This window comes from Elgaria multicarinata, chromosome 21 (assembly GCF_023053635.1).
Source record: "Elgaria multicarinata webbii isolate HBS135686 ecotype San Diego chromosome 21, rElgMul1.1.pri, whole genome shotgun sequence".
Lineage (NCBI taxonomy): Eukaryota > Metazoa > Chordata > Lepidosauria > Squamata > Anguidae > Elgaria > Elgaria multicarinata.
The window spans coordinates 14,945,691-15,456,576 of record NC_086191.1 but is presented as its reverse complement, the minus strand read 5'-3'; the positions used below and the strand labels follow the sequence as shown (position 1 = coordinate 15,456,576).

The window sequence follows — 510,886 nt, the reverse complement described above, 5'->3', positions numbered from 1 at the left end:
AGGACTCCTGTTATAACTGCCCTGCATCCTGGGATGGCCGAGAAGCCAGGAGGATTTGATCCAGAGCCACTTGGTCAGCTCACAGCTGGGCGACTGCTTGGGCGGAGGCTTTGAGGCCTCCTTGTCATGGTGATTGATTATCTGGAAGAAGAAGGGGCTTGTTGTTTTAGGAAGAAGTGGGGCAGGGTGGGAAGCTTAGGAAGGAGCCACTGGGCAAGTGTAAAGTGGAGAGCGGCACATGCTAGGCAGGCCAGGCTAAGCAGCCTCAGTGATCAGACATTGCAGACACCTGTTTTGCTTGCTCCTTTTCTGGAGGGACCAAAATCCAACTGAAGAGGAGGAAGGAACAAGGAAGACCTGAGGAGCCACCGGCCCAGGCCCCAGGTTGCTGCTGCCTCTGCTTTCCCCGCGGCTGCCAACTGCACCCTGCTGAAGTATGTTTTAAAAGATTCTCCTTTTCTTTAAGTTAACTGATATCATTTCATTCCCTTGAGACAGTCTGCTGACGATCTAGCCTTCCGTTTATATTATTGCTCTCCCTTAGTAAAACACTTCCTAATATTGCTTTGTCAGGAAAATGCTCAATGCGCTATTCAAAGTTTGATTGACACTGCTTTTGCCTTTTTGTGAATTGAATCCGGTTCGTAGAATATTTCTGTGCTGGTTGCAAAATGCTTTTTGGGTTTGTTTTTAATATTCAGCACGTTGTCGTTATGTATATTGGCTTTTGTTTTTGCTTGTTGCATGTTTGTTGCATGTTGCTTCTTGCTAGCAGCTTGTTTTGCCCCGTGTATAATAGTTTTGCTAAAGTTTTTCTGTTTGTTGTTTAACCTTTGCGTATCTGGCCAGCTCAGTCTGAGCAAGGTGGAATGGGGGCAGGCAGCTTCAAGAACATCATTTTCATCCTGGCATGATCTTATTGCTGTTTTTTGTAATGTTTCTTGTTGCTGGTGTTTGCTATCTCCTTGGTTCATTTCTGGGTGGCTAGGGGATTATTCCCCTCAGCAAAAATACTTTCGTTTCAACAAAAAACATTCCCATCAGAGCCCAATAGATTCATGTAAAAAATATTTTCATGGGGCTGTGACAATAGGGAATGCATGTAACTCTGTGGTGCCATGTCATGTGAAAATCGATTTGGGCTTGGTGTGTGTGTGATTTTCAGATTGAGAAATTCTTGAGTGTGTGTGTGTGTGTGTTTGGGCCTAGAATCCATTTTGTTTTGCTGTATAATTAGGGTGACCCTATGAAAAGGAGGACAGGGCTCCTGTATCTTTAACAGTGGCATAGAAAAGGGAATTTCAGCAGGTGTCATTTGTGTATATAGACAACCTGGTGAAATTCCCTCTTCATCACAACAGTTAAAGCTGCAGGAGCTATACTAGAGTGACCAGATTTAAAAGAGGGCAGGGCACCTGCAGCTTTAATTTGTGTGATGAAGAGGAAATTTCCCCAGATTCTCCATATTTACGAATGACACTTTTTCCCTGACGAAGAGACCCAGAGAGCTCAAAAGTTCTTTAAGTTAACTGATATCATTTCATTCCCTTAAGACAGTCTGCTGACGATCTAGCCTTCCGTTTATATTATTGCTCTCCCTTATTAAAACACTTCCTAATATTGCTTTGTCAGGAAAATGCTCAATGCGCTATTCAAAGTTTGATTGACACTGCTTTTGCCTTTTTGTGAATTGAATCCGGTTCGTAGAATATTTCTGTGCTGGTTGCAAAATGCTTTTTGGTTTGTTTTTAATATTCAGCACGTTGTCGTTATGTATATTGGCTTTTGTTTTTTGTTTTGTTGCATGTTGCTTCTTGCTAGCAGCTTGTTTTGCCCCGTGTATAATAGTTTTGCTAAAGTTTTTCTGTTTGTTGTTTAACCTTTGCGTATCTGGCCAGCTCAGTCTGAGCATGGGGGGGGTGGGCAGGCAGCTTCAAGAACATAATTTTCATCCTGGCATGATCTTATTGCTGTTTTTTGTAATGTTTCTTGCTGCTGCTGGTTGCTATCTCCTTGGTTCATTTCTGGGTGGCTAGGGGATTATTTCCCTCCACAAAAATATTTTCGTTTCAACAAAAAACATTCCCATCAGAGCCCAATAGATTCATGTAAAAATATTTTCATGGGGCTGTGACAATAGGGAATGCATGTAACTCTGTGGTGCCATGTCATGTAGAAATCGATTTGGGCTTGGTGTGTGTGTGATTTTCAGATTGAGAAATTCTTGAGTGTGTGTGTGTGTGTTTTGGCCTAGAATCCATTTTGTTTTGCTGTATAATTAGGGTGACCCTATGAAAAGGAGGACAGGGCTCCTGTATTTTTAACAGTTGCATAGAAAAGGGAATTTCAGCAGGTGTCATTTGTGTATATAGACAACCTGATAAAATTCCCTCTTCATCACAACAGTTAAAGCTGCAGGAGCTATACTAGAGTGACCAGATTTAAAAGAGGGCAGGGCACCTGCAGCTTTAATTTGTGTGATGAAGAGGAAATTTCCCCAGATTCTCTATATTTACGAATGACACCTGCTGAAATTCCCTTTTCAATACAACTGTTAAAGATACAGGAGCCCTGTCCTCCTTTTCATATGGTCAGCCTAGTATAATTCATCTCAATGATATTGTGAACACGTGAGTTTAAAAAATAATTTCTTTGCTTTTCGCGGTGCAAGTTAATATATATTCATGGCTAAATTCCTCCTGTTTGATGGAGCACATTCCCCCCCCCCTTTGAACATGCGATTATATTACCCAAACTCTCTCACTTGCAGTCATTGGCTCCTATTTAGCTGCTGCCTCAGTTTATCTATGTGTGAAATGGGTTTCTTGGTCTCCTATCTGCATTTATTTTAAATGTTGGATTAGTGGGCTTGTCTATCAATGCCTTTCTCTGCGCTGTGACATACCTTGAATAAATTGTGTGCATGTGTTACCCTGATGTGCCAAGATGAGAGAAGAAAAAGTATGTTGCTGAAAGTGGAGAGGGGAGGAAAGAGAGAGAGAGAGAGAGAGAAGGCTGTGCAGAAGAGATAGTTTGAAAGACTTTTAAAAAGATTGTTTTGGTTGTTTTGAAAAGATGTTGATTTGAAGTGAAGTTGATTTGAAGAAGAGTAAAGTATGTGAATAGAAGAGGTGAAGAATTTACAGATTGACTTCTTATAATCTGCATTCCCCCCCTTTAAACATGCGATTATGTTACCCAAACTCTCTCATTTGCAGTCATTGGCTCCTATTTAGCTGCTGCCTCAGTTTATCTATGTGTGAAATGGGTTTCTTGATCTCCTATCTGCATTTATTTTAAATGTTGGATTAGTGGGCTTGTCTATCAATGCCTTTCTCTGCGCTGTGACATACCTTGAATAAATTGTGTGCATGTGTGTTTAAGGCACTTTTTTTTTAAAGCCGCTCTCTGTTGGCTCTGGGAACTTAAGTGTGCTGCAATTATGCAACCCAGACTCACTCTCTTGCAGTAATTGACTCTTATTTGCCTCCTGCCTCAGTTTGCCTGTGTGTGAAATGGGCTTCTTCCTTCCTTACCTCCCCTTGCTTCAATACGTGGGCTCTGCCACAAACTGCTTTCTCTGTGTTATTCTAGAGCGGTTTCTAAGAGGGTGGTGACCCCCTTGGCTCTGTCTCCAACAAACCCACTTTCTGCCCCACTAATTAGGGTTAGGTAACTGAGGTTTGGGATGGGGGCACTCATAACTGCATCACACTTAAAACCCCTGATGCCTAAACTTATTCTTGGCAGTTCTCCAAACGATACTCCAGCACCAGCCAGCTAGACAGCCTTCCTCAACCTGGGGCACTCCAGATGTGTTGGACTACAACTCCCAGAATGCCCCAGCTGGCTGGGGCATTCTGAGAGATGCAGTCCAACACGTCTGGAGCGCCCCAGGTTGAGGAAGGCTGAGCTAGAAGAATACTGGTTATTCCATGGATCTCTTCCTTTTTTTCTCATTACAGTCGGCCAGGAAAAATGAGAGGGAGGGGGGGGGATTAATCTGTACCTTCTCCACGTCTTCCTTTCGTCTCCTCAGAGAATTAAGACAGGAATGGGTGGGTGGGTGGGTGGGGAGAATTCACTCACAGTGCAAGAGTAAATTGTGAGAATTTGCTCACAACGTTGACTCATCAATCTCACCATATTCAATGCCTCTTATTTCTTTAATTACAATTTCTTTAATTACATGTTACAAAGTTACAAATGCTTTAGGGCGGATTCCTGCATTGAGCAGGGGGTTGGACTTGATAGCCTTATAGGCCCCTTCCAACTCTACTATTCTATGATTCTAAGCCTGTAAGGTAGCATGGGAGAGTTACCAAAAAACCACAGAAATCCAAAGGAGGCTCAGTTTTAGTGCAATTATTGATCTTCATAAAGAACATATCAAAGAAAATAGGCATTATATAACCACACAACAACATTCACTGGGTTTGCCTAGGTGTACGGGGCCCACAGTTTGCTCTTACCTTTCTTACACTAAGAGTCGACCTTTCTGTTTCTACCTGCACTGTTTGAAAAGTAACTGTTTTCTAAAGAAAGCGTTCTTTCTGTTTAATCTGTATGTCAAGGAAATGCTTATATATTTGACTACCTTGTTTAAAAGCCTTTTCCCTTACTACAATTTGAATTTAGCTAATACATGCTATTTTAAAAAAACACAACTAAATAAATGTATGTTTTATTTCAGAATATATGTTTAGGATGGCAGTTATAGTGTGAGATATACCGTTATTTTTCTTTGGAGACCTTAATACGTGGGGCACAGCCCGCCCACCTAGAAATGTACTTTGACCCTGCTGTGCCCCCCTGAATTTTATTTCCAGTGCTGCCACTGTATAAAAGTGGTGGCTATCCTGCTTGAAAGATCACCAATTAAATAAAACTTAAAATTTAGCCTTTCCCCCTCTCTTTCCCCCCCATAATGCATTTGACCTGGGAACTTCTGAGTTATAGTTCAGTCTAGAGAATCCTTTAAACCAGCCTTCCTCAACCTGGGGCGCTGGCTGGGGCATTCTGGGAGATGCAGTCCAACACATCTGGAGCGCCCCAGGTTGAGGAAGGCTGCTTTAAACCATCTATGGCACTGGCCAGCACGACACCCTGCAGCAGTGAGTTCCACACATCCTGTGTGAACAAAATGCTTTATTTCGGTCGCAAATTTACTGTCCATCTGAATTCTTTGTGAATCCTCTCTGCTGAATGTTATGCATGTTTACTCAGAAGTGCATCCTAATGTGTTCAAAGGGTTTTTTTTTAATTCCCTTATAAGTGAGCGTTTAGGACAAAAAACTCAAGTACTATCTGGTCACATCTTTCTAGCCTAGCATTACCTCCTCTGGTTAGCTCTCCAGAGAAGGGTCATTCCCAGTGCTTGCAGCCTGTGAAACATGTGCTCTGCAAATGAATTACGGACTCTGCCCTAGAATTGTGGACATCTGTCTCATGTCACCCTCAATTCCTTTCTCAGCACACACACACAAAAGTACCAAGTTGCCCTAGGGCTGAAACTGAAGGGCCCGCAAGGCAACTGTCATGTTCATGCATCTAGTTCTGGGCTCCACAATTCAAGAAGGATGCAGACAAGCTGCGTTCAGAAGAAGGAAACCAGGATAATCAGGGGTCTGGAAACAAAGCCCAGTGGAGGGCCAGGATCGCTCCTCGATCCTCCCAGAGTGCAGGACACGGAATAACGGGCTGAAGTTACAGGAAGCCAGATTCCGGCTGGATATCAGGAAAAACTTCCTGACTGTTAGAGCAGTACGACAGTGGAACCAGTGACCTAGGGAGGTGGTGGGCTCTCCCACACTAGAGGCAGCTGGACAACCCTCTGTCAGGGATGCTTTAGGGTGGATTCCTGCACTGAGCAGGGGGTTGGACTCGATGGCCTTGTAGGCCCCTTCCAACTCTGCTATTCTATGATTCTATTCATTCTGGGGCATGGCCTTCTCTGCAGTTGTCCCACTGGCCTCCAGGAGGAGCAAAAGACACACAGAGAACTTCCATTTTCTCCTGCCAAGTCGTCTGGAATATTCTTGTCCAAATGCACCAAGAGTTTGCAAAACAGGATATGACCGGATGAGGTGAATGTTGGAACTGCAACATCCGGGTGACGTCAATTGCTGATGGTCGGGAGTGCAACATCGGAAGAACCCAGCAACATGGACCATGGGGAAACTGAGGCAGACAGTGACCGGATGACCAACTTTGCCGTGGGAAGCAACAGCCTATGTGGAAAGGGTTCAAGGCCAGCTTTAGGCAGCTTGACCTGACAATGCACTGTCCTCACTACTAGAGCATGGCAGCCCTTCCGAAACTACATCCCAACAGCCTTCGGGGTTTGTGCCACCCTCCACCCGGAACTCCCGTCATCCTGCTACCGTCTCCAAAGTGCCAATGTGGATCCGGCCCTAGGATGGCTTACTCTGCACCGGGAAGGACCACATTGGGTCGATACCTTCATGTTCTCCTACTAGTTCTCAAGGCCTGCTCTAGCACAAGATGGTGCTAGACCAGGCCTGCCAAATGTAAGGCACACAAACCAATTATGGACCTTTCCAAGACTACTTAGGGGAGGGCAGGTTCTAAATAGGGCAGATTGTGGCACCCTCATAGGATATTTTCCCAGGTTGCTTTTAAATGGCCCTTTCCCCATGCTATTTCTATTTGTGAACCGCCCAGAGAGCTTCGGCTACTGGGCGGTATAAAAATGTAATAAATAAAATTTCTGAGAGATACTTTATTCCTCAGCCTGGCTTGCTCCTGAATATTCCCCAGGGTTTTCGGTTTCTAAAAGCCCTCTGACCTATTTCCCACTGAGCACATCAGGAAAAACTTCCTGACTGTTAGAGCAGTACGACAATGGAATCAGTTACCTAGGGAGGTGGTGGGCTCTCCCACACTCAAGGCCTTCAAGAGGCAGCTGGACAACCATCTGTCGGGGATGCTTTAGGGTGGATTCCTGCATTGAGCAGGGGGTTGGACCCGATGGCCTTGTAGGCCCCTTCCAGCTCTGCTATTCTATGATTCTGTGATTCTATGAACAGGATTGGAAGCTTTGGAGCTAGGACCTCCTTTTCTTGGAGGGGCAAACCTTTGCCCTTTGTTGGTTAGATTTGTATACTGCCCGAGTAGCAAATGCCCCAGGGCATTTTACGATCACAGAAGACCAAAAACAGCATTAGCAAACACAAATAGTTTATTATGGCGTAAGATTTGCGGACTAGAATTCTTGTGTCTTTGTTGGTCAGAAGTGGAATATCCCACATTTAAAGCATCCCTGTCAAGATGCTCAAATCAAATTTGTTTGTTGTCAAGGGAGGAAAAATCTACAGCTGCTTCTGGAATTGTGGTAAATTCTGCCAGATAGTGGGCATTTTTTTTTTACAGAATTGAATCCCCGAGGAAGCCAGGCACCCAAAGAAAACAGTCCAAGTCCCAGGTTTAATGATTTATCCAAACTTTATTTAAAACTGCAACACACATTATCCTCCCCCCAATTGGGGAAAAATACAGACAAAAGCATATACAATTTTGACCTGCTACAGGGTGGATTCCTGCATTGAGCAGGGGGTTGGACTCGATGGCCTTGTAGGCCCCTTCCAGCTCTGTAATTCTATGATTCTGTGAAAAGCGCAGGGCATCCTGAACCAGTCCTCCGTGCCAACCCCAGCTTCCCACCCAAGCCACTGCTGTCTTGGGAGCACCCAAGACCCCTTTGGCCTTCCTGGGTGTCCCTCGATGCAAAGAAATGCACCACTGCCTCCCTCTCAGCTCAGCCAATGCCTCAGGCCTGGCCTCGCCGCACTTAAATTCTCCTCTTGCAAGGATGTTCACCCTCTACCAGACTTCCACAACCTACTGCCCCCTCCAGATGTTTAAAACAACCCCCAGGATCCCTGACCATTGGCTGTGCTAGTTGAGGAGCAAAGCATCTAGAAGACACCAAGTTGGAGAAGACTGCTGTCTATATGCTCCGTGCAGCTGAACACCCCTGGGTGGGCCATGTTTGGAGGAAGGTGCTCTGACTGGAGAATCACACTCCCACTCCAATTTAGTGGCCATGTGAAACGTTATGCTCTGTACAGTAAGGAAACCTCCCTGCTTGCTGCCACAATCTAGTTTCCTGGAGTAGAAAGTTCAGAACTTGTACCAATGAAAACCAACGCTTTATTGATAACAATACTTGTCAGTCTCCCGTCCCCCCCCCCCCCCCGGGTGACTGTGCATTTGCCTGCCTTTAGTGGTTGTGTTTTTTGCTTAATACAGGTAGAAAGACAGCGTGCAAACTCCATGAACAACTCCAATCCTGGGTAACTGTCACAGGTGTTAAGAAAACACACCAGTACATGTGCTGAGAGGAAAACTTGGGAACGGAATGGATACTTCTGCCCTTGGACAGTTTTGCTGCATTTGGTGGTTGGAAGAAGAGCAGGAAACCATCCACATGTCAGCCCTGGTGACTCTCCTATTTGTCCTTGTGCAGTGATCCGCCATTTCTTGAACGCAGACTGGTGAGTATGAATCAAGCACTATTCCATTGCTTCTGATCAGGTATGAAGGTTACTACTTCAAAAGCACTTCAGATTTGTTCATTGGCATGGTTAAATCCCCAGCCCCCCCAAAAAACCCTTAAGTTTGGCTTGCAAATGACAGATAAACAGTTATTTGGGCAGAAAAGGATAGAAAATGGGTATGAAATACATTCAAGAGTTGCATTGCAGGAAAGCAAGGACGCCGTAGGGACTTGAACCCCATCCTGGGAACCAGGAGTGCCAACCACCAGCGTCTTTTGCTTTTTTTTTTTTGGCAATGCAAGAAGGAGAAAAGCAAAACCTGAGAAAACAGAAATTGTTCTCTCAGGAAAAGAAAAACCTCATGGTGTTATGACGAGATCTGCTCCATACAAGTTTTCCGCTTCTGACACTCCCTTATTGCGACCTGAAAGAGTCTTAGCACAGAGTTGCAAACACCCTCCCCAATGCCACCTACGCTGAACACAATTGAAGTTTGTTCCGGAGCCGAGTAAGAGGTCCCCTCCCAGGTATGTCCCCCAGTCAGAATGCATACAACTGTTGATCCTTCCTATTTGCACGAGATAGCATTTAGACTTTGCTTGTCCAAGATTTGTGTCTTATCACATTATCATCAGTATTTGGCTCGCTAGCATACATCAAGAGTTTCGATAGTTACCTTCCTTCAACTCTGCGGTATTAGCTTCCAAGTGAGAAGTTACAGGCCAAATAAGTTGTCTGCTGGATCTAGTTTTGATATTGGTACTTTAAATGTATTACCTTGAGCACAGCACCACTGGACAGGATCCAAGCTTTAGCATGGAGTCAACACTTTGTGTTGTCTGAGCTATGTACTGAATAGCTGCTCCTGGAAAATTCTTAGCAAAACATTTCGTTGCAGCATTACCCCCTGCCCTCCTCCCTTTTATGCACTTGTCCATCAGTCAATTACAGAGATGTAGACCGTGACTTGGGAGTTACGACCACCAACACCATGGTACAGGTGTGATATACGGGCGAGAATTTTGCCAGCCCAGTCTGCAGAGTTACTGCGAAGGGCGTGCCTTTTGAAGGCATCTCACGTGTTATCTTGCTCGTTATACTGGGTAAACCAGTCTTAAGCCATTGTGTTTAGTCACTGTGCTTTGTTTAGCATTAGTTCTGCCTCCAATTAAACTGTATTATGAAAGGTCTGTGAGGCCCCATAGCATAAAGCTGGCCTTTTAATGAGGATACCCAAGAGGCTTAAAGCCTGTCAGGCCTCAACCCATCATGCGACCCAAAATGGACAGAATTCAAGTAGCACCATTTTATAACTGCAGATATCAGCATGAAGCTGGGTCAGCCGTTTTAATCCGAGGAGGCAGAACGGGAGATGGAATTAAGTCTCCCAATAAATAATCTGGGTTTTATGCGTGGCGTGGAAACAGAGAAAAGATGGTTCACCTGTTCTTTCGTCCATTGAAGTGTGAATTCGTGTGTCTGGCAGTTCCTCCTACTGATCTGTGAAAAGCAATCTAAAGACACTAGTGCGTCCCCAGCCCCCTCCTGGTAACACCGTAAAAGTGGGTAGAAATGGGTTTTGAAGACAGCTATTCTTACTGACTCATGACTCCTGTAGCTGATCGTGAAGAGCTGGCTTTGTTTGGGTATCGTGTGCTGTTGAACCGAACTGCTAAAAAAACCAGAGAAAGGAGAGACCCACACACAAGCATTGCACTGGAAACGGTCGCTAACGGGTCGAATGTGATGTTCACTTGCCAGTAAAGCTTCTTGGAAGGTTTGATTTCTTGTGTCAGTGATATCTTAAAGTTGCATCTGGAAGAGACTAAAGGCTTCAGTTCCCCCTCCCTCACCCCCACTGCCAAAGAGGAACAAGAAGAACATGTTACCTAAAGCAGCACAGTCAAACGCACAAGTGTCTCAGTCACACAAGGACCGTTTACAGCGGAGGAGGATTTTATTCGACGGATCAAGGGCTCCTTTCAAACCACAGGCACGTTTGTCACTCACTTGTGTTTCTCCTTCAACAATCACTACTCCACATAAGAGAAAAGCAGATTCATATGCTCTATGCAAGCAGATCAAGCACACTGCATATTACTTGCCAACTGAACAGATCTGCTGCAGACATGGGTTATCTCTGTGAAGTCTGTAAAAAAAGAAGAGCTGGAACAAGGTGAGCCCCCCCCTCTCCCCACCCGCCACCGTGTTAAAAAGTATAGCTGTTACGTGTATGAGTCACTCACTGCAGAGGGCTTGACAGGACACACATGCGCACACAGGGTGTGGCAACAGGAGAGCCAATCATCCTGCACAGCAGCTTCACAAGTGGCCGAGAATAGCATCTATGCATTATGAGATGAAGCCTCTGAAACAAAACACTCAACAGTTGCCCCCCCCCCGCTCTTTCTCCACAGCCCGCCATGATGTTAACTGGAAAGGATGGCGTATCAGTTGCACTACAGAAGATGGATGCAAGCAGATTTAAGTGGCATGCATGCAAATTTCTAAAGATGCAGACTGACAAGTGTTATTTTTTACGTTTAACGTTCACAGCCGTAGATGTGTACCAATTCTAGCCTCGTGAATTTAGGGTTTGCCTAGTTCAATTGATCAAGGCGAAGGCTCTGGGCAAAACCGAGAGCTGCTTCAGCCAGAAGACATGAATTAGTAGATTACTTACCCCAAACCGCTAAGTGTTTTTCCCCCACTGGTTAAAGTTTTAAGCATTTTAGAAATCATCCCTTGGTTTTCCTTAGTTACACGACATCTATATGCCAAGTGCCTCGAACTACAATTGGTCTCAGTGGAATAGGGAAAGAGGAAAATATATTCTGCAAAAGACTCTCCTGCCTGATTTAGGGTATCGGTCTTCTGTTCAATTTCTGCTCTTGTCCAATAAAGACCAGGTGTTCACGGAGAAAGAGCCTGAAAGATCGACAAGAATGCCCCCCCGCCCTGAACAAACGCCCCAGATCTATTCACAAAACAGCAACAGCATATTTTATTGAAACAAAAAAAAGGAAAAAGGAAAAAGACAACAGAACTTCCTATCCTTGAGGGTACGAATTTTATTACAAAGGAATTAATGTGATTTTTTGGGGGGGGGGCAGGGTTTGTGGAACTAGTCGAGTGCTACGATGAAATGCAGAATTACTTTGTTCTGATGCAAAGTTCAGTGGTTGAGTAGTCAAGACAGCCTCCAGAGCTTTAGCATGGAGTCCAGCTGTCTGGCCAATGTGTCAGCACCACCTGTAGTGGCCTGCACGGTCGATAAAGGCCAATGGAAGGCGACTGGGGGCCACAAGCAACCCAGCCCATGCCTTGATGAGCAGCCAAAAGGGCCAGAGGCACATCTGTGGGGCTCCTACCGCTTTGTCAACACAACCTTGAAAATCCACTGGACGACCCACCTTTGTCTGACATGCAGTACGGGTAGAAGTGGTAAAACTTATCTGTAACATTGAGGCCTGTTGGCTTATACAGCTCCCAGGTGGAACGAAGCACAATTCCTCTCCTTAGAAGTGCCGAGCACCTGTCTGAGGCAAACAATCAACACAGCACAAGCCGCCCTTCCTCCTCCTCCTCCTCCTCCTCTCCAATCCAAGAGACAGTTGATCCGACACTACAGCGCTCCTCATTACTCTCTCACTCTCTTCAATTCCATTAAGATTTAGGAATAATTCACATCAAATATTTTGGTATCGGTTTGGTAGACAGACGTTTTCCCCTGAAGATTTTTTTTTTCCTTTCAAATTAATGGCCACATTCGTAGAAAAGGGATTTCTCTCATTGCTTTACCGCTTTTGCTCCTTCCTCATTGCATAGAACTTGGGAAATTTCACAGGACATTTTCTCAACGAATCCAAACACTTCAAATTTTGCCTGGTCATTTGCTTATGGTTTGGTGGGTTTTCCCCCCCGGCGGCCGATACTGGATTTTCACTGGTTAACATCTGGGGCCTTTTCCATCAAGCAAGAGGTCATGGGATATATTTCTGCCTTTCTTTACTTATCATTCAACAAGGAAGCTGCTCCCCTCGGCTTATAGGAGGCCATGCTCTCTCTCCCGGGCTCCGAGAGGCTAGGTTCTGAAGACGGATCTGAAAAAGGTCTAGACAAGAATTGTTCCCCACACCACGCCCCACCCCGAGACACAAGACAAGACACATTTCAAGCTATTGAGCATTCAATGGAGGTTTCTCAGTTTTAATGAAAGAAATAATAATATCAGCATTACTCTTGCTTACATTAGCTATCCCAAAGTCCGTGATCATGATCGGTTTTTGTTTGCGCTTTGGTTCAGTATATTACGGGAGCAGTTATACAAGAAAAGTGCATGGATGCATATCATTCCTAGACTCTAAGGAGTCAATTACAAAATGAAAACAATCAAAAGCAGAATCTTACTTGAAAAATTATACAAGCTACCATCAGAAGGAACCACACACCACGATCATCTTTCTCCCTGAAGCCTCTACAGTAGCATTAAGACACATAAAGCACCTGGAAAAAAAGGCCAAAAGAGAACCAGAAACCGCTGTATCTAAGGTATGAAGACTTCCATCCCATCCCAGCCAACACTTCGCTAAGCCACGACAGCCCCGGGAACCTCAACATTGCCGCAACGCTTTTCCTGGGAGTCCATATTCCTGTGTGCTTATTTCTCAAGGCAGGCAGGCAGGCAGGCTGTGCTGTTTCCTTCCCCTCCCCTTTAGAGGGGACGCGGGAGAGTTTTGTGCCGTTTTGTTTTATACCCACAGCATACAAGCTGGAAGGGGCTTTTTCCTTCAAGGATGTGTAGTGACTTTAAAGGCCAATTTCTTCCGAACATTTTCAGTTGGGTTGTTGAGAATTACTTGCCAAGTCTAGCAGCTCAATATTCTGTGGGTTTTTTTGGCTCCAGGCCTAAAGTTATTGGTATTCTGGGAAAGGAATCTGAGAACAGTTATCACGCCCCCACCCTCCATCCCTCCCTTAATCAACCAGTTAAACAAGGTGCCCTTACAACCCACGTTACGAACACCGACACGGAAGTGATCTACTTTTCCCTAGAATTATAACTTAGCTTTCACGTTCCCAGCTCTTCTGAAACGGTGACTGAACGAGCACGGCTCCTCAACACAAACTCCAACTTTTAAGGACTGTCCTTTGTTTCCCTGGAAAAGCAGCTCCGGCCTCTGTCTGGGGTGGTGTCCGTGCCACAGTACTGCAGGACCACATTTCTAAACCAAGCCACTGGGGGACGCTACAGATCCTGCAAAGAGGCTAGAAAGAAGCGGGTGTTTACCCACCTTGCCCACCCCACACCCAGCTTGAAACTAAGACGGTTTTTGTATACTTAGCGCTTTGCAGAGAGAAAAAGTGCGGTTACACACAATATCCTGGACTTGCATGTCCCCTGAGCAAAAGCTCCCCTGATTGTCCTCCACTACTGCAGCCAAGAAATGGCCACCACTTTCTAACAGCTGCCATCAGCAAATTCTTCCTCAAATAGGCCTCCATGGCTTTTTACACTGGAATCACCATGTCATCCTTAACAGGCTTCCTTAGATATCTTTATAAGTTTAAACACTGGAACTTTTGGAATCCTCTGACACCTGAAGGGACAAAAACTCAACAAGATTTTGGTGCCTCCCTCCCCGCAAAGAACGCCCCCGTCCACAGCTGTTATTAGCAGGAATACTCTACCCCTTTTTTGGGTGCCTTTGCCGTTGCTGCTGCTGCTACCTGTGGTGCTCTCTGTCCACCAGGATCTCGACTCGCCCATTCTGGGGAGGGTTACAGCCACACAGACGCTAGCTACCATTCTTGGAGAGAGCCAGGCGAAAAAATGAGCATTTCTAACCTCAGGAAGGTGGTACACACACGAGGCTGGCTTTCTTGCGTAGACTGCCATTAGCTTCTCAGCAAGAGACAAGGAGTAAGTACGCCTGCAAAGAGAGAGACCTACGACGACACCAAAAACCCTTCCCGCCCTGCCAGGAAAAGAAACCCATTTACAAAGATCGCTCCCCGAGAAGATCGCAGACAGCTCTCGCTACCATTAGGTTACGAACTACACAGATGTTTACGGCCGTCACTCGGTTTCCCCTTCGTGCTTCCCCTAAAAAGGATTCTGGATCATTCTAGAGGCTTTGAAAGCCAAAGTTCTTCCTACATTCTCTTGCTTAGTAGTGAATCTTGTCTTTCGTGCCTTCTTTCTTTTCTAGCTTCACCAATTTGCACTGGCTCCTCCTTGCACGCCTGTCTTCCTAGCTTCACAACATGCCAAATGCCACCTTAAGAGGTTGCTTATTCTAAGTCCTTTGGCAAGTGCACTGCAAATGCTTTTAAGAAAATCCTCCCCACCACATCCCTTAGAGAGAGCTTACGTCAAAAGTCCTCGAGACGCTACCACAAAATGGCTGCAAGCCACCTTTTTTCTGCCACGTATTCTGCCCTAGCTCACACTCAGAACTAAGGATTTTGAGCCTTTGGCGTTCAGTCCTTTCTTCCCTCCTCCTTGCTAAATTTTCACAAGCACACAGCTGAGTTTTAAGATCTTTCTTCCACTCTTCCCTTTTTCCTGGATCCTCTTCTAAGTTGCCTTCTACCCTTCTCTCTTCTAAGTCTTGCCTCTGGAGAAGTCTTCCCAATCTTGTTTTTCTACCTTCAGCAACAACCTACGCTTTATCTTTTTATGAAAGCGCTTCTCTAGTTGCCTTTTTAAACCAAAGCCTTCCATTTTATCTTCATTTTCCACTCTGCTTGAAGCAGACTTCATATTCATCTAATCTTTCAGTACTTTACATTCAAGACTAGTCTTCAGTTAGTTTGAAATATAAACCGAGGTTTATTTCTCTCTCTCAAATTCCTACATTTATCTTCTTTTATTCTATCTTGCTTTTCTATCTTCAAGTACCTTTCTTTTCCTTGTTTCTTTAAAATCTTCATTTTTTTTTCTTTAGTTTTCAGCTTAAATCTTGACTGGCTAAATTTTCTCTTGTGGTCTTTTAAAAAGCCCACAATTCGTCAACCATACGTCTCCTCCCTGTTTTATTAGTTCTTCAGTCTTCTATTTTCTTTCAGTATCTTTTTGATTTAAAATTATTGTCTCTCCTAACACTTTTTAAGAACCGAGACCTAGTTAAGGTACAGGGTTTTTTTTGTAGTTATAAACTATAATTAATATTTCAGTAGAGTAAAAGCTCCTGATTTTACTTTAATAAATATTAGCTATAGTTTTTAAAAGAATTCTAAGCTGTTTTTAGTTTCCTTTTTAATCCTATTTTATATTCCCCCCAACCACCAGCTCCTATGCTTCGCCTCCCTACAGCTCTGACAAGGGAGGGGTGGACCCCAGTATTTATAGCCCAGGACAGTCTCACTGACTTGGAATGTGCCTGCCCCTTCCGCCACCGACGTCACAACATAGTCCTTGGCAGCTTAAGACAACGTATACAAACGTGTTTCTTTTAAACTCTTGTTCACGGCAGGCTTTTGGTGGATAATTAGTACTTCCTTCCCAAATTAATACGTTCTAGAAATTACTAAGGGCATTTCATACTCTTCCTCGAGTTATGTTTCCATTAGTGACGTCGTTGCAAATGCCAACTTGACTTGATCATCATCAAGTCGCCGCTCCGACCATGTTACTCCACTTCTGAAATCTCTTCGTTGGCTTCCAATTCACTTCAGAATCCAATATAAACTTCTTCTATTGTTGACCTTCAAAGCTTTTCACGGTCTAGCTCCTTCCTATCTCTCCTCTCTCATCTCACACTATTGCCCCGCTCGTGCTCTTTGCTCCTCTGATGCCATGTTTCTTACCCACCCAAGGATCTCTCCTTCCCTTGCTCGGCTTCGTCCATTTTCTTCGGCTGCCCCTTACGCCTGGAACGCTCTTCCAGAACATCTGAGATCCACAAGTTCAATCGCAGCTGTTAAAGCTCAGCTAAAAACTTTTCTTTTTCCTAAAGCTTTTAAAACTTGATTTTGTTCGGACTTTATACTGTTAGTTTTACCCTACCCAGTGCCTGTTTACCCTACCCTGTGCCTGTTTGCATTCTCTTCCCCTCCTTATTGTTTTATTATGATTTTATTAGAATGTAAGCCTATGCGGCAGGGTCTCGCTATTTACTGTTTTACTCTGTACAGCACCATGTACATTGATGGTGCTATATAAATAAATAAATAAATAATAATAATAACCTAAGCAATAAAGTGAACAAAAATTCTGTGGGAAGAAGTGAGGCTGCATTTTTCTCCTCCCTCCATAAAATTTAGAGTTGCAAAGTTAAACATACTTACCTGGGAATAAGCCCCATTGTGTTCCATCGGGCTTTCTTCTGCGTAGTTATACACAGGATTGTGTATCAAAAGCTGGGAAATTCAATGATGCTAAGGATTTTCTCTGAAACTGGCCTGCTACAGACAGGCCTATATTATTATTATTATTATTATTATTTATTTATTTATTTATTTATATAGCACCATCAATGTACATGGTGCTGTACAGAGTAAAACAGTAAATAGCAAGACTCTGCCGCATAGGCTTACATTCTAATAAAATCATAATAAAACAATAAGGAGGGGACGAGAATGCAAACAGGCACAGGGTAGGCTAAACAGGCACAGGGTAGGGTAAACAGGCACAGGGTAGGGTAAACAGGCACAGGGTAGGGTAAACAGGCAGTTGCTGGGGAACATGGGCCGGGAGTGCCGTTGCACTCCTGTCCTGCTTGCGGGTTGCCTGTGGGCAATTTTAAATTTCGTATATTGATTTTTAATGTTCACTCTTTTAATCCTTTGTAAACTGCTCAGAGAGCTTCGGCTATGGGGCGGGGGTATATAAATATAATGAATATTTATTACATTTGTATACCGCCCTCATAGCTGAAGCTCTCTGGGCTGTTTACATAGGATAAAAACACTTAAAAACAATATACAAAAAGTTAAAATCACAAAAACATACAATTTTAAACCACAAAAGCTACAAAAACAAACCCAGGTTAATTACATATTGCTAAATGCCCGGGAGAAAAGTCTTGACCTGGCGCTGATAACAATGTCGGTGCCAGCCGGGCCTCATCATGGATTGTTCCACAATTGGGGGGCCACCACCGAAAAGGCCCTCTCCCTTGTTGCTGTCCTCTGAGCTTCCCTCAGAGTAGGCAACTGGAGGAGAACCTTGGATGTTGAGGCAGTGTACGGGCAGGATAATAATAATAATAATAATAATAATAATAATAATAATAATAATAATAATAATAATAATAGGTAGGCCACGGTGTGAACAGAATGCTGGACTAGACCTGATCCAGTATGGCTCTTATGTTCTTATTATTCTTACTATTAATTACATTTATATACCGCCCCATAACTGAAGCTCTCTGGGCGGTTTGCAGAGAGTGGTTTTTGATCAGGCCCTGATTGGTTGTTTTAAAAATTGTTTTAGATACTTTGTTGCCTGTGCACGTGCTGCCTGTTAGTTTTGTGTAAACAGTTTTCTTACACTTTGTATCCTGTTTACTGATTATTGTAACTGCGGGGTGACAAATGTAATTCATAACAGCAACAACTCTGGTAATAACAATTGTTCATTGTTTATTAAACAGTGGGCTCTTTTGGAGGCCGCAGTTGAACGTGATCAAAATGGCCGCCGCGTCAACGTTTTTGGCTCGCGGAGGGGGAAGAGACCAGGCGGAGGGAGGGAGGGAGGGAGGAGCCAGGGAACACGCAGCGCGGAGGGATACCAAACGTGAGTCCCGGCGAGGGGCGTGGCCTCCGTTTGTGGCGCAGCAGCGTCCGCTCTTTCAGTCGATGGGAGGGGGAGTGGCGGAGGCCGGTTCCATCTGGCTCGAACCGGTCCCAGCCAGTTTGCGCAACGTCGGCGGCTGTGTGCCGCAGTGACTCAGTGCGCATGTGCGGGGATGGAACGCTCTTCCTCCCCCTCCCTCCCCTTGTTTGCTCTGCAAACTTCTAGGAGTTGCGAGCAGTGGAGGCTGGTGACTCCGGTTTTGGTGGGGCTGCGCACCCATCCTGGGTTTTAGTCAGAACCCTAAAAGAGCTGCCCAAGGCGCTGAGCCCCGTCCCCAAAACAGCTCCAGCCCCTTGGATAGCTCCCGCGAAGTTCTGGCCGGTTGTGAATCGAGCCCAAAATGGATTCACAGCCCCGCCAGAATGGGAGCCACCAGCCACCACTGATTGGGCGTGGGAAAGGGAAGCTAAGATTTGGGGAAAGTTCATATTTTTAAGTGCTCTGTTGTTAGTCTTTCTAGCTTTCAATATACGAAAAGGGAGCATTATTCAAGCTGGAATGATGAGTTAGGGGTGTGGGTGTGTATTATTCATTTATGGCATCTCACTATTTTGCAGCTGTGGTAGTCCTGCTGTTCGCTCTTGCAGCAGAAAAGCAACAAAGGAGGCCAAGAGCACTTCGAAACACTAAACGCATTTATTACAGCAGAAAATTTAGCTGGCAGTAGTCCACTTTATCAGACCCACCCACCCCCTTTGGCCCTCACAACAACCTTGTGAGGTAGGCTGGGCTGAAAGAGAGTTTCACGGCTGAGTTTAGGATCTGGGATGATTTTTCAGAATGCTTCCCAATTCTAGTCCAGCACTGTGGAGTGGGAATCTGTCGCCCTCCAGATGTTCCCATCAGCTCCAGCTAGCAGAACCAGCGGTCAAGGGCAGTGGGAATTGTAACTCAACATCTGGAGAGCTGCAGTTTCCCCCACCCTTGCAATCTAACCACTGCACCACGCAGCCTCTCCAGTAAGAAGGATCAAATAAAACAGCAGCTGCCTTATAGCAGCTGAGACTATTCCTCCACCTAGCCCCGTATTGACCCCTGTGACTGGAAGCAGTTCTCCAAGCTCCCTATAACTAAAAAAAACACCAGGTTTTGAACCCAGGACCTTCTGCATGCAAAGTGGGTGCTACACCACAGAACTGCAGTCCCTCCCTTTATTGAACAGGACCTAGTATTGAAGTAATAAATACTATTTTATTTCTTTGCCTACATATTTGTCTTAACTGCAGACCTGCTGAATCATTTTCACTGCACTGCAGAAGCAAATAGAAGCAGAAGGACAGGAAATGTTACTCTTTTGTGATTCGCTACTGTGGCAGTTTTTCTCTTAAAAGGCTGGAAATTCTCTGCTGTATTTCTTTTCTCCCCCCTCATATATTACCGTACTTTTTGAAATATACATTTGTATTGCTTTACAACAGTGCACCATTACAACAGCAGCGTCCTCTTTAACACCAAACCTACGTATCAGTTTGTAAACGAAACAGGGCTTCAGGAAAACAAAAGTAGCGGTTTTTGCATCCCCTGACTTTGCAGAAGTATATCGGTTTGTAAATTGAAAAAAAGAGCAGAAAACATTTTTAAAAACTGCCAAAAGTTTTCGTGGACCTGCGAGTTTTCAGGGCCTAGGAAATGTTGAGAGCAATTAGGCCGTGGTGGAATCAGCTGGAGAATAAAACAGAAAATGGAGGAGAGAAGGAATTCTCCAGTTTATAACATTTATCCTGGAGGTGGGAATTAAGGCTGGATTAAAACAACTATATGCATTAAGTGGGCTTCTTCTTTTTTCCTCCTCACTCTCCGGAAATCCCCCTCCCCACATGCACGCACACAATAAATACAGCAAACCTGGAGGGGAAATTAGGGTTTCGGTGCTGCCTTGAACAAGAGCTGTTGCATAAACTTATGTCACTGTTGCATTTGGGACGAATTCACCACGGGGTTTCTCTCGGCCCCATCCCAGCCTTTTTCAACCCTGATGCCTTCCAGGTGGTTGGACGAGAGCACCCCATCATGATCTGGGTTGCCATCCATTTTATTGGGAAGTTTTGTAAAAGTGGGCGAGGGAGCAGGTACCTTTTCCCTTTCTCATATTCCAGCACCAACTGCCCTGTAGCAGCTGCTGCTCCTGGCTTTTGTTTCTGATAAGCCCAGACAGGAACAAAGTATTTAGAGGTGTATTAGCTTGCCCTGCAGGTGGGGGGAAATTTATTGTTCTCCTTCGTGCCAATGGCACATCTCAGTTTGGGCTATAAAAGCCCATTTAAAGCTGGTACTGTGGCCTTCCGCTTGGATTGTTTTGAGTAAGAAGCTGGAGAGAGAGCGCTAAGATTCCACCCTGTGCCTCTTTCCAAGGGATTAGATAAGACCCTGGATTTCTAACCTAGAAACGACTGCCTTCTGCTATGAATATTTATGTAACACAGTAAGCTATACATATACCTTGAATATCAACTGGGGCAATTATATTAAGCTAAAAGAACATTTTGATTAAGCAATGCTTGGGAAATATCTCTCTCTCTCTCTCTCTCTCTCTTCTTCTTCTTCTTCTTCTTCTTCTGACCACTATTTGTATGTTCTTTGTGCATGTTCATAAACCTAATCTTTTTTTTTAAAGTAAACTTCATGTTACTGCTGAGATCGAACCCACTCATTAGCTTGGTTCAGACCATCATTTAATCGTGGCTTAAATGATGCTGAACATCATTTAACGCCATCTTTGTTATCACCAGTTACACCATCCGAGTTGTTGTATCGTCATACTGTTCAGGGTTGGGATACATTTCCTGTTTGGTTCCTGTGCTCTAAAATCGAAACGCAGCGAACTTTATGTCATCCTTCCTGGTCTCGCAGTGCGCGGAGGAAAGAGTTAGCTTTGGAAAGGCTGCCTTGAACCGGAGCTGTTGCATAAACACTGTTGCATTTGGGGCGAATTCACCACGGGGTTTCTCTTGGCTCAATCCCAGCCTTTTTCAACCCTGATGCCTTCCAGGTGGTTGGACGAGAGCACCCCATCATGATCTGGGTTGCCCTTCCAACCACCCAGGGGACACTCTCAGGTTCATCTCACTCCCAGATCCACAGTGAAGATAAATATTATCATTTCTTTTCCCTTCCCTTCCCTCCCCCTCCTCCAGAGCTCAGTGGAATTTTCCCAGAGCCTTTGATCCTGTCTCAGTTTCCTGACTCACCAGTCTTTTGATAGACGTAGTCCTGGGCCTGTTGTCATACCAACCAGCTGCGGACAGGATTGGCCAGGCCACTGCTGCGGGGGTTAAAAAAACTCCCTGTGTTTATTTCATTTTATTTTTGGTGGGGGTATTGTGTTGCATCACAGGGCTGGCAGCGTCCAAGCCCTGCGCAGAGTAGGAAGTTATGCAACCACGGGCTTTCGGTGGGTCGTGCGTTTTCACAATGGCTCCTTTATATACAAAGCCTGGAATGCATCTCTGCGTGGGCAACTTTATCCTTTGCAGTTAAATGAACCAAGACACCCTCTTTCATATGGATTGGGGAGAGTGCTGGTGGTGAGGAGGAGGGCTCTGCAAAATGCCACCTATAATAAGATTTTATGTTAAGTATTTTTTTAAGGGTGCAACCCTATGCATGTTCAGACAGAAAAAAGTCCCACAACTCCACAGCCAACCCATGGGGCACTGTTTTGACGAATGGACTGGCACCCAACGATACAGACATTGGTCATTCCTGTATTATTCGGGTTTTTCCCCTGCAATGACCCTTGCAGTGTCTGTCCAGACATTATATTATCCTATTCCGGGTAGCTGTTTGAACTGGCAAGTTGAATCATCTACCAATGACTAAACTTACTTGCAAGTAATTGCCCCAAGCATGTTACCCTAACCAGCAAGCCAGTGTGACTCCTCACAAGTAAATTATTTTGATGCATCCCTTGTCTCTCTCCTCTGATGAACTTACAAAAAGAACAGAACCAGAGCAAACAGGGGACAAGGAGAAATATAGGACAAAGCCCCTGGAAGCGGAACACACCTGCTTGCCAGGAAGGACATTATGGCCGAGTGGAGACCAGCCTGGCCTTATATATCGGCCACAGAAGGAAAAACAGCAGAGCTTGTTTTATCCTTCCTTGCTAAAAAAATCACACCCTTATAAGACCTTTGAAACTAAGAACTGGTGCCTGAATTCTGCTGCTGCTTCTTTTCCTCCTCCCTCACAATCGCCATTCCTTTTGTGTCATGACTTTTAGGTTATAAACCGGAGGGCAGGGACTCTCTCATTATTAGCCTTTGTAAGTCAGTCAGGGAGCCTTTTTTGGCTGATGAACAAGGTCAAAATGCTGCAAATAAATAAATAAACCACCAGGGACAAACAAACATCAAATTAAATCTACACCAACCTCTCCAACCAGAAAACCCACTTCAGGTCACTCCAATATTAACCTCATCAGCATACTAATAAAAAGCAAGGAAGCTGTGTTAGTCCATGGGAAAACAAAACAACTCCTTAGAGGGACCATTATTAAGACCAACCAAAATGTCACAAAGGAGTGTGCAAGGTTTTGATCTCTCCGAAGGACCTGAACAGGCTGACATCTACCGGTCGAAAATGCGTTTTATTTCTAGAGGCAGATGTCAACAAAAAAGAAGGAGGAAACCAGCATAAAGTTGAGGCCTGTGTAGCCAAACGCAGTGACAAAGTCAGGTTAATAACAGCTTCTCGCAAAAAGGTGCAGGATGGATGAGTCACTGGGCCTAAAATAGCTCCTTCTCACGAGGCCAAGCCGGATCCTGCTGCAATGTTGACTAAGATCCGTGCCCAACAGCATTGCAGTAAAACAAGAAGAAGGCGTGACTGTGTTGAATGATACCAGCAGTTGGCACAGCACCCTTCCTACCAACGGACTTCTGCTTTGAGGGAAAATAATATTTCATAGAATCATAGAATAGCAGAGTTGGAAGGGGCCTACAAGGCCATCGAGTCCAACCCCCTGCTCAATGCAGGAATCCACCCTAAAGCATCCCTGACAGAGGGTTGTCCAGCTGCCTCTTGAAGGCCTCCAGTGTGGGAGAGCCCACAACCTCCCTAGGCCACTGGTTCCATTGTCGTACTGCTCTAACAGTCGGGAAGTTTTTCCTGATGTCCAGCTGGAATCTGGCTTCCTCTTACTTGAGCCTATGATTCCGTGTCCTGCACTCTGGGAGGATCGAGAAGAGATCCTGGCCCTCCTCTGTGTGACAACCTTTCAAGTATTTGAAGAGTGCTATCCTGTCTCCCCTCAATCTTCTCTTCTCCAGGCTAAACATGCCCAGTTCTTTCAGACTCTCTTCATAGGGCTTTGTTTCCAGACCCCTGATCATCCTGGTTGCCCTCCTCTGAACACGCTCCAGCTTGTCTGCGTCCTTCATATAATCATAGAATAGCGGAGTTGGAAGGGGCCTACAAGGCCATCGAGTCCAACCCCCTGCTCAATACCAACGCTGCTATCTTTCCGGCGCCAGGTTAAGACTTTCCTCTTTGCCCAGGCATATGGCGGCACATCCTAATCACCCACATGTTTAGTTTTTAATCGGTTTTTAATGCTTTATGTGTGTATGTTCTGTGTTTTAGAGTTTTAAACTTTGTATAATTGTTTTTAATCTCAATTTTTAGAACTTCTGTAAACCGCCCAGAGAGCCCTGGCTATGGGAGCGGTATATAAGTGTAATAAAATAAATAAATAAATAAATAAACAAACTGCAGGAATCCACCCTAAAGCATCCCTATAGAATCCCTTCTTGAATTGTGGAGACAAGAACTTGACGCAATACTCTAGATGAGGCCTAACCAGGGCCGAAGAGAGAGGAACCAGTACCTCACGTGATTTGGAAGCTATACTTCTATTAATGCAGCCCAAAATAGCATTGGCCTTTCTTGCAGCCACATCGCACTGTTGGCTCCTATTCAGCTTGCGATCTACAACAATTCCAAGATCCTCCTCGTTTGTAGTATTGCTGAGCCAAGTATCCCCCATCTTGTAACTGCATTTGGTTTCTTTTTCTTCGATGTAGAACTTGGCATCTATCATGTTCCACGTAATCCTTGGGGACTCTGGTCAGCGCCCCACCATGCCTAACCTTGATGCCGGCCCTGCCAATGCAGCATAAAATGCAATATAAATCGTAAAAGTTTAAAACGACAGTATAAAAAGTACAACCTCGAATAAAACCTAGCAGCAATGCAGAATGTTAAACTACAATATCAGATGTAAAACAAGAGAGAGACTAAAACGTCTTGTTTGAGATTTATACCCTTGCAGGGGACTCACTGCCAACTTCAAAAGCCTGAGGTCCTTGCTCCTCCTTGGCCTTTACATGGTTATTTATTTATTACATTTCTATACCGCCCAATAGCCGAAGCTCTCTGGGTGGTTCACAAAAATTAAAACCATAATAAAACAACCAACAGTTTAAAAACACAAATACAAAATGCAGTATAAAAAGCACAACTAGGATAAAACCACGCAGCAAAAATTGATAGAAGATTAAAATACAGAGTTAGAACAGTAAAGCTACAGATACATTTTGTTATTTTTACTTTAAATACATATGGTCCTTTTCTACCAAGCAAAGAAATGGTGTTTACTCCCAAGTAAATATATTTAGCATCAGGGCGGCAGAAGCAAACTGCCAGCTTATTCCTGTGTTCCTGATGGTGCGATTTAAATGGATTTAAAATGTAAAAATGCATTTTAAGAGTATTTCTTTTCTTGTTTAATCCTGTTTGTGTGTGGGTGTGGGTGGGTGTTGCTTTAGAATATCAGGCTTGTAGAAATAGTTATAATGGATGGCGTTCAGTTGCAGGGTGGGAAAGAAATGTGAGTTATGAGCTTCACAATCAAAGTAATATATGTGGCTATCTAAAGCCCCTATCTTGTAAGATCATTAAGTTCAGGGTGACCCTATGAAAAGGAGGACAGGGCTCCTGTATCTTTAACAGTTGCATAGAAAAGAGAATCTCAGCAGGTGTCATTTGTATGCATGCAGCACCTGGTGCAATGCCCTCTCCATCACAGCAGTTAAAGCTGCAGGAGCTATACTAGAGTGACCAGATTTCAAAGAGGGCAGCTTTAACTGTGGTGATGAAGAGGGAATTTCACCAGGTTCCCCATATATACAAATGACACCTGCCTGAAATTCCCTTTTCAATACACCTGTTAAAGATACAGGAGCCCTGTCCTCCTTTTCATAGGGTCACCCTAGCCATTAAGTCCAGGGTCTAAAATCACCTACGTGCACCACTGTGCATTTTGTTGCAGGTCAACCTTGTAGGATACATAACTCCAAAAGCCTCTTTGTTTCCTTCCTGCGTGCCGTCTGCCACACAGTGATGGCTGGCGTCACGGGCTGCCTTTAGCCTATGAGGCATTATTTCAATGACCTCTACCTCCCCCAAAACAATGCTCAACAGCCATACTGCAGATAGCTCTGCGATGAATCACTAGCATGAGAGCCGGGAGGAGTGTTTTATTACCTCTCTGACTACTTCCTCACAAGGAGGCCTCCGCGAACGGGCCTCTTTTGGACGTGCCGTCCTCTGCTAATTACGGCACAGAGTCTCCGTTCTTGACACATCACATGCCCGGTGTTTTGCTCAGGGGAAGTAGATGTAGGATTACAGGCTGTTTTTCCCCTCCCAAAACACACCCATGAGCAAAGCTCACAGATAAAAAGACAGAGGTATGAACCGGAGCTCATGTGGTGGAGTGGTTATTTTATTAATTTGAAGTGTTTTTATCTTATTCCTGGCACAAAAAGACTCCCACAGTAGCTTATATATAATCAATCAGACCAGACTGTCCCTTCCTTTAGGCTTATGAATTCTAAAAAGACGCGACTCACAAGGAAGAAGGAAAGGGGAGGGAAGAGGTAAAATGAAGCAGTCCTTTCACAGGGCTGGGGGGAATGGCCCTATTTCTCCTTCTCACCTCCTTCAGTACACCCTGCTGGAATGGCTGCTGGTGCTGCTCTCCAAAAAATAAATACATACATTGCCCGCTACATATTTAAAAGATTTTTCAAACCACCACGACAAACTGATCTTGAATATTAAACTATTCCACTTGTTGGGCTGGTGAAGTTCAGGTGTAGGGGGCTGCCCTAAGTTCTTGCCAGAAGAAGGTGCTGCATGCAGACAGTAAAAGCACAGATAAATTCCCCAAGCACTCACAAATACAACATTAGTACAGTGGGAACCAGAGGAAGAATGTATACAACTGAACCTTGGTGCGGATATATTTGGCTCGGGTGAAGGTTTAGGGAATGTGGCCTGAGGTCAAAGAAATCGTTGAGGGGGTTCTTGGCAGCAGCAATATCTTTTGACCCCTTCGGAATTGTTACTGAGCAGTCTTTTGAAAAGCTCGAAGTAAATATCCTTTCCTTATGTGAAAAATATCCCCTGGATTAATAGTTCATCTTGTCTCTGGTGTGGGTGCCCACCCTACACCCAAGCCTCTTATACAAGCTGTTTTAAAGTATTCTCAGAGAATCGGTGAGAGTGGAGAAGGCTCGGTGGTACTCTGACTTATAGTGGCAGAGAGTCCCCCAGGCCCTGAAATGCACGACTTTGGCCGTTCAGAAGGCCATCTGAATATTTTGGCCATGCACATGGGGCACTCATATGGAGCATGCATCAAACTGGGACTCTTATTAGAATAATAATTTGCAAATTTGTCCTCCTACATATACAAAGGAGCAAATGCAAATATTATGGAATGTGTCCTCTTTTTTTGGGGGGGGGTGTATTTTAGAAGCAGCCACTCTGGTTGTAAAGCATGAGATGGCGGGGAAGTAGAGAAGCATTAATTGTGCGCTTTGCAACTGTCGCCACCCCTTCCCCCGTGTAAATCCAGCGTCTAAAATTACACAGCTGCGTCGCTGTTTTTCTGCGTTCCTAACCCGGCTCTCTAGACGCCATACTCGTTTGTCAAGTGCACGTCCTGTGCAAGGAACCTATGCACAGCGCCTGTGCACGTGGACGCGTTCCAAGCCTTGCACAGTTGCCCTCTGTCTATCATGTTTCTCCCTCCACCCGCACCCCGGTCCGGCCGCTGTGCAATGCTGAAATCTAGCCAGGCCTTGCCAGGGAAACACCCACAGCCCTGGCTGGGCAAAGTTCAGGCTGAACTTTCCCACTTTTCTCCAGCAACAGACGAGCGGGACAGCGAGCCAGGGTTGCGCCGCCTGTTATGCGCTAAAGGGCCTCTAAATCAGTGAATAGCCATTAAATGTGTAAGAAGTGGCAGGGAAACAGCAAGGGGAAAGAGAGGTCCGACCATGTATCACCGAAACTACTACTAGGCAGAATATGTACAGTAGGAATTGGGAATTGTGGCCAGGCCAGACTAGCCAGGGCGGCACAAGGATTCCTACGTCCAAGTGAGCATGGCCAGTTGCAGCCACCAAAGCCTGTGTGCACCAGTTGCTGGGGAACATGGGTGGGAGGGTGCTGTTGCACCATGTCCTGCTTTGTGGGTCCCGGGCCGATGGCTGGTGGGCCCCTGTGTGAACAGAGTGCCGGACTAGATGGACCCTTGGTCCGATCCAGCATCAGGGCACTTCTGACGTTCTTATGTCCTCCACGCCCTCCCTTGGCATCATGCTGAAAGTGTGGACGAATGGGATGGCGTTTAATTTTAGGGCCACGCAGTGTTCATCACATGAGGCTTTGTATCTCGCAACTTTACCGGATTTTTCACAGCTGGTTTTGACTTTTACGGTGTAACGCTACCTGCCATTTACACGGGGGGGGGGGGGGGGGAGCTTTGCAAGATGGGATCAGATATCAGCAGCATTGTGCACCCATTGCCCCCGCCCTCTCTGGGCTGGCCCCTCCCTCCTCTTGGCACGACCCCCCCACCTCTCTGCTGCAGAACCTTTCCATTTCAACCTCCTCGCCAACAGTGCGACATGGCTGCAAGAAAGGCAAATGCTGTTTTGGGGCTGCATTAATAGAAGTATAGCTTCCATATCGCGTGAAGTACTGGTTCCCCTCTATTCGGCCCTGATTAGGCCTCATCTTGAGTATTGCGTCCAGTTCTGGGCTCCACAATTCAAGAAGGATGCAGACAAGCTGGAGCGTGTTCAGAGGAGGGCAACCAGGATGATCAGGGGTCTGGAAACAAAGCCCTATGAAGAGAGACTGAAAGAACTGGGCATGTTTAGCCTGGAGAAGAGAAGATTGAGGGGAGACATGAGAGCGCTCTTCTAATACTTGAAAGGTTGTCACACAGAGGAGGGCCAGGATCTCTTCTCGATCCTCCCAGAGTGCAGGACACGGAATAACGGGCTCAAGTTAAAGGAAGCCAGATTCCGGCTGGACATCAGGAAAAACTTCCTGACTGTTAGAGCAGTACGACAATGGAACCAGTGACCTAGGGAGGTGGTGGTTTCTCCCACACTAGAGGCATTCAAGAGGCAGCACTCAGGGATGCTTTAGGGTGGATTCCTGCATTGAGCAGGGGGTTGGACTCGATGGCCTTTGAGGCCCCTTCCCACTCTGCTATTCTATGATTGTATGTCCGCCGCCTCGACCTCGTTTACGTACGACACGCAGTTCTTTCGCCCCTTGGGAGGTCTGCTCTCCTCCCTCCCACCCCACAAAGCAAGCAGTGTCAGCCGGGCTGAGCATGTACAGAGTGCCTTTCTGTCGCTGCTGGTTGGAAGGCTTGGCCAATCAGGGAGCGGGACGTCCTTCCAGGAAGGCCTGCTTGAGCCTCGGGAGACCCCATTCCCTTCTTCTGCCGGCTGGTGATCACTGCTGACCTCAGGCCAAGCAGCGGGCACCAAAGTCATTTGTGATGCAAGAGTGACCTCAGGGGGAGGAAAGGCCTCAGGTCTCCCTGGAGGCCATCAGGGGCCATCAGGCATTCAAAGCAGCTGCTGCTTTTCCAGCCTGAGATCCACAATAACCATGTTGACAATCCTGATGGATGCCGTCACGGACAGCTGCCAGTTGCTGCTGTTGCTGCTGGGGATCCTGTCCGTTCTCTTTGCCTTCAACTGGGCCTTCAAAAAAGCCAAAGCGTTCAGGGTAAGAGGCAGGCTTTGGATTGGGGCCAGGCAGGCTTTTTTATCCAGGCACAGAGACGTACGGAATCCATCATCCTGGGGTCTCCCACGTGGTTCTCGCGGGCAACGGTGGGCTCACCGACATTTCTCTTGGCCCTGTCTTCGTGGCACTGAGTCGGGGCCACTCTGCCACCAAACCCCACGGTTCCCCTGGTGCGGGGTGGCGGCTAGTTACTCAGGAGGAGGGAGGCGGTGTGGGCTTTGTGGTGGCCTTTAAGCTTGCCTCCTCTTCCTCCCGCGGCTTCCGGTGACCAATGGCAGGTCACCTTCTGCCCAGGAATGCCCTGGGAGCTGCAGTCCAACACATCTGGCACATCTGGGGAACGCTGGGCCAGATGGTGCCAGTTGATGGTCCGGGATCCTCATTTCTCTCTTTCTCTACCCACTGATTCAGAGGTACTCTCTGACCCAGCGGATCCTGGCTGCAATGCAAATAGGAGAGGGTGGATCTGGAAGGGGTGGTGAGGACAGCTGTGCCTGAGTCTATTAAGGTGGATTCCTGCACTGAGCAGGGGGTGGGACTCGATGGCCTTACAGGCCCCTTCCAACTCTGCTGTTCTATGATTCTATGAAGCCCTCAGTTTGGTCGCCTGCCTCATAAAACAGTAGGTTGACAGGCTCCCTTGCTGACCGGGACGCACAATCCACTGCCTTCCTATCCTGCTCCAGAGGAGGGAATGACTACGAACAGGGACGGAGTTCACGAATTTGTGCGAGTTGGAAACTCTGACTCTGTTAACGCAGCCTGAAATCACATCCGCCTCTTTGGCAGCAGCATCGCCCTGCTGACTTGTGTTTTGTGTCCTGTTCTTCTGTCACAGGGACCTCCTTGTCTCAGGAAGTCACCGGGAAAGAATTTGGCAGCATGGCTAAGTAAGTTGTGGGCCTTTATCTCCTTTCCTCTGGCGTTTGGGACATTGCCCCTGGCATCCCAACTGGCTCACAGATCTTTCACGGGTCTCTCTTGTTTGCAGCATTCGTGGAAGGAGGAAAGGTCTCAAAAGCGAAAAGGGTTGCAGAACAGAGGTGAGCAGCCCCCAGCCCATCCTGTGTCCCCCTTGGGCACCACTTACAAACCCCAGGGGCCTGGGCCAGTCCTCTCCTTTAGCCAGCAGCAGATAAACACCCATCTACTTCATTCTCTGGAGGAGCAGAGACAGCCCAGTGGAGAGGTAGGATGAGGCCCAAAGACGGACACAGGTAGAAGCACCCTTTCAGAGATCAGTACATCTCCAGAGGCCCACCGGCTGTATCTTGGAGCAAACTTGATGAGTTTCTTTTCTTAATGCTTACTTTGCAATAAAGAATTGTAGCAATGCCGTTGCAGGCACACTCCCCCCTTTTTTAAGAAGCAAAAGGGCTTGTGTGCTTAGCGCATCGAACCTCTGGTGACGGAGAATGTGTGGCTTTCAGTGTAAGAGGCTCCCCCTGAAATAAGATTGCAACTGCCCTGTGCTTTCCCCTTGAGCCTCCAATCTTTGTGGATCCACACCAGTCCTGCTCTGGAGGTTGTCATGGGTCACTACCTTGTCTCGCCCAGGCTGGTGGCATCTCCCCTTTTACGTTTGTTTGTAGTATGACAGTTCACTTAAAAAAAAATAACTCCAAGTGGCTATTTTTTGATAATTCAAGACACCATAGAATGCTAGAAACATAGAGTTGGAAGGGGCCTACAAGGCCATTGAGTCCAACCCCCTGCTCAATGCAGGAATCCCCCTTAAAGCATCCCTGACATGGGGCTGTCCAGCTGCCTCTTGAAGGCCTCGAGTGTGGGAGAGCCCACAGCCTCCCCAGGTCACTGGTTCCATTGTCGTACCGCTCTAACAGACAGGACGTTTTTCCTGATGTCCAGCCAGAATCTGGCTTCCTGTCACTTGAGCCCGTTATTCCGTGTCCTGCACTCTGGCAGGATCACTGAGGGCAGGAGACAGCAAACCTAACATCAGGGAAGAAAAGGCTTTGTCACTAAAATAAATGTTAAGTTGTTGTTTCGTGTAGGTGTGTAGCCTGCCCTATCCAACGGGCTGGGAGAAGGTGACAGCAAGAGTAGGAGGACGAGAACGGGGGAGACATGAGAGCACTCTTCAAATACTGGAAAGGTTGTCACACAGAGGAGGGCCAGGATCTCTTCTCGATCCTCCCAGAGTGCAGGACACGGAATAACGGGCTCAAGTTAAAGGGAGCCAGATTCCGGCTGGACAGCAGGAAAAACTTCCTGACTATTAGAGCGGTACGACAATGGAACCCGTGACTTAGGTTGGTTGTGGGCTCTCCCACACTCGAGGCCTTCAAGAGGCAGCTGGACAACCACCTGTCAGGGCTGCTTTAGGGTGGATTCCTGCATTGAGCAGGGGGTTGGACTCGATGGCCTTGGAGGCCCCTTCCCACTCTGGAATGATTCTATGGATGGGTGGATGTCTGCATTGGCTGTACGGACAGGAGGGGAAGATGAATTTAGCAGAGAAGCTCTGGAATGGTTTCAAGGCTGAGCAGCAGCAGCAGAAGGGGAAACCATGTTGCTCTAACCACTCAGAAAAGCAGCCCCCCCTCATCTCCTCCCCCCTCTCTCCCTTCCTTCGTAGGTCGAACGAAGACCAGAGCCTGTATCTCACTCTCTGCACCCTGGACAGGACCTACATGTACTTGGCCAGGAAAATTAAAGACATCAATGGCCAGTAAGGCACTTCCCTGGGTCAAGGTCATTGGAAGGGAAGGGACGGGCAAAGCTCTTTAGCACTGCCTCCCCCCCCGAGAGATGGAAGGAGCCATCCGAATGAGCAGCAAGCGGGGCTAGGAACCACCACGACCCACACAGAGCGTTCCACACTCGGGCGCTCTGGCACGCCAGCCGGTCCTCTCGTGGGCCCATTCTAGTTTTTGCTGCCGATTGCACAGACGGGACGAACGTCATGGCAGAGTTTGTTGGGGCCCAGTAAAGCAAATGTTTCGTCGTCTGCCCCCCCACCCCCTCACCCACCCCAGCATTTTCTCAGCCCTTCTCCTCTTCCTCGGCGTTTTATTCTGGCGCAGGAAATGAAATCTGCCTGTAATCCACCCATTTAACAGTCTTAGGTGTAGTCTATTTATGGCCAGGGCTGCAGCCAGGCAGGATTTGCAGAAGAACCTCAGAAGAGCCCTGATGCTGGATCAGACCAAGGGTCCATCTGGTCCAGCATCCTCTTTGCACAGTGGCCGACCAGGGACCAACAAGGCAGGACATGGTGCAACAGCCCCCTCCTGCCCATGTTCCCCTGCAACTGGGGCACACAGGCTTACTGCCTCAGATACTGCCTCAGATACTGGGGATAGCACACAACCATCAGGGCTAGGAGCCACGGATAGCCTTCACCTCCGGGGATTTATTGCGGTCGCCACTAACTCAGTCCTGAGCGGCGGAATATTCTCTCTGTTGTCAGGATGCAGCAATGCTGCTCTCTGCTTCCCAAGTGCCCTTTCAGGCTCCTGGTGAGGTCAGAGACAGGCTCCCACTCCTCATTTGGGTTGGGGCATGTGCGGCCGAGGCCCCGCAAAACGAGAGGGACAGAATAGGCACAGTGGTGACCTGTTTACTCTAAAAGCACGTGAGCTTTAGAGCTACACAGAAGCCTTGTAGGGAGGAAAGGTGTCTGTATATCTGCCTCTGACCTGCCACAATAACAAATCACCCCAGTCTACATGCCCCATCACATTTGATCTCGGAAGCTAAACAAGATCAGGCTTAGTTAGTTCTTGGCTGGGAGGTCACCAGGGAACAGCAGGCCTTTCATCCTGTGAGAGCCACTGTGGTGTAGTGGTTAGAGTGATGGACTGGGATGGTGGGTGGGAGACCTGGGTTCCAGACCTGGGTTGACGACTGGTTCTGACCCGGGGGCTGTTCTGACCTGACTCTTTTGTCCTTCCGCCTCCCAGGATCTCACGCTCAGTCTCCTGCAGCTCTGTGGAGTCCGTCACTTCCCTTTGCGGTTCGTTCTGCCAGTCAGCAACAAGTAGCCCCTCCAAAAGGCCTCCCTCCTCAACTCCTGCTGCCCAGGGCAGAGCAGCTGAAGGCGGGCGTCCACGCCGCGACACGGGCCGCCCCACCCACGTCCGGAGAAGAATCCATTTCCTGGGTTACAAGGAGCAGGAGCTGCTGGAATGGCACGTCCAGAAGAAGCGTCGGGAGAGGGACGCGCCCACGGCACACGGGGCTCTTCGCATAGAAGCGAAAGTGCAGGCCGACACCATCACGGTCCAGCAAGGTGGGGTCCTGCAGCGGGCAAGCCCACAACTCGCCCCATGCCAGGGGACACCCCCGCGAGCCATCCTGCGGGTCTGCCAAACCCCGTCCAAGCCGCCCTCTGTGTGCAGCTGCAGCCCCGAGCCCTGGCCCCCTGCACCTTCCCCCATGCTGATCTGCCCCTCCCAGAGCCGAAGCAGTCTCCGGAGCATGACAGGAGGCAAGAGGGCAAGTGGGACCCCCAAGGAGCAGCTGACTGAACTCCTCTGCTTGCTTAAGCAAAACAAGAGCCCCACAGCAAGAGAATCCAGGAGGCCGGGGACCCCCGAGAAGGAGACAACAGAGGTCCTCTGCTTACTCGAGCAAAACAAGATCCCCACAGCAAGAGAATCCAGGAGGCCGGGGACCCCCAAGAAGGAGACAACAGAGGTCCTCTGCTTACTCGAGCAAAACAAGATCCCCACAGCAAGAGAATCCAGGAGGCCTGGGACCCCCAAGAAGGAGACAACAGAGGTCCTCTGCTTACTCGAGCAAAACAAGATCCCCACAGCAAGAGAATCCAGGAGGCCGGGGACCCCCAAGAAGGAGACAACAGAGGTCCTCTGCTTACTCGAGCAAAACAAGATCCCCACAGCAAGAGAATCCAGGAGGCCTGGGACCCCCAAGAAGGAGACAACAGAGGTCCTCTGCTTGCTTGAGCAAAACAAAATCCCCACAGCAAGAGAATCCAGGAGACCTGGGACCCCCGAGAAGGAGACAACAGAGTTCCTCTGCTTGCTTGAGCAAAACAAGATCCCCCTGGCAAGGGAGGCCAGGAGGCCGGGGACCCCCGAGAAGGAGACAACAGAGGTCCTCTGCTTGCTTGAGCAAAACAAGAGCCCCACAGCAAGAGAGCCCAGGAGGCCGGGGACCCCCAAGAAGGAGACAACAGAGGTCCTCTGCTTACTCGAGCAAAACAAGATCCCCCTGGCAAGGGAGGCCAGGAGGCCTGGGACCCCCGAGAAGGAGACAACAGAGTTCCTCTGCTTGCTTGAGCAAAACAAGAGCCCCCTGGCAAGGGAGGCCAGGAGGCCTGGGACCCCCAAGAAGGAGACAACAGAGGTCCTCTGCTTGCTTGAGCAAAACAAGAGCCCCACAGCAAGAGAGCCCAGGAGGCCAGGGACCCCCAAGGACCGAGAGAAGGAAGGACGCAGCAGCAGCAGCAGGAGACCCGGCACGCCCAAGGAGGCCCTGGGAAAAGGCACCAGCCCCCAAGACAAGGCGCTGGACATCAAGATCAGTATGATGCTGGACCAGAAGCCCCGCCGGCTGAGCTGGGCCGAAGCCCCGCCAGATGCCTCCAAAGCCAGCGGCACCTGGGCAGAACCGGTCTCCGCCCGCCTGCAGTTGCTACAGCCAACTTCCACGTGCCAGAACCAGCGGGAGACGCCTTGCGTGGCCGCAGCCCAAATCCAGCTGCACCAGGAGAGCCGGAACCTCGCCCCGCTCCCTGCCAAGCCTCAGCCCCTGGCTCGCGCCATCGTGGAGTCGCTGGACAAGGAACAAGCCATGCGGGACCTGCGGCTCCGCCTGGCCACCTCGGTGGAGAAGGGGCGCGGCTGGACGTTCACGGAGTACCCCCGTTTGCCTGCTCTGCGGCCGCTGCACCTCCTCCTGCCCCCACCCCCGCCCGCGGCACAACCCTTCCCTCCTCGTTTATCCCCACTTCAGCTCGCGGGACAGCGAGAGCCACATGGCCTTGAGCTACGTGCTCAAGCTCAAGCGGCAGGAAGCCGACAGGTTCGGGCTGGCGCCGGTGGTGGAGCTGTCCAAGGGCTCGCGAGGCAGGGAGCCCCCCTCCAAGGTGGATGGGCGGCACAGCAAGGGGCGGGAAGGTCAGGCGGCGGCGGCGGCACCCCAACCTCGGGCTCCAGAACGAAGCAAGCGCGGCAAAGGCCGGGCAGCAGACGCAGCAGCCCGACCTCGGGCCGCGGAAAGGGCCCCTCGCCCGCTTGGGCCCTCCGCGGAGGCGGTGGACCTGAAGGCCAGAGGCCGGGGGGCCGTCCCCTTGGTCCCGAAGGACAGCTTCACCATCGCGGCAGAGCGCTCCCACCGGCACTCCCACAAGCCGGCCGGAGCAGAAGCAGGAGCCGGGCCAGTCCCACGCAAGCCCCCCAAGTCGTCCCCCAACGTTTTCAAGGTGATGTGCTTGTGCCTCAAGAACACCTGGGCCAAGGTGCGCGGGAAGGAGAGGGCGCCTCCCTCAAGGGGCTCCCCGCAGAAGCCGCCCCCTCCCGAGGAAGCAGGGGACCCTTCCGCCGACCCCGCGGCCTCCAAGGCCCAAGCCAGGCAGGGGATCTTACGGAAAGCCTCTCTTCCCGCTGAGGAGGAGAGCCTCACCGAACTGGCGGCGCCCGCCAAGCCCGCAGCCGCCCACAGGGACCGACGGGTATCCCTACGGGTGCCCGAGACTTCACGGCCACCCAAGAAAGGGGGCAGACGCCAGCCCAAGTCCGCTGCTTCCAAGAAACTGAGGCGGCGCAGCTGAGGAGGACCCCCTCCGAAAAAGCTTTCGCCAGGATTCTCTTCTTCAGTTTTCTCCCTCTTACCCCATGCTCAGCTTATTCACCCACCCTTCCAGTTCGCCCCCTTTTCCATTTATTCTGCTTTCTCCTCTTTCTTCCATCTTCTTTCCCCCACCATTCAACCCCAAATCCTCCCCCTTTTGTGTTTTCCTTATTCCTGCCTGCCTCCCTCGCTTTTTCTTTCCGAACTTTTAACAATTCATTGCAAAACCGTCAGATTCGTTTCAGGGGCGGCAGGTCACCAGCCAGCGGCAGAATGGGCCTTAGGCACCCATCCTTCCTGGCCAGAGGGGACTGAGCGCCCATCCAAAGAGAGGCTTCTGTTGACCCCCAACCGAAGTTGTTCTGGTGCTGAAATGACGTCTAACCTCACAGCTATCTTTCAACAAAATCTACTTAATCGATAACAGTGTTGTAAACCTATGGGCAAGGTTGCGTGTGAAAACCAAGATCACCTGCTCGCTATTTTGGACGGCACAAGACCATCGATCCATCTTTTTCTGGACCCCCAAAATGTAATAACGTTACGGTTTTGGAATCCAGACAATTTCAGGTCTTTTAAAAGTTTTGACCAACTCAAAAGCTTCACTTGCCTGTGACTTTTCAGTTGAGCCTAATAAAAGTTTTACCCTGCTGCTTTTGGTTACCTGCAATTTTTGTGAAGACGAACCTGGCTTTTTCTTTTTTACGAAAACCTAATCTAGATCTGAAGCGGTGTTCTGTAGCTCATAGGAAACCTGTGTTTTGGAAGAACATATGCGGCATGTTTCTCATTCACCATCTTCCAAGCCTTCAGGCTCCACCATCGAAACCAAAATGTGATATTTAAAGAGATGCAACACATGGTCAAATCCTCTGTCTTTATTGCAATAAACAATGTCCTATACAAAGTCAGAAAGTATACACACACTCTGAAAACGGAGATTAGTGACAGTGCATAATGTTGCTTTGTGTTGGGGTGGGAAGGCACTTCCCCCCCAAATAAAAGTTTGATAAAAGGGGCAGCCCTTAGCAAGATGCATTTCTCTTGCAATGGTTTTATTGCCAGACCAGTCCCAGAGGACAAAACCGGTACAGATGCTGGAACAAGGTGGGCAAATACAGGTTTGGACCCAGTAGAAAAATGTTGTGGGGTGAGAGAAGAAGATTGCCATTTAAAATCAAGAGCCAGTTACTGAGAGGACTCCGTGCATTACAGATCCAGAAACAAGAGAGGGTGCTTTTCTTGACCCAAAAGGCACCCGCCTCTCCCCCCCCCCCCCCGCAAAAAAAGTTCTTTGGACGTAAAGGAACGTGAGGAAATGGAGGCATAGTAAAAGAATGCTAAGAAACATCTCGTCTGCATGTGGGATCCCATCCCAACCCAAAACAAGTGAACCCAAACAGCTCCCCAAGGGTTTCTCTGCCCCCTAGTACAGAAGTGAATGCACAGCCTCATGGTGGGTTGTCGACAAAGGCATCCATTTTAGAGGGGCCTGCAAGAAATACCCAATTCTGGGAAGTATGCCCACCAGGAAAAAAGAAGTGTCAGTGTATGAGTGTGTGATATACATCACACACTGCTCATTTTTCAGCTGCATATAGACAGGTGCCCTTCCCAGAAACATCCAAACACAAATAATAATAAAAAGGGGAGAAGCGTGGTCTGATTCCCTTGCAAAATGCATCCCTCCTATATATATAGATTGGTTAAATGTCTAAGGGGCATCTGTTTTGTTGACGGTCCCCTCCTTGTAGAGCCAACACAGCTCAGTTCCGGCTACTTCAAGGAAACAGAAGCCGAGAGGGCATTTGTGATGACCACATGCGTCGCTCGAGGTGAAAACAGAGAAGCACCTTAAAAATGCCAGCATTGGGGGCAGTGAGCTGCCGCTGTGGAGGTGAAATCATGTGTTCCCTTCCCCACTGAAGCGGTGTTCCAGCGAACGCAAACAATTGTGCAAGCCTGTTCTGACTCAAGGAGAAAACCGCTTCCCCAAGATCCCTGCTTCGAAGTCAAACTTTAACGCCAATCCCTTCACTGCCATTTATTCAAGTTTTAAAAAAGGATCGCTTTTAAAGCCAGCATGGAAGACGGACCCCCAAATTCACAGCATTTCTGCTCTGGCTCCCTAATCACCAAGCTGTGTGTGAAGAGGAAAATATATATATCTTAGTGGCATGAAAGTAAATAATTTAACCAACGAACAAGCAGCCGGTCTACAACAACAAGAAGGACCTAAAGATGCAATTCTTGAAAGAGGAGGCTGGTTAAGGAGAGAGAAATGTCTGATGGGTTGTCGTAAGGGTCAAACAGAGAGGAGGAGGATCATGTATGCTACTCTTTGGTGGAAAGGGAAGGACAGAAGTGTAAGAAATAAATATTCTTACTGGCTTAAATATTCCTTCTAGACCCTAAAACTGCCAGGCAAGGTGAAAGCTCAGCCTTTTCTCTTTCAGCCCCGCCAATGGAAGATCTCCTCCTCAGCTGACTATTGGATTTATCCAGTTGGACACCAAATGAAAAGGCGGCTAAGAGAGGCAAGGAGGGAGCATTAGGCCGCTGAAACGGAAAAGCAATATCCGGAAGCCGGCCACCAGAGAGAGAGAGAGAGAAGTACAATAAAGATCTTTGCAGCAGCTTCACTGCAGGATGGAAATTAAATGGGTGGAAATGACGAGAAGGTATAGATGAGGCACATTGCGGTAATCCAAGCCAGAGTCCGTTTGGGGCGAGGACAAAAATAACCTAACGTACTTGAGATGTATTTGGGGACGGCCGAGAGGCAGCATCTAACCCCCGAGGAGTGTCAACACATCAACGACACCGCCTGGCCCCCCAGTTCTGAGGCCGGTTGGTCCCGTCGCTACCCACCGCCAAAAGGGAATCAGCCTTGTTCCAGGTTCTCCGCTGCCCGCACTGCCGAGTAGGAGGTGGGAGTGTTTGACAGCGGCCGGCCGAAGAAGGAGGTAGTCCGGCGAGGTTTCACCCTCTTGATATCTTTACCTGGAGCAAGAGAGATACGGACAGGGAGGGCTGAATCAGGCTGGTTCCACAACAGCAAGTCCGTACAGCCTGGCACCAGCAGTCCGCAGCTTAGGACCCTCCTTTTGGAGGCTGGATCAGAGCAATACTTCAAATACTGGAAAGGTTGTCACACAGAGGAGGGCCAGGACCTCTTCTCGATCCTCCCAGAGTGCAGGACACGGAATAACGGGCTCATGTTAAAGGAAGCCAGATTCCAGCTGGACATCAGGAAAAACTTCCTGACTGTTAGAGCAGTATGACAATGGAACCAGTTACCTAGGGAGGTGGTGGGCTATTCTATGATTCTATGAACACAGACTAGTGGACGATTCGTGGTTTCCCATGTGTGCCTTTTGCTAAAAGGCGTGAGACAAACCCATATCCAGGCCTGAGTGCATGTTTTCTGTCCCTGGGTCCAGAACATGGAACGGGCTCAAGTTAAAGGAAGCCAGATTCCAGCTGGACATCAGGAAAAACTTCCTGACTGTTAGAGCAGTACGACACTGGAACCAGTGACCTAGGGAGGTGGTGGGCTCTCCCACACTAGAGGCCTTCAAGAGGCAGCTGGACAACCCTCTGTCAGGGATGCTTTGGGGTGGATTCCTGCATTGAGCAGGGGGTTGGACTCGATGGCCTTGTTAGGCCCCTTCCAACTCTGCTATTCTATGATTATATGAAAGGTCCATCTGGTCCAGCATCCAACAAGCAGGGCACGGAGGCAACCACCCTCTCCCGTGTTCCTAGTCCTCAACGTTTAACATCCAAGCTAGGCTGCTCCTGCGTGGGGAGGTCCCAATTTGGCTGTCATGGCTAAAAGCGATTAATAGATCACCCTTAGCAGAGGGGAGGGGGCGTACCTCACTGGCAGAGTCCCAGCCTTGCGTGCAGATGGTCTCCTCCCCCCCCAAAAGACCACCCTCTCGCCCACCTACCATCCTCGACGTAGTCGATGGTGGAAAGATGCTGGATGCGGCTGCAAAGGACGCTATTCTGCCGTTGCAATTTGGGGCGCTGCCTGTCAGACGGGGGGCTCTGGGGTCCAGCAGACGGAGTTGCACCGGCGGCGGGGTCCTGATCCGTCCCCTCAGCAGCCGCATTCAGCTCGATGCAATACTCAATCAGACCGCTCATGAGTTCAGCCTGGAGAGAAGGAAAAGCAGCAACAGCTAAGGGCTGGTCTTCCTTCCTCGAGCAGATGTGCAGCCCAAAACATCTGGAGGGCACCAGGTTGCAGAAGACTAGAATTATTATTATTATTTAATTAATTAAAATTACATACAATAAAATAAAATAGACAAACTTTCACAAAACAAACCACAAACACAAAAAAGAAAAGGAAAGGAACAGATAAGGGGAAAAAGTATACCTTAAACAATTTGCTATATATAATTAGTCTATATATATCCAACATATAACTTCCCCTTTCGTGCTCCCCTACCCCAGGGCCATCCATCTTTCTAACTTATCCTGTCATCCAAAATTGATATGATTCTTTTGGAGGTTTATACCCTTTCTTTTTAAAAAACACACATAGCCTACCAAGTTCTTCCACTCATCTACAAAATTACTTCGATTCCCTAAAACTTTTTTTATTCTTAGGCTGCAAGTCAATTTATCATTAATAGCCATCTCCAAAACTTCCTTATACCATTCCTCTAATTCATAATTTTTTTGCTATCTTCCATTTCCTTGCTATTATTAACCTTGCGGCCGTTAAAAAAAATTGTAATCAAATCTTTAATTGCTTGAGTACAGTTAACACCCTCGTATATTGATAACAGCGCTATATCCGGGGATTCCTCTAGCCTAATCCGTTATCTCTTTTATTTCTTTGAATTGTTGTTGTTTATTCGTTCAATCGCTTCCGACTCTTCGTGACTTCATGGACCAGCCCACGCCAGAGCTTTCTGTCAGCCGTCGCCACCCCCAGCTCCCCCAAGGTCAAGTCTGTCACCTCCAGAATATCACCCCTCCATCTTGCCCTTGGTCGGCCCCTCTTCCTTTTGCCTTCCACTTTCCCTAGCATCAGCCTCTTCTCCAGGGTCTCCTGTCTTCTCATTATGTGGCCAAAGTACTTCAGTTTTGCCTTTAATACCATTCCCTCAAGTGAGCAGTCTGGCTTTATTTCCTGGAGTATGGACTGGTTGGATCTTCTTGCAGTTCAAGGCACTCTCAGAATTGTCCTCCAACACACAGTTCAAAAGCATCTCTCTTCCTTCGCTCAGTTTATGCCAAAAATTCTGTACATATCTACAAGCCCACCACATATGGACATACGTGCCAATTTCTTGACATCCCCTCCAACATAAAGCAGAATGCTTCTTGTCCATCTGATTTAATCTTACTGGAGTGCCATCTCCAAACTAATTTGTAATAATTTTCCTTTATTCTCACTGACATACTTTTTAAATTTCGTACATTCCATATTTCACTCCAACCTTGATCGGTTGTTTTTCGTATTAAATCCTCGCCCCATATTGCCCTGAGATAATCCTTTAGAATTATTATTATTATTATTATTATTATTATTATTATTATTATTAAACACGTTTCTTGGCCGCCTTTCAGGGCGGAAACCCTCCCAAGTCAGCTCGCAGCCTGACACTCGCCTGCTTGGAGTAGACCTTGAGCAGTTTGTTGACCGGGACGCCTTCATTCTCTCCATCAAACTCCAACCACAGGATGTGCTCTTCCTCGCTGGGGAAGGTGTGATCCCAGGAGAGTTCTTGGAAGCGCAGGCCCAGCAAAACGTGCTGCCGGAGAGAGAAAGAGAGAGACAGACCACTCAAGCAAGGCAAGGCGAGACGAGGAGGATGGGAGACAGGCCTGGGGCACATCATGAGCTCAGCAAATCCACGCAGAGGCTGGGCCCCCGGCTTCCCCTTCAGGACAGGAAAGCAGCCCTCAAAACACCACTGCTCGCCCAGCAAGATTTGAGGCGACTCAGCCTGTCACAGAGCGGATACAGAAAATGGCCTCTACGTGCTGGAGAGGAGGAGAGCCGGTGTGTAGTGCTGGATTGGGACCGGGCAGACCCAGGTTCGAATCCCAGCTCATTGGCTGACTTTGGGCCAGTCACGGACTCCCGGGCTGGCCTTCCTCACTGGGTTGTCGTAAGGGTCAAACAGATTGGAGGATCATGTATGCTACCTTGGGCTCTTTGGTGGAAAGGGAAGGATAGAAGTGTAAGAAATAAATACTCTTACTGGCTCAAATATTCCTTCTGGACCCTAAAACGGACAGCTGGACCAGGAGAGAGAGCAAAACCCACCCACAAGAGGGGATGAATTCAGCAACATGCCCCACTGGGACCTCTAACATCTCTGGGGAAGGACGGCTCGCATTTACCTTCTCCTTGCTGTCAATGATGTAGACGCCTTCAAGACTGATGGCTACCATCACGGCTTTGCGCCCGCCTCGGTGCAACAAGCCCTGGGCTGGCTTCTCTATTTCCCCAGAGAAAAGGGCACAGCTGGAAGTGGAAGAGAAAGCTTGAACGGGGCGGCCAGCAAAGGCCGGTGCAACTTGGAACACCGTAAAAACAAGGAACCTCCCTCACGTGCCCAGAGTTCAAGTTCTACCACAGCGTCATAGTACAGCTCCAACCCAGGCCATCTCTGACTCAGTTCTCCAGCAGTTAAGACGATGGACTACTAAATCAAAGCACGTTTCATATATTGGGGCTTGGCTGCCTTCCAACGCTGCACCTCACCCCAAATACCCAGTTTGTGTATTTTATCACTGGACCCAGGAGATCCCAATTTCCCCTCCCTTCCACGGCCACTGAGCTTGCAAACGTACCCATAGTAAGGCAGCTCATGGCATTTCTGCAGGTAAGCGTGGTACAGCTTGGGCAGGGCGGCGTGTTCCTCAGAAGCCCCTTCCTCTGGTACCACCCGGTAGGCACGGAGCAGGCCCTGTTCGTCGGCGGGGGGCCGCGTAGCGCCACGCTTCCACAGAGCCGCGAGGAGCCCGTGTCCTCTTCGGCAGAGGTGGGAGGGCAGGAAGGAGTCCAGTCTCTCTCTGGGAAGGGAAAGGCCCACTCAGCACAGGGAAAATGAGAAAAAGATCCAGGATGCTTTGCGCCCGTCAGCAGAAGCTCCGTGGGTCACAGTTCGGTCTGATGTGAACCCCCCTCCAAACCCAGTCATCCCCTGCAGTTAACCTACCATTAGCAGCAAGGTTAACTACTATGCATTTCTTATTCCACTTCTCTCTACCACTCTCCCTATCCAAACCCCTAACTTTTTTTGGGGGGGAGGATATCTTTCTGCTAAGATTCACTAGCCCTGCTGAAAGACCACCCCCATGAAGGCTCCTCCTCCCTGAATTGTCACCTTCAGCAGCCATGAGAGGGGAAAGTGGGGCCATTCCACCGGCCCTGTAGGACGACTTAATTTTTCCTCTTCCCTCCCCATCTCTTCTTCCTTGTATGCCATGTCTTTTTAGAACTTTAAAGCCATCTTGTTTTAATGATAATATGTAACCCGCTCCAGGAGCCTTTTTGGTTGAGGAGCGGGATGAAAAATACTTTAGATAAAAGAATCAGATCCCCCTCTGCACATCCAAGCCGTGATGCCAATTTCGATGGCAGAAGAACTACTTTAAAAACACCAGCAACCTCCCACAAAATATTATCTGGCTTGGAGATGCCGTCCCCGGATTTACTGGAAAGGACAATGGACCATTGTGTAGCCCCCAGCCTGGCCCACATTCCTCAAGGGTGATGCACATGCCTGTTCCCAAAGCCTTTGCTCCAAGCGCAATTGGCAGCTGCTAATGTCAATCTCAGAGCAGGAACTGGGCTGGGCTGTGGACGGAATTACCCACGTGCCACAAGATCACTGAAAAATAGTACGGAGCAAAGCAACTTCCATGTGCAAATGGGTGCTGGATTGTTTAGAGGGACACAGAACCTCTTCCAGCCAGGGGAGGGGGCGTATTGCCTTTTGGAGGAGCTCTTGGGGGGGGGGCACATTCTGGTGGTGGGCGGGGCCAAGGCAAAAGGGCGGGACCAAAAGTACAAAAAGCACCAGCATAAGGACACAATCCTATGCATGTTTAGACAGGAAAAGGTCCTATATTTCCCAGCATGCCTCAGACAGCCCTGCTGTTTTATTTCTTTATCATAGACTCATAGAATAGCAGAGTTGGAAGGGGACTCTAAGGCCATCGAGTCCAACCCCCTGCTCAATGCAGGAATCCACCCTAAAGGATCCCTGACAGATGGCTGTCCAGCTGCCTCTTGAAGGCCTCCAGTGTGGGAGAGCCCACAACTTCCCTAAGTCATTGGTTCCATTGTTGCACTGCTCTAACACTCAGGAAGTTTTTCCTGATGTCCAGCCGGAATCTGGCTTCCTGTCACTTGAGCCCGTTATTCCGTGTCCTGCACTCTGGGAGGATCGAGAAGAGATCCTGGCCCTCCTCTTTGTGACAACCTTTCAAGTATTTGAAGAGTGCTCTCATGTCTCCCCTCCATCTTCTCTTCTCCAGGCTAAACATGCCCAGTTTATTATTTTACCTTTTATTGTCCTCCGCTCTGGAATCTGTTGAGATGTGCAGCAGTAGATAAATATGGTCCATAAAAAACCAGAAACAAATAAATACACCCCTAAACTGCTTTCGAAGGCTCTCAAACGAAGGAGGACAATCCACCCTCACCTTGCGTGGCTCTCCTAAGCTCTGAGAGCAGCACCAGCAGAGAAAACGGCTAATCTGGGTTAGCGCTGATTTCAGGACCACGAATGCGGGAATGCGGCACTGGCCACTTACTTCAGGAAACAGGGCGTGTGCAGCTCCGGATTGTAGGGGCCCAAGTTCACCCGGCAAACCACGGCTCCCAGCACCTCACAGTCGGCCAGATCACAAGGGTGCCTCCCTTCCAGGATGTTGTATTTGGCCTCCTCGTACAAGAGCCGCAGAATGTCTTCGTCCTGGATCTTTGGATGGGAAGGAAGGAAGGATGGACAAACAGCATCAGAACCCAAATGGAGGAGAGAAGGAGGAATCTCTATTTCTTTAATCCTGCCCTGCATCCAAAGAGCAAAGGCCTTTTATCCTCACAACCACCCTGTGAGGTAGGTGAGGCTGAGTGTGCGACTGGGCCAAGGTCACCCCAGTTGGCATCTTGGTCAAAGGGGGGGGGGAAATTCAATCTTTTCACAACTGCTTTTAACGAGAGCGCTTGGAATGAGAGCTCCACGGCTCCCCAAAATAGAGAGAGCGCACAATCTCGGCCCTTGACTTGGAAATTTAATTCCCTGCTTCGGTGTGCCAATTGCTTGCTTGTGGCTACGGGGAGGGTTGCAATGAGCCCCCTGCACTGCCCAATTTAGCACGACGCCACTCTGCGTGCGTCGACAGCAATCACCTGAAACTTACCTGCACCTCCTTCCTTCTCGAGAAAAATATGTTTCTTCGAAACTGTAGCGACGGTTCATCTGCCAGGGGGGGAAGAGAAGCAGACGGTCAGGGCCCGGCTTCGTCAAGAGCCCGGCTATGTCTGGAGCATGGCAAAGGCAGAAGCAATCCTGACCCCTGGGTGCACCAGGCCATCAACCTTCTAAGCACCAGCAGCCATAACCAGAAATAGCAAGCCCTGCTAGTCCCAGAGCCATGCCAGGCAAGGAAAGCCACATGCCCAACTGTTTTCAAAACCGGCGTGTCGAATAGGGCTAGCTCACTAGGGCACCACTGTTGCCTCTCCAGAAATCTGAGGGTAGAACCTGTAACTCTGCCCTGAATCTCTGCCCGGCACCGGAATGGTGGGAGCAGGCCAGCGGCGTTCCGGGACAGAGGAAGGAACTTTGCTCACATCCACACCTTCGAGGATCTCGTCCCCGGAGCAGCTGGTGAATCGGAAGAGGAGCTCTTGCCACTGCCGGCAAACCTTGTAAGGCTGGTGTTTCGGCTTCAGCTGTACCTCTGCAAAATTAAGACAGAAAAGGGCTCACTAGGCTTCCTGGAGACTGGCTTTCCCACCCAAGAAGAGATGAAGGACACCAAGAAGGGATAAAAAGCCACATGTCTACCAGGAAGGCCTTGCGAAGCCTGGCCTCTCCCCAGTGCAATCCCACTGCTGCCACCACTACCCACCGCTTCCAAGCACATCCTGCATCAAAACCGCAAATCAAACAAAGCGAGAGCTACAATTTGCAAAAAATCATTTCTTGGGGGAAAGGACCTTTAACCAGACGCTGGCATCTATATTTACTTGGCTAAAGTGAAATCACACAGTAGGCTCAGCATTGCCAAGCTGAGACCATGAGGCATCTAATCCGGAGGATTCCAATTGGGTGTCGATGTGTCCAGGCTCTCTGCCCATTCTGTTTTAAATGTTATTTCTAAGGAAGAGGGGTTTCGTGGTGGACTTATGGCTGCTAGGAGCAGTGACACAAGGAACTAACTGTTCAGGGGCTGTCTGGAAAGGCCTTGATGGCGGAAGGAGCGTCAGAGCCTCACCAAGGAAGGGGGAGACCAGCCACAACGAAAAGATCTCCAGGGCACATTCGGGCAACCTCAGCGTCTCCAACACGATCCGATGCAACTCGTGCGCCGTGACCGACGGCAGGTGGTCCACCGTTAACCGCACCACTGTGTCGTCAATAAGGTACACCAGGACGTCCTGGGCTGGGGGAAGAAATGGGACGGAAAGGATAAGACCCCGGTACTGTTCCCCCCACTTCCTTCCTGCAACCCAGCGGAGATCCTAGGAGGACTCCGCCCCACGCCCACTACACTCTGCAAAGAACTCAGAAGCCCTGATGCCCGTCCCCTTCTCTGCATTTCAGAGTCGAGAAACCAATTTAATTTGGGCTGAAGAACTTCTCCACTAGACATGCTTCCTTCTCTGGCACGGGGCAGACCCCCCATTTTGATCCTCTGCCCCTCCTCCCAAAAAGCCTAGACATCACAGCAGGCTGTCAACTGAAGGGTACTCCTTGAAGCTCTTAAGGGCGCCCTCCTCAACCTGGGGCCCTCCAGTGTGTGTGAATACAACTCCCAGCATGACCCAGTCAGCGGGACATCTGGATAGCCAAGGTCTCCAACTCTCTCTTTCACTCACTTCGGGGGCCGGTGGAGGAGACGCTACTCCGTTGCGATCGGTCGCCCGTACTGGGGGGTACGGCAAGCCTGTCCCCCTCCATCTGCAGAGACAAAACAGAGAGCATGTCTGGAGATGCACAGACTGAGTTCGGAGGTGAGTTCAAATCCCAACCCAGCCTCGGGAAATTATCCTAAGATCACGGGAAGCTAAGCTGCCTTATAAGGAGTCAGTCCTTCTAATTCAATGTTTCTATACCTGCTGTCCCCAATTTTTATTCACTTATTTATTAGTTCTGTGCATTGCCCTACAACGAAAACGTCGTGGCCGTGGTGGCTGGGATGATGGTTATTCTAGGCCAACTTATCTGGAGAAAATGAGGCTGAGAATAGCTCTCCATGGTCTCAGTGCTTCCTGGCGATGCCGGGGATGGAACCAGGTTCCTTCTGCACGCACAGCAGGTACTCTAACACCGAGACACTGCTGTTCTCCTAAATGTCAAGCAAGGTTCCAGTCCTCATGGTCCTCAATTAAATCAGAGCATAGGAAGTTGTCTGACCCTTGATCCACCTCGCTTGATATTGTCTCTACGCTGACTGGCAGTGACTGAGATTTCGGTCAGAGGTACTTCTCAGCCCTACCGGGAATTGAACCGGGGAACTTCAGCATGCAAAGCATTTAATCCACCACTGAATTGTGGCTGTTCCCTTCAAAAAAAGTAAAATTCTAGTCCTCGTGGTTGCGAATAAAAGGTTGATTTAAACCTGTATACCAGCTCAAACTATTTGTCCATCTAGTTTTCCATGATTTCAAAGACTTGCCCAGTACCATCTGGAGTTGCGAAGGATTAAATCTGGGACCTTTGAGCCTCTTCTTATTTAAATATTTATACCTTGCCCTAATTTGTAAAATCATGGCAGCTTCCGAAGTTTTTGTAGGTAGGACTCGCCTCCTTTTCTTCAGACGCCCACTATAGCTTTCCCCCTTTCCTCTCTATATCCCTGCCCCCCTCCAACTTTGCCGCCCCAACAACTTCTGTGCTTCTCAGACAAATCAGCCATTTCCTCTTAAGGCGCAATCCTGAGCATCTTTACAGACCAAAGTCCTACAACTCCCAGCATGCACCAGCACGCTGGGAGCTGTAGGACTTTTTTTCCTGTCTGAAACATGCACACCTTTGCACCCTAAAGGAAGCTTCCAAGGTCTGCAGTTCATTCCTCTATTTTTTACTTGCAGATTTTATCCTATTTGTAAATTTGGGGCTGTGGTTACCTTTCATGAGACTTGACATTTTATTGCATTGTTTGACCTGCATTTTAATTTCGGTGGTACGTTGCCTGGAGGACTGGGTTAATAGGGAACTAATGAATGCAAATAAATAGATACAGTACATATATAAGTGACACCTCCTCTCTCTCTCTCTCTCCCTCCGCCCACCCCACCCCTCCTGCTTTCCCACCACTGAACTTCCTGACACCCCTCCCCAAAAGGAAACAGGAAAGGCTTTTGCCAAATGGTATCCCTTTCCTGCCTTTGCCTCTCCTCTTTCCCCTCCCTCCCTCCTCCTCCTCCTTTTCAGGCTATCAACCTTTGAGATTGCAAGCCCCTCGGGGCAGAGATCGGATAGGTTTCTAATCTTCACTCCTTTCCTCCTCTTTTTTTGGGGGAAAGTGACACAGCAGACCCAATTCAGAACAACTGAATACACAGCCTGAACTCTTCGCAACGCAGAGGTAAAAGGCGCGCGGGGTGGGTGGGGGCGGACTGAGAGGTTGGAAAGGATCAGAGAGGGCCGGGGGCGCACAGCCAGCCCGCCAGCCCGCCAGCCCGAGGCAGGAGAAGCCGGGAGGGAGCGCGCACCCCCCGCCTGCTGAAAGGAGGCACGGCCCAGCTGCTCTTACCTGCCCGCTTCCTTGCCAAAGTTGGAGCGACTCTGCAGTTCTCCCCGGGCCCCCCACCCAGTCTGCTCCCGGCGTCACTCCGGTCCAGTTCGCCCATTGGGCTGCTGCGCTGTGTCGTCGTCCTCCTCCTAATTCCGGAATTTCACGGGGGAGGGCAGAAGGCTGTGCGCGCTTGCGCGGGCTCCGTCTGCACGGACGTCAGGGCGGGAGGTGGGTCTGGCGAGTTTCGGGGGTGCGCTCGTCGTAGGGGTAATACGGCAAGTAGCCGCGGAACGGGGCGCCGCTTGATTGGATTTGACGATTTGACGGAGAAGCCGAGGCAGGGGGTGGGCGACACGGAAAGGCGCCCAGGCTTGGGCACCGTTTCTGCTGGCACCTGAGCTGGTAAAGGCAGGACACGCACCAATCGCCTTTTTTGAATGACTCTGGGTCCTACTATTATCCGAGGTGGAGGGGAAAAACACACGTCTTCAGATCCATTTTCTCTAGGCCATGCATTCTCTTCCATTCCCCTCTCACGTCCCGTCCCTTTACTCGCCTTTTCCCCGCAGTTAAAAAGCTGCAAACATTGTAACCCCTTCCTCATAAGGCACTTGCTCCAGCCCCTTTATCATTCCCTACTTTTGCCTTTGGAGAATCCTAGAATCCTAGAATAGCAGAGTTGGAAGGGACATCTAAGGCCATCGAGTCCAACCCCCTGATCAACGCAGGAATCCACCCTAAAGCAGCCCTGACAGAGGGTTGTCCAGCTGCTAGTGTATATTGTTGCGTTGTGTTAGTGTGAATTGCCTGCACTGCCATCCTTCAGGGTTTAGCTGCCACAGTGAAACTGGCGGGGTGGGTGGACACACCTTGGTTTCAGCCACAGATGCATGTCAATTTCTGCGCATGAACACTAAAGGTGCGGTTAGGGAAATTCCCCTAACCTGATAGGGAAGGCACGACTTCACAGCCGGTCCAGAAACAGAGGCCTTAGCTAGACCTAAGGATTATCCCAGGCAAATGGAAGGGTCGTCCCTGCCTGCTCCCGGGATCCCCTGTGTGTCATTTGGATGCACGGGGACGATCCCGGGACGACCCACACTTGAGGCATTCAAGAGGCAGCTGGACAACCCTCTGTCTGGAATGCTTTAGGGTGGATTCCTGCATGGAGCAGGGGGTTGGACTGGATGGCCTTGTAGGCCCCTTCCAACTCTGCTATTCTATGATTCTATGATCTCGGGATATAGGCCTGGTCTAGCTATGGCCAGAGACTCTTTATTTACTGTGCACAAAGGAGAAAAGCCCCATACCTCGTACAGAGCAATGGCAGTTGATCCGGCTATTGGGCGGTATAGAAATGTAATAAATAAATAAATACTTTCTCCAAGTTGCTCTGATGAAGTCATACTTTCCCCTCCTCCCTCCCTCCCCTGACTGATCACAAGTCCCATACATGTTCCATAAACAGAAACCCATTCTTTCATAAACAATGCCATACTTTGGCAGCCTATGACCGGTACAAGACGTTACATTCTGTTCCTTGATAAGCTCATCAAGGAGAGATAGGAATTCCAGAGTATGCTGGAATTTAAAAATCCCTTGTCAGAGGGCTTTCAATGGTTTGGATGCCTCTATGTCTGGGGCATAAGGAAACTTGCGTCTGGACTCAAGGCCTTCTTTCTCTGAGATGGTTTGCTATCAGATGTTGGGCAAAGGTTTTAGGACAACTTTGAGCCTCAAATGAAGACTGGAAACTTTATTATTTCCCCTGAAGAGACACGAAGGTGTGTGCGTGTGTGCAGTGCCTGGGCCAGAAGTGTGCAGTCTTTGTGCTTGTGGGCTTTTCAGATTTCTTTATCCGTACCATACAGGGCATCACTGGCCATGTGCACAGCACTGCAGCTACAGAGATGTGTTTCTGCCGTTGGTCAGTTACATTGCTAAGCTTGGCTTTTAAACCAGCAGAAGACAAACAAAATCTCATTTTTGCTTATTCGTTTTGAAAGTTTTTGCTAGTTTTCCAAAGCAAGATGAAACAAACCGACAACAGAAAGAAGAAAATAAAAAGAACCACATTGGATTTAAATCTATTTATTTACAATATACTTAACATATATGTATATTTCCCTGTTTACCTTCCAAACCGAGACGTAGGCAGAATCTATAGGCTGCTTGCAGCTTTTCTTTAGAATTCCCCCCCCCCCCTAATCAAATTAAACTTAGCCTCCTTTCCATAGTCTGAGGATAAGTTTTGATATACAAATACTACTGTGTATATTCCTGGCTGGTATATTAAATAAAAACCTGCCATATTTTATAAAAGTCATACTGGAAGCTGTAGGACTTTTTTTTTCTGCCTGTCGCGCGCTAAAGATAATTGCTGAACTGTGGATTTGGGTATCCCCCCCGCCCCCCCGGACCAGCGCATGATATTTGCTCATGGTTGCCAAATCTTCCCAGGACTTGATGTAACTCTTTTTGGGTGTGTGTGTTGGGGGAAGCGGCGTTCCTTCTTTGCATCTGGTTAGATGATGAGGCCCAATTGGGGTGTAACTGTGGGTGCTTCTGTATCTATGCATAAAACACATGCAGGCTTTGGTGGGTTCTTGCTGCCACCTTGTGTTGGCTTGATTTCTGCTTTTGCGGAATGGATTCAACAGAACTCAGGGCGCTTCCAGAAAGGGAATTATTAATGAATGCAACACCTGCTAATGCACTCAGAAAGATGTTTGGGGTTGAACAGAAACATACAAATTCAGGGATGCTTTAGGGCGGATTCCTGCATTGAGCAGGGGGTTGGACTCGATGGCCTTGTAGGCCCCTTTGAACTCTGTTATTCTATGATTCTATGCCAGGGATTGAACCTGAGACCTTGTGCGTGCAGACTGTTTCATTTTCAGTACCTGCTTAAAGCCATTTTTATTAAAGTTAGTCTTTCCTGACTAACTAGCCACAGTTTTAGTGGTACAATTTGTTTTTAAAGGTTTTAATGCTGCATTTCTTCCCCCTTTTCTTGTTTACCACTCAGATATTTTAATAGATGGAGAGCAGCATATCAGTCTCATAAATAAAGAAACAAGGAGGGACACCCTAACCCTATGGGCCCCAGCCGTCCTTCCTGGCATTTCCCCCAGATGCCTTTTTGCAGATTGACCCCTGTTCGGTTCGTCTCTGCTTCGTTTATTTCTCAGATCCAGCCCCCGAGCGGCTCAGAGGAACACCTCACAACACAGCCGAGAGTCTTCCCAGCTAATCTGTGGTTAATGGCTGATCTCATAAGGGGAAGAAGGTGCCCCAGTGGTGGGCGTTTGGTGAAAGATTAAGGCAGTCCAACTAGGGCATTGCCTTTGACCAGGTCTTTTGCTCTTCAGTCTTCTTGATGCAATGTCCAGTGCTGAGTTTGTGGCAGGTTGGCTTGCAGGTAAGACCTGAACTCGTGCCTCCTTAGAACCCTCTTCCTCGCCTGTCCCCATCCCCCACATAAAAGGGGATGGTGTGGGGCTACATTGACTGATATACTAATCAGTGGCGTAGTACACAGGTGGACAGAAATAGATCCCCAGGTATTTTGAACTAACGCCCAGCATTCCTGAGCCTTGGCCACGCTGGCAAGGGATTCTGGGAGTTGAAGTCCAAAAACCAGAGGCCTACCTTCTGCCCACCTCTGTTGTAGCAGAGGTCAGACTTGCAGGAGCTTCTTATTTATTTATTTATATATTTGTTTATTACATTTGGAAGTGATTTGGAAGTATAGCTTCCAAATCACGTGAGGTACTGGTTCCTCTCTATTAGGCCCTGGTTAGGCCTCATCTAGAATATTGCGTCCAGTTCTTGGCTCCACAATTCAAGAAGGACGCAGACAAGCTGGAGCATGTTCAGAGGAGAGCAACCAGGATGATCAGGGGTCTGGAAACAAAGCCCTGTGAAGAGAGACTGAAAGAACTGGGCATGTTTAGCCTGGAGAAGAGAAGATTGAGGGGAGACATGAGAGCACTCTTCAAATACTTAAAAGGTTGTCACACAGAGGAGGGCCAGGATCTCTTCTCGATCCTCCCAGAGTGCAGGACACGGAATAACGGGCTCAAGTTAAAGGAAGCCGGATTCCAGCGGGGCATCAGGAAAAACTTCCTGACTGTTAGAGCAGTACGACAAGGGAACCAGTTACCTAGGGAGGTTGTGGGCTCTCCCACACTAGAGGCCTTCAAGAGGCAGCTGGGCAACCCTCTGTCAGGGATGCTTTAGGGTGGATTCCTGCATTGAGCAGGGGGTTGGACTGGATGGCCTTGTAGGCCCCTTCCAACTCTGCTGTTCTATGATTCTATGACATTTATATACCGTCCTATAGCTGAAGCTCTCTGGGTAGTTTACAAAAGTTAAAAACAGTAAACATTAAAAAAGTGTACAAAATTTAAAACCATCAAAAACATAAAAACAACAGTATAAAAACAACAGTATAAAAACAACAGTATCCATTTAAAAACAAAACTTTTGCGGTCCGTTAAAAACAAACTTAGTGTTGTTAAATGCTGTTAAATGCCTGGGAGAAGAGAAAAGTCTTGACCTGGCGCCGAAAAGATGACAATGTTGGCGCCAGGTGAGCCTCATCGGGGAGATCGTTCCACAGTCGGGGCAAGGGCACCACCGAAAAGGCCCCCTCCCTTGTTGCCATCCTCCGAGCTTCCCTCGGAGTAGGCACTCGGAGGAGGACCTTAGATGTTGAGCGCAGGGTATGGGTAGGTTCATGTCGGGAGAGGCGTTCCCTCAGGTATTGTGGTCCCAAGCCATGTAGGACTTTATAGGTTAAAACCAGCACCTTGAATTACGCTCGGAAACGTATAGGCAGCCAATGCAAGCAGGCCAGAATCGGTGTTCGATGCTCAAACCTCCTTGTTTGATGGTGCTATATAAATAAATAATAATAATAATAATAATAATTGTTCCGGTGATCAATCTGACCGCCGCATTTTGCACAAGCTGCAGCTTCCAAACCATCTTCAAAGGCTGCCCCATGTAGAGGACATTGCAGTAATCTAATTTGGAGGTTCTTGATCAGCCGTGATGCTGACATCATCTTCCACACACCCCTCAGAATTCCCTACCGAAATGAAAAGAGGTTGAGATCACGAGGGGTGGATTTGTGTGTGTGTGGAAGGACTCTGACCTCTGGTACTCAAAAGAAACTCGTGGGCTCAGAATTCTTTCGTTCTAAATGTGTATTGTTCATACCAGGCTCTGATTGTTGCATGGCAGGGTCCAAGTAAAAACCCTAAAGTTGATCCCAGAAGCCTGAAGTCTGCTTGGTCTTGGTTAGATTGTTAGACTAGAACACAGAGAGGCCCAGGTTCAAATTAGCCCCACTCTTCCTCTTCTCTTTTGATGCAGGGGCTGCAGGACTGGCTTTGGGCCACCCGTTCGACACGGTGAAGGTGATTTTCAGGACTGGAAATGCTCAGGGAAAGTCAGGAATTACCCTCCCTGGCGCTGGGCAGAGGGTGGGCAAAATAGCAAACAGTCCTACAAAGGGCCGTTTCTGTGGGTCTCTGGGACGGCCAGTTTAGCTTTCGTCCCGTTTCAGGTACGGATACAGACGCAAGCTGGCTACCGGAACATCTTGGATTGCATGGTGCGGACGTACCGCCATGAAACGGTGTGCATTTCGTGGTTGCATGTAGGCTTTGGCCCTGAGGTTTGGGGATCAGGGCACTGCAGCAAATGTACCTGAGATCTCTCTGCCGGAGGCGGCTGGGTGGAGGGTCGCCACCCCATTTGCCCCCAGAACACAGCCATTCCAGATCCTGAACGCCATCTTTCTTCTGTGGGGCTGGGATTCAGCAAGGGACTCTAAGCCACCGCCAGTCCCTGAGGCCTGCTTCTCCTTTGCAGTTCCGCGGCTTCTTCAAGGGCATGAGTTTCCCGCTGCTGAGCGTGGCTGTGGTGAACTCCGTCACCTTCGGGGCCTACGGCAATGCGCTGCTGTACCTTTGCAACACCCCCTGCCGCGATCGCCACTCCGACCCGCCCAGCTACGCTCACGTCTTCATGGCCGGCAGCTTCTCCGGACTGATGCAAGTAAGGAGCGGTGAATGGGTCCATCACAAGAGTGCCATCAATCGCTTGTGTAGAGAAGCTCTCGGTTTCTGGTGCCTGCTTGGCCAGGAATCCTTTTGGGAGACTTTGGGCCAGTAACCTACCTCAAAGGGTTGTTGTGAGGATAAAATGGAGAGGAGAGAGAGAGAGAGAGATCATGTTCACTGCTTTGGGCTCCTTGGAGGAAAGGCAGAACATAAAAGTAAGAAATAAATAAGAACTCCACCCACCCATAGCTTTCTTCCTTTGGGAGATCTGTTCTTATGCTGTGCACAGAACAGTTTCTCAGAGGATTGTGCCAGCTGGTTATTTTTCATTCCTTCCTTCCTCTCTCTCTCTCTCCCCCCCCCCCCCCATTTATATTGTATTGATTTTAATGCAAACACGAGCATCAACAAACAACGTTATTTGGAGACGGTTTCGCGTAGGATAACAGTTTCCAGAAAGAGGTCTCCGTCTTAATCGGTTGCAACAAAACCAGCAGAGCCTCACGGCACCTTTAAAGGCGACCACGACCGCTATATTATGGCAGGAGATCCTGAGGATTCATGCCATAATAAATGTGTCAGTCTTAAAGGTACCACGAGGCCCTTGCGTGTTTTATTCTGAGCGTTTCATTCATCCCCAACTCCCCAATTCCCCTACCAGAGGAGGCTGGTGGCTGTGATAGTGAATCTGCTCTGGGTTTCAGTCAGAACTCTAAAGTCCTGAACCCATTCTGCCGACCTCCCCACTTCTCTGTGCCATTGCAGGCTGTGATCCTGGCTCCGGTGGATCTTATCAAAGTCCGTCTGCAGAACCAGAACCACCCGTACGGCCGCAGCAGGGTCGTGCCGGAGGAAGCCCAGCCACGGTACAGGGGCCCCATGCATTGCTCCGCCGTCATCTTTCGGGAGGAGGGCTTCGCCGGCCTGTTCCGCGGCGGCTGGGCCCTGGTGCTGCGAGACACGCCGACCATGGCTGTGTACTTCCTGGTTTACACAGGTCTCTGCCGGGGGATGACCACGGAAAGGCAGGAGCCAGGTGAGAGGCAAGGAAGGATCGTGGTTTGTGGGTGTGGGTGTAGGCAGAACCGGGCTTTCAGACTGACAACCAATTTCCATTTTGGAAGAACTCTCATTTCAGTGGTGGGCAGGGCCGAAGTCAAAAGGGGTGGGGACAAAATGCAAAGTGTATCAGCATTTTAGCTCTTCGTGCCAGTTACTGAGCCTTAGGAGAAGCTTTTGAATGGGGAAAAGGAGGCACAAATGCCAGGAATTCACCAAATGATTGGTGGTTGGGGAGAAAGAGGAGGGCCCTGGGGGATGTAGCCATGTGGGGAACTCTGGAAGGATGGATTTGGCCTCCTAGAGGGCGGCAGGTGGCTCCCCGTCTGGAGGTTCCGGACCCCTGCTTGTAAGGGACGTCCCTCTCCCTTCCTGCTCCTCCAAAGGCTCTTCTCTGCCTTCCTCACTACCTGCTCTGCTTCCTCACTCCCCGCGCCCATCAGGCCCGGTGACGGTTCTCCTCGCTGGCGGCTGCGCTGGGACGGTTTCATGGGCCTTGGCCACCCCGATGGATGTGGTGAAGGCCCGTTTGCAAATGGACGGGCTGAAGCAGACAGAGTATCGCGGCGTCCTGGACTGCGTCGTCACCAGCGCCCGGAAGGAGGGGCTGCGGGTCTTCCTGAAGGCGCTTTCTCTGAATGCCGCCCGTGCTTTCCCAGTCAACGCCGTCACCTTCCTTAGCTACGAGAGCCTGCTCAAAGTCCTCTGCTAAGCATCACTCTGCGTGTGCGTGGGGGGTGGTCTTCTCCTGTGCCCCTCACCCCCCTCCTCTTGAGGGGCTTTCGCTTCACTCCCGAGCCGCGCAGAGACTTAAGAACCAAAGAAGAGTCGTGATGCTGGATCACTCCACGGGTCCATTTAATCCAGCACTCTGTTCACACAGTGGCCCACCAGCCATCGACCACTCTGCCTTCTGAAGCGAGGGCCACTCTCTAGAGCATTGGTGGGAGACTTCAGGCTAAATTTGGCTCCTCTGGGGACGGGGGACTTTTGCCCCAAGGTGCTGCCCTCACTGCACTACTGGGTGGGGGTGGGAGGCATTGAACCTCATTCAACCTGGGGGCTGGATTTGATTTCAGAGCAGCTCTCAGGGCATGTTATTCAGCGGTGGGCCAAGGGCCTTGAGCCAAAATTCAAAACAATATGAGCCGATTCTAGCTTAAAGCTTTTACTGCCACTAACCAAGACTTCGGGAGAGTTATTTCAGCCTATTAGAATGGGGGTGGGGGGAAACTGTACCAAAGGGCGGGGAATCGCCAAATGAACGTGGTTGAAGGACAGGGGGTTTGGGCCGTCTGCGGGTTTGGCCTGCGGGCCCACGGTCTCCAACCCCTGCGCTAAGACCGTCCAGCTCCTCAAAACACTTTTAAATAGGACACGGTGGCCGAGCGTGAGGCTTTGGGAAAGTAGAAAATGCAATCAAAACAAGCCGTTCATTTCAATACGGATTAAGCTAAGCCGCTTCCAAATTAGTGGCTCCTAGCATTGTGTTGCTTTCCTTCGCTTAGCCCCAAACGGAATTGCAATTAACTTTCCACACTATGGGAGGGGATCGCGTTTTGTCTCCGTGTACAGCCTGCCACGTTCCGTCCACGTGCTGAGTGAAAACCCACCCACAAATCATGTAATTAACCGGCGTGGAAGTGCTTATTTAACTGCGATTGCCTGATTTCTGCCTTTGAAATGTCAAAAGATACGTTTAATGTGTGTTTTGGATCGTAAGTATAGATCAGAAGTGTTTAATTAAGTGTTTAATTATGGAGGAGGGGAACCCCACTTCGTTAAAATAGCTGGAAAGGCAGTGGGTTGGTTTGTTTCTTTTTAATGATTTTTAAATTGGTGTTAGAAGCAATATAACATTCTTTTATTGAAACACTGTTTTTTAGAGAGAGAGAGAGAGAGAGAGAGAGAGAGAGAGAGAGAGAGAGAGGAATGGCCAAAAAAGAGTGTTAGGTGAGGAAGGTGTTGTAGTCTACATCTGGAAGGACTTTCTTTGTCAGATGAGCCCTGAGACTGATCTGTAAAAGATCTGTAAAAGAACTCAGAATCCACCTGACAACCCTGCAGGGTAGGCTCCTGGACCAAACATCCTGAACTTCCAAGTTACCCACCTCCCTGCCCTGTCCACAACCGGGACAAGCCAGATGTTCACGGGAATGAACCACAGACACACGTTTAGGGACCAAAGCAGCTTTATCACAATCACTAAAACGAACACGTGAGGCCTTGGTCGTAAAACGGCCCCTTTTAAAATAGGAAGGGGGAGAATAAGGGGAGGGGGAGGAAGAGGGGATGTGGACAAGGAAGAGTGAGGAGAGAAGGTGGGGAAAAGCTCTACTGCTTAGCCATTACCCCAAGAAGCATTCATACGACCTCACACCCAGCCGAAAGCCGGCCGGCACACACGTTAAAACATAAGAAACCTTTATGGTTGCCACGGACCTGACCTTCCCACTTGACCTCCGAGGAAGATGGGGGATCTTCATCATAGAGCTTTTTATCTCCTTTGGGGGCCCCCGGTCCCATGACCTGAATAAACCAACCCGTGCCCGACCGGCACCCCTATCCTTCACCGGGTCCATCTAGTCCAGCATTCTGTCCACACAGTGGCCAACCAGCTGCCTACGGGGAAACCGACAAGCAGGACATGGTGCAACAGCACCCTCCCCGCCATGTTCCCCAGCAACTGGTGTACGTAGGCATCCTGCCTCTGATACTGGAGGTAGCACATGCCCATCAGAAGTAGCATACATTGATAGCCTTCACCCCCAGGAATTTATCTAACCCCTTCTAAAGCCATCCAAGTTGGTGGCCATCACAATGGCTTCTGGTAGCAAATTCCATCGTTTCACCATGCAATGTGTGAAGGAGTCCTTCCTTTTATCTGACCTGAATCTCCCACCAATTAGCTTCATGGGTTCTAGCATGGAGCAAAAATATCTCCCTCTCCACCTTCTCTACGTCAGGCATCATTTTGTCCACCTCTATCCTCCTTATTTCCAAGCTGAACAATCCCAGATGTCGTCACCTTCCCTCCTAGGGGAGAGGCTCCAACCACTTCGTCATTTTAGTTGCCCCTTTCTGCACTTTCCCCAGCCCTATAATATCCTTTTTTAGGTGTGGTGACCAGAACTGTACACAGGACTCTGAAGTGTGGTTGCATCTGGCAAATCCTGGAGTGCCGTTGCTGCCAGCCAGTGTAAAAGATACTGAATTAGATGATCAAGGGTCTCTTCTCGCCTCCTCTGTCAATGACGGAGCAGCATTTGTAGCTTAGAGGATGCAGAAGGCCTGAGGCCCGGCGTGTCCAGGTAGGGCTGGTTTGGGCACCCAGGCCTGAGCTCTAGCCGCCCTCACGTAGCACCAGCCTTGATTATGTTTCTTGGTTATGCCAGCATGTGATGTGTGATGATAGATAAAAAACAGCCCAATGAAACATTTGGGGCAGAGGAGAACATAGAATCATAGAATAGCAGAGTTGGAAGGGGCCTACAAGGCCATCGAGGAATGCAGGAATCCACCCTACAGCAACCCTGGCAGATAGTTTTCCAGCTGCCTCTTGAAGGCCTTTAGGGTGGGAGAGGCCACAACCTCCCTAGGTCACTGGTTCCAGTGTCGTCCTGCTCTAACAGTCAGGAAGTTTTTTCTGATGTCCAGGAAAGTCCATGTCTGGGCTTTGTGCGTTGCACAACAAAGAACCTATAGGCGACCTATACACACGTGTGCACGTGTCCGTTCACGTGTGCACGTGTATTGTGGGCAAGGAGGGAGACGTGATCGGCACACCAGGGGTTTCCCCTGTCTCTTTTCATTAGCATTAATGCTTTCCCTTTCTTAACTAATTTAAGTCATCGGCATTTCACCCGGAACCTGATTTTTATCACTTGAGTTCATCTCGGCAAATTTATTGATGTTAAAAGCGAGGTAAAAGCGGCTGCCCATTAGGTCTTGGTGGCGCGCACACTGGAAGTAATTGCTTCCTTCTTTCTATGAGTCAAATCACTTTGGGGCTGAGTAAATGTAGGAAATGCAGAAACGGTGGCGCTTGGGCAGAACCAGAGTCTCTGACGAGGTGCCCACACTGCAAATGCCTGCAACCCTCCAGAGCTTTTCTTTATAAGTCTCATCAGACCTGAGCACCACCGCACGTAATCCGAGCTCTTCTGGTTTAACTGCAACTTTGAGGTTTGCATTCGTGCCAGTTAAATCCAGATCAGATTCCCCACTCACACGTAAACATGCCCGGAAAATGTGAGAAGGGTCTACCTTTTCACCATATCGTGAATGTGACCACGGTGGTGAAGGCTGCAAACGTGTGTTCACTTACCTGGGAGTAAACCCTACTGCACTCAGTGGGATTCATGACTGAGTAGGTGGATAGGATGGCATTGCAAATGGTAAGTAATCTGTGAGTAAGCATAGAATCAAAGAATAGCAGAGTTGGAAGGGGCCTACAAGGCCATCGAGTCCAACCCCCTGCTCAATGCAGGAATCCACCCTAAAGCATCCCTGACAGATGGTTGTCCAGCTGCCTCTTGAAGGCCTCGAGTGTGGGAGAGCCCACCACCTCCCTAGGGAACTGGTTCCATTGTCGTACTGCTCTAACAGTCAGGAAGTTTTTCCTGATGTCCAGCTGGAATCTGACTTCCTTTATCTTGAGCCTGTTATTCCGTGTCCTGCACTCTGGGAGGATTGAGAAGAGATCCTGGCCCTCCTGTGTATGACCACCTTTCAAGTATTTGAAGAGGGCTATCATGTCTCCCCTCCATCTTCTCTTCTCCGGGCTAAACATGCCCACTTGTTTCAGTCTCTCTTCACAGGGCTTTGTTTCCAGACCCCTGATCATCCTGGTTGCCCTCCTCTGAACACGCTCCAGCTTGTCTGCGTCCTTCTTGATCATGTATCATGGACCAGGACTTTGACCACTTGGCCTCAGAACTTTCTGATCCCTTGTCCTCAGAAGAAGAGGTGGGAGTAAGGACGCAGTAGTGACAATGGTGTGTGGTTGCATGTTTGCTTTCTGATGAGATTATTTAGTAATGATGTTAGAAAGGCAGTTAGCAGAGAGAAAAACAAAAGGGCAAAACAGAACGAGCACTTACCAGTCTCACGTGCATACAGGCTGTCTTAGAATAAAAGGAGACCACACCCTTCTTTGGCGAAGGAAAGGAAACCGTTTCACTCACAAGTATTCTTGCATATACAATGTGGGTACAGCACGGAGCTGTTTTTATAAGGATACTGTTGTTTTTAGGCTTTTTGATTCCCTACCCTGGAAAGACACATTTCAGGAGGGTGAAACGGGCTAGGGGAGGTTTTGGATGCCGTTGCTTTCCCTCCTTCCCCCTCCCCCAATCCCGGTTTCTCACCTGTCTCTCATATTCAGAGGCCTCCAGCAATGGATCTCTACATGGAGTTTGTTTGGATGAGAAATTAGTTTCCCGTGTTTGCACAGGGCCTGGCTGTGCACTGGAAAACACAAGGGTGTGTGTGATACATAAGCGTGAAGGTGATGCTTACAATTAAATGAGGAACAGCACGCCTGCGCTAAATACATCGATTTCCCCCAAACCTCCCCTTAAACCAGATTAACCTTTGTTCATATTGATGCAGCTTCAAGGCCAGACTTGAAAAGAGAAATGAACGTGTTGCCCCCCCCCCATTGCCTACATCTCTCGGCAAGGAGGGGTCACCAATGCAGCATAGACTGGACTTCAATTTTCATCCTCCTCATTCCCTTCTAAACTGCAAGGCCTCAACCTTTTGGGGGACAACAGAAGGACACAGGAGGCCAACGGGCTGCAGCCCACACACCATCCCTTCTTGTCTCCTTCTTGGGGGGGCTTCCAGACAAGACTTTTATCCTGCAATCCCTCCCCTGCCTCATTCATGGCATTGTGTGTGTGTGTGTGTGTGTGTGTGTGTGTGGAACAGGCATCAATGTTTTCTATTTGTTCCATCTCAAAGAACGAAAAACGCTCCATGCTGGCTGGGGAAGGCTGGGAGGTGTAGGGCATTTCCCACCCCACCCACCCCAGTCTCCACATGAAATGTTTGTGGGGTGGGGTGAGAGAAGAGAAACGCTGTGTGCTTCACAACTGAAGCAGTACGCATGGCTGTCTTAAAGGGGTGGTGGTATTAGACCATTTAGTCAGGGGTGGGCAGCTCTGGTGTCACTGGGGCCGTGTATCTCCTCTGGGTTTCAGTCAGAACCTGTCAGAGCTCTAAAGGAGTGATTCAAGTTGCCGAATCCATTTCGGGGAAAGGGTTCAGCTCCCTTAGAGTTTTTGACTGAAACTCACAGCGAATTCACAGCCCTATGGACATCAGAGCCTCCAGCGGTTCCAGGGTTTTAAATGACCCCGCGGCACCACGTAGCTGCCCTTAAAGACATCTATCGAGGATGCTCCGGCTGAGAATGTCCTACTTTGCGCAAGAGGTGGGGCCAGGCGATTCGACCTCTAGAGGCAGCACGGATCAGAAAAGACAAAACATTGCAGCTTCCTGCACAGAGCTGGGTTCGGTTTTTGGAGGGCGCTTGAGCAAGACCCCCTTGATGTATGTGACGGTTCCTTCTCACCACTGTTGTCCACAGCTGCTCACCCTCCTCTTCCTCATCATGGCTTCCACTTGAGGAGAGAGAGAGAGAGCCAGTGAGCAGGTAGCCCACGGCATCTTCTACTCCTCCGTCTCACCACCACGGTTGTCTGGGCCAGTCCAAAAAGCGAACCATGCCTACCCTCGCCGCTGGCCTGTATTTGCACCCACTCTTCTGTATTTGCGTCGTTTGCAGCCTGTTCCTTCCTTGCTACCGAAGTAGGCTCTCTGCTGCCCGCTGGCCAGCCGGCCTCACCCCTCCTCCTGCCACGTGCTGCTGAGATCCTGACATGCCAGCACAATATCCTCGTGAATTTTCAACCACCGGCAATTATCCACAAACGCAAGGTGGGAAGCACGAAGGTGGTCTGGCTGGGATTAAAGCCTCACCCGGGACGTCTTTGCGATGGGACGAGGACGCCTCTGGGCCTGGGCAACCAAGATGCAGCTGCGGCGTTTGCCACGTCTCGATTGGTACCAAACCAGGCCCAAACCTGCAGCTTCAGCCGGGCTATAGCAAAACAAGATCATGGGGATGTTGTTCCCGCCAGATGGCGACAGAGGACTACAGTTACACCACGTCAGCTTCTTCTCTTCCCTTCCTGGTGGAGAGACTGTGGCCCAACCTTCCATTGTAGATGCGTTGCACTACATCTCCCACCATCCCAAGCCACGTGGGGATGGTGGGAGGTTGGGAAACAAGCCTTCGCCCTTTGGGGCCCTTGCCCATACTCTGACCCACAAGGAACCAGCAAACGTCGGTGGGGAAGAGGAGGAGACTGAAGAACCCACAGCGAGGGTCACAGCCCTTTTCTTGCAACACCGTGCTGACCCTTGACTCCGGCCCTGTGTGTCCACGCTGGTGAGGCAGTGACTCAGCAGAGCTCCATCAATCATGACCCAAGCCTGGGCGTGCGTGCACTCTCTCTCTTTTTGGGGAGGGTCCAATCCAGCCGACTGAATTGCAGGAACACGTCCTAACAGCACTCCAAGCCCACTGCCATAAACACAACCAGCCTAGAGATGTCTGACATGGCCATTCATGGCTTAGTTCCATCCTGTTTGGACTGCTGCAACATGCTTTACTCATAGACTCATAGAATAGTAGAGTTGGAAGGGCCTTCTAAGGCCATTGAGTCCAACCCCTTGCTCAATGCAGGAATCCACCCTAAAGCATCCCTGACAGATGGTTGTCCAGCTGCCTCTTGAAGGCCTCAAGTGTGGGAGAGCCCACCACCTCCCTAGGTCACTGGTTCCATTGTCGTACTGCTCTAACAGTCAGGAAGTTTTTCCTGATGTCCAGCCGGAAACGTTTGGAAACGTCTGCCAATCCAGGCTGCTGAAGCCAGACTGTTGACTGGGGTTGGTATAAGGAACATGAGACTCCTTGGTTATGACAGAATCACTGGTCTGTTTCCAGGCTCAATTCAAAGTGCTGGTTATGACCGATAAATCCCAAAACAGCTTTGGACCAGAAAGACTTGCCTTTCTCCCACACAACCCTGCCTGAGTTTTAAGATCTTCAAGAGAGGACGTTCTCTTGGTACTGCTGCCTTCAAAGGATCATTTCATGGCAATGCTAAACGGAGCCTTCTCGGTGGCTGCCCCCCACCCCCCAAGGTTGGGGAACTCCCTGCTAAAGGAGGACAAGTTGGCTTCCTTTCTGTGGTCCTTCCGCCGGATGAGAAAGGCATTCTTCTTCAAGCAGGCCATTGGCATGTAAGCATGTGTGTTGGGGTTGGGCGCTGTTTTTATTCTGTTATTTATGATGGCTTTAATTAAGTTTTAATGTAATCCCCCCCTTAATTCCTATGATTGTAAGCTGCCTTCAGTGCTATTTCTTGGTAGAAAGGCAGGATATAAACCTGTAAAGCAACCCATGAGCCTCACACACACAGCTGGAGCTTCGAGGGAAGGGGTCTGCAATTCATCAAACTGGCCCTGTGTCCACCACCACCACCAAGGCAGCTCCAGATAAAGGCCCCTTCCCTGCTAGGCCTCAGATGCTTCCGTGGGCTTCTCTCCATCCAGGTGTGGGGGTTACAAGCCAGCCTCTCCACCCTGGCTGCTTTGGTCCGCGCTTCCTTCGTGCCTGTCAGCCGTTTAATTATAAAACCTCCCCTCGGATCCAGTTGCAAGAAGCTGTTGTTTAAACACTGTTGACAGGTTGGCAGATCTGACGCTCAAAAGCGGGGAGGGGAGGGGAGAAAGCAGGCATCAAAGGGGAATCTTGAAAATGCCTCGAGACGGATTTTGTTTTTGGCTCCCCCAGCCGAGAGGATCTTTCTGTCCATGGAAAGGAAGCGAGATCAAATGACCCCCTCACTTTTTAAACTCAACCACCATCCTGCTGAAGGGAAAATTTAGGCACCGGGGGGGGGGGGGGAAGAGAGAGAGAAAGAGAGAGCAGGATTTGGGGGAACCAACACAGCACATATCCAATTAATTTGTCAACTAAGAGTCATCGTTTGCAAACAAGCTTCCAACATGTCTACCCTCCCTTGCCCCACTTTAAGAATTATGATCAATAGCTAGCTGGTATGGCAGAAATGGACGTTGGGGTTTGGAAGAAGCTGAGTGGTGGCTCACCTTCTGTCAGGGATGCTTTAGGGTGGATTCCTGCATTGAGCAGGGGGTTGGACTCAATGGCCTTGTAGATCCCTTCCAACTCTACGGTTCTCTGATTCTATGCCAATGTTTGTCACAGCTGAGCCTAGAAGATGCTTCCTTTCCATTTGGGAAGCTTTCCATGAGAGGTGGCTTCAGGCCCATGGGTGCTCACGGGCGCCACTTTGCAGACCTGTCTCTGGAACATTGAAAGCAAAGGTAAAGACACTTTATGCTCCCCCCACTTCATGCAATACTCTTCATGCAAAACATGGAATCATAGAAGAGTTGGAAGGGGCCTACAAGGCCATCTAGTCCAACTCCCTGCTCAATGTAGGAATCCACCCTAAAGCATCCCTGACAGATGGTTGTCCAGCTGCCTCTTGAAGGCCTCTAGTGTGGGAGAGCCCACCACCTCCCTAGGTCACAGGTTCCATTGTGTACTGCTCTAACAGTCAGGAAGTTTTTCCTGATGTCCAGTTGGAATCTGGCTTCCTTTAACTTGAGTCCATTATTCCATGTCCTGCACTCTGGGAGGATCCTGGCCCTCCTCTGTGTGACAACCTTTTAAGTATTTGAAGAGTGCTATCTTATCTCCCCTCAATCTTCTCTTCTCCAGGCTAAACAGGCCCAGTTCTTGTAAAATACAGTATAAAATCATGCTTTATTCTTTTATCTTTTAGCGTTTTCCCGCTCCGGAATCTGTTTGGATGTGGAATGGTCTAGAAATGCTGTAAATAAATAATGAATGAAATTTCTATTCCTTTTTTTGCAGAGGGTGGAAACTGAGAAGGAAGGTCATTCGGCTGCCTGGCGTGTCCGTGGCAAAGGTGGGCTGATGGTGAGGCCAGATCCAGGGCCCACCTTTTCCACCCAATCCATGTTGGAAGCCAGCCTGGCCTCGTGGTGCACTGCTTGTGACTCTGTGTCTCTGCCGCTTGCTCTCTTGTTGATTCGCTCCCTCTCCTTGGCTGGCACAGCTGTTGAAATGAAGAGTGACTCCGTGCACTCCCTTCCATCTGTCTCCAGAAATAATGAGCGGCATCGTGTGCCTTTTGAATTTCCTGGGTCTTTTCTGTCCCCGTGAGGATTCAAAAAGACCTCCTCTCTGGGGAGGTCCCGAGGGATGAGCCAACAGCGGCTCTATTCAGAGTCGTCACCATCCATGGAATAAAAGGCAAGCAAATAAAGTTGCCAGCACAGACATGCAGAGAAATTAGAGAAACCCCCCCATACAATTTGGTTGTATGATGGAACATATAGGAAGGCAGAGAAAGACACCCCCACCCCAGGAAAAAGCAGGTGTAAAGGATCTTATCTTATTTCCCCAAATAATTTGAAAGCAAATATGTAAGATAAATCTATTGGCTGAATATGGACATTTCATGCCTTAGGCTAAAGCATGAAAATGTGTTTTTTGGGGGTGGGTGGGATTTGTGCATTTTTGTGAGTGCAAATTTGGAAAATGGATCAATGGAACAAAAGGGCAACTGACGATAGTTAAAGGAAGCCAGATTCCAGCTGGACATCAGGAAAAACTTCCTGACTGTTAGAGCAATACGACAATGGAACCAGTGACCTAGGGAGGTGGTGGGCTCTCCCACACTCGAGGCCTTCAAGAGGCAGCTGGACAACCCTCTGTCAGGGATGCTTTAGGGTGGATTCCTGCCTTGAGCAGGGGGTTGGACTCGATGGCCTTGTAGGCCCCTTCCAACTCTGCTATTCTACGATTCTATGATCTGTGCAATGCCGACAAAACGTTTCTTTGCAACATCTGTCCATCTCTACCAGACCCCCAGGATCCCCGCCGGCTGGCACCCCACCTCGGCCGCTGCGTCAATGCGGAATGGCGTCTCATGCCATGTTCCAAGCGAGTTCCTCACCAACCCGGGTCTTTGCCAAGGAACAGCAGCCAAATCCAGAGCTGCATCTCATGGTCTTTATTAGGGCCAGGTGCTCATTGATCCGCCTCATTTCATATGCCTGGCAAAGAGGCCGCCGTTTGCCACTTAACCCGGGATGCCAGGGCGTTGTGGAGCCTTGACGGTGCCGCTCAGCTCTGCCTGCAGCCGAGTTCGCAGTCACGTCAGTCAGTGGGAAACAGGCCGGCATTTGTGGGCTGAAGTCTGCCCGCATGGTACACTTTCCGACCTTGCTGGGGTCCAAGGGCTGGTTCTGAACGAGCGATAAGCCATGCCAGCCATCTGGCTGTGCGCCCCTCAGCTGCATCAGGTGGCAGGAGCAGCGCCTCTAACTTCGAACCCTGGGACTGGCATTAGCACCTGGAATATTTGGGCAGCAGCTCGCGCCCCACTAAAGTTTGCCCTGGCTCCTCCTTTAAAGAGAGCTTCGGCTATTGGGCCGTATAGAAATGAAATAAATAAACTCTTTCTTTCCAACCCAGGGCTCTGAGCAGCGTTTTGCCTTCCAGTTCCCCAGAATTCCCCACAAGGATGCTAAAACAGGAAGCATTGTGGGAAATTAAAATGCCGCCAAGACCCAGCTGTGCAAGGTCGCTTTGCACACTGCAGGCTGCCTATTTCTGGGAAAGATCGGGAAGGGGGCAGTTTCAGGACCCTGGACAGCAGCAAGCCAGCAAGCCTTGCCTTGGATTCAGGCGCATGCAGCTAGCAAGGTAAGAAGCAAGTCACCCAAATCGTGGCCTGGAATAACTGGCAGGATTTTATTGGCTGGCCAGGAGAGTCATTCTGGGAGCTCTGCCCCCTTTCCGGCTAAGGGACCCACATCTCCTCCTCTTTTTATCCTCACAACAACCTTGTGAGGTAGTTAAGGCTGAGAGCCTGTAACTGGCCCAAAGTCTCCCAGTGAGCTTCATGGCCATGTGGGACTTCTAACACTCTAACCACTACACTCTACGATCTCTCAGGTATTTTCTCAATTACCTAGGGAGGCGGTGGGCTCTCCCACACTTGAGGCCTTCTAGAGGCAGCTGGACAACCATCCGTCAGGGAAGCTTTAAGGTGGATTCCTGCATTGAGCAAGGGGTTGGACTCGATGGCCTTGTAGGCCCCTTCCAACTCTACTATTCTAGGATTCCCAACATCCCCTCCTAACTCTACTATTCTAGGATTCCCAACATCCCCTCCTTCTGCCTCCGGCTTTTAATGAGCTAGCACTCACTGGGAGAGTTTTGGCCAGCAACTTACACTCACCCTAAACTACCTCACAGGGCTGTTGTGAGGATAGAATGGAGAAGAGGAGGTCCCATGTAAGCTGCCCTAGATTCCATGCAAGGGGGGGGGAAGGCAGGAGATAACTGTAATAATAATAATAATAATAATAATAATAATAATAATAATAATAATAATAGATAGATAGATAGAAATCCCTCCAGCTAGCAAAGAGACAAAGAGTCTGATCTGCTTTGATGCTGCTCCGTATGTCCCCATCCCAGAGAAATGGCCATGAAACAAGCAGCCCCCCCCCTCCACACCCATTTTGCAATTTCTCACCCACAGGGTCTGGTGGTTCTTGGAAAGAATTCAGCTTCATATTGGAGAGAAGAATCCAAATCTCCCCCACCCAACACACACACGAATCCATCTGAGTTGCTTTGCATGTTAATGGCTTCCTGGCTGCCTGGTTCCCCTTCCTTTCTCTTCCTCCCCCGGCCTCAAATTTTTGGGTGGTGCTCTTCACCTCTGAGGCCTGCACCCCAAGATGGAAAGATCCTGTCAACACTTCTGTCTGATCTTAACCCACTCCTGCTCCAAACGTGCATCCTTTCTGCTGCAGTCTTCCCCCCCCATGAATACCTAATGCTGGTGGAATTCTATGCAAAGCACCTGAATAAATATAAAATTAATTTACATAATAAATCCTGATCCTGTTTGGATTTTCACCCTCCCCCTTTTTCTCCTCCTTCCCGTTCCTGAGAGCCTCAGTAAGATGACTCGGGATCCATTTTTGCTATGGTGATTGCAAAAGCTATTGCTATTGCAAAAGCTTCCTACTCTGATTTCATGCCCTCCAAAGCCCCTTCCCCCTGCAAGAGACCTCCCACCCGACTGCTTTATGGAACAACTCCCCCACCCCCCATATAGTGATGTGGAGAGAAAGAAAGGCAGGTTTTGGTCCCACCCCACCCCTCTGATGACGACTTGATTTCAACTGCCAATGCGTAGAGAGGGAACCTGAGCTAAAATTGGCATCAAGAGACTGAGGTCAGACTTGGAGCTGCACAGCACTTACCTGATAGTTCCAGGAGAAAGGATGTTCAGGAAAGGACTTGCCCTGAGATAGGGTGACCCTTTGAAAAGGAGGACAGGGCTCCTGTATCTTTAACAGTTGTATTGAAAAGGGAATTTCAGCAGGTGTCACTTGTATGCATGTAGCACCAGGTGAAATTCCCTCTTCATCACAACAGTTAAAGCTGCCCTCTTTTAAATCTGGTCACTCTAGTATAGCTCCTGCAGCTTTAACTGTTGTGATGAAGAGGGAATTTCACCAGGTTGTCTATATACACAAATGACACCTGCTGAAATTCCCTTTTCTATGAAAATGTTAAAGATACAGGAGCCCTGTCCTCCTTTTCATATGTTCACCCTACCCTTTAGAAAGGAGGACCGGGCTCCTGTATCTTTAACATTTTCATAGAAAAGGGAATTTCATGAGGTGTCATTTATATGCATGCAGCACCTGGTGAAATTCCCTCTTCATCACAACAGTTAAAGCTGCAGGAGCTATATTAGAGTGACCAGATACAAAAGAGGGCAGTGCTCCTGCAGTTTTAACTCTTAGGATGAAGAGGGAATTTCTACAGGTGCTGCATGCATACAAATGACACCTGCTTAAATTCCCTTTTCAATACAGCTGTTAAAGATACTGGAGCCCTGTCCTCCTTTTCATAGGGTCACCCTACCTGAAAGCCCTGCTAGATTTGTACTCACCCCCCTTCCTCATGGTGGTCTTCCCCTTCAAACCTCCCTAACTGCATTTTCTAAAAAAACAAGACGTCTCCAAAAAAAGTCTGCGTTTGGGGCTGGTGCTCGACTTTGGCAGAAGTAAAAGCAAACGTGCTTCTGAGACTGTGCAGAGTGCTTTCCCCTCCTTGCTAAGTCATCTCCATGAGTCTTTACCCACAAAGCTAAGACGATCGGAGGAAGTAAAAGCATCAGAGAGTCACATTTTTGATTGGCTTGGGAATTCATGGCCTCCTCCATTTCCTGGTTTTAGAGAACAGGCATTAGATTTTAAACACTGCAGGGATCCAGGAGCCCTGACAATTTCCCCACAATGCAGGGGGAGTTGGGTGGGGAACCCAGGAGACCAGGTTCGCCTCCTTGATCCTCTTTCTTCTCTTCCCCAAGGCATCAGCAAAGTTGCAGGCAGAGGAAGCCCCCTCTGGAAATTAGGTGGGATTTATTATCCCCTGTCAAATGTCAAGGAACACGACAGCGTTTTGACAGCTTCCATCACCATCTCTCCTGATTGACAGCAGATGGTGAGTGTCCCAGTCAAGTGTGTTTACACACAGTGTGTGTGTGTGGGGGAAAGATGAATGGCCTCCTGTGCAATCTGCAACATCTGGGCATTCGGCCCTTCCCCTGTCGTATTGTTAAGGTGCAGCAAAGATTTAGGGTTTTTTTCCTCATGGCCTTAGGGTATGGGTGGGCAACTACTGGTTTTGGCCTACAACTCCCATGATCCATATAATCATGGAATCGTAGAGTTGGAAGGGGCCTACAAGGCCATCAAGTCCAACCCCCTGCTTAATGCAGGAATCCACCCTAAAGCACACATCCCTGACAGATGGCTGTCCAGCTGCCTCTTGAAGGCCTCTAGTGTGGGAGAGCCCACCACCTCCCTAGGTAACTGATTCCACCGTCGCACTGCTCTAACAGTCAGGAAGTTTTTCCTGATGTCCAGCCGGAATCTGACTTCCTTTAACTTGAGCCCGTTATTCCGTGTCCTGCACTCTGGGAGGATCGAGAAGAGATCCTGGCCCTCCTCTGTGTGACAACCTTTTAAGTATTTGAAGAGTGCTATTATGTCTCCCCTCAATCTTCTCTTCTCCAGGCTAAACCTGCCCAGTTCTTTCAGTCTCTCTTCATAGGGCTTTGTTTCTAGACCCCTGATCATCCTGGTTCCCCTCCTCTGGTAGGGCAAGGATCACCTCTGGGCAAGGATCCTCTGGTAAGACAAGGATCACCCTCCTTTGGGAGCAGTCTACCAGTTTCTAGGTGACGAGCGAGCTGGCTGCTTTTTGGCTTCCCAGGGGCATCTGGCTGGACAGCAATGCCAGCTCCAGGTTTTGGAGGACTCTTGGGCAAGGGACCCTCAGTGAGTCTCGGTGAGTCCAGCTCCTCGGTGCCATGGTCACCAGCTGCTCTTCCTCTTCCTCTTCCTCTTCCTCCTCCTCCTCTTCCTCATCATGGTTCCCACTTGCTTGCTTGAGAGGCAGGGAGCAAGGAGGCTGGGGCGTCTCCTTCTCCTCCTCCTCCTCCTCCTCACTATGTCTTCGCCAGAGCAAGAGGCAGGTGAACAAAGAGGTTGCCATAGGGAAGAGGAGGAGCAAGGCTTGTCCGTGGGACCCTGTTGATGTAGGCCCCATTGGCAAATGCCCCCAAAATATAAATGTTTAACAATAAGTTTAATGTAATGTTTAATGTGATGTGCAGTTGCCCCCTGCCTATTATTATTATTATTATTATTATTATTATTATTATTATTATTATTATTATATACATTTATATACTGCCCCACAGCCGAAGCTCTCTGGGCGGTTCACACAAGTTAAAACAGTAAACATTAAAAAGCACACAAAATTTAAAAACCATCAGAGAATAGAAACCAAAGGCACAGTTACAAGATGGGGGATACTTGGCTCAGCAATACTACAAACGAGAAGAAGCTTGGAATTGTTGTAGATCACAAGCTGAATAGGAGCCAACGGTGCGATAGGGCTGCAAGAAAGGCAAATGCTATTTTGGGCTGCATTAATAGAAGTATAGCTTCCAAATCACGCGAGGTCCTGGTTCCTCTCTCTTCGGCCCTGGTTAGGCCTCATCTAGAGTCTTGCGTCCAGTTCTGGGCTCCACACTTCAAGAAGGACGCAGACAAGCTGGAGCGTGTTCAGAGGAGGGCAACCAGGATGATCAGGGGATCCCCTGTGCGGCACCTAGATGAACAGGTTTGACCCCTGGACGATCCAGGGATAAACCTTAGGTCTAGCTATGGCCGTAGACTGCATTGCAGTCACCTAACCTGGGAGTGACCAGTTTAGTACTGTCTCCCAGTTCCCCTCTGCTTGTTCAAAAGGGGTACAGGGAGGGGGAAAATGTATTTGAAAAAGGTAATTGAACAAGGTTGGTGTGTAGGGTATGATGGATTCTGAGTTTTGTAGAGCTGTCCACTAGCCCGAACGTCGGACTGCACGATGAGGAGTTCTGCGAAAGCCGAAAGCATACATTCTTGTGCATCAGCGAAAGATGAGAACGTCGGCTTCTTCCTCTCTCCTGCTGACAGCGACACTGACGCTGCTAATGAGGCCGAGAAAGCTCTCTGTGACTCGCTGACGGTGGCCATATCTTACATCTCCCTGCAGCGTTGTCCAAGTTCCACATGCACCCGGAATCCATGTCGGTAGAGGAGGGAGGCGTGGCCCGTTTCCAGTGCTTCATCCAAGGGGTCCCTGAAGCCACCATCACCTGGGAGCGCAACCGCACGGCCCTGGTGACGGACGACTACCGGTGAGTGGGGTGGTGGTGGTGGCCAGGGGGCAGTGGTGGGAGGGAAGTGGTTATGGATAGGCTTAACATCTCTCCTATGGGGGAAGTTTACAACAGCTGGGACTGTTTGGCTTGGGGGAAAAGGAGGCTAAGGGGAGACATGGTAGAGGTGTACAAAATTAGGCACGGGGAGACATTTGTTTCCCACTCTCAAAATACTAGAACCCAGGGTCACCCCATGAAGCAATAAAAGGAAGGACTTCTTCACACAGCACAGAGTTAAATTATGGAATTCACTACCATAAGATGTAGTGACGGCCACCCGTTTGGATGGCTTTAAAGGGGGGGGGGTGGTTTGGACAAATTCATGGAGAAGGCTGTCAAGGGCTACTAGCCCTGATTGGTTACGTGCTACCGGTGGATTCCTGCCTTGAGCAGGGGGGGTTGGACTCGATGGCCTTATGGGCCCCTTCCAACTCTCCCATTCTATGATTCTATCTCCAGTATTCAAGGCAGGAAGCCTGTGTGCGCTAGTTGCCGGGGAACATGGGTGGGAGGGTGCTGTTGCACCGTGTCCTGCTTTGCGGGTCCCTGGTCGATGGCTGGTTGGCCATTGTGCGAACAGCGTGCTGGGTTAGATGGACCCTCGGTCTGATCCAGCAGGGCTCTTTGCATGTTTGTATTGATTCCTTTCATTCATTTATTGAAAGGTGGTTTTTTTTTAACCCTGCTCTTCAGCCGAAAAGGATCCTAGCGGAGCAGCTTCCATAGGTCAGAAATGAGATCGCCCTTGGCCGCAGTCTTACAACCTGGAACACGTGGCGGAAAAAGGGACCGGGGAGAAGGAGGGAAAAAGTGAGGTCAAGCACTAGATTCTTAGTTGCAGACAGAGTCCAGGCCAAAGTACTTCTTTTGTCCCAAACCTCCCAGACTGTAAAAACGCTGGAATTCACGACCGCAGGATGTAGTACAGGCCACCAATTTGGATGGCTTTCAAAGGGGGTTCGGTAAATTCCTAGAGGAGAGGGCTACCAATGGCCACTAGTCCTAAGGGCTCTGGGCTACCTCCGTATCAGAGGCAGTCTGCCTACGTACACCAGTGGTTGGGGAACATGGGCGGGAGGGTGCTTTGGGATGATCCCTTTGGGTTCTAGGAGGAGGGGAGAGAAAAATGTCCTTCTTTCCACTTTGTTGATGGTTTGTACAACCCCAACGTCTCTCCCCTGTTTCCTAAATGGAACAGGGCCAAACGTTGTAATGGTTCTTGATACGCCGCAGCCTTCCTCAACCTGGGGCGCTCCAGATGTGTTGGACTGCATTTCCCAGAATGCCCCAGCCAGCTCTGCTGGCTGGGGCATTCTGGGAGTTGTAGTCCAAGACATCTGGAGCGCCCCAGGTTGAGGAAGGCTGTGATATGATGGGAGTCTCTCCAGCCCCAAGATTCTTTCAATTGCCCCTTTCTACGGTTGTTTCAAGCCTGCACTATCAACGTGTGAAGAGTTGTCTTGGGACCGTTCAACTGAGGCCTCCCTGTAAATCCTAACGTACCTCCTGCCCACCCCTGGGTTATTGCACCCATTTTAATCGGCAGCTGGACGCAGGCCTTTGAACATTGGCGCCAGTTCCCCATTGGGCTATCAGGGAGAAAGGGATGCCCATGGAGTGTCAGTTCCAAGTAAGATGTAAGAAACGTTGCAGAATCTGTGCTCAGGCCATTTAGTCCCACAACAAAGTACAAGCAGATAGAAGTTGAAACGCTGGGAATAATGCAGGAAGAGGGTTTTTTGTTCCCACCCACCCCAAAAAGGCTTCAGTTCAGCCCTGCAGCCCTTAAAATAAAGCAAATTCACACCGTGGGGTTTGAAGGTGTACTGACTTAGCACTACAAGCAATCCCCCTTTCTTACTGGGCAGGCGCTGGGAAAGGAGAGGTTTTGCAGGTGTCGCAGGACTTCAACTCCCATCAGTTCTGGCTAGCCTAGCCATTGATGGGAGCTGCCTTCCAAGAACACCTGTAGGACCCCACGTTGCCTTTTGCTGCCGTACTGGAATCCCACAAGCCTCCTGATGAAAACCAGAGAAGGGGCCCTGTTGAAAAGGTACCCTTTCTTGACTGCCTCTTTTAATCCCACATTTCAGGTACTTACCCTCTTGAAGTTGTAAGCTGAGAGGCTCCCAGAGAAACGCGCTGCTGGTTTTTGGGGAGCAGAAGGACTGTGTAGCAGCCGCCCTGGGACCTAGACCTTCAGCATGCTTCCTCCCTACGGCCATGTTGTGGGAGGCCAGGTAACGGAGTCTACTTCCAGGTGTGAAGCAAGGAACAGGTGTTTGGAATGAGGTCGTCAATTACTACCTTAGGGTAGTAATTGGTGCTTTTTTTTTTTCTAGGCTGCTGGAGAGTGGAGCCTCAAGTATTAGTTCCGAAGAGGTCCTTCCAACGGCTGGTATAGCACAGTGGGAAGGGCAGCTGGCTGCGGAGCCAGAGCCTGTGAGTTCTAATCCCCGCTCGTGCATCCCGGGAGAGGGGCCAGCTCAGATCACCCATAGTCAGTGGCAATTCAAAGGGATTAACTACCCTGCCACACCCCACATAGTCAGTGGCAATCGATGGGATTAACTACCCTGCCACATGGGGATGGTTGCGGACAAGGTACAGAGAGATGGCACATAGCCAGTGGCAATCGATGGGATTAACTACCCCTGCCACAGGTTGCGGACAAGGTACAGAGAGATAGCACATAGCCAGTGGCAATCGATGGGATTAACTACCCTGCCACATGGGGATGGTTGCGGACAAGGTACAGAGAGATGGCACATAGTCAGTGGCAATCGATGGGATTAACTACCCTGCCACACCCCACATAGTCAGTGGCAATCGATGGGATTAACTACCCCTGCCACATGGGGATGGTTGCGGACAAGGTACAGAGAGATGGCACATAGCCAGTGGCAATTCAAAGGGATTAACTACCCTGCCACACCCCACATAGTCAGTGGCAATCGATGGGATTAACTACCCCTGCCACACCCCACATAGTCAGTGGCAATCGATGGGATTAACTACCCCTGCCACATGGGGATGGTTGCGGACAAGGTACAGAGAGATGGCACATAGTCAGTGGCAATCGATGGGATTAACTACCCTGCCACACCCCCACATAGTCAGTGGCAATCGATGGGATTAACTACCCTGCCACATGGGGATGGTTGCGGACAAGGTACAGAGAGATAGCACATAGCCAGTGGCAATCGATGGGATTAACTACCCTGCCACACCCCCACATAGTCAGTGGCAATCGATGGGATTAACTACCCTGCCACACGGGGATGAGATCACCCTTAATGGGCAAGCTGCTGTCCTGATGATGATTGGAGAGGACCCCCTTCTGAAGTAGGAGAGGGGGAAAGTAGTGCCAAAAGGGGGGGCAAAGGAGGAAGGTTTTGCAAGTGGAAAGAAAGAAAACCATATATGGTTTTCTGTATCAAAGATACTAAGTCAGAAGTTTTTCACCCGGGGGCCAACTTTGATGCCCCCGGGTTACTTAGGCAAACCTCCCCAGCCAGCTTACCTGTGCAGCGTTGCCACTGCCACACAAGTCTTGGCATCTTCTCTCTGTTCCTTGTCCACAACTGCCAGCTGGGGGGCAACTGGGCACCGAGGCTGTACAGCTTGCCCAAGGCTGCACAGGTGGCAGGGCACGTAACCCCATTGGCCACTCACACTGGGGGGGGTGATCTCAGTGGTCATCCCCATGTGGCAGGGTAGTTAATCCCTTTGAATTGCCACTGACTATGTGGGGGTGTGGCAGGGTAGTTAATCCCTTTGAATTGCCACTGACTATGTGCTATATGCCATCTCTCTGTACCTTGTCCGCAACCATCCCCATGTGGCAGGGTAGTTAATCCCATCGATTGCCACTGACTATGTGGGGTGTGGCAGGGTAGTTAATCCCTTTGAATTGCCACTGACTATGTGCTATATGCCATCTCTCTGTACCTTGTCCGCAACCTGTGGCAGGGTAGTTAATCCCATCGATTGCCACTGACTATGTGGGGTGTGGCAGGGTAGTTAATCCCTTTGAATTGCCACTGACTATGTGCTATATGCCATCTCTCTGTACCTTGTCCGCAACCATCCCCATGTGGCAGGGTAGTTAATCCCATCGATTGCCACTGGCTATGTGCTATCTCTCTGTACCTTGTCCGCAACCTGTGGCAGGGTAGTTAATCCCATCGATTGCCACTGGCTATGTGCCATCTCTCTGTACCTTGTCCGCAACCATCCCCATGTGGCAGGGTAGTTAATCCCATCGATTGCCACTGACTATGTGGGGTGTGGCAGGGTAGTTAATCCCTTTGAATTGCCACTGACTATGGGTGATCTGAGCTGGCCCCTCTCCCGGGATGCACGAGCGGGGATTAGAACTCACAGGCTCTGGCTCCGCAGCCAGCTGCCCTTCCCACTGTGCTATACCAGCCGTTGGAAGGACCTCTTCGGAACTAATACTTGAGGCTCCACTCTCCAGCAGCCTAGAAAAAAAAAAAGCACCAATTACTACCCTAAGGTAGTAATTGACGACCTCATTCCAAACACCTGTTCCTTGCTTCACACCTGGAAGTAGACTCCGTTACCTGGCCTCCCACAACATGGCCGTAGGGAGGAAGCATGCTGAAGGTCTAGGTCCCAGGGCGGCTGCTACACAGTCCTTCTGCTCCCCAAAAACCAGCAGCGCGTTTCTCTGGGAGCCTCTCAGCTTACAACTTCAAGAGGGTAAGTACCTGAAATGTGGGATTAAAAGAGGCAGTCAAGAAAGGGTACCTTTTCAACAGGGCCCCTTCTCTGGTTTTCATCAGGAGGCTTGTGGGATTCCAGTACGGCAGCAAAAGGCAACGTGGGGTCCTACAGGTGTTCTTGGAAGGCAGCTCCCATCAATGGCTAGGCTAGCCAGAACTGATGGGAGTTGAAGTCCTGCGACACCTGCAAAACCTCTCCTTTCCCAGCGCCTGCCCAGTAAGAAAGGGGGATTGCTTGTAGTGCTAAGTCAGTACACCTTCAAACCCCACGGTGTGAATTTGCTTTATTTTAAGGGCTGCAGGGCTGAACTGAAGCCTTTTTGGGGTGGGTGGGAACAAAAAACCCTCTTCCTGCATTATTCCCAGCGTTTCAACTTCTATCTGCTTGTACTTTGTTGTGGGACTAAATGGCCTGAGCACAGATTCTGCAACGTTTCTTACATCTTACTTGGAACTGACACTCCATGGGCATCCCTTTCTCCCTGATAGCCCAATGGGGAACTGGCGCCAATGTTCAAAGGCCTGCGTCCAGCTGCCGATTAAAATGGGTGCAATAACCCAGGGGTGGGCAGGAGGTACGTTAGGATTTACAGGGAGGCCTCAGTTGAACGGTCCCAAGACAACTCTTCACACGTTGATAGTGCAGGCTTGAAACAACCGTAGAAAGGGGCAATTGAAAGAATCTTGGGGCTGGAGAGACTCCCATCATATCACAGCCTTCCTCAACCTGGGGCGCTCCAGATGTCTTGGACTACAACTCCCAGAATGCCCCAGCCAGCAGAGCTGGCTGGGGCATTCTGGGAAATGCAGTCCAACACATCTGGAGCGCCCCAGGTTGAGGAAGGCTGCGGCGTATCAAGAACCATTACAACGTTTGGCCCTGTTCCATTTAGGAAACAGGGGAGAGACGTTGGGGTTGTACAAACCATCAACAAAGTGGAAAGAAGGACATTTTTCTCTCCCCTCCTCCTAGAACCCAAAGGGATCATCCCAAAGCACCCTCCCGCCCATGTTCCCCAACCACTGGTGTACGTAGGCAGACTGCCTCTGATACGGAGGTAGCCCAGAGCCCTTAGGACTAGTGGCCATTGGTAGCCCTCTCCTCTAGGAATTTACCGAACCCCCTTTGAAAGCCATCCAAATTGGTGGCCTGTACTACATCCTGCGGTCGTGAATTCCAGCGTTTTTACAGTCTGGGAGGTTTGGGACAAAAGAAGTACTTTGGCCTGGACTCTGTCTGCAACTAAGAATCTAGTGCTTGACCTCACTTTTTCCCTCCTTCTCCCCGGTCCCTTTTTCCGCCACGTGTTCCAGGTTGTAAGACTGCGGCCAAGGGCGATCTCATTTCTGACCTATGGAAGCTGCTCCGCTAGGATCCTTTTCGGCTGAAGAGCAGGGTTAAAAAAAAACCACCTTTCAATAAATGAATGAAAGGAATCAATACAAACATGCAAAGAGCCCTGCTGGATCAGACCGAGGGTCCATCTAACCCAGCACGCTGTTCGCACAATGGCCAACCAGCCATCGACCAGGGACCCGCAAAGCAGGACACGGTGCAACAGCACCCTCCCACCCATGTTCCCCGGCAACTAGCGCACACAGGCTTCCTGCCTTGAATACTGGAGATAGAATCATAGAATGGGAGAGTTGGAAGGGGCCCATAAGGCCATCGAGTCCAACCCCCCCTGCTCAAGGCAGGAATCCACCGGTAGCACGTAACCAATCAGGGCTAGTAGCCCTTGACAGCCTTCTCCATGAATTTGTCCAAACCACCCCCCCCCCTTTAAAGCCATCCAAACGGGTGGCCGTCACTACATCTTATGGTAGTGAATTCCATAATTTAACTCTGTGCTGTGTGAAGAAGTCCTTCCTTTTATTGCTTCATGGGGTGACCCTGGGTTCTAGTATTTTGAGAGTGGGAAACAAATGTCTCCCCGTGCCTAATTTTGTACACCTCTACCATGTCTCCCCTTAGCCTCCTTTTCCCCCAAGCCAAACAGTCCCAGCTGTTGTAAACTTCCCCCATAGGAGAGATGTTAAGCCTATCCATAACCACTTCCCTCCCACCACTGCCCCCTGGCCACCACCACCCCCCCACTCACCGGTAGTCGTCCGTCACCAGGGCCGTGCGGTTGCGCTCCCAGGTGATGGTGGCTTCAGGGACCCCTTGGATGAAGCACTGGAAACGGGCCACGCCTCCCTCCTCTACCGACATGGATTCCGGGTGCATGTGGAACTTGGACAACGCTGCAGGGAGATGTAAGATATGGCCACCGTCAGCGAGTCACAGAGAGCTTTCTCGGCCTCCTTAGCAGCGTCAGTGTCGCTGTCAGCAGGAGAGAGGAAGAAGCCGACGTTCTCATCTTTCGCTGATGCACAAGAATGTATGCTTTCGGCTTTCGCAGAACTCCTCATCGTGCAGTCCGACGTTCGGGCTAGCGGACAGTTCTACAAAACTCAGAATCCATCATACCCTACACACCAACCTTGTTCAATTACCTTTTTCAAATACATTTTCCCCCTCCCTGTACCCCTTTTGAACAAGCAGAGGGGAACTGGGAGACAGTACTAAACTGGTCACTCCCAGGTTAGGTGACTGCAATGCAGTCTACGGCCATAGCTAGACCTAAGGTTTATCCCTGGATCGTCCAGGGGTCAAACCTGTTCATCTAGGTGCCGCACAGGGGATCCCCTGACCATCCTGGTTGCCCTCCTCTGAACACGCTCCAGCTTGTCTGCGTCCTTCTTGAAGTGTGGAGCCCAGAACTGGACGCAATACTCTAGATGAGGCCTAACCAGGGCCGAAGAGAGAGGAACCAGGACCTCGCGTGATTTGGAAGCTATACTTCTATTAATGCAGCCCAAAATAGCATTTGCCTTTCTTGCAGCCCTATCGCACTGTTGGCTCCTATTCAGCTTGTGATCTACAACAATTCCAAGCTTCTTCTCGTTTGTAGTATTGCTGAGCCAAGTATCCCCCATCTTGTAACTGTGCCTTTGGTTTCTATTCTCTGATGGTTTTTAAATTTTGTGTGCTTTTTAATGTTTACTGTTTTAACTTGTGTGAACCGCCCAGAGAGCTTCGGCTGTGGGGCAGTATATAAATGTATATAATAATAATAATAATAATAATAATAATAATAATAATAATAATAATAATAGGCAGGGGGCAACTGCACATCACATTAAACATTACATTAAACTTATTGTTAAACATTTATATTTTTGGGGCATTTGCCAATGGGGCCTACATCAACAGGGTCCCACGGACAAGCCTTGCTCCTCCTCTTCCCTATGGCAACCTCTTTGTTCACCTGCCTCTTGCTCTGGCGAAGACATAGTGAGGAGGAGGAGGAGGAGGAAGAGGAAGAGCAGCTGGTGACCATGGCACCGAGGAGCTGGACTCACCGAGACTCACTGAGGGTCCCTTGCCCAAGAGTCCTCCAAAACCTGGAGCTGGCGTTGCTGTCCAGCCAGATGCCCCTGGGAAGCCAAAAAGCAGCCAGCTCGCTCGTCACCTAGAAACTGGTAGACTGCTCCCAAAGGAGGGTGATCCTTGTCTTACCAGAGGATCCTTGCCCAGAGGTGATCCTTGCCCTACCAGAGGAGGGGAACCAGGATGATCAGGGGTCTAGAAACAAAGCCCTATGAAGAGAGACTGAAAGAACTGGGCCTGTTTAGCCTGGAGAAGAGAAGATTGAGGGGAGACATAATAGCACTCTTCAAATACTTAAAAGGTTGTCACACAGAGGAGGGCCAGGATCTCTTCTCGATCCTCCCAGAGTGCAGGACACGGAATAACGGGCTCAAGTTAAAGGAAGTCAGATTCCGGCTGGACATCAGGAAAAACTTCCTGACTGTTAGAGCAGTGCGACGGTGGAATCAGTTACCTAGGGAGGTGGTGGGCTCTCCCACACTAGAGGCCTTCAAGAGGCAGCTGGACAACCCTCTGTCAGGGATGCTTTCGGGTGGATTCCTGCATTGAGCAGGGGGTTGGACTAGATGGCCTTGTAGGCCCCTTCCAACTCTGCTATTCTATGATTCTATGATTTAATTATTGTCATTATCAGTCATAGCGTCACAGGCCTACTTCTGCAGAGAACGGGACAGCAAGTGCTTTTGCATTCCTCCACTTAAGCTGCCTCGGCATTATCAATTTTCCTCCTTCGTATAAATTAAAAGCGAGGCGGTGTGCGTATTTATGAGGGACAGTTGGGGAACGGCGCTGTGCTGGGGAGAGACGAGGGCAGGTTCGCAAGCTGAATAATCACTTCATTACGTTGTCAGATGTTTGCAGTAATTCAAGTTCTTCTTCTTAAGGAAAAAAAAATTAATGCATTTCAAAACAATTAAATTACTCCCATTAGGAATTTAAAAAGCAGAGTAGGAGGGGGAGGGGGAGGAGAGTTTTAAAGGTAAAGGAAGGAAGAAAACCTAATCAGACTAGGCTGTGTGAAAAGCTGGAGCTTAAAGAAGGTTTTATTCTTCTTCTCCTCCCCATACAAACAGCTTCCAAGCTGTCTTTGATGTGGGAATTATTGACAATTGTGTGTCTGTGTGTATCTCTCCTGCATGAGCAACAAAGACCATGCATCACGTTAATTGGGAAAGTTTTAACCCTTTTGGAATCAAGACACTCTTGGTGGAAGGAAACAGTTATTAGCTTTTTTGACAGTAGAGGATAAGGTGATGTTTATTTGTGGCATTTGTAGTCCACCCAGGAACCAAAGTTCCCTGGGCGGCGCACAGCTAAGTTGAATTAAAACCACGATCTATGAACATCACAAGGAAAGGAAAGGAAAATAGCACAGAATAAAGCAGTGACCTCCCTAGGTCACTGGTTCCATTGTCGCACTGCTCTAACAGTCAGGAAGTTTTTCCTGATGTCCAGCCGGAATCTGGCTTCCTGTAACTTGAGCCCGTTATTCCGTGTCCTGCACTCTGGGAGGATCGAGAAGAGATCCTGGCCCTCCTCTGTGTGACAACCTTTTAGGTATTTGAAGAGTGCTCTCATGTCTCCCCTCCATCTTCTCTTCTCCAGGCTAAACAGGCCCAGTTCTTTCAGTCTCTCTTCATAGGGCTTTGTTTCCAGACCCCTGATCATCCTGGTTGCCCTTGTCTGAACACGCTCTAGCTTGTCTGCGTCCTTCTTAAATTGTTGGAGGCCAGAACTGGACGCAATACTGTAGAATCAAAAGGTCTTCACCTGCTGCTGAAAAACACTACAGCATAGGCACTGGGTGAGCATCTCCTGGGGGGGAGGGGCAGTGTGTGTGTGTGTGTGTGTGTGTGTGTGTGTGTGTTAGTGTGTTATTCCCAGTGGAGGCTGGTGGCTCTGATTTTTGGTGGGGCTGCGAATCCCTTCTCGATTCCAGTCGGAACGAGGCAGAATTCTATCCAAGGTGCTGGGTTTAAAACTACCCAGCTTCACCACTGCTTCGGTTTGCCTTTTGACCTTCATGATGGATTTGCCCATCGCCTACTTCAGGAGTGAACCTGAACAACAGGTCAGTCTGTTCCCGGTTGTCCCCTCCCTGAGTGTGTGCGTTTAGTGTGGAATTGTCACGTTTCCTCCACTCTTGTACATCCACATGATGTCACAATCCAGTCCTCCTGCTTTCCCAGCCGTTTGCCCAACTTTTCTCAAATGGCAGAAAATCTGGTTTTTATTGCTGTTGTTGTTTTTAAAAAAGATCGGAACAGCAGCATAATCTCAGCAAGTGTGGGCAGTTAAGCACCATTTCCCCATCTTTCCAAGAAGACTTGCTTTGTCACACACAGGTGATGCCTCAGGCAGGTGAAGCTATTACTCCCTGGGACACCTTCACTGCATCCTTCCTAGTGAACACCATTTCGTCACCCATAAAATCCATATTTTAATGAATGCCAGAACACTTTCTTGGCTATATATTGGCTCATTATTGCTAAAATTAAAGCATGTTACAGCTCTACTTAAATAACTGGTTTTTAAAGTAGCCTCACTGCCTTTCCAGTCACCGCCATTTTAGCAACGTGGGTTTTCCCCCTAATGACACACTTCTCATCTACCCTTCCAATCCAAAACAAACATTAAACACATCATGATTATGACATTTTCGCATGCAATGACAGAAACCAGACCAAATATAAAACATGCTTTGGGCTGCATTAATAGAAGTATAGCTTCCAAATCGCGTGAGGTACTGGTTCCTCTCTATTTGGCCCTGGTTAGGCCTCATCTAGAGTATTGCGTCCAGTTCTGGGCTCCACGATTCAAGAAGGACGCAGACAAGCTGGAGCGGGTTCAGAGGAGGGCAACCAGGATGATCAGAGGTCTGGAAACAAAGCCCTATGAAGAGAGACTGAAAGAACTGGGCATGTTTAGCCTGGAGAAGAGAAGATTGAGGGGAGACAGGATAGCACTCTTCAAAAACCTAAAAGGTTGTCACACAGAGGAGGGCCAGGATCTCTTCTCGATCCTCCCAGAGTGCAGGACACAGAATAACGGGCTCAAGTGACAGGAAGCCAGATTCCGGCTGGACATCAGGAAAAACTTCCTGACTATTAGAGCAGTACGACAATGGAAGCAGTTACCTAGGGAGGTTGTGGCCTCTCCCACTCTAGAGGCAGCTGGACAACCCTCTGTCAGGGATGCTTTAGGGTGGATTCCTGCATTGAGCGGGGGGTTGGACTTGATGGCCTTGTAGGCCCCTTCCAACTCTGCTATTCTGTGATTCTATGGTTCTATGAATAAGTCCTGTAGCACATTTATTTAAAACAAAAAATGTGCTTAAAAGACAGATCAGTCAGAATTTTAGTTTTGGATTGGCTGCAAGGGTGAATTTCCTCTTCCTTGCCCACGCGGTTATGTCTCACCAACTAGTGTGGATGGAATGTAGCGGGGAAAAGCGCAATATAATCGATAGGGTGAGAATTCAGTTGCGGTTCCGCTTGAAGTAGAAGAGTAATAAATAACCAGCACTAAAAGGTGCCCTTCCTTCCTTCTTTCCATTTTTATACTGCCCGATAGTTGATCTGGAAGCTGTCCAACTTCTGAGAGACCCCCTCGGATATGGCTTGAGACCTCCACCGCCCTAGCACCATAAGTTGGTTTTAAAGGATGGATTTTGACAATATTTTCTGTAAGGCAGGGGTGAGCCGGGCAGGGGGAGGGCTTGCTTTAATTCCTCTGATACACACTGGGATCTCAACCTTGCTAAGGGGAGGTGGGCCTTGGATGCACAAGGCCCTAAAAACAAGACCCCTCCACCCAGTTGCTATTTCTCAAGTTAAGACTTGGAAAGTTCTGGGTCTGATACAGGGTATCGCCGTTGGAAATAAATATAGGATGAAGCTCTCTGGAGCAGCGGCTCTTTGATTTAATCAGAAGGACAGGAAGAACAGGAGTTACTACAGCAGCATCTGGCTGGATATCGCTCTCTTACATTTCAACCCTCCTTCCCTCCCTCCCAGAAGGATACATGGTCCCACCCCCTCTCTGCGTTTATCCTGTCAAGAACTCAAGAAAGTATGTTAGGCTGAGTGAGCGTGACTGGAACAAGGTCAGACTGAGTTTCCTGGCACATCAGGGATTTGAACCCAGGTCCCTCCAACCCACGTCCAACTTTAGGTGCTCCAGCCCGATCTTAAATGTTGGTTGCAATAATCTTACAAGCAAGACGCTACCCCTTTGCCCAAGTAGATCTGAATTCTGCCAACCTTCTGATATTCCGGGAGAAAATAGGACCTCCTGTTTTTGAAATTTTCAGGGAGCCAAGCCAGATTACCAGCCTGGAGGAGGGAAACAGAACAGGAACAGAGCCCACAATCTCTCCACTCCCTGGAGCTCTGATCTGAACGGAACCTCGCAAAATAAGCCGGTCATCCCTTCAAAGGTGATCCAATATCGTGGAGGAGGGCGTCCGTTGAGAATTGTGAGGAAGGGCAACTGAGGCAGCATTTCTGAGGAAGCCATTAGAGAAGGAGTGAGGAAGAGGATTCTGGCATGACCGTCCAGTTGCCTTCCTAGGCTCCTTCTGTCTTTTCCCTGACCTCAGAAAAATCTAACCTGGGAATTGGAACAGGTAATGAAATCTCAACAGGTGTAGACGGCCTTAGTGCTACTCTTCTACATGTTAAAAGAGGCATGGAATTTACATGCACAGGGATGCCCCAGGCAGCTGATCCTTATGAACACACATTTGGTTAGGTGAATCTTCACTGCCGCCATTTTTGTATCGTTTAAGGACACGATCCAATGGTCCTTACGATGATGCTATATCAAATTGTTAGCAGAACCACCTCCATTTTTAACAGGAAACTGTAAAATCTCCATTGCACACCAAGCAAAATGTCATAATGCCCTGTATGAGAATGTCTCCTTGTGTGCGTCCTTGTATCCTTCTTATCTAATATAAACAAGAGTCCTGGCTCCAGCTGTCTGTGTCGAAGTTAACTCTCTGTAACTTACTGTCAGGCCAAAGGTATTGTTTACAGGACTGTTTAGCATAATTAGCTATGCCTCAGTGTTATGTTCTGATTGGTTAATGCTGCTACTGGGCCCTGCCCCTTGAAAGCTTTAATACTGTACCATATTCCCTATGTCTTTTGTCTGATTGCTCCCTTTGAAGAGACCAGGCCTTGATTACTAATCAATAAAGCGCTTTTGAACCCTCTGTCGTTGGAATGGTGGAGTCGTGCTTAAGGGCTGTTTGGATCTCGTCCTTGGGTGAAAAGAACATTGATCTAACAAATGGTGCCGTGACTCGGATCTACCCCAAGACGGATTCATGCCTGCCAGTGGAGCCTAGATTGAGAAGCGATCGCCAAGAGAGATTTCTCTTGCCTCAAGTAGGTTAACATGCACTGTGCAGACATGGAGACCGAATTGACGGGACCATTCGAGCCAAGGTTACAAAATCGACTCCACCCGACAGATGGAAGGGAACAGGCAACAACAATTTGCAATCAGACGTGATTAGAAAGGGCGAAGACGGGAGACGGCTATTTGGTGAGTGAAACCTTTAATCCCATGGACCCTGACGGGAAATGGAGGGAGTGGGTGTTCACAATTGACCTCAGAAATGGGAAGCTTATAGTTCGTATTGGAAAAGAGTCCCCGAGCCCTTTGGTTAAAGTTGTTGTCTTTGGAAAAGCTTTCAGTGAAATTGAAATTGAGATTTTGAAACTGTAACAGTGTAACAATGAGTTAAAAATGTTTGTGATTGTGAATGGATGTCCTTTTTATGTTAGATTGCCCCTTGTGGATTTTTTGAACTTGATCCAAAGTTAATTTCAGCTGTGTCATTGGAATCAATTTGCAAACATAGAAATGTAATTGAGTAAATGTACCTCTCAAAGGATCGCCCTTTAGTGTTGGAATGTGAATTACAGAAAAGTTGGTGTTGTGTTAAAGTGAAAGGAAAAAAAATGTCAGTTTGTGTTTTCCACCCGGCCCAAGTGAAAGACATTTGAAGTTTTTGTTTTCCTTCTCCTCCCTAGTGTTTTTTTGCTTCTCCTATGCTTAGCAGCTAGAGATAAGCAGTTTTATTTTCAGTGAAAGTAGTCCAAAGATTTTGAAGACTTTGTGTATTTTGTCTTTCACAAACCTCAGATAATTAGAAAATGTAGAACCCCATTTTCACGGAAGAAATGTCTTCCATAGCTTTGAAGATTCACTGCCTGAGTTGAAAAGCTCAAGTCCTTGTTGCCAACCGTTTTGCCAAGATGGGAGAAAGAAAAGTATGTTGCTGAAAGTGGGGGGAGAGAGAGAGAGAGAGAGAGAGAGAGAGAGAGAGAGAGAGAGAGAGAGGTGAAGAAGATGAGAAGTTGAAACATAGTGAAAAAGGAAAGTGTTTGAAGGTCAGTGTACGTGGCATGGTTTTTGACCAGAAAGAAAAGGGGGGTGAAGAAGCCCTGCCTTGAAAAAGTTAGTGAATGGACAATCTTGCATCCTCTGCTGATGAAGATTGGAAATACTGAATTGCTATATTTTTGTGTGTGTTTTGAACGTTGTGTTCTGAAAATTGCCCAGTGGTTCTTTTTTGGGGGGCAGAGATATTCTAACTTTGGCCTAATAGAACTTTTGAAATGCTTTGAGCCCTGAGCCTGAGCCCTAAATGCAGCTACAATTGAAGCCTAAAAGCACCCCTGTGTTCTTGCATCAGTATCCTTTGAAATTAGAAGCCAGAAGAAGAATACAGCTATTGCTTTTTAAAAATGGACTTGTGAAATGATTAAAGCAATTAAAAACTCCAGCTTGCATCACTGTGTTTGCCCTACCAGCCTCAAGTGTGCTGTGCCAAAAACGTGGCACAGACCAGTGGAGTACAGTAGAAGAAGCTAACACCTGAACCCTGCCTGCCAGTCCAGATGTGAGATCAACCTCCTCGTGGACCCAAGGCTTGCCTCATTGAATCCTGCCACGTTGATACCTGAACTACAAAGAAAGAAGATTTGTGACTGCCCATGGAGCAGTGACCCATAGAGAATTAACAGTTGATCTATTAAAAGCCCTGATGTTGCCAAAAGAATTGGCTAATTTGTCTACAAGCGAGCTGCCATAATTGGAGCTAGCCCATTTCTCAGTATTTGAATCCACCTTATGAAAAAGAAGACTTGGAATTAGCACAATAACTCAAAGTTTTCAAGAACCCAGAAAGATGGGATTTGTTACCCCTGATGTGCCAAGAATCATCATGACCTCCCTGTCATGACCTCCCTGAATCAGCCAAAGAATATAAATGCACAGTGAATTGTTTTTACTGGCTTCATTTGTAAATGCATCAAAAGAAAAGCCCCTGCAGAAATGGACTTGTTATCTTTTTTTAAGAATCCAGATTGACTTTGTTGAAATGTAAAAGTTTTTTTGAACACCTACTGTTTTGTTCAGGCCTGAAACCATAGAATCAGATCTAGAAAGCTATTTTACTTCTTAGGTAGTGTAGAACATGGCACTTTTGTCCTAAAAGTAGGCTGGCATCTCATGAAGATTCCAGTCTGGTAGGCAGATAGAGTTAATAGGACCCTGAAAAGAGACCCTAGCAAAAATTAAATTAGAAATTTCCTTGAAATGGGTGGATGTATTTCCAATTGCATTGTTAAAATCAGAAAAAGGTCTTAAATTGTTTCATTTTGAGCTAATGTTTGGCTTTTCCTCTCAGTTTTTAGTGGGGGAACAAGAAAGAATTAAATAGGAATTGGGAAATGTTTTATTCCAAGAATATGTAATTGCCCTGCAGTTTTCTCTTTTCCAGCTCCATCGTTACCTGCACCTTTCCAGAGATTGTCGTTAGAAGAACCCTGCTTGTTCCAGCCTACCTGCTTAAAAGTAGGACCCCAGGATTGAGAAAGCCCTTGCTGCTTCGTACTTGTAAGTGAAATTATTATAGACAGATAAATGGACACATTGTTCTAGAATAAAACATTTTCATCAACCTCTGCCTCCCCTGAGTAGCCGGAGCTCAGAGGACACAGGCAACGATTATCTGCCTTCTGGTGCACCGGAAGCCACCAGCAACATAGGCGAAAAAACCAGCACGGAGCAACCTAGGTACTCAACCCAACATTTAAAAGACACTAAAGTTATCTTACATGTGTGTGAAGATTGTGTAGCTGTAATTTTGATAATTGTTACTTTAGTAGTTCCAAGTGTTTCTTTAATTGCCATAGCAAATGTTTTTAAGAAAGGATTTGTGCCTTTTACCACTCATAAGTGACTTGGCTTCGTTCCACAATTGCCAAATGTTCTTTGCAAACGCTTATCTTCCTTGCAAAAGCTTGTGATCACCACACAAGCCAAAATATCAGAATTGTGTACACATATTATGATTCTACCCAAGGACTTTTAGAGCCCTACGGTAGTTGTAAATGAAAGTTAACAAAGAATAGCAGAGTTGGAAGGGGCCTACAAGACCATCAAGTCCAACCCCCCTGCTCAATGCAGGAATCCACCCTAAAGCATCCCTGACAGTTAGTTGTCCAGCTGCCTCTTGAATGCCTCTAGTGTGGGAGACCCCACAACCTCCCTAGGTAACTGATTCCACTGTCGCACTGCTCTAACAGTTAGGAAGTTTTTTCTGATGTCCAGCCGGAATCTGGCTTCTTTTAATTTGAGCCTGTTATTCCGTGTCTTGCATTCTGAGAAGAAATCCTGGCCCTCCTCTGCGTGACAACCTTTTAAGTATTTGAAGAGTGCTCTCATGTCTCCCCTCAATCTTCTCTTCTCCAGGCTAAACATGCCCAGTTCTTTCAGTCTCTCTTCATAGGACTTTGTTTCTAGACCTCTGATCATCCTGGTTGCCCTCTTCTGAACACGCTCCAGCTTGTCTGTGTCCTTCTTGAATTGTGGAGCCCAGAACTAGACACAATACTCTAGGTGAGGCCTAACCAGGACTGAATAGAGAAGAACCAGTACCTCACGTGATTTGGAAGCTATACTTCTCTTAATGCAGCCCAAAATAGCATTTGCCTTTCTTGCAGCCATATTGCGCTATTGGCTCATATTCAGCTTGTGATCTACAACAATTCTCGTTTGTAGTATTGCTGAGCCAAGTGTCCCCCATCTTGTAACTGTGCATTTAGTTTCTATTCCCTAAATGTAGAACTTGGCATTTATTCCTATTAAGTTTCATTCTGTTGTTTTCAGCCCAGCACTCCAGCCTCTCAAGATCACTTTGAAGTTTGTTTCTGTCTTCCAGAGTATTAGCTATCCTACCCAATTTTGTGTCATCTGCAAATTTGATCAGCGTTCCCTACACCTCCTGACAAATCCATTTCGGCTTCTAGTAATCACTGCATTGATTTCAAGGTGTTTACAGATTGACTTCTTTATAATCTGCTCCAGAATTTTCCCAGACTGACTGGTCTGTAGTTCCCAGGTTCCCAGGTTCCTTTTTGCCCTTTTTGAAGGTAAGGACAACGTTAGCCCTCCTCCAGTCGTCCGGCACCTCACCCGTCTTCCATGATTTTGCAAAGATAATAGACAAGAGTTCTGAGAGTTCTTCTGCTAGCTCCTTCATTACTCTTAGATACAGTTCATCGGGCCCTGGAGATTTAAACTCATTCAGGGAAATTAGGTGTTCTTTGACCATTTCTTTATCAATCTCAAACTGCAATCCTGCCTTCTCAACTTCTGCTTCACTTTTTCCAGGAAGGAGTCATAGACCCGCTTTTAGGAGAAGACCGAGGCAAAGTAGGAATTAAGCACTTCAGCCTTTTCTTTGTTGTCTGTTATCAATTTGCCTTCCTCATTAAGCAGTTGAACCACCCACTGATGATCTACTTAGATGGCTCACTAGTTAGTTGTCCAATATAGAGTAGTTAAAAGAAGGATTTCTTGCATTGTATTTTGTTCCATTGTAATGATTTTTGTTTATCCTTGCTTTTTGCCTTCCCTGTATTTTGTCTTTTGTGAAAAGTCTTGCAAAGTCTGTAATCCACCAGCAAATGTATTTGTATTGTGAAGCCTTAGCCACAGATGATCTAAAAGAAGTTAGCAAGCTTGATTTTTAAATTGCTTTAAAGGGGGGAAATTGTTAGCAGAACCACCTCCATTTTTAACAGGAAACTGTAAAATCTCCATTGCACTCCAAGCAAAATGTCAAAATGCCCTGTATGAGAATGTCTCCTTGTGTGCGTCCTTGCATCCTTGATTACTAATATAAACAAGAGTCCTGGCTCCAGCTGTCTGTGTCGAAGTTAACTCTCTGTAACTTACTGTCAGGCCAAAGGTATTGTTTACAGGACTGTTTAGCATAATTAGCTATGCCTCAGTGTTATGTTCTGATTGGTTAATGCTGCTACTGGGCCCTGCCCCTTGAAAGCTTTAATACTGTACCATATTCCCTATGTCTTTTGTCTGATTGCTCCCTTTGAAGAGACCAGGCCTTGATTACTAATCAATAAAGCGCTTTTGAACCCTCTGTCGTTGGAATAGTGGAGTCGTGCTTAAGGGCTGTTTGGATCTCGTCCTTGGGTGAAAAGAACATTGATCTAACACTATTGCAGAACTTCCTTTCGGATTGTGGTTGAGGAAGGAGATCTACCCTTACAAGCCTCCCCGTTGTGAGCACCAGGCCTGGCATCAAGGGTCAGGTAGGGGGGTCTAGCCCAAAGCCCCTCCAAGACCTGGAGCTGGCACTGATGCATATGGAGACCTCCTTCTTCATTGCTTGCCTGCCAACGCTCCAAGGTGGGTCATGCCAAGCCAATGGATGAAACACCCTCCGATTCCTTTGCTTTAGGGGGGATTCCTGCATTGAGCAGGGGGTTGGACTCAATGGCCTTGTAGGCCCCTCCCAACTCTGCTATTCTAGGATTCTAGGATTCTAGGATTCCTCTGGCATGCCCTTGGAATGGCAGAAATATTATTTCCGCCTCCCATTGAGACCAAGTGGCAGGAAAATATATTTTAAGAAACAGCCCTAAAAAAAAATTAAAAAAAGAATGAAAAGAACCCCCTTCCAATTCTGTTGTGAGTCTGGTAGAACTTTGGAGTTGTTACTTCTTCCATTTTGGATTCTCTCTCTCTCTCTCTGTCTCTCTCAAATTGCATTAGAACATCCTTTTGCCAATATTTTTGAAAAGATTAAGCTATTTGCTCTGTAGCACTTAAATAAATCATTTTAGCTCAATTAAAAAAACCCAACCCAAAACAAACTGAGACAACAAACTGAGACCTTCCTGGTCATTCCAGTTGGGGCCATTTAGTGAACCTCTTTGCTTGTTCTGTTCTTATTTCCCCCATTATTATATTGTGTTTGGTGGTGTTCCCCGCCTCGATCCAGAGGGAGAGGCAGGCAATAAATAAATAAATAAATTATTATTATTATTGAAGTAGCTGCACAATGCCCCTTAAATTAGAAAAGCGTAGTGCAAATTTAAATTAAAAATAATCCCCCCAATGGATTTTAAAACTGGATTCTACTGATCAAACTGGATTCGGAATGGATTCCAGCCAGCCGTGGATTCTAGATCCACTGCATGGAAGCAGCGTCTTTCAAAGCATGACTCTCCGTTCAATGGACTGAAAGAAACAACCCAATGTTTATTTGTTTGCTCTCGTGGAAGGCTCTTGGTAGGAAAGGGGAGTCTTTGGGAGCACAAGGAGTGTTTCCATCCGTCCTTCCTGTCGAAGGTCAGGACATTGGCCGGGAAAAGGTCACTGAAAGTGAACAGCTGGCTAGACAGATGGTGTTGTTGGGAAAAGGTTGGTTCCATGGCCCTTGGCCTGCGATAGCACGATACCAACGTGAAGGATTCCTTGCGGATGTTGGGGTGGTCTTCACAGGGCCTGGAAAGTATGTTTTTGGCCGGAGCCTTGCAAACTAACTCCTGGGGGTGTGGCGCGTGCGACAGTCCAGAGCTAAACTACTGGGCCAAATATAACAGAGAAGACACAGAACAAAGAAGGAGAGAAGTAATTTTCAGATAAACACAGCAGGAAGAACAGGAAGGTGCAACATCAATGGCCTCCGATTATATACTAACGCTGATTCGACGATTCTCGCGATCAAACGCAATGGCAGCTCTGGAAGATGTAGGAATACGGCATAAAAAAACACCTTTCAAAACAAAAATATTTCGCTCTAACCAAATATTTCCCGTTGTATCGAAGTTACATTGCAAGAATAAGAACATTCACCTGTATGGCATTTATCTGAACCGGTTCAAAGTCATTTTTGAAAGTTAGTGCCGGGAGTTAAGAATTATTGATAGATCTGGACCAGAACGGAAGCCACCTTTTTAACGGTTCGACTCCCTGGAAATTTGGACAAATGTCAGTTGGATAGAAACAAGTTTTCTTCCTTGTTAAATTCAGCCCAGGTTTCAAACCTACAAAATAAAGACTAGAACAAAGTATACGAAGTATAGAATCAATTGTATTCCCCTTTGTGCTAAATGTACATGGGTTTGACTTTTTGTTCGTTTGTTCATAATCATCTTTATCAGTAACACTTTACAATAACATTGAAGAATACAGGAATTTTACAGGGTAAATATGCAGAATCACAGTTTATCCCCCCCCAACCCCTCCCCAGAAATAAAATAAAATAACCGAACAAACAGGAAAAGGGTTTTTTTGTGTGTGTTTTAAAAAAGTATCAATTACAAAAAAATAAATTGAAAAATAAAATTAAAACTGATTTCCACCCCAAATGGAATGTCATTAAAAAAAATGAAAAAATGCCAGGAATTTCATAGTCAAAATGAATAAGATCCACCCACTCCATTATTTTTATTATTATAATCGTTATTTAAAAAAGAGGGATTTAGATCTCAGGGTGTTTTTGCTTATGGAGTTTTCGACCTTCTGCATGTCCCCCTCCCCAGATAAAAAATAAAATATTAATAATGTACAAATAAATTTACATTTGGTAGTAATGTTCATTAGACTCTCATAGAAATGGGCAGAAAGGCCTGCCCTATAAACAGTTGAGGTTTGTGAGGAATTGACGTGAACACTAAGGACAACTGAAACGAATGGTCGACCCCCACCCACCCCCCAACCTCGGACAGAGGGGCTCATGTGGGCTTCAGATGGGGAAGACGTAGAGTTGACCACCATCAATGAAACTTCTGTCCACCAAAGCAAACATCCCCTCAAACCAATCGGAAGCGATTCAAGCGGAGAATGGCCTACAGAACAGATCGAGTCCCCACGCAACCTGGAGCCAAAAGGCCTGAAAGGATCGAGGAGGTGCAAAAGGGCTTCCTCTTGACACTGTCGTGTGTTGGCGTCTCCAGTGTCCACAACTGTTGTGTGTTGTGTTTTTGCATGTCTGGTGTGCTCAATGGTTTCTGAATGGAAGAGAGTAGATGGTTGGCCAACGCCAGCCAAGAGAGGTGGCCATTGGTCCACTTTCCCTTGCTCTATCGGTCTCACAAGGCAAGCGAGGGGTTGCCTTACTGGTCGGACCAATGAAAAACCCAGAACAAGCTTTTGCATTACACAGAATTCTTCCTCAAGCTGAGGCTGCAAGCGGCTTCTCCCTCAGGTCCCTCCATCTTGAGACTGAAAACAAAGATGTTGTTTTGGCCCAGATCCCTACCTTTTGGAGCATTTAGGGGAGGAAGATTTCTGCATAGTCCAAAAGTTTCCATCCTGGGTTTTCCATAACAGCAGCTGCCTTCCTTGTACTACACCTATATCCCTGCTTGCCATGGAATCGTCCAGTCTTGGGAAACATTTGAGGGGTCAATGGGAGGGAGTGGGACATTTAAGGCTGAGGTGGTGGAACCGTGTGGGGGCCGTTCTCTTGGCTCCCTTCTGCTCAGATTAGAACAATTAGCTGCAACCTTTATGTTCCAAAGCAAGACCTCTTTTCAGACACAGCACATGCACATACATTTGGGGGCACACCATTTAATGCTTGTTTTAACCACAGATTTGGATGACAGCACCGCCACCACTGAAACCCACCTTAGATCTGGCCACAACCCACCAGCTGAACCACCAGTAGCATCTTTTCACCCGAACATTCCCCCCTCCCTCACCGCAAATGACCCCCAGTTTTTCTAGAACTACCTCCCTGGACCTGGAAACCTCCAGATTATTTGGACCACCTCTCCCGTTATTCTCAGCCACCAGACCGTTGGCCGTGCCAGCTATGGGAGCTGTACACCAACACATCTGGAGGGCACCAGATTGAGGATGTGGGGGAGAAAGACTGCTTTACAAGGCTTCAAACGCTCCGTAAAGGAGATCCCAAGCTCAGTACAGATGGTAGAAACAGGGATCTCCTGGGAGGTTTCTGGTTGACTTGCAGTCAATCGGCAAGGATTTCTGACCCTGAATTGTTTTAACCATAGCAACACCAACATTCTCCCAGCCTCTGCCCTAAATTATGCTGCTGAAATGAAGAAACTTTAGGCTAGCTATTTCTGGGCTCAGAAGTCTTTTGTGTACGTCTTTTGCAGCGCCAGGCTCTGACAGGTCTTACACTTCTAGGGGATTCCACAGGCCTGACATTGCCCCACCTTTGCAGTACCAGACACAATTTCCTCAGTGCCCTTGATGCAGTAAGCAGGCAGAAAGATCTTTGTGTGTGGCGCTCATTTCAAATTTGGCTGGCAAGCTACATTCAAGGACATGGTCACGTAACAACGTTCAATGTCATGGCCCCCGCTTTCCAGTGGTGGGTGGGGCCGAAAGCGAAAAAGGGGGTGGAGCCCAAACACCCCAAATGCCAGGCTTTTTGTTTCAAATCTCAAAAGATTGGATGCAGACGTTGCCCCTTCTTAGAGTAGGCCCACTGAAATGAATGGGACCTAACTTAGCCCTGACTTCTTCAAGTCCTATTTCAATGGGTCCGCTTTAAGCACGCCTAAGTTTGGAACCATCCCATGTTTTATAATCCCCTTTTCATCCAGAATCAATAGTTAAAGCATGGCGTTTTCGAAGACATGTCAGACCTACAGTTCCCACATCACATACAGGGTAGAGCTCCTGTGATTGTAATGGGTTCTGCAGCAGGCCGGCTCTTCTAGCTGCAGAAGTCAGAGAAGATACAATGGTGGAATATTCTTCCACCTTCATAACCCCATCTCATGCACACACACCCTGCCTCCCAAAACCGTGTTTAAAGCTGGAGGCAGTCACTAACCCCCGTGAACCGTTTTGCAGGATTTTGCCTGCAAAAACAACCTGCTCTATTAATATGACGAGTTTGTGTGTGTGTGCCAATGGCAGACCTGTAGCCAGGGATCAGCTGGGAGAGCATAACCCTGCCATTTCTATTTTATTTTTTACAAACTAATAATTAAGGTAAGAGTTCGCAATTTTATTTTTAAAAGTCCTGCAAACCAGATGGACTGCCCAGCCTCTTTTTGGCCCTTTTAGCAGAACTTTTAGGGTAACCTGTGTTACGCCATCTTGAAAATCCCACCCACCCATGCAAGAGTCTTGCCATTTCAGCCACACACCCATTAAACTCCACTTGGTGGGTTATGAAATTGGGGTGCTGCTAAAAGAGGAGACCGCTCTCTCTCTCTACCACTTGTTAGGGGGTTGCATTCCCTACTCGATTAATTTTCCTAGGATGCAAAGTCCTTTCCCTGCAGGACTGCAGGCTCAAGCGACACAGCATGGAGGCAAACCCCGTATCCTTAAACACAGGCCTGCCCAAAACCGCATGAACAGTGGGCGGGGTGCATGCGATTTAAAGTGCTGTGGAAGCAGAATTCTCCCCTGCCATAAATTTCACCTAGCAGGATCCATTTGTGTTAGTTGTATGTATAGATACCAATGTAGAAATGATGTTGATGGCTCAAATAGAAATACATCTTGCCATAGTGGAGAAAGCATGAGATGTCTATGCAGTGGAGGCGGGTGGATCTGATGTCAGTGGGGGAGTGGATTCACCGCCCCACTGACACCAGAGCCCCCAGCCTCCACGGCTTCTATGCTTACTCCATCTGCTGTCCAGATAGTGCTACCTTGAACGGGCAACTTCAGGACGCCCTGCTCTGCTCTTCTCTCTTAGGGTCCTTGGGCCAGACAGCCTTTCAGGTAGAGCAGGGTTGTTGAACCTCTTTCAGCCAACAGCAAAATTCAATTCCGGAGTTTCTGGGAGCGGCGTTCCAGCGGTGGGCAAAGGGACAGAGCCAACACCCACGCAAAACTCCAGCGAGTTGTGGCTTCAAACCCTTTCTGCCCATCACCAAGCGTTAGGAGAGGCATTTCAGCTGTTAAGAACGAGGGAAGAACTGCCCCGAGGCCATGAAACCACCAAGCCATCTATGAAATGCTGGAGGGCTGGATCAGAACCCCAGAATGGACGGATTTGGCCCACAGGCTTGAGGTTCCCCAGCCCTGTTCTACAACAAGCTACAAAATCAGGATTCAGGGGGAGGCTTCGTGGCGGTTGCACCTGCTAGAACCAAACTCTGAACGATGGGACCTCCTGCTCTGCCCTGTCACCAATACGGAATAATCTACCTCCTGCAGCAAGCAGCCTCGCCCTCCCGGAATATCCCCCTCCCTCCGGGCCAAATCCCACCAAAATGACTCCTTCCTTCACAGTGTTGGGACACCCCTTGCTTAAACTCTCCATATATTATGTATACTTCTTCTATATCTTTTTATATATCTATGTATATATGTATTTATAGATAGATAGATCTCTTTATAGAGTTATTTATGGCTTCCTCTTGGCTTTTTTTCTTTCCTTTTTTGGAAGAACCAGGAAGGCAACCATTCGCTCGCCCGTGGGGACACATCGCTCCGTTCCGCCCTGGCGACCTTTGGGAAACGGCCACGATCCTGCCGCTGCTGAAACACTAAAGGATTTCTTCACGTCTGGCTCCACACGCTCTTTCCCCTCTTTCCCCCTGCCCGCTTGACAAAGCCAAAGTGAAATTAAAATGGAGGCGAGTTTTACATGCTTTTAACACAGTTTAAAGAAAGATCGATATAGCACCTTGAACCAGGGGAGAGTGAAGGGGAGGGTGGAAAGGATTTAAGAATCATGTGCTTGGACCCCCTGTTAAAAAAAAAAAAAAATCCTAGGAGATTCTTGATCACACCCCCACCCGAGGCTGCACCCTGAAACGGCTCTCGTCTGCAGTGATCTACGGGTGTCAAACACCTTCTTCTTTTTTTAATAACCCCCCCTCAATTTTACTCTCCCCTTTTTATTACAAGACATGATATTAATCGGCTGTTGACAACAGGAACATCGTCAGCCCAACAGCGTGAACAAAATCCACATTACCTGCTTGGTTTATTATAATGGGTAGTATTTCTTTTTCGTTTTAAAAAGAAAGGGGGGGAAAAAAAACCTTGTTTGTTTTATTCCACATATTTCCAAGACTCCGACACATTAACGAAGAGAAAGATAGAGAGAAGAAGAAGAAGAAGAAGAAAAAAACCCAATCGAAAGGACAGACCCCTTTGCTTAAGCGAATTCGGAGAGACAGTGGGGGTGTTTGTTTGAGGCTGGTGCCCCTCTCTCCTAGCCCCCAGGTCCAGGTAGGGATTTGCAGACAGTTATGAGCTTTGCCTTTCAGGGTCCAGCTAACAATCTCTGTTTCGGAGTAGGGTGCTGGGATGAGTCGGCCCCCCAGTTTTCTTTCCACATCAGGAAGTGCCGGGGCCCCTCGGAAAGAGAGGCCCGGGCCTCTCATGCGTACAGAAGCAACATCCCAGCTTCAACCTCCCCTGGGAAACCTGAAAAGCTGCCCCCTGACCCTGACCCTGCCGTTTAATCCTCCTTTCTGAGCATCCCTCCTTCTCCTCGGGCTGATACGCAAAAAACAACACCCGACCACGGACGGTGGCTCTAGGCAATCGCCTCCAACTCGGTTTGCTTAAGGGAGAACAGCACCCACCCACCCACCCACCCACCAAGACTGGGAGGTCAGCGTGGAAGAAGGGGGGAGGTAGGCCCTGTGGGCTTCTGCTGCCTTTCCCCCCTTTTATTTTTATTTTTAACAAGGGGCGGACTTAAAGTAAAACAGGGATGAGCAAACCCAAGAAGGAACAGAGGCCGCCCTTTCAGGGCGCCCCATCAGTGGTCTCCTCTCTGACGAGGGCGGGGAAGGATGCCTTTGGGTGGTCTCCTCTCCAGAAAGTTTGGGGGGGGTGTAGGTCTGGGTGGTCTCACTGTATGTGTCTGTCGGGTGTCGGTCTCTCTGGCGCACGCAGGGATTGGGGGGACCGGGGCAGGGGCTCAGACATAATATTCCTTGTCTTTGTTTTTCTTGCTCTTGCTAGGCGTTTTGGTGGCGGTGGCCGGCTTCTCTTTGACCACCGTGCCATTGCTTTGCGCCGAGTTACTGATGTAGTTCCGGCTTTGGTCCACCTGGTAGGAGCCTTCGTCTCGGTTCCGGTATTTGTACATGGCATAGAGGAGGATGAGGATGCAGAGGGCGGCGGCGGCCACGATGCCCACCACCATGCCGGTGGTGCTGCTGGACTCCCGGATGACCTCCACGGCTCCTGGGGGCCTCCCCTCGCCGGGGCCGGTGGGGTTAGCTGTGGGCAGATTGTGGGAATTGGGTGAAGAGGTTATAACGGGGTATTTAAGCCTGTTTAGCTTGTCGGGTTCAAAGGAGGTGGACAGTGGGGGGTACTGGTCGGGGTGGGGCTTCAGGGGTTCCCGGTTGTTCATTTTGCCGGCGGGGATGTTACGGACCAGGTTGGGAGAGGTGGTGGAGGTCAAGAGGTCGGGGACAGAGGGCGAAGCCGGCAGTCCTGTCCTAAGGTTGGGGCGGTATCCTTGGGCTTTTTTGGACGCTCCTTCGGGCCGGCCAATTAGGGTCCTATCCGTGACCAGGGGGAAAGTGGTGTAAAAATCTTCGTCGTCGGTAGGGGGCAGGCTGGAGTCGAAGACTTCGCCCGAGGCGTAGCCCGAGGCCTCGATCCCCTCTTCGCAGTCGCTGTCATCTTGGTCGGCTAGGCAGGGCGGCCTCGGGTGGGAAGGCAGGGAAAGGGTGTCTCTGGTGGTTTCGACTACCGTTAAGAAGGGGCCGAAGGTGGGTGGCGGGGGAATGAAAGGAGAGCGGGTGGCAATTGGCGGGGTGTCTAGTGAGTCTTCGGTTATTATGGGTAATACTAATTCACCTCCTAGAACAGAGAGAAAAGGGGGAGAGACAGAAGGGGGGGACGTAGGTTAGTCACCTTCGCAGACGCCGCGCTCCTGACACAAGACAACTCAAACCACGAGTTAAAGCCAAACCCCTCTGTCTCCATCCCTGACCACTAGCTTTTCTCTCTCTCTCTCTTGCCTTTTCCAATACAATTAGTCCAGAGAAATCATAATCAAAGGAAGGAAAACAAAAGAATTAAAAAAGTCATTTAATGCGCAAAAAATTAAACAGATAAAACAGCAGAATTAAGAGCAATAAAACCCTTTGCTGGCTGATTCTCTTCCCATCCTCTTCGACTAAAATTCTAATCTTTTCTTTTTCTCTTTCCCTTTTCTGTTTTGTTTTGTTTTTTTTAAAAAAAATAAGAGAGCAAACCACGGAATTCAGTCAACTTACATCAACAAATAGGCCGTGTGATATTAGCATGAAGAAAAAAAATTACAAAAAAGAAAACTAGGTAAGAATGTTTTTTTGGAGGAAAAACAACGTTTTTCTTTTTTTCTTTTCTTTTTCTTTAAACAACTTTCTCTGCATCTTGCTTAATTTTTTTTTTTTTAAATTTCTCTTTCTCTCTAGATTCATTTCTGTTCTTTTCTGTCCACCACTGCATCATTTTAAATCTCCCCTTCCCCCTTCCAGCAGAAGGCACCCCTTCACCCCTTTCTTTGTGCGCCCCCCCAACCCTGCCCCCCTGCACCCACCCCCACAGCCGATACTCCGAGAACCAATGTCAATTCTGAAATCGTAAAGGGGGACCCACAACTCCAGCTCCTGGCAAATTTGACATAGCGGTGTGGGAAGAGGATACGTTTTTGGTCATAATTTGAAGCCGCTTTTTGTATCTAGCAGAATGGGTTTCTCTGCTGCTCGGATGGGACAAGACAGCAGATAAAATGCTTCCTGCAGCATCTCCGGACAATGGTACCCAGAACTCCCAGCTCTCTGCCTGCCCTGCTCAGCCATATTCATGCCTCTGCCCTCACAGAACGGAGCCAGGATCTCGCTCTTGATACGGGCAGGAGGGGCTGTGTGTGAGAAAAGCACCTCTGGTCATGTGCGAAGTAGGCAGGGAGGAGAGGCTGGGGAAACGAGCCTTTCTTGCAAAGACGGACGCCAAAGCTCCAGCTAACTGAAAGCCCCACGACCCTGACGTGTGGCGGGAGAGGCGGGTGGATGGAGAGGCATTGCCAAGGCCAGAGGCCACTGTACATGCTCAAGGGGACCCTTGTCGGGACACAGGGCACGGGACGGAGGGTGCTGAAGAACCTTCTCCAAAAGGAGGTGCAAGTAAAAAAAAGATCCTTGTCTGGATCTGTGCTTTGTATGTGCACTATCAAGTTAGTTCATGGCATGTGCAGAGGGCTTTGATTTTGGATGTTTATGTGTGTGTGGTGTGTGTGTGTGTGTGTGTGTGTGTGTGTGTGTGTGTGTGTGTGAGAGAGAGAGAGAGAGAGAGAGAGAGAGAGAGAGAGAGAGAATCATAGAATAGCAGAGTTGGAAGGGGCCCATAAGGCCATCAAGTCCAACCCCCTGCTCAATGCAGGAATCCACCCTAAAGCATCTCTGACAGATGGTTGTCCTTAGATGAGGGAGTCTCCAGATGTTTTGGACACTGCCAGAAGCCTTTGCCAGCATGGCCAATGGCAGAGGTGTTGCTAGGATTGTAAAAGATTTGGGGGGTCTATTTTTTTCCCCATTGGCACCAATGGAAGTTCATTTCTTTTTAAGTGTCAAGTGGAGGGGGGATTTATTTTTGAGTGGGTTGCAGGGTTAACCCTCGCCTCCGCAACTGCAATCTCCCTGGGAATCCCCCACCGGCCCCGGCAGCTAAGGTTAGGAAAACCTCCCCTTGGCCGAAAGGAAAGGCATTCTCTAAGCTGAATTGCCGTGCATGGGGTGGTAGCAGCAGCCCCTGCAGCATGAGAAAAACCTTCCGTTGACATCCGTGGACACTTAAGGCTCTGTGAAAGAAACCCAGGGCTGTGGGAAATAGCGTCGGGGCCTGGTTGCCATCAGCCCAGGCCTCGCAACGCCCCTGGTCAATGGTCATGAACAGTGGGAGTTGAAGTCCCAAACATCTATTAAAGACTTGCTTCCAGAAAGAAAATAACAGCTTTCGGGGATGTGGTCATGATTTGTTAAAGCAACACATCCCCCTTCCTCCAATTTGGGGCCAGGATACCCTAATAAATTATCTATAGACACCAAATCGACCTGAGATTTCCCACTGAGGCCTCCTTCGTGTCACCAGGTAACGGCACATAAGTGGGGCCTTCTCGGGAGTGGCACCCACCCTCTGGAAAGCTCTCCCACGTCTGGCTCATGAGGTTGCCAGCTTCCAACCTCTCTTGAAGATGTATCGGTTTACTCCGGCTTTCCCTGACTTGTAATTGACCAGGATGCCACCCTCTTTTACTGAGTTTCATGCCATATTTTTCAGGTACTCGTTACTTCATATTGTTTTGATGCTGGTTTTAAAAATATGAGATGACTGCTATTTTTATGGAAACAGCTTGGAGGGGTCTGAGAGTCATTTCGCCCCCAAAGGCGACATCCTTGTGTATCGGTTCCCCCAAACACCCCCCAAGACGTGGGCAGACGTTGCCCAATCTAGGCCAGCTGGCTAAGCCGAGTGATGGTTAGTAGCTGGCGGCGGTGGAGAAGCGTGTAGGAAAGAAAACGACACGCTCCTGGTAGATAAACGGGGCTATCTAAATGCTAATTCCGCCCGTTGGCAGCGGTTCTGCGGGAATGCAGGGAGGTCCTCAGCATGCCCAAGCCATGCACACTTCCCAAAACGAGAGCTTCTCTCCCAAAAGAGCCTGGGCTGACCCACGCCAGAGAGGAAGGGAAGGTATGTGGCGCCATAGCTCAGTGGAGAGACACCCTGCTTTGCATGCAGACGGCCTCGGGTTTGATCCCCGGCCTCTCCAGGTAGGGCTAGAAAAGTCTCCTGCCAGAAACCCTGCAGAAATCCGTGTTGACAATACTGGGCACGGTGGATCCATGGTTTATATTGACTCAGCTTTCTGTTTCCTTACTTAAATCAGTCCTTTAGGCAGAACCATTTATTGGGGGGCTTTTTTTTAGAGAAACGACGGAAAAACCCTGGCGAGCTGCTGCTGCCAGTCAGTGTGGACAATACTGCGCCAGATGGAGCGAAGGTCTGACTTGGTCTAAGGCCGCTTCCTGTGGCTGTTTCTAGCCAGCTCTCTATGCCAGCATCTCTCTGAGGAGAATGCAAGATTGGGAGGTAGGGTTAAAGCTGCAGGAGCCCTGCCCTCTTTTATATCTGGTCACACTAGGCAAGGCTCCTGTAGCTTTAATGGTTGTGATGAAGAGGGAATTTCACCAGGTGCTGCAGGCTTACAAAGGACACCTGCCGAAATTCCCTTTTCAATACAACTGTTAAAAGATACAGGTGCCCTGTCCTCCTTTCCATATGGCCACCCTAATAAAACATACCGTGCTGCATTTTCAGAGCATGTGAAACACCCTTTTATAACCCTAGGCCTTTATTTATATTTTAATAATAGCACTTTTAGAATGGTTGTAGATCAAAAGCAGAATATGAGCCAACAGTGTGATATGGCTGCAAGAAAGGCAAATGAGAGCCCCCTCACTCCTGCTACCAACTGTCTCTGCAGAGGCCACCAGTGAGGGAGGAAGCAGCAGCCAGGCACCTCTCCACCGTGCCTGGGTCCAGCTCCAGCTGAGAGCCCCCTCCCTCCTGCTGTCAACTGTAGCTGCTGAACTTTGCAACTAAGATTGTAGTGCCTGAATTTGCTTTCCTTTCCCCCCTCTTCCTCCTCCCTCCCAATCCCCTTTCCTTTTGTGTCATGTCTTTTAGATTGTAAGCCTGTGGGCAGGGACTGTCAAGAAATACTTTTGTGAGCCGCCGTGAGAGCCTTTTTTGGCTGAATGGCGGCATAAAAATCCTTAAATAAATAAATAAATAAATAAATAAATGCTATTTTGGGCTGCATTAATAGAAGTATAGCTTCCAAATCACATGAGGTACTGGTTCCTCCCTATTCGGCCCTGGTTAGGCCTCATCTAGAGTATTGCGTCCAGTTCTGGGCTCCACAATTCAAAAAGGACGCAGACAAGCTGGAGCGTGTTCAGAGGAGGGCAACCAGGATGATCAGGGGTCTGGAAACAAAGCCCTACGAGGAGAGACTGAAAGAACTGGGCGTGTTTAGCCTGGAGAAGAGAAGATGGAGGGGAGACATGAGAGCACTCTTCAAAGACTTGAAAGGTTGTCACACAGAGGGTGGCCAGGATCTTTTCTCGATCCTCCCAGAGTGCAGCACACGAAATCACGGGCTCAAGTTAAAGGAAGCCAGATTCCGGCTGACATCAGGAAAAACTTCCTGACGGTTAGAGCAGTACAACAATGGAACCAGTGACCTAGGGAGGTGGTGGGCTCTATTCCCACACTAGAGGCCTTCAAGAGGCAGCTGGACAACCCTCTGTCAGGGCTGCTTTAGGGTGGATTCCTGCGTTGAGCGGGGGGTTGGACTCGATGGCCTTGTAGGCCCCTTCCAACTCTGCTATTCTATGATTCTGACTTTGAAATAGGATCGTTTTAATACTGCCTTCCTCTGTGTTGTTTTGAGTGGTGCGTCTTGCGTTCATGACCATGAATGCCGTTCAATCAAAACCAATCAATAGATAATACATTCTTATTGGCAGTTGTCTTATTGGCCGTTGCTGTTGTTAATGTAAGCTGCCCCGTGAATTTTTAAACATGTTATTTCAAGAAGGTTGGGAGCACCCGTTTGTTGATAGACAAGTGGAAACTGTCACAAAATGTTGCAGTTTATCTCCACCTGTTAGAAGGAGTGGCACGGCACTCTCCTGTTCCATTCGGCACCCGGAAGATGGAGGGAAGAGGCAACACACACACACACACCACACACACACACACACCCTTTCCCCAGCTTTCTCCTCACCAGTGGATGCTGGTGGCTCTGATATCAGTGGGATGGTGAATCTGCTTCGGGTTTTAATCAGAACCCTACAACAGGCAATGAGCGAAACGGGTGTGGTCGTTAACGTCTCCCGAAAACACGCAAATGCTAAATGTGACCGTTGGAGGCAATTCCATGTAGCTCAGTTATTTGTTAAACAGGCAGCCAATGAAAATGTTAATTTTTTTAAAAAAAACCACGTGCCTGCCAATTGATTATCATGCTCAGTTATGCTGAATTAAGCTTTCGCCGATTAATCTATTGATTGGGCGGCTTTTAAGATGTTGTGGACGGGTGGTGTTTTGATTGCTGATATATCCCTGTTTGTTTCCAAAGCATTTTGGGCCTGGGACCTGTGCCCACCCCAGAACTGAGAAGAACGAGTTTTATCCTCAGGTGCTTTCTGTAGTATCCTTTTCACCAAGTTCCTGGAGGAGAAGGCTATGCGCTACCTCCGATATCAGCCAATATTCACCAGGGAACATGGGCGGGAGGGTGCTGTTGCACCATGTCCTGCTTGTGGGTCCCTGGACAATGGCTGGTTGGCCACTGCGTGAACAGAGTGCTGGACTAGGTGGGCTAGATAGATACCACTCTTCAAATACTTAAAAGGTTGTCACACAGATGAGGGCCAGGATCTCTTCTCGATCCTCCCAGAGTGCAGGACACGGAATAACGGGCTCAAGTTAAAGGAAGCCAGATTCCGGCTGGACATCAGGAAAAACTTCCTGACTGTTAGAGCAGTGCGACAATGGAATCAGCTACCTAGGGAGGTTGTGGGCTCTCCCACACTAGAGGCCTTCAAGAGGCAGCTGGACAACCATCTGTCAGGGATGCTTTAGGGTGGATTCCTGCATTGAGCAAGGGGTTGGACTCGATGGCCTTGTGGGCCCCTTCCAACTCTGCTATTCTATGATTCTATGACCCTTGGTCTGATCCAGTATCTTCTTAGGCCTTTTGGAACTGTTCTGAATGACACCGTGTGCGAATGAGTTCCAGAGGCTGGTTCTATTTTGAATAACCCCACAATTCAGCCCTCTCTGGAGAAAACTCCACCACCAGACATCTCTGCTGCTGCCGACTTCAGTAGCCTGCGGTGACGGGTGGACCTGTCCTGTGGCTCTAATGGCTGGAACAAGGGGCCGTAGCTCGGGGGTTAAAGCGCATGCTTGGCAGGAGTTGCAGGGCCGGCCCTACCATGTGGCAGGGTGAAGCACTTGCCTCAGGCAGCAAACGCAGCAAAGTGTCAGCAAGGTGTTGGGAGGAGAGGAAGTGCTCTTTGCCCCCTAAGTCAGCCTTCTGCCTTCAGGTGTGGTGGAAGATTCTGCCCCGTCATCCGCGTTGAAGGCAGATCCATCTGCCAATCTGATTCTCTTGGCTCTCATCGCTTGCCCCGTTTCCTGGCAGTGATCCTGATCAAGATCACACGCTCTCTGTGTGTGGAGAGAGAGATTTTAACCTCCCCCCATCTTGTGATCCTGATTTCAGGGTAGAGAGGGGGTAAAGTTAAAGCCTCTTTCCTTCAGAGATCCTCTGTGTGTGTGTGTGTGTGTGTGTGCCTGTGTGGCTTGCGTCTGTATAAATGGGTGTGTCTGCCCCTCGGGGGTCTGTGCACCCACCCAACTCCAAAACATTGCATACCCATGGTATAGACAATACTGAGCTTAGATGGACCGTATGGCTTAGCTCATTATCATCATCATCAACAGCGTCTTTATTTGCCTTTATCATAGAATCATAGAATAGTAGAGTTGGAAGGGGCCTATAAGGCCATCGAGTCCAACCCCCTGCTCAATGCAGGAATCCACCCTAAAGCATCCCTGACAGATGCTTGTCCAGCTGCCTCTTGAAGGCCTCCAGTGTGGGAGAGCCCACAACCTCCCTAGGTCACTGGTTCCATTGTCGTACTGCTCTAACAGTCAGGAAGTTTTTCCTGATGTCCAGCCAGAATCTAGATTCCTTTAACTTGAGCCCGTTATTCCGTGTCCTGCACTCTGGGAGGATCAAGAAGAGATCCTGGCCCTGCTCTGTGTGACAACCTTTCAAGTATTTGAAGAGTGCTCTCATGTCTCCCCTCTGTCTTCTCTTCTCCAGGCTAAACATGCCCACTTGTTTCAGTCTCTCTTCACAGGGCGTTGTTTCCAGACCCCTGATCATCCTGATTGCCACAGGCCATCCCAATAAAAATGGATAGCAGAATAAGGGAAACAGTTTAAGCAAAATGTGTGGCCCTCTGGACCTTTCGGCCGACAACTCCCATGAGCCCTCGGCGCTGACGGCGCTGGGCTTGGGTTGCTGAGAGCCAAAATGTCTGGAGGACCAGCCCTGAGCTAAGAACGTCTTTCAGCCCTAGCAAACGGGGCAACCCCGTAGCTGAGGAAGGGTTAACTCAGTAGAGAAAGCAATTTCCAGAAGACAGCCTCGGGCTGTAGCTCAAGGTCCTAGAACTGGAGATGGGGCAGGAGGCCTCCTACATGCTCCCTTTAAATGCACAGCGCATAAAAGAAAACCCCACGACAACGCTGCCTGGATTCTATTTCTACTGGATGACCCCAAGTTTGAGTGTCTGGAGAGAGAGGAGGGGGGGGCATAGTTTCTCTCTCTCTCTCTCTCTCTCTCTCTCTCCCCCCCTCCCTCTCTCCGTGGGTTTAGGAGCCGCTCTTGCATGCACAGAGCTCAACCTTCTCCAGGCGAGGCGGACTGAGGTAAAGCCGCTGCAGAGGCGTGCGCAGCTGCTGCAGAGGCCGGCTTCATGAAACGGCAGAGCTGTGTGGGAAGGATGCAAAGTGCCAGGCTGCAGCCAGAGGGGGCCCTCGTGTCTGAGCAGAGGCGCATAGAGCAGCCGTCGCGCGCAAAGACCAGGCAAGGCCACCGGCGAGAGGCACAAACACGCAGCATCATTTGCCACTGGGGGGCAGCGGCTAGTGGGGTCACCGGGGGGGGCGGGCTTTGGACCCAGTTCCACACCCAGATCTGGGGTGGGATTCTCCACACGCAGCCAACAGCCCAGTCTCCGGGGGTCTCCATTGCTCCACAGCTGCAGCGTCTCGTATGAAGCCCACCCCACCCTGACTGGAGGAGAGGGGTTTATACAGGAGACTTCGTAAGTGAATGAAAGACGCTCACGCCAGGGTTGGCGAAGGTGGCATTTGGGGGGCAGGGAGGGGCACTCCAGGTGTGCACACCACAACTCCAGCTGTGCGAAGGAGCCCAGAGCGTGCCTCAGAGGCAAACACAGGATTATTCAGCGGACGGGGAAGAGGACTGTTGGCACATGCAAAAAGGCCCTTTCCTCCAAAGCCAGTCTAGGAAGGCCCAGGAAGGGGAACACGTCTGCAGGAATGACAAGCGACAAGGAATTTTCCTGTTTACGCTGGGCTTTGTTTTATCGGGAGAAACGGGTCTTTATCTGATGGCTGCGTGTTCTCCGCTGCACCTGTCTGCTTTATTATATTGTGGTGTGCGTGTGTTTAAAGAAAATGGTATCTAAATTGGTTTTAATTGTTGTTAGCTGTGTCGAGCGGTGCGTATGCACCAAAAGGGCGGGGTACAGTAGAAGCTGTTGGCTCTGACGTCAGAGGGGGAGGTAAATCCGCTCTGGGTTTCAGCCAGAGCTCTCCAAGGTGAGCTCCTTTAGAGTTCTGACTCAAACCTGGAGTGGATTCACACACACACACCCGACACTGGAGGGGGTTTACATTTTTGTTTCAATAAATGGGCATAAGTAGCTGCCTGAGTCAGACCACAAGTAAATCAAGCTCACTGACTGGTAGCATCTCTCAGGGGTCATAGAATCATAGAATAGCAGAGTTGGAAGGGGCCTACAAGGCCATCCAGTCCAACCCCCTGCTCAATGCAGGAATCCATCCTAAAGCAGCCCTGACAGATGGTTGTCCAGCTGCCTCTTGCAAGGCCTCTAATGTGGAAGAGCCCACAACCTCCCTAGGTCACTAGTTCCATTGTCATACTGCTCTAACCGTCAGGAAGTTTTTCCTAATGTCCAGCCGGAATCTGGCTTCCTTTAACTTGAGCCCGTTATTCCGTGTCCTGCACTCTGGGAGGATCGAGAAGAGATCCTGGCCCTTCTCTGTGTGACAACCTTTCAAGTCTTTGAAGAGTGCTCTCATGTCTCCCCTCCATCTCCTCTTCTCCAGGCTAAACATGCCCAGTTCTTTCAGTCTCTCTTCATAGGGCTTTGTTTCCAGACCCCTGATCATCTTAGTTGCCTTCCTCTGAACACGCTCCAGCTGGGACTGGTTCAATCGGGACCCGCAGAGCTGCCGGGAATTTTTGGATTCTCCTTGGGGACGCGGCTCTGGAGACCGGCACTTCCAAATCGACCGTTACTTCTCTGATGGAGAATGATAGGCATGATACGTTCTGGGATGTGGAAGGGAGTGTTTAAGGCACACTCCCAAGCATCTGTAGACAGAAAAAAAATCTCCTACAATTCCCAGCATGCCCCAGGCTAGTTTTTTTTTTTTTAAAAAAATCAGGCTAGTTCTCAGGCTGGTCTCTAGCCTTGTTACCAGGAGCCATTCAATCACCTCTCTGACCTGTCTTGTGATCCGAGCTGAGCTAAGCCCAGCATGAAACGGCAGCCTCAGTTCTGACAGAGCAGCTCCCTTGCCCTGCTGGAGTCAGGTTTTCTTCTTCTCCTTTTCGCGCTCCCTCTCATTCCCTCCTCAAGCTGCCTCCCGTCTCCTCTGTGATGGGGCAGCCTCTGCTTAGCTGGTAGGAATGGCAGGTTCTGATTCACGACATCCCCCCGCCTCCTCGCACTAATCCCAGTAGCCACCAAGTGCTAAGATCTGACGAGATCACAGCGAGAGCTGATATGGCTGCAGGCGTAACGCAGATAGCAGGGGAAGCGATGGCAGGAGCAGAAGACGTGGTGAGAGGAAGTGGGAGGGAGCACTCTGGGTCAAGTCCCCGAACAAAAGGGCCTTCTCATCGGTGGCACTGGTGGGGGGGGGGCGGTTTGGTGGAAAACCCGGGAATCACCTTATGGGGGCGTGGATGTGTGGGCAAGAGAGAGGGAAGGCAGTGTGGCCCCTGGAAACTTCAGTGATTGGTCGGTATAGGAATCTAAAGAAATAACGCTGCTTGCTTTGCCGGCCTGTTTGTTTCCAAAGCCGATTCAAGGTGCTGGGTTTAATCTACAACGCTTTACACGGCTCAGGAACGCTATGCTTAACGGAACGCCTCTCCCGGTATGAACCTACCTGGCCAGTATGATCAACATATGTGCTCTTCCTCTGCGTGCCTCTTTCCGAGGGAGCCTCGGAAGGCGGCAACGAGGGAGAGGGCCTTCTCAGTGGTGGCCCCCTCAATTATGAAACTGAAACAATGTCCCCACTGAGGACCGCCTAGTGCTAAGACTGTCATCTGTTCGAAGCCAGGTTAAGGAACCGAGCCCACTGACCTCTGAGCCACCAGCTTCCATTGTACTAACTTAGGCACCTCGTCCATCTAGACCAGTATTGTCCACACGGATTGGCAGCAGCAGCTGTCCAGGTTTTCAGGCAGGGATTTTTCCAGCCCTACCTGGAAATGTTGGGGATCAAACTCAGGACCTTCCACATGGAAGCTACAGTCTTAGGGTGACCCTATGGAAAGGAGGACCGGGCCCCTGTATCTTTAACAGTTGCGTAGAAAAGGGAATTTCAGCAGGTGTCATTTGTATATATGGAGAACCTGGTGAAATTCCCTCTTCATCACAACAGTTAAAGCTGCCCTTTTTAAAAATCTGGTCACTCTAGTATCGCTCCTGCAGCTTGAACTGTTGTGATGAAGAGGGAATTTCACCAGGTTCTCCATATCCACAAATGGCACCTGCTGAAATTCCCTTTTCTGTGCAACTGTTAAAGATACAGGAGCCCAGTCCTCCTTTTCATAGGGTCACCCTATACAGTCTTTCCCCAAAGGGATCCTCGGCATCCTTTTCTTTTGTCACAAAAACAAGTTTGTCTCCAAACACCAAAGCCGGAAACTGACATGGGGTCAGTGCCTCTGAAAGACGCATTAAGGCAAATTTGCATTTTAGTTTAGAAAGCAACACTTCTCTCCTACCGCCACCCCCCCACCAGCCCTTCTCCATTCTGCTGTGCCCAATAACAGCGTTCATATACAAGAATAAAGAATAAAAAAACCCAACCCATCTACGAGGCACCAAACTCTAAGGCTTGTCGCTTTGTTTTCAGAGCCATTGCAGAAAGATCTTCAAACTTCAGAGGCTTTTAGAGTTTTGTTTGATGTTGTTATTTTACCCCCCCCCCCCAACACACACAAAGAGCTGCTCTCAGATCTTTTCTCTTTTTTTGGAGGGAGGGGCAGGAGAGGAAAAACTCATCCAACCCTCTTAATTCATATCAGAGACACAGACTGGGAAAAGGTGTGTATGTTTTGCAGCACGGGACTTTTGTAGCCGCATAGAACAGAGGTGCGGAAGGTCTTCTATCCCGAGGGCCGCATTTCCTCTCCCGGGGGCCGCGTTCCAGAATAGGGGGCAGGGAGACAGAGGGAGTGGGGCCTGAAATATTGAAAACACCGCCCTATCTTAGTTTCAAGCTCTTTGTGCCAGTAACTGAGCCCCGGAAGAGGCATTTCAAGCTTTTAACTGTATAAAACTGATTGAGGGAAAGGGGGCGTCACCACTTGACCCCCCTTCCCCCAGGAGGGCAGGATTGGGACCCCAGGCCTCGGTTCATCACTCCTGATACAGACAATGCAGAGTCTAAAAGACGTGGGGTTTGGAACAGGAGATCTGTGGATGAACCGATGGACTTGAGTCTGTGCAAACATCTGGAAAGGCTGTGCGTCTATTCAGTGTTAAAATCAAACAAAATTAGCATTCTGAAAGTTGAAGAAATGCAAGCTAATTGAGCTGATTTGCAAAACTCCCTTTCCTCTCTTTTTGCACATTTTATTCGGCAATATATATATATATATATATATATATATATATATATATATATATATTTAAAAAAACCTCTTTGGCACAATCTGTTCTGGTTCCTCAGAAGTTATAGGCCAACTTGCTTCTGAGCCATTACCCACATGCTTCCAGACATATCTTTGCAGCCATACGGACTAGGAACTGGCTTTTTTAAAAAAAAATGGCTGAAGTGACTAACGGAATAATTGTGACCTTTCCCTGTTGCCATAGTTGTTTCACTTTGATGGACAGTGCTGTATATTTTTCTCTCTATTTCTCTTCCTTTTCTACAACATTTTTGTCATTAGGTATTGCTATGCCGATGAGGTGTCTTTCTTTTTTGTCTATAACTCTTATGCTGGGTCGGTTGCAAAGTATTGTATTGTCCATATGTATTGTCCTGTCCCAGTATATTTTAGGGTGTGCATTTTCCAAGATCGTTTCGGGTGAGTATGTATAGTATGGTGTAGGTTGTGTGATGAGGTTGAATTTGATGGTCGATTGTTGGTGAATTATTTTTGCAGCTGTATTGTGTCTGTCTGTACAGTCCATTCCTGCCAGAATTTTGCATCCTCCTGTTACATGCTCTATTGTTTCTTGGGATTGATGACATTTCCTACATGAATCTGTTGTTACACTCTTAGCTTTTATGAAGTATTTTTGGTAGTTCTTGGTTGCTATAACTTGATGTTGTATGGCTATTAGGAATCCTTCTGTTTCAGGAAATAGTTTGCCCTTCCTGAACCATTTGTACAATTGTTCTTTGTTTCTTTGTGGTTTCTGTATTATATTGCTACCCAAGGAGTGCTTTATTGTGCCCATTTTTCTTTTTTCTCTGCGAGTTTGAGTGGTCGTGTTTGGTCTTCGTTTTGTAGTGCTAGGTTGAGGGGGTGTAATTTTTATCTGCTTTTATTATGGCTTTATGAATGGGGATGATATTATTATTATTATTATTATTATTATTATTATTATTATTATTATTATTCACCCATATGAACCTGGCTGGGATGTAACATCAGCATCAGAAACCTGTTCTCAGGCCCATTGTTACTAAATATTTGATTGACAGCTGCCAAAAGTAGGGCCTTTTTTCCCGTGGTTCCACAACCCTTTAATTCTCTCCCAGAATAAGTCAGCCAGGCTCTTTCCCATCTTGATTTTAGACAAGGAAGTCTGCACGCATGTCTGGGTGAATACCAGTGTGTGTGTGTGTGAGAGAGAGAGAGAGAGAAAGTGTGTGTGTGTGTGTGTGAGAGAGAGAGAGAGAGAAAGAGAGAGATATCTGGTGTATGTCTTGCTACTGGGCTGTACTGGTTTCAGCTAAGAAGTTGAATACTTTTGTCTCTGCACAAGGACCCCTGGAGCTGAATGCCATGTCAGGTAGCGGCAGTGTCTGTGCATGTACGGAGCTGCATCTGCACACAAGGCCCAAGGCAACCCCCTCCCCCCTTCTGATGTTGGGTTTGCCCCGGGGCCGGGAGGACGGAAAAAGACCCACCAGTACTCGGCTCGCACTCCTCCAGGTCTTCGTCGTCGCTTGGGCACTCGGCCGAAGCCACTAGGAGGTCATCTGTGTTCTACGGAAAGAGAAACAGAAATCTTGCCGTCAGTGGGAGGGAAATGCCCGCCTCTACCCCATCCCTTCCCAACTCCCTAGCCCCCTGCCAGGGGATCAGCACTCCTTCTGAGTTCTCTTGTCCCCTCTTTGAAGGGATGGTAGCTCAGAGGTAGAACCTTTGCTTCGCAGGCCCAGACTCCCAGGTTCGATTCTCGACCTCTTCAGACAGGGTAGCAAAAATGCCTGCCAGAACATTTGGAGAGCCTTGCTGCCAGTCAGAGTTGCCAATACTGGGCTAGATGGACCCAGGGTCTGACTCAGTAGAAGGCAGCTAACGACGACCCTCTGTCCCTTCTTCAGTGCGTGCCTCCCAATTTTAGTTTTTTTTAAAAAGGTTTTGTTTTCTATAACGGGGAGGCTGTCGTGTTGCAAAGCGAGGTGTGCCTTCCAGCGCCATCTTCGTTTGGGTTCAAAGGAGTGATATTGGCCGTAGCTAGACCTAAGGTTTATCCCAGGATTGTCCTGGGGTCAAACCTGTCCATCTAAGTCCCACACAGGGCATCCAGCGCTCAGGCAGGGACGGACCTGGGATGATCCTGGGATAAACCTTAGGTCTAGCTACGGCCTTGGTGTTTTGGAGCTTAGACCTCACCTCTGCCTTGGACTTTGGTTCTTCGGAATGCTACTTTTCTTTTAAGTCTTACTAGCTTGCCTTCTGGGAAACAAGTGTTTTGAGACTGACCCTGCCCTCCACAGCATCCTTCACATAGAAGGTTCCAAAAGGCAAGTGAGTCAAGAAGAAGCCCAACCTTCCCTAATCTAGACTACATCTGCCATCATCCCCAGGCATCTTGGCAAGGGAAAGGCCACCTTAGGCCTCGAGGCCTGCAGGACCCCACGTAACACAAGGTGGAAGCAGAGCATTACCAAAGACCCTTTCTTTGGAGATGGCAACAAGGGCCTTTTTGAACGTGGCACCCAAATAATAGAACAAGCTCCTTGAAGTGGTGTGTCTGCCCCCTGATGTCATGCCCCTGATGGCCTAGAGCTCCCTGAGTGGAAGTTCTCAGAGGAGCAGTCTGTGCCCAGGGACCATGAGGCAGATCAGAGGGATGCTGGATCCTCAGGAGAGACAGTATCCGAACTGCCTCCGAAATATGCAGAGAGCCTGAAACTTTGATTCAGAGGCAGAAGCCAAGCTACAGCCTTACCGGACCCTACAATGAAGACCACTGCCTGCCTTGGGAAGGGTTACTCATGAGTAAGACTCTCCTCATGGGTATGATCTTCTCTCAGGTGGGATTTTGAATGCTTAGGCTACAAAGCCTTCCGTGCGAAGTACAGAGTTCCAGGGAAATTGTCTGTTGCATTCCCCGGGTGCCTTCTGCTCTCTGTCTGTGGGCTTAGGTCAAGCGAGAAAGATAACTTCCTGACCAACTAAAACAGAAGAGAAATAAATAAATAAAAAACCCAGGAAAGAACTGCAAACTGTACTCACCAGTAACAGGTTTACAACGATAAAATAATCTATAAAACGTAGCTCAAATTGCACAGCGCAAGGTTTTAAAAAAAGAGAGGCAATTACCGGATAGCAACTGAACCAACTTCACAATAATATACAAGGGTTACAAGGGCAGGGGGAACCTATAACAACCCCGTTGGAAACTTTGTAGTCTCAAATTACAGGGGCAATTGGTTGAACGTGTTTTGACTGCCTCTTCTCCTACCGTGGGCCATTTAGGGACACGGTACTTCTAAATGTGGAATCCCCAAGGTGGTGGGTAATTCGAGTGATGCTTGCTGCTTTTACATCTGGATTTAAAAGCTTCATTCTGACCCGACTGGTCTGAATTAGGGATGTGGGAGGAGTCCATTTTTTTGGGGGGGGGGAGCTCAACCCCACCCTGTGCGTCGATTCGACATCTGCCAGCTGGTCTGAGTTACACCAGTGGTCAGATTTTCCACCTTTGCACAGTAGATTTGGATCTGTCAAAGGGCCAGATTTCCCTGTGACGGACAAGAAAAAAGGAAAGGAACCTCTCATGCAAGCCCTTGAGTCATTGCTGACTCCTTGAGGGATGCCTGCTTTCGCTGACATTTTCTTGGCAGACTTTGTAACGGGGTGGTTTGCTGTTGCCTTCCCCAGTCGTGGCTACCTTTCCCCCAGCTCGCTGGGCGCTCATTTTACCGACCTCGGAAGGATGGGAGGCTGAGTCGACCTGAACCGGCTGCCTGAGAACCAGCTTCCGCTGGGATCGAACTCAGGCCGTGGGGGGAGTTTCGGCTGCAGTAACTGCCGCTTAACACTGCGCCACACGAGGCTCTTCTGTGACAGACAACCCTACCCTAAATAGAGGAGTATTTTCACAGCATCCGCTCTTCTTTGCAAATGTCCCGAGGGGTATTATTTTGCCCACTGGATATTTTGGATCCAGGCTGAAGCTGACATTTGGAGTCCTATAAATCTGCCATTGAAGACCAGCCGGCCCGAGAGTTTGCCAAGCGACAACCTCCAAATTAGATTACTGCAATGCCCTCTACGTGGGGCAGCCTTTGAAGACGGTTCGGAAGCTGCAGCTTGTGCAAAACGCAGCGGCCAGATTGATAACTGGAACAAGGAGGTTCAAACATATAACACCGATTCTGGCCCGCTTGCATTGGCTGCCTGTATGTTTCTGAGCCCAATTCAAGGTGCTGGTTTTAACCTATAAAGCCCTGAATGGCTTGGGACCACAATACCTGATGGAACGCCTTTCCCGACATGAACCTACCCATACACTGCGCTCAACATCTTCTCCGAGGGAAGCTTGGAGGATGGCAACAAAGGAGAGGGCCTTTTCGGTGGTAGCCCCCAGACTGTGGAATGATCTCCCCGATGAGGCTCGCCTGGCACCAACACAGTTATCTTTCAGGCGCCAGGTCAAGACTTTTCTCTTCTCCCAGGCATTTAACAGCATTTAACAATGCTAAGTTTGTTTTTTAACGGACCCCAGAACTTTTGTTTTGAAATAGATACTGTTGTTTTTATGTTTTTGATGGTTTTAAATTTTGTATACTTTTTTAATGTTCATTGTTTTTAACTTTTGTAAACCGCCCAGAGCGCTTTGGCTATGGGGCGGTATATAAATGTAATAAACAAACAAATAAACAAACAAACAAACCCAAAGGCTGCCCTTGCAATTTGGACCTGTAAAGTTTGCAACAAGGTTGTGCCATGCTTTCTCTGGCCTTACAAGCCTTGTGTATCGTTGTGAAAGTGGTTCAATTTCTGCCTTTTACTTTCAGCTTTTATTGGGCACGTTTAGCGACGTTTTCTAAATTACGTTATCGTTCTAACACTGTTTCCTGTGTGGAAAATTTGCCGTTCTTTCCTGATCTTGTATTCATTTCTCCTCTGTGTGCTTAGACCAGAACGTCTTGCCTTCTGAATGTGGGTAGTGTGTTGTGTGAACGGCCCTTCAGTGGTTGAGTGTGGGTTGTTGCTGAACCATGGTTGCTTGTTGAACCGTGGGTTAGCCCCTTGTCTGAACCCAGGACATTTCCCACAGGGTGGCTTGTGGAAACGATCCTGAGTTCAGACAACACGCTAACCCATGGTTCAACAAACAATCCACAGTTCAACAATCCACACTCCACCAGTGTGGGTTATGACTGGTGTGAACCCAGTCATAACGCTGGACTTGGAATGGGTTTGGAATCTCTGCTCTGCCATGAAACTGCTGGTAGCCACCTTCTCTCTGTGAGGTAGGCATTTCGGTCTACCTCACAGGGACGTTGTGTTGATAAGAGTAGGATAACCCCTTTTCTTTGGAGGAAGGGTAGGACACAAATGTTAATTTAATCATTGTAAGGTGTGTGTGTGGGGAAACACCAGTGTGGAATGCCAGATGAAAGGGGGTCTGGGAGGGGCCTGTTTGGCCTCCTCTCCCTCCCTCCTTTTCCCAATCAGTATTCTGGAGGGGGCACTGCGCGGATCAAGCCCAGCGTGTCGGAGTTAGCATAACAAAGGCTTGGACAGGAACCTGGGGGCATAGAATCAATCACCAGGCCGTTCCAACAGGCGGAATATAAATGAGGCTTGGGAGACAAACGCTGGCAGGAGAGAAACGCCCCCTTTGCCTCCCAGCCATCTTTGCTGCTGCCGCAATGTCCCCCCCCCCCCATCAACTGCCCCTTGTTGTGCTTGGTCTTGGCAGGAGCTTTCTTCTTTCATTTAGCACCCGGCAGATATATGGAACCAGCAAAAAATCCCCTCCCCATTTTTCCCAGTTGCCTCCTCACCAGTGGTGATGCCTGTGAGTGCCGATGCCTGTGGGGACATAAACCCACTCTGGGTTTTAGTCAGAACCTTTCCAAGGTCTGAATCCAGCTTCCGGGAGCTTCTCCGAAACTGAATTCGGCTTTTGGGCTGAAAGAGGCTTCCCCACCCCCCTCCAATGTATAGCAACTGGAACCTTGAAACCTGGAACCTATTGGGCGCCCAGATTGTGGCGTTGTACTCAATGTGAACCGGGGGGGGGAGGGTTCTTGCTCTGCAAGTCCAACTTGTCATCACTCTATAGTGATGAACATAGGAAGTGGCTTCATCCTGAGCCATCTAACCCAGTGTTGCCAACACCGGCCGGCAGCAGCAGCGCTCCAAGGTTTCAGGCAGGGTTCTTTCCAGCCCTACCAGGGGTCGAAACTGGGACCTTTTGCCAGCAAAGCAAGGGCTGTACTGCTCAGCTACAGCCCTCTCCTAGAGGGGCAGTCCATGCCAAACCCTTCTTCTGTTCCAGGCGTGACACGCTCTGATTTGCAGTGCGCGACACGCTGACGCTGCCCGCGGGGCTGTGAGAGACGGCTGCCCAAAGCGAGATGCACAGCAGAGCTTCGCGCGATCTCTCTCCCCGCAGCTGTGCCAAGTGGCCGGCAGGAAGTGGCTGGAGGAGCGTGGAGGACCCTTGGGAAGAGAAGAGCTCTCACCGGAGAGGCCCTCGAAGAGACGGGTAGCGAACACAACACCCCGCCTGGGAGAAGAAGAGAGGTGAGCTCCCCGCGGTATTGGGAGCGGAAAAAACAGGAAGGCTCATTCTTGTTGAAATTCTCTAGACTTTGCTTCACAACTCAGGCTTGTCCTCCGTTGCCGTTTTGGGGTTCGGTTCGGATGGGCAAAGTCAGGCCTTTCCCCCAAAGCTGGGCCTTCTGAGAAAGTTGTGCCTTTTCCTAGAGACTGGTGGACACTTCTGTGGTTGTGAACGGGGCGTTTCGAAGTGCTTTGCAAACTGAGAAGGAACTCTCATACGTACCTAGAGCCGTGCCTCCTTCCAACCCACATCCCACGCGATGCTCTGGAAAAAGAGCCAGCTGGAAGGGGATGGCTTTGGGCAAACTGTGCCTGGAGGGAGCAGACCAGCCTTACTAAAACCTGTTGGCCTCTAGAGGTGAGGACTACAACTCCCATCATGCCCCATGTCAAAACCGTGATATTTTGGAAAACCAAAGGAGCAGTGCTAAGCTATACACCCAGTCCATCAGCATTCCTCAACCCAGTGTTGGCTGACAACTCCCAGCATGGCTAGGGGAAACTGGGAGTGGTAGTCCAACACCTCTGGAGCACACCGGATGGAGGACGGCTGTGCTTTCATCCATTCCCCTGATTTCCCACAGTATGAGGACAAAGAAAACACAGGAGCAGGATTTGATGAGGACGTCAGGTGCCCTGTAAAATGTAAGTGACCGGAGACTGTCAATTCCACCATGGAGGCCGAATGTAGAAGCCTAGAATAGTAGAGTTGGAAGGGACCTACAAGGCCATCGAGTCCAACCCCCTGCTCAATGCAGGAATCCACCCTAAAGCAGATGGTTGTCCAGCTGCCTCTTGAAGGCCTCTAGTGTGGGAGAGCCCACCACCTCCCTAGGTAACTGATTCCATTGTCGTACTGCTCTAACAGTCAGGAAGTTTCTCCTGATGTCCAGCCGGAATGTGGCTTCCTTTAGCTTGAGCCCGTTATTCCGTGTCCTGCACTCTGGGAGGATCGAGAAGAGATCCTGGCCCTCCTCTGCGTGACGACCTTTTAAGTATTTGAAGAGTGCTCTCATGTCTCCCCTCAGAAGACACCCATCTGTTTCCAGACTTCAACATCCCCTGTGGGTGCTTCTGCTATCTAATGGACCAAGATCAGTACCGGCTCCAGGATGAGGCCCCCTCCCTCAGTGTCTCTCCCTCGTCACCACCACCACCGTCCCCTGCTTCTCCTCCTTTCTCATTGTGGCTCCCACGTGCCTGCTTGACAGGCAGAGAGCCAGGGAGTCCTTTTCCCCACCGCCACGGTTGTCCGGGCTGGAGCAAGAGGCAGGCGAGCAGGCTGGTTGCCATGGAGAAGAAGAGGAGCAATCCCAGGGTGCTCTTGTCCATGGGGTCCCTCACCAGGTGCCCAAGTATGCTGACCCTGGACGCCGTCCCAGGTCAAGATGGCTGAACGCCCTGCTTCTGCACATTGGAGAGGAAATCTGCAAGAACCCTTTATTCCTCCCAGCCACCATTTCAAGGCAAATTTGGGCGGGGGGGAGGGAGAAAAATAGGCAGGGCTTGGTGTGATTCTTCCTTGCAGGATCCGCACCAGGGACTCGTGGTTATTCTGGGCGAATTAAAACATGCTTGACCGGAGCACGGACGGGCGATGCATTCAACTGTGCATGGCGTCAGTCCACACGATCCGAAACTGCCTCTCCCCCCCTCCTCCGGTCATATCTTCACACCACCTGCCTCTTTTCGGTCCCCCACCCACCCCGCCCCACCCTCTTTCAAGGGATGAGAAACCAGGCCGACCTAATTACTGCCACAGTTGCCATAGCAACCGGAAGAGGACTTTGTCAGCGTTTTCTTTTCCTTCCCTCCCTCCCTCCCTCCCGCTCTCTCTCTCCTAAAGAAACATCATCCCTGCCATCAGTGGAAGGAAAAGCCCAAGATTGGTTGATGAAGATGTGGTTAATTTTATTTTGCATGCATTGCAAAGTGTGTGTGGGGGGGGGGGACAGGGGGAGGAAAGCATTAATAACCACCAGCCCCCTCCCACAGCTCCGTGGTTCCGAAAACACGGCACAAGCAGCTGATGGGAGGGAGGGAGAAACAGCGGGTGAATCAGAGAAATTCTCGCTCAGCCTTCTCAAATTTGGTGGCATGTCTGAACCTGAACCCCCCTAGGGACGTGGGGGACGGGACAGGGCACGTAGCGCCCATCTTAAGTGACAGAGCAGATATTTTGCCTGAAGAAGATCCCAAGTTTAATTTCTAGCACCTCCCGTCAGAGGCCCTGCAAAGTCATAGAATCATAGAATAGCAGAGTTGGAAGGGGTCTACAAGGCCATCGAGTCCAACCCCCTGCTCAATGCAGGAATCCGCCCTAAAGCATCCCTGACAGATGGTTGTCCAGCTGCCTCTTGAAGGCCTCTAGTGTGGGAGGGACCACAACCTCCCTAGGTAACTGGTTCCATTGTCGTACTGCTCTAACAGTCAGGAAGTTTTTCCTGATGTCCAGCCGGAATCTGGCTTCCTTTAACTTGAGCCCGTTATTCCGTGTCCTGCACTCTGGGAGGATTGAGAAGAGATCCTGGCCGTCCTCTGTGTGACAACATTTTAAGGCTTTGAAGAGTGCTCTCATATCTCCCCTCCATCTTCTCTTCTCCAGGCTAAACATGCCCAGTTCTTTCCGTCTCTCTTCATAGGGCTGTTTCCAGACCCCTGATCATCCTGGTTGCCCTCCTCTGAACACGCTCCAGCTTGTCTGCATCCTTCTTGAATTGTGGAGCTCAGAACTGGATGCAATACTCTAGATGAGGCCTAACCAGGGCCGAATAGAGAGGAACCAGGACCTCACGTGATTTGGAAGCTATAGTTACTGCCAGTCAGAGTATAACAGACTGAGTCAGAATTGTAATTACACACCCAGAAGATGAGCCTCCTAGGTTCCGATTTCAATTAGACCTTTATTCAGAACCATGAGGACTAGGATTTTACTGGGGAAGTTCCTAGCTCAGCGGAACTTCCCCCCTAAAGATAACATGCAGACATTCAATCTCCGGCCTCTCCACTATGGGCAGAAAACCCTGGAGAATCGCTGCTGCGAGTCGGTGTCGACAGACCTGGTCTAGACGGACTCATGGATTTTCCTTCCTAGATTTCTAAGGTGCACTTCTGTTTTCCCAAACAAAACCCTATACTTTTCACGTGGATACCACAAATCTCTTTCCTGTATTTTATTCCAGTCCGGTAGCTGAGTAAGCACGCTGGGATTCCAGCAACAAAATCTTTTACTGGTGAATGAGGAGCTCCAGTATTAGGTAGAAGGTGGCTTGCTAGTGTTTTCCAAGTTCTAAAGAGTAGCGCTTGTGGGACCCTTGAGTTCGAATCCTTTCTATCTTGTACAGCCTCGGGTAATCGCTTCCCCTGTAGAGGAGCATCAAAACTGCCTCCCTCGCAGGGATGTTGTATGGAAAACTTACGGCAGCTTTATTATGTAAGCCAGGTAGAATGCTGGTGGCACAAGGAAGAAGGGGCATATTATTAGCCGTTATTCGTCATTAGAATGAGGATACCTTTCACAGGATCCGCTCAAGTCACTGGAGGAGAGTGCAAGGTTTTGAGTCTCACAGAGATGCAAGACACCTGATGAAGAGTTCAGTGAAACTCCGCTACACTTCTCCTTTGTCCAAAAACCAGCTGAAAATTTTATTCTTCTTCAGATGCTTTTAGGTAATTCATTGCTTAGCTGCCATCTTCTCCTCCCTGCCTTCCAAACTTTCATGTGCTTTTTAGTTCCTCCTTATCCTTTTACAATTGTCTCAATATTTTAATGTGGTTTCCATTACGTTTTATTCTGTGCAACTGGAGTGGAAATGGCATTTTATTTTCTGTTTTGCGAAGTGTCCCTAATGCCAACCGCTGTGTGGAAGAGGGGGGACTTACATAAATACAGCTAGGACTTGCTTCCATGGCCGAGTGGGGGACTCGAACCCGGGTCTCCCGACTCCCAACCCAACATTCTAACCTCTGCACCACATCGGTTCTCAAGGACGATTCAGTGCCATTAAGTCTGGATCGAAACCAATGTACATAAAATCTAGCAAAATTTAGTAAGACGGGGGTGGGGGCAAAAAAATTCCAGGTTCTAAATCAGAACGCAATTACACGTCAGTTTTCACACTGCTCTTAATTTCGCAATGCTTGATTAAAAAATAAAAATAAAACGCACGCATTAGGGGAAATTGTGTAGAAAAAGGCATACATTAGGGGAAAGTGTTTGTAAAAATGTGTACATTAGGGAAAACCGCACACAAATATGCAAAGAATTTTCATCTAGATGATATATATGTATGTGTGTGTGTGTGTGTGTGTGTGTGTGTGTGTGTGTATATATATATATATATATATATATATATATATTTGCACATTGATGCAGAAATGGGGCAGAAGAAGCTTACGTGAACATCATAAAAAGCAGGACGGATGGAATGGTTCATTCCTATCAGGCACAGAATTAGACGTGTCGAGTTTTTGAGGGAGAAAAGAGAAAAGAAAGAAAAAGAGCAAGTTTCTAGCCCTCAAGAGCCGTGGAGGTAAACTTGGTCATGTGGGGGAAATACCTGATATATAACTCTGAAGTGATGAGGGTGCAGCTTGCAAAGGCTTATTTATTTATTTATTTATTTATTAATTACATTTCTATACCGCCCAATAGCCGGAGCTCTCTGGGCGGTTCACAAAAAAGGCTGGATAAATGATAGAAAACAAGTCCCCAAATCAACAATTGGCATAGTTGTGTAGTTTGGAGAGTCCAGCTTTTGTTGTTGGGGTTTGGAATACGTGGGCGCAAAACCTTGATATATAGATTTTTAATTGCAGAGGCCCCCATTTCTCCATGCCATTCACTGATGGTGAAATGAGGGAGGCATTTTGGCAGACTTTTCATTTTTTAAAATGTTTTTTTGAGTGTGTGTGGGGGAACTTACCACCTGAGCTGAAGCACCTCACAAGAAACATCAGTTGGCAATCCACTTCCCCCCACCCCACCCCACCCCACCCCACCCCACAAGCCCTTGGGAGTGATTTGGCGTTGCTCTGACATTTTGGCTTCTGGGGCAAAGTGTTATGGGGGCAGTGCACCTGCCAGCCCCCAGGTATCATCAAAGAGATGGGGAGAGCAGAAAATAGATCTATAGATATCAGGAACGCTGGAAACTGAAACCCAAAACATCCAGAGACGGACATCGTTGTTCTGGGGTCAAATTGGAGATTGTGGAACGCGCCGGCCACTTGGTGAGAAATGGCGACGGTGGTGAACGTCAGCGGCTGAAAATCCTTACCATCTCATTCCGACTATTTGCCAAAAGCCTTTGCCCCACAACCCGGCGCGTGGCCAAAACACGAGCCCAAAGTTCTCACTGGTGGGATTTCAGTTCAGCCTTGCTAAGAAGAAACCCAGGAGGCTAGAAAGCGAAGCACCATCTTCACTGGGGCTCGAAGGACCGGTTTTGTATTTTGGTGCTCAGGCCACAACGCCTTCGATTTCGGTTCTGGAGCAAGTTACTTTTCCTTTAGCCTCACATGTCTGGCTTCTGCGAAATGAGTGTTCTGTGACTGGCCCTACCGACGATGGCAGCCATTTTATGAATGGGCAACACTCATAAAAGTGGCAGCCATTTTGCGAGAGCACCCTTGAAATCCCAAATGGGCCAAGGTTGGGGACCCCTGCAGGCTCCTCCATAGCTGAGCTCCCCATCTGACCATTTCTGGTGCCTGGCACGGAGCTGCCCTCACTCGCCACCTCCCCCTTCGGGAGCCCCCCGCCCACTGACCTGGGTGATGCTGTCGCGCATGGTGGGAGAGCGGCCGCGCCGCGTCGTGGTGGTGGCCATGGTGGTGGTGGTCTCCATGATGGTGGTGGACATGTCCGCCAGCAGGGTGGTGGCCGTGGTCTCCGTGGTCATGACGGACGGCACCTCGCCCACCAGCCGCAGGTTGCCCTCCACCTTGACGTTGGGGTCGCTCTCGGCTGCCAGGGACAGCACCTTGAGTCCATTGTAGTACAGCCCCGAGATCTGACCCTGGAAGGGGCGGCCTTGGTCCCGGCCTCCAATCTTGATGGCGGCCTGGCTGTTAAAAATCGTCAGCTGGCGACCTGGCAGGGGAGAGGGAGAGGGGGCAGGAGAGGGGAGCCACAGAGCGAAAAGGGGCGAGGGGGGCAAGCAGAAAGAGGTGGAGGGCATGAATAGCGAGGCTCAGCAGGGAGAACACCGAGGCGTCAAGCCAGGCAGGCTGGGCTCTCAGGGGCACCGGGAAGCACGGTCAGGCCAAGCCCAGCGTCCTCTCACCCGTCGGGCTTTCAACCCGCCTATCCTATCCATCCCAGGCTTTTCTCTTCTTTCCCTGTTGTTCTGCCCATCCCTGTAGTGCTGCACACTATCTCGACGGAGTGGCATTTGTGTCCTTGGCGTCCCAGTTCCGTTCTTCCTTCTTGCCTGTTTATCTGTCTATCCAGCCTCCCTGGCTATGTATCCTTTGCAGGCTATCCCTTGATAGCTATCCTGTGCAGCTGTCCCTTGATAGCTATCCTGTGCAGCCGTCCCTTGATGGTTATCCTTTACAAGCTATCCCCTTGCAATCTATCTATCCAACCTTCACTTTCTCCTATGTATCCATTCTTGCTATCGCTCTCCCTGGAGGAGACGGCTATCCCTTGATAGCTATCCTGTGCAGCCGTCCCTTGATGGTTATCCTTTACAAGCTATCCCCTTGCAATCTATCTATCCAACCTTCACTTTCTCCTATGTATCCATTCTTGCTATCGCTCTTCCTGGAGGAGACAGCTATCCCTTGATAGCTGTCCTGTGCAGCTGTCCCTTGACGGTTATCCTTTACAAGCTATCTCCTTGCAATCTATCTATCCAACCTTCACTTTCTCCCATGTATCCATTCTTGCTATCGCTCTTCCTGGAGGAGACGGCTATCCATAGCTACTAGCCCTGACAGTTGTGTGCTACCTCCAGTATTTGAGGCAGAGAGCCTGTGTGACCAGTTGCTGGGGAACATGGGCAGGAGGGTGCTATTGCACCCATGTCCTGGTCAACAGCTGTTTGGCCACTGTGAGAACAGAGTGCTGGACTAGATGGACCCTTGGTCTGATCCAGCATCAGGGCTCTTCTGATGTTCTCTCTCTCTCTCTCTCTCTCTCTCTCTCTCTCTCTCTCTCTCTCTCTCTCTCTCAGATGGGGAAAACCCACATCCACGGGACAGGGTATCCAGCACTGCAGTGGCAGGTGGACTGATGTTGTTCACGTGCTCACTGGAACCTGGTGGTTCAATGATTAACCCATGAAGTCCGAATCAATCGAATACAATCTAGACTCCCTTACATTCTTATCTAATCTATCTCCTCCGCCTTTATTACAGCTGGATAAAAGGAGCGGGGGATAAGAGACGGATATGAAAGCCAAGGTTTCCTTATCTCGTTTGTCTTCCTTGCTCCTCTCTCTTTCCCCATCTGTCTTCCTTGCCATCCGTCATGGGAACAGTTTCATTTTTCAGTCCCGTCCCCCGTCCCAACACTCACACAAAGATGCCCAACCATCCATAATAAACCTTCCCCCCCCCCCGGCCCCACACGTCTGGCAGCCCCTCGGCTCCGGGCTTTCTGCCACCAGCACCCCCTCGGGTTGTTCCTGGAGGTCCTCCATCTCCTCCCCATGTGCTTCTTCCCAACCAGAGGCCCCACTCCTGGGTTGGGCTTCATGCACCCTGCGCAGCACAAAGAGTGAGCGAGATTGGAGAGGGTCCACCGGTCACTCAACCCCCGGAGATCCTGATGGAAACTGGCCTTGTGTTTGTGGGGGGCTGGGAGGGGGCAGATGCACCATGACAAGGGACCCCTTGTTGCTCTCTCAGGGACGGACCCACACAGCAGAGCTGAGCAAGTAGTTTTCATCCCCTCCGGAGGGCGAGATCCTTGCGAGGACAGCCGAAGCTGGGCTGCGGGTCCTCAAAAGCTCTAGACTACAGCCTTCATTTTGGGGGCTTCTGTCCAGGCCATCCACCCAGGCTTCACTGGGATTCCTCTCTTCCAGGGAAAGGGAGTGCCCGTGAGCCTGGGGAACCCATACCGAACAAGGTAACAGAAGGTGCTGGTTGACTGAATGCCTGCTGGTTTGGGGGTGCAGCTGGTACAGGAGGGCTTGGGGAAAGGCTATTTGGCCCTACGAATGCATGTGTCAGCTTTCCCATCTTAGTTTCAGGTAATAGCCGGATTTGGGCCTCAATGGCGTATGGGTGTACCTGTTGTGGCATTGGAAGATGGGCTGGGGGGTAATTCCTACCTGGGAGATGAGCGGGGAAGGTCAAAGGAAAACCAGGGTGTATCTCAGATGTGTGAAGTTTGGGGAAAGTACTGGGTGGCCAAGCAAAGCCGGAACAGACACTGGCAGGGAGTCCTAAGGGAGAATCTGTAGTGGAACCTCTGCATGTTCGATCCCCGGCATCTCCAGGTAGGGCTGGAAAGAACCCTTCCTGAAACCCAAGAGAGCCGTTGCTGCCGGTCAGTGTCAACAACACTAGGCTAGGTGGGTGTGATTCGGTGTAAGGCAGCTTTTGATGTCCCTACGAGAAGGTTTGAGGCATTGCGCCAAGGCTATAGGAATTGGGGCGGGGGGAAGCGGAAGGGGGGCACTGATGCGTTTTGGAGAAAGGAGCTTGAGTTGCAAGACAGCTGTGGGACAGGGTGTGTGGAGCAAGGGGGGGTAGATGTAGGGTGACCCTATGGAAAAGAGGGCAGGGCTCCTGTAGCCTTAACAGTTGCATAGGGAAGGGAATTTCAGCAGGTGTCCTTTGTAGGCATGAGGCACCTGGTGAACTGCCCTCCGCATCACAACCGTTCAAGCTGCAGGAGCCCTGCCCTCGTGACCAGATACAAAAGACGGCAGGGCGCCTGCAGCTTGGACAGCTGTGATGCAGAGGGAATTTCACCAGGTGCCGCATGCCTATGAAATTCCCTTTCCTATGCGACTGTTCAAGCTGCAGGAGCCCTGTCCTCCTTTCCACAGGGTCACCCCAGGTAGGTGCAATGGGAGAAAATGCCTTTGGAGCATTTGTGGCTAGGGGCGTGAGGTCGAAAGGGGGGCGGGCGGGCAGAATGGGGTGAATCAGGGAGAAAGAGGCAGAGTTGACTCAGAAAGCCGTTCTGACTACACTCCCCCCGCCCGCACCCCGGACCCCCAAACGAGGGATAGCAGCCTGGGTGATGTGAATTGGCAGGTGGGATTGAGGAGGCCCAGCTGGCTACAGGACGGAGAACATGGAGATCTCCCCCCCCCCCCCGGGCCCCAAAGGGCCGCTCATTAGTGGATGCTCTTCCCAGATGCAAACCTCCCAAACCCACTCCCGGAGACCATCTCCCCCACCAGCCTCCATACCCGCCCGCCCCCTCGCTCACTCTTTGTTCAAACGGTTTGGTGGTGGCGTTTTTTGCTCCCTTTTTTTTTTTGCTCTGGGTTTTGTAAGTGTGTGCAGAAAAAAATCAAAATCAAAAAACGTTAAAGGGACCGTCTGTTGCAACCTAAAAAAGCGTCTCCAGATGGAGCCAACTGAACTTCCCTAATCTGTTATGGGGGGGGGGGAGGGGGGAGAGAATAATTAAAAGAAAAAAACCCAAAACAAAATCCTGACTTTAAAATAAACAGCTCTTTTTCTCCCCTCGAGAAGTTTGCAAGTGGATATTTTTTTAACCCCCTGAAGTCTCTTTTTGTTGCTGTTGCTGTTGCTCCCGTCAGTTTAGAAAACAAGATTATTTTTTATGTTTAAGATTGCGGTTTGTGCAAAGTTAAAGATCAGCCCCCAAATAAACAGGTTCCTGTCAGTATTCTGTACACGTCACCTGCAGTTTAGTGCCTTAATTAGTTTGGATTCACAAGAAGAACCTTTTTTTTCCTTCCCCTTCTCTCCTCCTCTGATTTAATGTTATAGTGTTTATTCCCCACCTGGCTTTCCGCTCTTCAGTGTAGCCACACGCGTGTGAAAAGGCACTACATGCCTGCACAGACACACGGATCCGGGCGAGCGCTGCTATGCCTCCTGCCCTGGACCTGCCCAAACTCCAGGGCACAGGTGAGCCCAGCAACACAAGCAGAGGCGCGACAAAGGTGTAAACGCTTGTGAGCAAAGCCGTGAATGCGTTTTGCTAAAAACCCTGCAGTCCAACGTGAAACAAAAGGTGTGTGTGTGTGTATGTGTGAGAAAGAGAAAGAGAGAGAGAGAGAGAGAGAATGAGAGACCAGGAGTAGTGCCAAATGAAACATCTGTGGAAGCCAAGACAGCTTAGCAACCTCCTGGGAGGCATAATTCAGTAGCAAATCCGCCTCAGTAGCCGATATCCCATGTGTGTGTGTGTCTCCCTCCCTCCCGTTTATCGCTCAGGCATGCCAGAGCACACAGAAACTAATCTCCACGTCCAGGGATCTTGCTGCTATGCCAGCCAGCCCTGCAGGGTTGAGCACTAAACCACAAGGAGATTGGATCCGGAGGCTACGAGGGGGTGCGTGCATTGCAGTGGCTGGGACTGTTCAGTTCAGAGGTCTACGCAGAATTCTTCATTGTGTGGAGAGAGCAGCTAGGGCGGCATTTTTTCTCATCCTACTAGATCAGCCTTCCTCAACCTGGGGCGCTCCAGATGTGTTGGACTGCATCTCCCAGAATGCCCCTGGCTGGAGTGCCCCAGGTTGAGGAAGGCTGTACTAGATGAACAAGGGAAGGATTCCTGCATTGAGCAGGGGGTTGGACTCGACGGCCTTGTAGGCCCCTTCCAACTCTACTATTCTACAATTCTAGAACCCAAAGGGGGTCATCCCATGCCGCCGATTGGTAAATTCAAGACAGCCAAAAGCAAGGACTTCTTCATGTAGCACACAGTTGAAATGCGAGAATTCCCTTCTGCAAGATGGGCTGCAATTTGGACGGCTTTCCATTCCTGGAGGAGAAGACTCTCCATGGCTACTAGCCTTGATGGCTATATGCTACCTTCAGCATCAGAGGCAGTCTAGCTATGCAGCTGGGGAACATGGGCACTCATGTCCTGCTTGTAGGTCTCCCATGGGCAGCTGGTCGGGCCACAGAATGCTGGATCAGCCTGATCCAACAGAACTCCGCTTAAGTTCTTATACATCGTGTCCTTCAGGGACTGCTCCTGTATGAGTCAAGGGAAATGCTGAACGGTAGAGGAAAAGTGTGTGTGTGTGTGTGTGTGCATGAGAGGGGGGGGGAAAGAGAGACTCGACTGCCTGGGGGTTGCTGGGAATTGTAGTCCAAAACCTCCAAAGGGTGGTTCCTTTGAAGGAAAGCTTCCCCACAGTTTGACTGTGTTTTCAAAGTCAAGGATTTTGGAAGGCCTGGAACAAGAGTGCCTCTGAACATGTACAGAGTGCCCTCATGCCACGCCAGCAGGGGCCCACTGGAGGAGCAAAGGCTTTTAGGTGAGCTACACTGCCAGCCTTGCCCTCTTCAGCAAGCGCTTTTGGAGAAGGGAGGAGAAAGCTTCCCCATGGCGGGTGTGTGTGTGTGTCAGCCAAAGTGACGTCCCCCCAGTGCTGAAAAGCAGGGAGTCCCCAGCCAGAAGGAGGAGGATGCCCAGGCCCAGGCCTGCCTTCTGGGCATTGGCAGGTTTACTGCTGCTATGCAGGCATGAGACGAGATCTGAAAACTGGCTTGAAAAATGGCCACTGCCCCATCTGCGGGCGCAGGAGACTGCAAACGGAAATAATTAAAGGGTATAAATAATAGCAGGAATTCCAACGAGACTTTGGGCTGTTACCAAAATCCCCCGCCCTCCAGATGTGTTGGGAATTGCAGGCCAGCACATCTGGAAGGTCCAATCTGACAAAGGCTGCCTTAATCCTAGTGAGGTGGCATTTCTCTCTCTCTCCCCCCCCCCCCCCGTAGAGGGGCACTTTGAATACCTGGCAGGATAGTTCTTTTTTGGGTGTTGGTGTTGGGAGGGATGGTTGAAGAAATTTCCTCACTTTGTGAGTGTTTGTTTAGTATCAAGGCTGAGATGATGATGATGATGATGATGGCAACGTGTTAGGCTGCTCATCCGAGTGCTCTCTGGCTTCAACTCTGGCTGATCTCAGGGTCCCTTTTCTCTGCCCTCTTCACCCAGCGATTGCCGGATCAAAGGGAAATTTGTGAGTCTGGTCCAGCTCCTGATGTTCTGAGCGGCCCTTCCAGCTCTACCCTTCCTCAAAACAAACCTGGCAAAGAAGAATCTGCAGTAATCGAAACATTGCAGCAGCTAAAGAGCACCCTTTGCATGTTAACAACTCGGCGTCAGCCAACCTTAGCGGGAAAGAACCCCTGGTGATGTTAGGTATTTTGTTTAGAAATCAGACCGGGGAGGAGAACACACACCACACCCTGGTTGCAATGCCACGTCCTCTTGGGTGGGGCAAAGGCAAGGAAGAAGACCCAGCTCCGCCGTCGGGATCGGTCCTGCTGCTTCCAACCCTCCCTCTGGCACAAGTAGGCTTTAATATCAGCTCGTGCAAAAGGGTCCCAGATTCAGCATCTCCCTTTTAAAAGAGATCAAGTTGCAGCTGACGGGAAAGAGACGTTTCTGCCCAAGACCCCAAGCAGATCAGATCATACTGGGCTAGATGGCCCGACGATCTGACATGGGTTAAATCTGCCTCCTGTGTTCCAGGGAAGAATCCTTGCTCGGTGGTGGAGCGCCAGCTCTGAATGGAGGAGGTCAGCGGTTCAGACCCCAGTTTTATAAAGCCGGTGATGGAGATAACCTCTCAAGAGACCCTGGAGAGAGTTCCCGGTTCAACCCCTCCATGTAGCAGATGAAAGGAAAAAGTCAAGGCTCTTCTCTGTCTGAAACCTGAGGAGATGTTGCCAGGCAATAGCAGCCCTGCTGGACACATAGAATAGTAGAGTTGGATGGGGCCCACAAGGCCATCAAGTCCAACCCCCTCCTCATTGCAGGAATCCACTGGAAAGCATCCCTGACAGAGGGTTGTCCAGCTGCCTCTTCAATGCCTCCAGTGTGGGAGAGCCCACAACCTCCCTCGGTATCTGGTTCCATTGTCGTACTGCTCTAACAGTCAGGAAGTTTTTCCTGATGTCCAGCCGGAATCTGACTTCCTGTATCTTCAGCCCGTTATTCCGTGTCCTGCACTCTGGGAGGATCGAGAAGAGATCCTGGCCCTCCTCTGTGTGACAACCTTTCAAGTATTTGAAGAGTGCTCTCATGTCTCCCCTCCATCTTCTCTTCTCCAGGCTAAACAGGCCCAGTTCTTTCAGTCTCTCTTCATAGGGCTTTATTTCCAGTCCCTTGATCATCCTGGTTGCCCTCCTCTGAACATGCTCCAGCTTGTCTGCATCCTTCTTGAATTGTGGAGCCCAGAACTGGACGCAATACTCTAGATGAGGCCTAACCAGGGCCGAATAGAGAGGAACCAGGACCTCACGTGATTTGGAAGCTATACTTCTATTAATGCAGCCCCAAATAGCATTTGCATGCTATTGTGGGCTGCATTACCATGCTCTAACCTGGTGCAAAGCAGCTTCCTAGAGAAGGCCCCATTGCTTACTGACATCACATGTACTTTGCATGCAGGCTCAATCTCTAGAGTCTCCATTTAAAAAGGAGCAGCTGATGTGGGGGGGAAGCTTCTCTGTCGGACACCTGCTGCCAGTCAGATCATGCAGTAGCGGCTTAATGGACGACTTGTCTGTGGGACGTCAAAATGCAGGTTCAGAGGGCAGAATTTAACCGCGACCCAGGACTGATTCTGCAAAACCAGTTTAGACATCGCTTCTCTTTCTTTCCAAAGATGGGCACTGCCCAACCCCCCACCCCCGCCAAGCCCCCAAATGCAGCAGAGCCCATGGGAGGCCTCCCTTCTCCTCCCCACAATTCGAAACGGCACCTTAATTTGAAAGGGGAACACGGTACAAGTTGGGTAATGTTGGAAGTGTAACCGGACTCCAAAGTGTGTTCACAGCCGGCACCACGAAACTGCCAGAAGACTGTGAAAGCCGAACGGTGGTTGAAAAGGGAGAGAACTGCTCAACACGGGGTTGTATGTGCGTGCGTGTGTGTGGGGGGGGAACTCAGGGTCGGAAAGCAGCCTGCAGCTCTACACAGAGCTCTTCTTCGAGCGGCAAGAATCTTGTGCTCTCGTTCAGAAAGCTGTGTGCAGCTTTGGAACTCGCTACCTAACCAGATCCCTATTTTTAAAGGCTGCGGCACCCCAGCCTAGTTTGGCCTGTGTGAGGGTGGTGCAGGTGTGTGAAAGAGAAAAAGAAAGAGAAAGAGAGAAAGAGAGAGAGAGAGAGATTGAGAATGTGCGGCTTTAATAACTTTCAACTGTTACTCACATGGATTTAGCCAGTGTTGCAACCCCCAGGGCTTTCCATCAAGGCAGTTCCCTGAGACCCCACAGTCCTCAAAGGGTGAAAGTAGGAAGGTTTCTCTCCCACCTTGACAGCCCCCCTGCCCCACACACCCTCCATCTCGGCCTCCACTGCTTTTTCCTCCTCCTTTCTTTCCTTTTTTCGTTTTGTTTTTGAACTCATTAAAAGCCTTTAGCTGCTTTTTTTGTTTTCGTTTTGAGGCTGCCTCCGTCTGTTTAAACCATCGAGTTAAAGACATTAAAAAGATACATTTAGATGCTTATCCCTCCCCTTTAGAAAAGCCACGCCAGCTATGATGGTTATTAAGACATTCTGGAATTTATCGGTTAAAAAAACTGTTTAGCACTCGGTTTGAGAGTTAAAAGCATGTTAAATGTTATTAGCTGGTTAAAGTTAAGATTTAAAACGAACTTTCCTCTTTCTTTGGTTTGGATTTCTTTTCTGACGCTCGTTCCTTTCCCCACGGAGTTTAAAAGCGTTAAAGGTGCAGCTCTCAGCCCAGAAACGGGTCTCGGACACACACACACACACGCAAACATGTTCCGGGACTGCAACAAGCAGAGACGGTTGCAAAGCTGGTGAAAGGCGGCACACCCCAAATCAGGGCACGTTACCCTAGCTGGGGAGACGATAAAATAAGACATCCTGTAAGCAGGAGGGACGTGGAAGCTACAGCTGAGCTGAACCTCCGTGTCTTCTCACTCCTTCTTGACTTGACCACTCTCTCCTTACTGGGGACGATGGGCCCCCGGGCGGTACTTGCAGGGTGAAAAGGATGAGGCTCGCACAAGCATTAGGTTGGAGGAGGAGGAGGAGGCGACATCAGGGTTAGTGAGTGAAATTTTACGAGGCCTGGAGACCGGACCTCTGGAGCCCCCGGCTGGAGCCGACAGCTTAGCAGGGAAGACAGGAGAGTGGCTTGAGGCCCCCAGAAGGTGCGCGCTGCTCATTTTCATACACAGATTCGTTTAAATTGTATGCGCATTTAAATGACCCACTAGCTCACGCTGGAATATATTACCTCCTTGTAGCCCTATCGATCTATCAAGGCAGGAAAGGCCCGGGGATGGCGAAGCTAGACATGATAGGCAGCAGTGCATTTGGAAGTGCAGGGGCTCACTGTGAGGGTCCCCAGAGCCACGCCTCCGAGGAGAGTCCCAAAATGCAGGCAGCTGGGATGATCCATACCAGCAAAGCAGTTCAGGCACTTTTATCTCCACCAGGAGGAGCAGGGGCTCTTTTTTTGGTAAACCGAATGGACCTGAATTGCCCATTCAAGCCCCCCCCCAAATCCTTTGCATGACAACGTGCAACAAAGTGCTGTTGCTGGGAAAATTCACCCCCCTCCCTGTCCCAAAGCTATTGTAAGGACTGCAGCTAAGAGGGAGCAGGGAATAGAATCATAGAATCATAGAACAGCAGAGTTGGAAGGGGCCTCCAAGGCCATCGAGTCCAACCCCTGCTCAATGCAGGAATCCACCCTAAAGCATCCCTGACAGATGCTTGTCCAGCTGCCTCTTGAAGGCCTCTAGTGTGGGAGAGCCCACCACCTCCCTAGGCAACTGGTTCTTTGTCGAAGGGGGGTGGCAGATGACGTCAGCGTCCCTGCTCGTAAAAAAGAGTCGGGGCTCTGTCCCTCCGAGCCCCTGCCTCCACAACGCCACCGACGGTGGGCATCAGAAGCACCACACCCATTTGCCAAAGCTGCCCAGAGTGTGCGGAAGGACCCTCAGGGCCTTTTCTTTCCCACACACGAGTGGGAGCATGTGGATTTGGGAGTGTTCGGGGAGGGAGCGGGCAGACACCCTAGATTTCAGTTGGAGAGGAGTGTCGGCCGTTGCGTTTGGTTTTGGTATCAACGTGGGACCCTGTGTTGCTTCTCACGTGCAAGGGAAGCCTCTGCTCTGTGATGACGGGAGGACGGAGGAAGGATGCCCAGCTTAAGACTCGAGGCGGGGCTAGACGCTGGAAGAGACGGCCCTGCCGTTCTGTGCCGTTCTCTCTTCTCTTCCTGCCCATGTCTGGTCTAGCATCACGCAATGTGATGACATCAAGAGGTGCACTTCCCCCCCCCCCCCAACCCGGCAGCCGCCCCTCTGCAGACAGCCAAAGCTACAAAGTGGGGAAATGAAGAGCCCAGTGTTGTCACATTTTGTCCACAGTATCCTTCATGTGGAAAAGGCGAGGGAGAGAAGGAGAGAGAGAGATGCAGAGATGAAGCAGCGAGGGCTTTGCGTTTTGTGTGCTGTCTAGAGCAGGGTGGGCAACTCACGGCCCCTGCCGTCCCCCCATTGCCGAATTTTGGTAGCGGCAAACTTTTTTTTTAAAAAAAAGAAAAACATGTCACCTGTAGCTCAACTAAACACTGCAAGGGTCAAATGTAGCTGCTTTACAAGCTAAATATCAGTGTTTCAACGCTCTGCAGCACTGCAAACAAGCTAAATTTGACCCTGTGCGGTCTGTTTATGGATTTTAAAAAGTGTGTGTGTATGTGTGTAACCCGTGGGGCATGCCTGGTGGATGAAAAAGGTTGCCGGATCTCCCACACCCCTGGTCTAGATTTTCACCCCAAGCAGGGCTCCAATCAAGACACCTGCTTTGCTTGTGAGGGTTCTGTTCTCGAACACACGGTGCAATCCTAAAACAGAGTGTGGCTCTGAGTACGTGCAGAGTGCTGTTGCATGACACTTGTCGTGACACATTCGGGATGCGAGGGGAAGGGTTCCCGAGCATTCTCTTAGCAGCAAGGCCTGGGTGGGGGAGGAGGATGCCTGAGACAAAATACCTGACCCAGTGGCAATGCAAGGACCAGGCAATGAGTCCTGTGGGGTTGCCGCTCAGGGGCCACTGCTGTGATCCTGCTCACGACATCTGCCAAACCATCTCCTCCACTCAGCTCTGTGACTTGCCTCCCCTGCTCCCCGGCTAATTTGCACAGGCTGCAGCATGCCCACCAGCATTACGCAGCAGGCGCGCAAGGGCAGTGGTGCGCTTTCCTTTCTGCCGGACCCGAGCGAGCTGCAGGGGAGCCACACGCATTCGAAAGTCCTGCCTGGCAAGGACCCCTTTCCAGACGCAGCAACACATAGCAAGGCAGGGGCAAGCGGGCAGGGCACGATCCCTCTTGAATCAGCGCCAATCAACCCTTCTCTGCTTCTGAGAAGTCCAGCCCCATCTTCCGTCACCAGCCTTGAACAGTCACCGTGCATGAAACGTTCCTCCAGGGAAAGAGGGACGGGGAAAGGGTCAAGGGACGAGAGGAGTGGGGGGGAAGAGGACTGCACCTTTAAACCCTTTTTTAAATTTTTTACTTGCTTGTTAATTAACCGGAATTAATTATTGTTAATTACCTTTGTCGAGTAGCCACTCATCTACTACTCGACCGAGCCGATACGGTATTCTCTGTCTAGCAATCGCCAGTCGCTCATTATCAGTGTTCCCTTCAAAGAGTTTAGAGAGAGATTTGCAGATGGTTAAAAGAAAAAGAAAAAAAAATAGAGAGAGAGACATATACGCCATCTGGAAGGTCAAAGTTCAGAGGTTAGCATGTTTAGAGGTCAAACTAAGCTCAGGCAAATAGCAGTTTAAGCGCTGGATCGAAATTAGCTATTAGCTTTCCATTAGTTTTTTGGGGGGTTATTTGGGGGGGGGAGGGGAAGGGGGGGTCAGTTTGGGGTTTGGTTTGGGGTTTAGCGGTTTTAGCCAGCAACGGACAAAGCACTAGTTATACGGTTTAGTCAGGTTTAAGTGTTAGGATGAGTAAATGGAGGTTAGAAGGATTTATGCTGCATTGGGGAGGTGGAAAATCCCCTCCAATGCATTTTTTTTTAAAAAAATTAAATTCACTTTATTAGCAGACTTTAATCCCTAGTCACAAAATGGTGGAAAAAGCAACATCACACTGTCAAACTCTCTGCGAAAGCTTCCTTTCCAAAACTCTCAGTTGTCCTTGGGTTTGTCTGGGATGCCCCAACTTGTTCCGCCAACCCTTTCCCTTCCAACGTTCCCCCCCTCCCCTCCGTCGACCATCAAAAAAAGCACCCCACAAATTTGTCCTGCATTTGTATCTGAAAACAGGCAAAGAGGTTTAGTGATCTGCCGTGCAAACAACGCAGAGAAACAGGGATGAAATGGGCAAACACCAGCCACCATCTTTTGGGAGGTGATGAACAGTGGCTGATAACCAGTCCTGCCAAATTTCGTTCTGGGACTTCAGAATTCAGCTGAAGTGCTGGGATGGCCCTTGCAGCCATCTTTTGAATCCTCGCATTTCATTGGGATTTTAAAAATTTAAACAAAGGGCTGGAATCACACACAACGTGCCAGCTTTTCCCGCACCTCTAGTTCAAATGAGACCAACCACCGCCAGGCAAAAAGGAATTCCTTTTTCAAAACGCCCCTCCCGTTCGCTGTCTTTCCTGCATGAATGATGCCCGTCCGTCACCTGCTCCAGACTCAAGAACGGCGTCTGTTCTCAGCCTCGCTCTCTGCCCACGTTACGCCTTTCAGCCCATCAAATCTGCTTACCTGTCACAGCACAGGGTTCTGGGAGCTAGGCAGGGCTTCCGGCAAAGCATTCAACACCCATCATGGCGATGGGTTTGGGGAGGGGACGGGCAGCTGGATCCCTGCTGAGGCAGGCGTTGAACGAGGTGGATACCCCCGATTTTGGCTCAGCATTGGGGGAAGACATGGAAGTTAAACTGACTTCCAAACTGAGCCACGTATGTCGTGTAGACGTGCCTTCAAAGGCAGCCCAGAGAAGCACGGTTGGCCTGTGTGGGCAGTAGCCGAGGGACCACATCGTAGCAGGGGCCCACTCCTCTTCGCCATTGCAATGTGCTGTTCACTCGCTTCTTGCTCTGGCCCAGACAATGGAGGTAGTGAGGAGGAGGAGGAGGAGGAGACGCCCCCCCCCGGCCTCCTTGCTCCCTGCCCGTCAAGCAAGCAAGGGGAAGGCACGAGGAGGAAGAGAAGGAGAAGAGCACCGGCACTGCCGAGAAGCCTTCTTATTCGGGGGCGGCCCTGGACAAAGCACCCTTGAATGCCAAGAGTATCAACCATTCTATCAACGAAGGGACAACAAGGTCCCAGGCCGGATGACGGCGTTCGAGGGAGAGGCAATTCCTCCCTCTCAGCCTAACTTACTTCGAAGGGTCATCGCAAGAAGAAATCAGGGAGGCCTTCAGGTCTGAGCTGCTCTGAACATAGAGTTAAGATCGCAAATAAAGGGCCGAAAGGACAGATTGTTTTGGAAGAACCGGACGTTTGTAGCTTGCTCCGACATTTATTCTGTGCGACGGGAACGTTTTAGAACCTGAAAAGTGCACGGAGGTGAGGCTGGTGCCTGCCACTGAGATCTCCAGCGGCTCCAGAAGCATAGCTGAGATGTTTGGAAGGTTCCTGGCTGGGTTGCGGCCCTTGGCCAAAGTTGAGGAAGCTCTGTCTCCATGTCTTGTAGCCCCAATGAAAACCAGAGTGGTTCCGGGGACTTCGAAGCAGATCTTCAGTTGAGCCTGGGCATGGAAATCTCTTCTTGAGTTCTTGGGGAGCGTTGGGTGCAATGGAAAAGCGGGGAAAGCCTGAGCATGCGCAGAGTGACTTCCCCTCTGTCCCGCGTAACTCCCGGATGGTCAGGGAGTGCATGCATGTTGTGTGTGCATGTGTGTGCCAGGGAGGCCCTTCTTTAAACCAAGCACTTTCAAAACAGGCCTCTGATCAACTGTGGTGGATGTGCAGGGAAAAGCAGCCATTGCAAGAGGAGAGGGGGGCCTCACCCAACGCTGGGTGGGAAATTGATTAGAATCGTAGAATAGCAGAGCTGGAAGGGGCCTACAAGGCCATCGAGTCCAACCCCCTGCTCAGTGCAGGAATATCCACCCTACAGCATCCCTATTAGCCACTGGCTAGCATGGCCGCAGGCTGCGGGATTGCACAGGTTTCTGGTTCAAACTGGGGTGGCGTTCTGGACGAAAGCCCAAAGCGAAATGAAAGGGGCAGGGGTAAAAAGCTCATTTTAAAAAATTAATTTCTGTATCGTTACATTTATATCCCTTTCTCTCTTCTTCTTCCAAGGAATCCATGGGTCCTCTTCCTCCTCCCCATTTTACCCTCACAACCCTGTGAGGTAGGATAGGCTGAGAGTCAGTCAGTCAGCCACCCAGTGAGTTTCCATGGCTGAATGAGGACTAGAACCCAGGTCTCTTGGGTCCCAATCCGACACTCTAACCATTATATCCCACAGGCTCTCCCTTAACTTCACACTAAGTTCCCTCCCCTCCCTCTGAAACAATTCTGGGGTCAAATGGAACCCTAAAACGGTCACCTCCAATTTGCCACTTGTGAACGTGGTGGTGAATCAGGGGCGTCCATTTCGGCCACCCCAGTGCTCAGGACTTTGGGAGGGGTGGGGGAAGGGGCGTTTATGACCAAAGGCAGGAGATTCTTCCCCCGGCTATGACTTAACTCATTTTGATTTCTCTCTCTCTGAGAAAACAGCCACCGAATCTCCCATGGACCATTTCGGAATGGGAGTTTTTGGAATTTCTACGTGTCGAAGGCGAGCCGGGGGTGGGGGTGGGGAGTCTCAAGGAGGCTGGGAGGACTTGTGAGGGGAGGGGCAGTCTAGCTCAGGGACTGTCACCCTCGGGGCCCCCCCTCCACTGGGGCAATGTCCCCCTCCCCATCTTTACTCCTTGTTGCAATCTGCAATTCAGCCCCTAATTAGAGGCGGTCAGGGACTATTCATGCTCTCATTAGCTTCTGTATTAACGAGGTGATTAACATCTTTTAATTAAAAATACGCCATCCTCAGAAAGTGACCTGAGTCTCTAATCAGGATGCGGCTTGGGAAGGTCGGCTGCTGTCCAACGGTTGCTTTCTCGGCTGGACTGTTTCCGGCCCGAAGCTCCTCAGTACCTTAAAATATCAAATTATTTGGTATGCAATGATTAAGCAAGTTTTCAAGATGGCGGATGAAAAGCCGGAGGCCAGCTTGTTCAAGAGGATCAGTAAGGGCAGCAAGCTAGGGGAGTTGGTGGAGAGGAACATCCGAATTGGATTGAATCCTCCTGTAGAGTTGCTATCTAAACAGAAAAGTCACATTTCCGCCATGCATTTCTGCCAGATTGAAACTGATCTAAAATGGACTGAATTGGTACAACCAAACCTCATGAACTAGAACTGTTCCATGTGAGGGGAATGGCTTGTCGCTACTCAAAAGTAAGGGAATTGCACTCTACACATGCCCAGAGGCCCAGCACTGAAAACAGCTTATATTAAGGCCTACAAAAGCTGCACCTCTGTGTGTGTGCGTGGGTGGGTGGGTGCTGCTGAAAGAATTTAGCAATAATATCATGACCTATCAACGTATCGACATTCAGGTTTTTAACCCAAATGGCATCCTCCTCACAAATATATATATATATATATTAAAAAGGCCTCAGGGCTGGCAGAAATGTTTGATTTTGAAGCGCTGGGCTTCGTGGGATTTTTCTCCCCCAGAAGCGACGCGCCTGTGTGGCGTTTCGTCAAGAGGGACGATTAGCTTCATTTGAAAAGAGTCTCAAAACACCACCTGGATTTAGATAACAGTCATATTTATGTTAATTGGTTAATTAGCCAATCAATCGTTTAAGGGCAAAGCAGTTAATCGACTGCGAGCCCTTAAAAGCCATCGCCGGCCTCTTACCGTGCACGCTGTGCATGACGTGACGGCAGAGTAGATGTGGGATGCTTTTAGGCTGGGGGGAGGCAGGCAGGCAGGCAGGCAGGCAGGTGCCGGAAACACACATGGATGTTCTGGTGAGGCCTTGGAGTGAGTAAGAGGAGGAGAAACACACACACAGGGGCTGGGTTGGAGATGCTGCAAAGCTGGGTGTGTGTGTAATGAATGCAAATAGTATGCAGATGAGGCGATCCCTGACCCCCCCCCCCCCCACCCACCCCGGCATAATTCCATCCCCTGAGGGAATCGTAGGTGATAATTGGTTATACTGGAAGGAATCAAGTGCGTTGGGAAACCCAAGCCTAGGTACGGCCAATTACTCCAGCCAGGACGGGTTTTCTGGTTCATTAGCGCCCCCCCCCCCGGCCCCCCAAATTCCCACCCTTGCCTGGTGCTGCTGTTACAATGACACACGCCCCCCTGGATAACCCACGATGCCACTTTCTGGGCCTGCGACCGGCATCTCTGTCCCCCTAAGCAGAGGGAAAACCACCCTGGTCTCCGGGCGCAAGGAGGGGATGTGGACGGATTCACTCTGTGCATGCTCAGCCGTAAATGGACAGGTGGGATGGAGTGAGAGAAAGAGCAGGCGTAGGGCAGTAAAGGCAGATAAGATGTTGTACTCAGCCATTTATTTTTTTAAAACACACTGAAATAGATTATCTTTGGCTGACGTGGCTTGCTTTAAAAAACAGCCCCAGGGTGCTTCCCCCCACCCCACCCGGAAACATAAAACTTGCTCTTAGTTCGTTGTAAAGCTGACAGGAGACTAGAAATGTAAAGCACGTTGAATGGGAGAAATGGGCCACGGAGAGGGGGAAAGGAACAATAAAAATAAACCGGATTCTATGTTTGTTTGTTTTTAAATGAAAGTAGCCCGCTGCTCCAAAGCCCTCTGATAGGGAGACATTTTTCTCCCTCGGTCATGATCCCAGAGCCCAGTGGGGTCATATCCCATGAAGACGATTGGTGGGAAATTCAGGACAGATCAAAGGAAGGACGTCTTCACACAGCTGACTTGGTTCTGCGCAGATAGGCCTCCAGAGCGTACGTGTGCGTAGGCAGAAGACGTGTGCCTCTCATCGCTTTGCGCGTCCTGTGCTTTTGTGCCTTCCCAAAATGGACCCTTGGTCTGATCCAGCATCGGGGCTCTTCTTCGGTCCTTCAGGCAGCACGTCAGAGCCCTCTGAGCCTTCCTCACGAGGAGAGTGCATGCTCTGGATTGGGGTCCCACTCGCCCAAGCCAGGAAGAGGCGGGTCATCAGCAGTCCTTGGAGAGCTGCTTGGTTGGAGCGTGAAGCTGCCCTTGCTGAAGAAGGGACACTTCTGGCACCGGCGCTCACTGCTGGACAGCTCCCTGAGGCTGATGTTCCTCGACCCTTGAGCCACGGAATTATTCCTGGTTTGCAGGGCAGGCAGGCACGGGGCAGCTGGGAAGCCAGTGCAGCTTCCCTAGACAGAACTGGCCACTGACCATGTGTGATGCAGGCCGGTCCCAGAATGCTCCAACAGTCCCTTGCCCTACTTGCCACAGTGCAATGACAGAGGGGGCAGGAGCGGTCGCATGCAAACGCCCCCCGCCCCCGAAGAGTGTGCCTCGCTGCTCTTTTAGGACACGGAACAGCTCTGGGAGTGCGCGCATGCGTGGCTAGCTGCCCAGCAGACAGGACATCCACGCACCTGGATGCCACGCGGTGCTCCAGCCGTGGCTCCGTGGGAGAGCCTCGGCTTTGCACGCAGAAGGTTCGACGTCCGGCAACTCCCGGCAGGGCAAGAAAAGCTCCTGCCAGAAACCCCGAAAAGCAGCTGCTGCCAGTCAGTGCTGACAATACTGGGCTCGAAGGGCCTGGGGCCTGCTTGGAGGCAGCGGCTGCTGCTGCTTGCTGCAGTTGGCGGTTAGCAGTCAGGGCTCAGCTCTCTGCAGCACGGGGCATCAAAGAGACTGCGCAATCAGGCCAGCAGGGTGGGGAGAGGCACTTTTGGGGGGGCGGAGGGGGGTCTGCATCAAAGCCGGCTAGCGGGTCCCAGGCGGGCCGGAGCTCTCCCTTGTGTCGGCTGCCTGCGGCACTAATGACCTTGATGAGGTTCCACCCTCCCTCCAACCCCCTTCCGTGGTTCCCGGTGGGAGGGGAAAAGCCGGAGCGCTTGTGTGTGATTCAGCCATGAGAAAGGGGGGGGAAGATAGGGGAGAACCGGATCTTGAAAGAAGGGGTTTCTGGGCTGCTTGCATGGCCAGGCACAAATGCAGCCACAAATCCCTTGCCCCCCCTCCCCCAGCCCCCCACCGTGGCTCAGTGGAGGTCGGAACCAGCCTGGGTCTCTGATCACCGTCTCCCAAACCCCGGTCTCCCAATGTAGCCTGTCCCAGCCCTGAAGGTTGGCTGTGGCACAGCTGTGGCCGGCAACCTGGAGGCGAGCCAGCCAGAAAACCGTGGAAACGTTGGGAGGGTTTTGCCCACCCCTTCCCTGCACACTGTAAAGCTGCCCCCCCCTCCCACCCCCGAGCACCTGACTGTCCTCAGTGCCCCCCCTGGCCACACTCTCCCCACCCACGGCCTCCTCCGCCCCTGGCGTCTCCGTTATGTGCAAGGGCCGGGGCCTCTCTCTCCACCCCCCAGACACCCCCGGACCCTCTCCAATCACCAACCTTTTCAACGAATAAAGGAGATTACAGTGAGATACGTCACAGGCACTTTCCCAGCTTGAAAAGGGCTGTAAAAATTACTTGATAGCAGAAAAATGCCACCCGCTGAAAGAATGTCAAGAGCTCTCATCACCAACAGCTGGGGGCAGGGGGGGGGCTTTTTTTTAAAAAAAAAAAAGAAGAAGAAAAAGGAGGAAGGATGATGGACTCAGGAGCCACAGTTTCAAATCCCAGCTGGGCTGCACGCACTCACGGGGAAGCCCCCCTCCCTCCTGGCCTCAGTTGGTCACCTATGAAATGGGGATAAACCTCACATGTTTAAGAGACAGGAGAAAAAGGATAAATAGTGGCTCCTTTCGAGTTCTGGCTGAAGCCCAGAATGGTTTCACAGCCCTAGCAGAATAGCGGCCTCCTTTGGACCCGTGCCTAAGACCTTGGAGAGACACTTCTGGGCAGAGGAGACAGTCGTGAGCGAGCGGAACAGACAGTCTGGCCTGGAATAAGGCCCCTTTTGGTGTCCCCCAAACGCCGCCCTCCCCAGTTCTCCTGCCCTGTCCCCGATCCACCCGTCCTCACTCCATCCTTCCTTTGGCTGGAGGCCTGAAAAGGCAGGTAACCCCATGGACCAGGCATAGGTGCCCCAAAGTGCCCTGCAGCCGCGCCTAAAGCCACCTCCCCTGCCTACTCAGCGGGAGTGGTGAGAGGGCCAGGGTGGTTCCGTCCTCCACGGCAGGCGTGTGGGCGATCGGGCGAGGGGTACGGCGGACCCTGGCTCCCCGTCCCTACCTGCGGGGTATCGCTCATTGATCGGCCAATTGTCCACCTGCAGCGTTGCGTTGCCCCCGCTCCGGGTGAAGCGCACCACGTGGTATTTGCCGTCGTTCACCATGGCGTTGCTTTCTTCGATGGTGATGTCGTCCGTGCCCACGTTGAAAATGACCCCAACCGTCCCCTGGTCCTGTAAGGAGCGAGAGAGGCAGAAGTGGGGCGGGGGGGGGAGAGAGAGAGAGAGAGAATGGGGTCAGAGCAGAGGTTGGGAAGGAATTCGGAGGGGATGAAGCGCAAGGGTCAACCAGGCTTATTTTCCTTTGGGGCGCCATCCTGGAAGGCCGGCAACACAGGAGAGACACACTGGCCTGCGTGGGCTGCAGAGATGATTAAATAACTGGCCCACTTGACCAGAAGAACGGCTGAAAGCGTTGAAAGAACTGGTCTGGCTGCCTTTGAGCTACCAAGCCAAATACAAGGTGGATGTTATTGTCATTGCAAGTCCTAAACACCTGGGATACCTAGCAGACCGCCTTCCTTTATACCGATCCAGGCGACCTTTAAGATCACCAGAGGAGGCCTTGCTGGTCCTCCCAAAATGAACAGAACGTTGCAAAGCAATATCCTTTTCGGTAGCGGCACCCACTTTCTGGAAAACCCTCCCTTGTGCGGTTTGGGAGGCAGAAAATACGGCTTTCCCTGGGATGTAATTAAAACGCCACTCTGACCTTCCTCTTAGAATCACAGAATAGCAGAGTTGGAAGGGGCCTACAAGGCCATCGAGTCCAACCCCCTGCTCAATGCAGGAATCCACCCTAAAGCAGCCCTGACAGATGGTTGTCCAGCTGCCTCTTGAAGGCCTCTAGTGTGGGAGAGCCCACCACCTCCCTAAGTCACTGGTTCCATTGTCGTACTGCTCTAACAGTCAGGAAGTTTTTCCTGATGTCCAGCTCTTCCTCGTATTGCTCTTATTGTATCTGGAGCGGTTTTTAACGTTGCGTTTTTAATCATTGTGTTTTAAATGTGATTTTCATATTGCTGTGTGAACCGCTTTGGGACTGTATAATATTTAGCGGTATATAAATATCAGAAATAAACAAATGAAGTTTGTCAAAGTACGACATTCCCGAGATACATGGAGACTGCGAAGTAAGAACGACGCAAGGCACAGCAATCAACTGCCTCTCCTGTTTCATCTAGCTTCTTCCCCAGTCAACAGGCGGCACCCTTGACGGGAGACGGGTGGTCCTTCTGGGAAAGAGTGACGGATTTTTGCTTCTTTCTGGATGAGTTTGCAATGGTCAAGTGTCGTCCCTACCTGGAGGCGGTGTGATTCCTAGTTATCTGTGGATCTCCAATTGGCCTGTCACACTGGGGCTGATTGAGTTGAGGGCATCAGATCTGGCTATCATGGTGGAAGGTTTAAAAGTGAGATGAGAGATGTCTTAGATCCATTTAAGCTAAGAAAAGGGAGGGGCCGTGGTTCAGTGGTAAAAATGCCTTATCATAGAATCATAGAATAGCAGAGTTGGAAGGGGCCTACAAGGCCATCGAGTCCAACCCCCTGCTCAATGCAGGAATCCACCCTAAAGCATCCCTGACAGAGGGTTGTCCAGCTGCCTCTTGAAGGCCTCCAGTGTGGGAGAGCCCACAACCTCCCTAGGTAACTGATTCCATTGTCGTACTGCTCTAACAGTCAGGAAGTTTTTCCTGATGTCTAGCCGGAATCTGGCTTCCTTTAACTTGAGCCCGTGATTCCGTGTCCTGCACTCTGGGAGGATCGAGAAAAGTTCCTGGCCCTCCTCTGTGGACAACCTTTCAAGTATTTGAAGAGTGACCCCATCATGTCTCCCCTCAGTCTTCTCTTCTCCAGGCTAAACATACTCAATTCTTTCAGTCTCTCCTCGTAGGGCTTTTGTTTCCTTGTGTGCAAAAGGTCCTGGGTTCAACCCCCCTCCAGCACCATCTCCAGATAAGGCTAGGAAAAAAACCTACATGAATCTCTGGAGAGCTGCTGCTGCCAGTCCGTGTTGGCAATACTGGGCTAGATGCACCCAGGGCCTGAGTCGGTATAAGGCAGCTTATGTTCCTTTGCATGCACTTCTCAAATGCAAAGTGGGTTTGATGGAGCTGCGTCAGGAGGATATGGACAGCCCAGAAACTGCGCTTCCACCGCCAATCTGATATAAGCCTACCCTGGGGTGGAATTTTAACTCAAGAAAAACGTCAGCCTCCCACCTCCAGGAGATACGGAGTTCTGCTGCCATCAATCTACCGTAATCCAGACTGGTGCCCCAAGCACAAACCGAGAAGAAGAAATACGTTCAGAACCGATAACTCAAGCATATGATCATAAACACAGACAGACCACCAAATCGCAAAACACATCCTATTCATGTATGCAGCGTATTATCAAGGAATTAGGGATCGGTAAAATGTGTACGTTTTTCTAGCTCGTCATCAGAAGAGAGACCAGATAAATTTATTAATTTTACGGAGTATACCAAAGGCATTGAATTTCCTAAATATTTCTATTGCTTTCTGTTAACCTAACACAAGGTCTCCCCACAATTCCATCCCTAGCCTGTCTATATCCTTCAATCATCTTTGGTGCCATTGTCCTCCGTCGGAAATGAGGCACGTGGTTCTTGGGGACAGGGCCTTCTTGCTGGTGGTACCATTTGTAGAATGTCCTTCCAAGGACATTCACTTGGCGCGGTTACTTCTGTCTTTCTAGAAGCAGGCAAAGACTTTTCATATGCCTTATTCCTGCTGTATTATCATCCATGTTTCGTTGTTCCTTATTCATTTTAAATTTATGCTGTTAGCCACCCTGACTACCCCCTTAATTGGAAAGACACACATTGCTTAAAAACAAACAAATCTTGGACTAGAAATGCAAAGTCTTGCGGGGAAATAGGAGAAATTCAGAAAAAAATGTTCCCCCTTAAGTTTTTGCAAAGATCTCTGGAATTTTTTGGGGGGGAAATCCAATTCCTCCCAAATTCTTCCATTTCCCCAACATATTCTCCATATTTTTTTCCTCCCTGGGCCTTGGATACAGTTTGAACAAACAGTTTGGGAAGTTGGAGGTAAAAACTATCTTAAAACATCCTTTGTTTTGTTTCTTTTCTTTCTGATGTTACGGCTTTGTGCGTTCTCTTATTAAACACACACTGCTTTGTCATGGGATGTTAAGGCTGCACACGCTTCCGTCCAAGGGACGGGTGGCATTGCTCACCTTCACGTTTTCTTACACGTAGGAAGCTGCCGTAGTATCTATTTCTCCATGTAGACCAGTGTTGCCTACACTGGCTGGCAACAGCTGTTTGTGATTCCAGGCAGAAAAGGGCATCTCTTCATCTCAGGCTAACTGTTCCCTTTAACTGGAAATGCTGAGTATTGAACTGGAGGACTTAATTGGAAACACTGAGGATTGAACTGGAGGACCTATCTGGAAATGCTGAGGATTGAACTGGAAACGCTGAGGATTGAACTGGAAACACTGAGGATTGAACTGGAGAACTTAACTGGAAACGCTGAGGATTGAACTGGAAACGCCAAGGACTGAACTGGAAATGAGGATTGAACTGGAGAACTTAACTGGAAACGCTGAAGATTGAACTGGAAACGCTGAGGATTGAACTGGAAACACTGAGGATTGAACTGGAGAACTTAACTGGAAACGCTGAGGATTGAACTGGAAACGCCAAGGACTGAACTGGAAATGAGGATTGAACTGGAGAACTTAACTGGAAACGCTGAGGATTGAACTGGAAACGCTGAGGATTGAACTGGAAACACTGAGGATTGAACTGGAGAACTTAACTGGAAACGCTGAGGATTGAACTGGAAACGCCAAGGACTGAACTGGAAATGAGGATTGAACTGGAGAACTTAACTGGAAACGCTGAGGATTGAACTGGAGGACTTAACTGGAAACGCTGAGGATTGAACTGGAAACACTGAGGATTGAACTGGAGAACTTAACTGGAAACGCTGAGGATTGAACTGGAGGACTTAACTGGAAATGCTGAGGATTAAACTGGAGGACTTAACTAGAAATGCAGAGGATTGAACTGGAAACGCCAAGGACTGAACTGGAAATGAGGACTGAACTGGAGAACTTAACTGGAAACGCTGAGGATTGAACTGGAAACGCTGAGGATTGAACTGGAGAACTTAACTGGAAACGTTGAGGATTGAACTGGAGGACTTAACTAGAAATGCAGAGGATTGAACTGGAAACGCCAAGGACTGAACTGGAAATGAGGACTGAACTGGAGAACTTAACTGGAAACGCTGAGGATTGAACTGGAGAACTTAACTGGAAACGTTGAGGATTGAACTGGAGGACTTAACTAGAAATGCAGAGGATTGAACTGGAAACGCCAAGGACTGAACTGGAAATGAGGATTGAACTGGAAACGCTGAGGATTGAACTGGAGGACTTCTGCAATGAAAGGGTGAGCTCTATCACTTAGCTACAGTCCATCCCCTGGTACAGGGGAAGGTGTCCTTGGCTGCTTCCAGATAAACGGCTTCCAGCACTACTATTGTAGAGCTATTCTTTTCTTTCTCTCATTGATTTTTTTGTGGAAAGGGGGGAAAAAAAGATGGAAGACGCAGTGGGAAATTATGGGAGAGTTACAAGGAGAAGCCAGAATTGATGGTGGTACAGATAAGCTGAGGGTTCACTCTTGGGAGTGCTCTGCCGGGAGGATGTGTGAGAAATGATTGAACAAGGCCTTCTTCGTCGCTCTGCCTCGAGAAGAGAGTTGCCTCTTTGGAAGGGCAAGAGAGGACATCTCCCTCACGGCCAGCCTCCTGCATCTGCCATCACCGAGCAGGGCTTCCAAGCAGGTTTGGGCCTCGGCCATTTTGGAAACCCAGCGCATGATTGGTGGGGGAGGGAGAGATGCTGAAAACCCCACCTGGGAAAGACGGAGGGCGGGACGCGACGGGGCCGTTCCGTGTCCACCTCAGGCGCTCGCTGTACAGCGCGGATCGTAGCGGCCTCCTAATGAGCTTGCAGCAGCTGTGGGGATGCCACATACCCAAACCATCTCACTGAGCAGCATGCGTGCTTTCAACTCAAAAGCCGCCTTGCATGCTTGCCTCCGCCTCTGCCCAGGCAGGACCCGCCTCAGCATGGAGGCCTGCTTAATGGTTTGGTGCCAGGGGAGGAGCTGCAAGGGGCAGCTCCTACCCAGCTTTTGGAGGGCCCTCGGCCAAGGGAACACCCATGGGGGCCCTCCCTCCGTGAGCCCACCTTCTCACCGCCATGCCCCCAGCTGTTCGCACTCCTCCTCCTCCTCTTCCTCATCATGGCTGCCACTGGCTTGCTTGAGAGCCAGGGATTTACATGTGCCGTGGCATCTGCTCTTCCTCATCTCCACCATGGTGGTCTTGGACCAGACTGAGAAGCAGGAGAACCACCAGGTTGCAGTGGCAAAAGGAACAGCAGCTCCAGGGAGCTGTCCCCTCCAGGAGTGTGGGCCCTCAGCAGACGCCCAACCAAGCCTACCTTTGACACCAGCTGCGCTTCTGCAGGTGGTTCTACTCCAAGGAAGGTAGAATCATAGAATCATGGAATAGCGGAGTTGGAAGGGGCCCACGAGGCCATCAAGTCCAACCCCCTGCTCAATGCAGGAATCCACCCTAAAGCATCCCTGACAGATGGTAGTCCAGCTGCCTCTTGAAGGCCTCGAGTGTGGGAGAGCCCACAACCTCCCTAGGGAACTGATTCCATTGTCGTACTGCTCTAACAGTCAGGAAGTTTTTCCTCATGTCTAGCCGGAATCTGGCTTCCTTTATCTTGAGCCCGTTGTTCCGTGTCCTGCACTCTGGGAGGATCGAGAAGAGATCCTGGCTCTCCTCTGTGTGACAACCTTTCCAGTATTTGAAGAGTGCTCTCATGTCTCCCTTCCATCTTCTCTTCTCCAGGCTAAACAGGCCCAGTTCTTTCAGTCTCTCCTCATAGGGCTTTGTTTCCAGACCCCTGATCATCCTGGTTGCCCTCCTCTGAACACGCTCCAGCTTTTCTGCATCCTTCTTGAATTGTGGAGCCCAGAACTGGACGCAATACTCTAGATGAGGCCTAACCAGGGCCGAATAGAGAGGAACCAGTACCGCCCACGATTTGGAAGCTATACTTCTATTAATGCAGCCCAAAATAGCATTGGCCTTTCTTGCAGCCATGTCTCACTGTTGGCTCATATTCAGCTTGTGATCTACAACAATTCCAAGATTCTTCTCGTTTGTAGTATTGCTGAGCCAAGTATCCCCCATCTTGTAACTGGGCATTTGGTTTCTATTTCCTAAATGTAGAACTTGGCATTTCTCCCTATTAAATTTCATTCTGTTGTTTTCAGAAGGTAACCAGAAGGTCCTCTGCGCCAACGCTGTCTCTCCTGGCGTGAAGCTTCTGGTGACCTCCCTGGGTTCGTTCCACCCCCTTCCTCCACTCCAACCACTGGGCTCCACACCCTTCAGTGCTGGAGACCCTAGGGCCCCTTCCTCCACTCTGCCTCCCCCCTGAGCAGACACCTGCCTTCCCCGCCCTGCTCCCCTCGCTCCCCTCCTGCTCCTACCGGCTCACTTGATGCAGCTCTGACTAATCATAGCTCCCTTAATCCAGTTCCCGGTGCAGCCGCCGATTGACAGTGCGCGGCCTAATCTCGTTTGCCTCATCAATAAGCTAACGATCAGGGCTGCTTAATTTCATTTGCAGCAGAGCGGTAATTAATCCAGTTCTGCAGCCGCCTCCCTGGGAAAGGAGCGCAGAGGGCTGCAGGGCGAGAGGCGAGACGGCTCAGAGATTGGGGCTGTGGGGGGCCGAGAGGGGCACTGAAGGGTGTTTGCTGTGGGGGGAGGCGTATTACCAAGGGGTACGAGCCTGCCAGTCAGTGTTGGCAGTACTGGGAGAGATGGACCCAGAGTCTGGCTCTATGCGCCTAAAACATGCCCCGTCTCTCGTATGTCCTTGCACGCCAGGGAGATGTGCTCTAGTTCTAGAGAAATCCCATGCATGGTTACTCGGAAGTAAATCCTTTTTGAGGTCAGGGAAGTGAGTACGGGGACCCAGCTCCAATGCCTTCCCTCTTATCTCAAGGTCAACTCCTAGTGCTCTCCGTCGCAAAAGCAAGAATCCGGTTCGACGGGAGGACCGCGCGCACTTGGCATGCAAAACCGGCTCTTTTGCATGCTTAGATGAATGATGGGCAGCGCAATGCTTCCCTGACATGGAACGCGGACCCATTTCGGCCCAGCTGTGTGCATCCTTCCTTCTTGCGCATAATATACACGACCCCCCCCTTCCTTGGGAGCATTAAATCAGTCCATAACTCACCATGGGCTGTTCCTTCTAAGCAAGGGTGCTTATGTGGTTATAAAGCGCTCGAGATGAGTTATGGGAGCCCAGCGCACACGCGGCCACATTTCAAGCCAGCTGTCACCCTAAGCAACAACAGGCGATGGACCTGGAGTAGCAGGCTTTCCCCCTGAAGCAGGGCGGGGTGGTTTGGGGGCTGAAACGCCTCTCTCCCGATGTCCGCCCCCTATAAATGTGCAGCTGCCCACATACGACCCTTCCACGGAGATCTGGCTTGCTGCCACAGACCCACGGCCGCGCTTCACAACCACCCCTTTCTACATGCCGTCATTTTCCGGAAGCCAGCGTTCGGTTTCAGAATGCATGGTATTCGAAGCGTTAGAGCGAGATCACATCACGCCAGTCCTTTTCCAACTTCATTGGCTGCCAGTCCAGGTCTGGGCCCGATTCAAAGTGCTGGTATTGACATTCAAAGCCCTAAATGGTTTGGAGCCAGGTTATTTGAAGGAACGCCTCCTCCCATATGTACCTGCCTGGACCTTAAGATCATCTACAGGGGCCCTTCTCCGTGAGCCCCTGCCAAAGGAAGTGAGGCAGGTGGCTACTAGGAGCAGGGCCTTCTCTGCTGTGGCACCCCGGCTGTGGAACGAGCTCCCCAGAGAGGTCCGCCTGGCGCCTACACTGTACTCCTTTCGTCGCCAGCTGAAGACCTTTTTATTCACTCAGTATTTTAACACTTAATTTTAACTTAAATTTAAATTCTACTGTTCTAACTCTGTATTTTAATCTTATATCAATTTTGCTGCATGGTTTTATCCTGGTTGTGCTTTTTATATTGTATTTTGTATTTGTGTTTTTAACCTGTTGGTTGTTTTATTGTGGTTTTAATTTTTGTGAACTGCCCAGAGAGCTTCGGCTATTGGGCGGTATAAAAATGTAATAAACAAATAAAACAAATAAATAAATAAATAAATAAAGGGTGGCAGTGAACATGTGCAGAGTGCCTTTCCGGCACCACTGATGACCACTGCACACACCCCCACACACCTGGCATTACAGACCTTGGCTTCCCAGAAACGTCTTCCAAAGAAAACTCCCGCTCCTCTATTTTAATGAAACGAATCTTAGGGTGCCATCCTACGCATGCTTAGACACAACTCCCAGCATCCCCCAGCCATCCATATTGGCTGGGGATGCTGGGACCTGTACATTTCCCTCCCCGCCCCCGTCTAAACATGCATACCACTGCAGCCTTAGTTGATTAATCCCATGAGTTTTAATGATGAATCAATCGATTACATGTGCATAAATCTGTGTATGAATATTAATTCTGCAGTAAAAGTGTATTTATTCTTTGTTTGTCTGGATGAACAGGAGTGTCACAGGCTCAGATGTGGCGGAGCAAGAAATATGTCTGCTGTGTGAGAGGAAAAGCGGAATAGTTCTTCTAAGGTGGCAGTAGCCACCTGCGTTCTCCCCTCCCCCTTTTTGGGGGTGAGCCGTTGCCTCAAAAATAATGTGAAACGTTTTAAAACCTGCTACCCAATTAAATCAGGGCCACCTTTTAAAATAAATTAATCCAACCCATTAATCACTTCAGCATTGCAGCCCTATTTCTGAAATATAGAAATTAACCGCAAGTGTTCCTGACACACAAGCTGGAGTTGAATTCCCTCCGCAGCAGCCTTAACCAGTCTGGTGCCCAAAGCGGTGTTGGACAACAAATCCTACCATCCCCATGCCATCTGGGGATGATGGGGGGTGTAGTCCAACACATTTGGAGTTAGGCTTCAAGGCTGAAAAACACACACCCCTTCCTTAACAATCCTGGGCTCCAAAGCTTTTTTGTCAGGGCTGCAACAGAACCTGGGACCTCAGATCCCTGTCCGGCTGTCTGGGGTTCCACAGAACTCTTTGTCAGAGAGTATAGCACTCTGTGGCACTTGAAAGTTGGCATACCGCTGTATCAAGCTTAAGCTGGCCAAATAAAGGAGGCCATTTCACTTTGGGCATCATAACCTTTGGGCACTGACTCAGAACCCGTTGTGAGCTCTTTTAAGACGTTATTGTATTATTTCTCATTGTTGTTTTTAACCTGTTTTATTGTGTGAGCTGCACTGACAGGGCCTTCTCTGCATTGGCTCCGACACCTTTGGAACAAAACTCCCATCAAGGAGGCCTTGAAAACGTATTATGGTGCCGTGCTGTTGCTGCTGGTTTTATCGATTGGCTTTTATTGTTTTTATTGCTATTTTATTGAGTTCGTGTTTTTACTGCTTTTAATATATATTTTTACTGCGTCTACGTATTTTATTGCTGTAAGCTGCCTTGGAGGGCTTCTGCTCTGAGAGGCGGCTGAGAAATGTTTTAAATGGCATGGAATGAAAACTTTTCGATACAGGGGCAGCATATAAATAAGGCTGCGATCCTATGCGTGTTCAGACAGAAAAAAAGTCCCCCAGCATCCAGCATCCCCCAGCCAGAAAAAGAGACCTACAACTCCCATCATCCCATGCTGGTCAACTGGGGCATGCTGGAAGCTGTAGGCCTTTTTTCCTGTCTAAACATGCATACCCTAAAAAAACACAAACTACTGAAAATCCGACAACCGCAAAGAGAATGTCTATATAAAGCAACTGTTAAGAGGTGGGGAAAGGCACAGGGGTGGGGTGGGGGGGGGCATTATTAAGGGCTTATTACGCTAAGCAGTGATTAATACCACGCGGTGGGAACGGCTGGCTAGCTGTGCGTGCTCACGCTGCTTATTAGAGCCATGCATGTAATTATTGCATTAAACCCGGATTATTAGAGCGCCAGGGCGTGCACGCTTTATTAATGGCTGCCCCGGGGCCCCCACAGTTCGGAGAGGAGGAGGCCCTTGCCCCACACCTGGAGAAGTTAGCAACATGCAGCAGTTGCCCAGGGAGTGCGATACGTGATCACGAAGTGGGGTGGACCGGGGCGCCAAAACATGGCTCCTGAGCTTCAGAGAGCACATCCGGAACTGGCCACGGTGGCTACTGACAAGACGTCCTGATTTCATCCACGGCGAGGACAAGTTCTGAATCCGGGCTCCTAGGAAATGTAATGGCGCATCCCGCTGAATTGCAGAAGACCTCTCCCTCCAATGCAAACCAGCAACGATTTTGTGGGCGGGACGGGACAGGGCAGAAAACGGAGCGCTCCAACATGCCGTATCGAACCCTTGGCCTAGCAGATCCCCGAAGGCTGTGGGACATCGGGTTGCCGCTGAGTGGGTGTCTTTGGACAGCCCAAGGCTGCGCTAAAGCACCATCTCAGAAACATCACACCGACAAGGAGGGCAACCAGGAGGATCAGGGGTCTGGAAACAAAGCCCCATGAAGAGAGACTGAAAGAACTGGGCCTGTTTAGCCTGGAGAAGAGAAGATTGAGGGGAGACATGAGAGCACTCTTCAAAGACTTAAAAGGTTGTCACACAGAGGAGGGCCAGGATCTCTTCTCGATCCTCCCAGAGTGCAGGACACGGAATAACGGGCTCAAGTTAAAGGAAGCCAGATTCTGGCTGGACACCAGGAAAAACTGCCTGACTGTTAGAGCAGTGCGACAATGGAATCAGTTACCTAGGGAGGTTGTGGGCTCTCCCACACTAGAGGCCTTCAAGAGGCAGCTGGACAAGCCTCTGTCAGGGATGCTTTAGGGTGGATTCCTGCATTGAGCAGGGGGTTGGGCTCGATGGCCTTGTAGGCCCCTTCCAACTCTGCTGTTCTATGATTGTATGACAGATGCATTTAGAAGAGCGTTTGGGGAGGGAGCCCTGCCTCGCAGCCATCAGAGACGTGCCTAGTGGTTTGCCTCCTCCAGGCTGGCATCTCATCACCAACAGCTCCTCTCCTCCCCTGGGCAAGCGCTCCGGAGCGATCCATCTCCCCTGCCACTTGGCTTGCTCCTGGGTCAACGCCACTGAAGGGTAGAGCCCATCTTGGGTGACAAGTGGCTGCAGCTCTTGGTGTCTTCGAAAGAAATAATCATCATTACCCGGCCCTCTCCCGACCCTTGGCTCAGCGACAGGCACCTTCCTACATCCAAGGGCAGCGAATTTCCACCAGTTCATTCCACTGCTGTCAAAAAGAAATATCCGCCCACGTCAGCTCCTCCACACCACCGCGTCCTCTTCTCACAAAGGCGTTGCCTTGCTATCTGCACGTGCAGGGGTGCAGGGCCAGCTTCAAGGGTTGGCGTTTAATTTAAATTTATTTATTTAGTCTTGGGCACCTGCCAAGGCCCCTTTCCGGGCAGGAGATGGGGAAGGGGGATTGTTTAGCTTGGAACAAAAGTGAGTAAGGGGAGACACACCAGAGGTGTACAACATTATGCAAGGTGTGGAGCTATTTTTCTCCCTCTCTCGTAATACTGGAACGCAACGGGGTCACATCCCATGAAGCTAAATGATAGGAGATTCAGGACAGACCGAAGGAAGGACTTCTTCACACAGCGCAGAGTTTAAATATGGAATTCATTGCCGCAGGACATCATGATGGCCACCAATTTGGATGGCTCTATCCATGGCTACTAGCCCTGATGGTTGTGTGCTATCTCTAGTATCCGAGGCAGGAAGCCTGTGTGCCCCAGGTGCTGGGGAACATGGGTGGGAGGGTGCTGTTGCACCGTGTCCTGCTTTGTTGGACTCTGGCTGACGGCTGTTTGGCCCCTGTGTGAACAGAGTGCTGGACTAGATGGACCCTCGGTCTGATCCAGCATCAGGGCACTTCTTATGTTCTTAAGCAAACGGGCTGTGGTTGCCATGGCAAGTGTGTGTGTGTGTGTGTGTGTGTGTGTGATCCAGAGAGAAAGTCACACTGAAGACACCCACCCCCAAAACCTGGTGCCAGTGCTGTGTGGAAAATTCTTGCCACTTTGTACCCTAGGGAGGTTGTGGGCTCTCCCACACTAGAGGCCTTCAAGAGGCAGCTGGACAACCATCTGTCAGGCTGCTTTAGGGTGGATTCCTGCGTTGAGCAGGGGGTTGGACTCGATGGCCTTGTAGGCCCCTTCCAACTCTGCTATTCTATGATTCTATGATCTTGGGGACACGTAACCCCACTGGGATGGCCAGTCAGGAATCCCTTCTCCGCTTTCTGTGATGTTAACAAAGCGTTCAAGCAAGACGAGTCGGTTAAGGGGGGGGGAATTTAAAGAGTTGCTTCTTTCTTGCCCCTCCCTAAGGGCCCAAATGTCATCCCCACCACCGCCAACACACTACTGCGTGGGTGGAAGGAGGAAGACAGCGACGGCAGCCCTGTAAAGATGGGCGGAAAGACCCTCCATGAAAGACAAGGCGGCTCAGTGTGTCTGTATATCCATGCTCCTTCGGCATGAGCAGTGTGCTGTCGCTAAGCTCCGTCGAAGCCCGTCAGGTTGAGACTGGCACACGGAGTTACTTAGGCAGAGATTTATGTCACTCGCCGAGGATGAAAATTAAAAAAGAAGAAGGGGGGGAAAGAAAGAATGGGGAGGGGGATTGGATTTATGAGACTACAGGCAAACCCAGACCCCAGGATGTTGGGAGTCGGTACGTGAGCCTTAACGGCTCGCTGGCACCATAACTCCTCTGAGCGAGGGAGCGAGTATGGCTGACTGGCCCGGGGGCCCTCCCAGCCAGGGGTTTAATGGACCATGCAAGGCCAGAGAAAAAGAGAAGGCCTCTTGTCTACTCCAAGATGGCTGCCAAGGCACCAAAATGGCCTCCTCCTCTTTCTCCAATGGCCAACGCATCCCATTCCTCCTGCCGTTTGCACCCCAACACCGAGGCTGTGACTTGGGGGCTGCTCAACTTTCCAAGCCGGGGAGTTGGATCACGCGTCCGTTTTGCAGGTTTCGTTTCGCTATCTCATGTCACAACACTTTGCCGGGCTGGTGTTGTGTGTGGGCAGCGGAGACTCAAAGCTTGACGGAAAGACGCCTCATGGACATTGAGCTTGTGTCAAGATGGCTGCCCTCACCTGTGGGCAGCAAGGCCACAAAATGGCCCCTTGTGTGTGACAGAACTTCCCGTCTGTATGGCAAGAACCCCAACGCTGTGACAGTCTTCTTCCCCACACTCAATAACTGAATTGTGCCAACATGTCCTCTAGTACTGACAACACCACAGCCACACAGAGAGGAATAAAATGGCCGCTACTAGGAAAACCTTGTTTCCTTCTGTCTGCCCATCCTATGTCAGAAAACGTGTCAAATCCAATGTTCTTACTCTCCTAAACAAAAAAAACAGGTATGACAAACCTGGTTGCCCCCAACGGTCTTACGTAACTCAACCAAATAGCTACGGTCTCTTTGTAGGCCAATTTATTTGTCTCCTCTGTGTTCACCTCAAAGACTCCAGGCAACACTATAATGTGTTGCCCCCATAACAATCCATGGGGTTCTCTGCTTGGGGCTAAACGTCTTGCTCTTCCTGTCCAGAGATCTCTTCAGCTGTCCAAAAGGCCCCTGGCGTAGCTGGCAGCAGTTTCTTACGGGTCATTTCTGAGGGGAAGACGCATCCCTTCAGGCTATCCAAGCACTCTGCCCAGCCTCATGGCCTCCAGCCAGATCTCAGAACTCACTACTCATTATTTTCACCCGGGAAAGGGCTATAAATACTCATAGGTAAATAAATAATATAATGTCATCCCCATTTTACAGATGGAAGAACAGAGTCCGCCTCCCCACAACCCCATCTGGGTCTATTGAGAAGCTGGAAACCTGAACCCCCTTTTTTACATGCTGGGAACTGGACTACAGTTCAGATGCACCCCTCTAATCCAAGAACTGCAGGACATGCCTTTTCCTCATTACTCAGTTCCTTAGTAGTGAGGGAAATGCACTCTGGACATGGTCTGGGGCAGACAAATAAACTTATCTTCTTCTAAGTACATTGACAACAGAACTGTGGCTCAAATTACTCCATTGGCATCCTCAGTGGTAGGCAAAATGCCCTTTTAGGGCGCGTGTTCAGACAGAAAAAAAGCCCTACAACTGCCCCAGCCAGCCATGCTGAGATATGGACATGCAAACTGCACCCACACATTTAACATCTCACGTGATTTGGCTCCAAGAGAGAACCCACAGTAAGCTAAATCACAGAGGGGCGACTTGAACCCAAGTCTTCCAGAGAGGGAAGGTCCAGCTCTATGCTCACTGGAGACCCACCCAGAGGGGAATGTGGAGGGGCCTCTTTGAATACCCAGGGCCCAACGGTGTCATTCCATAACTGCAAATGATGTTGCATTAGTGGAAACTGGATTCTGAACTACGCGCAGGAGAAAAACCCAACTAAAGTTACGTTACCGTAAGCAAGGCGGAGCAAGCGGTTTTGCGTAGCTCTTGTGCGTCCGCGTTATGCAACCCCTTGCACAACTGTCATGCAAGATGCTGCGTATCGCGTTGCACAACCGGTTGCACAAGCATCAGGGGCACACGCTTGCACGATGCCAGTGCTACTTGAGCCTGTGCAACGTCAGCGGTGCCTGGAAGCAGATGGGATTTCTCCACAGCCGCAGCGTCTTTCCGCCCGGCTCCTGAGCTCGTCTGTTCAAGTCCCACCACTCAAAACTACCGGGGCTGCAAACAGCTACTTAACCTCAGCCAGCAAAGTGGTGGCAGTGTTCTTTTCTGCTTCGTTTCCCACCACCCAAGTGAGACCGAGGGTTATTTATGGGCAGCATGGAGGAGCTGGGACCACACACCCCACTCAACAGGTGCTTTCTCCCAGCCTGCAACACGAGAACACCCCTTCCCCCAATGTACTGGGGACTTGAGAAAGATCTGTTGGGCAGTTTAAGGGCCGCCTTGGAGGCAGACCCAACCATGGCCCACGGTCAGTTTCTAAGAAGAGCAGTGCTGGGCTGACGCTGAATGTCACAACCAGTGGTGTCGTGCAGGCAGGGCCCGCAGGGACGCAGCCCCGACACTTTTTCATGAGCAGGGACCCCGATGTCATCTGCCACTCCCCTCGGATGTCCCTTTTCCCTCTGAGCTTCGTTGCAATCCTCACAGTGGGCGGGGGGAATGAATTCTCCTAGGAACAATATATTATTCCATGTCATTATGCAAAGTGTTTCGGAGTGAACTATTAGATTTACCTGCTCCTGGTGCAGATGAAAACGGCCAGAACTGTTTTGCTGATAGGGACCCAAACTTGGCCCCTCCTTGGGGGTGTGGCTATGGAGACTGTCGTGATGGGTGTCTGCATTTCCAAATTTTTCACTACACCACTGCCTCACAACACTGTCTCCTCTCCCTCCTCTCTAATTCAACACTGAAGTGAAGGACTACACAGGTGAGGCAAATGCACTCTCTACATGCTCAGACACGGCGCCTTCCTTTCTAAGTTCCTCTGGACGGGTTCCAGGCCAGAGCCCCTTGGTACCAAAAACAGGGCTGAGGAGTTCACCCGGTCGCTTCCAGGCTTTGCGAAATCCTGTGTAAACCAAGGTAGGCTGGTGGGCATCAACCGGGGGCCCTTTTTTACCCCTCCAATTTCAAAGCGGAGCCTGACCTAGGGTTACAAAACCACAGCCCCACGTCCTTAAAAGCGTGCAAAGGCTGCTTACGCCAGGCTGGGCCATGAAAGCCCTTTCTCAAAACTTGGAAGATGCAGCTGATTCTGGGGTGGCGAAGCCTATTTATAAACGGACCGACGCAGTTGCAGCAGAGGGGGCGGGGGGAACGGAGGGTTATTTACGGCAATCCTTGGGGTGCAGACGGACACGCGGGGGGAGGTCCGCCACCCAGGGCTGATGGATGGCGTCGGCCTCCGCAGCCCGTTCTGTCTCTTCCGACAGCTTTGCCAGCCGCTCCTGGTTCCCTGGCAACGGGGCGGGATCAATCTCTTGGCAGGGTCGCTCCATCCACCTGTCAGCCTACATCAACACCTCATCGCTCACCCCGGGGCTGCCGGAGGATGCACCAGTAATAGAGATATATGCGGGGGCCAAGCCAGACTGCAAGGTGGACCTGCAACGGGGGAAGGCAAGGAGGGGGGAAACATGGGAGAGGTTTGCAAGATGCCAAATCCTCGGCTCTTTGCTAGAACCTAGAGCCCATAAGGGCGTCAGAAGTGCCCTGATGCTGGATCCATCCAGTCCATCACTCTGTTCACACAGAGGTCAACCAGGGACCAACAGAGCAGGACACGGTGCAACAGCACCCTCCCGCCCATGTTCCCCAGCAACTGCTGCACACAGGCCTACTGCCTCGGGTCTCCTCCTCTTCTTCAACCTGCTTGTCCACCTGCCTCTTGCTCCATCCCAGAAAACGGTGGTGGCAACGAGGATGAGCAGAAGACACCCACAGCCCCCTGGCTCTCTGCCCGTCAAGCAAGCAAGTCCAGCCACGTTGAGGAACAGGAGATGCAAGAAAGGCTGGGGACCACGGCGGGGAGGAGGAGGAGGACTCTCGGAGTGATGGGCACCACCTGACGTTGTCTTGTCCAAGGGCCCCCCAAAACCTGGGCCGAAGCTGCTCCTTCCTGCTCCTCTTCCGGCACTGAGCCCTTAAGCAGACTTCCACGCGGAGTCAACGGTCGTGAGACGGCAGCCTTCCAAATCCTGGAGCCATCACTGCTCCTTGGGGACTCTGCCACTGTTAGGGGCCCCTAATTATAGTTGGGTGGTGGGTGGTGGGTGTGGGGGGAGCAGGCGAGAGAAAAAGATGTTGCAGGTGGGTGGAAGGAGGGCAGCTGAAGTGACGGTCTCTGACTTAGTCGCCCCCCCTCCCGAGAAGAAATAAAAGGGAACCAGTTAATTAGAAGCTAATGAGTCTAAATCTGCACGTGAGGCAGACAGCTTATTAGTGGGGCTTTAATTACAGTTTTGCCAGGGAGAACACATGCCAAAGGTATAGAACATCGGTTTCCAGCCCCCGCAATCCATAGGCAAAGCTCATCAGCTGGAAAAGCCCCCCCCCAATCACTCAACAGGGAGGATCAAGCAGAGCTCATGAAGGAAGCCCCCCCCCCCCCCCGGGCCTCTTAAAAAAAACCCGGTCGGGTCAGGACCGTGCTCGTTTTGTGGCATTCGTCCAGAGGCGGCTTGTTCTCTTAAGCATATCAAAGCCTTGCCCAGCTGGGGATGAGAGAGACCCAACATCTGAGATGCCCAAATCCTGGCTTCCTAACCACCAATCTGTTCCCAGTGTTGGAAAGGAACCCAAGAGTCCAGAGTCCAAAGAGAGAGATTATTTGCACGCCTCGTCCTTCTGAAGCTAGGAACGGAAACCCAGATTTGGGCCAAGTCACATGTAGAACAAGCCCACTCTGTCCAAGGCTTTCGTTCGCAAGGCGAGAGGTACTGGAGCTCAACCATCCCGGATCCTGGCCTGGTAACTTTGGCTGCAGTGACTTGGTGGCCCGGGAGAGGCTCACTCATTCCTTTGTCACAGCGGTACAGTGTGGGCTATGCCAATAAAGCGTGCGCTGTGGCTTATAATGGGTTAAATAACCCATGGTGATCCGTCTGTGTCGTGCGAACCATCCCAGAGGCAATGACCCGGTTCACACAATCAAACAACCCAGGGACACCTTGTTCACCATGGTTAAAGCTGTGGTTTGGGGTGTCTTCTGAGCACAGCCTGGCTTTCTGGCTCGGCCACCTTGGTTAAAGCCATGGTTTAAGGTGTCTTCTGAACGGGCCCGAAGTCTACGATATGTACTTTCAGCAGTAGAGCCTTTTCCCTCATGGAGTGTTGATCCAGAGGACCCCCAGTCTTGAAAGTCTACTTTTCAGAGGGCGTGGAGGGCTGTTGCTAGGAGAGGAGCTGAAAAGACCCTCCCCCATGGATGCGCAGAACACCACCCCATGATATTTTGGCTGCCATCTCATGAGAGGAGCATGAAATGATCTAGAGCAGCCTTCCTCAACCTGGGGCACTCCAGATGTGTTGGACTGCATCTCCCAGAATGCCCCAGCCAGCGGAGAAGAGAAGATGGAGGGGAGACATGGTAGCACTCTTCAAATAATTAAAAGGTTGTCACACAGAGGAGGGCCGGGATCTCTTCAAGATCTTCCCAGAGTGCAGGGCACGGAACAATGGGCTCAAGTAACAGGAAGCCAGAGTCCAGCTGGACATCAGGAAAACCTTCCTGACTGTTAGAGCAGTATGACAATGGAACCCCTGACTTAGGGAGGAGGTGGGCTCTTCCACACTAGAGGCCTTCAAGAGGCAGCTAGATAACCATCTGTCAGGGCTGCTTTAGGGTGGATTCCTGCCTTGAGCAGGGGGTTGGACTCGATGGCCTTGTAGGCCCCTTCCAACTCTATTAGTCTATGATTCTAAGTGAGTGTGTTGATTCCTGCCCACTTCTGCTTTCCTGAACAACTGAGGAATACCTTTTCCTCGGTCGTTATCGTGGCATCTGAACCCGGAACTCTGGATTGTTTAGGGGTTAAACAACCTAGAGTTAGCCCAACAATCATCTATGGTTTGATGCTGAGTTAGGGTTATGTCACGATAGCAGCCCAGGAAAGGGGTGTTCCTGGGTTGTTGATCGAAAGCAGAAGCGACACATACGTGGGAGGCAGTGCGCTCACTCGCTTCTGCTTGGCTCCAATAATTCCTGGGTTAAACAACCCATAGGTAATTTTTGTGAACCGCCCAGAGAGCTCCGGCTATTGGGCAGTATAGAAATGTAATAAATAAATAAATAAATACATAAATAGGTAGCTGTTTTGGTCCATGCCTCTCCTGCTCCTCCCGTATCCAGCCTGCCATATCCTCCATTTTGCTTTGGAGGGCTGAGCCATTTCCTTTCCTCATGAGGTGCGGAAGGGCAAGGAATACTAGTCACTTCCAAGGAAGTAAGGATAGCGGGGGGCGGAAGGCGAGAAAAAAAGAGGGGAACACCCAAAGTAGCAGTTTACGTCACCAAGATCTGTATTGCCCAGGCAGGTATTTTTTTCCATCATGCCCCACTTAGCCCCCCCCCCATCCCCAAATCACTGGAAAATACCTTTCCAGGGGGCCTGAAATGGCAGCCAGGGGACCCTAAAAAGTAGCATGTGGGTGAGCGTGGCAACCGTTCCTTCCACCACCCCTCCCATTCCGCTCCATCTCTAAAAATACGCGCCTGGCGGCGGCGAACAGGTCACCGCCGGAGGAGAAACCAATTACGCGCCTTGTGCAGCCTTTATCTGCCTTTTGGGTGCCGGGGCCTCTCAAACGCTGGGAGAGCCGCGGGTTCGCTTCTAAAGTGGAACATAATTATGACTGTCAATGTCATCTTTGTTACTGCCTGTCCTGGGTAACAATTGAATTACGTTTGCCACTTGACTAAGCAAGGCGGGTTTGTCTTTTTGCGGTGCTAATTTGCTTATGGGTAGAGGACGAAACCCCACGGACTAGATAGATATAGAGACGGGTGCGGGAATAAGGCGCCCCCCCCCCAGGACACATACACACCCACACAAACACCCACCCACACATGACCTGAACACCTAAGAGAGCCGATTTATCGGAGAGATAAAACAGAAATTAGACAGATAAACATGGGGGGAAAGGTGGACGGATGGATGGATGGACGTAAACAAGGCAGGCGAGGAGATTTGAGAGCGACAGGATAAAAGATCGATGTCAAACAGATGGAGGCCAGATAACTGAGATCTGGGATGGGCAGAGATTAGACGGATGAGCAACGATTAGAAAACGATAGGAAGCCATTGCCGAAGGGCCGTAAAGATAGAGAGGCGGGGTTTTGTAAACCGCCCAGAGAGATTCAGCTATTGGGTGGTATAGAAATGCAACAAATAAATAAATAAATATCCCGTCGGTTTGGGAATATTATATGTGCTCATATTGTTGCGTTGTTTTGCTGGTCTTGTGACCGTAAATAAATTCAATTCAAAGGGGAAGGGTCCCAGGAGAGATCCTGGCAAGAAGTCCAAACCAGAGGCCTACAACTGCCTGCCCACACTTTAAGATCCGAAAGAGAGGCCCTTCTCATTTGTCCACCCGTGAGAGCAATTAGGTGGGTGATCACACGTGACGGGGCCTTCTCTGCAGTGGCCCCACACCTTTGGAACAATGCTGCCGTTGGAGGTACACCAGGCTTTTAAGAAGGCCTTCAAACCATGTTATTTTACCATGGCCGCCTCGTGATACGACTGCTGTTTGTTGCTGCCTTTGCTGCTGTTGGTTTTATTGTGTGGCTTTTATTGCAATTTTATTGCTTTTAATGTTTTAACTGTTTTTATGTATTTTATGGCTGCCCGCTGCCTTGGGAAGGCTTCTGCCCTGAAAGGTGGCCAAGAAACGTTTTAAATAAATAACTAAATGCAACTGCACCGTTTGAGGGAGACCAATTTGCGGAATAAATAAATACATCGGATCGCAAGCGGTCGAGGGGATGCGTTCTATACACGCCCAGTGGCACAGCAGTGACTGCGTCTCCTGTTCCCGGATCAGAGGCTCTGGCAATAGGTGCCGGGGCCAGAGGTGAGGCTCCAACTAAGCACCAGTGTGTATGTGGGGGCGGGGGCGGGGTTGTGTTCCCTGGCTGCTGTGCCCCCGGCCTCCCTGCCTCCGCAGAGAGCGTTAGCATGCTCTTCACGGAGGCGGAATGCAACCAGCCGCACCTTCTTTGTGAGGGATTCCATGGCAGAGTGCCAAGGCGGACGTTAGCACCAGCAAGCTGAATTCCTGCCTGAGATGCATCAACCCTTTGGGGAGTGTGTGTGTGCGTGTGTGTGTGTGTGTGTGTGTGTGCAAAAGGCCGCAGTGCCAGCACCATCCCTCGCCCTCCTCACCCAAAGGCTGCTCTGCTTTCCTCTGAGGGTGGTCAAAGGAGGTGGTCAAAGCGAGCCCTGAAGCCAGTAACGCCGCCTTGAGGTCAAAGCCCCTGTCCAGAAAACAGCCGATGCAAAACCTGACGCCGTTTGATCCCTGCAGCCCTGGTAGCGCTAGCGTTTATAGTGAGTTTAAAAGGCAAAACGGCACATGCTCAGAGTTTGTTTTCCCGTAAAACCAGGCTTGGCAAACCGTTGTGCCGTGATGTAGAAGCAGTTTCAAAGGGGGGGATGGCAGCTGGAGGGGTGGGGGAGGAAGGAGAAAGGTTAGGGGGTGAAATATCTGAAATAACGCACATCTAACGCCGCCTCGCCACCGCCGCATAAGGGCCTGAAACAGGACTTGGTGAAGTTGCCCCCAAGGGCACCTAACCCCCCCCTTCCCATCTGCAGCAAGAATCCATCACAAAAACAGAGAAGGGCTGACCTTGGAGCAGATGAAGGAATAATCAAGACTTCTCCTGAGCTTGTGCAGAGCGCCGTTCACCCCCAGCAAGGAAGGATCCCCCCCCCTCAACTAGGGCATGCTTCCAACCTGCCCATTTCGGCAGCTCTTCTCACAGAGGCGAAGCCCTGCTCCGTCAGCCGCCCACCGCCGTGTGGCAAAGCAAACAGAGGTGTTGGTGGCACGGATGGGTTAGCCGGTGAGACGCCACCAGCCAGCTGGCCCTGTGCGGCGGCCCACGCGCACTCCTACACAGCTGGAGGAGGAGCTTGGCAGACGGCTTCCTCCTCCGCTCGGCTGCTGGCCGCCTTCCCTCGCTCCAGGGGCCAAGAGAAGCAGAGATACGGAGCTAAGCTGAGTATGGACCGCGGCAAGCGCAAGGATTGGGCACGGATCGGTTGCCTCTGCCGGGAAGAACAGGGTCCCCCCCCCCCCCGTTGTCACTTCCTGCTCTACTAGGCAGGATAAGCTTTTATAGGAGGGATTCTGGAAAGCCGGGGATACCTGGGCAGCCCTATTTTAAAGCCGGCCTCCTCCTCCTCCTCCTCCTCCTCCTCACACACCCGCTATCACATCGTGATATCTGGAAGCAACGTTCACTTGCAGGGAGAGAAACCATCAGAGGCAGATGTGAGCCATGTTTCGACTAAGGGTGATAATAGTGGTTACAGTCCGGCTTGGGAGGCCTCCGTTCGAAGCCGGCTCTCGGCCTCAGGCAAATCACTCCCCAGACTTCATAAAATGATGCCGAAGGCTTCAACTCCACCCTTACCCATCCTGGGGACTTCCAGGTGTGTTGAAATACAACTCCCAGAATCCTTGGGGTTCTGGGTGGGGGGTTCTGGGAGTTGTGGTCCACCACATCTGGAGGCAGCGTTCCACTGAAGAGAACGCTGGGAAAACACAGCAGGGCCTCTGACTGCCCTCTGGCGTTCCCTCGCTGCCACCCTGTTTCCGTGGCACGAGAGACAGTGAGGGTTTTAATGGAATTGTTTTATGTGTTATTGTAAAGCGCCTTGATGCCAGAAATGGTGAGGCGGCGCTATAAAAATGCTTTAAATAAACAAATAAATAATAAATAAATAATAGAAACATCAATGCTTGCAAACGTCACAGAGAGGCCCAAAGCAGATGCTGTTAGCCGATCCTGGAGTGCAAATCCTGCGCTATCCAGAGCACCTGGAGCCACCAATCCAAAATTCAAGGCGAGGCCTGTGCCGCTACCAGAGTGCATCTCTTTGGACCACACTCTGCCTTGCTGGCACCCCTAAAAATTTATCAGAGGAGCAATTTCCTCCCAAGCACCAAACGTTTTGAAGTTTTCTGTTCCCCCCCCCTGCAGTTTCCCCCCATTCTAAAAGGTTGAAGTGACTCTCCAAAGGTTCAGTTACCGACATTAAGAGATGGAAGTTAAAATATGCCGGTACCTTTATGCCCATCACCTTTGCCCTTGGCCACGCCCCTCTGGTCTGCGGCCACGCCCACCACTCAAATGCAGCCCCAGAGAGTTGCTTCCAAATGGAATTTTGCCCTTGGGTTCAACACCCTGGTTTTAGAGCTACAACGGTTGGTCAACGGACCAGAGCGTCCAATTAATCAACGTCGGTTGGACGGAAGAGGGATCCCACACCCAGGGCCCGAGAAAGTCCCCTTCACAGCAAAATAAAACAGGGATTTGCCAAAGCTGTAGATTAAATTAAACACACACACATACACAAACACACACACACACAGGATCTGGAGGGAAGCAGCAAAGCACATTCACTGTCAGAACAAAAGAGGGGGAAATATTTCAACAGAATGGCTTTGCTCCCCCATCCACCTGCACCCCCCCCCGTTCCAGCAACAAAGGGGAGATTGTCACACAGTTGCCAGTTATTAATTCCTAATGCCACAATTACTTCATTACGTGGCAGGTGCAAGAATGAATTGCTGGAGGTTCGCGCAGGCAAACAATGAAGTGAGTCAAAATTAATTTACTAAGCGGAGAAATCCCCACCCCCACCCCAGTGGAAGCGTCTATTTGACCTTTTGTAAAAAAGGAAAAAAGGGGAAAACCAAGGCGGAACTTCTGAACTTCCCGTGATAAAGTTTGCGGCGGCAATCAGGACTATTGCATACCAGAACACGCACGGCTCTGGCCCACGCATGGGGCAATTTGAAGAGGCAACGCTGAGGATTGGACCCGAGGGGGGGGGGACTCCCCAAACCCTCCCACATCTTAGGGCTACATGCAAGATAAAAAAGGGTTTCTTTGACACTGACTGGCCAAGCTATGCTGTTTCAACTGGCGGACTACTGAGATTCCTGGAAGTCAAGGGTGCAGTAAGTTCAGTCCCAATGCAGCCCTTTACCTTTCCCGAGTTGACTCCACCCTTTCCCTCTGGCTACACCCCCTTTTCCCCACCCACCAATCATCTGGTGGATTCCTGGCTTTTATGCCATTTTTCTGAAAGGTTGGAACACCTCTGCTAATACTCAGTTGCTGGCATTTAAGTTAAATCATGCTGGCATTTTTGAGCCTCCTCCTTTAGCTTCCAGTCCTGCACCCCACTGGAACGCACCCCACCCACCCCTGCCCTGAAAGCTTCTCCAAAATTTGGTCGTTGGGCTCAGAGAAATTTGACACCCTTGTTGTAAGAAGTAGGGGAGAATTAAGTTAGAGTGTTGGATTGGGATTTGCAAGACCTGGGTTCTAATCCCCACCTGGCCATGGAAGCTCACTGGATGACTTTGAATCAGTTACAGACTCTCATCCTAGCCTACTTCACAGGATTGTTGTGAGGATAAAATGGAGGAGGAGGATCAATCCTGACAGAACGCCTCTCCCGACATGAACCTACCCGTACTCTGCGCTCAACATCTAAGGTCCTCCTCCGAGTGCCTACTCCGAGGGAAGCTCGGAGGATAGCAACAAGGGAGAGGGCCTTTTCGGTGGTGGCCCCTGCTATTATGGAATGATCTCCTCGATGAGGCTCGCCTGGTGCCAACATTGTTATCTTTTCGGCGCCAGGTCAAGACTTTTCTCTTCTCCCAGACATTTAACAACATATGCTAAGTTTGTTTGTTTTTTAATGGACCCCAGAACTGTTGTTGATTAAATGGATACTGTTGTTTTTATATTTTTGATAGTTTAAAATTTTGTATACTTTTTAACGTTCACTGTTTTTAACTTTTGTAAACTGCCCAGAGAGCTTCGGCTATGGGACGGCATATAAATTTAATAAATGAATGAATGAATAAATAAATGTACACCCCCTTGTAGGAGAAGGCATAGGATATAAATAAATATTGTGGGGGCTCAAGTTACAGGAATCCAGATTCCAGCTGGACATCAGGAAAAACTTCCTGACTGTTAGAGCAGTACGACAATGGAACCAGTGACCTAGGGAGGTGGTGGGCTCTCCCACACTAGAGGCCTTCAAGAGGCAGCTGGACAAGCATCTGTCAGGGCTGCTTCAGGGTGGATTCCTGCATTGAGCAGGGGGTTGGACTCGATGGCCTCGCAGGCCCCTTCCAACTCTGCTATTCTATGATTCTATGAAGTGTGGCAATGAAGGCGCTGAGCTCCCACAACGCCCCGTCTCCAGCCCACAAAAAGCAGGGTGGGATGACGCTGGACTAGAGCTGGCCAAACTCTGCGCGGCAATCAGACGTCCCTGGACGCCGCAGGGAGCAGGCGTCACGGCAAAGCGCCCTTTGGTGCCACCATCCGCAGGTGTGATAAACCGCTTGCCGCTGCCGGCAACAAGGCCCCGCGGAGGCTGTCGCGGCCGCGCTGAGGCGATGTACTGCTCTCCTTCCCCTCGGTGACCCCCATCCATCTCCCTGGCATGCAAGGGCAGGCGGAGCAGTGCTGGACACGGCTGGGCTCCCCGGCAAGCCATCGGCACGGAGGCAAAAGCTGGTAAAAGGCGGCGATTGGGGTGGGGAGGTGGAAGACGAGTTGGAACGATCCTCGTGGCGGGTGGCCTCCTTTGTAAGCGGGTGCAGAGGACACATCTAGGAAGGGAGCGAAAGGGGGTTCACTACATCCCCCTCCGTCTGCTGCTGCGCTATTTATTTATTATTCCATTTCTATCCCCTGCCTTCATTTCCCTCTTGCAAGGAGCTCAAGACGAGCCACATGGTCCTCCTCCTCCTCCTCTCCAGTTTATCCTCACAACAACCTTGCCAGGTAGGTTAGGATGAGGGTTAGTGACTGGCTCAAAGCCAACCAGTGAGCTTCGTGGCCGAGGGGCGGACTAGCACCCAGGTCTCTCGCCAGTCCAATGCTCTAACCACTACACCACAGTGGCTCTCAGTATTCGGGAGAGTCTCTCTCCTCCACCATCCCATCTTGATTCTGAATTTGGGGAAAGGGGGTCAGCAGGTCTTCCCTATAACCTGAGAACTGTCAATAATAGAGAACCTGGCGTATTAGGGGGTTCAAAAAGTATAAGAAAGAGAACTCCTGACACACATTGCTTTCAGGGTTCATTTTAGAAGCAAACAACACCCGTTACGTTATCTTACATTGCCCTGAAGAAGGACCTGTGCTTCTGCAAATCTCGGGGTTCAGGCACACTGGCCGATAAAACCCCCCCCCCATTTCTCAGTGGTCCTGCCTTGGCTCCCTTTCTGTCAGCAACGATCTCCTGAGTTTGCTATTAGAAGGAAGGTTTCCGATTTATTTATGATTTCAACCTGAAATGCCACCTCATCTCGTCGTCCTCTGATAGTATTTAGCCTGTAACGAAATTGGAATATAATATTGTGATCTCTTTGTCTGGGGTACGCTGGAGGGCCAAACGGAGGCCGCGGGAGAGACGGATTTGCCCCAGGGCCTGAGTTTCCCGCCCCCTGCTCTCTCTCGAGTTCTTTATGGGGCAGATTGACTCCGCAGAGTTAAACCCTTCTTCACCAAGACAATTGACCTGCCTGAGCTTTCACTTATTTATTTATTTATTTATTTATTTATTAGTTACATTTCTATACCGCCCAATAGCCGGAGCTCTCTGGGCGGTTCACAAAATTAAAACCATTCAAAGTATAAAACAACAGTATAAAACCATAATATAAAATACAATATAAAAGCTCAACCCGATAAAAACAGCATCAATGCAAAATTACGAATTTAAAACACCAAGTTAAAATTTATTTATAGACTGTTAAAATGCTGGGAGAATAAAAAGGTCTTCACCTGGCGTCTAAAAGCATATAATGTAGGTGCCAAGCGAACCTCCTTAGGGAGCTCATTCCACAGCCGGGGTGCCACAGCAGAGAAGGCCCTCCTCCTGGTAGCCACCTGCCACACTTCCTTTGGCAGGGGCTCGCGGAGAAGGACCCCTGAGGATGACCTTAGGGTCCGGGCAGGTACATATGGGAGGAGGCGTTCCTTCAGATAGCCTGGCCCCAAGCCGTTTAGGGCTTTGAATGTCAATACCAGCACTTTGAAACGGGCCCGGACCTGGACTGGCAACCTATGAAGCTGGAAAAGGTGCGAAGAAGTTGCCCTGTGGTATTTGCACAGGAGTTCTTCTCCAAGTCACCCACGCAGAACATCCCACCTCTACTTCCCTTACTCGGCTTCGTCCTTTTTCTTCTGCTGCCCCTTACGCCTGGAATGCTCTTCCAGAACACTTGAGAACTACCAACTCAATCACAGCTTTTAAAACTCAGCTAAAAACTTTTCTGTTCCCTATAGCTTTTAAATATTGAGTTTGTTCTGACTCTATACTGTTAGCTTCACCCTACCCGGTGCCTGTTTACACTTCCCTGTGCCTGTTTGCATTCTCTTTCCCTCCTTATTGTTTACTACAACTTTATTAGACTGTAAGCCTATGCGGCAGGGTCTTGCTATTTACTGTGTAATCTGTACAGCACCATGTACATTGATGGTGCTATATAAATAAATAAATAAATAAATAAATAAATAAATAATAATAATAATGCTGTCTTGAAGTGGGACCCTAGCCTTCTCACCCGGTGAATGGGAGTCATATTATGCCAGTACTTCTCATCTGCACTGGCTTCAGGTCCATTTCCAGGCCCATTTCCAAACGTTTCGCTCTCCCCTTGCAAGCCCTAAGTGGCTTGGGTTACCTGACGGAACGTCACCTCCGATATCCACCTGCCCAGATATGCAGATCATCAACCGAGGCGCCCCTCCAAGGCGCCCCACCAAATGAGGCGTGGCAGCTGAAAGGGCCTTTTCCGGGATGGCACCGTCCGCAGAACGCTCTTTCCAGAAAAGTTCACTACGAGCCTACGTGACGGTCTTTTCAGCACCAAGTGACGACTTTTCCTTTTAAATCCCCCCAGGCGTTTTAGGAAGTGTTGCGTGCATATGTGGGAGCTTTCAGTGCTGTATTCTGCTGCTCCTTTTAATTTGGTTTTATGAGCCGGAGTTATTTTCTCTTTACCGCTGGTTTTATCGTGGCTTTATCCCACACGGGTCTGAATCTTGGTTTTAATGTTTGTATTTTACGTTTTTACATCACCCAGACAGTTTTGGTTGTTGGGCGAATTAAAAGCACAGTAAATAAACAAAACACTCAAAGATCTACACTCTGTATGTGCTCAGGGGCTCTAGTCCAGAGGTAGGCAAACTCTTCAGGCCGGCGGTCACTGTGACGATCTTTTTCAGGGCTTCTCAGGGCTTCCAAAATCTACTCTGACTACTGCATTCACTGAACGACTGAGACGTAGCATCAAAACCCAGTGCCGGAGTTAGATTTGGGCTCAAATTAAGCCTGTCCCACCCCACCTGCAAAAATAAATACATGAACGCCGTGATGTCCCGGTCCCCAGGCAGGTTAACGGTTCCCGTGAAGGTGGGAGTTCAGGAACCTGTGGTTGGGCTGAGAAAAAGGAGCCACCGCGGCACGGCCTCCCTCGGCGCTTGGCGTAATGAGATGACAGATATAATAACAATGATCACAGTCACCGGAGGGCTGGTTCTCGACCCGTGCCCAGCTGGGAGCCGGCCACATGCTGGGCTCCTTGTTGCACAGGCGTATGTCTCCCAGGAGGGGGGGGGCAGGAGGAGGGGACGCTTTGGCAAACGCCGCCCGGAGCAAATGAAGCTCTCCTTCCCACACCCACCGAGCCTTGCAGACATAGGCGTGCGCAAGGGGTGTGCCCAGGCACACCCTACGTCTCAAGCGATAAGTGATGAATTGAGGGGGCCATTGAGTAGACATCCAGAGGGGGATCTAGACACGGCGAGAACGGCCCTCTGGCTGTTCCGCTGCCGCCCCCACCAATGCGCCGTTGCCCTCGGCAGCAGCGGCGACAAGGAATTGCTCTGCTGGGAACCTCTCAGGGCAGGAGGAGGGACCACGGAGGCTCATATTGCCTCCTTCGGACAGTGTCACCACAAAAACCCACTGATCATAGAATCATAGAACAGCAGAGTTGGAAGGGGCCTACAAGGCCATCGAGTCCAACCCCCTGCTCAATGCAGGAATCCACCTTCAAGCATCCCTGACAGATGGTTGTCCAGCTGCCTCTTGAAGGCCTCTAGTGTGGGAGAGCCCACAACCTCCCTAGGTCACTGGTTCCATTGTCGTACTGCTCTAACAGTCAGGAAGTTTTTCCTGATGTCCAGCCGGAATCTGGCTTCCTTTAACTTGAGCCCGTTATTCTGTGTCCTGCACTCTGGGAGGATCGAGAAGAGATCCTGGCCCTCCTCATTCTCCCATTCCTCACCTGCAGCAGCCTTTCTGCAGGCAGGCAAGCCAAACCCAGAACAAGGCGCCAGTGTCTACAGCGTGTAATAAATAAATGAATAAGCAAAAAGGGAACCTCACGAGGGACGCCAGAAAATCCAAACGCAAAAGGGAGGCGGGAAAGGATATGTAATTCAACGCAAACAATCCCAACGCATTTTGGACCCACAGGTCCTTCTTCAGGGCAATGTAAGGTAACGTAACGGGTGTTGTTTGCTTCTGAAATGCCAGGCAGAAGACACAGCCGAGGCAGCCTGTCCGAAAGGCGCTGTTTTGGGGAAAGGGAGCTACGGAGAACACAGAGCCAGGCGGCCCAATGGTTTGACTCCATATGAGGCGCTGGCTATTGAGGTTGCAAATTCTCTCATCCAAAGCCACCCCGGTAGATGGGTTAAAGAATCAGGCTGCACGGGAAACAAAGGCGGCACATCGATGTTCTTTGTGCACAGAAGAAAGCAGGCGCATGCAAAGATAGAATAAAATGTGCAGGCTGCTTTGGGAGAAGTGCCTCGATAGGCAGAAATACTGGTGACACGGATAGATGTTTAGACACACACGCCGGGGCCAGGGTCCCCTGCCAATCAGCCGCACGCACTGTCTCCCATCCAAAGCTGTACCGGGGCGTGCTGGCAGCTGCCTTTGTGAAAGTGTCACGGCTAAAGCGCATCTCCCAAGCTCTGTGGGCTCCAGCAGAGAAGGGCTTTGTCTGGCGTGGCAGCTGTGAGCAGCTTGGAGAGGAAAGGAGGGAGGGAAAGAAATCTCTCTCTCTCCCCCCCCTTCCCCAGCCTGCCTGAGATACTGTCTCTACCCATGAGACGGCTTGGCACCCGCAGCTGAGGCGTGCCAGGGCTAGGCGGAACCCAGTTGACCACCATGGTTGTTTTCTCAATTCCTGGCTTGTTTCCCTCCTCCTTCGCCTGATCCGTCCCTGTATCCCAACTGCCTTTGCGACACTGCAGTAACTGGCATGAACAGAAGCTGTTTTTTTAATATATATATATACTGCTCCCGCCCACTGCCTTTTCAACGCAAGTAGGCAAATGAAAACAGCCCATAGAGAAACAACTCATGAACAACCTACGATTCTGGGTTCACATGTAACGACAACCCATGGTTTTTTAAAAAAACACCCCAGACTTCACAACCCAACCAAAAACACAAGGGTTCTCTTCAAGGGTTGTTTGTGGTTAACAAACCACAGTTCGTTGGTGTGGTTGGGTTTACACCACACTACAAGGCATGATTCAAAGGCGACCCATGATTCAATGCCAACTCATACTCAAGGTTGTCGTGCTGTGTGAACAACCTGGGTTCTCTTCATGGGTTGTTTAATAGAAGTCTGAGGAGAGCTGGCAGGTGACATCAAGTGCCGGGACTCCACGACGCTACTGGACATATATTTCCTTGTTTCACTAGAACTGTGAGAGCCACCAACGGAATCCAGGTGTAAAAGAGGGTAGTAGACAAGAGTAATTTAGGAACAAGAGTCCCTCTGTGCACATATTCAGCAAAGGAATTTGTTTTCAGTTCACGGTCCTGCCATACAAAGAAACCAACAACCATTCCTGGTTTTCTCTTCAAGTTGTCTTCCATGTCAACAACCTAACTTTGAAGGGAATGGGACTTTTTTTTTAAAAAAAAAAATCGCTTTTGCCAGAACCCCTGGGTGATCCACTGTAAATCATAGAGAGCTCTACCAGGAGACACTGATCGACCTTATAGAATCATAGAATAGTAGAGCTGGAAGGGGCCTACAAGGCCATCGAGTCCAACCCCCTGCTCAGTGCAAGAATCCACCCTAAAGCATCCCTGACAGATGGTTGTCCAGCTGCCTCTTGAAGGCCTCCAGTGTGGGAGAGCCCACCACCTCCCTAGGTAACTGGTTCCATTGTCGTACTGCTCTAACGGTCAGGAAGTTTTTCCTGATGTCCAGCTGGAATCCGGCTTCCTTTAACTTGAGCCCGTTATTCCGTGTCCTGCACTCTGGGAGGATCGAGAAGAGATCCTGGCCCTCCTCTCTGTGACAACCTTTCAAGTATTTGAAGAGTGCTCTCATGTCTCCCCTCAATCTTCTCTTCTCCAGGCTAAACATGCCCAGTTCTTTCAGTCCCTCCTCATAGGACTTTGTTTCCAGACCTCTGATCATCCTGGTTGCCCTCCTCTGAACACGCTCCAGCTTGTCTGCATCCTTCTTGAATTGTGGAGCCCAGAACTGGACGCAATGCTCTAGATGAGGCCTAACCAGGGCCGAATAGAGAGGAACCAGTACACGTGATTTGAAAGCTATACTTCTATTAATGCAGCCCAAAATAGCATTTGCCTTTCTTGCAGCCATATCGCACTGTTGGCTCATATTCACCTTGTGATCTACAACAATTCCAAGCTCCTTCTCTTTTGTAGTATATTCCCTGACATGCCCTGAAAGGCACTAGATGGATTCCCTTTTGGAACCTTTCGCACATTCGCTCGCACGTGCTGGAGGACCCCTGCTTTGCCTCCATCTGCCCACAGCCTGCCCACCATCAGGTTTCCTTCTCTCTTGTTCCAAGGTCAGTTGATGCTTGGCAGGCAACAGGGCCCTACCTGGGAACAGGTAAAAGGGTCTCCTGAGAGGACTGAGAGGAGGCTGTAAACGATGTGAATGCCGCTCCTAAAGCTGACTTGTTGGCAGTTAAGAGCTTGAAGCTAAAACAGGCTGTTATGTTTAGCTCCTCCCCCTTTTGCCTCTGGCCACGCCCATCACTGGAAAGTGGGCCCCCAGGAGTGGAATCCAGCCCTCAAGCTGAAAGGGGTTTCACACCCCAGCAACACATGGACCTCCTTCTACCCTTCCAACGCCACCACCACAAGTCACCTCCACCTCGTCCAGGTCTTTGCAGGAAGGACAACCACAGTTAAGTATCACACGGCAACTCAGAGGGGGACCCAGGAGTCCGGGTCCTGGATACTAAAACCCCACAATCTTTTGTTCTTTTGTTCGACCCTGCAGAAAGAACCTAGAAATCCCGGCCTCCCCTTCTCTACCAGGCCCCAATATGGCGCTCCTCCCTTGCTAGAGAACCCGGGAGTCCTGCCTCTTGCTCTAACCTCTAGACCAGCCTTCCTCAACCTGGGGCGCTCCAGATGTGTTGGACTGCACCTGGCTGGGGCATTCTGGGAGGTGCAGTCCAACACATCTGGAGCGCCCCAGGTTGAGGAAGGCTGGTCTAGACCCTCTCCCTTTGTAGGGACCCAGATTAGACCCTGTTTCCTGGCTTCCTGCACTGGGAAGAGCCTTGGGCCAAGGAAGCTGCACGGCGTGGCGGGGAAGGGAGGGGTGGCAGACGCCACCACGTCTGCACCAGTAGGTTACGCTGTCGCCCTGCGTTAGCCTGGCGGGGCTGTGACGGAGAAGGGGATGCGAGGCGAATGCGCCAGAGTGGAACGGAGGCAGCCCCAGGGGCCGCTCTGACACTCTGGGCGCTTCATGCGCCAGCCTGCCTGCTCTCCTGCCATGCAGCATTAGTGGCAGCACCTCCGCTTGGCACATGCCACAGGGCAGCCGGGGAGAGGGTGCCCTTGCTGCAGCGCCAACGTCACGCCCACAGCTCGGCTTCACACATAGGAAGCTGCCTTCTACCGAGTCAGACCAGAGGTCCACCTAGCCACCGTGGGCCAGGATCTCTTCTCGATCCTCCCAGAGCGCAGGACACGGAATAATGGGCTCAAGTGACAGGAAGCCGGATTCCGGTTGGACAGCAGGAAAAACTTCCTGACTGTTAGAGCAGTACGACAATGGAACCAGTGACCTAGAGAGGTGGTGGGCTCTCCCACACTGGAGGCCTTCAAGAGGCAGCTGAACTGTCAGGGATGCTTTAGGGGGGATTCCTGCATTGAGCAGGGGTTTGGACTCGATGGCCTTAGAGGCCCCTTCCAACTCTACTCTTCTATGATTCTAGCCCTGTATCGTTGACACTGACTGGCAGCAGCGGCCCTCCAGGGATTCAGGCAGGAGTTTTACCAGCCCTACTTGGAAATTCCAGGGATGCAACCTGGGACCCTTTACATGAAAAACAGGGGCTCTATCCACAGCCCATTTTATCATCTTGTTCCAGGAGGATACCATGATCAAAGGTACCAAACACCACTGAGAGACTGAATAATAATAATAATAATAATAATAATAATAATAATAATAATAAATGCTATTATCAACTACCCCAGCAAATAGTATGCTGGAAGCCTTGAGAGACCTGCTGTAACATTTTTGCAAAGCATTTAATAATAATAATAATCTTCTAGTCTTTTTTTTTTTTGCAACTTTGCTTCTCCTTCACTTGCAATTTTGTATCGGCTGGATAACTTGCTACCTGTGTTGTTGTTTAAAAATACTGCATTTGTTTCATAATAATGGTGTTGTTGTTATTGATGATGATGATGCAATGGCATTCAATGTCAAAGCACTCTAAAACAAGGTTACAACATAGGTAAGAATGTCGACAGATCCAGGGCACGTAAAAGGAAGTGGTTCTTCAAATGGGGTGTGTGACCCTGCAAGGACCCCGTAAACGCTGTGAGTTTACCACACAGGGCTGTTGGGAGGATAAAATTGGAGTGGGTGGGGTGAACCATGTATGCCCCCCCCATGTTCATTAGAGAAAGTGTGCAGTAAAAATGTTCAATCACCATCACCATCATCATCCACCTTGGAACACTGAACATGCAGAAATAGAATCATAGAATCATAGAATAGTAAGAGTTGGAAGGGGCCTACAAGGCCATCGAGTCCAACCCCCTGCTCAATGCAGGAGTCCACCTTAAAGCATCCCTGACAGAGGGTTGTCCTGCTGCCTCTTGAAGGCCTCCAGTGTGGGAGAGGCCACGACCTCCCTAGGGAACTGGTTCCATTGTCGTACTGCTCTAACAGTCAGGAAGTTTTTCCTGATGTCCAGCCGGAATCTGGCTTCCTGTCACTTGAGCCCATTATTCCATGTCCTGCACTCTGGGAGGATCGAGAAGAGATCCTGGCCCTCACCGCCCAGTCAGAACCCCCCCTTCGCCCCCTCCAATTCTCTCCCCACCCCTCCTTTTTATAACATCTTGTAAGCTCTGGAGCCCTTGAAAGTTTGCACACTTTGCAGGGTGATATTTTGGTGGGCCTGATAAAGGCCTGGTGTCAATGGGAGCCTGCTTTTGCAGGGCCATTGCAGCCGTGACAGACTGACCTCTCTCTCATTCCGGAAACCTTGTCACTCATTTCGTAGCTTCGATTCCCCGGGCTCCCGTTTCCACACTGGGGTAACTGCTGTTTTGCGTTGGGGAGTGGCGTTTCTAGGAGTTTTCAGGTGAGTATTTGGGGGTTTGGAGGCAGGAAGAAGTGGCAGATGGCACATTCAAAATACAGAGAGTTGGGTTTGTGGTGGGCACGGAGGCCACACTGTGACCTGCATTCTTGGCGGGAGCATTTGGATGTCACCCTTAGTCTATAAAGGCTTGTAAATAATGTTTGGGAGGGGTCAGCGGTCATGGAGCACACCGGCACCCACGAAGTGGGAAAGTGTAGCCTTGTTTATTGTCGTCTTTATTGCTGTATTTATTGTATCCTTACTGTTTTTATTGTGTTTTTATTGTTCCTAATATCATATTGGTTGTACATGTTTATTGCTGTACACCACACTGGGAAGGCTTCTGCCCAGGAAGGCGGTCAAGTAATATTTTAAATAAACAAACAAACAAATAAATAAATGAAATATGGTCCAAGAAGCCAAAGCTGGGCTGCTAGGTAGGAAGCCGAAATCCAAGGCCTCTATAGCAGCTTTGTCCCAAATGCTACCTATTCCGTGTGCAAGGCCAGCTACACAGGTGGAGCTGAGGAGTCTCAGCTACACAGGTGGAGCTGAGGAGTCTCAATGCTCAGACGAGATGGAGGATAAGATGAAATGAAGGACTAAGTCTCCTCCCCCTGCATTGTGTGGTTTGTGATTTCTTTTTACTGTGATTTCTCGCTACCAGTTATTCCTGCATCTCTGCAAAGCTTGCTTCCTTTAGAAGACACACCAAAGGGCATTTAGTCTGACCCATTGCCCCGAGATGTGGTGCCCAAGGCTTCCTCAAAAGATGCAGTCATGAAGGATAAGGGCATCAATGGCTAGTAGTCCTAATGGCTAGATGCCACCTCTAGTATCAGAGGCAGGACGCCTATGGACACCAGTTGCTGGGGAACATGGGTTGGAGGGTGCTGGCACGTTCACCTTCTACCTGTGATTTTCCACAGGAAGTTCAGCCATTGTGTGAACAGAATGCTGGAACGAGATGGACCCTTGGGGTAAAATCCAACATGTCCTAATTAGAAAAGACCCATCAAAATGAATGGGACTTAAATTAGTCATGACTAAAGTCCCATTCATTTCAGTGGGTCTCCTCTACATAGGAGATGTTGGATTTCACTCTTGATCTGATTCGTCAGGGCTCTTATCTTCTAATGGCAGCATTAAGAAAAGGGGGTTTGGATTTGCCAGGTCCTAGGGGAAGTTTTAATACAAGCCAGACCTGTAAGACAGGGTCAGCATCCGCCTCAGCTGAAATGGGACCAGACTGCTGGTGTTTCCCATCCAAAAGGTGGCTGAGCAGCTTCTAAATGGATCCCTCGGGAAAAACCAGTGGGAACTGGGCAGCATCTGGTTTGGGATTATTTGTCCCTGGTGGGGGGGGTGGAGCGAGAGTGAAAATATTTCTGATCGTCGAAATGTAGGCGTTGTAGAACGAGCTTAGCGTAGGAGATGAGAGCCAGCCGAAGAAACTCAAAGGGCCGGAGGGAGAAACGCACACGAGAGAGGTTTTACCCTTAAAGGCGGCCTAAAACACTGTAACTAAAGCGAAAGGAAATGCCAGAGACGTGCTCATATGCTAATACTGAGAGGCGGGGAAGCGGCTGTGCTTGGAATGTAAAGTATCGTGGGCATAACGGAAATCTGGTCGAATGGAGAGGACCAAGGGTTATGACCTCCGGGGAAGGGCTTTCTGGAGGCGGCAGAGGTTTAGTACATGCGAGAGCATTGGGTGGCTCCAATTTGGGGCCTGGGAGAGAAGCAGCCGTGAATGAATTCTGAGACCAAACGACGTTCAGCACCTTGGACACCTTTAAGGCTCTTGCTGGTTGGGCCTGAAACCCAGAATGGATTCACGTCGCCACCCCCATTCGGAGCCACCGGCCTCCCCTGGCACAGAACCAAACAAACCGGATGTCTCGAAAGGGAATCCAGAGAATCCTCCAGAGAACACTGGGCCCCCAAAGTGACTTAGTCCTGGGAACAAATTACCGATCCGGATACCCGTGACGGCTATGATCTTGAGATGGAGAACATAACCAGGGAGGCAGGAACCGTTGTAGTAATTCAGGGATGAGAAACCTCAGGCCTGTCCTGATCCAGCTCTCCAGATGGCCCCGCCCTTTCTCCTGGCCCCGCCCCCTTCCCCCCCCACCACCAACGGTCTGCTGGTTTCTTGGCTTTTGTGCCGCTTTTAACAGTTGAAATGCCTCTTCTAAGGTTGAATTATGGGTAGCTACGATAGGGCTGGTATTCCTTATATTTGGGGCCACACCCCTTTCCCCTCTGGTCACGCCCACCACAGGTATGTGTGCCCCCCCCACGAGAGTCTCTCTAAATCTGAGTTCATCCCTCCAGCCGAAAGAGTCTCTCTATCTCTGTAGCAATGGGTGACTTCAAATACCTTCGTACAGACTCGATAAATGCGTGTTCTGGTCATGGCAAAGAGGTGATGTTTCTCTATCCCCTCAAGGTCTGTGCTCTCGAACCGTCGATCACAGCACTGGCTGGAGGGGAGTTGACCCTGGGCCAAATCCTGGGTGAAGCCCAGGACCGAAGGGCAAGATGTGAGAGCTGTTGAAGAGATTGGAAACAGCAACCACAGTGCTCTCAAATTCAGCAGAGAGGCAGGCGGATGAGAAATGAAAGGGGGATGGTTAAAAGACGCCGAAAAGAGGACGCGAAGAGGATGGAATCTCTCCAGAAGTCTTGGAAGTGGTTCAAAACCACAATAACAGAAGCTCATCTCGGCTGCGTACCGCAGAGCAGGACTGGTATCGCCAGGTCCAAGAAGAGGCCGGGGGTGTTAAGAAGCGGAGTCGAGGAAGCTGTGAGAGGTAAAGGCTTCCTTTGGAAAACGGGAAGGCTTTGTAGAAAGGGGTTTGCGCCACAGGCCTTGCAAAAGACACGCCTGCACTTTGCCTTGCAGCTGAGAGCGAGTGTGGTGCAGTGGTTAGAGTGCTGGACTGGGACGCTCGACGCCCGGGTTCAAATCCCCGCTCGGACATGAAGGTCACTGGGCGACTTCTGGCCAGTCGCTGGCTCTCAGCCTATCCGACCTCACAGGCAGGAGATAAATGCAAAAGATAAATAAAATAAAATAAACAGCCAGTGTGGGGACGTTTTGGGGAGATAAATCTGGGAGCCAGGACATCGCCTTGTCTTCTTTCCAAATCCAGGTTCTGTGCGGGATCCTTGCCCCGCGGAAACAAAACGTGAGCGTGTTGTCCCCGTAAAGGCGAGAAATGAACCCACCCCCAGACAGGGAGAAAAGAAAAGGCGCCGCTGCCTCGAAACATATGCAACCCTAATCAAGGAGCCTCAATGTGCATCTGTGGCAGCTCAGAAAAAGCGAGCAAAAGATGACTGTGCACCCAGCCATCTGGGGTGCCCGGCCGCAGAGACACATGCGCGCGCATGGGAGAGAGAAATTAGCCCCGTGCGTCCCCCTCCCCGCTCCGGGCAATGAGTATTTCATTAGCGAACGCGCTTCCCTCCCTGCCTCTCCTCCTCCACCTCCTCCTCTCCCAATATCAAGCACCTCCATTAATGCATAAATATTAATAGGAACGACACAGAGATGGACGGAGCGCCTGCAGCTTGTTTTAAGATGCCGCGTTCACACAAGGCGAGGAATTAATCAGCGTGCCCCATTTGGAAATTGAGAGAGGCAGAAGGAAAACGCAGGGCCTGGCGCCCAGTGGCCCAGGAGGTGTTGTCGGAGGGTGCTGGGCAGAGGGCCATCAGTGCAGGGGGGGGCGTAAACAATGCTCACCCCCCCAATACACACAATGCCCCCAAACGAACAAAGGGACACTCCTGATTCTCATCAACGTCTCCCCATTATTATCTTCAGGAATCATTTTAATTTTAAAGTATGATGAGATCAAATTAGTTTAAATAATTATTTCTTTTAAAAATGAACAGAAACGGTGATGGAATTCATGTATACTTAGAATCCCATTATATAGACGCTCTTCCTTCCTTCCTTCCTTCCTTCCTTCCTTCCTTCCTTCCTTCCTTCAATCAAGCCGGGACATGAAGTTAAATATTCAGCATCAGAGGCAAAGAGGGCCTCTGAGTGCGAGCAGAGTGCTGAGGCACGTCTCTTTGCAGGGCCCATTTGCCAAACAGACAAATTGGGCCTGCCTTATTGAGCTATTCGCATGGAATGTTGATTTCCAGAAAATATTTGCCTTAGGGCAAGACCGGCACATATGAATATATGTTCCCGTGCCCAAGAATCACCTCCAACATTCTGGCAATGTCCTTGGGCTCACCACTGATATTTTCCTAGGTGTGAGACACCATCTGTGGGTCAGTTCTAACATTCATTCCTTATTTTTGGCTGATATTGTTTCAAATGGGCGTCTGTCCCAGAAAGCATACCAGTCTTTCCCCTCAATTTGGATTTCTAAATCTGTTTCCCAGACCATCTGAAGTGGGCCTTCTCAGTGGTAGCCCCCTTGATGATGGAACCCTCTCCCCAGTGAGGCCCACCTGGCACCAACATGGTCTTCTTTTCGGCGCCAGGTTATGTCTTTCCTCTCCTCCTAGCCCTTTGACACCATGTGATACAGCTTTCACACATTTGATGTCATGTGATAAGGTGTTGGACGACGTCTGATGTTCGACCAGGACTCGGGAGATCCAGGTTTTAGTCCCCATTCGGCCACAAACCTCACTAACTCTTGGCCTGACCTACCTCACAAGGTTGTTGTGAGGCTAAGAAGGACGAGGACCATGTGAGCCATCTTGGGCTCCTTGCAAGAGGAGAGACAGCGGGATAGAAATGTTATCACAAATAAAAATGTAATAAATAAACTCGCCGCCAGACAGGCAAGCTCTACAAAGTTTGGAATCTCTGGTCTTGGAAAACTCACTTCTGAATGTGAGCAGACTCCATCCCTCTCTCCCGCACCCGCACCCCTGCTCCCTAAACCCACTTCTCTTTTCCCCTCACCCAGAAAGCCCACATCCCCTGGAATTGTATCATTCGGGCCACTTTTGTTCATTGGTTTAGGGCCTAGATTCTATTTAGACCAGAGGTGTTGAGCCTCTTTCAGCCCACGGACCAGATTCCATTTCAGTGAAGCTCTCGGGGGCCGTGTTCCGGTGGTGGGCGGGGCCAAAGGCAAAAAGGGGGCGGGACCAAAATACCCGCCTCTTTTAGCTTCAAGCTCTTCCTGCCACTCAAAAAGCTTTCGGGGAGGCATTTCGGCCATTTCGAAAGGGAGGGAAACTGCACAACCTAAGGACTGGTGGTTGGGGAAAAGAGGGTGGAGCCAGGCAAAAGGGGCGTGGCATTTAGGGGAACGCAGAGGGCCCGACTGGGCCTCCATGGGGTTAGGACATGGCCCCCAGGTGTGGAGTTCTACTCCCCTGATTGAGACGTTCCGTCCCCCCACCCGCCCACCCCTGCCCTGCTTTCCCACCCTATCATACCGCACCTCCCCCAGGCTCAGCGCCTGTCCCCGCACCATCCTTACTATGTGCAGCTGAAGGTAGTCACCGAGCCCGGAGGCGCTGTCCACCCGCACCAGAATGGCGTTCTTCTGATGCGTGCTGAAGCCCACGGCCAGGCGGTCGGCCCGCGTGCTGGGTCGGTCGTTTGGCGGCCACGTGTACGTGATCAGCGCGCCGCCCTTCCCGAAAATGTACGTGGTGCCAGCTGGAAAGAAAAACGAGAGAACGAGAGAGGGTCAGAAAGAAAGGTCCCGTGCAGACCCTATGGACACTAGCAGAGTTAGATCCTTCATCCGGGCCCAGCTGATGGGGCTGTTTTACTCTTGGTATTTGCTGTCGCTTGTGTGCGACGGTGCCTCAATTGAGTTACACAGAGGGGAAAGGGCCCTGCCCTCTAAGAGCATACAGTGTTCCCTAATATTTACTGGGGGCAGGTATGGGCTCTAGCCAAGCCAACCGCTGGCCCAGCTGGCCTCGTTCCTAGTTGTAACTTCCCAACTAGGGATGAATGAATTGGACCATTTCAGATTCTCCGAATTCCTAATTCTTCCAATATTAAATTCAGTTCATCCTGAACTCTGAGAATTCCCCCCTCTGAAATGAAACAGACCAAACACACAAAGACTAAAACTAGAGTCCACTTCATCGGCTGGATGGAATATTATGGAGAGTTTCGGGTGGTTGTTTTTTTTTATACTCTCCATAATATTCCATGCCTCTGATGAATCTTTAGGGTGGATTCTTGCATTGAGCAGGGGGCTGGACTCGATGGCCTTGTAGGTCCCTTCCAACTCTACTATTCTATGATTCTAAGTGGACTCTAGTGCGCAAAAGCTTGCACCAGAATAAATTTGTCAGCTCTTTGTGGTTTTCGCTGCAACAGACTAACAGAATTTGAGACTTATTTATTTACAGTTTGCTTGGAAGTCCGTAGGCATTTTCGTGAACAACTCTGCTAATATGCGAACTTCCGTACACAACATTGCCTGTAACATACACATTGCTTTTTGCAAGTAATTTTCCTAATAGAACAGGGAGAAGACAGTCTATCATATAACACAGATTCTGGCCCATTTGCACTGGCTGCCGGTATATTTCCGAGCCCAGTTGAAGGTGCTGGGTTCACCCTATAAAGCCTTGCACACCTGCGGACTGCAATACCTGACGGAGAGTCTCTCTCGGCATGAACCTACCCGGACATTACGCTCATTATCTAAAGCCCTTCTCTAGGTGCCTCTTCCAAAGGAGGACAGCAGGAGAGGGCCTTCTCAGTGGCCGCCCCCTAATTATGGAATAAACTCCCCAGTGAGGCCCACCTGGCCCCAACATTGGGGATTTTTTTCAACACCAAGCTAAGATCTTCATCTTCTCTCTCTCAAGCATCTGGCAGCATATGATAAGGTCATGGGAATTCTTATTGTTGATTGTTAAAAGTGTGTGCGTGCGTGCGTGTTTGTTGTCTATTCATATGTTTGCATGTAAACAGTTTTTAAAGTAGGTAAAATATCTGTTTTTAAGGTCTTTGATCCCTGCAAACGCCCCACCAGAGAGCTTTGGATATTGGACGGCATAGAAATGTAAAAGAATCACAGAATTCTAGAATAGCAGAGTTGGAAGGGGCCCACAAGGCCATCGAGTCCAACCCCCTGCTCAGTGCAGGAATCCACCCTAAAGCAGCCCTGACAGAGGGTTGTCCAGCTGCCTCTTGAAGGCCTCTAGTGTGGGAGAGCCCACAACCTCACCAGGCAACGGGTTCCATTGTCGTACTGCTCTAACAGTCAGGAAGTTTTTCCTGATGTCCAGGAAAATCCATGTCTGCATTATCTGGCGGTCTGAAACGTGAAAGCCCTAATAGTTTTCTGTACAGTTTTGTAAAACCAATTTAGGTTTTGGGGTATTTTATAATTATAACTACAAGTTTTAGTATGTATTTCCATAATGTTGGAGGGTTCCACCCTAAATGTACAGCCACGGCTCCCTTTGTGAACAAGTGGGTGAGGCCAATATATTCTGATTCTTAGTATTGTTTTTTGTACTGGATGTAGTATATGACAACTCATGTGATTGGTTACCAATGTTGCGAGAGATATTTTTGTATCGTTTACAGCGTCCAACTGACGAAGATACTTCGAAACAGGATATGTACCGGACAACTGTTTTATTAGACGCCTTATTACGAATGTTTAATAGACGCCTTATGAATGTCATTTAGACGCCTGTCATTGTGAATGTGTGGAGTGATATACTTCCGAACTATTATTATCTAAAACTTTTGCTCTTAGGCAGTTTTGTAAAAATGTAAAATGCTACTGTGAACTTCAGTGCTGGGACATTGGACATTATTTCTGGTTTTGTTTTTCTTTATTAATTTTTATTGTGGAGGTTTTGCACTGTTGGATTTGTTTAAAGGGGTTTAAGAACATGTACCAGCTAGGAGAACTTGTTCTGTAGATTGATTACAAACTGTATATATATATATATGTTGTATATATCACCTATATCTCTAATATATTGCATCTATTTTACATCTCTAAGTGAATCTTTGTGGTTGAGTGTTATCACTCTTATTGTGCTTTGTAAATTCAACCACAGCCTTCTATCTACTTTATTCCTGTAACTTGAGACCGTTATTCTGTGTCCTGCACTCTGGGAGGATCGAGAAGAGATCCTGGCCCTCCTCTGTATGACAACCTTTTAAGTCTTTGAAGAGTGCTATCATGTCTCCCCTCCATCTTCTCTTCTCCAGGCTAAACATGCCCAGTTCTTTCAGTCTCTCTTCATGGGGCTTTGTTTCTAGACCTCTGATCATCCTCGTTGCCCTCCTCTGAACACGCTCCAGCTTGTCTGCGTCCTTCTTGAATTGTGGAGCCCAGAACTGGACGCAATACTCTAGATGAGGCCTAACCAGGGCCAAATAGAGAGGAACCAGAACTTCACGTGATTTGGAAGCTATACTTCTATTAAAGCAGCCCAAAATAGCATTGGCCTTTCTTGCAGCCATATCTCACTGTTGGCTCACATTCAGCTTGTGATCTAAAACAATTCCAAGATCCTTCTCGTTTGTAGTATTGCTGAGCCAAGTATCCCCCATCTTGTAACTGTGCATTTGGTTTCTATTTCCTAGATGTAGAACTTGGCATTTATCCCTATTAAATGTCATTCTGTTGTTTTCATTTCTGAAAACAATAGCGACTCCTAGGCCTGAGCTGCTTCCAGCCGGGTGACCCCCCAACCATTGCTCTTGATCTGCAAACTACAAGTGGAATTGTAATTGACTTCCCAAACTACTGCAATTTAGCGTGAGCACATGCTGCAACGTTCCAGCCACACTAATAGCTGTTGTGGGTGGGGAAATGCAATTCTCCCGAGCAGCCATTTTTAAAACCATTTCTCCCCCGTTTCAGTCTCTCTTTAAAAAAAAAAACAATTATTGAATTTGTTGCGTAGTGCTTATTTATTTGTTTTAAACATTCAAAGTCTTTTAGATGCGTTTTTATCAGTTTTTTTTTAAAATTGGGGTGAGTTATTAAAATGGCAGCGACAAGGGGGTGTGTGTGGATTGGCAGTGACCAGCAGGCAAATATATAAAAAATCATATTAGAGCTCTTTCATTTAAGCACAATTACGTGCATCTCTCTCTCTCTCTCTCCAAAGAAAGCGTTTTATCACTAATTAAAAGATTGATAAAAATAAATGAGGTGATAAAACGGTGCCAACTAGGTAGGAAAGAGTGAAGGTGTGTGAGAACGATAGGCTGAATGACAGACCACCCAAAACGTCACCGTACCCTTCTAATGACCGTTCTCGGAAAAGACGGAAAGCATTAAGAACTACCCACACCCAGGGGTACGATGCAACCACACAACGTTTTGGGCTTACTTGGGATCTGATGAGCACAAGACCCACCCTGCAGGCTCAGGCCAAGGGTCCATCCAGTCCAGCGTTTGGTTCACACAGTGGCCAAGCAGCTGCCCACAGCAAACCCACAAGCAAGACGTGAGTGCAGCAACATCTTCCCGCCCATGTTCCCCAGCCGCTGCTGTACGTAGGCACACTCCCTCTGATCCTGGAGGTGGCATATGGCCATCAGGACTAGTAGCCACAAGTAATTTAAAATGTAACTAACCCACTTATTAAATTGTTGCCCATCACTACCTCGTGCGGGAGCAAATTCCATAGTTTGACTCTGCGCTGTGTGAAGAAGGACTTCCTCTTCTCTGTCCTGAATTTCCCACCGATCAGCTTCATGGGATTTGACCCTGCTGGGTTCTAGTGTTTTGAGAGAGGGAGAAAGATGCCTCCCTATCATCTCCACACCAGGCATCATTTTATACTCCTCTGTCACAGAATCATAGAATAGTAGAGTTGGAATCCACCCTAAAGCATCCTTGACAGATGGTTGTCCAGCTGCCTCTTGAAGGCCTCTAGTGTGCGAGAGACCACAACCTCCCTAGGTCACTGGTTCCATTGTCGTACTGCTCTAACAGTCAGGACGTTTTTCCTGATGTCCAGCCGGAATCTGGCTTCCTTTAACTTGAGCCCGTTATTCCGTGTCCTGCACTCTTGGAGGATCAAGAAGAGATCCTGGCCCTCCTCTGTGAGACAACCTTTTAAGTCTTTGAAGAGTGCTCTCATGTCTCAACTCACTCGCCTTTTCACCAAGCTAAACAGTCCTAGTCGTTAAGAAAATAAGAATGTAAGAAGGGCCCTTATGCTGTATCAGACCAAGGGTCCATCTAGTCCAGCACTCTGTTCAAACAGCGGCCAACCAGCCATCGGCCAGGGATGAACAAGCAGGACATGGTGCAACAGCACCCTCCTCCCCATGTTCCCCAGCAACTGGTGCACACAGGCTTACTGCCTCTGATACTGGAGGCAGCACATAGTCATCAGGGCTACTAGCCCTTGATAGCCTTCTCCTCCAGGAATTTATCCAACCCCCTTTTAAAGCCATCCAAATGGGTGGCCATCACTACGTCTTGTGGTAACCTTTCGTTGCAACCTTTCCTCATATGGGGTTTTGCTCCAATCCCTTTGATTATTTTAGTTGCCCATTTCTGCTCCTTTCCCACGTCTGAAATATCCTTTTTTTTCTGAGGTGTCAGGACCAAAACTGTCCACTGTATTCCATGTCCAAGATGAAAGACAAAAGGCACACGGGAGGACACCGTTGAGCGGATGCCCCGTGAAATGTGAGCGAACGCTGCATGGCAATTCCAGAGCGAACACCTAGCCTAATAAAAAACCCTCCTGTAAATAAAAAGACTTGCACAGCATTGGAGAAAGGAGTCCCAGCCCAGCCTTCTCCCTGCTACACTGGATTTCTAACTGCAGGAAGCTTTTCAATGCACAGGAGTGTTCCAAAAATGAGATTCTTCCCATGGCCCACTTGCAGTGCCAGCTCAACATTGTGCTAGTTAAGGTGGAGCCCAAATGGCGCATGCATGTGCACACACAGACAGGCCTTGCTGAATCATTCGGGTACCGATTCCTACCTTGGTTCACCTGCCCGGCGCATAGCGCCACCTCTCAGGTTGGTTGCTTCGCCCTGCTGCAGGAGAGGGCTGCCCCCTGAGACCATTGGCACTCTGCATTGCCAAAGTCTCTTCTACCACTGGATTCCGCTGCATGCATCGGTCAGGCCTAACCTGAGCCTGGACGGAATGCAAACCTGCCTGGGGCCTCAGAAGGCCTCATTTATCTTTCATGCTTGTGCAGCTCTGCAGCTGGTTCCTGGACCACACACACACACACACTCAGCAGTTCATGTAGTCAGTCTGTCCTCTCCGTAGCCACTCCTTTGATAAATGGAACCCCAACACCTTCTCCACAAAGACTCCTTGCAGAAATCCCACCACCTCCCAACGCACTGGGCTCCAATCCGTTCCCTGAGCTGCGGATGGAATCCCAGGTCCCAGAGATCCTTCCTCCAGAGGTCCATTCTGTTCACACAGGGGCCGACCGGCTGCCCCAATGAGAAGCAGGACACAAGCTGGACATGAGCGCAATCTCACCTCCTGCTTATGTTCCCCAGCAACTGGTGTACATGCGCGTACTTCCTCTGATAACGGAGGGAGCACACAGCTACCAGTAGCCATGGGCAGCCTTCTCCTCCAGGAAGTTGCCTGATCCCCTTTTAAGGCCATCCAAATCGGTGGCCACCACCAGATCTTGTGGTAGCGAACTCCACAGTTTGAATCTGCGCTGTGCGAAGAAGTCCTTCCTTTCATCTCTCCTGAATCTCCCACCAATCAGCTTCATGAGATTATTATTATGGGACTAGTATGATGGGACTAGGATTAGGAGAGATGGGGGGAAGTCTCTCTCTCTCTCTCTCTCCTCCACGCCAGGTATACTTTCGTACGCTTCTATCATGTCTCGTCTCATTCACATTTTTCCAAAGAGCCCAATGTGGTTTACATGATCCTCCTCTCTATTTTATCCTCACAACAACCCTGTGAGGTAGGCTGGGCGGAGAGTCAGGGACTGGCCCAAAGTCACCCAGGGAGCTTCCATGGTTTTGCAGGGACAGGAATCCCAGTTTTCCCCATCCAGCCCTCTCTAACCACTACAACGCACCGGCTCTCAGTGGGCTGTCCGGAGACAGCAGGGCTCCTGACATGCATGTGTCAGCGCATGGATTTCAGCGCATGGATTTCAGCGCATGGATTTCAGCGCATGTGTCAGCGCATGGATTTCAGCTCCTCATTCAGCTGCTTTCTGTGCCTCTGTGCTAAAATAAGGAGCAGGGAAGAAGCTGTTTTCGCCTCACCCTCCTTTCGAGGGGCCAACGTGCGCCCACGGGCGCTCTTCCTCGTGCGATTGCCAGCGTCTAGCATGCAAGCACAGTGCGGCAGTAAAAAGGGGGGGCGGGCGGTTGTTGAAAGACCAAGCTCCTGAATTTCGGATCTCCCTGACTGAATCACCCCAACCTCAGTTGCTCATGTTTTGCAAAAGCAGAAGGTGGGGGAAGAAAATAAAAATGTAGGTCACTAGCAAGACGCTGAGATCCTCCCTCCTTCCCTCTCGGGAGACTTTGCGGAAAGAGGGGCAGCAATGAATAATTCATCACCCCATTAAGGGCTGGAAAAAGGGGTCGCCTGGGAAGAGGGAGTTCGGGAGAGCGGAGGAGGCAGGGCCGGAACGGCTCCTGAGAAGGAGGATGCGGAAAAGGACCACGGATCCCTTGCCCTGCGAGGCGAGGTCAGTCTGCCTCCCCAGGATGCCTCTCTGAGCACGTGCAGAGTGCTAGGCTCCCCTTGGGATGAAGAGATGGCGCTTCTATGGTGGAAGGTGCGTCTTTCCAAGCAGACCTGAGCGTCGTCACTTTTCCCCTCTGGCAGATCCCTTCAAGGATAAGAAGAGAGGTTGGACGAAGCTTCTAGCAACGCAGCCCTAGGGCCAAAAAAGAGCCATGGATTTTTGAGAGAGAGAGTGACAGAAAGAGAGGGGCCGTGCATGCGTGTGGCTGCAAGGGGGACAATCAGCATTCTTATCCTGCCAGGAGAGGGAGCCGTAACGCAAAGGTACCCCTACGACGCTCTGCAGCGTGCAGAACCCCAATGGCAAGTGTGCTCCTGAGCTTGCACAGAGCGATTTCCTCTTACCACAGTGGCACTAAAGGGTGCCAAAGGGGGTAACTAAAACTGGGGAGGGGCTGAGCGACAGAGTCCCTGCTTGGGCTGCATAAGGTCCATCCCAGCCAGCGTTACCAGGTAGAATTGAGAAACACCCCTGTCTACAACCCTGGAGAATTGCTGCCAGTCAGTGCAGACAAAACGGAGCTAGCTGAACCACTGGTTTGGCTTGGCAGCTTCTTTTCTTCCCAGCCACAACAGCTGGGATCCGTTGTAAGATAAGGAGGCCTCAGAGGGAAGCGTTTTTCAGTGCCATTCATGGAATCCCAAAGTTGGGAGGTGCCATTGAGGCCCTTTAGGGAAGAACCACCTGGTCAGTGCCGGAATCCAGTTTAAGGCATCCCTGTCAGAAGGCCATCCAGTCCCTGTCGAGAGCCTTGCAACAGAGTACTCTGAAGCATGTGCAAAGCTGCAATCCCTTTACCAGCACACCCCGCCGTCTCGCACCTCTGGAATTAGAAAGCCGAGATCCCAGGGGCACAGAGTGCAACTTTTAAGCAGGTGTGAGCCCCGGCACTTCTTCAGTTAGCAGCTGGGCTCTGAAACAGGAGCCCACAGCATTCACTCTGCATTCGGGTGCTGGCATTCGGTTTAACCAACGCCCAGGATGGCTCACCCGTGAAGAACATCAGAAGAGCCCTGCTGGATCAGACCAAGGGTCCATCGAGTCCAGCATTTTGTTCACATCGTGGTCAAACAGCAGAGTATTATTATATTATTATTATATTTATTGGTATCCCGCCTTTTGCCCAATGCTGGGCCTCAAGGCGGCCTTACAAAGTTTAAAATATACATGGGGGTGGGGAGGGAAACAAAACCATAAACATTTAAAATACACAACAAAATTATAAGATATTAACATAGACAGAGGGCCAGATTATTCTCCAAAGGCCTGCTGGAACAAAAAAGGTTTAGCCTGCTTCCGAAAGCCCATCAAGGAGGGAGCCAGCCTAGCTTCCCCGGGAAGAGAGTTCCAGAGCACCGGAGAAGCCACCGAGAAGGCCCTCTCCCACATCCCCACCAAGCGTGCCTGTGAAGAAGGCGGGACTGAAAGAAGGGCTTCTCCAGAAGATCTCAAAGCACGGGCAGGCTCAGAAGGGAGAATACGGTCTTTCAAATAATCTGGACCCGAACCATATAGGGCTTTATAGGTCATAACCAGCACATAAGACCCATTGCCTCTGATGCTAGAAGTAGCATATAGCCTTCAGGGCTAGGAGCCACTAATCCATTTGTCTAACTCCCTTTCAAAGTCATCCAAATGGGTGTCCATCCCTACGTCTTGTGAGAGAAAATTCCAGAGTTTGACTCTGCACTGCGTGAAGATGTCCTTCCTTTGATCTGTCCTGAATCTCCCACCAGTCACCTCCACGGGATGACCCTACCGGCTTCTAGTATTATGAACGAGGGGGAGAAATTCAGCTAAGGCTGTATCTGTAAGTCAGAAGTGGATGTGCAAAATCGCCACCCAGCGAACAGCTGGTGATGGAGACCATGGCAAAAGATCCAGCATCATTAATTGGGCTTGCACAGACATGCCAGGGTCCATCAGGGCTGATACTGGCTATCTCAGCATCCTTCTAATTTTGTGTGAGTGCAATATTTAATATTTCAGGGGGCAGCCCACAATAAAATGGTGCTTATTCCCAAAGAAAACGGCATAGCATCACAGCCGCAAAAAAAAAAACCACCCAAACAAATCCCATTTTATTCCTGGAGTCGTGATGGTGATAACGCTTTAAGTGGGTCTGAAATGCAGAACTACGTTTTGTTGTTTTATTGCTCCAAGGTATTTGGACTGTCGGAATGGCTGTAAAGCATGGAATGGTGGTTGGAGAGGGGGGAGGAAAGAGGTGTGAGTTGTGAGCTTCACAACTGAAGTGATACAGTGGTGAAGAAGAGCCCTGTGAGGCCATTAAGTCCAGGGTCTAAAATTACCTACCTGCACTACTGTATCAAGCGCAAGTTAACTTCTGCGACAAATAATATAAAACCAACACGACACGAAACATAAAAACAGGAGCCAAAAACAGCCAGCTAAAATGAATTCAACCAACATACACTCATCAGTTAAAACCGGCACCGTGGGAAGGCCGGGGGCAGTTAAGAAAGTGCCGATAAGAAATCTAAATTCGGTTGCCGAATCAAATTCGGCTGCTGTATTCAGCCCCACTTTGGGAGGGTTGCAATAAAAATCCAGAAAAGATCCAGGAAGCGCTCACACCACACAGGGGAGCTAGCTCTTACGCCACACAGCAGGGCCAAGGAACTGAGTTGTAAGTCTAAGCCAGAGAGTTTGCACATGAACCTGCTCCTTCACCCTGAAGGAGCAGGTTCGTAGCTTGGGGGTTCTCCTAGAACCATCTCTGTCACTTGAGGCTCAGGTGACAACAGTGGCACGGAGTGCCTTCCATAAACTCCGGTTGGTGGCCCAGCTACGCCCCTATCTGGACGGGGATAACCCGGCTTCAGTTGTCCATGCTCTGGTAACCTCCAAGTTAGATTACTGCAATGCACTCTACGTAGGGCTGCCTTTGAAGACGGTTCGGAAGCTGCAGCTCATGCAAAATGCAGCGGCCAGATTGATTTCGGGAACCAGAAGGTTCGACCATGTAACACCTGCTCTGGTCCGCTTGCACTGGCTGCCTGTATGTTTCCGAGCCCAATTCAAGGTGCTGGTTTTGACCTATAAAGCTTTACATGGCTTGGGACCAAAATACCTGACGGAACGCCTCTCCCGACGTGAATATACCCAGTCACTACGTTCAACATCCAAGGTCCTCCTCCGGGTGCCTACTCTGAGAGAGGCTTGGAGTGTGGCAACAAGGGATAGGGCCTTTTCGGTGGGGGCACCCAGACTGTGGAACGATCTCCCTGACGAGGCTCGCCTGGCGCCAACACTGCTATCTTTCCGGCGCCAGGTTAAGACTTTCCTCTTTGCCCAGGCATATGGCGGCACATCTTAATCACCCACATGTTAATTTTTTTAAACGGTTTTTAATGCTTTGTGTATGTTCTGTGTTTTAGAATTTTAAATTTTGTATACTCGTTTTTATCTTAATTTTAGAATTTCTGTAAACCCCAGAGAGCCCTGGCTATGGGGGTGGTATATAAGTGTAATAAATAAATAAATAAATAAATACATAAATAAATAATCTAGACAGATTGGGTGCTTTCAAGTCACCGGATCACTATCTGGCAAAAAGATCCAGGTTGTTTCCATGCCAGAGCAGAAGGGGTTTTCCGTCTCCTTAACTGGAAATATTTGTTCTCGACTTTCCAAGGTGGCTGAACGACGCAACACTAAAGGTGCCCAGAAGTAAGACTATGTTTTTTCTCAACGGAACGCCTCTCCTGACATGAGCCTACCCTTACACCACAACCAGCAACTAAGGGCCCCCTCCTGGTGCCTCCTCCAAAGGAGGCTCAGAAGACACCAACATGGAGCCTTCGCGGTGGTGGCCTCTCAATTATGGCATGATCTCCCAGATCAAGCCGGCCCAGGGTCAACATTGTAATCCTTTTGGCCCCAGGTTAAGTCCTTTCTCTCAGGCATATGTAGAGATGTAAAATTTCCGGAAGTTTTGAAGCCATGGAAAAAACCTGTTTCCCCCTGGTTTTTTTCAGGAAAAAACGGAAATCTTCGGGAAAATTGAAATAATGCAATATTAGCACTTTTTACAGATTGAAAGTCACTTTGTTATTTTAGCAACATAAAATGTAATTATCCCAGACATTCATAGATTTGAAGTTAACAACAGGGTTGAAAGCGATCATTTCCCTTTGTCGCTGCTATTTAATTTTGAAATGTAATTATGTCCAAGTTGGTATATACCAATATACATTTGGTATATTAACAGTACAGTGTATTCAAACAATTATTACATTTTTTTTTTACTTTTTTTTGGTAACAAATGGAGCTACAAGCTCCTGAACTGTTAGGAACGCCTGAACTGTAAGGAACCTCTTTGGTTCTGCCAGTTTATGAGGAGCAGGCAAAAAAATCAATTTAAAACAACAACAAAAGAAGCCACCAACATTAGTAACAAAGAAAATTATCTATGTCTCCGCTAGTCCTCCAGTGTCAAGACATAAAGCCCCCATTCCCCCCAAAAAAAACTGAGAAAAAAGGGGGAACCAAGATTCAATGAATATGCATGAAATTTAATCAGACTCATTTTCTGAGCTATAGCCATCACTATTAGTTTCAGTCTCTGCTTCAATGGCAGTGCTGCCCCCTAGAGGCAGAAATGCATCATGCTTTTGCATTTGAGAGTTGTAGTCTCAGTTTGCAGCCTAGGACTTGCTTGTCTTTGGTGCACAGACATTGTAATAATCTGATACTGTACAGTTTTTAGAAATCATTTGGAGAAGTAAATATCTGAACACCTTGTCTTAAACATTTTATTCATCATGCTAAAATAAAACAGCCCATAATCCGTCTTTTCATTTTTTCCCCAATTTTTCCAATTTTTCAGGAAAAAAACCAAAAGAGGCTTTGGGAAAAAATGGAAAAAATGTCTTTTTTTCTGAATTTTTCTGGGCCTTCACATCTCTAGGCATATGACAGCTTATGATGAGTTTTTAATTAGGTCCTGGATGGTCTTTGGTTGATTGCTTAAAATTGTTTGAGGTATATGTTGTCTGTATGTGTGCGCTGACTGCTTTTATGTAAATGGCGTTACACTTTGCATAATGCATTTTTAATGGTTTTTAAGTTTTGTAAACCACCCAGAGAGCTTCAGCCATGGGGTGGTATAGGAATAGGAACGTAATAAATAATAACGTGCAGCAAAGGAAAAATGCCTGAATCCTAAATCAGACCATTGGTCCACCTATCTCAGAATTACATAACACTGATTGTTTCCTAGCCCTGTGTGGAAATGCTACTGGCAATTGAACTTGGAACCTTTTGCATGCAAAGTTAAATGCTTTACCACTGAACTAAGGCCCGTTCCCTAAAAAATAAAGCAAGATTTCCTCATGATTCTGAGCAAAAGGGCTGATTTAAATAGGAACTTTTAAACTGTGGCCCTTATACTGTTCCTCAACACACGTCTGCTTAAAACCACTGCGTTGAACCCAGTGGGGGCCGGGGGCCCTGGTACCGGTGGGTTCCAGTTGGAACCAGTCAGAACTCTAAGGTATCCAAGGTGCTGAACCTGTTTCGGGGGTTTGCCTCAGCACCCTGGATCGCTCTTTTAGAGTTCTGACTGAAACCCAGAGTGGATTCAGTGCCCCACTGGAATCGGAGCCACCGGCCTCCACTGGTTGACTCTCAGGCCCACAGGACAAATCAATCACACACACGAGGTCCTACTCTGTCACTCCAGAATTCTCCAGGTACCCACACCCCCTTCCATTGGCTCCACCTCCTTCTGTCCCGACCAGTGGGTGGTTTCCCAAGCTTGTCACGGCTTTCGTCCCCTCCCGGCAATTCTAGAAGGTTGAAATGCCTCTCCTGAGGCCATCCAGAAGTGTCAAAGTAGAACACATTAAAAATAATGGCCAGCTGCTGCCTGCCAACCCCTTCGGCCGCCTCTACTCCTGCCCCAATATCATCAGACGTAGCACGAGCATCGCTTGCATTGGAATATGGATCTGCAACTCCGCATCAAGCTCAGCGCAACCCCCCCCCTTTCCAAAAGTGCCAGCGCCCGTCTCCCTCCCAGGCGAAAGAGAGTAAGCTGACCTGGCAAGTTGGGAAATGATGCCTCCGCCTCCGAGCTGCAGCGCCGAAGAGCCACCAGGTACAAGAGCCAAGGTGTGAGGGCAACTAAGGCAGGTTGCTAGGCAGTGTGGGAGGAGAGCAGCCATCCCCGCGGAGCGAGGAGAGGCTGGGGCAAGGAGGAAGAAGGAGGCTCTCGAAAGGTGGGGAGGAACAAGGCAGGTGCTGCAGCTCAGAGGTAGAGTGGCTGCTTTGCATCCCAATGGTCTCCGGTTCGATCTCCAAGTAGGGCAGGAAAAACTCCTGCCTGAATCCCTGGAGTGCCGCTGCTGCCAGTCAGTGTCGACAACACCGGGCTGGATGGACCAAGAGTCTAACTCAGTAGAAGACCTCTTCCTCTGTTCCTAAGGCAGCCACAGGGCCTCTCCAAGCTGCAAGGAGCCAGAGAGGGTGGTCTGCCGTGAAGTGACGCCCTCGGTCAACCTCAACGGACGGGATGGTGGCTAAGGAGAGGCACCATGTGACAGAGTAACGCAGAGAACAGCCGTAGAGCAGTTCTGGTTTAAACCAGCCTTCTCAACTTGGTGGCCTGCAGATGTGCTGGATTGCAACTCCCAGAATCCCAATCCAGCAACTCCCAGAATCCCAATCCAGCAACTCCCAGAATCCCAATCCAGCAACTCTCAAAATTCCAATCCAGCAACTCTCAGAATTCCAAGCCAGCAACTCCCAGAATCCTAAGCCAGCAACTCTCAGAATTCCAAGCCAGCAACTCCCAGAATCCTAAACCAGCAACTCTCAGAATTCCAAGCCAGCAACTCCCAGAATCCTAAACCAGCAACTCCCAGAATCCCAAGACAGCAACTCCCAGAATCCTAAAACAGCAACTCCCAGAATCCTAAGCCAGCAACTCCCAGAATCCTAAACCAGCAACTACCGGAATCCCAATCCAGCAACTCTCAGAATTCCAAGCCAACAACTCTCAGAATTCCAAGCCAGTAACTCCCAGAATTCCAAACCAGCAACTCCCAGAATCCACTGGCCATGCTGGCTGGGAGTTACAGGACTTGCAATGCAAAACTGTCCGGAAGGCGTGAAAGGCGTGGCGAGCGGACATGTAGTGAGTTTTGGCACAATTGAACATTGCTTGTTCGCCCATCGCTACCCTCTGTCCCTGAGCTATACAGCCCCTGACAGGAAGCAGCTTTCTACTAGGTCAGACTAATTGTCTGTCTCATCTAATATTGTCTATTCCAGATGTTTCAGACTTCAGCTCCCATCAGCCCCGGCCAGTGTGGCCAGGAATGCTGGGAGTTGTAGTCCAAAGCAGCTGGAAGGCAGCAGGTTGGGCCAGGGCTAGTCTGCACAGACTGGCAACTTCTCCAGGGTCTCGGGAAGTCAAAAGGTATTTCCAATCATCTGGTCTTTTTAAGAGGGGATTCAAGTTGAGATTTTCTGCATGCATGCAACCAAAGCTGTGTTCCCTTCCTTGGTGCTTGAGAGTCAGGAATGCAGACTTTGCATTCAGAAATGACATCCCCCTGACTTCCAAGTGTCGGCGATTAACTCCATGGGGAACCTTCTTTGCTTAGGAACGGTCCCTGCGGCTGTCCCCTCGACGGAGGCAGGACGCTGAGCCGGGAGGAACCGCCCCCTGCCACGACAGGGCAGTTCTAAGGAACAGGAGGAGCCTTCCCTGGGCAGAGGGTGATGCGGCCCAGGGCCTGCCACCTTCCCCTAAGGGGCTCTCCCGTTTCCACTGCAGCAGTCCAGACTGCAACGAGCAATCAAGTCTCCTGGCTGCATTCGCTGGGAAGTCGGGCTGGCTTCGTCGCATTCCTCCCCCCACCCCCCGCCGCCCCACATCAGACTCGCCCCCATCAGGTGTGCAAGTTTGTATTAATGAATGCCGGAACGCCATTCTCATCCCATTAATTCCGTGCTTTTATAAAATAAATATTGATACCAGCACTGGCACACCATGAATGGCACTGTTATGGCATGAATAATGGGACCTAATGGGGGTTTATTTTTAAACCCAGGAAACTGACAAAGATCATTAGAAACTTAATAGAAATTCCATCATTAGCATAAGTATCAGAGATTAAAGGCAGAGATTGCTCTATTTTCCCTGCAAACCTTCCTTCCCTTCCCTCTGACAGCATCAACCGGGAAGAGGTAAGACAGCACCGGGCTTCTCCCGCTCTCTCCGGTGCCTCTGCAGCCGTGGACACTTTGGCCGGGTGGCTGATCCGGCTAGGAAGCAAATCAGCCACCAGCTTTTGGGGATGAACCGGGAAGCAAACCCCACTTGCTAGGGAAAGCGTGGACTGAAAGGAACACGTACACACGGAGGAGAGCAGGGGGTTGTGGGGAAACCGGCAACCTCCCAGATGTGGTGGGAGCATGACGTACAAACATCCCTGACCATTAGCCATGGTGCCTGGGGATGATGGGACCTGGGGACGATGGGACCTGGGGCCTAGCAACCTCGGGGAGGGACAACTTCCTGACTGTTAGAGCAGTACGACAATGGAACCAGTGACCTAGAGACCAGTGACCTTGCTCGGCTCCATCCATTTTCTTCTGCTGCCCCTTACGCCTGGAACGCTCTTCCAGAACATTTGAGAACTACAAGTTCAATCGCAGCTTTTAAAGCTCAACTAAAAACTTTTCTTTTTCCTAAAGCTTTTAAAACTTGATGTTGTGCAGACTTTATACTGTTAGTTTTACCCTACCCTGTGCCTGCTTACCCTACCCTGTACCTGTTTGCATTCTCTTCCCCTCCTTATTGTTTTACTAGGATTTTATTAGATTGTAAGCCTATGCGGCAGAGTCTTGCTATTTACTGTTTTACTCTGTACAGCACCATGTACATTGATGGTGCTATATAAATAAATAAATAAATAAATAAATAAATAAATAAATAATAATAATAATAGAGAGGTGGTGGGCTCTCCCACATTAGAGGCCTTCAAGAGGCAGCTGTGCAACCATCTGTCAGGGATGCTTTAGGGTGGATTCCTGCACTGAGCAGGGGGTTGGACTCTATGGCCTTAGAGGCCCCTTCCAACTCTACTTTTCTATGATTCTATGATTCCCCACTCAAGGTGTAGGAAGGAAGCTTCTCTTGTCTCAGCCAGGATTTTCATTTACAGCTCACAAAGAGCCCAGTTTTAATAGCAGCGAGGGGTGCAGCAGAACCAGAGTTCACTAGGATGGGATGCAGCCCTGACACTTGATTTATAAGCAGGGACGCTGATGTCACCTGCCATGAGAGATGTGAAGGCCTGGGGGAGGGGGCCTGGAAAAAATAGTAAAAAAAAGAAAAGAAGCCCAGTTTCTCCCCCTTCCCTTTGAGATTTTCTGAAAAACTGAACAGCGCTGGACTGCGAAATATCTTCTTTTCGAATTTAAGACAACGTATTCATATAGCGTTACCCACTCTTTACTTTCCCCAATTATTGTGGCTTGTCTTTGATTTCAAGCGCCCTACAGATGCTTCTCACTACAAATCCCGTCAGTCCCAGACACCTACAGGCAACAGTCAAGAATGATGGGGAGTTTTTGCCCAGCTACATCTGCAAGGTTGTTTACAAGGGGCCACGTCCTGGATAAACATTTGGGACTTTTAGGTTAGAGTTTCTGACAACTACACAGGTTTCGGGCCCTGAAATCTCTTTGCTTTTAGAAAAGCAACTCTAGTTCCGATGATGATGATGATGATGATGATGATGATGATAATAATAATAATAATAATAATAATAATAGAAAGTCTCCTTTCAGAATACACCGTGCTTATGTTAATAACATTTTGGCATAAAGATTAGATTCAACCATATATAATGATCATTAAAAAACCGGCATTACACCAGCTGTTTGCCTTCCACTGAAGCCTAGCCCAAAAGAAGTAATGAAGGCGTAAGGTTTTTGAATGGGGTATTTTGATTACATCTTGCCTACCAGAACTGCACAGTTGTAATTAGCAACACATAAATAATAGTCAAATTCAGAGGCTGACACCCATCCCTCCTCCCCTTCTGTGAATCGAACAAGACGAACAAGTCTGACCATGGTCAGGGTGTCCCCAAATATGTTTTTAAAAACAGCTCAACTTTCTCGGTTCATTCCCTCGCTTTCCTGTCAGCGGAAGGATTCAGTTCTAGAAGTAAAATAAATAAAGAGTGCATGCGGAAGGTCCCGGGTTCAATTCCCGCGTCCCCAGATAGGACAGAAGAAAAAAAACAGCCTGAAACCCTGGACAGCTGCTGCAAGTCCGTGTTGGCAATACTAGGCTAGATAGACCCAGGGTCTGACTCTGTAAAAGGTAAACAAACAAGTGTGCACAGCCCCAATCCGCATCGGTACCACTGCGTGCCAGAAGGGGACGTTTGAACATTTCCCTTTGAGCCGGTCGGTTTCCAAAATTCCACGCACAGAACCGCGTAGAGGGTAAAAGGCCTCCATTGATATCAAGTGCACCATATACTCAGTATTGCCTTATCCCCAGCGGTTGGACTACAAATTCCATAATCCCCAGCCGGCCATGCTATCTGTGGGGTGGGAATTGTAGTCTAACACATCTGGGAGAAGGGTGATCTATATTAACGGACTGGGGCTCTTCCCAGCTGCACACCTGGGGTACCGGGGACGTGAAGCCAGGACTTTTCATAGGCACAGCAGGTACTGTATCACAGAGATATAGTCCATGCATAATAGGCCACCTGACACTGGGTGAAACCATTAGACTTGGCAAGGACTCTCCAAGCTATTTAGCCCTGCTGAAGCCCCCCTGCCCCAAAGACTCCTCCTCCCTCAACTGTCACCACCAGCAGCCATTCCAGCAGGGAGGGAGATGAGGCCCATTCCACCAGCCTTGCTGCAAGACTTACATTATTTTCCTCTGCTCTCCACGTTCCTTTTTCCTTGCGAGTCGTGTCTTTTTAGACTGTAAACTCTCAAACAGGGAGTATCCTTTTTAAAAAACTTACTATCCATAACCCGCTTCGGTCGGTCCCTCTTATTTTTTTTAAAAAAAGCCAAGGCGGGGGATAAAAATACATATAATTTAAATAAAAATAAATAAATAATAAATACCTGGAGAGGCCAGGGATTATACCTAGGGCCTTTTGTATGCAAAGAGTGAGCTGCAGAGAGTTCGACATTTGCACGGGCAATTCAGCAATTGAGCAGTAAAAGGACGAGATTCCAGACGACGTGACCAAAATGTCAAATCCCATCCAGCTTTCTCCTCCGGACGCCTCAGCCCTGCTCTACGCGGCCAACGAGGACTGTCTCCAGGAAGACCAGGTCCCGCCTCCTCCTCAAACGGGCGGATCCAGGCCCCTTTCCCCCTTGCCGAGGAAAGCAGCCAAGCTCCTTTTCCCATCCTGTCGGCCGCAATTATCTCTCCGCCTCGTCACACGGGGTGAGCTCTTTCGGCCCGTGGCGTAGGCGAGCTGCCCGCGGCGGGCCGGGTCAGCACGGCTGCAAATTAGCACCACACGCGTGAATCGGCTGCGGCCGTCTGCTTGTCTGGAGTTCCTTCACACGCAGCCGGACCTAGAGCTGCAGGCTGGATGGGGCGGGAGCTGCTGCTTGGCAGGGGCACCATTTCCACGCCAGGCTGAAGGTGGCCGCTGCATTCAGTGCCTCGGCTCATGACAGAAAGGTCCTGGGCCTTGAGCTTGTGTGGAAAGTCTCAATTAGGGCTGTGCACAGACCCCCCGAACCGCTTCGTGGCCCTATCCGCTTTGGGTCGATCCAACTCTCCCCCGCTCTGCAGAGCAAGATCTGGAGGTAAGGATTGAGATTTTGTCCCCCCCTTCCCTAATACTTGGCTCCGCGGCGGACGGCGGAGGCAGGTAAGTGGGAAAGAGGGGGCAAAATGGGGGCCAAATAAGCCCCCCTCCCCCTTACCTGGCACCATCGCCGCCGCCGCCGGCACCAGGTGAGCCCCCTCCCCTCCACTTACCTGCATTCAGAGCTCCGGATGGAGGCGAACCGCTTCGCCTCAATCCGCAGCTCCCCTGACCCGATTCAGATCTGCCTCTGGCGGAGGCAGATCGGGTCGCTCCGCTCCGGATTCGCGATCCGAATCGGAGCAGGGCACAGCCCTAGTCTCAATCCTTCACCACACACAGCTGAGGCCTGGCTGGGACGAGGGAGGTGCCCTCTGCTCCTGACGTCTATGTATAAAAAGCAAAAAGTTCCATCAGGGATGGTGTCAAAGGCAGGCAGGATTGGGCATTTGCCCACGGCCACTGTGCCCACTGACAATGCCCCCCTGGAGCGCCTCCTCTTCCTCTTTGCCATGGCAACCTGCCTGTTCACTTGCCTCTTGCTCTGGACCAGACCACAGTGGTGGTCAGAAGGAGAAGCAGCAGACGCCTCCGGCCTCCTGGCTCCCTGGCTTTAGGGTGCCGCAAAACGCTTTGGGACTCCACTCCGGCACTGTACATGGATTCTGGAATTAAGGCAGTGATGTATAATAGTTGGAGCAGGGGTATCCCTGCCCATTAGCCTGCCTACCTGGGGTTAATGGGACTTGCACTTCAAAACATCTAGAGGACGTCCGCCTTTCCCCCCCTTGCAAGGAACCCAAGGTGGCTTACGTAGCCTTCCTTTTTCACCCTCACAACAACCCTGCAAGGTAGGTGAGGCTGAGAGGCAGCGACAGGCCCAAAGTCACCCAGGGAGCTTCATGGCCAAGTGGGGGACTTGAACCCGGGTCCTCAGAGTCCCAATCCAACACTTTAACCACTACACCACGCTGGCTTTCAGTTAGAGTGTATGACGAGGACGGAAGAAACCCAGTTTCAAATCTCAAGCCAGCCATTCAGTTCCCAGAATGACCTTCAGCTAGTAGCGATCTCTCAGCTGTGCCTACATCACAGGGCTGTTGAGAGGATAAAAACCGGGGCGGGGGAATCTCTCCAAGGGGAAGAGACGCCGCTCTGCATGGTCAAGGTTGCAGGTTCGATTCCCGGCATCTGCAGGTAGGCTTGGAAAAACTCCTGCCGGAATCCCTGGGCAGCTGCTGCTGCCAGTCCGTGTTGACACTCCTGGGATAGCTGGACCAAGCATCTGACCCAGTACAGAGCAGTTTCCTCCATTCTTAAGGACGCCAGCAAGCGACTTGGATTCCAGCTCCCTCTCTGCAAGCCACAGGTTTCATTCGCTTTCCGCGCCGACGAAAAGAGCCTCATAAAAACTCTAAACCTGGCATCCTCCTACACCAGCCAAATTTAACTCAAGAAGGAACCAGTTTTTTAAACACACGCACACACGCACACGCACCTCTCCTTCGCCATCCCTGTCAATGCCAAAACACGCTGTCAGATGCACAGAATATGCCAATGATGAGGAACGGTTCCCACGACGCGAGCCACCCTTCTGAAAAGCTGGAACGCAAAGAGCCCGCCTGGCCAGGATGCGCAGAGCTCAGGGCGGGCATGACCCAAGCATTTCAGAACCCCCAAGCCCAAACCTAAGTCTAGCTTGCCTGGATTTGACCCATCACCTGCCTCCATCTACGTGACATGGAAGGTATGACAATGCCTCTTCTGCTCAGGACCTAATAGGCTGCCAGAAGCAGAGAAACGCCAAATATAGGAGGGATTCCATCTTTTCTTACAGGGCGGGTTCCCCAATCTGATGCCCTCCAGATGTCCGGGACTGCAGCTCCCATGATCCCTGACCATTCGCTCTACTGCCTGGGGCTGAAGGCCGTTGATGTCCAAAACATCCAGATTGAGATTGAGGCTGCTAGGTCTTCAGGTTGTCCATGAAACTCCCTGGCTGGTTATCCTAGGGCCGCTTCCTAGTTTCCAGCGTCTGCCTGCCTACCATGCATTTCCATGGTTAGGCAGGCGAGAGACAGGCGCGTGTCTGAACGTGACGGCGCAGAGGAACCCCAACCACCAGAAAGGCGGGTCCCAAAACAGGTTGGGAAAAGAGGGACCATTCTGCTTCACCTTGCAGGTGTCTGTTGCCTTCACCTGGCAGTGGGGTGGTGCAGAAGACAAGAGGTTTGACAAAACAGGAGGGCAGGGAAAGAAGAATGCCTCCCCATCTGCAAGCCGGAGTTTGGTTTGGCCCAGCCCTGCTCCCACCCCAATGCTGGGGCTCTGCTGCTGCTCACATCAGCAGTTTTCGGGCGAGCGGGTCGAAGTGCCAAATCATTGCTGTCTAGCCCAGAACGGAAGAGGATGCCGGCCGGGAGCAGTTCAGACAGCCTGGAAGCACACGGTGCAACCAGCCGCTCGGGCAGCTTCCTGCATTAAGGATCCGGCTGGCCCAAAGCGGTTAAGGGGAGGCCAGGAAGGCAGGCCTCCGCTCCCCGCGGAAAGGAAGTCCTTCGCCCAAGTGCTTTCATCGGGCCCATTTGTGGGACGCGGCAACCCGCAGCAAGACGCTTTGGCGCACGGTGTCAGGGCGGGCGCGGCGCCGCGGGCAGAAAGACCCCACAGCCCAGCTGAGGAGCAGCTTCCTGTAAGCGGAGTTGACCATTCCGGAGCGGCTGCCTCTTTACGGGAACAGAGCTGTCCGCCAGAGGAGAGAGAAAGAGAGAGAGAGAGAGAATGCTCTGCACAGCAGTCTGGCTGCAGCGTTCAGCCCAGCCCAGCATCCCATAATAAGAGCAGTGCAAAGGAGGTCCCAGAAAGCTGAGGCACTCCCAGGCACATCCCCGCCAGGAATCAGAATTCACCTCCTTGGTAAGCAACGTAGTTTTGGCCAACTGGGAGAAAACTGCGCCTAGACAGCAAATGGGCTGACTGAGGCCTTGCTGGGATCGGGCCACGGCCGACCGCCTTTTGGACTGCTGGCCTGACACGGCGGAGCCTCTGAGCCACACAAGAAAATGCTTCAGACCAGATCAGACCATTTCTTGTGACTGGCAGTGGGTCGCAGGCGGATAAGGGCCCTTCCCACCATCTGACCTTTTAACTGGAGAGGCCGGGGATTGAACCTGCAGCCTTCCGCATGCAAAGCACACCTTCTACCGGTGAGCTACTGTCTCTTCTCTTAGAAGCCGTCTTACACCAGGTCTCCACCATGCCTAATATTATCTGCTGCCGGGACGTTGGCCCCTTTTCCAGCCTGAAGGCCAAGTCCCGTTTCAAAGAAGCTTGGGGGAAGTGGGGCGTTCCAGGGTGGGAAGAGGTAAAATGAGCAGGACCCCAAAATACCATCCTATTTTGGAGTCAAGCACTTACAGCCAGGAACTAAAGCCTGAGGAGAGGCATTCCAACCTGTTGTGAATAAGGCTAAAACTGCACAAAAGCCAGAAAATCACCCAATAATTCATGGTTGGGAGAAAAGGCCAGGGAAAAGGTGGGGTGACTATCTGCCTCCCCCACCGAGGGACCCCACATGGACCAGATTTGGCTCATAAACCTCCTTTTGTTCTGCACCTCTAGTTTACTGTGACTGGCAGGGCTTCCCCAGTTTCTCAGGGACAGAAGGGATCTTGAAACTCTCCCATCAACTGTTACCAGAAGACGCCAAGGATTGAACAGAGCCCCTTCTGTATGTGGCTCTCAGGGGCTTCCCATAGAGGTATTTCCCCATCCCTGAGGCAGCTGATCCCTTTTAAACTGGAGAGACTGCTGTGGATTGAAGGTGGGACCTTGGCCATGCAAAGCAGACATTCTTCCAGGGCGTGGCGGCACACGCCCAATGGAGCAGACCACCCTCACTGTCCCCTCCCCATGACACGGAGAGCCACAGAGGTCACCACAGACCTGCATGTCTCTTTAAATCGAAACCAAAGGAAGGGGCTTAGGAGGAGAGAGAATCCACCAAGGAGGTCCCGCAGATCTCTTAATCTGCCGGATTTCACTAAGGAGCTTTCGTTCCCTCCGGAGAGGTGCCTGACCCTGAATATCATCCATCTCAGGGACTTGCCCACATAAAGGGCTGGTTCCTGGATGCTGCAGGGTGAGAGGAAGGAAGGAAGGAAGGAAGGAAGGAAGGAGAAAGCTGGCTCCCTGGCCCTGACACGCACTGACACAGTCACATACCCTTGTAAGAACCTCCCAAGGATGCCCTTGGTCCATCCAGCCTGGTATTGTTCATAGTGATGGACAGGGCCTCCCCAGGGTTTTAGAGAGAGCTCTCCCACTCAGCAGAGCCAGGGATGAAGAGTCTTCTGCCCTCCTCCAGAGCTCTGCCGTTGGCCATGCTGTCTTGAGCAAGGAGGAGTTAAGGAGGAGTTAAAACTTCCCTGTTGGCTCCACGGCTGATCGAGAAGCACGTCCCGCACCCCGAGGTTACAACGTCCACCGCAAACACGCTTGTGGGCAAAGCACCAAGAGGCGGAAGCAGGGGAGGAAGACGTACGGTGGGGCAAGAGGAAGTCAGGGTGGGGACTGAGCAGGGTTATATAGCAATGAGATTAATGGATGTCTCCCAGATCCAAGGCTGGAGCTGAAGAGAGAAGCTGGGGCGAACGCAAGAGATCTCAGTACAAATCACGGCTTGCCTGCCCAAAGGCAGGGGAAGATTGAACGCTGCTGCTGCTGCAGCAAAGCCAAATAAGAGGTCAAAGCCAGCTCTGGGTTGTACGTGGTTTGGGGAGGTCCCCAGTCCTGGCTGAAAATGGAGCCACAGCCGCCGAAACCTTCCCTGACCCGGCCTCTCCGATCTGTTTTGGCAAATCCAACTTGTTGGTGCCGAGGTTCTGTCCCAGAGCCTGTTTTATTTGGGAATGGTGTGTGTGTGTTTTAAAGGAAGCTGTCAAGAAAATGGAAATGCAAAGTGAGAGAACCCCAGGAAACAAACAAACAAAAATGCATTCTCAGCCTGCATCTACCACATTGCACAGCCCTCGTGGTTTACCTGGAGCATAGGAAAGACGCCATTTCCAAAGAGAAAGGTGGAAGGGCTCACCTTAACCCCACCCCCAGCCTGGGAAGCCTCTAATTTCAGAAGCTGCCAGGAAATCCTCATATGTACCCGTGACAGAAAGGGGGGCGCTCTGCACATGCTCAGAGACAGCCTTTCTAAACCACTCCCCTATTTAAAAGCACTCAAAGCATTGGACAATACAAGTATTAAACATGAAGACGATGGGTGATGCAATCAGACCTCCTGGGTATCCTTAAAAATGGTCTTGAGCACCAGGAAGAGTCAAATGCAGGAGGGTTCAAGACGTGTTTATAATCTGCTTTCAGCCGTCCACCACAGCACGGCCTCATCGGTCCAGGGTTGTGGGGATAAGCAGAGCATTTAACCATTTACAGAGGAGCAGCTTTTCTTGGGACTATGCCTCAGCCCCAACCACAGAAGAGGTTGAGCAATCCCCCCCCTCCACACACACAGACAAAACAAGAGTTATCCTGAGCGCGTGCAGAATGCCCCCCTCTCGCGACAAAGAAGCCAAGATCAGCAGCTGCATATCACAGACGGGGAGAAATGCCCAACAGAGCTAAAACCTGGCACTCACCAGGCACCTTGGACTACAACACCCATCATTTCTTTACAGAGGCTTTCCCTGAACTGGGACCCAACCAGCCATGCTTCGCAGAGCACAGAAGTGTGTGTCACAAAGCATATGATATCCCCTTATTTCCCATTCATTTGTATCGTGTGGTTCTTCTTCTTATTTATTATTATTCATTATATTTATATACCGCCCCACAGCCGAAGCTCTCTGGGTGGTTTACAAAAGTTAAAAACAGTGAACAAAGAAATATACAAAATTCAAAACCATAAAAAGCATAAAATACAAACAAAAACAGGCAATATCCATTTAAAAACAACTGTTATTAAGATTTATTGTGGTTTTCCTGCTCATTGTGTTTCTGTTCACCACTTAGACACCTTTGCAGGAAGCGGTATCTAAATGGGAATAAGTGAAACCAATAAATGCAGGGATAATGGGAGTTGTAGTCCCATGTGCTTGGCAGGTGACAGCCTTCGACCTCTCTCTCTCTCCTCTGATCTCTAAATCCAGAACCAGATCTACACCAAGTAGGATATAACACACTTTGAAAATGGTTTGAAAACTGTATAGGGAGTGTGTCCTGGGCTGGAAAAGTTGTCACTACTGTTATCAGAGAATAGTAGAGTTGGAAGGGGCCTACAAGGCCATCCAGTCCAACCCCCTGCTCAATGCAGGAATCCACCCTAAAGCATCCCTGACAGATGGTTGTCCAGCTGCCTCTAGTGTGGGAGAGCCCACCACCTCCCTAGGTAACTGGTTCCATTGTTGTACCGCTCTAACAGTCAGGAACTTTTTCCTGATGTCCAGCTGGAATCTGGCTTCCTGTCACTTGAGCCCGTTATTCCGTGTCCTGCACTCTGGGATGGTTATAAACCATTATAAAGCAGTAATGTAGAACCTGCCCTCAGCCAGGACACCAAAGCCTCTAACACCTCAGGAGGAATTGCTTCTAAGGGGTTTCTAATACACAGAGACACACACCAAGCAGACTTGAACTTAGGCCCCCTTTCGCCAACTGTTCCATTCTGCTCACAGACAGAAAGTTGTTTGCAAAGAAATACTCTCTCTCTCTCTCTCTCTCTGTTAGAGCAAATCCCTTGGGGCCACTCTCTATAAAGCAAAGGCAAATTTTTATAAAATACAAAAGGGAGGAGGAAGTCTTTGCCCAAGACGTCCCGAAAATAAACACACACACACACAGAGATCCCGAAATACTTCTCTTGACAACTGCAAATAACTTCCTACGACGTAGCAGGTTTGGGCTTGCAGGCCAACGCTCGTTCGCGAGGCAGAACGCAGCCCTTCCATTTCGGAAGCCAGCATGTTCGATGCAGAGATGATTTAAACTCAAGAGTCCTGCGAGAACGAAAAACTAGTATTTATACCAATGCGTCCCACCTCGCTATAATGGCTATGTGCTCGTGAGGAGGGGTCCCAAGGTTTATGCATTACGCTTTTCTCCCGTCTCCCTCCCCTGGGCTTTCTCCCTGGAGCCCAGAACCGCAGACACGCGATGGGCCCGGCCCAGAGCCTAAAATCACTCAAGGGAGCGTCATGGCTGAGGGGGCAATTGGGGTCCCAATACTGCCTCTTCGATACTATGGGGGGGGGTCAGTGGTGAGGAGGTGCTCCAATCCTTCTTTGGGGTCAGGAAAGTGAGGGCTACATTTCTTGTTTCTCTTGAGGGCTGCGTTTTCTCACACGAAACCGGTTGGAAGAGCTGCATGGGGGTGATAGGCAGAGCCAAAGGTGAGTGAACAACTTTTCTCTCTCTGACACCCCTTCATTCCTCTCTCTCTTGGACACTGCCTTTCCCCCTTTCTATCTTTGACACCCCTTTACCCTTATATTTGACACCCCTTCCCCCCTCGCTTTCCCTCTGTAACATCCCATGCCCCCTCTCTTTGACACCCACTTTCCCTCTCAGACACCCCTTTCCTCCCTTTCTCTCTCTGACACCTCTCCCTCTGACACCCCTCCCTCCCTCCTCTCTCTAAAACCCTTCCTTCTCTCTCAGACACCCCTTTCCTACCTCTTTCCCTCTCTCTGACACCCTCACTCTCTCTCAGACACCCCCTTTCCTCCCTTTCTCTCTCTGACACCCCTCCCTCCTCTCAGACACCCCTTTCTTCCCTCTCTCTGACACCCCTCTCTCTCAGACACCCCTTTCCTCCCTCCCTTTCTCCCTGACTCCCCCTTTCCTCTCCCCCCCCACACCTAGCAAGCTGTCATGGAGGGGGCAGCGTGGGACGGAGTCGCGGGTGTCGAGTGTAGAAGATGCTGGAACTCCACGTGAACCAGAAACCTTCTGATCTAAAAACAGCTTGCCTTCCACGCCAAACGTCTGTTTTTGAGAAGCTGGCTGCAGGGATGTGTTTGTGTCTCTGTGTGTGTGTGTGTGTGTGTGTTTGTGTGATGCAGCTGGGTGATTTTAGGCCCTGGACTTAATGGTCTTCTGGCTCCGCTTGAGACGGCCCTTGTGCATGACTTCACTTGTGAAGCACGCAGCCAGCGTTCCTCCCCCACCCCCTCCAACCCGGCACCGTCCCATGCTTTACAGCGACGCCTCCGTTCCCAAGATCTCAGGACACCCACAAAACTGCTTCCCATCTTGATATGAAGAAATACTCCTAAGCTTGCACAGCTCTGCTTTCTGCATAAATCACAGCCCTCTCAGGAGGAGAGGAATAAAATGGAGTTTGCTTCTGGCGGCTTTATCGCCGATGGCTCTGGGTGGGACACACACACCCCCGGAGCAGCCCTTCGCCCCCAGGGTCCAATCCAAGCTGCACCGGCAAGTGGACAGGCACCCTGTTCCTATATCACACATCCCGGGATTGGCGGGACAGACAGCTCCAATTAGCCCCTGCCTGGGAAAGCCGAGACGTCGTAGCCAGGTTCCGCAGCCCCTCCAAGGCCAGCTGGCTTCCAGCCTCTCCTTTCCCTGCATGCTTTTAACAGAGGATTAGCTCAACCCGTGGAAGATAAGACCAGCAATGGCTAGGAGCCACGACGGCTAGCTATGGCCTCCTCCCAGGAAGGGAGGCAGCATGCCCCTATGTGCCAATTCCTGGGGTCCCAACCCGGAGGGTGCTGTTGCGCTCATAACCTTCTCGTGGGCTTCCAGGACCATCCAGGAACAGCAGGCAGGAGCAGACAGACCTTTGGGTCTTCTTACACCTCATTTTGCCTTGTTGCCATTCTGCCCACTCCGTGACGGGGCAAGTGAATGCAGGTGATGAGAGGCAACCCGTCGAATAAGTGCTAAGAGAAAGAAAAGCCCCCTCATTCAAGAGCTCTTCTGTCTGGCTCTCTTTCCCTCCACGCCAATCCAGTGTGACAGGCAGTGTGGTATAGTGATTAGGGTCTTGGACTGGTACTTGAGAGATCCAGGTTCTAGTAACTGCTGAGCCAGGAAGCTCATTGGGTGACTGGGGACCAGTCACTACCTCTCTCCACCTAACTTACCTCACAGGGTTGTTGTGAGGGTAAAACGGCTTGGAGCCGGGTTATCTGAAGGAACGCCTCCTCTCGTATGTACCTGCCCGGACCTTAAGATCATCCACAGGGGTCCTTCTCCGTGAGCCCCTGCCAAAGGAAGTAGGGCAGGTGGCTACTAGGAGCAGGGCCTTCTCTGCTGTGGCACCCTGGCTGTGGAAGGAGCTCCCCAGAGAGGTTTGCCTGGCACCTACACTGTACTCCTTCCGTCGCCATCTGAAACCCTTTTTATTTTCTCAGTATTTTAACACCTAATTTAACTGAAACTTAAACTTCATAGAATCATAGAATAGCAGAGTTGGAAGGGGCCTACAAGGCCATCGAGTCCAACCCTGCTCAATGCAGGAATCCACCCTAAAGCATCCCTGACAAATGGCTGTCCAGCTGCCTGTAATTTGCTGTTTTAATTCCGTATTTTAACCCATATCAATTTCTGCTGTGTGGTTTTATCCTGGTTGTGCTTTTTAGATTTGTGTTTTTAGACTGTTGTTTTATTATGCTCTTCATGGTTTTAATTTTTGTGAACCGCCCAGAGAGCTTCGGCTATTGGGCGGTATAAAAATGAAATAAATAAATAAATGAATGAATAAAATAAATAAAACGGGGAGGGTCATGGGTTCCTTGCAAGAGGAGAAAAGGCAGGATACAAATGTCGTGATCCATAAATCCAAAGATCTTGAAACTAGCTTTCCTTTTATTTATTTATTTATTTTTTTAGTGCAAGCAGACCAAAATGATGATCTGTCACACAGCAGGACTGGGGTGTTGTTGGGGTTTTTTGCATCCAGGTTCCCCCCTCCCCAACAACGCAAAACAGAACTTGGCTGTGATGCAAAACGACCGCGGGGGCACAGCGAGAGGCATGGCCCTGCTGCTCGGACGGGCATGCACGCGCACGCGGTGGCGGCGGCCAACATCCACACCTGGGGAAGGCGCCTCCCCGCTCTTCCCTGGGCCCCCCATGCTCCTGTGACCGTGCCCTGCAGGGAACTGCCTCTCCTCGCCTTGGAAGCAGGGTGATGGATAGAGACAGGAAGAGGAGGGGGTGGAGAGCCGGCCCGGTAGGCATTAATGAGCCCCTGAGCTCCCATCTCTGCTGCTCTCCTGAATCTCGGCTGTTTCCACGGCAACGCAGACCTGAAGCCCTCCCTCCACTGCCAAACCACCAGCATACCCAATGGGAGGGAGGGGAAGGCTATTAACTCCTCCATCTCCATCCACAGCTGCGGGGGAATGGCGGGTGGAGGGGGGGAGAGAGATTGCCCACTGCGCGGAACACAGAAAGCCACAGCGTGGTCCCTGCCTCGGCAGCAGACGGATCACTATGGAGGGGGGAGGCTGCTGTTGTGTCGGTCGTGTGTCCCCCCCTTGCATTTTCCTCCCTCCTTCTCCCCCCCCACCCCCCGCCAAAACATTCTCCAGACCCAACACATCCCTATCACAATAAATTATACAAACGGTGCGATTTCTGGGTGCATTTGCATGATTTAAATCGTACGTCCTTCATACAAGGCTCAGCCAAACAGATATATTCTCTGGCCTCCATCCAGCATTCCTGGAAGAGAGGAGAATCGGCGCCTGAATGGAGCACCTTCCTCCCCTCCCCGTGCCCCAAATGCTTGGTTCCTACGAAGGCCAGAGGCGCCCACCCCTCCCCTGCCCCCTTTTCAGGCAACACCCCCGTTCACGACCTCATAATAAAGGCAAGAGTGCCTCTGAGCATCTGCAAATTCATTTTCCATCCCATTTACACCCGGACTTAGCAGGAAGGGATTCCAGGGGGGGGGGGTTGGGGGCAAGACGCGGCTTGAGTCCCAACACCTCAGAAACTAGGTCTACACTTGACGCCGGAATGTCGCCGACTCGGAATATGCGAAGCGATGCAGGCAAGAGTGTCTCTGAGCATGTGGAGTAGCGAACGCAGCCTGCCCACACAGATGTCCCGAGTTCCCAGATAAGGCAAGGCAGCTTCTATAGAGGCTCGAATGCAGAGATGTCTCTTTTGAAGAAAACTAACCGCGGCGTATTTCTCTACAGGAATAGACACCGATCCCAGCCTTCTGCTCCTGCGGGAATTCCTTCGCCAGAGAGAACCCCGACTCCCCGGCGAACACGGCTCTTTACAACAAACTATATTTCCGCTTCATAAGGCCAGAAATGGCTCCCTCATAAATTTCTACGTTGTGTATTCCCAGGGCCAGACTATTTTACGCCCTGGGCAAGGCGAGCTACTTGCACACACCCCAAAAATTGCCAATTTTGATTCAGCTATTCAAGAAGAGTTTCTGAACTATTATATTTTCCTTTTATTATGTTTTTTTAAAAAAAATAATAATACACAGCTAATTTGTATAAAACTATGACCCTTAAAGGTCAGTACTGCGCCCCTCTGAGGTCTGCACCCTGGGCTGCTGCCTAGTGGGCCTGATGGTAGCACCAGCCCTGTGTATTCCAGCCAAGGCAAGCCTCCTCAAGCTGGCTTCCGCCCGGACTCTCCCCAACACAACCCTCTCAAGGTCTACTCTTGCGCAAAGAGGTTTCCATCTCTCATTTCTGGGTGAACTGGTCTGAAAACCAAGTGAGCCCTTCCAAAGCACACGCGCTTGCCAGGTTGCATTCTATGAATTATGGAGCACTGGACCTTTGTGCGAGAGATACTCTCACGGCACACTTGTGTCATCTCCCCGAGGAGGGGAGGCCTCTCTGGTGACATGTTAGGGATATCACCAGAAAGCTGGGAAATTTATGCTGCCCACTTCTCCTTCCTATCTCATGAGAGCAGACTGGGTCTAGTAGCTGCCAACTCTACCCCCAAATCTGCCTTGATTCAACGGTCCTAGATATCTTGACAACCCCGCCTCCTATGGTATTATTATCATCATCATCATCATCATCATCATCATATTATTATTATTATTATTATTATTATTATTATTATTATTATTATTATTATTTGACATTTAGATCCTGTATTTCCCCAATGGAAGTCAAGGCAGCGTACATGTCTTCTCCTCTGTCCTCTCTCTCTTTCTCTTCCCCCTGCACACACATTTTAACATCACAACTCTCCTGCGTGGTAGGTTAGGCTGAGAACGGGCAGCTGGCCCAAAGTCACCCAGTAGCTGATTTGAACCTGCAACTCCCCATTCCTACCTGGCCTTCCCCAAACTGGATTCCCTCTGGATGCCTTTGGCCACCTCTCCCATCATCCCCAGAAAGTTACTTCAAATGCTACAACCTACCCCTCACCCAAACGCACCTGCGGCGCCCTCCACAAGCCAACAGAGGGTGCCGATCTGGTATGCCAGCGAACCAAGGCTACACTGCAGTGCAGTCAGACCTGTGTTCGAATCCCTACTCAGCCACGATGCTGGCTGTGTGACTTTGCGCTGGGCTGGGCTCTCCCAGCTTAATTTGCCTCACAGGCTTGTCATGAGGGTAAAACTGGAAGGAGTGTTAGGAATCTGGGATATATCTGTAACAACAACAATGGCCCCAGAAGTGTAAATAGCATAAACAACTCCTGCAAGTCAACCAAGCCAAATCTTGCAAGGAACAGAGAGCTGCATCCCCCAAAGTCACTAAGCCAAGCTATGCAGGGTCACGGTGAGTTCTTTCATGATTGCAAAGGCAGCGATCAGTGAAACCAACCTGAACATTGAGCACAATCCAGCCAGGATTTGCTGGTTTCAAGTTCTACACCGCCGCCATCCCTCCAAGAAGCTGCGTAAACACAACCGAGCAAAGGAGTCTGATGGTTTTTGCGTCCGTCGCTCTGCGTTACTGCTCCAGTACGAAGCACAAAAGACGGCCGGGAGAAGACGGCCAGATTGGGAAGGTGTGGAGGACAGGAAAGGAATCATAGAATAGTAGAGTTGGAAGGGGCCTCTAAGGCCATCCAGTCCAACCCACAGCTCAATGCAGGAATCCACCCTAAAGCATCCCTGACAGGTGGTTGTCCAGCTGCCTCTAGTGTGGGAGAGCCCACCACCTCCCGAGGACACTGGTTCCATTGTCGTACTGCTCTAACAGTCAGGAAGTTTTTCCTGATGTCCAGCCGGAATCTGGCTTCCTTTAACTTGAGCCCGTTATTCCGTGTCCTGCACTCTGGGAGGATCGAGAAGAGATCCTGGCCCTCCTCTGTGTGACAACCTTTCAAGTATTTGAAGAGTGCTCTCATGTCTCCCCTCAATCTTCTCTTCTCCAGGCTAAGCATGCCCAGTTGTTTCAGCAGATTGTTTCAGCAGATTCTTTAAGAAAAATAGTACCCATCCACTGTTAAAAGATCTACAGAACATTATCTGTTTTATTCTAAAGCTGCAATCCCCCTCCCTTTCACCACTGCAGGATTTTTGGAGAAACAGGGGGGAAGCAATTCCCCCCCCCAATTATTCCAACACCCCTATTTTTCCTGGGTTTTTCTCTGGCTTTCATGTGTCTAGCGCAGAGATGAATGTGATGGGTTTGGGGATCTGCTGGCTGCTCAAAGGAGAAGGCAAAGTAGACAAATTAACAGCGGTGGAAATGGGGGAGGACAAAGGAAAGACGGAGATCAGAAAATATAGGAAGGCAAAAGGTTGCCAGGCTGGCCCAGTTTCTAGTTCCGTTCCCCCATTTGGGGCCGTTGGGTACCTCATGAATAACCAGCAGCTCAGGATGAATCACCAATTTGCAGGGCTATGGAGGCAGGTGTGTGTGTGTCTCATACACACTCACACTTTGCACTCCAGAAGCTGGTATGAACTGGGAGGGTGTCGGGGTTCCAAGCCCTCCTGCTGCAGTGAGACAATCAAGAGGTCTATTAAGTAATCCACAAAACTTTATTCAGCCAATAAACATCTCTTCCGCACCTGAAGCGAGGTTAAACACTAGGAACTTTCTTCTAGGCTAAAACTTGGCTAACTAAGCCAGACAATTGCCCTTTCAACAAAAGGGAAGGCTCGTTCCCTGAGTCCCTTAACTTCGGGGAGGATTCTTCTGAAGAAGCTTTTGGTGAGAAGTTAGCTGAGCTGATTGCCTCTCGCCTTCTTTTAGCTCCGCTCGTTTGAATCTGCGGCGGACTCTGGGATCGGTCAATTCTGATGTCCCTTCACCCTCTGAGGATTGCTGAATTCCCACAGACTCTGTTAGTGTATTCGCTGTTAAAGTCCGGTGAGGATTCATCCCTGGCTGCTCCAAATTCTTGGGAGAATTTCTGCTCCCACTTCCTGGGTAGGTTGTTACCTTTCTAGTCCTGGTTCAGAATCGGATTCCGATAGTCTGAAACTCCTTCCCCCACCCTAAGAGGAATAAGCCTGATCATGGCAAAGGACTTGGCACAAATTGCTCTGCCAAGCATCCAACCCAAACGAACCAGAAGGGGAGGGAAAAAACCCTGCCCATGTCTCTCCTCCCCCTCCCAAACCTACAGACAGACCTCATTGTCTACTGACTCCCTGCCAGGTCTGGGAGGCGCTGCCTAGCAACTTCGTTCAGCCTCCCTTGAGACAAGTAATTCCTGATGGGCCTCAGTTTTCCCTCTCTGTAAAATGGGAATACAGAAATGACCCATTCCACAGAGCTCCCTCAAGGACCAAGGAGAGACAGAGGATTGCTTATAGTCCTGAGGCCAGAACGCAGCAGCAGATAGGGGAAAGCTGCTGTTTCCCCAGAGTTCAGGACAAAGGCCAGCAGCTGCAGGACCTTGGAGACCTGCAACCGGCCGGGCGGCCTTGCTTGGGTTTCCCTGACCTGTCAGGACCTTGAGTTCCTTTTCCTGCTGAAAGCGCCCCCCTAAGGCAGAGAAACCAGCATCAGCAGAAGGCCAAACACGTGAAGAGTCCAGCGGAAAAAGAGCCAGAATGGCTACCAAGAAATGCTTCTCTACCAGTAAAAGGGGGTGGAGGAGAGAGAAAGAAAGGCTGTTTGTGTCGGGTTGCATTTCCACAAGCCTTCCAAATAACTCTAAGAATATAACCATTTGCACAAATCTTTACAGCACGCCGGCTATTGATTAAATCCCCGCCTCGCTCATCAGGGGGCAATTTATGACTCACATTTTACAGATGGGGAAAACTGAGGTGCAAACATTGGCCGACGTCCATACGGAGCCCTGCCTCTCATTCTGCATCAGGTTAGAATTTCGGAATGACATTACCCAGACACCGTTAAAAGCCAAGCTTTAAAAGATAAAAATGAAGTAACCACTTCCACCGAAATCTCAGGCTGAAAAGAGCCTAAAACGATAGGGGCAAGGACCGGCTTTCTACCACAACTCCTTGCTTTCCCTTCTCCTTCTCTTGATGGTTATTTGCATTTCTTTCCTGCCTTCCCTTTTAAACTGAACTATTTCCAAACATCTCTCGTCAAAAGAGTATTTGTCCTTCTAGCCCAGTATCACATGCTCTGACTGGCAGCAGTTCTCCAGAATGACAAGCAAGAGTAAATTTCTATCTGCGATGGGATTTGTTTTAATTAGAGGTGCTGGGTATTGAACCTGTGACCTTCTGTCGGCAAAGCAGGGTTTTCCACCACAGGGCTATGGCCACTTCCTTGGAAGATGCATGACGCCATGTCCACCTAACTAAGAATCATAGAATAGTAGAGTTGGAAGGGGCCTCTAAGGCCATCGAGTCCAACCCCCTGCTCAATGCAGGAATCCACCTTAAAGCATCCCTGACAGATGGTTGTCCAGCTGCCTCTTGAAGGCCTCCAGTGTGGGAGAGCCCACTACCTCCCTAGGTCACTGGTTCCAGTGTCATACTGCTCTAACAGTCAGGAAGTTTTTCCTGATGTCCAGCCAGAATCTGGCTTCCTTTAACTTGAGCCCGTTATTCCGTGTCCTGCACTCTGGGAGGATCGAGAAGAGATCCTGGCCCTCCTCTGTGTGACAACCTTTCAAGTACTTGAAGAGTGCTCTCATGTCTCCCCTCCATCTTATCTTCTCCAGGCTAAACCTGCCCAGTTCTTTCAGTCCCTCTTCATAGGGCTTTGTTTCCAGACCCCTGATCATCCTGGTCGCCCTCCTCTGAACACGCTCCAGCTTGTCTGCGTCCTTCTTGAATTGTGGAGCCCAGAACTGGACGCAATACTCTAGATGAGGCCTAACCAGGGCCGAATAGAGAAGAACCAGTACCTCACATGATTTGGAAGCTATGCTTCTATTAATGCAGCCCAAAATAGCATTTGCCTTTCTTGCAGCCATATTGCACTGTTGGCTTGCACTGTATTGCAATATGGCTGCAAGAAAGTGCAAACTTAATCTTCTCTGCTCTGACTGTCTCTCCAGGGTCCCCATGGCTTGAACCTCAGACCTTCTGCACACAAACTAGGTGTTGTCCTGACCAATGGTGTGGCCCAATCGAGCTAAAACTAAACCCTGATCAGGTCATGTTTAACTCTGCCCCTGAATCCAACCGGCCCCAGAAATCTCCCTTGGCTGGATCGTGAGCGCAAAGGCCCGACAGCTTCCGGAGTTCATTCCGGCCCAGTCCAGGCAGGTGGCCCACGGGGCAAAGGGCAGCTAAGACCACCTACCTAACTTCCTTTGTGGTCCCTGCTTGGCACAGGGGTAGATTAATCAAAAAGGTACTCACAGGTGACCCTAGAAATGCTGACAGGTGGAACACACAACATGCAAAGGAGTCAGATCACAAGGGCCCCCTCCGTTTCAGTCCGGAAGTTAGGAAATCCGTACGAATGCTAGAGTGTTGGTGTTTACAGGCTCCGAGGGCCTCGGCTTTTCCTCAGTATCTTATTTATTACATTTTTATACCGCCCAATAGCCGAAGCTCTCTGGGCGGTTCACAAAAATTAAAACCATAATAAAACAACCAACATGTTAAAAGCACAATTACAAAATACAGTATAAAACCCACAACCAGGATAAAACCACGCAGCAAAATTGATATAAGATTAAAACACAGAGTTAGAACAGTAAAATTTAAATTTAAGTTAAAATTAAGTGTTAAAATACTGAGAGAATAAAATGGTGATGAAAGGAGTATAGTGTAGGTGCCAGGCAGACTCTCTGGGGAGCTCATTCCACAACCGGGGTGCCACAGCGGAGAAAGCCCTCCTCCTAGTAGTCACCTGCCTCACTTCCTTTGGCAGGGGCTCACGGAGAAGGGCCCCTGTAGATGATCTTAAGGTCTGGGCAGATACATACGGGAGGAGGCGTTCCTTCAATCTTACCCAAGGCCATGCAAAGAGCTGGAGGCCAAGGTGAAATGCAACTCTCTTCTCTCTCCGCACAAGAAAAATGACTTCGCAAGAGGAGAACAAAGGTCCATTTAGCCCAGCATTCTGTCTCCGACACAGGCTGTGTCTGACAGCTGAGCATGCCAGCACAGAACAAAGGCGACGGCCTTCATCATGCTTTCGCCCAGGATCCGGTGTTCAGATGTGTCCAAACAGGGACCCACTCTACTGTCACCCAGTTGTTAATAAACCCAACCACTTTGTCCGTTGTCACATGTTTGCACTGGCCTCCTTCCTCACCCCCCAGGGCAAGGCAGACAAACTCCCTGCTTTACCCCCGCCTCCCAAAGGGGGGCGCCTTCTAGTGGAGGGCGGAGCCAAAAAGCGAAATGGGTGTGGTTAAAAAAAAGCCCAGCGGATTTAGTGTAAAGCTGTTACTGCCAGTAATTGAGCCTTAAGAGAACATTTTAGAATTGGGAGTGAGGGACACACAAAGATGGCAGACTATCAAACAATCAGTGGTTGGGGTGAAGGGGCATGGCTTTGGGGGACCCCAGAGGGCCAAATTTGGCCCTGAGAGTGAGAGTCTGCACCCATGGACTGCCCCATAAAATGCTCCCCTCCTTTCCCAGGACTGGGTACAGGACCTAGGCGTCATTACCAGTGGAGGCTGGTACCTCCGATTTCAAGGGGGCAGTGAGAACCAGTCAGAACCTGCCAGAACTCTGAATGACCTATCCAAAGCGCTGAACCTATTTTGAGGGCAGTGAAGGGTCTTTCAGCAGCGATGAGCAGTGCAGTTTCAAATTAAGGGATGACCAAGATGAAACATCCCACAATTCAGGAGAAAAAAGGCCCACTCCTTCTGTGGTTGGCCTCCCCAAAGAACTACACTTCGCACACTAACTAATGCACACTAACACGCACACGCATGTGTGCATGTATGTATCAGATCTTAATGTGACACAAAGCACAGACACAAGACTCCCCCCTCCTCAATGCCAGGGCTTATTCCTGGAACATGCAAAGGCGAAAACGCCTCTCTGAGAATATGCAGAGTGTTAGTGCATTGGAACAGGACTAGGGGAGACTCAGGTTCAAATCCTCCACTCAGCCAACAAGCTCACTGGGTGACCTTGGCTTCTCTCAGGCCTTAGCTAGACCTAAGGCTTATCCCGTCCCAGGGTTGTCCCTGCCTGCTCCTGGGATCCCCTGTGTGTCATTTACATGAACAGGGATGACCCCGGGACAATCCCGGGATAAACCTTAGGTCTAGCTAAGGCCAGAGTCTAACCTACCTCATGGGGCTGTCTGGAGAGTAAAATGCAAGTGGGGAGGAAAGAAACCTGTGGGTCTGCCTTGAGCTCCTTGGAAAGGCAAGAGGAGAAAAATGCAATATACAGATTAAAGTAAGGAAATAAACAAATACATTCAGCAATCAGCTCTCAGACATCCAAGATCAAGGGCACAGGGCGTCTTTCCAGGAACACTTGGGCCCCCATATCTTCATTTTCAGAAGTTAGGTGCAGGAATTATGCTGATAAACTGATGACCTACCCCTGCCTTCTGCAATCTGGTGAGGGATTCTGGGAAATGCAGTCCAACACATCTGGAGGGCACCAGGGACTATCACCCACCAACAAATCCCGTCCCCTCACCGTCACACCCTGACCCAACGCAAAACTAATCCAAGGTGGTTTTGCACCTCTACCCACACCGTTTCCACCGTTCTCAAAGAATGCACAAAACTAGCCAATTGTCTCCTCTCCCGCCCCGACACCGACACACACAATGAAACGTGGCACAGGCCACGTGCAACCCTGACAGCTATACCCCAAGCCTCACACTTCGTAACCACACCCACACAAAAACGAACGCTGGGTGTGCGGCCTTGAAACCAAACGAAGGCACGGCCGCCTGTACATGCAGGGCTGAAGAGAACACCGCTTGAGACCATTCAAACTGCCAAACTCCGCCAGTGACACTTAAGTAGCAATGGGCAAATCCGTCAGTTTCTCTTTCTCCCACAGACCGCTTTTTAAAATCTCGACTTCTTTCTCTCGTGAATACGAGGGATTTGGGTACGTTGTACCTCCCTGCCAGGTTTACCTGCCTGAGCCTGGACGGAAGAATCTGTCAATTTTCATTTCTCCCACTTACACCTTTTCGAATCTCTCTCTCTCTTTTGGTTCCAAATATGGATAAACTTGTGATTTTTGCAAATTCTAATCAAACCCAAACTGAAATTCTCATCCCTACCTTTGAGCTGCAAGCATACCCAAGGGGTGGGGGACTTGTGGACCTCCAAAATGTTGTGGGTGTGCAGTTCCCATCATCTCTAGCCAGCATAGCAATAGTGAGGAACATGGGAATTGTAGTCCAACAATACCTGCACGACCACAAGTTGCCCAGCCTCATTCTAACATTTGTCCAATTTCACTGTCCTTCTGGAGTTATTTTTACATTATTACCGTGATCTGATCCACACATAACAAGCCAGATTGCGGGTTGTTGTTACATGCAAGCACTCTGTGAAGGTGCCGCTGCGTTAGTCCGTTGCAGCAAGAAGAACAAAGAGTCTTGTGGCCCCTTAAAGATGAACACGTTTATTACGGCCTAATAAATTTGCTCGCGTTTCAGGCGTCGCAACACAGTGTTGTTCATGTCCTACAAAACGACATGCAGGGCAAACGAGACACACAGTAACCCTTTCCAACACAAGCACAGGAACGCAACTAATGCCAACCCGACTCAAATCCTTTAGCCGCCCCCAATGCAAGCAAATTTGCAGCCTTTCCTTCGCCCCCAGCAGCACTGATGCTCAAAAGCCTGGTGCTGGCAGCTGAGATGGGTGAAGGCGCTTCCACTGGGGGACGTTGGGCACGCCCGGCCACATCACCGCCCCACAGCGAGTGCCCACCTCTCCCCTGCCGGGGGCCCCCTTTGCGATGTGGGATGTGCCAGGTGGGGAAGAGACGCCATCACATGTCTTGTCTGCAACATGTCAGAGGGTCCACATGAGCCGCAGTCTCACCGAACAATCACGGCTGCACAGCCTCAGCTGTTTACCTGAACCGGGCATCGCTTGCAGTATGGCACAGCCGTTTACTAAATAATTACACACACGCTAATATATGAGCAAACAGCCTTTCGCTCCCAGCATTTGGGAATGCGAATACGTGAACAAAGAACCCCCTTGTTCCCACCGAGGGGGTTCAAAACACTGCAGGGCAACCTGGGAGCAAACCCTCCCATTCTCACGCTCACCAGCACCTGAATTACCACCACACAACAAAACCTCCGTTGTGTGCAGGTATGCAAAGATGGGCAAACATCCGCCTCCCCACAAGCGCAACCGTACACTTCATTACACACCAAACTGCACGGCTGCGGTTCTTCTTCTCAGATGCTCAAAGGCCACTAACGTGTGAGGTGCAAAATGGCAGAACCCACGCTGACCCACAAGCTGCACGGGAGCCCTCAGGGTGCACTGCCACTGACTACATGCGCGCACACCCATCCGACACCCATGCCAGACATGGGGAGCGGTCAAGGTCCAAACGCACACTACAAGCATTCTGTTTCATACACACACACACACACACACACGTCTACACTTCAAGCCTCTTCGCCTGACCATGAAGGTTCAGCGTCAGGCTTTCCCGCACCAGACCCACTGTCCCCTTCCCACACACACACCTGCCCTCCACCTCTTCCTAAGGAGTTCCCTGATCTCCCAAGTCAGAGTTGACACAGGAACAGAACTTATCACAAGCAGGTTCCACCCCTTGACCAGAAATGGGATTGAGAGAGACTGGGTCGGGTGCGTCAACACTGGGAAAGGCAACAGGGAGAGATGAGGGCCAGCCAACTCCCTCTCTCCCTCACACACACACACACACACACACCCTGTGTGTATGTCTTGTGAGGGGAGCAACTGAGCACCAATCAGGTTACGGGGAGGCCTGGCTATTACATAATGCCAGGGAGTGAGCGAGGGAAGAAAGAGTGCTACCGACTTTCACCCAGGTATGGGGAGAGGGGAGGGGGCTCCTCACTTCCTCCTCCCCCCTCCCTGTATCATCTGAGGGAATGGAACTCAAGCCTGCCCAGAAGACTTGCTCCTAACCTCAGAGGCATGAAGGTTGCAGGGAGGCTGGACGAACAGCTCAGGTGTGACGGAAAGGCACTCGGTACATGCCCAGGGGGAAATGCCTCCTGCCACTCTTAGGATCCAAGGCTTAGCTCTGAAAACCAGGATCCAGGTTTGAGCTTGGATCTAAATTAAGCCCCATCACCAAGTGGGCTGAGATCTGCACACACACACACACACACACACCCATTTTCCTTTCTCAGCTGAGTGTCAAAAGGAAACAGGACAAATGCAAATCCTCCTCCTGCCAGAAATAAACCCATTCCAGGCCACAGTGTCTCTTCCCTCTGGAAGGCACAAATGCCAGTGACAAAGACATAAACTGGGAGGCAGGGCCGTGCCCCAGGCAAAACGCAACCCAAGCTCATGAGCGCCCCACAACCTGTCTGCTACCACAACTAAAAAAATCTGATGAGGGGGGCGGAAGAGGAGAAAACAGGGCTGCTGGATTTCATTCCCAGCAATGAGGGCGAACTGTTAGGCCCGGCTGAGCCCCTGAATTGAGAATCCGTGGGCGGGGGAGGGAGAGAAGAAGGGCGCGAGGAGGGGCCACCCCCTCGCTCACTTCGGCCAAACAAGCGCACGCTTTGGCTGGACCGAGCCAGGCCTGCTGCTAGGATTGATCCCCGCCGGCCCAGGAGGAGAGAAACGCCCCGTCTCCACGCCAGGCGCGCGGGTGCCGTCCGCGCGCAAAAGCGCACCGAGAGGGGAGACAGGGGCACCACTTTTGCGCACAGGAATGGAGAGGGGCCGAGGACCGGCGCGTCGCCCTCTCTCTCCCGGCCGGGCTACGGAGCCAGGAGGGCGCCCCCCACCGCTTTCCAGCCCCGCGTGTGTGTGTCCCCGTCCCCCCCCCCCCCAAGTGGGGCCCCGCCGGACTCACCGTGCCCGCCGCGGGTGAGGAAAGGCGTCCGGTTGATGGCGATGGGCACTGTGCCGTGCTTATTGTGGAAGTGGTGCACGTGGTGCGTGGTACTGAGGCTCGACGAGACGCGCGCCGCCCCCGCGGGCCCGGGCCCAGCCGCCAGCAGCAGCAGCAGCAGCAGCGGCGCCGCCGCCGCCGCCACCACCGCGGCCACGGCGCCGGGGGCCCGCCGCGGCCCGGGGGGCGCCATGGCCCCGCCGAGGGCGCTGTCGCCGCCGCCGCCGCCGCCGCCGCTCAGATCCTCGGCGCGGCGGCCGCGTCCATGCCCCGCCGACGGTCCTCGAACGCCCCCCGCCCGAGCGGGAGGGGGAGGCAGGGAGGGGCCAAGGCCGGGCGGGCGGAGGGGGAGGAAAGAGCGGGCGACGTCGAAGCAGCAGCACGCACCCAAAAAGGGGGGGAATTAAAAGGAGGCAATCCAGGCGCTCCCCCCCCCCAAAGGGGGGAAATTCCCCTTTCTCCCAAAATCCGGGCAAGGGGGCGCAAGCAGGCGTTTCCGGGAAGCTCCGACGGTCAGAATTCCAGCGGGGAAACCAAGGCCGGGCTGGGCTCCCTCGACGGGGCGGGACGCTCCTGCCCGGCTCACGGTCGCCCTCCCGGCCCGGCAGCCATCAGGAGCATCCCGGCGGGGGCAGCGAAGGGCCGGCCCCCCCGGGAGGAGGGGGCGACGCCGGGGAAAGAGTCAGCATCCAAGGCTGGTGGGGGAAGAGAGATTTATGGCGGGGGGGGGCGAGAGGAGGGAGGAGATGAGATGAGAGGGGAGGGGGGCAGATGCTACGGATTGGGAGCGGGCATCGTGGCGGGGTGGGGGGAGAGAAAGAGCTAGGGGAAATGGACGGGGGGGGGGAGAGAGAAAAATGGATGGGCAGGAGGAGAGATGGAGAAGACCGTTCAGGGGAGGCGGAAAAAAAAAATCAGAAAATCCGGGGGGGGGGCCTGTAATCCGCAAGATGGGTGTCTCTGAGGGGTGCCCTGATCCGTCCGTCGGTGCCACCCAACCCCACCACGGCCGATGCGATGCGATCCGTCCCTTGCCAGGCACCGGAGGAAGGAAGGGGGGGGGCAGAGAAAAAGAAAGGAACGGAACGTCGCTCGCCTCCGCGGCGCGTCTCTGCTGCAGAGCGGAGGGAAGGCTGGGACGGGGGGGGGGGGGAGTGGGGACGGCGGAGGGTGGGGAAAGAGGGAGGGGCGGGCCCAATCGCCCAATCGCCGGCGAGGGAGCCCCCGCCCCGAAAGGGAAACAAACGCGCGCCTCCCTCTCCCCCCACGGCGCGCACATTCCGACGCCGACGCCGACGCCCGGCTCTCCTTTTAAAGGGAAGGAGGGAGCAAAGAGGGAGCGGCGGTAGGGCTACTCTGTCGTCCCTGTCCCGTCCCCCCCCAGCCAAGACTAGTCCCTTCGAGGCGCAACAGTTCCCCCCCCCCCTCCATTCCTCGCCTCCCCATTCCCAAAATCAAAAGACTCGACTTCAGGATTTCCTTATCTCTCCACCCATACATATATACACACACACACACACACACACCCCAACGCAGTTCCCTGCTTCGCACGCGCCACTGACACACACGCGCGCAACCCCCGAGTTGCATGCATTCACACGCGCACGTTGCTCGGGTCGAGGATCCAGGGCCGGGCACATTGGGTCGTCGGGAAGCTCGCGTGCGAGGAAAAGGTGTTCGCAGGGTTTTTCACCCTCCCCGGCGATTAGAGCAAGAGATGGGTAGAAAAGGCGGAGGCCACAGTGTGGGGGGGGGGAGGGGGAGAGACCGAAGGCCTCCCAAACTTTGAAACGCCCCTCCCCCCACCCCCAAAGAACTCGGATTGCCTGTCTCCTGGCTTCGAGAAAGGGTGGAAAGACGCCTCGTTTTAATGTAGCCTTTTAAATTATGTAGTAGTTTTTAATGTTTTATGGTTTTTAATCTGTTTTGTTGTTGTCCAGGTTTCCTTGTTTTAGATGGCTGTTCACCTCCTAGGTAGCTTTTTAACAAATAAGGTGGTGTATAAATATCATCATCATCATCATCATTGCCCTGAATAGCAATCCCCTATGCTTTAGGGTGGATTCCTGCATTGAGCAGAGGGTTGGACTCGATGGCCTTAGAGGCCCCTTCCAACTCTGCTATTCTAGAATTCTACAGAAGAAAACACACACCTGATATCCCCTTTACTCTGTCCCCTTGCACCGCTTCAGTAATCCAGAGTTCAACCCCATACGCCTAGTCCAGGCCAGCTGGGAAAATCTCTTGTTTGGTCATTTTAAGATTGAACAACTCCAACAGCCTTCCCCACCTCCCGCCAACCTGGTTTTAACTCCTATCTTTTCCTCTGACCCTTCAGTTCTCCTCATCCTTGACCATGATCCTGTTCCCCCACACACACACATGCACACTGCACACACAAAAGCACTTACGTGGCCTTCAAACATTGGGCCACCGCAGCCACCTCTGTCACAGAATCCAGGCAGCTTCAAAGCCAGGCAGTGAAAGGGAAGAGATCTCTAAGCAGAGTGAACTAGCCAGAAAGGGCTTCTTCAAGCCAGTTTAGGAAGTCCCTCCCCCCCCCCCCACACACACTTCATAAATCTCCCAAGAAGGCTGCAGCCTTGTCCAAGGTGCAGGGGGAGGGGAAATCACTTTGAACCTGCTCAGAGGTTGCCAGCTGATTACATTTAGGAACAAATCACTCTGCACATGCTCAGAAATGATGATTAAAGTTTGTATGCCAGGGCTGTGCACTAGAAAGAGAATTCTGGGAGCTCAACCCTGGCTGAAATTAAGCTTTGCCAACCGATACAACTCCACACACACACACACACACACACACACACCAGACACACATACAATATATGGATCTCAATAAAGCTGCTTTTGGTTCCTACCAAAGACAGCAAAAAAAAACCATGGCATTGCCAAGTACAGATGGGCTCACAAGTTGTGTGAGGCTGCTCCACAGGGGCAGGGTTGGGACCCTATCCGGCGCAGAGCCTGCAAAGAAAGCCGGGGTGCCCAGCCTCCATGTTGCCCGCCTTTCTTAATTTCAAGCGTGACCGAAAGATTGTCTCTCCCCCTGCTCCTGAATGTCTGGGGGCCCCACAGTGGTGGAGACGGAAATGCCCTCTGCACATGGTCAGAGGCAATTTTCCATTTGGGGGAGAAACAGTCACTGCGTACGTCTTAAAAACAAAATGGATTCCAGGGCTGCGTTCACGCTGGGGAGAAAGAAACAGCAGCGCCTTGTATGAAAGGAACAAAGGGCCAAACTGCTACATGTTACACGTGTCGCATGTAGCACGACCTTCTGATTTTAAATAATTGCAGGAAAATGGGGGGGAGGTAATTTGAAGAGGTTCCACGGGGAAGGTTTATGCTTTGCACCCCCCTAAAATTACAGCTAGGAAGGTTGTAAAATCCCATTAATGCCAATGGGAACTCACCCACACCCACACACTAATGTTCCTAGTTGTGGGGTGGGGGTCAGAGAGTCACAGCCCCTCCCCGTGTGCCGTGACCTGTCTCAAACCCAGCCCCACACCCCCTACAGTGCCTGTAATTAAGAAAATCAGAAGAGGAAGCTGCAAGCTATGCAGGAAGCATCGTAAGTCACTTGGCCCCGAACAGGGGAAAGTATAAAAAGAGGATAATTCAGGCCCTGCCTGAAGGGGGCGTCCTGGAGCAGCGGGGATTTTTAAGAGGGAAGTGGGGGATGGAGAGGACGACACCAGAACTTCGGCAGAGTTAGAGAAGAGGAGGACCATGCAGTGGGTGTCAAATGCCACCCCCACCGCCAAGCTCCTATTATTATTATTATTATTATTATTATTTATTTATATAGCACCATCAGTGCTCCTGTCCTCAAGAGATGGGAGGAATGTGGAGGCTACAGCAAGGACTCTCCTTGGCCAGCAAGGCATCTGGGCTGCCTCTCCTTCAGGGCTGCTTTCTGTCCAAGGTGCTGAATCCAGGTGGGAACTAGGGTTCAGCACCTTGGAGAGAGCAGATTCACAGTCCCACCGATGCTGGATCATTGAATAGCAGAGTTGGAAGGGGCCTATAAGGCCACTGAGTCCAACTCCCTGCTCAATGCAGGAATCCACCCTAAAGCATCCCTGACAGATGATTGTCCAGCTGCCTCTTGAAGGCCTCTAGAGTGGGAGAGCCCACCACATCCCTAGGTAACTGGTTCCATTGTCGTACTGCTCTAACAGCCAGGAAGTTTTTCCTGATGCCCAACTGGAATCTGGCTTCCTGTAACTTCAGCCCATTATTCCATGTCCTGCACTCTGGGAGGATCGAGAAGAGATCCTGGCCCTCCTCTGTGTGACAACCTTTCAAGTATTTGAAGAGTGCTCTCATGTCTCCCCTCAGTCTTCTCTTCTCCAGGCTAAACATGCCCAGTTCTTTCAGTCTCTCTTCCTAGGGCTTTGTTTCCAGACCCCTGATCATCCTGGTTGCCCTCCTCTGAAGACATCTAAAAGGAGGCCCCTGTCAGACTACTTCATCCCCAGAGCTGTGCCACTGTGCTTCTCTCAGCAGAAGTAAAGGATAGAAGGAAGCAGGAATCATGGCTTTGGGAAGGGAATTGGGGTTCAGGAATGCCTCCCATTCCTGACAGTTCTGGCATGGGCATTTTCCAACATCCTTGACTCCCTAATGGATACGCCCAAGCTCACCTTCCCCAGGGGTTGTAAATCTATCCCAATGAGCTCATACAGTATGATGTCATTGCTACGAGCGCACGTGGAGGCAGAAGTGAGCCAAAAAGAAAGGCGGCCTCAGTCAGGGGTGGTGGGGGTGGGATATGGGTCATAAAGAACCTGCCTCTGACCTGCCAGATAGTCCGTAATACTCCGCAAATTCTGGGCATTTGCTCGCTGCTGCTCTGCAGGACAGAAGTACAATCAGTGGGCGGAAATTGCAGGGAAGTAGATCTCTATTCTACAGTAGGAGTCAGACCTTTGGTCTATCTAGCCCAGGATTGTCGACACTGACTGGCAGCAGCGGCTCTCCAGGGTTTCAGGTGGGGTTTTCTTCCTGCCCTACCTGGACATGCTGGAAATTGAACCAGTGACCTGTCTGCAAAACAGGGGCTCTACCCTATGAGGCCCCTTCCAGACTGCCTTTGGAGACGGAAGGCTCTCCTTCACTGGAGGTATTTAAGCAGGGATTTTGTAGTTGCAGAAGCTGCATCAAGCAGGGGGTCAGACTAAATGACCTCTAACGTACCAAGCTTCCTTCCAACTCTATGATTCATTATGAAATCGTGTGTGTGTGTGTCTGAGTATGCCCAAAGTCTCTCCATGCCAATAGATAATGCTGGTTCCCCAGAACTCTGGGATTAAGAGGCCAGGTTTTCAGGTTTAGCAGTGTAATCTTTTGAGCTCTGGCATATTTTCCCCCACCTGTTTCTTTTGAGAAATAAGAACAGAAGCCAGGACGGAGCTGAGGGGTGAATCAGGATTTGGGAGGGGGGACGGCACGGGTCTCTGCTCTCTCCCCCACCCCCCCACCCCACCCCTTTGCAATGCTCTCATCTCCTCCTGCCCGGCTTCCTCCACCCCACAAACACACACACACTCACACATACAAACACCAGTGCCACACAACGTTTGGAAGATGCAGCGCCCAAGCCTGGATTGCAACCTGTTTGCAAGCTATAAATACCAGCGAGTGGGAGACGGATGGAATGACAGACTGGGTGGGTGTCTCTGTGGGGGTGAGGAAGGAACGAAAGTGGAAAACGGCTAAAAGGAGAAAGCCACCTCCAGCTCAGGCGACAATCATACCAGGGTGGAAGGGGACGAACTAATTTAGGCACAGGCCTGTCCACAGCCAAAAACCCATCCCGGCTGAGCAGGAACCCCCAGCCCCATGGATGGGCAGGCAGGGGTGCTCTTTGGGGATGGGGGACGGCAGTCTTCCAACCAGCCTTTCTTGCAACCCGAAAGCAAGGGTAGATGGTGCCTCCCACCCCCTCAATGACTGAAAGCCACGTTCAAGATTGATTATATTAATCTGGGCCCAGGGGTGCCGGTTATTCCAAATTAATTACAGCGAAGTGCCACAATGCAATGTTTTGTGTGTTACATCCAGTTAGTTAAAAGGGGGGCGGAGGGGGGTGTTTCCCCACATTAAAAGACGCAGTTCCCCTTCTGAGTATTTGCCAAGGGGTATTTCCCGATAGGGAAGGAAGACGCCCCCGTGTTAGCGCATCTACTTTGGATGCAAAAGCCCTGGGTTCGGTTCCAAGCGTCTTTGGACAGTGGTAGCTGCTGCCTGCTGGTGTTGGTGGGATGCTGAATATTCTATTGAGAGGGCTGGAGGAGTACAGGAGAAGCTCATGTGTGGGGGAGGGGGCAGCAGGCAGGGTGTCAAACCCCCTATTTGCCCCAAATATAGAGCCACCTCTGTCTCCAGTTAAGCAAGGAACAGGTAGCGGTGATAGGAAAGACACTTCCCTATGGAAGGCCTCGAGAAGTCCTGCCGGTCAGAGCGAACAACGCTGGACCACGTGGTCAAAGGGTTGCACCTGGTCAACGCTTTGCAGGTATATCAGCGGAGAAGAAGGGGCGTGATTGGAGTAAAGGGGTTCAGGCGTTGGAGGCTGGAGGTCCCAATTTCACTGGAGCTGTGATTCTATTCTGGTTTTCAGGGAGAACCAGCCAGAACTCTAAAACCATCTTTGTTTTGTTCTAACATGTCAGGAATGCAGAAGCAGTTGTACAGCATGGGATGTCTCGTGTGTGTGTGTGTGTGTTGGGGGGGGGGGTTAAGACAAAAATAAGGGTTGTGTGAAGTGAGAGATGTGGCCGTCTAAGCCCTCTAGGGAAGTCCGTTAAGTCCAGGGTCTGAAATTCATCTCTCCTGGTGCTGCCTGGAAGTCTCACCACTCCCCAAACAACCTAGGAATGACCTCTGCTTGTCTTGGGTTAAAACTCTGGGTTGTTCCCCCTTCAAAAATGCAGAGTTACAGCTTTGCACATCACAGAGCACGGCACGTTCCTGGGGTGTTTTGAAAACAAGAAACAAGGCAGAAGCAGCGAGTGATCAACCATGGGTTAAATAACCCATGGTTGGTGTGTTACATGCAACGTGGGTCTATGTACGTATAGGGGTCTATGTATGTACAGGGTCTATGTACGTATAGGGGGATCATATGGATTTAGGAATGGGCAACTCCTGAGTAGGCTGCTTGGATAGATTCATCGTCCAGCCTTCATGAGCTCATCCCCCTCTTTCGGCCTCAGTTTCCCATCTGTAAAATGGGAACAGGAGCAGCCTATACTACAAGGGTCAAGCAACGCTTCCCAGCGAAAGCACTCTGCAAATGGCTTCCCCACATCCCCACATCCAGGACACGGAATAATGGGCTGAAGTTACAGGAAGCCAGATTCCGGCTGGACATCAGGAAAAACTTCCTGACTGTTAGAGCAGTACCACAATGGAACCAGTGACCTAGGGAGGTGGTGGGCTCTCCCACACTGGAGGCCTTCAGGAGACAGCTGGACAACCATCTGTCAGGGATGCGTTAGGGTGGATTCCTGCATTGAGCAGGGGGTTGGACTAGATGGCCTTGTAGGCCCCTTCCAACACTACTATTCTATGATTCCCTGCCCAGCCTGGTTTTCAGTAAGAGCATTAGTGCAAGAAAAAGAAATGGGCACTCCTCTGTGTGCGAATGCCGGGTGTGCACGCTCATATGCATTTGTGAGAGGGTGCGCGTCCACGTGGAGAGTGAGTCACCCTCAGACAAAGATATTTTCTCTCCCCCACCCCCTCCCTGCCTGTCTCTGGATCTGGGGCTGGATTTAACAGCAGTTACTCCTACCTGAAACAGCTCTACCTGGAACCTGTTTAACTATACAAGGAACACGCACTCTGAAGGAAAGAACAAGAGCAGGAAGGGGGAAGCCGGACAAGGCAGAGGGCAGAAAACGGGTCAGAGGTTCTGAAAGGAACTAGTGAGCCAGGAGAAGGCGCTCAACTGGGAAGGCCCGTTTCAAAGACCTTCTGCTGTGCTGGCCATGCAGATGAGGTCAAGAGCAACAGAAGAGAAATGGCAGTTTTAAAAGAAAACCTGAGCTGAGGTTAAAACAGGTTTGCCAAAGAGCCATGCACGCACACACTCACCTGGCACAGCCAGTCCTGTTCTTGTGCATTTAACAATAGAAAGGAACGCGTTAAGCTTTCGACAGTGTGGGGATAAATGCGCTCACCTGCCAATCTGGTGGTTTGAGTGGCTGTTAAAGGCACAGCTGCAGCAGAGGGTTAAAAAGTTGGCAACCCACAAGATTCCCTGCTCCATCTTCTGTATACTGGCCGGCTAACCTTTCTCCGCTGTCAGAGATGGAGGAGGTGTCTTGGCTCCCGGTGCCTCCAGCCTAACCAACAGATTCTTTAGCCTACAACTCCCATCAGCCCCAACTAGCAAAGCCTAAGGTGAGAGATCATGGGAGCTGTAGGCCGAAACATCTCAAGGGCCACAAATCAAACGCTCCTGCAACAGACCCATTTTGCAGAGATGGAGGCAGAGAAGCAAAATGCATTCTAGACCGGAAGTTGTAAAACCTCTTTTACCCTGAGGGCCGAATGCAATTTTGAAGATTTTCGGGGGGGGGGGTGGATTCCAGTGGTGGGAGGGGCCAGCAGCAAAAGGTGAAGGGCCCCAATTTATTTTAATTTTTAAAATTTTGTTGTTGTTTATTCGTTCAGTCGCCAGCAGCAAAAGGTGAAGGGCCCCAATTTATTTTAATTTTTAAAATTTTGTTGTTGTTTATTCGTTCAGTCGCTTCCGACTCTTCATGACTTCATGGACCAGCCCACGCCAGAGCTTTCTGTCGGCCGTCGCCACCAGGGTCAAGTCTGTCACCTCCAGAATATCATCCCTCCATCTTGCCCTCGGTCGGCCCCTCTTCCTTTTGCCTCCCACTTTCCCTAGCAGCAGCCTCTTCTCCAGGGTATCCTGTCTTCTCATTATGTGGCCAAAGTACTTCAGTTTTGCCTTGAATGCCATTCCCTCAAGTGAGCAGTCTGGCTTTATTTCCTGGAGTATGGACTGGTTTGATCTTCTTGCAGTCCAAGGCACTCTCAGAATTTTCCTCCAACACCCCAGTTCAAAAGCATCTATCTTCCTTCGCTCAGCTTTCCTTATGGTCCAGCTCTCGCAGCCATAGGTTACTACGGGGAATGCCATTGCTTTAACTATGCGGACCTTTGTTGTCAGTGTGGTGTCTCTGCTCTTAACTATTTTATCAAGATTTGGCATTGCTCTCCTCCCAAGAAGTCAACGTCTTCTTATTTTCTGGCTGCACCCAGCCTATTTTAGCTCAAAGCTCTCACTGCCAATAAGTAAGCCTTAGGGTTTCAACCTGTTAGAATTGGGAAAAGGCCACATGGAAGCCACCAAACAACTGCTGTTTGGAGGAAAGGGGGCATGTCCAAAGGGCTGGATCGGGACCCCAGGTATCTGGATTTTGCCCTGACAACAACCCCGTCCAATTGAGGCGCCTTATCTCTGGCCTAGAGAAAGTATCAGCCCCTTCCTGAGGCTTTCTGCAACCCCGGACTTAGGTGTAATAAACAGCTCCAAATGCTAGGATTCGGGCCCAGAGCAAGAGAATCCATAAGAAAAGAGGCACTCTGAGCATGTGAAGAGTACAAACACGGTGACACACATTACGTAGCTTATATTTTTCATTGGATGGGATGACGAGGCAGATCTAAAATAGCCCATAGAATTGATAAGGCTAAAGGAAAGGTATTTAAAGAAAAATACAGGCAGGCAGCTGCCAGGTTGGAAGAAAATTGTCTGACCTTCTCTTTCTCTCTCAGGATAATGAAGGCTCAGAAAAGGCGCAGAGCCTTCAAAGCCAGCCTCTGGCGCTCATGCGCAATGGTGGTGGTGATGCCCTGGCGAATGAACTCAGAGAGCGAGAGAAAGCGCTAGGCGGGATTCACGCAGAAGACCAAACGCGCAGGCAAGGGAAGGCCCAGAAGGCAGCAGGCCCTGCCTGAAGGGGGCGTCCTGGAGCAGCGGGGATTTTTAAGAGGGAAGTGGGGGACGGAGAGGAGGACACCAGAAGTTCGGCAGAGTTGGAGACGAGGAGGACCAAGCAGTGGATGTCAAATGACACCACCAAGCTCCTGTCCTCAAGAGATGGGAGGAATGTGGAGGCTACAGCGAGGACTCTCCTTGGCCAGCAAGAGAAGAGATCCTGGCCCTCCTCTGTCAGGGATGCTTTAGGGTGGATTCCTGCATTGAGCAGGGGGTTGGATTTGAGGGCCTTGTAGGCCCCTTCCAACTCTGCTGTTCTATGATTCTATGATTCTGTGTGACAACCTTTTCAGTATTTGAAGAGTGCTCTCATGTCTCCCCTCCATCTTCTCTTCTCCAGGCTAAACATGCCCAGTTCTTTCAGTCTCTCTTCAAAGGGCTTTGTTTCCAGACCCCTGATCATCCTGGTTGCCCTCCTCTGAACACGCTCCAGGCAGCCATCAACCTTCTATAAACCGCCCAGAGAGCTTCGGCTATGGGGCAGTATATAAATGTAACAAATAAAGAAATAAATAAACAAACCTCCACTGCCAAGAGTTTTCTTGAGCACGCACAGAGTACCTTTGCTTTTCCACTGAATTCAGGAACTACAAGGAAATTCGGGGTTATCCGGTGTGGACTCGCAAAGCCATAGAGTTCCAGCTGCACCCCAGAAATCTCATTCCATAAATGAAGCTCTGCTCCCCTTGACTTTGTGGGCAGAATGAGACCTAGCATCTCTAGGGGAGGGAGCGGCAAGAACACTGGGCCAGATTCCCCGGGCCCAGCTGAGCCGTCTCAACCCGGCTGCTTTGCCACTCAGACTAATCTTTCCAGTTTATTAGGCTCCTGAAAAGCTTCCTGCGGACGCGGCTCCGTCCCCCCCCTCTCCGTTTACAGGGCTGGGGGTGGGTAGAGGAGGAAACAGCTACCCAAAGTGACATTTCATTAGAATACAAAACAGGACGAGGAGCCCCGGAGGCAGCGCCTCACACACACACCCCGCCCGGATGCCCGTATCAGCCAAGAAACCCCCAGTGCTAAATGAAATTCTAATATGCCCTAATGGGTTCCTAATCTTCAACACAAACACACACCCCGTCCGTCCGTCGTCCCTGCGCCTGACACTTCTCTGGTGTGGCACGGGGAGATAATAGAGAGACAGAACCCAGACAACAAATGGCAGGGGGTGGCGGGGGGGGGGAGGCAGAGAGGGACCATCAGAGTGGGGGGACAAAGCCATCCCTGGCTGTAGCCACCTAAGACCAACTACAGAGCTGTGCCAAGGTAGGCACCGGCTCTGCCCAGCTGTGGCATGTGTCACTATGAGCTCTCTGGAGGAACCCAATTTAGCACTAATCCTCATAATGTCCTGGTTCACACATCACACTAACCCATGGTTTATTTAACCCATGGTGTGTTGCCCTACCCAGCTTAGTCTGGCAGATCATCAAGCAAACCCTCTTTTGCCCCCCCTCCCTCCCTCCCTGTATCCCAAATGCCTCAGCAGTGCTATAGTACTGGCTTGCAGAGCGCCTGTCGCTGTTGTCTGACCTTCCTTGTAGCCTGTGAAACAACCCATGTTTCTAGGTTCACACGTAACGGCAACCCATGGTTTAAGCAGCCCAGAAGTCACAACCCAACAACAAGCCATGGGTTTTCTTCCTGGGTTGTCCATGATTTAGAAACCAGAGTTTGTTAGCGCTGTTACATCCACACATCGCGACAACCCAGAATTCAACAAGCCATTCCGTGCCTATTTTTTGCACTGCAATCTCCCCGTGCCAATGGGTCACCTGAGCCGTTTATCGGGCACAGCTTTGCCCCCAACGATGAGGACTAGTGGTGTGGAACATTGTTTTAGTTCTGAGGGTTCCCCCACCCCAAAGAACGGAAATTGGGGGAAGGGGGAAATGCTTCTGGGTCCTTCCCTCCCTCTCAAGTTGCTCCGACATCAGAAGCGGCGCTTGGATGTCACCTCCGTACAGTCGACTCCTCCAAAGGTGGCACCCGCGATGTTGTCAGCAGAGACCCGCTAAGCCGCGTTCGCACCAGCTCCTCCACAGAGAGGCTCGCTCCGTCAGCCGTTCTCCCGCGCAGAGGACGGCGGCAGCAACACCTCCCCCACAGACTATGCCGAGTGCCAGGCGGTGACGAGAGCAGCCAGCTACAGGGGTCTAAGTCACCGGAAGTGTCTGGGGGAGGGCAAGGCTCATCCCATGGCAGAGGGGAGAAACGTGCTGTCCTCCAGCGGAGACACGGCACCTCATCTCCCGCAGAGAGCGAGAAAACAGGGGTCAGGCGTATGCTTTTAATGGGTGCGGTGGCAACTACCCTGCAAAACCCGCAATCTTCACCCTTCGTGTCTCTACCCACACAGCCAGCATACCAAACAAGCTGCCAAAATGATTCAGCGTGTACCAGCTGCCTCCTGCCAGATGTTGCTGTGCCCATCTGAGACCTGCCTTTCACTGGGACAGGAGGGAGGGAGGGAGGAGGCACATCTGCACACCGCAAGTGCAGAATTTCTGGGCCTCTGGGATTCCCCCAGAAGGACACGCCCCTTTTCCCTGGCCACGCCCCCTCCCCCCAACTGCCTTAGCTTTTGCTCCTTTCCCTTCTAAGAGGCTGAAATCTCTCTCCTAACCCTTAAGTCCCTGGCACTAAGACCTCTAAACTACAGCATGCTGGGGTTGGTCGTTTTGTTGTTGGTATTTTAGCCCCGCCCCTTTGCCTTCGGCCCCGCCCACTCCTGGAATGCGCCCCCTGAAGGCTTCTCAGAAATGGAATTCGCTCCTTGGGCTGGAAAAATTTCAACCCCTCTAACAATGAATCAGACAGACCAGTGGTCTCACTTGATTCCAAGCAGCTTCCTATGTTTCTATTTCATAGAATCATAGAATAGCAAAGTTGGAAGGGGCCTACAAGACCATTGAGTCCAACCCCCTGCTCAATGCAGGAATCCACCCTAAAGCATCCCTGACAGATGGTTGTCCAGCTGCCTCTTGAATGCCTCTAGTGTGGGAGAGCCCACAACCTCCCTAGGTAACTGATTCCATTGTCGTACTGCTCTAACAGTCAGGAAGTTTTTCCTGATGTCCAGCTGGAATCTGGCTTCCTTCAACTTGAGCCCGTTATTCTGTATCCTGCACTCTGGGAGGATCGAGAAGAGATCCTGGCCCTCCTCTGTGTGGCAACCTTTGAAGTATTTGAAGAGTGCTATCATGTCTCCCCTCAATCTTCTCTTCTCCAGGCTCAACATGCCCAGTTCTTTCAGTCTCTCCTCATAGGGCTTTGTTTCCTGACCCCTGATCATCCTGGTTGCCCTCCTCTGAACACGCTCCAGCTTGTCTGCATCCTTCTTGAATTGTGGAGCCCAGAACTGGACGCAATACTCTAGATGAGGCCTGACCAGGGCCGAATAGAGAGGAACCAGTACCTCACGCAATTTGGAAGCTATACTTCTATTAATGCAGCCCAAAACAGCATTTGCCTTTCTTGCAGCCATATCGCACTGTTGGCTCCTATTCAGCTTGCAATCTACAACAATTCCAAGATCCTTCTCATTTGTAGTATTGCTGAGCCAAGTATCCCCCATCTTTAAACCCTAATCCATGAGGACTGGAACCTTACTTTACATTTAGGGCAAGGATCGTTGCTCAGCGAAAGAACTTCACCGCAGAAGGCCCCAGGACCAACCTTCAGGGAAGATGATGGAAAGGAGACGCTCTTGCAGATCTGCACGGCCCCTTGGAACCCTCTTTCCCTTCCCTTTGCATGAACACATTAAGGGAACGATCCGGCCGGCCTCTGGCCTCCTCTCCCCCAGCCCCAAAGCCACCACCCGCCACGGCACGCAGGTCTCGAGCCACGGGGGAAGGTGACCATGATTAAACGCGACACCTTTACTATTTCACTTTATTTTCCGTCTCCCGTCTCGCGTACACGATTTCATTATGCCGACGTAATTTTAATTTTATGTCAGATTTTAATATTGCCCGCAATGGACTCCCCCACCCCCATCCTGCTCTGAGCCTTCTCTGCTTTTTCCTCTGCTTCAATGCCTGCTTCTCTCTCAGGCCCCCAACCTCGCCGCCCCTATTCCAGCTTTACCACTGCAGTCTGCCAGGCCAGGCGGAGACCTTAATAACAGCTTCTAGACACTTTAATTTGCAGCTTTTAAACGCCATGTCATTTCTCCTTTAATTTTAGCGCCGGGGTGGAAATCAGCTAGCCTGGACTGCCTGCTACCCACCCACGGCCTCACCCCCCCCCACACACATACATGCACGCACACTTCCAACCCATGGCCCCTTGTGTAAAACGCTCATTTCCCCAAATCTGGAGAACGCCCCCAACACAACACATCTAGAACAGGATGGGGAAATTGAAGATGGCCTCCTTCCCCTAGTGGGACTAAAATTCAGGTTTGGGGCCCCTGAACATGAAGGCGCACCCCTGGGGTGTGGTTAAGGGTGTGCAATTCCACACCTCCACCCCTGTAGCGCACTGCTACGGAACCCTACGTGTCAACCAAGTCGTGCATGAAATCAAGCCCGGTTTGGGCGTTTTAGGCTTCCCTTTCTCAAATTATTTCTTGATTTGACTTGTTTTTTACCCCACGAAGAAAAACTTGCACTCATAAATGTAAACCGATTAAAACCATCATGAAACAATGCATTAAAGCACCATAAAAACGCAGCGCTAACAAAATCAAAATGGCATCCAACCCCAAAGACCCGCTTGGGGGAAAAAAGGAATTTTGCCTGCTGGAAGAAGAACCGCAGAGAGGGAGTGAACCTCGCCTCCTTTGCCAGGGAGTTCCACAGCCTGGGAGCAGCCACCGAGAAGTCCCTGTCTTGAGTCGCCACCCAACTTGCCTCTGAAAGTGGCAGTATTGAAAGAAGGGCATCTTCTGAAGATCTAAAGACCTCAGGCAGCCTGGTCCCAAGTCATAAAGGGATTTACAGCTCTTTATAGAGCTTTATTGGTCATCACAGCCAGCCATTTTGAATTGGGCCTGGTAACAAACGTTGTTGTGTGACAAAGGAGTTATGCACTCACTGTAACTGTCTGCAGGCAGCAGTCTGGACACAACATTCTGGGCCAGCGGAAGTTTCCACACAGTCTTCAAAGGCAGCCCCACCTAGAATCCATTACAGTAGTCCAAACCGAGTTGGACTCGTAGTAATCTGAACTCGTTTGACTCCTTCATGGAGTTCTCCAACATCTCTAGATTGCACACACACGTCATCCCTTCACATTTACAAGGACGTTGGAAGTCTCCAGGCCCCTGTTCCTCCATAAAGAAACCAATTTTTATTGTTGCCTTGAACTTTGTGTGTCTTAGAATCATAGAATTGCAGAGTTGGAAGGGGCCTCTAAGGCCATCGAGTCCAACCCGCTGCTTAATGCAGGAATCCACCCTAAAGCATCCCTGACAGATGGCTGTCCAGATACATCAAACACTGGAAAAGAGGCCTTAGGAACATCAGAAGCTGCCTTAACCTGAGTCAGACCTTTGATCCATCTAACCCAGTATTGTCAACACTGACTGGCAGCAGCAGCTCTCTAGGGTTTCAGGCAGAGGTTCTCCAGGGCTCGAACCTGGGGGTTTCTGCATGCAAAACAGATGCTCTATCCACTGAGCTACAAGCTCCCTCTGGCAGCCTTCAATGAGGTCAGACTATGTCTCCATCTAGCCCAGTATTGCTGACACTGACTGGCAACAGCGGCTCTCTAAGGATTCAGGCAACATGGTTTCCCAGCCCTACATGGAGAAGCCGGGAATTGAACCTGGGGGCTTCTGCATGCAAAACAGATGCTCTATCCACTGAGCTACAACCTTGTGCAAGGGCACCATGGATTCATGAGAAGGACAACCTGTTACCCACTGGGATCTGCAGCCCCGCCCCACCCCCTCTTGCAAACTCTGCTGGTAGATGTGGGAGGCTCTTGACAAACAAAGAGGAGGCGACGTCAATGTATATCTCAGTGGGGAAAGGGAGAGTTCTTATGTGCATGCATGCCCACACATGGGCACACACGGCGAGCCCCAATGCCAGGTCTAATTGGAGTGAAGGGAGGTTGGCCTGTACGCTAGCGATGTGAACCTCCAACATGCCGCGGTTGCCTACACACCAGTCCTCACCCACCTGGTTGCCTTGGAGGCGCCGTCTCCGGCCCCGGCTAATGGCTTTGGAGCACATGGATGCATCCTTCAGGCACTGCAGCCCTGATGCTCTTTAGATGCCCTCTCTTTACTGAGGGCCAGGACCCTTCACAGCCTCTCTAATCAGAAGACCATTAGCAGCCTGACTAATGGGAAAGAGGAGACCTCCGTGTCTTCCATCCCTGGGCCAGGCGCACTAATGAAAGAGATTCAGCAAGTGCACTCACTCACACACACAGTGCTCCACACCCAGCCTTCATTTCCTATCCGCCATTTTAAAGAGGCCTCGTGTGGCGCAGAGCGGTAAAGCAGCAGTTTCTGCCCACGGCCTGAGTTTGATCCCAGCGGAAGCTGGTTTCAGGCAGCCGGCTCAGGTCGACTCAGCCTTCCATCCTCCCGAGGTCGGTAAAATGAGTACCCAGCTAGCTGGGGGAAAGGTAATCACGGCCGGGGAAGGCAACGGCAAACCACCCCGCTATAAGGCCTGCCAAGAAAACGTCAGCGAAAGCTGGCGTCCCTCCAAGAGTCAGTAATGACTCAGCGCTTGCACGAGAGGTTCCGTTCCTGAATCCTACTCCAGTGGGGATGAACAATTTAGGAGTGTGCGTGTGTGGAAAGACAGAGCAAGGAAGTTACGTTTGGGGGGAGCCCTGTGCAGTCAGAGCGTCCGATGAAGACCTGCCAAGGTCTGGGTTTGAATCCCCTGGTTAGAACCGATCTGGCCAGAAAACTTTTGTTATTGAGCAGGGCTGAGTCTATGACGAATTCATAATTAAAAATCCCCACCCGGGTGACCTTTCAGCCTAGCCTACCTCACAGGGCTGTTGAGAGGATAAAGTCAAGGAAGGAGAGAGACGTATAACACTGCCTTGAGCTTCGTAGAGGAAAAGTAGATTTTGTCAATCTAACGAATGACAAAAAAGCCAAAATTAAAACAATGCACATGAATATTTACGACCATCGCCTGCTTTTGCACAGGCGTGCTCCTCTGGTCTCCTCTGGTCCGACGGGGTCAGCAAAAGCAATTTTGGGTGTCAAGGTTAGAAGAGGCTGAACAATACCCACACTCACACACAGCACCATTATGGAAAGATCTCCCCAGTGAGGTCCGCCTGGTGCCGACATTGTCAGCTTTTCCGCCCCAGGTTAAAACTGCCTTCTTCTCTCAAGCATTTGACAGAACGTGGTGAGTTTAATCAGGTCTTGGATTGTCTTTTGACTGATGGCTTATAAATGGTTTTCTGATGTACGTTGTGTCTGTGTGTGCTGTCTGTTTATATGTTTTTATGTAAACGGTTTTACGTTGTGTATAATGCATTTTTTTTAATGGTTTTTAATCTTTGTCAACTGCTCAAAGAGCTTCGCCTATGGGAATCATAGAATCATAGAATAGTAGTGTTGGAAGGGGCCCACAAGACCATCAAGTCCAACCCCCTGCTCAATGCAGGAATCCACCTTAAAGCATCCCTGACAGATGGTTGTCCAACTACCTCTTGAAGGCCTCTAGTGTGGGAAGGTTAACAACTACCACAAACGACAACAACAACATCACCTCAAGTCACTAACTGACTTCAGGACTCTTTCGGTTAATCCCAGATAGGCAAAGGTTGGCTGCAGTCATTCACTTGTGTGTGGGGGGGAAGGGAATGCACTCTGCACATGGCCAGAGGCATTCCCTTTATTAGCAAATGCCTTGCTCTAAAGACAAATGAGGCTCCGGCAACATGGGAGAAGTTGCCACTGAAGTCTAACCGTTCGGAGCCCCGTCAGACACGGCCAGGCCGGAAAGGAAGGCGGAATCTGGGGTTTTGCTGGGAGGCGGGGGCAGAGGGGGGAGCTGTTTCACCACCACTCCGGAAAGAAGGAAGCAGCAGCAAATTCTGATGGCAGCAAGCAGGCCGCAAAGAACTTCCCTTCCGTCTGTGAACAGGCTTTCTTCGCCACCCAGGGTCGTATTTTTTCAGCCCGCGGTGTAAATCTCCTCGACTCAGCTATTTATGGCCTCCCCCACTGATTTACAATCCGACAGGCCTTCGTGTTGCCAGGAGAGCTGGAAACACAGGGCCTGCCGAGGAGATGGACGCAGGAAGAGAGGGAAATGTGGGGCAGAAGGGTCCTTAGGATAGAGACCGCAGGACACCTGTCCCAGGTACGGGATGGCGAGCAGCTGCGATTTCGCTGCCAGGCAAGGCACCTGAGAGTCCAGGTAAGGCCAAAGAACAGGGCCCCATTTCACCCTCACCCCAGCCGCGTAGCTCACGAGGACAGCTTCATCACTCTGCACATGCTCAGAGGTGCTCTCAGCCACTTCCAGACCCATTTGTGATGCGCCGGGCCAGACTTCCCAAAGCAGGCGCCTTCCTAGTAAGACGGACCACAACTCCAATGCTCCCCAGCCAGCAACACATCTGGAGGACGCTGGGCCAGAGGAGACTTTTAACCAGGCAGAGGTATTTTGCACGTATTCCGGCTACTGTGGCCTCAAGGGAGCTGTGAAGCCACGGCAGAGGCTTCCTTTAATAGAGGGCAAAAGTGGGGAGGGGGGGCCAATGACCCCTGAGCCCCCACCCATTCCAGCATGCTTCAGGGGACTGGCTTAATAGAGCTTCGTTAAAGGCTGCCTGGACCTCGTTAGACTGCCCCTTGCCTCATTAAAATGGATTGGGCTGTCAGGCCCTATATGCAAACGGATCCGTCACTGGCAGGGGGCAGAGGGGGTGGGGGCAGAGGCGGGGGACGAAGCGTTATGGAGGAGGGGGCAGGAGGAAAGGTGAAGGGGGCACACTCCTGAGACGGTAAACTCACCCCACCCAGCCTGCCTGAAATCTGGGGAGCATTCTCCACCCGGCCAAATTAATCCCAGCGCGTCACCGCGATGCAGCCTCTTCTGGGGAGACGCGCACGGAGTGGAACGCCCACCCCCAGCTTGCCAGAGAGAGAAGCCAGTAGAGCCCTGCTCCGGCCTCAGCGCCGGCCTTCCTTCCCCTGGCTTCAGCAGGCATTCAAACAGGTAAAAGCGTCTCCCCGCATTGGGAGGAGCTGCACCTGTTGCTTTTCTGACCGTCAAGTAAACTGGGAGACGCGCAGCTCGCCTCGCAGGGTCGGCGGGATGGGGTGGGGTGTCGAAGCTCTTTCAGCCTGAGGGTGAGTTTTGGATGTGAGAGTCGAAGCCACCGTGGAAACATCAAATTGGGGGACATTCTCCTAATCTCCTCTCCCACCCCAATATAAAGACTTCTGCTTCCATCTCGGATCCACCCCCCCGGAAACTCCTAACTCGAACCAAGACATAACAGCAGCAGAGATGCGTGCTTCTCATAAACCGGCTCAGGGGAGATCTAGGCTTCTCATCTTATCTAATCCCCATGTTGTGAACGCCGACGCGGAGCGGTGCCCAGGGATCACCGCTTCTGGTGTGGTGAGGTCTTTCCCCCTCACACATGATGTGCAGTGAGGCTGGCCACAATCTCTCAACAGTGGAGCAGGAAAGGCGCTCTGCACATGCTCAGAGACCCCCTGTTTCATCCAGAGCTCTCAGCTGGCCTGGGGGAAAAAAAGGCTGGGGAAATGCCCATTGAGCTCTGTCTCCGTTAACCCATCTAGACGGTCGCCTTTCTCTCTGCCTCTCATCCTTCACTTCCCTGATACGGCACGGAGGCAATTGTTCGTTAAAAACGCAGCAAAGGAAACTGTCAAGATAAAAACTATATGGAGGAAAGATGGCTCCGTCTTTGCTGGAGAGGGAGCCGTTGCCCGGCTCTCCTCCTCCTTCTCCTCCTCCTTCTCCACCCTGGCCAAACCCTTCAAGGATTGCTGCACAGATAACAGCCAGGCCGAGTCCAACGCCCCCTCCCCAGATCGCAAGGAGGAGAGTCAGAAGCACTCTGGAATAAAAAGGGACACCCGCCTGACCAGACGACAGGGCCGCTGCTCCTGTCATGTGCCTGCCTGCACTCGTCCAGAATGTTCGAGGAAAGGAGAAGTCCACAGTCTCCGTCGGTAGGAAGGCTCACCTGCCTTCCTCAGCTGCTCTTTTGATTTAAAGCACATTCCCCTGAGAAGCTGAGGCTGAAAATCAGCTGCCCCTTCATCTCAGCCTTCGTGGCTGCTCTGCCTTCCCCAGGACACTCTCCCTTTCACTTCTGGGATTGGGGTTATTTTTTCACCCCAAATAGTCACACCCACCCACCCCTTCATCTTAGAATCATAGAATAGTAGAATTGGAATGGGCCCTTAAGGCCATTGAGTCCAACCCCCTGCTCAATGCAAGAATGAAGGCCTCTAGTGTGGGAGAGCCCACAACCTCCCTTATTAAATTATCCAGCGCTCGTTCTTACAAGGAACTGAAAGGAGTGAAAAACACCTATAATTAGTATCTGATTTAAGACATCCATGAAGGATATGAAGCTACACAAAGGTTCTATTTGTTTGCTTAGGATCATAGAACTGTAGAGTTGGAAGGGGCCTACAAGGCCATCGGGTCCAACCCCCTGCTCAATGCAGGAATCCACCCTAAAGCATCCCTGACAGATGGTTGTCCAGCTGCCTCTAGGGTGGGAGAGCCCACCACCTCCCTAGGCAACTGGTTCCATTGTCGTACTGCTCTAACAGTCAGGAATTTTTTCCTGATGTCCAGCCGGAATCTGGCTTCCTTTAACATGCATTTGTATAAATGCAACAAATAAATAAATAAACCCGTGGAAATCAGGGTACTTCCAGAGGGAGGGTTTCTTAGCGCTACCAACCTATTGCATCATTTCCTCCTTACTTGATTTTCTGCTGTAAGAAAAAAGGATGGAAGAAGCAACAGGGAAACACAAGAAGATGGTGAGGTGAAGATGGCGATGTCTGGACCCGACACACACGCACACGCCCGGCCAGGTAAAATCCTGTGAATGAGGACGGTGCGCTCGCTTTCCTCCCATTTCTCTTGCCTACCGCACTGCCGGAGCGCAGGGCCAAACCGATTGTGACGTTGGCGATGCAGGCGCGATTAAGTCAATTGCAGCCATGGGGACACCTTAGCTGAATCTGGAACGTGGGCGTTGGGGAGGGAAGGTTTAACTCTTTCTTTCCCTGCCACGGCCTCTTCCCGACCCCAAATCGCTTCTCCCAAGCGGCTACTTCCATCTCGAGGGGAACCCCTTGAAATGGAAGTTGTGTTTTTCGGAGAGGAAATCTCGGGCAGGGAGAGAAAGGATGAAACTCCACCCACCCAACCTCTCGCCCCTCCACAGCCCTGGCTCTTCTGTGCATAGCACAAACGTGCCCGTTGATTGCATTTGCATAATTAATGCTGCTTCTCCGTTTGGCCCTTCGACGCGAGCCCCTCAGGGCAAACAGGGTCTGGCTTTGTTTGCTTGCTGAGTTTATGAAAACCGGCAAGGCGCAAGGCACAGTGTTGCTGTAATAACACGATTATGCTGGTAATTACAAAGCGTTTCTCCCCACCTCAACCGTCCCGCCCGAGTGCCCCTTAAGGGCCGAAAGATTGGCAACCAGGCTTGCGGACTGGCTACTATGATGGGAGATGTGACCAGCTTTGCGGTTTCATTTTTGAGGATTCAGACCTTTGCGAATTCTCAAGCACAGAGACATGACCTGGGGCAGATTGGACGCAATTATCCTTCCACTTTTGCACTCCTCCAAATTCCGCGCTGCAGTTCTGGGCTCAAACCCTCTTCCAAAACGCATTTTGAGACGCACAGTGTACGAGGAATTGTATGTAGCATAAGTTTAGGCAAATCTGTGTTTTGTGAGAAGATAGCCCTCCAAATCCATATGTACTGTATATATAATTTTCCTTCCGGTGTTCAAAATCATGTCATCACGTAGAAAGGAATGTAATTGACATATGAATATCTTATATAAGAGCTTTGAAGTGAAGAAGTGGTACCTGAGTCTGTCTGTCTGTCTTTTTCTTTCTTTCTTTCTTTCCTCCTCCCTCCCAACCCCCTTTCCTTTCATGTCGTGTCTGAGGGCAGGAACTGTTTTATTCAACTTGGCAAGTTGCTCTGGCAGCCCTGCTTGGCTGAAGAGCGAGGTAAAAATACTGCAAATAAATCAGTGAACTCCTCCTCCCAAAATTAATGTTGGCTTAGACAACAAGAGTCTTCCGTACACACACACCCCAAACTTCTGAGATGACAAATCTCCATCTCTGCCTCGTACACATATAGCATTTCCTTCCCATCGTTGGGATCCCAAGCCCTAATGTATGTCTTCTGCCACACTTGGTTTCATATGGAATCCAGGAATGTAACAATTCGATGGCTGTTTAGTAGAAATCCGAGGGTGCGTGGGTTCTCTGACTGTGAGTTAGGTCTCATGGCTTGCTTTTTGTTCTGTTCTATTTGGCCATGGGGAACACGGAGCACGGTGGAGCCACTAGGACACCCTGGTGACGGGCAGAAGCTGTGTCCAGCCCCCCCCCATGATGTCTTGCAAGCCCTCCCCCTCTCCCCCACCCCACCTTCATGCAATGCTCCCCTCCAGTACGTGTTCAAATAGGAAGAGACCTTCATGAACTAGGCGGTCTGGGGGATCCCCTCCTACACCCCCCCAAAAGGGATGAAGAGCAATTAGCAGTGATACTCGTTCGGCAAGACCTCAGCGGGACGTATTCTACGCCATATTCTTTCATCCCCAAGGGGCCCTTAGAGTGGGACCTCAGTGTTGTGTCTAACCCTACTGCCCCTATTTTGGGAGAAGGTGTTTCAGGTACTCAATCAGAATCAGATTCGGAACTAGAAGACGCAGCAGCGCCAGACACCAGCCAGCCTGTACCAGTGGGGGAGGAAGCTCTCACGGGCGATGCCCCAGCTGGGAGTCAGCCCTCTCCAGAGCTTATCTCCTCAAGGCCAAATCCTACACACTCAATGGGAAGTGAGCCTTCTTCTGAAGGTGAGTGTCCCGACAAGCTAGCTGATGCTAAGGTCCGCCGGAAGCTAAAACGCATGGGGCGGAAGGAAGGCGTGAGAAAGTCAGTTCGATTACACCAGAACCTGCCTCCGCACCAAGCCCTCTGAAGTTACGGGCGTTTGGGAAGTGGTTTCCTATTCTTCTTGAGCGGACAATTGTCTCGCTTAGTTTGCATAGTTTTGCCTAGGGGGACACTTCCAAGAGGTTAGACTCTCTTCAGGTAGAAGAGATGTTTGTTGCTTAACAAAAGCTTTGTGGATTACTTAAGCAAGCCTCGTCATTTGCCTCCCATCGAAAGTACGAGCGTTCTGAGAAACACGACACTCAGGTGGGCTGGGATTCGCTCATAGGCCTGAGGTTTCGCTCCCTTATTCTCAGCAGTGCTGCCTCCCTTTGCAGATGCCCCTCACCCCCTGTTCACCCCTCGCCCCACGCAGCCATCCCGGTACTCACGGTCATTGCACACCGGGCCACCGTACGAGGTCATGGTGCAATCGCACGTGTAGCCGTCCCACTGCTGAAGGCAGACGCCCTGATTGGCGCAGGAGTCCTCTGTGCAGGTGGTGCTGGGACCTGGAGGGGTAGGAAGCGAGAGGGAGGGACACGGGGGGATGGAAAGATGCTTCAGACGGCGGCGGGCAGGACTCTGGGGCTGAGGTCCAGGCCCACCACAGCCCACCCAGCAGAATGAACGACGGGGCCCACACCCAGCAGGCCCCGCTGGCCATGTTTGGACGTAAGCAAGGTCATACCCGTTTGCCCTCTAAGCACCTCTGACGGCCCTTTTCATCGATGCCGGTGCTGTTTTATCGTTTTGCATTCTTGTTGCATTTTGTTCTTTTAAATATTTGGATTGCACTTGACATTTCTCGCTGCATTTTTTTTAAAACGGGTTGTAACGTGCCCAGAGAACATTGTTTGTTGGCCAGATTACAGAAGTACTAAATCAGCAAACAAAATGGTGAAGAAGAGCCCCCACCCCACCCCACCCCGCTGCCCCCATCAGCGTCAGCACCAGGTTTTGAAAAGCCCCTTCAGCAAGACCCCCTCAATGCCCCCTCCCTCAATGACTCTACCTTCTCACTGCAATGGTCACTGGCTGCTCTTTTTCCTCCTCCTCCTCCTCCTCTTCCTCCTCCTAGCTCCCACTTGCTTGCTTTGCAGGCAGGGAGCCAGGAGGCCGGGGGTGTCTGCTTCTCCTCCTTCTCACCAACACCATCATCTGGGTCGGAGCAAGAGGCCGGCAGACAAGCAGGTGGCGAAGGGGAAGAGGAGGAGGAGCAGGGGTTGGACTTGATGGCCTTCTAGGCCCCTTCCAACTCTACTATTCTATGATTCTATGAACTCCAGGGGGCTCTTCTCAGTGGGCCCTGCAGGGGTGTGGGTCCTTGTCCGGTGCCTCACCAGGCTGACCCCGGCCCTGTGTCCATAAAACCATTAAGTCTTGAGACTAAAATGATCTAGCTGCACCATTGGTTTCGGCTCTCATCCCTCTCCTTTGCTTTCCCCGCCTGTGCGCGGTCGATATCCCACCACCGTCCATTCAATATGTTTATTGGCTCTTGCAAAGCAGTTTACAAACTATAAAGGAGCCGGTGACAAAGGAGCCGGTGACAAGCGCATAGAACTATATACAAAACCGGCACAGAGTTCATTAAGTCATGTTTGAGGTTATTGAGATTGGAGCGCAGGTTCTAACGACCTGCTCAAGGAGGGCCGGTGTGAACAAATAAGTTCCCAGAGCTTTCCTCAATCCCTGCGCCAAAGATGTAAGATGCAAAGCAGCAGGAAGAGAGTTCCAAAACGGAGGAGCCACCACTGAGAAGGCCCCGCCCCTTCTACTCACCAGTCTAGCTGTTCTAACCAGCTGGAACACGAGCAGAGCTCCTGCTGATGACCTACGTTGATGGGCAGGATCATGGGGCGAAAGTATATGACCTTTTAGATTTGCAAACCAGACTAACTTTTTGCTTGTGTGCTAATGAGAATTAGCGCAAGTAGAAGTGTGTGTGTGTGTGTGTGTGTGTGAATAATCCAATTCTGTCAAAAAGCAGACAACGGCACAGGTGCCACCCGGCAATCAGCAAAACACAGACAGAATGGATTTCACAAAATCCGTGCCTCCCCGGAAAACCCCACTCCGCGCAGAACAGACTCTGTTTGCCTCCCTCCCCTTCTCTCAATCTCTCTCACCATCACAGCCCCTTTCGACGTGCCCGATCCGGTGCAGGGCGTCAGCGATGAGGTCTGGGAGTCGGCCGTTGAGGTCAACAGAGGCCAAGCAGCCCTGGAAGCCATCCCGCGAGGCCACCAATTTGGGCAGGTTGCTGAACATGTTTTTGCTTAGGCCTCCGATGTACAGCTCCCCTGCAAAAATGGAACAGGCACAGGTCAGGAGCCGGGGCACCAGGCTGCCCGCCCTTCTCGCTCTCTGAGTCCCAGGCGTCCAAATAAATGTTTGCGCCTGTGTCCGGCTGAAGGAGAGGGTGGATGATAGAGGCCCGATTCAGGCTATGGCCCAGAGGGGACAAGGAAGACCGGCCAGGAGTTTCCAATGTAAGGACCATAACATCAACTCTGCGCATGGCAAAACAAACCAGCCCTGGTCTCCCTGAAAAGGAAAAAAGCACCTCACCGAATCTTAAAAGATAGAGAGGGACAACTAGAAGAGCCTCCCCCAACCTGGTGCCCTGCAGATGTGCTGGCTGGGGAATATGGGAGCAGTAGTCCGACCCACCCGGGGGGCTTGGGGAAGGCTGGTTGAACTGGGCATGTTTAGCCTGGAGAAGAGAAGACTGAGAGGAGACAGGATTGCACTCTTCAAATACTTGAAAGGTTGTCACACAGAGGAGGGCCAGGATCTCTTCTCGATCCTCCCAGAGTGCAGGACACGGAATAACGGGCTCAAGTGACAGGAAGCCAGATTCCAGCTGGACATCAGGAAAAACTTCCTGACTGTTAGAGCGGTATGACAATGGAACCAGTTATCTAGGGAGGTGGTGGGCTCTCCCACACTGGAGGCCTTCAAGAGGCAGCTGGACAACCCTCTGTCAGGGATGCTTTAGGGTGGATTCCTGCATTGAGCAGGGGGTTGGACTCGGTGGCCTTAGAGGCCCCTTCCAACTCTACTATTCTATGATTCTATGATTCTTCCTTCCTTCCTTCCTTCCTTCCTTCCTTCCTTCCTTCCTTCCTTCCTTCCTCCATCAATCCATCCATCCAAACTCCATGTTTTCTTCCTTCTAGGGAACACAGAACTTGGATGTCAAATCCTCATCTCCAAGTGACTTCCCTGCTTATCCGAAATGTGTCAGAGAAGCAGGAGGAGCAGAGCTGCTTCGCTCTACAGGAACTGCTCTCTTCACATGCTCAGGCACTGCTCGAAGGAAGGATCCTGGCACTGAAAGAAGCTGTAGGGCTAAACCCCCGCTCAGATCAAGCCCTGGATAATTACGTCTGGGGTCTCCAACGTGGTGTCTTTGGCATTAATATGCCTGCAGACACGTCTCTTGGGACCTACCAGGCTGCTGATTTTTATTTTATTTTATTGTGTTTAAAAATGGGGTGCTGCCAAGCAAAGCGCTGCCCTCTCCAGGGCCGTCTTCATTCGGGTTCAGTGAGAGCGTTTCTGTGTTTTGGAGCTCGGACTCCACCCTTTGCCCTGTCCTTAGGATTTTGGGCAAACTACCTTTCCTTTAGTTCCACCGGTTTGGCTTCTGGGAAAAAGGAGGTGTTCTGTGACCAGCCTGCTCCCCCTAGCAGCTATTTTATGAGAGCGCTCTCAAAATTCCAGATGTGCCCACTGATCCACGTATTTGGGGGACTCCTGGGATCCCCATTTGGTGCTCCTGAGTGCCAATGCGCCTGCAGACACTTCGCTTGGCATCTGCCAAGCTGCCTGCCCATCCTGGTTTTGACTCCATTTCTTAAGATTGGTAAATTAATTATTTTTTAGCTGAGCAGCTGGCAGACAGCAAAGGGAAAGGCAGCCTTCCAGCACCCTCTTTCTTTAGATTCCAGAGAGTGGTGTGTGTTTTTCTGCCTTCAACTTAGGTTCTCGGGCGAGTTACTTTTCTTTGAGTCTCACCGGCTTGCATTCTGGGAAAATGAGTGTTCTGTGACTGGCCACGCCCACCACGGCAGCCATTTTATAATTGGCCATTTTGTGAGAGTGCCCACTGCCCTCTTTCCCATTTCCTGCGTTGCCCACCAGCCCCAAAAGGTTGGCGATCCTTGCATTGATGCCACAACAGGGCAACATGATCTAAGCCGGCCCAATAAAAGACATGAGGATAATGTGTGTGTTGACACTCACCCTTGAGGTCCAGGTTCCGGGCACCGTTGGAGTGCTGTGTGACAGTGCGGGAGTCAATCTTGAGCGTGTGGACGTTGTTGGTGTCGCGGGACACAATGACGTTGTGCCATTGGTTGTCGTTGACTGGCTTGTCCGAGTTCCCCTTCATCAGCGACGGCCCGTTGCCCAGGTCGAAAACGTAGTGGATGTACCTGCGGAGCGGGATGGAAAAGGGAAGAGGATCAAAAGACTCATCCAGCCTTTGCCCAGTTTCCCACAAAGGAAGTACCAGCAGCAGGTGTCTCATGCCAGCGAGCCAAGCTGCATGGGAAAGGAAAGGAACCTCTCGTGCAAGCACTGAGTCATTACTGACTCTTGGAGGGACGCCAGCTTTCGCTGACGTTTTCTCGGCAGGCCTTATAGCGGGGTGGTTTGCCGTTGCCTTCCCTGGCCGTGATTCCCTTTCCCCCAGCTAGCTGGGTACTCATTTTACCGACCTCGGGAGGATGGAAGGCTGAGTCGACCCGAGCCGGCTGCCTGAAACCAGCTTCCGCTGGGATCGAACTCTCATGCCGTGGGGAGAGTTTCGGCTGCAGAAACTGCTGCTTTACCGCTCTGCATGCTGCAGGGAAAACCACTCTGACCAGGCTAGGGTGAGGGTGAGGGTATTCCTTCCAGCCATGTTGAAATAAATACTTAAATTCTCGAATACAGCAATCAGCAGACCCTGAGTGTGAACCTTCAATGGGGCAGGAGTTCTCTTCTTTATTCTTCATTCTTTGCCTTTATTGCTGCTGCTGCTGGCTTCATTTTGGCTTTTATTGTCGTTTTCATTGCTAAGTTATTATGCTTTTTATTGCTTTTAATATTTTTTTAAACTTTGTTTATGTTATTTTATTGCTGTAAGCTGGCTTGAAAGGGCTTCTGCCCTGAAATAATGTTCTCGTTTTATACAATTATATGTATTTTATGATGTTTTGCATTTGTGTTGTACCCTGCCTTGATCCAGAGGGGGAGGCGGGTAAGAAAAAAAAATATTATTATTATTATTTGCAGCCAAGAAATATTGTAAATAATAATAAATAGTAACAACCCAAGAATGAGCATTTAGGAATATCCCTCTGACTCCACCTCTGAAGGGAGAATGATAGCCTTCCCCAATTTGGTATATTTCAGATCTGTTGGACTACAGCTCCCAGCATCCCCTAGCTAGCATGAAGTCCGTGAGTTGTAGTCCAACACTGCTGGAGGGCATATGTTGTGGAGGGCTGGAATACGATATGAAGTAGGGTGACCATATGAAAAGGAGGACAGGGCTCCTGTACCTTTAAGAGTTGCATAAAAAAGGGAATTTCAGCAGGTGTCATTTGTATGCACGCAGCACCGGGTTAAATTCCCTCTTCATCACAACAGTTAAAGCTGCCCTCTTTTGTATCTGCAGCTTTAACTGTTGTGATGAAGAGGGAATTTCACCCGGTGCTGCATGCATACAAATGACACCTGCTGAAGTTGCCCTTTCAATACAACTGTTAAAGATAAAGGAGCGCTGTCCTCCTTTCCATATGGTCACCTTATATGAAGTCAACGGGGCAGTGTGTCTCTGTGTGTTTGAGAGAGAGAAAGAGAGAGGAGGGATGTATGAGGAACTGGATTTTGATCAGGATTTAAATAAAAATGTCCTCGGCAGACAACGGAACAGCGTTGGTGCCTGCCTGGTGTCAAGAGGCAGGGCGTTCCACAGGACGGGGCAAATGCATTGAAGGCTCTGCTCTGAGTGGACTCGGAACAGACCCCAGGTCCATGTGGGACCACTGGGATTTGACACAGATGTGTGTCCTACGGGCCCGGGGCCATGACTCGGGCCTCACCCCTTGACGAGCTCCACCACAATGAAGTCATTCCCGTTGCCGCTGTTGAAGAGGATGAGACCGTCGGTGGCCGTGGTCTTGAACTGGAAGAAGAGGTGCATGGAGGCGTAGGCCTGGAGCGTGGCCAGCGCCAGGTAGCTGGCTTTGCTCTTGAAGGTCACCGGGTCGGCGATGATGCTGCGCAGGCCGAACCGGGCGTTGAGTTCGCAGTAGCTGATGTCGCCGTTCTTGCACAGGTCCATGTAGGGCAGCCCGTTGAAGACCAGGCTGCTGAGGTGGCCGATGAAGTTGGACGGCACCACCGAGATGAAGCGCCGCTCCGTCATGATGCCCGTCTCGATGTTGTGGAACTCCAGGCGGGTGTGGGCGCCGGCCATCTGCCCTGCTTGGGATGGGAGATGAGGGGTACACTGTTAAAACCGAGCCATGAATCCTAGAATAGCAGAGTCGGGAGGGGCCTACGAGGCCCCTGAGTCCAACCCCCTGCTCCATGCAGGAATCCCCCCTAAAGCATCCCTGACAGAGGGTTGTCCAGCTGCCTCTTGAAGGCCTCTAGTGTGGGAGAGCCCACAACCTCCCTAGGTCACTTGGTTACATTGTCGTACTGCTCTAACCGTCAGGAGGTTTTTCCTGATGTCCAGCTGGAATCTAGCTTCCTGTAACTTGAGCCCGTTATTCCGTGTCCTGCACTCTGGGAGGATCGAGAAGAGATCCTGGCCCTCCTCTGTGTGACAACCTTTTGAGGACTTGAAGAGTGCTATCATGTCTCCGCTCAATCGTCTCTTCTCCAGGCTAATCATGCCTGGAATCTGGCTTCCTGTCACCTGAGCCCATTATTCCGTGTCCTACACTTTGGGATGTTCAAGAAGACATCCTGTGTGACAAGCTTTCGAAGACTTGAAGAGTGCTCTCATGTCTCCCCTCCATCTTCTCTTCTCCAGGCTAAACATGCCCAGTTCTTTCCGTCTCTCTTCATAGGGCTTTGATTCCAGACCCCTGATCATCCTGGTTGCCCTCCTCTGAACACGCTCCAGCTTGTCTGCATCCTTCTTGAAATGTGGTGCCCAGAACTGGACACAATACTTAAAATGAGGCCTAACCAGGGCTGAACAGAGAGGAACCAGGATCTCACGTGATTTGGAAACTATGCTTCTATTAACGCCAGGAAGATGGTTGCCTCGAACTCCCCCACATATTGAATCCTGGCCTGGACTCCTTCCCTGGGCAAACAGCCCACCCTACTCTTGCTTGGGTTTACACACAGCCCTTAATCCAGATTGCTGGGTAAATCCTTCCCCAAGTGGCCATACCAGGGTATGACTCAGGAACAGCACCACTTGCTAGCCAGGCACCTGCGGCTCCCAGGAAGGCTTACCACCACCCGGTGGAAGGAATGGAAAACTGCAAGGGCACGTTGCCCTCCGCCCTGGGAGGAAAGAGCTGGCAAGGCAGCTCATACGGCCAAAAGCCCTTTGTGTAGCCCATGGAAGCAGGAACGCTGCAAAGGAGTGGGGCAAATCCTGCGTTCGCCCCCTTCTTCCTTCCACAGCTCCCCGGCCGCCTTCCTCGGCTTACCTTCCACCGTGACGTTGTCCACAGAGAGCTGCAAATTCTTGCCACGGCGGACCACACGGACCGTGTGCCATTCGTTGTCATTGAGTTTGTGGCCGGCAAAAAGGGTCTCTGGGCCTTTACCTGCAACAGGGGAGAGGGGAGGGTGTTGTCAGGGGGTGGGGGGCTGCCGCTTGGTTAACCCGAGGCCGACGGCGCCTCCCCCCCATTCCCAAAGTGTCAAAGACCTCAAAAGCTCACGCGAAGACCCAGCACAAGAATCAGAGACACACACCCCACCCCAATTCCACTGGATCTTTCACCCCTGCAGGCAAACACACACTCACACACTCACACACACACTCAAGCTCAGCTACGTACACTGGCTGCAGCAGCCTGTCCTAACACATAAAGTAACCCAACCTTCACTCCCGCAAGAGGCCTCATGCTGTCCAGCGGTGCTTGGGACTGAAGGGTCTCAAGCCAGCCCCCTCTTTAGTTGAGGCTGATGGCCCCGATCCCAATGGGGCTGTGAATCCTTCCTGGGTCGCAGCCAGAATTCCGAAGGAGCTATCCAAAATGAGGAACCTATTTTGGCAGGGGGGTTCAGCCCTGTCGAATGCTCCTTTAGAGTCTGGGCTCGTTCGGACTGAAACGGACGCACAGCCCCACCAGAATCTGCGCCGCCAGCCACCACTTCAATGGGGCAGATAGCAAGTTCGAATCTTTAGCAGGGGCTGCGAAAGGGATCCTGACTGGACAGGTGTTGGCAGTCAGCCTGCTAGACTTGCTATAAGGACATCTTCATAGAATCATAGAATAGTAGAGTTGGAAGGGGCCTATAAGGCCATCCAGTCCAACCCCCTGCTCAATGCAGGAATCCACCCTGAAGCAGAGGGTTGTCCAGCTGCCTCTTGAAGGCCTCGAGTGTGGGAGAGCCCACCACCTCCGTAGCTCACTGCTTCCATTGTCGTACTGCTCTAACAGTCAGGATGTTTTTCCTGATGTCCTATTTAAAGCAGCTCTTTATTCAGAACGACCAGGACTAGACTCTTAGTTTATTTTTAGGGCCAGGACTCAATGGGAAAGTGTTTGCAAAAGCTCCCCGCTTCAATCCCCAGCAATTGCAGGCCAGCTGGGAAAAGACCTCCGAGAAACTGCGGCCCGTCAGCGCAGACAAAAACGGACCTAGTCGGTCCAAGTCTCTGCAGCTTCTCCTGACAGCGATGTCAAGGGGTGATTTGGGCAAGGTGGGCTTGCTAATCAACACCAGCCTTTTGCATGCAGGTGGGACAATGGCTAATAACGGCCGGGGAAGGCAACGGCAAACCACCCCGCTATAAGGTCTGCCAAGAAAACGTCAGTGAAAGCTGGTGTCCCTCCAAGAGTCCGTAATGACTCAGTGCTTGCACGAGAGGTTCCTTTCCTTTCCTTCCTGGGACAATGGCTAAAAGGCGACAAGAACCATTAAAAGTATATTGAGGGGGGGAGAATAGGGCTAGGGTCCCAATCCAGCCCTCACAGGTTCCGTAGATGCCCCACTCAGCCATCAATCGTTCGATGGTCCCCTTCCTGCCATTCGAACAGGTATTAACGCCTCTTTCCTAAGACTCAACTGCTGGCAGTGAAGAGCTTGAAGCTCCAATATAATATTTCGGGGGGGCTTTTGTGCGAAAGACTATGCGTTTGCATATGTGTGTGTGTGTGTGTGTGCAAGGCAAATTGGTCACCCACCCGCTTGCTCCCCCAAAGCCAACTTCCTGGTGGTCTGCTGAAAATAAAACGTCACTTTGCAAACTGTTATTCATTGCAAAGACGCAGCGGCTTCGAAAGGGTGGGGGGGGGGAGAAAGACACCGCTCAGTGTTTTGAGGATCAAGCCCCCCCCCGCGCTCACAATATTTACATGGGCACATGCTGCCACATGCTGGCCAAAGTTGGAACTGCAAGGGAGTGCTGCCATCTGATGGGGAATCCAGATATAGCAGGAACTTCTAACCCAAGCTGATGGTGTCTAGGTGAGTTGCAGTTCCACCCATCTGGACACCACCGGGATGCGGGGAGGGGGGGATACTTGTGCTGCCACCAGATGGAGGAAACCGAGCACTGCTGCAATTTAAATGGCTCCATCTGCAATGCCATGGCGGCAGAAACTCGGCTGTTAAACCATCTGGCCAGTAATCTGGAATGAGCTGGCCCAGGCTCCCTGGCCCTGAGTTGCTAGACGTGGACTCCTTCACGCTATTCAGACTAGAGGGAGAGAAGAGAATCAGGGCCATTCCATTGCGTTGTCATAGAATCATAGAATAGAGTTGGAAGGGGCCAATAAGGCCATAGATTCCAACCCCTTTGAGACCGGCTGCCTTTGGCTGTCCCTCAACCATCACCCAGCCACAGCAATCCCAGCAGGAACATTTCAAGCGCTTTCTATCCCAGCGGGCCAGGATCAGAGTGGCAGCTTCTTTCCTCCTCCTTCCCTGTCTCTCTTTCCTTGTATGCCATGGCTTTTCGATTGTAAGTCAGACGCCAGGGGCTGTCTTAATGCTGATAATTTGCTGGCTGCCCCTGGGAGTTGTTTTGGCTAAAAAGAGGGGCAAAAAAATGGGGGAAGGTTTAAATAAATAAATATGGGCATAGGAGACTAGGTTACGGCACTCTTCCTCAACTTGGTGCCCACACGAAGATGTTTTGGAGTTCAACTCTCATGTAGCGATGTCAGAGAAATCTGCTGCGAAGGTGGAGTTCACGGAGTGTTCCTAGGTTTGCCCCCCCCCCAACTTTGTTCCAGTTCCTGCCAAGGCACCCAATTCGACATGCAGCGAATCAGGTCAGTGCAATGATTTTTTCAGGCGTTTTGTGCATTTGGTTTTCCCCACAGGTTCTGCAATCCGTGCAAAATCCCGAACAATTTGCGTAGGTAGCAACAGCAGCAGCAGCCAAATTCGCACAAATTTGTCCAGATTCGCGTGGCTTGTCCGAATCTGTGCAAAGTTGGGCATAATCTGCACAAATTGCTCACAAATTGTGGAACCAGTTGCGGGGGGGGGAGAAAGATACACAGAGAGAGAGAGAGAGAGAGAGAGCCTGTGGCTCAGCTCACAAATGCAAATCAAGTCGTACACGGCGTGAAATTCCTTCAAATCCAATCAGAACCAAGTTCCCCAATTCTGGACATTCCTATCCTCATGTTGCCTGAGGGTGATGGGAATTGCAGTCCAATAGGTTGAGAACAGCTGCTCTAGGGGAACTCGCTCTGCTACAGGACAGGCGTGTTTTGAGATGGTCTCAAGGCAGGGATCTTCTTAGTTCCACTGAGGTTAGTTTAAGACCTCAAACTTCCAAATCCTTGGACCGTGCACCCTAGAAGGGGGTTAGGAATATGGACAGAGGCCCTCTTCCGAATCTGCAGACATGCCCTCCTTTCCCTTATCTGGTTAACCAACACGTCTCCCTCTGCCCAGAACCCAGGGGGCACGTCCTCGCGCCTTTTCGTCTGCAAAGGTATCAACATCAAGCATGCCCCAACCATGGGGTGTGTGTCACGGTTTAACCCCCATTTGGCCACCAGAATGACCTTACAAATGACCCACCCCACTGAATCTTCGAGCCAGGATGTTGTCAGATCCCATAGCCAGGACTAAGGGTTCTCTCCGCAGCTCCCGGAAGGGAACAGAGCCTTCGTGGATTGAGGCGGGGTTGGGATGAGACAGAAAGACTTAATTTGACTGACTGGACTTGGTTTCAGGCCAATCTACTCTGCCAGAGTTTAAGGCTGCGTGAAGGGGCAATTAACAAGAGCCCTTGAACATGCACAGAGTGCCTTTTACCAAGTTCAGCCCACACGCATTTGGGACTAGAGGGTGCTAAGTTTCCACCATTCAGGGCTGTTTGTTGCAGAACAGCTTTCTTCAACCTGGTGCCCTCCGGATTTGGCTGGGAATGATACACAAGGTAGTTTAGACCAAACTGAAGGTCCAGATTCTATATTTTTGGGATTGGTGAAGTCTGAGGTCCAGGACGCTTGGGTTCTCTGCCCAGCATTTTGCAATCAAAATTATATATTCAGATTTTATTGTTTTGAGTACCATTGCATAGAAACAAGTGTTTGATACATGGTCATGGAAACATTAAGGTGCATGTTGAGAAAGAAAAATGTCCTACAATTCCCAGCATCCTCCAGCCTACAACTCCCGGCATGCCCCATGCTGGCTGGAGCATGCTGGGAGTTGTAGGACTTTTCCCTTCGTCTGCGACCCTATACAAACATACCTGGGGGTAAGCCTGACGGCACACCGTGAGATTTATTCCAGAGGATCGCACTGCAAAATACATACACCTGAAGGCCTTACTCCCTGTCTGTGCTCATGTTGCACAGGTTGAGCACCACTGCCTCAGTTTCCTCTCACGCCATCCCACTTTGGCTTCTCCCGTTCTAATCCGGCCACTGATTGTGAAGACCAAAACGAACAGTGGTGTGTTGTCCTTTTGTAGCTCTGAAGGCTTGCTGTCTCAGGAACTCACCTCTGTCTGGAAAAGGCGCGTGTCCAGATTTCCAGAGTCGGGGCTCACCTGGCCTCACCTGCGTGGCAAGGTAGTACCAAAGGGGCATCCTTCCAGCAACCAACGGCCTACCTGTCTGCACTCCTGTGCGGCATGGGGGTGTCTGCAGAACACAGGAAAGGCCTACTCGAGGGTGGAGCAGAGGGTCCAAAACAGACTTCTCCAACGTGGTAGCCATGGGCACCAATATGCCCACAGAAACGTCTCTCGGCGTCCTCCAGGCTCCTGCCCCTCGTGTTTTTTTTAATTTATTTCTCAAGGGTTTCTCCAATTAAAAGGAGGCTGGATTGCTGCAAAGCAAAAGAGTGCTCTCCAGTGCCGTCTTTATTTTGGGCTCAAAGGAGCGTGGAGCTCAGATCCCCACCTCTGCCTCGTGCGTAAGTTCCTCGGGCAAGTTACTTTTCTTTTAGTTTGCCTTCTGGGAAATATGTGTTTTGTGGTGGCTCACGCCCACTGTTGCAGTCATTTTATGAATGGGAAAGCCCCGAGCCAGGGCAGACATTTTCGGAGCATGCTCAAAATTCCAGAGGTGCCCCCTTACCCCAAAGGGTTGAGGGTGGTCTGTACAAGATGCCCAGGTAAGAGACCCCTGGTCACACCAAGCCCCACACTCACCACCTGGGCTGCAGAGCCAACGATTTATCAGAGAGAATCCAACAAGAACTTGAAATGGGGAAAGCGATGAGAAACCAGGTTGTCCTTCTGCCTTCATGGAATGTGAGCGGCAGAGGCAGTAGCAGCAGGCCACGAGAAAGGTTCAGTGGACGGCAGAGATCTGCTTGAAGAATCAACGTCGTGCTTTTCTACCTGAGAGCACTACTGGGACCACCCCATAAACCTTCCCTGACCCTTGATTTGCAAAAGCGAGCATTGTCTTCTCTCAACCGGGCCCCCAAAACTCCTTGTACATCAGGGGTGTTGCTAGGTTCTTAAAACAGATCCAGGGCCCTGGGCGGTGTGGCCTGCTATCACAACGCCCATGTTGTCCATCACTCAAGTCATTGAAAGGATCCATGATGGCCATTTTGTGTTCCAGAGTCCAGCCTAGCTGCTGGGGTGTAGTTTCATAGCTGTGTTCTGCTTGGGAAGAGGCATATTGAACGGGGAAAGGCGCTATCCACTTTTAATTCCCCTGGAATAAGATAAATGTTTGATGTTTCTGGAACAGGTTGTCAAAGGACCTTCTTGAGTGCAAGGTGGGCTGGTTGCCACTTTAGCATCCAGGGGGCCCTGTCTGCTTCCCTCACTCAGGAACTGTTTATATATAAATGAGCAAATGATACCAACTCCCCCATCACCTTAAAAAGAACCAAAATGCAGACTTTAAATCTCCAGGTGTCTCCTCTAAAGAAATTGATGGATGCCCCTGGTACTCCCACTTATGCTAGATTGTGCCTGCTTTATTTACAGAACTAGCCCTGATTGATTTGGTATGCGACTTGGTTTTCAATACACCTCCCACATTCGGCAGGTAAGCAGACAAGTCGTACCACAAACGTGCTCCTTGAGGACACCTTGAGCTCCGTCCTCGCTCAGCTCCTCCTCCCCTTCAGGTGGAAAGGCCGTGTTAAAATTGGCAGGTTCCTCTCGAGGCAATGTTGACTGTTGGAAGAGTCCAGTTCTTTCCAATGGGGAAAGACAAGGGACACCGGGCACCTCTTCTGGGCTTTGGGAGGGAGCGGGGCCTCACCCCGGTTCCTCCATGGGCCAAGTCTTTGTGAACCTAAACTGGATTGCTGCCATAGATTAATATGGAAACAGGATCTGATGGACTTAGGAGAGGTACATGGAAAAGTGACACAGACAGATTCCTCTATCTCTAGAATCATAGAATAGTAGAGTTGGAAGGGGCCTATAAGCCCATTGAGTCCAACCACCTGATCAATGCAGGAATCCACCCTAAAGCATCCATGACAGAGGATGCTTTAGCCTCTCTTCTCCAGGCTAAACAGGCCCAGTTCTTGCAGTCTGTCTTCATAGGGCTTTGTTTCCAGACCCCTGATCATCCTGGTTGCCCTCCTCTGAACACGCTCCAGCTTGTCTGTGTCCTTCTTGAATTGTGGAGCCCAGAACTGGACGCAATGCTCTAGATGAGGCCTAACCAGGGCCGAATAGTGGGGAACCAGGACCTCGTGCAATTTGGAAGCTGTACTTCTATTAATGCTGCCCAAAATAGCATTTGCCTTTCTTGCAGCCACATCGCACTGTTGGCTCCTATTCAGCTTGTGATCTACAACAATTCCAAGATCCTTCTCGTTTGTAGTACTGCTGAGCCAAGTATCCCCCATCTTGTAACTGTGCATTTGGTTTCTATTTCCTAGATGTAGAACTTGGCATTTATCCCTGTTAAATTTCATCCTGTTGTTTTCAGCCCAGCACTCCAGCCTATCAAGATCACTTTGAAGTTTGTTTCTGTCTTCCAGGGTATTCGCTATCCCACCCAATTTTGTGTCATCTGCAAATTTGATAAGTGTTCCCTGCACCTCCTCGTCCAAATCATTAATAATAGTTTGCAGTGACGTCGTGGAGGCAGGGTTTGTAGAGACGCAGCCCCGGCACTTTTTTCATGAGCAAAGACGCTGAGGTCACCTCCCACCCCCATCAGAATCCCCTGTTCATTCCAAACTGAGCTGCAATCCTCACTGTAGCTAGAAGGAAATGAATTTTCCCATCAACAAGATATTATCCCCTGTTGTCAAGCAAGGTATTCTGGGATGTCTTGGTCTTGAACGGGCAACTCAGACCCATTTGCTTGACCAAAGACCTGCTCCCAGTGGAGAGGAAAACTGCTAGAACTGGTCGGCTGATACGGATTAACACACCTGCGGGAATTTTTGGACTTTCCTTGGGGGGTCGTGGCTCCGAGGACGGTGACGATGAGCGACTGCATTTCCACCACATCCGTGGTTTGGGTTCTGTCAAGCGATTCTTGCCTGGATCTCTTGGGGATGCCGATTTGCTCTGAAATGCGGCCCCAGATTTGGAGGAGGCGGGGCTGGGTGGGTGAGTGGGTGGAGCCTCAAGTCATAAAACCACTGTTCTTAATTGTGAGCCACTGTGGCTGAACTGGTTTGAAATTGATGCATATCAATAGCATATATAGATGAACCAAGCTGAGCTGGTATCAGGTGTGTGTGTGGCGAGGAATGTGTGTCTGTGCTCTCGGCTACTGAGAGGGAGAGACCTTCATTCCCATAGATCAAGGGGGATGTTTCTTGGGACGATCCAGATGAAGCCGTCTGTCCTCTTCTTCCACCACGACTAAGACCACGTTTTCCCCACAGGTACAAACTGCCACAGCTCTGCAAATTCCAGTCCCATCCTGAGACCTGCCAACCTCCCACCCTTCTCCTCCCACCCCCCAAAACAGTGCCCAAAGCATGGGAGAAAAAGCTTACTGATAATCCACATTTGGATTTCTCTCAAGCAGAGTCAAATCGTACTCCTTAGGAACGAGAGGTAAAGCAGTCCTCACAGAAGGTAAAAGCAGGGTGGGGCCTCTCATGACCTCCCGTCTGGAATTTGAGCACTGAACCCCTAAACCCAACGTACATCCCATCTCAAGAAACTCTCTCCACATTCCAGGATTGGTGCTGAAAATTCAGACCCTTCCCCGACAAACCCTTGCGAGGAAGAAACTGAGGAACGGGGTGGGGGGGACGACACACACGACACAGTGTGACTCACCTCAAGGTGGTGTAAAGAGAACCTCGGAGCCCGGGCCTTCACTCCTCTCCCAAAACTTGTGTGTGTGTGTGTGTGTGTGATGTTTGTTGTTGATGCTACAATTTTAAGGAAGAGGATGGCTGGGAATCGAGAATTCCTCTGAGTGCCCTCGGGTGCACAAAAGCGGCACGTGGGGAGAATTGTGAACATCTTGGTCTCAGCAAAAGGGCCCTGCTATTGCCCTAAACTTTAACAAGGGCTGTGATAAGTCACCAGATGGGGGGGGGAGCTTTAAGAATGAAGGGGGGCAAATCCACAGAGCCGTTCGATTCCAGGAGCTGGATACAGAACCCTTTGCCTCCCCCCCAGCACTCGCCATGACCCTCCTTCCTCCCGTTCCATCACCCTCCGCATTTCCGTCTTCTTTCAACCCTGGCACACACAAGCCCCCCTTTTGGACTTGAGAAAACCAACATCACAATTGTAAACCGCAAGATGAAAAGAGAACGAGTCGAAGAAGACAGGAAAAAAAATTGAGAGAGAGAGACAGAGAGACAGAGAGACAGAGAGAGAGAGAGAGACAGAGAGAGAAAAAAATTGGCAACTTACTGGGGTTACAGCCTATCCTGACACAGTCTGAGATGAGGGGTCAGGGTAGGGGAAGGAGAAAGAAGAGAACGAGAGTTTTATATCCTTCAAGGTAACGTCTGCAACCAAACACCCAAAAACCGATGCAGCCCACCATCCGGGGACAGACGCGCAACAAGGTGGACACTTGGCTCCGTGCTGAGGAATGCGCGGGGAGGCCGCCGTTGTGCCCGTGAGGAGGAGAGACGTAGAGGAGACCTTTGCACAGGCTGCTACCCCTCGAATTGCCCCCTACGGCCACCGCCGTCTCTCCCACCAGCAGAGCCAAAGCCATCGGGGGGCCTGTCCGTCTACGCACAAAGCAGCCACGCCGAATACGGAGTTTGCAGGTGCCCGTCTCCCATCGTTGGGAAAAGATTAGCAACGTTTGTCTACATTCGTGCCATTCTGAATTTCTGGACGCTCTTTGGAACCTGGGATGGTTGACATTCCCTAAATAGACCTTTTCTGTCAGGTGTTCTCAGTTCCGGAGCATTCAACGCACTTGGTAAAGCTGTGGGCCAAACCTGCAACCCCTAACCCCACCCCCAGAGTCCCAGTCTGGCCGTGTGGAGTTCCCCCAATGGCCACGCCCCCTTTCCCCTTTAGCTCCACCCCTTCCCCTCAACCACGCCCCACTGGGCTTTCGCACGTTCCCCACTCTCTGCCTCTCCTAAGGCTGTTATCTGGCAGTACGAACTTCACGCTAAATTATGCTGTTATTTTTCCCCCCTTTTCCCATCAGCTCCACCCACACATCCCCCAAAGAACCTCTCTGAAACCAGAAGGGGTTTCTGCAGCCCCTGCGATAAAGCGCCATGAGGCTGGGTCCCTCCGGGGCCAAAGCCTTCTGATGATTTCAGCATCCAAAGCGTCCCAAACGGGCTGGTTTATGCGTAGACTAAAGCTTCCATTTTTGTGGGGAGACCGGCTGGATCTGAACAGGTTCTCATCGCCCGCCCTCCAAGCACAGACACAACTACCTGATGGCTTCCTGGCTTCCTCTGCTGGACTGTTGGGCTTCCTCAGTACTGACAAGTGGCCACCTTGCAAAGACCAGCTGTGCAGGAGAAGGGTCAGCTATTCCTTCCTCTTCAGCCCCAAACTCGAGATTTGGGGGTGAGAGGAAGGACCACGAACAGCAGCGCCATGCTCAGGTGTAACAGGGGTGCCTCTCCCCCCTCTCCCACAACTCCCGGCCCTGAGACACCCTGACACGTCACCACATCATCGTCCCCGGAACCTCCAGAGACTGGGGACGCTTCCCCTACGGTAGCTCCCTTACCTGCCTTCACTCTGTGAAGGGTGCTCCGCGCAATTCCTGAACAGCAAGGTCACACTGCAGGGCTGGCGTCGGGCACGCCCAGGGCCAACCGCGGGGCATGCTTAATGCCGAAACCAAGGCCCGGTCATCGCTCGGAGCATCCTTCAAGGGGGCTCAATGAGAAACAGGGGCCCTTCTGAGCCGCGTTGCCAGGAGCACAGAAGCAATTGCCTGAGCCACCGAGGTGAAGGAGCGTTGCGGGGTGAGCCGTGGGGTACTCCTCAGTCTCTTCAGGCCCGGGGGAGAATTCTGCTGGAGGGGGAGGAATGCTCCCCTCCCAGGAGAAGATGGCGACAGAGAGAACCCCCTCCTTCCCCACAAAATGCACAGCTGGGCTTGGTGCGCGTCGTCAACCGCTACAGAGCAGTGGATACAAGCAGCCACGAGACCAAACCGGCCCTCCCACAGTGACCCACGTGGAACCAACAGGGAACGCCGGGCCACAGGAGAGATGGGGTGGGGTGGGAAAGAACTCCAGGGAACAGAGAAGGGGTGGGTTCTGTGGGTCAGGTGTTTGAGGTGAGGTTTGGGGGCTGTGGAGGGGAGGCAGGTCACCGGCGGGGGGCAGCCATGGGTCAGGGCGTTTGGTCTCCGGGGCTGTTTGCTCTGGGCTGGCCATGAATGTGCCGATGAAGGTCAAAAACCATAGGGAGATGGGAGCAGGGAGAGGAGAACCACGTTCGGGTCTTTAGAAAGAAGGAGGGACCAGCCCCCTTTCTCTGCTGGAGCACCAAACAAGGGCTGGGGTCGGGGGGCACAGGTGGGAAATCGCCTGCCCCTCGTACGCTGCTTAGCCATGGCAGGGAGAGCTGGTCCAGACGATAAAGAAATGGCCCCGCTTCCCTGCCATCTCGGCCCAGCCCTGAGGTTGCTCCGGAGTGAAGGACGAAACTGTTCCCAGTGGCACGGCAGGATTTCTTTCCAAAGACCCAACGAGCAAGAGAGACAACCGGAGAGTGCATCTCGGGGTGGGTTCCCATGTAACGTCGTTTCTCCGCGCGCGCCCTGCCCCCGTGCGCAGAGTAATAAGCAGCACAACGCATAAGTGTCATGTTTTGCAAAGCAAAATCCACCATTTTGTAGGAAGAATCAGGAAGGGTTCCCGACAACGCCGGCGCTGAGCACCAGGTAGGGCGGGACGATGTCTTCCACTTCTGGCTACCAGTTCCATATCTGAGGCTGATGTCATACGAATATGAGAGTTTCAAGCCTACGGAGAACTCCACTCCCAAACCCCAAACCCAGCAGGCAAATCCTGCCACAAGATCAATGAATTTATTTATACTCGAGAATATATTTGTGTTGTCACATCTTTATAAGACTCATCTGGGCTGGATTCACACGTACCTTTCTAAAGAAATTTTCTCTGCCCACCCTAGACCAAGCTCCCCCCACCTTCGTGCCCGCCAGGCATTTTGGACTACAACTCCCAGAATCCCTGATCACTGGCAAAGCTTACTGGAGCTGTTGGGCGTTGAAGCCCCAAACATCTGGAGAAGGTTGAACCATAGAATCATAGAATAGCAGAGTTGGAAGGGGCCTACAAGGCCATCGAGTCCAACCCCCTGCTCAATGCAGGAATCCACCCTAAAGCATCCCTGACAGATGGCTGTCCAGCTGCCTCTTGAAGGCCTCTAGTGTGGGAGAGCCCACAACCTCCCTAGGTCACTGGTTCCATTGTCGTACTGCTCTAACAGTCAGGAAGTTTTTCCTGATGTCCAGACGGAATCTGACTTCCTGTTACTTGAGCCCATTATTCTGTGTCCTGCACTCTGGGAGGATCGAGAAGAGATCCTGGCCCTCCTCTGTGTGACAACCTTTTAAGCCTTTGAAGAGTGCTCTCATGTCTCCCCTCAATCTTCTCTTCTCCAGGCTAAACAGGCCCAGTTCCTTCAGTCTCCCTTCATAGGGCTTTAGACCTGCCCTATCCCAGGCGCTATTCTTTTCACAAGAAAAATGAATTTGGCAGTGGCAAAAAATTATCTCCCCCCTCCCTGTGAAACTGATGTTTTCAGCACTACGGGGGTTTAAATGGGTCAACTATAGCTTGAGAACAAGCTAAATTTCACCGTTTTAGCACGACGGGAGTGGTTTGCCACCAAATTTTGGTAGAAAATGATTCAACATGGCCCATGGGTGGGTGGGGCGGCAAAAATGGCACGAAGTTTTCCATCCCTGGCAGGGTGGGCATCCCCATAAAATACAGCACGGCTTCTCAGCCACCCTTACCCTCACGAAAACGTGAGACGAACGTGCGAAGCTGTTCATTCAAACAGGCCCTGTGGATACCTCCAAATCCATCTCTTGTGAAGGGTCTGGCTACTCTGCTCAGGAAAGCTCTGTTACACAGAGGTGCTTGACGAATACCCCGAGTTTGACGGGGCTTTTGTCAGAAAGCTCAAACTCTGAACAGTGACTCATGAGTAGCCCCGCCGACCATGCCTGGAACATGTGAGCGCGCATCTCCCAGCTGATTTTCAAACGTCCGTATGCACACAACTCCCACCTATGATACGGAATTGGTAGCCAGAAGGGAATCATCTATTACTAATCTTCTCTACAATGAAAGGATTCTAGCCACAAGGTGGACGGATCTTGCCCTTTAAGAAGCATGTGGGTTTTGCATTCCAAAATCATGCTGTGGGACGGATCCTCCCATGGAACACGTTACATGGAACCTGCCCACTGGTGAAGGGGCTGTGGGTTCAGCCGCCCTTCACGCTGGCAGTACCTCCGCCAGTTGGCTCTCCTGGGGCGAACAGAGCAGAAAACCAAGGCGATGCATGGGAAGTTCTGACCAGCCGTTTACCTAGGTTGACCGTGAGCTTCATCTGGCCGCCGTCCAACTCCAGGCGAAGGGTGTCAGCCGACTCCTTGGAGGTGGTGGCCATCATGAAGCCGTAGGCCCGCTGCGACATGAAGCGGAGGGAGACGTCTTCGGCCTCCGTGTGCATGACCGTGGGCAGCATGATCTTCATGTACATGCTTCCGTCATAGCTCAACACGGTGGCCTCTACCCCGTGCCAGGTGGGAGAGAGAGAGAGAGACAGACAGAGAGAGAGAGAGAGAAGACAAGAAAAGGAAGGAAGATTAGGAACGCAGGAAGCTTTATATTTCATATCGTATTTTATGCTGCATTTAGTGGTTTAAATGTTTGCGAACTGTCCAGAGAGCTTCCGCTATTGGCAATAGTTGCTGGGGAACATGGGCGGGAGGGTGCTGTTGCACCATGTCCTGCTTGTTCATCCCTGGCTGATGGCTGGTTGGCCACTGTGTGAACCGAATGCTGGACTAGATGGACCCTTGGTCTGATCCAGCATCAGGGCTCTTCTGATGTTCTTAATATAGAAATGTAATAAATAAATAAATAAACTCCATAAGGCCCATCTACATGGCCAATGTCAGGGATGATGGGTGTTGTGGCCTTTCTGATGTTGTTTGATCCCAAATCCCATCAGCTCCGGCCAACATGGTCAATTGTCAGGGCTGATAGGAGGAGCAGATGAAGAGGAAGAATTTATTGCATTTCTAGATTACTGTTCTATTTATTACATTTTGTAAACTCTCTGGGCGGTTTACAAAAGATTAGAAGATTAAAAACGATATGCAACCGTAAAAACAGAGAACAAATTGTATAAACAAAGACAAGATACATCGCAAAACGACTTTGAGCAATCGGCCAAACCTAAAAAAAAACCCACCCAGATCCGGGATTGATTAAAACTCATTGCACGTTTGCCCACTGGCTCTCTGTCTGCCAAGCAAGCAAGTGGCAGCCATGATGAGGAAGAGGAAGAGGAGGAGGACGAAGAGCAGCTGGTGACCAGGCCGGTGAGGAGGTGGACTTGCTAACGGAAGGGACCCATCGAAGGCACCCTACCCAAAGGATTTCTAAAACCTAGAGCCGACGCAATTGCTGACACTTTTGATTTTATTTATTTATTTATTGCATTTCTAATCCTCCCAACAGCCAATGTTCTTTTGGATAATCGGGACTTACCGGGTTTGCTTCTTAATCTTTCCATCTATCCACCGATTTATTGCTGGGGAGGAAACCGAGCCCTGCCTTGCCCGCCCGCACCGACGTGTTCCGTTTTGGAACACCGGGTCCCCCTGCAGCCTCTCCCTGCTCCCAGCCGCCCACCCCACCCTGAGCCCCCTCACCTCTCTCGCACAGCCGCCCCAGGTAGCCGGTGCCCACGCAGTCGCAGATGAAGCGGTTCCACCCCTCCCGGCAAAGGCCGCCGTTCCGGCACGGGGAGCTGCCGCACTGCTTGAGGGTCTCCCGGGAGCAGAAGCTGGAGACGCCGGCCACGCTCTGCACCTCGGCCAAACGCCGCACGTCTCGGCTCTTGCCGTCAATGAAGAGGTCCCTCACGCAGCCCACGTAGCCGTAGTTGAGGAAGGCCGTCCACACCTCGGGGGGCAGGATGAGGTCCAGGCGGTTCTCGGGAAGCCCGCCCAGGTACATCTCGCTGTCCAGGTCCAAGATCTCGCTCTCCCCGCTGGCCAGGAATGGGGTGCTGCGGCTGTTCACGGAGATGGAACCTGGGAGGAGCCAGAGCGGGGGAAATCACTGCAAGGAGCTGGGCTCACGCCCCCCCCCCCGCCTGCTGAACGCCACCTCCGTCTTCCCGCCAAGGGAACTCACTCCATGCTGAGCTCAAGCCTGCTGGGAGGGGCCGTGGCTCAGCGGTAGAGCCCCCCGGTTCGATCCCCGACAGCATCTCTAGGTAGGGCTGGGGAGAACCCCGCCCTGACCTCCTGGAGAGCTGCTGCTGCCAGTCCGTGTCGACGATACTGGGCCAGATGGACCAGTGGTCTGACTCAAGGCGAGGCAGCTCCTTAAGTTCCTATTTAAAACCATCCCCTTATTTGGGATCATGAGGACTGGAAACTTAACTTTCATTTTAGGGGAAGGGCCATGGCTTAATGGCAGAAGCCCCCCAGCAGTGGTGCAGGAAGGGACGCAACAGGGGAATCCCCATTGTTACCTCCAATCAGAGATCAGAGGCAACGTGGTGATTCCCTTCCCTAGGTCAGGGGGCGGGGCTTGGGGAAGGTCAGGGCCCACAAAGGGCGTTTAACCCTCTGCAGGCCAGATTGGGCACCTACCAAGGTTGGATTTGGTCTACAAGCCACCGGTCGCCCTCCTCCGCACTACGCCCCCGTGGCCAACCCCCGTGAAAGCCCCCCACGCAGCCTACCCACCCTTGCGCCCGTCTCGCTGGAAGTCCACGTGGCACCACTCTCCGTCGTTCACCTTCTTGCTGCTGGCCCGCATTTTGATGCCGCCCGAGCCCATGTCCAGCAGCAGGTAGAGGTAGCCATCCAGGAGCTCCATGGCGAAGTAGTCCGCCTTGTGCAGGCGTTCAGAGCGCCCCTCCTTGGGGGGCTGCAGCCGGCCGTGGCTGAAGAGCAGAAGCCCGTTGGGCTCCGTGGTGCGGAAGTCAAACGAGATGGAACCCGTCTTCTTGGTGTTCCACTTGGGCAGCGAGATGTAGGCCTCGGGAGACTCAAAAGTGACCGGGTCAAGGGCCGCCACGTTCTCACAGCGGAAGACCAGGTCTCCGTTGATCTTCATCTTGGGGTCACCCTCTTTGGCCAGGCGCGACAGCTCCAGCTTAAAGTCGTTGTTCTTGTAGACCACCTGCAAAGAGACCGCAGAGACCAGGACGTCAACGGGACGGAGTTAATCTTGCCACAACTTGACACGAGTGCGTCCTCCGCCGCCTTCTCTTTTTTTAACGCTTCGTTCATTGTGACCAGGCCCAAGGAAGGGGCTGACGGGACTGTGCTTTCCTGCCCAGGCCAGCTGGCGGAAATCAAGCACAGCGTGAAGAAGAGCAAGGAACAGTCCAAAGAGCAAGAGATAATTTTTTAGCGAAATAAACTAGAGGTGGGCGAATGTGCGGTGAGCTCGTTGAGGTAAGACTCAGTTCGTCCCATTCGTGCATTCGTGCAAAATCAGACATTTGAAAAACAGACAGAAAAACGGGAAAGAAGAGTAGGGCTCAAGGTGAGAATGCTTGAGCCTAGAACTCACCTCTATTTGCCTCAATTCCCCACAATTCTTACATGAAAACGTCATCAATTCAGGCATGGGAACCTGCCCTATATCTTTTGCAGGGAACACAGATGAAAAGAATTCATCTTGCTTCTCCACAATCTCCTGATCCTTCTTTGGAGCTCCTTAACTCCATCGTCATCCAAAGATCTAAGTGCCTCCCTAGCCGGTTCCTGGCACCGTCCACATTTAGAGACCCTCCCCATGTTCTGTCTGATGAGTCACCGAGAGGGGAGCATTCCGATGCGTCAGGTTCTGATGAGACTAATTGCACCCAAGCCAAGTCTGTGCTCCAGGGGCACTGCTAGGCACTTAGAAGTTTTGGGGTCCCGGTCCACAAGACATAAACCTACATAAAACCCGCATATGCTAATTTATATTGACATTTGCAAATTTGGAATAATGACTAGGCTTGATTTGAATTTAACAGGAGGCAAAGCCTGCCAATTAATTGTTCATCCAAATAATCTCAAATAAAATGCATTCTGAAGTGAATTGTACCCTGTCTCAGTAGTTTCCCAAGGACACTCTGTGAGATAGATTCAGGGCCCTGGGGAAATGATTGGGACCCTGGGAAATAGATTCGGGACCCTGGGAAATTGATTGGGGCCATGGGAAATATATCCAGGACCCTGGGAAATAGATTCGGGACTCTGGGAAATAGATTCGGGACCCTGGGAAATTGATTGGGGCCATGGGAAATAGATTCGGGACCCTGGGAAATAGATTCGGAACCCTGGGAAATAGATCCGGGACCCTGGGAAATTGATTTGGGACCCTGGGAAATAGATTCAGGACCCTGGGAAATAGATTAGGGACCCTGGGAAATTGATTGGGGCCATGGGAAATAGATTCAGGACCCTGGGAAATAGATTCGGAACCCTGGGAAATAGATCCGGGACCCTGGGAAATTGATTTGGGACCCTGGGAAATAGATTCGGGACCCTGGGAAATAGATTAGGGACCCTGGGAAATAGATTAGGGACCCTGGGAAATTGATTGGGGCCATGGGAAATAGATTCGGGACCCTGGGAAATAGATTCGGGACCCTGGGAAATAGATCCAGGACCCTGGGAAATTGATTTGGGACCCTGGGAAATAGATTCGGGACCCTGGGAAATAGATTCGGGACCCTGGGAAATTGATTGGGGCCATGGGAAATTGATTGGGGCCATGGGAAATAGATTCAGGGCCATGGGAAATAGATTCAGGGCCGTGGGAAATAGATTTAGGTCTGGGGCCCCATCGTTCTAATCCTGGCAATGCCCCTCCTAGCTCCTTCCACTGAGGAGGTTCCAGTGAGAAAGCTCTCTCTATTAACCCCATCCTCCACCACCACCAGCCCATGCCCTATCCGGCTGCAACCACTGCCCCCTCCCCAATGACTCACGTCCTTGAGGCATCCCATGAAATTGTTGCTGACGGGGGAGCCCGGCAAATCCGCCGTGTTGGGGCTCCCCCCAATGTAGAAGAAGTCGTCCGAGCCCAGCATGGTGTAGTCCTCCTGGGTGTAGCCGGTCGTGGTGAGGATCCCATCCACAGAGATGGTCACCTGTCCGTCGTGAGCGCAGGGGGTGGGGGAGGGGGTGGGGGTGGGGGGAGACAAGGAGACAACGAAGTGTTAACCAACTGGGGAACTGGTGAGGTGAAGGGGGGAGTTTGTGGGGGGAGGTGGGGCTGCTGACTCATTTTTATGTCTGCTTGTCTCTTTGGAGAATTGCCACATATTTTTTTTTAAAATTTTGTAGGGGAGGGAGAAGAGAGAGGAAAGACGAAGAAGGCAGAATTGGCAGGGAGGGAGGTTGGAATGATCTACACAAGGCTTGATGGTCCAGTGAGCGATACTGTTTCACAGCGCCCTTTTTTTTTAATTCTCCATAACCGCCCACCCCAATTTCGTCCCAGTGTGGCCCAATCACAGCCCCCAGAGCTCCACCCCCACAGTGTGTTCCACCAACCGAGGCACGGCCTCTTCGGCTGGTTGCTCAGGAGAGTTCTCCAGGAAAGGCGTCACCTGGGAGAAGAAAGGACTCAGAAGTTGTGGAGGGCATGGCAGGAGTTCAGGAAGAGGTTGCAAATTTAAGCAGCTTTGATGCTCGTTTTTTACGTGGTTCCCTTCAAAGAATCGTCGCTTCGCAATTCTGCTAGAGTGAGTGGCTACAGAGCTCAGGGGCGTTTTGCTCCCAGAATCCCTTGCTTGGTGGAGCAAAGTTCTTTCAACAAAACAACATAACACGAAACAAATAAACAAACAAAAAACCCCACCCGAAGGGAACCGCAAAACAGCCAATGAGAGCGGTTACAAAGGCTGACCGTTGAGGAGGAAATGGAACGGCATGAACTCGAAGAGGACAGGCTGGCTGCAACCCCGACTGGGAATACTCTGCAGTGTGACATTTTGCCCCCAGTGCTGCTTGTCTATTTCTTCTGCCTCGAGCAAAATCCCTGTGTGATGTCCCGCGTTGCGCCCTGCAGTAAGCGGACCATCACACTTCCTACAAAATCTGGAGGTTAAGACGGTTTCTGCAAAACATGGACATTTCTACCCATTTCATTGCCTTGCAAAATGGACTTCGGAGCACAGAGCGGAGCTCTCTCGGTGCAAAGAGGAAATATGTATTTTTTTTTTTCCTGTTTGGAAGGAGATTCCACAACTTGACCGTAATGATCGATTGCATTGCTCTTAAAAGCTACGGATTTGGAGGCACTTCCATTAAGGAAGCTTGATATGGAGTGACTAGAAGGTTTGAGCATATAACACCGATTCTGGCCCGCTTGCATTGGCTGCCTGTATGTTTCTGAGCCCAATTCAAGGTGCTGGTTTTAACCTACAAAGCCTTACACGGCTTGGGACCACAATACCTGACGGAACGCCTCTCCCGATATGAACCTACATGAATACTACGTTCAACATCTAAGGTCCTCCTCCGGGTGCCTACTCCAAGGGAAGCTCGGAGGGTGGCGACAAGAGAGAGGGCCTTCTCTGTGGTGGCCCCCCAACTGTGGAACAATCTCCCTGACGAGGCCCGCCTGGCGCCGACATTGTCACCTTTTCGGCGCCAGATCAAGACTTTTCTCTTCTCCCAGGCATTTAGCAGTGTGTAATGACCGTGGGTCTGTTTTTTGACTCATTGTTTTTAAAGTTGTTATAGCGGTTTTAAATGTATGTGTATTTTGCTTGTTTTTGTGGGTTTTTAATCTTTGTATATTGTTTTTAAGTGTTTCTATCTTATGTGAATCGCCCAGAGAGCTTCGGCTATGGGGCGGTATACAAATGCAATAAATAATAATAATAATAATAATAATAATAATAATAATAATAATAATAATTTTAGCTATGGGAAGCTGGGGCGGCCCAGCAGAAATGGTAAAACGGGACGCAGAAGCTGAATGTGCAAGGCTGCATTTCGGATCTACTTTGAATCTCCCAACCAATCTAACTGCTTCTCTGAGTATGTTAAGAGGCCAATTCGCCTTTTGGATTGGAAGCCATACCTGGGAGCCTTTTTTGGCTGAGGAGCAGGATGAAGAATACTTCCAACTCCCCTCCCTCGCCTTCGCCTTGCACGTTGCCTGTGCTACCGAGTGAGCACGGTGGCGCTGGAGGCCCCTGACATAAAAAGGCACAGTTACAAGATGGGGGATACTTGGCTCAGCAATACTACAAACGAGAAGGATCTTGGAATTGTTGTAGATCACAAGCTGAATATGAGCCAACAGTGCGATATGGCTGCAAGAAAGGCCAATGCTATTTTGGGCGGCATTAATTGAAGCTATCGCATGAGGTACTGGTTCCTCTCTATTCAGCCCTGGTTAGGCCTCATCTAGAGTATTGCGTCCAGTTCTGGGCTCCACAATTCAAGAAGGACGCAGACAAGCTGGAGTGTGTTCAGAGGAGGGCAACCAGGATGATCAGGGGTCTGGAAACAAAGCCCTACGAGGAGAGACTGAAAGAACTGGGCATGTTGAGCCTGGAGAAGAGAAGATTGAGGGGAGACATGATAGCACCCTTCAAATACTTGAAAGGTTGTCACACAGAGGAGGGCCAGGATCTCTTCTCGATCCTCCCAGAGTGCAGGACACGGAATAACGGGCTCAAGTTAAAGGAAGCCAGATTCTGGCAGGACAGCAGGAAAAGCTTCCTGACTGTTAGAGCAGTACGACAATGGAACCACTTACGTAGGGAGGTTGTGGGCTCTCCCACATTAGAGGCCTTCAAGAGGCAGCTGGACAAGCATCTGTCAGGGATGCTTTAGGGTGGATTCCTGCCTTGAGCAGAGGGTTGGACTCAATGGCTTCAGAGGCCCCTTCCAACTTTTACTATTCTATGATTCTATGATTTCCAGCCTGCCCAGTATTGTCCTTGGCAGCAACTCAGGGGGATCTAACCCTGGTTGTGCTGACTCCAGGGGTCCCAGACTGGGGTGCTCTGGCTTCAAAGGTTCTGGGCCAGACTCAGCACCGGGTCTGGATTTGCCACCTCCACGCTGTGCATCGCTGAGTCACGACACAGAGAACAGGCACAAAGGCAAATCAATGCCTTGGATTTTACTGCTCCAGTTAAGAATGTTTTGCCATAAAAAAAAGAAGTTGATTGCCTGGGAACCAGAAGCAATTGGGTCTGAGCCCACCTCGGGAAAAGCAGGGGGCAAACGTAAAGGATGAAAGCCCCTCATCTTCACGAGCCGAAATCCCAGCTAGACTTCGTTGCGGGACTCTTCCGTTCTGGGACAGGTCAACCCAAACTTTCTCAGTCGACAAGACCCTCCGAAAAACAGCGGAAGGAGAGATCATGTGCCCTCTTGTTTGTTACGTTGCATTTCTTGCCCTTTTATTTATAGTAACGCAATTGGCTTAATCCGCTTGTCTGCAGACCACAAACCCATTTAGGCCGAGGGAGTTTTTGCTAAAATTCCACGGAAACAACCGGCAACGTTAATGGTTTTGTGGCTGTCAGCCTCAGAGGGCTCGCTTTCAAATGCCGCGGAGCCTCTCTGCTTCCTGCCTTGAAATTCATTACGATCCGCTTGGTTTTAGAGGAATGAAAACATTACTGGGTGGATTCCCAGGTGACGGCCCCCGCCCCCTCCCCAATCGCGAGGCATTTGCCCTCAGGGCCCTCTAAACCTTAATGAAGCCCCAAAGAAACACTGAAAGCTTGGAGGACTTCGATCCCACAGGGGGAAGCAGGCGGCTTGGTTATTCCAAGAAGCAAGCTTGGCCTGGCCTGGCCTGGCTGGATCACACCCAAGATCCATCTTGCCCAGAATGTCTTTGATAAAGGCCAAAAGAAGCATGTGGATGGGTTGGGGTGGAGGGACAGGCCGGAGGTTGCTATAGGGCAGGGGAGGATAGACTTTAAGACAGAGCTAGGACATCTAATCAGGCCTGGGGAGGTACCCAATCCAGCCCATGGAAGATTAGGGACAAAGCCCCTGCCCCAAGTTCTGTCCCCTGGACCAGAGGCTGCCGGGAGATTGGGAAGGAGGCGAGGCAGAGGATTTCCCGTGTTATCTCCAAACTCGTATCGGAGATAACAAAGGGATTTCCCTGTGTGCTGCCCCCCTTCCAATGGAAATGGAAGCAATTTAAAGGGGCACCCAACTTGGCAAATCCTACATAAGGCATCCAAGTCTCTTCCCGCGCTGCTCTCGAAGTGGGATGCAAAAAGTGAGGGAAAGAGGGGCCCGTATCTTCCAGTACTTGAAAGAAGTCCAGGGTAAGGGATGAGCTAAGCGTGGCAAACACCACCTTCCAGATGGATCCCTCCAACATCCCTACCACCAACTGGAGTCAGATAGGAGATAATGGCTTAGAAAGACAGGTACAGAATTTCAGAACTCTGAGCACATGCTCAGGCCAGGAATGTGTTTTCAGGACTAGACTTGGAGTCTGCACACCGGTCTTTGCTCACATAGATCTACTGCTATTTCCCTCCAAATGTTCTTGATGTCAGCAGCCTCATTTAGGCAGGAAAACAGGCTTGCTGTGGTCACTATGGACGGAAGGCCTTTGCAGATCTGCTGCAAATCACCCGGAGATGTGCCAGAAGATTTGGGTGCACCTTCCTACAGTAGCTCCATAATCCCTGCTCTGCCAATATATTTTTAAATCAATGGCTTATTAAATTATCCAGCGCTCGTTCCTACAAGGGACTGAAAGGAGCGAGAAACACCTATAATTAGTGTCTGATTTAAGACATCCATGAAGGATACGGAGCTACACAAAGGTTCTATTTGTTTGCTTAGAATCCTAGAATAGCAGAGTTGGAAGGGGCCTACAAGGCCATCAAGTCCAACCCCCTGCTCAATGCAGGAATCCACCCTAAAGCATCCCTGACAGGTGGTTGTCCAGCTGCCTCTTGAAGGCCTCTAGTGTGGGAGAGCCCACCACTTCCCTAGGTAACTGATTCCATTGTTGTACTGCTCTAACAGTCAGGAAGTTTTTCCTGATGTCCAGTCGGAATCTGGCTTCCTGTCACTTGAGCCCATTATTCCGTGTCCCACACTCTGGGAGGATCGAGAAGAGATCCTGGCCCTCCTCTGTGTAACAACCTTTCAAGTATTCGAAGAGTGCTCTCATGTCTCCCCTCCATCTTCTCTTCTCCAGGCTAAACATGCCCAGTTCTTTCAGTCTCTCTTCGTAGGGCTTTGTTTCCAGACCCCTGATCATCCTGGCTGTCCTCCTCTGAACCCGCTCCAGCTTGTCTGCGTCCTTCTTGAATTGTGGAGCCCAAAACTGGACGCAATACTCTAGATGAGGCCTAACCAGGGCCGAATAGAGCGGAACCAGTACCTCACACCATTTGGAAGCTATACTTCTATTAATGCCGCCCAAAATAGCATTTGCCTTTCTTACAGCCATGTCACACTGTTGGCTCATATTCAGCTTGTGATCTACAACAATTCCAAGCTCCTTCTTGTTTGTAGTATTTCATCTCTTGTTGGAATGTGGGAAGACACCACCTCTTGCGTCCTTCTTACAGGCATGTTCTGACTTGAAGTGATGATTCATCTGAAATGTTGTTGTACATATGATCAGGTCCGGGGTCAAGGTGAGGCACAGTCGGGCACAGGTCAAGGGCCCACACACCACTAGGGGCCCATGGAGTTGCTTCTCCTCCTCTTCCCCACAGCAACCTGCTTGCTTACCTGCCTCTCGCTCTGGACCAGGCAACATGGTGGTGAGAAGGAGGAACAGCCCACTTGCTCCCCAGCTCTCTGCCTGTCATGCAGGCAAGTGGGAGCCATGATGAAGAGGAGGAGGAAGAACAAGAGCAGCTGGTGATGATGATGGTGAGAAGGTGGACTTCTGGAGGGTCCAGTGTGCGTATTGCTCAGCCTGCTGTGCAGGAGCTGCTAACCGTGCCTGGGTATCCGCAAGACTCCTGTTCTACTCTCCCCTCCAAGGTTTTATTTTTATTATTATTATTTTGATAGCTGGATAGCCCTCTGAACAGAGGACTGCGTCCTCTGATAGCCCTGCAAATAGAGGCCTGTCCCCTGTAAAGGAGGACACGTGGCCACTCTACCCAGGCTGGGTAGGGAGGCTGCCATTGCACTCCTGTCATAGAATCATAGAACCACAGAATAGTAGAGTTGGAAGGGGCCTACAAGGCCATTGAGTCCAACCCCCTGCTCAATGAAGGAATCCACCTTAAAGCATCCCTGACAGATGTCTGTCCAGCTGCCTCTTGAAGGCCTCTAGTGTGGGAGAAGAGCACACAACCTCTCTAGGTCACTGGTTCCACTGTCGTACTGCTCTAACAGTCAGGGAGTTTTTCCTGATGTCCAGCCGGAATCTGGCTTCCTGTAACTTGAGCCCGTTATTCCATGTCCTGCACTCTGGGAGGATCGAGAAGAGATCCTGGCCCTCCTCTGTGTGACAACCTTTCAAGTATTTGAAGAGTGCTCTCATGTCTCCCCTCAGTCTCCTCTTCTCCAGGCTCAAGATGCCCAGGTGTTTCAGTCTCTCTTCATAGGGCCTGTCCTGCTTGTGGACTTCTCATGGGGGCAGCCGGTTGGCCGCTGTGTGAACAGAACGCTGGACTAGATGGGCCCCGGGTCTGAGCTAGCAAGGTTCTTGTTCTTATGTTCTTAAGAGGAATGGCAGGAAGCGCTCAGACTGTTAGCAGGGCCACCTAAAGGGTTTAATTGGAGGGGACGAGGTTAGAGCTTAAGTACTTAAAACAAGAACACCTCCCGCCGACACTTAAACAACCCAGGCAAGGCATTTATGGGCTGTTGAGTTAGCACTAAGCCGGAGGGACTGCCTGGGGTTGTGTTAATGAGGCGATAATGACTCCGGAGGAGGCATAAATAAATGGAGTCAAAAGGAGGGACACTAGGAGTGCAAAGTCCCCTCGGAGGAGTTCAAGAAGACGTTTGCATCCCGGCTTCCACTTTTCCTCTCCAGCCTCCCAAAGTGAACTCGGACCACTTTGCAAGGCACGGCTGCTCAGCCCATATGTACAAATAGCCTCCCCCCTAACCTAAGTGGTGCCCCAGACATGGCGGACTACAAGGCCCGTCACCCTCAGGCAGTGTGGCCAGGATGATGGGGTGTGTAGTCCAACCCATATGGAGACGGCCAGGTTGGGGAAGGCTGGGATTTTTTTAAAAAATAAGGGTGCATTAAGAGATTTGCACAAACCACAGCTGAAGTTCGCGGGAATTTGCAAAAGTTGCGCAAATTGCATCTGTACTTTGCACAATTTGTGCGATTTTTTTTTTTAAAAAAGTCCACTAACTACCCAGACTCACTGCAGACAGAGTCAGGTCTGTTAGCAGAAAATGGAACCAGGCCCACAAAAACACAACAGGTTCCATCTTCCCCAAAGGGGTTCCGCCGACTTCACTGCCTCTGCTGCCTCTGCTGTCTTTTTTCCTTACCGCAGAAAACCTGCGAAGGAAAACAGAGGGGATTGGTGCCCTGTGCCTCCTCGGTGTCTAGGAGCCCTCCTCCTGGAAGCTGGAAAAGTCAGCAACGATGTTTTGGGGTGCTCTTCCCCTAACCTGCGTCCTCTTCTATTACGGATAATTTTAAAGTTAGCTTTGGGGTTTGATCTTTCTTGCTCCGTTTGTTTCAGTCCTGCTCATGTTTAAATGCAATTTCCCCTTCCTCTGAAAGAAAGAACAACAGAAGAGAGAGAAGGGTGGACGAGAGGAAGTGAGAGAGAAGGTTTTCAGTCTTAAAAGCAGGGATGGGAACCGTGCAGCCCGCCCAGGAGGACTTTTGGAGGGCCGCTCGTTCGCCACCCTGGCTTAAAAACAAGCCAACAGACCTGAAAGTAAAGGTTTGCATTAAGTCCTTCTGAGCACGACGCCTTTCAGGGAGAAACGACGGGATGCAGCCACCATCCCATCTCCCTCCCACGAGCACGTATTTTGGGGCACCAAATGTTACAGGTTTAGCAGGCAGGATATGCAGGCACTCGGTCAAAAGGTCATTCGGGATTGTTCCCCAGTCACCAACTTCCGAGAGTAACGCACACTGTTCGCCCGCAGCACTCTCCGTATCCTGCAGAGGGCAGCGCTGAGTTAGACATCCCTCCTCGCCTGAACCATAAAGCCAGGACAGCCTACAGACACAAATGGTGAATTCCTTCAGCCGGAAACCCGAATACCTGGACACAGATACGTCAGGCAGAAAGCAGCACGGCTGTGGAAGGGCGTCAGCCTCTCCGTGGGTCCTTCCGGTCCATATCGACACCAGAACCACACCCCCACCTAGAACAAGCGGGGGGAACCCAGCCACGCAACCAGTGCCTTGGGACGTCTTTTCATCACCTGTTGGGATGCGCAGAACTGAAGCAGTATGAGGCCCCCAGCGGGCGGGGCGGGGTGCTTCCAGGCAAAAAAACCCAACCCCATTATAATTTCACTTGGACCATCAAGTCTTGTGCAGAGAGGGCGGGCGAGGAGGCCTCTGAGCTCGGGAACATGCGCGCATGTGTGGGAAGGGGGCGCAGTTTGGGGGAAGGGGAGAAAGGGTGCCTGTGTCAAGAGAGGCCTGTCTGGGAATCCCTAACCGTGGCGGACATCCCTGCCCTCCGGGCGAGTCAAGTGGAGGGTGGGAAGGGTGAGAGGGAGGGGCAGGGAGCGGGGAGGGGGGAGAAGGGTCTCATTAGTAATTTGTCAGTACAACAACATGCAAACGAAGTTAGAATGCGGACGGATGGGGGGGGAGAAAGAGAGCGATTGGGTGGGGGCTGGATCTGAGGCAAGCCTCCCCCTCTGCCCCCGCTTTGTAGCAGGCAATGTCCAGCCACCTATTTCCCCAAACTCTGCCAGAAAGGAAAGCGAACCGATCCCCACGCACCGGGCAGAACCGGACCAGTTCTCCTCGAAGGCAGAGGTTAACCCTGCAGTGTCTCCTCTGAGACTGACCTGCCTGCCTTCTTCCCATACTAAAACCCAGCGAGGGCCGGAACATTTAGACCAACCCAGAACAGCACACGGTCAGGAGGAGTCAGTTGTGCAAGACGGAGAGGCCGACTTCACACCAGGCGCGTTCTCGACACCAGGATCGGGAAGCTCTCCGGATGCTTTGGACTCCAATTCCTGCCAGAGTTGCTGGACTACAACACCCATTATCCCCTGCCAGTGGTCAGGAATGCTGGGCACTGAAGTCCAAAACATCTGGAAATCTACTTCCATCCCATCCCTGCTCTACGCAGGGGAAAGCACACCTACGGCCACGTGCAAAAGTTCATAAACACGTGTGTCCGTGAGCGAGGCAGCCGTTTCCCGCCGTGGGGACACTCCCCCCCTATCCCTGGGTAGAAAACACGTCCTATGAAGTAGACCTCAGAGGCAGGAAGCAGCCAAGATCCAGCTCTGGCCTTTCCCAAGGGAAACATTCGCTGGCAGTTGTTGGGTCAGGGATGGTGTGCAGCACCCTTGCAACTATCCGGTAGCCCAAGGATGGTGCAGAGCTGGGAGAGGAGGAAACACCGCTTTGAGGCCCTGGAGCCAGGGGTGCAGAAACTTGGTTCCGAGGGCTGGATTTTTAGCCCCTCCTCTTTTGACTCTGGCCCTGACCACCACTCAAATGTGCCTCCCTGAGACCTTCTCCAGAATGGAATTCGGCCATTGGGCTGAAAGAGGCTCTGTACCCCTGACTTGGATGTGCTCAGTGTTTTGAGCCAGGCAGTATGTTGACAGCTAGCCCACGGTGCTCTGTTAGTTTCAGCAGTGGAGATTGATGGCTCCATTACCAATGGGGCAGTAAATCCACTCCGGGTTTCCGTTAGAACTCTAAAGAAGCTCTCCAAGGTGCTACAGTTCCTTTAGCGTTTTGACTGGTTCTGACAGAAACCTGGACTGGATTCTCTGTGCCACTGACATTGGAGCCACCAGGCTGCACTGATTTCTAGGTCACAGAACACAGAAGGGGAAAGAGTACGCCTGTGAGCAACATCAGCCCCAGCGATTTGCAGGCACTAGGGAACCTGGGCCTAGTATAAAACAGCAGGCACCATCTGCTCTTTCTCGGCCAAGAGAGCAGGACTTTGGCCTCAGCTTCTGGGACATTCGTCTAAGTCAGGATTCAATCTCAGCCCCCCGGAGTGGTGGTGGTGGTGGAGGAGGTGGAGCAAGGTGCAAGCCCTCAGAGGGACCCATCTGCTTCCTTCTGAACCGACCCGAGAACAACCTTCTTCAACTTGATATCCTCCAAATGTGTAGACTATGACTCCTATCGTCCTCGGGAAGATGGAAGTTGTAGGCCATCACATCTGGAGGTTGAGGCCATCCTGGAGCCCGTTAGCCAAGTTCTGCAATTTTGGGGAAGGGTCTCTTCCCGTAACAGGGTGCTCTTTCAAGCCTCAAAGCCAAGCCCCCTAGCTGTCTTCTGGGGTGGATGGTGTTCTTGTTAGGTAGACCTTATACTTCTCTCTTTTCATGAAAAGAACTCTTCACTCTCTCCCTCAGCGCCGCCTTCCCCACCGCGGGCCCAACAGTTGCCCATAAAGCTCCCGAGAGGGACCCAGGAGTCCTGTTTTCAAGCATCCAACTTCACCTGTTCGCCTCCCCCCACCCCCAGCAAATGCATTTGACATTCCATAGCATCTTTGGGGAACTTTAAATTGAAAAGCACAACCTGTCCCTCACTCAACCCCAAGATATAATTCGGCACAAAGCGCTCAAAGAACTCTGCCTAGCCCTGCTCCATAATGTGTTTTACAACCTCCATTTTGAGCACCTTTTACACACACACACACCCGCCCCACTCTTTACAACCCCCAAAGAGGACTAGGAGTGGGGGTGGGTGAAGGCGGCAAGGAGGAAGGGGGGGATGTTTGAGTAAAAAAATTTGGGGCAGTCTCCTTGGACAAACTTAAAAGTTCAGACACAAAAATGGCAGTTAGTAGGAACAGTCAACACAATCTTTAATTAGTACACTATTAGTACAACAGGAGTTAATTATCGGCTAGCATTAATCATGACTCTCAATTAATTAATTAATTAATCATCAGAAAGAGAGAGAGAGAGAGACAGAAAGAGAGTGAGAGAGAGCTCAGCTGAGAGAAACTTGGATGGAGACAGAAGCTGTGCAAAGCAGAAATCCAGCCCAAAGCGACCTTCATGCGTGTTAAAGTGGAATGGGGGGGGGAGTTGGGTGGGTGGTGGTATATGGGGGGGGGGGGAGAGAGAGAGAGAGAGAGAGAGAGAGAGAGAGAGAGAGGAGAGGCAGGCAAAGTCATGCACGCAAGAGAAAATAGAAAGAATGGAGAAGGCCAGGTGAAGGGAACAGCGACAGAAGAAGCGGATGGATGGCTACTTGGCCATTTCTAACGGGAGCACCTTAAGTAGCCAGACCCAGTTTAGGAGATCAACCAAGGACATGACTGTGTCCATTTCATGCCCAACGGGAGTCAGGTCCCGCAAGCAAGCGCCCAAAGAGCACACCATTCACACCATTCGTCCCTCGCACACATCCAGGCCCACACCTGTCGCTTGCAAATCCGCCCTGTTTGAGGCACAACGGACGTCCGCTGCCCGCCTGAGTCAGCTTGCATTTGCAAGCCGAGCCCCGGGTTTCCCCTAAACTCCAGAGACTTTTTGCGTATATGCTTTTTTTGGTTGGGCTGCAATTTGCACAAATAGAGATTTGCGTGAATCGCGGCCGAAATTTGCTTCCTTATTTTGCAGTTTCTGCAAATTTGTGCAAATTGCGATTGTAAGTTGCACAATTTTTAAAAAAAACATGGAAAATCCCCTAAGTGGCCTGACTTACTGTGGGGCCAGTCAGCGGAAAATGGGGGGGGGGTGAGCTGACAAAAACACATTGAGCTCCCCCCGCCCCCAAATGCATTCCTCTGCCACTCCTAATATTCACACACGGCCACACCCAAAGCTCGTAGGAACATCCACCTGGCCCAGTATTGTTGACACTGACTGGTAGCAGCGGCTCTCCAGGGGTTCAGGCAGGAGTTTTCCCAGCCCTACGTGGAGATGCCTGGGATCGAACCGGGGACCTTCTGCGTGGAAGGCGTGTGCTCTACCAGTCAGCCACGGCCCTTTCGGATGCTCTCCAGGAGACGTGCCGTCCTGGGTACACCGAGAGAGGGAGGTTTTTCAGGAACGCACCCACGCAGGATGGACGGAAGAAAGCTCAGCCACGAGGAAAGGCGTTGCACGATTATTATCCCACTCAGAGAACCCGCCGCACGATCACACACCACTCACTCATTGTCCACGGCAGAATCACACAGGTGCCCACGCAAGGCAAGCACGCCTACTTTTGCCTTCATCACGACGGCGGAGTTGGAAACCACAGGGAATTCTGAACACATGTTTGGATGGGGTGGGGACTGAGTGGGCGGCGTTCAGAGGCAGAGGAGTCCATTGCTGCACGCGGGTGCAAGAGACCATGTCCGTGCATGCCTCTCCACTTCTGACGCCGCGTCAAAACAGGAGATGCAGTGAAGGCAAAACACCCTGTTCTAGGTGGGACTTTGCACACAGACCCAGATGTCTGCGGCCGTTTGTCACGGAGACACTTACGCAGCTCCAGGCTACGTCACGCTGGGCTCGGCATAAATTCTGCGCCAGGGTCGGGCCGGAACTCAGCGGCACAGCCCATGCACGCAGAAGTGTCTGGGTTCAGAGCAGATGAGCAACGGATCAGCCTTCGACGTTGCTCCGTTGGGGAGGCAGCTTTAAAGTGTGGGGCAGTCAGTTCATGTGCAGGGCTGGGAAGGGGTCAAGGGAATACTGCCAGGTCGTTCTCCACCACCATCAGACTTGGAAGATGGTGCAGGACTGCCTTACCCAAACGGGTATCCTCCAAATGTGTTGGATTACAGGTCCCATCATCCTGACATGGGACTTGTAGTCCATTACATCTGGAGGGCATCAGCTTGGGGAGTGATTCTCAGATGGGACTGCCCCACACCACAGAAGGGTCTGGAGATGGGCTACGGCCCTCCCTAGATAGAAACAGCTTGGTTTCAGTGATTCGTGCCCTGTTAACCTCCTGGTTAGATTACTACAATGTGTTATACATGGGGCTGCCCTTGAAGACGGTACGGAAACATCAGCTAGTTCAAAATAGGGTACTGATTGGACCTGGGCGTTATGACCACTTTTACGCCAGTATTGCACCATCTTTACTGGCTCGCAGTTAATTTCTGGGCCTGATTCAAGGTGCTGGTGACAACCTATAAAAAGTCCTTCACAACTTGGGGGCACAGTATCTAAAACAAGGGTGCAGGACACACACATGCCCCAACCGTAAGCCTAATCTGAGCTCTTCAATCTGGGCCGTGGAGACTCCTGGGTTTCCTCCAGGGAGGAGGTCTTGGCCTCCAAGCCCCACCCTTAGGAGGGATCCACTCGGAGAAATCCCCACCGTTATGTTATGTCTGGTCAGAGAGAGAGAGAGAGAGAACCACATGCACTAATCTCATCCAGCCCTTCAGTAATGTTCTGTGTCTCTGAAATAAAGCCCTACCTTTTCCAGTATGCTCCTGATGACCCTGAGATCATCATCAGAGGCTTTGTGGTGAGCGTTCCCACACACTGACATCTGGTCAGCGGCTACTTGTGAGCAGGTAACTTTTGGTGGTGGCCCCCAAATTGTGGAATGCTCTACTTTGCGGAATGCGCTACTATGTTGACTTTTCAGTGCCGGGCAAAGACGTTTTGATTTTCTTAGGTTTTTCAAAAGGCAGTTTTAATTGCTGCTTGTTTTATTTTGAATGATATGTGTAAAGCTGTGTTTTAAAGAAATCTTTCCCCATGTTTCAAGAGGCCCAGAGAATGATCTTTCTCTCTTTTAAACTATTTTAAATTATTGTTGCCGCTTTTCAAACTTTTAAAAATTCTTTAACTGGGTTTTATCATTGGTTTTATCGTATTTACTTCCCGCCCCCCCCCCCCCCAGTCCCCTTGAGAGCTTTGGCTATTGGGAGACTCATACACGGAAATAAATATCAATAAATATTGTGCAAGGTGGAACAGCTGAGAACCGACGCAGGCAAAGCACCACACACACACACACATCTTAGTCTTCGTTGGGCATTGAGAAAATTACGAAAGTGGGTCCCATGTTGTAAGTTGAGAGTCCAAGGTGGGTTTTGGCCCTGGACCAGTTGAAGACCACTGCTTTAGTGCAATTTGCACTGGGCTCCAATGGGAGTGTTTCCCCCCACTCCAGTACAAATTGAAAGCACTGTTCGCCGCAGTTTGGAAGGGCACAGAAAAGGGGTTTTGACCCTTTGTCCCTGCTGTGGTTCTGATCCAGACCAGAACTTCCAATTTGTTGCTCTTCCATACTTGGAAAGGAAGAGAAGACCCTCCCTCCATGGTCGGCACGGAAGGAAGGAAGACAGGGCTGCAGAGGAGAAGTCAGTTGGACAACTTCCAAGGGCCATGTCCAGCCTGTGACCCGGAGGTTCACAGTCCCTGATCTATTTTATTTATTTATTTATTTATTTATTTATTTATTTATTTATTTCATTTATATCCTGCCTTTTTTCCTCCAAGGAGCCCAAGGCAGCGTACATAACCCTCCTCCTCTCCATGTTATCCTCACAACAACAACCTTGAGAGGTAGGCTGGGCTGAGAGTCTGTGACTGGCCCAAAGTCACCCAGTGGGTTTCCATGGCAGAGTGGGGACTCAAACCCGGATCTCCCAACTCCCAGGCCTGCCATCCTAGCTGTTCCAAGCTCCCTTCCGTCTCTTCTACCACTACATCCTAGAAGGAAAGGAGAAAGGTGGTCACAGAAGGCCACCCACACGGGGACAGTGCTTCACGCTGGATCTAATTCAAGCCCCAGATTATTTTTTGCCAAATCTTTGGAAGGCATTCGACAAAATAACCCCCTTCATCCCCACTCTCCGCCACTGAATTATTTTGGGCACAGACCAGGAGAGTCCTCCCACGGACTAATAATAAAAATAATTTTCAATGAGAAGGAGATTCTGCAGCTTTGCAGCGTGTGGGTGTACTGGAGCCGAGTGAAATGCACGGATTCCCAGGACTGCGTTCGTGGAAGGGGCACCCAAAGCGTTTGATGTTGGAAGTGTGTAACGGCACAAGAACAGGCCGGCTGGATCAGAACAAGACCCGTCTTGGCCCAGAGTTCTTGCCGTGACCTCTGCTCTCGGAAACAGTCCTACCTCTCTTAGGGATTGCTTCTACCCGACGTGGCCGGGGATGTCGCTAGGCGCTTAAAAGAATTGGGAACAAGGCCCCCAGAACACTGATCTGCATAAAACCTGCATGTGTTCATTTATATCTATATAGGCAAATTTAGAAATCATTACTAGGATTTATTTACAGTTCACAGGAGGCAAAGTCAGATGATTGGTTTCTCATCCAAATCAATTCAAATATACATAAATTCTTTAGTTGATTTGCTCCCTGTCTCAGATCATCCTAAAACAATTCTCAGCTTCATTGCCCATCAGAGGAAGATTTGGGGTGCTGATGTTGTTGCAACTTGCGGGTAGGGGAGAGTTGACCCTTGCCTGCCCAGCTGAAACCCCCCTTGAAAAGCACCCTCTGCATGGCAATTAAACTGAGGGGTAAAAAACCTTCCATTGGACACCCAGGGCTCTGGGAAAGAGACCAGGGCCCTGGGAAATAGATCTGGGGCCCTGGGAAATAGAAGTCAGTGCCCTATGGGACCACCCCTAGCAATGCCTCTGGCTGTGGTCCTGGACAAAACATTTACCCCTTCCACAAGTGTGTTTTTGTGGCCATTTCTCCACCTCCCTGGTCAAAAATACTTTTGTGCCAAGATGTTTACAAGTGTAGGTGTTAATTTTCTTCTTATTGGCTGCATACAATTTAGTTCCTATTATGTTCTGTGTTAATTAGATGTCTAACTTGTAATTTATGTAAATAGTAAAGCATTAACAACAAAAAAGAGAGAGACCTTTGGTCTGATCCAGCGCCGCTCGGATGTTTCACGGCCAAGCCTGTGTCTCACTTTCAGGTAACTGATACTGAAAAAAAGGGCTAAACTCTGGGGCTTATGCACAAATACGTACACACCCTCTTAAATGCTGGTCTGCCTACAGTTCATTCCAAACTAGGGATGAACAAATGAGTGATTGCTGGGATTCTCTAGATACTGCCTTGCTGCTGAATCTTGTTCACATTTGCGATTGCCGCTCGCTCTGTGCGAGCAGGAAAAATGTTCAAATGGAACCATGGGCAGACCTGAAATTTGCACAAATTTCGGCAAACCTCCCCAAATTTGCACAATTCCTCTACTTTGCAAAACTTTCCTCCATGTGCTAAAGCGAAGCCAATTCAGCCTACATGGTTTGGGTCCGGGCTACCTGCGGGATCGCCTTCTCCCGGACAATCCGCCCCGCACACTCAGGTCCTCTGGGAAGAATCTACTTCAGCTAGCAAGAACTAGATTAACAACCGTTACCCAGAAGATCTTCTCTTCTGCTGCTCCCAGACTGTGGAGGAGATTCGTCAACTTAACAGTCTTTTGGCATTTAAGAAAGCTATCAAGACTGATCTCTTCCAGGTTTAAGATGCTTTTAGTATGTTTTTAGGAAGCTTTGTGTTTTGATTAATTTTTTAATGTATTTTATGCTTGTCGTTTCCCCCCGCCTCGATCGGGATGGAGAGGCGGGTTAGAAATAAATTTACTACTACTACTACTACTACTACTACTACTACTACTACAGGGTAATCTGCAGAACATCAAAAAGTGGCGCAAATCAAAATGTCTGGCAATTTGCAGACATTTTCGGCAGATAAACGCTTGGAACTGGGCACGTTTTCTGAGTAAAAGCAAAATGCTCAGACATCCCTATTCCACGCACACATGTCTTCACGCCCAACCATACATCTTTAAGGACCCTCCTCTCCCCAATCAGCCCTGCGCCCTCCCCACTGTAACCTTCCTCTGCCGGTTGCTCCCCTTTGAAATGGCCAAGTGGTGAAGACGACGGCGCCATGCAAGGCAGAGAGAAGGGACGGGCTGGAAGAGCGTGGAAGAGGAGGGCGGAGGGATAAAAAAGGTAAGGAGGTTGGAAGGGGGGGGACAGTGTAGAACACATAGTGTTAGTTTCAGCCCCCAGAGAGATGCTCTGAAAATAAAAAGTGGACACAGAAGCCACATGCCCAAAACAATCCCAGCAGGTCATGCGGTATATGGAGGGCCCGCCAGCTGGACCCCAGGGGAGGGGAGCAGGAGACGAAGCAGCCAGTGTGTTCAGGACCCACCTTGATGGGCCAAAGAGAAAAAGAGCCTTCACCCAAAAGTGGGGCAGGCCAATTCTGGCACAAGGACCAAATGTTTATGAATACGATCGCCTTTTGCAGGAAACGTTTACCAAAGGAGGGAGATTCAGCCCCCCTACTCCAGTATCCTCTGTCCCCGGTACCACAACTCCCCAGAAAATTGTGTGGGGCAGGAGAGGAGGAGGGATTCGTTTTGCGCTATGCAATGAGCCACCTCCGTGTCCCCAACTTCCGATCAACTTCCCTGTCCCCCATCCTCTGGCTGGCTGTCAACTGCTGTCCTTCCCTGGGGGGCAGCTGGGGTCACAGAGCAGGTGTGACAGCGCACAGAAGTTGCTTCATGGGATGGTGTTTTCCATGGATTTTTTTTTGGGGGGGGAGTGGGAAGGGGAGGGGGGAAATTAAAACCATAGAAGAACATGTTTTGAAGGTGTCACAATTTTTGTTTGTTTTTATTGACTTGGCAAAGTAAAAAAGAAAAAGAAAGAGGTGTTTTGTGTACGTGTGTGTGTTTTGGAGGAAAATATATATATATATTTAAGGAGGGCACAAGATATACATCAGGCCCTCCGTGAATTTAAACAGGTCAATTTGGGGAAAGGAAAGAAGTTCACCAGTCGGTTGTGGCTCTTTGGTCGTGGTTCTTGGCTGTGAGCACTTGCTTGGACGGCGCTGGGCTTTTACCGAGCAGCAGCCAAACGGGAAATATGGTGCCTCCAGATCTGTGACAGCTCCAGGTTTTTGGGGAGAGGGAGAACCTCAATGTCCCCCTCCCTCATTGTGTCTAGTCTTCCACTGCCTTTGTCCCCTTCACTTGCTTGCTTGAGAGGCAAAGAGCCAGGAGGCCGGGGGTGTCTCCTACTCCACCTTCTCACCACCGTTATCTGGGCCAGGGTGAGAGACATGTGGACAAGCAGGTTGCAATGGGGACAAGGAGGAGCAAGGCTTGCCCGTGGGACCCTGCTAATGTGGGGGCCATTAGCAAATGCCCAACCACGCCTAATCTTGGCGCCTATTCCAGATACAGGTTTTATTGTACAGTTGCCCTGCCCTCATTCACAGAATTTTATAGAGGGTGGGTAGGTGGTCCAGATGACATGGTCCTTATCTTCTCCCAATGCGTCTTCCATCGTTTTTTTCTTACCGCAGAAAGTCCAGTAAGGACGAAAAGATGGAAGGGCTGCATGGTGCCTTTTGACGGGAGGCATATGAGCTCTCCATCCCGAAGCATCCGTTCTTTCTTTGCATGCTTCACACCAGCTATCCTGGAAACACTGGTCTATTTATTTACTTGGTAGCTATTTTTGGGGTGTGGGGGGGTGTATGTGTGTGGATTTTGCCATGCTGGGCTTCTGCTATTGGGTGTGAACAGAATGCTGGATTTGGTCTGATTCAGCACGGCTCGTCTTATGGTTCTTTAGTCCAGCGGTGAGGAACCAGTGAGTTTCCAGGTGTGGTTGGGATCCAACTCCCACCAGCACCAGCCAGCATGGCCAATGGGCAGTATTGATGGGAGCTGTAGTCCATTATCGTCTAGAGTTCCTCAGCCCTGTCAACTGATGGATGGCATGCGCCATTGGACAGAACAGGACTTCTATCCCACACAGCCCTTTGCAGTTCTTCCAGATGAAGTTTTTATCTAGAAATCTGGAGGCACCCAAACATGGCTATGTGTTCACACAACACTGACTTCCGTTTTCCCACTGCTTCCTCCATCTCTTTCCTTACCAGAAATAAAATGTGCAATAGGTGCACAAGGCCTTTTGACATGGCTAGGAACCCCCTGTCTGGAAGGCTCCTTTGCGAATGTGGTTTTGTTTGGCCGTGCCAGTTAGAGCTTCCGGGAGTTGCCGACAATTCAGAGGAGGGCAACCAGGATGATCTGGAAACAAAGCCCTATGAAGAGAGACTGAAAGAACTGGGCACGTTTAGCCTGGAGAAGAGAAGATGGAGGGGAGACCTAAGAGCACTCTTCAAATACTTAAAAGGTTGTCACACAGAGGAGGGCCAGGATCTCTTCTTGATCCTCCCAGTGTGCAGGACACGGAATAACAGGCTTAAGTGACAGGAAGCCAGATTCCAGCTGGACATCAGGAAAAACTTCCTGACTGTTAGAGCAGTACGACAATGGAACCAGTGACCTAGGGAGGTTGTGGGCTGTCCCACACTAGAGGCCTTCAAGAGGCAGCTGGACAACCATCTGTCAGGGATGCTGTAGGGTGGATTCCTGCATTGAGCAGGGGGTTGGACTCGATGGCCTTGTAGGCCCCTTCCAACTCTGCTATTCTATGATTCTATGATCTAGTGGGCACCAAGTTGGGGAAAGCGATGTTAGAGCTGCAGGGGTGGGGAGAAGGCCGTTCTCCAGTTGTTACGGACTTCAATTCCCAGAAACGTCAGTGATGTGGGGAACTGCCGTCCAAAACATCTGGCGACCTACTTCCTACCCACCCTTGTGTTTAAGAGTGTGTTACTAAGGACGTGGGAGACCTGGATGCAAACTAACTGTCAAGATCAGGCCCGGTTTCCTTGGTCTGGATTCTGAATCAGACTCGTGAGCCAGAAGAAGTAGGAGACCAGCCAAGACAGGAAGCAGGGGAGGAAATTCTCCAAGGCTCCCCAGGAGTCAAGGGGGAATCTTATCTAACAGGACGCCCAGGCTCAGAGATCATCTTCCCTCTCCTTCACCTCCCTGGGAACTCAGTCTTTGTCAGAGGGGGAGGGAGCATTGGGAGTGACAGGTCCCAGGGTCCACCACAGGGTCAAGCAGGCAGAGTTGACAGGAGATGGGAGGCAGTCTACTGGGCTAGCCACATGGCAGAAGTTGCAGCTTAAAGAACCTCCCTGGAGGAGAGGCCCAGGAAAAGCTTGTCAGGCATGGCGGGAAACTGTCCATTTAGGTGATAGCCAACAGCCTTACTTCGTTAGTCTAATTAAGCCTAGAGGATAGCTCCTAGCATTCACACTCCCTTCAGGTGTGAAGAGACATCTATCTTGAAGGTATATCTTGCCTCTTGAAGGTCTCTAGTGTGGGAGAGCCCACAACCTCCCTAGATCACTGGTTCCATTGTCGTACTGCTCTAACAGTCAGGAAGTTTTTCCTGATGTCCAGCTGGAATCTGGCTTTCTTTAACTTCAGCCCGTTATTCCGTGTCCTGCACTCTGGGAGGATCGAGAAGAGATCCTGGCCCTCCTCTGTGTGACAACCTGTCAAGTATTTGAAGAGTGCTCTCATGTCTCCCCTCAATCTTCTCTTCTCCAGGCTCAACATGCCCACTTCTTTCAGTCTCTCCTCATAGGGCTTTGTTTCCAGACCCCTGATCATCCTGGTTGCCCTCCTCTGAACACGCTCCAGCTTGTCTGCGTCCTTCTTGAGTTGTGGATCCCAGAACTGGACACACTACTCTAGATGAGGCCTAACCAGGGCCGAATAGAGAGGAACCAGTACCTCACATGATGTGGAAGCTATGCTTCTACATTTCGGCGGGGGGGTGGGGGTGGGCACAGAACCACAACACTCCCACTCTCCCATGAAAACAACTGGGTGAGCTTGTACTAACCTAACCTATCTCTCAGCCTAACCTACATCAGAGGGGTGTTGTGAGGATGAAATGAGGAAAGGGTACTACTTTGAGCTCCTTGAAGGAGAGGCCATATATGTGTGTGCGTGTCACAAATAATTTTGATTGCAGGCCATTTGTGGTTTGTTCTGGTCACACAGCTAGCTGGTTAGATTATGTGCCACCCTTAACTTTGATGTGGCTTCCAAATCTCAAGCTTAGACCAGTAACTCTTCAGTTGCTTGTTAAATTCATACCAATACATGCTGTCTTCCTTTTTGAGTGGGGGGGGGATATAGTGTATTTGTGAGTTGTTGTTGCAGGGTAGTTGTTTTTAAAAAAACACAGTTAAATAAAATCTTGATGTGTGTGTGGGTCTGTATGTGCACAACAGCGTGCTTTCGAATTTTTTCAAACCAAGAATATATATCTGTATATTTTTTAAAAATCCCAATTAACTAATTAAAAGAATAAGAAAGGGAAGGGGAAAAGGTAAAACCCACGGCAAACCAAATGATTAGACAATTAGACTGATATCTACCAGATAATGCAGTTTGTTTACCATAGCGTGTCCAATTCCTGCGTGCTGTATGCATAAAAAAACACAAAACAACCAAAAAAACCCAAAAACGAGAGGAGGGGAGAGGGGATAAATAGAACAAAAAATGACCAACCATGAAAATTCAAGGGAGTTATTTTTGTTTAAAAAAATAATTAAAAAAAAACGGAGAAATAAATTTCTCCAGTTCTTGTGACCAGCAAAATGAGAGACACTAAATCACATAACCCCGAGAGCCCCCCCCCCTACACCCACCAGGAACACCGGCCTCGTCGCCCCCCCCCACCCCACCCCAAACCCATGGAACTTTCTAGATCTTGGTTAGTAAGGAAAGAACGGAACAAAATGAGACTGGAAAATAAAAGAAAAAAAGAAATATAAACAACCAACATTCCGTGGATGGCACAAAGGTTAGTTCTGGTTTCTCCGGCTGAGAAGTCAAGTCTTCGCCTTCCCCCCAGCCTGAACCCCCCCCCCCAAGAAGCGTGTTAGTAACACACAACGACAAAAGTTGCTTAACGCAATCTCTAACAGGGTGGTTTTGGGGGGTGGTAGGGTGAGGTTGCGGGGTGGGGGGGTGGAAGGATGGAGGAATAAAGCAAAGGCCGATGTTAGCTGTATTAGTAGTTCCGAGGCGGCCAGTTTCGGGGAGGGAGAGGGGGAGGGGGGAAGAACAGGGCGGTGGGCCTGGCAAGGACCGTCCCAGCTGTGACATGTGTTGGCAGGGTGGTGGTGGTGGTGGTAGGCAGCAGGCGCTGCTGAGAAATCAGGCCTGGATCCGAGTGACGTTGAAGAGAGAAAGAGACAGTGCGCGCGCAGGAGCGAGAGAGCAGCCAGAGGTGCCGTGTGGGACCGGGAGGGGAGGACCCCCAACCATCCTCCCCACCCCCAACCCCGGATCTAAACCAGTTGCAGTTTTCATGGTGTAAAGGGGAGAAGAAATCATCCAAGGGGGTTATGCAGAGAGAGCAGGAGCTGTCCGGGAACGAGGCAGTTCTGTGAAACCCAAGGGCAGCAAATGGAGGAAGGCGAGAAACCCTCACGGGCTGCTGTTCCCCCATCATTGGTTGCTCACAGATTCATTGTCTATTCTCCTTTGGGCAGCTGGGAACACACACTCACTCACACACACACTCACACACACACACACACACACGTGTGCAAACTCCAGGGCAGACAGAAAGCACTGTGCGTCAGCTGAGTGAGAAGCCCGTCTTCGTAGCTCTTTGGTTTCATGGCGGACCCTCTGCTCACCCTAGGTGACTCTGACACTCAGTGTCGCTCCTTCCTGTCTCATCCCAATCTTCTCAGGGGGCTTCCAGATGAGGCCTTTCTTTTGGGAAACCTCCCAACCTCGTGCACGGAATTTTACCAGGGGGGCCCAGGCATCGGCGTCTTCTATCCGTAACCCTCCATCCTTTTTTCTTCTTCTTATCACAAAACTCTCCTTTACGGACGGAATAGCAGCTCAAGGCTTTGGGTTGGCAGCACCAAGTGCTTTCCATCTAGAAGCATCATCAGTCTCCAGATCCGCACGAAGGAACATCAGCTGCTGCCTTACACAGAATCAGACCCTGGGTCCATCTAGCCCAGTGTTGTCAACACAGACCGGCAGCAGCAGCTCTCCAGAGAGTTTCAGAGAGGAGTTTTTCCAGCCCTACCTGGAGATGCCGGGAATCGAACCGGGGACCTTCTTCATGCAACAGGGGCTGTACCACTGAGCTATGGCCATTCCACATCTCTTGATGTCTTGCTTCGCCCTTCACCCACTGCTTAAATTGAGCCAGGGTTCACTAGGACTTAGTCCTGGGACCTTCCCCCCACCCCCCAGAACCACGCTGCTCTGGACTATGTGAAGTTATAAAAGGTGTCCCTCAAGATATCATAAGGCACATTTAATGTGCCACCTGAAATGAGTTTGGGGCCGTGGTGGCTTGCACGCTCACACAAAGCCTGAGAGCCCAACGCCCCTGATTGTAACCCCACTGTAGAACCCTAGATTGCATGCGGAAGTTCCCACATTCAGTGCCTAGCAAAGAATCTCAGCTGGAGCCCAGCGATGGCAAAATCGAGCTAGACAGACCTCTGGTCTGACTCAGCGAAACGGAGCTTCCAAAGTTCATCTTTGTCCCTAAATTATTGTTTAGCACAGTAGAGACTCCGTGCCCTTCAAAGCATTGTTGCGCGTATCGCATAGAGTCCCTGTGCTCGAGTCCATGGACGTGTGTACGCTACACATTTACTAGAAGCCACGCTCTTCATCGTTTGATTGTTAACAAGTGATTGTGTATCTATGCACCCTTCTGTTTTTGTACAGTACAACTGTCCTTATGGTCCAATGCTCTGTAGTGCTTGCACCTAAAGGATGCACGGCACACACGCACGCACGCACACACACAGACACACCCGGCCCCTCACCATAAACCCCATCGCCTTGATGCTCCAAACTCCACGCCTTCAGGTGAGCTGTGAACTCGCCTCGCCCCTTCCGGCCCTTCCCAGTTCTGCAATTCCACCGCTGAAGGGCGGAGGGGTGTGTGTGTGTGTGTGTGTTGGGGTGGGAGCAGAGAGGGACCCCTCATCGTTTGCCCTTCGGATTCACAGAACAAGGCTCTCCTTTGGAACACACCTTCCCCATCGCCGTCGACCTTCCAACCCAAATGCAGCCCTCCATTACTCAGCGTGGTCTTCGGTCGTGAGAAAGGTAAAAAAAAACCAACAACAACCCAGCCGGCAAAATGGCGCCCTGTGAAAGCGAATGCTGCCAGCACAAGGGTACCCTGAAGTCCAGACACCAAGCAGAGGAGGGGAGAGGAGTGGGGGTGGGTGGGGAACAGCTAACCAAGGCTGGGCCACGGGGTTTGGCCTCCAAGTCCCATCAGCCCTAGCTAGAATAACCAATGCTGAGGGAACAAGAAGGAGCTGTTGGTTGGCCCCTCCATTGGGAGATGAGAGGACGGAGCAGGGCCTTCCCACCAGCCTAAGCAGTCTCCTTAATTTCTTTTTATTTTCTCCCTCTTCCCTCCCCATACACTTTTCCTTGTGTGTCACGTCTTTTTTTTTTAGAATGTAAGCCTGAGGGTAGGGACTGTCTTCTTTATTGATACATTGTAAGCCGCTCCGAGAGCCTTTTGGCAGAGGTGCGGGATAAAAATACTCTAAATAAATAATAAATAAATAAATAAACAAACAAGGGAGCAGTAGGCCAAAACAACTGTAGGGCCACAAGTTGCCCACACCTAAGAAAAAATGCCTTATAAACCAGGCCTGCAATGCAACCAAAGAACACACACTTATTGGCAGGGTGTGTGTGCGGAGGGGGGGGGGAGTCCTTTCTCCCGTTAACTAACTTTAAAGCCCCCAAGACAAGCTTGCAACGCTGCAAACCCTTTAGAGTAGAGGTCCTCCACCTTTTCGGATCACTGGGCAAATCTGGAATGTGGAGAGGGAATCGTGAGCGCGGTCACAAAATGCCTGCCACGGGGGGGGGGCTTGCCGTCTGTAAAACGGTTGCGTGACTGGACGTGACCGGTCAAAAAAATAGCCTGTTTCCCAGGAGGCGAACGGGTGACACGAAAAGAAAAGTAAACTCTCCCAAGAAGCGAAGGACCAGGCAGAGATGGGGGCCGAAAGCCAAAACACAAGGCCACTGTGTCGAACCCGAAGAGGGGTGGTGCTGGAGGGCATCCTTTCACTTTGTAGCGTGCCAGCCTCCCAGCTAAAAAATGATAATAAATTTTAAAAAACCTTAAGAGATAAAATTAAAATCAGGAGGAGCAAGAACATGGCGGGCGCGAAGAACGGCGCCGTAGGCGTATTGGTGCCCACGGGACACCATGTTGGAGACCCCATTTTTGAACCCATTCTCTTGATGGTGTCTGTCAGGGAGGGGAAGTACACCAACAGGAACCCCGACCCCCCCCCAACGCATCCGTCTGGCCCCAGTGAGAGCATCCTTCCTGAGCCCACCCTCCACCCCCACCCCCAAGCCCCGAGCGACGTGGGCCACGACCACTCACCTGGCGCAGGTTCCTGGTCACGCGGATGTCATGCCAGTTGTTGTCATTGAACTTGCCGTTGACGGGCTCCACCAGGGCCTCGAAGGCCCCCGAGCCCAGGTTGATGACCAGCCACACGGCGCCGCTTTTCAGCGACAGGTTGACGTAGTCCGCCGACTTGCCGGTGTGCAGCATCAGGCCGTTGCGCTGCAGGGTGCGGAAGGACAGGGTGATCTCGTCGGTGCTGCTCTGGATGGGGTTGTGCGAGAGGTCGTAGCAGAAGAACTCGTTGCCTTTGAACGTCGCCACAAACTCCTCTTTCCCTGCAGGGGGGAGACAAGGGCCAGCAAGGGGAAGGGGAGCAGGGCGAGGCAGGGTGGGGGGAGAACGAAGGCCAGGGTGAGCGTGACGGACTTCCCAGGTGTGTACGGACGCCATTTCCCAATGTAGAAGTTTAGAACATCAGAAGACCCCTGCTGGATCAGACCAAGGGTCCCTCTCATCCAGCCTTCTGTTCACACAGTGGCCCATCAGATGCCACAAGTAGGCCATGAGTGCAACAACACCCTCCCACCCATGTGCCCCAGAGGCACACTGCCTCTGACACTGGAGAACTAGTAGCCCTTGATCGCCTTCTCCTCCAGGAATTTACCCAACCCCCTTTGAATGCCCTCCAAGGTGGTGCCCATCGCGCCATCTTGTGGCAGTGAATCCCACGGCTTCACTACACCCTGTCTGAAGAACTCCTTCCTTTTTTTTTTACGATCGACACATCAAGAGTGAGCAAGAAGGTAAGATCTCGGTTCCCAGGTTCTCTGGTTGATTTGCAGTAGATCGTCAAGGATTCCTGATTGTTTAACAATACCAAAAAAATGACCCCTCCGCTGCCTTAAATTCTACTGCTAGAAGAAAACATGGGATGACCACAGTCAGATTTCTTTGAAAGCCACCCAGATTGGTGGCCATCACTACGTCTTGTGGACTCTGATGGAGATGCCAAAACTGGTTGGTTGATACGGATCGAGGCAGCTGGAACGAGTCCAGATAATAACTCTCCTGCCTGCTGAGGTTGCACAGCAGCCCTTTCTCCCCAGTATGGGACGAATATTAACTCCACACACACACAATAGCCAACAACCATGCAAATGGACAGTCATGTTAATTTCACCACGTCCGTTTTGGTTTTTACAAGTCGTTCCCCCCGCCCGCCTATCCAACACACACATTTATTTAAAACAGACGAACAACCCTCTTTGATCCAGCCTATAATAAAGAATGTTGTCAAACATTCATATTGGGTGGCAATGCCTTTGGGTTACCAGAGTTTTACGATTTCCCCTTGTGCCATGACACACGCTCTTTACCACCGGCCTGTCCATGGACACTCCCTGCTCAAGCTAAGCACCACCGCTTTACGAGCCTGAGGCGAGGGACAAACACCACCTTTCTACAAACTATGCAGAGAAAGGGGTGAAACAGGAATGATTTCAGGAATAAAATAATGTGCTGTGAATTATAGGTGCTGATGGTGAATTAATGTCAGAACGGGTGTTAGATGTATATAACTGCAGATGATAAACGCCAAGGAGACACGTGGGATTTTGGTGGTAGTGAAACAAACTGAGTAAAAATTTATTTCAATGTTCACCAACATTTGTTTCGTAATAAAACTTTTCAGACCCTTGTTAAAACCTCTCATCCAATCCTTCCTCTCTTCTCATACACGCTTTCCTTTCTCTCACACCTTCACTCTTGAACTTTCTTTATTATCAGGATTGTTTAATATATACCCACTGACTATCTGCACACTACACCCAAAAGACAACCCTTTTTGCCCTGAGCCTCTAATTCTCCCTCGAAGCAAAGTACTTTTAAAACATGCCCCCCCCCTTATCACCCCAGTCATTCCCTTATATACCCTCCTCCCCCTCCAAAAATATTCAATCTCCACCCACTCAGGTCAATGTTCTAAACACAATAAACTTACAAATCTTAGACATACATTAGGGAACTGACTTTGTGGGGTGTAACGCCATACCCCTCTCCCAAGCAAACCTAATTTCAGACACCTGCATACTCAAAGAATCAGATGGACACACACACACATGCCCGTCGCCTGAGTCTGTAAATCCAGCCAGACCAACATCTAAGCGTAGCGCTCAGGATTCCTGCCCCAACTCTCCATTCTAACCCCCTGTCTCTCCTTCTAGGAAAGGAAAGGAAAGGAAAGGAGAGGAAAGGAACCTCTCGTGCAAGCACTGAGTCATTACTGACTCTTGGAGTTTTCTCGGCAGGCCTTATAGCGGGATGGTTTGCCGTTGCCTTCCCTGGCCGTTTTACCTTCCCCCCAGCTAGCTGGGTACTCATTTTACCGACCTCGGGAGGATGGAAGGCTGAGTCGACCCAAGCCGGCTGCCTGACACCAGCTTCCGCTGGGATTGAACTCAGGCCATGGGGAGAGTTTCAGCTGCAGAAACTGCTGCTTTACCGCAGTTTCTTCTAGAGGCCAGACAGCCTGAAGGACAAACCGGCAACAAAGCTGGGCCATGATTAGGCACCTGTCAAGGGTCCACACTCAATAGGGGTCCCGTGAGAAGAGCCCCATGGAGCTGTTTCTCCAACTCTCCCCCGTTGCAACCTGCTTGTTTGCCGGCCTCTTGCTCTGGCCCAGACAACAATGGGGGGGAGCAGCAGCAGACACCCCCAGCCCCCTTGATTCCTGCTTGTCCAGGAAGCAAGTGGGAGCCTAGGTCAGAGAGGAGAAGATACTGATGACAATGGCAGAGATAAGTGACTCATTGAGGGAGCCCCCCAATTGAGGGGGTCTTGCCAGAAGGCCCCCCAAACTCTGGACCTGGAACTGAGGGAAAGGACAGGAACTAATTCCGTATGCTGTGCCCAGAATGGATATTTCCCTGCCTCCGGACTCAGCGACGGCTCCCACCCCACCCCAAAATATACACACAGATGACGCGACACTGCACAGCGAAACGTCCCTGTCCGCGTGACACCTGCCAATTAACTTGCCATCTTTTGGCGCCCGGGAAACAAATTTCACTGTCTTTTCCTCTGCTTTCACCCCCACAATCATCATGTCAGTGAAATCCATTTGCTCCTGCAAGCCCAGCCGAAGCCCTTTTGGGAAGAAAAAGAGAAAATGGGGGGGGAGAAAGCATCAGAGAGTGTGTGTGTGTGTGTGCAGGAAGTAGGGGACTGCAGGCCAAAGTCAATCCAATTTCGGGCGGAGCGCAGAGAGCCAGGTTCTTATCTCATCCCTCAAATTGTTGCTGCATTAAAAAAAAAAAACCTACAGCCCAAGCTGCAGGCAGATCGTCAAGGTTTGATGTGGAAGCCAGGAAAATCAGTCAGCCCTTTAAGGGTGTACATGAAGAGAGAGGAAGTATAGCCAGCGTGGTGTAGTGGCAACAGTGTTGGACTGGGAGTCAGGAGATCCAGGTTCTAGTCCCCACTCAGCTGTGGGAACCCACTGGGTGACTTTAGTCCAGTCACAGACTCGGAATAACGGCCTCAAGTGACAGGAAGCCAGATTCCAGCTGGACATCAGGAAAAACTTCCTGGCTGTTAGAGCAGTACGACAATGGAACCAGTGACCGAGGGAGGTTGTGGGCTCTCCCACACTAGAGGCAGCTGGACAACCACCTGTCAGGGATGCTTTAGGGTGGATTCCTGCACTGAGCAGGGGGTTGGACTCAATGGCTTTAGAGGCCCCTTCCAACTCTACTATTTTATGTTTTTCAGCCCAACCTACCTCACAGGGTTGTTCTTGTGAGGATAAAATGGAGAGGAGGATTATGTACACTGCCTTGGGTTCCTTGGAGGAAAAAAAGGCGGGAGATAAATGTAATAAATAAATAAGAACATCAGAAGAGCCCTGATGCTGGATCAGACCGAGGGTCCATCTAGTCCAGCACTCTGTTCACACAGGGGCCAACCAGCCGTTGGCCAGGGACCAACAAAGCAGGACATGGCGCAACGGCACCCTCCCGCCCATGATCCCCTGCAACTGGTGCACACAGGCTTATTGGCTTGAATACTGGAGATAGCGCACAATATGTGTGTGTGTGCACGAACATGCAAAAACATAATGTGCGCCCTCCCCTCCCCGGATGCTCTTATCTCCGTCCCCGCACATATTTGAAGGTCTGCATTTGCCATGGCTTGTGTTTGCCCACACAACGGCTCTTAATCTTTGCACATTTCGCTGGTGGGACGTTTGAAATGTCAAAGCGTCATTCTTCTAGGTCTGGGACTGCCAGTTTAGGGTCCATCCTCAAGCACAGCTACATATCGCCAGGCAGCTTGCTCGGCCTCACTCTTTGGTTTGCGGGACAGAAGTCATAGTGACCCACCTCACAGGGTTGTCGCGAGAGACCATGCCAAACTCGGAGTGGTACAGAATTGATCCTTCCACCATCAACCCTGAGGCATTATTACTCATTTCATTACTCATCCAAGTGTGACGGTATTCCAAACTGACCCGGAATGCGGAATTGGTACCCTTTAATTGGTTTCAATTGGTACTAAATAATGCTATTATTTATTATTTATACAGCATCATGCTTTACAGGGTTACATAAGCAAAAAATACATAAAAACACAACCCAGCCAGCCTCTCCTTCAAAAGAGCTTGCAGTCTAAAAACAACAACCGAAACCATCAGGGAGTCTGCAAAGGATGCAGAAGGAAAGGGAGCAGCAGAGCAAGTACAAATTTGACCCAATATATAGAATAATATATAATCCAGGGCATCCTGCATACTAGGGCGGTTACTCTAAAAGTGGGATGTTTGCACATCTCTCTTCCAGGACAGGAGATTCAGAGCATACCCTGGAATGATTAAAGCCCTTCGACCGACTCAATGGCGTTTCCTGGCATGTACAACTTGATTTGCGTTCGTGAGCTGAGCAATTTGCGCAAATTCGACCATAATTTGACCAACCGCTCAGACATTTGCGCAAATTCGACCATAATTTGACCAACCGCTCAGACATTTGCACAAATTCGACCATAATTTGACCGATCACTCAGACATTTGCGCAAATTCGACCATAATTTGACCAACCGCTCAGACATTTGTGCAAATTCGACCATAATTTGACCAACTGCTCAGACATTTGTGCAAATTCGACCATAATTTGGCCAACCGCTCAGACATTTGCACAAATTTGACCAACCGCTCAGAAATTTGCACAAATTCGTCCATAATTTGACCAACCGCTCAGAAATTTGCGCAAATTGGAGGACCTGCAAATAAAAATGCACAAAGTCCCAGGGGTGGGGGTTGAATGCAGGAAAGCTCATTGACTTCTAACCCCACCCCTGGCTGATTTCTCCAGCATTCCTAGATCAAGATAACCCAATCACCAGAAAAAGTTACACAAAATGGGGACTTCGGCAGTGAAAATTCATTTTTTCCATTTCCACGCCAAATTACAAAGGGTCCTGTTTGCCCCGATGTTTTGAGGATTTTGAAATCTACATTTAATGTTGAATTTAATTCATTCTAAACTGATGTGAGATGGATTGGCTGTTTCTTTCATTGGATAGTTTGGGATGGCTTTTATGCCTCTGCTTACTTGTACTACGATTATACTACATTTGTAGTATGTATTTTATGTACACCGCCCTGGGATCACCTTTAGTGATGAAGGGGTAGTTTAGGCATTAAAATAAAGAAAGAAATGCATAAATAATAAATAAAACGAGCTCTACTGAAAGGTCACTTTGACACAAAGAGGAATCCGCAAAAGCTTTCGCTTTCCAAGTCGCGGGAAGTAATTGTTCCACTTTATTCTGTGCTAGCCTGACCTCATCTGGAGAGTACGGTGTCCAGTTCTCTGAGCCAAACTTTTAAAAGGATCTAGGTGGATTGGAACGGGTTCTGAGGACAGAGAAGGCGGCCAGGGGTATAGCAAATAAGTTCTATGAAGATAGGAAGAAAGATTTGGGCATGTTTAGCCTGGATAAGAGAAGACTGAGGGGAGACATGATAGTGCTTTGAAATCATAGAATCATAGAAAAGTAGAGTTGGAAGGGGCCTACAAGGCCATCGAGTCCAACCCCCTGCTCAATGCAGGAATCCACCCTAAAGCATCCCTGACAGATGGTTGTCCAGCTGCCTCTTGAAGGCCTCTAGCGTGGGAGAGCCCACAACCTCCCTAGGTCACTGGTTCCACTGTCGTACTGCTCTAACAGTCAGGAGTTTTTCCTGCTGTCCATATCCCTGAAGAGCTGTCACACTGAAGAGGGCAAAACTCTCTTCTCTGTTGCCCCAGAGGGCTAGCTCCAATAGGGTCTCCAACATGGTGTCTGTGGGTCCCAATGTGCCCATGGATAATTCTCTTGATGCTCAACCAGCTGCATGCCTTCCCAGGTTCCCACTTTATTTCTTAAGTTCTTAAAAAAATATTAAACAAGGTTTTTAAAAATTAGAACAGCTATTGTATGAATGGACAAGGCGCCCCCAATGGTAGCCATTTTGTAAAAGCACCCACGGCACCCTTGAAATTAAAGATCTGACTGAAAAGGGTTGGAGACTGTTGATCTAATGGGATTAGGTTACAGCAGGGCTGAAGGGTAGGAGAAATATCTCCATGGTAAAAGCAACTTGGCAAGGAAACTAGCAAGCTAGAAGCGTGGTGGGCTCTTGCTGGTGGCCTTCAAGAGGAGTGTGTCAAGCCAGAAGTTGGGGAGAGAGGGTTGACACACTCCTCTTGACTGCCCCCTTAGCCAAGGGTTTGCATGATGAGCAGAAAGAGTGTTGGGGACGCAGGAAGACAAGCAAACTGCGCTGAACTGCAATTGGGGAGGGGGCGTTATTTCTGCTAATTGGGGATTCAAAATTAAAACAGTGCCGTGGTGGAGGAGGAGGGGGGCGTGCAGCTGAGCTGAATTCGAGGGTTTTTCGTTTTTGCTATCCCTCCCCCTCACTGTTCAGGCCAGCTGCCAGCAGTTTGCAAAGTCGGAATGGGAAAGCGTTGACTCCGTCTGACCTGTGACGGGAACGATTTGCAGATCGCAGGAAAAAGAGCGAGCAGGGAGGGGGCGTGCGGGAGCGGGCTGGAGAGGTTCCCTTCCGCTTCCTTTGGACGGCCCTCTGTTGCTCTTCTGCAGCTGCCTTCAATGCTCAGCAGTCAGGGCTGGCTTCCAAAAAACTGCTGCCTGAGGCAAAAGACAAGATGGCGCCCCTTGACCAGCCCGTCGACAGAAGCGGACTGAATTGGCCATAGAATCTTTATCCATCGCAGGCTACGTCTAGGGGGTCCAAGGCAGGTTGTCTGTCATATGCCCCTCTGTCCTTGCTAGCCAGGGAGTTCATGAGAACAGCCAGGGGAATAGGGCTGCTTCCCCCTGCAACTGCCGCCTGAGGCGATGGCTTCACTCTGCCTAATGGAAGGGCCGGCCCTGACAGCAGCGCAGCCGGCCTTTCAGACACTCCTGGCCAAGACGTGAGCCGTTGACAGAGGGGTCCTGTCCAGTGTCTCACTGGGACCAGTGGGGCAGAGAGCAAAGCAAGTAATGTTCGGCTTGAGACAAGAGTTCAGTTACCCACAGCACCAACCTATCGTTCAGAAAAGGGAAACGGAGGCAAATTAAATTTGGTTTCATGCATGCAAAGCAGGAGAGCACTCCACTCCACTCCACTCCACGTGGGGCAAGGGAGCACTCCACAGACAACACAGAAGCACTCCTTTGGACCCACACTTTTAATTTGTTCCTGGAATAAACCCCCCATTGCACAGAAAAGAGAAACAAGGACAAGATCCTTAGTGCAAACACTGCAAAGCAGGGGTGTGTGTGTGATCTTACTTTCTTTACACACACACACTGTTTACACTCTCTTTTAATCCCTCTCTCTCTCTTACACACACACACACACACACACACTCTTTCACGCTTGAAGCACATGGCACCCAATCCAGGCCGGCCCTGGCCCGCCCGTAAAACCAACAAGACCCCCTGGTCCTGCTACCCTGGTCCACAGGAAGCTCTCCCTTCGCGGCATTCGGAAAGAGTTCCCCTCCGTCTCTCCACCGCCCTCCCTCAAAGCAGAGCTTCAAAACTGCTGGGTCAGGGTGGGGAGCAGGGAAGGAAAGTCTGTCCTGGCGTGAGATAAATTGTCCCTAGGTCCATTCCGGTACGGCTGGAGTTGGGAGCACTATTAATTCGCCGCTAACCCGAGGCCCTCTCTCCGGCTGGCTCCCAACCAACAGGCCTTGCGCTACCGTAAGCAGTTTCCTCTCCCCAGCTCAGTGACCTTGGGCCGCTGCCATCCCTCTAAATCCCATCCGCGCCCCAAATACTGACCTTCCTGGCTAAATTTTTATAAAACACACACTCACACACATGCAGCACCAGGGCGGCTGCAGGAGGAAAATGGCGCACAAGAGTGAAAGGCAAGGTGGGTTGGGAGGCAGCCGATGTGAGAAGTCGAATGGGTGGAAAAGGCCACGCGCTGGCCCAGGGCAGTGCGGTTCAAGAGGTAGATGTCAGCATCTCCTGCAAACGGCGCGCAGGCTGTTGTTCACTGGTGTCGTGGTGAACTTTGAAGTCAAGGTGCTCATCTTGAAAGGCCCTAGTGCCGGCTTCTGGGTTTTGAGGGCCATTGGGCAGGGCCGCCTCCCTCAGAGAGTCTAAAGTTCTCGCCACCATCGTCCCCAGTTGCTCTTGTTCCCCCTCCTCTTCCTCATTCTAGCTGCCACTCATTTGCTTGACAGGCAGAGCACCAGGGAGCGAGGAGGCCGGGGCGTCTTATAGAATCATAGAATAGCAGAGTTGGAAGGGGCCTACAAGGCCATCGAGTCCAACCCCCTGCTCAATGCAGGAATCCACCCTAAAGCATCCCTGACGGATGTTGTCCAGCTGCCTCTTGAAGGCCTCTAGTGTGGGAGAAGAGTCCACAACCTCCCTAGGTAACTGATTCCATTGTCATACTGCTCTAACCATCAGGAAGTTTTTCCTGATGTCCAGCTGGAATCTGGCTTCCTTTAACTTGAGCCCGTTCTTCCACGGCCTGCACTCTGGGAGGATCGAGAAGAGATCCTGGCCCTCCTCTGTGTGGCAACCTGCTCCTCCTCCTCACCTCCATCTGATGCCTCCCTTCCTCAAGTCCCACCACCTGGGCTTGAGGCTACTAGGAACTCCGGGAGGAGGGCAGGAGAGGATTCCCCTTGTTATCTCTGACAGTAGATCAGAGATAACAAGCCAGTTCTCCTGCACACAGTTCCCCTCCCAGCTGAGAAGGCAAGCGGCAAACAAGGCAAGCAAGAAGGCCCAAGAATTATTGCCACCTCAAGCAAGGTGGCGCTGCACTCGCCTGCTTGCTCACTTGGTCAAATCAGCCAGCCGCTCCCTCGCTTGCTCCCTTACTCCTCCGTTGAAGCTCCTGCTGCTGCCATGGCCCCAGGCTCCATTTCCCCTGCCCATCCCTGCCCGCCCTAGTGATCCATTTTCTCTCAACCCTGGCCTGGAGAACAGGGTTGCCCTTCTATGGACTCGTGCAGCATCTCCATTTCTGCTGCTGGTGAGGAAAGGGGAGCGATCTCTCCCAGGAGCCCAAATGCCTGGAGCAGGAGGCTATCCATGGCTACTAGTCCTGTTGCCTCTGGGCTACCTCCAGGGTCAGAGGCAGCAGGCCTAGGTGCACCAGTTGTGGCAGAAGGTGCCAAGTTCAATCCACCGCCTTCCCAGGGAGGGCTGGAAAAGAACCCTGACCAAGGTCGTGGAGAGGTGCTGCTGGCCACTCTAGCCTAGGGGTGAAGAATCTCAGATCTGGTCCTCCTGTGGTCCCATTCTTGCTCTCCAGGAATCCCCAGATGGCCACAACCCATCGCCTGGACCACATCCCCGTTCACCAATTATTGAGCAGTTTCCCCAGGTTTCGTGCCACTTGTCCTCCATTCTCAAAGATGGAAACGCCTCCCCTGGGGCTTACTTACCGGCGGCAAGAGCTTTAAACTCAAAAAAGGTGGGTATTTTGGCTCCGCCCACAACTGGAATGCGGGCCCCCGAGAGCTTCTCCAACATGGAGTCCGGCCCCCGGGCTGAAAGTGGTTCTGCACCCCTGCTATAAACCATCCTAATCTGGATGGCCTGACAGACCAGCTCGGTAGAAGCCCTCCTCCTCAGATCCAGGGGCAGGTTCGACGTTCTCCACCTCTCTCCGGCACGGAAGGGTGGCAGCCTGGAACGCCTCTCCTGCTCCGAGCTTGACGCTTTTGTCGTAAGAATATGTTTGTGTCTCTGCTGAGCGATGCAAGCTGACTCCGGCCCAAGCGCGTGGCTTGTACCTCAAGGCGGACGTGTGAAGCGGAACATTTTAAATGGAACAAATTTGCTGCCCCCCTTCCTCCTCCTCCTCGGCGCCTGCAGCAGTGAAATAGCAAAATATTCAACCCAACCATAGCTTCTTCCCCCGCCCCTTTTCTTCCTGCCTCTTTCCTGGCTGTCTTTTCTCCAGCCAGCCGGCTGCTATGCTGGAGTGACACACAGAGCACCAATGCCCATGTTGGCTGGGGTTCTGCAGCCAGACAATTGGACCAGATGCAACCCTCTGTCAGGGATGCTTTAGGGTGGATTCCTGCATTGAGCAGGGGGTTGGACTAGATGGCCTTGTAGGCCCCTTCCAACTCTGCTATTCTATGATTCTAGGTGCTGGTTCCTCTCTATTCAGCCCTGGTTAGGTCTCATCTAGAGTATTGCGTCCAGTTCTGGGCTTCACAATTCAAGAAGGACACAGACAAGCTGGAGCGTGTTCAGAAGAGGGCAACCAGGATGATCAGGGGTCTGGAAACAAAGCCCTATGAGGAGAGACTGAAAGAACTATGCATGTTTAGCCTGGAGAAGAGAAGGCTGAGGGGAGACATGATAGCACTCTTCAAATACTTAAAAGGTTGTCACACAGAGGAGGGCCAGGATCTCTTCTCGATCCTCCCAGAGTGCAGGACACGGAATAATGTGCTCAAGTTAAAGGAAGCCAGATTCCAGCTGGACATCAGGAAAAACTTCCTGACTATTAGAGCAGTACGACAATGGAATCAGTGACCTAGAGAGGTTGTGGGCTCTTCTCCCACACTAGAGGCCTTCAAGAGGCAGCTGGACAACCCTCTGTCAGGGATGCTTTAGGGTGGATTCCTGCATTGAGCAGGGGGTTGGACTCGATGGCCTTGTAGGCCCCTTCCAGCTCTGCTATTCTATGATTCTATGATTCTAAGTCAGATGTTATTAACAACTACCCCAGCAAACGGTCTGCTGCCACCCTTGGAGGTCTGTTGCAACAATTCTGCAAGGCACGTAATGATAATAATCTCCTACGCAAGGCTCGATCTGGGTTTGTTTGCTCGCTTCACAACTTTGCTTCTCCTTCACTTGCAATTTCGTATCCGCTCCATAACAGGGAGCACAAACCTCTTCTCTTTGTAGCTTTGTTGGTGCATGAAAGCATCCAAGACAGCCTACGCCCCCGCGGGTTGTGTAAGATGGTTCCTGCCTTACGCAGATGGGGGCGGTGATGGTTCTGCAACCCTGTGTAGTTCTCCTTTGAAAGAACTGTGACCCCCTGCTCCCAAATCTCTTTTGAAATTAAGGATTGCCCCACAAAGAGTGACGCTCACTCTCCTGGAAAGATCAGAGTCTTTATGATAGTTGGAGCCCGCGGGGAAAAAATGCCCCTCCACCAGTCTGGTTGAATCGTGCACCATCTGGGCGTGGCACGTGGTAGCAAAACATCATACTGTTGCTCACCTCCTGCACTGGGCTCCCCTTGAATGTGGTGAATGTGAACTTTTCAGCCTAAATTGGTGGGCCTTGGAGTGCTTTTGAAACAGCCGTACTGCTTTGGGGGGAAAGCTGGTGGGGGAGGAGGGCAGGGAATGGCAGAGGACTTCCTTTTATGTTGCTTTTGTGGAGCCGTACAGCAAGCGGCGAATCTCCCATTGCGAAAATGGCCTCCCACAATTGCTTCTAGTGCTTCGTGGAGTAGAGGCCACTTCTTTGAGGTCATTCCTCCGAGTTGAGTTTGCTCCTGAGGTTCAATCAACTCGGATTGCCTTCCTCTTGGAAGGGTTATGTCCTCTATTAGCTGCCTTCTCTCCAGAAGCCCTTTGTCCAAGATTCAAAGAGCCAACCCATCTTTAAGATAGATCGTTCCGCTTTTCCTTTCCTTTCTCCTTTCTTTTTTTTATTTATCAGCAAACTCACCATTTTCAGCCTGTTCAAACAAGGCCCTCACCAACCGCTGCACGCTTCCTGGATGAGGAAAAACAAACTGAAGCTGAATCCAGACGAGACGGAGGGGCTCGCCGTCAAAGGCCACAACCTGGGTTTGGAGGTGTGTCAACCGGTTCTGGATGGGGCTACACTCCCCCTGAAAGACTGTGTTCGCAGCTTGGGGGTGCTTCTGGATCCGTCGCTCCAACTGACAGCCCAGATAGATGCGATGGCCAGGAGTGCCTACTATCAGCTTCAGCTGATACGCCAGCTGCACCTCTTCGTAGAGTCGGAAGACCTAAAGACAGTTGTGCACGCGCTGGTAACTTCGAGGCTCGACTTCTGCAATGCGCTCTACATGGCGCTACCTTTGTGCCTAGTCCGGAAACTTCAACTAGTTCAAAATATGGCAGCCAGGCTGGCCACCGGTACATCTAGGGGTGACCACATTACACCAGTTTTAAAATCTCTTCACTGGCTGCCAATTAGTTTCCGGGCGAAGTATGAAGTGTTGGTGATCACCTTTAAAGCCCTACATGGTTTGGGTCCGGACTACCTGCGACATTGCCTTCTCCCGTACAATCCGACGCGTACACTCAGGTCCTCTGGGAAGAATCTATTTCAGCTAGCAAAAACTAGTTTAACAACTGTTACCCAGAGGACCTTCTCTTCCGCTGCTCCCAGACTGTGGAATGGCCTGCCGGGGGAGACTCGTCAGTTTGACAGTCTACTAGTATTCAAGAAAGCTATAAAGACTGATCTCTTCTGGCAGGCCTATCCAGCGGAATTTTAAGATGTTTTAAAATGCTTTTTTAGGATATTTTTAAACAATGTATATTATGTTTTAATTGAGTATTATATATTTTATCGTTTATTGTTGTTCTCCGCCTCGATCAGAATGGAGAGGCGGGTAAGAAATAAAATAATAATAATAATAATAATAATAATAATAATAATAATAATTCCTCTAGACTCATGAGTCCTTTGTCAGAAACAGGCCCTCTCTTCAACCATATTCTCTTGCCCATGAAACCAACATCAAACATGACCAGCACAGACTCCTAGAATCATAGAATAGCAGAGTTGGAAGGGGCCTACAAGGCCATTGAGTCCAACCCCCTGCTCAATGCAGGAATCCACCCTAAAGCAGATGGTTGTCCAGCTGCCCCTTGAAGGCCTCTAGTGTGGGAGAGGCCACAACCTCACCAGGCAACTGATTCCATTGTCATACTGCTCTAACAGCCAGGAAGTTTTTCCTGATGTCCAGCCGGAATCTGGCTTCCTGTCACTTGAGCCCATTATTCCGTGTCCTGCACTCTGGGAGGATCAAGAAGAGATCCTGGCCCTCCTCTGTGTGACAACCTTTCAAGTATTTGAAGAGTGCTCTCATGTCTCCCCTCAATCTTCTCTTCTCCAGGCTAAACAGGCCCAGTTCTTTCAGTCTCTCTTCGTAGGGCTTTGTTTCCAGACCCCTGATCATCCTGGTTGCCCTCCCCTGAACACGCTCCAGCTTGTCTGCATCTTTCTTGAAGTGTGGAGCCCAGAACTGGATGCAATACTCTAGATGAGGCCTAGATGAGACCTAACCAGGGCCGAATAGAGAGGAACCAGTACCTCACGTGTTATGTACCTCCTACATTTCCTCTTCAGCAGAAGTGAACTACTTAAATATGTTGCTGCCGTCGTGCATTGTCCTGCACTATTCCACAAGTAGGAATAGTGCAAATTTAGGAAAAATATTATAATTTAATGAGAAATGCACTACATGTCACCATAGGATGGAAAAGATGACTCGTAAATCAATTTACAACCCACCCCAGGTAACCCAAACCAATTCTCATTCAATTTATTTACCTTGGGATGATACAGATCCTGCTCCAAAATGAATTTTCGTTCAATAAATTACCTCCAGCTCAATCAATCACATCCTTATCCTGCCTGGCCACACCCCCAAATCAAATTAAATTCACAAGAAATATGGGCTGTGTTGCACTTCCCCGCTGGAGGATTGAATGCTTGCAATGGCTTGAGTACACAAGGTGGCCAAATCTTTATAAAGACAAGCGTTATAAAACATTGCTTCCATTTCCTTTATAGCAAACGAGGGCAACTTACTATTCCATGCATAGACCCAATTCTTTTTTATTCAAGCTGTATATTGTGAAATCCTGTGGCAATGAGTTCCAAGTGGCGATCATACACTGCGTAGCGCCTAGGGCTGCAAGGTTTAAGTGCCTCAATTCAGGGGAGAGCAGACGTCAGGCTTTTCTTTTCTTTTTTAATAAGAGTCACAAGATCTATTGACTGGTCTTTGGTGCAAAATGCACACAATTTGAACCCAACCCTTTTGAACCCAGGAATCTGCTTCGAGTTCCAGAACTGAACGGCGCTCACCGGCCTCCCAAGCAAAAACTCACCCCAAGTTCCCCAAAGCTCTCACCGCGTGAGCGGTAAAATTTAAGGCAGAAGAAAGACGTTTCCTTGCTGCACTTGGTAAACAAATAGAAGTCAGAAATTCCTGCCCATTCACTGCAAATCTCCCGGAGATCTACCAACCAATGAGGACTTGAGTCTTCAAAATTTAGCACTACAGTTTGGCGGTGAGCTGTCCGATGCCAACAGTGGGCGGGGTCAGAGCCAGTGGTGGGTGGAGCCAGCAGCCAAAGTGGGCAGGGCTACGTCTTTTTCTCCCTTTCTGCCTCCCTGTTCTCTCCTGCACACTCTTCCAGCAGGCTGGTGGTAAAGGGAAAAGAACATTTGCAGAGAGCTTCAGAAATTAGACAGAAGATTCCAGGGTACCCACCCCTGATAGATCTAGTTATGGGGCCCTATAAAGCTCCAAATTACTAATGGCTGGGAACCAACTTTAAATCTTGTGGCTGCAAACGCAAGACACTCTCTTATTTTGGGGGAGCGGATCCTGGTTCTGGCATATTACCGTAACACACAAGGAAAACGACAATGTTATTAATGACGGCTGTTCCTTCTAGCCATGAGCGATAGTTTTAATTTACTAAACTGTACGTTCTCACACACATTTCCTTCTCAAACAGCCACCTCGAATGGGATTTGGGTCACGTGCAAATTGGTTTATGCCATTGATGAAACAGAAGATGATCGTACAACTAACCATGCTTTAATTGGTTGGCAGCCTACTTGAAGGACGAGGGTGTCGTTCCACCCCCCCAACCTCCCCAGAATCAGTAAGAGGCCAGGAATTTATGCCCAGTTCTACAAAAAAAAAGTTAAAAGTTTTGGAGGCTGTGGGGTGTCTTTCGTTTCTTCATTTGCTCATTAACAGAATTGGGGTTCGTTACCAGAATTTTGTTCTACTACTTGCCCCAATACACATTAGTGCCAACGTGCTCTTGCCGCTTGTGAATGAACGCACAATAATTAAGACCTGCACATTGACACAAATGTGCATTAGCACTAATGTGAATTATCACAAGTTGCCACCTTCCCAAAGTGAAAAAGCCCACAGAATCTGCATGACTTGGGAAAAGCCATTCCGGTGCAAGATTCCCAGGTGTGATTCATAGAAATCTGAATTCATTTGAATCCATTGCAGGTTTCTCTGACATCTGGCTCACGTGATTCTCCAACCAAGATTGACAGTACGGTGTAGTGGTTAAAAGTGTTGACAGGGACAAGGAGACCTGTGTTCTAGTCCCCGGTTGTCCTTGATGCTCACTCTGCAATGGAACCAAATGAGTTTGGGTTTTGATGAGTCTGACCCATGGATTTCGCTGTGGACCAACTTTGTCCCTGTCGGGCAGAGACCACAGACTTATGGACCATTTTCCTAACCTTCAGGAATGTTGCACAAATTTCAACATACAAAATGCCCCCCCCCCAAAAAAAAACCCACCAAAAATTCACATTTCACCCATAGCCTACAGCAGGGAAAAGAGCACTTGGGAGGAATTTGTGCATTTGCGCATGTGTGAATTTTTGCAAATTTGCGCAAATGCGAAACTTTTTTCAAAAATCTGATTCCGGCGATGGATGGAGGACGGAACGAAAGGCACCTGACAACCCACGAAACACAGACAGAACAGATTTTGCTCAATCCATCCTATTTGTAGCACTGTCATGACGACAGGAACAATACGGACTTTGCTTCTGCTGCCTCAATGCTAAACAGATTTACTTGAGAACAAGCATATTTCTGTTATGAAAAGGAAAGAGTAATTTCTAAAGTAAAAAAAAGGAGAACCACATACATGTCGACTGACCATCCCCTGGCTATGAAATAATTTTTAAGAAGGAGGAGGTGGAGGTGGAGGAGGAGGAGGAGGAGAAGAAGAAGAAGAAGAAGAAGAAGAAGAAGAAGAAGAAGAAGAAGAAGAAGAAGAAGAAGAAGAAGAAAGATCAGCTTTAGGATCAGCCCTGTGCTCTGCAGCGTGGCCACACTGGCCCAGTTGCTGCCGTGATACCTGTTTGCTGCTGCCGTCACCACCTGTCACTCTCTAGGTGGTCACCTGGCAGCTGGAGGGACCTGAAATTTGGCCTGACGCCCAGCTCTGGCCACATTGCTGCCTTTAACACTAATAAACGAAGAACCGAAACCTTATGACAACGCTCCTTTTGGTTTTAAGGTTTCAGTCTTATTTTTTGTTATTGATGGAGGATTTTTTTTTTAAGTAAACCATGGGAAGGTGGAATGTTAGGACCGAAAAATGCTTTTATAAATCAGTCCAGAGGGAAATTCATGCTTTGGGAGTAGCAAGAGCCGGAGTATGCAGAGTATAATTCGTGCGGGTATGTGTGTTTGTGCATTGGGCGGTGCGTGTGTGTTCTCATTTGGACTTCGGTTGCCAAAGGGCAGCTTGACACCCTGTTCTTCTGAAGCAGGGTGAAGAACATCCCGTAAAAGCAAGAGATCTGTCTTCATTATCCCTTCTATCGCCCACGGTGGGATTGGGGTAGCCAGCGACCTCTTGATGCAACTGGTTATTTATAACGGTGAAAATGCTGTTTCCGACAGAGGCTCCCCCAGGCAGGGAAAGGGGAGGGATCCATTTCCTATTCTGTCACTTCAACCGCTCATTGCAGGTCCGCGAAGGTGTAATGAGAGGTGACATTTGGGAGTCGAAAGTTCCCTCACATGTACTATTTCAAATACTTAAAAGGTTGTCACACAGAGGAGGGCCAGGATCTCTTCTCGATCCTCCCAGAGTGCAGGACACGGAATAACGGGCTCAAGTTAAAGGAAGCCAGATTCCGGCTGGACATCAGGAAAAACTTCCTGACTGTTAGAGCAGTACGACAATGGAACCAGTGACCCAGGGAGGTGGTGGGCTCTCCCCCACTAGAGGCCTTCAAGAGGCAGCTGGACAACCATCTGTCAGGGATGCTTTAGGGTGGATTCCTGCATTGAGCAGGGAGTTGGACTCGATGGCCTTGCAGGCCCCTTCCATAGAATCATACTATTCTATGATCCAGCATCAGTGGGACTGTGAATCCGCTCTCCAAGGTGCTGAACCCTAGTTCCCACCTGGATTCAGCACCTTGGACAGAAGGCAGCCCTGAGGGAGAAGCAGCCCAAGACTCGATGGCCTTATAGGCCCCTTCCAACTCTACTATTCTATGATTCTATGAAAATAAGGTCCAAACTAGGCATAAGAGAAGAATCCAAGGGATGCCAGTTCTCCCTTGACAAATGCAAGCGACGAGGAGGCTGTAGATGGTGTGGGGGTGAGTCGCTTTTGTATCAGAAACCTTGCAATCGGGTTTCTTTTTCCTATTCTGCCCGAGGTGGCACCCGAAAAAGGACAGGCCCATCTGGGTCCGTCCGCCAAAGACAATGTGTTGGCCTTGGGGGTGCCTTCCGCCTTCTGTCCCCCTAACGCGCCCAAGGCCCCCGCAAGCTGGCATGGCCGTCTCCATGCACAATGTTTCCTGCCCCTCTGGCCATCAGCCTGCTCGCCCCATAACAGTGCCCCCGAGCTTTCAGATTCACAAAAGAAAAGAAACAGGTCATGTCGCTGGCTTAGAGGGGAGGGGGCAGTATGTAGGACGCAACGGAAGGTATGGATTCAATGCCAGGATCTGCCTTCTGCCAGAGTAAGGGACCGCGTCCGATTTCTGGGGATCCCGCCTCCCCCACACAGGCACACACCACAGCTTGTGCCATTTATTAGAGTCTCTGTAGCATTTTCAGGGGACAGGAAGACCTGCCTCTGCGAACCAAAGTTCTGCCAGCCGCAGTCTACACCAATTGAAGCTTCTGAATCATCTCCAAGGGCAGCCCCAAGGGCAGCATATTGCAGTAGTCCAGCCAAGAGGTTACCAGAGCATGGATTGTTATGGCCAGACTATCCCTGAACAAAAATGTTGTAAACCGCCCAGAGAGCTTCGGCTGTGGGGCGGTATATAAATGTCATAAAATAAGAAAATAAATAAATAAATGCCCATAGCTGGTGTCGAGGAAATGTGTGAATGGGCTGTTTTGTCTGTGCCCACCCTGTTTTGATGTAAGCCCTTTCTATTAGAAATTAAGTTCTATAGCAATTTGATCCAAACCGTAGCCGAAAATATATTGAGCAACACTTGCTCAACCAACAAGAAGTGTTGACACATTAGTCAGAGTGTGAGCCTCCCAGCGAGGTCAGGAAGAGTAGTAACCACAGAGGAACAGATGTTCCCGGATTGCAATACCCATCTACGTGTTGTTTTTCTAGTCTTGGAATTATCTGCACTCTGCACATGCATAAATGCCTTGTTTATCATTGGTTACTGTATTGCAAAACTGTTTTATGATTGGTTTATTGTATGAGGAAGTTCTGTTGTTGCTTCTGAGGATGTTACCCTATAAGTATCTTAGCTTTGTCTGCAACTAGTGGGCAGTCCTTCAGATCCTCTAGGGCAGCCTTCCTCAACCTGGGGCGCTCCAGATGTGTTGGACTACAACTCCCAGAATGCCCCAGCCAGCTGGCTGGGGCATTCTGGGAGTTGTAGTCCAACACATCTGGAGCGCCCCAGGTTGAGGAAGGCTGCCCTAGGGTTTGCCACCTTGCAGCACTGCAGGCTGCTCGTAATAAAACTTTTCCAAATGAGAGTCTTTGACCGCCACTCAGCGAACCAAGAGAACCTGCCCTTTCACTGGTGAGCCAAACCAAACTGGTAAAACGCATCCCACCCTCGTGGCAGCTGCTGGGGTAACAGCTAAAAGTGGGGAAACTGCAGAACTTCAGACACTGAAGTCTTGGTCTGTGACGCTGTGGCAAATAGCCATGGCGGGGGGCGGAAAAGAGACTTACAAACTGAAATTAACCGAAGTCAGAGTCAAAACAAGCATATTTTTCTTGGTAGAATCCGGCATGGTTTGATTATATACACAAATCAGGAACGTACACAGCAATCGTTGTCAAAGCCTTCCCTCAGATTATGGGAAAGAAACTAAATGTAATTTGTTATTATGAAGAACTGAAAAGGCCACCTATATTTTCGTTTGTGACGTAAACCCAAGGGGAGGGGGGGACACCGGGACCGGGACGAGCCTTTGTCAACAACTAGATTTAAATCTGATGTGTTTGTCACTGTAAATAAAAAACAAAAAAGTTTAGAAGTAAAAGACACCCTTTGCCTCCAAAGCTGCTTGCTTCCTATTGACGAAGCTGTATCTAGGATCACCCCCAAATGGGTCACATGTATGTTCAACCCTAACCCCAAACAGGAGAAACAACCATTTTCCAGACCTGCAAACCAGGACCCAGAATGCCTCCACTTTGTCTGGTTTCCCTTCTGGTTTATGGGATCTCATCCAGCCCATGACCACATCCAGGTAGCATTTCAGCACCACCACAGCTCCCCGCTCACTTAGATGTCACAGAAAAATAGCTACTTTTTGACAATGAGGGCCATGCTCTCTGCACATGCTCGGCAGATGCTCTTGCTCTTCACGTTGTAGGGCGGCGCTCCTAAGTGTCCTTCTTTCCCGCACCCTGGGTGCCATTGCACAAGTCCCCAAACACCTCACATGATCAGAACCCCTCCGCAGGGCCCTACGGTGCACGAATTAGGCTGGATCGAGGCCACGGCGATCCAAATTAAAAATCTCTGCTTGGTCACGAGGCTCACTGGAACGCTTCAGGCCAGCAAATTCCTCTCCATCAGCCTAACCATATATATTTACGCATTTATTTCAGAAACTTGCTATGCTGCTTTTTTCTTTTAACAAAAATCTCAAAGCAGTTCACAAGATTGGGGGTGGGGAGCCATAAACCAATATAACTAATAAAACACTAAAATCTCAACACTAAAATAAGCAGGGGTAGCTGATAACATTAGCGGGGGGAAATGCATAGGACTGCACCCTTAATGTACCCATTTTAGAGAACAGGAAACTGAGGTCTGTCCAAGGCTTGCTAGCAAGTCATTGATAATTCCCCAGGCTCAAAAGGAGTGGAATTTTCCATGGGAAATGTTTTCATTCTAAGCAACATCCAATGTTGCAACTGACTTCCTGCACTTTAAGGGGTATAGCACTTTTTTGGGGTGGGTGGGTGCATGCACGCCACTATGCTCCATCTACTCTGACGGGTGTGACATAGCTCTGTAAGCAGGGAACGGTCAAAATCTTTCGTGCTAGAGTGCGATCAATTAAAGTGCTATCAGTCGAATACTCCAGGAAACAGTATTTAAAAGATACAAATGTTTTCAGCACAAATCTGAAACGGAGTGGCAGAAATATCTAACGCGGTGGCAACACAAAAACGGAGGGGTGTTTTTTAAAACATCGCTTTTAATTAGCGCATTAATGCTCTTACTTAAGCACTATTACGCTGTTGACTCTTAATGCAGCCAAAGAAGCATTTCATGCTGATTACAAAAAAGAAGACGACCACAGCTTTTTAAGTGTTGATTAAAATGCCAGAATGCGAAACCTGCACAGAGATGCTTCCACCCGCCCAACATCAAAACCACACCGCTTTCAAAAGCCAGAAGAGTAATGTTCAAGAAGCGTGGCCACTTAAGAATTGCCAAAAAGAGAGGAATGCACCACCAAAAAAGAGGACAACAGAAGACAGCAATCTGCATAAACTTCGCATTTGCTAACTGATATACAGAGATGCAAATTTAGAAATAATTACTATAACTGAAAGGGAAATACTCCTTAACCACAGCGTGAAGACTGGTGCAATATAGGCGCACTCAGAAATGGACCTATATATGGATATTTGATATGCCTTTATTGACTTTTATGTATAATCAACTTTTACTTTCTTTTTTTAGGATGTTGTACTAATTGAAACGGAGACTTTTAAAGCATGTAGTCGTATTAGTGACACACACACACTTTTTTCAACTTCTTTGCAGTTTCTGTTTTCGGTTTGTTTTGGTTTTGTTGAAACGTACAATAAAAACAGATTAGAAAAAAGAAGTTGGCCACTGTGTGAACAGAATGGTGGGTGGTTCTTCTGACCGGATGGGGGGTGTTCAACCGGTTCTGGATGGGGTTGCACTCCCCCTGAAGGAGCAGGTTCGTAGCTTGGGGGTTCTCCTGGAACCATCTCTGTCTCTTGAGGCTCAGGTGGCCTCGGTGGCACGGAGTGCTTTCTACCAACTCCGGTTGGTGGCCCAGCTACGCCCCTATCTGGACAGGGATGACCTGGCTTCAGGTGTCCATACTCTGGTAACCTCCAAATTAGATTACTGCAATGCCCTCTACATGGGGCAGCCTTTGAAGACGGTTCGGAAGCTGCAGCTTGTGCAAAATGCAGCAGCCAGATAGATAAATGGAACAAGGAGGTTCAAACATATAACACCGATTCTGGCCTGCTTGCATTGGCTGCCTGTACATTTCCGAGCCCAATTCAAGGTGCTGGTTTTAACCTATAAAGCCCTACACTGCTTGGGTCCACAATACCTGACGGAACGCCTCTCCTGACATGAACCTACCCGTACACTGTGCTCAACATCTAAGGTCCTCCTCTGAGTGCCTACTCCGAGGGAAGCTCGGAGGATGGCAACAAGGGAGAGGGCCTTTTTGGTGGTGGCCCCCCAATTATGGAATTATCTCCCCGATGAGGCTCGCCAGGCACCAACACTGTTATCTTTTCAGCACCAGGTCAAGACTTTTCTCTTCTCCCAGGCATTAAACAGCATTTAACAATGCTAAGTTTGTTTGTTTTTTAACGGACCTAGAACCGTTGTTTTTAAATGGATACCGTTGTTTTTATACTGTTTAAGTTTTTGATGGTTTAAATTTTGTAAACTTTTTAATGTTCACTGTTTTTAACTTTTGTAAACCGCCCAGAGAGCTTCGGCTATGGGGCGGTAGATAAATGTAATAAATAAATAAACAGAGTGCCGGACTAGATGGACCCTTGGTCTGACCCAGCAGGGCTCATCTTAAGTTCTTATGTAAACCTTGCCTCCATCAACACAGTTATGGGATCTCGAGAGAACCATGGTACCCAACATGAAGGACTTCTTACAACAATGCAACACACTTCTGGCTTTGGATTCCAAGGCAACCAACCCACCCAGTTGGTGCAAGATATACCACCGAGATGCAAAGTCTATGGACGCCCTTTCCACCTCTCCCAAACTTGACGCTATTGCTGGCATTTCCTTTTATCATTCCGTCTACGTGCGCTGCTGCTGAGTGGTTTCCAGGCGCCGAAGAGAAACGACTAGTCACACAGCAGACGTATCGCTGTAAGATGCCAAGATCACAGGGATGTGCATTAGAACCCCCCCGAGGGATGTCCTTATCGTGAGAATTGCTGCTCTTCTCAAGTGAATCTTTAATTCCCAAATGTTAGAGCCTGCTGGCAGCCACAGATTTTTCCTTTCGAGTAGGAATTTGTTTTGAGTACCAGGACCGAGCTGAGGTCACAAGTCCTTACGCACAGAAATCCGCCTACGTTTATCCCAAGTTTCCTTCATTTCAGCGGTATAATTTAAGGCAGCGGGGAGTCATTTTCTTGACATTGTTGTCAAATCATCAGAAATCCTTGACGATCAACTGCAAATCAACAAGAGAAACCAAGATCTACCTTTTTGCTCAGCCCTGGCGCATCTATCATTAAAATAAGGAAGTCGTTCTTCAAACAGGGTATAGTTAAGCCATAGAATTTACTATCACAAGATGTAGTGGTGGCCACCAGCTTGGGCGGATTGACAAATTCGTGGAGGAGGCAAAGGCTATCAACGGCTACTAGCCCTGAGGGTTATGTGCTACCTCCGGTATCAGAGGCAGGATGTCTATGTACACCAGTTGCTGGGGAACATGGGCAGGAGGGTGCAGTAGTGCTCATGTCCCGCTCGTGGGTCTAGATGGACCTGTGTTCTGATCCAATATCGATTCTTTTTTAGCCCAGTATGGATCTTGTGTTCCTTTCACCTGCTCAAAAACAGTACGTGTGGAATTTCCTCAGTGTGCAAAAGAGGGTAATAAACACTTGCATGTTTGTGAGATGGCATCACGCCGGCGTGCAATTGAAAAAAAAAAGTGGGGGGATTTAAGTCCTCCCTTGTGAACAAGCCCCGACAGACTCGATCCGCCAGCTCTTGAATCTTGTAGGCCTCACCCAATCAAAGACGGGGCGGCATAAAGAAGCCAGCTGCACTGCCCTAAAAGCTTGCCATGTTCATGGTGAGAAATGGTGCAGTAAAGCCACAGCAAGGACAAACCACTAAATCTTCCGAGGCATTTTGGATTTGCAGAGCGGCTTCCCGATGTGCCCGCACGGCCGTTTGCATCCCGAGTGAGGGCCCACTTCTCTTTCCCCCTCCCACCACTAAATTAAGCCGTTGGGGTTGTAGGGGTGGGGGTGCAATGAAACGGGTTGCTCAGGTGGGTGGAGGGAGGACCCCGCCCCTTCACCAGCCCCCGGACGCTTCGCCCGTTGCCGTTCACGCTTCCCTGGCAAACCTATCATTCCCGTTCCTGCCGCAGGTGGGGTGTCAATCACGGCTTGTCAGGATCTGTGAAGCCGCCTACTTCTGTCACCGTGTCCCGTGGCTGCGTGGGCACACGTGGAGGGGGCGTGGCAGCACAGCTCCCTGCTGATCCCAGAGGCTCAGGTGGTGGGTGGCTTTTCGGATCGGGGAGGGGGCGTTTGTTTGTTCTGGAATGGGTTGCGTTTCTCTCCTTCAGTGGGAACACAGCAACTCAAAGCAGAGGAGGCTCTAGTCGTGGGTTCTCCCACACTAGAGGCCTTCAAGAAGCAGCTGGGCAGCCATCTGTCAAGTATGCTTTCAGGTAGATTCCTGCAGTGAGCAGGGGGTTGGACTGGATGGCCTTAGAGACCCCTTCCAATTCTATGATTCTAGGAAGTGGGCGCCACAGAAGCAAAGATCAGGTGGTGGGTTAAGAGAGAGCAGCAGCATAGGGAAGGAAAACATTCCTCAAGTTTGGTCCATTACAAGGGTGGCTAGGAGAAGACCTTCCCTGAGGGCATGACTCACGAAGCCTGCAGACCGGTGTCAAATCTGCAACAGCTTTCTCTCCTACCGTTGTGCACCCCTCAAAGGGAACTTCAGGCAAGCTATTTAGTGTTTTGCCAGCTTAATCAGGTATCTTAGCATTAGGTTGCCATAAAATGACAAGGTCTGTAACCTGAATCACTGTTAGGTTGATTGATTCACATAAACGACGCCTATTTACGTGGAGATCGACTTCTTTGTTGGACTACAAATACTCAAGACGTGACAGTATGCAGTTTTCTGTCCTCCAAACGTTGCAGCCCATAACTCTCACCAGCCCCCAGCCAGCATAGCCAATAGTGAGGCATGATGGGAGATGTAGTCCAAAACATTTGGAGGGGCACGTTCCTCCGTTTGAAGGCCTGTCCAGTCCGAAGTCCGGTTTATTTATTTTGCTTGTGATATTTATCTACTGCTAAATATAATAAAATCCCTAAGCGGTTTTCCCTAAGCGGTTTCAAGATCAAGAACTCTTAGAAAAGAGAGCAGAGCAGGGGGGCTTAAAGCGGCCCAGAGATCATTTGCAGGACCTGGATGATAAACTGAGCTCAACTGGTCACTGTCTTGCCCTCCAGGGAGCAATGTCTTATGTTCCTATTTACATTATAGTTCAGTTCAGCTCAGTTCTGTTTAATTGTTTATAACTCCAGGACATCACAACAGAAATGAAAAATACTGCTAATACATTGCTAATGAAATAGAAGGTATACATAAATCAGTAAAAAAAAAAAAAGAATTGCTACATTCAACACGGCCAAATCCAACCTAAATCTACAATTCTGTGATGTTGCTTTTCCAATTTCAGTTTTTTTAGAAGAGGCTACTGTAGTCTTCCTTGGCAGAGTTGCACCTGTGTGCATCAATTAAACATATGGAAATTGTATGTAAATCAGTGCCCCTTTTGGGGACATGTTTCCTCTTCTTTTGATGATGCAAAAGTGGCCCTCTTGCTAAGGGGAAAACAACTGCTACAGAACTACTCCATCCCCATGTCACTTTCCCTGGTGTAATAAAGGAGAATGAGGGAATTGGCTAAAAGTGCAGAGAGGCAAAGGAGAAGACTACATAGCAGGATGACAGTGTGTGTGTGTGTGTGTGTGTGTGTGTGTGTGTGTGTGTGTGTAGCTCAATCGTAGAGCTCCTACTTTTCATGTATAACAGCCTTCCTCAACCTGGGGCGCTCCAGATGTGTTGGACTACAACTCCCAGCTGGGGCATTCTGGGAGATGCAGTCCAACACATCTGGAGCGCCCCAGGTTGAGGAAGGCTGATGTAGAAGGTCCCCAGGTTCCATCCCTGGCATCTCCACGTAGGGCTGGAAAACTCCTGCCTGAAACCCGGGAGAGGCGCTGCTGCCAGTCCGTGTCAACAACACTGGGCTAGATGGACCCAGAGTCTGACTCAATAGAAGGCAGCCTCCAATGTCCATAAACATTATAGTCAGGATGTGGCAGAACTCTGAATGCATTTTAACACAGAGAGAGTTTACATTTTAATGCGGGGAGGGGGCTGCAGGACCCTAAACTGAGGTTTAACCCTAACCCTAATTTTAAACTTAGACTTCCCTCCAGCCACGAAACGTCAGTATGCAACCTGTCCTGGTGGCCCACTCAGTCTGTTCGGTCCTGCTAAGTTCTTCCGCAGCTCCGGATCCTGCCAGGGGAGCCATGTCACCTCAACCCTTACCTGAGGATTAAGCCTACCTTTAATTGAAAACCAAAACTTCCCTGCAGCCACTAAAAGTGAGGATGCAAGCCATCCTTTCAGCCCACTCGTTCTGTCTGGCCCTGCTGGGCTCTTCTGCACCACCTGTTCCTGCTAGGCTCTTCTGCGCCTCCCCAATCTTAATCCTAATTTGAGGCTTAACCCTAACTCTCACGTGCCACTGAGACTTTCATGCAATTTTTTAAAAAACAAACAAACAAACACCTTAAAGTTTTGGACAAACCCAACTGAAAAAGACTTAGAAATCCTCAGAGTTTGAGATGAACTGAACGTCGGATTGGAAAAACAGGGGAAAGGAGAGAAATTGATGGATTCATCCTATCTCTCTATCTATGCACGCACAAACACATACATACCCTACACGCTAAGCATTAGCAAAGGACCTGCTGTTTTGCTGTCCACTTGGGAAATGTATGGCTGACGTGAGATTTGAATGGAACTTCCTTAGTTCTTCGCCTCTGTGCTGTGCTGTGCTTGGGTGTTTGTGAGTGGGTGGGTGGGTGGGTGCGGGTGTCAACTCAGCCCTGGACACCCTCGGCCAGCCAACCTGGCTCTCCAGAAAGAGAGAGAAATGGAGGGTTATGACAAACAGCCTCCCCACCCACCCCCACAACCCAATTCAGGAGGCAGCAAGAGAGCTTTTCAATTACCCCAAACACGTCTCAGAGAGTTCAGAATATAAAAAAGGACCACGGGAAATGTCACACACTCGCAAAGCAAAAGTGCCCAGTGGAGAGAGGCAGGGAGGAATCCTACCGGACCCTGAGGGCTCAAAGAAAAATCCCAATTATGAAGTGGAGAAGGAGCCACATTCTACTTCTCACCCCCCACCCCCAAACTCAAAGAAATCAAGCCACTATTCCCTTCATTCCAACTTGACTGAATACAGCCTGCAGCTTCAAGTCAAGGCTTAAGATGCAGCCATGAAAAAGAGAACAGGCAGAGATGACCAAAACAGGGAGGTGGCTAGTCCTCATGCACAAGGGCAGTGGGATTGTTCGTGCCAAGCCAGGCCCCCCCTCAGGCTTCCCTCTGGCACACCCCAGGATGAAAGCCCCATCTCTGCTCGGGGGCAGCCCGGCGGCTGCTTCTCCCTGTGCTGGATTTCCCCTTCAAACACTCCCGGCCGGCCTCATCCATTTTTTAAAAGCCCGCTTTCCTCTTGAAAGCAACCGTTTAAAAATAACCCTTTGAAAACATCTCAGCCACCCCGCCCCCAAAACTCAGTAGAAGCAACAGGAATTGGCTCGTGTGTGTGTGTGTGTGTGTGTGTGTGTGCATGTTGTGTGTGCTCACTAAGTCAGGGATGCAGAGAGCAGAATGAATCCAGAATAAAGAGGGGTGCTCCTTGGTTGGAAGGGGTCTCAGCCAGCGGGCTCAGCCATTCTGGGTTTCAGTCCGAACCTGCCAGATCTCTGGCATTTTATTATTGTAAGCCATCTTGGGAGGGCTTCTGCCCTAAAAGGCGGCCAAGATATGTTTTAAATGAATAAATAAATGGAGCTGTCCAAGGTGTTAAACCCTAGGAATCCTTTCTGGATCTACAGTACTGCTTTATAATGGTTTATAACGGCATTGGGAACTCTTAGGGCCCAGGATGCGTTCCATATACTGTTTTCAAAGTGTCATATCCTGCTCGGTGCAAATCTGGCCTCACTCAGCCTCCCAAAATGAGTCACAACTGCCGCCGGCAGCCCGGACGCTCAGAGCCCCATCAATGGCTCCTTCCCAGTTCCAGAGACCACGCCTTGCGCATGGAGGCAGCCACACTGGCTACCATGCAGGAACACACTCCTTCCCAATGCCGTGCACAACGCACAAGCTTCCACAACTGCTCGTGGGGGGGGGGGGGAGGAAGCTCGCCGTCCTTTGCAGCTCACGGAGCGTGGCCGTGACCACACAAGAAGCTGTTCCACGTCAGCCACAGGCCCGAGCCGAAGCGAAAGCCGCCCCTTCAGTGTGCAGCCGGCTTGAGTCGTTAGCTCATCAACTTGAGACTTTGGGACAATTAATCTTATCCCCTTTCCCTCGGGGCCCAGCATGCCTGCATCCCAGTGCACGGTCGGCATAGCAACCAGCCAGCAGCTTGATTCTGGGATGCTCGTGTCCTCTTGCTGCAATGGAGGAGAAGGGGGTGGAAGTGAGGGAGGGAAGGAGAGGAGGGGGTTCTACAAAGGATGAGAGAAAGACCGGTGTGCCAAACCGTAGGTTGAAGTAGTATTATTCATTGGTGGTGGGGATGAAGGCTTGGCTTGGAGGGGCAGCAGGCTATTCAAATCCTGCCTGCATCTTGGGAAATCCTGGCACCTGCTCCAACTCCCTCCTCCTCCTCTCTCTTTCATACACATACACACACCCTTTTCCCAGTAAATAAACACCACACCAGCCTTTCCTTGGCTACAAGGGAAGAGAAATCAGGACCACGTGCAGCCGTGTGGTCCTCCCACCCACCCCAGAATCTAACCAAACCAGAGCCATCTGCAACCACATCAGGCAAGCATGGACCCTGGTGAAGAATTGGGCATCATGAGAATTAACATCTCTAAGTTTCTAGTTCTTATGGCTGCAAAGGGAAGCTGCGAAGGAAAACACAACCCATGCGCAAACCCAAACCCTTTCTCATAGGTAGGTGATAATGATACACACAACACTCTAAAACAAAACAAATGACCTTATTATTTATAGTATTAAAAATAGTAACAGATTTTAAAATGTGAAGCGTTTCAGCATAAAACACCAGCTTCGGACACAAATGAGGGCATGCTACAATTATCTCCACAAGATGTAGTGTTGGCCTCCACGAAGGAAGCTCGGAGGACGGCAACAAGGCAGAGGGCCTTTTCAGTGGTGGCCCCCCGATTATGGATTGATCTCCCCAATGAGGCTCGCCTGGCGCCAACATTGTTATCTTTTTGGCGCCAGGTCAAGACTTTTCTCTTCTCCCAGGCAGTTAACAGCATTTTTTAACGGACCCCAGAACCGTTGTTTTTAAATGGATACGGTTGTTCTTATACTGTTTTTTTAAAAAATATTTTTTTCCTACAATACTTAAACATACACCATTAAAATTAAAGAAACAACATACTACATAAATGTTGAATAACATCAATATCATATCTATATAACATAATTAAACTTAACATATAAGTGCACCCCCCACCTCGGGATCTCATTCCTGATTCCAAAAATCTCATACTTTCTTCTGCTGGCAGTTTCCCACTTCCCTTAGAAAACACAAATATTAGGAACTGTTTCCAAATTCCTTCAAAATCATTTGATTTAGCTATACCTCTTCCCCATTTAATATTACAAGTCAATTAATCATTAATAGCTATATCCCATACTGTTCTTATACTGTTTATGTTTTTGATGGTTTTAAATTTTGTATACTTTTAAATGTTCACTGTTTTTAACTTTTGTAAACCGCCCAGAGAGCTTCGGCTATGGGGCAGTATATAAATGTAATAAATAAATAAATAAAATAAATAAATGGCCACCAATTGGGATGACTATCGCGTCCATCCCCCTGCTCAATGCAGGAATCCACCCTAAAGCATCCCTGACAGAGGGTTGTCCAGCTGCCTCTTGAAGGCCTCTAGTGTGGGAGAGCCCACAACCTTGCTAGGTCACTGGTTCCACTGTCGTACTGCTCTAACAGCCAGGAAGTTTTTCCTTATGTCCAGCCGGAATCTGCCTTCCTTTCACTTGAGCCCGTTATTCCGTGTCCTGCACTCTGGGAGGATCGAGAAGAGATCCTGGCCCTCCTCTGTGTGACAACCTTTTCAGTATTTGAAGAGTGCTCTCATGTCTCCCTTCAATCTTCTCTTCTCGAGGCTAAACAGGCCCAGTTCCTTCAGTCTCTCTTCATAGGGCTTTTTGTTTCCCCTTTGTTTCCAGGGTGAAATAGACTCCACCAGCCCTGCAGACAGAGGTCATTCTGGAAAGGTGGTCCAAGCGCTTCCAGGTGGAAACGGCTCTTTGGCCTGGCCCAGGGAAACCCACGGCTCCCCTCTGCCCCCAAAGTACAAACTGCCCTTTCTTTGCCCTGTTTTCCAGCTCAAACTGCCTAAAATCAATCACCGCCTTTTGTATATTAATGGCATCTTATTTGTATTGAATGCATCATTAATGTTAACGATCCTTGGGAGTCTTCCTCCGCCCTCCGTGGACGGGGCGTATTAATTGCTCACGTTGTAATTAAATATTAAGGGCTGGGATTTTTCACACTCCACGCAGCAGCTGGCATGGAGCGGCAGGGAGGGGGGCGTGCGAACGTGCCTGTGTGACCAGGGCTGGTGTGAACCTCGTGGAAACCCGGGGCTTGCAGGGAGAGATGAGGTTGTGGAGCATGTATGCAAACATGCAAACAAAATCCACCCCTCTCTCTCTCTCTCTCTCTCTGTGAGCAACACAAATACACATGACCATGGTCAAGGAGGTCCATAATAGCAGCAGTGTAGCCAGGTAATTAATTATACACCCTGGACTTAATGATCAGGTGCAGGGAGGGGTTTTTAGATGCCCACGTGCATGACTTCATTTAATTTTCATCTCAGTTATGACATTTCTACACCCGCCCAATAGCCAACGCTCTCTGGGCAGTCGGCATGAAGCTAAACCAATAAAACTTGCAAAATAATAACGAAACGAAACCATTTACATTCAAAAAGTGTAAAACAATGTAACGCAGCCAACAATAACAAATCCCAAGACCTGTTAAAAAACATGTCATATGCTGACAAATGTCTGGGAGCAGGCGAAGGTCTTAGCCTGGCGCCGGAAAGATGTCAGTGTTGGAGTCAGGTGGACCTCTCTGGGGAGCCTGTTCCCTAATTGTGGGGGGGGGCACCACTGAGCAGGCCTTAGAATCTTAGAATCATAGAATAGCAGAGTTGGAAGGGGCCTACAAGGCCATCGAGTCCAACCCCCTGCTCAATGCAGGAATCCACCTTCAAGCATATGACCTTCATAGAATCATAGAATAGCAGAGTTGGAAGGGGCCTACAAGGCCATCCAGTCCAACCCCCTGCTCAATGCAGGAATCCACCCTAAAGCATCCCTGACAGAGGGTTGTCCAGCTGCCTCTTGAAGGCCTCCAGTGTGGGAGAAGCATTCTCCCTTCTCCCTTGCTGCCTTCCTCTGAACCTATCTCAGAAGAGGCCACTGGAATCCCCACCCTGCCAGGCTTCCCAACTGCTTCTAGATTTCTGACATGTTACAGCAAAACAACAAAACCAACCATTTGTCAGCTCTGATTAAAAGGGAAGGGAAGGGAAGAAATACTCTGAGAACGTGCAGGTTTGCATTTTAAACTCACTTACATCCTAATGCCATCATGACTACAGGAATAATAATAATAATAATAAAGACTTGGCTTCTGCTGCCCTGATTCTACACCTATTTTGTTGCAGAGAAGGATAATCTATATTTAAAGTAAGATAATAATAATAATAATAATAATAATAATAATAATAATAATAATAATAGCAGCCCAGCCACTGACACAGTCCTTGTTTGCCATCACCTGCTGCTCTGTGGCTTGTCATCAGTGTGTGTGTGTGTGTGTGTGCAAAACTGCAAGGCTGTGGATTTCAGCCCCAACATCCGGCCCGAACGTCTCCACTGCAGGCCTCTATTGTGCTCCACCTGAGTTGAGAACGACTTGGAAATACGTACACAACCCTGCCCCACAACCCACAAACTGTTGGATACTCCAAAGTGCGTGCTAATTTTATTGCTTCTATATACAGTTTCTTGTTCAACCGGCAAGAACGAAAATGTAGTGGCGGTAAGAAATTTGGAAATATGTACTACAGAAGATTACGCATCAACCTTCTATGTTCTTCACTCGCTGTCCTTCCCTAGAAATCTGACCCCTGCCACATCAATTAAAGCGGAACAACTGCTCCAGCTATCGGGAGGTATAGAAATGTAGTGAATGAATGAACGAATCACAAAAATTTGGGGAGTGTCTGGTTACTCTTATTGCAGACAGCCTCTGCATCCAATTCAGCTCTCTAGCCAGCCCTGCACACACAGTTTTCAACGGTATAACTTAGAGGCTTGCACACGCAAACAGACGTAAACAGTGGCATGTTTTGAAACCCAGTCGCTCATCATGACAATCTCCAGAGCCGCACACCCCAAGGAAGCCCCCAAATATTGAAACCAGCTGCTCTTTTCACCTTCAGGTCTTTCGTAAAACTAATGGGACTTAAGGCTTCAATCCTATGCATGTTTAGACCGGGGGAAAAGGCCTACAACTCCCAGCATGCTGACTGGGGGATGCTGAGAGTTGTAGGATGTACGTTTTTTCCTCTTTAAACATGCAAAGGATTGCATCCATAGTAGCTATCGACAACCGCAATTGTGTCCCCAGGTTTTTGTAAGCAGCACTGTGAGAGATTAAGGTTGCAATCCTCTGTACGCTTTCCTGGGAGTAAGCCCCATCTGAGTAAATGTGCAGAGGATTCCCCTTTCACGGTACGACCCACAGTGACATATTTACAGTCCTACAAATCCAAACTCCCACATGATAAGCACCGCAGGGTCGTTTTGGGGTTGAGTCGTGGGCGCCGAGTGGCAACGGCCAAGCAAGCCGGAAACCAAGAAATTCCACAGTGGAAGTGGTGTAAGTGGTGGATCCATAGGGCAGGAAGAACAAAGTATAGTTAAATATGGGACGGCTCAGGTTCCTGTCAGTATATGCAAGCTTTTGAGTTTCACAAGACTCCTCATTCACAATCCACATTAGAAGATAGCCAAGTCATAAAGTGGGGGGGGGGGCGATTTAGCAAAACATGTTACAAGATAATAAGCAAACATATTCTGCCAAGCCGGCATTATCTGTCTGCCTTCCTTTTTACCTGATGAAGAGTTCTGTGGACCAAAGAAGCCTGCATAGTCTACGCAACAATCAAGGCTAAGCTAATAATAAATGAACACCCTAATATGCACCTCCTAATCCACCTGAGGGCATTTTGGCTTTGCATCTCACATGGACTGATAGCTGGGGTGGGAGAAGAGTGGGACGGAGGAGTTTGCACTGACCTTTTGATGTCTGATGCACCTCACTGGCTGCTCTGCCTGCCCCCCCTTCGGAGTATAGTAGGGACCCTACTGGAGAAGCAGAATCACAGCATTAGGGAGGAAAAGCCCTGAAGAAGCACATCCATCCACAGGTACAGCACATCCCCCTCACGCACCCCCAGCCAGGGCGGATATCCGGGCATCAGTGACCAGTTGCCCAGTTGCACTTCCTGGGGGGGTGGGGGTGACATAGTTGCACACACATGTGCCAGGAATGGGAAAAGCTCTTTCAGGTCAAGGGCTGAGATCAATTTCAGATGAGCTCCAGGAGGGGGCGCATTCCAGCCAGGGTGGAGCCAGAGGCAAAGGGGCAGGGCCAATGGCAAAGGAGGGGAGGAGCCAAAATACAAAAAAAAAGGCCCGCCTACAGGAGCTTAAAGCTCTGCTTGCCAATAGTTTAGCATTAGGAGAGGCAGTTTAGCCTTTCACAATGAAGGGGAAGAAACTCTGAAAAATCTGGGGGAACACCCAAGGTTGGTCGCTGAGGGGGGATGGGAGAGGAGGCGTGCCCACCGAAGGAGGCCCAGAAGGGTGGGTTTGGCCCCCAGGGCTGAGATGCCCCACTCTGACAGACACACTCACTTGTCTGTCTGTTTGCTCGTTCATTCATTCATGCACAAACAGAAGTTCTGTTTAGTATTAGTGTTTAAACAGAGGCTGGATGTCCTTCTGCAAGGAATGCTGGGGTTATAATCCCTGCATTGCAGACATTGATGGCTTCCAGTTCTATGCTTCTATGATGCTACGGTTACAGAAGCGGTTAAAAACTTATGAAGACAATGCCAGCTCCAGGTCTCTCAATGGGGCCTCCTCCCTCAGCTAGTCCACCTTCGCACTGCCGTGGTCACTGGCTCCTCCTCCTCCTCCTCCCCTCCTTCTCCTCTTCCTCCCCTCCTCCTCCTCCTCCTCCTGCTCCTCCTCCTCCTCCTCACGTCTTGGCTGGAGCGAGAGGCAGGCAGGTGGACGAACAGCTTGCCATCGGAAAAAGAAGGAGCAACTCCAGGGGAGTCTTGTCCATGGGCCCCTCCTGAGGTGTGGGCCCTCAACAGGAGCCCAACCATGCCGACCCGTGACACCAGGGCACAGCAACAGCCTCTATTCTAAATGCCAGAGAAGAGAGAAATGTCTCTGAGCATATGCAAAGTGCACGGTTGCAGCATAGCCAGGGCTCACCCCCAGTCCTCCCTTTCGCTCAGCGCCAGGCCTCGTCTCTCAGACCCGTGAAATAATGATGAGAATTCGTCTCTGAACGCCTTTCCCACACTGCTGAAATATGCACAACCCAGAGACCCAGCCACACAGACGAGAGAGAGGGAGGATTCCAGGGCGGTGCAAGGCTCACACAGCCCGTTTGGGAGGAAGCTTTTTCCTCTGCGGAAGAACTCGCACGGAGGACCCCCCACGCGGGAGACCTTTGCGCCGGAGCAGGTGGAGAAGAGCTGCCAGCTTGCTGTTCTCTCCTGACAAATCTGCCCAAATTGTTGTTATTATTACATCCTCTCCACGGCGCTGCGTTCTTCACGTTGATGCCCTCCTGAAGCAAAAATGTCAGGTCTAAGATCAGCCCCAAGCTACTACAATCCGACCCGGACACTATTGAAAAGGGCTTCGAGGGCAGACAATGCAGCTTCCTGTTTGAGTCAAGGGCCAACACCATTCTTCCAGAAATTGACTACTTATGCTTGCAACGGCTACACAGTTTACCCAGAGTTCAAACCTGCCTGCTGTGGATTATTTCGTACCTGCATTTTCTTGAGTGGCTGTTCAATAGATCGTACTCATGCCCAGATAGCAGACAAAGGGGGTTGCTAGGTCCAGACCATGGGGCCCCTGGCATGAATCCATTCCCCTGAGACCCGAATCCATTCCCCAGGGCCCTTGGGGAGAAGGCTATCAATGGCTATTAATTCTGATGGGTATGTTCATAAGCATATGCTATGTACGCTAGTTCCTGGCGAACACAGGTGGGGGGCTGCCGTCCTGGGAGTATCTGGTTGGGAAACAGAATGCCAGCAAGGTCGGATCCAGCCCTTCTCCTGTTACGTTTATATTCTTATGAGTTCTCTGACCAGCCTCACGAGCCACACATCGCAAGAACCGCAAACCAAACCCTGCCCCGAATGTAAGCCACCCAGGAGACCTCCAGCTATTGGGCGGTACAGAAACGTAACAAATAAATCAGTAACATGCAAGTACTTCAAAGGTTGTCACACAGAGGAGGGCCAGGATCTCTTCTCGATCCTCCCAGAGCGCAGGACACGGAATAACGGGCTCAAGTTAAAGGAAGCCAGATTCTGGCTGGACAGCAGGAAAAACTTCCTGACCGTTAGAGCAGTGCGACAATGGAATCAGTTACCTAGGGAGGTTGTGGGCTCTCCCACACTAGAGGCCTTCAAGAGGCAGCTGGACAACCCTCTGTCAGGGATGCTTTAGGGTGGATTCCTGCATTGAGCAGGGGGTTGGACTAGATGGCCTTGTAGGCCCCTTCCAACTCTGCTATTCTAGGATTCTATGATTCTGCTTGCAGACATAAGACAAGGATGAAAGAAGGGGGAAGGAAGCCTTCCCACCCAACACATTGCAGAAAGGAGTGATCCTATTCAAGAAACTTTATCCTGTTCCTCCTTCCCTCCCAGTTTTCTGGCCTCCAAACAGTCAATGGCCTCCAACCACCCTCAGACCTCATTAGGCTGTTTTGGAGAGTTTCCTCCATTAGGAACATTTTGGGAATATATCGATATGTACAGCCCGCTGACACCTCCTCCTCTCACAAGTACGTGGCGCTATTTCGGCTACATAAGCAACGGCACGCGCCACCGAACATCAGAAATAAAGGGAGGGACAGATTAGGACTGCAGTACTTACAGGACCGCCTCCCCCCCAGCCTTCTATAAATCTGCCCGTCTGCTTGAGACATCTGAGGAAGCCCGTCTGTCCAATTCGCCACCCTCCGAGGCACAGTGGGAGGGGGACGTGCGAGGGGGAGCTTTCCGCTGTGACACCCAGAAGGTATAAATCCTCTTATAAAATAAAATAAATTAGCAGATGGTTATGCAAGAGAAGCAAAAGAAAGGGTACACTTTGCTGGAGTTGCATATTTTATTCATGTTGCAGGTTTTGTTTGTTGGGTTGTTGTAGTTTTTTGGTTTTTCAACATTTCTTTTAAACACCAAATGCGTCCAGCTGCCTTTGTTTCCATCTATACCAGCCTTCCTCAAGCTGGGGCGCTCCAGATGTGTTGGACTGCATCTCCCAGAATGCCCCAGCTTGCAGAATGCTGGGGCATTCTGGGAAATGCAGTCCAACACATCTGGAGCGCCCCAGCTTGAGGAAGGCTGATCTATACCTTCCTCCACGGCTAATGTTTTTTATAAAAGGTGGTACAGGGAACTGCTAAAGCCAGACAGCATCTCTCCCCCAAAGCATGTAAGAAGCACCCATAAATACAGGAACTTTGCACACACATCGCCTCAACTCTAATCCCAGCCTTCAGTTCAGTACCTGGCATCAGTTTATGGATTATTGCAGCTTGCTGCCCTATTGAGTTTGGTTCCAGAAGAACTGCGAGGAGTCAGGTGTGAACTACCACACTGTCCTCCACGCTCCTTGCAGTGCATAGAGACCTGTATAGCCCCGTATCCTGAGCATTTTACTATGCCCATGCTAAAAGTAGATTTCTTCTTTGCACACTGCATCTTACCTCATCCTTTTGAGATAAGGGTGTTATTTTGCTCTCCTGTGAGAAATTAAAGACCCCCCCCCTTCTCCTGAGGGGAATGATTTCTTTCCTAACCTGTGTTTCTCCTGACAGTTTCTAGAATGGATGAGAGACACCTATAGAATCCAGCAGGCTTTTTATTCTCACTTTGGGAAGAGGAAGGATGGCTGCATGCCCAGAGGCCCCTGGGACGACACCCTGTTGCATCCGGGGAACCAATGCAACACCCATTGAAGGGACTGTGATTTATCTATCGAGGGCCATGTGTAAGTTTTCTGTTAAATTTATTGTTTATATCTGCATCTACATTGGGGCTGTGCACCACTTCAGCCTTGGATACGAACTCCAACCCAAAGTGGGCCAATTCCAACGGAATCGGTCTGGTCTTGAAGCAGGTCAAGACCCAGCTGAAATGGATCAAGACCAGGCCGAAGCCATTCATGCCTGTAACATTGCATACATAAGAACGTAAGAACATCAGAAGTGCCTTGATGCTGGATCAGACCAAGGGTCCATCTAGCCCAGCACTCTGTTCACACAGCGGCCCACCAGCCATCGGCCAGGGATGAACAAGCAGGACATGGTGCAACAGCACCCTCCCACCCATGTTCCCCAGCAACTGGCGCACACAGGCTTACTGCCTCGAATACTGGAGGTAGCAGTATTGACACTGCCTGATTTCTGTGTAATTTATTGAATTTTATAATGAGTTTTATTTTTCATGACGAAAATGTATTGTATACTGCGACCACCCTGGGATCACTTTACAACAACGAACAGGATATTAAAAGCAAACTTTATAAATAAAGTAAAATGCCAAATGCAATTCAGTGTAAGCAAGTGTAAAGTGATGCAAACTGGGACAATTCCGCCTCTCCCCCCCCCCCCCCAGTTCATGTCCTACTCACGGTGGTGCAAGGACAGACCTCCAGGAAATGAGACCAGGTCGGTTCCAAAGGCAAGGTCACTGAGCAATCCAAACCACAGGGAGTTCTAAAGAAGAGCTGTGTTACCAGGGAAGAGAAAGGCAGCTGTTTGGGAGTCAATGCACATAGTTCCAGCACTCTTGAGCCTAGAACTGTAGGCTTTTTAACCCTGGGCCTCCCAAACCCCACCCAGAGCACAGCTGCAGGCCATCAGTGCCGCCTTACTCACAAGTATGCCTTTACTCACAAGGAGTCCTTATTCCTCAGGCAGACACTTTTGTATCTGGCAGCCGGCCAGGCTTGCATCTCTAGGCTCCTACACTTCCTGGGGCTACGTGGCCGTTCGGTGTCTGCCTCAGACTCCAAGAAGGGGCTAATCTGGATGGTTTTAAAAGGGGGTTGGATAAATCCCTGGAGGCGAAGGCTATCAATGGCTACTAGCCCTGATGGTTGTGTGCTATCTCCAGTATTCGAGGCAATAAGCCTGTGTGCCCCAGTTGCTGGGGAACATGGGCGGGAGGGTGCTGTTGCACCATGTCCTGCTTGTTGGTGGGCCACTGTGTGAACAGAGTGCTGGACTAGATGGACCCTTGGTCTGATCCAGCATCAAGGCACTTCTGATGTTCTTAATTATGTCTTGAGAGAAAGGGTCAATGCAGTCTCTCCTGAGAGCCTAGGATCTGCCTCAATGTTTCTTGACACAGGCAGCTCCTCTGTAATGCTTGGCTTGGGGGTGGAGTGTGTCTCCAAGTCATCCTTTGAAGAAGATGGCATGGGGCATGACAGCACACACACACACACACACACACACACACACACACACACACACACACAGAGTGATGGGGCCTGAGCTAGCAGTGACTAACCAGGAAAGGGATCTTTGCGGTTAGCTCAATAAAAAAAGTGGCCCTAGTGCACAACCACTCTAAAACCTGCAAATTGTAGGTTAGTGCTCATTGGGATGGGAAATGAAAATAAAACTGCCAATATTCATAATGCCTTTACAGAAATCTATGTTGTCACCATGACTGGAATACTATAGGCCGGTCCGGTCATGGCGCCTCAAAGTATTCTGTCAATTTCTGCTCACAATATTCTCTTAGTTTCTCGCGTCCTTTTCAGGCTACAGGGAACCGTATGCAACCCCCAACTACCTAAATTTGATACCCAGTCATATGAGGCAAATAATTGCCACCAAGTATTTCCTACCATCTATTATATCTCCTACATCAAGAAGTTACAATGCCATTTTCAAAAGGCGAGGCAAAGCGCTGGTTTCTTCCCCAAATCCAGGAACATTGGGGGCTTAAAAAAATGCATAACGAGGGCCTTTTCAGTGGTGGCCCCCCAACTGTGGAATGATCTCCCCAATGAGTCTTGCTTGGCACCAACACTGTTATCTTTCAGGCGCCAGGTCAAGACTTTTCTCTTCTCCCAGGCATTTAACAGCATTTAACGACGCTAAGTTTGTTTTTTAACGGTCCCCCAGAACTGTCGTTTTTAAATGTTTTTATACTGTTGTTTTTATGTTTTTGATGGTTTTAAATTTTGTATATTTTTAATGTTTACTGTTTTTAACTTTTGTAAACCGCCCAGAGAGCTTCGGCTATGGGGCGGTATATAAATGTAATAAATAAATAAATAAATGGCATTGTTGCAATTTGCACAAATTTCGCCCAAAAATTCAAATCATGCAAATTAGGCCACAATTCACACAAATTGCTATTTATGGGGGAATCAGCTTGTGAGAAAGCAAACCGAAGTTGCGGGGGGGAGGTGATGAAAACTCAGTGTGCTTCACTCCACCCGGGATGGATTCCTCCGAGACCCCTACTCTGAGCCCATCTAGAGGAATCTACCAGATCTTCCAAATCAGTTTTGGATTTTTTTGTTTTGTTTTTGCAGTGCCTGCCATGGTCATGGGGAGGGGGGGGGAGAGAATGAGATCTTAGAACCCTCCTCCCAAACTGATAGGAGTCTCTACAGCTCAGGAAGGGGGAATCCAAAAGAATCCTATGTCCCCCAGGGACCATACAGTTTCTGTCTAAAAGTACATTTATTTTGGCATATATTTTTATTTATTTATTATTGCATTTACATGCTGCCTTTTTTCCCCCTCCAAGGAACCCAAGGCGGTATACATAATCCTCCTCCTCCTCTCCATTTCATCCTCACAACAACAACCCTGTGAGGTAGGCTGGGCTGAGAGTGTGTGACTGGCCCAAAGTCACCCGGTGGGTTTCCATGGCCGAGTGGGGACTAGAACCCGAATCTCCCGACTCCTAGCCCAACACTTTTGCCACTACACCACACTTTTGTTGACTAGAGACCACTTCCTCACCTGTATGAAGTGTTACCTGAAGTTGTTGGGTATATATTACTCTATTTTTATACTGTATTTCGTAATTGTGTTTTAACCTGTTGGGTGTTTTACTGTGGTTTTAATTTTTGTGAACCGCCCAGAGAGCTTCGGCTATTGGGCGGTATAGAAGTGTAATAAATAAATAAATAAATAAATACTCTGTGTGCAGTGAGAGAGGTGAAGATCGTGAGCAGCAAAGTCAGAGAGAAACGAGATGCAAAGGGCACGAATTCTGACAACTGCAGTAAAGCTCAAATGTACGTAAAACAATTACAGCGAGTTACATTTAAGCGTTATAGACACACACACATTCAGTTTGAACATAATTGTCACCGTCTGTACTTTTTGCACCTTGCCTCTGACCTCACTCCTCACCATTCCTGCCAAGCACAGACGAACACACCCACCACGGGGTGGCTACTTACACATTGCCCAAAATGAGGTCAAAAGAGGACGCAGGTTTGCATACAGTTTGCCTGTGCCTCTTCCCTCCACACTGATGGCAATTCAGAAACAATACCTCTAATTGAAACAGGCATATGATACATCTCCCCATCATAGTGAGGAAAGACGGTGACTAGGTAATGTGTGTGCCTAGCTGTCCAGGTGATGCTAAATGCGGTCCTGGTGATGCTAAATGTGCCCTTTTCAAAGCCTACAATGTCTCGTCTTGTCTTTTTTTTGGTATGGTGACCAGAACTGTACACAGTATTCAAAGTGTGGTTGCACCATAGATTTGTAAAACCAAGGCAGTGCGATAATGTCGGTTTTATTCTCAATTCGGTTTCTAATTATGCCTAACATGGAATTTGCCTTTTCTACAGCAGCCGCACACTGGGTTGACATTTTCATCCAGCTGTCCACCACAACCCCAAGATCTCTTTCTTGTTCGGTCACCGCCAGCTCAGATCCCATCAGGTCAGACTTGAACTCCCCTAGGAAGGAAGGTTGCCGCCTTGGGGACTTTTTAGCTTTAAAGAAAGGTTAGTGAAGGGGTGGGGGGGGGGACACATGATAGACACTATTCTTCATGGTGTGGAGGGAGTGGATAAGGGACACGTTTTTCTTCCTCTCTCATAACACTCGGACCCAGGGCCGTCCAACGAAGTGGAACGATAGGAAATTAAGGGCCGAGGAAAGGAAATCCCGCTTCACGCAGCACATGGGCGTAATTAAGCCATGGGATTCGCAACCACAAGATGTAGCGAAGGCGGCCAACTCGGACAGCTTTAATAGCGGATTAGACAAATTCATGGAGGAGGATCAAGCTATCAATGGCTGCTAGTCCTGATGGCTCTATATTACCTCCAGTATCCGAGGCAGCGTGACTCGGAATACCAATTACTGGGGAACCCATGCGGGAGGGGGGCTATAAACCTACTCATGTGCTGCTCGTGGGCTTCCCAGAGGCGTCTGGTTGGCCGCTGTGGGAAGCACATGAGGGACTACATAAGGCCGTTCGTCTGATCCGGCATGGCTCTTCCGATGTCCTTTGATCTTGCACAAACGCTACTTGATTCCACCGAGCCTAAATTACGAGTGAGCTCACCTTTGTGGGCCCACGCTTACAAAGTAATATCAGTTTCAGTGCTGCTCCAGACAGCTCATAGAAAGCTGCCTTATTGGTCCAGGTAGCCCAGGACCACCTATTCTTACAGGTCGTGTCTCTCCAGGCAGGTAATGTTCTTGGCCATCTTCTTCTACCTCATCCTTCTGGCTTGAGGTACTGGGGTTTGACACTAGGACCTTCCTCATGGCTCCTGTCTCAGCTGCTGGACCTAGCACTCATCCTAGAATACTTTCCAGCTACTCCTAGAACCACGTAGTGTCATGGTGAATGTGTTGGATCTGGTACACAAGCTCCCACAAGGCAAATCATTCTCTCTGACCCAGTTTGCATGATGCGCCAGGACCAGCACGGGGCAGCACGATTACTAACAGGGACTGGCCGACGAGACCACATCACGCCAGTCCTTTTCTAGCTTCATTGGCTGCCAGTCCAGGTCCGGGCCCGATTCAAAGTGCTGGTATTAACATTTAAAGCCCTAAATGGCTTGGGGCCAGGCTATCTGAAGGAATGCCTCCTCCCATATGTACCTGCCCAGACCCTAAGGTCATCCACAGGGGTCCTTCTCTGCGAGCCCCTGCCAAAGGAAGTGAGGCAGGTGGCTACTAGGAGCAGGGCCTTCTCTGCTGTGGCACCCCGGCTGTGGAATGAGCTCCCTAAGGAGGTTCGCTTGGCACCTACATTATATTCTTTTAGACGCCAGGCGAAGACCTTTTTATTCTCCCGGTATTTTAACAGTCTATAAATTAATTTGAACTTGCTGTTTTAAATTTGTATTTTTGCATTGCTGCTGTTTTTGTCTTGGTTGTGCTTTTATATTGTATTTGATATTATGTTTTTATACTGTTGTTTTATATTTGAATTGTCTTAATTTTGTAAACTGCCCAGAGAGCTTCGGCTATTGGGCGGTATAGAAATGCAATAAATAAATAAATAAATAAATAAATCGTTTGACCCTGAATCAGCTGCAGCATGTACCAGGTGCCGTTTTGAATAGACAACTCCTGATGGCCACGTCATGCGAACCTGGTCACCATGGGTTAATGGGGAGTTAAACAACCTTTGCATAACCCACACTTTGCAGAGGGTTGTTTAACTCTCAAATAACCCACAGTGGCGAGGTTTGCTCAACCCAGCAATCCCCGATTGTGGGGTTGGACTCGATGGCCTCATAGGCCCCTTCCAACTCTACTATTCTATGATTCTATGATTACCCCAATTGGGCATCGTGTATTCAAAATGGTACACACAGCTCTCAGCATGGAACCCCACCGTTGCGCAAAAAGGAGCAAGCTTGCGGAGGCGTCACAGCGAGCTGCAGTTGCTTTAGTTCCTTGGGCACACACAGCAGGAGCTATTCCTCTTGCCCATTTTTTGAGTTAGAAAAATCCAGACCCAGACAGCAACCCTTTGATAAGGCAGTTATGGTTTGCCATCACAACTCACGTGTTCTAATTATTCAGTGGGGGGGGGGGGAGTCAAGGTAAGACTGGGATCAGGAAGCCAAGGGCTTGGAGGGCAGTACAGCACCTGTTCTCCCCCAGGAATGGCACCAAAGACAATTTCCTTCCTTGCCAAATACTGAGTTGCACTAAACCAGCAAGCCTATACTCAATTATCTCATAGGAAGCTCCATCAAATTCAATGGTTCTGAGCAGGCAGGCATAGGACTGCATGGACCAGATTTCCCCAACTTGGTGCCATTCAGATGCGTTGGACTGCAACTCCCATGATTCCCATCGGCTGTGTTGGCTGAGAACTGTGGGAGTTGCAGTCCAACGCATCTAGAAGGTAACTGGTTGGGGAAAGCGGACATAGACTTTCGGGTTTGTTTGTATCTGTGTGCAAGGCACAGAGAGAGGGCGGGGGAGACCCACAGCCAAGCAGAAGTCTCTGCCTCTAGCACAAAGCCTTTTTCCAGTCTTCTTCTTTTTTCCAAGAAAAAATAATAATAAGGGAACGAGCTAAAATCCGGGGGAACTGACATTGCTTAATCCAGGGTGGCCAAAGGGGTACAGTCGAAAAGTAGCACACACCGTGCATTCTGCAACGTGTGCTGATGTGACAGAGAAAGGAAAAGGGAACTCGAGGGCACGCATTTCATCAGAGGAGCACGAAGCAGTCTCGTGCAAGGCATGTACCTCTTCTAATATTAAAAATAATAATAATTCTTTTATCCTGCCACGTTCACCCTGGATGATCAAGAGCCTGCTTCGGAACTTCTGGTGTGGTTTGAGCAACTTCTATGCTGCCGTCAGTTGCTTCTCCACCCACCCTTCCTTCCTGCACTTTTCCATTTTTCCAAACACAGCCCCTCCGCCAGCCTGCACCCCCACTTCCACACTTCCATGTCCACACATTCATGTCCACTTCACCACCGTTCGCTACATGCCACTGGAGGGTAGTTGGAATGACAGAGGGCCTTCCACTGATTTATTTTTTCTAGGGCAATGAGCAATAATAAAATACAAGTCAAGAACAAAATCTTAATTCAAATGTCACAAGGGGGAAACAGGTCCATCGAAATGCAATCAAAACCACAACAATAAAATAGAGAGCACCCTAAAAAACCCAACAGCGACAGACCAGGCTTACATGCCAAAGGCCTGTCTGAATAAAAACAGATTTGCCTTCTGACAACAAAGAGAGGGGAACTTCAGCTCACTAGGGAGTTCTAAGGCCTGGGAGCAGCCACCAGTAAGGCCCTGTCTTGCATCCCCAGCAGACGTGGCAACAGGACAGAGAGAAGGGCATCCCCTGATGATCTTCAAACCTGGGCAGACCTGTACAGGAGTCTTTCAGGCAGCCTGGTCCCAAATTATGGAGGGGGTCTACAGGTCATAACTAGCACTTTGAATTGTGCCCATTGAAGCTCTTGCGAGAAGAAAATCACACACTCCCAGTAATCAACCCTGGTTAACATTCTGGCTACAGCATTCTAAACTAGCAGAAGTTTCCCAATACTTTTCAAAGGCAGCCCCACGTAGAACATGTTACAGTAGTCTAAACAGGATGTAACTAAGGCATGTAACTAAGATTGAGGGGAGACATGATAGCACTCTTCAAATACTTAAAAGGTTGTCACACAGAGAGCCAGGATCTCTTCTCGATCCTCCCAGAATGCAGGACACAGAATAACGGGCTCAAGTTAAAGGAAGCCAGATTCCAGGTGGACATCAGGAAAAACTTCCTGACTGTTAGAGCAGTACGACAATGGAATCAGTGACCTAGGGAGGTTGTGGGCTCTCCCACACTAGAGGCCTTCAAGAGGCAGCTGGACAACCATCTGTCAGGGATGCTTTAGGGTGGATTCCTGCGTTGAGCAGGGGGTTGGACTCGATGGCCTTGTAGGCCCCTTCCAACTCTGCTATTCTATGATTCTATGACCAGATCAGACAACTCCAGGAATGGGCACAGTTGGCACACTAGCATCAGCTGAGCAAATGCACTCCTGGCCACTGCCAAAACCTGAGCATCCCATTTCAGGACGGAGTCCAAGACTACTGTACATCCAACCTGCAAGCCCTAGTCTTCAAGAGGAGGGTGACCCCATCCAGAGATAGAGCTGGGCGTCATCAGCATACTGGTGGCACTGAACTTCCAAACTCTGAACAACCTCCCCAACCACCCCAGCAGTTTCAGGTAGGTGTTAAATAGCAGGGAGAGAAATGTGATAGATCAGACGCTGATAAATTATTAGAGACTGCACTACGGTATTATGGGCCGAAATGAAGCCACAGGGTTTCAATGTAGTGCTGGGTGGGTGGGGTGTACCTCCAATTCACATCGGCTTTTAGAAATGGTGTGAAGACACGTCTTCTTAATTTAGCTCTTTAAATTATTTCAAAGTTTTTAACGTTATTTTGGTTGTGTTCTCATGTTTTAAATGGATACTCACCACCTCGATGGCTTTTTAGCAAAGAAGGCGGTATATGAAAGTTAATAATCAATCAAATAGCCTAAAAATGCATCCAGGAAAGGCGGACTAGAAGTGATGTTAGTTTTTTATGGCCCGTTTGAAAGCATGCACTTAAAACAGCCAAGAGCAATTCTTTCGGCAGTGAGTCCCACTGCCATGGGGCCACGGCAGAGAAGACCCCGCACCTTGAGCACGGAAGGAGCAACTCTGTCTGCAATCTCTTGAGGTCACCCGTGCCACTGAGAGGGCCTAGGTACCTAGGGTGGCCATGTGTCTTAAGTTACAGGGGGCAGTCCTCCATTTGAAGGAGTCCTCTGCTTGAAGGGCTATCCTGTGTAAGCCCGGTTTAAACCCCACGAAGGGAAAGCAAAGCAAGGAACTTAATTATCCAGCCACAGTCATTCTTAACAAATTTGCATCTATACATGTAACTCAGCAGATGCACATATTACGCTAATCTGTGTCCTCTTTTGTCTCTTCTGGTGATGCATCACCTTCTTCCCCCCCCCGGCAATGCATAAGTGGCCACTCTAGGTCTGAGTGCCGCGTGGGACTGCTGCAACGGGGCCCATTACTGGCAGCTCCGACTCTTCAGATTGCACCTGGCCATCTGTTCCCTGCGCAAGCAACACACGCATGGCAGTCTTACACACATGGCTGCCTCCTTCCTACAGCGAATTCAGCTCCTGTTTCATTTTGCAGGCTTTGAAGAAGTCTTGCTAGTTTTTGGTTTGTTCCCTGACTACTTCTTAAAGGGCCGCTGTCCGATTCTGGAGCTGCTGGCACCTATGCTGTGGAGGTGCCGAGGACTGCTTCGGGGTGGTGCCCTCCGAATACGGTAAAGTGCTTTCTACCAACTCTGTTTGGTGGCCCAGCTACGCCCCTATCTGGACAGGGATAACGTAGCTTCAGTCGTCCATACACTGGTAACCTCCAAATTAGATTACTGCAATGCCCTCTACGTGGGTCAGCCTTTGAAGACGGTTCGGAAGCTGCAGCTTGTGCAAAATGCAGCAGCCAGATTGATAACTGGAACCAGAAGGTTCGAACATATAACACCGATTCTGGCCTGCTTGCATTGGCTGCCTATATGTTTCCAAGACCAATTCAAGGTGTTGGTTTTAACCGAATAAAGCCTTACATGTCTTGGAACCACAATACCTGACGGAACGCCTCTCCCGACATGAACCTCCCCGTACACTGCGCTCAACATCTAAGGTCCTCCTCCAAGTGCCTTCTCTGAGGGAAGCTCGGAGGATGGCAACAAGGGAGAGGGCCTTTTCGGTGGTGGCCCCCGGACTGTGGAATGATCTCCCCAATGAGGCTCGCCTGGCACCAACACTGTTATCTTTTCGGCACCAGGTCAAGACTTTTCTCTTCTCCCAGGCAGTTAACAGCATTTTTTAACGGACCTCAGAAGTGTTGTTTTTAAATGGATACCGTTGTTTTTATACTGTTTATGGTTTTGATGGTTTTAAATTTTGTATACTTTTTAATGTTCACTGTTTTTAACTTTTGTAAACCGCCCAGAGAGCTTCGGCTATGGGGCGGTAGATAAATGTAATAAATAAATAAAGTCACATCGACTGGCCTGAAAAGTCCTGCAGGAACAGATGTTGGGTTTCTAGATGAAGCCCCCTCCTTCCAAGTCCTTCTTTGAGACAGAAGGGAAATTGAGGCTGGAGAAGATGGTAATTGGGTGCTAATACTGGCCCTGACTTCTTCCAGATGCAAGCTTCCTTTCAGGTCACACTGTCTTTCAGACTCTCTCTCTCTCTCTCTTTTAGATGAGTTTGGTTTCTGGCATGGTGATGGGTTGAACGTCAATCATTTGCCGGAGGGAAAGGTGCAGATCTTACTTTTCCAAAGACATTTTCTTTACATTACGGCTAACATTTTAAATATGTCACCAAAAAAATTGGGCAAGAGGGTGCTGTTCTGCATAACATTTGCTAACAGATATGTATAGATGCAAATTTAGAAATAATCGTCCCAGTTTAAATAGAAATACAAGCCTAGCGCAGAAGACTGCCACCAGAGGACCTGTGTGCATGTTGCTTCAGGCTGCTGTCCATGTGCTGGTAACGGTGGATGGGCGACAGGGTGAGGGTGGCTTAGCGCTCAGACGAGGGTGGCTTAGCGCTCAGCCCCCAGAACTATGGCCCCTCCTGGAAGGAATGCAGAATTTGCGAGAGGCCTCTCCCAAATTTCAATGATCCATGCAGTCATACATCTTGGCAGGCAGAGGTAGGAGCTTTGAAGCCCAACTCCCAGTGTTCTCTAGCAACAGTGCTAAGAGGAGCCTTGGAACAGGATACCTGCCCACCCACCCCCTGCAGTCCAGCTGATTGGCTGGGCTGTGGGCAGAAAGTGGGCAGCATTCCCAGAGCTCCGCGGGCCACACCAGGAGTGACCGAAGACCGCACATGGCCTGTGGGTTGAACACCCCTGTGTGAAAGGGCCAGTTAGCAGCTATGGCTGGTTGACTGCTCAATTGCGCCTTCCAGATGTATGGCTTTGTACATGGACAGCATCCCAGAAGATCATGCAGGACTGTACCACTTTCTCTCACCAGGGCTCTTGAAAAGAAATGGGGTGGGCGGTTCTGGGTAGAGAGCTCGCTCTCTTCCTCTCCTCCTGAGCAGAAGAGAAAGGCCTTCTCCAGCCTTCCCTACTTAACGTTGTAGTGTTATGGGACGGGTGCCCCCTTCTTCCCCACAGAAGAAGGGCACAAAAGAACAGCAGGTTTTCAGCCCAAGCACTATTATGGGGTGGGTGGAAGCCCACTGCAGTCAACAAAGATAGGAGATGCACGTCCCCCAAAGTAGCTTTGAACTAGTTAAACCCGGGTGTGTGGAACTAACGGCAACCCAACAAGCTGGACCTTCAAGTTTGCTGGCGTTGCAGGAAGCTTATTCTGGAGGAAAAACTGGACGGGGAATCTAACCCTCGCCCAAATCCAGCCCCCAAAGCTTAGGTCCTGGCTGGCTTGTGTTGGCCCTACAGCCCCATCCTGTCTTGGGTGTGTGATGCCAGCCTGTGCCAGCCACTGAATGAGTCCCCAAGAACACATCCAAAGCAATCAATGGAGAAACCACACGAGGCAGTGAATAATCAGATCATCAACGTTAAGTCACACAGTTCATCAAAGCTCTGCAGCGCCCACAAGATGAAACACCATTTTCTTTGGCTCTCTCTCTCTCCGAAACATGCTTTTCCTTCTTCCCCCTCTCTCTCTCTTTCTAATAAACATTCATATACAAAACAACCCCGAAACCAACCAACCACATAATACAAATAAATATATAATTCAGCTGCATAAGCAAACGAACTGAGCAATGTTAGAAAGAACCGTGGATGAGATGGCTCAAGCAGAGGAGGAGGAGGAGAAAACTGGAGAGCGAGAAGGAGAGAGATGGAGAAGGAGAAAGACAGAGAGAGATGGCAAGGAGTTTGGGAGGAGAACAGGAGAAAGTAAAATCTCGTTTGTTGAAAGAAACTTAAAACCATACCTTGGCTGTTTAACGTCAGGTGAGCTGGACCTTGAAGGGGAAGGAAAGAAAAAAAGAAAGAAAGAAAAAACACGAGTCATATAAACGCACGGAAAAAAGGAGGGTTTTCCCCTCTTTGCCACAATTTAAAAGCTGTTTTTAACTTGTGACAGACATCCAGGCCCCCAGGAGATAGAGAAGGGGAAGGGATTGAGGGTTGGATGCCGAAATAAACAGAAAGGAGAGAAGAAACTGAAAATCCCGGACAGAGCCAGACAGAACCAAAGTAATAACAAGAAGGGGGAACAGGGAGAAAACAAAAATTTGGTTTCTTTTAGGATTTAAAAAAAAAAAAAAGCATTTAGGGCAAACGGCCTCATCGCCCAGCGAGAGAAAATGCTTTTTTTTTTCCTGGTTAAAAACAATAAAAATGGTAAAGAAGAACCACACAAACCAAGCAGCCTTGAGGGGAAAAGTGTGTTGAGTTGGCGGCCGGCAAGAACTCAGCATGAGCGAAAACAGCTCCAGGAAGGAAAATCGTTAGTGGTGCAAAAAAGCAACAACCAAAAGATCAGGTCTTTTCCCACTGGAATAATATTGCCGGGGGGGGGGGAGGCATAGGGGGAGGAGGAGAGACTCACCCACCCCAAACCATAGAGATATAGAAGGGCAGGCACCGACGAGCATGTGCTTTCACAGAATCCTAGAGCCAGAAGGCACCTCAGAGGCCATCTAGTCCAACCCCTTGGCTCATGCAGGGCCTCGGTGCAACTGCAACATCCCCAACAGATGGCCACCCGGCCTCTGCTGAAATACCTCCAGCGAAGGAGAACCCACCACCTCCCGGAGTTCTCTGTTCCATCGCTGAACAGCTCTCACCGTTAGAAGACGGTTTAGCTGACATCTGCCATTTGCACCTCTTGGTTCTAGACCTGCCTTCTACAGCCCCAACTTGTGCACGTCAGCCCTTCAGATTTTTGCAGACCACTCTCACGTCTCCCATTAAACTCCTCTTCTCCTGAGTCCCAGCTAAACATAACCAACTTTCTCAGCCATTCCTCAGAGGACTTGATTCCAGACCCCTCCCTATCCTGGCTGCTCTTCTCTGGATGTGTTCCAACTGGTCAATGCTCTTCTTAACATGGGGCACCCAGAACTGGACACAGTACTCCAAAGGCAGCCTGACTAATGCAGAATAGAGCAGAACTCTTATTTCCGTGATTTGGACACCACGCTTTTATTAACGCAGATTGTAGTAGCCCTCTTAGCTGCAGTCTCACGCTGCTGACTCATATTCCGTTTATAACCCACTAAGTCCTTTTCATAGGTACTTATATTTTTGCCCTGGTTTTCCTCTCTAAATGATGTATTGTTTTATAATTTTTTTGTAAACCACTTTGGTGTGGGGGGGTTTAAAAAAAAGGAAGAAAAGAAGCGGTGTATAAATAGTCTAAAATAAAAGAAACGTTGGGCAGCATAAGGGATGAAACAGAACCCTATGAAACCCCGTAGTATAACTGCCAAGAGGCAGAGAAATAATCCCTCCGCACCACTTCCTGGGAAGGGCCGTCCAAGTAGAAGTGGAACGATGGCAAGGCTGTACATTCAATTCCAATGACGAAAAGGACACCATGACCGATAGTATCAGGAGACCTTGAGACATCCAAGAGAATTGATAGGGTCACACACACACACACACACAAACCCTTTCTTGGCAAAAGTCATCCCACAGGGTGACCAAGGCAGTTTCCATTCCAAAACCAAGCCTGAAACCCAACTGAAATTATCCAGATAATCAATTTCATTCTAGGGTGTTGGACATTGACCAACAACTACGTGCTCAAGCAACTTGCCCAGAAGGGAGATATTGGCACCCAACCTACAGTTATTAACATCTTCCAGGTCTGATCCAGGTTAGGTTTCTAACCTATCACCTCCTTCAAAAAGGCCAGGACCGCCTGCTCTCTCAAGGAGGAATCCGTAACCTCCTGGGCCCAGGCAGACATCTTATTAGATGTAATAAGCCATGAAGGACCAGGGTCACGTATACAGGTGGTTGACCAGTCTTCGGCCAAGCACCTTGTCCACATCTTAGACCTCAACAATGGAAAGTCATCCTCTAACATGGATCTATGGTGCATCTCCCAACAATAAAGTGAGATTCCAGTCTTCATGGATCTGAATCAATGGCTGACCACTTGCATGCATCGATCTATGGCTGGCTGGATATCAGTGATCCACAGGCAGCTCGATGAGCACCTCTGGAATGGTTGTGACAGGCTAGGTTCACATTTATATATTATACACAGCGCAACACCAGATCACATCATATGCATTCACTTTGTCCAGATTAACTCCCCAATTAACTGCCCTGGGAACCCGAGTGGTTCAAGGTAGGCATTTACTCAACGAATAAAATAAAGAGGTTGTTGCCTTGAAAAGTTGAGAAGGTTTTCTGCCTGCAAGATAGGCAGGGGAGTTAGTGCAGGCTTGTAAACTGCCAGTCAGTCCTTTGGTTGCCTAGGGTGAGTAAGAAATTGCCTCCAGGCGATCAGCCCAGGGAAGCTGCAATGACTAAGAACTGGAATATGTGCAAAGGCAGGTTACTCAAAATGACCGTGAGGCTGTCAAGGGGCAAATGAATCCTCCTGGAGCAACTGCCACCCGCAGGCCTCACTCCACCCCTAGGCACGCATCCAGTGTGGTTCTGAGCCCAGGATGTCTGGAAACAACCACGGTTCCCCCACCCCTGGCACTCATGCAAGAGATCAGAGCTTCACTCCCTTGCCCCAGGCAGATCCTGGACAATTCATCGCCCTCCATGCTGCAAAGGGTGAATGATCTTCCTGATGGTGGGATTTAGGGTCTCGTCTAGCCGCAAGTCCAAAAAAGCTTCCCAACCTCCCTCGGGTTAAAGGACAGCACCACCTTGACCTCCCTCGCTTGCGCGAGGTTGCAAAACAAGCGCCCGTGATTTCAGAGCGCCCTTGCTGCAGCAAACAAGGGGACATGCATGTACTCACGCCTATTTCATACTTATTTAGGCAGGGCGTCCCCTCCTACTGACTTCCTGGCTTGTGTGTCCACCCTCAATGGCTCTCCCTTCCCACTGCCATTGTCCTCAGCTTCTCCTCCTTTCTTATCCTGGCTCCTACTTGTTTGCTTGAGAGGCAGGGAGCCAGGGGGCAAGGAGGCGTCTCCTGTTCCTCCATCTCACCACCTCCGTTGTCTGGGCCAGAGCGAGAGGCGGGCGAACAAGCAGGTTGCGACGGGAGAGAGGAGGAGGAAGAGCCACGCTGGTGTCTCCTGCTCTGGCCTGGGCCCCAGGCACGTGCCCCCATCGTGCCTTCCCTTGACACCGGTCCTGAAGGCAAGGCAGGACTGCTGTGGCCACAGACACAGGGTCTTGGTCTGCAGAACGGGGCGATACAGAGGCGGAGGGGTCATCGCATGCCTCCCCTGAAGAAAGAGGCTGCAATCAGTCCACGCCGGCATTGCTATTCCTTCCCTGCCACCCCTCCCGTGCCATTCATCACCCCGTCAGCTTCAGAGCCCCCCCATACTGGCTGGCAGCTGTTTCTGAGAAAGCAACCAATTTCATGCAAACGAGGGCTTCTCACTCACTCCCCCATCGCAGCCCACCCCATCCCCGGTCCAATCAATCTGTCAAGCAGCCACAGCCATAAAGTGGCTGCATTCAGTGGTGCAGCTAGGTGATTTTAGACCCTGGAGGACTTAACGGTCTTATTTTTGGTGGGGGGGAGCTTTACAAAACTTGCGTATTATTTCAGTTCTTAAGCATGCAGCTAACATTTCTCTTCCCCTGCCCACTGCTTTATGGCTGCTTCCACATTCCTTTCATGATAGAAGATTTGTCGACCCGGATGAGAAAAAGCCTCTGAGCATGTGCAAACGGTGCATTTTACATTAATTTAAAAAGCACAGCGCCATCGCAACGCCAGAATGCCGCTACGTTGCGCTCTTCCCAGGTGAAGACATTATTATTATTATTATTATTATTATTATTATTATTATTATTATTATTTTCCCAGGCATTTTTAACCCTTTTAAATCAGGTTCTAGATTTCAAATCTCTGCGTTGCTGCAAGGTTTGATTGTGGTCTGCCCTTTCGTGTCGTAGCTCGAAGCGTTTACGTTTTAGAAGGTTGCATTTTCGCGCCTTTCGTTCTTGCGAGAGGCCCGGAGAGCTTCGCCTATCGGGCGGGACAGAAATGTAAAAGAGAAATAAATACGGACATCCGGGTGTAAGATGCGGGTTTGCCTGTCCTACTCAGCCGTTGCTCTCTGAGCGGTCATTTGGGAGGCCGGGGGGGTGGGGTGGGGTGGGGCGGACTGCGCGACGCTGGACTTCAGAGCTACGATGCTCCAGCACTCCCGCCGGCTGTGTTCACCTGTTCCACACCTCCAGGGCCCACAGAAGCAGAGCGCCTCACCACTGAATAATGCAGCAGGAAACGGACTTAGTCCGACCCTGATGAACTCCGGATTAACAGAGACAACGGCGTGATACGCCTCCGTACGTGCGATGGTCGGGAGGGCGTCGCTAGACAGGGGGGCTGAAGCCGGGGAGGGCCCCCGACCCGAGCCTTCCAACTCCTGTCAAGTGCCTGAGCTGCGCAGAGAAGGAGAAGGGAAGCTGAAGAACCCATTAGGATGCTTCTCTCTCCTCCCGTTACCATGGAGACCACTCCAATGATCCCTCAGGCATGACGGAGGAAGCCATATTGTTCTGACTGCTGCAGCTTTCCTCCCCTGCCCAACTCCATCACCACCACGACCATCCCATGAATGAACCAGAATTGCCTCTGGGTCGGTGGGTGGGTTCTTGCAGCAGGACAAAACTAGGAGGGCGTCGCTCTCAGACCCAATTTGCATGGGAGGAGGAGGAAGAGGAGGAGGAGGAGAACCCCTCCATCGTGCTCCGCTACGGCGTGTTCTCTGTGTGTGACACATAACACACCTTTGTTAACATGGTACTTTACCGACAGGCCGAACACAACCTTTGCTTGCTTCCTCTCTCGCTACAAACCCACACTCTTCTGAGCCATGCACAAGGGCACACCCGTGGCCACGCTCCCAGTCCACGTAGTGGAGCGGTAAGAATAAATCCCCAGAGGATGCTGTGAAGCCAGCAAGCCTCACCTTGCTCTGCCCGCCCCTCCTCACTCCTCCAGGTGGAAGAGAGGAAGGAACAGGTAAGTGGGGAAATGAAACAAAACACACACACAGCTGAAGGTATGCTGTACTACACACACACGTTCACAATCCATCATCCGTAGGCCTTTTCTTCCTGTTTCTGCATTACGTATGAAAGGGGTGTGCATGTTACCTTTTTCTAATAAAGGCATTTTTATTCTCCTCTAAACTGTTGCGTGCATGAGTGGACATCAGTGCATCAATGACGTATTTGGTCTCTGAGGACATCCGAGGGCACGCTCCTGGTGGTTCCGCATGGACGTATGGCCCCATTAAAGCCTACCTGGAGAAAAGCCTTCCACGTGGTGGCCGCCTTGTCTATGAAACTCCCTGCCTCTGGAGGTCAGGCAGGCGTCGATACCGTATTGTTTCCAGTGCTTCCTGAAAACATCTTTATTCCAAGAAGCCTTCCTTGAGTGCTTTTATCAGTAACTCTGTTTTTAAAACAGAACAGTTCGAAAATACGCCGTTTTATTTCTTCTAACTTTTTATTAACTTCATTTTTTTTTTTTTATCAGTCGGCATTCCGGAATCTGCTTAGATGTGGAGCGGTATATAAATGCTGTCAATAAATAAACCATGGCAGCCACCTCTCTTAGCCTGTGCCAAATTTTAACAGGCAGGAAATGAGAACCTGTCATAAATTCTGAATAAATGGCTTGACGTCAAATCAGTAATAAATTCTAATTTCCAACACCAACATTCCTGGCCGTCGGCCATGCTAGCAGGGGCTTCTGGGAGTTGAAGTCCAAAATATTTAGAGATTCACCTTCTGCCTAACCCTGGCTCTACTCCTCTTCCATGCTGGTCTCGGGCACCGATCCACAGGTCAGCACATGCAGCAGGAAGCTGCAAACACACACGCGCACAAGAATCGCTTCACATTCACTCCCAGAACATCATTAGTGTCAGGATTGGGATTTATTGACCCACAAGGCAGAGGTGGCTCAACTAGGGGGCCCTTGAGCTTTAAAAGTTCGAGAAGTGCTTTCCCTAAACGATTCCTGCGAAACAATTCTCTGTCTCCCCCCCCCTTCCCCACAATACACACACACACACCCAGCATCACAGAAGTAATAAATGCGCCCGGCACCAGCTTGCCGGGCATAGGGTGGCTACGATAACATGCCCTGCCTTATCTGAGCGCACTGCCTTAATGACAGCGCCCTTAATCAGGATGTCACGGCTGCCCAGGTGATTAATAACAAAGCGGGCACCGGACACATGTAAATCACATCCTGGGGCGATTTGCCAAGCATTAGACTATTGGCTGCATTATGCTGCTATCTGCATCTCACGGACCCATTTGCACAGAGACAAGGGCTTTATTTGCATGCTAACAGTTCATTGGGCTGTAGTCAACAGGGTGGTTATGGGAGGAAGAAGGGCTGGCATGGGTGGGGGGTGGATGGCCAGGGGGGATTGATGCCCCCCATACTCAACATCGAACCTATCTTCTACACCCCATTCATTATCCCGGAAAAGCTGCCACGCGGGAATGCAGATGGGGAAAGGACACGCGTCATAGCTAGGGATGCGTGGGGATTTCATTTTGATTCATTCGAGGCTGGGAAGTGCCCTCTTCTAACCCCCGAACATGAGCGCAGGGTTCGGGAAAGGCCTGCGTCGCACTCCCAAGATTGCACTGGTGCCCAAAGAAATACGTACGTTATGGGGGAGCATCAAAGGCTGATCGCAAGGAGCTGTGATCAAGGAGGTGGAAAGTAGCGAGCGCTTGGACCTTTTGGGCTTAGAAAAAAAGGCAGATGAAGGCAGACATGAAGTAGGTGCATAAGCTAAGGCAGGTTTGGGGAACCGCTTTCAGCCCGAGGCACGCATTCCAGTGTTGGGCGTGGCCACTAGCAAAAGAGGAGGGGCCCAAATCCCAGCTTATTTCAGCTTGAAGTTCTCACTGCCAACGAAGCCTCGGGAAAGGCATTTCCATCTTTGAGAATGAGAAGGGGGGGAATGCAGAGGAGATGAGAAAGCACCCCCAAAATGGGCGCTTGGGGAAAAGGGAACGTGGCCGACTGGGGAATCTGGGACCCCAGGAAAGCAGAGTCAATGGGTCTGGGTTTCTGTTCACGTGCCCTACACAAACCAGCCACAGAAACCTGGATTTCTGGCCGGAGGCAGCCCTAATGGATGGTATTTATTTATTTATTTATTACCTTTCTATACCGCCCAATAGCCGGAGCTCTCTGGGTGGTTCACAGATTCGGGGTGCCATTACGAGGTGGCAGGTAGAGGGCGGAGGCACAGCTGACCCATAAAGCATCATCAGCTCTGGAAAGCTCCATCCAATAACAATTGTGCAGGAGATCTTCCCACTCTATTGTGCCGGATGGCTGTGATGGATTTTATTTTTTTAAAAAAATAAATCCTGGGGTGGGGGGTGCCATTGGGATTGCTCAGCTCAGTCCCCAAGACAACATGGGCCTTACACCTTTTCCCGTGGCCCACATTCCAAAATCAACCCTCCCACCCAAAAAATCTCACCCACGCAGACTTTCAAGAACCCAACTGCAGATCTAAGGAACCCCGCTTTTGGGGGATCTACATTCTCGCCGCAAACCATTTGGGTGTCCCCCAGTCTAGGCAAGGCTCCTTCCGGTCCTTAAATCAGTACAAGGAAGTTTCCACTTGCCTTCCTCCACGGAAGGTTTATCTCAGGTAAACTCCGGAGCTCACGGCGATGAAGCAAACTAGAACACGAGTGGAGAAAGACTCCAGAGAAAGGATCACTAGTACGTGATCCACGTTTAGCCTACTGTGTGACGGCGAAGGCAGCCAACCAGCCCTACTCCGCTGCCTCCTCCCTATGCTCAGCTTTTCTGCGGGTCGGGTTTCGGGGCTTGTTACACACTGGCCCAAAGGGCGTGGCTGAGCCCTCGGCGGCCCGCGGCAATTTATTTGCTAAGCATTGTGAGGATAAAACCGCTTGCATCTCTTGTTAAAACGCCAGTGTTTTAGCAAATCAATCTCTCGTGCTGTCCAGAGAGCCATCTAGCCCAGTTTTATTGGATGAGTTTCAGTTAGTATGTCCCGAGGATGGGGTAAGATTCTTAGACAGGACTACACGACACCCTGGATACTTTCTGCTTGTGGCTAGTAAAATCTAGAAAGGAACGGGCAGCTCACTTTGGCCACTGCTTTATCCACTTTACGCAAAGATCCCTGCTATGTGGGCAGACACAAGTGCAGGGGAGGAACAGACCGTGTGCCCCCCAACACCAGCGTTCCAGCGCAAGAACACACTTCATGTACACTTCCAGCTGCCTTTGTTTCAAGCAATGATGCAGCCTGCTGCTTCAACACACCTCATTAGGCGGGGTAGAGGTGAGACAGAGAGACCTCCTTCCATTTGAGGGGTCGGGGGCGGCACAGGGAAGCAGAAAAACTGCCCAGGCCCCTCCGGGCTCCAACACACCCCGTCCCACCCCGTCCTCTCTTCCTTTCCTCTTTGGTTTTTGTTCCAGGAAGTCACAACATCAAGAGCAAGTCAAAGTCACAGCGCAAGGCACCAAATCTTATCTCGCTGGCACAGACGCTTAGCTGTTGTGTCGGCAGCGGCGTGTCCCCCCCCCCCCCCCCGCTATGCAGGAGTGCTGGAAGGCACGGCGCCAGTGAGAGAAGCCAGGAAGGAGAGCTGGGAATGCACACAGCCTCCAACACTCACCAGGAGGTTCAGCATCTAAGATAGGCATGCTGGGGTTGCTGCCTTTAGGGTGCAATCCTATACATAGAATCATAGAATAGCAGAGTTGGAAGGGGCCTACAAGGCCATCGAGTCCAACCCCCTGCTCAAGGCAGGAATCCACCCTAAAGCATCCCCGACAGATGCTTGTCCAGCTGCCTCTAGTGTGGGAGAGCCCACAACCTCCCGAGGGCACTGGTTTCATTGTCATACTGCTCTAACAGCCAGGAAGTTTTTCCTGATGTCCAGCCGGAATCTGCTGGATATCATGTTTAGACCCTGAATGCACCCAATCCCATCTGATCTCAGAAGTTAAGCAGGGTCAGGCCTGTTTAATGCTTGGATGGGAGACTGCCTGGGAATACCGGGTGTTGGACTCGATGGCCTTGTAGCCCCCTTCCAACTCTACGATTCTATGATTCTATGACAAAAGGCCAAGTAGGCATGGTTGAGGACCTGCCGAGGACAGGGGCCCATGGATGGGAGCCTTTGGGACCTGCTCCCGCTCTTCCCCAGGGCGACCTGCTTGTTCACCTGCCCTTCGCTTGGGCCAAGGCATCAGTGGTGGTGAGGAAGAGGAGGACCAGCAGACGCCACGGCCCACTTGCTCATTGCCTCTCTGCTTGTCAAGCCGGCAAGTGGCAGCCATGAGGAGGACGACGAGGAGCAGCTTCAAGATGGGATTCAGAGAACTTCAGCCGGTTCAGATGCTGCTGTTTTGCACATCCCCGAGTTTGGTCTGGCAGGAGCCGCGCCATTGAAGAATTCAAGCCAAAGCCAATTCAGCCTTTAAATGGAAGCATCAACGGCAAAAGATGGACACACCCGTGAATGGGCTCCAGTTTGGATCGCTGCACATGCTTCATAGCGGAGCTAGGGTGGCCAGGTGTCCTCTTTTGCAGAGGACACTCCTCTATTTGAAGGTGTGCTTTGTCTGAAAAGCTGTCCTGCCCAATTCTGGTTTAAAGGTAAAGAACCGTCAAGAATTAACACCTGGAAAGAAGACAAGTCTTCCGTAGTATGGAGAGTTGTACCGTGCTTATATTTCAGTCAGCGTAACGATATCTAACTTTGCAGATATACTTATAAATTAGCCTATCCAACTATTATGCAAATGCGTGTCCTCTTTTGCCCTCTACTTTGGTGAGGCCGTTTCCTCTCTTTTTGGTTAATTCATAAGTGACCACCTTAAACAGTGGCGAGCCCGAGTTCAAATTAAGCCTGGCGGAGTGTGTGGGTGAGGAGAAGCAGAGGAAGAGGGGACCGTTTTCAGTCCAGTGCCACAGGTTTATACCTTAAAAAAAAGATGACCTGTTTTGAAACCGTCCCTTTAAAAGAAGAGTTAGATCATAAGTGGAATCGATGAATCCGTCAGGAATGAAGAATAGCAAACGCGTGAGAATAAACCAAGCGTGCCCCTGAGCATGTACAGTGTGGGTGAGGAATACTTTTTTTCAGCCAGAGGGGTGCACATTCCATTTCGGAGAAGTTCTCCTGGGCTGCATTGCAGTGGTGGGAGGAGCCAAAGAAGAAAGTGGGAGGAGCCAAAATAAAAGACATCAGCCTATTTGAGCTTCAAGCTGTTACTGCCAGTCACTAAAGCCTTAAGAGAGGCATTTGAACTACACAAAAAGGTGGGAAAGCACCAAACGCTCAGTGGTGAAGGGGAAAGGAGCATAGCCCTCTGGGAACGCCAGCAGGCTGCATTGTGAACACCCAGGAGGGAACCATAGGTCCGAGGGTCTCCATCCTGGCTGGACAAGTGTGTTTCCCCCACTCGGAGGTGAGTAATCCCAGCTCCACAGATGGCATTTAGAGGGCTTTGCTTTCAGGTGAGGGATGCAACCTTCAGCCAGCGGTGAGCCATGGACCTTAACCCACTCGGAGGCACAGCGGGTGCTGGGAAGAAAGCGGACTAGGGCAGCGTCCGCTGCGCCCGCGCTTTCTGCATCCGTGCCCCGGCTCCCGTTAAAAATGGCTCTGTCTACGTGAACAAGGGAGCCGGCAGGTTCCTCGGCGAAAGAAGTCAAGATGCCACCAGCGAGACAACGCAAGGAAGGAGCGGCTGGGAGATAAGCAGAGGGTGATGGAGTGCGAGACGCCGCCGTCGGCGGGTTTAATCTCAGGTCCCCTGCTCCAGGCGGCACGGAGGGTCATTTTTCTTGGAGATGAATGTGGAGTTCTGGCAGCAAGCAGGAGGGGAAGAGGCAGCAGGAGACGACCAAGCGCATAGCAGAGGATGCTCTCACTAACCACTAGGCTCCAGCCCCTTTTTGCAGCGGGGGAGATGAGCCGGGCTGCCCATTTCCAAGTGGAGACCCACCTATAACCCATCAAGCCTAAGGTTCTGGTTCCTCTCTGTTTGGCCCTGGTTAGGCCTCATCTAGAGTATTGCGTCCAGTTCTGGGCTCCCCAATTCAAGAAGGACGCAGACAAGCTGGAGCGTGTTCAGAGGAAGGCAACCAGGATGATCAGGGGTCTGGAAACAAAGCCCTATGAAGAGAGACTGAAAGAACTGGGCATGTTTAGCCTGGAGAAGAGGAGATTGAGGGGAGACATGAGAGCACTCTTCAAATACTTAAAAGGTTGTCACACAGAGGAGGGACAGGATCTCTTCTCGATCCTCCCAGAGTGCAGGACACGGAATAACGGGCTCAAGTTAAAGGAAGCCAGATTCCGGCTGGACATCAGGAAAAACTTCCTGACTGTTAGAGCAGTGCGACAATGGAACCAGTTACCTAGGGAGGTTGTGGGCTCTCCCACACTAAAGGCCTTCAAGAGGCAGCTGGACAACCCTCTGTCAGGGATGCTTTAGGGTGGATTCCTGCATTGAGCAGGGGGTTGGACTCGATGGCCTTTTAGGCCCCTTCCTACTCTGCTATTCTATGATTCTAAGCCTTGCTGTTTACCAAAAGCCACAAAGAGAACGCAGAGATCCTGACTCCCTTGTGCTAAAAGCCTGGGGGAAAGACTCCACTGTTACCCCTTGGAGAGCTCCTTTAGGGTTCTGACTGGTTCTGACTGAAACCCGGAGCGGATTCACCACCCTGCTGACATCAGAGCCACCAGCCTCCACTGGAGAAACTCCCTAACAGAAGCAGCTGTTTGGCAGTTCCAGGAGGCAGCATTTAACCCCGAAGGAATTCAGCAGCCCCTGGACATGTGCAAGTTGCAAGGTCCATCAGTGAGCAGGGGCTTGGACATGGCCCACCACATGAAAAGAATCTGAAAGGAAGGTGAATTGGGCCACAACATGGTTTTAACAATAAACTCATGCTTTCCGTGGCCCGATCAGGAAATGCAGGAAGGGAAGCATTTCTGAGCCTTGGTTGCTGAACATGGCACACAGACATGACAAAACCATCAGGAAATTGGCCGGTGAGAGCCTGCCTGAGTTTGGGCATTACACTAAAAGGTTTAGCAATAGGTGCAGCTGCAGGAGTTTTGACCATTGCTGCTGACCTTTCACTTCTCCAACACCGTCACCGTCTGTGCTTGGCATGGCTGTCTTGAGCATGTGTCAGATCTGATTGCCAGCTGCACCCATCATGGGGTCATTTTGCTCACGCCGCAAAACCATCTTTATGGTGCGGAGCTGTATTGTGACGTGGGCTTTTTTCCTGATTTCCTAGCAATTTGCAGCCGGCGGTGGAGGAAAAGATATGGAAGAGATTTGTCTGTTTTGGTTCAGGAGGTGCCAGAAATGAAATTTGCTTCACAGGATGTAAAGTAGCATTAGGAACACAGCCCAGATGCTGTTTTCGAATTCCCATTTTGAGGCTTACATGAAAGTACAAGGGATGTACAGATTTTAGCAAATCTATTCTGTCTGCATTTCGTGGATTCTCAGGTGTCTGTGGCTGCATCACCCACCCATAGACAGAATCAGATTTATTCTTTTCTTTTTTTTAAAGGACGTAACAAACATTTTGTTCGACTTGCGCAAGTGCGCATGAACGTTAATTAACATCAGCGCAAGTGCGAATTTACACCAAGCGAAAAACAGGCCCGCAAGTCCACAGAATCCGCGGGACTTGGGGAAAAAACGGTGCACTATGGAATCTGCAGGTCAGATTCATGGAAATCCAAATTTATTTGAAACTGTTGCGTACATAAGCCTTCCGCAAACTGGTGCCCTCCAAATGTGCTGGGCAAGAGACCCCATTATCCCCAGTTTGAGGATGGGATGTGTGCGTGTGTGAAACTCTCCCACTCCACTGCTGGCAGTCCAGCCCCACTCGCCCCACAGCGAGGATGCTTCATTCAAGGGCAGCCGAGCACAAAAGAAGTCCGCCGTGAGAATGTACCAAATCTCCCCAACTCTGATGTTAAACTTTCCATAACTATTCATCTCCACTCGGATCGTCCCCAAAGCATGGGCTGCAGGGCAGCAAAAGCCACCAGAAGGAAAATAGTCTAGACAATGCTATTCAAAAGGCAAAGGAAAACACAGAGTACAAATATCTTTCCTGTTCTCCAGGTCTCCACCTTGATTCTGGATGAGCTTGATATACCTCAGTACCCTGCAGACTGGTCAGTTGGGGGACACCACTAAGAAGGCAGCAAAGTCCAGAATATGAAACCTACTAAAGAGAGAATGGGCTATTTCTGTTTAATTGAGCTGCACCTTTTGTTTGTAAAGACAGCCTGTGATTCAACAAGGCTGAAGGGACTTTAGAGACTCCACCCGATATAAAATAAAGTTCGTACAGATGATTTAATCTAGGAGTTCACAACCTCAGGGCTGGGGGGGGGGGAATCCAGGCAGTCCCCACCCACCTCATCCCCAGGACTTTGGGGTTGCCTGGCACACAAGATATTTAACAAGCATGTTTATGGCAAATGTCAACAGTTGGTGACATTTATGATAATTCTTAACATTCAGGAGGACAGCGGAAATGCCAGAAAATCCTGCCACGTCCAAGTAAACATGAACTCCAGTCCGGTAGCCCTGGTCATAACAACTACATTTCATTTTCACTTCCATAATTTAACAATTGACGGACAGTATTTCTTGGGTGTAAATGCTGAAAACAAGCTGCCCAGCTAAGTAATTTCTAACATTCACTGGTACAGCCCAAGAACCCCCAATAAATTACCCATTTTTAAAAAAGAAAAATTACCGTCCTGCCTTTATCAATAGAAGTCAGCATTTAGCAAGAGAGGCTGGGAATTGTCCAGCATTGCGGGGGAAAATTAATTGCTGTTCAGACATTTCTCCAACATGTGTTGTGACTTCTCCAAAATCACAACAAATATACTAATACGTGTATTTATCCCAACGAATCGATGGCAGCAGACATGCAAAGGATGGCACAAGAATAATTAGGGAGATAAGAGGCAGGCTGAAGCACTTACTCATGAGTAAATCTGTGGCTGCATTGATTGTTTTAGTGCTGCTTTTAATTTACACAAAAAAGCAAAAAGAAAGAAAGAAAGATACCTGATTAACGTAGCTGGATTCGCCATGAGCGAGATGCAAAAATCCATATTAGTGAAATAACTTTATCTAGGCCAACCAAAAGATCACCAAAAATGTGCAAGCTTTCGAGACGTCCAGATCTCTTCATCAGACAAGAAGCTGTTAATTTAATAGCTCTTGCTGTTTTAATGTTTCTTGGTGTCTGTCATTTGATATTTGTGCATGATGTAAGCCAACTCTGCGATATTTGGGGCAAATAGCTCAGAACTTTGCAGCAACCGTAGAACCTCCTCAAAACACTGCCAACGGGCTCAACTCACTGCCCATTGAGTTGGGCGTCGCTGTGGGAACTGAAACCAAGTTCGGGGGAGGGGGCTGAGAAAATGCATCAAACTCCACCCCCCCAAACGGGTTTCTCTGACATCCCTGTTTCGATGCGCTATGCGCTGCTTTGGGCAGCCTGCCCCAAGTGGCTGAAGGGGTTACAGCAGGCTTCAACCCCAGGGACAACATTCCAATTCTTTAACATTAATTAATGCATTCTAAAAACAAAATAACCCTGAAGCGCACACCTCTGGGGGCTCCTTGGCGTGCACGCCAACTTTCAGGTGCCTCGGTTCCACGCCCATAGCGCTGTTGCACGACCCCTGGATAGACGCGCAGCCTCTTTTATAGAAACGCGTCTGCTTGGGACTGACTCATTCATTCACAGGGGTGTTTCCCACCGCTAGGAAGCTACACTTTGGCGCATGCATAGCCAAAGACACCTAATTAACATACATTTTCCAGAGGTGTCACTGTATTCGTCTGTTGCGGCGAAACCAATGCGGAGACTTGTAGCACCTACCTCAATATAGACACACGCATGTGTTGTGGCATATGCTTTTCAAACTTGGCAGGACAGCCCTTCCCAACATATGTATGTGTGTGTGTGTTCAAGGCTTACCTTAGTTATACAAGGTGGCTGAGTCCCCCACCCACTCACAAATGCAAGGCCTACCAGCTGTGTCTCCTGTTCCAGAGCACACCTATGCGTGATGCAACATTCCCAGGTGCATCACGGAGGTGGAAACACAGCCAGCAGCTGTACAGAGCTATGCACTGCCGTCAGAGGCTGCATGGATTTTTCAAAGGTTAAAAAAGAACGCCAGGATATAATTATGGTTAACCTCTCTACCAGCCCACACACACACACACCAAGATTTCTACAAAGTTGGTCCCTGAACACAGGTGACAATACACACACACACACACTTTCACGGAGGACAAACAGTCTTGCAAAAGTGTGATTTTCAGGGCACCTTTAATCTTTTAGGCCAAGAGGTGAGCAGAAGATAGATGGCCAGCTGTTTTGGACTGCAACTCCCAGAAGCCCCTGCCAGCATAGCCCATGGTCAGGAATGCTGGGAGTTGAAGTCCAAGCTAGCTGGAGGTCTCCTTTCTTGCCCAACCTCGTTTTAAGCAGCCTTCCTCAGCCTGGTGTCCTCCGGAAGTGCTGGACTATAACACCCATTATCCCCAGCCAGCATGGCGATTGGGATCACGAGCATTGTAGTCCAAGACATCAAGAGAGCCCCAGGCAACACTCTTTGTAGTTGTCGAATTAATATCAAAAGCTGATTACGAGCTATTTGTACATCTTTTCCTTCAAGTCGGAAGTGTAATCTCAAGACGACGAGGTACTTCTGCTCAAAGTAGAAAGTGGAAATTTGGTGCGTGCCTAGACTAGAAGATGCCCCCAATAACTATAAGAACGTGAAAACTGGATATATTTAAAGTGAAAATTTCAGATAGCCTCCTCAGCACAGAGCAAATCCAGCCACTCAAAGGATCCAACACTTGGAATGGGACATGGTTTCCGCTTCAAAAACCTGAAACCAGGAGAGTGAGGAGGCCACAGGAACGGGCATCTAGGATTGCAGAATGCCTGTACTGATGCCATTACTAACTGTTCCCCGTGCAAACAGTTCTCGCGTCACCTACGCGTGCAAACACACCTGCTCTTCATCAGCGTAGCCCTCTAAGCAGAGGGGGAAAGGGCAGACGGAAACGCTCAGAGGGAGCCCAGATACCATCTGATTATGACAACACTGTCACAACACAGCCGCGCCACAACTGGAACGTAGGAGGAGAATGCTTTTTACCAGGACTGACTATTCGTCCGTCTAGCCCAGGGGCATCTATTCTGACAGCGACTCTGGAAGGTCTCTCAGGCAGAGAAAGACCTACGTGAACCTTTTTTTAAAAAAAGAGGCAACGCTGGAGGTAGAACTTTGAGACCTTCCGCGTGAGCAAAGTGGGTGCTCTACCCACTGAGCTACTCTGCTCCTCGGTGACCAGTCGCACGTTGAGCAAAACGCAAGGCCAAGAAAGAAAGGGAACCACAACAGCATTCCCCAAACTGGTGCCCTCTAAGCATATTGGACTACAATCCCCATTATTCACAGCCCCTTGGGAGATGATGGCATTTCTGGTCCAACAAAACCAGAGACCACCATTTTGGAGGAGTCTGGGCCTATATACCATCATTATTATTAGGTTTGGAGGTGTGTCAGCCAGTTCTGGATGGGGCTACACTCCCCCTGAAAGACTGGGTTCGCAGTTTGGGGGTGCTCCTGGATCCGTCGCTCCAAATGACAGCCCAGATAGATGCGACGGCCAGGAGTGCCTACTATCAGCTTCGGCTGATACGCCAGCTGCGCCCCTTCTTAGAGTCAGAAGACCTAAAGACGGTTGTGCGCGCGCTGGTAACCTCAAGGCTTGACTTCTGCAATGCGCTCTACATAGGGCTACCATTGTACCTATTTCGGAAACTTCAACTAGTTCAAAATATGGCAGCCAGGTTGGTCACCGGTACATCTAGGGGTGAGCATATTACCCCAACATTAAAATCACTCCACTGGCTGCCAATTAGCTTCCGGGCAAAGTACAAAGTGTTGGTCATTACCTTTAAAGCCCTACATGGTTTGGGTCCAGCCTACCTGCGGGATCGCCTTTTCCCGTACAATCCGCCCCGCACACTCAGGTCCTCTGGGGAGAACTTACTTCAGTCAGCTAAAACTAGGCTGACATCAGTTTCCCAGAGGACCTTTTCTTCTGTCGCCCCCAGATTGTGGAACGGCCTGCCGGAGGAGATTCGTAAAATTAACTCTCTGTGTGATTTTAAGGCAGCTTTAAAGACTAGCCTCTTCCGGCAGGCCTATCCAGATCAATGTAAAATCAAGAATTTTTAAGATGTATTGATTCCTGTTCTAATGTTGTTCCCCGCCTCGATCCAAAGGGAGAGGTGGGTAAGAAATAAATAAATATATTATTATGATTATGATTATGATCATGATCATGATTTAGTTTGAATGGGTCGTGAGGTGTCCTATCATAATACGTTTTGGGGACCTCTTCCTCCTCCTCTCTTCGTCTTCTTCACATAGGGGCCATTCAGAAGATACCTTAAACCATGGATTTAAGCTAGAGAGCCAGACCGTGTTCAGAAGACACCTTAAACCACAGCTCTAACCACAGTGAATAAGGCTTTTTGCTTTATTCACCATGGTTAAAGCCATGGGTTAAGGTGTCTTCTGAACACGGTCTGGCTTTCTGGCTTAACCACCATGGTTAAAGCCATGGGTTAAGGTGTCTTCTGAATGGAGCCTATATAATCTCCCATGTGGTGGTTGCAACTTTCTTTGGGCCAGGTTGCAACCCAAAAGCGGTTCTTGACCCTCCAAGCTGAAGACCTTCTGCAGATGTGGGAGGACTTCCGTTCAGGATGCATTTTGGTAAGGACTTCCCAAACCCATACTGCTGTAGAATTGGAAGCAGCCATTGAGTCCAACCACCTGCTCAGCGCAGGAATCCAGTTTGGATTCAAACAGATGGTTGACAGATGGTTGTCCAGTCTCTCCTTGGAGACCTCCAGCGACAGAGAACCCACCACCTCAGTTCCGTTGCCTGACTGCTCTGACAGTTAGGAGTATCTTTTTCCAGAAGTTCAACCGCAATCTGCCTCTCTGCAACTTAAGCCGTTATTTCGTGTCTTAGATGACAGAGAACCGGTTGCGGCCCTGTTCTGAGTGACAGCCTTTTAGTACTCAGAAATTGCTCTCAGACTTCTCTCCTCAAGGCTAAACAGACCCGGTTCTTCCCACCTTTCCTGGTAGGACTCAGTTTCTAGACCCCTGAACCTCTCACTTGCCCTCCTCTGAACTCGCCCCAATTCCGGATCTTTCCAGCCGCAGCGCAACTGTCAGGACTGGCAGCTGAACTGTCTCCGTCTCTTTAACCGGCATTTCGCATCACGTGCCCCCCATCCAGCCACCGCTTTGCACCTGGCTGTGGTTAACGGACCTCGGAATTCTAGCAAATAAACAAAGTGGATCCCACAAGCTGGAAGGCAGCCCACCTGGGCTTTCGGACAAGGCAATAGACACCCAACGCGGACCCACCCAACGCTCACCCAAACGGCCAGCTCTAATCCCGCTACGTTGCTCCCAGTTTCGTTCCTCAGCACACAATGGGAAAAACTGGAAACATCATCAAAGTGAAGGTGGGGAAGGCACTTTTATTTCCTGGAAGTTCTGCACCTTTCCCTCAGTCTGCACCACCCCCCGGGGAAGCGAGAACGGAATAGATTCGCAAGGTGCCTGTAGGACTTTCGATAAAGGGAAATGCCAGCCTAGTGTTTACCCACTGGAAGAAAATAGAAGAGGGCATCTCAGAATGTCCCAGCACCCCTCCCCTCCCAATAATGGCATACAGACCTCCTTCTAATCTTCATGAAGATACCCCCCTCCACGCCCTCACAAAGACTATGACCAAAAAGAAAAGGATTCTTGGCTCACCCACCCACCCAAACGACTCACTCCCAAGAAAACAATTCCCTTTCCATTCAGTGTAGCATAGATCAGAGGCTAAGTTGGGACACAGACACACCCTGTTCCATGAAACAAGCCTCTGGAACTCACAGCAAGCTTCTGCACAACACGGAAGTGAGCAATCCCCTCCCTTCCTCGCCCCACCCCTGTCCTGGAAAATAAATAACCAGACCACCCGCATCGTAACACTGGCATCAGAAAAACAAATAAAAAGGTACTCACCTTCCATCGTGAACTCTTCTGCAGGAACACAGCACAGGAGGCAGGCAGGGGGGAAAGAGAGAGAAAGGAAACGTCAGTCCACCTGACTTCTGAACAAGCAGACTTCACAGGCAGGCAGAGGGGCAGGAATGCAGAAGGAGCTTGTTTTAATTTGATTTAATTATTTACAGGCTTAATTAACTTTTAGCATCAAATGGCATTTAATAATAATAATAATAATAATAATAATAATAATAATAATAATAATTGATTTCTTACCCGCCTCTCCGATTGGATCGAGGCGGGGAACAGCAGCAAGCATAAAATATGTAAAATACCGATTAAACACAGTATACGCTGTAAAAATCATCCTAAAAGCATATTAAAAGCATCCTAAGATCAACACAGCACCCTGAGTTTGGGGGCTCCCTCTTGGAGGGCGTGGCTCTGGGGACCGTCAGGATGAACGCCCGCACCACCATTTGTGGGTGAAACCTGAGTTCTCCGCATACAGTTCTACATTTCCGACTGCGGTTGGAAGAGACCCATCTGCAAATCTGAAGCCTGACGTGCAGGAGACTGGCACCAGCGACTGGCATTGCTGGTACTAAGGCCCACTTCCCACCAGGGTCCTGCTACTGACAGATTTATTTGCAGTTATTCCTTTACTCCTTATTTTTAATTGTACTCAACCACCTTTTAGACACAGTCACGCGATAACGGTTGGCTAAGTGACTTCACAAATCCATGCAGACTCTTCTGTGGGCATATTGTAGTCTGTTGAACTACAATTCCCAGGATAGAATCATAGAATAGCAGAGTTGGAAGGGGCCTACAAGGCCATCGAGTCCAACCCCCTGCTCAATGCAGGAATCCACCCTAAAGCAGCCCTGACAGATGCTTGTCCAGCTGCCTCTTGAATGGCTCTAGTGTGGGAGAGCCCACAACCTCCCTGGGTCACTAGTTCCATTGTCGTACTGCTCTAACAGTCAGGAAGTTTTTCCTGATGTCCAGCTGGAATCTGGCCTCCTTTAACTTGAGCCCGTTATTCCGTGTCCTGCACTCTGGGAGGATCGAGAAGAGATCCTGGCCCTCCTCTGTGTGACAACCTTTCAAGTATTGGAAGAGTGCTCTCAGGTCTCCCCTCCATCTTCTCTTCTCCAGGCTAAACCTGCCCAGTTCTTTCCGTCTCTCTTCATAGGGCTTTGTTTCCAGACCCCTGACCATTCTGGTTGCCCTCCTCTGAACACGCTCGTTTGTCTGCGTTCTTCTTGAATTGTGGAGCCCAGAACTGGACACAATAGTCAGTCAGCATGGAGGGCCCCAATTTGGGGAAGGCCAGCAGAGAGACTCTACCATCTACTTCTGCCTTAAGGACATAGAAACCCAAAAGCTAGTTTCCCAACCATAGAACACTCATGGAAAGAGCTCTACTGAGCATGTACGACGTGCCTCCTGCTCATCCCTACCTAACCACAGCAAGCCATCTGCTCTTTCTAAGAACCAAGGGCAGAGCAGAACGGGATCCTCTGAGCACAGACATGATCAACCAGAGCCCCACCCAGGGCCATTCTCAATTCGCTTTCCTCGTCGGTGATTAATGACTCAATCCGTCTGATTTATTGGTTTGTGCTTCCAGGCCAACATTATTCATATTTTAAATCCTTATTACGAACCTCATTTGGAAACGTTTGCAATTCTCCCCCATGGAAAACAAGTCCTACGAGGAAAAAGAAGCGGGTATGTTGAGCCTGGGGAAGAGACGGCTGGGGAGGCGGGGGGAGAATTGGGGGTGGAGGGCATGTAGAGCTCTCTTCCAATACCTGAACAGCAGTCTCATATTAAAGGACAAAGATTCATTGGGTTCAGAACTAGCAGGCTGAAGTTACAGGAGGGCAGATTTCAGTTGAACATTACGAGAAATGCCTCAAGGGGAGAGACAGGTCGACATCGGGACCCATAAACTAGGATGGGGGTCTCTCTCTTGCTGGATTTCCAGCCTAGGGTCTGGAATAAATGGCCTGAAAGACCCCAAGGATTCCAGGCTAGAACTCCCTGCCCCCTCGTCCTCAGTTGCCACCACCACAAAACAAATGTTTCTAAGGTCCCGTTATCCGAAACGAGAACCCCTCCTCCAAAACCCTTGTGGCTGAATTGGTGGGATGTGCTTAGACAGCGCCGTGGAGAGGGGTGTGTGGATCCTGTTCTTTTCAAAGCCAAGATTTCCGCTTCAGTGGCTTATTTATTCTCACAGGCAACGTTTGGTTTCGCAGCCTTGTTACGAAAGCTCCCCACGTACCGGCCTTTCGTTCTGGTGAAAAGGAGGAGGGGAAGGAGAAACCTTGCTCCCTGGCCTCCTTGCTCCCTGGCTCTCAGCCTGTCAAGCAAGCAAGGGGAAGGCATGAGGAGGAGGAGGAGGAGGAGGAGGAGGAGGAGGAGGAGGAGCAGCCAGTGACCATGGTGGTGAGAAGGTAGGCTCACCGAAGGAGGGTCCCCAGGGAGGGTGTCTTTCCCAATGACCCTCCAAAACCTGGAGCCGGCACCAATGACACAAGCTGTGCGGGACAAAACCAAAGCTCTATCTAATGCTCTTCCCATAGTGGCCACCTACGCAAAGCCACAAAGCAAGACTTCAGTTCAACTGCCCTCTCCAGAATATAGGCAGACTGTCCCTGATACAGAGGTAGCCTTTCGCAATTGGGGCAAGAAGCCACGGATGGCCATCCCCTCCATGAGGGTCAAAGCGATTGGCATGGCCACTCTTCAAATACTTAAAAGGTTTTCACACAGAGGAGGGCTGGGATCTCTTCTCGATCCTCCCAGAGTGCAGGACACGGAATAACGGGCTCAAGTTACAGGAAGTTAAAGGAAGCCAGATTCCAGCTGGACATCAGGAAAAACTTCCTGATTGTTAGAGCAGTACGACAATGGAACCAGTTACCTAGGGAGGTTGTGGGCTCTCCCACACTAGAGGCCTTCAAGAGGCAGCTGGACAACCATCTGTCAGGGATGCTTTAGGGTGGATTCCTGCATTGAGCAGGGGGTTGGACTCGATGGCCTTATGGGCCCCTTCCAACCCTACTATTCTATGATTCTATGAATATATGCAAGGAGGATATACGGAAAGCTCCTTTCTCCCCTTACCCATCTTGCCAATGGAAGACAGGGTTTGGTGGTGTGAAGCTACCGCCTGGATCTCAACGGCTCCTTCTGCCTGCAGGGAAACAAACTCAACCGTTCCCTCCGCCAACCTGCAAACAGTCTGACCCTTTCTTCTGGCCGCTCAGCCAAGAGGGGACTTTCAGCCGAGTGTCGCTTTGACAGCAGGGTTGGGAAAAGAGAGCCCCAAACGTCCACAGGTTTTTAAGGATAGAATCCGTGGGCGCAAGGTGGGCTGACGCCCGCCGGCTCAAATGACAGTAGGAGACCGGCAGCGGGTGTGTGGCAGGCTGCAAAGAGCACCAGGGTCATCGCCTCTCTCACCCAGCATTGTCTGCTACTGGATTTATTTATGACGAGCGAACAGAGCAGCTTCGCACACCCGTTCGGTTGACACTTACACAGCTGTCAGGTAGGACACATTGTACCCATCCGGTCTGACTGAAGCCAGGCTCGCTGGCACCCTTAGCCATGAAATTACTCTCAGATCCCGCATTTCCACCAAAAATGGAAGCAGCCCCCCATGGACTTATTCAAAGACAGGTCCTACTACGGAGGCACGAGGATTTTCTTCCGGCACGCTGCATGCAAAACCCTGAAGCAAGAGCAAGCCTCCGCGGAAAAAGTTCGCTAATCGTTGCCAACCGGCTCGCGCTCGCCTCGCTTCCGATTCCAAGTTCGACGGGCGCAAATTTCCTAATTTGCACACATTTCTTCAGTAAGCTAAATCAGGAACACTTTAGTCTGTGTCAATTTCGGGAGATTTGCACAAATCTCCTGTTAGATTCGATTGGCACAAATCGTAAACAGGAATCCAGCAGGAGGCGAGACAGTGAGACCAATGTTTGTCGAATCGTGGCAATCTCAGACATTGCTTGTTTGCCTAGCGCTAGGTCTTACCTTTCACCAGCTACCTGGTCTAAAACCACAAACACCTGGAGATGCTGTGGATTGAATTTGGGACTAGGGATGCACCGATTTCAGAAAATCCCTTCCATCTGCATTTCTGGGATTCTCAGGTGCCTTTCGTTCCATCCTCCCCGAATGTCCCAAACTTGTGCAAATCCACACTTGTGAAAATGCACAACCTCCTCCTCCCCCTCCCCCCATCCCATTTTCATGTTTTGGCCTGAAATATGCATTTTCGGACAGTCTTTGGTTGTTGTTTTAACTGTTTGTTTTTTACTTTACATATTTTTCTACGATTAAATTTAGCAAACTTGCAGAAATTTCCTTTTTAAAAAAAGCCTTGGGAATCATCATCATCATCATCATCATCATCATCATCATCATAATTTTATTTGTTACCCGCCTCTCCCTCTTGATCAAGGCGGGGTACAACACAAATAAATACACCATAAAATACATACAACTAATTCAAACGTTTAAAACCAGTGCATCATTAAAAGAAGCAGACCGTTTAAAAAAGGCATCTTAAGATTCAACTGGGTCGGCCTGCCGGAAGAGATCAGTCTTTATGGCTTCCTTAAATTCTGGAAGACTGTTAAGTTGACGAATCGCTCCCGGCAAGCCGTTCCACAAACTGGGAGCGGCAGAAGAAAAGGTCCTCTGGGTACTAGTTGTCAGCCTTGTTTTCGCTGGCTGGAGGAAATTCTTCCCAGAGGACTGGAGTGTGCGGGGCGGATTGTACGGGAGGAGGCGATCCCGCAGGTAGCCCGGACCCAAACCATGTAGGGCTTTAAAGGTGATAACCAACACTTTATACTTCGCCCAGAAACTAATTGGCATCCAGTGAAGAGATCTTAAAACTGGCGTAATGTGGTCACCCTTAGGTGTACCGGTGACCAGCCTGGCTGCCACATTTTGAACTAGTTGAAGTTTCCAGACTTGGCACAAAGGTAGCCCTATGTACAGCGCATTGCAGAAGTCGAGCCTCGAAGTTACCAGTGTGTGCACTACTCGGGAGACGCCAGCCCACTGCAGAATCCGCGGGTTGGAGTTATGGAAATCCAAACTCACTTGGTTCCGTTCAGGATTTCTCCAACATCCAAACTTGGGACCTTCCGCTTGGCAAATCAAGTGTTGCACCCCAGAGCTATCTCCCCTAGCTGACAGCATAAAGAGTTGCACTGCACCAAGGTTACACCACTGACCCATTTAGTTCAGTCTTGTCAGCACTGACCGGCAGCGCCATTCCAGGGTCCCAGCAAGGGTCTTTCAGATCAAACCGGACGCTTCCTGCTCGCAGAGGAGGCCCTGTTCTATGGAGCTGCAGCCTTCTCCTCTCAAGACATATTGACTTTATTTGTCTGTTTATTATGGGAATTTATATCCAGACCTTCAAATAGACTCCCTGGGCAGCTTACAGTATTTAATCAAAGTACAAGAGGAAAACCATTTAAACGTATACAAACACCACGGTCGAAAAGCAACAGGTTCTGGGGAAAGATCACAGCATAGAAAGCTCGCAGTGATAAAATCAGTTTAGATTTAAAGGCCTGGGAATAGGAAATTCCCTTTGCCTAGTGATGGAGAGACATCAAAGTAGGTGCCAGGTGAGACCCTCCAGAGAGAGCATTGCACAACCATCACCAAAAAAGCCCCATCTCAGTAAAAAAAACAAAAACAGCATTGCACTTCAAACGATGGAAAAATCCCAGGAAGGACCAATTCACCCAGCCTCCAAATGCGTTTGGACCACAACTCCTATCATTCCCAGACAGCATGCTGATTGGGGTGATGGGAGTTGCAGTCCAATACATCTGGAGGTTGCCAGGGTGCAGGGGCATTGCTTAGGAATGAAAGTTTTTGAGGGGGGGGCAGGCCCAGAGGACACTCATCCGCATAAAATCTGCATGTGCTAATTCATACCTATATATCCAGATTTAGAAAGAATTACGAGGTTAGGTTTAAATTGCACAGGAGGCTAAAGCCAGCCCATTAATCTCAACTCCAAAGCATCTCAAATAAAAATCCATTCTTCAATTAATTTGCAACCTGGTCCTAGTTGTTTCCCAAACCAATGAAGGGGGGAGGAGTTTTTTTAATTGCCCTGAAGAAGATTTGGGGTAGGGGTTAGAATTGCAGCATGTAGGAAGGAGGGGGGGATTAACCCTTCCCTCCCCAGCTGTAAACTCTCTTGATACTTGCCTCCATATGGCAATTAAGATAGGGGGGGGCGAAAATTGTCCATTAGCATCAATGGATGCTCAGATTTTGTGGCACCGATTTGGGACCCTGTGGAATCATTCTGGACCCAGACCTAGCAAAGCCTCTGTTATGAGAGGTGCATGTGGAGACAGGCAGTCCTTCAGATATCCTGACCCCAAGCCAGGACAGATCTTAACAGTCAAAAACAGGCATGTCAAATTAGGCCTGGAAAAAGGCCCAAAGCGTACACGGTCTGCCAAGCACCTTCATGATATGATCATATAACACAGCCTTCCTCAACCTGGGGCGCTCTAGATGTGTTGGACTACAACTCCCAGAATGCCCCAGCCAGCTCTGCTGGCTGGGGCATTCTGGGAGATGCAGTCCAACACATCTGGAGCGCCCCAGGTTGAGGAAGGCTGATATAACACCTGGCCCTCCTTCGCGGCCTTGCAGCTGTCTTTTGGACCTATTATATTTCCTGAACCAGCTTCAAATGGCCGGCCCCCACTTATTCAACCTTGCAACAATCTAACCTGGACGTTACCAGAGTATGGGTAACTCAAGCCACGATACGGCCTGTCACGATTCTGGCTGTTTTCCTGATGCGGTGTAATTAGGTTTCATTTCCTCTGCTAGCGACGCGACGTTTTCTGCTGCAATTTGTTGGTTTTGGTGCTTTTGCAATTGTGTCCTTTAATATTTTATGCTTTATTTGTGAGCTGCCCGGAGAACATTACTATGGGGCGTTCCATATAAAAATCGTTAACGGAAAAAATAAAAATAGACCAAGAGGATTTACATTTGGGGAACCTAGAAACAGCTTTAGGCACAGAACTATTGGTAAAAGACTAAGAGCGCAACCCTATGCATGTATACTCAGAAGTAAGTCCCATTGAGTTCAATCTTACTTCTAAGGTTGTATAACAATGTCGTTTCCGTTCACAAATAGCACTCTTCAAATACTTAAAAGGTTGTCACATAGAGGAGGGCCACAAGCTCTTCTCGATCATCCCAGAGTACAGGACACGGAATAACGGGCTCAAGTTACAAGAAGCCAGATTCCAGCTGGACATCAGGAAAAACTTCCTGACTGTTAGAGCAGTATGACAATGTAACCAGTTACCTAGGGAGGTGATGGGCTCTCCCACACTGGAAGCATTCAAGAGGCAGCTGGACAACCATTTATCAGGGATGCTTTAGGGTGGATTCCTGCATTGAGCAGGGGGTTGGACTCGATGGCCTTGTGGGCCCCTTCCAACTCTGCTATTCTATGATTTCAAAGCACTATCATGTCTCCCCTCAGTCTTCTCTATGATTCTAAATCACTAAAAAATGCCACATTCGTAATGAAGTTTGGAGGATTTCAGCGAGCTCAAACATCCCCTGCTTCTCCAATCCACACTTACTCTCAGGTAAGCAAATATTGGGTTGCAACCTAAAACTCACACCAGGGCAGCTCCCATTCCCTAGCTTTTATCCCTGGCTTTCTGCATAGGAACAGACCTTTACTCCATCTAGCCCAGTATTGTCAACACTGACTGGCAACAGCGTCTCTCCATGGTTTCAAGCGGGATTTTTTTCAGCCCTACCTGGAGATGCTGGGGATCAAACCTGAGGCCTTCTGCATGCAAAGCGGGGCCTCTACCACTGCACCACACCTGGGCATAGGCACACACTACACACATCACAATACCAGCTATTGGCTGAGGCTCCTTGCATGTTCAGGCAGTGTCCTGTTCGACTTGGTTCAAGGCCCCCAGAGGTGCTCAAGGCAGGTGCAGGTAGGATTTAGCAAGTGAGGCCCACTCTAGTCCAGTCTAGGTAGACCAAGTTCAGTTTAGGGTGCTGAATAGCCAGGCGAGTTAGACCAGGTCTTCCAGCACCTTGGCCAGTTCCAAGCTAGCTGAGACTCAAGCAAAGGAAGCTGTTGACGCTGCAACAGCCAAAAGCTTTCTGAAGCCTTTTAAAGACCAGGAGCATAAGACCAGCTGTTAGCTCCACCCTCTCAGAGAAGCCATTTGTCTCTTAAAGGGCTACTGCCTGATTTGCAGCCACTGGCTCCTACAGGGTATAACAGGGGAGTGTCCTCTTCATCTGAAGATTGAAGTAGAGGCACGTCTTCTGGTCTCCAAGGTCCTGGCTAAGCAGGGGTTGGATTAATGGAGTGGGTCCCCTCTGCCTCTGAGTCCTCTTTGGAACCCGAGGAGAGGTCAAGGATGGGGAACTTCGCAGAATGATAGCTTAACTCAACCCAGGTTCAACTTTCACGGAAAAGGCCTTTCTCTGCCGTCCCAAGCATCCGCATCAGCTAAGATTTCAATTCCCAACACTTTCAAATGCTTCCAACGTCCATGAAAGGAAGTTCGAGTTAAGGGGAAGGGCGGGGGAGGAGGAATGAAGAAAACAAGCCCATCACACTGGTGACAAAATAAAACCAAAATAATTAATGCAATTACTAGGAAATGATGAGCTCAACACAACATGCAACGTCGCAGCAATTATCCGGAAACTCAGAGTTTTCGCCATCTGTGCAAATCCCCACGCACCCAGGGGTAGAAAGTGAGTCGCCTTCTCGCATCAGGACCATGGAGAGCAGCCGGACCAGAGACTCAGATGGGATGTGGCAAGGAGAGGACCTAGCAGAGGTGTCCCCTGGGGACGTTCCTTGGCCTCCACCCCACCCCCCTTCATCCCAGCAGGGGCATCAAAGGCAGCCACAGTTAGAGACCGAATACTGGGAGGCTTGTTTCGGGACCCTGATTAGGTTCTCCTTCCCCCAATGTGGGCTGAGTTTTGCGCCGGTCACCATATTGGTGAGGTCAGAGTCTGGCTCAATAGAAGAGCTCCTACATGGTGTGCAGAAGGTCCCAGGTTCAATCCAGCGTTCTACTATAAGTCTGGTGCTGACCAAGGTTGGGGACAAGGCGTATGTCTTCAGGAGACCAGAACAGCACCGTGGCGATGGGCTAGAAACCAGACAAGCTTTTTCTGTATTGACTGCATTTGGGGGTTTACAGCTGTCCCTGTAAAGTGGCACCCTCAATGGACCAGTGGCCTGACTCTGTATTTGTCTCCGTCTCGCATAACACTAGAACCCAACGGGTGTCATCCCATGCAGCTGATCAGGACAGACCAAAGGAAGGACTTCTTCACACAGCGCCAAGTTGACCTATGGAATTCGCTGCCACAAAACGGAGCAACGGCCACCAACTTATATAGCTTTAATTAATTTATTTATTTATTACATTTTTATACCGCCCAATAGCCGGAGCTCTGAAAGGCGTTTAGACAAATTCCTAAAGGATGAGGTTATCCAGTATCGGAGGCAGAAGGCCTATATGCACCAGCAGCTGGGGAACATGGGCAGGAGGGTGCTGTTGCACTCATCTCCTGCTTGTAGGTTTCTATTGTGGCATCTGGTTGGCTGCTGTGTGAACAGAATGCCGGACCGGATGGACCCTGGGTCTGACCCAGGAGGGCTCTTCTGATGTCTTCATGCCGTTCGTATACGACAGCTTCCGACATTCAAGAGAGCTAGTGTGGTGCAGTAGTTAAGAGTGTTGGGCTGGGACTAAGAGACCTGGGTTCTAGTCCCCACTCAGCCATGAAGCTCACTGGGTGGCTTTGAGCCTGCCATTGACTCTCAGCCTACCTCGCCAGGTTGTTGTGAGGATAGTACGGAGAGGAAAGAACCACGTGAGCCGCCTTGGGTTCCTTGCAAGAGGAAAACACCGGGATAGACATGTAATAATAAAAAGTATGCACAGCCCAGGCTGAGTTGGTGGAGGTAGCCATGGGTTATTCCCCTACGAGAGTTGGCACACTGCCTCCTCTGTCCCTCCTCCTCCAGATAAATTTTAGATGGAGAACTTGGCCATGGCTCAATTCCCCAACACAGGCCAGGGGAGTCCTCTAGTCACCACCTGGAGATGCCCGCCTGGCACAACGATGCGCAAGAGACGGGAGCCGTGCCCCCAGAGATGCTCCTCCACACGGGGAGGGCAGAGGGCTGGGTAGGCATAGCCCGTGCGCGCCTCGCATCCTTTGGCAGTGTACTTGGCAGCCGACCTTGGGCTGTCCTTGCGGGGAACGCCAAGTCTAGCTGGGCCCAAAGCCCCCTGCGACAAAGGAAGCAACTCAGCAGAAGAAAAAAGGGGGGTAGATCTGCACCCATCACAGGGAGTGCAGCTAACGGGAGTAGGCAGGTGGATGCCACGAAGGCCTTGCCTGTGGGTACAGCGGGAGGAGGGCCGAGGCGGAGGGAGACTGGTGCAAAAATAAAAGGAGAGGAAAAGCAGGCACAAACAGACATGAGACCTGGTGAAACGGCCTCAGCACAACCCGAGAGAGAGAGAGAGAGAGAGGGAGAGGAAGGCAAAGCAATGAAAGGGGCAATCAAGTCAAATGCAGGCAGATGCATAAGGGGTACAGAGGGGGCACAGAAGTGACGGAGCCCAGGACTGGAAAAACCCATTCCATTCTAAGATGCTTTAGCAGAGGGCATCGTTTTAATTTTTGCACTTCAGTCTTGCCTTTCCGCAGAGGAGCTGAAGGCAGCCTATATAGGACACCCGGAGGGACGCTCATCTTATCCTTACAATGACCCTGTGAGGTAGGTTAGGCGGAGACAGAATGAATAGCAAAGGGTTACCCAACCTGAGCTTTATGGCTGGGCAAGGATTCGAATGTAAGGAGAGCCCTGCTGGATCAGACCAAGGTCATAGAATCATAGAACAGCAGAGTTGGAAGGGGCCCACAAGGCCATCGAGTCCAACCCCCTGCTCAATGCAGGAATCCCCCCTAAAGCATCCCTGACAGATGCCTCTTGAAGGCCTCTAGGGTGGGAGAGCCCACAGCCTCCCTAGATCACTGGTTCCATTGTCGTACTGCTCTAACAGTCAGGAAGCTTTTCCTGATGTCCAGCTGGAATCTGGCTTCTTTTAACTTGAGCCCGTTATTCCGTGTCCTGCGCTCTGGGAGGATCGAGAATGCAGGTCAATCTAGTCCAGCATTCTACCGGCTGCCGCAATGGAAAACCCACAAGCACGACGTGAGAGCAACAGTGCCCTCCTGCCCGTGTTCCCCAGCGACTGGTGTACCTAGGCACAGTCCCTCTGATGCTGGTGGTAGCACAGAGCCATCACGACTAGTAGCCACTGAGAGCCTTCTCCTCCATAAATTTGTCTAACTGTGTGGTGTAGCAGTTAGAGCGTTCCACTGGGAATCAGGTGATCTGGGTTCTAGGCTCACTCCAGCCCTTCTTGGCCACGTCTCGCCTTTTCTCCTCTTCCTGTCTCCACACCAGTGACGTGAAAGGAAAGGACAGCAAGAAGAAATTGAGAACCAGTGTGTTATAGTGGTTAGAACATTGGGTTGGGACTCGGGAGATCTGGGTTCTAGTCCCCACTCGGCCGTGAAACTCATTGGGTGACTTTGGGCCAGTCCCAGACTCTCAGCCCGTCCTACCTCACAGGGTTGTTGTGAGGATAATAGGGAGAGGAAGATTATGCGAGCCATCTTGGGTTGCTTGGACGGAAAAAAGGTGATAATAATAATAACAATAATAATGATAATACCTCCAGTATCCGAGGCATTAAGCCTGTGTGCACCAGTTGCTGGGGAACATGGGTGGGAGGGTGCTGTTGCACCATGACCTGCTTTATTGGTCCCTGTTTGACAGCTAGTTGGCCACCATGTGAACAGAGTGCTGGACTAGATGGCCCCTTATGTTCTGAATAATAATAATAATAATAATAATAATAATAATAATAATAATAACCAATTTTAATATGTTGTTCTTATTCTGTTTTTCTTCCTGTATTCTATCTGTTGTTCACCACTCCAAAACCTTTTGGATGGGGAGCAGTATATAAATATTGCACATAAATCAATAAAAGTTCTAGTTCTACTGGAGGGGGGGACTGACACACACACACACACACCAGGATGTCACAAGATGTCCCCAAATGAAACGTGACAGCAGGAGGACAACCTCCGTCAGAGCAAAATGTTGTGGGTGACCAGGGGAAGGGGAGGAAGCAATTGAGCCGCCATCCAGCAAAAGCCCCCCCCCCTCCGCTGACAGCCAATGGCTTCTTCTAATCGTGCACCTTCAGCCAACGGCCACCTCTACGCACCCCCATCGCCGCCTCATGAAAGTTTCGTGCGCAAGCATGCAAATGACCAGACTAGCGGCTCCTGGTTTAAATATAGGCCGTGCCAGCGGGGCACCCGTTAGAAACCAGGAGCACACAAGGACAGAAGAACCCCTGGGGAACATTGTCGGCTGCTTCTGAAAATCCGTGGCACAGAGGGGGACGGCGATCTTCTGGGCAGCGGCGCAGGGAGAAGGGTCAAAAGACCTGCTTGGCAGAGTTACTCGTGCAGCGGACTACAGACACCCGCACATCCCCTCTCTCTGAGAGCAGCAAGTAAGAGGCAGGAGGACTATTCATCAAGAAGCCCCCAGTTCAAATCTCACCTCTGCTGCAAATGTATTGGGAGAGATCTGAGGCAAGGCACGCCAAGGCTGACCTGACAGGGCTGTTGTAAGGATGACAGCGACGTCACACTGGAAAGGCTGCACAAAGGGGAAAGCGCAACGGCTATTTTCAAGCAAAAGATCGGGAAAACTGTGCAAGCCTTGGAGATCTGCAGAAGTCTTCATCAGGCAACACGTTGCAAAAAGCAGCCCAGTTTTTAACCTGTCCTAGACAGGTAGCAAGAAACAGGAGCCTTGTCAAGCCCAGAGCTGCATTTAGCTTGGCGGGGGCACACAAGCTGGTGTGATTATTCCGTCGCCCAACGTTGCCTCCACACAGTTAGAAATCCAAAGCCAAAAATAATGGGGAACCCCACGAGGAATGCCAAAAATAGCATCGAAGACTGGCGTCTGATGAGTAAACAACACTGGTTACATTATATTAAATTGCTCTGAAGAAGGACCTGAGTATGGTCCAAAACATTGAATTAAATATCCTCTTTGTCTAACCCAGAGCTCGTAGCTTTTTGGCATTCCCCGCAATTCAAGCCAGGGTTCAATCCAAAACACACCAAAGTATAAAGATGTGCCCAGCGCCTTCCCTTATGGGGGGGAACCACTTACTCCTTGGACAATCTGCAACTCCCGGGTTGATTTAAAACAGAAAAGGACCTGCGGGTACATTAACTACCAATACATGAGAAGCAGCAACTTTTTCCTCACCCAGACGTGCAAAAGCAAACGTGGTTACACCACAAAAGGCCTCTGTCCGCCTGGGTCAGCATGCTCCGGCACCGGCAGGGCAAAAAAAAAAAAGTCCTGCAGTTGCTCTTCCTGTTCACCCTTGCAACCTGCTCGTTCACCTCTGGCCCAGGCAACGGTGATGGTAAGGAGGAGGAGGAGGAGGAGGAGACACCATGGTCTCCTGGCTCCCTGCCTCTCTGCTTCTCAAGCAAGCGGCAGCCAGGAGGAGGAGGAGGAAGGAGGAAGGAGGAGGAGAAGGAGGAGGAGAATCATAGAATCATGGAATAGCAGAGTTGGAAGGGGCCTACAAGGCCATCGAGTCCAACCCCCAATCCACCCTAAAGCATCCCTGACAGATGGTTGTCCAGAATGCCTTTAGTGTGGGAGAGCCCACCACCTCCCTAGGTCACTGGTTCCATTGTCATACTGCTCTAACAGTCAGGAAGTTTTTCCTGATGTCCAGCCAGAATCTGGCTTCCTGTAACTTGAGCCTGTTATTCCGTGTCCTGCACTCTGGGAGGATCGAGAAGAGATCCTGGCCCTCCTCTGTGTGACAACCTTTCAAGTATTTGAAGAGTGCTCTCATGTCTCCCCTCAATCTTCTCTTCTCCAGGCTAAACATGCCGAGTTCCTTCAGCCTCTCTTCATAGGGCTTTGTTTCCAGACCCCGGATCCAGAAGGAGAAGAAGGAGAAGAAGGAGAAGGAGAAGAAGAAGGAGACGAAGACGAGCAGCCAGTGACCATGGTAGTGAGAAGGTGGACTCACACAGGGAGGGGGCCCATAGAAGGGGTCTTGCCCAAGGGCCCTCCGGATCCTGAAGCCAGCCTCTGCCTGCCTCCCAAAATGCACACACACCCAGCTACACGCACCCTTCCGGCCCTGTCATTGAGAAACCACCCACTTTGAAAGACATCGGGTGCATTTCATTCCAAATCCAGCTGCCGGCCAGGCCAGCGTTTCCACGGCAACAGGCCAAGGCCACAGCTGCCCAGCTGTCCGTCAAACCAGCCCCCTTTTGCTGAGGGGTTCAGTCGGCACAAGCATCCGTCAATGCCTGCCGGAGAGCCAACATAGCCGCCACAGCCACGCCCCCTCCCTCTCAACCGGCCATCTTCAGTTGCCACCACCCTCTGTTTGCCGGCCTCCCTTCCCCAGGGATCGGGCAGCCGGTGCTGTGCGTGTGCGCGGGCTTCGCCGAAGTGACTGTGTGGGTGGTGAGACAGAGAGAGTCTCCTTGACGTACGTGATCCACATTTGGTGACTTGTGCGAGACGAGGGGCGTGCTCCGGGAGGGATTATGTAAACCGAAAGCGTCTTCCATGCTGCCGAGTTCCTAAAACTGTCGCTAGCAGCCTCAAGCGACAAAGGATGTGTGGAAAGGGCAGATTGGAATAATGCACAGACGGACCGCCAAGGCGCAAGACAAGTAGTGCATAGATATTTAGCAGCCCCGAAACTGTAAACGGGCAGGAACCCAGAGGCCAGTGAGTCACTTCCCAGGACTACAAGGAACGGGTCCAAGGTGTTTTCCTGCCAGAGGCAAAGCCCAAAGAAGGACTACTCTTGCAATTCCATGTACAAAATTCAGTTCATTCCCAGGCTCAATTCAAGGTGCTACAAAGCCCTCCATGGCTAGAGGCCAGAGCGGGCAGAATCCAACAGTGACGCTCCACAAACTCGAATGGCGCAAGCGGAGCTCTGCTGAATTTTTCCGTTTTGCAAATGGGTGCCCATTTGCACAACGGCTCGCACAAGTGGAGTGTACAACTGCTTGCACAGCAGGTGACTCACAGCAGAAATGTGCAACCGGTTGCGAAGGATGGCGGAGAAATCCGAGGTGGGCTGAAAGAAATTCAGATTTCTAAGAATTCAACTAGTGGAAGCTGCTGCGGAATCGTGGCCTCCTAGTTTCCCCTAGCACTAATGGAGGGACACATTTGCACTAATGGAATGACACGTTTGGATACTGCCCGGAATTTAAAGGACCGCCTCTTCCTATATGCTCCTGACTGTGCCCTGAGATCAGCATCAGAGGTCCTGCTGCAAGTAACCCCACACTGAGTTTCAGTGGGTTGCTACTCATGAACGGGCTTTTTCGTGGTGGTCCCCAAATCGTGGAATGCCCTCCCTAGAGAAGTCCGCCTGGCACCTACTTTGTTGACTTTTCAGCACCAGACAAAGGACTTTTTTATTTCCCCAGGCCTTTTAAAAGCATTTCACAGATAAGGAAAATTAAACAGAGCATCCAGAAGATATAAAATGAGGAGGAGGAGGAGGAGGAGGAGGAGGAGGCCACCAATCTGGATGGCTTTAAAAGGGGGTTGGAGAAATCCCTGGAGGCAAAGGCTACCAATGGCTACTGGCCCTGCTGGTTGTGTGCTATCTCCTTATGTTCTAGAAGAAGAGGAGGAGGAGGAGGGCAGCAACAAGAAGTCAACAACACCTCTGATCATGCACAGAACGCTAGCATTCCGCTCACTACTGAGTAACCAAAAGCTGTCCCCAATCCAACAGAGATTAGGACCCAGGGCCTTTCTCCCCATGAGGAACGGGTTCCAGGAGCAGAACCTCGCTCTCTTTCTCTCTTCCTTTTTAAAGAGATGACATCACGGGGATCTGCCCGCTAGTGCTGGCTCAGAGAGAGGCAGGGGAATTGGGGGTGGGCGACGCAGACGTCCCCCCTGCAGGGCCTCCCTTTCCCTCCCACACCAGCTTCCCCAGTGCCGGCTGCCTGCAGCCCACGCTGGAGTTTTGCCAGCACAGCAGACGCGGCCATAAACAGAGAAGTAATCGCTGAATAAATTGCATGTAGCTGGGGACCGGTCTGCCTTTGACCCACGAGATGTTTGGTTCCTCTTCCCGGAGCGGCTGCTACGGCCACTTCTGCGATGCGGCCCCCTTCACCGCGTGCCAGGTGCTGTACCGGACAGGGAGAGCATGGGGGTGCCCCCAGCTTACAGCCCACACCACACAGAGCTTTGTTTAAAGCAGGGCAGCCCATTTACTAACAGGGACTGGCCGGTGAGATCACATTACGCCAGTTCTTTTCCAGCTTCATTGGCTGCCAGTCCAGGTGCGGGCCCGATTCAAAGTGCTGGTATTAACATTTAAAGCCCTAAATGGCTTGGGGCCAGGCTATCTGAAGGAACGCCTCCTCCCGTATGTACCTGCCCGGACCCTAAGGTCATCCTCAGGGGTCCTTCTCCGTGAGCCCCTGCCAAAGGAAGTGAGGCAGGTGGCTATTAGAAGGAGGGCCTTCTCCGCTGTGGCACCCCGGTTGTGGAATGAGCTCCCTAGAGAGGTCCGCCTGGAGCCCACACTGTACTGCTTTCGTCGCCAGCTGAAGACCTTTTTCTTCTCTCAGTATTTTAACACTTAATTTTAACTTAAATTTAAATTTTGCTGTTCTAACTCTGTATTTTAATCTTATATCAATTTTGCTGCGTGGTTTTATCCTGGTTGTGCTTTTTATATTGTGTTTTGTAATTGTGCTTTTAACATGTTGGTTGTTTTATTATGGTTTTAATTTTTGTGAACCGCCCAGAGAGCTTCAGCTATTGGGCGGTATAGAAATGTAATAAATAAATAAAATAAATAAATAAATATAAGAGAGGGGAGAGAAACCCTGAATTACAGCAATGGGGGAATCCTATATAACAGAGGGGAAGTTAAGGCCAGGGTTGTCCGCAAAGCAAAGACGCACAAGGAATGAGTTACAGATCGTGAAACATGAGGACTTGCCCCCTGCGCAGTCCTCAAACACTTTGGGGGCGGGCAAAGCTCACATATTCCTGAGATGGCTATTGTGCTCTAAAAATGTATTCATTTGAGTGGGGGGAGTGCACTCTTAAAAGCTGCACTGTGTGTGTGTGTAGGGGGGTGATGTGCATTTTCATGATTTAGTTGACGGGGGCTGTACACATTTGGACGCACAATTTTGAAAAATGAGCACTTTTTCCATTCAAGGGACAACAGAAGCAGGGTTTGCATTTAGGAACAGGGATGAGGTGAACCCAGCTTTGAAGTGGACATTGGAGAAGCTCGATTATCTCAGCCGTTGCTGATTCATCCAACCTGACAACCTGCTTGAATGAAAACGTCTCTGCCTGCTGGCAGAAGGACAACAGAGAGGGAACCAACCTACGCTCCCTCAGCAGTGAGTTCCCGAGCCAAGGTGCAGGCCACCAATAAGGCCCTGTCTTGTGTCACCATTAAACACGGCTCCGATTTCAGCAGAAATGAGAGAAGGGCCTTTCCCAAAGATCTCAAAACCTGGGCAGGCTCATATGAGAGAAGGCAGTCTTTCAAACAGCCTGGCTTTATAGGTCATAACCAGTGCTTCGAATTGGGCCCGGAAACAGACTGGTAGCTAATGAAAGAGCAGTACGACAATGGAACCGGTTACCTAGGGAGGTGGTGGGCTCTCCCACACTAGAGGCCTTCAAGAGGCAGCTGGACAACCACCTGCCAGGGATGCTTTAGGGTGGATTCCTGCATTGAGCAGGGGGTTGGACTGGATGGCCTTACAGGCCCCTTCCAACTCTACTATTCTATGATTCTATGATGCTGTTGTAACATGTGCCTCCCTTTAACCAGCCCCGCTCAACAGTCTGGTCATAGCATTTTGGAATGACTGAAGTCTCTGAACAGTCTTCCAGGGCAGCCCCACACAGAGAACATTACAGTAGTCCAAACAGTAACGGAAGGTTCTTACCTTCACTGCAAAACTTGCCCTGGAAGCCGGTGAGGCTGCAGTCACATTGCACCTCGCTGTTCACCACGGTGCAGATCCCGCCGTTGACGCAGGGGTTCTGCTTGGCGCACAGGTACTCCGTGTCGCTGCGGATGCCTTGGCTGCCCAGAAGGGTGGGAGGCATGTCCCCCACCTTGAGGTTGGCCACCATCCCTCGGAACGGCATCTCGTACTTGACGGTGCTGAGGGTGAGGGCCGAGAGGCGGACGTCCGGCGGGATGCCCCCCACGAAGAGATCGCTCTCCACCGTCATGTCGCGCCGCTTGGACTTGACCTCGGCCATGCGGGCCTCGCCATCCACCACCAGCATGGTCTCCCGGTAGTTGCGGGTCAGGAGGAGCATGTGCCAGCGGTCGTCATTGACGGGGGTCTCCAGGTGGAGGCTGGCGGGCTCGGCACACGAGATGGTGAACCGCAGCCGGAAGCGCCCCTCCAGGATCAGCAGCTCCAGGAAGTCGCAGTCGCCCCCGTCGTCCAGGTACAGCACCAGCGCCCGCGACACGTTGGTCTTGAGGCTGAAGCTCAGCTCCCCGGTGGAGCCGGCGTCCCAGCGGGCGTAGCGGGCCCATTGCCCCGTCGCGCCCCCGAACTCCAGCGCCGCTCCGCCAGCCCCCGGGCCCAGCGTCAAGGCCACCAGCAGCGCCAGGGGCAGAAGCAGAGGCGCCCGCTTCGCCATGGCGGCCCTCCTGGCTGACGGCGAGGCAAAGGACGCCCCCCCACCGAGGTCCAGCTCAGATCCGCATGAGACAGGAGGGCGTTCCCCCGTGGAGGCAGATCCAAAGGAGAGGCTTCCTCCGCCCAGGTGAGGAGCCTTCAAGGGTTGTCCAACGCGGGGAGGGCGCTCTCGCACAAGAAGGGGCCAATTTCCACCTGTCCCGAGACCAGCGTGAGTGGAGGGCCTTCGGCTTCTCCCGTCCCCCCTCCCCGAGGCGACCCTGATGCAGCTGCTCACAGCATCTTGGTCCGCCGAGGGCTGGGTTGGGCGGGCGGAAATCCTCCCAGAAGGTGAGCGTCGGCAGCCCTCTGGATGCTCCCGTGGGCCAACAGTCCCTCCAGATCCACCGAACACGTGGCCTCCCTCCGTTCCTCGGCCGCTCGCCCAAGTCCGTTTCGCGTTTAGTCCGGAATGCGCATCGCAGAACGCTCAGGCCTGGGGAAAGGGGAGCAGGACGAGAAAAGAAATAGTCAGCCGCTGGAATTGTGAAGATAAGGAAGCCACCTTCCTTTCTTTACGGAGGCAACCAAATCAAATGGATCTCCCCAAAGCTAGAATTAGCCTCCCCAAGACTGCTAGGCAAAGTTAGGGCCTTTCTGTTTACACGTTTACCCTCCGTACGCTCCATTCCCAGTGTTGGTCGTGGGGCACAGGTCCAATTCACACACACACACACACGCACATACAAGATGTCCGTTTCACACCTGCTTGCCAAAATGAAATGCTGAAAGGAGGAGGAGTCACACACACGCACCAAAAAACAGATGCACCTGGTTACCTGAGTGCCTAAATTCTTTCTGACGCACCCAGGAAATTCCCAGTGGATTTCTAGCTAAAACGTTGCTCCTAAAGCTGCATTTTGGAAGACAGGAATTTGGGGAAGTATTTTCTCCATCCCTAGTCATTTGCATCACCCGCTACATTACGGCAAGATCTGAGGGGCGGTGTTTCTACGCAAGACCAGATTTCCCTAACCTGCTGCCTACCCTTCCAGATGCGTTGGACTACAACTCCCATAATTCAAAACAAAACAAGGTAAGTGTACATTTTTGCATTTGGTTTTGGAGACACTCCTTGAGCCCTAAGAGTTTTAATCAGGCTTTTGAAACCTGCCTTTTCAGGAATATGAATTTCAAGCTGCATTCCTGCCTCCTGTTGTGCTTGAAAAGGCACAGATATGGACAGCCTGGTCTGGACTGGTGCTTCAAGAAAAAACTAGATCCTGCACAATTTGGCAAGGGTGCATGGTTGTGTGTGGGAGAGAAGGCCTCCGTCCATGTCAGAACAGTAAAAGAAAAAACCTTCTCTCCTAACACGATTATTAGTATTTGCATTTGTATTAGTATCACTTCCCAACATAAAAACCAGTCTTGAAGAGTGACACACACAAGTAACAGAAAAACATAATGAATATAATGGGACGGACACACCCACCCACACCCCAAATCAACATAAGCCATAACCAGTGCAAATACACAAATGAAAATGAACACTATAAACACACAATCTCAAACAAGACAAGACAAAAAGTGTCAAAACCTTTCCACACCGTGTCTCGAACGGAAGGCCACAAAAGCTGCCCACAACGACTGAGGCGTAATTAATGTCCAAAACGCCTGGGAAAATAAATACCTCGTGCCCAAAAGGTGACAGTGTTGGTGCCAGGCAAGCCTCCTTGGGGACAGCATTCCACAAACGCGGGGCTACCACCAAAAAGACCATCCCCCTGAGCTTCTCTCGGAGGGGTCACACTGAGAAGGACTTCTGAAGCTGACCGCAGGGACTGGGTAGGTTCCTAGTAGGAGAGGCGGTCCTTGAGGTATTCACCTCTTGAGCCATATCAGGCTTTAGAGGTTAAAAGCAGAACTTTGAATTCGGCCCAGAAACCAATTTAGAACCAGTGAAGGCAAGCAAGCACTGGATGTAGTGTTGATTAATCCATTTATTATGTTCTAAATCTGGCCCATAATCAGGGTCCTCGGGCAGACGTTTGCACCATCTCATCCAACACAATAACCTGGCAACCGAATTCGCCTCTAGCTGCTGTTTCCAAACCATTGACTTCATCTGAACCCACAGCACTTCCAGACCCACATCCACACCACCCCCACACATCAGAAGAGCCCTGAGGCTGGATCAGACCAAGGGTCCATCTAGCCCAGCACTCTGTTCACACAGTGGCCAACCAGCCATCGGCCAGCGATGAACAAGCAGGACATGATGCAACAGCACCCTCCCACCCATGTTCCCCAGCAACTGGTGCACTCAGGCTTACTGCCTCGAATACTGGAGATAGCACACAACCATCAAGGCTAGTAGCCCTTGATAGCCTTTGCCTCCAGGAACTTATCCAACCCCCTTCGAAAGCCATCTAAATGGGCAGCCATCACTACATCTTGTGGTAGTGAGTTCCATAGTTTAACCCTGAGCTGTGTGAAGAAGTCCTTCCTTCGGCCTCTAATCAGCTTCATGAGATGACCTGTTGGGTTCTGGTATTATGAGAGAGGGAGAAAAATGTCTCCCACTCCACTTCCTCTATATACCACGCATTCACTTTGGACACCTCTATCATGTCTCCCCTTAGGTACAGATCTCCCCAAATTCCACCCCCACCCCTGGCCATTTCTGTGTTCTTCGCACGGACGGCGTCAGCATCCTTCCCGCGCCCTGCGCAGGATCTGGGCCCTGGTGTCACTCACCGCACTAATGCAATGCAAATTTCATTCCCGTCAAATTGCCTTTTTGGAATGATTACCCTTGTAACTGACTGTCAGAGAAGCAATTTATTTCCCCCCCCCCTTTCCTCGCTCCCCCAACACCGGCTGCTCAGGGAGGTGGGTGCATTTGCATCTTGTTACTGCATAAGAGCTTGATTATTTATAGCATGGGGAGGGTGGGGGGAGATGTACTAGAGGGAATGGAGACAGGGTAGGGAAGAGAGAGAGAGGAGGAGGAGGAGGAGGAGAGAGAGCCCCCAGCCTGCAATACCAGCAAAATAAATTCTCCCACCCCCCTCCAGTGCAACAAAGGGAACCCAGAATCAACGCTGGACCGGCAAGGTTTTTGGGGGAGGGGGGGTAATGCAAAAAAAGTTCCCATTATTATTTTTAATAGGATTTTCCTTTTTCCATCTTTCCCCCCATTTCTGTTTCACTTTATAAGCTAAAACAGCCTTCGCTACCTGATGCTCTCCAAAGCATCATTTTTAATGCTCCAAAGCATCCATTTTTAAATGGATACTGTTGTTTTTATACTGTTTTTATGTTTTTTAAAATTTGTGTATACTTTTAATGTTTACTATTTTTAATTGTTGTAAACCGCCCAGAGAGCTTCGGCTGTGGGGCGGTATATAAATGTAATAAAATAAATAATAAAATAAATAAATAAAGGTGTTGGGCTTCCCAGCATGCTGGGAATTGTAGTAGCTTCACCCCACCCGGTGCCTGTTTACACTTCCCTGTGCCTGTTTGCATTCTCTTTCCCTCCTTATTGTTTACTACAACTTTATTAGATTGTAAGCCTATGCGGCAGGGTCTTGCTATTTACTGTGTAATCTGTACAGCACCATGTACATTGATGGTGCTATATAAATAAATAAATAATAATAATAATAATAGTCCAACACCAAGGCTGGGCTAAAGGGACCCTTCTCTGAGGAAGCTCAGAAATCATCCGTAAATCAACCGCGAAGAAACGATGAACTGCGCGTAAAAGAACAGATTGAACGGAGAGATTTCTGTCCGGGGCATGACATCAGAGACCAAGGGCAAGCCTAGAACAGCTACCACCATAGAAGATGAGGCTGGAGACCAGATGCAACGGTAGATGGGCTCCCAACCCCAGAGAGAGAGCAGATATGACCTTAAGGGCGCCATTCTATGCCTATTTAGACAGAAAATTCCTACAAGTCCCAGCATGCTCCAGCCAGAATGCTGGGAGTTGTAGGATTTTTCTCTCCGTCTAAACAGGCATAGGATTGCGTCCGAAAACGCACAAACATCAAAACTCCCCACATACACCTTGCTGAGCTCCGATGCCAACTTAAACAAGCATCCTTTTGGAGGGAGGGAGAGGAGGGGAGGGGCCGGTCTCCATAGCGACGGCAGCGATACGGCATCATGCAAATGAGCTGCGCGCCGGGGTTATTTATAAATTCTCCCTCGTCTGCTGCACCTCATTGGGTAATGGGCATAATTAACATTCGGCTTCTAATTAGCCAATCAAATTAAATTCCGCACCTGCAATGGGTGCTTGATTGAAGTCGGAGCTGTAGCTGGAGACTCGTTTCTCCCCCAACACACACACACACACACACACCAGACTCCCACACCTCTAAAAGGCTGCAAAGGATCTGGAGCTGAAGATTGCCCCCCCCCCCCAGACACACACACCCTCTTTTCTACCCCACCCAAATGCTATTAAGTTCAAACAGTCCATTTAATGCTCCGAAAAGGTTAAACGCAGAGAAAAAAGTACAACTGCAAAGACCTGGGCAAGGAAGCACTTGAGGTATCTGGTCTGCAGCCCCCTCCCCAAGAAGCAATTATTATTATTCCTGTCATTATCATTATCTTTATTATTGTTACATACAAAGCCCTTCAGTCCTCTATCTAGCTTTATCACACGTCCCCCGAAAACTAATTTCACTGGGGTACAAACTCTACCATCACTTGAATTTGGGGTGGTATTAACCCCCCCACACACACACACACCTCATTTCTTCAGGAATGCTTCCTCTTGGGGGAGGGATGTGAACACAGTAACCTCTTTCTTTTCTCAGGGCTCCTGCGTCTTTCACGACAGAATGTCAGCCAGAATTCAACAGGTGAAGCTGCCGCATTGGAGGCAACTTTATAAGTGAAAGTTCCGCCCGCAAGGTAGTCGTCAAAGGCACGGAAGAGCAACCCAGAGCACTTGCAGGTGAGGAAAAAGAGTGCCTCTGAGAACACATTGAGTGCCACCTCTCCAAATTACTGTAACGTTCCGGGTTCAAGTTGAGTCACCCACAAAAAGCACCCGTCCTTGGAGGAAGAATCATAGAATCGTAGAGTTGGAAGGGGCCTATAAGGCCATCAAGTCCAACCCCCTGCTCAATGCAGGAATTCACCCTAAAGCATCCCTGACAGATGGCTGTCCAGCTGCCTCTTGAAGGCCTCTAGTGTGGGAGAGGAGGAGCCGAAGCAACGCGGCCACTCAGAAAAGCCACTTGTGGTGCTGAATCCTGCAGCAGAGAGTTCCACAGCTGAATGTCGCTGGCCCCATCGAGACCAGCCCTTCCTACGAAGAATGCATTAAGTCGCACAGCGGCTGCCTTTTTGCCAGCTGCCGTCGCACCCTCTGTACAGCTCAGTTTCCCTCCGGGGGCCAGCCAGCCATGTCAGCCCCGGGGTGTCACATCACATTAAGACTGTCACCAAGCATGTGAAGACAAGTGTGAACTGCTTTCTCCCCTCCCTCCTCTCAGCACTGCTCTGTCCCCCCCTCCTGCCATCTCTCCCAGCCTGTGTGCCTGCACTGCCCCTTCACGCAGGGCGCGGACGGCACAGCGGCTCAAACTTTGTGCATGTTGCATTCTCCGAGAGAGCTGTGCCCTTCCCAGTCTTTGCCCACCACACTGTGCTCTGCAGTCACGCAAGGGCACGCCATGCTCCAGGGAAGTTTGAGCGAGCAAGCGTGAGAGCCAAACGAGACGGGTCGTGGGAGCGCGGCCCACTTTTGTGCAAAGTGCTGGCACGCCGTGCAAAAATGCCCACTTCAGGACGCAGAGATCTCCCGCACAGTAAGATCTTTTCATCATCAGTGTTTCCCCATCACGTCATCCGGCTTTCTTTCCCACTGCAGAAAATTTGTTAAGGAGAAAAGGTCCAGATCCTTCTAACAGACGGGTAGGGAACCTCTTTCAGCCCACAAGCAAATACAATTGCATGGAAGACGTCCAAGCTCGCATTCCAGTGGTTGGGCAGGGCTGAAGTAGGAATCTACATTTTGCAATTCGGTCAAGCGACTTTCCTTCCATCATCCATCCAAGGAAGAATCGGAATTGTTCCAATTTCTCAAAATTTGCGCAAATTCGCCCATTCGCAAATTTGCACATCCCTCCAAAATGTGCATTTCCATGCTTTGGCCTGTGGGGGGAAATGGGCTTTTCCAACCAGTGGTGTTGGTGGTTCCTTAAAGCCAATTCCAGCCAGAATGTGCGCAAATGAAGCAAATCATGGCTGGAAATTGTGCAAACCACACAAATTATCTATTATCTTTGCATACTGCCTGTTTTTATGGGTTTAAATTTTCGTACAGCGATTTTTAATGTATAGAAATGTAAATAATGACGATGATAATAATAAATTGCACCTACAATTTGTGCAACTTTCTATTTATGGGAGGTGGGGAGGACCAGAAAAAAGTTCCCAGACTTGGGGGGGACGAGACATGGCTGCACTCGGAAATGTTAACCAAAGTGGGGAGACAGCAAGAATCCATCCATCCCAAAAAGAGCCTAATCAGCCAATAAAATCAGACATCCCTGGAAGGGCTACAAGGAGAAGATCCCAATATCTGAACCCTCTGCAAAATTCTGGGAAAGAAACAATTGGAAGCCCTCCAGTTTGCTACCATGAGAAATGTTTTTCTCGGACAGAAATCCTGTAGAAATACAAGCAGTCAGAGGAGATACTCAGGCTAAAGACGGACAAAGAGTCTAACCAGGTTGAAGGCACGTCCCCTCCTTTTCCAGCTTCTCTGCCACAAGCTTCCACAAGACACCCTTTAAAAATAAAGGTGCATCCTGCCATCGGGGTGCTCACCTCTGTCCCTTCACCTTGGTGACCTCTCAGCACGCTGAACTCTCAGCAAAGTTCCCTGACACCCCACTTCGAACCGCCACACAAACTGGAACTCAGCGAGCCTTCAAAATGCACGATTTTTCCAAATTTCTCAGCAGAGTTCTCTGACGCAAAAATGCATGCAAAAATGCAGATATTCCAGAAAGTAACGTCAAAATAGGCGTGATATTAGGAAAACGGCTTGCTAGGTAAAAACGCATTCAAAACGCATTGGGAGAAAAATGCACATATACGTGCACTGATTTTCAAGCAAACATACTTTACAAATTGTAAAGTTTGAGGCGAACCAAACTCAAGACTGGAGACATTCTCAAAGTTTGAGATGAACCGAACTTGAGAGGGGGGGGGGGAATGAAATCAACGAATGAAAGCGAAATTGACCGATGTGTTCATCTCTAGTTCTGCAGGTTGGCAGACCTGTGGGCGCTAATTGATACACTCAGAGGTGAAAGGACGAAACGGGGTTTCTTCTGCTGGTGTGCCCCGCACCCCTGCGCACTGCGCTGGCCTCCCCTTCCCCCAATGAAAGCACCGCCTGGGGCAGCAGGGCTCAAAGTAGCCGATCCTCTCTGACCTGAGCAAAAGCAGAGAGCGCCTGAGCAAACCTCTCCACCCACAGCGTGCCGGCAGCTGGCCTGCAGCACCCGCTGCTATTAATAAAGGCTTCCGTCATGCATGGGCAATGTTGGAACTGCCAATGGCATCAGCTATAGCACAGCAAACAACCTCACAGCGGCTCCACCACCCAAGAGAGAGAGAACAGGAGTGAAGCAGAGAGACAATGTGAGAGACGGGCCATGCAGCCTCCTCATTGCTGCAGTGCTCCCACTCCAGAACCAGGAAGCCTCTTTGCTGTAGCGCCTGTTCTGCAATCCTCGGCCCTCGAACCACTAGGAAACACTTCCCTTCGACAGCTAGAGCAAGGCAAGAATCCAGGCTCCCTTGCCTTCATCACTCTTGGAGAGAGACAGACAAGACCTTTTGCTCCTATAGGCAAAGATGGCGCCCCCTCCCATTCCGTCTACAAAAGCAGACAGGGCTCTTGAGGACTCTGTCTTCCATGTCCCCCCGCTGCACCCGTTAAAGAGCTTAAGGGGCACGTGACACACGGCTCTCTCCTCCAGCATTTGGCTGCTGCCTCACTCGGCCTATCAGCAGGGCCGGCCCTGGAGAGAGACCTACACCATTCTATGCCCTTGAGACAGACACACCCTTCAAGAACAGGCCACCGGTCCCTTTAGCACAGTGTTGCCGACACTGACTGGCAGCATCTCTCTGGCATATCATCCAGATGCCAGGGATTGGACTGGGGACCTTCTGAATGCAAACCACGTGCTCGACCACTGAACCACGACCCCTTCCCCTTTTAGGGTCTCAGCCCTAAATGCACCACATTCTTCCGATCCTTCCAGAAAGAGACACTGGTGTCCTGACTCCCAGGACCCTTCATCCTTGTTTTCTCACACACTTGACATTTATCTCTCTCCCTCCCCCATTTTTCTAGACTCAGGGAGCATCACAGTCCCCATAGCCACGCCCCCCCCCCAAAAAGACAACCTAAAAAAAGGTAGCTGTGTTGATCCATATCTATAGATGTGCACGCAGGGGGACGGAGGTATTTTATGTTTCTGTGTGTGCATATACGCAAAAAGGAGTCCCCAAATCCTGGTAGTTCTGTGGATCCATTTCAAGACACCGTTTTCATTGCCACCAAGAGCAGATCCTCCATAAAGCAAATAGGTCTGAATTGCCCATTTAATGCACCCTAAAATACTTTGCATTGCAACAGAGAACATTATGTGGTCGCTGAGAAAATTCATTTCCCCTCCCAGCTACTGTGAAGATTGCAGCTAAGCTCAGAAGAAGCGGGGAAGTCTAAGCAGGATGGCAGATGAGGTCAGCATCCCCTGCTAATCAGAAAGTGCGTTGCACCCTGGACTCCTCTGCACCACTAAAATGAGATCTGGACCCATCACATCAGAAGCAAACAGAGTGGATCAGGCTCGCCACGATCAGATTCCAGAGGGGTCTCCGTGTTACGTCTCTGATCGTCCAAAACAACAAAGAGCCTTGTGGCACCTTAAAGCTGAACAAATTAATTCTGGCATGAGCTTTAATGTCCACGAAAACCGACGCCGGAATAAATTTGCTTGTCTTTAAGGACCCACAAGACTCTTTGTTGTTTTGGGTGATCAGAGACTCCTAAGTCGCAGGGAACAAGCCAGGGAGGCAAGAATCGAACCGCCCAGAGAGCTTCGGCTATTGGGCGGTATAAAAATGTAATAAATAAATAAATTGACTGGTTAGCCAGCTTCCAGAGCTATCCATAAGGCAAAGGCATTCAAAGAAATCCCTCCACCTCTTCCAATGACCCCTGGAAAATCATGGCCACCTTTCATAGAATCATAGAATAGCAGAGTTGGAAGGGGCCTACAAGGCCATCGAGTCCAACCCCCTGCTCAATGCAGGAATCCACCCTAAAGCATCCCTGACGGATGTTGTCCAGCTGCCTCTTGAAGGCCTCTAGTGTGGGAGAAGAGCCCACCACCTCCCTAGGTCACTGGTTCCACCGTCGCACTGCTCTAACAGTCAGGAAGTTTTTCCTGATGTCCAGCAGGAATCTGGCCTCCTTTAACTTGAGTCCATTATTCCATTTGGGGACAGGAACCTCTTTCAAAGAGGTTCCTGTCCCCAAACCCACCTTTATATTCAGAAGTATTTACTTCTCTCTCTTTTTTCATCCCAGCCTTGTAGAGCGGCCGCTTACGATCACACACACACACCCCAAAACAGAAATGCACTACCCAAAAAAGAGGACAAAAGATAGCTATGATTTGCAAACTGTTAGCATATGCTAATTGAGATGCAAATTTAGAAATAATTGTTACAATTCAGCCAGAATCGTGCGCGTTGTTTAGCCAGGCTACAGAGGGAGAAAGCAAAAGCAGTGAAAGAAAAAGAAAAAAGAAACCTCTATAAATACCAATAAGGCAGTTGGGATACAAAGAGGGAGTGGGCAAAGGAGGAAGGAAACATACAACCTAGGGAGTGATAAAACAAACCATGGGTAAGGGAACAAACCATGGTTTGAATAACCCATAAATCAGTATTATGTATGGCCTGGAGAATGATTGGCTAAAGGTGGAGGGCCAGGATCTCTTCTCGATCCTCCCAGAGTGCAGGACATGGAATAAGGGACTGAAGTGACAGGAAGCCAGATTCCTGCTGGACATCAGGAAAAACTTCCTGACTGTTAGAGCAGTATGACAATGGAACCAGTGACCTAGGGAGGTTGTGGGCTCTCCCACACTGGAGGCCTTCAAGAGGCAGCTGGACAGCCATCTGTCAGGGATGCTTTAAGGTGGATTCCTGCATTGAGCAGGGGGTTGGACTCGATGGCCTTGTAGGCCCCTTCCAACTCTGCTATTCTATAATTCTATGAACCTGTCAGTTTCAAACATAAATAGATCTGCCTGTCAGCTGTCATTCATCCTCACGCCTGCTACTCTCTGCTAGAAGCTGGGGTGATGGGAGGTGTAGTCCAAACACGGCTGGAGGGAGGCTGTTGTTTCTGCAATGTACATTGATGGTGCTATATAAATAAATAATAATAATAAAATAATAATAAATGCTCAGAAAAGGCCTGCAAACGTGTATGGAATGTGCATTTTATGGGGAGGGGCATGAAATTTAAATGTGAAGTGTGTGTGTGTGTGTGTGTGTGTGTGTGTGTGTGTGTTTGCAGAAAACGGGATAGAACAGGCTTATGGTTGGACACGTGCAAAACTGACAGGGACCGGAAATAGAGGGGTCTGTCCATTCCGAAAATCTCTGGAGGCAACAAAAGTACAAGGTCAGGCATAATCGGAGAAATACTAGCCATGACATTTGCCAGGGGGGCGGGGATGGAGGGGGGTGGGCTGGAGAACAGCACTGATCACAATCTTTCAACTCTGTCCCCTGGTCTAGATTACCAACAGAGACGGGAGACAGCACAGGATGCTTGGATACCTCCCAGGATTTTGGCTAGGGCAGCGCTGACAAGACAGAGGATCCTAGCTTGGGGGTGGGTGGGCGAATCTGATTATTTCCCAGAAATTTAATAGATTTTATATTGAGTGTGTGTGTGTGATTTTTCTTTCTTTCTTTCTTTCCCCTTTTAAAAGAAACCACACGCATGTCGAAGAGCAGAAACGGACAGGGGCCAACTCAGCAGCCACTAAGGGGACGTGACCACGATGGGAAAAATGCAGAGACAGGAGCAAAAAATAACTCATTAATACAATAAACAAAGTGATTAAGCAGGCCACAGAATCGATCGACAGGCTCATTACCGCCACCCTGACAGTTCCTTAAGGGCAGAGCTGAAGGTTAAGCAAGAAAGAGGGGGGACGGGACAGGGTGGGGGGACAGGGCGGGGAGGAAAGATGGACGGCACCTGATGCCGGGGCTTTGCTTGCGTCAAAGTTGCTGGCTCTCACCTAGAAATCTCGTCCCTCTTAATTGCAGATATTTAGTGGCAGGTTGGGGGGGGGAGACTGTAATTGCACTCTGTCCATGCTTAGAGGCACCCTCAGTGTCTGAATGACAAAAGAGCCAGAAGGGATCTGCCCCCCACCCACCCACCCACCAGTTAGCTTCTATTGCTTTAGAAGATTACATTGGGTGAAGGGGAATAATTTGGCTACAAAGGTCATATGGATTGAAGAACATCAGAAGAGCCATGCTGGATCAGACCAAGGGCCCATCTAGGCCACCATTCTGTTCACACAGTGGCCAAGTAGCTGTCAACCAGGAACCAACAAGCAGGACACAGTGCAACAGCACCCTCCCACCCATGTTCCCCAACAACCGGTGTTCCCTTCCACAGTTCACCATCCTAGCCAGGGTTTCCAGGCAGAAATGAGCTGCTGAATCATAGAAATCCATCTCTGGTGTTAGGTGAACTGCACACCTAGACTTTCTCTCCATGCATCGGGTTACAGGCAATCCTACTTCTTTCCTTTCCTTGGATGGGTTTCCTACTTCACACTAGTCGTTTAAAGCAGGGGTGCGAATGCTCTTTCATCCCAAGGGCCGAATTCTATTGCGGAGAAGCTCTCAGGGGCCACATGCCGGGGGTGGGCAGGGCCAAAAATCAAAAGAGACCATCGTATTAAAGGTGAATGTTCTTTACTGCTAGTAACTGAACCTTAGCAGAGGCATTTCAACTATTTAGAATGTGTGGGGGGGGACACTGCACAGAAGCTTGGAAATCCACCAAATGGTTGCTGGTTGCAGGAAAGAGGGTGGGGGAGGGGAACTCCGAAGGACCAGATTGGGACCCTCTGAGGGCTGGTTTTGGCCCAGAGGCCTATGGTTCCCCACCCCCGGTTAAAAGGGTAAACCCTCCTTTGCGGGATGGTTTGCTTTCGGATGAGAAACCAAACATTGCATTTCAGCCGGCTGGAGAACATTTGTCAAAGCTCAGTGCGTTTTACCAGTTAAACCTATATGCAGTCAGAAGCCAGTGCCTCTGAGTTCGGTGGCACTTACTCCCAGGGTTGCAATCACGCGGATCCTAATAGCTTGGGTATTATGCAATGTACTGTCCTTCTTTGATGGGTAGGCAGGGCTATATGGTGACAAGGAGCACATGCATGGCGAAAGGTACCACTACACCACGGCTAGAGTAATGTGAAAGAAGCAACTATGGCCATACACACACACACACACACAGAGAGAGAGAGAGAGAGAGAGAGAGAGAGAGAGAGAGAGAGAGAGAGAATGAGAGAGAGAGAGAGCTTACCCACTCCTACTTTGCCTGCATGCGTTCAGGCTTGGGGACGCTGCCTCTCCTCAGTCCGCCATTAATCATAATTTCCCACTGCATGTCAGACACTGCAGTGCAAAGTGACTGAGCAGAGGCATGTAAAGAAGAGACAGAAAGCTGGGAGGGAGATGGGGCGGCAGGAGAGGAGAGGAAGGAAAGAGAAGGCCGTCTTGCCTTACAGACTGGGCAAGGCCCAGAAAAGGAGCAGATGCCCGGATCGTATTTGATTTGGGGGCTCCAGAAACGCAAGCAGGTTCTTGATAGGAGAACAGTCTCCAGATTTCTAGGTGCAAAACGTGGATGGTGAGAACGGTGGTGATAAAAAATAATAATGACCAATGAGGAAGGAGGAGGAGGAGGAATTTGAACCAGGATTTGAACTCCAGATGTATCTATTTTAATTGGACTAAGAGGAAAAAATCTCATTCAGGACGGTGAAGATAGAGCAGTTTACTTGAGATCAAATTCTCTGGTTTCTATAAACAGACGAGGATTTTTTTGGCTTTCAGGACATGAAGGAATGATTGACTCCAACCCAGACACACATCGCCTTGGCATGAGGAAACTAACATACTTAACGTGGACCAAGCAACGATGACTATGAAGCCGTACCATATATGCCTCGCTTTCTCCTCCTGCCATTCCAAACACACAGCCTCTTCAAGAAGGCTAGAGGACTGCCAAGCTAAGGGGACGCCCACTTCATTAGGACACGGACACACCATCCAGAACTCTAAAGGAGAGGTCCAACGTGCTGAGCCCTCTTCCCAACCTCCCTCTTGGTAAGCCCCTCTGCCTTGCAAGCAGAAGGTCCCCGGTTCGATTCCCGACCTCTCCAGGTAGTGCTGGAAAAACTCCTTCCTAAAACTCTGCCGAGCTGCTGCTGCTGCTGCTGCCAGTCCGTGTTGACAATACTGGGTTAGATGGAAACAGGACCTGACTTTGTACGAGGCAGCCTTACTGCCACACCGTTACTAAAGACCCCAAAGCCTCTTTTTTGGGGGGGAGAGAAAGGCACTCTGCATATGTTCAAGGGAATTCTTCATTCCTCTTTCAGAGGTTCCAGGGCCCAGGTCCATGCTGAAGACACCCAGGTCGTTGTCTTTTGGCTACAAGAGACATCAATGCAAAACCTGTCCAGAGACGCAACCGCTCGCCCACGTACCCTAACCTATTCCCTCCCTCATACGTGCAAACCCATATTGCTGTGGTCCGTTCTCAATAATTCAAGCGGAAGTCTGTTCCGATTAGATCTGAGCTTGTCCTGACGGGATCAGGGATAAATAAAATATCGCCAGTTATTACCCGCCGACAACCGCGCAAGGGGGAGAGATAATAAGGACGGGGAAGCAGTTTTAATAAAAATGCTTCTGAGCTTTCGCCTCTGCCAATGGCTGGGAGTGGAAGGCTTTCCACGCCCTAACAAGATCACGGCACTCCATGAACCGCCACCTGCCAGGCACGCTTTTTTATGCAAACCATCAGTGCTGTTCTTGGCGGAAGCAGGCAGGACAATGAACAAGGAGGGCAGGACCGCACATTACTTGTCCGGTATGCACTGTCCCAATCACAACCAGAGCGAGAAAGGAGGAAGCATAAGAATGTAAGAAGAACCCTGCTGGATGAGACCAAAGACCATAGAATCATAGAATAGTAGAGTTGGAAGGGGCCTCTAAGGCCATCGAGTCCAACCCCCTGCTCAAGGCAGGAATCCACCCTAAAGCATCCCTGACAGAGGGTTGTCCAGCTGCCTCTTGAAGGCCTCTATTGTGAGAGAGCCCACAACCTCCCTAGGTAACAGGTTCCATTGTCGTACTGCTCTAACACCTATCCCAGCGTTCTGTTCACACAGTGACCAACCACATGCCCACAGGAAGCCCACAAGCAGAACGTGAGTACAACATCGCCCTCCTGCCCATGTTCCCCAGCACTGCCTCTGATCCTGGAGGTTCTATGGAGGCATCAGGACTTGTAGCCATCATTAACCTTCTTCTCCATCAGTTTCTCCAACCCTCTTTTAAAGCCATCGCTACAAATCATGGTAGCACGCCCCACAGTTGTGTGAAGGAATCCTTCTTTTTATCTGTCCCGAATCTCCCACCAATCGGCTTCATGGGATATGATTTGAGTCCTGGTATTATATGAGAGGGAGAAAAATGTCTCCCTCGCCACTTTCTCTACACCAGGCATCATTTTGTACACCTCTACTAGGTCTTCCCTTACTCACCCTTTTCCTGACCTAAACAGCTTCAAATGTTGTAACCTTCCCTTACCTGGGACCAGCTCCGTGAGCATCTGGCTTGCCCTTTATTCTATTTTCCCCAGGTCTACGATATCCTTTTTCAGGTGACCAGAACAGCGCACAGGACTCGCATGTGTGGTCGCACCATAGATTTGTATCCGGGCGGTGTGATATTGGCAGTTTTATTCTCGATTCCTTTCCTAATTATGCCTAACATGGAGTTTGCCTTTCTCACAGCAGCTGCACATGGGCCCAACATTCCCATTGATCTGTAGCAATCAGCAGCCTTGTTAAAGAACCCAACCCAAATTACTAGCCAGCAGAAAAATGTTACCAGCTTGCTGCAGGCTGGCAGGAGAGAGGGTAAGAGTTCTTTTAGAAGCCTGCTGTGTTACTACACTGGGCTTCCGTCCTCTCCAAGCCTCTCCAAGTGGGTTGCATACTCCGTGCCTTCTCCGACAACCACTCACTCGCCTGGGAGGAATTCCTTGCCAGTGATGGCGACCAGGCTAGTGCTTAAAAGCAAGGCTGGAATTGGGATGAATGCATTGTGCACAAACCATTCCATCTGCATTTCACGGATGGTCTGGTGCCTTTCATTCCACCATCCGCCCATCGTGGCATCTGGGTTGTTGTTGTTTTAGTTTCCGAATTTCCACAAATTCGCACATGCACAGATTCACCCCAAAGGAGCAAATTCCCCCCGAATTTGTATTTTTTACACTTAAGCTTATGGGGGAAATGGGCATTTTTAGCCATTTTTAAAAAATGCATATTTTTCAGTTATGAAACTTGCGCAAAATTCCCAACGGTTAGGAAAATGGCTAACAAGTCCACAGCTTGATGGGGAAAGCCAGTCCACTGCAAAATCCATGGGTCAGATTCATGTAAATCCAAACTCATTTGTTTCCATTGCAGATCATAGAATCATAGATCATAGAATAGTAGAGCTGGAAGGGGTCTATAAGGCCATTTAGTCCAACCCCCTGCTCAAGGCAGGAATCCACCCTAAAGCATCCCTGACAGATGGTTGACCAGCTTCCTCTTGAAGGCCTCTAGTGTGGGAGAGCCCACCACCTTCCTAGGAAACTGGTTCCATTGTCGTACTGCTCTAACAGTCAGGACGTTTTTCCTGATGTCCATCTGGCTTCCTGTCACTTGAGCCCATTATTCCGTGTCCTGCACTCTGGGAGGATCGAGAAGAGATCCTGGCCCTCCTCTGTGTGACAACCTTTCAAGTATTTTTAAGATTTCTCCCTAGGTTGGAGTTTGATGTTCTTGGTGGATTAGGGTTATTCCTTTATCCTGGAGACTGACAATGGAGTCCAAAGGTAAAAACAGACAACGATTTACTGAGGGATTAGCACACGGCTAGTCCTGACGTATGGCCACTGCTTATTTAGCAAAAACTGCACGAGGGGGAAGGACCAGCAAAGTTGGAGGGAACCCAAAATGTAAAGAGCTGAGAAAAATCGTTAGCAGGGGAGAACCGTTAGGATTCGCTCAGCGCGAGCCGGAGTGTGAGCCGGCTCTCCAAAAAGCTGCACACCTGGAAAAAAGCAGCTCAGAAGGCAGCTAGCCAGGCCCAAATGCCTGGCTCTGAAGGGATCATTGCTGTACAGATCACCTGTACTGCTCAGCTTCAAGCCTTTTGGGGCTGTGGTTCCAATGCGAAGTTGGTTCCTCTGCTTAAGTTGCCATCCTATGGACATTTAGACAGGGGGGAAAAAGTCCTACACCTGGTGCAAGTTGCAGGACATTTTTCTGCCTAAGTGTCCGTAGGAATGCATCCTTAATTGCCCCAGAGGGAGCAATATTCAACAGGGATTGCAGCTGCAGAAGGGAAGGTTGACTCTCCCTCCTCTCCACATGCTTTGACAATGCCCCCTCCCCCCCCCCCCCAAAAATCTTCCTCTGCATGGGAATAAAGCTTAGAGCAGGGCGGGGATTGGGACATTTTCCTCTTCTGGATGATCAAGGTCATGGGGCAACTTAATTGAAGGTTTTATTTGATTTAAGATCATTTGGATGAGAAATTAATTGGCTGGGTTTGCCTCCTGCGAAAATTAAATCAATCCTAGTTGCTTTGCCTATATTTGCCTCCATAGATTAAAAATTAGCATATGCAAATGTGCATCCGCTGGGGATGGGCGCTGAATTTTTTTAAGTGTCTGGCAACACCCCTGGCTTTGCTGCCTAGCCTGAGGAACCCCTCTGTGAGAAAAGGGTGACCATCTCATCTTCCTCTGGTCTTCTGGAGGCCCATGTCTACCTTCTCCTGATGTGGCCATTGGCTTGATTGAACCACGTCTCTCGGTCCAGATCCCCCACTGGGGCCTTGCAACAGTCAGAGCACCCAAAGAGCAGGCACGTTTTCAGTGGTAAATCACTGGTGGCTCCGATGTCTGTAGGCCTTCTGGGCTTCAGTCAGAACCAGCCGGAACTCTAAAGGAGCGATCCAAAGATTCAGCAAGTTGGACGGCCTCCAGCCTCCACTGCATTCCGCAAATTATCTTTCCCTTCCATAATGGAGTCCGTGACCTTGGGTTTGTTCCATGGACCTCTGCAGCCCACGGAGCCAAAGGCTTCTCCAAACTTTCTACAATAATCCCTTTCCTGAGGGGCAGGAGTTAATTGAGAATTGTAGCACCGCTGCACAGGCTGGCTGTGGTGCCTCACTCAACGTCAAATTTATCTGCCATGTTATTGCTGGGCCATTGCATCTGTTTGCTGAAAACACTTCTTTTTCCTTTTGGAAGGAGGGTGGAATTACTCTCCCACAGCCTTTGTTACCTCGGATGGCTTCAAATCATCTGCAGATTTTGTACCCTTAAGCTGTGCTATTCCACAGTTTCGTTATTAGAATTTCTTTTAAAGGTAAGAACCCACACGTAGGGTGGCGCTTATGAGCGGACAAAAGGGAGGAGATACATCAGCACACACACACCAAAAAAGAGGACACCGAAGCGTACAAAATCGGCATAGGCTAATTTATATGTACAGATGCTAATTTAGAATTAATCGTTTCAATTTAAACAGAAATATAGCACTTCTCAGCATAATACGGAAGACTCAGACAGGTGACCAGTGTACTGGTCCTCTTCGTTTGCTGCAAAGGTGCTCACAGGTTCAACTGTTCTTTAAACCTGAATTGGACAGGGCCTCTTTGATTAGCCGGGATGCGAACGTCATCTGCGCACACCCTCGGGGTTCCCAATGACCCATGAGCTTCACTACAATGCTCACACTTTAAGCCACAGCGGGATGAGCGGGTTCAGAGGAGGGCAACCAGGAGGATCAGGGGGTCTGGAAACAAGGCCCTACGAAGAGAGACTGAAAGAACTGGTCATGTCTAGCCTGGAGAAGAGGCGATTGAGGGGAGACATGATAGAACTCTTCAAATACTTGAAAGGTTGTCACACAGAGGAGGGCCAGGATCTCTTCTCGATCATCCCAGAGCGCAGGACATGGAATAACGGGCTCAAGTTACAGGAAGCCAGATTCCGGCTGGATATCAGGAAAAACTTCCTGACTGTTAGAGCAGTATGACAATGGAACCAGTGACCTAGGGAGGTTGTGGGCTCTCCCACCCTCAAGGCCTTCAAGAGGCAGCTGGACAACCCTCTGTCAGGGATGCTTTAGGGCGGATTCCTGCATTGAGCAGGGGGTTGGACTCAATGGCCTCGTAGGCCCCTTCCAGCTCTACTATTCTATGAGTCTATGATTCTATGAGGCACATGCCGGCAGCCATTTTGAATATTCAAGCACCATGGCTTATCATGGCATCTGAACCCGGCCAGGGTGGGTTGTGGTGGCTGCAGTGAACAAGCCACCCCCAACCCCGAAACAGCCTATAGGTTGTGGGTGGTTAACCACACCAACCAACCGCCCCCGCTGCGTTCTGCCGACACAATAACCCAGGGAAAATGCCCACCGTGACTTGAATTCCGTCAGCCACGGTGAGCCGCAGTGAACAGATATTGTTGTGAACTTATCCTGGTTGTAACGCAAACTATTCAGGGATGGCTTGGTTGAATGGGCAACTCAGACTCTTAAGCTGTACAACAGACCTACAAAAAGGTATCTGCAACACACACAGAGATCCACAGCTAGAAGTGTCTGCAGCAGTGGCTGGTGCCTCCGCTGTCAGTGGGGCAGTGAATCCACTCTGGGTTTTAAATTAAAACCAGTCAGAAGTCTAAAGGAGTTCTCCAAGTGGTTGAAGCACCTTGAAGAACTCCTTTAGAGCTGTGACTGAAAGCCGAAGCAGATTCATCACCCCACTGACCTCAGATCCACCAGTCTCCACTGGCCAGACCTCATCTCAGACTTGTTCCAACATTAAGCCAAACTGTTAAAAAGTACGCACTGTTCCTGTCCAAACTGCAAGGGGCTTTTGACAGGTTGCCTTTCCCCACACTGCTAGGCCCCTGGTGAACAATTCTTTGTAGAGAAAAAGAAGAAGGTTGCAGCGATTCCATTATCCCTATACCCATTTTCAAGAATAAGTCAGGCCAGGCTCTGTAGGAGCATCAGTGGGCAACTTTTCTGTCAAACGGGCCGCAAGCCAAGCCCGGAGAATGAGACACCATTCTGATGCAGAAAAGAACCCACTGGAGTTCAGCGCAGCGCTTGTGTGTCATCGTAACTCTGTGTCATGGCACTGTTAAAATGCAAATATAAAACCACTTACAAAAAATGCTAAAAACAACAGTCATTGAAAGCAGGGTGTGTGTTTTTTTAAAAAAAATCCAACCCACAGCACTTTTTAATAGAACACAGTTTGAAACAAATAGATCTTTATGGTCCATTTATGGTCCTACTTCTTCTAGGAGAGAGTGTCTCAAAGATAAAGGGGGCCACTGTGGAAGAGGCCCCGTCCTTTGCGCTCCCCAGTATGCAGTATGCAGGGGCTCAGAAGCTGATCTTAAATCTTGGGCAGGTAAGAACAGGTACCCCCTGTCAAAGGCCACAACCTGGGTTTGGAGGTGTGTCAACCAGTTCTGGATGGGGCTACACTCCCCCTGAAAGACTGCGTTCGCAGCTTCTGGATCCGTCGCTCCAAATGACAGCCCAGAAAAATGCGACGGCCAGGAGTGCCTACTATCAGCTTCGGCTGATACGCCAGCTGCGCCCCTTCCTAGAGTCGGAAGACCTAAAGACAGCCGTGCACACGCTGGTAACTTCGAGGCTCCACTTCTGCAATGCACTCTACATAGGGCTACCTTTGTACCTAGTCCAGAAACTTCAACTAGTCCAAAATATGGCAGCCAGGTTGGTCACTGGTACATCTAGGGGGGATCACATCACACCAGTCTTAAAATCTCTTCACTGGCTGCCACTTAGTTTCCGGGCAAAGTATAAACTGTTGGTTACCACCTTTAAAGCCCTACATGGTTTGGGTCCAAGCTACCTGCGGGATCACCTTCTCCCGTACAATCCACCCCGCACACTCAGATCCTCTGGGAAGAATCTACTTCAGTCAGCAAAGACTAGGCTGACAACCATTACCCAGAAGACCTTCTCTTCATCTGCTCCCAGACTCTGGAAAGGCCTGCCGGAGGAGATTTGGCAACTTGACAGTCTTTCAGCATAAATTATTATCATCCTGTGCCCACAGATGGCATCAGTGCTTAGGATGTGAACAGGATTTGAACGCTGAACCCCCTCCCTTCAGAGCCATCTTTCCCTATCCATTTGGACTACAACCACTCGAGGGTTTTACCAGACTAGGTTTTCCTTTCACAAGACATACATAGGAAGCTCTGGAGAGAAGCTTCCATAGAATCATAGAATAGCAGAGTTGGAAGGGGCCTACAAGGCCATCGAGTCCAACCCCCTGCTCAATGCAGGAATCCACCCTAAAGCATCCCTGGCAGATGCTTGTCCAGCTGCCTCTTGAAGGCCTCCAGTGTGGGAGAGCCCACCACCTCCCTAGGTAACTGATTCCATTGTCGTACTGCTCTAATAGTCAGGAAGTTTTTCCTGATGTCCAGCTGGAATCTGGTTTCCTGTCACTTGAGCCCGTTATTCCGTGTCCTGCACTCTGGGAACAGATGAGGCACAGATCCATTGCCGTGTGTGTGTGTGTGTGTGTGTGTGGGCGCGTGTCCAGATTCTGCTGTGCTTCCCTGCAATTTGAGTTTTCACCTCTATCCAAGTCCTGCGAGCAAACCCTGGCTTCATTTTATCAATTCACTCCCAAAGCTGCTCCACCTGACATTACTTGAGACAGCTCTGCAGATTTATCAGCTGAAATTAATGGCTTGGGTGGGTGCGTTTGGGGCGGGAAGGGGGGGCCTCTTCATTATCCTACACCCTTGAAATGGGTGCATTTGATGCCTTTGTACACTGCTGCACTCCCGGGGAAAAGGTGGAAAAAGGAACACCCAAGAGAATCATAGAATAGTAGAGTTGGAAGGGGCCCATAAGGCCATTGAGTCCAACCCCCTGCTCAATGCAGGAATCCACCCTAAAGCAGCCCTGACAGATGGTTGTCCAGCTGCCTCTTGAAGGCCTCTAGTGCGGGAGAGCCCACCACCTCCCTAGGTCACTGGTTCCAGTGTCATACTGCTCTCGCTCTCTGTCTCTGTCTCTCTCTCTCACACACACACACACACACACACAATGGGATGGTGTAGACTGCAAAAAAAGAGAAGCAAATCAAAAGGAGACATGACAGACTTGCCCAAAATGATGCCTGATGTGGAGGATGTAGAGAGGGAGACATTTTTCTCCCTCTCCCATAATACTAGAACCCAGTGGGGTCATCCCATGAAGCCGATTAGACAGCTAAAAGGAAGGGCTTCTTCACACAGTGCAGAGTTGGACTATGGAATCTCCTACCACAAGATGTAGCGATGGCCACCCAGTTCTGGATGCCTTTAGAAGGCAAAATTCCTGGAAGAGAAGGCTATCGCTGGCAAGTAGTCCTGATGGCTGGGTGCTACTTCCAATATCAGAGGGAGTGTACCTACATACACCAGTTGCTGGGGAACATGGGTGGGAGGGTGCTGTTGCATCCGTGTCCTGCATGTGCTTCCCTGTTCGACAGCTGGTTGGGCATTGCGTGAACAGAGTGCTGGACGAGATGGACCCTCGGTCTGATCCAGCAGGGCTCTTCGTAAGCTATTATTAGGATACCTGAGAGAGCGCCTTCTCCCTTCCCAACCTGCCCGGTCACTGAGGTCATCCGAGGGCCTGCTCCTGGAGGTTCCACATAGTTTCATCCTCCGATTGGAATCCACCAGGGGAAGAGCCTTCAGCGTGGTGGCCCCCCTCCTGTGGAACTCCCTGCCTCTGGAGGTCAACCTTGTACTCCTTTCAGCGCCTCCTGAAAACATCTTTATTCCAAGAAGCCTTTCTTTAACATGCAGCCTTGGATTACTGTTATTGCTTCTTTTAAATTTTGTTTTAACTGTTTTTATTCTGTTTTTATTTTACCTTGTACACCGCTCCGAAATTGTTCAATGGGGATCGGTATATAAATATTCTTAATAAATAAATAAATATTATTAAGAGCAAGTGTGCTGTAGTGGCTAGAGTGTTGGACTGGGAGTCGGGAGATCCGGGTTCTAGTCCCCACTCGGCCATGGAAACCCACTGGATGACTTTGGGCCAGTCACAGACTCTCAGCCCAGCCCACCTCACAGGGTTGTTGTTGTGAAGATAAAATGGAGAGGAGGAGGGGAATTATGTACGCTGCCTTGGGTTTCTCGAAGGAAAAAAGGCAGGATATAAATGCAATAATAATAACATTATGTTTTTAGGAGATACTTTGGTGTGCAGGATCCTGGCCGTGCCCCTCCCTGCTACTATCTCTTTGCCTTACAAGGTGGTCATCCTGCTCCTAGACCCCTCTCCCGTGTTTAATTTATGGCCTTCCTGTCCTGTCCTGAGCTCCTGTGCCTCAAAAATGCAAGGGGAGATAGTTGGGGCAGGCCCAGTGCCTGCAGCCGCTGTTGCTGCTCCCAGAATGACATCATGACTAGGATCTAAAAGGGGGGGAATGGCACCCCCTTATGTCCATGCCAAAATGTTTTACAGCTGCTGGTAGTTACTCAACACCTCTCTCTCTCTCTCTCTCTCTCTTTTGGAAACCAAACAATATTAGATTGGTCTGGATTTTAATGCCTCCGTAATCCTTTCAGGCCAAGGACAGAGAGACATGTATCTCCTCCTCCTCCATTGAGTAGAAGCAACGACCTTTTCCCACCCAGAACTCTGGTGGGCCATTAAGGATCCATCAAAAGTCAAGGTGGAAAAGGAAGCTGAGAAATAGCTCAGTGAGTCAAAAAAAAGAAAAGAAAGAGCAGGTGAAAGAAAGAGGGAGAGAGAAAGAAAGAAAAAAAAGGACCATTCAAGCTTCTAATGGCCAGGCAATCTCTGGGACCCCCTGGGTGGAGAATCACAAAGAAGGAAGCAGTTGCTATAATCTCCCCAAGAGCAAGTAAGTGGCTGAACAACCTTTTGAGAGCCAGAAGGAGTCGAATTTGTGCGAGAAGCTTGATCCTGAAGTTTGGGAAGCTGGAACCATCTTTGCAAAAAAGAAAAAGAGTTTCTGCTTTTCTCATGGCCAAGATACTACTGTTGGGACTCTCTCTCTCTCTCCTATACACACACACACACACAAACACGTATGTGCACACACACACTTCCTCCACGCACCCACTTCTCAATTTCCAAAGCTTTGTTTACTAAAATGTGGGGTTGGCATTTGACTGCCTCATGCCTGAAAAGGAACAGAAAACCAGAAACCAACAGGGCCTCCCATCCACCTCGTTTGCACGACTGCTGCAGCCCACTGTGGCTTATTTAAGCCACGATTTGCAGGGCACCAAGTTGCCTAGTCCACCCTCAGCTGCAGCCTGTCGTCTTCTCCAGACTTGGGCCTCATGGCCGGTTGGAGGGTTGGTTCCCCCCTCCCTAAACTGCGCCACCCGGGCCGTGTCACCTGCCTTGCGTGTCCTAAGCCAGCCAGCTACTCTCAGGTGAGTTTGGCCATTGCTGACCCATTCCCCGTCTCAAGAGAAGACTGAGTGGCTGGACTGGTTATCTTTCGTACATGGGTCAAAAGGTGCTCCGTGTGATCCAACTAGTCACCATCAGGAAACCGGGCTGGACCAGATGGGTATCTAGCCAGGGGGTGTCGTGGTCAATTCTGAAGTGCAGAAACTCATCGTGACCGTCCCAGAGCCACACACACACACACCCTCTAAGGAGAGTCCAAAAGTCCCGGCAGCTGTGGGGATCTATATCCACCAGCCAGTTCTAGCCGTTTTCATAGCCACTAGGACCAGGGTCTTGTGTAAAGGCAACAGGTGTGAATTGCCAACCCAAACCACTTCACGTGACAGCAGGGAACTAAAGATTGCCTGCTTCCACCCTCTCCAAATTAAATACACGCCAGCAAAGCTGCCGGATCCAGGTCCCGGGACTCTATTTGAGTGAGGGATTGTCAGGGGTAAGCCCCCAGACCTTTTTTCCTCCCGAAGCCTGAGTCTCAGGGAGGCTTTGGGCATGTATCAACCACTCTCAAGTCCTTCTGTGAGTTTTCACATGCCCCCAATCCCACATTGTTCAAACCGTTCTGACCCTGCTGGTATCTCTCTTACTGCCTTAGCCTGGGGCACCTGTTCCTGGGGACAGGGCACCTGGGTCTCTCTCTCTCTCTCTCTCTCTTTCACACACACACACACACACACACACACACACACCCCGCAGGTCCTGAGTTCCAGCTGGGGCTATTTCACTCCTCTCCCCCACCCATCCCTTAGCTTGTCCTATTGACACTTGTTTTCCAATCGCAACTCCACTTCCCAGTCAGCTTTGCAGCTGACCTCAGCCTGATCCTCAGCCAGCAACAGGACAACTTGCCACTGGGTGAATTCCCCAACCAGGGGCAGCGTCAAAGGTAAGGACAGTCGGGCACGTGCGAACGGCCCACAGTCCAGCAGAGGGGCCCTGGACTTGCTCTCCTTCTTCGCCCTTGCAACCTGCTTGTTCACCTGCCTCTCGCTCTGGCCTAGACAAGGGTGGTGATGAGAAGGAGAAGCAGGAGATGCCCCAGCCTCCTGGCTCCCTGGCTCACAGCCTACCAAGCAAGCAAGCAAGCAGTGATCATAACAAATAAGAGAAGGTGGAGAAGGAAGGGCAGCAGGTGAGAACACAGCGGTGAGAATGGCAACCCAAGTTTTAAGCAACCCAGAGTTCACAACCCAACAACAAACCCTCTTTCAGGGTTGTTATAGAATCATAGAATAGCAGAGTTGGAAGGGGCCTACAAGGCCATCGAGTCCTATGCAGGAATCCACCCTAACGGTGGTTAACAAACCGTGATTTGTTAGCACTGCTGGGTTCGCACACCCCGACAACCCAGAATTCAACAACCCATCCCATAGGCTAGAATAAGGTGCGAACCAAACCATTCTTTGAACTTTGCCCAGTCAGCCTCTGCCTGCCTCAATTCTCCGATCTACAAAGTTGGAATAACCCTCGGAGATAAGCAACAGGCTTTGTTTGCTATGAGGAGAAGCAAGCTAGATTATAAAGCCTGTTCCACATTGTCGTGTTAATAGATTTGCGGGGCCCTTTCGCCCGGTGTGCACAGACAGTAATATAAATTTAATCTTTGTGGAAGGAGATGACGCCCCGTCCTCGCTTTCGGTAGTGCCACCCGTCTGGCGGGTCTTTCTCTCTTGACAAGATCAGCTTTTAAAACCAGTTTGCAAGATCAGGTTCAAATCCTTGTTTGCAAAAAAAACCATAAAACATAAAACCCAACAACAACGGAGAGATAGATAGGAAATAAATAAATAAAAAACCACTCACCGCCGCAAATCACATTTCAGGTGCCCAGGAAAGAAAAAAAAAGAATTCAATTATAGTCAGCCCAAGGGCTTATTTTGTGTATTTTCTTGCTGCAGGGAGAGAAATTATTCATGTAAAATTTATCTGGGCCAACACTTTAAACCACTCCAGAAAAGGACGAAGGAGCATGAACCCACAGAATGACACGTCTTGGAGAGACAGAAGAAGGCGCAACGGGAGGAATTGAGAGGCCGCGTTCTTCTTTTCCACATCTTGATGAACCCTCAAACGTACCAATTTGCTACTGCGGTGATTTTGTTTCATAATTGGAGAGGGGAGGGGGGGAAGAGAGAGAGAGAGAGAGAAAAGGAGAGAGGTGGGCTGTGAAGGAAGGAAGAAAAGCAACTGAGTTGGACAGGAGGTCCTTTTAGAAAAACTGGTGCCGGCAGCCAGGCACGCACAATCTGGAGCGAATTAAAGGAAGTTGAACTCTGGTGTGAACATTGTACAGCTCTGATAAGGAGCTACAACAGAAAGGAGGATTCTCAAGAGGTTCTTGCTGGTGGGTTTTTTTATTTTATTTTATTTTTATCTGAAGTGATAACGCCTCCTCCAGAAAAATATTCCAAGGGGAAGCTCTGTAGACTATACAACAGGAATATATAGAAAGAAAGAAAGAGAGAGAGAGAGAGAGAGAGAGAGAGAGAGAACCCTTTTAGAAAAAAATGTCTCCTGCTATAACCCCAACAGCAGAACTATGCAAAGTCTAGAACTGGTCCAAGATATACAAATGAGACACAGGCAGGAAAGCAAGCACACACACCCCAGTTAATGCAGAGTACAGACAATCTCTCCTCCTTAAAGCTTGACCAAAATTACCCATGATGCACTTGGGCAGCTCGCCCTTCTTTCTCTGGCAGCACCCAAGGAGGGACAGCTCTCCCCGTCTCCCACCCGTAACGCCCATGTGTTACCCAAAAATGCTGTCAATACAATTTACGGAGCGCCTTTTAAAACGGGGTGCAAAACATCGAACCCAGATGGCCCCGCCTCTTCGCTCTGGCCCCGCCCCCTTTCCCATGATCACTGATCATTTTCTGGTTTCCTGTCTTTTGTCCCGTTTTCCCCGCGTTCTAAAAGACCGAAATGCTGCTCCTAAGTCTTTAGTGACTGACCGGAACAGCTTTGAGCTACAATATTAATTTTATTTATTCTTACATTCCTCACTCGGTTTTTTCCTCTTGCAAGGAACCCAAGGCAGTAGACATAATCCTCCTCCTCCTCTCCATTTTATCCTCACAACAACAACCCTGTGAAGTAGGTTAGGCTGAGAGTCAGGGACTGGCCCAAAGTCACACAGTGGGCTTCATGGCGGAGTGGGGACTTGAACTCAGATCTCCTGAGTCCCAGTCCAACACAATAACCACTACACCACAAGCTGGTATGTTTGGCCATTCGGCCCCGCCCCTTCACCTTTGACTCCTCCCACCACTGAAATGCAGGCCCCAAAACCTTCTCCAAAATAGGATTCAGGCCTCAGGCTGAAAGATGTTCAACAGCTCTGCCGTAAAACATGCAAATGCTCTATCATCTCTAACCCATACAGGTGTGTATGCTACCACCTGTCAGGTATGCTTTAAGGTGGATTCCTGCCTTGAGCAGGGGGTTGGACTCGATGGCGTTATAGGCCCCTTCCAACTCTAATCTTCTATGATTCTATGAACTCTTCAACCAGCAAACTAAATCAAATCACAGCATCCCATTCAGTCTAAAAACAAATGGAATTCTAGTGCACTGGCTCACTGGCTGGCTGAAGGGCCTCAGGATAAAGAAGGCTCCACAAATGGAATTCCAGAGAAACGGTGCTGCTCCCATTTTACAGGTAGGAAGGAGTGAGGCAAGCCTGCCCCAGGTGGAGATCAAAGAGGAACACCTGCCTCCCAGACCCATGGCCAGCTCTCTAGCTTGTCCTGGGCATGGGTGTGTCCACATCAAAGGCCTTCCAATGGTTGTCACCCCATTCTGTGCAGGCCCACTGGATCAGCAGGAGGAGGCCCTGAGTCCTCCACACCCCCTCGCAAAATAAAGTCCATAGCAAGGAACTAAATGCAGAAAGGCAACACCAGACACCCAGGCACCAGACGCTTCCACATGGCGAGTTAACACAGACCAGCAGCAGTTGTGCAAAACCTCCATTTCTCAGCCTTACCTGGAGGTGCCGGAGATCACACCTGGGGTCACCTGGAGGTGAAGCAAGGACTCTACCACTAAGCTACAACCCTTCCAGGGGGGTGTAAACCAAGAAAAAAAGATTCAAGTCTGATGAGATTCAAGTCCGATGAACGACAACTACGGACAGTTGTAGTTCATTGGACTTGAATCTTATTTTCTTGGTTTCCAGCCCCCTGGAAGGGCTGTAGCTTAGTGGTAGAGTCCTTGCTTTGCATGCAGGAAGCCCCAGGTCCCACCCACCACACCCTCTACTTGGAGGAACCACATTCTCTGTGGGGTATTTTTTTTTTTAAAAAAAAGAGTCCTATAACATAAGGAGTTGCCCGATATTGAGTCAGTAAACCAGTCCCGTGTACAGTGAACGGCAAGAGCTCTTCAGGGTTTCAGACAGTGATCTTTCCCCCATAACTACTATCTGGAAATTAATCTGGGCTCGTTCACATCCTAAGCACGTATTTATTTACTTGTTTATTAAGTGTATATACTGCCCAGCTGGCAGATGCCTTCGGAGCAATTTACAATCATAACCAAAAAAGCCCAAAACAATAAATACAACAATGGAAATGTTAAACTACATTAAAGAGCCAGCTTAATCATCAGAGAGGCAGATTAGAAAGCAAATGCCTGCTGGGAAGGAAAAATCTTAACCTGGTATCTAAATGTATACAGTGAAGGCGCCAGGCGGATCTCCCTGAGAAAGACATTCTACAGACTGGGGGCCACTCCGGAGAAGGCTTTTTTCTGTCTGTTCCACCATTCTGGGTCACAGTACCTACAGAAGGGAATCCACAGCGAGTGGACCAGAACTTATGAAACATAAGATGCTCCTTTGAGTACTCTGTTACTGAGTATGGCCTTTACCCTAAAAGGTAAGTAAGATTCCAGTCCTCATGGTGATGAATCAAGGGCTGATTTAAATTGGAACAAAGGAAGCTGTCCCATACCAAGTTGGGCCCTAGCTCAGTTTTGTCCACACCAACTGGAAGCAACTCTCCAGGGTTTTAGTCCTAGCTGGAGAAGATGGAGATTCGAACCTGGAACCTTCTGCAGGCGAAGCCATTGCTATGGACCCGTCCCCACCTTCCACAGCTGAGGGCACCTTTTCAGCACAACAGCTATCAGACCACAAAGTTAGTCTGCGGGTCGGCATTGCACATAAACAAAATTCCCAAGGAGAGACGGATTGACTGAAAACATTTGCATTCCACCTTTCCTGGTGTTTCTGGTGACTTATGGCAGATGGATTAATATGGTTTGTACCAAACACTGCTTGGTAGAGCAGTGCGACAATGGAACCAGTGACCTAGGGATGTGGTGGGCTCTCCCACCCTAGAGGCCTTCAAGAGGCAGCTGGACAACCATCTGCCAGGGATGCTTTAGGGTGGATTCCTGCATTGAGCTGGAGGTTGGACTTGATGGCCTTGTAGGCCCCTTCCAACTCTATGATTCTATGATATTGCAGCATTCCCCAACCTGGTACCCTCAAGGTGTGTTGGACAACTGCCATTCCAGATATCCTGTCCAGGTGTCATAGGCATCTTAGAGAAAACTGCAATGGAATCAAATGAGTTTGAATTTCTATGAATCCGACCATGGATTCCACAGCGGATCAGGCATTCCCAAGTTGCACAAATTCCTGAGTCACACAGATCCCTTGCAGATTTTTTTAAAAAACTTTCTGAAATTTTACACAAATTCAGTTTAGAAAAATACGTCATTGGGATGAAAATGCACATCGTCGCCATAAGCTAAAGCATGAAAAGTTGCATTTTGGAGGGATGTGTGTTCATTTGAGCGGTGGGGTGGATTTGCATATTTTTGCAAGTGCGAATTTGTGCAAGTTCAGGAAATCCAAATTCCCCCAATGAGTGGAGAATGGAACGAAAGGCACCTGACATTCCAAAAACACAGACAGAACTGATTTTCAAAACTCCATACATCCCTCCTTGTTTGTGAGCCATCTCCAAGCAGCCCTTAAAGAATCTTGACAGATGGACTTCAGACACTACGTCCAAATGACCACACCCTGCTTAACACCCGACAACAAAACCCGGAATCTCTCCCCAAACTTGGCTCAGTTCTTATCATTGTTAACTTCCACTAGAATCTCCCGAGTCTACTCAGTTGGAATCACCCTGCAATCTTCAACCGACTGTGCAATCTCTCAGCCTCAGTTCCCCTGTTCTGTAAAATGGGAACATCACCCCTCTCCTCCAGAGGATGGAAAGGTAGGTGTAACAAAAACAAAACAGAACAGACTTATGGATAGGATCTTGTGGGTTGGGGGATGCAAACGCAAGAGACCTGAGCAGACTTGGGGAAGTCCCCTCCACCTTTCTCTCTCTCTCTCTCTCTTTGCTTAATCCTCCTCGCAGGGCTGTTGTGAAGAGACACTAGAACATTATCAGAGTCGCAGAATGCCCCATAAGCTGCAAACCACATTACGCACGTTAAAGAGGATTCCCAATAGATCTGACCACTACTCACGGCTTGGACAACGGAGGTCTTGTTCGCAGGGACGTCCCAACAGGACATACCGCCTTGACACCCAAACAGGAGGGCTCCACCCACCCATCCACACACAGGATCTGCCATCTCCCTGCATGAACAAAGCCAGACGGTCACACAGGAAGGAAGGGCCCAGCGCCACTCTTTTCTGGGCCAATCCACTGCTTCCGAACCAACAAAAATGTCCCCAAAAGCCACATGCCAGAGGCACAGTCCAGAAACCTCAGAACGGCCGCGTGTGCTTCTGCCACGCACACACACACACTCTCCCTGGGGCCAAAATGCCAAGGCTGCAGCAGGTGTGCTCCAAAGGAGGGCCCTGCACCTGAGCCACCGTAAATACCTGCCACTGTGATTTTTCTTGCCTGCACTCCCTTCGAAAACATATTTGTCATGCTCCCTTCTCTCGCCTTGTCGCCACCTCCCCTACTTGGACCTGGGCTGGCGCAAGCCGAGGACGGCCGTCTTCTTGGGGGCCAACAAATATCCCTTTGGCTTCTTAATAAAAATTAATTAGTGCCATTGAAGACAATCGTCGTGCCCCTTTGGAAGCAGCCAATTTTCCCAAAGAGAGAGAGAGAGAGTCATGGAGTGGTTTTATTTATTAGCGAGGGGGGAAATGGGGATTTCTTTGCATTTCTGCGTTTTAATCCCAAGGAAAGGGCCCTTGTGAATAAAAGCAAATTGCAAACACCCATGACAGCCTTGTCAATTTATCTCCTAAAAAAATAAAAAGTCCCCCTTCAAGCCATTATATTGCCACTGATGTTGTGATAGAATTTGATGCTCTCTCTCTCTCACACACACACACACACACAGAGACACACACAGAGAGAGAAAATACAGGACTTGAGCAATCCACAACACCAAATGCATAACATAAATATCTGCAACACGAAAGGAGCGAAAACTACCAGCCCCTCTCCCTTAGGAGACCCAAGGTTCTCACAGCCCCACTTCGTCAATTCTTCCCACAGGATCAAATTCCTGCTCCTTTCTTCACACCCCTCCCCATTTTCCTTAAAAATCCCTCATTTCCGAGAAAGGGAGACAGTTTTTACGCTGCACGACAAAGATTCAAGCCATGCCTGTTTTGCAGGGATTTATTTTCCGTATTTGGGGGGGGGGGGGTTTGTATCCTCCCCCCTCCAAGTCACCAACACACACACACACACACACACACAGCACCACCCCAACAGGAAATCACTCCTGCAAAGCTCCCAGGACACAGAGAAAGGTGGCCAACCCCTTTGAGGAAGGAGGCAAGAAAGATATTTTTTTTAAAAAAAAAAAATTGCATTTACATCCGTCCACATTAGACAATCCAGCTCTCTGTCCGGGCATAAATGCAACACCAAGAAGACCATTCTTGTGCCTTTTAGAACCGACACACACACACACCACTACATATACAACACAGCACACTTGTGCAGTGATGGGGTGTGTTTTTACACACACACACACACACACGCCAGGGTGGGGGGTAGCGGTTTGTCAGCCTGCAGACAGGCAAAAGTATGCAGAAAATAACAGTGCCCCTTCCTCAAAATAAATAAAGCGTCCAGCAATGTCTGGCTAAAGGAGGGGGGGCAGAGTGTTGGTCTCATATCCCCCCAATAAATATTATTACTTCATAACAAAGGCTACCAGGCAGGGTAAAGAATGAAGGTAGGGCAAAACCGAGCTAGCATTGCAGATTTGGTGCTGCCATAGAATAATGCTAATATTACCCAGATCTCAGAAATTTGGAGTTTCTCAAGGGGGGGGAGGGGAGCAGGGATGCTGACAATGCCTAAAGCCGCCTCCAGGTATTTAGGCATTGAGATTTTTTTATGTGCATTAACAACGCCAGATGATGGTGATTTGAGTATATCTGGGTGTTGGGAGGGAGAAAAGGTGGTCCAAAGGGCATCAACGCCGAGATCAACAACAAGCCCCAAACCTACCAGGGAGGCTCCGATGTCAAATCTCCCCACCCTGCAAAAAGAGGAAACAGCCTTGGCGGCTGGCGAAAGATAACCTCAACCTGGCAGATAAGGCGTGATGGACAGAGGCCATTATCTCTTGCTAGAGACGCGTGTCAAATAAATATTAAGAGGGTGGGCGAACGGCGGCGGCGGCGGCGGCGGCACAGCCACCTCGCCTCGGAGCCCCCCCCCTCCCCAAAACTCCCTCGTCACTGCCGCCAAAATGTCCTCAGCTCCCCCCCCCAGCATTGCATGAGACCCCCACCCACCCACTACTCCGATGTAGCAAGACATCCCCGCAGCTCCAAACATGAAGCGGGACCCCTGAGCTGGTTCCGCAGCCCCCCCCCTCCTCTCCAATCTTGGTACCCAACTGCGGAGGGGGGGGGGGGAGAGAAAGATGTTTGGTGGAGCAAATCATGGATGTCTGGTTATCGGCGGCGGCGGCGGCAGCAGCCCACACCCCATCCAGGGCTCCCCCCCACACACACCAAAGAGGAGGTCGTTTCTCCCTCCCCCTCCTTCCCCCCCCCCAATGCCACAGGATGCAAGGGAACCCCACCCACCGGCCCCCACCGCAAGGGCGCAGCCTCTGGGTACCTGGCTCGGAGGCAGGAGGTGGGGAGGCAGGAGGAGGCGGGCTCGGTCCCGACAAGGCAGCGCCGGGCCCGGAGACAATGGCACACGAAGACGCGGCTTCTCCTCCGCGTCGCCTCCGGCAGGGATGCTGCGCGGGTCCGGATGCTGGAGGATGGAGATGATGGTGGAGGAGGATGGAAGAGATGGAGGAGGAGGAGGACCAGGACCGCGCTGCAACCCGGGGAAGCAGCAGCAGCAGCACCGCCGCCAAGCGCCGCCCCGGCTCAGCTCCGCCTTCCTTCTTGCCTTGCCTCCCTCCTAACGACCAGGCCGGGGGACCCGGGTCTCCTGCACCCGCCCGGGAGGCGAGACTCACACGAGTCAGCCTCCCCCGCGCCCTCCCACCTGGCTCCGCCCCTCACATCTGAAAAAAGCGGGGGGGGGGAGAGGCAGAGAGAGAGAGAGAAATTGGGGGGGGGAGGGAGAAGGTGAACAATGAATGCACCAGCAGCTCCCGGACGAAGGCGCCTGATTTATTTTTCCTCTTCCTCCCCACCACTCCCATTTGGAAAGGGTTGTCTGCCCCACCAGGTAGAGCCACGACCTTTAACCTCCAAGTACTTCAGGTGAACCTCACACACACCCCATAGGGCGGCTGGGGTGTGTGTGTAACGGCAGCACTGCAGCGCTTTGCGTATGCCCAGAGGCATTCTGTGGCTGGCGTTGTTTTACTATTACTGCCGTGTGTTTTATCCCACCCCTGCTCCAAGGTCAACTGACACAGGTCCCCAACCGGCCCCCAATTTTATCCTCACCACAATTTTGCAAGGTAGGTCAGAGAGAGAGAGAGAGGGAGGGAGGGAGGGAGGATGGGACAGAAGAGAGCCGGTGCAGTATAGTGGCTAGAGTGTTGGACTGGGAGTCATAGAATCATAGAATAGCAGAGTTGGAAGGGGCCTATAAGGCCATCAAGTCCAACCCCCTGTTCAATGCAGGAATCCACCCTACAGCATCCCTGACAGATGGTTGTCCAGCTGCCTCTTGAAGGCCTCTAGTGTGGGAGAGCCCACAACCTCCCTAGGTCACTGGTTCCATTGTCGTACTGCTCTAACAGTCAGGACGTTTTTCCTGAGGTCCAGCCGGAATCTGGCTTCCTGTCACTTGAGCCCGTTATTCCGTGTCCTGCACTCTGGGAGGATCGAGAAGAGATCCTGGCCCTCCTCTGTGTGATAACCTTTTAAGTCTTTGAAGAGTGCTCTCATGTCTCCCCTCAATCTTCTCTTCTCCAGGCTAAACATGCCCGGTTCTTTCAGTCTCTCCTCATAGGGCTTTGTTTCCAGACCCCTGATCATCCTGGTTGCCCTCCTCTGAACACGCTCCAGCTTGTCTGTGTCCTTCTTGAATTGTGGAGCCCAAAACTGGAGATCTGGGTTCTAGTCCTGCTTGACTATAGAAGCTCATTGGGTAACTCTGGGCCAGTCACAGACTCTCGGCCCAGCCTACCTCAGAGGGTTGTTGTTGTGAGGATAAAATGGAGAGGAGGAGGATTATGTACACCGCTTTGGGTTCCTTAGAAGGAAAAAGGAGAGATATAGGTACAATCCATTCATCAAAAGAAACTGGTCTTCTATGGAATCCAACTAGCTCAGTACTGACTCCAGCTAGCTCAGTTTTGTCAACACAAATACATTTTAACTGTTTTTATGTCTTTTGTGATTGTAAGCCGCCTTGGGAGGGCTTCTGCTCTGAAAGGCGGCCAAGAAATATTTTAAATAAATGAATAAATACACCAAGGGTAGGCAGAAGGCGGATCGATGCAAACCCAACACAACTGATGCCGTTGCCGCTTGCAGGGGCAGAGCCAAAATCCTTAGAAGAAAAGACAGAAGATGCACCACAACCCCGGCTGACAGGGAGCCTGACCTGTGAGTAACCACTGGAGAATTTCTCTTCCCGCCCAGAGAAATCTGGCAAACTCGTCTTCCCAGTTTATTTTCCCACAAAGAGGGTGGAGAATTTTGAGAGGCCCTTTGTGCACACTTCGGCTCCTAACACGGGGTTGGAAGCAGTCCAGGGTCTAAACCAGGAAGGTCACACAAAGAGCACAGCACCAGGCAAGGATGAGTGCAAGGCAAAAGGCTTATAGGAAGCCCAGCAGAAGCTAGGAGGCAAAGACATCAGGGAGCAGAGCTTTGAAAAGACACTATTCCAGCAGCCCTCCTTTGCATGCCTAGGCCTGAGATTTATAAACTGGTGTTTCCATAGCCCCACCCAAGACCCAGCTGCAGCACATCAGAGGCCTCCGGAACAATCCTCCTCATGAGGAGATCCCTTTACTCACAAGGAGACTTCCTCTGCAAACTGGCACCTCTTTTCACAGGGGTTCTTTGGAGCTGCCTTGTGAGACTGTGACACTCTCGGGGGGCTAGGGGGAGTCACACAGCTTCCATGTCAGAGGAGATGACCTACCTCACAGGGTTGTTGTGAGTTTAAAATGGAGAGGAGGACCACATACGCTGCTTTGGGCTCCTTGTGGGAGGTTGTGGGGAAAGGCAGGATATGAATGTAATAATAATAATAATTAATAATGACGAAACAATACCTTGCAACAGTCATAGACAAAAAAACAAAAACACACATACCTCATCGACATAGCAATACCGAATGACAAAAGTTTGTTGAAAAGGAAGAGGAAAAGAGAGAGAAATATGCACCACTGGCCATGGAGGTCAAAGAACTATGGCAACAGGAAAAGATCACAATTATTCCATTTGTCACATCAGTCATCAGCATCACATCAAAAAAGCTATACAGAAAACCTTCAGAAAGTGGGCCTACCAAAATACATCCACAGCAACATGCAGAAAGCAGTCCTACCTAAAACATGCTCAATTGTCAGGAAATTCCTGAATCTGTTAAAGACAGTATGATTTGGCAAAGTCTGTCATGTCCATCTAGAAAAACCGCCATGAGCAAGAAAGAGATAATAATAATAATAATAATAATAATAATAATAATAATAATAATAATAATAATAATAATAATATAAAGTCCATTCCAGATACACCTGGTAGATCCATTCCAGATATACCTGCGTGCTTCAGAGTGCACCTAGCATTCAGAGAGCACTATTATCCCATGGCTTAAGCCATCCTCCAACAGAATGTTCCTCCAAAATCAGCTCCCCACTGCTGTCCCCTCTGGCCTTTTAGCCCATAATGCTTTGCTCCTTCACTGCTGCCAGGCCCTCTCCTCCCAAAATCTCACTGCAATGTGCTGCCTGCTGCCCGGACAGACAGAGCATCTCACTTGTCATTTGCATGAACACGGCGCGGAGCGCTAATGCAATATTGATCCCTGGGAGTCCAGCCAACAGCTGACAATGGCAGATGATTAGGGAGGGGGAGGGGATCTAGAAATGAAAAGGACCATGGGGGGGGGATGGCGGAGGGAGGGGTGCTATGGGGCACTCTCCTTGCCGGGATGATGTCGCCATGGTTTTGAAATTAGAAACAGGCTTCCGCCAATGAAGCCCAGCACCACAGCCACATCCTGCTGTTGTCGAGTGAAATCGCAGACCCTCCAGATAGTTTACTGCTTGTCCAAAAGGCAAGGACAGCCCCCAGCGTCTCATTTTTTAAATTTATTTAAACGCTTCCTTTCCTCCAAGGATCAGCGTACCTGATCCTTCTCTTCCTCTCCGTTTTTACCTTTACAACAACCCTGTGAGGTGGGTTAGCCTGAGAGGCAAGTCACCTGCTCCTCACCACATGCCAAAGCCAGAGCATGGGTTGATCATGTCTTGTGGGTTCTTGCATTGTGTGAACCCAGCTGAGCCAACAAGCCATGGTTTGTCAACCACGAACAACTCACAGTTCACAACCCAACAAAAAACCACAGGTTCCCTTCTGGGTTGTTTGTAGTTAACAAACCATGGTTTCTTAGTGTGGCTGGGTTTGCACAACACAACAACTCACGATTCGGCAACAACCCATACCCAGCCCACACAACTTGTTGTGTGAAGCCAGTTAAGTGACTGGCCCAAAGCCACCCAGTGAGCTTCTTGGCTAGGAGGGGACTAGAACACAGACCTGAATCCCAGTCCAATACTCTAACCCAGATGTAGGCCATGTGGCTTCTGTGTGCACCAACGTGCCCTCTGGACCTCTGCCTTGGCATCCACCAAGGTGCCCTCTCCATCCCATGCATTTTTAAGAAATTAACACATTTTCTTACCAGACACTAGGATTGCTGAGAAATACATTTCTGCTGATATTGAAAACTTAAATGAGTTGTTTAGCATAGAATCATAGAATAGCAGAGTTGGAAGGGGCCTACAAGGCCATCGAGTCCAGCCCCCTGCTCAATTCAGGAATCCACCCTACAGCATCCCTGACAGGTGGTTGTCCAGCTGCCTCTTGAAGGCCTCTAGGGTGGGAGAGCCCACAACCTCCCTAGGTCACTGGTTCCATTCAGACCCCACCTCTGCCTTGTACTCAGCCTTTGGGGCAGGTGACTTGTCTTTTGCCACACCTCCCGTGGCAGCCATTTTGTAGTCATGCCCAGGACAGTTTCTCAAATCGACAAATCCTCCCACATCCCCAAAAGCTTACCTACCCCTGCTCTAACCACTACACTACACAACACTGACTGTCCATCAGCTGATAGCCCCCACACTCTCACCACAATCAGACAAACGGAACCCACACAGAGGAAGTGGCGCACAAATGTGCAGGTCGCTCAAGGAAATGAGCCAAGCCACCTTCCCCAGGGGCTGCTTGGGGGAAGGAGGTGAGACTAAGAGATGAGGGAATTCCCTTTAGGAGCCTTAAACATGGCAGCCAGGCAGGCAGGCAAACCCCAAAGTCACAGTGTCACCCCCTCCCCAAAAAAGGGTGCAAGTGTGAATCACCAAATTTCTTGTCTCAAGCAGTGCCAGAATGCCTGCACTCCCCCCAAAAAAGGGTGGGATGAAACCCAAAATTACACGTGAAGGAAAATCTACATCGATAACCGAAGAAGGTTCGATTGTGACCTCCGGTCAGCACATGGGTTATGGGATAGGCTGGGTCTTTCACATGTGTTCAATTCTGCCTTGAAACTGGAGTGGCTCTTAAACCCCAGTTATTCAGTGAATCAATCCCCCAGTGCCGTCTCAAGCGCTATTGAGAGTTTGATTTCTCTGTTGAGGCTTCCTAAACCTGAGCACTATGGATGGCTGTGTATTTACACGAGCTAGGCAAAAGTGAAATTGCTCCCATCATCTCAAGATCAGAACACGGTTGAATCATCCCGAGAATTCCCTGAACACCTTAACTCAGGCTGCTCCCATCAGAGATGCTTAAAAGTTGGGATCGTAAATATTTAAAACATTTCCTGCATCTGGAGGGGGGGTGCGCGTCACAGTAGGTAGCATGACTGTCCAAAGCTTTAAGATTTTCCAAACAGAAATATCAGACACAGAATAATGGGCTCAAGTGACAGGAAGCCAGGTTCCGGCTGGACATCAGGAAAAACTTCCTGACTGTTAGAGCAGTATGACAATGGAACCAGTGACCTAGGGAGGTTGTGGGCTCTCCCACCCTAGAGGCAGCTGGACAACCCTCTGTCAGGGATGCTTTAGGGCGGATTCCTGCATTGAGCAGGGGGTTGGACTCGATGGCCTTGTGGGCCCCTTCCAACTCTGCTATTCTATGATTCTATGATCCCCACCCTTCCATTTCCCCACATGCACCTTCCTAGGATGAGCAGACAAAATAAATAACAAGCACAGCTCCCCTTGCACGGATCAGGGCCCTCATGGAGGCCAGGAGGGCTTTAACCTTTTGCCCCTGTAACAAGCCAATTTCTCTGCACCTCCAACCCTGCGATGCAGGACATGCTGCAAGACACACACACCATTTGTCTATATTCCTCAGAGGTGACGCTGCCCTCACTCATGCGTAACTTTTTAAATATTCCTTATCCTGCCCACATGCAGTGGTGCAACCGTAAATGTGGAAGCACAGACGCTCATCATGACAGCCCCCTCATAGCCACGCCGCCATGGAAAATCCAAAATTGCAGGCAGCTGAGTTTATCCATATCAACAGACCTGTTTTAGCAGTTTTCACCCCACCACGAACGGGTGTTTGGCAAAGCAAATGGGTCTTCATGGCCCATTCCAGTCCAAGCCACAGGAAACATTTTTCATGGCAACAATATATTAAGGACATCAGAAGAGCCCTGCTGGTTCAGACTTTAGGGTCCACGCTGTCCAGCATTTTGTCCACACAGTGGCTAACCGGCTGCAGGAAACCCAGTCGATAGGTAGAGTTAATTCGCCCCCTCCTGCTGGGTGAGCAGCAAATGAAGTGGCTGACAATAAATTGCAAGCGATAAATGACCAAGAAATCCGAAAGCCAACACAATCCTAGGCCCAAGTCACAGAACAGTCACTACAAGCCAGCCAGGTTGCCGGCTCCAGCACCGAACAATACTGTTTGGCTCCCTTCGGTGCTGAACCCAATTTCCCTGCCTCTGATGCCAAATACCAGACGACCCAGTTGGAGCGATCCAACGTCATAGAATCATAGAATCATAGAATAGCAGAGTTGGAAGGGGCCTACAAGGCCATCGAGTCCAACCCCCTGCTCAACGCAGGAATCCACCCTAAAGCATCCCTGACAGATGCTTGTCCAGCTGCCTCTTGAAGGCCTCCAGTGTGGGAGAGCCCACAACCTCCCTAGGTCACTGGTTCCATTGTCGTACTGCTCTAACAGTCAGGAAGTTTTTCCTGATGTCCAGCTGGAATCTGGCTTCCTTTAACTTGAGCCCATTATTCCGTGTCCTGCACTCTGGGAGGATCGAGAAGAGATCCTGGCCCTCCTGTATGTTATAACCTTTTAAGTCTTTGAAGAGTGCTCTCATGTCTCCCCTCAATCTTCTCTTCTCCAGGCTAAACATGCCCAGTTCTTTCAGTCTCTCCTCATAGGGCTTTGTTTCCAGACCCCTGATCATCCTCTGAACACACTCCAGCTTGTCTCCGTCCTTCTTGAATTGTGGAGCCCAGAACTGGACGCAATACTCTAGATGAGGCCTAACCAGGGCCGAATAGATCCTGCCTTGAGATCCTGCCTTGAGATCATGCAACCAGCTTCCCTGTAAAGCCTCAAAGGACCATCGAATAGGGCAGCCTTTTCTCATTCCAGTTGAGATTTTGAGCAGCGGGCAAAGCCGGTCAGCCAGCCCTTTGAGGAGGGGCGGGGACTTGTGTGTGTCTCCAGGTTTGTGTTGGGTGGGTGGGTATAACTGTGTGTATACATGGTGCACCCCAAGCATGTTTGGGGTGCACTCCAGCAACGAGGGAGCCCTGCCCACGACTACCAGACAGACCTCAATGTGCTTCTTTGGAGCCAATTTGCCTTCCTCCTACCAAAGTAGCTTCCTCTTCCACCACCACTTCAGATTAGCAGCCATATCAAGTCATCCATAGTATCCTAAAGCTGATACACCAGCTGTGCCCCTTCCTAGAGTTGGAAGGCCTAAAGACGGTCGTGCACACGCTGGAAACTTCGAGGCTCAACTTCTGCAATGCGCTCTACATGGGGCTACCTTTGTGCCTGGTCCGGAAACTTCAACTAGTTCAAAATATGGCAGCCAGGTTGGTCACCGGTACACCTAGGGGGTACCACATTGCACCAGTTTGAAAATCTCTTCACTGGCTGCCAATTAGTTTCCGGGCAAAATATAAAGACCTTTAAAGCTCTACATGGTTTGGGTCCAGGCTACCTGCGGGATCGCCTTCTCCCATACAATCCGCCCCACACGCTCAGTTCCTCTGGGAAGAATTTACTCCAGCCAACAAAAACAAGGCTGACAAATATTACCCAAAGGACCCTTTCCTCAGTACAACAATGGAACCAGTTCCCTAGGGAGGTTGTGGGCTCTCCCACACTAGAGGCCTTCAAGAGGCAGCTGGACAACCACCTGTCAGGGATGCTTTAGGGTGGATTCCTGCATTGAGCAGGGGGTTGGACTTGATGGCCTTATAGGCCCCTTCCAACTCTACTATTCTATCATTCTGCTGCTCCCAGTTTGTGAAATGGCTTGCCAAGAGAGATTCATCAACTTAACCATCTTACGGATTTTAAGAAAGCCGTAAAGACTGATCTCTTCCGGCAGACCTACCCAGTTGAATTTTAAGATGCCTTTTTAATAATGTGCTGCTTTTAATAATGTATTAGTTTTAAATGTTCTAATTAGTTATATGTATTTTATGGTGTTTGCATTTGTGTTGTACCCCTCCTCGAACCATATTATTATTCCCTGACAGCCGTTTTCAAATGGAAACCCGAGGCCAGCTGAAAGAGACATGGCCGGGGCTACGCAATGAGTCTGTGGCGGAGATGCAGCTTAAAACCCAGTGTCCAAAGTCTGACTTTTCCCACCCGAATCCATCGCAATGTAGAGTTTTTGGTCATCTTCTCCATTTAGGATAGAGAGCGCCCCCTGGTGAGCTCCAAATCTGTCACATTTATCTAGATACTGCATTTTTCATTTTTGTAGCCTGCCCTGGAATCTATCCAGACGAAAGGTGGTATATATATAAATACATAAAATAAACCTATAACCTCCCACACACGTGCCAACACACTATTCACTTTTAATACTACTCCACTGGTGTCCAATTCAGACAAATTCCTCTGCATCATGTTCTTTTGTAACATTCTCTCTCCAGTTGAATCCCCCGTTTCAAATTTAGAAAGGAGCAACCGTGGCTGTGTATTTATCTGTAGCCAGTGAATTCATAAATAAGAAGGCAAAGGTAGTGAATTCCTCTGCTGCTGCCCAGAGGAACAAGGGATCCTGAGTCCAAGAATTGCAGCTTCATCACTCTTTCTTCCTCATGCAACGTCTGTCTTGCTGTGGTCGCCTTGTTGGACAGGTCCCCTGCTAACCTGAATCTTCCTGGTCTTTGGCTTGCTGGACAGCTCCTCCTGGCCTGGCAGGATTTTGAGACATAGGGCAGGAAAGCCCTTTTGTGGGGAGTGGATTTTTTAAAGAAGTATATATTGTGACTTGTCCCGCATCACGTACGTACAGCCCTTGATCAGGCCAGAAAGGATAGAATCATAGAATAGTACAGTTGGAAGGGGCCCACAAGGCCATCGAGTCCAACCCCCTGCTCAATGCAGGAATCCACCCTAAAGCATCCCTGACAGATGGCTGTCCAGCTGCCTCTTGAAGGCCTCTAGTGTGGGAGAGCCCACAACCTCCGGTAACTGGTTCCATTGTCGTACTGCTCTAACAGTCAGGAAGTTTTTCCTGATGTCCAGCTGGAATCTGGCTTCCTGTCACTTGAGCCCGTTATTCCATGTCCTGCACTCTGGGAGGATCAAGAAGAGATCCTGGCCCTCCTCTGGGTGACAACCTTTCAAGTATTTGAAGAGTGCCATCATGTCTCCCCTCAATCTTCTCTTCTCCAGGCTAAACAGGCCCAGTTCTTTCAGTCTCTCTTCGGCACTTTGGTGGTAATAGTAACGGTCGTGTTCAGACAACGTGCTAAGCCACGAGGGTTAAGCATTTTGAGCTAACCATTATGGCTTAGCATGTCGTGTGAACGACATCCCCACGGTTTAACCATGTTCAGTCAGCACTTGCTGCAAAAGGGTTAGCGGCCTCACCATGGCTTAGTGTGTTGTCTGAACAGGCCCAATGTTGGATGTAGGGCTCCTAACACATGCCCCTTCTCAGGTACGATAGGGAAGTCCAAATGACAAAGGCGGAGTGTTGGCTAGGACTAAGGAGATCCAGGTTCAAATCCCCCCATTCGGCCAGAAAGTTCAATGGCTGATTTAGTGCCCGTAGCACTCTGTCTCACAGGATAAAATAGAGGGCTTTGCAGCGATGCAATACAGCAAGAGATGCTGGTCTCAGAAGCCAAATTATTTGGGGGCGACTTGGTCCCCAGGGGGCAACACAGACCCATTAGCTGTACCCAAGACCTGCTCCTGTTGGAGATGAAATTGCCAGGACGGATTTGTTGATGTGGATCAACGCAGCTGCCTGCATTTCTGGGCTCTCCTTGGGGGGTTGGCTATTGCGGAGACCGCCTGCATTTCTGCATTTATCATGACACCACCCGGCACGCCACTGGTCTCTTAGAACTCTCTTTCCTTTCCTCCAAATGCCGCGATTTCTGCCCTTGAATACATGAAGCAACTCTAAGGAAGGAAGGACCTCTGAGCACAGTGCTAAGGCATTGATTTCACTTTTTAAAAAAGAAGCCAGGTGGAGAAGGCTCTCTGAATATGCCCAGAGGCACTTTCTTCTTTAGTACTGCTTCAGCGTACACTCCGTCTGAATGCTTTAACATTGAAAACTCACCTCTGGTTCAAATTAAGCCCCACTTGAGGAGCAGCCGTGGAGACACGAGTGTGATGCGTGCCTCTTGCAGCGCTCTGAAGGGAAATCCATAGCTTGATCTATAAAGGTCAGGCTGACCGTGTGGCCGGAATATTGCTCATTTTCTCCCAACCGCTGCTGTGGTTGCTAAGGCCTGCAAAACTGTGGCTGCCTTTGGGATGTGAAACATAAAGGCTGCAGCACCGGGGGTGGGTGGAATCATGACTCTCTCTATTTAGGAAATCACAACACCCGTAAACACCATGAGTAGGGAATGATGGGTGCAAAATAAACGCCTTGTTGGAAAGCTCTACCATCCAGTTACTTCTTCCTCCTACCCAGCAGCTACGTTACCCTTTCGCTAAGTTAGGGAACTGCTCAGGAGAAAGCCGCACAGTCACAGATCTCACCCCTGAAGTTGTGTGTCTTAGCTCAAAATCCTCACGTGCTAGTTGAGCAGCGTGGTAGTCCGTTGAACAGCCTTATGTGGTCAAATCCCTCCGCTGACAGCAGGTGGCACCAGTGCCTCGCTGGACTCTGGAGGACAAAAACAATCTCTCTGAAACCACCCAGGCCTTCTCGCTCAAAAAATAGAAGCCTGCTAATTGTTGCCGACTTTTCCGAGGGCACTGAGCTATGCACAATTCCTCTCCAGCAAATTGACTCACGGCTACACCCCTTCCTCTTCCTCCTCCTCCTCCTGAGGAGCGGCCACGCTCCTCACCACCCCTCCATGGAGGTCAACCCATTCTATTAGCCCATTTTCCGCTCCTCTGCCTTTATGGCTCAGTGCCCTCACAACACGCTAAATTTTCAATTAGGGACCGTTTGCTTTGGGGGCGGAGAAAGGGCCGACACTGCTATCAAAGGAGAGTTTAGCATCCTCTGCGCCCCCGAAAGAGACGCGTTTGCTATTGTTTCTCCTGGTTAATTATCCTAGGATAACAACCCATAATTTATTCCAGCCTGAGATGTATCGATATGCTCAAAGGGTGCGACAGAGGTGAAGAGAGAGAGGGAGGGGGGGTTCAAACAAAGAAATGCACAGACACACCTTCAGTGGGATCAGGAGAGCCCGAGACATTTGGTTTCCTGAGCATCAAATAGATGCACCACCTCAACGTCAAACTGCAGAGCGAAATTGAACTCAGCCCTGTTGGCTGAAAGAAATTCCCTTCTCTCGTGTTAAAGGCACAGGAGTCTCTGTTAGGGACCGAAGTTGGCCGCCTAAGCCGGTGACGAAGCGAATCAAAGCCTGCTCTTCGGTCGATTCGAAGTATTTATATTCCACCTTCCCCCAGAAGGCCTTCGAAGTGAGCGTATGATCAACAATGAAATATCAGATGCAAGCAATCCACACGAACTGAATGGCAATGCCAAAATCGCTTTTTCAGCCAGTTCACACATGCATGAATATCCAGTGCCAGAGAGGGTACTGGGCACGGCAGATGCAGCTTAGCCATTACGTGCTCTTAGTCAGGAGCAGAACGTTTTGTCCATTTGATTTAATTTATACCCTGTCTTCCAACACACACACACAAATGGCGCTCAAGGCGGCTTACAAAAACGATTCCAAATAGATTAAAACCCGTGAAAATACAATAAAAGTGTAGCGATCGCAGGACAAAAACAGCATCCGATGCCTCCTTGAATAAACTAGCCTCTGCTTGCCAACGGAAGGACAACAGAGGGAGAGAAAGCTCAGCCTCCATTGGGACCAGCCACCGAAAAAGCCCCGTCTCACGTCGCCATCAAACGCGCCTCCGATGGCAGCGGTTTTCCAAAAAAGGGCCTCTCTATAAGACTTTAAGGATGGGGTGGCGGTCTTTCAGGTCCAGTAACAGATGTTTTGATTTGCAGGTGCAACTGCACTCTTTGGGGGCCTCGCGGGTGACGTGACACCCTCTCGCCGGCCTCGGGGGCGTGCTTATGACGTACGGTGACTAACCCCCTCCCCAGCTCCGTCATTTCCACCCCCTCCCGTTCCGTCTTCTCCCTCTCCCCTAAGCACTCGATTGCACCCCGCTGGCCTCCTTGCTGCAGCCCACCCCTCCCCGCCCCCTTTCCGCCCTCCCTCCTTCCCTGCCCCGCATAGCTTGATTTTAATTGCTTCTGCCATTCAAGGGCACGAAAGGTCGTCCACTGCTCCGTGGGGGCTCCCCTGAGCAGCCGCCAGCCGTGTTAGCTTCAGGGCTGCTAGGCAACGCAGGCAGAACCACTTCCAGGACTGGGGGGGAGGACACAGGGGGTGCCAGTCTGGCACAACTATGCCACACATCTCCTACGATCACCTCTTCCCGTTTCCATACCAAGGGAGGAGGCAGCTGGACATCCTTTCCTTAAGCCACGCAGCCAGGATATTGCTGCCTCCACCCCCACCCCTACACACACCATGCCCCAATTTCACTGGGCATGATGCCCGTGCGTACCGCCAGAGTTTTTGCCACTTCCTCTCCACCCTTTGTTCCTCTATTAAAGCCTAATTTGGCCACTTAAAAAAAACACACACATCTCCGCAGTGGCGTGACTGCATTTCCCAGGGCATCAGCTGGGCACAGCGGCACAAAAGTTGCTGGCACTTGGCCCGCCTCCTCCGTGCCCTAGGTCTGAAAAATGCCACTCCGAATGCCAAAGGCCTTTAATGGAAAACTCTTGTTCTGTGGAAAGAGCTGACCCTGTGCTCCGATCTTAGGGATGGTCACCTCCGGATCAGCGGGCTGAAGTCAGCAAGCTCTCCTTACATGGGCAAGAGATGTCCGGGTGCTTTACTCAACCCACCCATCTCTTGCTCCTTTGTTTGGGTCACTCACAGGTTATATTATTATTATTATTATTTACATTTCTATACCGCCCAATAGCCGGAGCTCTCTGGGAGGTTCACAAAAAAAGTGTGCTGTGGGCATACATAAAGGACGCTGCGCTAACGAAAGAAAAATCCCATTTTGAGCCCAACAGCTTGAACTTACTGTCCCTTTCATGCCCAATGGAGCCCTATGAGGAGAGACTGAAAGAACTGGGCCTGTTTAGCCTGGAGAAGAGAAGATTGAGGGGAGACATGAGAGCACTCTTCAAATACTTGAAAGGTGGTCGCACAGAGGAGGGCCAGGATCTCTTCTCACTCCCCCCAGAGTGCAGGACACGGAATAACAGGCTCAAGTGACAGGAAGCCAGATTCCGGCTGAACATCAGGAAAAACTTCCTGACTGTTAGAGCAGTACGACACTGGAACCAGTGACCTAGGGAGGTGGTGGGCTCTCCCACACTAGAGGCAGCTGGACAACCCTCTGTCAGGGATGCTTTAGGGTGGATTCCTGCACTGAGCAGGGGGTTGGACTTGATGGCCTTATAGGCCCCTTCCAACTCTACTATTCTACGATTCTATGCCACATCTAGCTTCGGTGCTGAGTTGCCCATTTGGGAGACTCTGTGGGTACACGGCATCATGGCCGGCCTCCATGGGAAGGGCTGTAGCTCTCCAGGGTTTGTTTATTTATTTATTACATTTCTATACCACCTAATAGCCGGAGCTCTCTGAGCAGTTCAGGCTACAGGCAGAGTTCGTTCCTAGTCCTACACCGGGAATTGAATTTAGGACCTTCTGCATTCAAAGATGGGGCTCTCTCCCACCCAGCCTCGGCCCACCCGAGCAAAAATCCTGCCTGAAAATCATAGAATCATGCCCTCCTCTGGGTGACAACCTTTCAAGTATTTGAAGAGTGCCATCATGTCTCCCCTCAATCTTCTCTTCTCCAGGCTAAACAGGCCCAGTTCTTTCAGTCTCTCTTCATAGGGCTTTGTTTCCAGACCCCTGAAAATCCTAGAAGGCGGCTGCTGTGTTCAGTGTCAACAAAACTGGGCTAGATGGACCCAGGTTCTGACTCAGTCTAAGGCAGCTCCCTCTATTTCTCCAGACCCTAGGAGTTTCCCCCAGAAAGACTCCTAGTCTTACTCATCAGCTTTTGAGCTGTGACTTATTTTTAAATTGTTGGTTCGATGACGTTGATAACCTGCCGTTCTTCCAAGATGGCCTAAGGGAATGTTCTCCCCAGTGGCGCCGTCCAGGTAGGACTTTGGATTAGAAGCTCAGGGTCCCAATGAGCAGAATGCACCAAGACCAGCTTAGCATATGCATGTATTAGTAGCCTGATAGCTGAATAACTCTCAGGGCGACGTACGCTAGAAACACACCCGCAACTAAAACCCGTATAAGTCAAATCAAAACAACGTCATAAAACAAACAATTAAAGCAACGGTGAAGAGGAACGGAGACCAGCGCGAAGCACCAGAAGAAACTCTAAAAGCGCCGTGGAGATAAAATAACGTGAAGACACAATACGGCAGCAGAAACGGAAGGAGATTAAATGGCTTGAGAGGATAAATGGGTGGTGTGGCTGGTATCAGAAATTTAACAAGGGAGGTGGTAGGCAGACTTCTCTGAGGAGGGGGTTCCATAAAGGGGGTGGGGGCTGCTAACGAAACAGCCCCATAGCTGCTCAGCATGTGAGGACCCTCGGAACAATCGCAGGGCTTGGGTAAGAGAATATATGATCAGAGAGGCCAACCAGGGTCCATTTGGTAGCTCCGAATCAAGCCTCTGAAGCAGGTTGGGGGGTGTCCCTGAACAGCCCTGGTTAGTCCTCTCCTCCTGCTCTACTATTCTGTAAGGGGGGTAAGCATCCGCTCTCCTCCTCTTACACCTACGATCAGCCCTGCAGGTGATGCGTTAACCGTTGCCGTCAAACCGTGGGCCCCAGAAGGGCAGGAGACGTGGCAGGACCATTCATCACTTTAAAAGTCACCAGCCTCCTTCCCTCCAGGATCCCAGGAACGAGCAAATGGGGAGAGCAGACAGAGACAACAGAGAAGGGAGACGCTCTGGTCCGTGGGCACGTCTTGGGCAACTTAAATCCAGGCAGATTTTTAAACCCAAACACCTGTCTGGTTAGGAAGGAAGAGTGTCCAGAGTCTGGCATTTTGAGAAGGCGTTCATATTGTCCATCAAAAGAAGTGCTGGACCTCATCTCTATTAGACCTAGAAGCCCCTAACTGCGTGGGGGTAGATGGCCACAAGGCACTCTGCATGTGCTCAGCAGCACTGTGGCCTTGCTGTTTCATGTTCTCCAAAGACAAGCCTTAAAAACAGGTTCCGGGGCACTCTGCATGTGGTCAGCAGCAATCTGGCCTTGCTGTTTCACGTTCTCCAAGGCTGAGCCTTAAAAACAGGTTCCGGGGCACTCTGCACATGCTCAGCAGCAATCTGGCCTTGCTGTTTCACGTTCTCCAAGGCCGAGCCTTTAAAACAGGTTCCGGGGCACTCTGCACGTGCTCAGCAGCACTCTGGCTTTGCTGCTTCACATTGTCCAGGGATGGGCGTTAAAAAGAGGTTCCGGGGCCTAGCCTTGTGTGAACCCCAGCTCTGAAATTGCCTGGCCTCCTTTGATGTCTAGCCAGACAGGGGCATCTCACCTGGCGATGAGAGGTGTGCAGCTCTCTCTTCATATAGGAATTCTCCGCCCTGCCAGACCAACCGCCTCCCAGTGGCGCAGGTAGACTGGTTCAAGAGGCCCAAATCCTGGCCCCTGGGGGCGAGGCAGAAATGAGAGCGGCCGGTGATGGAGAAAACAGCAAGCAGGCCTAGAGGCACCACCAGGGCTGCCGTGGGTGTGCTGGGTCCGACCAAGACGGATGCCGGTTGACACAGCATCCTTTTGCTCTTGGGTTTGTTTATTTCTTAAACATTTTTATAGATTGGGGGCAAGCAGCCAGGCATGTACAGAACTACAGAGGCCCATTTTGTTTTATTTTTACTTTTTAAAATACATTACCCTTTCCTACCACAAAATGGCACTCATCCCCAGGTCAATGTGTTTAACGTCGGGGCAGCAAAAGCAAGCTCCGTTTTATTCCTGTCCTCATGAGAGCGCTTCGGTTTGAGCGAGTTTAAGGGCGGAATCCTATGCAGGTTTTGACCGGGGGAGGGGGGGTCATAGGACTTTCCCCCCATCAAAACCTGCATAGGATTGCACCCTAAAATGTAAAACAGCACCTGCTCAAAATTGTTATTTATTGTAGCTGTTTTAATTCAGGGTTAGTAAGCAGTTTTGGAGTCATTATTGAACATAGCAGGTACGTAGAAGCAATTGTAAAGCATGGAACAGTGGTTAGAGGGTGAAGAGAAAAGTTATCCATGCGCCCCATGACTGAAATAACGCTCACGGCCGTCTAGAAGAATGCCCCATAGCGCCATTACATCCAGGGTCCAAAATACCCTAGCTGCACCACTTCCATCCACCCACCCACCGTCCCCATAGATCTGAAATTAGCAGAGGGAAATTGCAGGTGAAGCTTCAGTTTCAAAGAAAGGACGCCCTCTCCTTGCTTCTTTGCCACGCCAACACCCGGAGAGTCGCTTTTTCTCCTCCGAACTCATCGCTGCAACACGGCCAGGCCATTTCGTGTCGGTCTGTGTGCGGAGATGCCCGCTCCAGATGACAGCCGGGTCAGGCAGGGTGACGGACAAGACCTTATTAGGAATCCAAACAGCGGCACCACTGGAAGGACTTCTGCCCTCTCCCTTGCTCAAGTGAAAGAACCGCAAGGAGGTCTTTTCCACATGTCAAGATGTGGAAAAAGGATGCCGTTTTCCTTGGAGGAGGGTGGTCCCACACAGGGCCATAGATAGGAAAAGTTAGACTCTGGACTTACTGCTCTTACAAGCACACACACACACCCCTAACCCTCTATGCTGTCCCTGGATCTTCATGTGGCATTAGTAGCAAGGATTGTGTTTGCACAATTATGCTGAGTGCATCAGCTGAGGCCCCTTCCTAAATCACCCTGCTTTGGCAACCGTCATCCGTATCATGGCTTGGTTACACCCTATTTAGACTACTGCAATGTGCTCTTCGTGGGGCTGCGCTTGAAGAGTGTCTGGGAGCTTTGCTGGGACCAGCACGTGGGCTGGGCACCATATTATACCTTCCTGAAAGACCTGTACTGGTTTTAGGTGCAATTCAAAATGTCATAACTAACCTTTCACGTCCTAATCGGCTTTGGACCTAGCTACCGAAGAGATTGCCTCTCGAAACTCAGCGGACCTTTTCTGGTTTGGTCCTGTGGATCTTGTTCTGTTTCCCCACAATGGGCATCAACTCAGCTGGTAGCGAGTCCAGCCAATACGCGGATTTCGGGTTTGGTTTTGTTGTTTACAGTGGCACCATGGCCAATTTGCGGAGTTCGGGGAGGTCTGGAAACTTGCACAAATGGTGTCCTTATTTCTTTTAAAATATTTTTTAAGTAGCAATCTTGCACAAGTACGCAGGATTGCAAGTCCACCTTGCAGAGGCATGTTCCTGTGGTCAATACCCTCGTCAGTTTCATCCCCTCTGCACACTACTTCCTTTAACCCAGCAGAGCCAGAAAGAAACCCTGACGCCCTCGCCGAGGGAGGAAGAAGATGGCCGCCTGGCGAAGAAACTCACTGAAGTCCTGGACAGGCACCAAACCGATACCCCATTAAGCCATTCCTGACCGCTCTCCTAATGGAGCAGGAAGCTTCCAAGGGGCCGTCAAATCACGACAGGAAAGAACCCGCAAAGCGTTCAATGCAAGAATAAAATAAAATACAAAAAACAAACAACCCACCACTAATTAGACACAAGCTCTGATGCTCAGAATTCTCTGCAGCTGCCTCGTCAGCGCCCCTCACCCACCCCCAAATCCTATGGTTTGCCAGGAGAGAAAGCCAGGGCGCAATTCTTGGGCAGGGGTCATTACAGCGGAAACTCGCCCCAAGTTACTGTTAGTAGGTGGTCTGTCTGCCTGGCTAGGTGATGTTCAACCCGCTCCCCCTAAAGGATCAGGTTTGTAGTTTGGGGGTGCTCTTGGACCCAGAACTGTAACTTGAGGTGCAGGTAGACTCAGTGGCATGAAGCACCTTTTATCAGCTTAGGCTGATATACCTTTTCTGCACAGATAGCCTAGCTACAGTGATCTATGCTCTGATAAACTTCTCGACTGGATTACTGTAAGGCGTTACATGTGCGGCTGCCTCTGAACACAGTCTGGAAAGTTCATCTGATCCAAAACAGGATGGCCAGATTATTATCATAGACTGGCCAAGGTGATCATATTATGCCAATACTTTCCCATCTGCGCTGGCTGACAGCCCATGTCCGGGCCTGACTCAAAGTGCTGGTATTAACATTCAAAGCCCTAAATGGCTTGGGACCAGGTTACCTGAAGGATCACCTGCTCCCATATGTGCCTGCCCTGACCCTAAGATCACCTTCAGCAGTCCTTCTCCGGGAGCCCATGCAAAAAGAAGCGAGGCAAGTGGCTACCAAGATCTCTTCTCAATCATCCCAGAATGCAGGACCCGGAATAACGGGCTCATAGGAAATCCATTTGTCCATAAGGCCACTTACCCTAAAATATGAAGGCAGGCCTGACCATCTACATGATAGCACTCTTCAAATACTTAAACGGTTGTCACCCAGAGGAGGGCCAGGATCTCTTCTCGATCCTCCCAGAGTGCAGGACACGGAATAACGGGCTCAAGTGACAGGAAGCCAGATTCCGGCTGGACATCAGGAAAAACTTCCTGACTGTTAGAGCAGTACGACAATGGAACCAGTGACCTAGGGAGGTGGTGGGCTCTCCCACACTAGAGGCCTTCAAGAGGCAGCTGGACAACCCTCTGTCAGGGCTGCTTTAGGGTGGATTCCTGCATTGAGCAGGGGGTTGGACTCGATGGCCTTGAAGACCCCTTCCAACTCTGCTATGCTATGATTAGAGGTAACCGTGCCCTGGACTAGAAAAAAAAGGCTGCATAAATGACATGCAATTACACAACAGCTCAAGGACAGTAAAAATAAAAGTCTTTAAACGATGAGCAATTGTGGTGGCGATCTGTTGCCTCAGGACCACGTCTGCCGACTGACAAAACCACAGTGGGATGGGGAGAAAATGTTCCGAAACTCTTCCCTGTTAAGGCCCCCCGCCCCCCCAGGTTCAAACGCAATCCGGCCTCCATTACAGCCTGCCTTTCGACAGCAGGACCCCTCCCGCCCCCACACAAGGCACGCTCCATCGACGATTGCTAAACACTTATTTAATAATGCATCATTAATTCGCCACAAATAAATTATTCAGCCTAACCCTCTGTCCTTTTATCACCCCCCGCCTTCTTTGTTTTCCCCCCGTTGGCGTTTGTGCGAGTCAAAACGCGCAAAGGGAGGCGATCCAGTTGGGCACGAAAAGGAACGAGGTCCCCCAGGTCGGGAGCAGGCAGGGAGAGGACCTGGGTGTTCACCTTCGCTCGTGTGAACGCAGCCCTCGGACTGCTCCAAGTGCCCGAACCACGGGGAACGTAGAGGAAACGTCCGAATGACATTCGCAACGGACTCCCCCCATTTTAGACAAATCCTTCCTTCTGAAAACAGTTGCTAAGCCAGGGTGGGGGGGATAATGGGTCCTTTTCGCCTGAGTCCCAATTGCTTAGTGGTAGCTTTTGTGCAGGTTTATCCCCCTCTTCTAAATGTTTGGAATCATTATCATCATCATCATCATCATTTGTATACTGCCCCATAGCTGAAGCTCTCTGGGCGGTTTACATAAGATAAAAACACTTAAAAACAATATACAAAAACCACACAATATACACATACATTTAAAACCACTATCACAACTAACTATGAGCCTAAAAGAACAGACCCAGGCGCTCCTAATGTACACGTACATTTAAAACCACTATCACAACTAACTATGAGCCCAAAAAAACCAGACCCAGGCTCTCCTAAGTCCTCGCTCCTCGCAAGAAGAGCTTTAAGCTCAGAGACTCTGGTCTTTGGGGGGGGGGGGGTTTGGCTTTGCCCCGCCCACCGCTGGAGAGAGCTTTTCTCAGGATTTCTCCAAAATGGAACCCAAACTCCCAGGCTGAAAGAGACCCCTGATACAAACAATACATCAAATTTAGGTATAACTATACTTATTACAATAAAATCATACATGCAAGTTTATCTGGCATATTTTGCATATACCTGTTCATTTAAGGCATCACTCACGCAACTAGATATTACTTGGGAGCCAAACTCTTGAAGACAGGAGGGAGTATCGAGTCCCCCCTGTCTTCCTTGTTACAAGTTTGAAGATTAACAAGAGCCAACTTTGGGTCCGATAGAAACTTCCTATATCTGGGGCATAAAAAGTCGTGTTTTTTTAGTCGTTGGAAAAGAGGGCAGGGCTCCTGCGGCTTTTAACTGTGGTGAGGGCCAGAAACAAAAGAGGGCAGGGCTCCTGCGGCCTTAACTGTGGTGAGGGCCAGAAACAAAAGAGGGCAGGGCTCCTGCGGCCTTAACTGTGGTGAGGGCCAGAAACAAAAGAGGGCAGGGCTCCTGCGGCTTTTAACAGTGGTGAGGGCCAGAAACAAAAGAGGGCAGGGCTCCTGCGGCCTTAACTGTGGTGAGGACCAGAAACAAAAGAGGGCAGGGCTCCTGCGGCTTTTAACTGTGGTGAGGGCCAGAAACAAAAGAGGGCAGGGCTCCTGCGGCCTTAACTGTGGTGAGGACCAGAACCAAAAGAGGGCAGGGCTCCTGCGGCTTTTAACTGTGGTGAGGAAGAGGGAATTTCACCAGGAGTCGCATGCATACGAAGGACACCTGCTGAAATTCCCTGTTCAAGACACAGGAGCCCTGCCCTCCTTTCCTTTGGGTCACCCTAGCCCAGCCTAACTTCTTGGAATTAATAGTCTCCCATTCTACAGACTGCTACTAACAAGGTTTTGAGGGGTGTCTCCCCTGGGGTGAGGGCTTACCTCAGGACAGGAGCGCAGAGACCTCTCCCAGCAGCAAGCAAAGGCTCCAGCTGCGAGAAGCGACCAGGTGTTGCATTCTCGCGATGGGTGTGGCTGGAAGCAAAGGGGGTGGAGCCAAAAGGGGTGCGGCCCAAATAGGAGAGGAAACCAGTCTATCATAGCTTCAAGCTTCTATTGCCCAGTTAACTCAGCCTTAAGAGAGACATTTCAGCTTTTTTAGAAGGGGAGTAAAAACTGCAGAAAAGCCAGGAAACCATCGAACGACCACAGCTGGAATGCATTAGAGCGACGCTAGAGGCCTTCAAGAGGCAGCTGGACAAGCATTTGTCAGGGATGCTTTAGGGTGGATTCCTGCCTTGAGCAGGGGGTTGGACTCGATGGCCTTGAAGGTCCCTTCCAACTCTGCTGTTCTATGATTCTATGATTCTATGACAGGGGCATTGTGGGTAGTTTAAAGTGGTCATTCCCATCCCACGTTCCTCAGCGCAGGGCAGTCCTAAGTGGTCACAAACACCAGTGGGCCCCAGCTTTCTTAGGCTTAGGGTGACCCTAGGGAAAGGAGGACAGGGCTCCTGTATCTTTAACAGTTGTACTGAAAAGGGAACCTCAGCAGGTGTCATTTGTATTTATGGAGAACCTGGTGAAATTCCCTCTTCGCCACAACAGTTAAAGGTGCAGGAGCTATACCAGAGTGACCAGATTTAAAAGAGGGCAGCTTTAACTGTTGTGATGAAGAGGCAATTTCACCAGGTTCCCCATATATACAAATGACACCTGCTGAAAATTCCCTCTTCATCACAACAGTTAAAGCTGCCCTCTTTTAAATCTGGTCACTCTAGTATAGCTCCTGCAGCTTTAACTGTTGTGATGAAGAGGGAATTTCACCAGGTTCTCCATATGTACAAAGGACACCTGCTGAAATTCCCTTTTCTATGCAACTGTGAAAGATACAGGAGCCCTGTCCTCCTTTCCATAGGGTCACCCAATACGAAGCCCAAGGGAAACCACTGGGGAGCCTGGCTGGGCAATCAGAGGGAGATTGGGGATGAGTACTTATGGGAGGACATCAGATTGGTGGATTGGGGGGTGGGGAGCACCTTTGGTAGTCGTGCTGGGCTGCAAAAGGTTGCCTTGGCCTAGTTGCCCTGGTCCTTGCTATTGGCTTGGGACTAGAACTCCCTACCTATGGAGGAGGAGGAGGAGGGTGACCATCTGAAAAGGAGGACAGGGCTCCTGTATCTTTAACTGTTGTGATGAAGAGGAAATTTCACCAGGTTCTCCATATATACAAATGAAACCTGCTGAATTTCCCTTTTCTATGCCACTGTTAAAGATACAGGAGCCCGGTCCTCCTTTTCAAAGGGCCACCCTATTTTAGACTAATGGACGCTGGCTGGGAGCCAAAACAAAAACATGTTGGGACCTTTATTTGCTTGGTTGTAAATTCATTTGTGGTATTTTTTTTTAAAAAAAGATTCCTGAGTGGTGAACAGTAAACATTTAAAAAGGCATATTAAAAGTCATATTTAAAATCAAGTTTCTGTATGTTTGTGTGTCTGTCTGTCTCTTTCTCTCTCTCTCTCTCTCTCTCTCTCTCACACACACACACACACACACAAACACACACACACCCCTGGACTCCTCAAGGCTCTTCATAAATCAGGGGCAGGGCATTGCCACCATTTTGCGGAGCGCCAAGGCGAAACCCAAAAGACCCTGGAGGTACAAACACACACTCCGTGCCCCGGCTGCCCGGAGCAGCAATTTGTCTTGGGCTGTAGGAGGACAAATTTGGAGGGACCGCAGCTGTTTCGGCTCAGAGCCAGGGTGGTAGAGTTGTGGAGGGGAGGCAAAGAAGTTGCCATCGGCAAAAAAGGTTCTTTCCCCGAAAAGGGCACGTCCTCCTTCCAGCTCCTTAATCCGCTTAGCGAGAGGGGAGCTGGGAGCACAGCCCTGTTTACCTGCCTGCTTAAGGCTGCCTGGCGCTTATCGCTCATGCCATCCATGCACCAATCAATACTTTTCATAATTCAATTTTCCTCTCCCCTGCTTAACGGCCCTAGATTTCAAAGGGGGAGAAGCTCCCCGCCCCCAGAACACACGCACGCAAGAACCTACCTCTCTTTCCCACAGAAGCACCCTGCTGAATTGGACCAGAAACCTGCCCAGCCCACATGCTGGACAGGTTGGCAACAGAACCTTCCTTTGTTCTGTGCCCACAACATTTCTCCATCAGGACGCTTCACAGCTGTCCATCGACGTCCTCCTCTATACACCTTTATTTACGCCATCTTAAAGCAAGGGTTCCTCTCCCCCTAATATTAGAACCCAACGAGGTCACATCCCACGAAACTGAATGGTGGGAGATTCAGGACGGGCAGGCAGAAAGCCGCCTTCACACAGCACAGAGTCAGACTATGGAACTCACTTCCAAAAGATGGAGTGATGGCCACACATTTGGGTAGCTTTAAAAAGGGGGTTGGATAAATTCCTGGAGGAGAAGGCTATCCATGGCTACTAGCCCTGATGGTTATATGCTACCTCCATGATCAGAGGCAGTGTGCCTATGGACACCAGTTGCTGGGGAACATGGGCTGGAGGGTCCGGTTGCACTCACGTCCTGCTTGTGGGCTCCCTAGTGGAAAGTTTCATCGGCCACAGTGTGAACAGAATGCTAAACTAGATGGTCCTTTGGTCTCTCACAGCCCAGCTCTTCTGATGTTCTTAGGGTACAACCCTATGCATGTTTAGACCCCCCAAAAAAGCCCTACAACCCCTGAAGCACACTAGGAGTTGTAGAACTTTTTTTCTGTCTAAACACACACAGGTTTGCACCCTTTTAAGTTTAGAGCTGTGTTTGCACCTTGGAACTTGCAAAGTGATGAGGCTGCCTTTTAAACAGACTTGAAGGATCGCCGTCACCCGTTATCAGCCTGCCCGTACTTTAAATCCGAAAGAGAGGACCTTCTCATTTTCCCACCCGTGAAAGCAATTAGGTGGGTGATCACACGACACAGGGCCTTCTTTGCAGCCGCCCCACGCTTTTGGAACAAGCTCCCATCGGAGGTCCGCGTGGCAGGCTTTTAAGACGGCCTTGAAAACATATTATTTTACCCTCCTCTTAATAGGGCTGCTGTCATTTTTTCCGCTTTTAATGTTTTAATCATGTTTATGTGTTTTATTGCTGTAAGGCACCTTGGGAGCACTTCTGCCCTGAAAGGCAGCCATGAAAGGTGATAGATAGAGCATGGAAAGGAAAAGAACCTCTCGTGCAAGCACTGAGTCATTACTGACTCTTGGAGGGATGCCAGCTTTCACTGACATTTTCTTGGCAGGCCTTATAGCGGGGTGGTTTGCCGTTGCCTTCCCCGGCCGTGATTACCTTTCCCCCAGCTAACTGGGTATTCATTTTACCGACCTCGTGAGGATGGAAGGCTGAGTCGACCCGAGCCGGCTGCCTGAAACCAGCTTCCGCTGGGATCGAACTCAGGCCGTGGGGAGAGTTTCGGCTGCAGAAACTGCTGCTTTACCACTCTGCGCCACATGAGGCTCTAGATAGAGCATGGGCAGAGTATTTTTCTCTCACCACTGGGGCAAGCACTCCCACTGCCCCCCCCCACCTCAAATTTACACAGCTTTTCTAGAACGTGTTGTGAGGAGGGGCAGCAGTGGCAGGTGGGGAGAGATAGTTTATATCTTGTTATTTTTAGCAGCCTCAGAGAAGGAAAAAGGAGGCGGGGGGGATCCCTCTGTGTCAGAGCCGGCAGAACAGAAAGAAGCCTTCCTTGACAAGCTCAAACACAGGGCAACGAAGAAGGAAGGACTGGTGAGTTAAAGGCCTTGCAAGTAATTCCAGGCCACTGTGACAAGAGCATTGACAAGAGCAATGTGGAATGATAAACAGAATCTCTCACAGGGGAGACGAAGAAGAAGAAAAATCAATACAGGTTTTAATTCCCCCCCCCCTTCCTCTTCCGTCCTTATTCAACTTGACGACAAATGAAAAGGGGTCGGGGGGATTAAATAGATATTTTATCCAACCCACTGGGCCGCCGCCTCTCACTCCGCCTTCTCCATTCAATTCGTTTTTCCCTCAAAGGTTCCAGCCCCTTCTCGCCCAGAAAGGCAGTTGTGTCATGACGGCTTGGGTTCTTCGTTTCCTGCAATTTTATTCCTCCAGCACAGAGGAATTTTGCACCTGCTAGAAAGGAGTTTTGCAGCATGGAGATGCAGGGACAGAGGGAAGCTTTGCCTGTTGAATTTGCACCTGTGACGCCGCTGCTAAAGGGACCAAGGCTCGGTCAAGAAACCGGGTGCCAGATGGGGCTAGCAGAGGTGGTGGGGGGCTAGCCCAGCAGGCAAAAGACGGAAGGAAATGGGTGGATAAATTAGGCCAACGTGGGCTATCGAAAGAAGAGCCAGACCACCATCCCGGGAGACAAATCCCCCCAGGACTTCGGCAGGCTCTTCGGAGGATGGAACAGATTGATATGCAGGAAGTGTCAAATTTATTATCATTATTCTTACACCTCGAAATCCAGTTCTTGATACAAATATACACACGTTCTGGAACAGCCTGTGATTGACAGCAGAGGCCCCAATCCTTTCGCCCAGCCAAGGAAACCCTCGCCGAAGCCGGTGTGGAAGAGAGAGAGAGGTGATCCAAAGAAGGTTCCCTAAGCCGGGGGTCTCAGCGGATCATCTCTCAGCCTACCGCACCCACCACCACCACCACCACCACCTAAAAACACACACAGTCGGGAGGAGGCGGGGACATCGCTGGGACGCAGCAGAGGACTTGCTGGTACGCTGGCTGAGGATAGCAAGAAGAGAGAGACGGGGAAGTTTCTGCAAAGACAAAACACAACAAGGAGAGTGAAATAAAAACTACCAATCCCACAATGCACTGGGGCAGGGAGCCGTAAGGCTTCATCCGGTCCTTCTGGATTTCCCAGATGGCCACGCCCTTTCTCTTAGCTCCACCCCCTTCCCCTATGCTGACTGAGGCATGCTGGGAACCGTAGGCCTTTTTTCAGACACCATCACCCACTTTTTTTGAAGGTTTTGTGGGGGGATACTTCTGCCAACCACAAACCAGCCAACACCTCCCTCATCTTTTGCGGAGTCCCCAAATTTGCCCTCATTTCTGTCGGCACGGGAGTACCGAGGTCAGGATTAGAGGGAAATCACGGTCACCTCGCTGTAGGCTACGGAATCGCTCCCGACAACATCACAAAGGCTGCATCTGGGCAGGATCTACACTACTGCTTTAAAATGGTTTATAACTGTAGTGACAACTCCATATGCAGTTTTCAAACCGTTTTCAAAGAGTCATAACCTGCTCGGTGTGGATCCGGCCCAGGCTGCACTTCTAAAACAAGCAGGGTGCAAAATCCGGGCTCCAAATAAGAACCACAACAATATTGCAACATGTCCTGCTTGTTCATCCCTGGTCGATGGCTGGTGGGCCCCTGTGTGAACAGAGTGCTGGACTAGATGGACCCTCGGTCTGATCCAGCATCAAAGCACTTCTTATCTTCTAATGGCGCAAGGATCTTCTGCTAGGCATTTTCCTCTCAGGCGGCGAAATTCCTCTGTGACAATCACCTGATGCCTGGATTCCAGGCAGCCCCTCAGCGTCAGCCTCATAGGTGGACATCAAAGACCCCGTCTTCCACAGCCTGTGTATCTTCCTCCTGGATTTCTGCAGAGAGACAAGGATGATCAGGGGTCTGGAAACAAGGCCCTATGAGGAGAGACTGAAAGAACTGGGCATGTTTAGCCTGGAGAAGAGAAGATGGAGGGGAGACAGGATAGCTGTCCTGTGCTGTAGCTGCCCAAGCATCTCCAAGGAGTCAAAACTAAGGAAAGTTCTTAGGCCAACCTACAAAGCTTTATTGAAAACAATTAACACTTCTGTAACACAAACTAGGCAACTTTATGGGAAAATCCCCCCTAGGCAACGCTATGCAAATTAAGCAAAACAAAGGAAAGAAAAGGTTTTTCAAATGTCCCAAGCTTCAAGCTGGAGAAGGATGCATAGATGCCTTCTCACGTGCAATCTCTCAGACTGTCTCTTTGCTGCTAATCTCACTGAATGTTTTAACTTCTGGCTATTCGCTGTCTCCTGAGAGCATAGGATCTGGCTTTGAGGAGACAGACTCTGGGAGGGGCGCATTCGCAGCTGGAGGCTCTCCCTTGTGACCTTCCTCCCCCACTGGCTCAGCATCTTCTGAATCAGAATATGTTTCTGATTGATTACCTGCATCAGCTGCTCCCAACACAGGAGCAGTAGGGGCATATATGACAATAGCACTCTTCAAATACTTGAAAGGTTGTCACACAGAGGAGGGCCAGGATCTCTTCTCGATCCTCCCAGAGTGCAGGACACGGAATAACAGGCTCAAGTTACAGGAAGCCGGACATCAGGAAAAACTTCCTGACTGTTAGAGCAGTACAATGGAACCAGTAACCTAGGGAGGTTGTGGGCTCTTCTCCCACCCTAGAGGCCTTCAAGAGGCAGCTGGACAAACCTCTGTCAGGGCTGCTTTAGGGTGGATTCCTGCACTGAGCAGGGGGTTGGACTCGATAGCCTTGTAGGCCCCTTCCAACTCTACTATTCTATGATTCTATGATTCCATAAGCATCTGAATCGACCCGGGTGTGAACTAATGTGGATTTTAAAAAAATGGTTTCCTGACTACCCCACCCCATTCAACAAGCAATCCAATGGACCTGTTCACACAACACGCTGCGGCTGAGTGTTTAGCGGCGCCCCTGCCAAGGGAAGCCAAAAAGAGGACGCCTGAGAGGCCAAGTTCCGATTGACTTGGATCAATACAGATGAACCGCAGCTGAATTTATTCCAAACTCGCTGGCGCAAGACAGACTTAGAACACCAGGGGGAGTTGTTGCATCGCCATCCAGGGACTACAAATAAATACTATATTTATCTATTTATTTGTTTGTTACGTTTCTATATCTCCCCAATAGCCAACGCTCTACTATCAGCAGATATTTTGCTGAGTGGATGTGGGGCAGAAGGAAATGGGGCACAGGTTGGCATACAGAGATCCTGGAAGTTTTAACAGCATTTCCAGAGGCTGAAGGATTTAAAACAGCAGCTGTGATTTGATTCCAGAAGCAGAGGAGGGGGGGATCTCAAACCAGCAGCCCAGAGAGCTGAAGTGTGACCCCCCCTCCTGCCCCCCGCCAAGTGAAAACACACACAGGGAGTGACACACACACACACACACACACACACAGGAAGCACCCGTCTGAAAGCTGTCAAGCAGAGAAGTGCAGAGGGCAGGAAGCAAAACTGGGCTGAACCGTTTATCTGGGAGGAAAAGCTGGTTTCCGGCATTGGGTGTGGCTCAACCGGGGTGGGGGTGTGGTGGGGGGGCACAACCAGACTTGGGGCATCGAGTTTCTAAAAAACAGCTTGCGATCACAGATGCTACAAGACGACAACTCATGAAAACGCAGCCAATATGGGCTGGAAAATACAGAAAGAAAGACGCCCCTGCAAGAAGCGATTCATTCATTCTATTACATTTCTAAGCGTGTCAATTACATTTCTATTCTGTGTATTTCTTGCTGGGTTTAATTGCCCTGCAGCTGACGTTAACCTCAGCCTTCCCACATTCTAGGGGGGGAAGTTTAACCCAAATCCCCCCCCCACCCTACACACACACACACGCGCGCACACACACACAAGCTTGGTTGTTAATGGAACCTTTTCTTCTAAGAAGAAAAGAGGTGTGTCCTATGGGCCTGGGCCCCAAATCTTTAACCACGTAGCGACACCTCTGCCGAAAGAAGCCGTTCCAGACAAGACAACACGTTAGCCGTGTTGCTATGAACTGGGTCAACACAGAGGCCCTACCTGTATGCCGCAGGGACGTCCGCCCAGGTCGTGGCAGGGAGAAGCTGAAGGAACGGGCCGGCAGTGCTGCTGGTCCATCCAGGCTGACGCTCTTGGTGCGTTTGCGACACTCGACGGAAAGGAGGTCCCGGCACTGTTTGTGACAGCTCACGCCGCAGGCTGAACGGCGCAAGGGAAGAGCGTTACGGCACATGTCGCTGTCGTATGATTTCTCTTACAAGGTTAACCTTCAAGTTCCGCCGCCGCCCCAACCCAATAAATGACTTGTACTGGCTACTTTCTGTACAATAGGGGTGGGTGCCTCTGTACACATTGGCTGGGGTCACACAACATGTTAAACCACACTCAATGGTTGAGTGTGGGTTGTTGCTGAACCGTGGGTTACTGCGTTGTCTGAACGCTGCTGCATTTTCTGCAGGGTGTCCTGCTGACCATGCAGCGTGGCTTTTTAACAACCCAACAGCAAACCACGGATTCTCAAGGTAGCTTGTGCACGAAAAATAACCCACGTTGGATGGTTAACAAGCCGCCCGGCGGAAAATGCGCTGCATTCAGACAACACTGTAACCCACGTTCACTGAGTGTGGGTTAGCATGTTGTGTGAACCTAGCCACTCAAGTTGCATGCACCCCATACCTGCCACCAATCTCCGCCCCCCGCCTCACACTGCTACGACTTACCTCGACATTTTAGCCCCTGCTTGTAGAGTCCAAGGATCTGGAGAGAGAGAAAGAGAGAGGAATGTCCAGTATGGGTGAGTAAAAGGATGGGTGTTCAGAAACTAGTCCCGCTGTTCACATATTGCCCAAATCAACTCCTTTTCTTGCTTTTGTGTACCTCTTCTTCTTCTTCTTCTTCGAATCATAGAATAGCAGAGTTGGAAGGGGTCTACAAGGCCATCGAGTCCAGCCCCCTGCTCAGTGCAGGAATCCACCCTAAAGCATCCCTGAAAGATGCTTGTCCAGCTGCCTCTTGAATGCCTCTAGTGTGGGAGAGCCCACAACCTCCCTAGGTCACTGGTTCCATTGTCACACTGCTCTAACAGTCAAAAGTTTTTCCTGATGTCCAGCTGGAATCTGGCTTCCTTTAACTTGAGCCCTTTAACTTTCTTCTTCTTTTTCTTCTTCTGGTTCACCACAATGAAAGAAAACTGGAGTCAAAATGGTTCCGAGGATTTGGATCACTGAGCCAACTGTGTTGGTAAAATAGAATCACACGCGCTAAACTACACAGATCTCTTCAGCAGGATAAAGAGACCTGCCAAGTTTTAAAAGCTTGCTAGCATTATGTTAATGGAACAGAAAAAGAGAGAGAAGGACTTCTCAGTCGCCTGAAAAATAACGTATCAAGGGCCAAATACAGGTCAAGTAGCGAGACGCTTCGTAAGGGGCAACCCTAAAATCAAACATACTCAATCCAATTAACAAAATGACCCTGTTCAGAAGACACCTTAAATCACTGCTTGAACCACAATGGTTAAGCCAGAAAGCCAGGCTGTGTTCAGAAGACACCTTAAACCCCAGCTTTAACTCCAGTGAATAAGGCTTTTTGCTTTATTCACTGTGGTTTAAGGTGTCTTCTGAACGGGGCCATAGTCAGGATGACCCTAAAAGCATTCCTTCCGTAGAAACCCAAACATGACATCAGAACAAACAGGCAAAAAAGATAAAAAGAGTAAAAGATGTTATAACAGTGTGGACTAGCAGCTTGTTGGTTGGTTTTTAAATGCCTTTTGGAAGAATGCTCTTTTAGAAATCTACAGATTTTAACAAGAACGAGGAGGCACTGAACAGCCAGCCCAAGCTGTCTTTGCTTTCACACTAGGCTGTTTATCTGTAACTCTTGTTCCAGCGTTTAACCACACCACGATTAAGCACATTCACTTGACAATCACACCCAAAGACACACGCCAGTTACACACACATCTGCGTAGCCCTGGATGTGACCCCGAGACCACACACACGCACACACCCTGCATTCCAGGAAGCTTTTTCTTATTATTTTTGTAGAAGATTCGGAACGGGGCAAAATTGTAGAGCTTAAGGCTGAAAATGTCACATTTTTTAGATTAAAAAACAAACTCAAACCTTACATCCGAGTTCTTCTTTATTTTGATTTTATTTCTTTTACCACCATGCTAGCTATTTGACTTGCCAAATCCGATCGTTTCCACCCATTTTCCCCCTGAAAACAACTTGATTCAAACAACCACATAGCTGGTAACGTCACTAGGATCTCTTCTCAATCCTCCCGGAGTGCAGGACACGGAATAACGGGCTCAAGTTACAGGAAGCCAGATTCCGGCTGGACATCAGGAAAAACTTCCTGGCTGTTAGAGCAGTACGACAATGGAACCAGTTCCCTAGAGAGGTGGTGGGCTCTCCCATGCTAGAGGCCTCCAAGAGGCAGCTGGACAACCATCTTTCAGGGATGCTTTAAGATGGATTCCTGCATTGAGCAGGGGGTTGGACTCGATGGCCTTGTAGGCCCCTTCCAATTCTGCTATTCTATGATTCTAAATCCAACTGCAATCCTACTTAAAGTAGACACATTGAAGCGAGCAGGACTTCAGTTAGTCATGACCCGCTTAAGACCCATTCGTTTCAACGGGTCTACTCTAAGCGGACTTTAGTTGGACTCTATCCAATAAAACTGCCTTGTAACATGCTTTTGTTTCATTAGCCCAGGGGTGGGGAACTTCAGACCTGGGGGGGGGGGCAAATCCGGCCCTCCTGCAGTTCCAATCCAGCCCTCTAGGGTTCCCCAAATGGCCACACCCCTTCCCCTAGCTCCACCCCATTTCCCCACAGAGACACACGCAGACAGAGAGAGAGAAAGAAAGAAAGACAGACAGGGAGAAAAACACACACACAAAGGCAAAAAAACTCTCAGAAAGAAACACACACAGAGGCACACACCCAGACACACAGCAAACAGCTCACCAGGCCCTTGCAGTGGCGACAAGCCACCGGGCGCAGGAAAGTGGTGTCGTGGAAGCTGTGGATGAAACCCATCTTGCCGTTGAGCTCCATGCTGGACTTCATGAAGTAGGAGATCATCTCTTCCCGACTAATGCAGCCGTCCCTGTGTTCCAAAGATGCCCATTAAAAGCGGAAAGACGACGCACGTGATTTGGGCACAGCCCGTCCATGGGCAACGCCCTTCCCAGATCTCCCAGAGCAAGGCCACCTGTCGTCCAAATACAACCCTGCCCCCTTTCCCCCAACCCACAACCACATGGGGGGGGGGGTTTCCCCGTTTTTTGTGCAGTGATTTCTCCATTCTAAGGTTGAAATATCTCTCCCAAGATTTAATTACAAGCAGTAACAACAGCACTACGTAAAATATCAGTAGAAGCTCTGATGTCCGTGGGCCGGTGAATCTGCCCCACATTTGGAAGAACCCGGAAGCTTTTACACACCACCGTGTGACATTTGCATTGGCCCAACTAAGACAATTGCCTTAACGTTGCCTTACGAGACACTGTGGCTTCCTTTCTGCTTTTCGAGCGACCGAGAGGACCAGTAACGCAAACCGCTTTGAACAACAGCCTTAACCCCGGGGCAGGGGAGCCATTTCTCCCACCCCTGGAGTAACCACAGCCTGAACTGCCACATCAGAAATGTGCTTCAGAGCATGCTTAAAGTGAAAACCTCCGGTCTCTCTCTTTTGCAAAGTTAGGGCAGCTGCAGGCGAAACGTATTATTTCACCGCGGCCTTTTCTTTTTGGCATCCCTGGTGTCGTTGCTGCTGAAGGTGGCTTTATTGCTGGGTTTTATTGCTTTCTTTGCTATTTTACTGTGTTTATGTTTTACGGCTTTTAACATTTTTACTGTTTTAATGTATTTTATCGCCCGAAGCAGCAGCCAAGAAATACCTTAATTAATTAAGAAAAGGCGTCTTAAGAGACTGTCAGGTCCAAAGCGCAGCATTAAGGGAGCCGTGGCGAGCCCTTTTTGGCTCCCACACACTTTGAGGGAAGCAGCAAGTAGCGGAAACCACAAAATACGAGAGGAAACCCCCCCCCCCGTGTTTAGATATGGGGCTGCCCTGGGGTGGCACAGCTGCTCAGAGAGGCAGGTCACCAAATAAGGAGTGATGTGGCGTTTGATGCCGAACAGGGAAAACCAGGACTCAGGCCTTGTAACTCTCGCTCCCAGAAGAGAGTCACAGTAAGATACAAAGGGAGGGCTGGGAGCCAGGTCTCCTGGGTCCTCTCCCAGGGGATGGATGTCGCCATAAAATAGCTGGGCTTGAAGTCCACGCCTGCCAGAAGAACACAGAGTTCCCTCCCACACACATCTTTCCGTCTCTTGCTTGCTCACACACGCATCCCAGATGCAGGCCGGTGTCAACTTGCCTTTTTCCTCTCCAAAAGTAAAACTTGGCCACGAGCAGAAAAGATGCCATTTTAAATGTCGGGAAAAGGCTTTAAGCTGCCCTCCCGCTGCTGATGCAAAGCGACGGAGCTAAAAATTGTTTCTGGGTGATGGGTGGCAGCAAACGCAAAGAGGAGGCTTGTGCCGTCTAAAAAAAAAAAATTGGCAGGAACTTTGGGGGAATAGGGTCCACTCCATCAGGCGCAAGGAAGTGTCAGCCTTAGCGCCAGCTGAGAACACTTCATCCCTCCGACAAAGTGAACTCGAAAACCCAAAAAATGCCTGACACAGGGGGAAATCCAACATAAAATGACAGAAGCCACCGTGGCAGGTTCTAAATGGAAACGAAACGGTGGGATAAAAATGTTTTTATATATATAATTAGAAGTTGGACCGTCCCAGAGAGGCACTCACTGATTCTCATCAAGGTCTCCAAATTTGCACAGGTACGGGAAATTGTTTCGGATGATCTTGAACTCTTCCTGGGAAATGTGTCCATCTCCATCCACATCAAAGTTCCGGAAGACAGACTGAAAGACAGATGGGGGCGGGAGGGAGGAAGGAGTGGATCCCTGTCTCATGACCTTAGGAGCACAGGACACGGCCTTGAATTCTTGCTATTGGTGCATTGTCCACAGTGACCGGCACCAGCAGCAGCCCTTAACAAAGCTCAGCAATAAAGCAGTCGCTTCCTGCAGGCTTACAGGAACCGCCCAGAGAGCTTCGGCTATTGGGCGGTATAAAAATGTAATAAATAAATAAATAAATAAATTACAGTCACGACACAAAAGGAAAGGGAACTGGGAGGGAGGAGGAATTGACACACACCCACACACCCATCACTCCGACCATTGTGAATGGAAAATGGAGTGATGTATACACACAAAAGGTATGGAAAGTAAACCCACCCACCCTATCAAAGCTTGGAAAATCTGGGGATGATTGGAGTTGTAGTCCAAGAGATCTGGCTGGTGGCAGCTTGGGAAGGACACATTATGAGCCAAGGCCTTATCTTCCACATCTTCCTCTATTTCCCCAACCCACCCACCCCTCTGCTGCATCCTACCTCGACCATCTTCTCGATGTGTTTGCGCACAACCGCCTGGTCCGGCTTGGGTTTGGGCACCGATGCCCACTCCTCAATCACGACGGGCTGGGGTGGTGGGGTGGAGGACGTGGGGCTGGAAGGCTGGAACAGAGAAGAAAAAGGGGTGGGGTGGGGGGCGGAATACACATTTGGAAGGCAGCAAAGGGATTGTACCTGCTGGAGCCAGAGGCAGCTGACTCTGGGGTAGTGCGTGGTTTGATACGCGAAGTCCAGAAGGGAGAGAGCCCTCCTTCCCTTCCTGCATGTGTTAACTGCACAACTTCGTTTTGCTCTAACACAGCCTTCCTCAACCTGGAGCGCTCCAGATGTGTTGGACTGCACCTCCCAGAATGCCCCAGCCAGCAGGCTGGGGCATTCTGGGAGTTGTAGTCCAACACATCTGGAGCGCCCCAGGTTGAGGAAGGCTGCTCTAACATATCAGGTGAGTAGAAGCAGTTGTAAAGCATGGAAGATGATGTATGGAGAAGGAAAGCATAGTTTGCTCTGTGTTTCGCAACTGAAGCAATATATGTGGGGATCTAAAGTTTGCCCCCATGAGACCGTAAAGTCCAGGGTGTAATATGACCTAGCTGCACCACTGACAACACCCCTGGGAGCCAGGTTAGATTGAGACGTAGGAGGCTGGGCCCACGCCTGCCCAGGTGAACTCTAAGGGGCTACCCTTGAATATGGATTTTCCCCCCCTCATACAAACAGCGCCGCCCAAGACATTTTGCTGCCTGAGGTTTAGCACAAGATGGTGCCTCTTTCCATTCCATGTAGAGAAGCCAACTGGACTAGCAGCTGAATTTCACTTCCATACAGGAGATGGATCAGCAGCACGCCCCAATGTACTACCTGAAGGCAACAGGCTAGCTTAGGAGCCGTAGGGCATAGCTCAGGGCTCTCTCCTCCAAGGCCTGGCTTCCACTCCCAGCGTCTTCCGCCTGAAGGGACTCTTTCACTCTGCCTTCTGGTAGGGCCGGCCTGCTCCAATCCTAACGCGCCAGAGATTGCGTTATGCTGATTCTCCGCAGGCCACTCTCGCAGAGTGTAACGTACAACAACCACTGCTCAGCACTGCGCGGGCCTCTCTTACGGCAACCCCATCCTCCTCTCCGCTGGGGCGGGAGAGAGGGAAACAGAGGAAGAAGCCGCAGAATCGGATCTCAAACATACAGCTGCCTGCAGCGGCTGCATTCCCTGGCAACAGGAAACTTATCCCCCAGGGAGGAAGCCTAGAACAGGCTGTGAAGGAAGGATAATTCAAGCCCCACCATCGCAGTGTGACAAACATCAGCGGAGGCAGCCTGGACACTCACGTGAGAGAAAGGGTGAAGGAATGGGCTGGGATACAGACGGGCAAAGATCGCAGGACGACGTGATAGAAGGAAGACTGACTCAAGTCACAGCTCTTGCACCAGTTCCAGGAAAACCCGTGCTTACCGTGGACTTGTTCCGTGGCTCCCGTTGTAGAGAGAGCTGGTAGATCTCCTCTTCTGTCTGGTACTGGTCCAGAGAGACCTGCCACAAGTACCATAAAGTCAGAGCTAGGAACACAACCTCCCTGCACAAACGCTGCGGAGGCTTAGAGCACATCCATTTAGCTGGAAAAGAAGCTAAATTTGTCCATTCGGACCTCTGTTGCGACCCAGAGGGTTAGAACCAGGGCTTTGTGAATCACCAGAACCCGACTCACCAAAGTTCTCCGAATTCCATTGTATTTAGTTTATTCGGCTGATACACCAGCTGTGCCCCTTCCTAGAGTTGGAAGACCTAAAGATTGTCATGCACGCACTGGTAACTTCGAGGCTCGACTTCTGCAATGCGCTCTACATGGGGCTACCTCTGTGCCTGGTCCGGAAACTTCAACTAGTTGAAAATATGGCAGCCAGGCTGGTCACTGGTACACCTAGGGGTGACCACATTACACCAGTCTTAAAATCTTTTCACTGGCTGCCGATTAGTTTCCAGGCAAAGTATAAAGTGTTGGTTACATTTAAAGCCCTACATGGTTTGGGTCCAGGCTTTAGGGTGGGTTCCTGCATTGAGCAGGGGGTTGGACTCGATGGCCTTGTAGGCCTCTTCCAACTCTGCTATTCTATGATTCTATGATTCTATACCTGCGGGATCGCCTTCTCCCATACAATCTGCCCCACACACTCAGGTCCTCTGGGAAGAATCTATTTCAATCAAACAAAACCAGGCTGACAACTACTACCCAGAGGACCTTCTCTTCTGCTGCTCCCAGACTATGGAATGGCCTGCCGGAGGAGACTCGTCAGCTTGACAGTCTATCAGCATTTAACAAAGCAATAAAGACTGATCTCTTCCGGCAGGCCTATCCAGTGAAATTTTTAGAATGTTTTAAAGATGTTGTAATCATGTACGGTATGTTTTTAATCAGTTCTTAATGTGTATTTTATATCATGTTTTTATACTGTTAGTTTTATATTTTGAATGGTTTTAGTTTTCGTGAACCGCCCAGGGAGCTTCAGCTATTGGACAGTATAAAAATGCAATTAATTAATTAATTAATTATTATTATTATTAATAATAATAGCAATAATAAATCATAGCACTGTTATCCCGCCTTTAAGCCAAAAAAGGCTCTCAAGGTGGCTTACAAAAATAATTCTTGAGACAGTCCCTGCCCACAGGTTTACAAACTAAAAAACATGACATGAAAGGAAAGAGGATGGGGAGGGAGGAGGAAAAAAGCAAAGCAAATTCAGGCACTAGATTTGTAGATCCGCAGCGACTTCCTCTCCCTCTAATAGCCTCATACAGATCCAGGCACGATTGAGAGGTGCCCGGCTCCTGCTTCCTTTCAAACCTCATTCAGATGTGAGTCCATATCAGATTGCTTTAGTTTATGTTCAGTTTTTAAAATTGTTGCCATATATGGCCGCTATTTTGAAAACAGCAGCCGTTACGTACCTCGAAAACTAACCTTACATACGTATAGAGCACTTTATGATCCAGAAATGCATGGTTTTCCCACTCTCCCCCCGGCCGTTATCTCTCATTGATTAAAGCCTGCGTGCGTGCATTTTTACAACAGGGACAGGAGCATGGGACATGAGATCCCAGGAGTTGCCGGAGGAAACCGTACCATGAGCAAGTTGAGGAGGTCAGGGTTGGCCTCGAACGGGGGCCGGATGCTCTGGACCATGGCCAGGTCGCTGAGGATGCTGAAGAGCTGCTGCAACTTGTTCCCGTTCAGGCACGTGTGGGCGCGGTCCAGCCAGTCGGGGAGGGCCACGTGGACGGCCACCAGGTCTTTGAGGTGGACGCCCAGGATGGGGAACTTGAAGCCCACGCACTCCGCGAAGCGGCGCCGGTAACGGCTGTAGTTCCCTGCCGACGATAGCAGTTCGAGGAGCGACTCCCAGACCTGGATGGTGCCCCGGGAAGAAGGCAAACGGAATCAGCTGAAGAGGAAGAGCTATGACAGACGCACACCGTGGCTCACTGGCAGAGCATCTGCTTTGCAGGCAGAAGGTCGCCGGTTCAATCCCCGGCACCAGGGGAAATTCCTGCCTGAAGCCCTTTGCTGTCAGTGTTGACAGTGTCAACCCAGGGTGTGACTCAGTAGAAGGCAACTCCTCTGTCCCTGTGTGTCCTAAAACCTGGAACCAGAACCAGGTTATTCGTTCCCCAGGACCTGCCCTCCGTCATCCCTCCACCCACACCCTCCCCCTGCTCCCAAGCCCCTTCCCTCGCCCACCTTGGTGGTCTCGGGGCTGACGAAACTGTGGGTCTCCTTGAGGCGAGAGATGGAGCTGTGGCTGAGACCGCCCACCACGGCCATCAACGTGTTGAAATTCTGCAGCTGGAGCAGCCTCTGTGAGCGCCGCCGGAGGGACGGATCCAGAGCCAGACATGGGCGAGGAAGAGAACGGACAGTGGAGGAGGAGTCAGGGCCACCCTCCTGGTTGCATCGGAGGCATATTTATTGTATTATTACATTTACATCCTGCCTGTTTTTCCTCTTTCAAGGAGCCCAAGGCGGCTTACATAATCCTCCTCCTCCCTGTTTTCACCTCACAACAACCCTGCGAGGTAGGACAGGCTGAGAGTCAGAGACTGGCCCAAAGTCACCCAGTGAGGGTCCTGTTTGAGCAGGGACTAGAACCCGGGTCTCCCAAGACCCAGTCCAATTCTTTAACCACTATGCCACACTGACTTGTGATGAGTCTGGATCACCAATGGTGTATGGACTCTCTAACTTCCTGAAAGCCACGCCCTCTGCTTGGCCTAATCCAGATTTGGCCAATCTGGTGCCCGTTACATGGGTTGGACTACAAGGCCCATCATCCCAGGGTGCCAGGTCGGGAGAAGGCCGGTCTAGTCCAGGGGATTTCAGAGAATGCTTTCTCTCTTACCAGCCTGCCTAGTCACTAAAAAAACTCACAACGGATCCAAATGAATTTAGAATTCTATGAATCAGACCTATGGATTCCGCACTGGACTGATTTTTTCAGTTTCAAGATGAACATCAATAAAAACACTACAGCCTTTCTCGAAATATGCAAACATCTGAGAGGGCCTGGCTGCCTTCTACTCGCTTCTTGCCTGGACCAAGACCCAGGTTCGCAGCAACAGCTCCTCGCCCTGGGTGCTTCCAGACATAAAGCTCTTAGCGGTGGTGTAGCAGAAGCAGGTCTCACAGGACACTTTTTTTTATCAGCAGGGTCTCTGACATCATCAGCCACCTCCCTCGGATTTCACTGCTCCCTCTGAGCTTCACTGAAAGCCTCACAGCAGCTGGGGGTGGGAATGAATTTTTGCAGCAACAATATATTTTCCCTTCTATAATGCAAAGTCTTTTAGGGTGGGTTGAATGGGAAATTAAGACCCGTTCAGCTTTACCAAAGACCTCTTCCTGGTGGAGATTAAAACTGTCAGAACTGGGGTGTTGATATGCATCCACACGGCTGCCTGCAATGTTGGATTCTCCTAGGGGGCGTGGCGATCAAGACTGTTACGAGGAGCGCCTGCCTTTCCAAACGGACCACCCCACCGTCGCTCCTCACCTGGGCCACCATGACGAAGCGGGTGATGACCTGGGCTCGCTGCTGAGCGGTGGGTTTGCTGAGCACCATGAGCTGCACCCACTGGGAGACGCTGTTGAAGAGGGTGATGAATCGCTCCAGGATTGGGTTGTCCACTGTGCAGCCGTGCATGACGAAACTGTGGTAGTCCTGGAACTGGGGGAGGAGGTGAAGGGGGCAGGCATGAGTTAAGACGTGACCAGGGGTCTGGAAACAAAGCCCTGTGAAGAGAGACTGAAAGAACTGGGCATGTTGAGCCTGGAGAAGAGAAGATTGAGGGGAGACATGAGAGCACTCTTCAAATGCTTAAAAGGTTGTCACACAGAGGAGGGCCAGGATCTCTTCTCGATCCTCCCAGAGTGCAGGACACGGAATAACGGGCTCAAGTTAAAGGAAGCCAGATTCCAGCTGGACATCAGGAAAAACTTCCTGACTGTTAGAGCAGTACGACAGTGGAACCAGTGACCTAGGGAGGTGGTGGGCTCTCCCACACTAGAGGCCTTCAGGAGGCAGCTGGACAACCCTCTGTCAGGGATGCTTTAGGGTGGATTCCTGCATTGAGCAGGGGGTTGGACTCTATGGCCTTACAGGCCCTTTCCAACTCTACTATTCTATGGTTCTACATACTCCAAGATGGAAACCTGAACATTTCAACACACGTGAGTTTTGCTCAGTTTGAACGTCCATCGCTGGGGAATCCATTTCTTTTTTGGCTCCACAGAGTTCCGCAGCTCACAGTCTTTGTGCCTGTGAGCTGAGCTGCACAGATGGTTCCCCAAACTCCGGGAACTTCCTTGTGCTTTTTTTTAAAAAAAATTAAGATTCTGCAAATTTGTACAGAGGATGCCCGAATTTGCACAAACGTTAAATTTACACAGACGGTGGCCAGATTTTTGTGCTTTGCCGCCCGCCTCCGCAGATTTGCCCATCTGTCTCTAACCCTCCCCCTCCGCCCAACACGCACACGCATGTCCAACCACTGCCATCTTACTCACCAGGATTTTGCTGAAGGAGCGGTACTCCAAGTGGGTGAGGTGTTCCGCCAGCTCTCCGGACTCCAAGTGGTCGAAAAGCAGCGACGTCTTGCGCTTCTTCTGTGCCAGGGGTTGGCGTTGGGTGACTTGCCTCTTCCACTTGTACGTAGGGCTGGAAGGGGGACAGAAGAGGCTAGCCTCCATCTGGGACGTGCAAATGGCCATGTACGGATTGGCAGGCTGCTCAAGAAAAAGGTTCCGGGGCTGAGGCCCACCTGGCAGTTTGGTCCTCTATCCCAGATGTTGTGGGGCTGGTTGCAATTATTAACTGTTGGAAATTGGGAGGATTAATCTTATTTTTAAACCCACCAGCGCTGCCACCTTACAGGTCTCCCTATAAAACAAGCCTCAAAGGCAGGTTACAGGAATCCCACACACACACAATATTGCTAAAACCAGGACGAAAACCAGTTCGCTGGAACAGCTAAGCAGATATCAAACCCCTAAGAACAGCTTCAGCCAGAGGTGACGTGCACCTGCCTTAGCCAAAGCGTTCCCCAGCTTCGTCGACTCTGCTTCCTGCTGTGTGAACTTGGCAGGCCTGCCTCAAGATGCGAACACCACAAAGAGAGAGCCACCACCAAGAAGACACTGCTTTGGGAAAGGCGGCCTGCATGTGCTCTGAGCCACGCCTTTCTTTATTATCTTGACACATCCCGGAGCTGAGCTCAAGGATTCAGGAAAGACGTTTCTGGCCCTCCTTGCACACTTCCGAAAGGCCAGATTCACTGCCAAATGTTTGTGTACTGGAACGGCATCCAACCCCCTCCCAGGACGTAACCCATAAACTCAGGCCCAAGGGCCAAATCAAGCCCTCCAGAGTTCCCCAGAAGGCCACACCCCAGCAGCAAGCATAGCCGACGGAGGCCTTGGGAAGATGGGACGGATGGTTGCAGAGGGTTCCCTTTCCACTGTTTACCTACACGCTCTCTATGTCAATGAGGCTGCTGTGGCACTGGTTCCCCTCCCGGCCCAGAAGTTCCTTCAACTCCTTGATCTGCTCTGCCAACTCCGGGTTAAGATCGAATTCTGCTGGGAATGCCGAGATCCAGTATCTGTGACGAGGCCGAGAGAGACAGAAATCAGTCCAGACCACCAGAAATCACCCACCCCTACCACCAGCAGAAACCACAGAAACATCTGTCGTAAAAAAACCCCACACCTCAAGCACTCCCGATAAGGTAACTTTACCCTTCCCTCCAGAAAAATATCTGCGGACGCCCATAATGGTAACCTTCAACAGCCAGCCATACCGCTGCTGCAACACTTACCTGACCAGGTGGCATGTTTTCACCTGAAGGGAACTGTTTTCGGAGCCACGGGATTCCTGGTAAGTTCAGGGCAGAGTTAAGGAGAGTTAATGGGCTCAATGAAAGTAAACCAGATTCCGGCTGGACAACAGGAAAAACTTCCTGACTGTTAGAGCAGTACGACAATGAAACCAGTGACGTAGGGAGGTGGTGGGCTCTCCCACACTAGAGGTCTTCAAGAGGCAGATAGACAACCATCTGCCAGGGATGCTATAAGGTGGGTTCCTGCATTGAGTGGGGGGGTTGGACTTGATGGCCTAAGAGGCCCCTTCCAACTCTACTGTTCTATGATTCTATGTTTTGCCCTTGGGATTGGAGAGGCCATAAAGGACCCATCCACCACGGCGACCTGGAGAATAATGGACTGCTTTTCTCCAAACAGAAGTCTTTCACTGCCAGGTGGGCGGCTGCCAGTGCTAATAAATCAATGCGTTTCCACTGTTAGCTACAAAGGGACCTGCCATTGACTTCCCACACTAATGGAGAAATTGGACTTTTTTTCTCCCCACAATGTTCCATCCACACCAGTGGGCGTGACAGAGCCGATACATGTAGGTGGGAAAGGAGAAGAACCCAATTCATCTCAGCGGCCACTGGTGGGGAGGGGCAGCCTGAGCCGTCCTTTAAAAAGAAAACATCAATTATTTATATAGCACTAATTGCTTGTTCCTTTAAACACGATTGCTCGTTACGACCCCTGAAATGTCATTAAAAAAAAAAAAAAACAGCTCAGCGACAAAGGAGTGTCAAAGAACAAAGAGTTTAATGCTTCTTCTGGCTCGGAAGTGTAGATTGGGGGGGGGGGGTTAATTAGGAAAAATGTGGATTTAGGCAACCAAAATTTCCCAAAATTCACATATATGCTGATGCTGGCAGTGACTGATGGAGAAAGAGTTCAATAAAATTTCGACCCGGTGTGCTCTGCTGTGAAATGATTTTAAAAGGAATTGAAAATTTTAAAAAGCCAAGATCATCCTGCCCTCATACAAATCCGTGGTGTGACCACACTTGGAATACTGCAAAAAGTTCTGGTCACCGCCCCCCTAAAAAGGGTATTCTAGAACTGGGGAAAAAATGCAGAAAGTGCAACTCAAACCACACCTCTTTAAAATAAATATAGACTAGTTGTGGCGGATCTACACCTGTGGAGATGGGGCTTCTCTTCCATTCTTCTCAGGAGGAGGAGAAGGAGAGGAAGAAGAAGGAGGAGAGGAAGAGGAAGAGGAAGAGGAAGAAGAAGAAGAAGGAGGAGGAGAGGAAGAAGGAGGAGAGGAAGAAGAAGGAGAGGAAGAAGAGGAAGAGGAAGAGGAAGAGGAAGAAGAAGGAGAAGGAGGAGGAGGAGGAGGAGGAGGAGGAGGAGGAGGAGAGGAAGAAGAAGGAGAGGAAGAAGAGGAAGAGGAAGAGGAAGAAGAAGGAGGAGGAGGAGGAGGAGGAGGAGGAGAGGAAGAGGAAGAAGAAGGAGAGGAAGAAGAGGAAGAGGAAGAAGAAGAAGAAGAAGAAGAAGAAGAAGAAGAAGAAGAAGAAGAAGAAGAAGAAGAAGAAGGAGAGGAAGGAGAGGAAGAAGAAGGAGAGGAAGAGGAAGAGGAAGAGGAAGAGGAAGAGGAAGAGGAAGAGGAAGAGGAAGAAGAAGAAGAAGAAGAAGAGGAAGAAGAAGAAGAAGAAGAAGAAGAAGAAGTCTCTGCAGTAAGAGGAAAAGCACTGAGGAAAACACAGGAAGTTTACAAACAGGTGAAGATGTGTTTACATCCCACCCCATAAAACGTGAGTGAGTGAGGCATGGTGATTCCACACCAAACGCCTCAAATGTCTAACCGAAATGTTGATGTCTGGGAAGAGCAGGACTCCAGAATCGAGGCGTGGCCGGGTGAGAAGGGAAACGAAGTGGACAGCGGCTCCTTCTCCAACCTGGTACCCTCCAAATCCGTTGGACTGCGACAACGGCCATCATCTGGAGGGCTCCAGGTTGGGGACGGTGGGCATAAGCCATCTACAGAAGGAATGGAGATACTGGCTGGGAATGAAGGTTGGAGGGACAGAGGGAGCTCAGAAAGGATATATCTGAAGTAACTTGGCTGCCAGCGCGGAGGAAGGGATGTACCAGGGGTGCATCATGAGGAACATGCGGACCACCTGGGGGTCGCGGACTTTGCCCTCGTCATCTGCAAAAGGAGCACAAAACAAGTCACAGCAAGCCCCTTAGCGCTTAATAATAATAATAATGTATTTCCCAGCCACCTCCTGCCCCACAGAGGGACACAACTGCAACCTTGCTCCTTCCCACCACACATTGGGACCAGGGGGTCCTCACAGAGTCATCCACTCAATCCAGGCCGCAATGACACCTGGAAGAAGCCCTGATCAGGCATGTGGAACAACACCTCCCATCACCCATCCCCAGCCAGCATGTGAGGGTAACAGGGCTGTGCACAGACACCCCCCCCCCCGAACGGCTTCGTGGCCCAATCTGGAACTTTCGGGTCGATCCGACCCTCCCCTGCTCCACTCTGCGGAGCGAGATCCGGTGGGCTGGATCGAGATTTTGCCCCCCCTTCCCTACTTACTTGCCTCCGCAGCGGACAGCGGAGGCAGGTAAGTGGGGAAGTGGGGACAAAATGGGTGGCCGAATAAGCCCCCTCCCCCGCTTCGCCTCGATCCACAGCTCCCCTGACCCGATTCGGATCCGCCTTTGGTGGAGGCGAATCGGGCCGCTCCGCTCCCGCTTCTACGACTCGAAACGGAGCGGAGCACAACCCTAGCGGATAATTGGAGATGTAGTCCCACAGACATCTGGAAGGCACCAGGCCGGAGACAGCTGATTATTAGATGCAAAGGAAGATCAAAAGGGGAAGACGTAGATTGCGGCAAAAGAGGAGAACGTTTTCTCAGACGTGCCCAAATTTACTCGCTTTTAGGGAACCAGCGTTTCCTTCCCCCGGGGCAATCGACAACCTGAAAAAGCAAACTCCTTCATTTTCTTACAGCAGGCTCAAACAGCGTCTGCAGGTTGCCGATGGCCAATGAGGAAAGAAATGCAGAACACCTTGAGCTATTATAAATGTTGGCATTTCTGGGGATGGACAAAGTAGGTCCATTTCGAGTACGGTCAGTTTCCAGTACTCCCATTCCCACCAGTGAAAGAGACACGTCTCAAAACGCCGGAACAAAAGAGTTGCCGGTGAATTTTACTAGGAGATAGGATGGCAGGAATCCCTGCAGAAGTTTTTATAACCCTTTCAAGACCTTAAAAAAAATCACAGCATTTTAGCATCGTTGTTTTAAATCTGTATTTGAAAATCTCTGCATTGCTGTTAGGTGTGTTTCCAAGCCCAATTTAAAGTGCTTCTTTTAACTTTAACACTTAAAACAGTTTGAAACCAAATTACTCAAAAGGACTGCCTTTATCTGTATCAGCCTGCCCACCCAAGAAAGGCCGTTCTTCTGTAAGAGCAGTTAGGTGAAAGGGCCTTCGCTGCAGTGGCCCCACACCTCTGAAATACGCTGCCGTCAGGGGTCTGCCATCCTCCATCATTGTAGGCTTTTAATAAGGCCTTGAAAACGTATCCTTTTACTCTGGCCTTCCCCTAATACATCTGCTGTTGTTGCCAAGTTTTAGGAAGGGGTGCTGCTGCTGTACTGCTGGGTTTTATTGCTGCTTTTATGTATCCTCGCTGTTTATATTGTGTTTTTATCGCTCTTAATATCATAGCGGTTTTATGTGTTTTATTGCTGTGCACCACCGTGGGGGAGGCTTGTGCCTTGTAAAGCGGCCAAGAAATATTTAAAATAAATACATAAATTGTGCCATAGCCAGGCTGAAAGTTGCCCCCTACGACCTCGGCTGGTTGTGGCATGCATTAAGCTGCAGGTTGCATTTTCTACTTTGTGCCTAGTCCGGAAACGTCAACTAGTTCAAAATATGGCAGCCAGGTTGGTCACTGGTACACCTAGGAGGACCATATTACACCAGTTTTAAAATCTCTTCACTGGCTGCCAATCAGTTTCTGGGCGAAGTATAAAGTGTTGGTTATCACCTTTAAAGCCCTACATGGTTTGGGTCCGGGCTAACTGCGGGATCGCCTTCTCCTGTACAATCCGCCCCGCACACTCAGGTCCTCTGGGAAGAATTTCCTCCAGCCAACAAAAACAAGGCTGACAAGTATGACCCAGAGGACCTTTCCTTCTGCCGCTCCCAGTTTGTGGAACGGCTTGCCGGGAGAGATTCGTCAACTTAACAGTCTTCCGGATTTTAAGGAAGCCATAAAGACGGATCTCTTCCGGCAGGCCTACCCAGTTGAATTTTAAGATGCCTTTTTTTAATGGTGTGCTGCTTTTAATGATGTATTCGTTTTGAATGTTTTAATTATATGTGTTTTATGGCATTTGCATTTGTGTTGTACCCTGCCTCAATCCAGAGGGAGAGGCGGGTAGCAAATAAAATTATTATTATTATTATTATTATTATTATTATTATTATTATTATTATTCACCCGCCCCCTTCACTTACCAAAGGCCTCGATGCAGCCATGTAGAAGTTGGTCCACTGTGCACCCCTTTTCCAGGTCCAGAGTCTCAGTCATTTTGGCCACCTGAACCTGTCGCTCAAGACAGACTCACTACGGCCACCAGGTTGGCGGATACGTATCCCCAGGAGGGGGGCGGAGCCTAGGAGGACAAGGGAAGAAAACGATTAAAGGTGCAACCAGCCCTGAATTTGCAGTGGAGGGAGCTGATTTTTCCCTCCCAGGCCATGGCTAGACCAGGCCTATATCCAAATGACACACACGGCATCCAAATGACACACAGGGGATCCAGTTCTGTAAGGGTTCTATAGGCAAAGTCAACTCCAGAATGGGCTTCATTAAGGACTCATATTTTGGATACAATATGCACCGACCATATTGGATGATCAGAGGTCTGGAAACAAAGCCCTATGAAGAGAGACTGAAAGAACTGGGCGTGTTTAGCCTGGAGAAGAGAAGATGGAGGGGAGACATGAGAGCACTCTTCAAAGACTTAAAAGGTGGTCACACAGAGGAGGGCAGGATCTTTTCTTGATCCTCCCAGAGTGCAGGACACGGAATAACGGGCTCAAGTTACAGGAAGCCAGATTCCAGCTGGACATCAGGAAAAACCTCCTGACTGTTAGAGCAGTACGACAATGGAACCAGTGACCTAGGGAGGTTGTGGGTTCTCCCATACTAGAGGCCTTCAAGAGGCAGCTGGACAACCATCTGTCAGGGATGCTTTAGGGTGGATTCCTGCATTAAGCAGGGGGTTGGACTGGATGGCCTTACAGGCCCCTTCCAACTCTACGATTCTACGAGTGCAGTTTGATCATTTGAGACAGTCTTACAGGTGTGGGGAGGTCGCTTTGGGTGCTGATGTGTATTAGGGCACACTCCTATGCACTTTTAGATAGAAAAACATGTCCTCCAGCTTCCAGAATGCCCCAGCCTCCCTAGTGACTTATGTGTAAGCAGTAAAACAGGAGAGCCCTTGCCTGAAGATTTATAATCTAAAGAGAGCTTCAGCTATTGGGCAGTATAAAAATGAAATAAATAAATAAAATGACACGACACACAAGGAGAGAAGAATGGGGAGGGAAGAGGAAAAATGTAATTGGGTAGAATCGTATGCATGTTTAGATGGAGAAAGAGAGTACTTATATGCTGGTTGGGGAATGCTATGGGTTGTAGGTTTTTTTTCCCTGTCTAAACATGCACTCACTTAGCTTCTTTTAAGATGTGACACACAGCCTGTTTCCGAAGCAGTTTGACGAGGTGGGCACAAGCCACCCTCATCCCATGAGACACAAAACTCTCCTTCACTCCATCTCCAAATCTAACAGCAAAAGGCCCAGAATTCTTGGCTCTGAGAAAGACCTCCGGCTGTTTTTGGACATCCAGGTCTAAGCCAAGTGATCTTCGGTCACCGGCCCACAATTCTCTCCGTCTCCGTTCAGTAGGAAATGGAGCGGGGGTGAGGGAGAGGAGGAAGGCAGAGTTGGGGAGCAGGATTCATTTCCAGCTTGTGACGGGAGACAATGTCTTCTTCTGCAAATAGGGCCAGGAGCAGCTCATGTCCTTGGGGAGCCGATGGCGCAAAATCACAGCACGTCCTCGTCCCTCTTCTCTTACACACACAGGCACACACACACACGGGCCTTGCAAGTTTAAAAGGACTGGATTGTTTGGCCAGCCCCGTCGTCCCGAACGAGGGAAACAGCCGTGGAATGCTTGGAAGGCAGGCAGGGACCCGGGGCGTTTGCCAGGCGATGACTCAGGGCTGGCAGCTGAGTTTAGACAGGCCCCTCGGCCTGGGAATTCCAGCCCAGCTCTCGCGGGGCTTGACCGTGGAAACGCAGATCGGCGAGAGACCGCCCGGCCTGAACCGTGGCCTCTTTGGAGGGAAGTGTTTGTCCGGAGAGATGAGTTTGGCTGTGACACGGCCTCATTGGATGCTTCCCCATCCCAAGAACAGCTACCAATTGCAGCACCAGGCTCAGGACACACGAACGATGCTACAAATAGGCCTCCGTCCCTTCCAAATGTGGTTCATGTGACCATTTTTAAAAAACAAAACCAGGACATGCATTCAGAACAACCTGGTGACATTTCCACAGGAGTTCAGACCCTGGTGGGGGGCAAATCCGCTCCCTTCCCTGGACCGACCCTTTCCCGTCAGCCACCAATCCTTTCCCGGGTTTTGTGCAATTTCTCCCACCTTCTAAAAAGTGGGCACAAAGGCTTTAGTTTCTGGCAGCTTAAATATGCTGAGATTCCATTTGCCATTTTGGCCCCTCTCCTTTACTGCCCTTTGGCCCCGCCCACCGCTGGAATGTGATGCTCGAGAAGTTCTCCAATATGGAATTCTCTGGCTGAAAGACGTTCCGCGCCTCTGCTTTCCTATGCAACGAAGAGCCCGTTAAGGGATCCCTCGGGGTTTCATCCAAGCCGGACATTTTCGCTCCAGATCCTTTTATCTGGAGTTGGCTTCAGGAGCCCCCGCCGGTGCCCTTGTCCTCTCCAGGAAGACTGAACCCAAAGGGAGAAGGCAAACGAATGGACCGCAAGAAGGCCCTCCAGGCATCATGGCCAAATACCAATGCCCGGCCTTGGAATAGGAAGATGATGAAAGCAGCACTCCTGAGCACGCACAGTGTGCAGCTCCCCCCCCCTTCTGAGTACCCGCCCACCCATGCCCAGGATACAGGGCATGGACTTGAAAAGCAAAGGGCATCACTCTGAGATCCCTTAAGGAACAAAACGAGACCTCAAGCATTGATGCCCCTGCATGCAAAAAAAAACAAAAACGGCGGCTCTCCAGAAGGACATCGCCATCAGCAAGCATGCCTGCATGTCTTACTTTTCAATATGAACATCTATAAAAACATGACAGCCTTTCTCCAAAAATGTGCAAATGTCTGAGAGGGCCTGCTGCCTTCTGCTCTCTTCTTGCCTTGACCATGACCCAGGTTCACAGCAACGGCTCCTTGCCTTGAGCGCTTCCAGAAAGGCTGGGCTATCATTCCCTGCCTGTCCTATTTCACAGGGTTGTTGTGGAACTGGGTTCAAATCCCCACTCAGCTACGAAGCTCACTCAGTGACCTTGAGCCGGTCACTCTCCCTCCGCCTAGTCTACCTCACAGGGTCGTTGTGAGGGTGTCAGGGCAATGGCCAAGAGATGAGCTCCTTGGAGGAATGTGAGGGCAGCAAGGGAAAGAAGTGGGAATTCGGCTGTTCTTCCAGCCTTCCCTCCAGCACAGCAGCGCATGGAATCCCTACACACAGAACGCCTTTGTGTCGTAGAAGACGATTATTATTAATCTTTTAAAACAGGCCTTTGTGCTCGGAAATAGTGGGTTGGCTTTTTTTTTTTCTGATGGAGTTATTTTTAGGTAAGTTCTCTCTCTCTGTGTGTGTGTGTGTGTGGTGTGTTTTTATGGGCTCAACACCCAGGCAAATGATGTGGGGGGCAGAAACCGCAACATCCAGAATTCTGTCGCTTCAGTGGTAAAGGGCTACTGTGTGATAGCCCTTCTTCCACATCTCACATCTTTTTGGTTTACACTCATCCTGTCTTGTAAACTGATTTCCCTCCATCTCCCCCCCCCCGCTTTCTTCCTCCTCCTCCTCCTCCTCCTCCATTGCACACTTAAGGCCTACTTGCAAAATATCAGTCACACGAAGAACAACACATTGCAAAATGTCATTTCCCAACTTCCACCACCTCCTTCCCCGGCAGGATAAATATATTGAGAGCAGATTGTACGGCACAAACATTTATCAACACCGGCAGCTGCTGCACACACAAAAGGGCGCAAGCCACTGATGTGCGGCAGGGAGAAGGCAGTCGCGCCCTGCACAAAAGGCAAAGCCCACACATTCAGGGGAGGCGGATGCAATGCTTTCACACGAAAAGGAGTGCAAGCAGACCCTCTCTGCGCCACCAGACCTGTACATAAACCTCTCCTGAGGCACGCACGCATGCACACACACACACATATCCTTCTTGCACCGACAAGATGCAGTCACCACGCTGCAGTGCACAGCGAATGTCCCTGCCACAGCCGCGCACTGAACCCCCCCACCCCCCCACAAAGGCGCCACAAGACACCCATCGCCGTGCACCGAAGAGGCAATATTCACGATCAACACAGAACAAGAGTCCTGCAATTAAAAAAAATTAAAATAAAATCCATTGGCTCACACTCCGTCGCCCGATGTCAAGGGAGGCAAATTGGGGTATCTAGATGGTCCATCTGCTCTCCCCCAGGAGAGGCATTTGGGCGACCGGGGTGGGGGGGTTGTCAAGTGGCTGACAGTCACGCCTCGGGTGGGCACGAAGCGACACCTTACGTGATTGCAAATTCAGCGCAGCAGTGGGGTCGTGGGAGGGGGGTTCCTGACCTACCCCTGAGTCTCTCTGCTCTTTTTTTACGAGGTTGCCATTTGGGCGAGGAGGAGGAGGAGGTGAGGGTTCTGGCCAGCCCTTTCCCCGCCCTCCAGCCTCAATTCCACTCTCAAAGGTAAGGGCAGGGCAGCGTGGGAGTTCAGAGGTGATCCCGGGAATACCCACCCGCAGCGCCCTTTATCCATCCCCAGGTGAGCTACGTGGGAAAGGCGCTTCGCATGCACCCAGAGGCACTCTTTTGCCCTCATTATTCCCCAGAACAGATCTGGAAGTCGAAGCCCCACAATCGTTTCAGCCTCCAACTCCCTTGCTGACCCCCCACCCCACCCGGCCTACAACCTTCGGCGTCCTTTTCGACTGCCTAGAAGGGCATTTGGGTAGATTCCCCACAGCCACTTCGGGTGCTAGTCCTGATGGAACTGTTGTCCCGTCATCCCAGGTGACCCGGGGAGGAGGGCAAGGGTAAGTGGCGGGGCGCACACTCTGCACATGCCCCGGCGGTACACTTGCCCTTAGCCTTCAGGAGCTGCGGGGGGGGGGAGGGCGTGGAGCGGCGCTCCGGTCGTTCTCTCCCTCCTCTCTCCGCAGAGGAGGCGAGGAAAGGCAGGCTGCTGGGCTCCATCCCCCTCCCTCGTCCCTCGCCCCCCGCCCCACCCTTCAGGGCGACGGCACTCACCGTGGCTTCGGGGCGGCTGCAGCCCGGTCGCCCCGGTGCGCTCCGACAGCCGCTCGAGCCCGGCTGAAGCTCGGTGTGCGCGCAACGCCGCCTCGTCTCGCCGGCGGAGGGAGGGAGGGAGGGAGGAGGGAAGGGAGGACACAAAATCGCGGGGGGGGGGGGCTGCACCGACCGCCTGCCGTCCGTTCACCGCCAGCTCCCGCGTCGGACGCCCCTCGCCGTGGCCTCGCGTCCGTCTCCCCCGGCGACCCGCGCGCTAGGCGAGCGCACTGCGCAAGGCGTAACCCTTTCGCTGACAGAGATCAGAGGCGGAAGGAAGGAAGGAAGAGGCGGGGGGGGGGGGAGAGAGGCAAAGAAGCCACCAACACGACCCCCACCCCCGGCGCCCGAATCCCGGAACCTCCTTTTCACCTATCCGGCTCAAGGCTGAGGACGCCAGGGTAACTCTGAGCATGGACAGAGTGCCTTCGCGCACCTTATTCTCGAGAGGCTAGCTGCCGCCGCCTAAAAAAACCAACCCGTGGCAAGCCAACTTTGGAAGGAGGGTCAAAGCTGAGGACGAGGGAGCCATCGGCGCCAGGGTAACTCTGAGCATGGACAGAGTGCCCGTGGCAAGCCAACTTTGGAAGGAGGGTCAAAGCTGAGGACGAGGGAGCCATCGGCGCCAGGGTAACTCTGAGCATGGACAGAGTGCCCGTGGCAAGCCAACTTTGGAAGGAGGCTCAAGGCTGAGGGAGCCATCGGCACCAGGGTAACTCTGAGCATGGACAGAGTCCCCGTGGCAAGCCAACTTTGGAAGGAGGGTCAAAGCTGAGGAAGAGGGAGGCATCGGTGCCAGGGTATCTCTGAGCATGGGCAGGAGTGCCCATGGCAAGCCATCTGTGGAAGGAGGCTCAAGGTTAAGGACGAGGGAGGCATTGGCACCAGAGTAACTCTGAGCATGGGCAAAGCACCTTCCTGCCCCCTTACTCTCGAGGGACAAGCATGAAGATAAGAGATTGACCTCTGAGCTGGATCCGGCTGGATCATTCTCTTCTCATTCAAACAAACAAGCAACCCGCGGCAAAATAACTTTGGCATAATTGGAGACCGGTCAGAGAGAGGAATCATCCATGAAAGGGTTCCCCAGAGCACGTGCAGAGTTCCTCTCCCCAAACACAAAAAATAAAAGGAAACGGCAGAGTGCCCCAGAGCATGTTCAGAGTGTGATCCCATCCAGGGGTATTTTGGGAGTGGCAGAGACAGAGAGGAAAAGGCGGTAGCAGCAGCTCATACCTCCTCTTCACAGGTGTGGAAGGGGAAGTATTTTGGAAACGCCTGCAGCAAAAGGAAGTCGGCGAAGCATTTAAGGATGCTAAATATTTAACTGCATCAGCATACCAAATGCTAATTGGGGGAGGGGATCTCTTTGTTCAGGTGTGGGGAGGGAAGATTATTTTTAATTCGCTTGAGAAACAGGTGTTTCACAGACCCCACTGAAATGAGAGCGGGGGGGGGGGGGTCCTCTTTGGAGTGCCTAAAACTGGAGGCGCCTGAGTTCAAATCCCCACTCAGCTGTGAAACTCACCGGGTAACCTTTGGCCAGTCCCCCTCCCTCAACCTTACCTACCTCGCAGGGTTGTTGTGAAGGAGAAAAATGGAGGGAGGAGAACCGGGTACCTTGAACTTAGAACCGAAAGCAACAAAGGAGCGTCTCGTGCTTTAAAGGCTACCAAATTTATTCCTGCATAAATTTTCGGGGATACGAACGCCAAGGGCCCACGAGGCTTTCTGTGGGTGTTGTGTGTGTAAAATAACAGGACCGTTTAGGTCTATCTAGGTCAGCCTTCCTCAACCTGGGGCGCTCCAGATGTGTTGGACTGCATCTCCCAGAATGCCCCAGCCAGCTGGCTGGGGCATTCTGGGAGGTGCAGTCCAACACATCTGGAGCGCCCCAGGTTGAGGAAGGCTGATCTAGGTCAATAGCTGACCTAGATTGGAAATGCCTTCCCCAACTTGGTCCCCTCGAGGTGTTGGACTACAGCACCCAGTATCCCCAACCACCCCGGTCGGAGAAGGCTAGGCTAGGGGTTCGAGAAAGAGAACAGGCTTTTCCAGAGCAAGCCAGATCGAACCTGGGAGCTTTCTACCTGCAAAACAGGTGCTGTACCACTCAGCTGGTCTCCCCCCCCCCTTCCCGAGAGTTTTGCACAGGAGAACATCTCCACGGATCACGCCTCCCCCCACCATTTAATTTGCAGAGGGAGGGGAGGGAGGGTTCAATCCAGACCGGCCCAGAGTACCTTTTGCACTGGGGAAAACAATCCGCGTCAAACCGAGGAATCGCATTAGCGCAGGGTGTTTTCTTATTATTATTTGGGGGCAGTGGGGAGGCGCGAAGCAATCGACTCGCACGGCAGAAGGAGAGAGCGCTGATGCAGCCAGTAGGGTGCCCGCTGGGCCGTTGGGGGTGCCCGGGGCACAAAGACCAGATGTGAAGGTGCAGTCACAGCCCTCCGGGGGTCCAGTGATTGCCTCGCCTGCCTGGCAATGCAGCATCCCCTGGTTGCTATAGCAACCAGCTCTGCGGGTCTCTGATTGGAGAGGGATGGAGGCCCTGGCACTACTCATCTCCTCACCCACCCACCCACCCCAAATACTGCTCCTGTCTCCTACCCTATGAAACAGGTTGAGTGTGAGAGAGATTGAATCAAGAACCCGCCTTTGTTTCCAGGAACAGAGGCGCTAGGGACTTACGCCTGCCTGGAGACACGCCCTCCACCAAAAAAAAAAAAACCCCTGTCGTATCTGCAAATTGCTCATGGCCCTTTTGGGATGAGCAACCGGCCTCCTGCTAGAGAAGTGGGGATCTGTTCATTTTGGTTTCTCTCCCCCCATTTGAATTTCTGACATCTCGCATTCTTTCTCTCCCTCCCCCGAAGGTGAACTTGGCGAATTTCGGTCAATTCTTATCCAAAAACAAACCGGGACGAAATCCTCACCTGTTTGCACTGGCCAAAATGAGTCGGTTCAGCTATTCCCGGCACGGAGAGAAGGGCCGTGACGTACCTGTGTGCTGCACAGCTATTAAAGGTGAGGATCTTGTCAGGAAAGGGGAAAAAAAGAGGTAGTAACTCTAATTCAGTTCACACACAGTTGAATGCCTCTTTTGTAACACTGGTTTTGTTGTTGATTCGTTAAGTCGCTTCCGACTCTTCGTGACTTCATGGCCCAGCCCACGCCAGAGCTTTCTGTCGGCCGTCGCCACCCCTAGCTCCTCTGTAAACTGCCCAGAGAGCCCTGGCTATGGGGGCGGTATATAAGTGTAATTAATAAATAAATAAATAATAAAATAAATCATAGAATAGCAGAGTTGGAAGGGGCCTCTAAGGCCATCGAGTCCAACCCCCTGCTCAACGCAGGAATCCACCCTAAAGCATCCCTGAATGCTGCCTCTTGAATGCCTCTAGTGTGGGAGAGCCCACAACCTCCCTAGGTCATTGGTTCCATTGTCGTACTGCTCTAACAGTCAGGAAGTTTTGGTTCAAGTGATTCAGGCCATACTTCTGCTTATCTCCTATATATATAAAAACGTTGTCTCTGTTTTAAACTTCTGAAGAATTCCATTAAAACCCTCAACCCGCATTAAGACGATTCCATTAAAACCCTCACCCTCAAACCATTAAAATCCCTCATGGAAGAGGAAGAGAGTTCGTGACCTGCAATTGCATCGTGTGACTCAACTGGCGGTCAGCTGAGTCAAAGGGACTTTGTGTTGTCCGGTCAACAGTTTGCTTTATCGGCAAGGCTGTTTCGTTCAAAAGAGGAGCCCCTGTGCTTTATCCGATCAATGTTTCAACTTGAAAAGAAATCTGGGATGCAGATGATGAACAAGAGCTACGGAAGCCTCGTGTAGACAGGAGGACCGAATGAGGGATAGAAAACGTGGGAATTCCTGGGTGCAAAACCTAGTTTGGGTCAGGGAGTGTTCTTCTATCTTGCCCCTCCCCCCCAACAGGGATCTGTAGCACAGGCCAGTGGGGTGTAGTGGACAAGCTGGAGCGTGTTCAGAAGAGGGCAACCAGGATGATCAGGGGTCTGGAAACAAAGCCCTATGAAGAGAGACTGGAAGAACTGGGCATGTTTAGCCTGGAGAAGAGAAGATTGAGGGGAGACATGAGAGCACTCTTCAAATACTTGACAGGTTGTCACACAGAGGAGGGCCAGGATCTCTTCTCGATCCTCCCAGAGTGCAGGACACGGAATAACGGGCTCAAGTTAAAGGAAGCCAGATTCCAGCTGGACATCAGGAAACTTCCTGACTGTTAGAGCAGTGTGACAATGGAATCAGTTACCTAGGGAGGTTGTGGGCTCTTCTCCCACACTAGAGGCCTTCAAGAGGCAGCTGGACAACCCTCTGTCAGGGATGCTTTAGGGTAGATTCCTGCATTGAGCAGGGGGTTGGACTCGATGGCCTTATAGGCCCCTTCCAACTCTGCTATTCTATGATTCTATGATTATTATTATTTCCAAACTTTTCCCCAAAACTGGGACTCAAGACGGTTTTACAAATTAAAACATGTACAGTTAAAACAAAAAGGGATATGCAAAAATTAAAACAATCATTAAACAAGGTACAATATTAAAACATTTACTCTGTGCATGTCCACATTTTAAAGTAACTTAAATCATAGCGTCATCACAGCTACAGGAATAAAATGGAGCTTGCCTTGGTTTGCTCAAGAGTAAGTAGGAAGGAATGCCAATGTGGTGTTGTGGTTAGAGTGTTGGACTCAGCGGATCTGGGTTCCAGTGCCCCACACTCGGATGTGAAGCTCACTGGGTGACTTTGGGCCGGGATTCAGGAGACGCGGGTTGTAATCCCCACATGGCCACGAAACCCAGTGAGGGACTTTGGGTCAGTCACTGATGCCCAGCCTATCCCCCAGGGGATTGTCGCTATTTCTCAGCCTTGCCTACCTCAGAGGGTTGTTGTGAAAATAAAGTGGAGAAGAGGAGGATTTTGTATGCTGCCTTGGGTTCCTTGGAGGACAAAAGATTTGGGATATGAATACAATAATAAATAATAAAAGGATAATAATAAAAGGACAATTCGTTCCCCTTGACGAAACACCTGCTCCTGGTGGAGATGAAAATGACTCGAACTGGTTTGATATGGATCAATGCAAGAGTCTGACATTTTGGACTCTCCTTGGGGGCTTGCCTCTAAGGACTGTTGCGATGAGTACCGGCACTTCTAAAATGACCCCCACGCTGCAGGGAAGGTGGATGTAACATCGGCTGTGTAAGCACGCCCACCATGCCTGTGGCCTCCCCAGAGCGGAGGCGCCCGCGTTTCTGTGTGCTGCTGCCCTCCGCCTGCACTCAGCGGCACACTGCGTCTGTGCGACGTCAATTAATCCCCATGAATCCAGCCAACGGCAGATCCAATTACGGCTCTGGTGGCCCAAAGCACGAGTGCCCGTTCCCCTCCTGCGGAAGGAGGCAGGGGGCATGTGGAGGCGATCAGAGAGAACCCCCCTCCAGCCGCAACTTCAAAGCTGAGGAGCGCGACTCCAGCAGCTCACCTACCTCAAGGCCTTCATTGATGTCATTCCGTGCTGACATCCCAGGATCTATTTTTAAGGTCTGTTCTGGGCTGCTGAAAGTCGTAAGCGGAGAGTACCTCTGAGCAGCTACAGACTACCTTTCCTTCAACGGCAAGCCCGCAATCCATTAACGTCAGCCCTGGAGTGCTTGAAGTAAAGCCGTGCCCTCTGAACGTGCACAGAGAGCCCACTGCTGCTGGATAACCTTCCTCAGCCACACGGCTAGGATCAGCAGGCGCAGCTAAACGCTATAGGCTCAGTATCTCTTCTGCTTTGATCACACACCTTATTTGCACTCTGTCTCTCTAGAAGACCTGCTATTCAAGAAGATATATTCAAGATATATTCAAGAAGAAATGCCATCCCCCCCTCCCCGCAAAAAACCCAAAAAGCGCTAATGTGGAAATCAAGCCTCCTGCACAGCTGTTCTAAGAATATCTAATATAGCCACCTTCCCCAACCGAGTGCCTTGTAGACGTCTTGGACTACCGACCCCACCATCCCCAGTGAGCACCACCCTTGGCCATGCCGGAGGGGGATGAGCGGTGTTGCAGCCGAAAACATCTGGTGGCCATTGGGTCCGGAAAGGCTACTGTATAGTTACTGTTTCTAACTCATCATCACATAGACAGGAATGGATCTGCTTCTGGGAAGCGGGCTGATGTGGTTTGAAACATAAGGAGCCAGGCGCCAGTGCCAAGAACACAAACAGGCATAAAAATACCAGCCTGGTGTGGCTTAGAGCCGTTACTGCCAGTAAGCCATCCGTTCGAGAGGCGCTTCGACTTTTTAGGATGGGGGGAAATGGCACAAGAGCCGAGAAATCGCCCAACGACAGGGCAGGGTGGGGAAAAGAGGCGGGGCCACAAGAAGAAGGCGGGGCCATCTGGGGATCTGCAGAGAGCTGCATTTGGCCGCCATTCCTGGAGTGGAGCTTGAGACAGAGATCATAGAATCATAGAACAGCAGAGTTGGAAGGGGCCTATAAGGCCATCAAGTCCAACCCCCTGCTCAATGCAGGAATCCACCCTAAAGCATCCCTGACAGGTGGTTGTCCATCTGCCTCTTGAAGGCCTCTAGTGTGGGAGAGCCCACAACCTCCCGAGGTTACTGGTTCCATTGTCGTACTGCTCTAACAGCCAGGAAGTTTTTTCTAATATTTTGTTGTACTGCTCTAACAGTCAGGAAGTTTTTCCTGATGTCCAGCTGGAATCTGGCCTCCTTTAACTTGAGCCCATTATTCCGTGTCCTGCACTCTGGGAGGATCGAGAAGAGATCCTGGCCCTCCTCTGTGTGACAACCTTTCAAGTATTTGAAGAGTGCTCTCATGTCTCCCCTCAATCTTCTCTTCTCCAGGCTAAACATGCCCAGTTCTCGCAGTCTGGTGTGGTGAGGTGGCGTGGTATAGTGGTTAGAGTGTTGCTAGGACTAGGGACATCCAGGTTCTAGGCCCCACTCGGTCATGAAGCTTGCAGGGTTCCTTGGATCAGTCGGCCATCTCTCATACCTGTCCGCCACTCCCTGCCACTTGAGGCCACTGCCTCATTCTTCTTAAGGCTAAGGCCGGCCCTGTATGACTTCTTCTAAGCTCACACTCTTGTGCACACAGACAAAACTTGGCCAGCCCTTTGATGACCAAGAACACAGCAGGTGCATTTACTGGGGTGCTGGGGGGGGGGGGGTGAAACTATTTTTAGTGCCGACTCCCTGGGTGCAAAAGAGCAGCTGTTGTGGCTGGCTGGCTGGGATCGTGGAGGGGGGGTGCGAGCATTCTCAGCAACCCGTCTGACGCCTCAGGGACCATCACTGCCCACTTGGGACAGAGAAGGGATTTGCTCAAGGACATGGAGAGATATAATATCTGTAGCTTAGGCTGCACTGAGCCTTGAGACTTGGGTCAGTGTGCCCATAAGGACATCAGAGCCACAGTGGATCGAACCAAGGGTCCACATAGTTCAGCATTCTGTTCACGTGGTGCCCAACCAAAGACTCGCAAGCAGGACATGAGAGCAACAGCACCCTCCGGCCCATGTTCCCCAGCAACTGGTGCATATAGGCTTACTGCCTCTGATACTGGAGGTCGCACATAGCCATCAGGGCTAGTAGCCATTGATAGCCTCATCCTCCAAGAATCCGTCCAATCCACTTTTAAAGCGATCTAGATTGGTGGCCATCGCTACATCCCGAAGTTATGAATTCCATAGTTCAATTCTGCATTATGGGAAGAAGTCCTTCCTTTTCTCCATCCGGAATCTCCCACCAATCACCTAGAATGACCCTGGTGGGCTCTGGTATTCTCACTTGTTGAGCATGTGCAGAGGAGGCTGCCACAGATTGCTCTACGAAGTGCTGGTATTGACATCCAAAGCCCTAAACGGCTTGGGGCCAGGTTATTTGAAGGAACGCCCCCTCCCATATGTACCTGCCCGGACCTTAAGATCACCTACAGGGGCCCTTCTCCGTGAGCCCCTGCCAAAGGAAGTGAGGCAGGTTGCTACTAGGAGGAGGGCTTTCTCCGCTGTGGCACCCCGGTTGTGGAATGAGCTCCCCAGAGAGGTCCGCCTGGCGCCTACACTGTACTCCTTTTGTCGCCAGTTGAAGACCTTTTTATTCTCTCAGTATTTTAACACTTAATTTTAACTTAAATTTAAATTTTACTGTTCTAACTCTGTATTTTAATTTTATATCAATTTTGCTGCGTGGTTTTTATTCTGGTTGTGCTTTTTATATTGTATTTTGTATTTGTGCTTTTAACCTGTTGGTTGTCTTACTATGGTTTTGATTTTTGTGAACCACCCAGAGAGCTTCGGCTATTGGGCGGTATAGAAATGTAATAAATAAATAAATAAATATTTCCTGAAGCCACTTCAACACACAGCAGCGTTAAGCTCAGCGGTGCGGTCAGGGATTTTGGACAAATCCACAACAGATTCTAATGAGTTTACGATTCTCATGAATCTGACCTGCGGATTCCAAGGGCAGGATTCTGTTTCGGAGAAGCTGTTCGGGGGGCGGGGCACATTCTGGCAGTGGGCGTGGCCAAGGAGGAAAGGGTGGAGCCAAAAATACCAGCCTGTTTCAAGTCCTTCCTGCCAGGAGCTGAGCCTAAGGAGAGGCATTTCAACCTTTTAGAATTGTGTGCTATCCCCAGTATTCGAAGCAGTTAGCCTGTGTGCACCAGTTGCTGGGGAACATGGGTGGGAGGGTGCTGTTGCACCGTGTCCTGCTCGTTCATCCCTGGCCAGTGGCTGGTTGGCCACTGTGTGAACAGAGTGCTGGACTAGATGGACCCTTGGTCTGATCCAGCATCAGGGCACTTCTGATGTTCTTATGAGGAAAGTTGCTCAAACGCCAGGAAACAAGTCAGTGGTCACTGGGAAGGGGGTCAAGGGAAAGGCACAGGGGAGGGGGGCTGGGTTGGTCCCCCCCCCCAGGCCTGAGCTTGATTCCACATCACTTGGCCCACTGAAAATGCAGCCTTGCTTGATTCCATCGCAGAGTTGCAGGTGCCCTTGCGTTTCCAAGGACTCTGACAGCATCAGCACACGACGCGTGCAAAATGGCCCGCTCGGAGCCCAAAGCGAGAGTGGCACGCCATTTCTCAAGCTCTCGAGCCTTCAGTCGGCTGATACAGTTGCCAGCCCTTGTCTCCACTGTGTCTCTTTTCAGGTCACTGAGGGAAAGCCGCGTCAGTCTGTTGCTGCAAACACAGCAGAGAATCTTCTGGCACCGTAAAGACTTAGCAGATTTATTTTGGCTGAAGCTTTCGCATGGATCGGAGCCCACTTTGTGTAATTCTCAGCTGGCAGATTTATATACATATATGGATAGAGGGAGAAAGAGTGGGAGGAGGGGGAGGCTGGAAACTATGGGACCGAACGGCAAGAACTAGAGTAGCTGTGCGACATTTCTGCACGAAGCTCAAACGTTTGCAAAGTAAGTGCGGTGATCATTCGCAACAGCCACAAATGATGATCATCACAACCCTCTTAGCTTTGTTTAACTAATTTCACATCTGTTGGGGGGAGAGATAAATCCCCTGTCTTGATAAGGACCGACATGAATAGAATCAAATTTAACATCTGTTGGGGAAGCGAAGTCCATTTTGGACGAAGCACGAGCAAAATCAGGCTGGTTCTGTCCCTTCCTGAGTCAAAGTGGGCGTTTCTCAGGCCGCAGAACCAAATCCACGCCGGAATGCAGCTTCATTAGCGGCTTGTGTTTCAGATCCACAGGAAACACAAAGGCTTTTTTTTAAGCTTCTACAGAAAAATAAGAGTATTTAAAGTTTTGTTTCTCTGACCGTTGAGCAGGAGCAAGTAGAGAAGGGATGGAAGGACTTCAGTTAAGTGACCGAGAGGTCCACCTTGTATCCTAGGGCTTGTTTGACCAGGATGCTCTCATCATTGTGATTTTGGAGAACTGTTGAGTTCTACTGATTCTTTTATAAAAACACTCACCACCTTCCATTTCTCTCACTTATACATACAGTGGATGTCAACGCTCAGGGTGATCTTGAGAAGGAAATCATAGAATCATAGAATAGTAGAGTTGGAAGGGGCCTACAAGGCCATTGAGTCCAACCCCCTGCTCAATGCAGGAATCCACCTCAAAGCATCCCTGACAGATGCTTGTCCAGCTGCCTCTTGAAGGCCTCTAGTGTGGGAGAGCCCACCACCTCCCTAGGTCACTGATTCCATTGTCGTACTGCTCTAACAGTCAGGAAGTTTTTCCTGATGTCCAGCTGGAATCTGGCTTCCTTTAACTTGAGCCCGTTATTCCGTGTCCTGCACTCTGGGATGATCAAGAAGAGATCCTGGCCCTTCTCTGTGTGACAACCTTTTAAGTATTTGAGGAGTGCAACCATGTCTCCCCTCAATCTCCTCTTCTCCAGGCTAAACCTGCCCAGTTCTTTCAGTCTCTCCTCATAGGGCTTTGTTTCCAGACTCTTGATCATCCTGGTTGCCCTCCTCTGAACCCTCCAGCTTGTCCTCATCCTTCTTGAAGTGTGGTGCTGAGAACTGGATGCAATACTCAAGATGAGGCCTAACAAGTGCCAGATAGTGAGGCCTCCAAACAAGGAAGTAATAATGGGTGACTTCAATTTCCCCCACATTGACTAGATAAAGCCATGTCCCAGTCACGACAAAGAGGTTAAAATCCTCTATGCCCTAAACGATGCTGCTCTAGTTGGGCACGGAACCGACCAGAGGGGAGGCGACCTGAACGCTGTCGCACAGGACCTAGTACGAGATGTGAATGTTGTAGAGCCATTTGGAAGCAGTGACCACAGTACTAACAGTCGTAACATGTATTTAAGTGGGAAATTGCAAAGGAAGTCCAACACAGTCACTTCGAAAGAGGAAACCACTCTAAAATGAGGGAACTGGTGAAAAGGAAGTTGAAAGGAGGAGTCGAGAGGATTTAATCCCTTCAAAACACTTGGAGGTTCCTCAAAAACAGCAATAACAGAAGCTCAGCTCGAATGTATCCCACAGGTTAGGAGAGGCTGCAAGTAAGTCAACGAGGTCACCGGCATATTAAGGAAGCCGTTAAAGAAAGCTTCCCTCAGAGAATGGAAGTTTTGCCCAACTGAGGAAAACAAGGGGCATCAGATTGCACAAAGGAGATGCAAGCCGACAATAAGAGGTGCAAAATAACAACAACAACAACATCATCAAGGCCAATAATAAAGAAGCCTTTAAAAATATCAGAAGCAGAAAACCAGCTAGAGAGGCTGGCTGGGACCATTCTGGGCTCCACAATTCAAGAAGGAATTTCTCGATCCTCCCAGAGTGCAGGACACAGAATAATGGGCTGAAGTTACAGGAAGCCAGATTCCGGCTGGACATCAGGAAAAACTTCCTGTTAGAGCAGTACGACAATGGAATCAACCCCCTGCCAATGCAGGAATCCACCCTAAAGCATCCCTGACAGATGGTTGTCCAGCTGCCTCTTGAAGGCCTCTAGTGTGGGAGAGCCCACCACCTCCCTAGGTCACTGGTTCCATTGTCATACTGCTCTAACAGTCAGGAAGTTTTTTCTGATGTCCAGCCGGAATCTGGCTTCCTGTCACTTGAGCCCGTTATTCCGTGTCCTGCACTCTGGGAGGATCGAGAAGAGATCCTGGCCCTCCTCTGTGTGACAACCTTTCAAGTATTTGAAGAGTGCTCTTATGTCTCCCCTCAATCTCGTCTTCTCCAGGCTAAACAGGCCCAGTTCTTTCAGTCTCTCTTCATAGGGCTTTGTTTCCAGACCCCTTCTATGCCTCTTTGTAGACTCTTTTTTCCTAAGCTAAACAATCCCAGACATTGTGATCTTTCCTCATAGGGGAGTTGTTCCTGCCACTTCATCATTGTAGTTGCCCTTTTTTGCACTTTTCCCCACTCTCCAACATCCTTTATTTTTTAGGTGTGGTGACCTGAACTATACACAATATTCCAAGTGAAGCCACATGATATAGAATCATAGAATAGCAGAGTTGGAAGGGGCCTACAAGGCCATCGAGTCCAACCCCCTGCTCAAGGCAGGAATCCACCCTAAAGCATCCCTGGCAGATGATATGAACACCCAGCAGGGTAACAAGCTGGAGAGAAATCCTATCATTCCATCAACCTTCTTTTTCTTTAAAAAAAAAAAAAAAGAATTCCCATTGCCGGTGGCAGTTTTAAAACCTTTATTTGTCTTCATTTGGCTTTTGCTTCGGTTTGGAGGCCCCGTCCCCCCAAATCTGACACTGCCCCGTCGGACGAAAGAGGCGAAGGTGCCACTTTGCAGACGAGAAAAATCAAACCCATGCTCCCTTCCTGGCAATTCCCCCTCTTCAGAATAAAAATGGGACAGAGAAGCACCTTTGAAAATGAGGAGGCAGTCGTCAAGACACACAGACACACACCCGTGAAACAAACCCCTTAGAAATGAAGGCGGGCAGGGTGGGAATCCCCTATTAGAAAGCAGAGACCTGTTATAAAGAGGAGGGGACGGAAGCGGACGGAAGGAAGGAGAGGGGGCTGGACTATGACCCTACACGTGCCCATCAGCTTTTAGCTACAAGTGATGGGCAGATCCTAGGATGTAGAAGGTGGGAAGAGAGCCGTCCTCTCTCCTCCTTCCTCTTACAGACAAAAAGTGATTGGACATTTGGAGCTGGGATGGGAAAAGAGGGGGTGACCCATTGCCTTGCAGCTGCCCTGTTGGAAGTGGCTGGTGGTGGTTCAAAGGGGAGACGGTCACGAGGAGAGGCTGGGGGCTCATTCCCGAGGCTCGTCAGGGGCGGGGATCTTTTGGCGCGTGGGCTCGACGCCCCAGATTTCACGGGCGTACTGGGCGATGGTGCGGTCGCTGGAGAACTTCCCGGAAGTGGCGATGTTCCTGATGACCGTCTTTGTCCACTCCTTGGTGTTCTGGGTGGGGGGACGGAAAGGAAAGCGGAGGGCCGTGAGAGGGAAGGAAGGAAAGGATGGAGCCATCGCTGCCACCTCCTTATCCCCACCCCGCCATTTCATGCTTTGAGGACCCCGGGGACGACCCAAGACCTTTTGCTGCCTGAAGCGAAGGGCAAAATGGCGCCCCCTCCTGTTCCAGGTGCAAAAGCCAACTGAACTGGCTGATGGATCTGTCTTCCGCCTTGATAATGGGACAATATCCTGCCCCTAAAGGCTACAGGTTAACTTAGGGGATGAGGAGCAGGCCACATGGCCTACAGTTGTCTCCTCTTAACACCTTGCCGCCGCCTCCCAGTATTTGCTGCCTGAGGCAACTGCTTTACTGTGGCGAATGGTAGGGCCGGCACCGAGTTCCCTAAGTCAACAGGGATGGCCCCAGAAATGTTGCTATCTGAGCAGAAAAGAAGCACAACTAGGCTGGTAGCAGGATCTTCCTTCAATACTGTCTACATATGGCTCGGGTCCAGGTTATTTCAAAGACCCAATTCTCCCTTCTGAGCCTGTCCGTGCTTTGAGATCTTCTGGGGAAGCCCTTCTTTCAGTCCCACCATCTTCACAGGCGCGCTTGGTGGGAACATGGGACAGGGCCTTCTTGGTGGCTGCTCCGGTGCTCTGGAACTCTCTTCCCGGGGAAGCTAGACTGGCTCCCTCCTTGATGGGCTTTCGGAAGCAGGCTAAAACTTTTTTGTTCCAGCAGGCCTTTGGAGAATAATCTGGCCCTCCATCTATGTGAAGGACTTATAATTCTGCCGTGTATTTTAAACGTTTATGTTTTATATTGGTGTTTCGGAGGGGTTTTTTTTGTACATTTCTTTTCCTAGGTTTTACAATGTATGTTTTAAACTTTGTAAGACCGCCTTGAGGCCCAGTATTGGGCAAAAGGCGGGATACAAATAATAATAATAATAATAATAATAATAATAATAATAATAATAATAATAATAATACATGAGAAAGCTCCACCACTTCTCCTCAGGGTCACAAGCCCTTTAGAGGATCAGGACGGGCTGCACGCAAACAATTCTTTCCTCCAACAGAGAATTACAGCTGGGTGAGGTTCAAGCAGGACAGCCGAGGACCCACTTCTGCCACCACCCAACATTTGCTGCCTGAGGCACTTGCTTCACTTTGCCTCATGGCAGGGCCGGTCCTTTTTGGCAGCCAGCTACAAGCTGCTCATCTTGTGCCTCATTCCTGTTTACGTTCGCAATCACTACTCGCTCCGTGCAAACAGGAAACTTGTGCAAATCAAGCCACGATCAAACTGGAGATTTACGCAAATTCCCCCCTGTTTGCACAAGTGTCCTAATTCGTGCAAATTTCTTCCACAGCCTAAACCAAAACCGATTCGGTCCATGGAGGAAATTTGCAGAAATTATGAAATTCGCGCAATGCAAATTGGCAACCGGGAACAAGGTGAACGTAAGCGTGCGTTTGACAATTTGCGAATACTTTCAGCGGACGAAGTTTCGCACTCAGAGCTTCGAACAGGGCACATTCGCATCTTTTGAGAGCAAAACCTAAATTCGGATACATCCCTCTCTGTAAAAAAGCCAGGTTGGGGAAGACTTGAGTAGTAGCCCTATCGTCACAGGGCCAATCCACCCTCACCTTCGGGCACGCTGGGTCCGACTCACCTTGTAAAGCGCGTTGACCTTGTCTTGACATTTCATGTAGGCGTCGTAATCGGCAAAGACTTTGAACCTACGGAGAGGGAAGGAACGGAAAGGCAAGAGGCCGTTTTATCCCTGAAAAGGGGCAGCTGCCTTGAGCAGGGGGTTGGACTTGATGGCCTTATAGGCCCCTTCCAACTCTACTATTCTATGATTCTATTCCATTTGCGGGGTGATTTATTTATTTATTTATTTATTTATTACATTTTTATACCGCCCAATAGCCGAAGCTCTCTGGGTCCCTTCAGACAAGCAACCCCAACTTAAGACTGCCACCTGCTGGTCACAGCGGCATAACCAAAGACCCAGAAGCGGCAGGTGAGTTGCCAAATTGCAAACCTGCCTCCACCGCCTTTATCGCCCCCCTCCTGGAATCCTCCCTCTTGCTGCCTGCCTCTCCTTCCTTGAACCCTCAAAAGCAGGACAGTGGTGGTGGGATTTCAACCCCTCGGAGCCCCCTGGAAACGGCACCTCTGTCGCTGTCCCCGGAATCTGGCAGCAAAGCACTCAGCGGTTCGCGAACCGCAATGTCGTCCTAAACAGGCCAAATTCAGACTTACAACAGGGCACGGACCTCGTTTGAAAGCTAAATTTGGCCTGCTCAGGCCGCCGTCGTGGTTTGCCGATCCTTTGGCTGCTGCGGCCTCCTCCGCAAGAGAGCCAGGGCGTTCCAGGAGTCCTTTGGAGAGATTCACTGCTGTTCCCCTTCTGAACAACGCCGTTCTCACCTGTCGTGGTACATCAGCATGTTCACGATGTCCTTAAAGAGATCCGGCTGCTTGGGGGAGAAGAAGCCACTGCTGAGCTGGTCGATGGCTTGCTTCAGCTCAGGCATGTGGTCGTAATAATCCTTGGCGCAGTAGCTGTGGGGAGAGAGGAGAGTCAGGGAGTCACGGGGCACGTGGCAGCCACGGCCTTCTGCTCTCCTCACGGTTCCATCCCGCCCCACCCCGGCTGCAAATCGCCTTCCCTTTGGTTCCATTCAACAGCTAGTGCTGCAAAGGGCGCTGGTTTTAATTCGGCTTCTTAAATGGTTCGGACTGAAACCCGGAGCGGATTCGTTGCCCCCCTGACATCAGAGCCAGCAGTGGGTTAAAAAATAGGGCAGAACAGCTGCAGGAAGTTGAAAGGAAACGGGGAGGAAGTCTTTGCAGCTGAGCCCACGGAGGGGGGACCTCAGCCCCGTCCGGTGCGTACCCCTTCCGGTCCAGCTCCTCCACGTCCTCCACCTGCATGCCGAAAATGAACAAATTGTTCTGGCCAGCCTCCTCGGCCATCTCCACGTTGGCTCCATCCATGGTGCCAATGGTGAGCGCCCCGTTCAGCATAAACTTCATGTTCCCAGTGCCCGAGGCCTCCGTGCCGGCCGTGGAGATTTGCTCGGAGAGGTCAGACGCGGGGATCACTGCGGGAAACAGCGGAAAAGGTGAAAGCCTTCGGGCCAGCATGAAGCCCAAAGTGGCAAAAAACGTAGAACTGGTGCCTGCATTGTGCTTATTTTTCTCCTCCTCCCTCCCAATCCATTTGCCTTTTGTGTTGTGTCCTTTAGATTATTAAGCCTCAAGGGCAGGGACGGTCACATGACGAATGAGCGTCCTTTTGGGGTCTGTAAGTAAACCAATACATGAGGGACCAACCTACCTTTCTCGGCCAGTGAGACGCGATAATTCTCCAAGAAGATCATTTTCAGCCGGTCGCCGATGACGGGGTCATGATTGACTATGTCTCCGATGGACGTGATGAGCTTGATGATCATCTTGGCCATGTGGTAGCCAGGGGCAGCCTAGCAGGAGGGATTGAAGATGTGGAGAGGGAAATCTAAGCATCCTATTTGGCAGGGAAACACCAGGTCTTCCCTTCAGTGGAAGACTCATAGCTCAGCAGAAGAACACACGGTTGACATCATGGGTGCAGAATCTCGGGATCCGAAGGCCCAAATACAGCTCTCTCAGCTTTCCCCAAGGGAAATGCCACCTTTCCTGGCTCCATCCTCTTTCCCCTAACCTACTATCAGCTTCAGCTGATACAGCAGCAGCGCCCCTTCCTAAAGTCAGAAGACCTAAAGACGGTCGTGCACGCACTGGTAACTTCGAGGCTCCACTTCTGCAATGCGCTCTACATAGGGCTGCCTTCGTGCCTAGTTGAGAAACTTCAACTAATGCAAAATATGGCAGCCAGTTTGATCACTGGAACACCTAGGGGTGACCACATCACACCAGTCTTAAAATCTCTTCACTGGCTGCCAATTAGTTTCCGGGCGAAGTGTAAAGTGTTGGTGATCACCTTTAAAGCTCTACATGGTTTGGGTCCAGGCTACCTGTGGGATCACCTTCTCCTATACAATCCACCCCACACGCTCAGGTCCTCTGGGAAGAATCTACCCCAGCCAACGAAAACAAGGCTGACAGGTATTACCCAGAGGACCTTTTCTTCTGCCGCTCCCAGACTGTGGAACAGCCTGCCGGGAGAGATTCATCAACTTAACAGTCTTCCAGAATTTAAGAAAGCCATAAAGACTGATCTCTTCCGGCAGGCCTACCCAGTTGAATTTTAAGATGCCTTTTTTTAATGGTGTGTTGCTTTTAATGATGCACTGGTTTTAAAAGTTTGAATTAGTTTTATGTATTTTATAGTGTTTTTATTTGTGTTGTACCCTGCGTCGGTCCAGAGGGAGAGGCGGGTAACAAATAAATAAATATATTATTATTATTATTATTATTATTATTATTATTATTGACCATTTCATGTTTGCCTGGATTTCATGCAGTTTTTCCACATCCTCAAATCATAGAATCATAGAATAGTAGAGTTGGAAGGGGCCCATAAGGCCATTGAGTCCAACCCCCTGCTCAATGCAGGAATCCACTCTAAAGCATCCCTGACAGGTGGTTGTCCAGCTGCCTCTTGAAGGCCTCCAGTGTGGGAGAGCCCACCACCTCCCTAGGTCACTGGTTCCATTGTCATACTGCTCTAACAGTCAGGACGTTTTTCCTGATGTCCAGCCGGAATCTGGCTTCCTGTAACTTGAGCCCGTTATTCAGCGTCCTGCACTCTGGGATGAGTGACATTTCAAAGATTGAAATGTCTCTCATAAGGCTTAATCCCTGGCAATGAGACCTCCAAGTTAAAAGCAGCTGGGTTTTTTTTTGCTCTGCCCATTTTGCATTTGGCCACGCCCCAAGAGATTCTTCAACATGGAATTCTGCCCTCGTGCCTGTAAGGTATTCTGCAGGGAGACCGTGGAGCAGTCTTTCCCAAAAATGATGCCATCCAGATGTTTCGGAATATCATCACGCCTTGCCATTTATGAATTGTTTTACTTGCTTACTGTACTGTCAAACCGCTCAATAACTGATGTACAAATGCAGATCTGCACCAATGCGAATTTGCGCAAATTCGCAGAACATTTTTTCCAAAACTTCAATTCCGTCAATGAGCAGGAAATGGAACAAAAGGCACCTGACCCTCCATGAAACACAGATGTGACTCCCCACCTGCCTAGGCTGATGCCAAGGGGGCAGGCCCCAAAGCAAGAAAGCATGGGGTCAAAAATCCCCAAAAATGTCAACATGTTATAGCTTCGACTGTCTCCCTGTTATTAACAAAGGCTTAAGAGAGGCATTTCCACCTTTTAGAACAGGGAGAAAACTGCACAAAAGCTGAGAAAAGGCCAAAGGATTGATGGGCCGGAAAACAGGGGTGGAGCCTGAGGAAGGGGGCGGGGCCTTCTAGCGAAATCCTGGAGAACCAGATTCGGGCCCCAGGAGGGCCGGAGATCCACCACCCCTGCGCTCACTGGACCAGTGGTTTGGCCTGGAATGTTAGCTTCCTCTGTTTCCAGTTTCCTGCCTCTTTCTCCCACGTGCCCCCTGCTTCTAATAACAAAGCCCCAGCGTCCCCATCGCTTCCGGTTCTCACTTTGCCTCCGATCATGACCGTCCGCGGCACAAAATGCTTGTTTGGTTCTCTCTTGATCCCTGTAAACCGGGGTGGGGGGAGGATAAAACCACAACACACACGTACGAGAGAGAGAGAAAGAGAAAAAAGAGAAAGAGAAAGACCAGCTGGAATGGCGCACCTCTAGGACCTCACAGAAAATCGGGATGAATGCACTCCCGACATGAACGCTGGAGGTCATGGGTGAGCAGCGACTTTGAGGTGGGGAGCAGGGAGCAGGTCAAACCCCCCCCCCACCGCCCCGTGACCTTCTTGCCTGTCCAACCCCTTCCTCCAAAGGCAGGCAGAAGGAAAAGGAGGGGAAAGGCCCGAGGGAAAGTTGGGTCGGCGTCAAGGGTAGGCAACGAAAGGTTGGATAGAAATGCAACAAATAAATACATTTCAAGAGGTCATACAGGGAGAGAAGAGGACCAAAAAGCTTCTAGGGGCTGAATCCAACCTGAGGGGCGCCAGATGCCAACCCTAAACTCAACCAGTCACATCAGGGGTGGGGGGCACCCAGGACTGTGAGGATGCTTCCCCACATCAGGCAGGGGAGTGGGGCACCAGCGGAGGCTGGGGGCTCCGATATCGGTGGGACCGTGAACCCAGGTTTCATCTGGAACCAGTCAGAACTCTAAAGGAATGACCCACCCAAGGCGCTGAACACTCACGGTTGTAGAGCGTGATGACGTGGAGGCAGTTGAGCAGCTGCCGCTTGTACTCGTGGATCCGCTTCACCTGGACGTCAAAGAGCGAGTTGGGGTTGATCTTCACTTTGTACTCCTTCTCCAGGTAGGCGGCGAACTTCAGCTTGTTCTCCTGACGAGCACAAGACAGCAAGAGCAGATGAAGGCAGGGGACACATTTGGCCTCTCCCCGAAACACAAAGGGGAATGCTGATGAAATTCCATAGCCGATGGTGAAGCCAAGGCAGGGCTCATGACACATTTTATTAGCAGGGTCTCTGACATCATCTCCCACCACCCCGTAGACTTCGCTGTTCCCTCTGGGCTTAGCTGCAATCCTCACCATAGCTGGGAGGGCATGAATTTTCCCAGCAACCATATATATTGCTCCCTGTTGTCATATGAAGTATTTTGGGGGCCCTTGGTTTTGAACGGGCAATTCAGGCCTGTGCGCTTTGCCAAAGACTTGCTTCCGGAGGAGATGAAAGAGAGAGGGAAGGTGACTAGTCTAGGGTCACCCAGAGAGTTTCATGGATCGCTGAGGAGAGACATGATAGCACTCTTCAAGTCCTTCAAAGATTGTTTCACAGAGGAAGGCCAGGTCTCTTCTCAATCCTCCCAGAGGGCAGGACACGGAATAAGGGGCTCAAGTTACAGGAAGCCAAATTCCGCCTGGACAACAGGAAAAACTTCCTGACGGTTAGAGCAGTATGACAATGAAACCAATTGCCTAGGGAGGCCGTGGGCCGTCCCACACTGGAGGCCTTCCAGAGGCAGCTGGACCGCCATCTGTCAGGTGCACTTTAAGGTGGATTCCTGCACTGAGCAGGGGTTGGACTCGATGGGCTTATAGGCCCCTTCCAACTCTACTATTCTATGCTCAAATGGGTGGGTTGGTATGGCTCAATCTGAAATATTGGCCTCTCCTCGGGGGCGTGGCTAAGGGGAGTGTCACGAAGAGCGACTGCACTTCAAAACGGACCACCACACCGCTGAGAAACCGTAGGTAAGATCACCTGTGCAAGCACGCTCGCCAGGTCACCCCCTTCCTTCTCACCTGCTTGATTTTTGCCACATCCCGGATGAAGCCTTCATCTTCCACGAAGTTCAGGAGCTTCTTCAGTTGATCCAAGTCAGAGATGTAGTCCTCACCGATGCGCTAAAAAAGGTGGAAAGGGGAACGTCACAACAACAGCCGAGTTGCCGGCTGCAGCCTCTCTTTCACTTTCTTAAAAACTGTTCTTAGTAGAGGGGCGTGTCATGATGGTGCTGTGATTTGTGGCTCGAGGGTCCCGTTCTCCTCGCCCTGCTCAGCCTCACCTCAGCGATGACCTCAGCCAGCCCCGGGTTGCACAAAACAAGCCACCGGCGAGGGGTGATCCCGTTGGTTTTGTTCTGGAATTTGTGGGGCTCGAACTCGTAGAAGTCTTTAAACCTGGAGGAGGAGGAGAAGAAGAAGAAGAAATTAGAAGGACGATTTTTAAGAAGGAGGACTATCATGGCTAACCCTACCACCCCTGTTTTGGGAGAAGATGTTTCAGGTAATCAACCAGAAACAGATTCAGAACTAGAAGACGCAGCGCCGGACACCAGTGTGGGAGGAAGCTCTCACGGGCAATGCCCCACCTGGGAGTCAGCCCTCTCCAGAGCTTATCTCCTCAAGGCCAAATTCTACACACTCAGCGGGAAGTGAGCCTTCTTCCGGAGGTGAGCGTCCCAACAAGCTAGCTGATGCTAGGCTCCGCCGGAAGCTCAAACGCACAGTGTAGAAGGAAGGTGTGAGAAAGTCAGTTCGTTTACGCCAGAACCTGCCTCCGCACCAGGCTCTCGGCGTTTGAGAAGTGGCTTCCTATTCTTCTTGAACGGCCATTGTCTTGCTTACTTTGCACACTCACACTCTTCCCTTTCTCCCCGTCCTTCTGCATTGCCACAAGTTGACTGGAAATGGAAGATACAGCTTCCAGTTAACTGCAGTTCAGTGTGACATGCAAGCGCTAAACTGCGGTTTACCTTAACTATGGTTTGTTGAAACAAGCCAGCTTTGTAAACTATGGCTTGAAGTTGGCTTGTTTCAGATTAGCCATAGTTAAGATTAATTGCAGTGATGCAGCTAGGACATTTTAGACCCTCTTCTTAATAGTCTTGGGGGGCAGCTTTATGGGGGACCATCAACATCTGGTGGACCACTGTGTGAACAGAGTGCTGGACTAGACGGACCCTTGGTCTGGTCCAGCAAGGCTCTTCTGATGTTCTTAAATAGCCTGTGCATCACTTCAGTCGTGAAGCACACGACTCACATTTCTCACCCCGCTTCTATTTGCCATGCCAGGCGTTATAACTGCTTCTACACTGCCGATACCTGAGAACAGCCACAACACAACGGTTCGCCAACCCCGATTCAACAACAACGGAGCATGCTTAGGCTGGCATTGGAAACCCACTTAAATCATAGCACTATCACGACCACGGGAATAAAACGGAGTTTCCTTCTGCTTCCCTGATCACCCGCCGATCTCTGGGTGGTCATTTGTGGGGGCTGCCTGAGCTGCAGGAGCCCAGAACACAGCCCCAAAGTACCGGACCAGCTGCACCGCCAACCACAATTTGACCCGTTCAGACGAAACGACCAGCTGCATCAAAAAGAAAAGCAGGCGGTTCCAAACGCAGCAGCGCCCGCGGAGAAGGGATGGGGCAGCACACAACCCTGGGTTCACACCACCTAAGCCTCGTTCCCATCACAATCAATCGCGGATTATCGGGACGTCCGAACGCAGCCATTGAGCGGAGAGGTGACCTCTCTCCCTAAATGTGTTTTGGAGACGGAGGGCACAGCTCGAGTGCCGTGGGACTGAGTACCTACACAGTGGCCTTCAGGATTTCAGAGTGGATGCGGGCCACTCCGTTGACGGCGTGGGAGCCCACGATGCAGAGGTGAGCCATGTTGATCCGCTTCACGCTGCCTTCCTCCACCATGGACATACGACGCAGCCGGTCAAGGTCTCCGGGGAACTTGGCATAGACTCTCTGTGGGGACAGAGAGAGGCCTCAACACCCATCCCCAGTCTTTCAGCAAACCCCCCCCACCTGCCCCATCCTTGCTTTAAGCACAAAAACTGAACCAAAGAAACAGAAAGAGTGCTTGAATTACAAGAAGGAGCCCTGGTCCCATTCCCTTTTGTGGGTCTATATTTGGGGCAAATGGGGGGGTGACCCCTACCTGTCCCCTGCCCACTTGCAGCAGGGAATCCCCCCCCCAACATTTGCTCCACTGCTTCCCAGTGCCAGGCACGGTCTTCTCCTCCAGCCATCTCAGCCCCATGCCATGTCTAACCCTACTGCCCCTGTTTCGGGAGAAGGGGTTTAAAGTAATCAATCAGAATCAGAACTAGAAGACGCAATGCGAGACACCAGCCAGCCCGTAGCAGTGGGGGAGGAAGCTCTCACGGGAGATTCCTCAGCTGAGAATCAGCCCACTCCAGAGCTTATCTCCTCAAGGCCAAATCCTACACACTCAGAGGGAAACGAGGGAGGTTTCGGATGTGTGTGTGTGAGAGCATTCTGAAACACTAACTGATGCTAGGATCTGCCGGAAGCTCAAACGCACAGCGCATAAAGAAGCCGGGAGAAAGTCGGAGAGATGGCACCAGAAACTACCACTGCAACAGGTGCCTTGAAGTTACAGGCATTTGAGAAGTAACTCCTCTCTCTCTCTCTCTTCTTGAAAGGACAATTGTTTTGCTTAGTTTGCATAATAATTGCTTAGGGCAAAGATTTCAACCCCCAGCACTCCTGACCTTTGGCCTTGCTGGAAGGGGCTTCTGGGAGTTGAAGTCCAAAGCATCCGGAGATCAATACCTTCTGCTCGCCCCTGTCCTGGTAGACTGTGAGAGTCCCAGGGAGGCCTCCGCTGCGTCATCTCCCCCTCCCCTCCCTCCCAGATTTTGCGCTCACATCAAGGAAGCGCTGGTTGATTTCGTAGATGATTTCCAGGTGACGCGGCAGGAGGGTCTCTAAGAGGTGGGTGGGCCAACGCTCCAGAGCTTCTGGCAGGACGGTGTGATTGGTGTAGGCGCAAGTCCTCACTGTGACATCCCAAGCCTAAAACACAAGGAACATAGGAAGCATCCTTAATTCCAAAATGGTCACCCTTTTCTTGCACAGACTGGCAGCAGCGGCTCTCCAGGGTTTCAGATGAAGGGTTTTCCCCAGTCCTACCTAGCGATACCTGGAATCGAACCAGGGACCTTTTGCACACAAAACAGGTTCTGCCACTGAGCTATAGAGCTTTTCTCAATGGGGCTGTTTAGGCTGCTGTTTTCACTTTCTACGTGGATTGTTTTCCTTTCCTGCCTTCCTGTACTTTCAGCGACATAACCTCTAGGTGGTGCTGTGGTACAGCGGAGTAACACAATTACACTCAAGGGGATGAGCGCTTGGTTTCGCTTTCCCCCAAAAGCCTGGATTTTCCCCACTCCAACCTTCACACACACACACACACACACGCAAAATTGAATCTGTCTAAACATGCATAGGACTGCACCCTTCATTATTTCCCCCCTCTTCCCTCCCCATTCCTCTTTCCTTGTGTGTCGTGTCTTTTTAGGTTGTAAGCCTGCAGACAGGGACCTTCCCATTGTACCAATTATACTAAGGAGGCTTTTGTGGCTGAGAAGCAAGTTAAAAATACTCTCAATAAATACAGGCAACATGATTTTCCTGCAAGCTGCGGTGGGTTTCGCTGTTGCTCCCGTTTCTTTGAATTAATGGCATCTTATTACTGCGCCTTTATTGTGCATTCCCTTTTCTAATTCACGTCAGGGGTCCTTGCCATCAAGGTCAGAAGGCGGGGTGGAAATGTGTGACTGGAAGGTGCAAAGACGCAAACTTCCAGGCAGGCTGTGTATGACCAACACCCATTTTATTTTATTTTAAATGACGCATAGCCTCACCTTGTCCCATTCAAGTTTCTCAATATCCACCAAGACTCTCATGAGTTCCGGGATGGCAAGTGAAGGGTGGGTGTCGTTGAGCTGAATAGCAACCTGGAAGAGACAGTAAATATAGAAAGGGAAGGTTGGAGGTATAACACCAAGATTGTGCAGCTGCTGGCATTTCCCCGCCCCCCTTTCAAGCCGCCACTAAACCAGCCATTTTTCCATTGAGGAAACTGAGGCAGCGAGTGTGTCCTAGGGTGCACATAAATCCACAGCATGATCAGTTTTGACATTTTGAGGGTCTCCAAAACATAGAATCATAGAATAGCAGAGTTGGAAGGGGCCTATAAGGCCATCGAGTCCAACCCCCTGCTCAATGCAGGAATCCACCCTAAAGCATCCCTGACAGAGGGTTGTCCAGCTGCCTCTTGAAGGCCTCTAGTGTGGGAGAGCCCACCACCTCCCTAGGTCACTTGGTTACATTGTCGTACTGCTCTAACAGTCAGGAAGTTTTTCCTGATGTCCAGCCGGAATCTGGCTTCCTTTAACTTGAGCCCGTTATTCCGTGTCCTGCACTCTGGGAGGATCAAGAAGAGATTCTGGCCCTCCTCTGTGTGACAACCTTTTAAGTATTTGAAGAGTGCTCTCATGTCTCCCTTCAATCTCCTCTTCTCCAGGCTAAACATGCCCAGTTCTTTCAGTCTCTCTTCATAGGGCTTTGTTTCCAGACCCCTGATCATCCAATATGATCGGTGCATATTGTATCCAAAATATGAGTCCTTAATGAAGCCTGTTCTGGAGTGGACTTTGCCTACAGAACCTTACAGAATTGGACCAAGCCAGCCTGATTCTGCTTGAGTTTCGTACTTTGTCCAAGGCGGACTTTGTTCAAACCTAAAACAACCTAGAGAAACCTCTCACTTTGAGACCCACAAAGCTAAAACTCTGCCACACCCACCACGCAGAAGTCGCCTGTGGGAACGTGGATTATCACATCTGCGGCTTCAGTTTCTCTGCGCGTGCACGCACAAAGAGACATGCAGACGGCATCACCCATACCTTGTCCGGGAAGGCGTCAAAAGAGGTGCGGACGGGATCGCGGCTGCCAAACTTGGAGGATTTGAAGCGTCGGATGATGTCCTGAAGCGTGGCGGCCACCACGAAGTATTCCTGCTTGAGACGGAGCTCCTTGCCTTCAAAGAACTGCAGAAAGAGGGAGAATCGGGGAGCCAAAATGACCCACAGTGCAGCAACAGGTCGGGTAGACCTTCTTGGATGTTCCTTGCGCCCCACACCTCATGGAGCTGGGGGGTGCGGGGGTACTCAAAACGACGCGGGAGGGGACCTACGTTATCATTGGGATACAGCACGCGAGAAATGTTCTCCGCTAGGTTTCTGTCCAACACCGCCTGGATGTAGCCGCCGACGTTAACTGGGAGAGAGGAAAACAGAAAGCAAGAGAAAGCAAGTGATCAACACAATTAATTTAATGTGTTGATCCCTGTCCATCCCTGACATATGGACAACCACCTCTCAGGGATGCTTTAGGGTGGATTCCTCAGGGATGCTTTAGGGTGGATAACTTGAGCCCGTTATTCCGTGTCCTGCACTCTGGGAGGATCGAGAAGAGATCCTGGCCCTCCTCTGTGTCACAACCTTTTAAGTATTTGAAGAGTGCTCTCATGTCTCCCCTCAATCTTCTCTTCTCCAGGCTAAACATGCCCAGTTCTTTCAGTCTCTCTTCATAGGGCTTTGTCTCCAGACCCCTGATCATCCTGGTTGCCCTCCTCTGAACACGCTCCAGCTCGTCTGCGTCCTTCTTGAATTGTGGAGCCCAGAACTGGACGCAATACTCTAGATGAGGCCTAACCAGGGCCGAAGAGAGAGGAACCAGGACCTCACGTGATTTGGAAGCTATACTTCTATTAATGCAGCCCAAAATAGCATTTGCCTTTCTTGCAGCCATATCGCACTGTTGGCTCATATTCCGCTTGCGATCTACAACAATTCCAAGCTCCTTCTCGTTTGTAGTATTGCTGAGCTAAGTATCCCCCATCTTGTAACTGTACATTTGGTTACAAGATGGGTGATATCTTGTAGATGGGGGATATCTTGTAGATGGGGGATATCTCCACAATTCAAATAGGAACACTGGAAGTGGTCCTATATTGAAAAAGGGCGTCTAAATCCACCTAGCTCAATACCGTAAACACGGATTGGCAACAGTTAACTCGCCAGGGTTTCAGGAAGAATTCTTTCCTAGCACTACCAGGAGATGATGGGAACTGGGACCTCAGCTGCTCCACCACTGAACTATGGCCCTTTTCTGAGAGAGGTACAACCTCTGACATTTCTCCACCTTTGTGCACCTATAAATGCCCCTGAGTAATTGCCGGCAGTCCTCTCCTGTCTAAGACAAAGGTGGGCAGAAAGCACAACTCCAGCTGCTTTGGACTTCAGTTCCCAGCATTCCTGACTATTGGCCATGCTGGCAGGGGCTTCTGGGTGCTGCCGTCTAAAACATCTGGAACTCTAACATCTGCCCACCCCTGGTTTAAGTTGAGGAAGTAAGGCTTCTTCTAGGACCCGAGGTGTCACTGAAACCAGGCTGGGGCAGCAAACTAATCTCAGAAGAAGACCACCTTAACACCCCTGTACCTTCCCAGTTCAAGCTCCTCCACCTTAGTCCTTGTGCAATGACATCGGCTATACAAGACTTGCCCCGATCCACCTCTACTCAGCGGAAAGGGAGTTCGGGTCACTTACAGTCCTTGAGGTTGAACTCGTTCGGAGCCCGGGCAGACCACAGCCGCATGGTGTTCACGGTGTTGTTGCGGTAGCCAGGAATGGGGGTGTCATAGGGCAGGGCAAGGACCACCTGCAAGGCAAAGAGATTGGGGCATTCAGGGCCGAGGCCTCCTGCAGCGCCTGCCCTGCTCAACGCGACCGACGTTCAAAGCAAACGTGCGCGTTCTGCTAAGGAGCGTGACACGGGTGAGATTCCCCTGCATTTAACAAGAAGGACCAGGAAGGAGCCACCATAAATGACCACACTGGGCTTCTCTCCCTTGCCAAATCGTCTCTCTCTAGACTGTGCTGGACTCCTTTCCTTCCCTGCTCCCTCCACCCCGTTCCTACACTTTCCACCTCCTTTCGCACACGCTCCCTGCCTCTTTCTATTGGTTCATCGCTTTAAAGTGATCACTGCTGTTTTATATTGCCCCCGTTCAGAAGACACCTCAAACCAGTGGCTCTCAATTAGCTAAGTACTGCGATCCCCTTGTTTTTCAAATGCCAAGCCGTGGACTCCCTACTTTTGAAAATTTTGTTATCTCTACGGTAGGTACCTGTGCGAAGCAATTTTTTGGAGAAAATAAGGGGTAGCCCCTCATAAGCAAAGAATTTTAGGTATACTAAAAAACATTTGTGATATTTGTGATACTACCAGGCAAAAATGACAATGATTTAGTAAGGGATATAAAGACGAATTTAATTTTACTAATGTCTAGTTTACAATGGAACAAATTATGACATATCTAATGGCTGCTAAACCTAAATGTGATGAGAGAAATCATGCCCCTTTTTGTCCCAAACAATCCCTTCCACATCCGGTTCAATATTTCCTACTTTTAATCTCAAATCTGGATCAACATTGAGTGTATTTTCTTTTATTGAAATGCGGACCTTGCAGAGCTAATATGTGAATGGTGCCACGAACCCCCTGGATGGGTTACGTGGACTCCCTGGGGTCCACGGACCCCCAATTGGGAACCACTGCCTTAAACCATGGCTTTAACCATGGTGGTTAAGCCAGAAAGCCAGGTCGTGTTCAGAAGACACCTTAAACCACAGCTTTAACCATGATTAATAAAGCAAAAAGCCTTATTCACCATGGTTAAAGCCATGGTTTAAGGTGTCTTCTGAACCCGGCCTGGCTTTCTGGCTTAAAGCCATGGTTTAAGGTGTCTTCTGAGGCCCCTTTCATTGTTAGCTGCTTTGGAGCCTCTTTTAGAGTTGAAGAGCAGGGTTGAAATCCCCGCAAAGGAGTAAGATCATCTTCAAGGTTCCAGTCCTCATTATTCAAGAGCTTCACCCCACCAACCCCTCGGACTGCATGAAACTCCCTTCTTTCTGCCTCTCCTGCCTCTTCCTGCTGGTTCATTGCTTTAATTGGATCGTAGCTGTTTTAAATAGTTAGGTCCTTTTCATCGTTAGATGTTTCGGAAGCTCTTTTACAGTTGAAGAGTGGGGCGGAAATTTCTGCAAATAAATAGGTTCCCTTTCAAGTCTGTAGTCCTCATTACTAAAGATCTGCAACGCTCCACCCATGACTGAAACTCAATCTTTATCTTCACCAGCATAATTCTTTGCTCTGCAAAAGCTTCCCTGTCATGCTTCCTCCATTATACCACTTCATTGGGTCTGACGCATCTCTAGTTCTCTCTCTTTCACACACCCAAGTTCCTGTTTCTTCGGTAAAGGGTTCGAAACAGTGCATTCAAGCCGAAATGGAAGCCTTCCAGGGCAAGGAGGCACTGCTTTCACTTCCATGCCTTTTGTCTGGTGTTCAGAGCAACTACTGCCAAGGAAATATTAATAGGGCCTTGATTCTGCACTCTGAGAAAGCACAGAGACTCAGAAGCATCTGCATGGCCCCCGGTTCGAATGCCACCTCGCATTTTTCAGGGCCTTACATGCCCTGCTTTTGTCCACACGAGGGAGCCCATGCTGACTTTTGAGAGTCACACCAAACAGGTCCACAACTTTGCTTAGGGACAGCCTGTATTTGAAAGATTCACAGCACACAGCAAATAAACGTGTGTGTGTGTGTGTGTGTGTGTGTGTGTCAGTGTGTTAGAATGGGGAAACCTGGGTTCCTTCCCCACTTGATCATGAAGCTCACTGGGTGACTTTGGGCCACTCATTGGCGCACAGCCTAACCAACCCCACAGGGTTGTTGTGCGGATAAAATGGAGGATTTTAAAACCAGGATGATCAGGGGTCTGGAAACAAATCCCTATGAGGAGAGACTGAAGGAACTGGGCCTGTTTAGCCTGGAGAAGAGAAGATGGAGGGGAGACATGAGAGCACTCTTCAAATACGTGAAAGGTTGTCACACAGAGGAGGGCCAGGATCTCTTCTCGATCCTCCCAGAGTGCGGGACATGGAATAACGGGATGAAGTGACAGGAAGCCAGATTCCGGCTGGACATCAGGAAAACCTTCCTGACTGTTAGAGTAGTGTGACAGTGGAACCAGTTACCTAGGGAGGTGGTGGCCCCTCCCACATTAGAGGCCTTCAAGAGGCAGCTGGACAACCGTCTGTCAGGGATGCTTTAGGGTGGAGTCCTGCATTGAGCAGAGGGTTGGACTTGATGGCCTTTAAGGCCCCTTCCAACTCTACTATTCTATGATTCTACGATCTGGAGTAGTAGCCATTGATAGTCTTCTCCTCCGTGCATTTATCCACCCCCTTTTTAAACCCATCCAGATTGGCGGCCATCATTATGTCCTGCAGTACTGAATCCCATAGTTTAACTATGCGCTGTGTGAAGAAGTTTTCCTTTGGTCTGTCCTGAATCTCCCACAGATCATTTTCATGGGGTGATCCTGTTGGGTTCTAGAATTAAAAGAGAGGGAGCACTGCAGCGTTGGACTGGAACTCAGGAGACCTGGGTTCTAATTTCCACTCAACTATGAAGATCACTACATGATTTTAGGCCAAGCACTGCCTCTCTGCCTAACCTCTACCTCACAGAGTTGTGAGGATAAAATGCAGAGGATAAAGACCATGTGTGCCACTTTGGGTTCCTTGCAAAAATGGGAGGAGGGGGGTGAGCTATCCATGGTGCTGAGCCCTATCCCCTAATGAGGCCAGCACCTTAGATAGCTCATTTAGACTTTGGCTGGATGAATCATAGAATCATAGAATAGTAGAGTTGGAAGGGGCCTATAAGGCCATTGAGTCCAACCCCCTGCTCAATGCAGGAATCCACCCTAAAGCATCCCTGACAGACGGTTGTCCAGCTGCCTCTTGAAGGCCTCTAGTGTGGGAGAGCCCACAACCTCCCTAGGTAACTGGTTCCATTGTCGTACTGCTCTAACAGGAAGTTTTTCCTGACGTCCAGCTGGAATCTGGCTTCCTTTAACTTGAGCCCGTTATTCCGTGTCCTGCACTCTGGGAGGATCGAGAAGAAATCCTGGCCCTCCTCTCTGTGACAACCTTTCAAGTATTTGAAGGGTGCTCTCATGTCTCCCCTCAATCTTCTCTTCTCCAGGCTAAACAGGCCCAGTTCTTTCAGTCTCTCTTCGTAGGGCTTTGTTTCCAGACCCCTGATCATCCTGGTTGCCCTCCTCTGAACACGCTCCGGCTTGTCTGCGTCCTTCTTGAATTGTGGAGCCCAGAACTGGACGCAATACTCTAGATGAGGCCTAACCAGGGCCGAATAGAGAGGATCCAGCACCTCCCGCGATTTGGAAGCTATACTTCTATTAATGCAGCCCAAAATAGCATTTGCCTTTCTTGCAGCCTTATCGCACTGTGGGCTCCTATTCAGCTTGCGATCTACAACAATTCCAATCTCCTTCTTGTTTTTAGTTTTGTTGAGCCAAGATGTAACTAAAATCCAGAATGGAATCTCTGCCCCACTGAAATCATAGTCACCAGCCTTCTCTGCACAGGGCTGGTGTGAGGATAAAATGGAGGAAGAGGAGAAGGTTCCTTATGTACGCTGCCTCGGGATCCTTGCAAGACGAGGAGGGAGACAAAACGTAACAAATACGCACATAAATCAACCCAGCCAGGGCTCTTGTTTACCTGTGTGTCGACCCATTTCACCCCATCCGGGCCGTGCTGCACGTGTCCATAGAAATGCACGGGGATCATGTACTCGGGGCGCGCCTTCTCCCAGGGGTTGCCGTAACGCAGCCAGTCGTCCGCCTCCTCCAGCTGCCAGCCTCCGCAAATCTTCTGGTTGAAGATGCCAAACTCGTAGCGAATGCCGTAGCCGTAGGCTGCCAGGCCCAGGGTGGCCATGGAGTCCAGGAAGCAAGCTGGGGGGCACCCGTGGGGGGGAGGCAGAAATAAGGAGAAGGCAGTCAGCCAAAAGAGGCCAGAGCAAAGCCATGGGCTGATGTTGGACTCTGGGCTTCAGCAATGCAGGCAGAACCGTCACCTTTATCAAATAGTCTGCACTGGCTTCTGGAAACTATCTAACAGGGACTGGTCAGCGAAGCCACATCATGCCAGTCCTTTTACAACTTCATTGGCTGCCAGTCCAGGTCCAGGCCTGATTCAAAGTGCTGGTATTGACATTCAAAGCCCTAAACGGTTTGGGGCCAGGTTATTTGAAGGAACGCCTCCTCCCGTATGTGCCTGCCCGGACCTTAAGATCATCTACAGGGGTCCTTCTCCATGAGCCCCTGCCAGAGGAAGTGAGGCTGGTGACTAGGAGCAGGGCCTTCTCTGCTGTGGCACCCCGATTGTGGAACGAGCTCCCCAGAGAGGTCCGCCTGGCACCTACACTGTACTCTTTCCATCACCATCTGAAGACCTTTATATTTTCTCAGTATTTTAACACCTAATTTAACTTAAATTTAAACCTTGTTTTAATTCCTTATTTTAACCTATATCGATTTTTGCTGTGTGGTTTTATCCTGGTTGTGCTTTTTATATTGTATTTTGTAATTGTGTTTTTAGATAGTTGGTTGTTTTTATGCTCTTTGTGGTTTTAATTTTTTGTGAACCGCCCAGAGAGCTTCGGCTAATGAGCGGTATAAAAATGCAATAAATAAATAAATACATATTATTACTTTATTTATGTATTTATTTAATACATTTCTACGCCACCCAATAGCCCAAGCGCTCCAAGAGGCTCCCGAAAATTAAAACCACAAGTACAGCATCAAACAGTACGAGATATCAAAGCTTAAAACTGCAACATAAAAGTAGAACCAGAATCAAGCCCGGCAGCAACGCAGAGATTTTAAAGCAGAGATTTAAAACAGCGGAACTAAAAGATCCGGACGTTAAAATACGCATTTAACAGGTGACCCTGGTACTGATCTTCTAGTATGAGGGAAGTCAAATTTCCACATAGGCCAAGAACACTTTTCCTCTAGACCAGCCTTCCTCAACCTGGGGCGCTCCAGATGTGTTGGACTGCATCTCACAGAATGCCTGGCTGGGGCATTCTGGGAGTTGTAGTCCAACACATCTGGAGCGCCCCAGGTTGAGGAAGGCTGCTCTAGATCCATTGCTTGCTAGATGAGGCCTTAAATTCAAGCGGTCAGTAATGACTGATGGTTCTCTATAAACATCCATTGACAGTTGTACACAGGGCAGAGTAAAGCACGTCCTTAGGCGGCAGATGTATGGGAGGCGGCAGCCACAACGCCCTGGCTGTTCACATGAACCTGTCAGGACTCTAAAGGGGACAAAGAGCTCCTTTAACATTCTGACCTGGATCCACCACCCAACTGACATCGGTGCCATCAGCTTCCACTGGGCTTCCCACGTCCAAAGGATGTGCTATGCATCTTCCGTTTGATGCTCACCTGCCAAGCGCCCAAGTCCTCCGTTGCCCAAACCGGCATCTTCCTCAATCTCCTGCAACTCCTCCATATCCAGGCCTAGCTATTGGACCAAAGGAGAGTAAAAAAAGAGAGATGGGGGGAGTCGCCACCACCAATAATCACCACTAGCCCCCTCCTAAGACTACTAGTTAATTAGTTTTAGACTCCAGACTGAATGGACTAAAGCGTGGTGCTCTTTAAATTAGGGGGTCTTCAGCCCTTTTTTTTCAGCTCATAGGCACACTGGGAATTTTGAGAGGGTGTGTCGTGGGCACTGACACAAAATGGCCGCTGTGCCACCATGCCCATTCACAAGATTGCTGTCATGGGAGATGGACCTTCTCTTTCTTTGACAGCCAGCTCCTCACCCCAATCTCGGACAACTAGGGACGCCCGTGTTTTGAAAATCCGGCCCTTTGGAGACCCAACGGCTCCCCGCCGTGCGCCCGGCTCAGCTTGCATTCACGAACTGAGCCACTGGCTTTCCCCAAAATCCAGGAACTTGTTTTCTTTGTTTTTTACTTGTAAAGAGGAAGTTGTGCAAATTCTGGCTGAAATTTGCATAATTTGCACAAGTGACAGCCGCAATGCATGCAAATTAAGCAAATTACCGGGGGAGGGGGGGGATGGAAAATCTGGGAATGATTCACCTCACGGGGAAACGAGCCAGAGTCCGAGTGCGGGGAGCTGATGACACCCCTATTCCCAGCACACAGAATGAGAATGAGGGGGGGGACGACTAGATCCAGACAGAAAGGGAAGAGAAGAGCAGGAAACAAGAAAAACATTTCCTCTCTTAGCTACAGGAACTTTTCCAGACCTGAGATCACTCCCCTGCTGTGTTTGGGGGCCTAGCTGCTCTTCCTCTGAGTGGGGGTGCCTAAACCTCTGCCCCCAAATCGTAGCCTGAACTTTCACAACTTTCCACTCCCAATCATCGCCCTCCCCACCCCCCAAAAAAAAGCCCCCCCCCCCAACCCGCTGGCAGGTCTGCAAAACCTGGTAAGTCGCTTCATCACAGGCATTCTGCAGAGCCAAGTTGACCATGGTGTTCTGTAAAGTTCGGCCCATGTAGAACTCCAAGGACAGGTAATAAATACGCTGAGAGAGAGAGAAAGAGAGAGAGAGAAGGGGTGAGTTTGGAGATGTCCAAAACCTGAAGGGAGGGTGGGGGGGGTTTCCCCCCACCGCAGGTAGACTGGTGATTTTGTGGGATGTTCTTGGAAGGACAGGTAAGCTGTAATCTCAAAGATCAGACCAAATAGGTTTTGGATCCTTCGGTTGTTTTTGACAACTTATAAGAGGACTCCCCAACTTGACGTTCTTCCCAGACGTGTTGGGCTATAATTTATCAAGGGTGCAATCCGATGAATGTTTAGACAGGAAAAAAGTCCCGCAGCTCCCAGAATTCCCCAGCCAACTGTGCTAGCTGGGGAGCGCTGGGAGCTGTGGGAATTTTTTGTTTGTCTAAACGTGCATCGGATTGCACCCTGAGATGTCTACAAATCTCCATCCCACCAACTCTGCTAAAAGACCACTTTGTGGTTTTCCGCCCTCTTCCCTCCTCATCCCGTTTTCCTTGTGTGTCGTGCCATTTTTTTTAGACTGTAAGCCTCCTCAGGCAGGGACCATCTTGTTTCATAGATCAATTGTGAACCCCTATACCACCCTGTCTCCCTGACAAAAAAGAAAGACCCTAGGGAGGTGGTGGGCTCTCCCACACTAGAGGCCTTCAAGAGGCAGCTGGACAACATCCGTCAGGGATGCTTTGGGGTGGATTCCTGCATTGAGCAGGGGGTTGGACTCGATGGCCTTGTGGGCCCCTTCCAACTCTGCTATTCTATGATTCTATGAAAGCAACATTACTCTGTGTCTTTGCAAGAGTGCCTTTTCCACCAATTCTAACTGGTGGAACCCTCTGTATTGGATCAAGCCTTGGCATTTCCTACTAAATGAGGGGCTCTGCTCATGTTCAGAGGCACTCCTTTTATTATTAACAATCTTCTAAATATTGCAGGGCATTGCAAACAGATCCTTGGAGTGGCTACCAGCAGACAACTAAGCCCCTTGCAGAGGCGGTCTCACTGACAAAGGGCAGGAATCGGGGAGAGAAAAGACATTTTCTGTAGCATACTGATCCTGCAGCCCGGTGCATGCTTCCCCAGAAACAGAGAGCGCGGCTCAAAGTCTGACCTTTCAGAGGCCAGTGAAGCTAGCTCATCCCATGTTGGGTGTGCAGTTGCCTCCTGTATCTGGTATCTCATCCCCGGAGCCCTGGTGCTGCTGACACAGGCCTATTCCTAAATTAAATGGCAAAAGTTCACAGCAAATGTCAGGCCGGGCTAAATTTAAAGAGAAAGGGAGCCCAGCTCTGCTGCTGCTGCTGCAACTACCACCTCGCCTGCCGTAGTTAATCCTGCAGCCAGGCAGAGAGATAAGGCAATTCTTGGTAGACTTGCACCTTAGGCTTCTTCAAGTCTTAAAGGAGGGGTGCAAAACCTCTTTTAGAACAAGAACCAAATCTTTGGGGAGGGGGCGTGCTCCAGTGGTGGGTGGAGCTAAAGGCAAAAGGGGGGAGGAGCCAAATCTCCAAAAATATTATCGGTTAAGGATGCATCTTTAGACAAAAAAAGGGTCCTACAATTCTCACCCTGTTGTAGCTTTGGAATGCACGTTGAGTGAGAGAGAAAAGTCCTACAATTCTCAGCATTCTCCCCGCTGAACCTGGGCCCCTGTTCAACCTGAAACACAGGGGTTTTTCTCTCCCCCCACCTCCTGTTAACAGCCCCCATCCCAAGGAGGACAGACCGCCCAGAGAGCTTCGGATATGGGGCGGTATATAAATGCAACAAATGCAACAAATAAATGCAATAAATAAATAAATATTCTTCTTCTGCACCCCTCTATTGCCCCCAAATCCCCCTCCTTCACCCCCTCCAAAATACAGGTGGGGGCTGGAAGGATTCCTCGGCCCTGGGTGGCACTTTTGCGGCTTCTCCTTCGCCCTGATATGCGGCTTGGAACACATCCCGGCGTGCCGTGTCACATCTCAAGTAGCTATTAATATCCTGCCATGGTAGTTCAGATCTCTGCCACCCGCCCCTTCCTGCAAGGGATGAGGGTGAGCACCCTGGAGTCCCGACTCCTGCTCCTCCTCTTTCCCCAAACCAAGCCGCTAGTCCTCAAGAGGGAGTGGAGGGGGCAGAGGGAGGGAGCTTTGGAAGTGCAGCTGCAATGCGGGGAGAGACCCATTGAACTCGACGGGGTTTTCTTCTGAGCAGCCATGCAAAGGGTCAGCAGGAGCCAGCAAGAAGACCAGGGCCTTGAGTGTGGAAAGGTCTTTGGCCTGAAGAAAAGGAGAAGTCGGAGAGGACAGCGGTGAAGTGTGAAGGCCGGCTGGACGTGCCGCAAGGAGGGCTTTCACCACACGGCTTGCCCTTTCCGACAACATACTCTCGGTCACAGCATTGTTGCTTACAGTACCAGCTCCAGGTTTTGGGGGGCCATTGGGCAAGGCACCCTCAACGGGGGGGCCCTCCCTCAATGAGTCCACCTTCGCTCCACCATTGCCCCCCTTCCTCTTTCTAATCATGGCTCCCACTTGCTTGATGGGCAGAGAGCCAGGGAGCAAAGAGGCCACAACGTCTGCTGCTCCTCCTCCTTCTCACCAGCCCCCTTGTCAGGGCCAGAGCGAGAGGCAGGGGGCAGGGAGGCTGCAATGGGGAAGAGGAGGAAGAGGAACTCCAGGCCGCTGTTGTCCGTTGGGCCCCTGCTGGGGTGTGGGCCCTCGGTAGCTGCCCACTGTGCCTACCGGCCCTGTTTGTAAATTTCAGGTGTAGAGGAAACTCTTTGCTCCAATAATAACTATCATCTTCGTTTGTTTCTTCCATCAGCTGGAAGAAAGGAGGGATGCAACCTGAGCGCACCCCACCCCCACCCCTGAGAAAACCAAGAGGGCTGCCCCCATTGCAGCGGGGAGGGGGGGACGGGGACTGACAACTCCTCCCCTTCAGACCCCGCCCCCAGACTTTGCTCTCCAGCCTCAACACACACACACACACATCCCAGGTCTCCTGACACCCAACCAGAAGGAGGGGGGGCAATCCTGGGTCTACTTCTCCACTCCAGACCCGGGAAAGCCAGCCTGCCCCATCCCAACGACCAAGCGAGCCAGAGTCAATGGGTTCAATCCAACAGAAGGTCTACTTGGAGTAGACCCACTGAAACGAAGGGGACTTAAGTTAGTCCAGACTAACTGAAGCCCCACTCATATCAATGGGACTACTCTACGGAGGCCCACAGGCTTTTACCCAAGGATTCTGACAGCTGGTTGGAGAAGGAGAAAAGGAAGCCACGCTGGGGGGGGCGGAGGGGAGCCCTCACCGTGGCCTTGGGGCGGCCGAGGCTCGCCTGCCTTGCGCCCCGCAGGAACGACGGGGAGGCTGGGTCTCCCCCCAGTCCACCCCCTCCTCCAGTGGAGGCTGGTGGCTCCTCTTTCAATGGGTCTCCGCCAGAGCTCTAAAGCGCGGGACCCTCTGGCCAAAACCACTCCAGCACCTTGGAGAGCTCCTTCAGGGTTCTGGATTCCCGGCCCCACCGAAAGAGGCGCCCCCCCTCCCCAGCCCCCCAGGGCTCTCTCTCTCTCACCTTGGGGTCCTTCTCGTAGTAGTGCTGCTGCGTGCGGATCCAGCGGCCCACCAGGTGGTCGCGCACGGTGTGCGCCAGGGCGAAGTAGTAGTCGCGCGTGGTGGCCACGTTGCGGTCCTTGACCAGCGTGAAGTGCAGGTGCCGGTTGAAGTTCTTCTTGAGGTCGGTGACATTCTCCACGCCGGCCAAGCCGCGCACGCTGATCTGCTTCCGCTTGTCGTGGTCCGAGAGCGGCCGGGACATGTTGGCTGATGGGCGAGGAGGACGGAGAGACGGGGCGAGGAGGCTGGCTGGCTGGCGGTGCACCGGGAGGGAGCGGCGATCTACACTCGGCACGCCAGCAAATGCGCCCCAGGCCCCTCCCCTCATGCATTATTAAACCCCCCGGCCCTGTGCATTATTCAGGAGGGGGAGGGGTCCTGGCCCTGGCCCCGCCCCCGCCCCGCTTCAGCCCCGCCCCCTGGCCCAAAGAACGCCGCTCCTCGCTTGGAGGGAATCCAGTCGCGCGCAGAGACCCTACTTCAGTTGGGCGTCGTGTAAACACACAAGACCAGCCCTGCTGGATCGGATCAAGGGCCCACTTGGTCCAGGCTTCTGTTCACACGCTAAAGGCCCACAGGAATCCCACAAGTAGGACATGAGAGGAACAGCACCCTCCCGACCATGTTCCCCAGCAACTGGTGCACATAAGCCATCAGGGCTACTAGCCACTTGTCCCAGGCACTACTGTGGTCAGCTAGGATGGTGCAGGAGCTAGAATGCAGGGCTCTGACTGTGAAAAGGCCAGTGGTAGAGCCCATGTGTTGCATCCAGATGGTTGTGGGTTCGATCCCTGGCATTTCCAAGTAGGGCTGGAAAAATCCATAGAATGGTAGAGTTGGAAGGGGCCTTTAAGGCCATCAAGTCCAACCCCCTGCTCAATGCAGGGATCCACCTCAAAGCATCCATCAGATGGCTATCCAGCTACCTCTGGAAGACCTCCTGCCTGA

General features: G+C 50.1%; 5 protein-coding genes across 8 annotated transcripts; 1 reads left to right on the top strand and 4 right to left on the bottom strand.

Moving 5' to 3' along the window:
* Positions 1 to 37,040: 37,040 nt before the first annotated feature.
* Positions 37,041 to 49,209, bottom strand: FRMD8 (FERM domain containing 8). Of its 2 annotated transcripts, XM_063145930.1 has the most exons (11): positions 49,135 to 49,209; positions 47,255 to 47,336; positions 46,651 to 46,818; positions 46,012 to 46,113; positions 45,571 to 45,629; positions 44,962 to 45,128; positions 42,991 to 43,212; positions 42,538 to 42,661; positions 41,799 to 41,942; positions 40,122 to 40,329; positions 37,041 to 39,168 (listed from the first exon to the last, which is right to left on the bottom strand). In XM_063145930.1, the coding sequence occupies exons 2-11, from the start codon at positions 47,334 to 47,336 to the stop codon at positions 39,050 to 39,052; spliced, it is 1,395 nt and encodes a 464-aa protein (XP_063002000.1). In that variant the 5' UTR covers positions 49,135 to 49,209; the 3' UTR covers positions 37,041 to 39,049. The 2 variants fall into 2 exon arrangements, with proteins under 2 accessions (XP_063002000.1, XP_063002001.1); XM_063145931.1 differs by lacking the exon at positions 42,991 to 43,212.
* A 3,233-nt stretch (positions 49,210 to 52,442) lies between these two features.
* Positions 52,443 to 57,430, top strand: SLC25A45 (solute carrier family 25 member 45). Of its 2 annotated transcripts, XM_063145700.1 has the most exons (7): positions 52,443 to 52,537; positions 54,499 to 54,542; positions 54,692 to 54,763; positions 55,000 to 55,185; positions 55,956 to 56,056; positions 56,188 to 56,226; positions 56,693 to 57,430. In XM_063145700.1, exons 1-7 carry the CDS (start codon positions 52,501 to 52,503, stop codon positions 56,928 to 56,930), a joined length of 717 nt encoding a protein of 238 aa, XP_063001770.1. In that variant the 5' UTR covers positions 52,443 to 52,500; the 3' UTR covers positions 56,931 to 57,430. The 2 variants fall into 2 exon arrangements, with proteins under 2 accessions (XP_063001770.1, XP_063001769.1); XM_063145699.1 differs by having other exon boundaries at positions 55,956 to 56,226.
* Positions 57,431 to 98,689: 41,259 nt separating this feature from the next.
* Positions 98,690 to 349,577, bottom strand: NRXN2 (neurexin 2). 2 transcript variants are annotated; one of them, XM_063146186.1, is made up of 19 exons: positions 349,525 to 349,577; positions 300,059 to 300,360; positions 296,043 to 296,066; positions 274,589 to 274,750; positions 272,343 to 272,781; positions 271,296 to 271,679; positions 269,941 to 270,144; positions 265,790 to 265,816; positions 256,980 to 257,099; positions 255,405 to 255,789; positions 253,558 to 253,748; positions 251,436 to 251,609; positions 249,696 to 249,815; positions 184,638 to 184,819; positions 144,572 to 144,743; positions 136,766 to 136,855; positions 124,811 to 125,133; positions 113,915 to 113,993; positions 98,690 to 100,483 (listed from the first exon to the last, which is right to left on the bottom strand). In XM_063146186.1, the coding sequence occupies exons 2-19, from the start codon at positions 300,230 to 300,232 to the stop codon at positions 99,588 to 99,590; spliced, it is 4,146 nt and encodes a 1,381-aa protein (XP_063002256.1). In that variant the 5' UTR covers positions 300,233 to 300,360; positions 349,525 to 349,577; the 3' UTR covers positions 98,690 to 99,587. The 2 variants fall into 2 exon arrangements, with proteins under 2 accessions (XP_063002256.1, XP_063002255.1); XM_063146185.1 differs by lacking the exon at positions 296,043 to 296,066 and adding an exon at positions 333,482 to 333,547 and having other exon boundaries at positions 349,525 to 349,549.
* A 96,982-nt stretch (positions 349,578 to 446,559) lies between these two features.
* On the bottom strand, positions 446,560 to 472,504 carry RASGRP2 (RAS guanyl releasing protein 2). The gene is made up of 17 exons (XM_063146194.1): positions 472,413 to 472,504; positions 467,328 to 467,485; positions 464,880 to 464,982; positions 462,785 to 462,847; positions 462,437 to 462,568; positions 461,475 to 461,625; positions 460,462 to 460,635; positions 459,153 to 459,269; positions 458,538 to 458,819; positions 456,869 to 456,946; positions 455,402 to 455,524; positions 454,750 to 454,865; positions 452,899 to 453,040; positions 450,637 to 450,673; positions 449,957 to 450,115; positions 447,676 to 447,772; positions 446,560 to 446,916 (listed from the first exon to the last, which is right to left on the bottom strand). Exons 2-16 carry the CDS (start codon positions 467,398 to 467,400, stop codon positions 447,714 to 447,716), a joined length of 1,809 nt encoding a protein of 602 aa, XP_063002264.1. The 5' UTR covers positions 467,401 to 467,485; positions 472,413 to 472,504; the 3' UTR covers positions 446,560 to 446,916; positions 447,676 to 447,713.
* Positions 472,505 to 485,167: 12,663 nt separating this feature from the next.
* Positions 485,168 to 510,208, bottom strand: PYGM (glycogen phosphorylase, muscle associated). The gene is made up of 19 exons (XM_063146183.1): positions 509,898 to 510,208; positions 506,250 to 506,351; positions 505,233 to 505,311; positions 503,494 to 503,729; positions 499,444 to 499,555; positions 498,027 to 498,109; positions 497,737 to 497,880; positions 496,693 to 496,785; positions 495,695 to 495,841; positions 494,604 to 494,767; positions 493,064 to 493,178; positions 492,801 to 492,902; positions 491,729 to 491,876; positions 491,037 to 491,095; positions 488,760 to 488,901; positions 488,316 to 488,523; positions 487,847 to 487,981; positions 487,083 to 487,149; positions 485,168 to 485,403 (listed from the first exon to the last, which is right to left on the bottom strand). The coding sequence occupies exons 1-19, from the start codon at positions 510,138 to 510,140 to the stop codon at positions 485,251 to 485,253; spliced, it is 2,532 nt and encodes an 843-aa protein (XP_063002253.1). The 5' UTR covers positions 510,141 to 510,208; the 3' UTR covers positions 485,168 to 485,250.
* Positions 510,209 to 510,886: the final 678 nt, after the last annotated feature.

Coding starts and splice junctions, on each gene's coding strand:
- FRMD8 (XM_063145930.1), bottom strand. CDS start 47,336: ATGGAGGGGGACAGGCTTGCCGTACCCCCCAGTACGGGCGACCGATCG. Junction 43,213..44,961: donor CACACGCCCTGTTTCCTGAA/GTAAGTGGCCAG, acceptor TTCCCTTCCCAG/AGAGAGACTGGACTCCTTCC. Junction 41,943..42,537: donor TCATTGACAGCAAGGAGAAG/GTAAATGCGAGC, acceptor TCTCTCCGGCAG/CACGTTTTGCTGGGCCTGCG.
- SLC25A45 (XM_063145699.1), top strand. CDS start 52,501: ATGTCCAGTGCTGAGTTTGTGGCAGGTTGGCTTGCAG. Junction 52,538..54,498: donor TGTGGCAGGTTGGCTTGCAG/GTAAGACCTGAA, acceptor CTTTTGATGCAG/GGGCTGCAGGACTGGCTTTG. Junction 54,764..54,999: donor GGACGTACCGCCATGAAACG/GTGTGCATTTCG, acceptor TCTCCTTTGCAG/TTCCGCGGCTTCTTCAAGGG.
- NRXN2 (XM_063146186.1), bottom strand. CDS start 300,232: ATGCTGCACACCGGCAAGTCGGCGGACTACGTCAACCTGTCGCTGAAA. Junction 255,790..256,979: donor GGACAACGTCACGGTGGAAG/GTAAGCCGAGGA, acceptor TCCCATCCCAAG/CAGGGCAGATGGCCGGCGCC. Junction 125,134..136,765: donor TGAGTGGCTACTCGACAAAG/GTAATTAACAAT, acceptor CTCCCCTGCCAG/GTCGCCAGCTGACGATTTTT.
- RASGRP2 (XM_063146194.1), bottom strand. CDS start 467,400: ATGACTGAGACTCTGGACCTGGAAAAGGGGTGCACAGTGGACCAACTT. Junction 464,983..467,327: donor TGGCTGCATCGAGGCCTTTG/GTAAGTGAAGGG, acceptor CTCCTTTTGCAG/ATGACGAGGGCAAAGTCCGC. Junction 454,866..455,401: donor ACATCGAGAAGATGGTCGAG/GTAGGATGCAGC, acceptor TCTGTCTTTCAG/TCTGTCTTCCGGAACTTTGA.
- PYGM (XM_063146183.1), bottom strand. CDS start 510,140: ATGTCCCGGCCGCTCTCGGACCACGACAAGCGGAAGCAGATCAGCGTG. Junction 495,842..496,692: donor AGAAACTTGAATGGGACAAG/GTGAGGCTATGC, acceptor CTTGTGTTTTAG/GCTTGGGATGTCACAGTGAG. Junction 487,982..488,315: donor GAGGAGCTGGACCGGAAGGG/GTACGCACCGGA, acceptor CTCTCCCCACAG/CTACTGCGCCAAGGATTATT.